This window comes from Squalius cephalus, assembly GCF_949319135.1.
Source record: "Squalius cephalus genome assembly, chromosome: 8".
Lineage (NCBI taxonomy): Eukaryota > Metazoa > Chordata > Actinopteri > Cypriniformes > Leuciscidae > Squalius > Squalius cephalus.
The window spans coordinates 20,853,452-21,430,167 of NC_137129.1; the positions used below are offsets into that span (position 1 = coordinate 20,853,452).

General features: G+C 39.1%; 5 protein-coding genes, 4 long non-coding RNA genes and 1 pseudogene across 11 annotated transcripts; 6 read left to right on the top strand and 4 right to left on the bottom strand.

The window, feature by feature from the left end:
* The first annotated feature begins 37,906 nt into the window (after window positions 1-37,906).
* On the top strand, window positions 37,907-40,709 carry LOC307162642. The gene is made up of 3 exons (XR_013821957.1): window positions 37,907-38,186; window positions 39,743-39,806; window positions 40,321-40,709. It is a non-coding gene; the product is annotated as an uncharacterized lncRNA (long non-coding RNA).
* Window positions 40,710-46,220: 5,511 nt separating this feature from the next.
* LOC307162639 lies at window positions 46,221-47,624 on the top strand. Its single transcript, XR_013821954.1, has 3 exons — window positions 46,221-46,511; window positions 46,638-46,740; window positions 47,545-47,624. It is a non-coding gene; the product is annotated as an uncharacterized lncRNA (long non-coding RNA).
* Window positions 47,625-47,758: 134 nt separating this feature from the next.
* Window positions 47,759-69,376, bottom strand: LOC307162633 (uncharacterized protein). Its single transcript, XM_079878096.1, has 5 exons — window positions 68,526-69,376; window positions 58,941-60,549; window positions 55,723-55,863; window positions 50,029-50,220; window positions 47,759-48,627 (listed from the first exon to the last, which is right to left on the bottom strand). Exons 3-5 carry the CDS (start codon window positions 55,808-55,810, stop codon window positions 48,470-48,472), a joined length of 438 nt encoding a protein of 145 aa, XP_079734222.1. The 5' UTR covers window positions 55,811-55,863; window positions 58,941-60,549; window positions 68,526-69,376; the 3' UTR covers window positions 47,759-48,469.
* On the top strand, window positions 59,803-72,020 carry LOC307162635. The gene is made up of 5 exons (XR_013821950.1): window positions 59,803-59,879; window positions 60,077-60,213; window positions 68,713-68,826; window positions 69,892-70,099; window positions 71,744-72,020. It is a non-coding gene; the product is annotated as an uncharacterized lncRNA (long non-coding RNA).
* A 62,356-nt stretch (window positions 72,021-134,376) lies between these two features.
* On the bottom strand, window positions 134,377-202,265 carry LOC307162634 (cAMP-dependent protein kinase inhibitor beta-like). The gene is made up of 3 exons (XM_079878097.1): window positions 202,169-202,265; window positions 134,842-134,998; window positions 134,377-134,766 (listed from the first exon to the last, which is right to left on the bottom strand). The coding sequence occupies exons 2-3, from the start codon at window positions 134,981-134,983 to the stop codon at window positions 134,684-134,686; spliced, it is 225 nt and encodes a 74-aa protein (XP_079734223.1). The 5' UTR covers window positions 134,984-134,998; window positions 202,169-202,265; the 3' UTR covers window positions 134,377-134,683.
* LOC307162640 lies at window positions 189,903-190,825 on the top strand. The gene is made up of 3 exons (XR_013821955.1): window positions 189,903-190,142; window positions 190,497-190,565; window positions 190,692-190,825. It is a non-coding gene; the product is annotated as an uncharacterized lncRNA (long non-coding RNA).
* Window positions 202,266-205,489: 3,224 nt separating the features above from the next.
* Window positions 205,490-468,380, top strand: maneal (mannosidase endo-alpha like). 2 transcript variants are annotated; one of them, XR_013821949.1, is made up of 5 exons: window positions 205,490-206,590; window positions 206,755-206,864; window positions 457,869-457,945; window positions 463,655-465,012; window positions 465,957-468,380. XR_013821949.1 is itself a non-coding variant. In XM_079878081.1 (4 exons), exons 1-4 carry the CDS (start codon window positions 206,086-206,088, stop codon window positions 464,289-464,291), a joined length of 1,329 nt encoding a protein of 442 aa, XP_079734207.1. In that variant the 5' UTR covers window positions 205,490-206,085; the 3' UTR covers window positions 464,292-465,388. The 2 variants fall into 2 exon arrangements, 1 of the variants encoding a protein (XP_079734207.1); XM_079878081.1 differs by lacking the exon at window positions 465,957-468,380 and having other exon boundaries at window positions 463,655-465,388.
* Window positions 468,381-480,921: 12,541 nt separating this feature from the next.
* LOC307163301 (putative inhibitor of apoptosis) lies at window positions 480,922-482,111 on the bottom strand (the record flags this gene model as incomplete). Its single annotated transcript, XM_079879341.1, has 1 exon — window positions 480,922-482,111. Exon 1 carries the CDS (start codon window positions 482,044-482,046, stop codon window positions 480,922-480,924), a length of 1,125 nt encoding a protein of 374 aa, XP_079735467.1. The 5' UTR covers window positions 482,047-482,111.
* A 19,825-nt stretch (window positions 482,112-501,936) lies between these two features.
* Window positions 501,937-523,600, bottom strand: sf3a3 (splicing factor 3a, subunit 3). The gene is made up of 17 exons (XM_079878080.1): window positions 522,660-523,600; window positions 522,190-522,237; window positions 522,007-522,059; window positions 521,807-521,912; window positions 521,642-521,714; window positions 511,408-511,499; window positions 511,236-511,318; window positions 508,879-509,017; window positions 508,340-508,408; window positions 508,119-508,186; window positions 507,839-507,946; window positions 507,634-507,703; window positions 504,128-504,292; window positions 503,856-503,966; window positions 503,475-503,565; window positions 502,567-502,622; window positions 501,937-502,335 (listed from the first exon to the last, which is right to left on the bottom strand). Exons 1-17 carry the CDS (start codon window positions 522,753-522,755, stop codon window positions 502,258-502,260), a joined length of 1,506 nt encoding a protein of 501 aa, XP_079734206.1. The 5' UTR covers window positions 522,756-523,600; the 3' UTR covers window positions 501,937-502,257.
* Window positions 523,601-554,855: 31,255 nt separating this feature from the next.
* LOC307162882 (putative nuclease HARBI1) lies at window positions 554,856-555,866 on the top strand (annotated as a pseudogene). The gene has a single exon. The product of its transcript is annotated as a putative nuclease HARBI1 (transcript).
* The last annotated feature ends 20,850 nt before the right edge of the window (window positions 555,867-576,716 follow it).

Genomic DNA, 576,716 nt, shown 5'->3' on the forward strand with positions numbered 1-576,716 from the left:
AGGTAACTTCATGGATCACCGGTTTGCACTACAGTTACAGATTCCCCTCCGAACACTTCCCCAGAGAATCACTGTCAATGCGCTCAACGGACAAACCCTACCTACCATCTCTCAAGCTACCGAAAAACTTACCCTCATCACATCAGGAAATCATGCCGAAACCATTTCATTTTACATTACGGACTCACAACTCACACCCATAGTTTTAGGACACCCCTGGCTTAGCTTGCACAACCCACGTATCGATTGGAAAGGCAGAACCATCTCAGCTTGGAGCACTGAGTGTCATAAGTCGTGTCTAGTGTCTGCTTGTTCTGTTGTTTCTGTCCCTGTGTTTCAGGAGGAAGCCGTGGACTTATCAAACGTGCCCGAGGAGTACCGGGACCTGAGTGAAGTGTTCAGTAAGTCAAGGGCTGCTTCTCTCCCTCCGCATCGTCCCTATGACTGTGCTATAGATATTCTGCCAGGTAAGTCTCCGCCTAAGGGCAAGATCTATTCGCTCTCAGTTCCGGAGAGGGAGGCTATGGAGAAATATATTTCTGATTCTCTGGCAACCGGGTTCATCCGCCCTTCCTCTTCTCCAGCGGGGGCGGGGTTCTTTTTTGTGGGGAAGAAAGACGGATCTCTGCGACCTTGCATTGATTACCGAGGGTTGAATAACATCACGGTAAAGAATACTTATCCTTTGCCGTTGATGTCTTCAGCCTTCGAGAGGTTGCAGGGAGCCTCACTCTTCACAAAACTGGATTTGCGTAATGCTTATCATTTGGTCCGCATCAGGAAGGGGGATGAATGGAAGACTGCTTTTAACACCCCTAGGGGGCATTTTGAATATTTGGTTATGCCTTTTGGGCTTTCCAATAGTCCCGCAGTCTTCCAGGCACTAGTCAATGATGTGTTGCGAGACATGATCGATCAATTCATATATGTTTACCTGGATGACATATTGATTTTTTCTTCGTCTCTCCAGGAACATGTGCAACATGTACGACTAGTGCTTCAAAGGTTGTTAGAGAATGGGCTTTTTGTCAAGGCGGAGAAATGCGTTTTTCATGCACAGTCGGTTCCTTTTCTGGGACACATTGTGTCGGCTGAAGGTATGCTGATGGATCCTGACAAGGTTAAGGCTGTGGTAGAGTGGCCAATCCCAGATTCCCGCAAGGCCCTGCAGCGGTTTTTGGGATTCGCCAACTTCTATCGGCGTTTTATTCGCAATTTCAGCCAACTAGCCGCACCTCTGACTGCCTTGACCTCTCCCAAAACTGCGTTCAGGTGGTCAGACGCAGCTGAGGCTGCGTTTGCCAAACTCAAGAGCCGCTTTGTTTCAGCTCCAATCTTAATTGCCCCTGATGCTTCACGTCAGTTTGTGGTAGAGGTCGATGCGTCAGAGGTGGGGGTAGGTGCAGTGCTTTCACAACGCTCTCCTTCAGACGACAGAATGCATCCCTGCGCGTTTTTGTCACATCGATTATCTCCTGCTGAACGAAATTATGACATTGGTAACCGTGAGTTGTTGGCAGTCAAGCTAGCATTGGAGGAATGGCGTCACTGGTTGGAGGGTTCAGGGGTACCCTTTATAGTCTGGACTGACCACAAGAATTTGGAGTACATTAGAACCGCCAAAAGATTGAACTCCAGGCAGGCTCGGTGGGCACTTTTTTTCGGCCGTTTCGATTTTACTCTTTCCTATCGTCCGGGTTCCAAGAACATCAAACCCGATTCTTTGTCGCGTATTTTTGATCGTCCCGAACACGAATCTACTCCCGAGCGCATTTTTCCAGAGACCCTAATTATCTCTGCGCTCACTTGGGAGGTCGAATCGAAGGTCAAGAAGGCCTTAGAAGGGGTAACGCCTCCGATCCGGTGTCCACCTAACCGCTTATTTGTGCCGGAGGGATTACGATCAGACGTTATCCAGTGGGGTCATTGTTCCAGTCTAGCTTGCCATCCAGGGGTGAGTCGTACCATATTTCTTGTTAAGCAGCGATTCTGGTGGCCTCTTATGGCTCGTGACGTTCACAATTTTGTTTTGGCTTGCTCTAGTTGTGCCACTGGTAAGTCGTCCAATCGACCCCCAGATGGGTTACTTCAACCGCTGTCGGTGCCTTCGAGACCCTGGTCCCACATCGCTCTAGATTTTATCACCGCCCTCCCACCCTCCCACCCTCCCAGGGTAACACGGTAGTTTTGACCGTGGTGGACCGATTCTCGAAGGCAGCCCACTTTATTCCCTTGCCCAAATTACCTTCAGCCAAGGAGACAGCGGTGGCAGTCGTTAACCACGTCTTTCGGTTACATGGCCTCCCGACAGACGTGGTTTCTGACAGGGGACCCCAGTTTGTGTCCAGATTTTGGCGAGAGTTTTGTAGATTGCTGGGGGCGACGGTCAGTCTGTCCTCTGGGTTCCATCCCCAGAGCAATGGTCAAACTGAGAGAGCCAACCAAGATTTGGAAAGAACGTTACGATGTTTGGTCTCCAGGAATCCCTCCTCCTGGAGTCAACAACTTGCTACGGTGGAGTACGCCCACAATACGTTGCCAGTGTCATCCACGGGCCTATCTCCTTTTGAGTGTAGTGTAGGGTACCAACCACCTGTTTTTCCTAGTGCTGAATCCGAAGTTGCGGTCTCCTCTGCCCACGCCTTCATCCAGAGGTGTCACCGTACTTGGACGAGGGCCCGAGAGACACTCCTCCAAGTGCGGGAGCGCACCAAGGCCAAGGCCGATCGCCACCGGTCAAGGCCTCCCGTATACGTCGTCGGTTCCAAAGTGTGGCTTTCTACCAAGAACATTCCTCTCCGTTCCGTGTCGAATAAACTAGCTCCTAAATTCATTGGCCCGTTTTCTGTCACCAAGATTGTTAGTCCGGTGGCAGTCCGCCTCAATCTTCCTCCGGCGTACAGGAGAATTCACCCCGTCTTCCACGTTTCTAAAGTTAAGCCTGTGTTTTTTTCACGTATTAATCCGCCTGTCCCGGTTCCCCCACCGCCGCGACTCGTAAACGGGGAACCATCCTATTCGGTCCGTCGCATCCTGGATTCTAGGCGGAGGGGACGCGGATTTCAGTACTTGGTGGATTGGGAAGGTTACGGTCCGGAGGAGAGAAGTTGGGTTCCTGCTCGTGACATCCTGGATCACTCCCTCATCGATGATTACAATCGACAGGTAAGGAGGTCTGGGAATGCTGTGAGGCATTCCTAGGAGAGGGGGTACTGTCACGGTTGATAATTCATTGTTTCCTCCGTGTCGCGTGTCACTGTTTGTTTACATGTCTGTGAGTTTGCGTGAGTGGGCGTTGTCCCGCTCGCGTGTTTGTTCAGTGCTCCAGCTGTCTGCAATCATCTTATTTCCCCTCCTCAGCTGTTTCCCATTACCATTCTCTACATATACTCACTCATCTCTCCATTCCAGTGTCCATCCGTTGCTTGCAGTCCCTCGTGTTTGTTCGTGTCGTCTTCCGGGTTGTTGTCGTCTTCTGCTGTGGATGTTTTCCTGTTGTTTCACCGCACCCGAGCACCGATCACTGAGCACTGAGCACCGAGCACCAGACCATCGAAGTCCCTGTGTGACCGAGCCTGAGCGTCATCCCCTGAGTATTCCGTCAGCCCTGTGGCCAGAGAAGCGTCTTCGCGAGTTCAACCAGAGAAGGATCTTCCTCATTGACTTTGAGTGATATTCATTGTATTGAGTGTTGAGTCCTAATAAACACTTGTTCACCTGCTATTGCTTCCAGTGATTTGTCATGACACCCAGTGCACAAAAAGTCAGTTCCTGCTAAGGATCAAGTCAAGTCAAGACACAGTCCCAAGTTTGCGGCACTTCCAAGCTTGAGAATGTGCATATTTTTCTTGCAGTCTTGCAAATAAAATGTTTGTTGTATTCTTCGTACAACACTAAATAAGTGTATTTAAATAAAATAAAGAATATTGTCTATAGAGGCAAATACACTTGTCCCTTCATTTTATATGGATAGCGATGTAAACATCTGGAAATTTGACCAATGTCTTCAATATTGGGAAATAACAAAGTTACATATTTAATTTAATTTAAAAATATTAAAATTATAAGCACAAAATATTATCATATCATGTCAGTCATTGTTAACCCTCTGATGGTCTTCCGTGTCTTTTTGACCCACAAATGACTTTTGCTGAATTTATGTATTTTTTGTCCCAATGGCATGAAACTTTGTACGGCTCTCAACCCTTTCTAGATCTACAATAAAAATAAAATAAAAAATTGTAATGATATCTGTTTTTGTCTGACCTCAGGCAATAACATGTAATTTTGTAACAGAATAGTGTATTTTTTTTAACAGATGTAATTTTACTCTATTTATTAATGTTTTTACTCCACGTGTGCAGTTTATGGAGGATTATGATATAGGCTATTTTATGATATGATTATTTTATATTTATGATACATTTTAAATTTATATAAATAGATTTAAGTTAGAAAAGTCAAATCATACTTTACCACCCCTTTAAATGCATTGATAAGCGAGCGAAAGTTGCCGCAGCCGCGAGGACAGTAAATGTGCAGCCACTCGAGTGATTGATTGGTCGCGGCACTGTGTGCAAAAAAATACTTAGGCAAATTCGGCCTAATGTCTGATGTCGGGTTACACAAAGCAAATCATCTACTCAATTATTTAGCTCAATTTCATTTCGCTTCTGTACGGCCTGAAAACAGCCGACCAATCAACGAACAGAGGGCGGGCTAAGAGCCGTGACGTAGACATTTTAAAAGACTTTTTAAAGCAAATAAGTGACTCTAAAAAATCTAACACCCAGCAATGTGTAATTTCTTTGCATCTCCTTTCGAATACAACATTCAAATTACTAGACAAAAAATTATATCCTGAGAAAAGTGGATTTTGAGGGGTATTTCGCCATAGACCTCCATTCATTCTGCACTCACCTGCGAGCGCCCCCGCATGGACAGAGACGTGTTACTGCAGCCAGTCCAGAAACCGGAAGTAAGCAGAAAGTGCCAATTCTCTGGTATTACCAGGCTAGTCGCAAGTGCCTCTCACACTAAACACGCCCCAACCCTCCTCTCCCTCTCTCACCCAGAGTAGAAGGAGAAAGAAAACACTAATAAAGATACTGATGAGAACTCTAATGAAATCCACCACCCGTGTTATTTTGTAATAATAATAATGATAATTCATGATGAAATAAATAATGAAATTAAAACATTTAGAGTAACTGTTAGGCTATTCATCAGGAAATGTTGTTTACTGTCACTGTCAGTGACTGGTATATCACAATACTGCATCTAATACTAACTTATTGCTTACTTAAAATAACTTAGCTTCTTATTTGTCAGGGTTGGAAAGTCTCATCAAATGCATTTCTCTATATTTGTCATGAAAATAATTACTCTCTTATTTTTTCAGCTTCATTTACCATCTGTTTGTAGGTAAGTGATCAATAGTCATCCTGCATTTGTAATTTGCCACAAACACCTTCTCAGTATCCATTGCCATAATTTGCAACATAAGGACTGTCAATAATTTTGAGTAACATATTATAATTTTTCATTTATTAGATTTTGCATTGTCCCACACTTACACCATTTCTTTTGCTCAAAGAGCAAGTTTATTTGCCATCTTTTAAAGGTAAGTAATATTCTATATTTCACTTAAAGGTGCTCTTAGTAATATTGGTTTTATTATTTATGTAGTTATATTCTTATTGAATTATTTTCCACTTATAAAAATTAGCTTGTTTGACTGGAATGTGAATGTTTCCAAGATTGTTTCCTAAAGTATAGTCACAATTTTTCCCTGTCAGCTTTGTTGTTTGGAGTACTTCAATCATCAGCTCATCTGTTGTTCTCTGATAGTAAGTAAATTTTACACTTAATAAAACACAATAACTCCAGTCATACTTAAAGTAATGTCACCCCTCAAACATAGAATACTCTATTTACACGCCAAATCAGTGTGACTTCTTCAAGAAAATTAGCAGTAGTAAAGCATCCAAAATGTGAAACAGATTTAGTCCATAACAATTTCATGTGCGAGTAAAATAACCCTTTAAGTTAATTTAATTGCTACCCTTTCCTTCTCTCTAATTTAAGCCATGGACAGGAAGAGTAGGAAGAGAGAGTATGACAGGGAGTGGGTCACTTTGAAAAGACTATGCAAACTACAAAGAAAAAGGGAACAAACAGAGAATTCAGAACTTTTAGTAACAGCCCAATGTGAAACTGCTGACACAAATATGGAGGAAATAATGGAAAACCAAGAGATGCATGACATAAGCATGGACAATGATGAAAATGAAACGCTGAACTTGGAAACAGAACACATTTCTGAAGAATCAGATGTTTTGTTAGATGATGAATTTTCAGAAGATGATTCCCTGATGATGGGTGATTCAAATTCAAATATAGCTAGTGACATCGCTTCTTGGAGCATAGAAAATGGAATTGCCCATAATGCTATGAATAGTCTTCTAAAATTATTGAAGAAACATGGAACAAACGAACTTCCATCTTGTTCCAGAACCTTGCTTGAGACTCCAAAAACTGTAAATATTCAGCACAAGTCAGGAATGGAGTATTTCTACTTTGGAGTAGAAACATTTTTAAACAATCACATACAGAAATACCCGGTCGAAACAACTGAGAAGATACATACCCTGGAGTTGAGACTTAATATTGATGGCCTCCCTCTCTTCAAAAGTTCAAAAACTTGCTTTTGGTCAGTTCTTTGCAGCACCAATCTAAAACCTACAAATGTGTTCCCAGTGGCCATCACATGTGGAAAAACAAAGCCCGGTGATTTGGAATTTCTGTGTGACACAGTTGAGGGAATTCGGAAATTGGAGAAAGAGGGTCTGTGGTACCATGGAAGACGCATCATAGTTAAAATTAGCGGCAGTATCTGTGATGCACCTGCCAAGGCCTTCATCAAATCAATAAAACACTTCTCAGGGTATTATGGATGTGATAGATGCCTTCAGAAAGGTCAGTGGCAGGGGCGTATGACATTTCAGCAGGTGGACAATCTACAGTTACGTACTGACAAGTCTTTTAGACAAAAGCAGCAGGAAGAACACCACAATGGAGAACAAGAAACTCCATTTTGCCAGCTAAATATGGATATGGTTTCTGGTTTCCCTATTGATTATATGCATCAAGCCTGTCTTGGAGTGATGAAAAACTTGCCCTGACATGGATTCGAGGGCCAAAAGAGACAAGGATGTCTGCTGGACACACAATGATTGTAAGCAACAAGCTTGAAAATCTCCGAAACAGCATTCCAAGTGTGTTTGCCAGACGCCCCAGGGGACTAAATGAAATTGACAGATGGAAAGCGACTGAGTACAGACAGCTAATGTTGTACACAGGAAAGGTTGTTCTGAAAGGAATTCTTAAAAAAGAGCTGTATGACAACTTCATATGCTTCTCCACAGCAATGTGCATTCTGGTCCAACCTAGTCTCACAAGGAAACACTGGCAATACGCGAGAGATCTCTTGAGATTTTTTTGTGCTACAGTGCAGAGAACTGTATGGAGAAGCTTTCCTTGTGTACAATGTCCATCAGATGCTCCATATTGCAGATGTTGCAAAACAGTTTGAGGGTCTGGATGAATGTAGTGCTGTTCCATTTGAAAACTTCAACCAGAAACTAAAGAGAATGGTTCATTCTGGAAGAAGTCCACTGGCTCAGGTAACAAGAAGAATTCTTGAAGGGGAAAAGATGCAGAAGGGAACAATGGAGGAACACATCAAGTGTACAAGACCCAACAATTTGTTTGGAATTGACCAGACCTTCTTTGAGGTTATTGAAGAAGATGGGCTGGAAAAACAAACACTCCAATGTAGGGTCTACGACAAGACGGCTCCCCTCTACACAGAGCCCTGTGACTCTCGCATTGTTGGTTCCTATGTTGGCAAAGCAAGGGAGACAACAATTAGGAGAGTATTAAAATCTGATCTCAAATCTCAAGCAATCATGTTTGACCATGTGGATAAGAACCATATTGTGTTTCTTTACATTTTGCACACCGATCATGGACATTGCTTGACCCTATGAACATTTAAAATGTGGATGACATTTCAGGAAATCATGCAACACTAATAATGCAAAATTTATAGTAATCATGATTTAGTAAAACCTGCATTTAAATTACAAGAATTCAGGATTATTCAGGATTTATTCCAGGAATCTTTATATCAAATATCTGTAAGTAAATCATTTAGAAAATATATATAAATATTATTTGTTTAATCCTTATTTGCTACAAAATTGCTTTATTTACCAATTAGCAAATTTAAAATGACCAATAACTAAATTCTATTTTTTTAGATGATTACCTACGTTGTGGTAGAATTTGAGAAAGAGAAGACGGTTGCAATTGTATGCAGGTCATGGATTGTGGCAAATGGAAATGTAAGTATTGCTATTGCATAGATTTTGTGATAAAGTACATACACTATATGGACTGTATAATATTGTAAAAGCCTTTTCACTTTTTGAATGCTTTATGATTGGAATTTTGCCTAAACAAACAAACAGATTTTGAGCTGCTACTGGCCTCCATCTGAGCCATCTAAGAAGGCAAAAAGTGGAGACCTGCCTGATAAGAGGACGTGGAACCTCTTTAAAATCAGAATTCTGGAAAAATCATTTACATGTAAGAGAAAATGTTTTGATTTCAAATTCTTGACTGCATACTCTGGGTCTGTTAGCTACCTAGCTAAATATATATTTTTAGAATACTTTAATGCTAATGCTTAAATATACTTAGCTTCATGTTTACAGAGATGTGGGGTGGTACCATGGTGGGCAACTGATGTAACCGGTGTTACATCGGTAACCTGTAACAAATATGTAGCCCTGCAACAAGCAAAGAATTTAGACCTAACTTTGTATCTGTTTTTATACATATTTATACATTTTTTATGTTTAATTCAGATTGTTAGTGTTTTAAAAATAAAGTGGCAACATCATTATAGCAAGTACACCAACAATATTGGCTTCCATATACTTGATAATTTAATCATAATTTTGTTTTTTAGCAAATTATCAGAAAGCTCTGGTTTACCTGAAGCGTGCTGAGGAGCTCTCCAATGTTGAAATGGATGGAGACTCCCAAATGAAGAAGAGAGCACACAGGCGACCAAGTCGTTTCGAGAGTGATACGGAGGATGGTAAATAATTTTAAATACACTGTTATTGTATCTAAATATCAATCAATCCTCTTTACGCCGTCCGGTGCTTGAGGCGACTGCAAGGGAACTCCATTTTGTTCTGTCGGCTGCTGTTGCGGGAGCGGTCTGCAGGGTGAGGCCTCTGGTCTTGAGTTCTTGCTCCACGGTTCGACGTCAGGTCTCTTTGGGTCTGCTCCGTTTCTCAGCAATGGTGTTTGCGCCTGTGCCGGAGTAAATAAAACATAGTACATACATACTAAATAAACATAGAACTACTTCATTAAGTTACAGAAAATGAATGTCCAACTGTCTGTAAACTAATTAGAATCAGGCATTTAGCAAAATTTGGAATGATATAACCGTTTCAATATATGTGGTTTTCACTCACAGAATAGGCCACACCAGCAAAGCAGCCTAGGTCCAAATGTATGGATGGAAACCTCAAGAGACCTCAAGCTCCTGTATTTGTAAATAATAGGCAGCATGATGAGCCATTGCCACAAGACAGTAAGTAACCTGCAAGAACAATTTGTTTAAAGTTGTTTACATCAATCTAACCAATAAAAGTAGATCAAAAATAAATAAGGAGCTAATACTAAGCTAATAATAAATGTTTATTACCATTTAAAATGAACAGACAGGAATGCTACAACACCTTGCCCATCAAGTAAGTGTTAAAAATATTCTGCACATACACATATATTTATATATTAAACATGTTATGCTCTGTCAATAAACTAAATTTTAACTTTCCTTTGTTAAAAATTGTGGTGTTGTTTTTTTACCTCATAGCATCAGCAGTGGCCTGTCAAAAAAGATATCAGAGGACAGATGAAGAGCAAAGTAATTACTTTTATGCTACACTGAGTTGTTGTGTTTACTAGGGCTGGGTAAAAAATATTGATTTCTTGATTTTAATCGATTCTCATTTTTACGAAACGATATCGATTCTTAAATCCCTAGAATCGATTAGTCATCCTGTTTTCAGTTGCTGAATGAATGGAACATTGTTGCGCGCATCCCATGTATACATCTATGGCATCCCATCCAATAAATCGCAATAATCTTTGTGCTTTATGATATGAAACAAAATCTCAGATTTCAAATTACGTCCATTTTCTGGAAAGTTTTTTATGACAGCCATTATATAAATTTTTATATAATTTCATATAACTTTTTTATTATAAAAATAAATAAAAGTGTATTTTAAGTGTTTGTATACAAATCAGTTAATTTTTACCTTCAATATTATAGTAGGCTAATGAAGCCTATAGGCTACAACTGACTCCCAGTTACAATAATAGTTAAGAAATTTGTTTCCTTGAGAAAATTTGCAATGTATTGTACCTGATATCCAAAATAAGCTAATCGAATCGAAGCGTAATCGAAATCGAATCGAATTGCAAGATTGTGTCTTGCATTTGTGTCCAATTACCCAGCCCTAGTGTTTACATGTTATATGGTTTACATGTTATATGGTATCTGGCATGCAGAATTTGAATGCATGTGTTGTATTTTTATGGTCAGATTACCTAACATTGAATCGAAAGGTTGATGAAATCATGGCAGAGCTGCGTCAGCTGCGAGAAATTATTATGAAACAGCAGCAGCAGCAAGAAGTCATGGAAGAAGCAACATCTGTGGAACAGATGCAGACAGAGGAAGAGCTGTCTGCATTTTGTTTTAACCCTTTAAGTGTCACCCCCCTTTTTTTAAATATACATGAAAATGTACATTTCGACTTTAAATGGTTGTAATTAAAGAATGCTTTGGAGTATAGACGTAAAATTGGTCTTGTTTTAAAGAAGACATTTGGCAGATTTTTGTTGAAGTGAAATAAATTAAGAAAGTGAAACAAAAAAAAAGTTATATAAGTTTGTGTTTATGAAAATGTACAATTTAAAAAAATTAATTATTCATATTTTATATAAAATATATATTTTTAAAACCTGGCCGACTCTAAAACTGCTAGAAAATCAAAGCCAAAAATCTGAATAAGTTGTGTTTCAAATTTTAGGTTGATATCTCAAAAAATAAGCTTTCAGTGAGATTTTGTTTGGGCGCAGTACCAAACATTTTCACTAGGTGACAACCAGACTCCATTACTGCCCATATAAGGGCGCCTTCATTTCCATATGTGTTATTAAAAACATATTAATATATTTTTTTCAAAAATAATTGAATGGATGATATCTTTTGAACTCTTGGCATGAAAACAAACTGAGGTTTCATCCATTCTTTCATGATTTTTCATGTTCATTGCTATTTCAAAATAAAGGTCTGAACACGCCTTATAAATATGAAAATATTCTTGTTGCAAATTGATAAATTACAGCTCCTCTCTAATTTATTTTGGAAATCATTCACCAAATATGAAAACTAGAGTTTGTAAGCTTTCAAATGATATATAGTTTGTCAAGATTAGTTTATGTTTATTATAGGATATTACCGGTTTAAATATGTTATGATTTTGGGCCCACCGGTGGGCCGGTGACACTTAAAAGTTACACCAAGAAAGGCCATTTAGAAAATCCATGGTGATTACCTTTCTGTATAAAAATCAAAGTATACATATTACATTAAATTATAGAAACTATATATATATATATATATCAGCCATCAATATTACAGTGACCGTAGATATATGGTCAGATCGTAGGATGAGAGGCTTTCTAGGAGTCACAGCACACTGGCTCAGTACTGAAAATCTCAGTCTGCAGTTGAAATCACAGTTGCTTGCATGCAACCGCTTTAAAGGTTCTCATACTGGAGAGAGGATTTGCGAAGAGTTTGAGCAAATATGTGAAGAGTATCAAATCAGAAGAAAGGTTGAACACATCATCTGTGATAACGCAGCAAACATGAAAAAAACATTCAGCACATGTTTTCCAGGACAGGGAGATGGAGAAGATGACCTTGATGATTCTGATATTTGGAACGACCTCATAGTTGAGGAGCAAGAGATGGTTGAAAAATCTTTTAGCACCAAATCCCAGACAAGGCTCCAGTGTTTTCCTCACACTCTTCAGTTGGTCATAGGAGATGGCTTTAAAGAGACAAAATTAATCAATCCGGCCCTTGCCAAAACCTCCAGAATGAGTTCCTTACTCCACACAAGTACCTCTTTCAAGGAGAACTTTGAGAAGGAGTTTGGACAGCGTGGAATCCCTGCCTCTGTTACCACGCGCTGGAATTCCACACTGAGGCAACTGAAAGCAGTGCTCAGCTGTGACCACCTAAGACTATGTACTTTTCTTGAAAATGTGGGACACAAAGAGACAATATTCACAGCAAGAGAGTGGAATCAGATACACGAACTTGTCCAAGTACTTCAACCCTTTGCAGAAGCCACTGATCTCACACAAGGAGAAAAAAATGTGACCATAAGTGCTGTGGTTCCCTGTGTCCTTTCTCTTAATCACCACCTGGAAAATCAAAAGGAGAAAGTGTGCTACTTGGGGGGTTTGATCTGTAGCCTGCAAACATCCCTCAAAAGAAGATTCAGTGGGATCTTTGTTAACGTGAAGATGGCAGATGGAGAGAGTGATGGGCCATTATTGCCCTTCTCTGATCCTTTATACCTAAAAGCTGCTCTGCTGGATCCTTCATTTGGCACCATGTGGTTGACCCATGATGTCTTGGTCCCTGAAAATACCAAGGAGGCTGTGTCTGCCATGATTAAAGGTAATTATGTTATATAATTTTACATCAACATGTCAGGACTAGGCTGTAAAATCATTACATGGGTGCTTATTTTAAAATAGCCATAACCTGTGTTATGTTGGTACTGTTTGTTCTCTCAGTATTCAATACATTTATATATTTTGTGATTTCTATTTTTGCTTTTGCTTAATCAGACTTGATTCTCAAGGAGGCATACAAGACTACACCAGTCCCTTCCACCACCCATGAGCAGGAGGATCAAATGGCAGTGGCAGGGCCAGAGCATCAGTCTGGACTGTTCACAGCTTACCGCAAAAAGCAGAAGAGAGATTCAATTTCCAGTCCCCTTATTCAGCTGAACCACTATTTGGATATTTGTGACGGACAGAACTCCTTGGAGTTTTGGGCCATGAACAGGCATACCCTCCCCTCTTTGTTCAAGGTAGCGGTAAGAGTTATGGCCATCCCTGCATCAAGTGCACCTGTTGAGCGTGTATTCAGCCATGGTGGGGTGATAATGCGACCACATCGCTCACAATTGAGTGACAAAGTCCTATCAAATCTAATTTTTTGCAAGTGCAATCCATTGTAAATGGTTATTTATTTATTTTTTATTTTGCAACAGCACTTAAAGGACAACTCCGACACAAAATGAACCTAGGGTGTCATAAGCTAAACAGTTTTTAGAGATAAATCTCTTTACATTCGATTATCATGAAAACAGATCCCAGAGAACGGTCGACTCTGTACCAATGCGTTATTACACCCTAGGTTCATTTTGTGTCGGAGTTGTCCTTTAATAGCATAATAGCATGTGTACAGTGTCTAATAATTGGATAGGTTTTGGGGATGCACATAAGATTTTTTAAAAGATTGTAAAAAGACACCCGCACACAAAGAAAAAAAAACATACAGACTTTCGAACCGAACCATGCATACACAAATAAACAAAACAAAAATTCAAGCTTGCAAGCACAACCATGCACACATGCAAACAAACAATACACTCTTCACACACGCATACACATTCACTCACAAATATTAATGAATCAATCACACTCAATCAAATCACCTCTCTAACACACACACACACACACACACACACACACACAAAGTCAAACACAACCATAGACATGCAAACAATACACTTTTCACTCATAAACATGCACACACATTCACTCACAAATATTAATAAATCACTCACTCACACAGATTAATGAATCAATCACACTCAATCAAATCCCCTCTCTAACACACACACACACACACACACACACACACAAAGTCAAACACAACCATAGACATGCAAACAATACACTTTTCACTCATACACATGCACACACATTCACTCACAAATATTAATAAATCACTCACTCACACAGATTAATAATGTACAATAGTCAATCCACCTGATTGACAGGTGTAAGTTTTGTGTCCACCTGATTGACAGGTGTAAGTTTTGTGTCCACCTGATTGACAGGTGTAAGTTTTGTCAATTCAATTATTACAGTTTTTTTTCTTGTTCTTTTGTTTAAAAGGAAATATCTAACTTGTTAAGGAAGTGTTCATGTTCCATAAAGGGGATGCCAGTTTGAAGAATGCCATTTGGTGGCATAGGAACCATTATACTTGTGAATTGTTTAATACCTTTTAATGGTCTTCTGCAATGTTTGATGCATATTTATTTTTCATGCTTTAATGTTGGCCTAATTTCAGTTACATTAACATTTTAGGCTATGTAGTTTGAAATTTTATTTGTTTTTTATTTTTTAGATTTTTATTGTAGTAACCACTCAGCTGTATGTGGAAATGCATATTTAAAGAAATGTTGCAAATAAAACCATAGTCCACAACTTCTGTAGTTTTAACTTTTATTTTAATATATAAATTCAGTGAAATCATCAAACGTTTGTATGACTTGCCAGTGACTTGTGACCCAAGCTACGACTTGACTTGACTTGCTTGACATAAGGCAGTGACTTGACTTGACTTGACTTGCTTTTCACAAAATTGACTTGAACTTGCTTGAGACTTGAAGGTTAAGACTTGAGACTTACTTGTGACTTGCACATGTGTGACTTACTCCCACCTCTGGTGTTTACACCCGAACCCGAAACACAGCGACCTGTTCCATCCAGCAAACGTGTGGTGGCTGTGGAAGAATCTGACCCTGAACAGCTGCCTTCAAATCAGGAGGCTTTCAGACAGGAATCACAACCCAAAATAGACATTCAACACATATTCGGACTGATACAGGAGACTGTCAAGACCACATTGAACACCATCGAGGTACGTTTAAACAAAACCCTTAACGAACGCTTAGATGCTTATGAGAAAAAGCATGATGTTTGTGATTGTTCTACGAAAGCAATGCTACAACAACATGGTATTTGGATTAAACAAGTCTTAGCTGCACAACGATTGCATAGGAGTGATAACCAAAAAGAAGCCCAAGATCAAAGTCTAGCGGTGGATTTGTTAAAACAGATCGTATTCATGCTTAAAAAGAATCACTGGTGAGTTGTGATTAGTTGTGTATTATTTTTATTTTAGTTTTGTGTGTTTTACTTTTTTTCTTTTACACAATGTGTTTTTTTTTCTTTGAAAAAAAGGTGTTTCATGTGTAATTTCAGACTGTTTGTATAGTTGTTGATTAGGTAGTTTTTCTTTCTTTTTTCACTGGTTTTATTTTCCGTAGTTTTAAGTGTACAACCTACCTATTGTTCAAAAAAAAAAAAAAAAAAATTTGTTTTAAAATGGCCAAACGTTGTCGGGAGTCAGATGATTTTGATCAGGATCGGGTAGCGAGGTTTAGACGTGATGATGGTAGTTTGGTACCCCTTGATCAGTGCAATAACACAGAAACATTGCGTTATTTAATACAGACAATGGAGGAAATGAATAGACCTAAGTCTACAACAGATACATTGCTAGAATTATTAACCATTATGAGCTCGATGTCAGATGAAGATCCAGAACTAAATTCTGATTTTGAACATTTAGTGAATACCCAACGTATAGGAGAGGTGTCTGAACCTACTCCAGAACCAAATTCTGATTTTGAACATTTTGAAACTCCCCAACAGTCAGGAGAGGTGTCTGAACCTACTCCAGAACCAAATTCTGATTTTGAACATTTTGATACTCACCAACAGTCAGGAGAAGGGGTGTGTACACAGTCACAACCCACACTCAATCCTGATGCACCCAACATGGGTCTCACACATGATGATATAGAATCACTTGTAAGAGAGGGTGGTGATGTGAGTGGGTACACTGTGCTGCCACGAACTCGGTTTAATGGTCTGGAAATCCACAGGCTTATAAATCTGCGGGAGATATCTTCTACAGATTTAGCAGCCTACACAGTGTTTTTACATGACACACTTTCTGAAATAGTAGCGTTTTCCAGACTGTTAGGCGGAGATGGTAGTTTAATCAGCATCACATTGAGGGGTCCTAGTTTGACATCAGATGTTAGTACACTTTTGTCAGGTAGCAATGGTTACAGTGTAGATCTATTTATAAACGAGCTTGAAAAAATAATGCAGAGCAACTCTGATGTGCAGTTTGATGAGAGAATGAATTTAAGAGTGTCGATAGCAAGAAGTAAATGTGGCGGTGCTTATCGAAAGTTACGTGACCTTGCCCACAATGAAGTGATTGGTAAAAACAGACTTAATCTGTTCTGCCCCACGAACGTTTCAAACAACCTTTGTTTTGCAATCTGCCTGGCACATTTCCTAAACCCACAGAAACCGCACGCTGAGCTAGAGTCTGTTGCATCTTCATTGCAGAAAATAGTTACAGACCCCATAAATGCCCTGCAGATCGTTGTGTGCACTGTGGTGAGAGTATGGTTACCGATGGTGTGCATCAATGTTTTATCCAGCCTGTTAAAGCGGAGATGCCAAACGATCGTTACATTTTCTACGATTTTGAGACCCGTTATGAAAACGGAAGGCACATCGCCAATTTCGTATGCGCTATTACGTTTGCTGGAGAAGAATTCGTGGCCGAAGGACCAGATTGTGTGGATCGCCTCGTTAAAAAATTCAGACAGCTTCGTTACCGTAATTACACGTGGATTGCGCATAACGCATCGGGGTTTGATAATTTCATCCTTTTGGAATACTTTACTAAGAAGGGGTTTGCCCCTAAAATTACGATGCAAGGTTGTCGTCTAATCTTAATGTATGACGCTGCATTCAAACAGCGGTTTATTGATTCATATTCCTTCATACCCATGCGGTTGGCCAAGACACCTGTTGCATTTAATCTGACTAACGCTGAGAAGGGATATTTCCCGCATCACTTTAACCGCGTTGAAAATGACAACTACATAGGCCCGTACCCTGACAAGAAATTTTACGGGTACACGACAATGTCGAGCCAAGACAGAGAGGCGTTTGATAACTGGTACAGTACCATTTCAGACAAAACGTTCGATTTTAAAAAAGAACTGACGATTTATGGTAAAAACGACGTTGTTCTGCTGAGGGACGTATGTATGAAGTATCGCGATGAATTCATTCTCTGTGCAGGCCTTGATCCGTTTAATTAAACTACATTGGCGGCCACATGTATGGCTACGTATAAAACACACTTCATCCCTAAAGACACAATAGCACTAACACGCAACAATGCGTACATCAACCAGAACAAGACATATTCAAACATTTCAATTGAATGGCTTGAATATATCCGAACAACGCGGTCCATAGATGTTCAACATGCTCTAAACCGAGGTGAGGTGTCATTTGGAAAATACTATGTGGATGGCTTTTATGGCGACGGTACCGTGAAAAAAGCATTAGAATTTCTTGGGTGTTTTTTTCATGGTTGCGAACGTTGTTATAACCCTAATGATCTCAATCCGTTATCAAAAGTACCTTATGGTATTCTGAAAAGACAATGTGATGACAAGCTCGAAATTTTGGAGCGTGCGTACGGTCTTCAGGTCGAGGTGGTTTGGGAGTGTGATTGGGTCCGTGCTAAACAGACCGACACAGCAGTGATGGACTTCATGGCTACTTACAATCACCCTGAAAGATTGAAACCACGTGAAGCTTTATTCGGGGGTCGAACTAATGCATTAAAACTGTACCACAAAGTCGCGGAGGGCGAGCGTATTAAGTATGTAGACTTTACTTCGCTATATCCCTTCTGCCAGGTGCGAAAATGCTATCCAATTGGCCATCCTGAAATAATATACAAGGATTTTCAAAACCTTGAAGATCATTATGGCCTCGTCAAGGCTACCGTCCTTCCGCCGCGGAAGCTGCTTCATCCGGTATTGCCTTATAGGACTGGGGGCAAGTTAATGTTTCCACTGTGTAGGTCCTGTGCTGAACAACAAAACCAGACACATCCGTGTGTACACACAGATGAGGAAAGGGCTATACACGGTTTTTGGGTTAGCATCGAGCTGTTAAAAGCAATTGAGAAGGGTTATGTAGTGACAAAAATCGACGAGGTCTGGCATTTTCCCCAACGATCTGAAACATTGTTTTGTGATTATGTTAAAACATTTTTACAGTTCAAACAGGAAAGTTCAGGTTTTCCAAAAGATGTTGTGACTGACGCCGACAAAGAATCTTATGTTAGAGATTACTTTGAGAAAGAAGGGATTAAGCTGAATCTGGACAAGATCGAGTTTAATGCCGCACGCAGATCCATTATGAAGCTTATTCTTAATTCATTGTGGGGCAGGTTCTCTATGCGCGAACAGCTCCCGACAACTGAAATACTTACAGACCCTGAACAGTTTGCCCGACACATTTTTGGCATTGAGTATGACGTGAAACATTTCTCATTTGTGTCAGACACCGTAGCGATCGTTCAGTGGTCTTACGCAGATGGGAAAGGAGCTCAGACTCGTGACATTAATGTTTTTCTAGGGGCTTTTACGACAGCCCACGCACGGTTGGAACTTTATGATCTTATGGAGAGGTTGGGGGACAGACTGATTTATTGCGATACCGATAGCGTTGTGTACATATCTAAAGACGGTGAATACGAACCCCCACTAGGGCCATACCTTGGTGACCTTACTGATGAAGTTGGGGGCGGCGACCATGTTGTGGAGTTTGCGTCAAGTGGTCCTAAGAGATACGGGTATCGTACTGCCAAGGGTAAGGTCTGTATGAAGGCCAAAGGTATCACACTGAATGCAGTAAACTCTGAGGCTATTAGGCTAGACTCGTTAATAGGGCTTGTTGATCAGTATGTGAGGGGGCGGGGTGACAGCAAATATATTCTTGCACACGCCGACAGTATAGTGAGGAACAAAAAGCAGTTCACATTAAACAAGTCAGTTGTGAAAAAATTCCAAGTTGTGTACAACAAGCGTGTTTTGCTACCTGACCTAACTACATTACCATATGGCTACTGACAACGTTTATGGTCATCGAGGGGTGGTAGACACAGTTGGATTCGATTTCAGATTGGAACACCCTTTTTCATGTGTATTAAGTGGTCCTTCTAACTCAGGAAAAACATTTTTTGTAAAAATGTTGTTGGAAAATGCTAAAAGTGTAATTTCAAAAAATTTTGAAAACATTGTATACATTTATAATTGTTGGCAATCTTTATATGACGAATTGTTGAAACTGTATGATATTAAATTTATTGAAGGTATCCCCCAGACTCTGAATGATGATCGTTTGTTTCCCCCCGACAAGAATAATTTTGTGGTTTTAGACGATGTTATGGATGATGCTAGTAACAATTCTGAAATCCAACGTTTATTCACGATGTATGTGCACCACAAAAACCTGAGTGCATTGTATATTGTACAAAACTTATTTTCTCAAGGTAAATCCAGCAGGACCATCAGTTTGAACACCAATTATCTGGTGCTGTTCAAAAACCCCAGAGACAATACACAAATTAATGTATTAGCATGCCAAATGTACCCCCGAAACACTAAATTTTTTATGGAGTGTTATGAAAATGCGACCAGCATTCCTTTCGGGTACCTTTTGATTGACTTTAAAGCAAAAACACCAGAGCAGTACCGTCTCAGAACAGACATTCTGTCACAATATCCAGTTGTGTACGTTCAGAAAAGAAAACATTGACATTGTTAGACGGAATTTGAAAATGTCTGCAAGACTTTTAAGAAACCTGCCTCTTTTAAAATTGTTATTAAAAGCCACACCTAAACAAAGACGCGTTATTTTAGAGGCTGCTGCAGACGAACTCATTGTGACGTTGTGTGAAGTAGCTCTTAACGTAGTCCATGGAAATATTCCACTATCACCACAACAATATCAGAAACTAAAGAGAAAAAGAAACGAGATCAAAATTGTTGCAGATAAAAAGGTTGGCGTTAGACGTAAAAGACGGTTAATCAATCAACAAGGTGGATTTCTATTACCTTTGTTAAGCGTTGCAATTCCCTTTATAACCAGTTTAATTACATCTAAATAAGCTGATGATGGAGTACGCTGAGAAGATGTTTTTAATCCCGCAACACCAGTTGGATAAACTGAAATCCTCAAACACCCGTGAGTCTATACAGCATGTTGTGGAGAATGATTTGGATGCGACTATAAGAAATATATTGCAAAGGTCTGACATAGATCACCACGAAAAAGCTAAGATGTACACCAGTGTTTTACAGAGGTTTTTAACACTCGCTAGACTGGGGGATAGGGAATCTTCCACATTAACATTAAGTCTTCCACAGCCTGACAGCCTTGTAAAAGAAGATCCACACCCGACAGACAGCGTTACAGCCCGCGATGGTTTAGATGATTTTGCAGATGAGGTTTTAAAAAATATTCCACAGAGGAGTGTGAAAAATGTCCGTTACATTTTAGATAAAATGTCTAAAACTAAAGATATTACGTTGTGGACTGAGTCGGGGGAGTTTGTGTTTAAAGGCAGAACAATCCCCGGTTCACACATGCTTGACCTAGTTAAAAGCATCACAGCTCCGCATAAGATTGCTGATGAGCGGAGACCTGGCGGATGGCACGAGTTTCTGGAGGCTTTTGCTAATTTAAATCTGCCATACTCTGTGGTACCAAACCAGTATGTCAGACAAGCAATTAACTCATCCAAAACCAAATCGACCCCGACTGTAGCCGATTTACCTAAGAAGAGTAAAAAACGGAAAGTGCATCTGAGCACACCGATACATTCAAAACATCCAGAAGACCTCTTGTTCAAATCACCCAGTCTAGACCAGAGTCGATGGTTAAGTTTTTAATCTCCCAGTTTGTGTGTAGCCTATTGTGTTCTCTGTTTTTTTTTTTTTTTTTTTTTTTTTTTTTTGAGAACTTATGTGTTATGAATTACATGTATTGTTGAATATGTTGTGTGTATGTGTAATAAAAAAAGAGTTTAAAGAAAGATCTGTTCTTGAGTATCTTTATTTAAAGATATTAAGCATGATACATGTACATTTCACCCAATTGCACACACTGAATACATTTGAAAACATTGTCATTACATGGAACATGTTTTAGTTTTTTCACAAATGTTGACACCATTTTATCATTTTTAATTAAATCATTGGTATACAATTTCAACACATAATCATAATCAAACCCCTTTGACATGTGGTAGAGAAAGAACACACAGTGTTGACCACATGTGTCTGATGAAAAATCTTGGACTTGCACAGTGGAATGTAGTACTTTACTAGAATTGTGATTTAAAAAGTCTTTGATAACAGGGCGAAAGCCTTGGTAATCTGGTTTATTACCAAAACTATCGAAAAAACAACCTACGCTATCATCATTTATGTAGATGGCCAACCAATGTTGGCCTGGGAGTCCTGATGGATCTGTATTGATTAAAACCATTGATGGTAATGTTCTTAAAGGGGTTTTCGGTAGATAGTCACATGGTAGTACTCCAAGAAAATAAGTATTGCACGAAATCTTATCCATGACACCCGTAAGTTGTACGGTGTTCATTTTAACGCCTTAATAGTAATCAACAAGTACCTGTCGTCGATTTGACACTTCAGTTATGCTGTCAAATAATGCGTAAACAATTAAGTTAACAGTCTGTGGTAGTGGTTGTCTAAAGCGCGCTTCTAGTCTGATATTGCCACTTTTGATAAGTGATACATGCTGGCTGCACTCCTCGTCTGGTGTAAAATTGAATGCGTAGAGTGTATAGCCATGCAGAAAATCCTCCCTATCGATACTCAGAGCCTGGTTTTTAAGATGCTTTCCTGAAGCCAGCGCCAACTGGTAAAACTCCCGCACTGCAGAACCATTTTCATATTCAGGCTGCAGAGGCTCCGAGGGGTATTGTTGACCATCCAGATAAATAGCTAAAAATTCTAAATCGTAGTTTTTAAAGGCAAAAGGGTTTTTATTATATGCCCCAACAAATGCATCATTATCAACCATCGCTAGAACCAGAGATTTTGGTAAATGCCCTAAGAATAAGTTCTCTTGATTACAGACCCGTGATCCGGCTGGTATTGAGAAGCTTTTCAAACACACCCTGTCGATGGGGTACTTGGCTGTGGTTGAGAGTAGGGCTTGCGCATGACCCAGTCTCACAGCTGGTGACACTGTCACTTTTTTCACAAATAGCGATGCTGTCTGGATGTTCAGTTTGTAGGCTCTGTCATTGCTCCTCATCAGACAGAACTCGTCTTTACCCCTCGTCATTCTAATTTTAAGGTCCAATCCATTGAGTAAAAGTTTATCTTGAAAGAAGATGTCACTGTGAACTGGTGCAAGTAGTTCGACCACGTTACTAGCATTGGTGAAGGCTGCTCTCTTTGTCAGACCGCTATTTTCTCCGGCGGGGTCCGACACATCCATATGCCCCGCCTTGTCTTTGTAAAAGAGCCCCGCTGAGAAAAGTGTTTCAAGGGTGTCTTTACCATAATTAGTAAGACACTCTATCATACAGCGGTATGGATATGTGCTAGAACTCTGTGAAATGAGTCGATCTCCAAGCGATACGTCCACTTGTGAAAAAATTGTGGCTCCCGGATAATTAATGAGCCCTACGGGATCGCCGTCTCTAATTTCCGTTCCATCTGCATAAGTGATTTTGATACGCATAAACAACAATGTGTTGTTTAGATCCACGTAATCCTCTCCATTCCCCGCAATAAAAAATTCCAGAGGGGATGTGTCAGATATCGCTGATAATGGTGGTATTTCTATATAAGTGTTTTTTTCAATAGCGGTTTGAGTCAGTGGTACAGTAAACAGATCCAGTTCGGTTTTTAAACACTCTTCTGACATGTTGTGTAGTAATGCCATGATCTAAAATATTGTTTTAACAGAACTCCTTGATCTTTTTGAAGTACTGCGCTTAGCTGTCTCCTTGCGCTTGCGTTTTACAACTGATGTTTTCTTGGGGGGCTGTTTTGTTTTCTTCTGCTTCTGGCCACTCCTCCGCACTCCCGGCGGTCTAGGTACACTTTTGCGTGCCATCACCATTAACCCGGATCCGTCTTGAGTATCGTGATAGTTATTAAAAGATTGTGATAACGTATTACTAACAACGTCACTTAGTATGTTTTTCGCTGCTGATTTAAGATGTGGCTTGGCTATGTTAAATCCTCATCTTAGTAGTGGTATAGCCATTCTAAAGAGACCCCTAAAAAGTCCGCCCAAACCAGCGCCATACATAACTCCGCCTCCTGCATACCCCGGAAGTCCATTTCCCGCTTGATTCTGGTAATAGGCCACATAACGCATGGGATCAGCATTGTGATTGTTGAAATACACCATTTTAATGAAAATTTTTTACTGGCCTAAAGTGTAGTTTAACCTGTTAAGCTTCACCAGTGCGTGGGCGCACTGAAGCGTTTTTTTATTTATATAGTTCAAAGTTACTATCAGATTTAATGTTATACCTTGACAAACTATACATCATTAAAAAGATATAATAATCAAGTTTCAGTATTTGACCACTATTGTATTCTGAGAAACTTATAGTGACAGTTATGTCTTAATTTGTGTCAGGAGTTATGAAATGAAAAAATGAGTCGATACCTTTAATATGAATTATGCACGTCAGCCGCTTTCATTCATAAAAAACTCCCGTGCTGTCGTCATGACAGCGATACACAAAACAACGTCCTTCAGGGCTTTTAGCTCAAAAATGTGCAAACTTGGAGAAATATTGATATATTCTCATAGATTCACGTCATATTTCTAAAGACAGGAATAATATTTATTGAATTTATACCCAAATGCGTCGATGTAATCATTATGATCGCTTCTTACTGAGATGTGTAGTGTTTTCAATTCATACCAATAGCCTGAGGGCGCTATATGCACAAAAAATAATCCATATATGGGACATGAAGAAGAGCCATAATCATGTGACATTCCAGGACGTCACTGCTACACACAAAGCTACAGAGATCCCGCTGTAATATGCATGTTTTGAAGACAATAAACATGTTTGCTATGATATTTGATTTGCCTGTGTTCTTCAAGCCATGCCAGGTATTTTCATAATAATAGATTATATTTATAATGTAATGCTAATCGATATAGACTTTATCATCGTGCATAAAACTATAAATAATGTTTTCTGTCTGATTTTTTTTTTATCTGAAGCCAAATTATATCACAGAAGATTATTTAAAACACTCGATTGCATTATGAAGTAAGTTTGGAGCACAAACATGGTTTTAATCTCATAAATGGTCGTGTATTGATGGTGTGCTAAGCTAACATGCTAGCTAGCCCAGGTGCACCTGCCACCAGGGGTTATTCTTTTATGAATTTTGTTCTAAATAAGAATGCTTACTGATATGTTTTAGTGCATTTGACCACTATTTAGTGCACTTCAAATGTGAAGTGAGAACTTTGATAAAAGAAATTAGGGATTGAAACCCTATGAATAGTCTGTGAATAGCCAGTCGTTAGTAACTATAATGCAGACAAAAGAAATGCATATTTCGAGCCATAACCAGTCTGGAGAGGAGTGAATGTGTGCAGGGGGAGACTGAGACTGAATGGGGCTCGTTTGCACCACAAAACAATAGAGACTGAATAGATGCTTAGAAGACGACTAAACATCAGTAGCATTTTTAGAGTAGCCTAATCAAAATAAAGTCATGACATGATCTTGAAAAACATTTAACTAAATACAGAGTTTTAGACTTATTATCTTCATATTTTAAATATAACATGGTCAGACATGTGGCTTTAGCTGTAGTGCATTTCTAGATTGCTCCAGTGCCAACTTCAATTTTATTTTCATTAATATGTTTCATAAAAAAAAAATTCTAATAACTTTACAAAACTTTGAAGCTATTTAAAAAAAAAAATCATTATGACAATAATTAATTCTACATTTACAATAAACTACCAGGTGTCAGCTTTCAAATGAGATCATACTTGTGCTTTTAGTGCAAAGGGTTCATGAACTGTATCTGTTTCAGTTTGGGTATGTCATTTCTGGGGATTTTTCAAAAGTGGGGTTGCAGCTTAACAGGTTAATGCACACTTTCCCGTAAGAAAATGGGATGTGGTGATTTTGATCGTCCTTCACTTCTATAGCAATATCAGCGATGACCGATTTGTTGACAGATGCGTAGTGGGGTTTGTCGTATCGAACACTGACTGTGTTATTGTTATCACCTGTTATTTGTACACACTCCAGGAGTGGTACAAAGGCATCACCTACTGACTGGTATCTGATAATATCCGTGTATATATAAAGAGTATAGAAGCCACCGTGTATGTCTGCCTGATGCATTGCATATGTTACAACATCCTTTTCAAAATTAGTTTTTCCAGGGTTTGTTTTTTGTCGCATAGAATCTCCTATCGGGACACCTGGTTTCAACCCTAAAATAATGGCTAGTTTTCCATGGAAGGTTATTGAAATGTTGGGTTTTGCTTTCAGAAATACTTTGTTTTTTACAACATCGTAACCGAATGATCCATGAGGGGCTAGTAAATCATTTATCACACTAACAAGGGATGGGACCTTGTCGTAATAACCTGTTTTTATCGGTATGCGTACTCTCGATAATTCGGTCTTCTTCACATCTACACCACGGCGTATGTTGTTAGTGTTTTTTTCGTCGTCGACAGTGGTGGGTTCAATGTTTATCTCAAAAATGGCATCTTTGCTGTTAAACGTGTACCAACTTCTAGGATATTCGATTTGAACAAGGCCCACCTCCCATTCACCTTTTATATTTATAGGAGTAGCCATCCTTGTTCTATAATTAGAGATTGTATTATCAGGGTAGAGAAGCATTGCATGGTAGTGTGACATAAAAACCACCCTCTGCCATGTCTGTTTTTTATACAACTGCAGATAGTCTGTGTTTGTCCTTTGTTTTTATGGCACCTGTACGTCGACTAATTTTTTCTGATCGATCCATGACGCAAATTTTGCAGGCCATCCGAGCCACTGTACCAGTACTAATGTTTTGCGACCCTTCGTCTTCTTATCCAAAATCTTTTCAACTTTAAATGTCTTGTTTTTACTGACAAATATTTTTTGCAATTCTTCAGCATAAAAAACACCGTTGATAACATCCCCGTCATAATCACTCAATCTGTAAACAGGGGGGTCTCGTGGAATACGCGCTGATACAGTAAAATACTCTTGTGTGTAGTTTTCCTCATACCCTTTTGCAAACGGGCCTCTGACTTTAGAAATTCGAACCACGTCACCGATCTTGTATTTAAATATGGGGTTAACATTGTAAGGTTTGGTATCTCCATACAAGTTATGTAGCACCACAGATTCGTTTTCTTTTCCCACATCAATCGGTCTCATCTTGATGCTTCTGTGATAGCTCACATTAGCCCCGTTTACATGCACACTTTTTTGCTATTCTGATTGAGATCGTTCTGATTGACGGATTCCGGTTGACTGTTTACATGGGATGTTATCTAAACCGATCTGATGTTTACATGTGCTGACGCTTTCAATCGAAGTCATTTTCTGACATGCGCACACAGCTTGTCTGACGGATCTGGAAGCTCATTATTTCCACGTTTTCAATCCTGTCAAGATGGTGCATCACTTAATTGTCGCGTTTAGTTGTAGGCATCAGACGCGTTTCCACTGTCGGGCCAGTGCGAGCCATAAACGGGCCGTTTTATTGTTATTGTGTAGGCTATTGTTCTTTGTTAATTATTGTCTTGTTTTGTAGCCTATTTGCATCAGTTTTTCATTCTCATACTCATATCACACTCATGATAGCATATAATTAAATATAGGCCATCATTATTGTAAAAAAAAAAAGAAGAAAAAAAGGAAGTTTTATCAGAAAACTGATCAGAAAGAAATCACTGGAAACAGCCTGATCGATCGCAAAACATGAGCGACTGTTTGCTGGCATTTTTGTTGTTTAATTGAATTTTAAAACCCAAGAATAGATGTTTTACCACAGGTTTACAATAAAACTCGATACATTTATCATAATGAATTAATTTGTGTCAAAATTGCACACTAGTCACAGAAATAAAGTGGTTTACCGTTTATGACGTTTGTGAACGTTTACAAAAGAAAGAGGACACAAAACTTATTCGCGTCTGTTTCTGTTTATTTGGTAGCCTAGTAACAGGACGTATTTACATCACATTTAGAAAGAATGTTCATTTCTACAAATATGCCACCAAAAATATGACCTGAGGAGCTTTAGCACTCCCTCCCAGAAGGATACAGTTATATTTTCAGTCAGAGAAAAAGAGGATAGTCCGAGACATAGGCTACTGAAAGATAAAATAAAAACAGGATTATGATTTGTCTGATTTCTTCAAGCGTATATTTTCCATGTTTACTATGGTAATGGTTAGCGTGCATAGTTTTTTTGCATCGGGTATAAATATTCCTACCTTATACGGTGATCAGAATCCACATCGGATCACAAACAGAAGGCATTATGTTAGCTGACAGAATTATCTGGCGCAAAACCAGGCATGCGCAGAAAGACGTACGCTCAAAGTAATCGGAACAGCTCGTTTACATGGTGTAATCTTTCGTTTGATCGGTTCATGAAAAGGTTTATTCCACCCCCTTCAATCCGACTGAAATTTCAATCGGTTTGAGCATTTTTATTCCGATTGAGGTGTTGACATGGAGCATTTTCATTCTGATTGGACTTGCACCTGGTTATAATCGGAATACAATGCTACATGTAAACGGGGCTATTATTGTATCCTTGTGTAATGTCTTGAAGTATGTCGATGTAACGTTTGGAGTTTATAGCTGTTAAATATCTCCACATTCTTCCTTTTAAGGTTCTATTAAACCGCTCGATAACACAAGCCTTTAATTCTGTGTCTGTTGCAAAATGGTTAATATTGTACTTTTTTGTCACGTTTTGAAAGTGTTTGTTAAAAAACTCCTTTCCTTTATCTGTCTGTAATTTCTGTGGCACACGACCCTCTTTCAGTATGGATTCAAAAGCTTTAGAGACCTCTGCACCACTCTTGTTTTTTAATGCACGCGTCCATGCGTACTTACTAAACAAATCGATGCATGTCAACAGAAAGTGATTGTTGTCATTTACCTTGGCATATGCAGACATATCTACTAGATCGGCTTGGAACTGCATATCAACACCATAGACAAAAACCCGATTCCTTTTATATTTTAGCGGTGCACTTCTGTGTAGTGTATACGCATCCTCACCAGCGAGCCAGTCTGAAACTTCTTTATCGGTTAAACGAACCCCCGTCTCTTTTAAAACACCTTCTTTTAAACGTTTTTTACCCCCTAAAGAACCAGGGTTAGAAGGTGTGTAATAAATATTTTTCATTTCTTCTGACATATTGACACTTCAGGCTCCACAAAAGAATAACACAGATGGTTTAAGTGGTTCGGATTTTATTTCTTAAACATTAAAAGGATACAAAAGGTATCATACAGCATCAATGTAGTGTAGAAATTTTATACACATCACAATATTTTTCTCAAGAATGTAATCAACCAGTGTTTCAACAATTTCACATACATCCGTCTGATTGTTTCTTGTCAACATGTCCACACATAGATCCGATACATATGTACACAAACATAATATATCAGCTATTCTAATAAAGCTACCACATTCAGTCATCAGGTCTAAAACTTTTCTGATGGTTACACAAACTGGATCACCAGCATTAACACATAATCGCATCATATCAGACCATTCATTTGACACATTTCTTACAAAAGACATTTGTTTCTTAAGGTTTTTAAAACGTTTGGCATCAACACCACATCTGTTTACAGTAACCGATACATTGGCACATTCATTAATGTTGTTATACAACAAGGTGGTCATCTCACATCTAATACGTTGTTTAAGTAGACACTTAGCCAGTGCAGTTGTAAAACAAGTGTTCCCCATGCTGTTGTCACAAACAGTCAACTTGGACAATACCTTTCCAGCTGTCCACAGCGTCATAGACAATTTGTTCACTGCTGCCGTCCACAACTTTCTCTCTGACTTCGCGAAGCTTCTCCAAAATGAAAACCTCGTCACGCAGTTCGTGTAAAATAGCATCCACTGACCCCTGAATCCTCTGGGGGTGAACCCTTAAACCACAACGACTCAATGCTTGAGCAACGATGTGCTTAAGGTCTGGTCTCACCAGATTACGTGTCAGCTCCTCAAAGTAGGCGTCAAAGAAATAGGGGTCCGGTTCAAACAAACAGGAATGTCTAATCTGACTGGGGTGATCCACTTCACAACCCAGACAGATTTCTTTCAGCTTTTTGTTGATGACGTGTTCCAGAAGGACCACAACAGTTGCTTTTATGATTTTGAACCCGTCAGAACGGATACAACTGTCTGTGTCATCAATTCCTGCTAAGGCCGCAGCTCCAGCTATTGCACCGGTGTTGCCGTATGGAGTTGTAAGGAAGGTCAGGTTGTGATATCCTAGATCCATACAAAATTTATCCAACATGTTGTCACAGGTTTGTGGGTGGGGTTCCAGCAGTGTGGCATTGTCATCAGGCATCGCTGGGGAAGTCTCAGGGGTGTTGCTGTAGCAGTAGACAGGTGTAGATCCGTGAGACATGGTGAATGAATGTTGCGATTGTACCGATCCGTACGCGTTTTTAATTACTGTAATATGTGGGTGGGCTTAAGAGTCGGTCTTCGGGGTTGGTAACGCCCTTCTCAGGGTTAAACAATTGCATCTTTACAGAACTGTAACGATCATACATGTCACACCATCTAAACATCTTGTTTATGCTTGTAAATATATTGTCAAGCATACGAACATCTCTCCACTGAAATAGAAATTTCATGTCGTAGCATGTGTGATACTCAGATTCTCGAATAGGCCACGCATGTACGTTGAGCTTTGTCTTGTCGTTACAGCAAAAAATATAAACACAGTCGTCTGGTAGCTTTTTACTGTGGTCCCCGACCACCCGAAATCTTGTGTTTGGAGTTGATCCATCCCACTCGGCGACGTATAACGGATCATCACCACAGTCGTTCAAATCTCTCCAAACGTCTTTGGACCAGAAACCAGTCTTTGTCTTGAAAAATCAGACATGGAGTAGGGGAGAGCGGGGCACAAAGTAACGCTTTTTGACTTTCTCAGTTTGTGTAAATCTACTTATGGTTCAGAGTATTTATTTTTTCCCACATTCATTTCCCACATGTCTAGTACAATTATGTGTTTTTGTTTTATTAATACAGTATATACTTTTTTCTTGATATACCCCGAAAGAATGGAAGTGAAATGTGACAACATGCCCCATAGGTGGGGTGCATTGTAACATGTGCAGGGGCACATTGTAACATGACCATATGACAGCTTAAAATGTTATCTGATCTAATAAAAAAAAATATACAAAACAAACTAAAATATTTTCTAAATAAAATACAATTAAAAAACTTTTTCATATAAAATAATGGCAATTTTTAATAATTAAATATAAACTCATTTTTGAGTTTTGACTACGAACACATGAAAACACAGCTATACAAAATAGTTCAAAACAAATAAATAATTAGTAATTTCTGAACATTGACTCTCAGTCTTTATTCACCTTTTTCTCACGTTTTCTCAATAAAATTAATAAAAGTATAGAATATAATAGCTTATTTCTAATAGGGGCACATTGTAACACAGTGTTACAACATGCCCCCGCCTGCACAACTGGGATTTAAACCCGGCTAGTGTCTTCTGCTAGTTAGCGAAGCATTAAAGAACTATCTCAACTGTTAAATAACATCTTGGAGATTAAAGTAATATCAGATTTGTCTTATTTTAAATAAACACAAAAAATAGAGATGAAAAATTAACTTAAGTAAGAAATTTACTTTTGCTATGGTTTAATAAATGTCTATGGATATCTTCCAAAAAATAAATCATTTTGGCGGATTTTTTTTCTCTATATAGTGTTGATATGGCAACTAGTAAATACACAAAGTTTCGTCATCCAAGCATGTGCGGAAGTATTTAAAACAAGCGTGTTACAACTAACCCCGCGTTAGGTTGTGCCCCGCGCTCCCCTATGCCATGTAAATTCGTCTCCAACATCAGCAGTGTAGAGTTTCACAATACGCAGCACCTTGTCAAACGCATATCTCAGCACACGTTTACCAGACAATGGGAAATCACATTTCACGTTAGCCATGTCTTCATGAAGAAACTTTGTCAAGCTAACATTTTGCTTTTTCCTTGGTGCAAAAGTTAGTTCCTCTCTCATTTCAACAGGTCCTCTTGTTGGCGAAATACACATAACCTTTCTAGGGGTTTTAGGAGTTCCCGGAGCAGCCATTGTAACAGGAAAAGATGCAGAATGTCTTCTGTGTCTAACACTGCAACCCCTAACCTTATTTAATCCATGGTGTAGGTAGTGACGTAGGTGTGAAAAGGCATACCAGGGAAGACCATATCATAAAAACTTCATTGGCATATGGTGAGGTGTGAGTATTCACATGTCAATCAGGACGCAAATCTCTGCAGTCAGCTTGGCACTGTAAATCAGAGACCCTGTTTTTTGACACATGGATTCCCTGTCAATCACTAGTCTCATAAATCAATAAAAGGGGGTCATAAATCAACACAAAAGTGACACATGGTATATGTTAATACTACTCGTGTGCAGGGGACAGACGTATTGTATTGTGAACTAGAGAGCATCTCATCTTAAATGAATGAATGCCAAGGGCTTTCTTGCGGCTCGCATCAGCAGAGCATTGCATCGTCCATAGACCGCACAAACAATCAGCAGATGGCGGGCGGGTGCAGCTTTGAAATTTGGTCAAAAAACGTTGGTGCGGATGATGAGTTTTGTGATGCGGATGAAATAAAACCCCATCCGCGTATCTCTATCGATAACAACATTGAACACTACACAAATATAATTTATAATTTTATAATTAATTAATATATATGTTTTTTTTAATTTAGGCGATCAAGTAGCTAATCAGTGTCTGCTCGTTTATTCAAACCAAGTTGTCCTATAACAGACGAACGTTTTTCTTTTCTTTTTTTTTTTTTGCACGTTAAATAATTGTAAATAATGATATACAATGAATTAAGCACATGAACCTCCTCTCTCGCTCGTCAAACACACAGACCCAAAGCGCTGCACCTTCACAAAGCTGTTCACTAATTTCAGTCATGTACATAACACTAGCCTACTGATAGTTGATATTGTAAATATCAGTGTCGATTTTTTTACTCGCAGTTGTAGGCCTAGTTGCCAATATTGGACCCTGTATTCTGCTATCAAAGCTAAATCAACCAACCTCCAATTCTAACCTGTTAGTACCCAGCTAACAATTTTAGGTTATAAGAACGTTTCCGTAACGTTCCCATTAAGTTATAAAAACGTTATTTCTGAATGTTCTAGAAACAGAACATTAACGTTATTTCTTAGTTATAAGAACGTTATTCAAAACGTTATTAGAACGTCCAATTCTCCTGTTATATAAACGTTGTATTAACGTTCTTGCTTGGTAATAAGAACGTTGTTCAAACGTTATTGGAACATTCAATTCTTAGGTTATAAGAACATTTCCATAACGTTCCCATTAAGTTATAAAAACGTTATTTCTGAATGTTCTAGGAACGTTCAAAGCGTCCAGTTTTTTGGACATTGTATTAACGTTATTTCTTAGTTATAAGAACGTTATTCAAAACGTTATTAGAACGTTCAATTCTCCTGTTATATAAACATTGTATTAACGTTCTTGCTTGGTTATAAGAACGTTATTCAAACGTTATTAGAACGTTCAATTCTTAGGTTATAAGAACGTTTCCATAACGTTCCCATTAAGTTATAAAACCGGTATTTCTGAATGTTCTAGGAACGTTCAAAACGTCCAGTTTTTTAGACGTTGTATTAACGTTATTTCTTAGTTATAAGAACGTTATTCAAAACGTTATTAGAACGTTCAATTCTCCTGTTATATAAACATTGTATTAACGTTCTTGCTTGGTTATAAGAACGTTATTCAAACGTTATTAGAACGTTCAATTCTTAGGTTATAAGAACGTTTCCATAACGTTCCCATTAAGTTATAAAACCGGTATTTCTGAATGTTCTAGGAACGTTCAAAACGTCCAGTTTTTTAGACGTTGTATTAATGTTATTTATTAGTTATAAGAACGTTATTAAAAATGTTATTAGAACGTTTAATTATCTTGTTATAAAACATTGTATTAATGTTATTGCTTGGTTATGAGAACATTATTCAAAACCTTATTAGAACGTTCAATTATCTTGTTATATAAACGTTGTATTAACGTTCTTCCTATGTTATAAGAACATTATTCAAACGTTATTAGAACGTTCAATTCTCCCGTTATATAAACGTTCTCTTAATGTTTTTCTAAGATTATGAAAAACGTTCTTAAAACATTCCATTCACTTGTTTAAACATTTAAACATTCTCAATGTTTTTGCATATAATGTATATATGACAATCATTTTATAAAAGCACCTTATTAAGAACTTTCAAATTTAAAAATTAAGACAAAAGATCTAGAAAGATAATTAAAATCAAAAAGACCCATGAATCATGTCTATAATATGTGTAATGTAGTCCATTGAAGACGAGCTGAAGTACCAAAGTGTAGTTTATTTCAAGATACAGATACAATTGAAACCGACTTACATACATGAACCACGTGACCACAAGATCAAAGTTGTGCCAACTCTCTTTCAACGGCTCTGCATCACTGCAATGCCAGAGGCGCCGGTTACCATAGAAATTCGCGCCTACAACTGCTGCACCAAGCCAAAAATACAAATTTTAACGCAATTTGACAAAAAAAAAAAAAAAGCTGCCTGGAGGAATTGAAAATATGGCCTTCCATACACTGTATATTATAAATTAGCACAATTTGCAATACTGATGGTTGTTAAAACGCGTAATTACAGTCTGTGAAAAGGGTCCATTACTGTTGTCAAGTGCTCCATCCAAATATCAAATTTAAGAGGAGCCTGGGGATATCCTTCCTTTTTTAAATGTCACATAGGAGCTTGTTATAACCTGTAAAACTGCAAACACTGTGGACAACTTACACGATAAAATTACAAATAAGTTACAGATTTCAGATGACGAACTTGACACATGAAACAGATTACTGGAGGGGGAAATACCCGGGCCATAAGTTAGCTAAGCTAACTTAATTGAGCTAACGTTAGCCGATTAACTTTTGAATCTCAAGAACACGTTCAAATTAAAATCAGTTTAGCTATATTGAAAAGGCGAACAAGGACACTGGAAAAGGTGAATCTAAATAAAGACATCAATGTAATTTCGCGTTTATTCTTCAGTTTTAACTACATATTTGTGTAGTGTTGTTAACTGCTCTGTGGACTGTGGGAGCAGTTTACGTTACTCAAGACTCAAGTTCATGCAAACTGTTTATCTAGTTAACTTTATTAAAACAGTAGCAACTGCTGCAAAACTAAGTTAATTAGCACTGATACATACAAGTATTTGATTCATACAACACGCAAAATTCAACTTACCTTAAAGGCTGTCGTCTCCGTGTCCGACATCTTGTCCCGCTGACGCTGTGTTTGATTGACGGGTCGTGCCGTGCGCTGCAAAACCACGCCCATCTTAGGTAATAGGTCGTTCGGACGTGGGGAATGATCAGATAAAACTACAGTCTATCATAACACATTCCCTATTTTCTCTTTGACTGTAATTGCAAAAGTTATTAAAAACGCTAGTTGTAATTTTTTTTTTTTTTTTAGAGGTAAAACCAAATTTATAATTGCCTGTACTTTTTGAATTATTTCCTGTTGAATAAATAATTATTTTATATCTGGGATTTTTTTCTAAACTAATAATAATATTTGAATAAATATTTTAACCCCCCAAAAAAATTTCAGTGCATTGTGTCACTGTATATACAAATCATGTTTCTGAAGTTGTTTATTTGTTTTAATTTAGTAACGTTTTTAAAACGTTCCACTAACAAGTAAGAATAACGTTTTGATGCTAACGTTTTTAGAACGTTTATCAATGACATGTTGGCACAACGTTACTTTGGTAACTTTGAGAGAACTTTTATCTAAGTTAATCAGCATTGTGATAAAAGTGTCTAATTCATACAACAAGCAAAATGCACTCAACTTAAATGAATACTGCTATTTTCCTGAACATAATTCTTTTATATTCTGGGATTTTTTATTCTGACCATAAAAAATATTTAAATGAAATAGTTAAATAATGTCAGTGCATTGTGTCATTAGTTGTGTCACTGGATTTACAAATTATATGTTTCTGAAGTTGATTTGCAGAATAAAAAGCTGTATAACTAATTTGTAATGACTAATATATATTTTTTAACATAACGTTTTTTAAAACGTTTATCAATGACATGTTGGCACAACGTTACTTTGGTAACTTTAAGAGAACTTTTATCTTAATATATATTTTAACAATAACGTTTTTAAAACGTTCCACTAACAACGTAAGAATAACGTTTTAATGCTAACGTTTTTAGAACGTTTATCAATGACATATAACGTTGGCACAACGTTATAATAACGTTACAACAAGAACGTTTTTGATCACTTTTAGAGAACTTTCAGAGAACGTTGGCCAATGTTCTGAGAACGTTCCCTGTTAGCTGGGTGTTTACAGTTTCACATGTTGTACTTTTCTGAACCTCTATTATCATGTCAGAAAAAAAAAACCTCCTATGTCATGATAGCAAAGTCTGAATCATGAAACCATTTGAGAATTTACATATTATAATATGATGATGTCTCATAACAAAAGAAAAGTACCCTGCAACTGTATACAGATTGGTGGAAAGCTGGATTCTTAGCTTTGGAGTGTGTGTGTGTGTGTGTGTGAGTGCGTGCGTGCGTGCGTGCGTGCGTGTGTGTTCATGTTTTTCTTCAACCTGAATGCACTGACTGGTCCCCATGGGGAAACAAACTTATAAATCATACAAAATGTGTTTTCTTTTTTCTTTTTTTTTTTAATGTAAAAATTATGTAAGTTTTCTGTGATGGGTAGTTTAGGGGTATAGTGTAAGGGGATAGAATATACAGTTTGTACAGTACAAATCATTATGCCTATGGAGAGTACTGTAACCACAAAGATAGTAAACCAGACTCAGAAGCTAAGTTATGTATAGATAAATGTACTGTTTTTGTTGTTGTTGTTTGTTTGTTTTTTCTCAAGTTTTGCAGTATGTTGATGTGCTGTAATGGTTACCACCAGTGCTGTTTCACAAGTATCAGTGATGTTCATTGGCTTTCCTTTTCTATCCTTTTCCTTTTCTTCCTGGTCAGCATACCAAGGGGATAAGTTGTAGTGTGTTTCTGAATGCCGAGCTTGACCTGTTTTTTTTTTTTTTTTTTTAGTTTTTTTTATGGGTTGGGGGAAATGAACCAGACAACTACAGAATTTCTGTCTGCACATTTAAAATGTTGCTAACATCACTCTATGAAGGGAGGATGCTATAAAGAGCATAAGTGATGTGTTGTCAGTTTGATTTGTGTTCTACCATTTCAGATATCCTGACAATATTAAAGGCTTTTCTTTTGCATACTTTTAATCATAAAAAAACAACAAAAAAAAAAAAAAAAAAAAAACTATTGGTTGCTGTTGTATATAGACTGACTTCAAATAGACTAGACTATTTCTTTTTAACCATAACATATGTAATGTGTGTTATTTAGCTTGTCAAGCTAAGTGATCCTTTGAGAAAGCAAAATTAGTGTTAATATTTACAACACTTCACAGATGGCAGGAACCAGGTCAGGCCTTTTATTTAATATTAGTTACAGACTTTTTTACAAGAAACTGATTAATAATGTACAATTTGTAACAGAGTCAGCAACAAGACTATGCCAAAGAGTGAAATGGTGAATCAGTCAACATTGCCATCAAACCCACAACCCTGAGAGTATGATGTCATCAAGTGAGATGGAGCCATGCATGAGAGGATAAGCAGTGCTGAGGAAAAACACAACATTGAATTATGTTATGAGCCAAGAGTTATGTTATATGCCTCTCAAACAAACACACATTTGTCAGCAAGAAAAAGTAATAAATAAACAAAAATATGATGATAAATAACATTATGATGAAGATAATAATGAAGCAGGCGTAGTGGATCTAAATGAAGCATAAACGTCTACAATGAAAATAAATGTAACAAAACAGTATGCAAAGCACAGACAGCACTGGATAAAGAACTGAGGGCAATACACAGCATAATAAACTGAATATGAAATAGGTGTGAGATAATCAACAAACCAATGAATCACCATGATAACCAATGAAAACATACGTAGTAACCATAACAACTAAGGAAACACAGGAAATATTGAAGACAAACTAAAGGTGTTTCTCAAAACCAAGTATGAAAAGCTTGGACTTGCGTCCTTCGGACTTGACAAATTCGACTCAGGAGAATAAACTCCCGAGAAAGGGTGGAAGCAAGTCCGGTAATTCTGCAAATGGTACAGCAGCGTTATTGATAGTGTCTCTGGCTACTTCGGTTATCTGTACTGTTATAGTGTTAGTTCAGTAAATACATTGTTTGTTACAGTTATTTTACTAGTATACATAATGTGTTCTTATTAGCCAATCAGATGTGGCTACGTCATTACGTAGGGATTAGTTCATTGCTTGTTTACGTTTAGCGTCAGATGCGAGACACCCCTCGCTGCAGACTGTAGCGCGGTTACGTCACGTATTCACGTCACGTATGTACGTCACGTATGTGTTACCACGCATGCGCAAAGTCTGTTTATAATACACACGTGCGCACGCGCAGTTTTTTTCAATCACTTCCGACGATGGATTCGATGGCAGTAAGTCAATAACATAGTCAATAAGCAGTTATGCTTTTAGACATTGATGTAAGTTGCACTTTTTGCTCTTTGCACTTGGAAACAGAACCCACATTTTCTGCCATTGTAGTCATGTGAAAAAATGGTATGATGTGTTTTTGTTTATTAAGGAAAATATATTCTTTAATTTTGTTTTGCATTTTAAAAATGTAAATTTTGGATATTTAAAGTATGATAACAGTGTGATTAAGGAGGCTTTGGTATATACATGCATTTTACATACATATATATTTTATATTTGTGTTTTCTTTGCTACCCTGGCTAATGTATGTAAAATGTTTTGTTGTTTAACATTAGAACTCCCAAGGCGGTCATTTTGACCGTTTTTAAATTTTACAATGTAATAACTTTGTTAAAATAAAATAAATGTGGCTGTAGGACTCTGACTTTTCCTAAATATGTGGATATTTTATTCTGACACTGTTATTTTATTAAAATCATAAAACACACAACAGTTCTGACTATTTCTACCTAGAACTACCATAACCAGTGGAGATGTATCAAATGCTACAACGGGAGCTGCACGCGAAAGGCGGTGTTTACCTGTGTGGAATGTGCGTAAGCGTCAATGATGCGGTATGTTTGCGCCGTTCAAATGGGCAGTTAACCTGATTTTGTTCGTTAATATTTTTTGTTCACTGAAACTAATCGTTCTGAAGCAGTTCGTTTTCTTGTTTAGCTAATGTTCATGTTTTTTTCTTAGCCTGTTTGTGTGTGTACATTTTCACATTCATTTGAATTAAAATTGTGTGTCCTGTTTATCATTACCTATCATTGTAGATCCATTTATTTTTAGATTTTGTATTGATTATTGAACTTATTTACAAACAGGGCTGTAGGCCTACTAACTGTATGAAGCTTTGACGTTTCCTAACTTTTGTGCGTGTCTATTCACGTGGTGAGTGCGGTGAAAAAAAATATTATTTTGATGCAAAATGTTCCTCAAATAGAGGCAGCACCTGTCGGGGCAATCTTTCTTTTGTGCTTGTTTTAAGGTCTATGACGACAGGAATTAAAAGCTTCATTGGAAAAGAGAAGGTTAACATGTACAATAGATATTACATGACGAAAATGACGTTCAGTACGGCCATATGAACGTCAAAGTATGAACGGTCAGAATGACCGCTATGGTCGTTCTAGTAGTTATGGAATTCCGGTAGTTCTAGTGTTATAGCTATTAAAAAAATAAAAAAATGCTGTTTTAACAATTGTGCTTTTGTGTTAACAGCTTTTAATTGTAAGAGATGCCATAGAGCGCGTTTATGTTTTATGTGCACATAAATGTTTAAATGTTTTATATTTAAAAAAAAGTTATGACGTTTTATGATAGGCCTATATGTTAGCATTCAAAATGACAGGGTTTCAGCAAATCTTAAAATATGTAAAAGTCTTAATTCGCCTTTAAACAAATTAAGGCTTGAAAGATGTCTTCAGATAGAGCAGAAAGACTTAAATGAATGAAGTCATGTAGTTGATTGTTGCATGCATTGCAAAAGAAATGTTGTTCCTCAATATCAGATCGTATTGTAAAAGTTATTCCTGAATGTATTGTATGTACTGTAAGTTATATTAAATAAATTTGTGGTAAAAGAATTAAAAACTAATGGAGTTAAACGTATTTTGTTTTCACTGACATGCAAGATTTTCAGGGGCGTTGTCAGCAAGCCCAAAATCAGAGAAGAGGCCCACATTGTATGGCTGGACAGTAAATTCTTTAAATCTAAGTTGTGAGTACTGTAAAAGGTACTTGAGAAAGTGTACGCACATCTATTTATATCTGTCTGCATGTATGTGCAATCTATCTATCTGTCTATCTGTCTGTCTGTCTGTCATGTCTATCTGTCTGTCTGTGCCTGATAGACTGTATTGCCTTCAAAACTTTCAGCTTGAAAACTACTTTGAACTTCAAACTGAAAACCTTCAAACTTCAAGCTTTTAACATTTCAAACGTTCAGACTAGGCTTTCTCAAGCCAATCTAAAGTTTGCCTTTCTTGATAAACTTTTTTTTTAAACTAGTTTATGTTGTTCATAAACAAAGTAAGCCTCTTAGGTACTTTACAGACAAAGCCAATAACAGTCAAACATATATTTGTCTAACATCTTCCTATAATATGTATAAAATAATTAAAAAATAAATTCCTTGTATGACTCTGTACTATGTTAATGCCTTTCTTCAAAATGATTCAGTATTGTTTGTTCTGTATTTTATACAAATTAGGTGTTGTGAACTGGAGTGCATTTCCCAGACAATATAAGCAAGAGTTCCTGGTGCCCTGCTCGTTGACTCTGTGCTTGCACTGCACTGCAATATACAAGGACTGCCCACCTGGGTCTGTAGGTGATGGCAGGAGTCCTGCGTGGATTTTATTCTGATAAGGAGGTTGAGGGCTGTTGCTCAGTTGATTGTTTTTTCAATGATGGAGGGGAATTTCAAGCTGAGTATTTGAAGTGTGTGTGTGTCTGTCTGTTGATGTTCAGATATGTATGTGAATATCTGTATGTGTACATATTTCTTTTATACAATTATCATCTTTGTTTTGAAATAAAATTTATCAGTGTTATTAGTTTGTTTTTTTGAGTTGGCATGCATAAAATGGGATACAGAGATGAACAATGTATGTAGTTGGTTTAACTTCATTCAAACTACTTTATTGGAGTAAATGTTTTATAATAGCCTATTTAATGCACAAAAATAAATAATTATTAACCATTACAGAGGAATGATTAAAAAAGGTGCCATTAATGTTTACAGTAATTTTGTAATGTACACAGTGAAGTGCAACAGAATGTGAAAAATACTACACAGATATTACACAATATATACTCTGAAATTCCTTATAAGTTTACCTTAGATCAGACATAGTTAAAACTATGTACTCCTTTTTGCTGCTTTCATTATTACTTTAGAGTTTTTTTTTTAAATACATTAACATTTTTAAAAAAATATTATGTCAAATGTTTTTTTTTTTTATATTGAAAACATTATATAAACAGTCACAATGTAAAACAAATAAACAAAAAGAAAGACAGGGGTATAACTAATCAGAAAAAAATTACAAATCAAAGGAAAAGATTAAAAGATTAAATATTTCAATTGTTTTTAAAGCTTTCTTGTTACACGAGTCAGAGATAATCCCAAAATAATGTTGTACTTCAGTAATCAAAACAGAAAAGTGGTTTCTGACCTTAAAATTTACATTTATGTATATAACATTTTGTTAACAAAAAAGAAGATTAATTAAGAATATTTTGTTTTTGTGTAATTGCTAATTTTTCCAATTAACAATTCCAAACAAAACATTTTTCCAAAGTAGAGAAAATCCTTATCAATGTTATCAATAACAAAACGGGAAAAGTCTTTCCACAACAATTTAGAATAATGGCAAAGCCAAAACAAATGCACTATAGTCTCTGGGTGCTGTCCACAAAAAGTACAGTTTGCATTAACATCTACCTTGAATTTCTTTAAGAAAGTATTATGTCAAATATGCGCATGCGTTTTAAAGACGCGTGACGTCACCGCGAAACGCGCATGCGCCATGGTAACACATGTGTGACGTACATACGTGACGTACATACGTGACGTCGATACGTGACGTCACCGCGCTACAGTCCGCAGCACCAGCGAGGAGTACTTGTCAGATGCTCGGCTCCGGTGCGGATGGTTGTAGATAAACCCATCAGCGCTGGGCAAGAGCATAAAACCCCCGTTGATGTAAAGTTGTGACTTAATAAGTAAAGTAAAGTTCCTGAACGTACTCTCTTTGTTGTGTGCTTCTCTTCACGCCTCCACGGACACTGAGAAACCAACACGAGAAAGCACAACAAGTGGTGTCAGAAGCTGAGCGTGATTGACTTTATCAGAGAATTGTGAGTGTTGTGAACTGCTGGGATATCCTTTGTTAATCGATGGACATTATAATCACTGCAAACGCTGTTGTGAAGTAGTATTAAAGACTGATTGACCACGTTTGGTCGTCGCATTGACCATCATAAACTCACGAAAATAAGAGCTGCACGGAGTTTCCTTCCCCCATCGGAGAGGCGTGGCGCTGGCAGTGTGCCAAAGCTGGGTCAATATCACTATAAAGTGCCTTTGGTGTCCTCATCAGAATCGCTCAGTCATCATGAACATAATACAAAATAATGAAATTCTGAGGTTTTATTATAAATGGCCAAACACTTACACACATAAAAGTACAATGATACGTCTCTTGAAATGTGTTTTTCTGATTTTATACCATTTTCTTTGATTGGATGTATGTGATTTTGGCATGTCCCACACGCTGCTCAGCTAACTTCAGTGAGTGTAAAAAGTGGTTATATGACATAAAATTAAAATACTTTTTTAATGTACTTATTGTCCTCAGCAAGTTATTTAATAAAACAAGTCATTTTGATTATTTATATTTTATTTTCATAATAATATTAAGCAGTTTGCATGTGTCCCTGAAATTGCTGTCCACCCTGTCATTATGGGGTAAACGCCCCTTTAAGAAACCAACTGATGTACTCAGTGACATCCCCTCCCCCATTTGGTCTTTCTTCAGTGGAGGTTAAAACATCTGCAACACACACAATAAGTATCTACACTTATATTTCCAAATTTTCATCATATTGTGTTTGTAGTTGCCTGTTGTCAAGCTTAACATGTCCACCCTGTCATTGTGAAATATTAATTAATATAAAAACTTTTCAGAAATTCTAAATATATATTTTAAACAGTGCACAGTCAGCTTCAACAGTGAATCACTTTGCTAACTGCTGTACACCATGTGCTCATTAAATGCTAACTTTAGCCAAAAAATGTCCACCCTGTCACATGACAGGGTGGACATGGTTCATGACAGGGTGGACATTTGCAACTCCTGAAAATCAGTCTGAGCCAGGCCCCTCCTTCTTCTATATTGGTTAAGGGTTTCTTGAAGGTCCTGTTGTTTTTAAAATGTTCCCCCATTCTAGTTCACCCATTAAAGCATTTGTCCACCCTGTCATGCCAAGTTCCACCCTGTCACTTTGTTGTCCACCCTGTCATGTTCAACTTTTAGGATGAAAATAAACAAATTATTTTAACAAGTTAACAAAACCTTGTGTGTGATTTCTTAATAAACAAATGAGGGCCAGTTAGTATTGTTTTAAATTTTGACTAAATATCTTTATTGTTAGATTTTATTTAGAATAGAATGTGCAACTATCGCATATTTTATTGGGCAATACATATTTAAGCAGTAACTTCATTATTATAAAAATACTTTTACCATGAACTAAAATGTTTTGTTGGGAAAGGGACACATTATCTTTCATCAGATCTACATTTTATAATCACTATGCAATGAAAATGTATTTATTCTACTATGAATTTGTCCATGACAGGGTGGACATATTTTATCGTTTGCTCTTATATTGTCAGCTTGCAGTTCATTTATAAAAAGTGCTGGAGCTTGACCAATATGCATTTCTAACTGCCTAATGTCTCCTTAATACAGCACATATAAAGTTAAATGGAAAATCTCAGATTTTTTTTAGGGAAATTGTGAAGTCTCAAAGGCACTTTATGGTGATTTTGACCCAGCTAGCGCTACTGTTGGCTGCCTGCCTGCCAACTTTCACAGACACTACTAAACAGCCCTGCAAATCTACATCGAAGCTCACAAACCAGAATATATTTCAGTATTATATATATATATATATATATATATATATATATATATATATATATAAAATAATAATAAAAAAAAGGAAAAAAAAAAAAGAGAAAAAAAAAAGTCAAAAAGCTAAATTTTTTCAAGCTAAATGGTAACACTTTACAATACGGGTGCGCTAATAAGCATTAATTCATGCTTAACTAATGCACAGATAATACTGAATTAATGTGTAACTCATGATTATCTAAGCTATTCATTAATGATTACCACATTAGGAACTAATTGAGTATGTCTGGTTAATATATTAGTTCATACATGAATTGTTATTAATTAAATGTCATTGTGGATTAATTCCCTAATAACTCATTTTTTTAACTAATAGTGTTAATTAATATGTTAATTACCACAATGAGCCAAAGCCTTGTATTTCATCTTCCAGACAATACAGGTAAACTAATATGCATTAATACATGATTAATTACTGCATTATTAGTGCAAATTCATGTGTAAATTACTACAATTACTAAATGACTAGTTAATAATAATGTGCCTCAACAAGTAAAGTCACAACATAATTATATATTTGCAAACCATTAGCTAATGATTAATTTATCATTAATAACCATCACTTGAGTTTATAAAAGCTGTTTATTAAACACTTTACAAAAACACATTTCCATAACACATTACATTAAAACAAAACATTAAAACAAAATATAAAATTAAATGATATACTGTATACTCCCCTTTCTATGACAACTGTACTGAACTGCCTAAACACACACAAAAAAAAAACTAGCTCATGGGCTGAGCTGTACTAAAGGGGTGGGATGATTAGTACCACTAGAACAAAAGCAGTCATAAGAAACAATGCTGCTTAAAATGTACTTAACTACTTTTCAGTAACTACTTTTTCAGAATGTCTAACAGGTCATTGGCCTGTTTCATGGCACATATGAGACCTGCATTTGGCTCTAAAATACACTGAACCAAACATTTGTCCGCAAATTTTTGCAGACTGTCTCCTTTTTGGAAACCAGCCCTCAGGAGCTTGAACATGTCAGGGCTAACTCACTGTAAAAAATCCAACTTGCAAATTGTTAACTCAGTTTAAAATTTTAAGTTGAGTGGGCAAATATTTGACTGCAATGTTGAGTTTACTTATAAAAACTATTTAACTTCAAGTGTACTACTATTTTGTCCAATGAACACAAACAATTAAGTTGAGAAAACTTAATATTTTGATTTCATAGTTCGAACGTTTAACTTCCCGTCATCGCGCATGCGCAGTCTGTCTCGCTGTACGTTACTCGGGGTTTCCTCCTTCAACCACGCTATGGAAGGGACTGGATTTCATCTGATTGCGGTAAGTTTTCTTTAAGCTTTATGAATGAAAATAGGCTATAAATTGCACACATATGTTGATAAAATATAGTATTATGTTAAAAGATATATTTCGACGATAAGTTTCTATTGTTAGAGATTATCCACGTAGCACATTGCTACTTAACGTGCTAACTTTACCCAGACTAACGTTAGAGTGAGGAAACATGCTTGAATGAGAAAAGAAGGACAAGGACGTGCATGGTGTTTAAAAGATGTTAAAAATGTTAAGCTCAGTAAGTCGTGAATAAAGACTTAAATGCGGTGCTTGCGCTGATTGAGAGACAGAAATCCGCTTCTCTCGGACTCGGATAGAATCTGAGTGCGAATTCAGCTATCTTTCGTGGCGTATTGCGATTTAATAGTGACATACACGTACAATTATGTCAATAACAAAAAACAAAACAAAAAAAGTTTTCAAGTAAACACAGTCGGCAATGTCTTAAGTGAACATAACCAATTTGGTGAAACCTAGATGTTTCAGTATTAGATCCATGAGCTCTTAAAGTGACCGCAGTCCGTTCAATTTAATTTCAAGTTTATTTGTCACGTATACAAATTTCAGTTACAATTTGTACATGCTTAGGTTGAGGCTCAGCCATTCTTCTATAGTAGTGCAATATAATTAAATACAATACAATTTAGAGGAAAAATGTAATAATATTGGCCTATATGCAAAACTAATGTGTTATGTTAAAAATATGTATGTTAGCTTTGCATATTAAATAATAGAATGGGTAGTATGTGTGCGGTATGTTTTAAAGTGAATAGGATAAAAATATTGTGTATCCTTAAACAAATATTTGGCTAAATACTTAATGTTAATAAATTAACAAAAGACAAAATCGCTCACTGCTCTTATAATAACTTAACTTTTGTATCTTTAATATCTGTAATAATTAAAAAACACAGTGAAAACTATGCATTGATTCTTTTTCACATTTGATTATTCAATTTCTGTATTATTTTTACTACATGTTAAATTAACCTACTGTAACTGATTTTTTTGTTGTTGTTTTGTTTAATAAAATTATGTATCTTTGTTCTGTTGTATTTGTCCTTTTTAGACTAAAGAACATCAGTACAGTGACAAGATCCTTGGATGTGCTAAAACAGTGGCCTTTATTTTTTAAAAGATCAGGTGAGTTGAACTGAATTTACTTGTGTTGGTCTACACTTAATTCTTACTGTTTCAACAAGGTTTTTTTTTTTTTTTTTTTTCAGGGTCTCTGCTCTCTGCTGAGTATTACAGGATCACACAAACTGATCCGAAGAGCACCTTTTTCTCTTAGTTAAATTAATACACATCTAGTTGTACAGAGCAAGTGGTGGAGCGTATGGAGATGAGATGAAGATCCTCCTAGACCAACTTGATCATCAAGTAATTATTTTGCATGTGATCATATCTCTCTGGTTAAAGTCTGAATGGTGCCATCTCTTTTTCAAGGTAATTCCCATGCTTCACTTTGTATATAACTTGTTCCGTATTTGTTTTTCTGTCTTTCAGACACAGAAACTCCAATGTGCTTCCTCAAAGAAAGTCTACAACTCTTAAAGGTCTGCCTTTGTTTATGAGGGAAAAGTCTGGAAACATCCTGAAGACTTGCCTGGTAAGAAGATCATCAGCATATACACTCACACCTGATATATTTCACCTATTTACCAGATGCTGTTAAGAGATAGGTTTTGTGTGATATACAAAACTTATCATCAACAGACAAAGTCATGGTAAAAATTACTTTATTAAATAATCGTAGTTGAAACTTTCTCAGTGATCAGTTTGACTTCACCTGATAGCACAAATTCAACATGTTGTTATTTTACCAAAGCAAAGACAGTGGAAAATTACTGCTTCACAACACTGTCACAGACATTCCCTCTGATATCTAACCTGTTAAAACAATACAGTGCACAATCATAAGGTTAAACAGTAATGTAGCAATAGCAGAGTAAATAAAATTAATATAATATGAAAGAATATGAATATAGGAGATATAAACAAGAAAAGGCAGCATGAAAGTAATCCATGTGACTCTAGTGATTTAAACCAATCTTCACTGATGCAATATGACCAGTTTTGGATGACGAACAGAATGTGTGCCTTAATACATGTACGATTTTGGGTGACCTAAAATAAAAAGCATTAAACCAGAATGGCCGTGGAATCTGCTGTGGACGAGTGCCACAGGCAATCACATCAATGCTGATATGGCATTGTTTGTAGTTGGGAAATGTTTTCCGTTTATCAGTTTTAGCTCTATGGCTGAATGTGAACATGCTTAAAAAACATGACCACCTTTACTTTTCAAGTGAAGTTACATGAGCAGACCTTTAGGAACACTCTGTGGTCTAACATAATTCAATAAAATAAAATAAATGACCCTAATTTTATGCTGATTTATTTTCTACTGCAGGACTCAGAGCCAGAAGACATTCACAAGGGGAGAAGATGAGGATCTTAACTATCATTGAAGATGATGTTGCCACTATCCACTCAAACCCAAATATAAGGTGCCTCTCTGTAGTACTATAAGAGCAGATTGGGCCAGATAATGTGCAAGACCTTTGCCACAGTTGTTACTCTCCTCTTTGGCTTGATTTATGGCCCCAATGTTAACTATTCTAAAGTATTAAAATACACCAGTAGTAACTGAAAAAATTTTTAAGAAAACATTTGTTTAGTTTGTTTAGAAAAAGAAACGTTTATTTATCTTGACCTAAAGTGCTCCGCAAGGCTGATTTATTTTGCATAGTCCTTCAAAAGATTGTCCAAGTAGCTGCAATCCATATGGATAATTGTAAGGTTGAGCATTTATTTATTCCAGTTTGTACTCTAATTTTGTGCATAGTCTTTTTTTTTTAAATAAATTTTGAAGAGTGGAATAGAACTTCATCACCTTAAAATATGTGTACCTAATGCAAATAGAAAATGTGTTGTTTTGCAGAATATTTGTCAATAAATAAGTTCTGTAATGATAGCAATGTCTTTTGTATTGTGTTGTATTTACAGTATGGTTTACTCCCTGCGTTTGGATTCTTAATGTGAAGGCTATACAAGTATCTGGGTGAGATATTTGAAAAAGTTGAATCAACTTAAAAAAGTAAAAAAGTTGAATCAACTTAAAACATTTAAAAATTGAATCAACTTAAAAAAGTAAAGCAACCAGCTGCAAAGCTTTTTTGAGTTTACTGAACTTCAGGGCCTCTGTAGTTGTGCTTACTCGTTTCTTTGAGTTGGACTGGTAGTTGGATGAACTTCGACCACTGAAGTTGAGTAAACTCAAAAATGCTTTGCAGCTGGTTGCTTTATTTTTTTAAGTTTACTCAACTTTTTATTTTTTACAGTGATGCTGCAGCCAGCTCTGAAATTGGTGCTTGGTTCACAATTGTGTTTCGGTCCACTCCCACGCTGTTATAGGCATCTGTCTTTGTTGAGCCACTTTTGACAAGTCGGAGGACTTTGTGGTATCGCAAAACGGACTCCTCAGGAGTTCGTACTGGAATAAATGCATGAAAGAACAGAAAAGCAAATGAGGAGAAAATCATTCCATAGACAAAGCATGCTGCCACTACTCACACAAATATATGCAAATAAGGTACTTTTAAGGCCATAGCACTGGCTTAATCAATCTAACCCAAACTATTCAATCATGTAGCTTTAATTAAAGCTGATCAATTATAACTAGTGCTGTCAAAATTAGTGCATTAACGCAGGCGATTCATTTTTTTTGTTTATGTTAATTATAATAGGTTTATGTGAAGATTGTTTTAAGTTCACTTGAAATTTATATAGCTTCTAATTATACTGTAATGCTGAATGTCTGTATCATTAATGTTAAAAAAAAAAAACAATTTCAGAGACATCAGTAGCAGTTTTAATATCAGTGATACTAGGCTTCATAAAAAGATGCCATTACAACAAATATTTCAAATATACCGTATTTAAGTTGTTTCTACATTAATTTGGAGAGTAACTGTGAAATTATTACAATATTTAAAATATTAAAAACGCAGATGTTTTTAATCACGCTTAATTACAGTTTTATAGTTTAATTATAGTTTTTTTTTTTTTTTTATCGATTGACAGCACTAATTATAACCAATTTTAAAAGAGTTACACAATGATGGAGAGACTTAAAAAGAAGTAAGGTGCATTTATTAAATATATAGACAGTAGTGCTGGCAGTAAACCATGTTTCAATTTCGAGACCAACATGTATTTTTCAAAAACCGCCATACCGCTGAAACTGCTGCAGTATCTATTCAATGGCCATGAAGAGCGCTAGGTAGAGTGTGTCGAGGGCGGACCTCTATTAACTACATACCCTTCTTACACAAATAGTAACAACTTTAACACAACAGTAACTAACTCACAAAACAAACTCTCTTTAATACTGCACATACCATGTAGAGCCATTTGATTTGAAATAACAAAAATAGAGGCTATTACTATTGTACAGTAGAGTGTACTCCGATTAATAGTGATAATAATAATAATACCGTTTATCAAAAAAAAACTCAAAAGGTCTTCATTGAAATTACAGAAATTGCACACAGTAAAACACTTTTTTATTAATTTAAGTAATTACATTTTCTTTTGATTACATTTTAAACTAAACTGGTAGCTTTATGAACTGATTTTATTATTATTATTATTATTATTATTATTTGTCCTTACAATACACATTCCCTGTACTCCTTAAAGCAAAATTAGCCATAATAAAGGTCCAGTGAAAAAAACGTGATATACAGCTAAACCGCCAGAAAAAAAAACGTGATAAAGATTTTTGGTCAAACTGCCCAGCCCTAATAGACAGTGTTTTCTGGTTAAAAATGATTATAACAACATAGGTCTCTGTGAATACATTAAGACACAATGGTAACCTGTACTGTAGTACCTCTTTTGAAATCACCGGCCTGTGCTCTCTTTGATTTCTTCTTCTTCTTTTTTTTATCCTTCTTTTTCTTTCGTGAAGGCTCTGATGAATCTGAGCTTGAGTCATCTGAAGATGTTGTATCTTCAGATGACTCCAGCTGGGATACTGTAGGGTTCTGGGACTGTTCTGGAATTTCAGCTTTCAGTTTAAGGGCTGTGAGAGACAAAATAGGATGTACAGATAGTTATATCTTCTTTGAGTCTTGAAATACAAAAAATACAAAAAATACAAAAAAAAAAATATATATAATAACAATAATAAATAAATATATATATATATATATATATATATATATATATATATATATATATATATATATATAGTAGTCTATTGATACTGAAATATCTGAAGCACTTCAAATACACATTTCCCGCAGAACAGAAACTATACCATCTACACTTTATCGTTCTCTTGTGATCTCTCCAATAGCAAGTTCACAAACAAACCATCCCTTTATCCACTCATTTCATTTGCTCCGACTGAATATTGTTGCTGTTACAGGGCTTGAATTTCAGTGTGTGACTGCGCGTATTGCGCTTAATTTTACTTATTCCTGCAGATTTTGTATAATTACTCAGTATAATGGGTCGTGCGTCAGGTCTTAAAAAGACAGCAGCCTAATACCGGCTGCCAAATTATGGAGATATTGGAATCATGAGATAATATTAAAAATATCAATATCAGTTTTCCCCCATGGTATCGATGTCAAAATTGTGGTCAGTGAAAATGCTGACTGGCTAGTAACTTTGGAAAACCACTAGCCACAGTGGCTGGTGAGCAAAAAAAGTTAATGGCAAGCCCTGTATATTTTATTATATATATATATATTAAGGTGGCCCTTATTTTTCAAGTTTTGATTTATAATTGTCTGACCCCCTCAAGTTGTTCCAATACATGAAAAAATAATTCAGGCAAAATATGAGCTCATTTGAACAATATTTAGAGGTGGCTCGATGACGTTGACATTTTGTATAATCAGTTATTATGCTCAATTTGTGATAATTACCACTTGCCTAATTTTATCTCAACTATTTAAATTACTAGGGCTGTAGTCAACCAAAGAAATGCTTAGTCGACCAAAGTCCTGTCCTGCACAACGATTAGTCGACAAAAAAAAAAAAAAAAAAACATTTTTGCATTTTGATTGAACATTTATTAAACAATTGTCATAAAGCATTTATAAAACAAGAACGAATAAACTTTTTTTTTTTTTTGACACCTGGGATCCCCCACGAAACAGTTCTCATTCGCGCTTGAATAAGGCCGGCGACACACTGGCTGCTGGCGTGGGAGTCTCAGCTGCTGTGGTGTGTCTGTTTTTATTTCGGCTCCCATGTTAACAGGTTGGAGTTTGCACACTGCCTGCGTGAGACACGCGTCTCAGGCACGGCTCGAGCCACGTGGAAAGCGCGTGCATGCTAGAAATAGAACCAACTGAGTGTTCCAGCAACGGGAGTGTTCAGCGCAGAACAGCGGAGTTTGTATGGACCGAAGTGCATGTCTAAGCTTGTATTGCTGCTGTTGCTTTGACATTGTGGAAAATAGAATAATAGAAACAAAATGTATTAGACTTTTTACCCGTTATTAGGCTATAAATCTAAATTAACTTAATTTCGTTTTTCTTTATTTAAATTTCGTTTTTTCTTTATTTAAATTTCGTTTATCTTTATTTAAATTTCGTTTTTTCTTTATTTAAATTTCGTTTTTTTCTTTATTTAAATTTTGTTTTTCTTTATTTAAATTTCGTTTTTCTCTATTTAAATCTACCCTTTACTGTGTCAGTAATTTGTTAGTCAGAAAAATATTAGACTACCTTAAAAGTATTGCTTAAGTTAACAGACTGTGTGCGTTTTATATCACTAGTGCAGTGTCCGTTCTCGGAGCATAATGGTGCGTTCAAGCCCTCCTGGGAAGTTCGTACGTACGAGGTGGGAAGTCGTGCTTATAACGGCATGTGCGTTCAAGTCACTTTTGTCGGAGCAAAATTGTGGAGTACTTTCTCTTAATTAATTACACAAAAATACAGTAAGGTTCTTAAACTCTTGTTCTAGAAAATGAAGAACAAAGAAATGTGCATCAGGTGTACTTTGTATTTTTATGTTTTTAATTCATTTTATGAAGCCACTGCCAACACATCGTTATATGTTGCATTGTTATATTATAATACTATCATATTCTGTGTTGGCGATTAGCTAACTGAGCTGTTAATAGAAAAGTCTGACAATATCACAGCTAAATACCTTTAAATATTGTGTATTCCGCCATGTTAATCACTGACACGCCCCCAACTCGTAAAGATCGGAGCTTAGAGAAAATCCCGAGCTCCCCACTGATATTTACGACATTGTGGTGGCGTTCAAGTGCGTTCAACTCGTAAATACGATCTATACGAGATGACTTGAACGCACCATAAGCCCTGCTCGCATGAGGTGCGCCGCTTCCCGCTCGCGCTGTTCTGTAGTTTACTATTAATTCTGAACGTGTCGCGTCTCGCGTGTCTGTCTATATTGCACCAAATGCGACACTACACTCCCTTGTGAAGTCGATTGGATGAACGGTTCTCGAAATAATCAAAATGCAAACGGACAGACAGACACATAGAGATTACTATATTCCTTACTGAGCGCGAAGCAGCAGTGTTCTACGAGTGTTCTACGTGGTGCGCTAAACTGTGGCGCTGTTACAAAAAAGCCTAAATTAAAGCATTTAAAGTTGGAGATAAAACATAGGCTAATTATATTTAGAATACAGTAATATATAACTGCTTATAAAGGAATAAATATCAAGGAGTAAATCAATGAAAATTTCTTTATTGGTGAAAAAAAAAAAATATATATATATATGCCACTGGTCGACCAATGAGAATGTCAGTCGACCAAGACGGCATCGACCGATTAGTCGACTAAACGACTAAAGTTGACAGCCCTATAAATTACATACTTGCTTATTTAATGGCAATTCTGAATTTACACCTATTTTGCACAAAATATATTCTATGCATTTCTTGCAGAAGCATAAATTGTGTTAACGACGGGCTAACAAAGCCACTTTCACAGAAATGCGTGGTGTTAAGAAACTCTGAACTATTGACTTTGAACTGTGCAAAGTAGCGTTTTATGACAGACTAACTGTAAAATAATTTTTGGCAGCTTAGATAATTTCTATGAGATGTCCAGAACAACATACTAAGTCCTAAGAAATCCTAGTTGAGGAAATATGTTAAATTCTCATCAATCCGAGATGTGTGCCAATAAGGCCAGGCAACAATACACCCCAATGGGGCTATTTTTTCCTTTACTCCTATCAAAATGAAACTTTACACAATGAAAGTACCCACGAAAAGTAAAAATTTTTGTATTACAAGTTTCTTTGAAAATTAATTTTAATATGCAAATGAGCTATACACTAATTGAATATGCCCAAAATACACCCAAATAGGCTTAATTTTTTCCTTTACTCCTACCACAATAAAACTTTACATAGTAAAAGTATACATGAAAAGTAACTTTTTTTGTATTACAAGTTTCTTTTGAAATGAATTTGAATATGCACATGTGTGACACACTTATTGAATATGTCCTAATTTGCATATAGGCAGAAACACCATTCACATGAATGACAAATACATCGGCCCGATCTTCATCCAATCATCTTACTGCCAATGGGTGAGGGCAATGCTGCTTTTAGACTGGCCTCTAACCTGAAAACTGCCTGGCTTGGTAGTACCTGCCAGGGGTATAACCCCCTCCTGTATAGTCTTCAGGGTCGGTAACAAAAAGGGTTCTTTTTGGTGTTTTTTCTTTTTTTTCTTTAACTAACCTAGATATTGCTGTTGCTAGCTTCTCATAACACTGCAAAGCTACTTTACAAACGGTGGAAGTCTGAAGTGTGGCCCGCCTGGTCTGAAATACTTGCTAACTACAAAAAGAGAACCAGTTTTGGTGTCTGGCAAAATTATTTTAAAGAGTTGGAATGTCTGGAAAGTGTGTCTATCTGGTTTTTCATCTGTCTTCTGTGTGAGAGTGAATCGTTTAGTTGGTAAGAATGACTTCTGCCTGTAATCTCGTAATCTTACCAACAATACCAATCATTTGTAAATCTACCAGCCCAAAATTTAATCTCACCACGTTACTAATGACTAAGATGGCTATTCTGACTTTCTTCTGATGTTATCTGTGGGGGAATGTCATTAGGTAAGTAAGGCTTGTTCGCAAAAAAAAAAGAAAAAAGAATTTAGAAAGCAACTGGAGGCAAGATTGTGCAATCAATTCTTAAGGTCAATATAAGTCTTTTTGTGGCAAGTGACCCAGGTATGTGTGGCAAGTGACTTCAAATTTATCGTGTTTATGCATAGGTTACCTTACTGAATGGACATGAATGTGTTAGTTATTTGGCCCCTGTTTTTTCTACTTGTGACTTTATGGTTTCTTGGCCATAAGTCAAGTAGGCCTAGTGTTGAGCTCATTTGCATATTTAAAATAGATTTTTCAAATAAACTTGTAAAACAAAAATGTTACTTTTCATGTATACTTTCACTGTGTAAAGTTTTATTGTGGTAGGAGTAAAGGAAAAAATTAAGCCTATGCGGGTGTATTTTGGGTTGCCTATATTCGATTAGTGTATAGCTCATTTGCATATTAAAATTAATTTTCAAAGAAACTTGTAATACAAAAAAAATTACTTTTTGTGGGTACTTTCATTGGGTAAAGTTTCATTTTGATAGGAGTAAAGGAAAAAATAGCCCCATTGGCGTGTATTGTTGCCTGGCCTTATTGGCACACATCTCGGATTGATGAGAATTTAACATATTTCCTCAACTAGGATTTCTTAGGACTTTTAGTATGTTGTTCTGGACACCTCATAGAAATGATCTAAGCTGCAAAAAAATTATTTTACAATTAGTTCTATTTTGGGCTCCAAAATGAGTTACTTTGCCTGGACTACCTGTTAAAAGATGCGTATCATCAGTTATCTTACAATAGTCAAATTTATGTTGTGTAAGATATATTTGGTTAAATAATTAATAAAGTACTCACATTGAACTGTGATCAAGTAATAGGCTATGTGATTTGATGCATTCTGCAAACTGTGTATAGTATTGAATTCAATGCTCAATGCTAAATGTTTTAGAATGAAGAATTTTGCTGACTTGTAGAATTGCCTACAAAAACAGCGAACTTTGATGTGCTTGAGCTACCTCTAAATATTAATATTTTTGGCCCATTTTTTTCCTGGGGTGTTTTTAGCATAAATGGAACAAATCTAGGGGGTCAGGCTGCAGAAAAACGGAAAAAATTTTTTTCGGACACTTAAGGGCCACCCTAATATATATATATATATATATATATATATATATATATATATATATATATATATATATATATATATATATATATATATTATATTAACTTAGAAGATAAGTGACTTAATCCTAAATGTGTATTCTTCAGGCATCCTCACACAGGAAGTACATGTACTCTCATGAAAATTACCAAATGCAACTGTTTTTAAATAAAGTGAACAGTATGAGTTAATTATGAGTTGAGGCATTGTTTTTTTGTTTTTTTTTTTACATGTTTGAGTAACCTTTTTTCTTTATGGCACAATAATCAGTAATTCCCAATTTGTTCCACAGGAAGGGAAGGGGGAACTTACCATCTTCCAGTCTCTCTCTGAGAAAGTTTCTCTCTTCAGTCAAAGACTCCACTTTTTCCTCCAGAGCTTGGATCTTCGTCTTCAGCATCTATACTGTCTGTTTTGTTTTGGAAAGAGTTATATGGGCAGTTGGAGCCTCTTCTAAAAAGACAAATCAAAGAAAAATATGTAGGCATGAACGAAGTGTGCAGGTGACAAGGAAATATTTGCATAGTATCAGAAATATAAAAGTTTTATGCAGCCCCTTGTCTCATTCATAGGAAAGTTGTAATATCCTTTCTTTAATTTGTAATTTCTAAAATAGTAGTATTTCCAACATTCAACATTTTATCACAACAGGCTATCCTGTTGAGACATTTACACAGACATTTATCATCACAATAAGAAAATAGTATAAGACAGTCTGATTGACTAACTAAACTATCTTTATAGGTAGATAGATACAACCCAATAATTCCAGAAAAGTTGGGATGTTTTGAAAAATGCAATAAAATCAAGAATCTGTGATTGGTTCATTATTTTTAACCTTTACTTAAATTACAAAAGTACTAAAGATTTCCAATGTTTTCACGGACCAACTTAAATGTATTTTGTATATATATATATATATATATATATATATATATATATATATATATATATATATATATATACACACACACACACACACACACACATACATTTTTAATTTTATGGCTGCAACACACTCCAAAAACGTTAGGACAGAGTCATAATAAAAGTGAAAAGATGAAAGAATATCCCAGTTAAAAGGTTTTAAAACTGTCCATAATAAGCAGGTGAATTGGTAATAGGTGATTGGATGTAAAATGTGCATCTTTGCCAGGAAAACTGGATCAAGGCATATTACTTTGTGCTAAATTTCATGACAGAATTGTCAGAAAAAAAATTAAAAAAAATAAATCACATTTCTCAATGCAAAATTGCAAAGAATTTAGGTGTTTCACCATCTACCATTCATAATATTGTGAGAAGATTCAGGGAATCCAGAGAATATGGGATGAATATAGTATCAAAATGATTAACACGTGCAAGCACACTTATCAATGAACTTGATACATGTTGCAGAAATGTTTTATCCATGCCTTTCAACTTCCGTGTGCAAAATTAAAAATTGAATGAATGTGAAGCAATTTGTACAAATAGAGACATTATTGTGAATACAAATGTTTTCCTTTGTATTAGTGTATCATAATTTGCGCATGCAACAAATAAAATGTGCATGTGTGGATCAGGTGGCACGCGTGCATTCATTGACGTCTTTTCTGAGTCAATCTCATGTGATTCATTTGGATTTTGAGACTTTCTTTTCACTGTTTTTAAGCATTTCACAACCCACACACAAACAACTACAAATGAATAGGCCTGGTGCTAATTATTAATGTGTGCACAACTACCCATCTATTTGACACATTCACAAATGTGAGTCACTACATTTAAACTAATACAATACAACTTGCGTGTGCAAAATCCAAAATCACAAGAATGTGCAGCATTTTGTACAAATAGAGACATAGTTGTTAATACAAAACCTCGATTTTGTATTAAGGTAGGCCAGAATTTGTGCATGCAACAAGTAAGATGTGTATTTGTGGATGAGGTGACACGCGTGCATTCATTGACTCGTTTCTGAGTCGATCCTATTTGATTCATTTCGATTTTGAGACTTTCATTTCGCGGGTTTCGCCGTGCACGATCCACACACAGATGTAACTTGAGAAACAGGCATTACGTGTCACCTCATCCACAAATACACATCTTACTTGTTGCATGCACAAATTCTGGCCTACCTTAATACAAAATCGAGGTTTTGTATTAACAACTATGTCTCTATTTGTACAAAATGCTGCACATTCATGTGATTTTGGATTTTGCACACACAAGTTGAAAGGCATGGATAAAACATTTCTGCAACATGTATCAAGTTCATTGATAAGTTTGCTTGCACGTGTTAATCATTTTGATACTATATTCATCCCATAAGAGAAAACTCAATCCGTGTAGGGCAAGGCAGGAAACCTCTGTTTAATGCATGTGACCTTTGACCCCTCAGACAGCACTGCATGAGAAACAGTCATCCTGCTGTGTTAAATATGTTTATAATGGCAGTGAATGGGGACACCCCTGAGTTTGAAGCTCAAAAAAGTGCATCCATCCATCATAAACATACTCCAAACAGCTCCGGGGGTCTAGACTGATGGGTTTGTGCAAGACAAATATCCATAATTAAACAGACAAAATGGCTATATGATTCAACTTGCTTCTAAAGTGTAACTTACACAATGTACGCTACATCCTACATTTCGACAGTTAAGTTATAGACACAAGTGGGATGGGGCCATTCCCTGCCATTATAAAGCTTGGGCTAAAGCCAGGATATTTTATTTTAATGTAACTCTAAATGTATTTGTCTGAAAGAAGAAAGTCATATACACTTAGGATGGCTTGATGGTGAGTAAATCAGAGGGTACTTTTCACTTTTGGGTGAACTATCCCTTTAAAGAGAATTAACAAATTACAAAACATCCAAACTTTTGGAATTGGGGTCATGGATGGATGAAATTAAATTGACATTTAAAATACAAAGATATAAAATTCTCTATTATAAATAACAATTAAAAGTAGAAAATCATCAAAAATGACAAGCTGAAACTTGGGGATGGTATAAATGTTTGATGGATAGATTATTTAAACAAGGGCAAAATGATCCAAATTGCTATGCGTTTAAAGATTAATGACAGAACAATTACATTTGTTTTTGCGCACTGTTTAAATCCCCAATTTATAATATAACTTTGCAACAAACATCTTCAGTCATCCACATGCTTTTTGATGGAAGAATGCTGATGGCTGTTAATACAAATATTTACAGTGAAAATTAGTTATGTTGTGGGCTGTTCTCACCTACAACCATTTGGATTGCTTCAGAAAAGATTGAAGTCACCTGAAGTTTTGGTGACCACTCACTTGCACTGAAATGACCTTAAATAACTGTTTTCCTAAATATCTTCATTTAAATCCAACAGAATAAAGAAAATCAGATGTCTTGGATGATATGGGAAAGTAAATTGTGAGAGAATTTTCATTTTTGGTTGCTATTTCCTAAGGTTAAAAAAGTACTGTAGGGTTTTTTCTCAGAAGAAGTCTGGCTCAACTGGTGCAATCAATGTTTTGTCAAATCATTACTCTTAGACACCTACCTTGCACATCATTCTCCACCTCCTCCAACTGAGCAGGTTTGCGGACTGGCATCTCTGAGGAGTAGGGAGAGTAGAGTAAGGGGGTGGCCGAGTAGACATATTCTGACATGAAAACAATTTCCATCCAGTTGGCTTCCTCCAGTTTGCGATACTTGTACTTGATATATATATATATATATATATATATATATATATATATATATATATATATATATATACACGTTTTTATGGAAGCTTACCGCAATTAATAAAATAAAATTATTCAACGTGGAGCTCAGGTGGATCTTGTACATCTTTGCAGTTGTCAAATGATGTAACTAATGTCAGAGTGGGTGCTGTTCCATATATTTGAACTTTGTTTAAAATTCGTAAAATATTTACACCCCCCTTCATGTTCTATTCTGTTCGGTTTGCTATGCAGTTCGTGTAGGTGACCAGATGGTGGCATGGCTTGCTTTTCTTGTAACAGTTACTTCGTACGCAAGATTTAAAAAACGTGGCTGAATGAATAATATAAACAGTACTTTACACAAAACATTTATTGTCTTCACTATTTTAGATTATCTACTATTTTGTTAAAAAATAAGTTAAAAATCATGTATTTTCTGGCATATGTTATCTATTTAAAGTTACTTTGTCACCAATAAAATATTTAAAAAACGTAACCCCTTATGTCTATTTAAAATTATAAATGTTCACAGTTTGTATGGTGTGAAAGTTAATTGGCAGATTTTCTGACTGAAAAAAGAATCAGGCAACCTCTAGTGCCACCCATAACAAAGATTATAATCTTTTCATTTTAAAATGTTTAATTATACCACTACCTTGATATAAAAACTAGTTAACGCTATTGCGATGTTTCCAAAAGTCGTAGAAACAGTGTCGTGCATTTATTATTAATACTTCCGATACTGAAAACCCCCCGGAAATGCGAAAATGGTAACTACCAAGAGTCCGCATTTTCGCGGCTAAATTCAAGGTCATGAGTTCAAGAAGTCATCAGTGTTGAGGTTGAGGCTTGGTTGTTTTTATGTACTGTATTTTTTTATTATTTTTATTACTGCTTGTAAAAAAAGAAAAAGCAAAAAAAGAACATGAATCTAACGACAGAGCTTTTACTTCTGCTCATCGATAAGCCAACTAAGAGGACTACTGCACGACTCATAAAATGGCTTCAGAAAAAGAGACTTCTAGCAAGGAAGATGTTGTGTCGGATATGTGGCCGTCGCATGAAGATGAAAAGACGACATGATACATCAGACGGCTTTCACTGGTAAGTTATGTGTTCTATTAGAATTGTAAATTTCCCTTGGTACGATTTTATTTGACATCTAAATTGCTATTTTATGTCAATATACATGGTAACTTTCCCCACCTAACACAACACCGTGTCTACACCGGGCGCGAGCGGCGTAACGCGATGCGTCAAAGACAATATAACCCATTATAATCAGTATTGTCTACACTTGATGCGGCGCAACGCGATGTGACACATCAAATTCCCGACAGTAAACTGATTCCCCTTTCTATTTCTGACATAGTCCAAGTGCTTTGCAATGGTCCATTTATTGTGTCTGGTGTAGACACGGTGTAACGCTACTGTGGCAATCTAATAATGGAACATACGCGTCCCCGACTGCTTGATATTCTATTATATCTATGTATACAAATAGAGTGTAAAATCCTCCACTTATATCAGCCTGGTGTGGTGCGTATGTGCGCGCGTCTTCGTGTTCATCCGTACTGCTTACATTTTCTATAGGAACGCCTGGTTTTAATCCTAGAATAATGGCCAGCTTTCCGTAAAACGTTAGCGATGCCCTCTGATTTGATTTCAGAGAGATCTTATTAGTGGTGCTTTTCAAAGCAACACTATTGTTATTGCTCATACTAATTCTGGACAAAAGTTTGGCGCGTAACTCGCCCCACACCGTTTGTCTCAGACCCCTGAGTGAGGTGTCAAATCGACCGGCTCATTTAGGAGAGGTGTGCTATATCTTTTCTAAGCGATCGGGTGTACGATGGTCGCACAGCGGACGAAAAAGCGTCCAAAAAAGTCCCATTGACTTAACATTGGGCATTCCAAAAAATTCAAATCCAAACCGACTTTTTCACACACACAGACTCCAAAGGGCCTGACACCCCTGCGTCTCTCCCTCTCTCTCTCCCTCAGAGGATTTATATTATCAAGCAACCAATAAGTAATGGCCTAAAATCTTCATAGCCACACCCTAGCAACCAGTTACAGAACCCTAGCAACCACTAAGAGCTCCCTAGCAACCACCCTAAACCAAAAAAAAAACTTTTTTTATTTATTTTTTATTTTTTAAAGCAATTTTACTCTCGTGGCCTTGCGATATCGCTCCATGCTTGTGCCTATTCGGCCATAGTACTGAAGGCACTCGTTAGATTTTAAGAACTCTATAAAAACTCCATAGTAACCATCTTTGAAAACTACCAACCACCTAGTAACACCATAGCAACTACCAAAAATACCTTAGCAACCACCCTGAACACCCTAGCAATGTCTAGAAATGCTCAAGTAATCACCAAAAATACCATAGCAACCACCCAGAACACCCTAGCAACTGCCTAGCAACACCATAGCAACCACCCAGAACACCTTAGCAACTGCCTAGCAACACCATAGCAACCACCCAGAACACCCTAGCAACTGCGTAGCAACCGCCTAGCAACCACCCAGAACACCCTAGCAAACCACCCAGAACACCTAGCAACTGCCTAGCAACCACCCAGAACACCCTAGCAACTGCCTAGCAACCACCCAGAACACCCTAGCAACTGCCTAGCAAAGCCCTAGCATTCACCCAGAATACCATAGCAACTGCCTAGCAAAACCATAGCAACCACCAAGAATACCCTAGCAACCGCCTAGCAACTACCCAGAATACCCTAGCAACCGCCTAGCAACACCATAGCAACCACCTATAATACCCTAGCAACCGCCTAGCAACGCCCTAGCAACCACCCAGAATACCCTAGCAACCGCCTGGCAACACCATAGCAACCACCCAGAATACCCTAGCAACTGCCTAGCAACGCCCTAGCAACCACCCAGAATACCCTAGCAACCGCCTAGCAACACCATAGCAACCACCCAGAACACCCTAGCAACTGCCTAGCAATGCCCTAGCAACCACCCAGAATACCCTAGCAACCAACTAGCAACACCATAGCAAGCACCCAGAATACCCTAGCAACCGCCTAGCAACACCATAGCAACCACCCAGAATACCCTAGCAACTGCCTAGCAACGCCCTAGCAACCACTCAGAATACCCTAGCAACTGCCTAGCAACACCATAGCAACCACCCAGAACACCCTAGCAACTGCCTAGCAATGCCCTGGCAACCACCCAGAATACCCTAGCAACCAACTAGCAACACCATAGCAACCACCCAGAATACCCTAGCAACACCATAGCAACCACCCAGAACACCCTAGCAACTGCCTAGCAACACCCTAGCAACCACCCAGAATACCATAGCAACCGCCTAGCAACCACCCAGAACACCTTAGCAACTGCCTAGCAACGCCCTAGCAACCACCAAGAATACCCTAGCAACCGCCTAGCAACACCATAGCAACCACCCAGAATACCATAGCAACCACCTAGCAACACCATAGCAACCACTCAGAATACCCTAGCAACCACCCAGAATACCCTAGCAACCGCCTAGCAACACCATAGCAACCACCCAGAACACCCTAGCAACTGCCTAGCAACGCCCTAGCAACCACCTAGCAACCACCTAGAACACCCTAGCAACCGCCTAGCAACACCATAGCAACTACCCAGAACACCATAGCAACCACCCAGCAAAGCCCTAGTAACCACACAGAACACCCTAGCAACACCCTAGCAACCACCTGAACAACATGAATAAGCCATATCTCAGCACCAGAACATCATACAGACATGTTTGTTGGCTTGTATGCAATCATGTACCACACTCTAGCAACCGAGTGGCGAGTTTTGCCACTGCAAGCACCACTTCACATTTTCTTCAGGAAATGTACATTCTAGTTCTTTATATTATCGTACCTGAGCTGCACCCGCGGTGGAAGAGTTGCGTTTATTTCCTTGAGTAATACTGAAATATCCTCAAAATACCCATGTTTTACAGTATTATGATTCGCAGATATTTTTAGGGCCTTCCTGAAAGTTTGAATGTTAAGATCCCCTCGCACTTTACTGCGTTCATCGTCATTCAAACATTGGTCGCATTCAATGATAAAAGCAGCGTCTTCCTCGTTGAAAGTATGCCAAGTTTTTGGATAGTGAAACTCTACCAGCGCCACTTCCCAATCCTTTTAAATGTATTGCTCTTGCCAGTCTAGTTCTGTAATTAGCTATCTGATTTTCAGGGTAAACATGCCCTGATGCATTGCACGGTAGGGTGACGTAAAACCCCTCCTCCTCAGACATGTTTTTGTATAAATGAGAACGCGAGCGACTCTCCTAGGGTTTTAAAGGAGAGTGAAGATCAATCACCTGTTTTTCATGAATCCAGCTATTGAATTTCGATGGCCATCCAAACCATTTCACCAAAACGTACATGGCTTTTCCACGTCGCTTTTTATCCAAAATTTTTTCGACCTTAAATGATTTATCATCGCCCACAATAATTTTTTGGAGTTCTTTTTCGTAGAAAAACCCCTGTATTATCTCGCCATCATAGTCCTGTAATTTATACACAGGTACCTCCCTGGGTATACAAGATGCTATTGTAAAATATTCTTCGGTATAGTTCTGCTCATAGCCTTTGGCAAATATATTCCGGACTTTAGATATTCTGACCACGTCGCCCACTGAGAATTTAAAGACGGGTGTCTCTTTACGCATTTTCCCGTATAAATTGCTGAATACCATGGATTCGTTTTCTTTATTTACATCCAACGGTCGCATTTTAATGGACTTGTGATAACTGTTATACCCCTCTGTCAAATCTTGTAGAATATCACAGTAGCGTCTGGAATTTATCGATGTAAGATAGCGCCACATTCGTCCTTTTAAAGTTTTATTAAACCTTTCGACTACACTCGCTTTTAATTCAGAAGCTGTTGAAAAATGTGTTATATTATATTTTTTCATCATCTGTTCAAAAGGCTTGTTGAAAAACTCTGTACCCTTATCTGTCTGTAACTTGATGGGAATTCGCCCCTCTTTCAAAACTGACAAAAATGCTTTAGTTACTTCACACGCGGATTTATTTCGCAACACCCGTGTCCACGCGTACTTGCTAAAAACGTCTATAATGGTAATTATAAACTTGATATTGTCGTTCTCTTTTGCGTATGCGGACATATCGACTAAATCGGCCTGAAATTGTTGGTCTTTCCCATACTTTGCAGTCACGTGACTACCACGGATACCTGGCGGGCAACAAACGGGTATTTTCAACGTAGAGTCCTGTAGTTCCAGGTCTTTCTATCAAGTCTGTTAGCGAGCTAGCTGCATATGGACTAGGATTAACTCCAAGGTAGCTAAATTGTGTAAAGCAGACAAGTTTTTTAAAGATAATCGAGCAGTAATAATTCCTCCGTAAATAATCTAACGTTAGCTCTACTGTTGGGTCATCTCTGGTTCTCAATGAAAATCATAGATATCGCAAACCTCAAAACAACCTATCACACACTTATGTTATTGTTAGCAAAAGACGACAGCTGTTACTGTACGTTCACACCGCCACCGGCGAGAGCGTCAAAGTGCCCGGAAATCATTCATTTTCAATGAATTTTGCCGCTCTTGCTGGCGGCGGTGTGAACGTAACGTTACAGTTAGTCTAGCTTAGATTCATAACACAAACAGCTGACTCGCCGAACCAGCTGGTGAATACTGGTGGTGTTGATTGACGAAACTACAGTAACTTAAAGACACGATTAATTACATGATCATACACCCATTGTATTCAAACAAATGTTGAAATTACCTTTGATGGTAATTTGCACAGACGTGTAACGTTATACTGTGAAGGTTGCTTATCTCATCTGCGGTTAGTGCATCCAATTGCACAACAACTATCTGGCATGTCGTTTACGCCTCAAAACACCAACTTTTGTATAGTAAAACTGGCGACCCTTGATTAGTTTACTGGGTTTCGTTGCTGGAGAACGACGTTCTTGCCCGCCAGCCAGTACTTGTGACGTCACGTGCAAAGTATCAATTGGCGCAGTTCTATGCAGAGTGTATGTGTCCTGACTAGCGAGCCATTTGGACACTTCATTATCAGACAGTCTTACACCGTGTTGTTCTAATACAGCTTGTTTTAATCTATCTTTACCTCCAAAAGCGCCAGAATTCGATGGGTCGTAATAGATATTTTTCATAAGTTCTGCCATGTCAACGCTATGAGATTTCAGTCATAATGAATTGAGTTGCAAATTTGTTCAGTATTTATTTTTTTTATTTTTTATTTTTTTTCACAATATAAAAGTCACAAACATTTTTTATTTCACAATATAAAAAGTCACAAACATTTTTTTATTTATTTTGCAATATAACGTTACACAAAACATTTCCAAACAACAAAAATATTTTTTTCTTTTATTAGAAAGTTACAAACATGTATAATGTGCATTATACCACACAAACAACAAAATAAAATTTCACAGACGTTTCAAAATTCTTCTCCAGAATGTACTCGATTAAGAAATCAATAATATTACATACATCGGGGTTTTCGTTACTTAACAAACTGCACACATCAGTTACATACGTACAAAGACAAAATATATCTCCTATTCTAAGAGAGTTCTGACACTCAGGCATTAGATCGAGAATTTTTTTAATAACCACACACGTGTTGTTGTCACAGGTAAGAGACATGTTTACCATATGATTCCATTCGTCCGATAATCCACGTACGCCTTTCATTAATTCCATTAGTCGTTTTTCATCCGGACCCACGTCGATATTTGTAGCCCAATTATTCCGGATAATCTTATGGAGCAGGTTAGATATTCCACATTTAACACGTGATTTAAAGAAATATTTTGTAATCCATGAGGTAGAGCAGAAGTTTCCCATTTTTAAACCTGTGTGATCTCCGGATCTTCAGATACGGCAAGTTTCCATTTATCCACAGCCGTGTAAATTATTTCCTCGCATGATTCGTCGATTAATTTCTCACGGATTAAAGATAATTGTTCCACTATGTACATTTCATCTTTGAGCCCGTATAAAATTGCCTCAACAGCTCCCTCGATCCTCTGGAGATGAGGCCTGCCTCCGTACTGACTCAAGGCCTGAGCCAATATGTTTTTTAACTCCGGGGTGAGAATCTGTCATTGGCAGCCTAGTTAGACTGTAGTAGTCTATATCAGGCACGGCGCCAGGATTCCAGTTTTGGATGGGCCAGACCAATTGTGGGTGGGCCTTAAATTAAAAACGTTATCCAATCACTGTTTAACCTAATACAAATTATTGACTAATATACTGTTATATTATCTGTGAGTATACATAATATAGATTTTAATAGCTTGATGCTCTTTGAATATTTTGTTGCATTGTAAAAAGTTTCGGTGCATAAGACGGAACTATTCGCGATCGCTCTCCATGGTTCTGACCAAAGAAGAGCGCTTTGGAATCTCCATTACGCATCATGCCTGGCTTTGTCTCTTAGTGCGCTACGAAGACTCTTAAGGTATAACTTAACTAAAGGTGTGCTACCACTAAAGGTATACCATTGATAGGCGTCTTCAGGGCTATCATCCACTCGCGAGGCAGAGGCGCTGGCGCCCTCCGAGCAACGGCGCTGGTCGCCGAGAAAGATATGACATGGAGTGGGTAAGACATGATTTTATGGAAGCTTGTTTCCGCCACAAAATAATAATAATAAAAAAGATAATTGCGACTTTTTATCTCACAATTGCGAGTTTACATCTCGCAATTCTGACTTTATTTCTCAGAATTGCTAGATATAAAGTCAGAATTGCGTGAAATAAAGTCGCAATTGCGTGTTATAAAGTCAGAATTGCGAGATATAAAGTAAGAATTGCGTGAAATAAAGTCGCAATTGCGTGTTATAAAGTCAGAATTGCGAGATATAAAGTCAGAATTGTGTGAAATAAAGTCGCAATTGCGTCTTATAAAGTCAGAATTCTGACTTTTTTTCTCGCAATTGCAACTTTATATCACGCAATTCTGACTTTATAATACGCAATTGGGAGATATAAAGTCAGAATTGCATGATATAAAGTCGCAATTGCGTGTTATAAAGTCAGAATTGTGAGATATAAACTATTCTGAGGTAAAAAAAAAAAAAAAAAAGTCCGTCTTTTTTCCCCCTTAGAATTGGACTTTATATCTCACAATTGTGAGTTTATATCTCACAATTCTGAGAAAAGATGTCAGAATTGCGAGATATAAACTCGCAATTATGTGTTATAAAGTCAGAATTGCGTGATATAAAGTCGCAATTGCGAGAAAAAAGTCAGAATTCTGACTTTATATCTCGCAATTCTGAGAAATAAAGTCAGAATTGCCTGATATAAACTCGCAATTGTGAGATAAAAAGTCCAATTATCTTTTAAAATGTTTTATTCAGTGGCGGAAACAAGCTTCCATATGATTTTGACCACTTCATTGAGTTTTTTTTTTTTTTTTGTAGAAAGACTCTTTTTAAAAGGTTTTCGTTTTTTATAAATTGTATCTTAATTTTGATCAATGTTTTATCAACCAATTACCTGTATTTAATAAATGAGAAGCAAATATATAGCAGACAATAATAAGGCACCGACACGATCACTTGCATTGCACGTTAACTGGAGGGCGCCGAAACTCAGCTTGTGCCTCACAGATTTTAGAAATATAGGCTATCTATTATAGAAAGCTTGAAATGTCTACTTTTAAACGAAAATATTCCAAACCAAAAGAAATAGGCTACTCTCTGATTATGTAATCCATATCTCCATCCATCTCCAATCCATCTCTGGCGTTCATGGCGAGTCCGCATCGTCAACTTCATCTTTGCAGCGACACAGAAAACACCAGTTTATTCATAAACAATTAAATGTCTCCTTGCTATTTTAGACACATTCATAATCATTACTTTTACCCGTTCTTTTGTGGCAAGCTTTATGTGTGCGGTCATGCGCTTGAGTGCGGCTATATTACGTAAACGCTCATATCCTGTTTAAGTAATTAAAATAATATACGATTTGTCCACGAATGGCTTTATATGAAAAACTACTAGTCGACTAGAAAAAAAAATTAGTCGGAGGCAGCACATATTCCGCATATTTTCGAGCCAGGCAGCAGGCAATTCTGGGTTGAGCGAAAATGAGCGAGCGGTGCGGAATATTCAGAAATGCGCTCTGATCGGAACAAACCCGAACCACTGTCTGCTGAACTTGCGCAGAAACATCAAAATAGATAACAGCTTTTTAAAATTGTTTTTAAAACTAAACATTTAGACTATTTTAGCACAAATGATGAGCTTATTGCCATTTTTTTATAATTCTTGACAAACTTAGAATATATTAAAAGTTTTTTTTCTTTTTGAAGAAAAGTTTTGGGTGGGCCTGTTAAAAAGTGGGTGGGCCTAGGCCCGTCAGGCCCACCCATAACGCCGTGCCTGGTCTATATGCTTTTGTTAGTGAACTATTTTACAACTAAATTTCTTTTTGGCTATTACATAATAGAAATGGTCACAGAGCAATACATACTTTTAATTACATTTAAAGTACAGATGATGTATCTAGATATTGTATTTAACATTGATTTAATGTTACCTTACGGTTTATCCAGGGAATGCAGACATAAAAGCCACAGAGACAGAAAATGCAGTAGGACTGTCAGAGCAAAATCACTATTTCAGAATTCAAAAAGATCCCTGTCTTCATGGATGACATTTATTTACCGGTAAGTCAGCATTGTTTCCCCAACCCATGTGGACTTCAGTAGGCTACATGTTTGACCTGGCTTAGGGAGTAACTTCGCAATCAGGATACAAATAATTGGAACTTTAATAATTTACAGTTACATAAAAATAAAAACTATTAAGATTATTGGCACACTTTGACAAAAAAAAAAAAAAGGAATACATTTATTATTGCATTTTTCCAATTACAACAAAACAAATTAATCTTTTGACATAATGCAATGTAGATGTGTGCATGAGGTAAGAGTTACTGTACCTTATAGTTCTGATTTTCTTTTACCTGTCATGACTCATGTGAGTCACTTCCTGGAATATCCATACTGGATTAAATGTACCACATTATGTTTAAGTTTGTTTAATTCAATGCATTTGTTTTAATTGCATTTGGTTAAGAACAAAATTACTAGGCCTAAACATGACATTTAACATGAGAGAGACATTTTGTTTTAAATCTAAAAAGTACAGAAACATTGTATATTAAAAAACGCTTTTTCACGTGACTGTATTTACATATCTGACCTTGAAGTAATCCAGAAAAAAAAAAAAAAAAAGATTGTTGATTTCATATTGTTCTATATAGGAATACATTTTTACAATAAACCTCCAAACCTGAATTTGACATAATCTTACCTAACCTGAAATGCCACATGGTTTGTTCCAAGAACCATCTGGGTTGTCGTCCTAAACTATTTACAAAAGGGTAGACATAGGTGATTGGATGAATGTCTGTTTATCATGGACTAACTTCAACCAATCCAAATAACAAACCATACCTGAGGAAACAGAATTAATCTCCTGCTAAAGCTAGTTGGTAGGAGAATTAAAACATCTTTGCCAATGAGAAGAGCCTTCAGTGCCATTCTTTGCTTTCAATAAAGAAATACTCTCCAGTCTTGATATAACAGATGCTGTATACTAATTTTGTTATTTTTAAATGAACAGTCTCTTCTGTCATCACACCTAAAACACCACATAACTTCCGGGCATGTTAAATGCAGTCTGTAATTTGAAAAATAACTAAGCTATGCACTTATCTTCACTACCAGGTTTTCTCAGGGCTTGCACCTCAGACAAATCGACATGATGCAAGATGGGATTGCAAGAAGTTCCCGAACTATGTCCAAGATGGCTGCAACTCTAAGAAAGGTCTGCAAGTGTGCTATGAGGCGTTATACAAGAAGAAGTGGGCAAATTATAGGACATCACAGAGAATTTGCTGTTATTGACGAAAGCAGCTTCCGTCATAAACGTAAGGTGAGTTAAAGGGTGACAGCTCAGTGTTCTCTCCATTACCATAGAATATTCACATGCTGAAGTCACAAAGGATTAACCTACAGTGGAGATCAAAACTAGTGAACAATTTATGAACACTTGATTTTTTTCAGAAATAATGTTCTTTATCATTCAAAATTTGAAGGAATTTTAGTTGTGGCCATACCGTGCTAGTAGAACAGTGTTTTACAAGCTAAATAAAGGAACTTCAACAAAAAAAAACTTATTTTGATCAAAATTAGAGAACCGCAATGATTGTAGCACAAATAAAGATTACAACTAAATTTTCTGACGATTACAGCAGTCAAATATTAGTAGGAAGTGTACAGGCCCTTTCTTTGAATGACTTCAGCACATCTGCGGCCATAGGACATCACCGGTCTCTCACACTGCTATGCCGTGATCTTGAGACCTCTCCTCTTCCATAGTTCGGTAACTGTAGTGGGTTTCTTAGCCATAACTTTGTCACAAAGGATTTTCCAGAAATTTTCAATCGGGTTTAGATCAGGTCTTTGGGCTGGCCCTTTAATTATTTCAATGCTTTCAGCTTGCTTTCATCTCTGAAGTGAACTTTGGACCGGTTCTCCTCGGTCCACTCAACATGATCCTCAGCAACAGTTATTCTAGTCTTTTGATGAGAGCTTTGGTCACTGCAGTCCAAATTCAAATTCTCTTGAATGTTGAGAAACTGTATTTCGAGGCAGATCCTTATCCTGTTCAGCGCTGAACTGACAAGCGATTCCAGCTGCAGTGTTGAACCGATCGTCATTATCCTGTCCTCTCATGCATTTGTCTTTTGTGGATGACCAGCCTTTTGGGGGACTTGAATGAGTTAGAGACATTGTAAAATGCAATATTCTAGAAATCACAGACTTGGAACTACGACTTCTCTTGCTATGGCAGAAAAGGGTCATCCCTTTGGCCTTCATCTGGACAACCTGCTGTCGGAGGGTTTCAGTCACTTTAGAACGGCTCACTATCTTGCTAAGTCAGTGTAAAATTAGGCTGCTAGTTAAATAGGGTGTGTCAGATAATTAAGAAACTGGATGCCAGATTAACACAATAAACTGGGAGGTATCTGACAGTGTTGTCTAATTTTGATCAGTGTTCTTTTCAAGTATCTCATTTAAGTTTTTATACTGCGCTTCAGAATATATGAAATATGCTTAAAAAACGACACATTCACTCCTGTTCAGATAACTTCAAATGACCTCGAAATTTAAGACATTGTAGGTTGTTCTCTAATATTGATCTCCACTGTATTTTATTTTAATAATCACTTTTGTGTATTAAGTTAACCTAATTACAACAATTTAAAAAAAAAAATTGTTTAAACTATGTGCTGCTGAAGACAGTCATCATTATTCATGGTAACTGCATTTGCTCTCCTCTTTAATACTAACTTCTGCCAACTTTGAGCAAATGACAACAGAGACAAATTATTTTTGTAATTAATAGTATCTAATACATATTTTGATCCATTATAGGCATGCTAAGCATGCATATGCATATTTAAGTGCTTAAATGCAAGCCGTTTCATTACTTTTGCCATGGAGTTATATTTTGTTTTTGTGTCAGGTCTTTGCAGACTAGACGTGTTCTAATTTAATTTTCCGTTTATTACAGTATGGCAGAGGGAGGGCAGCCACAACTTGGAGACGAAAAAAATGGGTCTTCGGCATACTAGGAGTAAAGGATGAGCGACGGCATCCAGTCTTACGACTTGTAAAGAGAAGAGGAAGGCAGAATCTTGTACCAATCGTGGTCAAGCATGTGCGACCTGGCACCACCATTATAAGTGATGAATGGAGAGCTTATAGAGGTGCATTAGCTGCCATGGGCTACACTCACTTTAGAGTAAATCACAGACAGTGGTTCGTGGATCCCCATAGTGGAGCCCACACCCAGCATCGAGAGAGAGCATGGCTAAAATACAAGTCTACTATTTGGAGACTTAGAGGAAACAGAACAGAAAAAATCCTGAAGCAACACCTCTCGGTCATTGAATGGACTCACTGGCTGGCTGGCAAACATAGCCAGGGTCCCCTTGGTAGACTGTTAAAAGACATTCGTCATCACTATCCAGTGTAGGAGTTTACCACAAAACACACGTTTTTTTTTTTTTTATGACTTGGTGTTTTTATAAATCTGCTGCTTGCTTTACAATTGCTGTTAAAAAATTAAAGGTGTTACATTACAATGTAATGTGTTATGGAAATGTGTTTTTGTAAAGTGTTTAATAAACAGCTTTTATAAACTCAAGTGATGGTTATTAATGATAAATTAATCATTAGCTAATGGTTTGCAAATATATAATTATGTTGTGACTTTACTTGTTGAGGCACATTATTATTAACTAGTCATTTAGTAATTGTAGTAATTTACACATGAATTTGCACTAATAATGCAGTAATTAATCATGTATTAATGCATATTAGTTTACCTGTATTGTCTGGAAGATGAAATACAAGGCTTTGGCTCATTGTGGTAATTAACATTAATTAACACTATTAGTTAAAAAAATGAGTTATTAGGGAATTAATCCACAATGACATATTTAATTAATAACAATTCATGTATGAACTAATATATTAACCAGACATACTCTTAATTAGTTCCTAATGTGGTAATCATTAATGAATAGCTTAGATAATCATGAGTTACACATTAAGTCAGTATTATCTGTGCATTAGTTAAGCATGAATTAATGCTTATTAGCGCACCCGTATTGTAAAGTGTTACCAGCTAAATTGTAATATAACATGGATGTGAGTGAGCCAGAAGTCCAACTTGGAGCATCAGCTGCTCCAGACCCCCCACAGTGGCTACAGGCTGTGCTATCACAACAAAATAATCAACTTCAACATGCCATTTCACCTCTGCTCCAAAGATTGGAAGCGACGGAGGCTAGTTTGTCTGCCCTCACGCAGCAGTGTCATGCCAGTAAAGTAACACGTGGTCCCCACCAACATGACGACTCTACCACACTTGCAGCTGCCCCTGATAGAACTCTTATGACAGATGGAGATGCTACAGGGCCCTCAGATGCTGAACAGCTTTTTGCTGCTGAGCTCGCGGTCATTGATAGACACGTACGGAGCCCAATTAGTCCAACTTCCTTCACACCTGGCCCCGATGTAAGACCTAGAAGCCGTGCACAGGGACCCAGCCGTTATAATGGCTCTTTCAACTTGGGCCCAAACATGCACACACCTTCAACTGCTGCAGCGCCCACCCATCACCTCACAACCCCTCGTGGTAGAGCTTCAGATGGACCTAAAGCTAAACTTGACACTTACGATGGTAAGGATGACTGGGACTCCTTCATCATTCCTTTTGAGCGCAGAGCTGTCATTTACAGATGGAGTACAGTAGAGAGAGTGGATAAACTCCATGAATGTCTACGAGGAGCTGCTGTCAGATATCTGTGCTCATTACCCGAACACATGCGTGAAGATTACTTTCTGCTGAAAGAACAGCTGGCTTTCCGATTTGGCCAGAAAGAACCTCCAACCACAGCACGGAGGAGACTTGGAGAACTGCGCCAGTCTAAAGAAACTGTTTCGGAGTTCGCAGAGGAGGTTCACAGGCTGGTCATTTTAGCTTATCCTGGAGTTGAAACTGAGCTCAGGGAGCAAATTGCTGCTGATGCTTTTCTCAAAGGGCTGTGCAACCAGAAAGTGGCATATGAGGTTATGAACCGTGACCCTGTATCACTGGATGAGGCACAACGGCTAGTATCATCTTATGAACACAATTTCAAAGCCACACTCGGACGAGACTTTGATCTGAAGGGGAGGACACGTCGAGTATCCTGGGCTGATCAAGACATGGACTCTGATGATGAGCCACCGGCCTTGCAGTCACGTAGAGTGCAGTCACAGCCGGGTTATGTTACACAGCACCAGTTGCAAACACTCATTGATAAAGTTGATAAGCTCCAACTAGCCATAGCCTGCCTGCCTACTTCCTCTTCTGTTGCTCTTCCTTCTTCCATAAGACCCAGCCAACAAATAAATTCCAGTATGGCAGTTCAGTCAGAAAGAGGACGTGCAGCTCAGACCTCCCAGGTGAAAAAAAAGTATACTAAAATACATTTTATTTAAGTGCACTTAGTACACTTCCATAATGTACTTAAAGTGCTCCATTTTCGCACACTAATTTTGTACTTAATATACTAAAAGTTTTCTTTAGTACTTCTTAAGATCAACTTAAGATCATCTTAGTGTACTCAACTGTGCTATTTTGAGACACACTGAAGATGAACTAAAGTGTATTTTTAATATACTATTTCAGATTTAAAAAAAAATGTATTTTGTTACCACTTTTAGTAAAACTGAAACCATCTTTAATGCGTTTTAAATACAATAAATTATTTAAAATATAATAATATATAATAAATATATACAAATTATACTTATGTATTCCTAGGTTTAAAAAAGTGCACTAAAATACATTTTATTAAAGTACACTTCCATAATGTACTTAAAGTGCTCCATTTTCACACACTAATTTTGTACTTAATATACTAAAAGTTTTTCTTTAGTACTTCTTAAGATAAACTTAATATCATCTTAGTGTACTGTTGAAAACTTTTTCTTCGTCGAAGCAGAAAACCAGGAGACGTTTGGGATCACGTTCAAACAAAGTTATTCTTTATTGAGGACTTCGCTGTACGCGGCTGCAGTTCTTCCCAAATCAGTCTAACTAACATACTTCACATGGTTTCTTTATAGGCCTTTCAGTGGGCTGTCTTTAAAGGTGCTAAACATACACACAGCCTTAGAGGTAACCACTAAATCTAATCATCTAAAGACAATAGAGGCAATTGCCCCCAACTGAGATAATGGTACCCCCCCCCCCCCCCCCCCCCCCAAATGGTATACACAACAAATGGTCACGAGACCTTAGACTAGGTAACATTCACACACAGTCCAACTCTTAGTTGGAAGATCAAAGACTAAAAAACCCCCCGACTATTACAATGTTTAGACAGCTGACTTAAAGCTGACTTCTAATCAGTAAATTGATGCCATCATGTTCACCTTGAATGCCCAATACAGTGTAATTCACCTTAGTTTTTCATGTGATGTTATGTAAGGAAGTAAGATCAGCAGATCTTAAACATATTCTTAAATTTGGATCCTTCAGTCCCCCGTTTGAGAGTTCTTAAAAACTCTCACAAAATACAAATTTAAACACATAATTATTCATCGCTCAGAATAGTATCCTCAAATATTTGAACAGCTTGACGGTCAAAATCAGGATGCGCGCGATCATAGCTAGTTATAACGGCGCCTTTTTATACTTGTATTACCCTAGCGTGTTACAATGTTTTAGAGTTTATTCTGCCATCGTTTTTACAGACTCGCCACATTTAACAGCTCCTGTCAGTTGTGTTGGATATATTTTAGAGATTACTCTGCCATCGTTTTTACAGTCTCGCCATATCCCCAACCACCTAACAGTGATAACCAAACAAAATTTTCTAATTTTCGTGAATTTTTGACTAGATAGCATATCAAATACTTTAGAGGTTTACTTTTCAGAGGAACTGAAAGTTAATTCTTGTAACTGGTGTAAGTTACAGGCACATCGCATATGTTCATTCTTGTAACTTGTGTAAGTTACAGGCACATATAACTTGCTCTGTGTTGTTCATCTGTAATTGCATGTTGACACAGAAACAAACATGCACTTAGGGTCCGTGAAATCTTACGGGTGTGCTGGACGTGAGTCATTTGTTGGTTGACACACTTGATACTAACAGGTTTCCGAACCATGAAAAGTTATCTTCAGTCATATTAACCAGGTGCAGCACTCAGATAATGGTGCAGGCTTGTAGTCTTGATCATATCGATGGATGACTGAAGGTTTTGTATTTCTGCGTTGTGTATTTTTTTTTTTCTTCTTTTTCTTTTGTGATTGGCTTGTTCAGCAGTGGGTGTAGTTGTCTTCTTGAGGTTGTGGCTTCATATGCAGGTGAGACGTCGTTGCATATGGATTTTTGGAAAAAACCATCAAGTTTTATCTGCACACTGTAAGACAGAAAACAGAAAAAAAGAGAGCAGTATTTCTTCAAAACACTACGGTTGTAGCAGTTTAAACACAATGGTTCTATCGTTTTCAGAGTCTACTGTTGTCGTTTCATTCTTTCCCTATTTCTTAATTTATTTGACACCTATGGACCAGTGAGGTAAGGATGGACTAAATGGGGAAAGGCCTATGAGGTTGTCTTCACCCTGGATTGGCCCCCGACGCCTGTTGCGTCAGTTCTTTCCAGGGCCCTCCCTGGTCTGTGTGTCCTATTCTGTCCCTGTTGTGTGCACACTGTACAGTGTGTGAGAAAAATTGGCACATTTCCATTCTCCAGTGAAACATCAGTCCTAATAAACATCATTAACAGAGGATGGTGTCTGATTGTAATATTCTGTGGCTTAACATTTAAGGCTGTGAGTATACTGAATGTTCCCCAAACAAAGACTGTGACAGTCACTTTCCTTTTGTTCTATTAAACAAAAATAAGTCTTTCATCTTTGTTGTAAGTTACTGGGGAGATTAAGCAATCACAGCCCAAATTGTTAACACCTCAAAAAGCTTACCCACGAGTCCAAAGACGAGGGGAGGGGTTGCTTCAAAGTAGCAAACAAATGTAGTAAGAGCTGCATAACATTGTTAACTTGTCTTAAGTTATTTTTATTTTTTCGACATTCTTTTCCAAAATGTCCGTGCTTGCCACAGTAAGAACAACTGGCTTCTCTAGGACTTTTGCGTTTCTTTGGCTTCTCTGAGTTGACCTTAACAGAAACTGCTGCAATTCTTACTCTCTCTTTGACATCAGAATCTCTTTCCCACATAGCTAAACTGTCCAAGTTGTCTTGCAGGGTTCTATTTGACCATGTAAGATCTAAGAAAGGCAATGCATTTTTATGTTCTGACAGAAGACCATCGGACCATGCGCGAACTAGAGGACCATTATGACCTAACACCTTCTCTGGAGTGTCGGCAATTCCGCTGTAAGCGGCAGCGGTCTGGCAAAATCTTTCTGTGTACTCACAAACAGTTTCATCCTTCTGTACACAACTAGTAATTTTCAACCAATCCACTTTCGGTCCAACAATGTCCTTTAACACTTTCAGAACTTCCTCTCTCAATTCATCTTTACTGGCTTGTTGCAGTTCAGAATTGTTTACAGCACTTTCAAATGCATCGAATTCTGAATCAGTCAAGATCTGTGATATTAGCTGGGTGACTTCAGCTAGAGTCATATCATAGAGTCGCATCTTTTTGGACAACTCTCTCCTAAACTCAGAAAAATTTCTTTGCACTGATGGCAAACTTTCAGCAATTCTCTCAATATCTTTAGGACCTAAAGATGTTTTGACTGCTTGTGGCTGCAATATGGGGGTTGCAAATGAAACTGTATCAACACCTTTTCCCTGAGGCTTTTGTCTAGCTACGCACACTTCAACTGCATTTACATCTGCATTGACATTGTCCTCTATACTATCAAAAGACTGTAAATCAGGATAGCTTTCATCTGACTGTTGGTCTTCTGTGTCACATTTGTTTGAGGCCTTGAGGCCCACCGTTTTCGTGAAACAGGACACTTGAGTAAGCAATTGTTTGTTCTGTTCTTTCAACTTATCTATACAACGAGCTTGTTCTTGTACAATGGATAAGCTAAATTCTCTGTGACAGAAGATAATGCCTTTAACATTTTTCTTCCTGATACATGCACCCAACACTTTCTTGCAATCTTCAATTGACCACTCTTCGTCTGCCTTAATGCCAAATTTCTTTGTTAAATTCAATCTGACTTGCTCAGTCACTATTGTGTCCATGTGTTCTGATAACAAAGACTTAAACTCATTGTCTGTCCATAAAGGGGTAATCTCTCTAGTACTTTTCCTAAACATTTTGTGAATTTCTGTTACCACAAACAAACACTAAAAAAAAAACTTCTCTCTACTGTCTTGCAAACAGAGGGTACAATCTTATTAGCACATGAGGCTAAATCTTCTCTAGCTTACAAAGGTACAAACAATATTAACATGTAACTGTTAATCTTCCCTGTCAACAACAGAGGATCAATTTCATCTCTAAAAGAAAACTTTTTAGAGGCTTATCTTTAGTTAACCAAACTCTACAGCTGTTTGTTAACTACTTCTCTGAACGGCGCAGAGGAAAACATTTGTTCTGGTCTGCATTGGTTCTTTTAATGGAGTGAAACTCACCGAATCGTTGGTTGTACAGAAAACATTCGTCTGGAACTCAGTCAGCTTTGTTGAGATCTTTGAGCTTGAAGTTTCAAGATTCAGTCTGGAACTCAGTCAGCTTTGTTGAGATCTTTGAGCTTGAAGTTTCAAGATTCAGTCTGGGACTCAGTCAGCTTTGTTGAGATCTTTGAGCTTGAAGTTTCAAGATTCAGTCTGGGACTCAGTCAGCTTTGTTGAGATCTTTGAGCTTGAAGTTTCAAGATTCAGTCTGGGACTCAGTCAGCTTTGTTGAGATCTTTGAGCTTGAAGTTTTCAATCTGGAGGAAGCTGGAAAGCTTGAAGTTTGAAGATTCAGTTCTTTGAGTTTCCTTTTTTTCCATCCGGGTCGCGGCAGCAAATTGTTGAAAACTTTTTCTTCGTCGAAGCAGAAAACCAGGAGACGTTTGGGATCACGTTCAAACAAAGTTATTCTTTATTGAGGACTTCGCTGTACGCGGCTGCAGTTCTTCCCAAATCATTCTAACTAACATACTTCACATGGTTTCTTTATAGGCCTTTCAGTGGGCTGTCTTTAAAGGTGCTAAACATACACACAGCCTTAGAGGTAACCACTAAATCTAATCATCTAAAGACAATAGAGGCAATTGCCCCCAACTGAGATAATGGTATACACAACAAATGGTCACGAGACCTTAGACTAGGTAACATTCACACACAGTCCAACTCTTAGTTGGAAGATCAAAGACTAAAAAACCCCCCGACTATTACAATGTTTAGACAGCTGACTTAAAGCTGACTTCTAATCAGTAAATTGATGCCATCATGTTCACCTTGAATGCCCAATACAGTGTAATTCACCTTAGTTTTTCATGTGATGTTATGTAAGGAAGTAAGATCAGCAGATCTTAAACATATTCTTAAATTTGGATCCTTCAGTACTCAACTGTGCTATTTTGAGACGCACTGAAGATGAACTAAAATATGCTTTTAACATACTATTTCAGCTTTAATTTATTTTATTTTGTTACCCCTTTTAGTACAATTGAACCCATCTTTAATGCATTTTTAAATACACTTATAAATTATTTAAAATTTAAGAATATATAATATATACAAATCATATTTATGTATTGCTCACATATTTTTTATGTAAAATAATTTCAAATATGTTTTAACTATGTTAACCGTACCTTTATAAAACATAATTAAATGTGTTAATGGTGTAGTAAAACACACAGTAACATTTTTTTGTATAAAACACACACTTTGAAAGCTAGTAAACTTTAATGTATTACCCAGTGTACATCAGTACAGCAGCATATGTAAACTGTAAAAAACAAAATACATTAACAAAATACAGTGATCTGCAGAGGTATTATAAACAACAACAAAAAAACTAACTTCAATAAACCTAACTACAGTCAATAAAGTGCAGTCATTAATAGCTGCAAACAGTTACAGTACTGTTACTGATTGGTCTTTGAGTTTGCCTCATTGTTGCATTTCCTTCGAATCAGTGCTCGCACCTCAGACGTGTTGGAAATTGTTTGATCACAGTGTCTATGAAAGGGGAAAAAGATGAGTTTATTTTTATATTAAAGCAAAATTAACCTCTGTTAAAAAACTTGCACTGCTTCGATGATGCTATTGGGGAACGATGTTCTCTAGGCGCCTCTTTAATACTTCTGAGTCGCACTAGTCGTGTCATAGGCTGTCGCCAGTCAAATTCTATTGCCGTGATTGTACAGCTTTTCAAACACCGGTTCACATGGAGGGTGTTCCCCATAGCGTCATCGATGCAGTGTCTCATTCCCTGTTCTCAGGGAACAGAGGTCGTAACCTAGACGTTTTTTATTACAACCAAGCGGCAACATTCTAATCTGAAAAATGAAGCCTACCCGGAAGTGCGAAAAACTGCAATACATCGAAAATCCGCTAGGGGAAGGTCCCAAAAGGGAGCAAATGTCCATAGCCCCCATGTTAAAATGTCCGTTTTCACAGCATAAATTCATGTTTTTACAGGTTGGTCCCATGGACTTTTATTGTATTTTCCAATAGGTTCCGAGTGCCTGACAACGGCGAGGGTAGTGAATTTTTTTCTAACTCGTTAGTTTAGATAGTATTTAGATATAAAATGTATGACAAATAAGGGCGTGGTTAACTTTGATTGACAGTTTGATTGACAGCTGATAACGAGCATAGGCTGCACCAAGGAGAATGACAACATAAGAAGCGCCATTTTTTACACAGCTGAAATATAATACTACTGTTTCTGTATCATGAAATGTAGTTTTAAGAGTTTTTCAGGCGAGAATGTAGTTGTTTAAAGCTCAAATCTGTGGTTTATTTAAAGATTTATGAAAATTTTATCCAGTTGTGAGATCCAGCGATGACCGGGCGCTCAGCGCTCATGTACCCCGCCTGGAACAGCCTTTCCTCGGCTAGTCGTTCTGAGGTTTGCCGGTGACTCTGGCGTCTCTGTAGTGGTTAAATATGAGATATAATTCGTCTTGTGTATCTAACGGGCGATTTTTGGTCTCGTGAATCTATAATTTGTTCCCTGGCCAATCGTTTTGGCTGAGGGGAAGTTTCATAACTTTATAAGTATTTAACTTTACCGTTATATGGTTAACGTTAGACTAGAGCGCTGATGTTTGACTGAATTGTTTGCTTTATTTGTATAGCTTCTTGTACCTTTTACTTATACTTTTATAATGGCTAATAATGATAAAACTGAAATTCAACAAAAATAGACTGGGTTGAGTTTTGTCATTTTAAATGTTAATACAACGAAGATGATCTGTAATGTTGTTTACTGCAAAATCTGTTGTTTAGTACAAATGCACATATTGCCTGGACCATATTAAAATGTTTAATGTTTTTATATTATATTTAAAACGAAAAGAGGCAGGTATGTTTTATATTTTGTTTTGTTATAAATAGGCAAACGTTATATGCAGTGAATATAATCAATACGCGTTGCCTGAACCACATTTGTGTGGCTATAATGGTTAAGATTTCTTTAAATGAAAACGAAAAGAGTTAGTATGGTGTTTTATAACATATTTCGTTGCCTAAAATATACACAGAGATAACCGAAGTAGCAGAGCGAGCTGAGTGACGCGCGCTGCGTCCTTTACCCATATATGGATTGGCCAGAAGGTGGGCGGGGTTAGGATTTCCCAAGATTTCCCAAAATGGCCCCGCCCATACCCCCCATAAACGGCTTCAAAACCGTTCTTGAGAAAGTCTATGGGTGACGTCACAGACGCTTTGTCCATATTTTTTACAGTTTGTGATTACAACATAGTATGATGTTTTGACATTTCCATATGTTGTACATACAAGGTGAAAAAGACGTACTGTTAAATGTATTATAAATGCATTAAAGTATATTTGTTTTGTACTTAAAACATACTTAAGTACATATTTATTACATTTAATAGTAAGTCTTTTCACCTGGTAAAAATGGAATTCTTTAACATGGCATGTAATGCTTAGTTCATATATTTTAACAGTAAACATTTAATATAAAATGTAATGTAATTCAGAAAAGGAGTTAATAAAATATCTCTTGAACAACTGTGAAGTCTACATGGTATGTCACTGTATCACAGCAAAAAAGGGCAATTTAGGCTAACTGTTTAACTGAAAAAGTATACAGCCATTTTGCAGGGTGCAGAGGATGGTATCATTACCCCTGTACCTAGGCCTGTTACTGACACTGCATGGCCATCTAAGCAAGGTATGCATTGTTTGAAATATAATCATAATCGAAATATAATTACAAACTTTTGGGACACTGTTTAGAAAGTCCATAGCCCTATAGCTACAGTACAACCTAATGTCCCAATCACAACTGCCAATCATGTTAAAAATAGCTTCAATGTGAATATAATATAATATTGTGTGAATATACATTTTATAGGTCTACATATGAGACACACAATGCTACAGCTGATGCCACAGTGGAAGTGAAAAAATAAATCAACGATGCGTATTTGCCCAGAACTCATGATCCACTAACTTACTGGAAAGAGAGAGCAGTAATCTTTCCTCATTTGTATGTCCTAGCTAAAAAAATAGCTTTGCATGCCAGCAATAAGTGTCCCTTCCCTTGTGAGAGGATTTTTTTCAAAGGGTGGAGAAATTATCTGTAAAAAAAGAAAAGTCCTTCCACAGCAGAGAAATTTATATTTTTGAATAAAAATCTCTAAAAAAAATGAGACATTGTGGCTTGATTTCTTTTATTAAAATTCTTTTTGCAGGACCAAAATAACATTATGCACAGTGAGGAGCCTATAGGTTACAAGCTTCACATATTAGAAAAATACAATAATTAAAAAAAAAAAACATTTTTTTAATGGCTCGTCAAGGTTGTTTCAGATCAACACCTGCAAGTGACCACTAGGTGTCACCGTTGAGACGGGTGTCGGATTGATTCGAAGCCTCGAAACAATATGACACTTTGGTTCAACTGTTTCATTGCTTCACGAAGCCTCGATCTGCCCACCACTACCTGTCACCTGTCACTCATCATCGTAGGGGAGGTGTTAGGAATCATTCCCGCGTTACAATCATCAGCCAATCAAGGCGGTCACTTCAGTCAAGCTTGTGCATGAGTAATGACGTCATCCATAGCAACGAAGAATCACTCTTAGTTTAGGAGTTGTCATTTTTCTTTACTAAGAGTAGGTCTGTAAGGCGTTGTGAATAACTTTTAAGAGAACTCCTAGCTAAAATCTTTTAGAGCGATTTAGGAGTACACCTAGTGGTAAGATAAAATGCTTTGTGAATACGGCCCCTGGTCTGATTGTCTATCAGCGTCAGCTGTGCTGACGAGCAATCAGATCAGCGGCAGGTGCGTCTCGTTTGGGTCCTCTATAGAGCTGGTAAGTCCCGCCCCCTCCTCTAACCCCGCTGGACCTCTAGGTTGAAAAATCGTCAATGCAAGTGAATGGGATAAAATAATTATTTTCTGGTCCCGTTTGAATTTTGCCATGAATGTGAACATATGTTGTCTGTGAATTTTTAATATAATCTTTCGTGTGAAGAATGCTACAATTTAGCGGGTAGAAGTTTGATACGGTTAGACATTGTGTGAGAGCACTTTGTGGACTACAACTCTTCGCTGCTTTCGACGCGTTTGAAACGTCACCACCATTCGCACACGGACACTAGCTCACGGATCCCGCTAAACATGACTGTGTCTGTGGTGCACTTCACCGCCTTCTTTCAGGGAGAGGACAAAATCGTTGAGGTTGGCGAAAACCACGGGTAAGTCAACTTTATGGGGTGACGTCACATAGGCGACATAGTCTTTCTCGTTGTCTTTTCCACAACTGCTAGCCGAAGAATCATACCATATACTGTCAAACTCGTAACATGAAAGATTATATAAAAAATTCACAGACAACATGTTCACATTCATGGCACAATTCAAACGGGACCAGAATATAATTATTTTCTCCCATTCACTTGCATTGACGATTTTTCAACCTAGAGGTCCAGCGGGGTTTTATGGAAGGGCTCTATTTTACTTACCAGCTCTATATTGTCCTGTGTTTGTCATGTTCATTGTCAGATCGTTTGTTACGGGTTCTCTGTGTCTCGCTCTGTGCAGTTTACCTCCAGTTACTATTCATTTCGTAGTATTCTGCCGTCAGTGGCAGTGCTTTGGACTGTTGCCCGAGTTTTGCTTCTCGCCGTTGTTTCCTTCATCGTTTCCTGTCTTCGAAGATTTCAGCCCTCTGCAGTTTCTGCGCTGCCAAGGACCTAACTGCCGACCAGATACTTTGTGTTTACCATCCTGCCTTGTCTTGTTCTCTTGAGATTTCTAAATAAATCTTATTCTCATTCACAATTGGATCCAGTGTTTTCGTACCTGACACAATCGCAGGGCTCTCAAGTGTCACAATTTCGGTCTTTTGTCACGCACTCCCGCCACACATTGTATTTCTCACGCGGAAAAACATTTATGCCGCAGCGCCCAAAATTTCTCTGGCCGTGCCGATCTCACTATGGAACCGACAGCCAGGAATCAAGCGCGTCTCCCCTAGCCGAGCCTGCCACTTATCAGCCAATCAAAAAAAAAAGAAAGGGGCTACACAATAGCCAATCAGAAAATAGCACTATTGTATCTGGGTAAAATTTAACGCAACAACCAATGAAAAAAAGCACATCCTGGAATTGTTAACGTGATTCTGCTACAGCGTCTTCGTTCAAAGTTTCGTTCACCCATAGAGGAAACCACTGGAGCTCAGCATCACTTTGAACACAGAGTAAGTCATGATGATCTCCTGTTTTAATGTTACAACAAATTCACAACTTGTTTGACACAAACAGTGACAACTTGACTGATGTTAGAGAATGTTTCCCAGATAATTAGCATCAGTTTTTCGTGAATGTCTAATTTAGCCAACAGTTTTACAGCCTGTTCACTGACAACACCTGCTCAGAACAAGTAGTCTAGGCCTTGTCATATTTTCGTTATCACACGATGACTGATATATTGTCACATTATAAACATCTCTCTCTCTCTCTCCAAATAGGCTTAATAATTTTATTAGCACTAAATTATGGAGCTATTCTTGTGCCAATAAAAATGAACGTAGCTTTTCAAGAAACTAATGAAAATATAAATTGAAACTAAATAAATTATCTCTAAAACTGAAAAAGAATAAATCGCAGGCAAATTTGTTGACTTCGTTTTTAATACACTGCATGTTTTGCTAACTATTTCTCATATTTCAATCGCTGATCTGAACTTACAAATGCGCTTCCAGAGTTTTCATTTACGCTTCTGAAGTTTTCGTTTACGCTCCCAGAGTTTTCGTTCGCCGTTCTGACACATTTCTCTCGTGGGGGCGGGGCTAGTAGCAGTGTGTTCTCATTGGTTACTGAGCTTTTGATTGATAGCTTCGTGACCTGGAAGCAGAGGTGGGAGTAAGTCACTAAATGCAAGTCTCAAGTCAAGTCCAAGTCTTAACATTGCAAGTCAAAGTCAAGTCAAGTCATTCTGTTGTAAGGGTCAAGTCAAGTCAAGTCAAGTCATACTCTTTGTCAAGTCAAGTCAAGTCAAGTCGCAACTTAGTCATCAAGTCATACCAAGTCACACACGGGCTCGTTTTACACATTTTTTAACTCTGGGACTTTTATTACTTATTTAGACACAGAGGGCTGATGGGTTACAAAAATAAATAAATTAACTTGTGTGTAATAAATAAAATATCGTTAAGAAGCACTTTAAATGCTCTAAAATAAATGAACACAAGTAAACAAGAATTAATAAAACTTTTCCCATCTTGTGCTAGCCCTACATATAGTTATTTTGCTGTGATGTCCCCTATGAAAGTGTAAACTAAACAAAAACGTTCAAAATTTCAATTAGGCCAACGTGAACACGCTTAAAAAGAACTAAGAACATATATCTGGGAATTTCATATTATTGTAAGTTTTTCAGACAGTATGTGCTGATGTTCCGTTCTCAGGAGGAGTCAGAACTACAGCTGTTAAACTGGATCGGATCATTTCCATCTATGAATACCCTGATGTATCTGTGTAAACATGGAGTGAACATTGTCACATGCCCCCATCTCAACAAACAGTAATAATACCTATAAGTGTCCAGGGATGCAAACACATGTATGGTAAAAAGAGAGAGAGGTTATCAAAGTCCTCGCCCCGCAGCAAATTTCCAGATACTTACATAATTGTGATGAATTTAATCCTTTTTAAGTTAATATTTTGCAGTGTAAGATTACAGTTAACACCTTTAAATATTACATAAATGTATTATGTATTTTTATTAAACTTAATGAGTGTATAAATCAGCTGCAAAAAAAGTAATTCTTGAAAAAATCTGCACAGTAATTTTATAAAATCTAAACATGTTAATAAAAACAAATTACTATTAGTACTCTTATAAAATTCAATCAGGCAATCATACATTTCACAATTTTATATTTATATATTAATGTCAAGAACACAGAAATAATATACAATTAAATTATGCTTATTTTAAATGTATTGAGCAGGCTAGGTATAAAAAAATATAGGCTTTTAATAATCTTTCAGTGCGCAAAACCATGATAATATGAAACGCTTCAAAACAGAGCGCACAAAGCGCGTATGCTCATCGCGGGTGCAGAATGATGTGCTCAAAGCAACATGGGGTCACAGTGTTCAGCGCTGCGCTGCACAAGTGCGCATTTAAAAGTTCACGGCACAAAGCGAAGAAATGTCGAGCGCACAAATCCTAGTGTATATCTGTCCAACAGTTTATTGATCATTTGCTTCTTCACAGTTTTAAATTCCAGTTATTGTGCGTTTGATGCCGATGTTGATAGTCCTTGTGATGTGCGTGATCTAACAAGCACACGGTAGTGAGTCGTTTAAAAACAGCAACAAACTCCAACAAAATAAAGTCATTTTATGCAAATCCACAGCCTTTTATCTACAGATCATGCATTATAGTGTGAATATATCATATTGGAGAGAGTTTTACCGTGCATCCTGCTGTAACCGGACGAGGCGCGCGCGCTGTTTGAATACTGAATGGAAAATGATTGACAGCCGCAGAGGAGGGAAAACGAGTTTCCGTAAAAAAAAAAAAAAAATTCACAATAATTGAAAAAAATTATTTTCCACAAGTCATTTCAAGTAAATAGGCACAAGTCCGAGTCAAGTCTAAAGTCACAAGGAGCAAGTCAAGTCGAGTCTTTTCAGAGATCTAGTCAAGTATAGTCTCAAGTCCAGAAAATTGCGACTCGAGTCTGACTCGAGTCAAGTCATATGACTCGAGTCTCCCACCTCTGCAGATAGCCTACTGTACAGTACTCTAGCTCAATGTTGTTTGGGGTGGCTGGGGGGAAATATGATCTAATCGAAGCAAATATGATCTAATCATAGACTGTAACCGAATGTAGATAAAGTCATGTAATGATTGGGTAACACTTTATATTACGACCCGCAAACAACTGCGTAAGTAAACCGAAATTACGGTGTACGTTTCTGTAATTATAGTGTACTTCCGTGTAGGTATAAGGGAACAATATGTTAAGTTTTGGGTAATAAAGGGGTAACAAGCAGATATACAACCTGCAAAGAACTTCGTAAGTAAACCGAAATTACGGTGTACGTTTCTGTAATTATAGTGTACCTCCGTGTAGGTATAAGGGAACAATATGTTAAGTTTTGGGTAATAAAGGGGTACAACCAGATATACAAGCAAATTATTTATAATGTAATTATTTTTAAAACTAACAGGTACCTATTCTGTTAATATATCCCAGGCAAAAATTGTACGTCTGTTGTATATAAAAGTTTTTATCACATTTCTGGAAAAATATGTCTTTGTGCAATGTAGTTACAGGGTAATTTTGACATCTGTGGGTTGTAAATTAAACTTTTTGGCAATGCTATTTATTGGCTTTTCTTACTAAACTACTTAACGTTAAGCCAAAAAAATTTGTTTTTGCTATGATTTTAATTTAAAACGTACCATGTAGTACTTAGTACTTACCTTATCACATTGTATTGCAATAACACTTAAATGTCAGGGCAAATATACTGTGTAATTAAAAGTTTTTTGTTTAGTTTTTTTAATAAGAGTACCTTTCTCTGTAATTACTGTGCAAATAGTGTTGTTTCGTATTGTTACATAGTAAGTAGTGTTTGTTACCCGTTTCAACTGTGTAGTTACAGGGTAAGTGTAACTCCTGCGGGCTGTAAATTAAAGTGGCGCTTGTTACCCCCTTGTTCTGTGTATTTACAGGGTAAGTGTAACTCCTGCGGGCTGTAAATTAAAGTGGCGCTTGTTACCCCCTTGTTCTGTGTAGTTACAGGGTAAGTGCAGTAAATATACAATAAAGGATCCAATTTAATTTCTGACTTTTATTTTACAAAAAAATGTCAAAACATTTTTTCATCTTAATAAAACATTGTCTTTTCTACAGTATACTCAAACAACAAAGTAACACATTATACCCCCCCCCCTTTATTTGCGTCCCTTGCTTTTCTTCTTCTTTCTTTTCTTGCTCTTCTTTTTCTTAACTTCCACAGGGGACTCTGAAGTTGAGGAGTTGATGGAGTCCCATTGGTCTTGCTGCACTGCAAAAATATGAATATACAGTATATACATGCTCTTAGCAAGCTACACCTTCAATTTTAAGTTGTCGAACAATCCTCCGCTCTAAACATTTTGTGCCACCTGATATTACTGTAGTAACTGTAATTTTGAAGAAAACACATTTTGGTGAAGTTTGAGTCAGATCATGGGGGGGTTGTGATATTTTATAGTGATAATGACTGTAGTGCAGCAGAAAATGTTTTTTTAAAAAGGCATAGTTGTTCTGACAGCAACAAAAAAACAAAAAAGCATGAAACACAAACCTGAGGGCTGTGGCAATAGTTCAATAGTTCAATAGTTCGGATTGAGCTGATCAACAAACGGACAGGGAACTACGTCATCACGTTGAAAGGTCACGCCTGCGCCGGCCGAAGTACCGCCCCACTGTTTACAATGCGACCGTACGTAGGAGGATAATTCAAATAGTATTGTTTGCGATTATATATATAGAAATAGTATTCAGTGAATATGAATAGTATATGAATAACATTCTGATGAATATGAATAGTAGTTCAAATAGTATTGCCGGCGCAGGCGTGACCTTTCAACGTGATGACGTAGTTCCCTGTCCGTTTGTTGATCAGCTCAATCCGAACTATTGAAGGTAAAAAGTCTATAAATTATATATTCCTTTTTTTTAAATGACCTATCGTTTCGCTAGATAACAACCTCTTCTTCAGCTGTGATCACGTACAGCCCGTTTAAACACTTAAAATACTTTTGAAACTGCATTGATTTGGACTTAACGATGGTGACCAATGTTTGTTACCGTTGTCTGTTGTAAATTTTCATTTTGGGGTGAACTAATCCTTTAACAAGTGCATTTATAATGTACAGTACCAGTGATGTTTAGTTCTTCAATTTGATGTTTTAAAAAATAGGAAAGTGGTCACAAGTATAAGCCCTGGAGTAGGGCAGGAGTAAAATTTAAACGTCTAACCTTTCTTTCTTTCTTTCTTTCTTTCTTTCAAAGATAAGATTATCACTCTTAAAGCAGAGATCACCTTGCTCAAAGATGAGTGTGATTTTTTGAAAAAGGAAATTGAAAAGATGAAGTCTGCTGTCCCATCTGCAATGACACAAAGATATGCTGTTCCTATAGTGCCACAGCCCTCATGTTTGTGTTTCATGCTTTTTTTTTTTTTGTTGTTGCTGTCAGAACTATGCCTTTTTAAAAAACATTTTCTGCTGCACTACAGTCATTATCACTATAAAATATCACAACCCCCCCATGATCTGCCTCAAACTTCACCAAAATGTGTTTTCTTCAAAATTACAGTTACTACAGTAATATCAGGTGGCACAAAATGTTTTAGAGTGGAGGATTGTTCGACAACTTAAAATTGAAGGTGTAGCTTGCTAAGAGCATGTATATATATTCATATTTTTTGCAGTGCAGCAAGACCAATGGGACTCCATCAACTCCTCAACTTCAGAGTCCCCTGTGGAAGTTAAGAAAAAGAAGAGCAAGAAAAGAAAGAAGAAGAAAAGCAAGAGAAGCAAATAAAGGGGTTGGGGGGTATAATGTGTTACTTTGTTGTTTGAGTATACTGTAGAAAAGACAATGTTTTATTAAGATGAAAAAGTGTTTTGAAATGTTTTTGTAAAATAAAAGTCAGAAATTAAATTGGATCCTTTATTGTATATTTACTGCACTTACCCTGTAACTACACAGAACAAGGGGGTAACAAGCGCCACTTTAATTTACAGCCCGCAGGAGTTACACTTACCCTGTAAATACACAGAACAAGGGGGTAACAAGCGCCACTTTAATTTACAGCCCGCAGGAGTTACACTTACCCTGTAAATACACAGTTGAAACGGGTAACAAACACTACTTACTATGTAACAATACGAAACAACACTATTTGCACAGTAATTACAGAGAAAGGTAAGCTACTCTTATAAAAAAAAAAAAAAAAAAATTTAATTACACAGTATATTTGCCCTGACATTTAAGTGGCATTGCAATACAATGTGATAAGGTAAGTACTAAGTACTACATGGTACATTCTAAATTAAAGTCATAGCAGAATTTATTTTATTTTTTTGGGCTAAATGTTAAGTAGTTTAGTAAGAAAAGCCAATAAATAGCATTGCCAATGTTTTTCGAAATCAGCTGTTTATAAAATTGTTTCAGATTAAATTTTTATCATACTGTGCTTACATACAGCCATATATATATATATAATTTACAACCCACAGATGTCAAAATTACCCTGTAACTACATTGCACAAGAACATATTTTTCCAGAAATGTGATAAAAGCTTTTATATACAACAGACGTACAATTTTTGCCTGGAATATATTAACAGAATAGGTACCTGTTAGTTTTAAAATAATTACATTATAAATAATTTGCTTGTATATCTGGTTGTACCCCTTTATTACCCAAAACTTAACATATTGTTCCCTTATACCTACACGGAGGTACACTATAATTACAGAAACGTACACCGTAATTTCGGTTTACTTACGAAGTTCTTTGCAGGTTGTATATCTGCTTGTTACCCCTTTATTACCCAAAACTTAACATATTGTTCCCTTATACCTACACGGAAGTACACTATAATTACAGAAACGTACACCGTAATTTCGGTTTACTTAAGCAGTTGTTTGCGGGTCGTAATATAAAGTGTTACCAATGATTGGGCTAACAGTTAAAGGGGTGATGAACTGAGAAATCAAAGTTTCCTTGAGCTTTTGACATATAAGAGATCATCATACTATAATAATATCCTGTAAGTTTCAGAACTGAAAACTACCTTGTTAGTCCAATAAAAGCTTTTATAGACATCAGGCTCAGCAAACGACTCGTTTTTCAAAGTGGGGAACTATGACGTCAAAGAGGATAAAACACCGCCTCCACAAAAGAAGATCAACGCCTACTTCAACACGGCCTGTTTAGCCCCGCCCACCGATTCGCCCAAACATGCTAAATAACATAGGACGACATGATAATTGCTAAACCGGATCGAGCTACTTACAAGCAATAAACATGCTGTTGACTAAATATTGTGCAGCGCCTGTTTGTGGAAGAAGACAGTCTGCATAAGCTTCCTTCGGATTCCAGCATGGTTAAACTTTATTAAATCAGTCAATCACAATTCCCCGACACGGATCTGCCAGCAACATGTAAGTAACCATGTGTATTCTAATGCCTGATCTGCGATCAGTGATTTCGGTGTAATTATTCAAGTTCAGATATTTCTCTTAAAATCGTTCAATACTGTTTATGCATCAGTGACTAAACGATCAACTTCACATAATTTCTCGTAGTATTATGAAAATAATCTTTTTTTAAACTGTTATTAAATTATATAGCCTACAGAAAGCGATCAAAGAACGATCCCTTCCCATTCGCCCAATCTGTCAATCAAACAGCACAGCGCGAGCTGCGAGAGCTTATCTGGACACTTACCAAACTCGTGATGAAATAATGACACTTAGACTACACAACGAAGCTCTTACTGTGTACCATAGACTGTAAAAAAAGATGGACGACGCCCCTTCGCTCTCTTCCATTGATGAGAACTGAAGCCGCCAGAGTCCCGATATGGCGCTGACATATTGGAACTTGAGTCTGCGCAGTAGCGATCTCGGGACCAGACCTGCGCAGTCGTGAGCAGGAAGTAAAGCCGCGAAATCAACGCTCCGCCTTCACTCTCGCGGGGAAAGTGCATTCTGCACACTTTTTTAAAAATTGATTGCAGTACGACAAGAGGCTTATTAAAATAAAGTAAATACAATCACCTCAGTCCTCCGAAGATCCCGAAAAAAATGTCCGTTGGTGCTTCAGTGACTACTTCACTCGGAGAACCTGTCAATCACAGCTGTCAATCATGACGTTACACCACCGCATCACGTAACTAACTAAAAACCAACTTATTTTCGAAACAGACACTTGAACTTACATCAGCGTGATAAAAACAACAGCAAATGAAAGAAACCACCTTTGGAAAAAAGATATTTGAAGTGTAATTTAATTGTTTATTTGGTCTCGCGTCCCGTTGAATAACACGGGGAGGCGGGGCTTATGACCTATACTAGGACCAGTCACCGGGGGGCGATCGAGACGTTTTGGCTTCACTTTTCAGGGCTTGTGCGGCACGCTTGCTGTGTACTCACATCGTGTTTGCATTGTGATTTGGTGTAAGCATTTGTGAGAGTGCAAAAATTGCGTTGCAATGATAAGATCTTTATTCACGCGATCAACAGACTGTCTGTCATCTGCTCAGTGCTCATCATGCTGCAACCTTTCATGTGATGGAATAGATTTAAATATAATGCTTTAAACGATACTTTTCACGATTTGTTAATCTCGATAGCTGTAATAGTAAAAACGTAGTAAAAGTTTTCGAGAGAGTTCCTGTAATACTAGCTATTTCATTGCAAGCATGTCAGCCAATCACAGCAGTGGGTGTTTGCACTGCAGTCTCACAGCAGACACGCCCCTTAAAACGGAGCGTTCAAATCTGAGGCAGAAATCAGGCTTGGAAAAATGGCTTTTATTTATAAATTATGACAATTTTTTATGTAAAAATCATACTAACATTATAAGGGCACCCCAGGCAACATTATAAAATAATAAAACAATCCAGTTCATGACCCCTTTAAATCAAGACAACACAGCTCAGCTGTATAATGTTATGGGCTCTCACTGAGCTCTAAAATGCCTCTCCACCTGAAAAAAGCCAGTACTGTATTATAAAATAGTATTAGTATAGTATTAAAAAAAAAAAAAAATCAGACTTACCACGAGTAGGCTAGGCTAACGTTATCCAGTATCCTCCTGATATAGCGACGATGACTAATGATAAATATCATTCGTCTGTACTATTCCTTCTATAAGAGATCATCTCAACAATATAGTGTAGCAGCAAATAAATACAGATATAAACTTAATATCACTAAAATGAAATAGAAAGCTGCGATTACAGACGCTCACATCCACACATAAACACACCACTGACGTCTTCACTTCCAGGTCACGAAGCTATCAATCAAAAGCTCAGTAACCAATGAGAACACACTGCTACTAGGCCCGCCCCCACGAGAGAAATGTGTCAGAACGGCGAACGAAAACTCTGGGAGCGTAAACGAAAACTTCAGAAGCGTAAATGAAAACTCTGGAAGCGCATTTGTAAGTTCAGATCAGCAATTGGAATATGAGAAATAGTTAGCAAAACATGCAGTGTATTAAAAACGAAGTCAAAAAATTTGCCTGCGATTTATTCTTTTTCAGTTTTAGAGATATTTTTTGTTTCAATTTATATTTTCATTAGTTTCTTGAAAAGCTACGTTAATTTTTATTGGCACAAGAATAGCTCCATACTAAATAAATTAAAGTGTATTGCATAGTCGATGTTATAGGTCACTTTTACAATCATGTCATATTTTATAATTATATCCTGGCCATGGATGCATTAAGCATTGCATCTGTCTTTCAATGTCAGGTAAAAAGCAATTAAGCATCCTCTCATTCGCCCTGAGAGGAAAGTCCCCTAAAAAGGCCAGGTTAGAGGATGCTGTCCCAGAGAAGGTGGCGAAAAGGGTAGATCCATTAGAGGAGGAGACAGTGCAGGTGGAAGGCAACAAGTCCAAAAAGGCAACAAACACTTTCAATAAACAACACCAGTCATAATAAACAACACCAGTCATAATATCTCTCTCTCTCTCTCTCTCTCTCTCTCTCTCTCTAGCAATTATTAATAACAACAACAAAAACACAAAATAATATTATTAATGAAACACCCCATTCCCGTGACCTGTCCACCCCCCCCCCCCCCCTCTCAAAACTTGAGAGCCCTACAATCGATTAAAAAATAACTAATTAATCGCACATTTTTTTCTGTACAACATAAAGACAGTAAGCTAGCCTATATTTTTTATAAAAGAAGGCCAGTATCATCAATGCCAATAGTGCTACGGATGTCTCTATGAAATAGATTTTTTTTCTCTCTCTCAATTTTAGCAGTTAGGCATTCAGCATTACAGTATTTAAACCTATCATGTTTTAACATTTATTAGGCTTTAAATGACGTAACTTTTAATTTAAGTGAATTTAAAACAATCTTCACATAAACACATAATAAATGCCACATTTACCTGTGCCCTTCAATATATCAGGTCTCAGTTTTTTTTTTTTATTGGCTCAATCAGACTGGTTCAGATTTTTACTTGCCGTCAAAATGCATAAACATATATAAATATTATATATATATATATATATATATATATATATACACTGCTCAAAAAAATAAAGGGAACACTTTTTAATCAGAGAATAGCATCAAGTCAGTTAAACTCCTGGGATATTGATCTGGTCAGTTAAGTAACAGAGGGGGTTGGTAATCAGTTTCAGCTGTTTTAGTGTTAATGAAATTAACAGCAGGTGCACTAGATGGGCAACAGTGAGACAACCCCCAAAACAGGAATGGTTTTACAGGTGGAGGCCACTGACATTTTTTCCCTACTCATCCTTTTGGACTGTTTTTCACCAGTTTTGCATTTGGCTAGGGTCAGTGTCACTACTGGTAACATGAGGCGATACCTGGACCCTACAGAGGTTGCGCAGGCAGTCCAGCTCCTTCAGGATGGCTCATCAATACGTGCCATTGCCAGAAGGTTTGCTGTGTCTCCCAGCACAGTCTCAAGAGCATGGAGGAGATTCCAGGAAGACAGACAGCTACTCTAGGAGAGCTGGACAGGGCCGTAGAAGGTCCTTAACCCATCAGCAGGACCGGTATCTGCTCCTTTGTGCGAGGAGGAACATGATGAGCACTGCCAGAGCCCTACAAAATGACCTCCAGCAGGCCACTGGTGTGAATGTCTCTGACCAAACAATCAGAAACAGACTTCATGAGGGTGGCCTGAGGGCCCGACGTCCTCTAGTGGGCCCTGTGCTCACTGCCCAGAACCAGGGGGTTCGATTGGCATTTCCCATTGAACACCAGAATTGGCAGGTCCGCCACTGGTGCCCTGTGGTTTTCACAAATGAGAGCAGGTTCACCCTGAGCACGTGACAGACAGGAAAGGGTCTGGAGAAGCCGTGGAGAATGTTATGCTGCCTGTAACATCGTTCAGCATGACCGGTTTGGTGGTGGGTCAGTGATGGTCTGGGGAGGCATATCCATGGAGGGACGCACAGACCTCTGCAGGCTAGACAATGGCACCCTGACTGCCATTAGGTATCGGGATGAAATCCTTGGATCCATTGTCAGACCCTATGCTGGTGCAGTGGGTCCTGGGTTCCTCCTGGTGCACAACAATTCCCGCCCTCATGTGGCGAGAGCATGCAGGCAGTTCCTGGAGGATGAAGGAATGATACCATTGAAGGGCCACCACGCTCACCTGACCTACATCCAATAGAACACCTCTGGGACATTGTGTTTCGGTCCATCTGACATCACCTGGTTGCACCTCAGACTGTCCAGGAGCTCAGTGATGCGCTGGTCCAGATCTGGGAGGAAATACCCCAGGACACCATCCGTCGTCTCATTAGGAGCATGCCCCGACGTTGTCAGGCATGCATACAAGCACGTGGGGGCCATACAAACTACTGAGTACCATTTTGAGTTTCTGCAATGAAATTTCAGCAAAATTGACAAGCCTGCTGCATAATTTTTTCACTTAGATTTCTGGGGTGTCTTTGAATTCAATCCTCTGTTGGTTGATCATTTTCATTTCCATCAAACGATGTGGCATCCTTTCGTTCATAACACATTACCCAGTCCATATTAGTATAGATATACAGCATGATATTTTTCCCCATTGAGATCTGATGTGTTTTCAAAGTGTTCCTTTATTTTTTTTGAGCAGTGTATATATATATATATATTATTTATTTATTTATTTATTTATTTATTTATTTTGACCCATGTAACCTTGTAAACAGTGAACGATTTGTGCTTTTGTGCTTAAGAAGGCGTGCTTTTGTTACAAGCCGAAGAACCCTGATTTGGTTTAGAACCATTTTTCTTAAGAGTGTAGGACAGCCTATACAGAAATTGAATGAAGTTATAGAACACTTCACACTCTCCATTGCATAAATTGACAGCACTTATGTATGTATGTATGTATGTATATTAAACAAACACATTTTTGGTTTAGTTTCACTGAAGGTAAGCTTTACTGATGGTGCTGTGGTGGTGGACAAAGAGATTGGGAAACTGATCTAGCAGACAAAGAAGTCTAGACAAGACTGGTCTAGAAATAGATCAACAGGGGGAGTGTCTCACAGATCTGGTTTAGTGTTCTTCAAACACACAGTCCTACCAAGGAACAGAGTACAAATAACACATGGGTGGGTCATTATCTAATTTAATCTATTCAAATATATTCACATATTACTGATAAAGCTTATGACAGTTTAATATCCTCCTAAGTGTTTTTTTTCTCTGTGGTTGAAAATGGTTTGTTCCACATCTATATAATAACCATGGGCAAACATGTGTCAGTGTGTGGGAAAGAGGAAAGTCTCCATCTAGAGTACAAACGTTGAGATACACTATGACATCATAACTATGATTTGGGGGTGGAAATAGCAGCATGATTTGTCATTAGATAATATAATGAAGCAAATTGTTCTGGGACAAATTACATTCATTTGGCTCTTTCTTAAAACAAAATGTAAGGCTATATATATAGTCATGACTGGGTTTAATAATTTTGAGACTGCAGCCATTAAAAGTTGCATTTTCAGTTGAACTTGGGGGAACCACTTGAAACATTTGTTGTGTTGAGCTATTTCAATCACTTTTGTTTGATTTGTTAATTGCAAACTAAATTTTGTCAATAAACCTGATTTCCAATGGGGGCTGAATAATTTTTAATATATCCAATATACACTCACCTAAAGGATTATTAGGAACACCTGTTCAATTTCTCATTAATGCAATTATCTAATCAACCAATCACATGGCAGTTGCTTCAATGCATTTAGGGGTGTGGTCCTGGTCAAGACAATCTCCTGAACTCCAAACTGAATGTCAGAATGGGAAAGAAAGGTGATTTAAGCAATTTTGAGCGTGGCATGGTTGTTGGTGCCAGACGGGCCGGTCTGAGTATTTCACAATCTGCTCAGTTACTGGGATTTTCATGCACAACCATTTCTAGGGTTTACAAAGAATGGTGTGAAAAGGGAAAAACATCCAGCATGCGGCAGTCCTGTGGGCGAAAATGCCTTGTTGATGCTAGACATCTAGAGGAGATGCTAGAGGAGAATGGGCCAACTGATTCAAGCTGATAGAAGAGCAACTTTGACTGAAATAACCACTCGTTACAACCGAGGTATGCAGCAAAGCATTTGTGAAGCCACAACACGCACAACCTTGAGGCGGATGGGCTACAACAGCAGAAGACCCCACCGGGTACCACTCATCTCCACTACAAATAGGAAAAAGAGGCTACAATTTGCACGAGCTCACCAAAATTGGACAGTTGAAGACTGGAAAAATGTTGCCTGGTCTGATGAGTCTCGATTTCTGTTGAGACATTCAGATGGTAGAGTCAGAATTTGGCGTAAACAGAATGAGAACATGGATCCATCATGCCTTGTTACCACTGTGCAGGCTGGTGGTGGTGGTGTAATGGTGTGGGGGATCTTTTCTTGGCACACTTTAGGCCCCTTAGTGCCAATTGGGCATTGTTTAAATGCCACGGCCTACCTGAGCATTGTTTCTGACCATGTCCATCCCTTTATGACCACCATGTACCCATCCTCTGATGGCTACTTCCAGCAGGATAATGCACCATGTCACAAAGCTCGAATCATTTCAAATTAGTTTCTTGAACATGACAATGAGTTCACTGTACTAAAATGGCCCCCACAATCACCAGATCTCAACCCAATAGAGCATCTTTGGGATGTGGTGGAACGGGAGCTTCGTGCCCTGGATGTGCATCCCACAAATCTCCATCAACTGCAAGATGCTATCCTATCAATATGGGCCAACATTTCTAAAGAATGCTTTCAGCACCTTGTTGAATAAATGCCACGTAGAATTAAGGCAGTTCTGAAGGTGAAAGGGGGTCAAACACAGTATTAGTATGGTGTTCCTAATAATCCTTTAGGTGAGTGTATATGTATGTTTTAATATATCCAATACATATGTTTGTATATATATATATATATATATATATATATATATATATATATATATATATATATATATATATATATATTGTGATGTCTGTCATATGATGCATGAAGTAAAACACATGACGAGATGACTATGCAGACTCACATCAGGCTTTACTGAACATAGCTCGGTAAATCAGAAATCCAGACATAACCAAAACAACCCAGAGCGAGCATTCTGAACAGACCTCAATAATAGAACAAAGATATCTGCCCTGCTAGGCAGATATACAACATTCCCTCCACTCTTATAACCAGAGGTATTGTAGCGTTTATACGCCCACGTATAAATATAATTAATTATTTTTCATAACGAATTATGAACAATAATTAATAATTTAATTATTTTCAGAATTTACTGTAGCAGAATCAATAGTATGATCATTTTATCAGTTCATCCAACGAACAGAAAGCATAACCAATTATTAACTCTAGGAAATATAATATCTTCCTGGCCAAGAAAGAATAATCCCCAGCTAACCATAAATTAAGAAATAAATTAAGGGTAAAAGCATAGGTAACTTAAATCGAAGTTCAAGACAATAAATTTGATAAGCACATACACAAGCAATCTCTTTTCAAATACAAACAATACTTTATTGATTATATACTAACACATACAGCTAATGTCTAACACAAACACACACGCACACACACACACACATTCATGCGAGTTGCAGAAAGGAAGAGAGTGAGGAAAGAGTGGGTTTAAGAGTGAAAGGATGAAATCTCACGATTCCATATGCACTTAGACATGACCTGAACGAACCATCAAACATTAATTTAACCCTTCTATCGTTTTAGGCAGGTTATTAAAGTTATATAAATACACCAGTTCAGCTTTTAGTCTGGAGGTTACTTGCTTGTCTTCTGCGTTCCCTTTTGGAATTCCCTTTGTTGCGTAACAGAGGGTTTCCCCGGGTTCGTTCGTCGGCTGTGGTCTCCTTGTGCCTGGGTCTGCGGCGTTCCAGTCACGTGTTGTGCTGGCGGATGAATTGAAAGTCTTTGTCTGAAGCTGGCTTTGCAGAAGAAACGTGGCTCGAAGTCTTGTCGCAAAACTTAACTTAGAACCGAGACTCACAACGGAAAATAAAGGAAATGATAACTCAGAAAAGAAAAGAAAATTTAGACGAGAGTAGTAAGATGGCTTGAATAAATCTAACCCATCTGATCTTAATTTGGGTTGGTCTGCTCCTCGGTTACATGGTTACTCTGGTTCAGATCTTCATCTTTTTCTGCCCACCTCTCTTGAGAGTGATAGCAGAGCGTTTCTTGAGGGTGAACCCAGAGAGCGAGAGCACAGAGAGAGCTTCGAGAGCAGCGAGAGAGTCCTTCGTTTTTGGGTCTAAGGTTTTAACTAAAAGTTTGTCCCCCCTCCTGAAGAGATCGGACCAATTAGACACTGGCTTTTGTTTGTCTCATCGTAAATCATGCATTATCTGGGGTGTTGGTGTGTTCTCTAGCTCTTAAGCAGAGAGGACAGAGGCCACAGGTTAGACATGATTTCTAATTAAAAGAAGATCAAAACATATTACACCGATATCATTCAAGCCATCTTGCTAGTTGTGTTCGTAAGATAGCATTGATATGAAACAGTACACACTGTCATTCACACACCTAATAATTATAACAATTACATGAATTATATGGGATTAAAGCATATTAAATGGACACATATATCGTAGAAACACATAGAATGATGTATGATGCTTTGATGTATGATGTAAAGAGTCCATTGAAAATTGTTCTTGAATGAGTTTTACGTATACTATAGGAAGAATCTCAGTTTTCTGGTTTAGAAGAGACAGAACTCTGTTTGTTTTGTTCAGAGGTCTTAAGGAGGAGGGGTCAGGAATGCTGTGGTGTCATTTCTGAACCAATTTGTCTTTTAAAAAACCCCTCATATTGACAAGTTCTTCCTTTAGCTGGGCTCATAAAAGTTCTTAGTTGGGGGTTTTCGTTGGTTAGCGTAGACCAGCTGGAGCCTGATTTTATGGCCCCGGATTGGTGATTTGACCCTGGAATGTGAGGACTCTTGTGTGAGACCTTGGTCTCTGTCTTTCTCTTAAACAGTCAGCGTTTTGGCAACAAAGCTTAGTATTGACCAGCTATTTAGTTAGTGTTGGGGGGAGGCTCTTTTAAATAGCCAGAGTGATGAGGATCATTTGACGTTCTGAACAAATCTTCTGTTTTGTTCGGCAGGAAGTAGAGAGTTTGAATTAATTTTCTGGAAGAAAATTAGTCTGTGGTTGGTTTCTTCTCATTGTCGTTACATATCCCCCCTTCGGTCGACGATGTGTTGAGTAGAAGACATCGGTGAATGCTGGAGAAATGGGTAGAGGAAGCAAACACAAACAGCAAACAACAAGACAACACCTCCATGACTGGTCACTTTACTGGTGCAGGGCATTAGATTACCTAGGCATAAACAGGTTCACTCTCTCAATATAGTTAATCACGTCGAATAAAGTTTGGTTCAATTTTAGGACCGTTATCCTAATTTGTTTTGGGACGGTGATTAATCAATTTTGTGACTAAATTTGATTTGTTTGTTTTCTTCTCTTCTAAATTGTTCTAGGCTTGGACCAATTTACCTTTCAATTTGTGATACGAATGATGCAGGGAGTTCTCTGGCTCACATTCGTTTTAAGGTGACTTACAAATATTAGGCGTGGTGTGTCAATCCTATTATTGTGACCTTGACCCTTATGGGGTGGACAGGCCTTTTACCTAATAAAAGAAGGAAAGGAAGGAAGGAAGAGGTAAAACAAAACAAAGCAGTTGAATGTTCCTCCGGATATGACTTGTAACTACTGTTGCACAGCTAAGGTGTCAGGGATCATGATGTAATGAGAGGTGTTCTCAGGTGTACTTGTTGGATGGGTAGTTACCATGTTTCCTATGGTAAGTGTAGCTAAGTTGTTAAGCTAGTTTCTGAAGTTAGTTTCTATCTGTGGGGGAAAACATGTTTGTTGCATGTTTCGCATGGCAGAGGTGGTTAACTTCTGTATGTTAGTGAGTATGTTAGGGGTGTTGTGTAGTGCATGTATGTATGTATGCATGTATGTATGTATGTATGTATGGTCAGATCTGTTTCAGTCTGTTTCGCTCCCCCCTTTGCTTGATGGCTGAGCTTTGATGAGCTTGCTGCCTCTTTGCCTTAGAAAAGGGATCTTCTGTGATCTGCTGGGGTCAAACCAGTAAGGCAGGAAGTTCTCTGGCAGACATTGGGAGGCAGTTTGGCATGGCTGCGTGAAGCTGTGGTGCAAAACTTTGTCTCCGTTGTTGCATTCCTCCGACGATGCCTTCTGGTTGTGACAGACTTTCTGACCTTCTGTGCTTACTGTTGTTGCTGTAGCACACACATGGTTCTTGGGTTTGGAGCTCGCTTGGTGGTTTCTTTATGAGTGATGGGTAGCCAGGATGGTGTTTTCTGGTACCTCAGTGGTTGACTGTGAGAGACCACTTTGTTCTGTGTTGCTGTAGAACAAGTGGTTGTCATCTTCGTTATGAAGGTGTATCAGATGAATCGGTGGTTTCCCGTTCCATCCTGTTTTCTAGGAACACTTCCAGTCGCCTCATTAGTTGCTCGATGTCTTCTGAGGTTAAACTGTCTTGTTCTTGGGCATACTCAGTGCTGTGCTTAACTGAGTGGTGCCGAGTTGGGTTACTTGAGAAGCGTGGCTGGTTCCATGACTTTTCCATGCGGTTGGTGTGGTATCTGTCATCAGCATGGGAATCACGTTCTCTGTGCTTCTTACGAAGAACTGTGGTGTTGTCATGCCACTGGTTGTCTTCCAGTGCAAGGCTTGTGTCTTGGCTGAAGAAGTTTGAAACTGTGGATGTTTTCAAACCTTTCTTTGAGGACATCTTTTGTTTGATGTGGGCCTTGTGTGTCAGGTCACGTAGCTGCTGAATTGTCATTGTGTCTGCGCAGGCCTCGAGACCAAGATGATGACTTAATCCGGGGTGCAGGTTTCTCAGGAAGAGGTTTTTGAAATTCACATCCTCTTCATGTTCAGGTGAGTTATGTGCACCAAAGAAGGCTTGTCGAAAACGGTGGTAGTAGGCTTGGGGAGTCTCGTGTCGACCTTGTTTGGTTTCCAAGGCGATTAACACACCATGTTCTGACTCTGGGCCTGTGAATTCTTTTATCAGTGTCTCACATAGTAGCTGGTAATTTGACTTGACATGAGCAGGTTGTCGGTCTAGGAAGCTTCGTACCTCTGAACTGGATGTTGATCTGAGGAGGTAGAACCTGTCTCTGTCAGTCACATGTGGTCTCACCTCTAGGTGGAAGTTGATATCTCGGATGTGGGACTGGATGTCCGGGCATTCCGTGGAGTTTGGGTTGAACTGAGTGATATTCTTAACCAGCTGGTTGAGATCTTTAAAGGTCATCCCCTGTGCAGCTTTGGAGTCTGCCTGGATGAGCTCTTGTTGCTTGTTGGCAGCGAACGGTTCTGTGGTGAAGGCCTGTGACGTTTTGGGTTGTGGCCATTCACTTCTTTCCCTGTATGCCAGTTCTTGGATGGAGGACTCTGTTCTGCTCAGCAGTGGTGATGCTGAGGGAGGTCTCTCCCTTCTTGGCTCTGGTTTCTGTTGGAAAATGTGCTGGAGTTCATCTCTGACCGCGTAGAGCTCGTCGTTGGCGTCATCTCGCTGTTGGGTCAGATGGTCAATGTCAGCACTGCACCTTTCCAGGTGGTCTTTCAGAGCATTAATTTCAGAGTTCTTATCTTTAATATCAGCTTTAGCTTTCTCTTGCTGATGTTCAGCAGACTGGAGTTGGTTTGCCAGGTGCTTCTGGACAGTCTTTACAAACACTGAACGTGTTTGTCACGTTCAGTGACTGCAAGGGCTTCTTGGAGCTTGTCAACTTGTTTCTTTGTTTCTTGCTCCACTTCGTCAGGCACTTAAACTTTCGCTTTGAGCTGGTCTGTGCAGCGTTGAGTGTGCATCAGCTCTCTCAGGAACTCAGCAGTCTGACGCTTGAAGTCGTCCTGGACTTTCACTTCCAGCTTGTCCATGCGGCTTTGAGCACGTGTCAGCTCCTCCTGAAGGTGGGTGATGTGCTTGTCGCTTAGTGTCAGCTGGGCTGTGAAGGCATTGCTTAGGGAACAGATGATCTTGGTTAGTTCCATGTGGTTGTGGTTCTGATTCTGGCTTGAATCATGTGTCAGGAGTCTTCTCAGAATTATTTTTTAATCACTCACTGAGTAAGGGAAAAAGAGAGAGAGGTTAAAACCAATTTCAATAAAACAAGAAAGAAAATTCTTAAGTGGGAGAAATATTATTTTTCTCGTAAATGCTTCCTATCGGTGAGAATCTGTTTCCAGAAAGGTAAACAATATTATTGTTTATGTTTACAAGGAAAAATAATACAATAATAATGCTGATACCTTTTTCCGAGTTTTACAGGATTGACACCACACACCGTCAGTTGGACCGCTTACAGCTGGGATGCTATGAAGGCGACGGTTGCTCAACACTTGTCTCTGTTAATTGATCTTGGATAAGATGTTAAATTGTAAATTGTGTTTACAAAGACAGAGAGAGTATGGAGAACAAGAGAGGGTTTGATTACAAATCAAATACCTAATAATTGTTTTCTTTGGAAAAAATTATCTTTCTCTTTCTTTAGCCTCGATTGATGGTTCTTCCAGGTTTGTTTCCTACAAATGTGAAGGATGGGAAAGCAGGACAGACCAGGAAGGATGTAAGAAGGAAAGGAGGGAAGGAGATTGGATCCACAAATGGCTCTGGAGCCTTTGTCGAACTACGAGTATAGAATTGATAGTTGCCAACAACTAAACATTCAAAAATAAAACTTTATAAGAGAGGGTTCTCTCTGATTTATTTGAAACTCGTATTGAGATAACAATCTCTCCTATAGAGGATCAGGTGTGTCCTCCCAGGCTAGAATAAAATGAAAGAAAGTAGTAACGATAATTGACAAAAATAAGAAAAGGGAAATTAAATGCATAAGTAAAATAGAATGGTTAAGGTTATAACCACAACTTGAAAAGGAGGGTATACCGCAATAATAAATGAGCAAGTAGTCTAACAATATTTGTAATAGGGAAATGTTGGTTGAATAAGTTTACTTAACTTTCAAAGTTTAAGACTTATTCACCTGAAGTGATTGAATCTAAAAGAGAAATTTAGAAATGAGGAAAATTAAGAAATTAGAATTATTATAAATAATATAGAAATCATTAGAAATGACCTGTTTAGAAAAATAGAATTTAAATTTTACTTTAATATTTCCCCTTTTAAATCAAATTAAAAATTGACAATTAATAATCATAAACCAGTATTTTCTTTTTCAAGTAAAATGCAGGTAAACAAAATTAATAATTGCGACACTAACTTTTCCTTTTTTACAGAAAATATGGGTAAAGTATGAGACAGGTAAAATAGGAAAGAAGAAAAGACCAACAGGTGTAACAGTTGAGGTGTTTAAATGGTTAAATCACTTTAATGTTGTTCAAACAGACACGGTATTTAACCATTGATGTTAATACTAATGACGACGAAAATAATGCTAAAGGCTTTAGCATAGGTTAGGCCTCAATGGTGAACAACTACTTAGTTTAGCTTTAGCTTAGCTTTAGCTTAGCTAGCCTAGCCACCAAAGGGTTTGTTGGGGTCAGAGTTCTCCCGGAAGCGTTGGTTAAGACTTCCGTGTCACGATTGTAACTATGGCGACAAAACAAACTATAGTGGGCAAACATGTGAATTGCAACAGTTTGTGAACAGTTACGCATGTGACATGAAATGTCGGCGCATTTCAACAATGTTCAAAGAAATATGCACGTACAGTTGATAATATTACGTGAAATGTCGGCGCATTTCAAAATACAAATACACCACTCGTAGCTGTTTTACGACGTGGGGCTTCACTCAGTTGTTTAAGAGTGATTAACTTTAAAGGACAGCTTTGTGCTGTAATAGATGGAACAATAGCGATCTCTGTGGATCGTCTCTGTGCAATTTTATCTGAGCACACAAAAACAACAGGGTTCTTAACTGTTGGTTGAGTTTCAACGTCAAGCTTTACTTGAACACAACTTTAAATAATTCCTATTCAACTACACTCGGACATACGCAGTGTTTACACGAGAATTAATTGAACAGACACAGATAAGCTTATAGTTTATCACGGGGATTGCCGTGGGACACGCACAGACAACCTGAGAAATAAAGACTAATCTGTGAGGAGAATATTCGTCCCAGTGGAACACACACTGAGTCAGACAAATATAAGGTTATACTTCTATGATGTTTATCACACATCGCCGTGGAACACGCATGGTGAATCAGATAAATAACGTTAGAAACACGCTCATCGCTCTATGAGGAGAATATTCGTTCTAATATGGTTATGTAATGAGACATGGTTGGGGCACTACAAGTCCCATCAGCACTAGCGCTATATAAGGAAGTAGCGAGGTTTGTTTGCTCTCTCGCTTCCTCTTTGTTGCATTGATTGTGAGTCGTGTGAATAATGTCGCAGCAGATTTATCAACTCAGAAGAAGAGTAGCGGACGAGCAGTTGTGTTAAACGCTGGTGCAGCGTTATTAAGAGCCGAATATATGATACACACCGTTAAGGAGGTAGTAGTCTTATAATTTTATGAAATTGTTTTTAGGATTATGTTTTAATGATTTTATTTTCTTTTGCTTTTAGTGTTTTGGCCGGATTATTGCCTGACTGATTGTTGCCTGAGTGTCCGTCAAAATAACGGATGTTAGAGGTATTGTTTAATTCGAAGGGAACTTTTGAATGTTTTCTATTATGTGCAGCAATTATCTTGAATGTTTTATTTTATTGATGTTTTTATGTTGTAAATAATTCTTTGTAATTAACTGTGTTTCCCCTTACAGAGATGCACGGTTACCGTTTACTTTAGATTTAATTTTCTTTGGTTTATTTATTGTTTTTGTTGAATGTTGGACCATAATTGTATAAGGAAAATCTCGGCCATAAAATGATGGTTTTATGGTACTGACTGGTTTGTTCTACTTGCATTACCCACTGTTAATTAATTTGGTTTTCTTTCTTTTTGTAGATTCCTTTTCAAACCAACAATGGCTTCTGGGTTACCCTCACTGTGTTGATGGCGGTGGTGAGGTGGCTGGGATCGTGTGGTGGTTTGGTCACTTTATTTGTGTTTCTTTCTCTTTTGTAGGTTTGCAGTGTGATTGCTGTGAGCGTTGTTGTGGTGAGAGCATTTTTGAATGCCACTTTGTCCCCACGATTAGGTAACCCGTGGCTATCTGTTGGTTGATTTCGTTTTTGTTTCGTTTCTTTTTATTTATTATTATTTCCTTTGTGGGTATTTGCATTGACGATCTGTCACACCTTTTTTAATATATTGAATCATCTGAATAAAAATGTGCCTGTTGATTAAAGCTGTACTACCGCCTTGCGCCTGATTATTTACCCCATGTGGGTCATTATGTTACAATTGGCGTAGTCGGCAGGGTATTATTTTTCGGCGAGGGTGGTTGTGATTTTTATTATTATTATTTATTTTATTTTTATTATTTTTTTTTTTTTATTTTTTTTTTTGTGGCATATTTATCTATTTATTTATTGATAGTAATTGTTCAAGTAAACGGTAATCGTGTGTGAAGAGGAGCATCACAGTCTTCGTGGGACCTTTTCACCTTTTGTTTTGAACTGTCTTCTAACATAATTTGTCGGCAGATATTAGACTGCGCTTCGTGGGACTTGGATTTCACCATTCTGACTGAACTGCGCTTCGTGGGACTTGGATTTCACCATTCTGACTGAACTGTCTTCTAAAATAATTTGTTAACAGATATGGAACAAGAAATAATAGACTTGCGGGAGCAAATACGGAACCTGCAGGCACAAAACGAACAGCTGACGAGAGAACGTCCCCCACCTAGTAGTAATGTTTCTAACCAACCGCACTCTTCTGTGTCTAATGCCAATGCTTCATCTCCAGTGTCTTTTAGCAGGGTACTTTATGTCCCTCGGGAGAGGAAATGCCCACGTTTTTACGGGAACATGGACACTACTTTGAGTATTGAAGACTGGACTGAGGAGGCTGAGGTGTGTATTGAGGGCAGGGGTTGGTCTGATAAAGAAAAGGTGGTGTTTCTGCTTGACCACCTGGGGGGGGGAAGCCAGAATGGAGATAAAACTCCGCTCACCAGCTACTAGAGAAACTCCAGAGTCTGTTTTTGATATTTTAAGAGACTTGTATGGGGGGAGACAGACATTTGTGCAGTTACAACAGAGGTTTTATGAACGAAAACAAAAAGAAGGTGAATCATTTACTGAATTTTCCCATGCTTTGATGTCCTTGATGGACTTGATTCTTAATAGTTGTCAGGGTTCTGTCACTTCGGTCTAGTTAATTTCTTGGTTTTGTGACAGAGCTCTGACACTCCCTGTTTTGTCTCGTCTCTGTGTGAGTGTGCGGTTCCGAGCGCGCTCGGGCCGTGCACTCACTTGTCTTTGTGCCTTGTTATATGTGCGGGGCATGGTGTTTGGATCCCGACATGTCTGTCTAGTTAGGTTTCGGTTCTGTGTCGGGATTCGGACATCAATGCTCCGCGTGTTTGTTTTCTTTTGTGAGCGCACGGAATGAGCTTTCGCTCGTTCTCGTGCGCTCTGTCTTGTCACGTGAGCGCGCGCGGTTTCGAGTTCGCTCGAGCCGCGCGCTCTTCTGTCTGCGTGTTTTTTCTTGTCTTGTGCTGTGTAGCACACAGCTAGTTTTTCTCTGGCTGTGTGCTTTCATGTTGTCATGTTTTGTGTGAACACGTGGCTTATGAGTTTTCACTAGCTGCGTGTTCATGTCTCGTTTTGTGTTCTAGTCCTGTTTGTTGTGAGCACATGGCTTGTCATGTGTTTCCTTGTGCCATGTGCTCTCTAGTCGATTGTCTAACCCCGCCCACCTTGTTACCTGATTATTGATTCATTTTCCCCACCTGTCCTCCCTCGTTACCTGCTTTGTTTGCTCTCTCTATTTATTCTCCTTGTGTTTGCAGTCCTGTGCTGGTTCGTTGTCGTATCTACACTGTGTGTTTCCCTGCCGTCAAGTCAAGTCAAGCCGAGTCAAAGTCAAGTCTGTCTTGTTTTCCCCTTCGGGGTAGTTTTTGTTTGTTCCTGTTTTATTTTATTTTTAAAATAAAGCCCATCAATTCTGCACCTGAGTCCTCGCTACTTCCACCTACCCAACCCTGACAGAACGAACCAGCCATCAGAGGACTCAGCAGAAAGATGGTCATCTTCCTGTTTCCATCTCCCAGTGCTCGCCCCTCCACTTGTCAGACGATGAAGCACTATGGCAAGCTCTTTTCTCTTCGCCAAGGGGTGTCTACAGTGAAAGAGTTTGCCCACCAGTTTGTCATCACTGCGGAGGGGCTTGATATTAACAACACTGCGCTCAAGGACATTTTCAACAACGGCCTCAATGAGCCTGTCCCTGCCTGGGAGATGGGAATGCTGGGGATACTTTCATTCTGGCAGTTTGTGGGGTTTGTATACAACCGTGGAGAGGAGGGTGGCCTTCCACCTCTTGGTCCACCTCCTATTCACCTCACAAACTGCCAGGTCCCCAGTCCTCCGATGACCCCTTCGGGGAGAGGGAGGAAGAACAGTTCTGCCTCCTACCCACTGGCGGCTGAAGAGGCTGCAGCGCCCCCACTGGCGGCTGAAGAGGCTGCAGCGCCCCCACTGGCGGTCCAAGAGGCTGCAGCGCCCCCACTGGCGGTCCAAGAGGCTGCAGCGCCTCCACTGGCGGTCCAAGAGGCTGCAGCGCCCTCACTGGTGGTCCAAGAGGCTGCAGCGCCCCCTGTGGAGGTCCAAGAGACTGCAGCACCACCTCGCTCTCGGAAACGGAGGAGGAGAAGGAGGAAGGCTTCCTCCATACCCCAGGACCAAGAGGTTGTCCCAGAGCCTGCTGCGGGTCCAGAGGCCATTCCCAGGCTCCTTGCCCTGCCGGCGCCACCCAGGGTCCTTGCTCTGCTGGCGCCACCCAAGCTCCTTGCCCTGCCGGCGCCCCCCAAGCTCCTTGCCCTGCCGGCGCCCCCCAAGCTCCTTGCCCTGTCGGCGCCACCCAAGCTCCTTGCCCTGCCGGCGCCACCCAAGCTCCTTGCCCTGCCGGCGCCACCCATGCTCCCTGTCATGCCGGTTTCGGACAAGCTCCCGGAGGCCGTCCCAGAGCCCGCAGCCAGCCCGGAGGCCGTCCCAGAGCCCGCAGCCAGCCCGGAGGCCGTCCCAGAGCCCGCAGCCAGCCCGGAGGCCGTCCCAGAGCCCGCAGCCAGCCCGGAGGCCGTCCCAGAGCCCGCAGCCGGCCCGGAGCCCGCAGCCGGCCCGGAGGCCGTCCCAGAGCCCGCAGCCGGCCCGGAGGCCGTCCCAGAGCCCGCAGCCAGCCCGGAGGCCGTCCCAGAGAACCGTCTGTCCTATGCCCACTGTGCATCCGTTGGAGCAGTGATATTTGTAGGATTTCCCTTCCTCACTATAATCCCTGTCTTTCCCAAGTCTGGCCAGTCTGCTCCGCCTGCCCTGATGGATCTGCCCTTGCAACCTGCCCTGTCGACGCCACCCAAGGCCCCTGTACTGTCCTGGCTCTCAGCTGGGACTCCTGTCCCGCCGGAGTCTCCCTGGTCAGTCCCTCCGGCACCACCCTGGCCCTCAGCCAGGATTCCAGACCCGCCGGAGTCTCCCTGGTCAGTTCCTCCAGCACCGCCCTGGCCCTCAGCCAGGATTCCAGACCCGCCGGAGTCTCCCTGGTCAGTTCCCCCAGCACCGCTCTGGCCCTCAGCCAGGATTCCAGACCCGCCGGAATCTCCCTGGTCTGTCCCTCCGGTTCCACCCTGGTCTTCTGCCATGACCCCAGATCTGCCTGAGCCTCCCTGGCTCAACCCGCCCGTCCCTCCCTGGTCCCTCTTTTTGACTTTGTGGATGTTCCTGCTGGCTCTGACTTGGCTCCCTCCCTCCCTCCCCACTTTGTCTCTGTGTCTTGATCTTCCTGTCTTGTGTTGTCTGTTGGTGAGTTGTCTTGTCATGTTCCTGTCTTGTTTTTGATGTCCCGCTTTGGGACGCCAGGTGGCGTCCCTTGGAGGAGGGGTAGTGTCAGGGTTCTGTCACTTCGGTCTAGTTAATTTCTTGGTTTTGTGACAGAGCTCTGACACTCCCTGTTTTGTCTCGTCTCTGTGTGAGTGTGCGGTTCCGAGCGCGCTCGGGCCGTGCACTCACTTGTCTTTGTGCCTTGTTATATGTGCGGGGCATGGTGTTTGGATCCCGACATGTCTGTCTAGTTAGGTTTCGGTTCTGTGTCGGGATTCGGACATCAATGCTCCGCGTGTTTGTTTTCTTTTGTGAGCGCACGGAATGAGCTTTCGCTCGTTCTCGTGCGCTCTGTCTTGTCACGTGAGCGCGCGCGGTTTCGAGTTCGCTCGAGCCGCGCGCTCTTCTGTCTGCGTGTTTTTTCTTGTCTTGTGCTGTGTAGCACACAGCTAGTTTTTCTCTGGCTGTGTGCTTTCATGTTGTCATGTTTTGTGTGAACACGTGGCTTATGAGTTTTCACTAGCTGCGTGTTCATGTCTCGTTTTGTGTTCTAGTCCTGTTTGTTGTGAGCACATGGCTTGTCATGTGTTTCCTTGTGCCATGTGCTCTCTAGTCGATTGTCTAACCCCGCCCACCTTGTTACCTGATTATTGATTCATTTTCCCCACCTGTCCTCCCTCGTTACCTGCTTTGTTTGCTCTCTCTATTTATTCTCCTTGTGTTTGCAGTCCTGTGCTGGTTCGTTGTCGTATCTACACTGTGTGTTTCCCTGCCGTCAAGTCAAGTCAAGCCGAGTCAAAGTCAAGTCTGTCTTGTTTTCCCCTTCGGGGTAGTTTTTGTTTGTTCCTGTTTTATTTTATTTTTAAAATAAAGCCCATCAATTCTGCACCTGAGTCCTCGCTACTTCCACCTACCCAACCCTGACAAATAGTAACCCAGGCAGTGTTCCAAATTCTGACAGAGTGCTTCGTGATCAGTTTGTCGAACATGTTCGAGATGTGATGTTGAAGCGTGAATTAAAGCGATTGGTAAGGGAGAAGCCAACTTCTACTCTACTAGAGGTTCGAAGTGAAGCCCTTAGGTGGGTGGAAGAGGGAAATAGGGAAGCAGTTGCTTCATATGTTCAGCCATGGTGTAACGTTACTCAAGGCAGGGTAGTTGAGTTTGAACCTAAGGTCAGATTTCAGGAGTCTACAGAGTTAAGAGAAGTTAAAGAGATGTTGAGACGGCAACAAACACAAATAACTGAACTTACCCAGCGTTTTGATAGCTTTTTGTCTCAAAAGAATGAACCCTTAAACACAACTAGGCAAAATAACTCAAGACGGTGCCTTCGCTGTAATAGAGTTGGGCATATAGCCAGATATTGTCGACAACCATGGCCCATTGAGTCAAACTCTAGATCCCCTCAGGTGAACGTAAATGAGACTTCTCCTGGGGAGCCTGACAGTGTAGCATCTGCAGTTTTGAGTCAGGTTGTAGAAGGAGCTAGTGAAGCCTCACCATCACCCGTTTGCCCTACTATCTTACAGCGTCTTGTGGGCAAATGTCCTGTTGTAATTCTGCAGATGGGGGGGGGTGGAGATTTCATGTTTACTAGATACAGGGTCAATGGTGACTACTATAACTGAGTCATTTTTTGAGAAGCATTTCCGACAAATGGGAGTAGATGCACTTAAAAAATGTAGTTGGCTTCAATTAAAAGCAGCTAATGGTCTTGAGATTCCATATGTGGGATATTTTGAAACCGATGTGACTGTGCTGGGGCAAACTCTTTTAGGGCAAGGTATTTTGGTTGTAAAAGATCCTGTTGATACTTTGTTCCATCAGAGGAAAGAACTGACCCCTGGCCTTCTAGGTATGAATGTGATTGGACGGTGTTATAATGATCTGTTTGAAAAACACGGCTCAGCACTATTTTCAGCTCCACAGGTCAGGCAGGCAGAGTTAGGTTGGAGAGATGTCCTGTCACAGTGCCACCGAGCAGATGGTGCCCCTTGTCCTGGATTCATTGGTTATGTGAAGGTGCAGTCTTGCCATCCTGTCCAGATTCCAGCTGGCACCATGAGGTTAGTACCTGCGCTGTGCCCTAAAAACATAAAAAGTTGTACAGTGGTTTTTTTAGAACCCCAGGATTTCAATGATGGAGGGCTGCCTGCTGGAGTGTTAATATCACCTGCCCTGTTGCAGTGTATACAAGGGGTAGTGCATGTACCGGTAGTTAATGTTGGCACAGAACCCTTATATTTGCCACCAAGAATTAGATTAGGTAGTTTGGTTGGTGCTGAGGTAGTCATGAAATCAGATCAAGACATTGTGTTTAAGGGAGATTTACCATGTGATCCTAATACTGTGACTGTTCAGTGTCAAACTATTACATCAGTGTTAAGCATCGATGTTCAAGGGTTAGAATTGCCGGGGCTTACAGAGACTGAGGAGGCGGACGTTAGGAGTTTGCTAACAAGATATTCTGATGTCTTCGCCAAGCATGATAGTGATTTGGGGTGTACAAACTTAATAGATCATCAGATTCCTTTAATAGATGATACACCGGTACGCCAGCGATATCGTAGAATTCCTCCTAGTCAGTTTGAGGCTGTAAAGGCACACATAAGACAATTGTTGGACAGTCAAGTCATTAGGGAGAGTTGCAGCCCATATGCCTCGCCAATTGTATTGGTGCAGAAGAAGGATGGCTCTCTGAGAATGTGTGTAGATTATCGCCAGCTCAATGTCAGAACTCGTAAGGATGCCTATCCCTTACCAAGGATAGAGGAGTCACTGGATGCCTTGACTGGAGCAAAGTGGTTTTCGACTTTAGACCTGGCTAGTGGATATAACCAGGTGCCAGTAGCTGAAGAAGATCGTCCTAAGACTGCTTTTTGCACTCCATTTGGGCTCTTTGAATTTAATAGGATGCCTTTTGGATTATGCAATGCCCCAAGTACTTTTCAAAGGTTAATGGAGCGAATTTTTGGGGATCAGAGTTTTCAGTCTTTATTGCTCTATTTGGATGATGTGATTGTCTTTTCAGCAACCATTGAGCAACATCTTCAGCGACTTGAGCTGGTGTTGGATCGGCTGAGACAACAGAACTTGAAGATAAAACTCAGTAAATGCTGCTTCTTTCGGTCAGATGTACGTTATTTGGGGCATGTGGTCTCTTCTACAGGGGTCCGTACAGACCCAGAGAAGATATCTGCTGTAGCTAAGTGGAATCGTCCACAAAATCTTCAAGAACTTCGATCCTTTCTGGGTTTCGCCAGTTACTATCGGCGGTTTGTTAAAAACTTTTCATGTATTGCTGGACCCTTGAATACATTGGTGGCAGAACTGATCAGGGGACAGAAAAGTAAACGACCAAAGATTAATCTGGGGACCAAATGGACTGACTCATGTGAAAATGCTTTTCAGACTCTTAAAACCGCTTTAACTAATGCTCCTGTCCTTGCTTATGCTGATTTTAGTAAGCCCTTTATCTTGGATGTTGATGCAAGCCATCAAGGTTTGGGTGCAGTCTTATCTCAAGAACATGGAGGCAAATGTCGACCAGTCGCATTTGCAAGTCGAGGTCTGCGACCATCTGAACGCAACATGCAGAATTATAGTTCAATGAAGTTGGAGTTTTTGGCTCTTAAATGGGCTGTTTCAGAAAAGTTTAGGGAGTATTTGCTGGGTCAGAAATGCCTGGTGTATACAGACAATAATCCACTCAGTCATTTGCGGACCGCAAAATTGGGAGCGTTGGAACAGCGATGGGCTAACCAGCTTGCGGATTTTGATTTGGAAATTAGGTATAAACCTGGACGTTCTAATGTTAATGCTGATGCTCTGTCTAGAAAAAATGCTACATCTGTAGCTGAATTGGCTATGACTACTGTTTTACCAAAGGAACTGTATCAGTATGCTCATGATAGTCAACATGTAGTCATAAGCGAAACAATTTCTGCTCTTCCTGTACAGCCTAGAGAAAATCTTAGTGTTCTGCAAGAAACTGACCCCGTTATTGGGCAATTCCTTGTTTATTGGGATCGTCAAAGGCCACCAGATACACAGGAGAAAGCATCAGAATCATCAGAGGTGCTTGAATTGGTAAGGCAGTGGGAGAAGCTGGTGAGGATCGAGGGCATACTGTATCGGAGGTTCTGTCCCCAGGAGGAACATCGTGAAATTCGTCAGGTTGTGTTACCAGCTGTTCTCAGAGAAAGAGTTCTTACGGGTCTGCATGATGACCATGGCCACCAAGGAATTGAGCGGACGGCAAGTTTAGTGAGAACTCGATGTTACTGGCCTGGTATGTTCAAGTTCATTGAGGAATGGTGTAAGAAATGCCAGCGCTGCACCCTGGCCAAAGTGGTACGACCAAAAGTACGAAGTTTTATGGGGCACCTGATGGCAGAGAGGCCGTTAGATATTCTGGCCATTGATTTCACATTGCTTGAACCTGCATCAAATGGACTTGAAAATGTACTGGTTATGACGGATGTATTTTCAAAATTTACACAAGCCATCCCAACTAAAGACCAAACGGCATCAACAGTGGCACGTGTTTTAGTGGAACATTGGTTCTACTTGTTTGGAGTTCCACGACAAATTCATTCAGATCAGGGCCGGTGTTTTGAAAGTAGGCTGATCCAAGAATTATGTAGGCTGTATGGAATTTCAAAAACTCGCACCACGCCCTACCGACCGCAAGGGAATGGTCAATGCGAACGTTTTAATAGAACAATGCATGACTTGCTGCGTACTTTGCCTCCAGAGGAAAAACGTCATTGGCCAGACCATCTTGCGCAGGTAGTATATGCTTACAATACCACAGATCACCAGTCTACTGGGTTTTCTCCTTATGTCCTTATGTTTGGACAAGAGCCCCATTTACCTGTTGATTTTCTTTTGGGATTGGATAACCATGTGCAGAGTGAAGTAGACTGGGTGGTGGACCATAAAGACAATTTGGAACGAATATTTAGTAAGGCCCGAGCCCGCCTTCAATGTGCTACAGAACATCGTGCCCGATCAAATGACCTAAAGGTACGCCATGAACAACTAAGCGAAGGCCAGGTTGTGTATCAGAGAGCCCATAACATAAAAGGCAGGAATAAGATCCAGGATGCCTGGGATCCAACTCCCTATAAAGTGGTCCGGTGCCCAGATGGACATGGAGCTGTGTATGCTATTGCCCCTGCAGATGGAGGTGGTAATATTAGACATATTCACCGTTGTGAGTTGCGACCAGCTTATACTTCCCCGAATGATCCTGGACTTCTAGATCTATTTGACCAGCAGGAAACTTCAAGAGACCAAGATGAAGACATGGTAGCGGTGTCCCTAACGCCTGAGTATGTATCTGCCCAAGACCAAGTTATTAGGCCTCAACTTCCACAGGAAGATAATACCAACTTCTGTACTTCAGTAGTGGATTATGCAGAGGACCATCAGCCTCAACAACAGGAAGCTGTAGTAAGGCGTACAAGGAGAGCAACAGCTGGATGTCATTCAAATCCATATCGTCTCCCTCGGTCAGCCCCTACTACTGAAGTCCAGCTAAATCATCAGCTCGCTCTCCCTATGACAAGGCTGTCTAGTAGTGGTTTGAATGTAATGTTCCGCCCCTGGTTGTAGTGTTGATGTAATCGACGGGACGTCGATTTAATCTAGGGGGGTAGATTGTAATGAGACATGGTTGGGGCACTACAAGTCCCATCAGCACTAGCGCTATATAAGGAAGTAGCGAGGTTTGTTTGCTCTCTCGCTTCCTCTTTGTTGCATTGATTGTGAGTCGTGTGAATAATGTCGCAGCAGATTTATCATATAGGGAACTTTTGAATGTTTTCTATTATGTGCAGCAATTATCTTGAATGTTTTATTTTATTGATGTTTTTATGTTGTAAATAATTCTTTGTAATTAACTGTGTTTCCCCTTACAGAGATGCACGGTTACCGTTTACTTTAGATTTAATTTTCTTTGGTTTATTTATTGTTTTTGTTGAATGTTGGACCATAATTGTATAAGGAAAATCTCGGCCATAAAATGATGGTTTTATGGTACTGACTGGTTTGTTCTACTTGCATTACCCACTGTTAATTAATTTGGTTTTCTTTCTTTTTGTAGATTCCTTTTCAAACCAACAATGGCTTCTGGGTTACCCTCACTGTGTGGATGGCGGTGGTGAGGTGGCTGGGATCGTGTGGTGGTTTGGTCACTTTATTTGTGTTTCTTTCTCTTTTGTAGGTTTGCAGTGTGATTGCTGTGAGCGTTGTTGTGGTGAGAGCATTTTTGAATGCCACTTTGTCCCCACGATTAGGTAACCCGTGGCTATCTGTTGGTTGATTTCGTTTTTGTTTCGTTTCTTTTTATTTATTATTATTTCCTTTGTGGGTATTTGCATTGACGATCTGTCACACCTTTTTTAATATATTGAATCATCTGAATAAAAATGTGCCTGTTGATTAAAGCTGTACTACCGCCTTGCGCCTGATTATTTACCCCATGTGGGTCATTATGTTACAGTTATTTTAATTACTGCAGTTTTAATTTCATTCAGCTCTCTGACTGATACAAACACACATAACGTTATAGCTATTTGAAAGACTCTGGAACACGCAGACGTCTTAAGCTATAATTATTTCAGAGATTGGGGAACACGCCCAATACCTTGTTGTGTGAGATTTTATATCTTGGGTTATTTTACTGCAGTTTAAAATAAAATAACTCGGGAAGGGAGGCAGACTAGACTAGAGTAGACGGCTCGAGTAGCGGGCAGCATTCATTCAAACAGTGCGCGCGCGGCGCATACGTCATACACACAGACTCTCAGAGGTTCGGATCTGTCCTCCGCATACTATGAAAAGATAATTACTTCGTATATGCTTACAATTTAGGTTAAACTTTCCGCATTCGTCTCCACCAATATGTAGCGTTTATACGCCCACGTATAAATATAATTAATTATTTTTCATAACGAATTATGAACAATAATTAATAATTTGATTATTTTCAGAATTTACTGTAGCAGAATCAATAGTATGATCATTTTATCAGTTCATCCAACGAACAGAAAGCATAACCAGTTATTAACTCTAGGAAATATAATATCTTCCTGGCCAAGAAAGAATAATCCCCAGCTAACCATAAATTAAGAAATAAATTAAGGGTAAAAGCATAGGTAACTTAAATCGAAGTTCAAGACAATAAATTTGATAAGCACATACACAAGCAATCTCTTTTCAAATACAAACAATACTTTATTGATTATATACTAACACATACAGCTAATGTCTAACACAAACACACACGCACACACACACACACATTCATACGAGTTGCAGAAAGGAAGAGAGTGAGGAAAGAGTGGGTTTAAGAGTGAAAGGATGAAATCTCACGATTCCATATGCACTTAGACATGACCTGAACGAACCATCAAACATTAATTTAACCCTTCTATCGTTTTAGGCAGGTTATTAAAGTTATATAAATACACCAGTTCAGCTTTTAGTCTGGAGGTTACTTGCTTGTCTTCTGCGTTCCCTTTTGGAATTCCCTTTGTTGCGTAACAGAGGGTTTCCCTGGGTTCGTTCGTCGGCTGTGGTCTCCTTGTGCCTGGGTCTGCGGCGTTCCAGTCACGTGTTGTGCTGGCGGATGAATTGAAAGTCTTTGTCTGAAGCTGGCTTTGCAGAAGAAACGTGGCTCGAAGTCTTGTCGCAAAACTTAACTTAGAACCGAGACTCACAACGGAAAATAAAGGAAATGATAACTCAGAAAAGAAAAGAAAATTTAGACGAGAGTAGTAAGATGGCTTGAATAAATCTAACCCATCTGATCTTAATTTGGGTTGGTCTGCTCCTCGGTTACATGGTTACTCTGGTTCAGATCTTCATCTTTTTCTGCCCACCTCTCTTGAGAGTGATAGCAGAGCGTTTCTTGAGGGTGAACCCAGAGAGCGAGAGCACAGAGAGAGCTTCGAGAGCAGCAAGAGAGTCCTTAGTTTTTGGGTCTAAGGTTTTAACTAAAAGTTTGTCCCCCCTCCTGAAGAGATCGGACCAATTAGACACTGGCTTTTGTTTGTCTCATCGTAAATCATGCATTATCTGGGGTGTTGGTGTGTTCTCTAGCTCTTAAGCAGAGAGGACAGAGGCCACAGGTTAGACATGATTTCTAATTAAAAGAAGATCAAAACATATTACACCGATATCATTCAAGCCATCTTGCTAGTTGTGTTCGTAAGATAGCATTGATATGAAACAGTACACACTGTCATTCACACACCTAATAATTATAACAATTACATGAATTATATGGGATTAAAGCATATTAAATGGACACATATATCGTAGAAACACATAGAATGATGTATGATGCTTTGATGTATGATGTAAAGAGTCCATTGAAAATTGTTCTTGAATGAGTTTTACGTATACTATAGGAAGAATCTCAGTTTTCTGGTTTAGAAGAGACAGAACTCTGTTTGTTTTGTTCAGAGGTCTTAAGGAGGAGGGGTCAGGAATGCTGTGGTGTCATTTCTGAACCAATTTGTCTTTTAAAAAAAACCTCATATTGACAAGTTCTTCCTTTAGCTGGGCTCATAAAAGTTCTTAGTTGGGGGTTTTCGTTGGTTAGCGTAGACCAGCTGGAGCCTGATTTTATGGCCCCGGATTGGTGATTTGACCCTGGAATGTGAGGACTCTTGTGTGAGACCTTGGTCTCTGTCTTTCTCTTAAACAGTCAGCGTTTTGGCAACAAAGCTTAGTATTGACCAGCTATTTAGTTAGTGTTGGGGGGAGGCTCTTTTAAATAGCCAGAGTGATGAGGATCATTTGACGTTCTGAACAAATCTTCTGTTTTGTTCGGCAGGAAGTAGAGAGTTTGAATTAATTTTCTGGAAGAAAATTAGTCTGTGGTTGGTTTCTTCTCATTGTCGTTACAGTATCAATAATGTAAGGGATGCAGATGGAGGTGATACTGGGAGGTGAGGACGATGACTCTGGACATTTATTCCCGGAGGAGATGATGGTAGCTCTATCGGAGTGACAGAAGAATCAGCAGACTGTGTTGGGAGATCTTCTGTCCCGATCAGTCCACTTTTCCTTAGCTGGTCAACATGGCGCCGCCATACGGTGCCACCCGGGAGCTCAACCTTGTACATCAATGTCAAGTCAAGTCAAGTTTATTTATATAGCGCTTTTCACAATACAGATTGTATCAAAGCAGCTTCACAGTATTAAATTAAAATAATACATCAATGTTTGTTTCTAGTGGAAAACGTCCACGTTTGGTAATGCTGATCAATAGTATTGTTGATTGATTAATTAAATTAAATATCCCCAACTGAGCAAGCCAAAGGCAACAGTGGCAAGGAACCGAAAAAACTCCATCAGGTGACCTGATGGAGAAAAAAAAAACCTTGGGAGAACCCAGGCTCAGTCGGGGGCCAGTTCTCCTCTGTCGTCTATGAACTAGAGGTCGGATTTAACTGTAAGATTAAAAGTATTATATGAATGCCTGGCTGAAGAGATGCGTCTTTAATCTAGTTTTAAACTGGGAGAGCGAGTCTGAGCAACGAACAGTATCTGGAAGACTATTCCAGAGTTTTGGAGCTAAATGTGAAAATGCTCTCCCTCCTTTGGTGGACCTAGATATCCTAGGTATGACCAAAAGCCTCGAATTTAGTGATCTTAAAGAGCGCGATGGATTATAGGGCGATAGAAGGTCCTTTAAATAGACTGGAGCTAAGCCGTTTAGGGCTTTATAAGTCAGTAGCAATACCTTGTAATTAATATGGAACTTTATAGGTAACCAATGTAGTGATGATAAAATTGGTGTTATATGATCATATTTTCTTGATCTAGTAAGAACTCTAGCGGCGGCATTTTGGTCTAACTGTAGCTTGTTTAATAAGGATGCAGGACAACCGGCTAATAAAGCATTACAGTAATCTAGTCTTGATGTCATGAATGCATGAACTAACTTTTCTGCATCAGAAACTGATAGCATGTTACGTAGCTTAGCAATGTTTCTAAGGTGGAAAAAGGCTGTTCTTGTAACATATGAAATATGATTTTCAAAAGACAGGTTGCAGTCTAGTACTGTATAACACCCAGGTCTTTTACTGTAGAGGATAAAGTAACAGGACATCCTACTATGTTAAAGTTGTAGTGTGAGAGGTTTTGTGGGCGGTTTTTTGAACCGATGATTAGTACCTCTGTCTTGTCTGGATTTAATAAAAGAAAATTGCGCGTCATCCAATCTTTTATATCTTTAACACACTCTGTCAATTTGGATAATTTAGCGTTTTCATCTGGCCGAGATGAAATATAGATTTGAGTGTCATCAGCATAACAATGGAAACTAATTCCATGTTTCCTTATAATATTTCCAAGTGGCAGCATATATATTGAGAATAACAGAGGGCCTAACACAGATCCCTGCGGCACTCCATAGTTTACTGGAGTTATGATCGATTTTTCTCCATTTAAATAGACAAAATGGTAGCGGTCAGATAAGTATGATCTGAACCAGCTTAATGCTTGTCCTTGAACACCAGTATAATTTTGTAGTCGATCTAAGAGTATTGTGTGATCTATAGTATCGAACGCAGCACTAAGATCAAGTAAAACTAGTATTGAGATACAGCCTTGGTCAAAAGCTAATAGTAAATCATTTGTGATTTTAACGAGCGCAGTTTCAGTGCTATGATGCGGTCTGAATCCAGACTGAAACTTTTCATAGATGTCATTTTCTTGCAAGAAAGAGCCCAGTTGGGTGGATACAACTTTTTCTAGTATTTTAGACATAAAAGGAAGATTCGAAATGGGTCTATAATTTGCTAGGTTATTATGATCTAATTGTGGTTTCTTAATGAGTGGTTTTATAACTGCCAATTTAAATGTTCTTGGAACATGACCTAAAGATAAAGATGAGTTAATAATATTGAGGAGAGGCTCTTCCACTACAGGTAACACTTCTTTCAGTAGTTTAGTGGGTATAGGATCTAATAAACATGTTGTTGTTTTAGATGAAGTGATAAGTTTATTTAACTCTTTTTGTTCTATAGTTGTAAAGCACTGTAATTGTTCTTGCGGGGTGATAGTTGAGGCTGAATTATAAGGCGCGATTGAGGACTGAACGTTTACAATTGTGGTTCTGATGTTTTCTATTTTCTCAGTGAAGAACTTCATGAAATCATTGCTACTAAACTGTAACGGAATATTTTGTTCAGGTGACATCTGTTTATTTGTTAGCCTAGCCATGGTGTTAAATAAAAACCTAGGATTGTTTTGGTTGTTTTCTATTAGTTTGCGGAGGTGCTCAGCCCTGGCTGATTTTAGGGCCTTTTTATAACGTGACATACTGTCGTTCCATGCGATTCTAAAGACCTCTCAATTAGTTTGTTTCCATTTACGCTCTAAATTACGGGTTTCTCTCAATGGTCCAGATTTCTCCTTAACGACAGCCACGACCCACTTGCAGTCTCCCCTGTAACTTCTCGCAAGTACAGTTTCATCAACCGTAAAGCTCCGTGTGGCTCTGGCAGGGTTCCTCTGCCCTTGTTTCATTTGCCTGTTCTGCACAGTCTGTTTAATGTTTGGCTGAATCAGATCCAATCTGGAACGAAGTGAACGTCCCATGAACAACATAGCTGGAGTTTGGTTTGTGGTAGCATGGGTGGCATTTCTGTATGCAAACAAAAAATTTGACAGCTTTTGTTGGAGTGTCAGTTTCTCATGTGCCATGGCTTGAAGCCCTCGTTTAAGGCTTTGTACAAACCTCTCAGCAAGTCCATTAGTAGCTGGGTGCCATGGAGCAGACGTGACATGCCTGATACCATTTCTGCGAATGAATGTCTGGAAATCAGTAGCGACAAATTGCGACCCATTGTCACTTACTAACTGGCGCGGAACTCCAGTTCTAGCAAACAAGTCTCTCAGGACCTCGATGGTGCGCAAAGAGGTGGTTGTGCTCATGGCGAAAACCTCAGGCCATTTTGAACAGGCATCAACTACCACCAGAAACATCGATCCCATGAATGGCCCTGCAAAATCTACATGTATCCGCTCCCATGGGGATGCTGGCCATTCCCAGGGGTGAAGTGGTGCCTTTTCTGGCTCATTCTGTATCATTTGGCAACCAGGACACTGCAGGGTCAGCCGCTCTATCTCTTGATCCATTCCTGGCCACCACACATAACTCCTGGCAAGTGCCTTCATTTTCACCACGCCTAGATGGCCCTTATGCAGCTCGTCCAGAACACGTGATCTTAATCTGGTGGGTATGATGGTTCACAGCCCCCACATTACACACCAAGCATTCAGAGAGATCATGACGTTTTGCATTGTACGCAGGCAGCAGAGATTTGTGTTTGACTGTCCATCCTTGCAGTGTTGCTAGATACACTTGTGACAGAACCTTGTCACGTTTGGTTTCAGTTTTCACCATGTCTGCTGTGACAGGCAGGCCTTCAGTCTGGCTGATGGAGAACATATCCAGAACCCCTTCCTCTCCATATTCATCTTTTGCCACTTCTGATGGCAATCGAGACAGTCCGTCTGCATTTGTATGACATGCAGTGTGTTTGTACTCAATCTTGTAATGATGCCCTCCCAAAAACAATGCCCAGCGCTGTATGCAAGCAGCTGCAGTGGCAGGGATGCCTTTCTGTGGGCTGAAAATAGAAGTCAGCGGTTGATGGTCCGTAACAAGGGTAAACTCTCTGCCGAAAAGATAGTGGTTGAATCTTTTGATACCCCAAACTAGACTCAATGCCTCTCTGTCAATTTGGGCATAGTTTTTCTCAGCTACAGACAAAGACCGTGATGCAAACGCAATTGGCCTCTCACTGCCATCATCCATTACGTGTGACATCACTGCCCCGATCCCATAGGGAGAGGCATCACATGCCAGCTTCACTGGGAGGGATGGATTGTAATGTGTCAGGACCATGTCGGATATTACCAGCTTCTTGGCTTCCTGAAAAGCACGCTCACACTCATTATTCCATTTCCACTGCCTGCCTGACTGCAGTAACTCATTTAGGGGATGCAGGACCGTTGCCAGGTTAGGCAAAAACCTATTGTAATAGTTCACAAACCCTATGAAGGACCTGAGCTGTGAGACACCTCGTGGCTTTGGAGCATTCATCACCGCCTGAGTTTTGTCCTGGCTCTTGTGTAATCCCTGGACATCTACAATGTGCCCACAATATGTGACACTGGACTTGAGAAATTCGCATTTGTTTCGTCTGGCTCTAAGTCCAAAGTCCTCCAGTCGTTTAAGGGCCTTTTTCAGGTTTTCAAGATGCTCCTCATCTGTAGCGCCCGTGACAATTATGTCATCTAGATAGCACTGTGTTCCGGGCACTCCTTGTAGGACTTGGTCCATTGCACGTTGCCAGATGGCTGGAGCCGAAGCTACTCAAAACACAAGCCTGTTGTAACGATAAAGACCCTTAATCGTGTTGATGGTTAGAAAGGCTTTTGAATCATCTTCCATCTCCATCTGGAGGTAGGCGTCAGCTAAGTCCACCTTTGAAAAACACTGTCCGCCTGCCAGATTTGCGAAAATGTCCTCAATTCGGGGTAGAGGATACTATTCAGCTTGTAGTACAGGATTAATTGAGACCTTGAAGTCCCCGTATAATCTAACTGTGCCGTTTTTTTTTTTACTACAGCAACAACAGGTGTCGCCCATGGACTCCAATCCACTTTCTACAGAACCCCATTTTCCTCCAGCTGATCCAACTCGCTTTCGACAATCTGTCGAATGGCGTATGGAACTGGACGTGCTTTGTGGAACCGTGGGGTCGCACCATCCTTAAGCACAATTTTTCCTTTGATTGATTTTAGGGTGCCAATGCCACTTTGAAATAAAGAGGCAGCATCCCTCAAGATCCGTTCCAGCTTTTCTGTTGTATTTTGTGGCACGGCAGGCAGCACGCTGAGGTTTTTGATCTCGTCCAAGCCCATCTGAAACACCCTTAACCACTCACGGCCCCACAGTGGTGCGCCTCCCTTTGGAATTATGTACAAGCTGAGAATCTCTTTCCGGTCGTTATATTCTACTGTCACAGGCAGCGAACCCAGTGGTCTTACTCTTTCTCCAGTATACGTTTTGAGAACAATAGAAGATGGGTCTAGCTTCTCTTTGTTGAAAAAGACCTTGTAATCACTCTCAGACATGACTGAAACAGCTGAGCCTGTGTCCAGCTCCATTTTTACTGCCTGGCCATTTAGTTTAGGCGTGAGCCAGATGGCCTGTTTGTCTTTTCCGCTCAGACTGAACAGTTCCAAACTGGCCAATGCATCCTCGCTGTCATTGTCTGATACATCATCAAGTTTATGCATGTTTTTCTTGTCACTGAGATATCTCTTATCTTTCTCAGTCCCCTTTGCCTTGCCACTGCGACAAAGTCGATGAATGTGCCCAGTTTTGTGACATTGTCTACACTCTTCATTTTTAAATCTGCATTGAGAGGGGAGATGAGAAAAGTTTCCGCAACGAAAACTGGGAGTCTGGTTTATTCTGCTTATTGTTGACAATTTATTCACACTTCCAGCCTTTATGTCACTTTGTAATTCCAGAGCGTCTTTTGCTGCAGTTTCCATTGAAATGGTGATCTCCACTGTTCGTTTAAATGTCAGATCTGGCTCAGTCAACAGTCTCTTTTGAATTCCTTGATGATGTATACCGCATACCAGCCGATCGCGCAGTGCGTCGTTTAACACGTCTCCAGCTTTTTCAATTCAGCCACATAAGTGGAAATGGTCTCTCCCTCGCACTGATTTCGTTTATAAAATCTGAAACGTTCAGTAATTAATAACGGTTTGGGTGACAAATGTTCTCGCATCACTTGAACAAGTTCTAAAAAAGTCTTTTCTGCAGGCATCTGGGGGGCAGTCAAACTCCGCAAAAGACTGTATGCTTTTCCACCCATTGCGCTGAGGAGTACAGCGACATGTTTATCTTCCGCTATCTCATTTGCAGCGAAGTACTGCTGCAGTCTTTCGATATACATGTTCCAATCCTCAGTGGAACTATCAAATGCGTCAACTTTGCCTATGTAAGCCATGTTCGCCGCTCACAGTGACGTACTCACACTGACTGTTATTTCGGATCACTTAACTAATCCTCTTCTGCTTCTCTGTCATTCAAATTTCGCGCACTACAGGATATCAACGCTCACAGTTGATCCCATTCTCGTCGCCACTGTGATGTCTGTCATATGATGCATGAAGTAAAACACAAGACGAGATGACTATGCAGACTCACATCTGGCTTTACTGAACATAGCTCGGTAAATCAGAAATCCAGACATAACCAAAACAACCCAGAGCGAGTATTCTGAACAGACCTCAATAATAGAACAAAGATATCTGCCCTGCTAGGCAGATATACAACATATACACTCATCTAAAGGATTATTAGGAACACCTGTTCAATTTCTCATTAATGCAATTATCTAATCAACCAATCACATGGCAGTTGCTTCAATGCATTTAGGGGTGTGGTCCTGGTCAAGACAATCTCCTGAACTCCAAACTGAATGTCAGAATGGGAAAGAAAGGTGATTTAAGCAATTTTGAGCGTGGCATGGTTGTTGGTGCCAGACGGGCCGGTCTGAGTATTTCACAATCTGCTCAGTTACTGGGATTTTCACGCACAACCATTTCTAGGGTTTACAAAGAATGGTGTGAAAAGGGAAAAACATCCAGTATGCGGCAGTCCTGTGGGCGAAAATGCCTTGTTGATGCTAGAGGTCAGAGGAGAATGGGCCGACTGATTCAAGCTGATAGATGAGCAACTTTGACTGAAATAACCACTCGTTACAACCGAGGTATGCAGCAAAGCATTTGTGAAGCCACAACACGCACAACCTTGAGGCGGATGGGCTACAACAGCAGAAGACCCCACCGGGTACCACTCATCTCCACTACAAATAAGAAAAAGAGGCTACAATTTGCACGAGCTCACCAAAATTGGACAGTTGAAGACTGGAAAAATGTTGCCTGGTCTGATGAGTCTCGATTTCTGTTGAGACATTCAGATGGTAGAGTCAGAATTTGGCGTAAACAGAATGAGAACATGGATCCATCATGCCTTGTTACCACTGTGCAGGCTGGTGGTGGTGGTGTAATGGTGTGGGGGATCTTTTCTTGGCACACTTTAGGCCCCTTAGAGCCAATTGGGCATCGTTTAAATGCCACGGCCTACCTGAGCATTGTTTCTGACCATGTCCATCCCTTTATGACCACCATGTACCCATCCTCTGATGGCTACTTCCAGCAGGATAATGCACCATGCCACAAAGCTCAAATCATTTCAAATTGGTTTCTTGAACATGACAATGAGTTCACTGTACTAAAATGGCCCCCACAGTCACCAGATCTCAACCCAATAGAGCATCTTTGGGATGTGGTGGAACGGGAGCTTCGTGCCCTGGATGTGCATCCCACAAATCTCCATCAACTGCAAGATGCTATCCTATCAATATGGGCCAACATTTCTAAAGAATGCTTTCAGCACCTTGTTGAATCAATGCCACGTAGAATTAAGGCAGTTCTGAAGGTGAAAGGGGGTCAAACACAGTATTAGTATGGTGTTCCTAACAATCCTTTAGGTGAGTGTATATACACACACACACACAAATGTTTGGAATAAAATTGTTACTTTGTTACAAAACAGGGCATTGATTTCATACATGTCCACTGTAGAGGACACCAGGACTTAAACCATTTTTTCAAACATTTTTGGGAGACACAAGTGAATAGGGAAAGAAATTATATATCAATATTTCAATGAAATATTAGATATTATGAAAATGTTGCCAATTATTACTCTATTACAAGAACACAATATGCAAGTTAGAAACAGTGTATACATTGTATTGAACAGGACAACCCATTTATGGCCATTTCACCTATATTGCATAAAGTAAAATGGTACATCAAATCATTGTTATTGTCATGGAACAAAAGAATACAGACACAGGTAAAATCTGAATAGAGTTTATTGAATGCCACAGGATGTTAGCAGGTGAGTCTCTGGATTGCAGATCATTATAGTGAAACTGGCATGAAAGCTACAGGTCTTATCTGTTGCTGGCTGAGATGAAAGGTTACTGGATTACAGCGATTCACAAAAGACTGACGCTGAGACAGGATCGCACAGGTGGGTAGTCAGGTAGAAGTTCAGTCTAGATTAGAACAACAAGACCAGACCAACATGTGTGTATGGTGCTGGCTTTTATGGAGGAACTGATGAGTCTGATGGCAGACAGGTGTGGTGAGTGTTGATTGTGCACAGGTGGTAGTCAGAGAGGATGAAGGGAAAATCATCTTAATACAAAGTTTGGTTAAATGGAATCCTTTAACATTGATTGTGAATAAAAAAAGAATTCCATTGTTTTTGCCTATCCTATATTTTATGTTAATAAACCAAGCAAAATTGCACCTGAGCTTGCAGTCTGAGCAGCTTTGCCATTTTGATAATAACTCCTAATTTGAATTGGCACCTTTTATCATGTGTTTTCAGTTCTTTACACTTTATTCAACTCAACTAAAGATGACATCCACAATAACATACAAATGTTTTTTTTATTTATTTTTTTTAAAGCCAAACTCATGTGTGTGCTCTGCACAGTATAAATAGAGTAGCCTAATTTTACAAAAAAGGTATGTGCAGTCAGTTTGAATGCTGACACTTCTGGTGGTAGTCATGAAACTGCCATATCACCAGGAAGACTGTTATGTATCATGTCAAATGGCTTGGACCTATCAGTTACAACCAGTGTTCTTAAAATTTGTCCATGTTTGGCAATGTTTTTTTTTTTAATTTTACATTTGAATGAATATGTATATTTTGCTGACTGATACAGATGTAGTATGGCTTATTGGCTCAAAATACAGCAAAGTGACTTATTTTATAGTTGACACATAACTGCCAATTGTTAGATTACTTTTCATGTATAGTTTTTAATAGTTTAGTGTGTGCTTAACTTACTTGACAACATTTTTTCTTCAAGCTTGCATAAGTCCAGACAAGTCACAACAGGTTATGAATAATTACGAGTCAATGATACATCATCCCATCATTCTCAGTAATTTATTTTGTGATGTAGTATTCATTTGAAAGGCCAAACTCACAGACGAGAGCCACATACTCTGACTTAAAAAAAATTAGACATTTACACCACACTTAAAATATATCTCAGTTTTTGCATTACATACAAAATATCAAAGCAAGTGTTATTTTAAAGAAAGAAAACAAGTACATTTTCAAGCAAGTTGATTAAAAATCTTGTGCAGCATTTGTTTGATAAGATGACAAATTCAATGATATTTAGACTTTTTTTAAGTGTGACTTAGGGTTTCTGTACATTCCTTTGAAATAGTTTCAATAAAAGATTGACTAGAAAAGAGCAGCTTACCTGAAATGATCAGAAAGAAAGAGTTAATTATGATTTCAACCTACTCCACTTGCAAGAATGTGTAAATTGGCAGAATCAAACAGAGCAATATACATATCAAAACAATTTTAGCACTTTCACTACTACAGTATTTAGAAGAATTCAAAACAGAGGACCTGGTATAGTTTGCATATGTAAAATATTGAACAAACATTTAGGACATTTAATCTTCCAAATGTAAAAATAAATACAAATACCCCTCATCCTAGCCCAATATTACACTATGTACAAAAACTCATCGTTCCCATAAAGATTGTTGATATCAATCATGGCTCATCCCAGCGAGCACAGTCTCATTTCTAAAGACAGTCGGCTGAGGTCATGTCTGGTCTTTTATGCTGTTGTCTCTAAACTGGCACGTCTGTTAATGTGTCAATAGCTGTGAACAGTCGTCGAGTCTCAAGCTGCTGACTGACAGAAGGTGACATTGAAAGCTGTGTTTTCAAACATGATGCATACTGTGTTGGCAACACCAGTGACAGTGCCAGCTTCCCCAACATATGCTGATCACAAACTATCACTGTTTGCTTGGAATAAATACATATTCCATAAGAATCTTTCAAAGACTTTCATAATCTATGTTAGAGGTAACCTGCCTCTTTCACAAGTCCAAAATGCCACTGATTATCACACACACTATAACTGCAAGACCTAACATTAAATTAAAGATTTTTGTAACACACAGGTACCATGACACTGGAATGTGAAGAGATAATTAATGCAGTAGGAGAGATCAGCATGACATCATTACTTTGTGTTCACTTATTTGATATACAGTGTGTTAATATAATTTATTTTTGAATGCGCTCTTGATATATTGACATACCAATATTATCATCTGATGTGAATATTTTTAATAGTCAAGTAAAATTTATTTATATAGCATTTAACAATACAGATTGTTTCAAAGCAGCTTTACAGAGAAAACAGGAAAATAATGCAACAGTTAGTTTGCAACAAAATAGCACTTTAACTGTTGGAACCTATTTGTTTCTTATACCAAAAGACATGGCAATGACAATCACAATGACTGAACTCCCCTACTGTCACATTCACCGTCTGTCATCGTCCTGTCTGCACTACAGTTCCCAGAATCCTCCTTGTTTCCACACCTGAACTCACTCCCTTCATTACCCGCCTGTTCGTCATCATCATCATCTGCATCACCTGTCTTGTGTTCTTCTGTCTGTGTATTTAAGTTCCTTCTGTTCACTCATCACTGGTCGGTCAATGTTTAATGTTAGGTTATCTATGTTCTGAGCACACGCTCCCTTTTTGTTTGTATTTGTTTATATTGAGAATTAAAATCTTGGAATTCATCATCTTCGTGTTCGTCTCCTACTTCATCTACCCGGAAGCCTGACAGATTGACCGACCAAACCAAACATGGAGCAAGGGAGTTTGTCTCTGGAAGAATATGTTGAAATATATCTTGACTACTTTCAAGATGTGAGTAAAGATCCACATATTCTGAAGATGACATTTTGGAGTGGATTGAGTAATCCACTGGATCAGATGCTCTTGTGGGGCGACTTTCATCTCCCCTTCATGGAATTCATTGATCGCACTCTGTGGGTGTGTGGCTCTTCTCTCACAGTGGGAGTTGTGGACGATCCACTCATCCAGCCTGACCCCCTTGTCCAGCCCGATCTCCCTTCTCCACCACTTCACATCAGGCCTGCCACCAGATCGCTTTATCACAGACTGCTATCCAGCTTGGCAGATCTTCCGCTGATATCAGTGCGATCTGCCAAGATGGCAGCTCCTCCAGAGTTTCGTCCCAACAGTCCAGCCGAGCCTGCACTTCACGCCAGTCCCGCCGAGCCTGCACTTCACGCCAGTCCAGCCGAGCCTGCACTTCACGCCAGTCCAGCCGAGCCTGCACTTCACGCCAGTCCAGCCGAGCCTGCACTTCACGCCAGTCCAGCCGAGCCTGCACTTCACGCCAGATCTGCCGAGACCAAGGCAGTATGCGTCGTGCCCGCCGCCCCTGAGACTGTGAGCGTCATGCCCGCCGCGCCTGAGACAGTGAGCTTCATGCCCGCCGAGCTAAAGACTGACAGCATCATGCCCGCCGAGCTAAAGACTGACAGCGTCATGCCCGCAGAGATTTTGTTTTCTTTTATTCCGCCGAGCTTGAAGCTCCCTTCGCCGCTGGTTCCGTCCAGCTCAAAGCTCTCTTCACCGCTGGTCCCACCCAGCTCAGAGCACTCTTCGCCGCTGGTCCTGCCCAGCTCAGAGCCCTCTTCGCCGCTGGTTCCGCCCAGCTCAGAGCCCTCTTCGCCGCTGGTCCTGCCCAGCTCAGAGCCCTCTTCGCCGCTGGTCCTGCCCAGCCTCTTCGCCGCTGGTCCCGCCCAGCTCAGAGCCCTCTTCGCAGCTGGTCCCGCCCAGCCCAGAGCCCTCTTCGCCGCTGGTCCCGCCCAGCCCAGAGCCCTCTTCGCCGCTGGTCCCGTCCAGCCCAGAGCCCTCTTCGCCGCTGGTCCCGTCCAGCCCAGAGCCCTCTTCGCCGCTGGTCCCGCCCAGCTCAGAGCCTTCTTCGCCGCTGGTCCTGCCCAGCTCAGAGCCTTCTTCGCCGCTGGTCCTGCCCAGCTCAGAGCCTTCTTCGCCGCTGGTCCTGTCCAGCTCAGAGCCTTCTTCGCCGCTGGTCCTGCCCAGCTCAGAGCCCTCTTCGTCGCTGGATCTGCCCAGCACAAAGCCCTCACCGCTGGATCTGCCCAGCACAAAGCCCTCACCGCTGGATCTGCCCAGCACAAAGCCCTCACCGCTGGATCTGCCCAGCACAAAGCCCTCACCGCTGGATCTGCCCAGCACAAAGCCCTCACCGCTGGATCTGCCCAGCACAAAGCCCTCACCGCTGGATCTGCCCAGCACAAAGCCCTCACCGCTGGATCTGCCCAGCACAAAGCCCTCACCGCTGGATCTGCCCAGCACAAAGCCCTCACCGCTGGATCTGCCCAGCACCAAGCCCTCATCGCTGCCCAGCACCGAGCCCTCTCTGGTACCCGGGACTTTTCCCAAGTATTTTTTTGGGGGGGGCAATATGGCTCCGTCCTGGCCACTCGAGGGGCCATGGCCACCTGAAGGGTCCTTACCACCATGGCCACCTGAAGGGTCTTCACCGCCGTGGCCACCTGAAGGGTCTTCTCCGCCGTGGCCACCTGAAGGGTCTTCACCGCCGTGGCCACCTGAAGGGTCTTCTCCGCCATGGCCACCCGAAGGGTCCGCACCGCCGTGGCCGCCCGAAGGGTCCTCACCGCCGTGGCCGCCCGAAGGGTCCTCACCGCCGTGGCCGCCCGAAGGGTCCTCACCGCCGTGGCCACCCGAAGGGTCCTCACCGCCGTGGCCGCCCGAGGGGTCGTCTCCGTCCTGGCCACGCCCACAGCCTGCTCCACCGTGACCACACCCACAGTCTGCTCCGCCCTGGAGGCTTCCTGCCTTGTCTCCCTTGCCTTGTCTTCCCCGTCAGCCTCCAGGGCGCCCACCCTCCCACCCCTTTGGTCTTTCTACGGCGCGAGGACGCGCCTACCGGGAGGGCGGAGTAATGTCACATTCACCGTCTGTCATCGTCCTGTCTGCACTACAGTTCCCAGAATCCTCCTTGTTTCCACACCTGAACTCACTCCCTTCATTACCCGCCTGTTCGTCATCATCATCATCTGCATCACCTGTCTTGTGTTCATCTGTCTGTGTATTTAAGTTCCTTCTGTTCACTCATCACTGGTCGGTCAATGTTTAATGTTAGGTTATCTATGTTCTGAGCACACGCTCCCTTTTTGTTTGTATTTGTTTATATTGAGAATTAAAATCTTGGAATTCATCATCTTCGTGTTCGTCTCCTACTTCATCTACCCGGAAGCCTGACACCTACACAGAGTTCAATTATATGGGTAAACTTTACGCAAACAAAATTTGCCTCTTCCAGTTATGAAACGTGTAGTGGAAACAGGCACAAAGACGAAGGAGAACAATTAGAATGGTATTTAATGGAATAAAGTTGGAATCAGGAACATCAGACTCACACTAACACAACCTTACATTAACGAGAACAGACGAAGACTGAGGGTATGTTTACACGACAACGATACGCTTAAAACGGAGAAGTTTTTCCTTTGAGTTTTATATGTACAGACGACACCATTGTCAAAACAATCCCCATTCACAAGGATCCACGAAAACGTCTAAAAACGGTGTCTTCTGCTGCCAGGCCATTTGATGGCGATGAAACACTATAGGCTGAACACATAATACGCATGTGCATGATGTCATCGTCTTCAGAGATTCGCATTTGTTTACACGGAGACTTGCACTTTGAAATCCATTTTCAAAAGTTTGCATTTTCAGGCACCCAAAACGCTGCTGTTGTGTAAACGAATGGCCAAAACGCATAAAAAGTTTTACGTTTTTAGTTCCAAACGGTGCTGTGTAAACAGCCCCTGAGGGAGAACACAGGGTCTAAATACAGAGCAAACAAAGGAACTAAATAATTAACAGGACACGGGTAAATGAGATGACTAATTAGAAAGTCCTGTGACCCAGTTTTCCCCTGTCTAAACCAAAAACACTAGGAAACATGGGAGACAGACAATACTTGTAACAGAATGCCCCCTCCCAAAAAAGGTGTGTCCTCGTGCTGTAAATAGTCCAACTGAGGAGAGAGGGGGCTCTGGAAGAGGGCATGGAGCAGAAAAAAGTTTAGGGTAAAAACACAAGGAGTCCATGGGGGAGTGGATGGTGGGAGGAGCCAGTGAGAAACAAGGAGCAGGAGGGGCCAGATGTTAGGCCAGAGACCAGTCGGGACATGGCCCCAGGGCGGAGTCGAAAGTGGGTGGAGCCTGGGGACGGATTTTCCATTTTGACACAATGCAGCTACTCCAACCACTTTTGTTTGCCTGTATTGAACTGAAATTATTTTGTTAACAAATATCAGATGTGATTCCTGTGTATTTTAGTAATTTATGACCATGGCTTCCCATGTAGTATTACTTATATCTTATTATAGTATTTATTAATAGTTTGAATTAGCCATTAGTGATTTTTTTTGTTATTTTTTTTTTGTGCTTTTGTCATTTTATTGTTTATTGTTTTTTTAATATTTCTATTTAGCTTTAATTTATTTTTATTTCAGTTTTATTAATTTTATTAATTAATTTTATTTTTAAGTTAAATTTTCTAATTCAATAAAAACAATTTTTAAAAAAAAATAGTTTTAGTTTTAGTTAAAAACAACAACACTGGTGGCTTCAAAGCCATATTCTTATATTTCTGGTTATTTGATGTCTCTGCGACCTGACAAATCTGCAGGTAGAATTATAGCTCGACTGGCCACTGGCCAGAGCATCACTTGACCAATGGCCCCTAGGTAATCTAGGACATTTACCCTATGGTCTCATGGAAATAACAGACACACAGGCATAAGTCTGCAAGTCCACTTGCAAGTAGCCATAGCGTGTGCAGTCAAATGTTATTCTGCACAGATATCTTGTCACTGATGTATTGCCACCTTTATATTTGATTTTCCTTTTTTCTCCATCAGTGATGTTGGACAGGTGTTTATTGAGGGACATTTTCAGGATCCATGTTTCTCCTCCGAGCTTTCTGGAGGGAGTGGAGCATCCTGTGATGTTGGAGACTGAGCTCCTCCAGGACCATCTGAAGAAAGAGAGCAACGGGACATGTTAATGCACAGAACACAAAAAATGTGTGGGTATGTGTCATTTGATTTACCTGTGAGGGACAGTTCAGCCAGTTTGAGTGGCAGGTTGGAAGGGTTGACACCGGCAGGAGAACCCAGGATATCTGGCAGTGCATTACGACGACCCGACCGACCCGACGACGCAAAATCCAAAGCCGGCTCCACCTCCGTCATCTCACCACTGCCATTCTAGATTTAAAATTATTTTTTTTAAAAATAGGCAATTTAAGCAAAAACTATAAAACTTGGTTTCCAAAAGTAGAGGAAAGCTTAATATTCTCTTTTAGAACTTTATGGCCCAGTTTCACAGACAAGGCTTAGATTAAGCCAGGATTAGGTCTTAGTTCAATTAGGACATCTAAGTAGCTTTTTTAAATATGCCTTAGAAAAAACATTACTGGTGGCAATTACTTGAGTATTACTTGAGACAAAACAATGTTACTGACATATTTTAAGATATGTCAGTGCATGTTGGTGTCAGTTAACACAGCTCACCATGCATGTTAGTCTTGAAACTAGGCTTTAGCCTTGTCTGTGAAACTGTCCATAAAAAAAAAACTATATAATCTTTTTGCAACAAAAAAAAAAAAAAAGAAAAAGAAAAAGGTGAAAATTGCTATGAGTGAAATTGTCAGAGTCTGCTCTGTCTTTGTTTTCATTGTGTTCCCCGCAGTTGTCCCATGTGTTTCATTGATTCATCTCTTTCACCTGGCCCTTGTTAATTAACTCATTAGTTCCTTCGTTTAGTTCTAGTATAAGGCTACTTCAGTCCAAATCCGATTTTTGTGCATATCCGATTGAAATCTGATCAGATTTAGCAGGTGTGAACGGCAAAAAAATAATGGTTCTGATTTAGTTATTGAGGAAATTAATGAGGACATTCCAAGCTGTCATCTAGTCCCATCCGAAAAACGTTTGGGCCCTCCAGCAAACCCCAAGCCTGCGTACAAGCCCTTCACAGACCTTACCATCAGGACCTACAATCCAGAGTCCATTCCCGAGACTGTCTGTTCCAAGTCCGTTCCAGTGAGAGAAATTCCTAAGTCTGTTCCCGTGAGTGAAATTCCAGAGTCTGTTCCAGTGAGAGAAATTCCCGAGTCCGTACCAGTGAGAGAAATTCTCGAGTCCGTTCCTGTGAGTGAAGTTTCAGAGCCTGCCCTTCCTGTCTGCCCTGGTGGGCTCAAAGAGGTGGTTCTTACCATTTATGTTGCTGTTGTTATGTGTGTTTGAGCAACACTCAAATCCACTCTAGTCCCTGACCAGTTTCCAGTGATGGCTCCAGCCCCTGACCAGAGTCCTGTGATGGCTCCAGCCCATGAGTCCGCTCCAGTGTCTGCTCCAGCCCCTGAGCCTGCTCCAGTGTTGGCTCCAGCCCATGAGCCCGCTCCAGAGTCATGCTAATAGCGCCACCCTGGAGGTTTCCCATCCTGTCAGCGCCACCCTGGTCATTCCCTGCTCCCCGGCTGTACTCTTTTTCCTTTTTGTTTTAGCGTGAGGCTGTGCCTTCTGGGAGGGGGAGTACAGTCAGAGTATGTTCTGTCTTTGTTTTCATTGTTCACCTTCTGTTTGCTCGTTTTCAGTTGACCGAGTTTTCCCATGTGTTTCTTTGATTCATCTTTCACCTGGCCCTTGTTAATTAACTCATTAGTTCCCTCATTTAGTTCTAGTATAAGTACTCCCCGTTTTGGTCAGTTCATTGTCCTGTCTCATCAGTGTTAGAGTGTGCTATTCTGTTTCTTCAAGCTATCTCCTGTGTGTTTTCTTGGTGGAATCTACAATTAAAGACTATTTAGAGTATCTCCTTTGTCGTGCTCTTTGTTATCAGCCACACACCTCGACCGAAATCAGTGAAACAGAAGAAAATAACAACATGAAGAAATAAAACAAAAACTAAGCAAAAGGAAACCAACAAAATTAAGCAAAACAAGATTCGAAACAAAAAAACAAACTTGCTAACATTTTAACACTAGAACTCCCAAGGCGGTCATTTTGACCGTTTTTAAATTTTACAATGTAATAACTTTGTTAAAATAAAATAAATGTGGCTGCAGGACTCTGACTTTTCCTAAATATGTGGATATTTTATTCTGACACTGTTATTTTATTAAAATCATAAAACACACAACAGTTCTGACTATTTCTACCTAGAACTACCATAACGGTCATTTTGACCGCACGCGTTATAGATATCATAAGTCCGCTACATTGCAAGTTTCACAGAGGGACTTCATCATACGACTGGCGAGCGAACTTCACTCCGACCACATGGAAGCAAAAGCTATACAACTGGAGGAACTGCAAACAAAATAAAACCAATGAGATGTATCAAATGTCACAACGTGTGTGGGAGCTGCACGCGAAAGGTGGTGTTTACCTGTGTGGAATGTGCGTAAGCGTCAATGATGCGGTATGTTTGCGCCGTTCAAATGGGCAGTTAACCTGATTTTGTTCGGTAATATTTTTTGTTCACTGAAACTAATCGTTCTGAAGCAGTTCGTTTTCTTGTTTAGCTAATGTTCATGTTTTTTTTCTTAGCCTGTTTGTGTGTGTACATTTTCACATTCATTTGAATTAAAATTGTGTGTCCTGTTTATCATTACCTATCATTGTAGATCCATTTATTTTTAGATTTTGTATTGATTATTGAACTTATTTACAAACAGGGCTGTAGGCCTACTAACTGTATGAAGCTTTGACGTTTCCTAACTTTTGTGCGTGTCTATTCACGTGGTGAGTGCGGTGAAAAAAAAATATTATTTTGATGCAAAATGTTCCTCAAATAGAGGCAGCACCTGTCGGGGCAATCTTTCTTTTGTGCTTGTTTTAAGGTCTATGACGACAGGAATTAAAAGCTTCATTGGAAAAGAGAAGGTTAACATGTACATAGATATTACATGACGAAAATGACGTTCAGTACGGCCATATGAACGTCAAAGTATGAACGGTCAGAATGACCGCTATGGTCGTTCTAGTAGTTATTGAATTCCGGTAGTTCGAGTGTTAAGGTAATTACACTGTAACAAGGACACCTTAAAATAAAGTATAACCCAAAGTTTTTATGCAACCAAACATTCTGACTTTTAACAATACTCACGTGTAGGTTAATTTGAAGAAAGCATATAATTCACATGCTAATTCTACTGTAGTAAACATGTTTTCTTATCCATTATATAATATTCAATTTTATGTATGTTCTTGCTTACACATACTGTGTGCTATTTAGTACACACTTGAATAAATGCAGAAACAATCACAGCATGTTTCTATGGTAATGCATAAAGAATAACCTCAGCTAGACAAACATTTAACCATTCTATCCTTTTCTTCTCTTCCTTTTTAGTGGCTCTTTGTGAACACTGTAACACCTCATAGGCACTCTATAAATCAATGCATATGTGTTTTCACAGGTTTTTTTTTTTGTTGTTGTTGTTGTTGTTGTTGTTGTTGGCTTCATAGTAATGAGATTTGGGGGAAAGTCACAATGTAAAAAGGTTTAAAAATAAATATTGATGTAATCTTAAGCAACTATTTTACTTCAGATGACTTGGAATATAGCGTACAAACGTACAAATGATGTAATATGTTTATGTACATTCATTGTAACTGCATGGAAAATAGTGCCAAGCATAGTCTTCAAAATATATTCTTTTGTTTTCCCACATGACAGCAAAAAAAGGTTTGGAACAGCATAAATTGTGAAAAACTTGCCCGATTGAAACTGTGGATACCTGCCCCAAACTGTCATATTAAATAGTTGACACTTGACTGAATGTATCCAGTGTGATTTTATGCAAAAATATAATTTATTATTTTTTTCCTTTAGAGGTAAAACAGATCATGTCTGTAAGATTCACCCACAAAAATGTACACACACATTGATAGCAAACCATCTGTTTCCACTTGGAGTTCATCTAGTTTATTGTAGGTCTAGAGGGCATAATCTCACCCTAGTCAACTGCAAATATGGCTTGACCCCAAAAAAATTCTAACAAAAGGTTTCTCAGTGGTTTACAGTAGTATCAGATGTACTTAAAAACATACTAAAAGTTTACCAAAGTTTGACTCCAAGAAAGGCCCCATTTTCAAAATGGCGGCCATCAGGTCCTCAAAATGACCATTACTCCTTTGTATTCCTCCTAGACCAGGAATAGTAGTGCCTGATACAAGTTTGGGCCAAGTAATATTCTAATTAGTATATTTGCATGATAGATAAGGGAAATTGTACTTATTTTTAGCATAAATATGCTTGTAACCAATTGCTTTAATATATAATTGTACTTGTATTCACTTAAGTAATATAAGCATATTTCTCCTTTCTCATATCGTTTTGCCTAGTGTTGGTGGTTTCTGTGGTTCATAACCATTATTTTGATTCCATTAAAAAATAAATTAATTAGAAATGTGTGGTACTGTAAAATTAGTCAAAACAGGGCTGCCAGGTGAAGGCATGTGCTGATTGCCTGAACCCGTATAGAATCACGCCAATTCATTGGCTGATGGTGTGGGCACCTCCTCAGAGGCACTACGTCACTCACTCTTATACAGTGAACGCGCCATCTGCTCCACAGATTTTCCACCGATAGAGAAGAAGCTCCTTCGGCAGCAAGAGGAGCTTGGCAGCGAACGCAGCGTCTTGTTCCCTATTCAGAGAACATGGGTTACGCGAGTAACCTGAAACGTTCTCTTTCATAGGTTCACTCTACGTTGCGTGGCGATGACGCAATGGGAACGATATACCATACACGCCAAGCTAAGCGCTGCAAGATCTGTCCCAACAAGGAACTTTCCTATAACTTTTTTTTTTTTGCCAGACCAGACTCAACTAGGACCTAGGCGACCAGTTCATACAGAAAGAACCCGGGAACCAGGGGCAGCATCTTAATCCAAGATATAAAACCTAATAAAAGTGTGCAGAGATGCCAAATCCTTCCCTGGAGCTGAGACAGCAGATCTCTCCCGATAGGAATCTGCCAAGGGGACCCCTCCACCAGGGAGCTCAGTTCCGAGAACCACGTCTGGGATGGCCAGAATTGGGCTATCAAAAAGTCTGCTGCGTCGTTCAGGTCCCCTGGAATGTGAACTGCTCTCAGCGAAAGAAACCTGTCTTGAGCCCAAAGGAGGAGGCGGTTTGCATGCCTGTCGAGAGTACGCGACCGCGAGCCTTCCTGGCGATTTACATGGGACACCACTGTCATGTTGTCTGTCCTGACAATGACATGACAGCCCATCAGGGCCGGAAGAAAATGATCCACGGCCAGAGAGACGGCTTGCAGCTCGCAGACCCCCATCCTTCTTTGGGACGAGGAAGTAGCAGCTGAAGAAACCGCGGTTTAAGTCTGAAGGTTTACATGAATTTGACTAAACCTGAGGTTTAGTATAATGCCACCTTTATACTCAAAAACATCTATAGAGGATGCATTACATATGTATTCCCTTATTCGAATTGAAATGAGTGACCATTTTAGAGGGTTCACACACATGCCTCTGTTCGGGCTATGATCAAAGTTATACAGCTCCAATTTAAGTTACTTTTGGGTGCAATAACTTTTACATTGAATGTCAAGTCTGTGTTTTAGCAAAAAAAGGGTATTTGTCCAAAAACACATACTGAGTAGGAGTTACATGACATAGGCTAAATCGTTAACATCTCTGGTTCACCCCAAACAAAGAATGTAGTATGTAATCAAAGTATGTAATCATGTCAGTGCAATTTAGACAAGACCAATGGATCCATAGACCCAGAAAGCATGGGATTAGACACCAAGATTACTTGGCTAGGTCAAATAATGAAGGAGTTAGGATATTTTAAGGGCTTCCTGCCCATCTTGGACGCCATCCTGAAAATTATACCTTTCTAGTTGTAAAACTTTGGTAAACTTTTAGTATGTTATTAAGGACACCTGATACTACAAAAACAGCTGAGAAACCTTTTGTTAGAATTTTTTTAGGGTTAGGTGTTTTTTTTTTTCCTATCTGCAGCCGCCTACCCTGGGAATGCCCTTCTTTCCTAAACTTGAAATTTAACAAATTGTCTGATATAGAGTTCTAATAACAATTGTCATCTCTTTCACTGTTCGTTCACTTCTACATCTCTATACTTGCCTGAACTTTTCTAGCCAACTGTAGCTTTGTATTTTTCATGAACTGCTCTGAGACACAAGGTTGAGGATCCAAATGCAGTATTTATCAAAAGGGTAATCCACCATCGTAATCAAAATCCAGGCAAAGGCCATACACAAAAAAAAAACCAATCCAAACAATAACAGTTAATGGCTGAGGCAAATAGAGAAATCCAAGGGAACAAGCAAAGAATCAAGAGAACCAGGACACGAGAAAAACAGGATACAAAAGCACTCAGAAATGCAGTTAGACATGTACAAGACTTTGCAGAGAATAACAGAATGAACCAGGCTTAAGGTGGGCTTACACGGTGCGAGTTCGGACACTCAGTTCGGGAGTTCGGGAGATTGTGAGATATTGCACACGTTACGAGTCAGTTAAACTGATAATCGCGTCAAAGCAGCTGGTACACGACTGTCCTGCACGAATTTTATCCCGAGCCGGCAGCAATCACGTGAGCTTTCGCGCTAAACACAGAGACCGTCAATGTTGCATGCAGGCAAAGCTTCAGTGTGTGTGTGTGTGTGTGTGTGTGTGTGTGTGTGTGTGTGACAGTGTATGCGCACACTGTATGGTTGCTGGGCTGAGGTATAGGCCCATCGACGTGGTTGTGTATGATTTGGCAATAGGGGACAGCTAGTGAAAATTGGGCCGACTCCCCGAATTTTTTAAACATGTTTAAAAATTATCGGGAGGTCGGGAGGTGCTCGTAACGTGCTCGGCTCGGCTCGTAATTCCTCTCACACGCTGCGAGCCGCAACCATGCGAGCATCACCGATTCCACTCGATTTCTCCAGAGTGAAAAAAATCATCTGCGAGCTCGTAAAAACAGCAAAAATCGCACCGTGTATGCCTGCCTTTAGGGTGAGCTTAACAGGAAAATGAGACACAGCTGAAAACAATGAATGCTGATGAGTCTGGGCAGAGAATAATGGGAAAATGTAGTCTGTGAGGGAATGACAATAGTCTGATGTGGAGTGTCCTCTGCTGGCTCTCAATGGCACTCCAGCTGGTGATCTTTACAGTATTGTTGAATTTTGATCTATCTATCTATCTATCTATCTATCTATCTATCTATCTATCTATCTATCTATCTATCTGTCTATCTGTCTGTCTGTTGCATTTTGTCACAGGTAAGTTGTCACAATGGAACAATGAAACTCCATCTTTCATCTATATATATATACACTGAACAAAATTATAAACGAAACACTTTTGTTTTTGCCCCCATTTTTGAACTCAAAGATCTAAGACTTTTTCTATGAACACAAAAGACCTGTTTCTCTCAAATATTGTTCACAAATCTGTCTAAATCTGTGTTAGTGAGCACTTCTCCTTTGCCAAGATAATCCATCCACCTCACAGGTGTGGCATATCAAGATGCTGATTAGACAGTATGATTATTGCACAGGTGTGCCTTAGGCTGGCCACAATAAAAGGCCACTATAAAATGTGCAGTTTTACTGTATTGGGGGTGGGGGGGGGTTGTTGATTGTGGCCTGTGGAATGTTGGTCAACTCCTCTTCAATGGCTGTGCGAAGTTGGTGGATATTGGCAGGACCTGAAACACGCTGTCGTATACGCCAATCCAGAGCATCCCAAACACATTCATTCATGCTGACTACAGGAATATCCACCAGCTGTTGCCCGTGAATTGAAATGTTCATTTTTCTACCATAAGCTGTCTCCAAAGGCGTTTCAGAGAATTTGGCAGTACATCCAACCAGCCTCACAACCGAAGACCACGTGTAACCACACCAGCCCAGGACCTCCACATCCAGCATCTTCACCTCCAAGATCGTCTGAGACCAGCCACCCGGACAGCTGCTGCAACAATCGGTTTGCATAACCAAAGAATTTCTGCACAAACTGTCTGAAACCGTCTCAGGGAAGCTCATCTGCATGCTCGTCGTCCTCATCGGGGTCTCGACCTGACTGCAGTTCGTCGTCGTAACTGAATTGAGTGGGCAAATGCTCACATTCGATGGCGTCTGGCACTTTGGAGAGGTGTTCTCTTCACGGATGAATCCCGGTTTTCACTGTACAGGACAAAGGTATCCAGCCCGCAGGGTGGAAGTTTCTAGCCCAGGGGTGGCAAGGTGGACTTGCCAAAGGAAAGACACATGCTCAAGAGACTTACCGTGGAAATACAAATGTGGGGGTTGCCCAACAGGGGAACCATGCACACGGAGGCATCTAGCCTGACACGAGGGCTGCCACCCATCTAAGGAACCTGACGACCAGGTTATGCTGTCCTACCGTTTTTGACTCCACAAGGTCGTGGTGTGCAGAAATCGCAGCCACATAAACCTTAAGGGTGGAAGGAGACAGCCTTTGTTCCAACCCTTCTTGGAGGAAGGAGAGCACAGACCTGATCGGGCATTTTCTGGGATCTTTTCGGCGAGAAGAACACCAGGTGATGAAGAGGTTCCACTTCAGAGTGTAGGCATGTCTCGTGGACAAGGCTCAAGCTGAAGTGATGGTAGCCACCACCTGAGGTGGTAGGGTACTCAAACCTTCCTCGTCCCATCCAGAACCCACACATGCAAGTTCCACAGATCAGGACGCGGGCAACAGAGGGTGCCCCGTCTCCGAGAAAGGAGGTCCTTCCTCAGAGGGATTGGCTAGGGAGGGGCTGTCGCAAGGAGCACCTGTTCAGAGAACCAAGTCCAGCTGGCCAATGAGGCGCAACCAAAAGGACCTGCTCCTTGTCCTCCCTGATCTTGCACAAGATCTGTGCGAGAAGGCTCACTGGAAGAAACGCATATTTGCGGAGGCCCGAATTTGCTTGTCGGCTGCACAATTGAGCTCGCCCGGAATGTAAATGGCACGAAGCGACCTCAGACGCTTGTGACTCCATGACAAGAGATGGCGGACGAGTTGCGACATAAGGCGGAAGCGTAGACCACCCTGATGGTTGATGTACGCTACTGTCGCCGTGTTGTCTGAACGGACTAGTACGTGCTTGCCCTTGATCAACATGCAAAAACGGTGCAGAGCTAAGCATACTGCCAGCAACTCGAGGCAATTGACATGCCAAAGGCGCTGGGGTCCTGTCCAGGCAGCATGTCCATTGCACATGGCACCCCAACCCGTAGAAAGGAGAGGTTCGACTATGGGGTGAAGGTCTGATGGCAAGCCCAAGTGACTGGTACCCGGAGCGTGCCCTGTTGCCATGCCCATCTCGAGACTCGATTGTGTGTCGTATATGCCAATCCAGAGCATCCTAAACACATTCATTCATGCTGACTGCAGGAATATCCACCAGCTGTTGCCCGTGAATTGAAATGTTCAAAAGATGCGCCGCGTGCAGCTCTTTTAGAGAGAAAGAGAAAAAAAAAAACTAAACAGCAGTGCTGAAGCGCCCATGCAAGGAGAAAACACACACTATTGGCAGATCACTGCACAGACCAGCAGCAGGAATGAGATCCCGCTGGAACACGCCGTAACACCAACACCTCTGAAGAGTAGCTCGTCTCGTCTTTCAATCTCGTAGACAGCTTTGCAGTGGAGAGAAGTGAAGTAACACTCGGCTCTGAAGCAGAAACATAATGCGAGATTGCACGCGCAGCTCCTTTTATACCCACGATGTGGGGCGGAGTTGCGCTATGCAAATTCCGCAGACCCATGGCATTGTTTTGCCATTGGCTCGTTTTGTAGAACTCGAAGGTGATATGCTTCTAAGCGAAACCCCTCTTTCGTCAAAACTGAGTTTGGGTTCTATGCCACTGTCGCCTTTGTCTAGCTTATTTGGAGTTTATAAGACACTTAATATTCAGTAATATTATTGATTTGACTGCACTGACAGTCTCGAATGAGAACAAAACTTTAACTCAATTGGGCTGAATAATGACACTATTGTCTTTGATTTGTTTATAGCTGAATCGCTTTCATAATTGATGAAATCTGCAACATCAACACTTATTGAACTGAATTGAATCATCACTGAACTGACTTGAGCTGCATAATTACACTACTGTCTTTTTTAGGGCTGTTATACAGCAGAAATATAATTTGTAATATTTGATGAAGTTTGCATCTGTCACAAACTGTGGCAGTAGTGACGTGCATGACGAAGGTTATAATCTAACAACAGTCTTTAATAATAACTCTTTTCAAGATACAGGAGAATACAGGAGATAATATAAACACAATTACGTAGAACAAAGATGATACCAGACAGAGAACTGAACAAAACACAGGGATTAAATACATGAGGAGTGTAATCAAGGATAAAACGGTACAGATGTGGAAACTGGTTAACAACCAGGGAAACTAATTAGAGAATTAGAGAAAATCAAGCTTTTAATGTTGTTTATATCTCTATGTGGTGTTTTTAATATGCTTTCAGACAAACCATGTGCAAATTCATAAGTCAACACCATTGCTGAGTATGTTCTCCTTAAAACTGAAAACTGCAGTGAACCAAAGACATTCTCAAAAATGCGGTTTGAAATGGACGGTGTTTCTTACGTCATAAACTACCTTGTTACCAATCACATACAGGCGGGCTTTTGCATATCATTAACTATGACTGCTCTGAAGCAGGGGAGTCTCAAGAGAAGCCAGGTTATCCCAGTATATTTTTCTATTGAAAATCGGGCACATTTAACAATATAGTGGGTGAATTATGCATGTATATTATGATGTTATGATCAACTAAATGCCTTTTTTTCCCACTGACGTTCTATGATGTTCAAAGCGTTTCTGCGGATGCTGATTTTTAGAAGGCAGCTGTCTGACTCTGAGGTTGAGAACAGAACATGGTGGGCCCTATTTTAACGATCTGAAATGCAAGTATCAAGCGCAAAACGCAAGTAACTTTGTGGGTGGGTCTTGGGCGCTGTTGCTATTATACCGGCAGGATAAATGACTCTTGTGCCCGACGCAAATCTAAAATGGGTTGGTCTGAAGTAGCTTCATTATTCATAGGTGTGGTTTGGGCGTAACGTGAAATAAACCAATCAGAGTGTCATCTCACATTCCCCTTAAGAGCAGGCGCGCTTGTTCCATGGCGGATTGCTATTATAACGGCGGATTTGCCAGGCGCACGCCAGGAGCGGTTCACAGCCGTGGAGACCAACGTTCTCGTCAGGGCCGTAAAAGACAGAGAAGTGACATTGTATGGGGATGGGAGAAACCCACCCAAATTAGCTTTGGTTAAACAGGCGTATAATAATTTGGGTAAATGTGTAAGCTAGATTTATGCCTATTTTTTCACATCTTCATGGACACAACAATGATTTCCCTCGTGTGTTATATAAAACGCAAAATAATATAGCATTTATAGACAATTGGAAAAGTTTTTGGGGCAAACCTGACCTGTTGAAAAGAGATGGTATTCATCCCTCCTGGGATGGTGCTGCTCTTCTCTCTAGTAATATGGCACATAGTCTTAGAGCTCAAACATGACAATCTGGGGCTCAGGTCAGGAAGCAGACAGACTGGCTAAACCGACCGTCTGCTAGCGGCCTCGCATCACCCAGGTCAGATAAATCCCATCACATAGAGCCTCTTTCACCTAGCCATCATCATATAGAGACTGTGTCTGTTCCCCGAATTTGGAAATCCAAAAAACGTTTAAACCCATCTAAGGTTAAAAATTTAATTGATGCTCAACAAATAAAAAACAGCTATAATACAGATGAGCAAATGCTAAAGCTTGGGTTGCTGAATATTCGATCGCTTACTTCAAAAGCACTCATTGTTAATGATATGATTTCAGATAATAACCTAGATGTGCTGTGTTTGACAGAAACCTGGCTAAAACCAAACGATTACATTACTTTAAATGAGTCCACCCCGCAAGATTACTGTTATAAACATGAGCCTCGTCTGAAACGCAAAGGGGGAGGAGTTGCTGTAATTTATAGTAATATTTTCAAAACCACTAAGAAATCAAGTTTTAAATATAATTCTTTTGAAGTGTTAGTACTTAATGTAAAAATATATAGTATAAATGATAAATCACGTTTGAGATTTGTGCTGGCTACTGTATACAGGCCACCAGACTTTCTATCAGAATTAATATTGACTGCAGATAAAGTACAAATTGTTGGTGATTTTAATATACACATAGATAATGAAAAAGATGCATTGGGTTTGGCATTTAAAGACATTGTAAACTATATTGGAGTTACACAACACGTGTCAGGACCTACTCATTGTCGTAATCATACTCTAGATCTAATATTATCACATGGAATAGATGTTGATGCCATTGAAATTCTGCAGCAGAGCGATGACATCTCACATCATTATCTAGTCTCGTGTAAACTTCATTTAGCCAAGGCTGCAAAGCCGACTCCGTGTTTCAAATATGTTAGACCTATTACTTCTGCCACTAAAGATTGCTTTATCAATAATCTTCCTGATCAGTTTCATCATCTCAGCATCCCGGATAGTTTAGTAGAACTTGATATTGCAACAGAAACTTTTAACTCTCTCTTTTCCAGCACTTTAGACACAGTTGCTCCGTTGCGCTTAAAGAAGATTAAAGAAAATAGTCCAACGCTGTGGTACAACGAGCACACTCGGGCCCTTAAGAGAGCAGCCAGAAAAATGGAGCGCAACTGGAAGAAAACAAAACTAGAGGTATTTCGCATTTACCTCGATTACTTACAGAGAGGCCTTAAAAGCTGCTAGATCTGCTTATTTTTCAAACCTATTAGAAGAAAATAAACATAATCCTAGGTATTTATTTGAAACGGTGGCTAAACTAACGAAAAAGAAAGCTTCAAGCACCGAAGTTTCCAAGCAACACAGCAGTAATGACTTTATGAACTTCTTCACTTATAAGATTGATAATATCAGGGAGAAAATTATAACTATGCAACCGTCTACTACAGTATCGCATCAGGCAGTGCATTGTAGTCTCCCTGAGGAAAAATTTTATTCATTCGTTGCTATAGGAGAGGAATAATTTACTAAACTCGTTAAATCATCTAAATCTACAACATGTATGTTAGACCCTATACCGACTAAGCTACTGAAAGAAATACTTCCAGAGGTCATAGATCCTCTTCTTAATATCATTAATTCATCTTTGTCTCTAGGATACGTACCAAAAACCTTTAAGCTGGCTATGATTAAACCGCTTGTTAAAAAAACGCAACTTGATCCTACAGAATTAGTCAATTACAGGCCGATCTACCTTATCTGTCAAAGATATTAGAAAAAGCAGTGTCTTCACAGCTGTGTTCCTTTCTTGAAAGAAATTATATCTGCGAGGATTTCCAGTCCGGATTTAGACCGTACCATAGTACTGAGACTGCCCTCATTAGAGTCACAAATTATTTGCTCTTATCATCCGATCGTGGTTGTGTCTCTCTATTAGTGTTACTCGATCTTAGTGCTGCATTTGACACTATCGACCACAATATTCTTTTAAATAGACTCGAAAATTATGTTGGCATTAGTGGAATTGCACTAGCATGGTTTAAATCATACTTATCTGACCGTTATCAGTTTGTAGCAGTAAATGAAGAGATGTCTCATCGATCACAAGTTCAGTACGGCGTACCACAAGGCTCAGTACTAGGACCGCTGCTGTTCACTCTGTACATGCTACCATTAGGAGATATTTTTTGATTTATTTATTTAAAAGGGACAACGCACATTAATCAACATGAGGACAAAGTCCAAAATGTAAATGTGCCAGATTTAGCCATACAGGCTAATTTTCATCTGCAGTCCCTAGCAGGTTGATGGTTAAGAGAAAACAAGAAATACACTACAACAATACAATAAATACATATCAATAAGAAAGCCTTAGATAAAAATAAGTAAGAATAACACTACTATTCGCAATCTGGACAACTGGCAGGTTAATCAAAAAATCAAAAAACAAAAAGTATCCTACACAGTATCATACACAGTAGACACAGATCAAAGCGTATAGACACACATTTGAATACATCAACAACATATATGCACACACAGAGACACCACTAAAATGATGAATGCAAATATATTATTCTGTATTATGGCAGCATATTTGATTTGACAATAACCAATGTTTTATGGATTTGGAGAATGATTTAATAGATCTGTTGTTCCTTAGTTCTGTGGGTATGGTATTCCATGTATGAGCTGCTCGAAAAGAGAAAGCTGACTGTCCAAAACTACTTTTTCTACATGGTATTTTACAATCCCCTCTTGTAGACGCTCTAGTGGATGTGTTTAAATTTTGTTGGATGAATTTATTGAGCGGAGGGGGGGCCATACCATGAAAAATTTTATATACAAGTAAGATATCAGCAAACTTAATCATGTTTTCCCAATTTAACAGATCATATTTAATTAAAATTTTACAATGGTGATATGAATTTAACTTTTTATCCAACGTTTTCAAGGCTCGTTTATAAAGTATTTCAACTGGTCGTAATGTGGTTCGACCTGTCTGTGTCCAACTGGTAAGACAGTAATTCATATGTGATAAAATCATAGCATTAATGTATAACTTTGAGGCCTCTGTAGTTAAATTATTCCTAATATGTCTGAAATTTGCCAAATTAAATTTGATTCTATTTATGACCTTTTTCACCTGTGTTTTAAATGTAAGACGTGAATCTATTGTTATTCCCAAATATTTGAGCTCTTGGACCACTGGAAGTCTTTTCCCTGCTACTATGACATCTGGGTCTAGATCTCTATTTGTAGATTTCGAAAAAAAACATACACACTGTCAGTATTAAGGTGAAGACACGAATTTACTAACCAATTGGAGATATTAATCATTGCAGCTGATAGCTCTTCTGCAGCTTGCCTCTTGTTTGTAGCATGTAGATATATGACAGTGTCATCAGCATACATCTGGCAGGTGACAGTAGGTGGACAGACCTCAGGTAGGTCACTAGCCGCGTTTCCACTGTCGGGCCAGGACCGGGCCAGGGCTTTAAACGGGCCGTGCCGGGCTAATAGCCTCGGGCCAATAGCACCGGGCCTGCGTTTCCACTGTCGGGCCAGAAGCTCCACAGCGCTTCACTAAAACACGCCCGTAACACGCCTCTCTGGAACAACGTCACACTAACCCATCCTTTCACCAACAAATGGAAGTTTTATCAGAAAACTAATCCGAAATCACTGGAAACAGCGTTGAAAACAAACATAAAAGCGGCCGTTTGCTAGCATTTTTTTGTTTGTTTGTTGACTTGAATATTTAAAACCCAGGCATCGATGTTTTACCACAGATTTACAATAAAAAGTGATAACTTACATTGATCATAATGAATTAATTTATGTCAAAATTGCACATTAGTCACTCAGAAATAAATTACCGTTAGGTCTATTTCACAAAAGAAAGAGGACACACTTACTTTTTCAGTCGCGTCTGTTTCTTTATCATATTTACATCACATTTAGAAAAAAATGATAATTTCTACAAATATATGCCACGACCTGATCTCTCGACTCCCATACAGATATTTCAGTCAGAGAAACAGAGGAAGCTCCCGAAAAAAAGTTACTTTATTTTATGATAGTCCGGTTTAAAGAGACGAGACGTAGGCTATGACAGATAAAATAAAAACATGACTGTCATAGCCTTTAAGATTGGTCTGATTTCTTCAAGCGTTCGCTATGTTTTTTTTTACTATGCGTATCTTCAAGCGTTTACTATGTTTACTATGGTAACGGTTAGCGCGCATAGTCTTTTGCATCACAAACAGAAGGCATTCAAACATGAACGCGAGTTAAATTATTTTATTTTTAAGTCTTTAATGCTGACAGAATCATCCGGCGCTGGTAAACTCCTCCTCTGTTGGTAACCACTCCTCTAGCCCGAGCTGGCCCGCTTTGGCCCAAGGTATTCGACGGGCCAGAAATCCTGGCCGTTGGCCTCGAGTAAGCCCCGATCCAGCCCCGGAAGTGACAGTGGAAACGCGACTGGCCCTGGCACGCACTAGCACGGCCCGGCCCTGGCCCGACAGTGGAAACGCGGCTATTGATATATAAACTGAATAACAGGGGACCCAAAATGGAACCTTGCGGTACACCCAAATTAATGTCAGTTATTTGGGAGATGTTATTATCCACACGAACACATTGTTTTCTATCTGTAACATATGATTTTAACCATTTAATAACATCCGATGAAAAATTAAATTTTGATAACTTATTAATTAGAACGTCATGATTAACCAAATCAAAAGCTTTTTTTAAATCAAGAAAAACAGCTCCGACCACCCCACCCTTCTCCAGTTTAGCCTTTATATTTTCCAACAGAAAGACATTAGCCGTTTCTGTAGAATGATATTTTCTAAATCCAAATTGCATCGGATGTAATGGGAAGGAACCTGCATTTAAATGCATTGTAATCTGTTCCGATATAAATTTTTCTGCAATTTTGGAGACTGCTGGAAGAATGCTTATCGGTCGATAGTTGCTGATGACACTATGATCACCGGATTTAAATACTGGTGTTATTATTGCAGTTTTCCAGGAACTGGGAAACACTCCTTCATTAATTGACCAATTTATAATTTTCGTAATAGATGGAATAAGTGCCTCCTTATGGGTTTTTATAAATGCTGTGTCCATCCCATATATATCTTTTGCCCTTGAACCATTAAGAGAAGAGATGATTGAATTCACTTTGAAGTTTGTCACTTCTCTAAAAGTCATAATGGGGGCACCTGTATCTAAAGGATTGAGAGAGTAATTTGAACTGGCAAAATTCTGAGATAGAGCATTTATAGAATTAATAAAATAACAATTAAATGCTGCTGCCACTTTAATTGGCTCATGGGTTACATTTCCATCTATATTCAATTTTATTGGTTTATTGATGGTGCATGATTTCCCTGATAATTTTTTTAAATTATGCCAGATTTCTTTTGTATTTCCCTTAGCTTCACGAATAGCATCAATAAAAAATGTTGCTTTTGCCTGCCTGAGTTTTTTTAAAACCTTATTCCTCAATGTGGTGTATAAACGTCTCTCATGAGCCAGTTTATTCTTGAGAACCATCTTAAGGGTGCTGTCCCTCTGTTTCATTAGTGACCTTATAGTCTCATTTATCCAAGGTAGATGGTTTCTTTTACCAGGTTTACTTTTAATTTTTCTCATAAAACTATCTATAATTGTTTCAAGTTTAACCATGAGAGATTTACAATTTTCATCAACACTTTTATGAGCAAGATGTTCATTCCAATTGATTTTTTTAATTGCATGTTCAAGACTAGGTAACTGACTTTTAGGCATTACATACTGATTTGACTTTGTATAAGTTGATAAATGTAATGCCGTTTTGGGTAGTTTTCTTACGATCAGGATCATATTGTGGTCGGATAACCCTGTGACCAAATTGTAAGATTTTCTTATTCTTTCTGGTCTATTTGTGAAAGCCAAATCAATAAGTGTCTCTGATGAACTAGTTATCCTCGTAGGCCCTTCAATTACCTGTTGTAATTCGAAATTACTTGTAACACGTTTTAACTCTTTCCTTTTTATTTTATCACTCCAATTTATGTTAAAATCTCCTAATAAAACAACCTCATTTTTAGTATCACATTCCTTTAAAAGAGCATTCAATTTATCATAAAAAACAATTTTCGTGGACGGTGGTCTGTATATTCCAATCAGAATTAAAGACATTTGAGTTGAGAGAGTTAATTTAAGCACAATGCATTCCAAGTCATCATTAGCACAATGCATGTGCAAAGCACAATGCATCACCAAGTCATATCATTAGGAAACATGGCATTAGCTTTCACTGTTATGCCGACGATACTCAGCTGTATATTTCTTCAAAACCTAACGAAACTTACCAATTCACAAAATTAACGGAATGCATAGCTGATATAAAAAATTGGATGACTCGTAATTTCCTACTTCTAAATTCTGAAAAAACAGAGATTCTAATTATTGGACAAAAAACTTCCTCACGTAATAACCTAGAATACTGTCTAACACTTGATGGCTGCTCTGTTAAGTCTTCGTCGTCGGTTAGGAACCTGGGTGTGCTCTTTGATACCAATCTTTCATTTGAAAGTCACGTGTCTAGTATCTGTAAAACTGCATTTTTCCATCTTAAAAATATATCTAAATTACGCCATATGCTCTCATTGACAAATGCAGAACAGTTAGTTCATGCGTTCATGACCTCAAGGCTAGATTATTGTAATGCTCTACTGGGTGGTTGTCCTGCACGCAATGTGGGATTCCAAATTTATTAAAATGTTTAATTTAGGTTTACATTGAATTTAGCATGTTAAGGTTAGGTATAAATTATTATTATCAGAGTTTTCTAGCAAAAGACTCTGGTCAGTCCTGTTTTACTGAAACTCTTGGAGTTTGTGTTTTAGCAAGAAAGTCCTGCCAGTCCTGTACTCCGGTCTCAGCATTTGAATAGATATGCTGAGTGAATTAGGGTGGGCAGCACTCTCAGTCCAGAACAGGTTCCGAGACCTGTCTCATTTTGGTTCCTGCCCCTAAATGTATATAAACTGTAAGTGAACATTCACTTAGTCAGACTTGGTGACTGCAGCTACCGACAGCTCGTGTTTTCAATAAACAATCCTGCTGAAGAAACAACCAAGTCTCCTGGTCTTCGATTCTGAGTTTCCAACAACTTGGTGCCGTGACCCGGATGGAGAAACTGAAACTCAACAAAGAATGAACTTTCCAGACGGAACCTTGAAACTTCAAGAAACAAAAAATGAACTTTTCCAGATCTGAAGATTGAACTTCAAGCCCAACAAAGATCTGACTAAATTCCAGACTGAATCACCTGAATCCAGATTGGAAACTTCAAGCTCAAAGATCTCAACAAGGAATGATCTTTTCTGACTGAGTTCCAGACTAAATTTTTCTGTACAACCAACGATTCGGTGAGTTTCACTCCATTCAAAGAACCGCTACAGACCAGTATATGTGTTTATCCTCTGCGCCGTTCAGAGAAGAGTTAACAGACAGCTGCAGGGTTTGGCTAACTAAGTTTATCCTCTAAAGTTGTCTTTTAGAGATGAAGTTTATCCTCTGTTTTTCAGGCAGGGAAGATTAACATTACAGGTTAATATTGTTTATCCTCTGCTTTGCCAGGGAAGTGTTTCATCCTCTTGCTAGAGAAGGTTTTATCCTTTATAAAGTTAGGGAAGATTAGCATCAAGTGCTAATATGTTGTATCCTTTGCTTTAGGCAGAGAAGAATTAGCTTTACGTGCTAGTTATTTCTGTTGATCCTCTGTTCTTGTCGGCAGGGAAGGTAAGTGTGAAGTGTTGGTCATTTGGAGAGTTAACAATAGTTAAGCTGTGTTAACAAGTGTATCCTCTGTTGATCAGGGAAGTTTTAGTGTTTGTTTGAGTGGTAAAGAAATTCACAAAATGTTAAGGGAAAGTGCTAGACTAATTGCCACTACTGAAAAAGGTGGACGTGCAACTCCTTCATGGTCAGAGAATGAATTTAAAAAATTTTTAGGAGAACAAATGGAACTAATAGTCACTGAAAAAGTTAGACAGGAACTAACTCAGAAATATGAAATACACCCAGACAAAACTTGGTCAGTAGATGAGTGTAAAAAGGTGCTTGGAGCAAGCATCCGCAAAAACAATGTGAAGGGCATTATTTGTTGTCACAGAGAATTTGTTTTAGCAGTAGCTACAGAACAGTCTAAGCGCAACTCAGAGCTAGAGAAACAGATCAATGAGTTCCATGCTAGAATATCTTCGTTGACTAAGAAATTGAACCGCAACAAAGCTATAGGAAAAACTGATGTAGAAGAAGTTAGTCAGCCGGATAACATTTACCCTGATTTACAAGCTTTCTTTGAAACAGATGTAGCCATTCAATCAGTAACTGATGAGCCTGTAGACTCAGTAAAGGTATGTGGGGCAAGGAGAAGATCTCAGGGAATTGAGGGAACTGAAAATGTTCCTCCCAACTCTTCTGTTGTCCAAATACAAACTGTTGCCAAAGCACTAGGCCCTAAAGATGTAGAGAGACTATCCCAGAGTTTGCCCTCAGCACGCACAAATTTTTCTGAATTCAGAAGAGCATTGATCAGTAAAATGCATCTTTACGACATGTCGTTGCCAGAAGTTACACAGCTGATGTCACAAATTCTAACTGAATCTGAATTCAACAGTTTTGAGTCTGCTGTTACTTCTGATCTGCAACATGCCAGTAAAGGCGATTTGAGAGAAGGTGTTTTGAAAATCCTAAAGAATCTCTTAGGACCCAAAATAGATTGGTCGAAAGTTACTAGATGTGTACAAAAGAAAGGAGAGACTATAAGTGAATACACTGAAAGATTCTGTCAGGCAGCTGCCATGTACAGTGGAATAGTGGAGGATTCTGAAAGTGTACTAGATGATAGAGGAGCTCTAATCCGTATTTGGGCAGATGGTCTTATAGCTGAGTACAGATCAGCCTTGCCATTCCTACAGGTTACGTGGGCTAACGGAACTCTCAGAAGTAACCTAGACAGGTTAGCTACATGGGAAAGAGATGCGGAAGTTAAAACCCAAGTGAGAATAGCAGCAGCTACCTTTAACCCAACGAAACAAGACAATAGATGGACAAAAAAAGAAAGTACATGCCACTACTGTGGAAAATCAGGGCATTGGGAGAAAGAGTGTAGGAAGAAGTTGCAAGATAATAAAAGAAATAGAATGCATAATTCTGCTCCTTCTCAGCCTGCCTACAACCCGGACGTAGTTCCGCCAATGTCCACTGAAACTTTAGGACAGCTCGCGCAGGCTCTTCTAAGAGCACAAAAAGAACAGGAAAAAAACTAATTGTTGGGGCTGTGAGTAGCTACCTTTCCCCTGTAATCCATCATAATGACAAAAGAATTTTTGTGAAAGGTAGCATAAAAGAAAAAGAGATTGACTTTTTGCTTGATACAGGTGCAGAGATTACGATAATTCCTACAAAATTGGCTAAAGGTTTAGACATCCCGTACAAGAAAACCAAACTTTCTTTAACTGGCGTAATAGGTGAAGATTCTGTTTTGTATGAAACCCCGCCCATAGAGGTACAATTTGGCCCGAAAACTCTGACGACAAAATTGCTATGTGCTCCACTGAATACAGGTGCAATTTTAGGCATGGATCTCCTGAGACAAGTACATCTAAATTTAGACATGTCCTCAGAATCTGCTAGCATTAAAAAATTCCTCAGCACACGTTTCTACCAATAATGCAATCCCTCCAGAATATGCTTTCTTACTGAATCATCCAATTTGGGCTAATGACAAGGATGATTGTGGTTTATTGACAGGTGTAGAACCAGTCAAACTGACAGGAACTCCACCCCCGGTTACCAAACAGTATCCGATCAGTAAGGAAGCCATACAGGGAATCAAACCTATTGTAGAAAAGTTGCTGACGCAAGGAGTGCTAGTTAAAACCAACAGTCCCTGTAACTCACCCAGATGGCCCATCAAGAAATCCAATGGGACATGGAGACTCACCATAGACTACAGAGTAGCCAATAAAAACATTGATACCATTAGATTGTAAGATTTTTTCAGTAATTGATATGTCTAATGGATTCTTTTCTGTACCATTGCACTCTGACAGCCAGCCATGGTTAGCTTTCACAGTTGACCATGAACAATATCAGTGGACCCGATTGGCTCAGGGATTTCAAAACTCCCAGACCATATACCATCAGGCTGTCAGACGTGATTTGTGTGACCCAGAATGTCCAGTAAAACAGTCCACTATGATCCAATATGTTGATGATATTTTGATTGCCTCAACAGATCACGAGGTACATCAAACTGAATTGGCAGCATTGTTGGACTATTTGCATAAAAAAGAACACAAATGCAGCTTTCACAAAGCTCAAATTGCTAAAAAGCAAATCACATTTCTGGGTCAAACAATTGGTGCAGGAAATAGATCCATTACACAGGATCGAGCGGCTTCAGTCAAAGCCATACCTCCGCCTACTACCATTAAAACACTACGCTCATTTTTAGGAACAGCAGGTTACTGTAGACCGTGGATTGAAGAATATGCCTCGATTGCTCAGCCTCTCTATGACTTGTTGAAAGGCCATGGTAAAGATTCAGATATTGTTTGTATGGAAGAACTTCACCTCAAAGTATTCAGTGATTTGAAGAGAGCACTATGTCAAGCACCAGCATTAGGAATTGCCCAATCTGACAGACCCTTTGTGCTTTATGTCCATGAACACTTGGGCTTTATGACTGCATGTCTAATGCAAGATCATGGGGGCAGTTTACGTCCAATTCATTACTATTCTGGTAAACTTGACATAGTAGCTCAAGGTATGGGACCATGCCTCAGAGCAGTACAGGCAGTTCATCTAGCACTTCAGGCTTCATCAGTAATGGTATTAGGTCAGACTGTAAATGTAAAATGCCCTCACGCAGTGTCCGCACTAATGAATCAAGCAAAAGTCACTTCTGTCACTTCCTCTCGTTGGGGAAATTGGTTAACTACTCTCACAGCCCCGAACATTGTTTTACAGCGTGCACCAGTCACAAACCCCTCATCATGTATGATGTCTGCAATGACTGAAGTTGTGTTAGAGGATGAAGGCGAAATGACTCATGATTGTGTTACGCTTACATACGCAGCGACAAGTGAAATAGCAGAAACTCTCATAGAAAATTCAGAATTTGAGTTGTTTGTTGATGGTTCAGCTCAAGTAATTGAAGGGAACAAACGAGCAGGTTATGCAGTAATGTCCACCACTGAGGTGGTAGCTTCAGGTCGTCTTCCAGATCATTTTTCAGCTCAGGCTGCAGAACTGGTTGCTTTAACTAGAGCATGCACACTAGCTTCAGGATCAGTTGCAAATATCTACACAGATTCCAGGTATGCTTTTGGGGTTATTCATGATTTTGGTGTCATTTGGCAAAGCAGACTGTTTCTAACTTCTGCTGGATCCCCCATTAAGCATGTTGAATTAGTGAAAGATCTTATGTTTGCCATGAAACTTCCAAAGAGATTAGCGGTGATCAAAGTGAAAGCACATCTCACAACTAACACTACAGAAGCTAAAGGTAATGCTCTTGCAGATGTAGCAGCTAAACAGGCTTGTTCCTATGTAACTGTACAAGTGTGTTCAGGTAGTACAGCACAGAAGACAATTCTGCCTCCTGAATCTATCATTGATTTGTACAAAGATGTTCCTCTATATGAAGCATGGACATGGTTATACAAAGGAGCCACCGTTGATTCATCTGGACCAAAGGGGGGAAGTATGTTGCTCCCGAATCACTGCTGCCATATTTGGCTCAACAAATACACAATTTGGGTCACAGTGGTCCGGCAACGATGAATCACAGGTTCTCAAATCAATGGTGGAATCCAAAATTCAGAAATGTAGCCACAGCCAAGAGGTGTGTTACATGTCAGAAAAATAATGATGTACCAGCAGCCATTACACCAGCAGCACATACCCCAGCTCCACCAGGACCATTTTGTCAATTGCAAGTTGATTACATCTCTTTGCTCCCTTGTAAGGGAAAAACTGACGTTTTGGTAGTAATAGATAAGTTGTGATGTGAGACCTATCACTTCTGCCACTAAAGATTGCTTTATTAATAATCTTCCTGATCAGTTTCATCATCTCAGCATCCCGGATAGCTTAGAAGAACTAGATATTGCAACAGAAACTTTTAACTCTCTCTTTTCCAGCACTTTAGACACAGTTGCTCTGTTGCGCTTAAAGAAGATTAAAGAAAATAGTCCAACGCCGTGGTACAACGAGCACACTCGGGCCCTTAAGAGAGCAGCCAGAAAAATGGAGCGCAACTGGAAGAAAACAAAACTAGAGGTATTTCGCATTTCATGAAAGGAGAGCTCAATTACTTACAGAGAGGCTTTAAAAGCTGCTAGATCTGCTTATTTTTCAACCCTATTAGAAGAAAATTAACATAATCCTAGGTATTTATTTGAAACGGTGGCTAAACTAACGAAAAATAAAGCTTCAAGCACCGAAGTTTCCAAGCAACACAGCAGTAATGATTTTATGAATTTCTTCACTTATAAGATTGATAATATCAGGGACAAAATTATAACTATGCAACCGTCTACTACAGTATCACATCAGGCAGTGCATTGTAGTCTCCCTGAGGAAAAATTTGATTCATTCGTTGCTATAGGAGAGGAAGAATTTACTAAACTCGTTAAATCAACTAAATCTACAAAATGTATGTTAGACCCTATACCAACTAAGCTACTGAAAGAGATGCTTCCAGAGGTCCTAGATCCTCTTCTTAATATCATTAATTCATCTTTGTCTCTAGGATACGTACCGAAAACCTTTAAGCTGGCTATGATTAAACCGCTTGTTAAAAAAACGCAACTTGATCCTACAGAATTAGTCAATTACAGGCCGATCTCGAATCTACCTTTTCTGTCAAAGATATTAGAAAAGGCAGTATCCTCACAACTGTGTTCCTTTCTTGAAAGAAATGATATCTGCGAGGATTTCCAGTCCGGATTTAGACCGTACCATAGTACTGAGACAGCTCTCGTTAGAGTCACAAATGATTTGCTCTTATCATCCGATCGTGGTTGTGTCTCGCTATTAGTGTTACTCGATCTTAGTGCTGCATTTGACACCATTGATCACAACGTTCTTTTAAATAGATTAGAACATTATGTTGGCATTACGGGAAATGCACTAGCATGGTTTAAATCATACTTATCTGACCGTTATCAGTTTGTAGCAGTAAATGATGAGATGTCTCATCGATCACAAGTTCAGTATGGCGTACCACAAGGCTCAGTACTAGGACCGCTGCTGTTCACTCTGTACATGCTACCATTAGGAGATATCATTAGGAAACATGGCATTAGCTTTCACTGTTATGCCGATGATACTCAGCTCTATATTTCTTCAAAACCTAACGAAACTTATCAATTCACAAAAATAACGGAATGCATAGCGGATATAAAAAATTGGATGACTCGTAATTTCCTACTTCTAAATTCTGAAAAAACAGAGTTTCTAATTATTGGACAAAAAACTTCCTCACGTAATAACCTAGAATACTGTCTAACACTTGATGGCTGCTCTGTTAAGTCTTCGTCGTCGGTTAGGAACCTGGGTGTGCTCTTTGATACCAATCTTTCATTTGAAAGTCACGTGTCTAGTATCTGTAAAACTGCATTTTTCCATCTTAAAAATATATCTAAATTACGCCATATGCTCTCATTGACAAATGCGGAACAATTAGTTCATGCGTTCATGACCTCAAGGCTAGATTATTGTAATGCCCTACTGGGTGGTTGCCCTGCACGCTTAATAAACAAACTACAGCTGGTCCAAAACGCAGCAGCTCGAGTTCTTACCAGAACCAGGAAGTATGACCATATTAGCCCAGTTCTGTCAAAACTGCATTGGCTCCCTATTAAACATCGCATACATTTTTAAATATTGCTGATCACTTACAAAGCACTAAATGGTTTAGCTCCGCAGTACTTGAGCGAGCTCTTAACGCATTATAGTCCGTCACGTCTATTGCGATCTCAAAATTCCGGCCAGTTACTAATACCGAGAATATCAAAATCGACTGCTGGCGGTAGATCCTTTTCCTATTTAGCACCAAAACTCTGGAACAGTCTTCCTACCATTGTCCGGGAAGCAGACACACTCTGTCAGTTCAAAGCCAGATTAAAGACACATCTCTTTGACCTAGCTTTCACATAATACATTATAGACTTCTATAATTTAATGTTAGGCTGCATATATTAGGTCAGCCGGAACCGGGAACACTTCCCAAAAATCCTGATGTACTCGTTACATCATGAGAAGAATGGCATCTACGCTAATTTTAGTGTCTGTGTTTATCCCGAGGTTTTCCTGCAGCCTGCCGGATCCAGGCCGTATCCAGATCTGACGAAGGACCTTCGCCTGGACCGATGACAACGCAGTGCTGAAGTGCCAACTAGTCTCTCCCTATGGAGGATCCCACTACCACTATACAGATAAGGCATTGTCGGGAAAATTCGTTTCGCGTTCCTACCCCAAAGCAACAAAATAAAATAAAATTCTTTATCAAAATTTATAAGGAAAGACAAGTACTTTGTTTAGGCTTGGCTTGTAGGGAATTCCAAACCTGCGTATATTCAAACGCACATAACTATAGAACCCATTCTAAATGCGCATGTGAACGCCATCAGCGTTTCTCACAGGTTCGCGTTTAAAGTCTGTGTAGAGGGAATGGTGTCGTCTTAGCGGCCCCTAATTTAATAACAAATGATCGTTGCGACGGAAGCAAATCAATCAAAACTAACTTTAGATGTGGCCCTACAGGCCACAAGCATCAGGACAGGTTGAAAGGGCAAACAGAACAATCAAAACCAGGCTAAGCAAAATGCATCAGGAAGGAGTGTCATGGGTTGAAGCGCTGCCAGCAGTACTGTGTAGTTTGAGAGCGTCACCTAACAGATCAGTAGGACTGAGCCCTCTTTACAATGAATACTGGTCTGTTGCAGTTGTTCTTTTTTTTTTTTTTTTTCTTTCTTAACTCGGTGCAGATACCACTTGACGGTTATCCTGAGAATCATATGCACTGACCTACACACCTGCATATGAAGACCCAACCTCCAGAAAACAACTAAACCAACTGCAGAGACTACAACCAACACAGAAGAAAAATACACAACGCAGAAACTCATCTACGGGAACTTCAGTCATCCAGCAACATGATCAAGATTGCCTTAATCCTAACCATCATGGACATAGCACAAAGTGTAGACCCCAGAAACAACATATTCTTAGAGCTGATGAATATATCAAGATATGCCTTGTTTGCTGGAAAGAACGTTTGCATGCCACACGCACATTCTGTAGGAGCAGGAATCCCATGGGTGGCACACCCTATCTCCAAATGTGACACGTGTACCTTATTCCATCATCATGCCAGTGGAGTATTCAACAAAGATACATGTCACAACGTAACCATTCCTCCAGCTTCTCAGTGTTGCATACCTGGACTACCATCCTGCAACCTAACTTCAGCTACTCCCATCATGACAGATCTACTCCTGCCAATGATGTTCCACTGGTGCATGGAAAACTATGCTCCAGCATCGACTCCACTGGGTGAAATTCCTTGTGAACGTTGCAGTTTTGTGATTGAAAGAGGAACAGATGAATCCCATGTGTACGTTACTACTACAGAGAAGAAACAGGAAAATGACTTAATCGAGTGTCTCTCCAGGAACCCATCCCTACTGAAACTTTTTGCAATAAATCAGTGGTGTATGATTCCTCCACCAAATGGCACTTTTTGGTTATGTGGAACTTCTGTCTGCAGCATCCTACCCAGCCAATTCAACGGCAGGTGCACCCTGGTTTATGTTCTGCCAGCTATCAGAGAAAACACACACTCCACTCCAAGCTCTCCACAGTTACATGATTCAGCTCCTTCTACCAACAAAGATGGCTGCATTCCAGGACTCACTTGTGTTCAAACGTGGTGGTCAAGAACTCTTGGAGCCTTAATCCCATCGTATGGTGTTATGCAGGCTCTCGATCAAGTCAGAAGCCTGTCGGATTCTGTACAGAAATTGGCCAATGATACGGCTTTGTCCCTGGGCAACATCACGGACACTCTCGCTTCGCACAAGATAATGATCTTACAGAACAGAGTAGCCTTGGATTACATTCTTGCAACGCAAGGGGGAGCCTGCACCATTATCGGCCCTGAGTGCTGCACCGGGTTAATGGATCCAACAGAGAACTTGAACAAAATCCAACAAGACATTCTTGATCTTTCAACAAAATTACACCAGATGACTGAAGACAATACTTCATGGTTCGGAAACTTGATTGGTAAACCCTGGCTGTGGATTAGAGAAATAGCAATGCTGCTGTTATTTCTCCTACTGGCGTTCTACGTATGCTTCCACAGTATCAAGTGTTTCATTCAACAAATGACTCACGCCTCGCACGAGAAAATGACTGGTCCAACCATAAAAGAATATTACCCGTAAGAACTTCACGGACCCTAATTGCATGTTTGTTTCTGTGTCAACATGCAATTACAGATGAACAACACAGATCATGCTATGTGCCTGTAACTATCACACGTTACAAGAATGAACTTGCTTTGTGCCTGTAACTTACTTAAGAACTCTCAAAGGGGCAAATGTGGGATTCCAAATTTATTAAAATGTTTAATTTAGGTTTACATTGAATTTAGCATGTTAAGGTTAGGTATAAATTATTATTATCAGAGTTTTCTAGCAAAAGACTCTGGTCAGTCCTGTTTTACTGAAACTCTTGGAGTTTGTATTTTAGCAAGCAAGTCCTGCCAGTCCTGTACTCGGGTCTCAGCATTTGAATAGATATGCTGAGTGAATTAGGGTGGGCAGCACTCTCAGTCCAGAACAGGTTCCGAGACCTGTCTCATTTTGGTTCCTGCCCCTAAATGTATATAAACTGTAAGTGAACATTCACTTAGTCAGACTTGGTGACTGCAGCTACCGACAGCTCGTGTTTTCAATAAACAATCCTGCTGAAGAAACAACCAAGTCTCCTGGTCTTCGATTCTGAGTTTACAACAACGCTTAATAAACAAACTACAGCTAGTTCAAAACACAGCAGCTAGATCCTTCTCCTATTTAGCACCAAAACTTTGGAACAGTCTTCCTAACATTGTCCGGGAAGCAGACACACTCTGTCAGTTCAAAGCTAGACTAAAGACACATCTCTTTGACCTAGCATTCACATAACACATTATAGACTTCTATAATTCAATGTTAGGCTGCATAGATTAGGTCAGCTGGAACCGGGATGTACTGATGTACTCGTTACATCATAAGAAGAATGGCATCTACGCTAATTTTAGTGTCTTTGTTTATCCCAAGGTTTTCCCGCAGCCTGCCGGATCCAGGCCGTATCCAGATCTGATGAAGGACCTGCGTCTGGACCCGATGACAACGCAGTGCTGAAGTGCCAACTAGTCTCTCCCTATGGAGGATCCCTTTACCACTCTACAGATAAAGCAAATGATTGTTGCGACGGAAGCGAATCAATCAAAACTAACTTTAGCTGGAAAATAACTTTATTAAAGAACCGCTATAAAGCCAAAACAATTTCTGTTACCTTAAATTATACGTAATTTAATTTAACTTAATTTATCTCTGTAAAGCTGCTTTGAAACAATCTACATTGTTAAAAGCGCTATATAAATGAAGATGACTTGACGTGTGTTAATATTTTTCCTTGTAATAATGTATGGTTTTCTAAAAATGAGAACTGCTGCGTCTGTGTGTAGATGATATAAGTGCATGCACGTTGTACACACGCTACATTGATTATGGCCAAGCATGCGCCCTTAAAATAGCATATGAATAACATGCGCAACGCGCCACTGACTTTAGACTAGGTTTTTCCTGATCAGTGGCGGAATTGTTTTCTAAACCTGCAAAATAGCACCAGGGAACGTTTGTGCCGTAACACGCCTCCTCTTTGCGCTGAACCGCCCCCGGGAGCGCAAGTTCATTTCCTAATTTACAGACGTGCGTCTGTCGAGGGAAAAGTCCGCTGTGCGCTGGTGCAAAATAGGAATGATACATGCGTCGGTGTACAAAGTCAATTGCGCTGGGTGCAAGATAGGGCCCGGTTTGAGTAACATAGCAACACATTATTAATAATGTGGTCAAGCAAAAGGCTAATCATATTAATTATCGTTATGTGTCCAACGATGTAAAGAGCGATGCCATTGTGCAGCGTTTACTATAGTAACTGGAGTACAGAGTACTACAAAGTTGAGTGAGTGTGAGTGAGTGGAGGTGGGGCTAATTAGCATATTCATGGTTCTAAATAAAGCAAGGGTGTAGAGTTAAGCAAGGGTGTAGGGTGTAGAGTTACATTCAAGCTATCTTAAGGCTTACAGCATGAAGAATGTTTTTCACAGGAAAAAAAACGTTGAAATATGTCATTTTGGCGATCAAAGACGAGTTTTAAGGGATAAACTGATTGACTATAGGGGGACTTTAATGGCAAAACAGGAACAGAACAGTGAAAACAAAACTAAAACGGACTACACATAACAGCTTCATTGATTCGGTTATGTTCGTGTTTATTACTGTGAAGCTGTTTTGAAACAATCTGTATTGTATAAGGCATAAACATCTTTATCTATATAAATAAAGGCGAAAGGTGATGTAACAACAATGACTTATGTTAGGGAATTAATTAGCTCAAATTAGCATTAATGTGAATATGCATATGTTGCTTACATGAATTAAATGATTCACAAATAGGGAATAGGTCAAAACCTCGGCTTATATCAGAGATTACACAATTACTTGTAGTACTCACTGATATAGACGGGTAGAATATGATCAATTAGGGGAAATTTTAGGTATAAGTTGAAGAAGGTTCATTTATTGTACAAACTGTACGTCCAGCACACAGAATGTACAATTTCTGAACAGAAATCTAACGTCTTTAACACCGATAGATAACAACTTTCCTGTGGCCACAAAGAAAATAATTATCCTAGTGCTTTAGACCATTTGAGATTTCTTTCAATAGTAACATTGATCGTAGAGCTTTAAGAGGTAAAAATCTGCACTACTCAGGGACTCAGTATTGAAACAAACAGGCAAACTTAATTCAAATGATTTAACAAAGTTTATTCCAACGAGCTACTGGTTACATATACTAATTTAAATCACACAGGAGTAAATATGCATAAACAAAACAATATACGATCGCAAATAAGGAATACAACAAAATAACGTAAAATCAAAGGTTAGAGTAGAGGAAGGAAAAGGGAGAATATAAAAGAGAGAGAGAGATGAGAAAGAAAGAATAAGGGAATTTTAAGAATGGCTTTGTGTGCGTGTACAACGATAGCGTGGTAAGAAGAGGTGTGTGTGTGTGTGTGTGTGTAGGAGCACGCCTTTAGCAGCACGTGGTTGTGTGTTTCTGTCTAGGAACACGTGATTATGTGTGCGTGTATGTGTGTGTGCGTATGTGTAGAAGAGAGTATAAGTGTGAGTTTAGAGAAGAGGCAGAAACAGTTCAGTCATTTAACAACGAAACCCCAACATTCTCAGCAATACTTAGACAACTTAAACAGCATTTCTTTCAGATTGCAAATTAAGGTCTACGTTACGTCTGAGTTGTAGATCGGCCCTCTTTGTGTGGTCTCGTCTGCGTTGGAGGGAAGCGGAGTCACGTGATTACAGCGTCTGGTTGCTATAGCGACTCGAAGCGAGTGAAACTCAGCAAAATGATCTTTAGCTTTAAGTTGGTTTCTTGGGTTGGTTGAAGAAGACTATCAAACTGAAGTAAAGTAGTTTTAAGAAAGTCAAACTTGGAACATAAATGAAATAAAAGTGAACGAGGCTTCCAAGGATGGAAGAAGGCGTGTCGTCTTTCTCTCTCTGGCGGAGTGCGATTTAGAGGAGGAAAACATGATATTTTAAAGGGGCCCAACTCACGCCCTCTCACGTATGTGAGCCAATGGTCCTTAACGGCGGGTCGGGTCCATCTCCTGACGTTTCGAGGGTCGATACGCCCCTTCCAACTAAGTATTGAAAGATAAATTCGTTCCTAACATTAATAACACTGGTATTAATAAGAGAATAATACATCCTCTGATATTTTGTGTTAAAGATTCCACACCGTTGGGATTTATGGAGCACAACGATACCATGAATGGTAACTTTATGACCTAGTCACCCGCAGATACATGATTTTTCGCGATTATAGTCACATCAAATGGATTACAAATCAATAAAGCTATATAGGCATAATATTTGGGATAAGGGATCATGCATACATCAAGAGAATACATTTTAAACATTTCACAAGATGATTTTGATTCACACGTGTAGGATCTGTGTGTGTTTTCTGTGTGTGTGTGTGCTGACACAGTTCGAGAGTTCAAGCTTGGCGCGATGAACTTTTGTCCTCGAGCGAGGGGTGAGAGGTTATGTGTGTACGCTTTACTGGTCTTGATGAGATTATCAGTTTAGCGCATCTGGTTGAACAGAGTCTGGTTGTTTTCTGACGTGTTAAATGAGTGTCTAAATGTAAATCAAGGTCCGAGAAAAGCCCTGGGGATTCTCTCGAGATTGCTCTTATTGGTCAGCGGATGTTCGCTGAGTCATAAACCAGAGGTCCTTGTTGGTTCAGCAGTACTCTGTTTTCAGATAGGCAGTCAATGATTTACGCCATTTGTTGGCGCCGTTGGGTCTGCGCGTCCTGAAAGGAAGACTCTTGAGACAATAGAGGTGTTTGTGGATTAGAATGCCAGTGATTTGATTAGGTCTCAGACCAAAGGGGGGGGGGGTTTGATCACAGGGTAATTGCCGTAATTTAACATATAGAGAGAGAGCTGGTGATCTGACCATCTCCTTTGCGTTACAGTGATTAAACTCTTACATTCATCCAAAATAAAACTAATCAAAAATAAAACAACAAAAAAAGTCATATCACACTATCACAGGCTGCATGCAGTGTAAATTATTAATACCCCCGTAATCCCATAATGTTAAAGAGGTTCGGTTAAAGGTTTTTAATTACTGTCCCTCTATTTATAGAATGTTACAGCATGTGCATGTGTCTCGTCCTCTTGTTCTGCTTCCATGGCAACCGCCTCATTATCATCCACGGATGGGGAAATGTAAAGCACCGACTTAATCGTCCATTTACACAAAAACGTCCTGTCACGAAAAAAAGTAACACTTTTTTCTTTACATTGCCTTTGTTACACGTTACATGTACTTACTATAGTAATAACAGTAATTTATGCATAATTACATGTAACTATCCCTAATCCAAACCCTTATCATAACCCTGGAATTGCCTTCCTGATAATGTTCAGGGCTCAGACACACTCTCCTAGTTTAAATCTAGATTAAATACACATCTCTTTAGTCAAGCATTCACATAATACATCTCACAACCTTGTACTCCAGTTATATCCGATGAAATTCACATAATTATATTTTGTTTGAAATGTTATGAACAGCAGCTACACTAATTATTTTCCAGCTGCTTATATTTCTACCTCAAGATGCCCTCTCTAAATTGTTATGTAGCATTTTCTGTAAAGCTGCTTTTAAATTATATGCATTGTGAAAGCGCTATACAAATAAATTTGAATTGAATATAACTCTATGGTAAGTGCATGTTGTTAATTGATATCACTCAGTACTTAAATGCATAGTTACACTGTAACTGTTATGAACTGTTACTGTGAATAATCAACAAGGACACAGGAGACCTTGAGCTGGGCGGAACCAGTGGGGGCACAGGAGACCTTAAGCTGGGTGGAACCAATGGGGCACAGGATATAGAACCAGTGGGGGCACAGGAGACTTTGAGCTGGGTGGAACCAGTGGGGCACAGGATACAGAACAAGTGGGGGCAGAGGAGACCTTGAGCTGGTTGGAACCAGTGGGGACACAGGAAACCTTGAGCTGGGTCGAACCAGTGGGGGCACAGGAGACCTTGAGCTGGGCGGAACCAGTGGGGGCACAGGAGACCTTGAGCTGGGCAGAACCAGTGGGGGCACAGAAGACCTTGAGCTGGGCGGAACCAGTGGGGGCACAGGAGACCTTGAGCTGGGTGAAACCAGTGGGGGCACAGGAGACTTTGAGCTGGGCGACACCAGAGGGGGCACAGGAAACTTTGAGATAGGCGGAACCAGTGGGGCCATAGGAGACTTTGAGCTGGGAAGGACCAGCAGGGACGGGAGAATCAGGGAAATATCCTCTTCCAAATCATAATAACTATTTGCAAAGGCCAGCAGCAGCTGCTCACCCTCAATGGCGGGAGTGTGGGTGAGGCTTTCCTCCATACCCACAAACTCCACAAGCACACCCACTGGGACACACTTTGTTGCCGGCTCACGCATCTGTTCAGACTCAAAATCCTCTCAGGGACCATTCACTGCAAGATGTTCATTAGACACGGCAGATCTAAAAAGCCCAGAGTGTGGTCCTCCAGTGAACGGTCCTTCTGCTCGTTTTTTTTTTCTTTTTTTTTTTTCAAGATACAGGAGAATACAGGAGATTATATAAACACAATTACGTAGAACAAAGATGATACCAGACAGAGAACTGAACAAAACACAGGGATTAAATACAGGAGGAGTGTAATCAAGGATAAAACGGTACAGGTGTGGAAACTTGTTAACAACCAGGGAAACTAACTAGAGAATTAAAGACCCCCTGTTGTGAAAATCAAGTTTTTAATGTTGTTTATATCTCTGTGTATGGCAAAATCCTCTCAGAGACCATTCACTAGAAGGTGTTCATTAGACACGGCAGATCTAAAAAGAGTGTGGTCCTCCAGTGAACGGTCCTTCTGCTAAAGGCAGAGCAGTTGGACGGTCAGCAGGTCCATTGGCGAGAGGGAGAGAAAGAAAAATTAACATTTTTTGTTTTTAGAAACGTCATACTTAAAATCTCTGAAAATCTCCCATTAAGAGTGATGATTCCATCAGAATATTTGCATACAGAATTGTTGATTGTTTTACAATTAAAAAAGGTGAACGAAAAGGTTAAAAAATACAGGTAATGTGTAAGCATGGGAGAGAGAGATACAGAGAGAAACTAGATGTACCGCATGGCGGTACAAAATATGACCGCCGCTCAGGCCTGCACTGGCTTTCCACAAAAATAAATGACGTGGAGCAATTTGGCTGTATTGCATGTTTATGTATATACCTAAAAAAAGTAGTAGTATGTGCATGTCTGTCTGTGTGTGTGTATGTGTGTGTGTTTGTGTATGTGTGTGTCTGTGCGTGTATGTATGCATGCGTACATGTGTGTGCGCGTGTGTGTTTGTGTGTGTGTGTGTCTGTGCATGTGGATTTGTATGTGTGTGTATGGGTGTGTGTCTGTGCGTGTGGATGTCAGTGTCTGTGCATGCTTGCGTTTGTTTGTATTCCTGCATGTGTGTGTGTGTGACAGTATCATCCTAAACCAGCAACCCTTCGCTCAACACCACCATCTACAGGCCGATGAGTGTACAGTCACTAAATGTGCACATAAATGAATTTATTTTAGACCCCCCCCCCCCCCCCCCCCATGGATGAAATTCTAAGAAACTTAGCATACCCCCAGAGGATGTCAAGTTAATCATACACATGAAATATGGTGCAGTTCTGAACATCTCAACTGAAGATAGGGGCGATTAAAGCAGAATAATATTGCATTTTCATTTTTTATGGGAGGGGCGCAAATCACAAATGAGTGATTATGGGCTAGGTTGATGTGGGCCCTTAAGACCAACATACCATAAAAATTTCTTCATCCTCGGTGCCACGGTTCAGGTAGTTATTTAGGAAAAACTGCATTTTTTTGGGTTTCGGGGGGCCCAGTGCGGGGGGGAAGTGGCCCCCGGGGACCAAACGAAATTTTTCCGCAAAAGTCTAGTGGGGCTACATGCCCACCAAATTTCATGTTCCCCGGTGTTTCGGTGTCCCTGGTATCGTTGACGAAAAATTCACGGGGGCCCAGTGCGGGGGGGGAGTGGCCCCCGGGGACCAAACTAAATTTTTCCGTAAAAGTCTAGTGGGGCTACATGCCCACCAAATTTCATGTTCCCCGGTGTTTCGGTGTCCCTGGTATCGTTGACGAAAAATTCACGGGGGGCCCAGCGCGGGGGGGGGGAGTGGCCTCCGGGGACCAAATTAAATTTTTCCGTAAAAGTCTAGTGGGGCTACATGCCCACCAAATTTCATGTTCCCCGGTGTTTCGGTGTCCCTGGTATCGTTGACGAAAAATTCACGGGGGGCCCAGCGCGGGGGGGGAGTGGCCCCCGGGGACCAAACGAAATTTTTCCGTAAAAGTCTAGTGGGGCTACATGCCCACCAAATGTCATGTTCCCCGGTGTTTCGGTGTCCCTGGTATCGTTGACGAAAAATTCACGGGGGGCCCAGCGCGCGGGGGGAGTGGCCCCCGGGGACCAAACGAAATTTTTCCGTAAAAGTCTAGTGGGGCTACATGCCCACCAAATGTCATGTTCCCCGGTGTTTCGGTGTCCCTGGTATCGTTGACGAAAAATTCACGGGGGGCCCAGCGCGGGGGGGGGAGTGGCCCCCGGGGACCAAATGAAATTTTTCCGTAAAAGTCTAGTGGGGCTACATGCCCACCAAATTTCATGTTCCCCGGTGTTTCGGTGTCCCTGGTATCGTTGACGAAAAATTCACGGGGGGCCCAGCGCGCGGGGGGAGTGGCCCCCGGGGACCAAATGAAATTTTTCCGTAAAAGTCTAGTGGGGCTACATGCCCACCAAATTTCATGTTCCCTGGTGTTTCGGTGTCCCTGGTATCGTTGACGAAAAATTCACGGGGGCCCCAGCGCGGGGGGGGGGGAAGTGGCCCCAGGCAACCAAACGAAATTTTTCCGTAAAAGTCTAGTAGACCAACATACCCAGTGCGGGGGGGAAGTGGCCCCCGGGGACCAAACGAAATTTTTCCGTAAAAGTCTAGTGGGGCTACATGCCCACCAAATTTCATGTTCCCCGGTGTTTCGGTGTCCCTGGTATCGTTGACGAAAAATTCACGGGGGGCCCAGCGCGCGGGGGGGGGGGAGTGGCCTCCGGGGACCAAATGAAATTTTTCCGTAAAAGTCTAGTGGGGCTACATGCCCACCAAATTTCATGTTCCCCGGTGTTTCGGTGTCCCTGGTATCGTTGACGAAAAATTCACGGGGCGCCCAGCGCGGGGGGGGAGTGGCCCTCGGGGACCAAACGAAATTTTTCCGTAAAAGTCTAGTAGAACAACATACCATAAAAATGTCTTCATCCTCGGTGCCACGGTTCAGGTAGTTATTTAGGAAAAACTGCATTTTTTGGGTTTGGGGGGGCCCAGCGCGGGGGGGGGAGTGGCCCCCGGGGACCAAACGAAATTTTTCCGTAAAAGTCTAGTGGGGCTACATGCCCACCAAATTTCATGTTCCCCGGTGTTTCGGTGTCCCTGGTATCGTTGACGAAAAATTCACGGGGGCCCAGCGCGGGGGGGGAGTGGCCCCCGGGGACCAAACGAAATTTTTCCGTAAAAGTCTAGTGGGGCTACATGCCCACCAAATTTCATGTTCCCCGGTGTTTCGGTGTCCCTGGTATCGTTGACGAAAAATTTACGGGGGCCCCAGCGCGGGGGGGGGGGAGTGGCCCCCGGGGACCAAACGAAATTTTTCCGTAAAAGTCTAGTAGACCAACATACCATAAAAATTTCTTCATCCTCGGTGCCACGGTTCAGGTAGTTATTTAGGAAAAACTGCATTTTTTGGGTTTGGGGGGGCCCAGCGCGGGGGGGGGGGGGGGGGGGGGAGTGGCCCCCGGGGACCAAATGAAATTTTTCCGTAGAAGTCTAGTGGGGCTACATGCCCACCAAATTTCATGTTCCCCGGTGTTTCGGTGTCCCTGGTATCGTTGACGAAAAATTCAGTTAGATGATAGAAAAAAAAAAAAAAAAAACTTTGACAATCCCTATATATATATATGTCTATCCATTATAAAAGTGCATCTATCCATTATAAAAGTGCATCTATCCATCATAAAAGTGCATCTATCCATTATAAAAGAGCATCTGTACATCATAAAAGTGCATCTATCCATTATAAAAGAGCATCTATCCATTATAAAAGTGCATCTATCCATCATAAAAGTGCATCTATCCATCATAAAAGTCCATCTCTCCATCATAAAAGTCCATCTCTCCATCATAAAAGTCCATCTCTCCATCATAAAAGAGCATCTATCCATTATAAAAGTGCATCTATCCATCATAAAAGTGCATATATCCATCATAAAAGTGCATCTGTCCATCATAAAAGTGCATCTGTCCATCATAAAAGTGCATCTATCCATTATAAAAGAGCATCTATCCATTATAAAAGTGCATCTATCCATCATAAAAGTGCATATATCCATCATAAAAGTGCATCTGTCCATCATAAAAGTGCATCTATCCATTATAAAAGAGCATCTGTCCATCATAAAAGTGCATCTATCCATTATAAAAGAGCATCTGTCCATCATAAAAGTGCATCTATCCATCATAAAAGTGCATCTATCCATTATAAAAGAGCATCTGTACATCATAAAAGTGCATCTATCCATTATAAAAGAGCATCTATCCATTATAAAAGAGCATCTGTCCATTATAAAAGTGCATCTATCCATCATAAAAGTGCATCTATCCATTATAAAAGAGCATCAGTACATCATAAAAGTGCATCTATCCATTATAAAAGAGCATCTATCCATTATAAAAGTGCATCTATCCATCATAAAAGTGCATCTATCCATCATAAAAGTCCATCTCTCCATCATAAAAGTCCATCTCTCCATCATAAAAGTCCATCTCTCCATCATAAAAGTCCATCTATCCATCATAAAAGTCCATCTATCCATTATAAAAGTGCATCTATCCATCATAAAAGTGCATATATCCATCATAAAAGTGCATCTATCCATTATAAAAGAGCATCTGTCCATCATAAAAGTGCATCTATCCATCATAAAAGTCCATCTCTCCATCATAAAAGTCCATCTATCCATCATAAAAGTCCATCTATCCATTATAAAAGTGCATCTATCCATTATAAAAGAGCATCTATCCATCAAAAAGTACATCTATCCATTATAAAAGTGCATCTGTCCATTATAAAAGTGCATCTCTTCATCATAAAAGTGCATCTCTCCATCATAAAAGTGCATCTATCCATTATAAAAGAGCATCTGTCCATCATAAAAGTGCATCTATCCATTATAAAAGTGCATCTATCCATCATAAAAGTGCATCTATCCATTATAAAAGAGCATCTGTACATCATAAAAGTGCATCTATCCATTATAAAAGAGCATCTATCCATTATAAAAGTGCATCTATCCATCATAAAAGTGCATCTATCCATCATAAAAGTCCATCTCTCCATCATAAAAGTCAATCTCTCCATCATAAAAGTCCATCTATCCATCATAAAAGTCCATCTATCCATTATAAAAGTGCATCTATCCATCATAAAAGTGCATATATCCATCATAAAAGTGCATCTGTCCATCATAAAAGTGCATCTATCCATTATAAAAGAGCATCTGTCCATCATAAAAGTGCATCTATCCATTATAAAAGAGCATCTGTCCATTATAAAAGTGCATCTATCCATCATAAAAGTGCATCTATCCATTATAAAAGAGCATCTGTCCATCATAAAAGTGCATCTATCCATCATAAAAGTGCATCTATCCATCATAAAAGTGCATCTATCCATTATAAAAGAGCATCTGTACATCATAAAAGTGCATCTATCCATTATAAAAGAGCATCTATCCATTATAAAAGTGCATCTCTTCATCATAAAAGTGTATCTCTCCATCATAAAAGTGCATCTATCCATTATAAAAGAGCATCTGTCCATCATAAAAGTGCATCTATCCATTATAAAAGTGCATCTATCCATCATAAAAGTGCATCTATCCATTATAAAAGAGCATCTGTACATCATAAAAGTGCATCTATCCATTATAAAAGAGCATCTATCCATTATAAAAGTGCATCTATCCATCATAAAAGTGCATCTATCCATCATAAAAGTCCATCTCTCCATCATAAAAGTCCATCTCTCCATCATAAAAGTCCATCTATCCATCATAAAAGTCCATCTATCCATTATAAAAGTGCATCTATCCATCATAAAAGTGCATATATCCATCATAAAAGTGCATCTGTCCATCATAAAAGTGCATCTATCCATTATAAAAGTCCATCTCTCCATCATAAAAGTCCATCTCTCCATCATAAAAGTCCATCTATCCATCATAAAAGTCCATCTATCCATTATAAAAGTGCATCTATCCATCATAAAAGTGCATATATCCATCATAAAAGTGCATCTGTCCATCATAAAAGTGCATCTATCCATTATAAAAGAGCATCTGTCCATCATAAAAGTGCATCTATCCATTATAAAAGTGCATCTATCCATTATAAAAGAGCATCTGTCCATCATAAAAGTGCATCTATCCATCATAAAAGTGCATCTATCCATCATAAAAGTGCATCTATCCATTATAAAAGAGCATCTGTACATCATAAAAGTGCATCTATCCATTATAAAAGAGCATCTATCCATTATAAAAGTGCATCTATCCATCATAAAAGTGCATCTATCCATCATAAAAGTCCATCTCTCCATCATAAAAGTCCATCTCTCCATCATAAAAGTCCATCTCTCCATCATAAAAGTCCATCTATCCATTATAAAAGTGCATCTATCCATTATAAAAGAGCATCTGTACATCATAAAAGTGCATCTATCCATCATAAAAGTGCATCTATCCATTATAAAAGAGCATCTGTCCATCATAAAAGTGCATCTATCCATTATAAAAGAGCATCTGTCCATCATAAAAGTGCATCTATCCATCATAAAAGTCCATCTCTCCATCATAAAAGTCCATCTATCCATCATAAAAGTCCATCTATCCATCATAAAAGTGCATCTATCCATTATAAAAGTGCATCTGTCCATTATAAAAGTGCATCTCTTCATCATAAAAGTGCATCTCTCCATCATAAAAGTGCATCTCTCCATCATAAAAGTGCATCTATCCATTATAAAAGAGCATCTGTCCATCATAAAAGTGCATCTATCCATTATAAAAGAGCATCTGTCCATCATAAAAGTGCATCTATCCATCATAAAAGAGCATCTGTCCATCATAAAAGTGCATCTCTTCATCATAAAAGTGCATCTATCCATCATAAAAGAGCATCTGTCCATCATAAAAGTGCATCTATCCATCATAAAAGAGCATCTGTCCATCATAAAAGTGCATCTCTTCATCATAAAAGTGCATCTATCCATCATAAAAGTCCATCTATCCATTATAAAAGTGCATCTCTTCATCATAAAAGTGCATCTCTCCATCATAAAAGAGCATCTGTCCATCATAAAAGTGCATCTGTCCATCATAAAAGTGCATCTCTCCATCATAAAAGAGCATCTGTCCATCATAAAAGTGCATCTCTTCATCATAAAAGTGCATGTCTTCATGTTCATTTTATGAAGTATACTTAAGTAATTTTCAAGTATATTTTTTAAGTATACTTTATGTAGTAAGTATACTAATATCAATGTGTACTTGTAGTAAACTTGTGTACTATTTTAATACTGCTTGGGACTAAATTGGCCCACTTATAGTATTTTTAGTATTTGTAAGAGTAGTAAACTAGGTTTCTCATTTGTAATGCATCTGTCCTACAAGTGAACTTATAAGTATACTAGTAGTTTACTATTTTAATACAAGTAGTACATTTTTTAGTTTATGAAAGTACAAACTGATGTGTACTCTCAGTAAACTACTAGTTTCGTAGTTTATACTGCAAGTATACTTGTAAGTTTTCTTTAAGTGAACATAACATTATACTTATAGTTTACTACTTATATATTATTTGCACTTGAAAAATACCTTTAACTGTACTTTAATTTTAAAAACATTTTATTAGCTTCATGCATCCTTTTTTAATCAACACTTGAATGTCAGTAAGTTTCATAAAGAAAGGCAACATTTTAAACAAAAAAGTAGAATTAGAGTAAATTGCTATACACTACCAGTGGACTAGCCTACACAAAAATTCAGATATGCAGAATTAGAAACATATCTGTTTTATATCAATATTCTAATCAATATTTTCAAACAATGTAAGTTTCATAAGACTGTATATGAAAAACTATGTAAAAAAAAAAGTATATTTAATTGACTACTCAATCAAAAGAGTTAACACAACTACAAGACAAGTATACTTTGAATTCTTAATTATTCTTTTAAGTATATCTGGATCAAAAAATTGAGTTCAAGTACAGGCCAAATATACCTGGGTATTCATAAAGAATCTTAATGCAATGAGTAGCTCCTAGTGACAAAATTCTAAGAAAATTCTTAGAAATGTGGGCGTTTACTCTTAAAATTAAAGAAAAAATCCCAGTAAAGAAAAAAATAATTCAGAAAGCATCTTAACCCTTAAAAGAGGTCTTAAGGTCAAAATTGTAAGGAGTACGGACGAGGACTTTTAAGAGGCTTAAGAGTTTCTTTAGCAGAGGAGAACATGGCAGAAAGACGAAGAGGGAGAAAAAATGTGTTGCAGACAATGGATGACAGTGAGTTAATAAGATGCTATAGATTAGATCGTGCAGGGATCATGTTTGTGACTGATCTTATTAGAGACGCGCTAACATCTCCGACACAGCACAGAAATGCCATAGCGCCAGAAATGAAAGTAATCACTACATTACGATATTTGGCAACTGGGAAAATGCAACATTGCAGCAGTGTGTAATGTAGTCGCATGTAATTTTAAAGTGAATGCTTAGAATAGACCCTATACTTAAAATCACTCTTTTTTCCTTCTTGGACAACCAGCCAATCACAGTCTTCAAAAGATTGTGTCATACATAGCAACGGGGTCAGCCCCACCTCCTCACTAAGATGAAAGTTTTTGTCTTTTCCTTGCTCAGAGTTGCTCTCAGATTGGCCCCGAATCGCTCTTAAGCTAAGACTGCTATGTAAAAGTTTTTAAGCTAAATTAAAGGACAAGTTCGGTATTTTACACTTAAAGCCCTGTTTTCAGATTGTTTCTGATGAAATAGAATGGTTAAGATTGAAATTTGGACACATGTTGCTGTCCCGAGTATTTTCGGTTTCTGTGGTTGCACATCCCCCCCCCCCACCCCAACTCCAACTCCACTGACTTGTATTAGGATGTGCTGTGAGGTATGGTGTTACTCGGCCGCCGTCTATTATTCAAGCTCTCAACGGAAGAATGTACGGGTGTGAGGCGTTTGGAAAAATAGCTCCACAGTTTTACAACGAATGGTAAAACACCTGTTGGAAAGCATCTTTTGCAGTGATTTTTGTGTGAGCATATCAGTGAACACCCCTGACCACTCGGTGAGTTTCACGTCTTTGTAAACGAAAGTGTAATGCGTTTTAGGAAGGATTGTTCCAGTGCACCTATGCAGCCATTGTGGAGGTGGAGGTGGAGGTGGAGGTGGGGGGGGTGCTACCACAGAAACCGAAAATTCTCGGGACAGCAACATGTGTCCAAATTTTAATCTTAACCGTTCTATATCATCAGAAACGATCTGAAAACAGGGCTTTAAGTGTAAAATACCGAACTTGTCCTTTAAGAGTTTTCTGAGAGGATTCTTAGAATCTTTATGAATACGGGCCCTGGACTTTTCTCTCAGTATAAATCAAGTAGGCCTACACTGAAGTGTAATTTTAAGTATATTTCTGAGAAGTACATAAAATGTAGACTGAAAGTATACTTTCTTATTTTAAGTTTAAAAGAAGTATACTAAGTGTGAAAAACACCAAGCTTACATTAGCTACTGCTACTATTCCCCACCAATTCACAAGCACAAGAGAAAAAGTATTTTGTACTTACATTTAATACCCCTGGAACTCAATGGAAGTTGATTGAAGATGGCATAGTTGGTAGTGTTGTTATAACCAGTCAACTGAACCAACAATCTTTTCACAAAACTGACAAAACCTTGTCAAACTTTCAAAATCCATCAACATTCAGTGCATGAGCTACTTTCTGACATTCTAACTGAAAGTGGGTGAATATCAAAATACACGATAGAAACATTTTGTTAAACCACTTACAAGTGTTATGTTGACAACACCATTGACTACACTATTGAAACAATTACTTTTTATTACAACTGTACATGAATAAATAGGCCATTTGGCCCTGGTATTCTGAAACCTAATAGGGTATTCTGTTTGTCCATTCTATTGGCTCTATTCTATTTTGAAGACTTGTGCTGGCTGCACAAGTCTAATTTAAGGCTCTCACAAATAAATAGTATGGGTATATTATACATTTTCTGAGTCATCAGAGTGCCTTGAGTATTGAAGTTGTTGAGTTTTGTGTCCGTGGTGTTCTTTCATGCCACAGGGATAAAAGAAAGCATACAGTTTAGGCGGAAATTGTGAAAAAAATGTGTGTTATTTCTGGTTTAAAGAAGTCATGTGACCTCTGTGTTTGTCAGGCAGATTCAGTACTGGGCTTAAATGAAAGTCTAAAAGGTCCCCTTTCCAACGATACCAAGCACCATATTATAGAATATTGACAATATCCCTAGCATGAGCCTAAACCAGATATACACCAGATTTCAAAAACGGAATTAATCTTAGGGGGTTAGTAACTTCATGAGCTCAAAAAAGTGATTTCGCTACCACCGCTGCACTGCTATCGTGATTTTTCTAATACTAGGGGTGTATACCTTGCCAAAAAACAATGATAGCATTTGCCCCCCCGTTGATACCGATGGACCAAATTTGGGGCCCTGGCTCATGGACTAATATGACCGCTTTCGCTAGGTCATAATAAAGAGGCTATTAAATTGACCCTCTGGGATGGATTAGACGTCTCTCTGTCTATTTAACTTTTTTTCTCACATTCTCTCTGTTTCTCTTTCTAAGCCTGAAGGATCAGAGTATGTTTTTTACAATTTTTCTCTTTCTAAGCCTGAAGGATCAGAGTATGTTTTTTACAATTTGTCTGTATAGATTTCCGACAGATTAGTGTGAAACTTCATACCCCTGGCTAAAACTTATCTGAATTAGACACACATGCGTGCACATGCACACACACACAAACACACACACACACACACACACACACACACACACACACACACACACACACACACACATTAACACAATAATCACACTTCCTACAGTCTGGATATACACAGAGCATGTATTTCTTAGTGAGGCACAAGAAAAGATATTCAAATCAAATATTACAATCTTTTATTTTGTAGTATTAATCCAGACAATAGACAACACCAGTCATAATAACTATAATTCTGAATGTTTTAGTTCTCTCTTGTGCGTGTACTGGGTGGTTGCAATGACATTATGGGTGTTTGCTTACTGGTCCAAGCCAAAAGAGCCCACCCTCAAATTTCTATGATGGTCTCTAGATAAACCGAAAACAGCAGAAAGGTCTTACAATGGTCAGTCCAAACACAACACACACTGCAGCCTTTCAGAGTCCTTTCTGACCTTGATATATAGTTCGGTCATTTAGCATATGTGCACCAGCCATGAGATGCCATCTGGCTCAAAGCATTGGCACTGCCTATGGCATAGACCCAGAAATATGCACAACAAGAGTTATCAGGCTTGTGTTTGCCCTGTGGCAAAAATCAGTTTGCCTCTCTGAGCATCTTTTTCAATTAGTAAGAAGGTTAAAATACCGAGACTGGATGGATGGATGGATTGATGGATGGATGCGTGGGAAAGCAATGCACACATTGCAAACACATACAGTAAGGAAATACAGTAATGCCAGTAATACAGGCTAATATTCTGTAGCATGTTGGGAAATGCATCACATGTTAGTGGTGACCACCCTACATTGATATTTCAGCTGCAGTATCTGAGTGAAACTCACAAAGCCTGTTAAGAACATGTCATATTTCACTGTCACAATTTGGTTTTGTTTCATGTTCTTGTTTCATGTCTGTCATGTGATCCCCTGCCCTAGTCATGTGATCCTGCCATGTGTTCGGTGTTGTCATGTTGTCATTGGTTCATTGTTGCATTGTTCACAGGTGTCCCTTGTCTAGTCATTAGTCTAGTGCATTTAAGCCCTCATGTTTGCCATTTGTGTTTGTCAAGTATTGTTTCCTGTTATCACTGTTGGTAAGCGTAATTTTTATGTTTTGAGTTCATGCCTTTATTTTATATTTGATCACGTTTTGTAAATGAACTGCACTTGGGTTCTCTACAAACTTGCCTTCAGTGGACTACTTTACATTCACCCTAAAATTAAAAAAAGAGTTAATTGTATTTTGATTGACAAATGAAGGACACCTTACATGTCAGTTTTTGTAAGTTAGTAAAGAAATATTCCCTTGTGAAAAAGAACCATGCTTAATTGTATGACATGTGCCCTTTGTAGGTTACTTTAAATCTTAAAAGTATATTTAAAAAAAAAAAACTACTTGTAAATAATATAATGCTAATTAAAGAAACTCACTTCAGTGTTACATTAAAGTCCATATATTTTAAATTGCAATTATAATTTGCAATTGCAGTTGGCACCTAAGTAAAATATTTGTAAGTGTCTTATTTCCATAATAGGTGTTCTTATTTGCTAAAATGTACTTATTTTCTATTAATAATGTTTTATTTATACAGTGCTATGCATAAGTTTAGACACCCATACTAAAGTTGACTAAAAAGAGGAATAAAAAATCATCTTTTGGAAACTGAACTTAATGCCTTAATTTAAAAAAAATTAGGAAAAATCCAACCTTTAAGGACACCAATTTTCTTTGTGAATGAATAATGTATCGTAAATAAATAAATGTTCTTCCTTAAAATACAGGGTGCATAAGTTTGGACACCCCTATGTTAAATTCCCATAGAGGCAGGCAGATTTTTATTTTTAAGTTTTTTTTATTTTTTTTATTTTTTTAGGATACTATGCATCCTGATAAAGTTCCCTTGGCCTTTGGAATTAAAATAGCCCCATATCATCACATAGCCTTCACCATACCTAGAGATTGGCATGGTTTTATTTCAGTTGGCCTAATAGCTAGTTTGATTTGCATTGAGAGATGTTCTTATGGAAAGTACCCCATGCCAATCTCTAGGTATGGTGAAGGCTATGTGATGATGTGGGGCTATTTTAATTCCAAAGGCCAAGGGAACTTTATCAGGATGCATAGTATCCTAATTTTTTTTTAAAAAATACTTAAAAATAAAAATCTGCCTGCCTCTATGGGAATTTAACATAGGGGTGTCCAAACTTATGCACCCTGTGTTTTTAAGGAAGAACATTTATTTATTTACGATACATTATTCATTCACAAAGAAAATTGGTGTCCTTAAAGGTTGGATTTTTCCTAATTTTTTAAATTAAGGCATTAAGTTCAATTTCCAAAAGATGATTTTTTTATTCCTCTTTTTAGTCAACTTTGGGTGTCTAAACTTATGCATAGCACTGTATAGTGCCTTTCAAGAACCCAAGGGCAGTTTACATAATATTGACAGCAATCAGGATATAACAAACAGGCAGAGACAGTGATCATATTACATATGAAAGAACACCAAAGTAAGGCATGCATGGATCTGAAATTTAAAGTATACAATCAGTTAACATAGCGTAGTGTAAATAAATTAGTTTTGAGATCAGTTTTAAAGGTCTGGAGGGAGGAGACAGCGCATAGGTGCTGTGGGAGTTTGTTCCAAAGCTTAGGAGCTGAAATGCTGAATGCCCTACTGCCAACAGTAGAAAGTTTAAACTTCGGTACTGCGAGCAAGTTTTCAGAACTTAATCTCAGCGTGCGGGCAGGGACATATAGGTGTATTAATTCTGAAAGGTAACAAGGTGCTAAATCATGACAAGCCTTGAAAACGAAGACAAGTATTTTAAATTGAATGTGATAGATAACAGGGAGCAAAGAGTTACAATAGTCCAGACGTGAGGTTATAGATAATAGTTTCAGCATCTTTGAGATTTAACGAAGGTCGTATACCGGCGATATTACGGAGATAGAAAAAACAGGACTTAACAAGCTGATTGATGTGGGGTTCAAGACATTATTTGGAATTAAATAATACCCCAAGATTGCGTATAGTAGGTGAAGGATAAACTGTGACTCTATCAATGGAGTTGAATGGAGAATTCATGTTGGGAGGAGACAAGGGATTTAGGGCCAACTAACAGGATTTCATTTTTTTCAGTATTCAGTTTTAAGAAGTTTGAGCCATCCATGTTTTGAGATCAAATAGGCAGGATGTAATGGAGGGGGGAGGAAAAACAGAATTGGGCTGAGCACAAAAATATATTTGTGCATCATCAGCATAACTGTGGAAATTACGCTGGATGCTGGATGATCTGACCCAGAGGATGCATGTAGATTAAAAACAACAGTGGACCAAGAACAGATCCTTGAGGTACTCCACGGGAAACAGCAACAGAATGAAATTGGAATTTATTAATGCTAATGAATTGTTGCCTGTCTGAGAGATATGAGCTTTAGCTACTGAAGGACAGTTCCATTAATACCGATAGCATTTAGATGAGATTGGAGTACAAGATTGGCAAACAATGTTAAGACCGTTAAGACCAGGTTTTTTGAGACCCAGAGTACCGGGGTGACCACAGATGTTTTAAGTTCAGGTGGAACATAACCAGTGATAAGGGATCTATTAGTCATGTGGGTATGTATAATGAGAGAAGGCAGAATGTTTTTGAAAAGGTGTGTTGGTATAGGATGAAGCTGACAGGATGAGGAGTTAGATTTAATAATCAACTGTTCAATAGCAGATGTATTAGTGAGTGTAAAGTTTGAGAGCGGGTGGACTAACTGGGAAGTAGAAGGTTCTGGAGGATATACATCCTCTGGAGGAGGAGATGTGGAGAAGGAATGGTAGATATTGTGTAGTACTTCTTCAGTTCTAGTAATATAGTATATCAACCAGAATGATTAATTTAGTCATTCTGAGATTATTTGCTATTGGCTGATAATTGTCCAATGGGCCAATTAACAGAAGTGATCGTTCCCTCATGTGTTCCAAAAATATATAGATTTTTAATGAATTTAGAGTAAATATTGTGTCAAATAAAAGTTTATTAAAAAGTTTATTTTCTATTCTATTATCTGCATTATATTGATAATCGGTCAGCCTGTTCTCTATAAATGTCACAAATTGTGCTCATGAAGATCTTTAAATTACAGTCTTTAATAAATCCACAGAGTAAGAGTAAGTGCAAATGAAGGTGATTAATGACAGACAGCTGACAGTGATGAAGACTCAAATCAGAAACCATGACAACAAACAAGGCACGGAAAAACAGTACAAATGAAAACAAAGTCCAAACTGAGGGTATGTTTACACGACAACGATATGCTTAAAACGGAGAAGTTTTTTCTTTGAGTTTTCCACGTACAGACAACAGCATTGTCAAAACAATCCCCATTCAGACAGATCCGCGAAAACGACTACAAATGTTGTATTCTGCTGCCAGGCCATTAAATGGCGACGAAACACTGTAGACTGAACACGTAATACACATGACATCAAGAAAGAAAAATATGCCAAAATTGTATCAGTTTGTGACTTTTCCAACTAGAGAAAATAAGATACTGGATCACTGCTACAGCAATATCAAAAATGCCTTTATAGCTGAACCAAAACCCCATTTCGGCAAGTCTGACCATCTGGCAATCCGGCTCAAGCCCACTTACATTAAGAGGCTTAAGGCACAGCCAGTCACAATAAAAACTGTTAACACCTGGACTGACAGTGCACAGGCTAGCCTGCAGGGTTGTTTAGAGGCCACAGACTGGAACACCTTTAAGGAGGCCACAGATGATATCCATGAATACACAGAGGCTGTGAGTGACTACATCAGTTGGTGCACATCTACATGTGCACCTCCCAGAACTGTGCGTGTGTTTCCAAACCAGAAACCTTGGTTTAATGGAAATATAAAACAGAAGATCAGGAAAAGGCAGGAAGCCTTTAAGTCAGGAGACCAAAGGGAGTACAAGAAAGCCAGGTATGAGCTACAGAAGTCCATCAGAGCTACAAAGAGGGCGTATTCCCAAAAACTTGAAAGATTTTACCTAAGCAACAACACGCGCAGTATGTGGCAGGGAATCCAAGCAGTCACAAACTACAAGAAAATGGTACCAGCCACAGACCCCCTGGATGTCACCCTCCCAGACAGCCTTAACACCTTCTACACCAGGTTTGACAGAATGAACACAGATATCCCTTTAAAAGCCTCCTGCAACCCCACGGACACTGTCTTTCAGGTGACTCCCACACAGGTCCTGAAAGCTCTGAGGCAGGTGAACCCCCACAAGGCTGTTGGACCAGACGGCGTCCCTCCCAGAGTTCTGAAGGCCTGCGCAGAGCAACTTACTGGTGTGTATGTAGACATTTTCAACCTATCTCTAAACCAAGCAGTTGTCCCCCGTATTTTTAAATCCTCCATCATTGTACCAGTTCCAAAAAAGTCAAATCCATCCACTCTGAATGACTTCAGGCCAGTAGCACTTACGCCAGTAGCCATGAAGTGTTTAGAAAAACTGGTTCTAACACACATCAATCACATTGTCCCAAGCATGATCGACCCCCTCCAGTTCGCCTATCGCCCCAACCGCTCAGTGGACGACGCAGTGGCCATTGCTTTACATCACATCCTGCAACACCTGGACAGCAGAGGAACATACGTCAGAACGCTGTTCCTGGATTATAGTTCGGCCTTTAACACCATCCGCCCGGGCAGGCTGACTGAGAAGCTGACAGACCTCGGCGTCCTGACTCCCACCTGTAACTGGATCCTGGATTTCCTGATTGAAAGGCCACAGGTGGTGAGGATGGGAAGGAGGGTGTCTGCAGAGCTCATCGTCAGCACAGGATCTCCACAAGGCTGCTGTCTCAGTCCTAAACTATTCACCCTGTACACACATGATTGTGTTTCCACGCAGGACAATACCATCATCATGAAGTATGCGGATGATACCACCATTCTGGGCCTCATCAAGGGTGGGGACGAGTCGGGCTACAGGAGTTTGGTGAACGAAATTCTTTCCTATGGTGAGGTGAACGACCTATGCCTTAACACAGATAAGACAAGAGAAGTAATTATGGACTTCAGGAAAAACCCATCTCCCCTGCAGCCCCTCATCATCAAGGGGACTGAGGTGGAGAGGGCTGACAGTTATAGATTCCTGGGACTACAAGTAACATCAGATCTGAACTGGACTCTGAACACTGCTGCCACAGTGAAAAAAGCCCAGCAGAGACTGTATTTCATCAGGCTGCTCAGAAAAGCTGGTCTGCACTGTCGCCCTCTCACCCAGGTCTACAAAGAACTGATAGAGAGCATCCTCACTACAGGAATCACTGTATGGTATGGAAACACCACACAGACAGAGAGGAAGGCTCTGCAAAGAGTCATAAAGACTGCAGAGAGGATTATTAGGACAGAACTCCCCTCTATGGACACAATTTACACACAGCGCTGTCAGAAAAGAGCAGAGAGAATTATGAGAGACACACTACATCCAGCTCACTCCCTGCTCACACACAAAAACTGTATATATAATCTCAGGCACAGACGAGCGGACAGCATTATCACAAATAGAACACGATTTTATAACAGCTTTTTCCCAGCCACAGTGAGACTCTTGGCCAAAACAAAATGAATTACTGTATCCGGGGTCTGTGCAATATACCTGTGCATTTTATTTTATTTATTTAATTATTTATAACGCAACTTTGTAGTATAATATATCATATTGTATTATATTATGTTGTCTCTGGGGCTTGTGCAATATGCAACATACTGGTGTAATTTCACAATGCAAATGTACACTTTTTAAATGGGTTTTGTGCAATTTTCAATGTATATGTTTTATAGATAGATTTATGTTTTCCTTGTGTGTCTTTTTAAACTGACTTGACTCTTGAGCAATAACCGCACAAGAGTTCCTATGTGTGCAAGCACAAATGGCAAATAAAGTTCTTGAATCTTGAATCTTGAATCATCATCGTTTTTTTTTTTTTTTTTTGTTTACACGGAGACTTTTATTTTTAGGCACCCAAAACGCTGTTGTCGTGTAAATGAATGGCCAAAATGCATAAGTTTTTAGTTGAAAACGGTGTCGTGTAAACAGCCCCTGAGTGATGGTGACAATAAATCAGTACTTTATTAATAAATAAAATAAAAATGCAGAAAAGATACTAACAAATCACAAAGCATTATCGAGACAGGACAAAGAACAGAAAGAACATAAGGCTTAAATACACAGGGACTAATCATTAATTATTTGAACAACAGGTGATAGGAATCAGACAGGCACATACGTGGAAACTAATAAGCAAAGGGAACATTGAACATAGAGGACAATAAAAACTAACCAAAACAGAACATAACCGTTACACTAGCATTGACTCTGTCAGTAACTCAGTAAATATAATCTAGTGTAATATGCTAAAAGAGACCCATTAATCTCTGGATGGTGATTTAGTGGAAAAAAGATACACTTTTTTGGTGATGCAAGTGGCACAGAAATTACTCACTTCAACTTTTAATGGGATAAGTCAGAATATAATACATTAATTTTGATCAAATGCATTTAACATAACACATTTAACATAACACAATTGATCAATTGATTGATAATTCTCTCTCTCTCTCTCTCTCTCTCTCTCTCTCGTTTCCGGTGTGAGTGTGAGCGTGAGCGTTTTGGAGCGTCGTGAGTGTGGAGCGTGTTTTTCTGAGTGAGTTTTCTTTTTTTCTCTCTTTTTTTTCGTTTTTTCACCCTTTATTGCTTTTTCTATTGTTTAGTTAGGTTTTTTGGGGGGGTCGCGTGGGGGTTTCCCCTTGCGTGGACATGGCGGACTCACGAGTTGGTGTTCTAAAGAATCTCACGCGTCGTCACGGTGACGGCCGAGGTGAGTGTTGAAGATAGTTGTTTGGCAATGGGGGAAGTTGTTGGTCACGACAGTATTTTGTCGGCGTCTAAAACGAATAGTGCTGTTGTGGTTTTTTTTAAGTCAGTCGAAAAAGCGAACGAACTAGTGGAAAAGGGAATAGTAAATAATCTCTTCACACCTGTTCTTCCGCTTTCAACGCCCTCAAAAAAAGTAACTTTGTCTAATATTCCACCTTTTGTTTCTGATGATACACTGGTTAAGATCCTTTCCCGCTATGGAAAGCTGGTTTCACCGATCAAGAAAATTCTTATTGGTACTGCTTCACCACTGTTAAAACATGTAGTTTCTTTTAGAAGATTTGCCTACATGATTTTGAAAGATAGCGAAGAACTTGACTTGACTTTTAACATTAAGGTTGACAATTTTGATTATGTTTTCTATGCCACAACGGACAAGATGAAGTGCTTTAAAGGGGCATTCCACCCATTTGAACATTGTTTTTTATTTAAAGTGGGTCATATATGTAGTCGAAATGTAAAATAAATTTTGAATTTGGTGCCTTCGTGACCGAGGAAAGACAAAAAATAACTTCAGGACGCATTTGTATGAAAGACAACAACTCCCACAATGCACCACATTGCACAGCTCTGCAAGCCACTCCCACTAATCCAGAAAGCGCATATCTGCCTATAAGAGAAATCACTCTTCCGTCTACAAGGCTAGCTACCACCAGAGCTTGAAATTCATTTCACATTCACACAAAATGTCTAGTTAGCTGGCGAACTCATTAGTGCATTACTCCTTGTTTGTATTTCTTTCGAAAAGGTGAATTATTGCATGGTACCTGGATGTTCAGTCAGAACATATGCGGTGCGAAACTAGGAAAGTTCTCAACACAAACGTCCGTGTCCTCGTCTGATTCAGAGATTTCGTCCAGGAGAAATTGTCATCGTTGAAATTCTTTGCCGCAGACGGACTCTATCTCTGTGTTCGTAGTTGCATCTTACAGTCTATGAGTTGCATAGTGAGATCACCGGCGCCACCAGTCCGCCCTAACTCGAGCCAGTCCGGGCTCCTCGTCCGCGGCAGGCAGGTCTTCTGCCTCGGCTGCTCTTCGCTATAATGCGGCTTGTAAAGGTAGCCACAAACACCTGATTCAAGCATCAGACTTCCGAAATCCTCTTCTATATCATATTGAGTACTCTCCTCCGCTATTGTCATTACTTTACATCTGTCTCCACAGCGCCTGTTAGCTTAGCTTCAAACAAGATGGAGGATATTGCTTTCAGTTTCAGAGAGTAAAGTCCCACCCACTGATCTGTAATAGGTCTGTAGCGTGAGCGGGTCCCGCCCCCTGGGAAAGATGAGGAACTAGTGCTTGTAGTCTCAACAGAAATCCCCCCCTCTTACACTTCCTCCTACAATGACGCAAAATGATGATTTTTGCGTCATTGTAGGAGGAAGTGTAAAAGGTAAATAACGGATTTCTCCCGTCTCAGGGGAAAATGAGTGTTGCACGACCATTCAATAGTATGACTGGGTTTCTAACAATGCAAAGCTTAATGCAAATGGGTGGAGTGTCCCTTTAACTGTGGTGGGGTAGGCCATCTGATTCGGACTTGCCCTAAAAGGAGTAAAGAGGATAATACATCGACTGATGGGCAAAACATGGAGGTTAGTCTAAACAGTGATGATGAAGGGGTTGTAGCAGGGACTTCTAATGCTCCCATTCTGAATGTGAAAAAGGTGACTGTTGTTGAGAATAATGGTGGTGTTTCTGAAGCTCAGGATGTAGTTTCTGATATCACTGAACCAGTAGTGTCTTTGCAGGAAGATAAATTGAATGCTACTGCTGTAGTGAGTGAAGGAGTCAGTGATACCATTACTGAGTCAGTTTTAACAAAGGATAAAAGTGATGATGTGAAGGGTCAATCGTTCGAACTGTGTGATGATGTTGATCTAGAATCAGATATAACTGAGTTTAAGATTCCAGGGGCCTGTACCATGAAGATAGCTGAACAAACTCGGGGTTACAGGATTAGTTTTGAGTTGACAAAACCAAACCGATGCAATCAGGCTTTATTGGTACCATGATGCAGTTCATCGACTTTCTCTGTCAACTCAGGCTTTGATCTTAAGCTATGATTACTCCACGCGCGCGTGCTCATAAAAGAGTGACGTCGACACTGAACAACCAATCGCGGGTAGAGCGAGAGCGATATATTTTTCCGCGGAGGAGCAAGAGATAATCATTCAGAATTACGATGAATTTAAATATGTATTTCAACCTCGAAACAATACGGTCTTTGCTGCCAAAGCAAGAGAAGACTGTTGGAGAAAGATTGCTGATTGTTAATGTGTAAGTTAAACAAATAGCCTACGTTCTATATTTATGTAAAATTATGTATATGTATGTGTAGCCTATATGTGTAATATAGCCTATTTTTATAATATATATAAAAAATGTGCATGTATGTACTAAGAGATTAATAATCTTTTTTTTTTTTTTTTTTTTTTTTTTTTTTTTTGATGCAACCCCAACTCCAAATGTTCTTCGCAGCAGATAAAGACAAAATATAAAAATATAATTCAAAGTGGTGAGTATTTACCACAACCTTTTATTATTTTTGTGAACATTTTATCACAAACACTTGTTTGCAGCAAACAGAAATAAAGAGTTAAATTCAGAAAACCAGAATACACTGGCAGAGGAGTTGGCTCTGAGTAGGCAATAAGGGATGGCCGATTATGGATGGGATTACAGGTGCTGTACAATCTGACCCTGGTGCTGGCTCCTCTAAGCAAGTAACACTGGGTATGTGTGCAATACATTACTACTTTTTTTGAGTTTTAAATATGGCTGACTGTATGTTCTGCAGGGAAATACAGTGTCCCTGTTGAAGCCAGCACACACACACACACACACACACACAGTCTCCCACACAGAGGTCAGTATGCAGCAGACAGAACACCAAACATAACCTGCTTTACAACAATTATGCTTTATATTGACCTACTTTTATTTATTAGGGTGGAGGAAATGAAGACACTCTGTCTGTGTGTTCTCAGACAGTTGCTGAGGTAAATGCACTGGGCTTTTTATTATGGCAAACATTTGAATGTGTGGCATAAAAAAGTGACTGGCCCTTACACATCTCTTTTATTGTAGGATTTTTCACAACCTGCCCCAGAAACTGAGGCCTCTACCTCAATGGGCTTCAGAAGAAATGTGAACAAGGTAAGGATTTAAAACCCTTGACAAATTACAGTCAGTCCTGTGTTTGTAGGAAGTCAAGGAACTTTTTTTTATTTGAGCCTCCAGAAAACTTGTAAAGATCATGTTTGTGGTGGAATTATGTTTCAGGTGGAAACAGACTCAGTCAGGGCCCTGTACAAAAGGAGTCTTGAACTAGACTGCACACTAAAGGAGACTTGAACTAGACTGCACACTAAAGGAGACTTGAACTAGACTGCACACTAAAGGGGACTCGAACTAGACTGCACACTAAAGGAGTCTTGAACTAGACTGCTCACTAAAGGAGTCGAACTAGACTGCACACTAAAGGAATCTTGAACTAGACTGCACACTAAAGGAGACTCGAACTAGACTGCACACTAAAGGAGTTTTGAACTAGACTGTTCACTAAAGGGGACTTGAACTAGACTGCACACTAAAGGAGACTTGAACTAGACTGCACACTAAAGGAGACTTGAACTAGACTGTTCACTAAAGGGGTCTCGAGCTGGACTGTGAGCTGAGGAGGCTCCAAAAAAATAAAAAAAATAAATTGGAGATCAAACAGCTGGATAAAACTCTTCTCAGTATGTGAACTTATTTAACCAAGTAACACTTTAGTAATGCAACTTTCTCTTGCTCTCTTCCTCCCTTCCTCCCTCCCTTCCTCCCATCCCACAAAACCAATAAAACAGTTTGAGATCGATCTGCAGTTTCAATGTGCTTTTATTAAGTGTAATATTGTATGGTGATTGCCTCTACATCTGCACCAGCTGGGTGGTCAAGTGTGATCAGGTCAGTTTCATCGGGGAGAAGCTGGTTTTGTGGTGTTTCTCGCTCCGTTCTACTGGTGGCTATATTGTGCAGAATGGCACATGCAGCCACTATCTGTGATGCCCGCTCTGGTGACTCTTAAGGGCCGAACACAGTTGAATTGTGCCTTTAGGATGCCAAAGGTCATCTCTATCTTCACTCTGGTTTTACTGAGGGCCACACTGAAACGGTGCTGTGGCCCTATCTGAGGGTCATGATGGGGTTATTGTGTAGGTTTTTCTATCTCAGTTCAAATTAACAGTGTTTTGTACTGTACCAAATTTAACTTGCTTTCCTCAAAGTGCTGACACAACAGACTCACGGAAAATTCGTGAGTCAAGCACTGGAGCCAGGCCATTTGGCATCCAAACTTGTGATCATATGTTCGTGATCATATGTTCATGACCACAAGTCATCTGCAGATGAAATGTTTAGTAGATCATTGTTATATCTGTTAATGTTACTATTAATTTAAAGATTCATCTCACAGAAAATAATCATCTCACATATTCACATCATCTCTACCTGAACATTAAGGCTGTGATAGGACTTCCTATTAACATAATCTGCCTCATGTTCCCCTAGAGCAGTGGAGATTGGAGCAATAGACTGCATACATGCAATGACTCTAGGGAATCCTATCATAAGATTGACAGAATAATAAAAAAGATTTAAAATAATTCTTAACATGTATTGTATTGTATTGTATTGTATTGTATAGTAGGCTACATTTGTGAAATTTGCTTTTTGAAAAAAAATAAATAAATAAAAATGTTCATGTGATGTCACCCTATCAATATATCTTACCGGCAATTTTATAAAAGCCCTCTTTTATGGATATTGTCGATAAATGTCCGGGGAACACTATTAATGAAACTATTCATGTACTCCTGCAGAGCGAGGACCCTTGGAATGGTTTGACAAACCGTGTTTTCCTCTAGCTTCTGTGCGTCACCCACCGTGCAAGTATATACCACTTGCAAAAAAAAAACTAAAAAAAAACTTAACGCAATACAGTAAGTGCATGAATTCGACGTGTTAAATTCTTTATGTGCGGCTCAAGAAGTTCGCAAAGATAAGACATTCCTTCCGCAGTGGAAAATCGGTATCTTTTTCATACAAGTAACTATCAGGAAAGGCAAGGGGATTTTGTCTGGCTAAAAACTCTTTCTCTACGAAGTGCTCGTCTAACAATTTGCGCTGAGATGTCACAGGATTTGGAAGAAAATGTGAAGTCATTGTAACAGACACTGGGAATAAGTTACGTCACCTATATATTTCTTTGCTCTCAGCTGATTGGTCAAACTTCAGTCTGAGATCTCGAATCCAGAACATAACCTGCCCCGGAGCAGGTTAGCCGTGCAGCGTAAGATACCATGGCAACGAACACCGATTAAAGCCGAGCTACTTTCATAGTACCTAAAACCCAGGGTTGGCGGAAACTAAACTGAAACATAGCTGGCTAGCCACCTAATCCGGCTTCATGGTACAGGCCCCAGGTAAAAGGAAAAGTTCAAGTGAAGTTCAGAGTGTTAAACAGGAAAAAAAACTAATTTTGTTGATGATGATGATAAGGAAGGGATGGAAAGTGGCAACGAATCTTCGGATTCAAATTTCAGTTTTTCTCAAAGAGCTTCATCCAGTCGTGATTATGAGGTAGAAGACATTAAAATATTCCTCAAAGCAACGAAAAATAAAAGAGGAGTACGTGTTTGTGAATATTTTCCAGACATCAAACAATTTGTTGACAAAACCAAGATGTTCATGGCCGAAAGCTTATTCACAAACAAAGAAATTTATCGGCTAAAGAAAATTGTGAGAATTTTAAACCCTGATCTTGTAAATGATAATAGCTAAAAAGCCAAACATGACACATGGGTTTCTAGTTTTGTTTTTATCAGCTTTTGTTTGTTTTTTATTTTCTTCTTTTCTTTTAAAAATGAATGAAATTAATATTGCTTCCTTGAATATTAATGGAGCAAGAGATTTTAAGAAAATAATGGAAATTTATGAATTTGTGAAACAAAGTAAGTTAGATGTGGTGATGCTGCAGGAAACTCATAGTGATCTAAAAAATGCTTCTGATTGGGCTAGAGAGTGGGGTGGTCTTTCGTTTTTAAGTCATAATACTTCACTTAGTGGTGGAGTAGCCATTCTTTTTGCGAAAAATTTTAACCCTCATTCTTTTCAAGTAGAAGAAATAGTAAAAGGTAGACTTTTAAAAATAAGAGCAAACTATGACAAGAATGTTATTGTTTTTATTTGTGTGTACTGTCCGGTCTCCGCAATAGAGAGAATGGTGTTTTTAAATATATTGTGTTCTGTGTTACAAAAATGTGATCAAGAAGAGTTTTTGTTTTTGGGAGGTGATTTTAACTGCACTGAATCTAATCTAGATAGGAATCATTTAGAACCTCATATACCTTCTAGAAATCGATTGATTCAATTTGTTAAGATGCATGAATTGTGTGATGTTTGGAGACGACAAAAGGGCATGCAAAAACAGTACACTTGGACTCACGTGCGTGATAGAATTATTTCTATGGCAAGATTAGACAGATTTTACGTTTTCAAACACCATTATAATGTTATAAGGAACTGTCACATTGTACCTGTTAGTTTTTCTGACCATTGTATGGTCAAATGTTCAGTTTTTATAAATCTTTTAAAACCCCAAAGTGCTTATTGGCAATTCAACACTTCATTATTAAGTGACAAACATTTTAAAGAATGTTTTAACTTTTTTTGGGAGGATTTTAAAACTAAGAAAGGTTTTTATAACTCTGTACAACAATGGTGGGATGTAGGAAAAGCCCAAATTAAACAGCTTTGTTTACAGTTTACTCGAAACATCACTACAGAGACGACTTTTAGAATGAGTATCTTGGAGGCTGATATTTTAAAACTCCAAGAATTGGCAGAGTCTACTAGTACAAGAGGTTTCTTAGACTTACTTTTAGATAAAAGAACAAAATTGGCTGATCTACTTGGTTCTAGGACACAGGGGGCCTTGGTCAGGTCGAGATTTCAAAACGTGAATCAAATGGATGCTTCAACTAAATTCTTTTTTAATTTAGAAAAGAAGAATGGTCAAAGTAGAACCATTCATGCTTTAAGATCTGAATCTGGAATTCTTTTGACAGATCCTTCGGATATTCGCCAGAGGGCAGTTGGTTTTTATGAGAATTTATATAAAAGTGAAGTTGCTGTAGAGCTAGAAAATGAGGGTGAGTTCTTCTTTGAAAACTTACCTCAGGTGCCTGAAAGCATCAACACTGGAATTTCTGGCCCTCTGAGTATGAGTGAGCTACAGAAGGCAGTTCAAGGAATGGTGTCTGGAAAAACACCAGGCATTGATGGTATACCAGTGGACTTTTACAAGTCTTTTTGGTCAACAGTAGGAGAAGATCTCCTAGAAGTGTTGAATACCAGTCTGGCAAGGGGTAAACTGCCTCAAAGTTGCCGAAGAGCTGTGTTGACCCTCCTACTGAAAAAAGGAGATCTTGGAGATATAAAGTGTTGGCGTCCAGTTTCTTTGCTCTGCAGCGACTATAAGCTTTTATCGAAGGTCTTAGCTAACAGACTGGCTAATGTAATGGATAGTGTTATTCATCCTGATCAAACCTACTGTGTCCCAGGTAGATCGATATTTGACAACATTTCTTTTATTCGTGATCTTATCGAAGTCTCCAAGATGCTAAAACTAAATTGTGGTTTTATTTCGTTAGATCAAGAGAAAGCTTTTTTTATGGAAGGTTTTAAACGCATTTGGCTTTAGTGATAGTTTCACTAACTACATCAAAGTTCTTTATAATGATGTTGAGAGTATTTTAAAGGTCAATGGTGGTTTATGTACTCCTTTTACAGTTTTTAGAGGCATAAGACAGGGTTGTGCATTATCTGGTATGTTATATTCTTTAGTGATTGAGCCTTTGTTAAATCAGATAAGGTGTAAGCTTCAAGGTATAATTTTACCAGAATGTAGGAATAAATTCACACTGTCAGCCTATTTGTGTAAAAACAAATATTGCATCACAATAAGTGTAATTGTGATTGTCAAAACATTTGGTAACTAAATATAATTTTATGAAGTTTAGTGACAACATGTTACAATGTTTACATTGTACAATGACTGGTAGAATACAGTTTTTATTATTGCTTGACAAAAATTTCAAGATTTCAATTCCATTCTTGTGATTTGATTCCGATTTTGATTCAATATTGACTAATTTGGATACATGTTTATTTTAAATTTTATTTAAAAAAAAATAATCTCACCTAATGCTGTAAACATAGAGGGCCCAATCTGCTGGTATTATTAAAGGTTAAAAATAATAAATTAAATTAAATATAATGCAGTTTTTGTTATAATAAAAATTATTTAATGACATAAGTAAAAATATAATAAATATGTAATATAGTGCTCAGCAAAATCTCCTCTCTAGCTATTTTTTTTCTATTCAATTAACATGCTATGGTCATTAAATGGCTTTCCTGAGGTAAATATAACGTTATGTGACATAATTGTTCTCCTGCTGTTACATTAACCTCTTTCCGTGGTTGAAAAACACTAATTGGTCGATATTATGTATACTTTCGGTAAGTTGTACTGCATCTTTAAATAAAAAAGTAACAGATGAGGCGCTCAGCGATCTGTCACGTCACATTTACAAGCGCCAAACGTATTTTTGTCTGAATTTCGTAATAAAATTGATGGAATCTAAGAGCTGAGAATTAGTTTAATATTTAAAGTACCTCTTTGCTACGCAATTTTTCTGTGCGTGAGAAAATGGATGTGTGGCGTGAGAGCGTGTGAAAAGTGTCGATTGCGTGAGTCTCACGCTCAATGCGTGAGAGTTGGCAGCCCTGCATTACAGTACTACTGTAACGTCTCAGTCCATTCATCATTCATTCCTTCACCAGAGGGAGCCATCACCAGAATTCTACCACTTCATTTGTCACTAATTCACTTCCTGTTTGTAAATATTTAAACCATGCCAGAGCCCGTCTACGGAGAGCCTGCCCACTCCCTATTAAGTCCTATTGTACCGAATTTTGGTTGTAGTATCACCAGAGTTCCACTGGGGACGATCGCCATGAGTGCAAAATGAATGGGAGTCAATGGGGCTAGACGGCTAAATTTGTCTCTTTCACCCGATTGCCGTTGAGAAATCTCAGATCTGATTGTAGGTTTTGCAAGTTCAACATGGGTTTTAGGTCGAAAGTTGAATGAACGAGTACTTATGTCCTTTTGATTTCTTACAGGTTGAGTTGTTGTTGCCCATAACACGCTAGCATTCTGCTAATGGACGCTGATTGGTCAGTGAAGGACTGATTACGACCAGAGATCCCGCTTGATGGCATCGTGGCATCCAAAGCGGGACCACAAACAAACAAAACAAAAACAAGTCTAGCACGTGTATTTACCTGTGTCAGCTGTGTTGTCGGTGCCTCGAGAGAAAAGAAAGTGCAGAGCGCGAAAGCACCAAAGCGACTGAAGGATTGCTGTAAAGCAGTATCTCTGGTCGTACATATGTATGACGTCATTGACACTTTAAAATACTTTTTAAAGCAAATAAGTGACTCAAAAAAATCTAACACCCAGCAATGTGTAATTTATTTGCATCTCCTTTCGAATACAACATTCAAATTACTAGACAAAAAATTATATCCTGAGAAAAGTGGATTTTTATTGGTATAGCCATAGATATCATATAAAGGCTAGATGTCTTAAGGCGGAGTCACTTCCGGCATCACCGGCGGCCATCTTAGGACAGGGCTCTGTGAATTAAGGTGAGTGAGCAGCACGCACACAAATCCTCTTATCTCGCTGAAATCTGGACAGATTTACAAACGGGTTGGTTTCTTACAAACGTTATTAACGTGGCTATAATTCTGAATGCTTAAACATTTTGAACATAATTATTCATATGTATGCAGTATAATAGCTACATCTCTGACGTTTATAACAAACCAAACCGTTTGAAAATCGGTAGAAAATTGAGCAAGTTATGGTTATTTAAAAGTACCTGCACCATGTTATGAGTGAGCGAGCACCCTGTCGTAAGATGGCCGCCGTGTGCGGATGTCGAGCTCCATTGGCCAGCAGCGCGGACGAGACATCTAGCCTTTATATGATATATATGGGTATAGCGCCATAGACCTCCATTCATTCTGCACTCGTCCTGTGAGCGCCCTCATATGGAATCAGAGAGGAACTGCAACCAGTTCAGAAGCCGGAAGTGTACTGAGAGTGAAACTTCTCGCCATATTAGACATTCTCTGACCATGCTCTCAGCAGCAATCTTTACGAAGTACTGCCAGTTCATCTGCATACCAAGTGTTTCTATTTCAAGTATCTTGTTTCATGTGCATGACCCTCTCTTTTCTCTGGATTACTGTTTTTGGATTTGTTTGCTATTGGACTGCCTATTTGAATTTCTTGAATTCTGCCTGGACTTTGATTACGATTTCCCGTTTAACATTTTGGTTTGATTGTCCTGGACTTGCTGATTTGTTTAATAAACTCCAGCAAATGGATTGTAAAATGCCTCCAATTGTGGATCCGTTACAACTACATTCTCTTGAATAAATGATTCAATGACAAACACACTTTTTAACAGTCATTTGTCAATATTAACAATATAAAATATTCAGTTGTTATTTGTAGCACCATTTTCAAAAGGTGATAACTATTTTGATCGCTACCGTAGACATCAGTGTTTATTTGAACTAGGCTATACACTTTTATCCAAGTACTTCTATGATAATTTGAACTATTGTATCAAAAATAATCATGAGGTTAAAATAATGACAACTGCTCTCTCTGGATCAGCAGTAGCGCCAACACAGATTTGAATGTTGCAATATGATTTTGTCAAAGGTTTAATAGACGAATTGTTGTCATTTAGGAATAAGATCGCATATGGATGTTTGAATCGAGATCACAATATTTTAAAGATTAATCATGCCGCTCTACTCTCTTACTCTGTCTCTCTCAGCATTGATTTCTGACACAAAACGGAAATGAGTAGCACGAGGGCTTTCAGTGCATTCATTACTATATTAATATTTATGAAGTGAGACATTGCTAAAGGATACAGTGAATCTCCCACACATCCCACCGGAACCGTTTCTGGAAAAGTTTAAATCTATTTGTGGTGGTCAATGTTGATATTGTGGCCGGCCGTCACAAATAAATCAATGTATGGGAAACACTGCAATTGATTGTAATTGACTTTGGGATGTGTTTTGCTTTCTTTGGGTAGTCTCACATCGCTTTCTTGCGTCCGCTTGAAAGCGATATTACGTCACGTGATGCGTAGATAACGACACAATTCGCCCTCTGTTATAACAAAAGTGGGAAACTTCTGTCCACCTTGTCTATAAGCAAGGACTAAAATAAAGAAATTTGATTTGAATGAATATCGATTCTGAAAAAAAAGAAATTATAATAATTTAAATCGTATACAAAAAATTGCGATAGTAAGGTGAATAGATTTTTTTCTCCCAGCACAAGTGTGCAGAATTTGTGCTCAAATTTACTTCATCATGATTAGAAAATGTTAGAAGACTAGTGATTGAACTTATCAGGCAAAACAAAACAAAAAACATTTATCATTATGTTTTATCCTAAATATTACTCAGGTCCGCAATGAATGAATGAATGAATGAACGAACGAACGAACGAACGGACGAGTTAAGCAAGCAAGCAAGCAAGCATTTATATAGCGCTTTCATATGTACTACTGTACACCCAAAGCGCTTTACAATCATATCAGGAAATCTCTCCTCAACCACCACCAGTGTTGCAGTATCTACTTGGATGATGCAGCCAAAGTACAACGGCACCATTGCGCTCACCACATACCAGCTACAGGTGGAGAGGAGAGAGAGTGATTCAGGGGATGGGGATTTTTAGGAGGCCATGATTGGCAAGGGCCAATGGTTTGAATGTGGCCAGGGCACCGGGGTTACACCCACTCTTTTACGAGAAGTGCCATGGGATTTTTAATGAGAGTCAGGACCTCGGTTTTACGTCTCATCCGAAGGACGAGCTATGAACAAGAATCATACCTCAAACTGTGCGACTTCTCTTACTTTTCTATGAAGCCCTGCACATGACGTGCAAAAAATAGACATCGCAGCCATGAATTAAGAATTAATTCCCACAATTTATAAATTTGTGGCCATGTTTCATTAATTAATTTCCTCGTTTTAGTTAACTTGTGTCCAAAGTTTTACTATTTTGTTCCCTTGTTATAATTTAATTAGATAGTGGCAACAAATTACATATAATTGAGGAATGAATTAATAAGTTGCAGGAACAAAATTCTTAATCCGTGGCCATCTTGTCTTTTTTCCCCGACTTGTCATGTGTGGAGCTCCATACATTTCTAAACAATCAGGCAATTTTTTTCTTGCTGATGATAAAATGAGTGGAAAAAGTAGACTTACACTGAAGGGACAAATCTAGATAACAGAATAGCATATGAGCCTTGAAGGACTCTTGGCCAGTATATAACCTCCAAGTAACCAACTCCTGCAACCATGCCCAGATAACCATTGTGGCAGCAACGTTTTCACAGGCAAATAACTCACAATTTAAAAATCTAGATTGTTTAATATGTTTGTTGCGCACTGTTAACAAAAAGCCATTTATAACCAGCTGTTCTCTCTTATAAAGTGTCTTCAGATTGAAGGAAGGCTGAAGGCCTGAAAGATGGTTAAGTGTCTTGTCAAGGTGAACACAAAGAGGCAGTAAACACGGAGTGTAAGGCATCTTACAAAGCAAGGAAAAGCGTGGGCTGACTGTGTTGAATTACCCAGAATACCACACTGAGACATCTTACACAACAACCACATGTTGCTGGGAATCAAAAGTACGAAGAGCACATTTATGCATCCCTTGCTCTTCTCTCCAGTGAACAGGATAACAGCTGCATGTCCTAGAACACCATGCAGGGCGTAAAGAGACAAGACTGAACACATGCATATGAGGAGATACTTATTTTGCTCTGCAGTGACTCATTTGGTTAAAGAGATCATTCTGGAATGAGATGTCTCCCATGGGAGAACAGCAGCTCAGAGAAGGCTTGTCTGAGTGGTTCTCTGAATCTGCTGGACACGGAGAGATATTCTAAATGGTTACTGCTGTAATTTAAAGTACTGAGAAATATTAAGCAACTACATGTAGGGTTAGGGTAGGATTAGGATTTGTTTGAGGGTTAGTTGCATGCAATTATGCATAATTTACTGTTATTACTCTGGTATACATGTAACATATGCAACTAGGACAGACACTGTAAAATAAAGTGTTACCAATTATTGTTTACATTCCGCAGTACAACTCACATTGAGAAGGAGGTTCCAGGGAGTGTTATAACACCATCAGTTTAGTCAATTAGAACTGAGCTACAGCGGGGAAATCACTAAGGCCTGGTTTCACAGACAAGGCTTAGATTAAGCCAGGATTAGGCCTTAGTTAAAATAGGACATTTCAGTAGCTTTTTTAAACATCCCTCAGAAAAAAAAAAACATTACTGGTGTGCATCTTGAGACAAAATAATGGCAGTGACATGTTTTAAGATATGCCAGTGCAAGTTGCTTTTATTTAAAACAGCCCAAACATGCATTTTAGTCTGGGACTAGCTTAAACTTTGTCTGTGAAACCGGCCATAAGTGTCCAACAACCTCTTGGTTACTGAAGTTGTGAGGTAGGTTGTAACATCAGCACTCTTTGTACTTGACACTAATTAACACAGTTATGGGATGCGTATAGATTTCTAAAAGACTTCCGTAAGAAGCAGATAAATATGTGAATACTGTATTAATGTTTGCAATAGACATGCAAAAAAAAAGTGCACCTTCTTTATTCTCTCTTGTGTCACTTTACAGTGGTATAGTTTTTTATCAGCACTTTTTTTCCTACTTGTGTTATGACTTATACTTTATATTTACTTATTATCATTCCATTGTTATTCCATCTCAGTTCAAAATTTCCACAGTTCCAACTCAGTTTGAAGGATAAAAAAAAAATACATTCTCAAGCAACCTGCCATTTGGGTCATGACATTTCAATAAAGCAGCCAAGCCAATGCATGGGGGAAGGAAACTAATGCCAGTTTAGGCCAAATACATAATTTTATTGCTACTTGTTAGAGTTCTGAATTGATGTATCAATTTCCAGATAATTAATTTTTAATATATAATATTACTGATAATGTCCTCTGAGCAGACTTACCTTTGGCAGAATTCTGATTGAAGACTGGCCTTTAGTCAAAACAATAATATGTAGATTTACCTATTACATTAGTCTTAAATGGCCTCTGCAGAATTATTGTACAACATCAAATAAAATAAAAAAATAAAATAAAAAGAATTACCATTTTTTTAAAGGTGATTTTCACAGTCATTCACTTCGGATCTGTACTAATAAGCAAATGTTACCTGGATTTAAAACTGCTGTAATATTCAACGTCTTCACACAGATGATTGTTTATGTTCAAATCAAAAAAAAAAAAAAAAAAAAATATATATATATATATATATACACAGTGTATATATATATATATATTTTTTTTTTTTTTTTTTGGATTTGAACAAAATAATAAGAATATATATATATATATATATATATATATATATATATATATATATATATATATATATATATATATATATATATAATGTTTAAAGAAAGAGAAAACTGATTAGTTAAATGCTCATCTAATATTAACAATTTAATGTTTTAGATTTAATATTTTAGAATATTTTAGAAAAGCTTTACTTACCAATAATGAGCAGCCCTACAGTAAGATGGTTTTCATTTCTGCGTTTATCATGTTTCTCTTGAACAGAACAGGTGTGTATCAGGGCATCTTCAGACAGTCTGTGTGTGGCATTCAGCCTCTTGAACAGTTCACAGAGCATTTAGAAACAGACTGTACCATCTTCACCACACTGAGGGGGAGGACAGAATCAAAACAGATTGGTTTATTTGCTCAGTGCTCCACCTCCATGAGTAAAATGAAACTTAACCCTTCCAATCCGAGTACACATCAAAATGTGTTATATTTTGAGTTTATTGCCAACAAGAGTTCAACCCTTGACATCACACTCTAAAAAAATTATTCAGTGGTTTTGTAAATATGGCAATAAATAACTAGGCTACTACCTTAATAAATACCTAAATAAATCCAACAGTCAATTTTGTCTAACATTTCCAGCTACTAATTAAGGTTTTATTTTTTTATAAAAAGAAATTAGTATTTGACTAGCAAAGTAGGCTATACTAACTCTTTGCTAATTATGTTAGCACACATATGCTAGCTATTGTCAGTTAGCTGCTATATTTAGTAGATTCACATAAGTTAAACTAAATGAAATATAGTTTTTTAAATTGGCTTATATAAACTTTTCAGTTACCTTAGCTTGTTGGGTCTTCTCAATTGTATTTGTCTTGGTACCAATAGGTATTCAGATCTAGTTTTTATTTTTTATAATTATTATTTTATTTAATCAATTTATAAGGAAAGAATGGAGTACATCGTATTTTAGAGTATTTTTTTATGTATTTTAATGCTTAGGAGTTTATGGCTATTGGATATTTCATATGCTTTGTCATTATATAAATCTAGTTTTATACATTGAAGAAAAAAAAAGTTGTATAGATTGTTATTATTCAGGAATGACAATGTTTCCAGTGATGGAAAAAAAAGAAGAAAAAAAAAATTCTAGGGGAAGCTGTTCCTGTAGTTTAGCATTTTTTTTTTTTTTTTCATTTTTGCTTGTACAAACAAACAAAATAAATGCATATATTAATGCATGTATTTTAAATTGATATCCATGTTTTCACCTAGGTAGCAGGGTAGGTTGTAACACCAACACTATTTGTACTGAATATTCATGTACACCGTTTTGGTATATCTCAAAGCAACAGCAATTTGTTACTTACTGTTGTTAAAAACAACAACAACAACAACAACAACAACAACAAAACTGTTAGGCTACAACTATCACTAATATTTTTAAAACACTCATTTAGGAGTGCTGAATCATGGCTACTAGTTTAATAGCCATAGTTATGAATTCTTGCATGATTATACAATATTGCATAAAGACTGTAGCAGGTAATAACAAAACATAATGTAATAACGGCATAATGTAATAGGTATTCGATTATTTATGTAATAATTTTTGCTAAATGTAATAAAATCTTGCGCTCATAATATAATAATGACTGTCCAATGCAATAATTTTTCACATAATGTAAAAGGTTATTGTATGATAAATGTATTACATTATGAACACACTGTAGCAAAGTATAATGTAATCAGAGTTCATAAGGTAATACCAGCATATAATGTATAAGTGAAACGACCTTTCCAATATAATAATTATCTTTCAATGTAATAAATTTGAGCACAAAATGTAATTATGTTAAATAAGTTGTGACATTAAAAGTAAAGTAGGCTAATTAAGCTACATTATGAACACAACAGTTTAATTAAAATTTTGTGATCATGTAATGCTCTAATATTTTTTGTCATTTTATTCCAGAAATACATTTTAAGATTTATGTACTAAATTAAAAGTGTCATAGTTATGTCTGAAGTTATTTTTTCAGTGGCATTGCATAGGTTGTAAACTGTTTGAATGGGGTTGTTTAGAGTATTTATAACCACTGTACACAATTGTAAGTTGAACTGTATTTTTCATCATACCCTCTGATGTACATGCACAGACTTTGTTTTGCTGTAACTTGGATTATAATATCAGCACTTATACAATAGTAATTCGCCAGCATTAACAATTTAAAGCTGTAATGTTTTGCAGCGCAATATTTGACCAGATATCTTACATTGCACTCAGTGCTGCTATTGGCTGAAGCAGATAACGGGATATATGACTCACACGTAATAAATGTCTCATAATATACAAATTGTTATTATATTATGAGCTCAAGATTGTATTACGTTTTGAGAAAACATGGTATCTACTGGTATCTAGCCTACATTCTGACTAAACTGGAGCGCCAGATAGGCCTTTACTCACAAAGAGCCGTTTATTGCATTATCATCCACTAGATGTCGGCGCAGTAGGCCTATATTACATGAAATCAAACAGTATATTTAAACGTTTCAACTGGGAAGAAGTGCTTGATGGACTGAAACTTGTTGGGATTGAGAATCTCATGAACTCAAAAACTACGAATTATTGGGATGATGGATGAGTCCGAATCAGTTGTTGCGAAAGGAATATTTTCGTTAGTGTGATGATAACAAATATGATTCTTTAATCTGCACTAAATTTATTGTCTGTGAGCTTTTCATGTGTGGGGCAGAACGTCATATAGGGGCGGGGATTTCACATATGGGGGCGGGGCTGTGGACGTGGGGGAGGACTTCTGACTTCAGAAATTAAGATTCACCTTCTCTGCCATTGACTGCAATAGACTTGTGGAACTTCAATGATGACACCTACCGAGGAGATATCTATGGCGGGACTGAGTGAGGGAGACTGGGGGTGGAGGTCAACTAGGATATTACATAGGACTATTTCGTGTAAAATCAAGTGTCTTTGTCCAAAATGCCTAACCGCAAAACAATGGTTTGTAGCATCACATGGCCCAAATTAAATATTTTGCTATTTATTATAATTTCTATCATTCTAAATAGGATAAAACTGCAAAGAGGCTATATAAAACGAATGGTTCCGACTAATCTGACTGAATGACAGCAGTGTACGTCATGTGATAGCAATGTTTGAAATGCATAATTATAGTATTCTGTTTCAAATACTGTTTGAAAATAGTATTTAGTGTATGACTTGCACAAGTTTTCTCTCAAAATTTGAATAAAAAGGTCAAATTATCATATTTATTAGAGATGATAGCCAGAATTAAACATAAAGTGGTAACAGTGTACTGTTTAAAAATGCATATCATTGCATAGGCTAATACGTACTGTTTTACATACTACTTTAATAGTATGCTGTTTTCAGTACATAGTTTACTGCTCAGTATGCAGTAAGCATCATGCCATTGTGAACACAGCCTGTGTTCTTGTTTGAGCATGCGTGCATGGTGACAAACCCACGAGACTCCACCTTCCAGTAACAAGAGATGGTTTATCATGAGCTGCACAGTGGCGACTGGCTCACAGAAATCAGCCGATGTTTTCACAAAGCCAGTGCATTTGGCGTGAAAGTGTTTTAAACCGCGCAGAAGGATTAGAATAAAAGATCCACTCTTGGGAGGACACGAGAGAGAGAGGACAGCGTTCAGTTTGCGTGTGGGAAGCAAAACGGTGCATGTGATGATAAATGGAAGCTTTTGCGTCGAATTCAAACGGGCGCGTTCGTTGTGCATTGTTGATTTAGTAATAGTGCTGTTAGGTTATAAAAATGCCGTAATAAATAATGTGGGTTGGTTAATTTGTCATCTTAATATCCTCGTTGCATTTTTAGAAATTAATCTTAGCTATTTTTTTCCCAAATCTTTATAATTTGCTAATGAGATAAAGATAATGGCTTCTTGACGAGCCGAGGACTAAGCGACCAACCCGGAGTGCCAAATGCAAGTCTGATAGACATGAGAGCAAACTGGAATTGGAGATGGAACACAAGAATTTGACAACCTACTTTTGGAGGCCTCGACCATATTAACCTCTTTTTTGAACTATCTTCTCTAGCACCACGGACAGCGACCATGAACAGGTTACGCAGAAAAGCGTGCGTGGCTCTTTTATTGTTCACTTTGTTCATTTTTGGTACTATGATGGGCCTGCGAACCCTCAAACCCACTGATGGTTTTTCGGATCTTGCTCCAGGAATGGAGTTGATGCCTTTGGTTGGAGAGCGATTAGACCAGAGACGCAATAATGTAGTTGAATCAGCAGGTCAAAATGGTGGTGGGGGGAGTGACACTAAGATAGTGTTCTCCAACTCTGGTCCTGACCACAGCATATTCTATGACATTCACATCTTCTATTATTTATGGTATGGCTCGCCACAGATGGATGCTAGTTATATACATTGGGACCATGTACTGGTACCACACTGGGACCCCAAAATAGCTGCCAGTCACCCGAAAGGACGACACAATCCTCCAGATGACATTGCGTCCAGTTATTACCCTGAACTGGGACCCTACAGCTCCAGAGATCCAGATGTCATTGAATCTCACATGGCGCAAATCGAAGCTGCGGCCACAGGTTTTACAGCCAAGATACAATTTGCTCATTTATATTATTTAACATTTATAATATTTGTTTTTCTTTGACTATTATAGTGCAATGTGGATGGTTGTTTATCTTTAAAAGACTAAAATAGACGTAATGTTGCTTGTAGAGCAATGCATTTCCACTTTTGATGCCAGGTGTGGTGGTCCTGTCCTGGTACCCGCCTGACATGGCAGATGAAAATGGCAAACCCTCAGAGGATCTAGTGCCAGCTGTAATGGACGCTGCCCATAGACACAGTATCAAGGTAACTGGTGAGAGATCCATAAAATATACCTGCTTACACAAACACTGTTTATGAATTTTCATTCTTATGCATTTTTTTAAACACTGTACAGCTTGTATCCTTAGAGGGACAACTTTGTACCTTATCTTCCCCTAAAAAATTGCAAATTAGTACCTTAGAGCATGTGTTCCTAAACATTTTTGTTAGCTGCCTTGAACTCCTTAGATGTACATTTTTTTTTTTTACAGATTTCATGTATTATTTATATAATTTAACAACACATCTGCATGTTCATGGTTCTCTAATGTCAGTTAATAATCGCATAACATGCAAGTAAACAGACAAAAGTAATCATTTTATTTTGAATGTTTTTATTTTAGACTTGGCAAAATATGGTGATATGACCTGTCATTTCATATGAAAATTGTTCATATTGATACTGCTGAGCCATCCAGACAAATAATAGGCCTACTGTTAATGAAAATAGTTACTTTAAAGGGCATTCAAACTTGGGTTCACTCTTTACTAGAACCTGTCTCACTCTTGTTCTTTCTCCAGAGTGAATAAATAAATAACTCCGACTGACGCCATATGCCCGTGACTCAACATTTACTGAACAGCATTCAACTCTCAAGGTGCCACATACAAAAGGGTCCGTGCTACAACATGAGTTAGATAACAGTCACATTGTTACATCCTTCCTTTTTTTCACAAGTATGACCTTGAATATTTATTTCTATATATGAACACTTGATGACCAGTGTGTCAGATGTACCTTCTGTTCCTCCTGTCCAGTTCAACCGTGTATGAATGTTTGTTGACAGGTTCCAGGACTGTTTTTTTGCTGCCAAACCTTTTGTGACTATGTTGGTTGTACTCTCACTTGATCACCTGGTTTCAGAATGTTCATGTCTTTTGCGTGTCTGTTGTAGTAAGTTTCTACAGTCCTTGTCTTGTGTCTACCACTTTTGGTGTCAACAGATTGATGTGTATTGGGAGGAGTGTGTGTGTCCTCCGGCTTAACAGTCTCTGAGCAGGGCTTGCATTCAGCCCCTGCAACAGAGTGTTTCTGTGATCTAAGATTGCCAGGTATGGATCCCGTCCTGACATCTTGGCTCTCTGCATCAGGCGCTTTGCTGTCTTGACAACAGACTTTGCCTTTCCATTACTTTTCGGGTGGGTAGGTGATGATGTTTTATGCTGAACCTCACAACGTTTACTGAACTGTTGGAATTCTGTCAGGTGTGCCTTGCCTGGCAAAATGGGCTTTCAGCTTGTTAATCACCTTGGAAGACTTTGTGTCTGACAAGTAATCAACCTCCCAGAAATTTGAGAAATAATCCACAGTGATCAATTAGTCACGATTGTTTGATACAAACAGATCTGTGCCCACCTAAGACCACGGTCGTTCAGGTAGTCCATGTGGGCGGAGCGGTTCTTTCTGTTGTTTAATTTCCAGCGATCAACACGGATCACACTTCTCAATGTATCTCTTTATCTGCACATTCATATCTGGTCAATAGAGGCTTTCCCTTGCTCTCCTCAAACATCTTTTTATACCAATGTGTGCAGAGTGAACTCGGTGTAACATGTCACTTCTGAGTGAATCTGGTATCACAGCACTTTCACCTTTGAACACAATCCTGCACAGTTCATCCTGGATTGAGTAGTAGTGAACTATTTCGCTTGGTATGTTTCTTTTGTTTGTTGGCCTTCCTTCTCTGTTTGTCTTTATCAGTGTCTGAAGTGTGCCATTTTTTTCTGTCTCACCTCTGATTACTTTTATTCTCTTATCAGAAATTGGGAGGTATTGAATCATGTTCACACTCTCTATCTCTGTTTTCACTGATACTGAACGCACGGCTACCAAAATCTACTGGTTCTCCACCCTGCAACAATGCTGCACTAAGGCCTGTCTCAGATGCACCACATTGTAGAAATAACTGTTTTGATCATAGTCCTTCTTTGCCATTTTTCATTGTTTCTCCTTCCCCTGCTATCAGCACATCGTCTGTGATTGTGTACGACCTGAGGTCCTTCTAACGCCTGGGTCAGCATTCTCTGGAAAACCTCAGGTGCTGGGCTTATTTCTATAGGCATTCTCAGCCACCTGTATCTCTCATAAGGTGTTGCAAACGTGGTGAGATATCTTGAAGGGAACATGCCAGAAACAATTTTTTACATCACAGACTGTGAATACTCTTGCTTTTGACAGCTCAGGCAAGATGTCCTTGATTGTGGGCAGAGGGAAGTGACTCCTTTTTAAAGCTTTGTTCAATGGTCAGGGGTCTATGCAGATACTCAACTTGCCGCTGGGTTTCTTTGCAACAACAAGACTGCTTATTCAGTCGGTGCTTTGTTCTACAGGTACGATTATACCTCATTCTTGGAGATTGTTCAGCTCAGTTCTCCTCCAGATGTCCCCACCACTGGTACTCTCTGCTTAGGGAGTTTCACTGGCTCCACCCCAAGTTCAATCTCTATCTTGTAGTGGCCTGGCAGACAACAATCACCTGTGAAAACATCTGTCAAGACAAGTCAAGTCACCTTAATTTATATAGTGCTTTGAACAATACAGATTGTTTCAAAGCAGCTTTACAGTGATAATAGGATATTAATGGAACAGAGATTGTTTTGGTTGTACAGCCGCTCTAGAAAAAAGTTATTGTCCAGCTAAAGTACGTTTTTTGATTGATTCACTTGTAAAAATCATTAGTTATTAATTTAGGAGCCGATTACACGACACCGTGAATCGCTTACATGACATCTGTGAACTCACTCATTATCTGTTTCTATTGTCCGACTGTATCATCTCTGTCTATCTTTGTTACAACATTATCCACCTCCAGGATATTCTCAGACTGTATTTTAACTAGTTTCATGCCCTGGACTGCTTTGCTTCCCTGTAACAGTACTGCAGAGTGTGCATCAATGACCATAAACTCCAGTCTGTACAGCTTTTTGTTAGGTGGATTTCTCAATTTCAACTGGCATTTGCCTACTGGTTTCAGTGTACTTTTGTTGTACATCACAAGTACCTGGTCTGTTTTCTCTACTTGAACGTCTGGATTTACCAGATTTATGGGTATGATGTTGCACGTTGCCCCACAGTCCAACTGGATTTGATCAAGTTGTTTCCGAGCAGCATAGCAGCAAACAGTTGATTCGGCTGTCCGTCCATGCTCTTTGTGACTTTGTTCACAGACTCAGTTGTGATGCTCCAAACGTCCTCATACAACTCACTCTCTGTTTCCGTAACATTATTCACACATTTTCCATGCGCTCATTTCAACTTGCGCTGAGCAGCGAAATTATTGGCTTTTCCACATTTCCTACATGTTTTCCCATAAGCTGAACATTTTCGTTTAATCTTTTTTGTCAGTCTTTCCACAGAATTTGCTAGTAACGACAACTTTTCGTACGTCATCCTTCACTGTTTTATGTGTCTGTCTGTGAATTCATCTGCAAAGCATGAATTTCCTCTACTGAATCTTCCCTCTATTGTGTTGTAAACTTTTTCTTTCATCAACGCAAGACCAGGAGACGTTGGGATAAGCAGAAGTGATCTTCGCTGTGTCTCGTCTGTAGTGTTCTTCCAAGTCTGACTAATGTAACTTTACAAGTAATCTTATAGGCATTTCAGTGGGCTGTCCTTAAAGGTGCTGACCTTACACACAGCCTTAGAGGTAACCACTAAATCTAATCATCTAAAGACAATAGAGGCAATTGCCCCCAACTGAGATAATGGTACCCCCCAAATTGTTTAAACAACACATGGTCACGAGAACTAAGAACATTCACACATAGTTCAACTCTCAGTAGGAAGATCAAAGACTAACAAAACCTATTACAATGTTTAGACAGCGGACTTCTGATCAGTAAATTGATGCCATCATGTTCACCTTGAATGCCCAATACAGTGTAATTCACCTTAGTTTTTCATGTGATGTAAGGAAGTATCTTAAAACATATTCTTAAATTTGAATCCTTCAATTGTTTTGCTGTTTTCTCTGCACAACTCGGTATCCCTGCAAATTTGGACACATTTCTGCAGCCTTAATTTTTTCCTCTCTCAGCAACCTCTCTCTCAGGCTTGGACTATTTGTGCCGCAATTTTCATTTTCAGTTTGGTAACATATGTCAAATCCTTTATCAGTCCCTTGATCTCTCATAAAGAAACAATATCTCTTAGCGATTTCGTTCAGTTTAGGGTTGCAGTGTTGATCAAAAGCTTTTATTAATAGCTGTACAGTCCTGCCCTCTGTTGATGAGCCTAGTAAAGTTTCACATAACTCTCTACTGGTTTCTCTTACCAGATAGAAGAAAGGTTTCTGCTTTGTTCCTTCTGATGCCTCCGTCAGAGTCAGATCTAGAGACAGCTAAAATTCATCTTTCATGTCTTTGCCAGATTGTTCGATTCCAGCATCAATGTCGGAGGTGTTTTTAATTCGATTGTGCCATCCATCTTATTCGGTTCAACAGGGCACGCTTCTTTGCTTGCACGATATCTTGCTGCGGCAAACTCCGCAACTGCACAGTTAGGCACTAAAATAAAACACGTTTGTCAGCAACAACAAAAAAATCTCGCCACTGCCACCATGTTTCACTCTTGTTCTTTCTGAATAAATAAATAACCTGTGACTCTACATTTACTGAACAGCATTCAACTCTCAGGGAGCCACATACAAAAGGGTCTATGCTACAACACGAGTCAGATAACAATCACATTGTTACAAAATCAAGTAACACTACAAGTTACAATACAAATATTTGACTTAAATTCTTCAATTTCAAATGTTCGAACCCTCAAGCTTTTACCATGTCAGATCCTCAAGCTTTTAATTTGGTGGAACATTAGTCAAATGCTGTAAATGTCATGACTCTCGTGGAAGCAAAGACGGTAGTCGGATCTAAATGCAGCAGTAAACTTTAATTAACTCAGAACAGGGTAAACTCAGAACGGGAAACAGGTACACGCACACAGAATGTACATACAATAACTGACCAGGAACAAGAGAGCACACAGGGTTTAAATACACAGAAGGGATCAGGGAACGAGACACAGCTGGGGCAAATGAGAACAACGAGAGGGGCCATACAAACTAACAAGACAACACACCTGAAACAAGGAAACTAATGATTAAGCAAGCTAGGGATAATTGAATACAATAAGCACCGGCAGAATCAAGGAGACTGAATGAAATAAAACAAAGTCCAAACACAAACAGAAACATGACAAAAACAGAACCTGGTCGTCACAGTAAACTTCAGTCCACAAAATTGTTGGAAATTATGCAAATGTGAATGTAAAGAAAGTGAACTATATAAACAGCAGCCTCTGATTAATTGTGATTTGAGTTCGACTTTGATTAATTGCACAGCTTTGTTTGTTTCTTTTAATGTTACATTCTATTTAATTATTAGCTTTTCATCAACTCAAAACCCCCTTACAGTTCCCTCATGAAACCCTGACTTAGGGTAGTACCCTTAAAGTATTACTAGTAACATTTTATGGACCTTTAGGTGCAAAGTTTGAAAGTTCTGCACCAGTAACGAGTACAAGTGTTTTTCTAAGGGAAGGTATATAATTATTTTGTTTTGTCAATTCAGCAGCCATAACCTAATACCTCAAGTCTGTGCATGTTATTCCAAAGAAAAAAATACTAAATGAAATGTTGCTCCACATCTGAAAGTACTTTCTTTTTTAAATAATGCTATCCTCTAGTTATGTTGGCATTCTCTAAAGGAATAGAGGGTAATTGTAATCCACTGGCTTTCTAAAATCTTGCCAATAGTTAACGCAGTAATGTTATAAGTTAAGGCAATAATAGCCAATAACAATAGATTTGAAAAATGATTCACTGAAAATAAGTGTTATCAGTGCAATATGTAACAATATGTGAAGGGTAAACATGACTTTCCCCTATATTAGAAGTCCATTTAAAAGCTCAACAAGAGCTATGAACTACTAAAAATAGTTGGTAGGCACTTAAAAGCTTTTCAATTTTGTTGCAACAACTGAGTTGTTCATGCTTTTGTGGATGATGTCATAATTTCTTGAGCTTGCTAGTGGTTGCATAAGTCTCTGTCTTTACTGCCTACAGCTGTGTTCACCATCTATTTCTGATGAGCTGTTGCTGAGCCTTTTTGTCAGTCATGTTTTGTAATCCCCTGGTGTGAAGAGAAGCAAGTCTGTAACACCATGCCTCTGATTGTAGTCATTTTGGTGTCCTTCTTGCTTGGTGATTTTGAAGGTAATTCTGTCCCAGTGTGGTCAGTGTATGAGTTGTGTTTTCACCTGTGGCATAGAATTGTTGAAGTTTAGCTGTAATATTGGGGATTTGAGTTTTAAAAACAGCTTTTTCAGTATGTCCTTTATCTGTACAGTAATGTGCAAGACGTCAAGCTGTTTCTCTAAGACCTTTAATCTGCACCTGCTCAACTGTTCTGTTTTGGGTAAACAAAGCGTAGCGTTCTGTGGTGCAGATGCCATTTTAATTCTTGAAATAAACAAGGGGCTGTATTGCAAGGCAATTGCAAAATCTATGAACAAAATCTTTGAATTTGTTTCCAAACAGAATGCAGTACAGTCATTTGTACTCATTCATAATTGCTCCCAGTGGCTATAGAGGCTGCTTGAGCAGTGGGGTGAAATGAAGCGCATCTCTTCACTGCATGTGCTGCGTTTCCCATCAGAATTGACAATGCTGGAGTCTGGGCTTTATGTCTGATCACAATCCTCAACACCACACTGATGTCTGAGCTTTTCTACGGTCCGTGGTGCCATCCTATTGGCGAGGTCCTTTCTTTAAAAAATGCAATAATTCGATTTTCCATTTGTTGATAATGTGAATTAACAGATAAAAGAGTTTTTATGACAGATTAACACTGTTTACATGCTCTTTCAAAATAAATTTGAGCTCCACTTGCGGCTGCACATCAGTGCTGGACCATTCTGGACATTTAAAATCTTTCACTGTCAAAAGCTATCTTATGAAGCAGTTTTTCACCCACAAAGACTGGATAAAATATGTGATGCGATCTGGGAAAACCCACCACATGGTGAAATTTTACCTATTACAGGTTTTGATATCATATGGAAGCTGGTATCAAGCCCTTTCCAAATCTTTATTTTGTTTTTATCATAGCTTGTTGGTAGCAAAAGTTATGTTTATCTGAAGTCGGCCGATCGCTATGATTTTCTGGAACGGAATTTTGAGAAAAACAGGTTTAATTAACTGTCACCGTCGGGACGCTTCTTGTCCATCTCGCGATTGTTATAGAACTGCGTGACGTTATAGTTTAAACAGGATTGGCGCAAAATGCGCACTATACACATTCACTGTACATGTTATGTGGTTTATTTTAAAGGTAAACTATCTTTGTAGTGTTAAGAGACGGACAGGTGTATGGGATATACGGCGATTGTTTTGTTTTTTTTCCACCTCTGCCGGGCGTGAGAGAAAATGGACGCATAGAATGCATTATTTTCAGCTTGACACTATAAATCGCTGTTTTTCTGCACTAAACAAGGGAATTTTGCCAAGATATTTTCAGAGATAAGAGAAAAGATGTTATAGAATAATAATTTAATGGAAAAAAAAATGACAAAAAAACCTGACATTCAAACTATTTTGGAATTTACTGAAAACGGCCCAGCGCGACATCCGACGGGTTTTCCCAGATCACATCACATATGTCCTTTGTAGTTATCTATATAGCCAACACTCATTTCAGTTCTGTAATATTTCTTGGCTTAGTTGAATAAGTTTGAGGCCAAATTCAAATTCTGAATTAAGGACTGAGATAACAAAACTGTCCCAAGAAGTTCCGATAGGAGCATCCGAAAAACCCCAAAGTACATCTAAAGTGGGCAGCTCTGTAGCTCTAGCCAGCATAGCTCTAGTCTTGGGCCTGGATTTACTAAACAGGGCAAATAAGCGTGAGACCGTAATCCCGTAAAATCGCAAAATGAGGATTTATTTAAATACTCTTAAATTTTGTGTCTGAAAGGTTAACTCATACAAATGCATATGCAATTAGTTCAGCCACAAAATAGGTTCAGTGTCCACACCTTTTCTTCACTAATTTTTCACAGCGTGTAAATCCTGACATTCATTTTTTAATGCCATAAGAGGGTTTACAATGGCCCAAGCAGTTAGTAAATCTGGCCTTTGGTTTTTGGGCAGAGTGAATGGCTTTTGTTTCACCATTGTGTTTATTCATATCAGTATAATTTAACACTTTTCCATGGCTGCTGACATTAACTGTGTGAAGCAGTTAAGTTAGTTGGGGTACAAACATTTTTATACTGCAATTAATCTTTCTGCAATTCATCAATTCATCAAAATTCATCTTCTGCAATTTTGTACATTGTACTTTTGACCTGGTAAAGATAAATTTGACAGGTTAAGTTCAGCCTTTAAAGTCATGTGTTCGCCCAATACATTACTTATTTTTTCCCATCCGGAAAGTTGACGCTCTGCTAATGTAGATTTCTTTCTACGTTTCTGTCAACCAGTTCATATAGCGGCCCCTACAGGGAAACTACGATAATGCATAGAACTTAAACAAAAGTGTAGAACAGTGTAAAACTATAAGGGGTTACAACAGCAAAAATATTTTTTGTTTAGGTTCGAAATAAGAACGGAATGGCGTTCGCTTTAAAATGAAATATTTAGCTAATAATCTTTTAAAATAAAAATCAATCATTGCTGATTTTCTTTTTCTGAGACAGAGACAGATGCAGTTGTAACCTTAACATATTATTTGTGTAGATATTTATCATTTTTAACGGTCTACTGCAACAGAGCCATCAACACAGGAGTGTGGGAGCCGTCCCTTCAGTTGCGGATGCCGCCTTTAGCTTCAGATTACGATTCTAAAATTATTTTAGAGCACCTTGGATTCAACCCACTTTATTTTCCTCATTCTTTTGAAATAGAATTAGGCCTTCATTACATATTAATAAAATGTAAGCTATATATACAATAATTGTATTATTTAATTATGTATTCATTAAATTATAAATTATTAGGTGAACTAAGCATCATGTTTGTGATTTTTTTTTTTTTAATTATTCATGTAAGACAATTAAACCAAAAATCTGACTCGTATTTATGACATCAATTACTGTTTTATTTGTTCAGAAATGGAAGTATATTAAAATGTTATTTGTGTATTGTACTTTTCATATTTTTAGTATAGTACAATAAATCTACAGGCTTCCAGTAGGCTATTTTATGAAGCTGTCAATACTAGAAACTCTGATGGCATGCCTTCAGCTGACGAACACCCCATGCACATATAAAACTATATTTTATTAAACGATATATAAAATTATTTGATTTACAAGTTTTTTGCTTGTTATTTTCACTATTTAGATCAATCAATATTCAGAAACAGAACCTGTCCTTGCACTTTAAATGTCGTATTTGAGTCTGTACTCTGGCCTGTGGGTTAGCTGTCAGCTTTTTGTCGTTGTTGTTTTTTTTGCCTTTGATAGAAAGATTGTGCAACATAGTGCTGTCTTAAACAACCATGTTACATTGATTTTCTTTTTTTTTTTTTTGTATTTCTGTTTGTCGTGCTGTCAAACAGTTATATATAAGGGCACAGCAATGCTTATAGGCTGAGAGAGTGGACTGATATGTCACTCTAGTGCTTATAAAACAACCGCTGTATCGTATAACCATGCTCAAGGCCATGCCTCGTTCTCTACACTTTCAGGCATTGAAATGAAACAGGATTTATCAGTACTTTTGCTTTTCTGAGTATGTTTAAACCATTCCAACCATCGTTTTTATGAAGTAAAAATGTTAATCTCATTAACATTTCATGTTTAAAACATTCCATAAAGAGACCTTTCCATAAGATATTACAGCATGACACCTGATTTGCAAAATGTGTTCCATTTTTAGCAAATTCACAATTCAGCTGAATTGTGAATGTTCTCCTGTCATATAGCATGATGTTATTTGTTGGTTTAACTGGAATATAATTATAGTGTGGCATTCATTTTGTAATGAGTAGTGAATGAGTGAACAAATGATGGGAAATACAGTAATGCCACAGTCCTTTTTTATGCATCTTATGCATCATGGTGAGTTGTCACGAAGAATATTGACAGAGTCTTTTTTCTTTCCATCCTCTATATTGACAACGCTACCATTACAAGTCATTACCATAACAATCGGTTACAGAAGAATGTTGCAACACTTCAGGTGTTGAGCACCTGTGATTTAAATAATCAGCAACCTCCTTTTCAATGCTGTTTTAGTGGAACAGTTGTACTGTAAGATGTTCTCATCCAAAGTGTGTTATGTCAAACTGTCCATGGCGGACTGAGCTGTGTCGCCAAATGCAGATTGTCATGGAAACAGCTTATGAAGACCTTCCCGATTGGCGGTGTGGAAAAATGGTGGGTGTTTGTGCTTGGCTTTTCTCTTTCAAGGCCCTGAGGGTTTTGCAGTTCAATCAGCCATGTGCATGTTGCTGTCACTGAAGTGGAGAGGGTATGTCTCCTTGGACTGTTCAACATGACGCCTCTGTGTCTTAAAGGAGAACTCCGGTCAGTTTTAACATTGAGCTCATTTTTTTGTAAATTTGGAGTGCTGTCAGTACAGAGAACAACAACAAAAATCGGTGTTGCCTACACCGTGTTATCCTCTTTTTAAAATTTGCACCCTGTTGACTTAAATGGGGCAAGTTTTAAACCTGCTTTTAGCCTCTTAACATCCTTGATGTGTCATTACAAGTGCCCAGCCATGTGAGTGATTCCTTTAGAGTGAACGCGGGTGAATCTGACTGCAGTAGATGTGAAAGATATGAATAAAAATTATGTTTATTCAGCCGGCGCACATACCTGTATTTACATCCTGTTTTTGGTTGAAGACCACAGTAGTCGATTGTCGAGTTCACGCGTATAGGTTTAGTACGTACGATCATGCGCCCGAACTCGACAGTCGACTACTGTGGACTTCAACAGAAAACAGGATGTAAATACAGGTATGTGCGCTGGCTGAAATAACTTCATTTTTATTCATATCTTGCACATCTACTGCAGTCAGATTCACCGCGTGTTGACTCTGAAGGAATCACTCACATGGCTGGGCACTTGTAATGACACATCAAGGATGTTAAGAGGCTAAAAGCAGGTTTAAAACTTGCCCCATTCAAGTCAACAGGGTGCAAATTTTAAAAAGAGGATAACACGGTGTAGGCAACACCGATTTTTGTCGTTGTTCTCTGTACTGACAGCACTCCAAATTTACAAAAAAAATTAGCTCAATGTTAAAATTGACCGGAGTTCTCCTTTAACACTAGAACGGCCATGGCGGTCATTTTGACCGTTTTGAATTTTATATCTGCAATAACTTTGTTGAAAAAATAAATACAATCCTGAGGGTACCTGACTTTTCCTAAAAGTGTCTGTATTTTCATTTAAAATGTTTTTCATATAAATTACACATAAGGCAAAAAAACAAATGAACATATTTACCTATTTCGGCCATAGCGGTCATATTGACCGCACTGAATTTCGCGGTATTATTATAGGCTATAGGCAATATACACAACAATAAAATGTCGTAAAAAATACACTAAACATATTCAACAACAAATAATTTAAATGTAATGATATTCAGAACAGAACAAGAATGAAAAAATAACTATAAACAAGCCAAAATGAAATACTTTATAAGCGAAAGTGAAAGTAAGGGGCGTTAGGCTCACGTAACTCTCTAGGCTAATTAGAATCAAAATGTTTCAAAATTTGCGATGTATTTGGATGGTAAACTATTCTTTATTATAGGCTTTATACTTCCCTCACGTTCCAATATCGACGGAAAAAAATCATCCTCTTCACATGCGCAAAAAGGCTATACGAATTGTAGGCTACTGACAAACAGAGCAGTGGAATTTTTATATGTTAGGTTGACTATTTTATTATTATATTTTATTATGGCTATAGTGAACAGGCTGCAATGTCACGATTGCAATGCTGAAATATGGTGTGTGTGTGTGTGTGTGTCGGCGGGCGCGGACGCAATCGAACAGTGGAAACATGAAAACATAGGCTACTCCGTCATTTTGTTCAGGACATCTACGGATATTATTTATTTATAAATGTATAATTAAACTCGTTTAAATGTACAGTTTTGGTGTTGTTTGGTTTTTAAAAGACATCCTAATACAATAAATGCATTAATCTCTCAATTTGTGTATTTATCATTAAAGATATAGAGTTTGGAATCTAGCGGTCAAAATGACCGCTTGCGGCAGTTCTAGTAGTTATGGAATTCTGGCACTTCTAGTGTTAAGTTACCATGTTTCTGGGACTTTAAGAAAGTCATCTGACAGCCATCTTAAAAAGGTGTTGCAGTAGTATAGAGCAATATGTTCAGTAACTGTTCAGTAACTATATGTTCAGTATCCAAAGCGACTTATATTGCATTAAAATTAATTGGAATTGAACCCATGATTTTAGCATTGCTAGCGCCATGCTCTTGAGCTACAGGAAGGTTGTATCGAGTCCAAAAACTTAATAGTGCATCTATGTTTTTAGGGGTTCAAGCACGAAGTGCTGAAGCCCTATTGTAATTGCCCTGATTTTTATTATTAGGGGTTCAAGCACGAAGTGCTGAAACCCTATTGTAATTGTAAAGATTTTTATTATTATTCTTCCGCCGTAAAACGCATCGTGCAGGCCAAACCGCAAGTGCTGGAGACTTGAAACTTTGCCAGATGGTAGGCCTCAATTTGGGGAGAACCTATCAGAGTATGACCCCGATTGGCCCATAGGTGGCGCTACAGCGACCAAAAGTACAAAATCGCCCATAACTCCTAGACCGTTTGTCCCAGACTCAATTGTCTTGCACCACTGTGATTTGACACCAATTTTGATTTAGGCAGGAAAAATTTTCTGCTATGTCGAGTTTTGTCCAAAACCTACTTTTGCGAACTAGTCCCTGGTTTTTCGCCCGATCGGAACTAAACCAGTCTAGGACAATTCTCTGGACTCTCTAGATCAATAATTATCGAAAAAAAGTTGAACTTTTGCATTTGGGTGGCTGTAACAGGGTCATTTAGACGCTATAACTGGCAAAAAGCCTTCATTCTTATTAGGGGTTCAAGCATGAAATGCTGAAACCCTATTGTAATTGTAAGGATTCGTAAAACGCATCGTGCAGGCCAAACCGTAAGGCCTAGAGACATGAAACCTGGCCAGATGGTAGGCGCTACAGCAACCAAAAGTTCAAAATTGCTCATAACTCATAGACTGTTTGTCCCAGGATCAAGTGTCTTATATCGTTGGAATCCTTGGCTCAAGGCGGACAAAATGGCTATCTCCGATTTTGATTTAGGCAGGGGAAATTTTCTGCTATGTCGAATTTTGTCCAAAACCTACTTTTGCGAACTAGTCCCTGGTTTTTCGCCCGATCGGAACCAAACCAGTCTAGGACAATTCTCTGGACTCTCTAGATCAATAATTATCGAAAAAAAAGTTGAACTTTTGCATTTGGGTGGCTGTAACAGGGTCATTTAGAAAAGGGGCGTGGCAAAATACACTAAAAAGCCTATAAATCCCAAATGAAAACTCAGAACTTCACCAAAATTGATGAGCATATGTGTCAGAACATGGTGAGGAAGCATGCAGAGTTTCATGGAGATCGGACCATAGGTGGCGCTATAACTGGCAAAAAGCCTTCATTAGGGGTTCAAGCATGAAATGCTGAAACCCTATTGTAATTGTAAGGATTCGTAAAACGCATCGTGCAGGCCAAACCGTAAGGCCTAGAGACATGAAACCTGGCCAGATGGTAGGCCTCAATTTGGGGACAACCTATCAGAGTATGACCCCGAATGGCCCATAGGTGGCGCTACAGCAACCAAAAGTTCAAAATTGCTCATAACTCTTAGACTGTTTGTCCCAGGATCAAGTGTCTTATATCGTTGGAATCCTTGACTCAAGGTAGACAAAATGGCTATCTCCGATTTGCTCGCCCTTTGGTGCCAATTTCGAGTAAATTGCATTTTTTGGTAAAACCTATTTTTGCTAACTTCTCCTAGGTTTTTGGCCCGATCGGAACCAAACCACTGCAAGACTATTCTCTGGAGTCTGACAATCAATAATCATCCAAAAAATTCAAAATTTCAATTAACGGTCGTTAAGGGGAACCAAAATCTTTGATGGCACCAGGGCCACTTTTACTAAAACGGTTATAAATTGTGAACGGAAAGAGATTTTTTTGCTAAACTTGGGATACATCTTCCTGAGATCAATCTGAGATCACTTGAAAAAAATCGCAACAATTGGCCACTAGGTGGCACTATAAAACGGTTATAACTTGTGAACGGAAAGAGATATTTTCGCAAAACTTGCGACACGTTCATGAGCTCATTCTGAGTTGACATGAAAAAAATCGTGACAATTGGCCACTTGGTGGCGCTATAACAGTGAAAAAAAATCATGAAAATAGCTATAAGCGCACCCAACCGTTAGTCTACTGAAAATTGGCATGCAGTGCCTTTGTCCAGGGTGCCATGATAGTCTATGAGAACATTGGTGTATCTCAAAAAACTCAGTATACGTCATTGGCACAATGCCTTGAAGGAGCCTTAGAAGTTTCAAGCCCGTGTTTTTTTCACAGGAGTGACCTCCTAAGAATCCTTGCCGAGTCCAACAATACCAAACATGCCAGGTTTCGCCTTATGGTTTTTGTAAGTGTCATTTAGAGCTTTAAAAAATTGTGGTTATCTTCAAAGCCGTTAGTCTGATCGAGACAACAACAAAAAAACAAAGCAAATTTGAAAACATAGGTAAATAGCTAAACAATAACGCCAAAATGTTAAAATTATGATAGGAACTGACAAAAAAATAAATTAAATCCAATCATTTTCACCCATGGATCATTTTGATGCTCTCACATGTTTGAAACGAACAATGATGGATTGTGATGAAATTTGTTTTGAATTGGGACTGGCGAATCCCCGTCCATACTGTCAATGACCGTTCGCAAAGACCCGCCCACTTTAGTTACTGTTGCTATGTCTGACAAGCGACGCCACTCTCACACCACACCAAGTTCTCACGCAGTGAAAAATACATTGCGGATCAGAGAAAAGACTGTGCGCTGACAGACAAGTACTTTTGATATGAAACAAAGTCTCACCTTTCAAATGTAGTCATTTTTTAGAGACATTTAAACAATAAATACCATTTTGTGACTCTTTAATGTGTCTGACAGATCGCTGTAGACTCGAGGCTCAGTTAAAGCTGCTTGTGAACCGATCATCTCTTCCTTCTAGTTAATTTATAGCATTAAAATAAACATGAATGAACATAAAAGGAATGTTGTTTTAAAGTGCTAAGACGTCAGTACACTTTGTTTTTCAAATTTAAATCCTCCTATGTTAATCTACTAACTCTCCTGACTGCTTTGTTGGACAAAATGGCGGATTATGATTAGTCAGATCGCCTGTCAATCAAACTCCCTGCGAAGGGTCAATTGAGAATGCCTGTGCGCACAATCCTGATCTAATCGACAACTTTGCAGTTGCACATAGGAAAGCCCGGAAAATCCCACTATAATGTAAGAGAGCATCTTTTTTATGTATTTGGACCTAGGCCTAACAATGTTTTATAGTGCGCTGTCCCCATTGTTTTTTTGTTGTTTTTTTGTTTTGTTTTTGGTGAGCGTAGGCTACTCCTGATTTTGTTAGTCATCTCATCTCTTATATGCTGTGTATGATCATATCCTGCCCTATTCATGGTAGCCTACTCGCGGACATTGCGTCATCAATGTCATCAATTGCGTCATCAAGGGGCCCGCCTTGATAATCCTACTTAAGGGCCCGGTGTTGGCTCGTTATGCCACTGAATATAATTGTCTAAACTCCTTATCAAAATTACATATTTACAACAAATCTGACACATATATATATGGGCACACTTTGAGTACTACTAATAAAAGTGGTGGAGATCAGGCAAGACTATAAGAAGACTCAGGCAAAAGGTGCTATAACTGTAAAAACGCTTTAAAACCATATATTTCCTAAGGTAAACTGCCTGTATAGGCTGTAAATTGACTTTTTCATCTATGATGGCAGTTGTTAAATGCTTGCTAAATAAAACTTAATGTCTTTTGATGCTTGTGTGCTTAAAGGCCTTAAAGGCCTTAACTGCTTGAACCCCGATAAATGCTGCTTGCAGCTTTAATTAGGGGTTCAAGCACGAAGTGCTGAAACCCTATTGTAATTGTGCTGATTTTTAGGGGTTCAAGCACGAAGTGCTGAAACCCTATTGTAATTGTGCTGATTTTTATTATTATTATTAGGGGTTCAAGCATGAAATGCTGAAACCCTATTGTAATTGTAAGGATTTGTAAAACGCATCGTGCAGGACAAACCGTAAGGCCTAGAGACTTGAAACCTGGCCAGATGGTAGGCCTCAATTTGGGGACAACCTATCAGAGTATGACCCCGATTGGCCCATAGGTGGCGCTACAGCAACCAAAAGTTCAAAATCGCTCATAACTCTTAGACCGTTTGTCCCAGGATCAAGTGTCTTATATCGTTGGAATCCTTGGCTCAAGGCGGACAAAATGGCTATCTCCGATTTGGATGTAGGCAGGGAAAATTTTCTGCTATGTCGAATTTTGTCCAAAACCTACTTTTGCGAACTAGTCCCTGGTTTTTCGCCCGATCGGAACCAAACCAGTCTAGGACAATTCTCTGGACTCTCTAGATCAATAATTATCGAAAAAAAGTTGAACTTTGGCATGTGGGTGGCTGTAACAGGGTCATTTAGAAAAGGGGCGTGGCAAAATACACTCAAAAGCCTATAAATCCCAAAGGAAAACTCAGAACTTCACAAAAATTGATGAGCATATGTGTCAGAACATGGTGAGGAAGCATGCAGAGTTTCATGGAGATCGGACCATAGGTGGCGCTATAACTGGCAAAAAGCCTTCATTCTTATTAGGGGTTCAAGCATGAAATGCTGAAACCCTATTGTAATTGTAAGGATTTGTAAAACGCATCGTGCAGGACAAACCGTAAGGCCTAGAGACTTGAAACCTGGCCAGATGGTAGGCCTCAATTTGGGGACAACCTATCAGAGTATGACCCCGATTGGCCCATAGGTGGCGCTACAGCAACCAAAAGTTCAAAATCGCTCATAACTCTTAGACCGTTTGTCCCAGGATCAAGTGTCTTATATCGTTGGAATCCTTGGCTTAAGGCGGACAAAATGGCTATCTCCGATTTGGATGTAGGCAGGGAAAATTTTCTGCTATGTCGAACTTTGTCCAAAACCTACTTTTGCGAACTAGTCCCTGGTTTTTCGCCCGATCGGAACCAAACCAGTCTAGGACAATTCTCTGGACTCTCTAGATCAATAATTATCAAAAAAAAGTTGAACTTTGGCATGTGGGTGGCTGTAACAGGGTCATTTAGAAAAGGGGCGTGGCAAAATACACTCAAAAGCCTATAAATCCCAAAGGAAAACTCAGAACTTCACAAAAATTGATGAGCATATGTGTCAGAACATGGTGAGGAAGCATGCAGAGTTTCATGGAGATCGGACCATAGGTGGCGCTATAACTGGCAAAAAGCCTTCATTCTTATTAGGGGTTCAAGCATGAAATGCTGAAACCCTATTGTAATTGTAAGGATTTGTAAAACGCATCGTGCAGGACAAACCGTAAGGCCTAGAGACTTGAAACCTGGCCAGATGGTAGGCCTCAATTTGGGGACAACCTATCAGAGTATGACCCCGATTGGCCCATAGGTGGCGCTACAGCAACCAAAAGTTCAAAATCGCTCATAACTCTTAGACCGTTTGTCCCAGGATCAAGTGTCTTATATCGTTGGAATCCTTGGCTCAAGGCGGACAAAATGGCTATCTCCGATTTGGATGTAGGCAGGGAAAATTTTCTGCTATGTCGAATTTTGTCCAAAACCTACTTTTGCGAACTAGTCCCTGGTTTTTCGCCCGATCGGAACCAAACCAGTCTAGGACAATTCTCTGGACTCTCTAGATCAATAATTATCGAAAAAAAGTTGAACTTTGGCATGTGGGTGGCTGTAACAGGGTCATTTAGAAAAGGGGCGTGGCAAAATACACTCAAAAGCCTATAAATCCCAAAGGAAAACTCAGAACTTCACAAAAATTGATGAGCATATGTGTCAGAACATGGTGAGGAAGCATGCAGAGTTTCATGGAGATCGGACCATAGGTGGCGCTATAACTGGCAAAAAGCCTTCATTCTTATTAGGGGTTCAAGCATGAAATGCTGAAACCCTATTGTAATTGTAAGGATTTGTAAAACGCATCGTGCAGGACAAACCGTAAGGCCTAGAGACTTGAAACCTGGCCAGATGGTAGGCCTCAATTTGGGGACAACCTATCAGAGTATGACCCCGATTGGCCCATAGGTGGCGCTACAGCAACCAAAAGTTCAAAATCGCTCATAACTCTTAGACCGTTTGTCCCAGGATCAAGTGTCTTATATCGTTGGAATCCTTGGCTTAAGGCGGACAAAATGGCTATCTCCGATTTGGATGTAGGCAGGGAAAATTTTCTGCTATGTCGAACTTTGTCCAAAACCTACTTTTGCGAACTAGTCCCTGGTTTTTCGCCCGATCGGAACCAAACCAGTCTAGGACAATTCTCTGGACTCTCTAGATCAATAATTATCGAAAAAAAGTTGAACTTTGGCATGTGGGTGGCTGTAACAGGGTCATTTAGAAAAGGGGCGTGGCAAAATACACTCAAAAGCCTATAAATCCCAAAGGAAAACTCAGAACTTCACAAAAATTGATGAGCATATGTGTCAGAACATGGTGAGGAAGCATGCAGAGTTTCATGGAGATCGGACCATAGGTGGCGCTATAACTGGCAAAAAGCCTTCATTCTTATTAGGGGTTCAAGCATGAAATGCTGAAACCCTATTGTAATTGTAAGGATTTGTAAAACGCATCGTGCAGGACAAACCGTAAGGCCTAGAGACTTGAAACCTGGCCAGATGGTAGGCCTCAATTTGGGGACAACCTATCAGAGTATGACCCCGATTGGCCCATAGGTGGCGCTACAGCAACCAAAAGTTCAAAATCGCTCATAACTCTTAGACCGTTTGTCCCAGGATCAAGTGTCTTATATCGTTGGAATCCTTGGCTCAAGGCGGACAAAATGGCTATCTCCGATTTGGATGTAGGCAGGGAAAATTTTCTGCTATGTCGAATTTTGTCCAAAACCTACTTTTGCGAACTAGTCCCTGGTTTTTCGCCCGATCGGAACCAAACCAGTCTAGGACAATTCTCTGGACTCTCTAGATCAATAATTATCGAAAAAAAGTTGAACTTTGGCATGTGGGTGGCTGTAACAGGGTCATTTAGAAAAGGGGCGTGGCAAAATACACTCAAAAGCCTATAAATCCCAAAGGAAAACTCAGAACTTCACAAAAATTGATGAGCATATGTGTCAGAACATGGTGAGGAAGCATGCAGAGTTTCATGGAGATCGGACCATAGGTGGCGCTATAACTGGCAAAAAGCCTTCATTCTTATTAGGGGTTCAAGCATGAAATGCTGAAACCCTATTGTAATTGTAAGGATTTGTAAAACGCATCGTGCAGGACAAACCGTAAGGTCTAGAGACTTGAAACCTGGCCAGATGGTAGGCCTCAATTTGGGGACAACCTATCAGAGTATGACCCCGATTGGCCCATAATCAAAATGGCTATCTCCGATTTGCTCGCCCTTCAGGCGCCAATTTCGAGTAAATTGCATTTTTTTGAAAAAACTATTTTTGCAAACTTCTCTTAGGTTTTTTGGCCCGATCGGAACCAAACCACTGCAAGAATATTCTCTGGAGTCTGACAATCAATAATCATCCAAAAAATTCACAATTTCAATTAGCGGTCGATAAGGGGAACCAAAATTTTTGATGGCACCAGGGCCACTTTTACTAAAACGGTTATAAATTGTGAACGGAAAGAGATTTTTTTGCTAAACTTGGGATACATCTTCCTCAGCTCAATCTGAGATCACTTGAAAAAAATCGCAACAATTGGCCACTTGGTGGCACTATAAAACGGTTATAACTTGTGAACGGAAAGAGATATTTTCGCAAAACTTGGGACACATGTTCATGAGCTCATTCTGAGGTCACGTGAAAAAAAAAATCATGACAATTGGCCACTTGGTGGCACTATAAAATGGTTATAACTTGTGAGCGGAAAGAGATATTTTCCCTAAACTTGGGACACATGTTCATAAGCTCAATCTGAGTTGACAATGTGTGCCAATAAAACATCAAATGATTACACTGATATGAATATGGTATTGATAAAGCAAATTATAGATGTAATTATTGAGCCTTTTACCTATATCTGTAATTTGTCATTTATTTCAGGGATATTTCCAGACTGCATGAAAATAGCCAAAGTAATTCCACTGTTTAAAAAAGGAAATAAATCTGAATTTTCTAATTATAGACCAATATCATTACTTCCACAGTTCTCTAAAATTCTGGAGAAGTTATTTGCGATTAGACTGAATAAATTTTTTAATGAATTTAAGATTTTAAGTAACAGCCAATATGGGTTTCGTCCTAATCACTCAACTGCTACAGCAATTATGGAGCTAACTGAAGAAATCACCAATGCTATAGACAAAAAGCACTATTTAGTAAGTATCTTTGTGGATCTTCAAAAAGCGTTTGATACGCTAGACCACAAGATATTGTTGCATAAATTATATAAATATGGTATCAGAGGTGTGGCGCACCAATGGGTTACCAGCTATTTAAAAAACAGAAGTCAGTTTGTTGAAATTGATAATATAAAGTCTAAAAATTGCAGCATAACTTGTGGGGTACCACAAGGATCTGTCCTAGGACCTATACTTTTTCTTTTATATGTAAATGACATTGTGTCTGTGTCTCAATTACTTAGGTGCATTCTGTTTGCGGATGACACCACTTTATTTTATTCAGGAAAAAATATAAAAGATGTCCTACAAATCGTAGAGAATGAATTTCAGAAAATCATGAAGTGGTTCAATGCTAATAGATTGTCCCTAAATATTAGTAAAACTAAATTTATGATATTTTGTAGTAAAAAGAAATATGTCGAAACATCATTGTTTATTAATGGATTAGAAATTGAAAGGGCACATGTGATTAAGTTTCTAGGTATTATGATTGACGAACATTTGACATGGAAATCACATATTGATAATATCAAAGTAAAGGTATCCCAAATAATAGGTGTGCTGCATAAAGTTAAAGATTATTTAAATAAGAATGCATTGCTTTTGTTGTATAACTCATTGATTGTGCCATATCTGACATATTGCATTGAAGTGTGGGGAAGTGCCTGTAAAACATATATTAATCCAATTTTATTTTTACAGAAAAGAGCGATTAGAGTTATTAGTGGAAGTGGATACAGAGATTCAACTAATCCTTTATTCATACAACTAAAAACTCTGAAATTTAATGAATTAGTAGAATATAACCTTCTAAAAACCATGTATAAAGCTCATTTAGAAAGTTTACCAAACAATTTGCAAAACAGATTCACTAAGAGGAAAAGTAGATATGAATTAAAAGGTACTGAGGTTTTTACAAAACCCAGGTTCCAATCGGCTGTAAAGGAAAAATGTGTCACAATCAAAGGAGTCAGTTTGTGGAACAGTCTTGATTGTAAAATTAAAACTTCTAAGTCCATTTATGTGTTTAAGAAGTATGTTAAATTATCAATGTTGCTGAAATATAATACTGCGGAGTAGCAGATCAATTTTACTGATGTATTTTTGTGTTTTTGATGTCTTAAAAAAAAGGAGACTGCTGCATGAGACAGCTCAAATGAACTGGAATTAATTTTGTGTTGATAGGGGGCAGACATTATAAGTATTTACTTCTTTCTGCTCCTTTTCATTCATGTTAAATGCTGTTGTTGCATTTGTTTTTAAATGAATGAAATAATAAAAAAAAAAAAAAAAAAAAAAAACATGAAAAAAATCGTGACAATTGGCCACTTGGTGGCGCTATAACAGTGAAAAAAATCATGAAAATAGCTATGAGCGCACCCAACTCTTAGTCTACTGAAAATTGGCATGCAGTGTCTTTGTCCAGGGTGCCATGATAGTCTATGAGAACATTGGTGTATCTCAAAAAACTCAGTATACGTCATTGGCACAATGCCTTGAAGGACCCTTAGAAGTTTCAAGCCAGTGTTTTTTCACAGGAGTGACCTCCTAAGACTCCTGTATTCTTGCCAAGTCCAACAATACCAAACATGCCAGGTTTCGCCTTATGGTTTTTGTAAGTGTCATTTAGAGCTTTAAAAAATTGTGTTTATCTTCAAAGCCGTTAGTCCGATCGAGGCAACAACAAAAAAACAAAGGAAATTTGAAAACATAGGTACATAGCTAAACAATAATGCCAAAATGTTAAAGGGGTGGTTGATTATGATTTCACTTTTCTAACTTTAGTTAGTGTGTAATGTTGCGGTTTGAGCATAAACAACATCTGCAAAGTTACAACGCTCAAAGTTCAAAGCAAAGGGAGATATTTGCTTTTAAAGAAATCGTTTTTTAAGGACTACAGCAAACGGTTGGTAGGGACTACACGAGCTTCCTCTCGGGTTAGTGACATCACTAACCCTATAATTTACATAAACCCCACCCCCGGGAACAAGATTTATAGATTATCATGACAGAATATGCTAATCAATGACTAGAAGATAACTACACATAAGCTACATAAATTCATCAACTAACCATTCAGAAACGTCCTGTTGCATTCTACATGTTGTCACTTCTTACTGGAGTCTCTCCATCATTGTCTGACTCCAGTTTGAACATAAACATTGACATTTCCAGTGCATGTCTGTGTGAGGTAAAAGGACAGGAGCTCTTGAAGCTCCACCCCCTGTGCTGAGAGCAGCAGCTAATTTGCATTTAAAGGGACACACACAAAAACGGTGCGTTTTTGCTCACCCTCAAAAAGTGACAATTTTAACATGCTATATAAAAATATCTGTGGGGTATTTTGAGCTGAAACTTAACATACACACTCTGGGGACATCAGAGACTTATTTTACATCTTGTGAAAAGGGCATTATACCACCCCTTTAAAATTATGATAGGAACTGACAAAAAAATGAATTAAATCCAATCAATTTCACCCATGGATCATTTTGATGCTCTCACATGTTTGAAACGAACAATGATGGATTGTGATGAAATTTGTTTTGAATTGGGACTGGCGAATCCCCGTCCATACTGTCAATGACCATTCGCAAAGACCCGCCCACTTTAGTTACTGTTGCTATGTCTGACAAGCGACGCCACTCTCACACCACACCAAGTTCTCACGCAGTGAAAAATACATTGCGGATCAGAGAGGAGACTGCGCGCTAACAGACAAGTACTTTTGATATGAAACAAATGGTGCTTTTCCACTACACAGTACCAGCTCGGCTCGGCTCGACTCGACTCGGCTTTGTTTGGTTTTCCACTGTGTAAAAGTTGTACCTGTACCTGCTTCCAGGTACTTTTTTTCGTACCACCTCCGGCAAAGTTCTAAGCGAGGCGATACTAAAATGTGACGTGAAAACACGGCAGACTGCTGATTGGTCAGAGAGAATCGTCACTATTCACTGCATCATCATTGCACGCGCCAGACGGAGTATCCTGAATAAAAAACAGCAAAAACAAAAAAATCCAAAAACAGCATACACTCAATTTCCTCCATTGTCCTGTGTGTGTGGCAGCGGATGTATCTCGTGTAGAAGATTATGTCACGGCAGTTTCCTGCGGCGTCGCTATTACGACCAGGTACTATTGTGGAGGTACTATCTGCAATGGAAAATGGAGCGAAAAGCGGGCCGAGCCGAGTCGAGTCGAGTTGAGTTGAGCTGGTAATGGAAAAGCGCCAAAAGTTTCACCTTTCAAATGTAGTAATTTTTTAGAGACATTTAAACAATAAATACCGTTTTGTGACTCTTTAATGTGTCTGACAGATCGCTGTAGACTCGAGGCTCAGTTAAAGCTGCTTGTGAACCAATCATCTCTTCCTTCTAGTTAATTTATAGCATTAAAATAAACATGAATGAACATAAAAGGAATGTTGTTTTAAAGTGCTAAGATGTCAGCACACTTTGTTTTTCAAATTTAAATCCTCCAATATTAATCTACTAACTCTCCTGACTGCTTTGTGGGACAAAATGGCGTATTATGATTAGTCAGATCGCCTGTCAATCAAACTCCCTGCGAAGGGTCAATTGAGAATGCCCGTGCGCACAATCCTGATCTAATCGACAACTTTGCAGTTGCACATAGGAAAGCCCGGAAAATCCCGCTATAATGTAAGAGAGCATCTTTTTTATGTATTTGGACCTAGGCCTAACAATGTGTTATGGTGCGCTGTCACCAGTGTTTTTTTTGTTTTGTTTTTGGTGACCGTAGGCTCCTCCTGATTTTGTTAGTCATCTCATCTCTTATATGCTGTGTATGATCATATCCTGCCCTATTCATAGTAGCCTACTCGCGGACATTGCGTCATCAATGTCATCAATTGCGTCATCAAGGGGCCCGCCTTGATAATCCTACTTAAGGGCCCGGTGTTGGCTCGTTACGCCACTGAATATAATTGTCTAAACTCCTTATCAAAATGACATATTTACAACAAATTTGACACATATATATGGGCACACTTTGAGTACTACTAATAAAAGTGGTGGAGATCAGGCAAGACTGTAAGAAGACTCAGGCAAAAAGGTGCTATAACTGTAAAAACGCTTTAAAACCATATATTTCCTATGGTAAACTGCCTGTATTGGCTGTAAATTGATTTTTTCATCTATGATGGCAGTTGTTAAATGCTTGCTAAATAAAACGTAATGTCTTTTGATGCTTGTGTGCTTAAAGGCCTTAAAGGCCTTAACTGCTTGAACCCCGATAAATGCTGCTTGCAGCTTTAATTAGGGGTTCAAGCACGAAGTGCTGAAACCCTATTGTAATTGTGCTGATTTTTATTATTATTATTATTCTTCTCCGCTAAAACGCATCGTGCAGCCCAAACCGTAAGTGCTAGAGTCCTAAATGTGTCCAAAACCTACTTTTGCAAACTAGTCCTAGGTTTTTTGCCCGATCGGAACCAAACCAGTGCAGAAATGTTCACAGGAGTCTGAAGATCAATAATTATCGAAAAAAAGTTGAAATTTCGATTCACGGACGCTAAGGGGCGCCAAAACGTACGTTGTGGGAGGGGCCTATTTTACTAAAATGGCTATAACTCCAGAAGTAAATTAGGTATCTTCACCAAACTTGGTACACATATGTAAGAGGTCAATCTGAGGTCACAGTAAAAAAATCGCGGCGATTGGCCTCATGGTGGCGCTATAACATGAAAAAAACATAAAACAGGCTATAACCACCTGACCGTTAGTCCGATTGACTTGAAAATTGGTATGCAGTGTCTTGGTCCAAGGTGCCATGTATGTCTATGAGGACATTGGCTTATCTCAAAAAACATGGCCGCCATCGGCCAATGAAGTTTGAGCACCGATTAGACAAGGTTAATGGAGGCCGATCGGAACGAAACTCGATGGGCATGTTTGTCTCATGGCCCTAGAGGTTTGTAAGAATTTTGAAAGAAATCGGCCACTAGTTGGCGCTAACGAGTTTTATGGCTCTGTAATCACGTGGTGTTACACTCATCCACACAATATGCATATCATTTGATAGATCTGCTCATGCTGAACAACTTTGCCTCAAGAACCATTGCTGTCAATCAAACCGTTGATTAAATATTCACGAATATGTCTGAAACCTACTTTTGCGAACTAGTCCTAGGTTTTTTGCCCGATCGGAACCAGACTAGTCTAGGACAATTCTCTGGACTCTCCAGATCAATAATTATCAAAAAAAAGTTGAACTTTTGCATTTGCATGGCTGTAATAGGGTCATTTATAAAATGGGCGTGACAAAATACACTCAAAAGCCTATAAATCATAAATGAAAACTCAGAACTTCACAAAAATTGGTCAGCATATGTGACATAATATCATTAACAAGCATGCAAAATTTTATGGAGATCGGACCAAAGGTGGCGCTATAACTGTTAAAAAGCTTTAAAACCATATATTTCCTATGGTAAACTGCCTGTATTGGCTGTAAATGGTCTTTTCCATCTCTGATCATATAATTTTCATATCATAATGTTCAAAACTAGTGCAATAGAATTCTCTGGACTCACTAGATCAATAATTGTCAGAAAAAGTTGAACTACTTCATTTGGATAGCTATAATAGGTTCACTTCAAAATGTAGCCTTTACCAAGTGTCCCCGAAAGCCTATATCTCTTTAATGAATGACTCAGACCTTCTTAAAAACAAGTCAGAACATGTGAAATATCACTCTGAACATGCATGAAAATTTTCAGACAGATCAGACAAAATTTGCCTCTATAACAGTTAAAAAGGTGAAAATGATATGATTATAATGGCATGTTAAGCCAATAAGTGGTATTTTACTGCCCCCTGCTGTTTAAAATAGTCATTTTGTCATATTGTTCTATAATTTATATTTAGACTTTATAAAATCCCTATTTTAACCCTTTAGGCGCCAGAGGTTTTTTCCTAAAATGTTCGATTTTGACATCTTAATTTCAAAAGGCTATATCTTAAAAGTGATAAAAGATAGAGACTTTCTGTAAATTAGAGAAATATTAAGGATGACCCAAAGTTTATGTAGGGATTACATTTTCCCATCTAATTTGCATATTATGATGTCATATGGTGGCGGCCATCTTGGATTATAGAATTTTTATGTTTTTTGTTGATGTTTATTTGGTTGTTGTTTTTTTTTTTAGCTGACAAAGACGCACACATCACAAGGACATGAACACACAAAAAAGAACACATATTGTACACTACTAAATGGTCAGGGAAATAGATAGTAAATCAACAGTGTAATAAATGGCAGACAAAAACAATTGTTGCAGGGCTTTTGCTAGAGATAATGACTCCCTATTCATCCAGGTGACATTTCTTGTAGTGTTTCATGGTGTGGTCTTGCGATAGACTATGCATAATAGCCCCTCTGCCCCGTGTCACATCGCCTCTTCTCCTGCTACGAGCAGCAGCGCGCGCGGGCGAGGCCAGATCTGCCTCGCGCGCGCGCCGAATGTGCACAGCTCGGACTACTGTCATTGTCATTGCGACTCCCCACCCTGCCTCCACGTTGCCCCCTAACTGCCCTATGAATACTTCGACCTCGTCTAACATACCCAGTGGCATTAGACAAAGTCTCCACCACAATACAGTACTGTCGCCGCGATTGCGGAGAGGCACGCGGTCACGGCTAATGGGCCTTTCACACAGGACGCGGTATGCGCGGCGCTGCGCTATAAAACCCATTCATTTCAATGGCCTGCGCCGCGCAAGGACGTTTTGTTGCTGCGTCGACCAAAGCGCAAGCGCAGCGGTGCGCATCATTGGCGTGCTCACGCGCACGCCGCGGTCAAAGTTCAAAATAGTTCAACTTTTGCCGCTGCGCTCTGTGACGATTACCAGCGCGGCCAATAGAATCGGGGGATCCAAACAAGCACGGAAATCAAAATGGATGAACGGCTAGTAGTGTGTATATATATAATTTGTTTTTTAGTTTCAGGTTTAATGTTTGAATAAATGTTTTATTCTAAAAAAGAGCTGACTTCATGATTCTTGTTTTGATTCAGATATGAAAGTATATAAAATCGCGTTGTATCTGAAGGGCAACGCTGAACCCAGCGTCCTGTGTGAAAGGCCCATAACGCGGTAAAAATCTCCCGCGGCCGCCTCGTTCCCCACAACACTAACACGCCTGCTAACTTCGCGATGAACACTCCAACCCCGGGAAACATTGTTCCCACCACTGACATTGGGCAAAGGACCATCTAACATTATAGTGGGCAAAGGATTCACCGTTTGTGCTTGGTGTAGGGCTATACTTTCACTTTCAGAATCACCGTCATTTTCTGAAGGCAGATAACATTATTCCCCTTCAGAATCAGGGTCCGCGAATAGAAGACACAACACTTCATTGCGGGTAAGCTTTATTGATGCCATTAGATAATAATAATAATAATAATCTAATTCAAATACTCGCTGATGTTGACAATATTGCTCTGATAAAATGGCTCACTCGCACACTAGCTCCGCTTTTGTTCGCACTGATTCAATGCGCTCTAGCTCGAAGATTTTGTATAGAAGCATGACTTTTTTTTGAGTCGGTGATGAAGTATGACATGTCTGCCAACTAGTGGAGGGGAGGTTGAACGAAATTTGACACCCTATTTGACAAAATCGGCCGTTTTAGTCAGTGCCGCATCTTGTCGAGTAAACTCGACCGTGGCGCCCAGAGGGTTAACATTTACAATTACATTTAGTCAAAATCCATCTGTTAAAGTATTAGTATTGACAGTTTGATCACATCATACATTTTAAATGTCTGCATCTACAACATAATGTGTGTGTGTAGTCTTAGGTTTCTGAATAAATTCTGAATCATCTGATTAATAGCTTACAAAGACTTTGTGAAATGTTTATAGACCATTCAAATATATTTTCATAATGACATATCCCAATAGCATTGAAAAAATAACAACATTTGTGTGTGTGTGTGTGTGTGTGTGTGTGTGTAAACATGCATTATGGAGTTAAAATGGAAAAACTGGTTTGCTTTAGTGCAGAAAAATGGTGAAAATCAAGAAGTTTAAAGTGAAAGTGAATATGTGGTCTTCTACTGCCCTCTTCTGGCCATTCTACTTATTAATGAAGTCTACTCACATATGCTTTTGCATTCATTAGACACTAAAAATCACTTATATAACAATAAGGCACTAAAAAATCACTTGTATAACAATTACTATTGTAGCACAATCATATTTTGTCAGAGTTTATCACATCATTTGTACCGATAGTTCACATAATTGCTAGCAATATGGTAAATCAAGGTAAATCACTCTAAAAACATGGTAAATCATAATAAATAATACTAGAATGTGGTGTATCAAGGTAAATCATACTAGAATCCTGATACATCATTCTAGAACATGGTATATCATGGTACATCATGCTAGAACAGGGTAAATCATGGTAAACTATGCTAGAACAGGGTAAATTATGGTAAGCCATGATAAATCAGGATAAACTATGGTAAATCATGTTAGAATGTGGTATATCATGGTAAATCATGCTAGAACATGGTAAATCATGGTAAACTATGCTAGAACAGGGTAAATCATGGTAAACTATGATAAATCATGATAAACTATGATAAATCATAATAAACTATGGTAAAACATGCTAGAATCACAGTAAACAATGGTAAATCATACTAGAATGTAGTATATCATGGTAAATCATGCTAGAATATGTCAAATCATGCTAGAATCATAGTAAATAATTCTAGAATATGGTAAATTGTTGTGGGAGGAGCCTATTTTACTAAAATGGCTATAACTCAAGAAGTAAATGAGATATCTTCACCAAACTCAGTACACATGTGTATGGGTTCAATTTGAGGTTACAGTAAACAATTTTATGGAGATCGGACCATAGGTGGCACTATAACTGTTAAAAAGCTTTAAAACCATATATATCCCATGGTAAATTGCCTGTTTTGGCTGTAAATGGTCTTTTCCATCTATTATGTCAGTGGTTACAAGCTTGCTAAATAAATCTTAATAACTTTTGATGCTTTTGTGCTTAAATGCCTTAAAGGCCTTAACTGCTTGAACCCCGATAAATGCTGCTTGCAGCTTTAATTAGGGGTTCAAGCACGTAGTGCTGAAACCCTATTGTAATTGTGCTGATTTTTATTATTATTATTATTATTATTATTATTATTATTCCGCCGTAAAACGCATCGTGCAGCCCAAACCGTAAGGGCTAGAGCTTTGAAACTTTGCCATATTGTAGTACAAAAATCGAGGAGAGGTTATCAAATTATGACCCCGATTGGCCCATAGGTGGCGCTATAGCAACCAAAAGCGCGAAACTGCTCATAACTCCTAGACCGTATGTCGTAGACTCAAGTTTACAATCACCTTTAGTGAAAATTCATCTATTGAAGTATTACTACTGACAATTGTGTCACATTGAGGAATCTGAATCTTGAAGGAGACTTGCAAAAAAGAGTTTGATCGCATTATCCATCTATGATGTCAGTGGTTACATGCTTGCTAAATAAAACTTGATAATGTTTGATGGTTTTGTGCTTAAAGACCTTAAAAACCTTAATTGTCTATGTCTGAGTTTCAGAATTTTTCGAATGTTCCTGAGATATGTGAAAAACCAAATTCCCATTCATTCATTCATTCATTCATTCATTCATTCATTCATTCATTCATTCATTCAATCAATCAATCAATCACTTCAATTGTAACATGGAAGTAAACCACTGTTGATCACTAGAGGGAGCAGCAGGATTACATATGATCTTTTCATTAGCTTTCAGTATTGGGAAACAAACAAATGCTTTAAAAAGCAATCTTTTTTATTATGATAGGGCTGTAGCTATCGATTATTTTAGTAATCGAGTATTCTATTCAAGTAATCGGATAAAAAAAAATGTGGCAAAAAATAGACTCAAGTTAACAACAGCCTTTAAAATGACTTAAAATACAAATATATAATAACAAGCAACAATAATTGGTTCAAGTAAAGTATCAAAGTAAGTAATTATATTGGTTTTAATGAACAACACTGTTAAAATATACCCATGTAAAATAAATTATATAAACTAATATAAACATAACTTATGTACATAAATAACAAATGCCTGCAGAGGGCGCCAGCGGCCTGGTTACACTAAGGCATTATCAAATCCTTGTTTAATATCCAAACAATTAATTCAAATGTCAACTTAACCTTTCATATTTGACCACTTCTGTACGATAGAAATGCTACAGCCACTGTAATTTCTTGAACAAGAACATGTGCACATCAAAGTATGCAAACTCAGAGCGAGAGTTTAAACTTTTATTTTGAAATCGCTGTTTAAACTTTTATTTTGAAATCGCGATGAACAGCAGTTTGAGAAACCCTGACGCGCTCAACAAATATAAATCATAACAGTGCAACTATGAAACACAAACTGCATCCGACTTGCGTTCCCAAATGCACGTTATTGGAAACGTAAACCAACAGCACTGCAGAGACTGAGTTTGCTTGGAGCAGCGTTTACTGTGGCCGGAGCTGAGGTAATTTTAACATGTAATCTGCACTCATGTAATTGAAGCGTCTTCTCTGTGAAAACAAACAAACAAACAAACAAAAAAACAGAGGATATATTTATTTAACTGAATCACAACCTTTATGATTTCACAACAGCACTATGCTATATTTATGACTGTAAATGGTTTTAAAGAGCATCTTGCAGGTTAGAAGACCCAACAAGTCAATGTATAGAAAAATAATGTAGGAACTAGATTTTCTTTAAAAAAAATGTTTATAAATACGCTACAGTGGCTTCTGGAGTCGTTTTTGTGAGAAAATTTTACTTCAGCATCTGAAAATGGGCGTGACGGGCGTGACGTAGCACGAGGGAGAGCGGTCAATTCAAACAACAGGGAAAAATGGATTGCAATGACATTTCGGACGCTGAGGAAATTGTTGACGGACCACAGCCATACAATTATGAGCCTGCTAGGCTGCCCAGAGAGCAGGGACAGGCCAGGATTAATGTTAGACAGAACATATTGGAACTTACAATAACAGAAACTAAGCTTTGATCAGGCGTTTGTCATGCTCATTAATATCCGCCCAGACTAACGTTACGTGATATAACTTAGCGGTTTCTCATCGAGAGACAGAGAGATATTTATCTGATTAATAGTTTACAAAGACTTTGTGAAATGTTTATAGACCATTCAAATATATTTTCATAATGACATATCCCAATAGCATTGAAAAAACAACATTTGTGTGTGTGTGTGTGTGTGTGTGTGTAAGCATGCATTATTGAGTTAACATGGAAAAACTGGTTCCCTATCAAGGCTACGGAACTCGACATTACGGATGTCGTATATGGGAACTCCTCTCATCCTTCACTTCTGCTGAAATCTTATAGGCTAACGCCAGCAGAGCTGGCCAATTGACGCAAATATGCAAATACTGAAACACCGTTGCAGTTATAATGCAAGTGCAGCGTCAATTCCCTTCAGAATCTCTCTCTTCACGCTTAAATCGTGTGCTAGAAAGCTGATACTTCAAAATACTGGAATATATTCGCCGTCGTCGAAGTTGCGTCGGAGATACTTACACTGTCTCCTGCATCCGATGGCAGCTACCTGTAACCTGTGCTCTGCCCCCATCGCCCCCACCGACACGCACCTGTTTTGCATCGCGTGCTTGGGGCTGGCCCATGCCGAGTCAGCCCTCGGGGACGGAGGGTCCTGCGACCTCTGCGCGGACATGCCCCTCCGAGTCCTCAGAGCCAGGAGGGAGGAAGCTCGCGCAATAGCGGGGATTGGGCCTACCGCCGCCTCCGAGCCGCTGGTAGCCCCCCCAACCGCGGAGTCGAGGTCCGCTCCCCGGTGAGCTTCCCCGACCCCACCTTTCAACCCCCACGCGACGTCGCCGACTTCATTTCCTTCGGGGTGAGTGAGGAGGACGACTCCATGTCGCTGTCGGCCTCCGAGATCGACTGGGGTGCGGAGCAGGCCGCGCCCGGGGCCGCGGGGCAGGACTCCCCGGCGGACCTACAGGACGAGCTCTTTCGTGTCCTCTCGAAGGCCGTCGAGGAACTGGATCTCGAGTGGAAAGCTCCTGATGAACCATCAAAGAGCAAGCTGGATTCGTGGTTCCTGCAATCGAGCCGCCGCCAGGCCGCTTCGAAGAGAGGAACACCGTTTTTCCCCGACGTGCATGAGCACGTGGTGAAGTCGTGGGCGGCCCCGCAATCGGCGCGCACCCTCACTTCCACCCAGGCCATGTTTGCCCCCGTGGACGATGCGGGGGACCACGGTTACCTCAGCATCCCCCCCGTCGAGGAGACCGTCGCCGCTCACCTCTGCCCGTCGGCTCCCGCCCTGGGCTCGGACCGCAGCCTGCCGTCCCGAGCCTGCAGATTTACGGCCCACCAGGCTAACAAGGCCTTCGGTGCCGCGGGGGAGGCGGTATCCGCGCTGCATGCCATGGCCCTTCTCCAAGTGCTACAGGCAAAGCAGCTGAAGTCTCTGGATGGCGCCGCCTCTATTGACGCTGACGCCATCCGGGATCTCCGTTCGGCCACGGACCTCGCGCTCCTGGCCACGAAGCGCTCGGCCCAGGCGATCGGCCGCTCTATGGGCTTCCTCGTGGTCCTCCACAGACATCTGTGGCTCACTTTGTCGGACGTACAGGAAGCCGACAGGAAGACGCTCCTGAATGCGCCCATTTCCCCTGCAGGCCTGTTAGGTGACGCGATGGAGAAAGTCACCGAGCGTTACTCGGAGACGCAAAAGAAGGCCAAGGCTATGAGCCACGTTATTCCCCGGAGAGCGCCGCCGCCGCCGCCGCCACAGCCGCGCTCACGTTCGTCCTCAGCCTCAGGCCGCCAACCACAGGCTGCGGCCAGGAGACAAACAGCGCCTCGCCCGGGTCAGGACGCCCGTAGGGGCCGTAGCGGTCAGTGGCAGGGGGCGGGTAACAGGAGGACGCAGAGGAGCCCGCGCAGGAAGCCCACCGCGTCGCCTGCGAGGCCCAAGCAGTCTTCCTGACCGCTCGGGCAAGAGGAGGAGAAAGCGCCAGTTCGGCCCCGCGTCCAAGCGGCGCGCTCTAATGCACTTGGTCCCTCGGAGTTCTGCGAGCGACGCGTGCAGTTGTGTTGTGAATGTAAATGTAAACAATGCTGTTGCAATAAAACAAATCACTACTTCACAAACAGAGCTTTTTTCTCCTCTTGCACCACACACTGTGTTACTCGCCCTGCCTTCGAGCAGCGCAGAGCCACGGTCAATAGCTACCCCCAGCACTCACACAGCGGCCATGACCGCAGCGGCGATGACCGCAGGTTTAGATCAGCCCACGCTCAGTCGTTTTCAGGCAGCATGGGAAGCTATTCCGGGCATTTCACCGTGGGTGTTGAATATAATTCGGCGCGGGTACACGCTTCAGTTCAAACGCAGACCACCCCGCTTCCGCGGCGTAATTCAGTCATTAACTTTGCCCCAAAACGCTCACGTGCTGAGGCAGGAAGTGTGCAGCTTGCTCGAAAAGAAGGCTATAGAACCAGTTCCCCCGAGCGAGCGGGAAAGCGGGTTCTACAGCCGCTACTTCGTCGTGCCGAAGAAGGGAGGGGGTCTCCGTCCCATTCTGGATCTGAGACCTGTCAACAGAGCGCTTCACAAGCGCGCCTTCAGGATGACAACACTGAAACAAATCCTGGCGCAAATTCGCCCCGGGGATTGGTTCGCTTCAGTGGATTTAAAGGACGCTTATTTTCATATTCAGATAGTGAAGCGTCACAGACGATTCCTGAGGTTTGCGTTCGAGGATTCGGCGTACCAATATACGGTGCTTCCGTTTGGACTGGCCCTAGCCCCCCGAATGTTTTCGAAATGTGTAGACGCGGCACTTTCACCCCTCAGATCGAGCGGAATGCGCGTCTTGAACTATCTGGACGACTGGCTAGTTCTCGCTCAGTCGAGAGAAACGCTGATCAGCCATGTGAATGCCCTCCTTCGACACTTAGAGATGCTTGGTTTGAGGGTGAACGTCCAAAAAAGTGTGCTCACACCGAGCCAGACGACAACATTCCTGGGAGTGTGCTTGGATTCGGTGAGAATGAGAGCGCGCCTCTCCCCCGAGCGAGCGGAGGCTCTGAGTTCTTCTCTCGGTCTCTTCAGACCGGGCAGGCTCGTCCCACTGAAAGAGTTTCAGAGGCTACTGGGACGGATGGCAGCGGCATCTTCGGTATGTCATCTGGGGCTGCTGCATATGAGACCGCTTCAACTCTGGCTGAAAGCGCGCGTTCCCCCGAGTGCGTGGTATTCTGGCCACAAGCGCGTCATGGTCACCGGCGGATGCGCCCGTGCCCTGGTTCCTTGGAGGAACCCGGATCTCTTCAGCGCAGGTGTCCCTATGGGCTTAGTGACACGGCGAGTGGAGGTCCTGACGGACGCTTCATCCACCGGATGGGGAGCGGTCTGCTTAGGCAAGCCCGCCTCGGGTCGGTGGTCAGAGAAGCAGACGGAGTGGCACATAAATCGCTTGGAGCTAGAAGCGGTCGCTCTAGCTCTCAGAGCCTTCCGGTCTCAGCTGGAGCAGCAGCATGTGTTGATTCGGACCGACAACACTTCTGTGGTCTCGTACATAAATCGCCAGGGCGGTGTACATTCCAAAGCCCTATTCAGGCAGGCGGAATCCCTTCTGCTATGGGCGGACCGGTTTTTCCTCTCGGTGAGAGCGGCGCACATCCCCGGTGTTCTAAATCGCGGGGCGGATATGCTCTCGAGAAAAGGGATTCCCCAAGGGGAGTGGAGGCTTCACCCCGGGACGGTTCAGCTGATATGGAATCGTTTTGGCAGGGCGGAGGTCGACCTCTTTGCGACGAGCGAGAACACGCACTGTCAGATGTTCTTCTCGCTGTCCCGTTCCCCTCGGGAGGTGGACGCGCTGACTGCACGATGGCCGAGAGTCTGTCTCTATGCTTTTCCTCCGGTGAAAGTTTTGCCCATGGTGTTGTGCAAAATCAGGGAGGAGAAGGCGGCGGTGACTCTGGTAGCCCCGAACTGGCCGAATCAGCCCTGGTTCGCGGATTTGATAGAGTTACTAGCAGGGCAGCCATGGGAGATTCCGCTCAGGAAGGACCTTCTGTCTCAGGCGGGCGGAACGATTTGGCATCCCAGCCCCGGGCTGTGGAGCCTCCACGTGTGGCCGCTGCAGGGTCGCTGAGCGAGCGGGACGCGCTGCATTCGCGAGTTTTGAATACTATCGCAGAGGCGCGAGCTCCGTCCACCAGGCGTTTGTATGCTCTGAAGTGGGGTGTATTCTCTAAATGGTGTCAGGATGTCGGTTTAGACCCAGCGGACTGTTCTGTGTCGGATATTCTACGCTTCCTTCAGTATAGGATGGATGAAGGGAGCCTACCATCCACTCTGAAGGTATACGTGGCCGCTATTGCCGCGTTTCACCCCCCTGTTGACGGACAGTCTATCGGTAGACATGCGTCGGTGACACGGTTCCTCAGGGGAGCTAGGAGATTGTGCCCTGCTCGGCCGCCTTCTGTGCCGCCGTGGGACTTAGCTTTGGTCTTGGAGGCTTTGTCACGACCGCCTTTCGAGCCCCTTGCCGCGATTGCCATTAAGGAGCTATCGCTAAAAACGTCTCTGCTTCTCGCTCTCGCCTCGGCGAAACGGGTCGGGGATTTACAGGCTTTCTCTGTAAGTGAAGATTGTATTCGCTTTGGACCGGGAAACTGTAATGTTATTCTCAGACCGAGGCCGGGTTACGTTCCTAAGTCGCTCAATACCCCGTTCAGAGCGCAGATCGTTTCTCTGCCTGCCCTGTCCGCTGAGCCATCAACCTCTCAGGGTTCGGATGCTCAGAGTGCTATTTGCCCAGTCAGAACGCTCCGAGAATACATTTCTCGCTCGGCCGCGTTTCGACAATCGGACCAGCTGTTTGTGTGCTTTGGTGGATGCAACAAGGGACGGGGGGTCTCTAAACAGAGGCTTGCTCACTGGATTGTGGACGCTATTGTTTTGGCTTATGATTGTCTGGGACAGGAATGTCCCCTGAACATCAAGGCTCATTCGACTAGGGCGATTGCCTCCTCGTGGGCTTGGACTAAGGGTATGTCTATTCAGGATTTATGTCTTGCGGCTGGCTGGTCTTCTCAGAACACGTTTGCCAGATTTTACAAGTTGGATTTGCCCTCTGTAGCGTCTCGAGTGCTTTCGGTGAGTTGATCATTTACACAGCATTAGAGAGCTGCTCTGCGCTTTGCTCATGAGTTGTTCTGTGTGCTATTGTGTGTTGTACTATTGTCACCGCTATGCGTTGGCTTTCTCTGTTGTTGTTGCCCTGTTGGTCTACAGTGCAACCTTCCCCCATTTATACTTCCCGGGATATGCAAATTCCGGTAGTGTTTGTGAGCTTGTGATTGGTCCCTTTGGACCTATCGGAGGTTAGAGGTTCACTATTGGTCAATCTCGGCCTATCAGGCGCTTACATTCTGGGGGCGAGGTTTGTATTGGGTCTGTTTTCAGTGGTTTGCTGCCACGGCGGGATTCTATACAGTTCCCATATACGACATCCGTAATGTCGAGTTCCGTAGCCTTGATAGGGAACGTCTCCGGTTACTTTCGTAACCTCGGTTCCCTGAAAGGCAAGGAACGAGACATTACGCTCGCCGCCGTGTTCGCTATTGATTTAGCGTTTGTTCGATTCTGAAGGGAATTGACGCTGCACTTGCATTATAACTGCAACGGTGTTTCAGTATTTGCATATTTGCGTCAATTGGCCAGCTCTGCTGGCGTTAGCCTATAAGATTTCAGCAGAAGTGAAGGATGAGAGGAGTTCCCATATACGACATCCGTAATGTCTCGTTCCTTGCCTTTCAGGGAACCGAGGTTACGAAAGTAACCGGAGACGTTTTCTTTAGTGCAGAAAACTGGTGAAAATCAAGAGGTTTAAAATGAAAGTGAGGCAATAAGTGGTCTTCTACTGCCCTCTGCTGGCCATTCTACTTATTAATGACGTCTACTCACATGTTTTTGCATTCATTAGACACTAAAAAAATCACTTATTTAAAAATAAGACACTAAAAAATCACTTATATAACAATTACGATTGTAGCACAATCATATTTTGTCAGAGTTTATCACTTCATTTGTATTGATACTTCACATAATTGCTAGCAATGTGGTAAATCATGGTAAATCATAGTAAATAATACTAGAATGTGGTGTATCAAGGTAAATCTTACTAGAATCCTGATACATCATTCTAGAACGTGGTATATCATGGTACATCATGCTAAAACATGGTAATCATGGTAAACTATGCCAGAACAGGGTAAATCATGGTAAACTATGATAAATCATGGTAAAATATGGTAAACCATGCTAGAATCACAGTAAACAATGGTAAATCATACTAGAATGTAGTATATCATGGTAAATCATGATAAAGTATGGTAAATCATGCTAGAATCATAGTAAATAATACTAGAATGTGGTCAATTGTTGTGGGAGGAGCCTATTTTACTAAAATGGCTATACAGATGTGGCCTTTAAAAATGCGCGTCTCAGAGAGAAGAATGCTGCGATCACTTCCGAAATTCTGCGGGATCGTGCAGAAGGGGGATTAGATGTTGGACGCAGGAAATAATAAAACCTGTAGATGGCAGTCGAGTTTCATGTGGCCATACTGAGTTGACGAAGTATGACGAATACAATGTTTTCTTTTGCCAGTTACATAAACAGTCACACATTCTTCATAAAAATCTGACTCAAACGCGCATCATTTGTCTTATTTTTTTTTCTGTGTACTTACAGTAGAAGAGACGTGATGTAGGCTATGATAACTGAGTCTTATAACACAATAATTTGCGAAGACCTTTGAAGAGACCGAGATCATTTGCGCATTATCATTATCTAATTTTACATTTAGTTCATTTTTGCATCTTAACGTTTTAAATAGTTTTAACATGGTTGTAATGCGCTTTTCTGCATTACTGTACAGTACTTTTTATATTATCATGTTTCCCTTATAGGCGTCGATTTCGTGCACCCACCAGATTTCGTCATGAGTCATTTTGTACCCACCACTTTTAACTTCAGTCCATAATAATTTGACTTTGGGTTCTATTGACCGTTTTCATTGGTTATGAGGAGCTTAATTAATTTAACCTGAGATGTGCGTTATATCGCCTTTTGATCATTCTTTGTGTTGTCGATTTTTGACACAGTTTCATTATATGTTCATAATAATTTGATTCATAATTATGTCATTTTTTTCTAAAAGTAAAAAAAAACTAAAAGATTTTCTAAAAGCAATATTCTAAAGAGATACAAAGACAGTGTACGCCACCAGATTTCGTCATGAGTAATTTTGTACCCACTACTTTTAACTTCCGTTGACCGTTTTCAGTGGTTATGAGGAGCAATATGAGAGAATTTTTTTTGTAATCATTGTCTGACACAACAAAAAAAATTATAATATTCATTTTATTTTAATTTTCGTGTTCGCATTTATGAGGGGAAAAAACAACGTGTCAGTTTACGGTTATGGACGTGAGCGCTCTAAAAGCTGCACTAAAAGACTGCTTTAAAACTTTCACAGAGACCTCAAACAGAACAGCTGCCTTTCTTTAAATTGAATTTCGTTTTGTATTAATTATATCTTAATTTTAATCAGTGTTTCGTGAACCATTTGCCTGGATTTAAGAAGTAAATATAGCAGACAATCACGACATTGGAGGCCCCGGCGATATCTCATAAATGAACCGAAACTCAGCGTGTAATGAACATTCACATTTACAGTGTATTTAGACACATTTAGACGCATTCATAATCATTACTTTTACCGGTTCTTTGTGGCAAGCTTTATGCGTGCGGTCGTGCGCAGTGCGGCTATATTACGTAAACACTCATGATCCATATAAGTAGGCTAATTAAATTAATATAAAGGGGCGATTTGTCCATTAATTACTTAAATGAACAACTAGCCTAGTATAGCCTACTAGTCGACTAGAAAAAAAAAACAAAAAAACTTTTAGTCGAAAGCAGCCCTTATTCCTCATATTTTCGAACCAGGCAACATGACATCTGTGTTGAGCGAGCGACCGGAATGAATAGCGGAGCGGAATATTAAGAAATGCGCTCTCCACTCACGAGCTCTGATCGGAACAAACCCGAACCTCACTGTCTGCTGAACTTGCAGAATCATCAAAATATAATATTTTCTAAAGAAGAATTTTAAAACTTTATTGGTGGTAGTTGAGAAGAATTCCTCTTTCCATATCTAAATCATTTCGAGTGCAATATAAATGTACATTACTGTTATTCTTATTATATAAGAATAATACGTATTTTTTACAAAATTTTTAACATAATAGAGAATATAAGTTTAGCGTGTTGTGTGTATTTCCTAATTATAAGCTTTTGGTGCAATTGCAACAAAACTAAAAGAGTAAAAGTGCATAAAAACATAAAAACATGGCGTCATCTCAAGAAATATCTGCGTACACACGAAACCACTGAAACCGATTTTAAAACGATGTAGCCTAGTAGGCTATACATACCAGACCAGGCACTGTAATTCTGCCACAGTATACTAAAAACGGAGAAGACTTAAAGCATGCGCATAAACCTTGCGCGCTATACAACAATAATATTAGGCACAGTAGCTTCTTTTTTTCTTTTCTTTTTTTATCAAGAACTTTGTTGAACAATATGAACAACCATAAATGGTCTGGTACAAAATATGAGTCACGATATTCGATAGTTAACGGATGCATAAAGCTTGCCACAAAGAACTGGCAAAAGTAATCATGTGTCAAGTATAGCAAGGAGACATTTTAATTGTTTACTAATAATCTAGTGTTTTATGTGTCAGTCAAAGATGTTGACAATGCTGACTCGTCATCTTCGCAGATATTGTGAACGTGCCTATAGAGAGAAATGCACACTTACATAAGAGAGTTGTCTGTTTCTTTTCGTTTTGAATTGTTTTGTTTAAAAGTGGACATTTCAAGCTTTCTAGATACATTTCTGAGTTTCGGTTCATTTATGAGACGAGCTCAGTTCACGAGCAATGCAAGTTATACCATTTCCTGATTAAATAGTCTTAAATGCGTCTTCGTGGACAGAAACCAATATAATCTTCCTGTTTTAATCACGTAAAACATAAGTCTAAACACAAGCACCACTCTTCTGAATGATGGTAACCACAAACCTCCAAGAGTTTGTAAACCAATTGTTTGTAAAACATATTTAATACTTACAAATTAAAAAAAAAAAAAAAAAAAAAAAAAAATTTGCAGTGTATAGGCTAAATAAAACGACATTAAGAAAGTTATTTCCAAAATGTAATTAATTGCACAGTCTTTGTTTTAGCTGCTTGTTTTAGCTGCTAACAATTGCACAGAGTCAAGAAAGTACAACCACCCACCCCCCAGGTCTGCCGATTCAACCCCCAATGCTAATCGATCTCCTCTCAGGGAATCAAAAGAAAACCGGTTTTTCCAGTTTTCACCAGCGTGTGGTTGGGGTTTTAATCCCTTGCAGTTCCTTTGTTTAAATGCTATTTAAGCAAATCTACTCAAATCTAAATACATACGCTTTAAGTTATTTCAAATTAATGTTTATAGCTTAATTTGTTGATATCGCGTAACTTAATTTGACATATGTTGATATAACCAACTGACATTGTAGATTCCATTGCATGCCAGGAAGAGGCTTTGTTTTAAGTAATGAGCATTTACTATAATATAGCCGCACTCAAGCGCACGACCGCACGCATAAAGCTTGCCACAAAGAACCGGTAAAAGTAATGATTATGAATGCGTCTAAATGTGTCTAAATACACTGTAAATGTGAATGTTCATTACACGCTGAGTTTCGGTTCATTTATGAGATATCGCCGGGGCCTCCTATTTCGTGATTGTCTGCTATATTTACTTCTTAAATCCAGGCAATTGGTTCACGAAACATTGATTAAAATTAAGACATAATTAATACAAAACGAAATTCAATTTAAAGAAAGGCAGCTGTTCTGTTTGAGGTCTCTGTGAAAGTTTTAAAGCAGTCTTTTAGTGCCGCTTTTAGAGCGCTCACGTCCATAACCGTAAACTGACACGTTGTTTTTTCCCTCATAAATGCGAACACGAAAACTAAAATAAAATGAATATTATATATATTTTTTTGTGTCAGACAATGATTACAAAATTTTTCTCTCATATTGCTCCTCATAACCAAAACGGTCAACGGAAGTTAAAAGTAGTGGGTACAAAATGACTCATGACGAAATCTGGTGGGTACACGTACACTGTCTTTGTATCTCTTTAGAATATTGCTTTTAGAAAAACTTAGTTTTTTTACTTTTAGAAAAAAATGACATAATTATGAATCAAATTATTATGAACAAGTAATGAAACTGTGTGAAAATTCGACAACACAAAGAATGATCCAAAAGCGATATAACGCACATCTCAGGTTAAATTAATTATAAAAAACAGGGAACATTTTGTAAAAGCAAAACTGAACAAAATGCATAATTAAAATAATTGTATTAGGCTATGTGTTACCGAATATTTAATACCACTTCCCCATAATGTTGTAATTATTTTTTTAAAACAACATCTGTCAAACTGTCAATCAGATACCTCTTATCTGGTCATTTTTATTTTATTTTAGAAGTCATAACTGTTGATCACCCTTTATATGGATTTTGTGAATATGAATATTTAGAATATTTACAAACTGTCGGCAAGACCTCAAGCCAACCCCGGACATTCTGAGACTAACGTGGAAAAATCTTTATGCTTAATGCATTAAGACAGTTTAATTAAAATATTTATTAATATTTTAATGGCAAATCAGATGCGCCCAACGTATGCTACGCGTTGTGCTGCGACATTACCTCACAAGAAATATCTGCCCAAGAACAATCACACAAGAAATATCTGCACGAATTAAGAATCTGGGTAAGTCGCATTATTTAAGCCTTGCATTATGTTAGGATGATTTTGTGTATATATATAAAAAAATACTGCTGGGTTTTTACAGGCAGAGCCACGTGCATTATGTTCACACTAAATTCTCTGTTGCGCTTAGTATAAATGCGCATTGCATGCACAATCATCTTAATAGTTGTACAAAAAAGTTATGCGCTGGCAAGAACGTCACTTTGCTGTTTTAATAAAAGCAATGTTAAATATTCTGCATGCACTCATCTCCTGGAAACCACAGCAATGACAAAGCATATAAAAATTCGTAAACGTTGTCCAATACCCCTTCTTGTCTTAATGAACCTTTTGCATTTACAAATATTTTCAAATGTCTGTATAATACAGTAGCCTACTGTAAATATTTGTGTCTATTACTATTTATAATTTATATTTTATTGTGGATGTTTTCTCACAATCATGACGTAATGTGAAGTAAAATAAAAAATCTAATGTAAAGTTTTTTATGCGCCACCTGGTGGATATTCTGTGAAGCGAAACACATTGAGGGATTTTTTTAAGTAGGCCCCCCTGAAGCACTTGCAGAATTCTGCGAGACTCTACGAGACGAATTGCCGAATGCCGCGGGAGAAAACGCGCGTTTTTAAAGGCCAGATCTGTAACTCAAGAAGTAAATGAGATATCTTCACCAAACTCAGTACACATGTGTATGGGTTCAATTTGAGGTCACAGTAAACAATTTTATTGAGATCGGACCATAGGTGGCACTATAACTGTTAAAAAGCTTTAAAACCATATATTTCCCATGGTAAACTGCCTGTATTGGCTGTTAATGGTCTTTTTCCAAATATTATGTCAGTGGTTACATGCTTGATAAATAAAACTTAATAACTTTTGACGCTTTTGTGCTTAAAGGCCTTAAAGGCCTTAATTGCTTGAACCCCGATAAATGCTGCTTGCAGCTTTAATTAGGGGTTCAAGCACGTAGTGCTGAAACCCTATTGTAATTGTACTGATTTTTAGGGGTTCAAGCACAAAGTGCTGAAACCCTATTGTAATTGTACTGATTTTTAGGGGTTCAAGCACGAAGTGCTGAAACCCTATTGTAATTGTGCTGATTTTTATTAGGGGTTCAAGCACGAAGTGCTGAAACCCTATTGTAATTGTACTGATTTTTAGGGGTTCAAGCACGAAGTGCTGAAACCCTATTGTAATTGTACTGATTTTTATTATTAGGGGTTCAAGCACGAAGTGCTGAAACCCTATTGTAATTGTGCTGATTTTTAGGGGTTCAAGCACGAAGTGCTGAAACCCTATTGTAATTGTACTGATTTTTATTATTATTAGGGGTTCAAGCATGAAATGCTGAAACCCTATTGTAATTGTAAGGATTCGTAAAACGCATCGTGCAGGCCAAACCGTAAGGCCTAGAGACGTGAAACCTGGCCAGATGGTAGGCCTCAATTTGGGGACAACCTATCAGAGTATGACCCCGAATGGCCCATAGGTGGCGCTACAGCAACCAAAAGTTCAAAATTGCCCATAACTCTTAGACCGTTTGTCCCGGGATCAAGTGTCTTATATCGTTGGAATCCTTGGCTCAGGGCGGACAAAATGGCTATCTCCGATTTTGAGTTAGGCAGGGAAAATTTTCTGCTATGTCGAATTTTGTCCAAAACCTACTTTTGCGAACTAGTCCCTGGTTTTTGGCCCGATCGGAACCAAACCAGTCTAGGACAATTCTCTGGACTCTCTAGATCAATAATTATCGAAAAAAAGTTGAACTTTTGCGTTTGGGTGGCTGTAACAGGGTCATTTAGAAAAGGGGCGTGGCAAAATACACTCAAAAGCCTATAAATCCCAAAGGAAAACTCAGAACTTCACCAAAATTGATGAGCATATGTGTCAGCACATGGTGAGGAAGCATGCAGAGTTTCATGGAGATCGGACCATAGGTGGCGCTATAACTGGCAAAAAGCCTTCATTCTTATTAGGGGTTCAAGCATGAAATGCTGAAACCCTATTGTAATTGTAAGGATTCGTAAAACGCATCGTGCAGGCCAAACCGTAAGGCCTAGAGACGTGAAACCTGGCCAGATGGTAGGCCTCAATTTGGGGACAACCTATCAGAGTATGACCCCGAATGGCCCATAGGTGGCGCTACAGCAACCAAAAGTTCAAAATTGCCCATAACTATTAGACCGTTTGTCCCGGGATCAAGTGTCTTATATCGTTGGAATCCTTGGCTCAGGGCGGACAAAATGGCTATCTCCGATTTTGAGTTAGGCAGGGAAAATTTTCTGCTATGTCGAATTTTGTCCAAAACCTACTTTTGCGAACTAGTCCCTGGTTTTTGGCCCGATCGGAACCAAACCAGTCTAGGACAATTCTCTGGACTCTCTAGATCAATAATTATCGAAAAAAAGTTGAACTTTTGCGTTTGGGTGGCTGTAACAGGGTCATTTAGAAAAGGGGCGTGGCAAAATACACTCAAAAGCCTATAAATCCCAAAGGAAAACTCAGAACTTCACCAAAATTGATGAGCATATGTGTCAGCACATGGTGAGGAAGCATGCAGAGTTTCATGGAGATCGGACCATAGGTGGCGCTATAACTGGCAAAAAGCCTTCATTCTTATTAGGGGTTCAAGCATGAAATGCTGAAACCCTATTGTAATTGTAAGGATTCGTAAAACGCATCGTGCAGGCCAAACCGTAAGGCCTAGAGACGTGAAACCTGGCCAGATGGTAGGCCTCAATTTGGGGACAACCTATCAGAGTATGACCCCGAATGGCCCATAGGTGGCGCTACAGCAACCAAAAGTTCAAAATTGCCCATAACTCTTAGACCGTTTGTCCCGGGATCAAGTGTCTTATATCGTTGGAATCCTTGGCTCAAGGTGGACAAAATGGCTATCTCCGATTTGCTCGGCCTTCAGGCGCCAATTTCGAGTAAATTGCATTTTTTTGAAAAACCTATTTTTGCGAATTTCTCATAGGCTTTTGGCCCGATCAGAACCAAACCACTGCAAGAGTATTCTCTGGAGTCTGACAATCAATAATCATCCAAACAATTCAAAATTTCAATTAACCGTCGATAAGGGGAACCAAAATATTTGATGGCACCAGGGCCACTTATACTAAAACGGTTATAAATTGTGAACGGAAAGAGATTTTTTTGCTAAACTTGGGATACATCTTCCTGAGCTCAATCTGAGATCACTTGAAAAAAATCGCAACAATTGGCCACTAGGTGGCACTATAAAACGGTTATAACTTGTGAACGGAAAGAGATATTTTCGCAAAACTTGGGACACATGTTCATGAGCTCATTCTGAGGTCACATGAAAAAAAATCATGACAATTGGCCACTTGGTGGCGCTATAAAATGGTTATAACTTGTTAGCGGAAAGAGATATTTTCACTAAACTTGGGACACATGTTCATAAGCTCAATCTGAGTTGACATGAAAAAAATCGTGACAATTGGCCACTTGGTGGCGTTATAAGTCAAGTCAAGTCAAGTCATGTCAACTTTATTTATATAGCGCTTTTCACAATACAGATTGTATCAAAGCAGCTTCACAGTATTAAATAAAATAGTACATCAGTGTTTGTTTCTAGTGTAAAACGTCCACGTTTGTTAATGCTGATCAATAGTATTGTTGATTGATTAATTAATTAAATATCCCCAACTGAGCAAGCCAAAGGCAACAGTGGCAAGGAACCGAAAAACTCCATCAGGTGACCTAATGGAGAAAAAAAAACCTTGGGAGAACCCAGGCTCAGTCGGGGGCCAGTTCTCCTCTGGCGTTTATGAACTAGAGACCGGATTTGACTGTAAGATTAAAAATATTATATAAATGCCTGGCTGAAGAGATGCGTTTTTAATCTAGTTTTAAACTGGGAGAGCGAGTCTGAGTAACGAACAGTATCAGGAAGGCTATTCCAGAGTTTTGGAGCTAAATGTGAAAATGCTCTCCCTCCTTTGGTTGATCTGTATATCCTAGGTATGACCAAAAGCCTTGAATTTATTGATCTTAAAGAGCGCGATGGATTATAGGGCTATAGAAGATCCGTTAAATAAACTGGAGCTAAGCCGTTTAGGGCTTTATAAGTCAGTAGCAATACCTTGTAATTAATACGGAACTTTATAGGTAACCAATGTAGTGATGACAAAATCGGTGTTATATGGTCAAATTTTCTTGATCTAGTAAGAACTCTAGCGGCGGCATTTTGGACTAACTGTAGCTTGTTTATTGAGGATGCAGGACAACCAGCTAATAAAGCATTACAGTAATCTAGTCTCGAGGTCATGAACGCATGAACTAACTTTTCTGCATCAGAGACAGATAGCATATTACGTAGCTTAGCAATGTTTCTAAGGTGGAAAAAGGCTGTTTTTGTAACATATGAAATATGATTTTCAAAAGACAGGTTACAGTCGAGTATAACACCCAGGTCTTTTACTGTAGAGGATAAAGTAACAGGACATCCTACTATGTTAAAGTTGTATTGTGAGAGGTTTTGTGGGCGGTTTTTTGAACCGATGATTAGTACCTCTGTCTTGTCTGGATTTAATAAAAGAAAATTGCGCGTCATCCAATCTTTTATATCTTTAACACACTCTGTCAATTTGGATAATTTAGCGTTTTCATCCGGCCGTGATGAAATATATATTTGAGTGTCATCAGCATAACAATGGAAACTAATTCCATGTTTCCTTATAATATTTCCAAGTGGCATCATATATATTGAGAATAATAGAGGGCCTAACACAGATCCCTGCGGCACTCCATAGTTTACTGGAGTTATGATCGATTTTTCTCCATTTAAATAGACAAAATGGTAGCGGTCAGATAAGTATGATCTGAACCAGCTTAATGCTTGTCCTTGAACACCAGTATAATTTTGTAGTCGATCTAAGCGTATTGTGTTATCTATAGTATCGAACGCAGCACTAAGATCAAGTAAAACTAGTATTGAGATACAGCCTTGTTCAGAAGCTAAGAGTAAATCAATTGTGATTTTAACGAGTGCAGTTTCAGTGCTATGGTGCGGCCTGAAACCAGACTGAATCTTTTCATAGATGTCATTTTCTTGTAAGAAAGAGCCTAGTTGGGCAGACACAACTTTTTCTAGTATTTTAGACATAAAAGGAAGATTTGAAATGGGTCTATAATTTGCTAGGTTATTTGGGTCTAATTGTGGTTTCTTAATGAGTGGTTTTATAACTGCCAGTTTAAATGTTCTTGGAACATGACCTAAAGATAAAGATGAGTTAATAATATTGAGGAGAGGCTCTTCCACTATAGGTAACACTTCTTTCAGTAGTTTAGTTGGTATGGGATCTAATAAACATGTTGTTGTTTTAGAGGAAGTGATAAGTTTATTTAACTCTTTTTGTTCTATAGTTGTAAAGCACTGTAATTGTTCTTGCAGGGTGATAATCGAGGCTGAGTTATAAGGCGCGATTGAGTATTGAACGTTTACAATTGTGGTTCTGATGTTTTCTATTTTCTCAGTGAAAAAATTCATGAAATCATTACTACTAAACTGTAACGGAATATTTTGTTCAGGTGACGCTTGTTTATTTTTTAGTCTAGCCACGGTGTTAAATAAAAACCTAGAATTGTTTTGGTTATTTTCTATTAGTTTGCGGAGGAGCTCAGCCCTGGCTACTTTTAGGGCCTTTTTATAACGTGACGTACTGTCTTTCCAAGCGATTCTAAAAACCTCTAAATTAGTTTGTTTCCATTTACGCTCTAAATTACGGGTTTCTCTCTTTAGAACATGCGTAGTATTGTTGTACCATGGTGCTTTAATTTTCTCTCTGACCTTTTTTAGTCTAATAGGTGCAACAATATCCAATTTTCCAGAGAGAATGGTGCTCATAGTGCTAGTTAATTCCTCTAGTTCATCTGTTTGTTTTGGTTCACTGAGCAGCTGAGACAGATCAGATAAGCAATTTGAAAAATGATCTATGGTGGATGGAAGGATTGTTCTGCCTAATCGATAACGCGGTGCCGCATGACATATTACAGGGGTACGTAATATGCAAGTTACCATGTAATGGTCAGTTACATCATCACTTTGTGGAATGATATCTATATCGGTTGGATCGGTTCCATGTGATATAATTAAATCGAGTGTATGATTAAAACGATGAGTTGGTCTGGTAACGTTTTGCTTAACCCCAAAGGAGTTTAATAAATCTATAAACGCAGCCCCTAACGCATCATTTTGATTATCTACGTGTATGTTAAAATCTCCAACAATTAATGCTTTATCGACATTGACCAATAGGTCTGAGAGAAAATCTGCAAATTATTTTAGGAAGTCAGCGTAAGGCCCTGGCGGTCTATATACGGTAGCTAAGGCTAAAGATAATAGGGATGTTTTTCTAGCATCTAAGAGCGTAACATTTAGTACAAGTACTTCAAACGAAATAAACTTATAACCCGTTTTCTGAGTAACACTTAGAAAATCTCTATAGATTGTTGCAATACCGCTACCACGACCAATCAGACGGGGCTCATGCTTATAGGAGTATCCAGATGGAGTAGACTCAATTAGACCGAAATAATCATTTGGTTTAAGCCAGGTTTCAGTAAGGCAAAGTACATCGATGCTATTATCTGTGACTATTTCATTTACAATAACTGCCTTAGGTGTGAGTGATCTAATGTTTAAAAGACCTAGCTTTAGAAATTTTTTTTGTTTACTAATAGCAACATTTTCTGTTTTAATAACAATTAGATTTTTCCTAGATCCTGCAGTAGATTTATTATTTGATCGCACTAAACGAGGAATAGACACAATTTCTATGCGATGTTCTACACTAGTATTTATATCAGTTAATTTGGTGCAGCAGAGACTATGATTTGGACTTTTGGTTACTAGTCAAAAGGTATTTAACATTTTGGAGATGTTATCCGACAGAAGATCCGCTCCGAATCTCCTTGGGTGTAAGCCATCAGCACGGAAAAGCCTAGGACGCTCCCAAAACAGATTCCAATTATTTACAAAGAGCAGTTTCTGCTCATTGCACCATGACGTTAACCATTCATTTAGCGCGAATAATCTACTAAACTTGTCATGTCCTAGACGGTACGTGGGAAGCGGTCCTGACACAATGATCGTTATATCAGGCGATGTGCTGCGTACCGTATCGATCAGATTCCTGAAGTCTTTCTTCAGAACTTCCGTCTGGCGCAGCCTGATGTCGTTCACTCCCGCGTGCAGGACCACAGTTCCGACGCACACGTCACCGTTCAGAATTTTGGGTACGTGAGCAGCGATTTCAGAAACACGAGCACCAGGAAAGCAGTGACTGTGCACCTTACTTTTACCTAATGTAGCGTGGACGTGCTGAACGATGGAATCGCCGATGATCACAGCATCGCGTTCTGTTTCGCGAAGAGGGGAGAAGCGGTTTTGTGTGGATAACTCGAAAACCGGGAGGGTCGGAGAGGGTCTTGGTCTAGACCTGACTCGCGTCTTCCGCTGCGGAAATATCCAGGCTTCGTGGTGGCGTGTTGGAGCCAGAGTGAACGAGACCATGGCTGATCGTGACCTCGGCGCTCGGGACCGATGCTGAGTAACGCACGGAGTAGACGAGGTCGGAATCAGCGGGTTAGTAACGTTAATCTCTGATTTGTGTGCATCGGCGCGTGATGTTTCAAGAGCTAACCGCCATTCTATCAGTTCGGCTTGTCTCACTAAAAGGTCGTGGATCTGTTTCTCAACAGCTTCCAGTTCAGACTGCACCGCGTGCAGCTCAAATGTGTCCTCACCTGCACCAAAAGGTAGACTACTTACATCTGATATATTCGCCATTTTAACAGATGGACAGAAAGTTAGCAACGACGCTACCAGTGATGCTATCAATATTAATACTAATTTATGACTGAAGTCTTAGATATAATCCGTCTTTTTAGTGGTACGGGTGTAGAGTAGACGCACGATAGGCGAAAAATGTTTGTAAGTGAGTGTTGAGAAGACGCGTTCAGCCGTGATCCACGGACGTAACCTATAGGAGTATCCAGCGTTGGATCACTAATAGGCTTGAGACTGCTCAACAGTCCGGATAACAGTGAAAAAAATCATGAAAATAGCTATAAGCGCACCCAACCGTTGGTCTACTGAAAATTGGCACGCAGTGTCTTTGTCCAGGGTGCCATGATAGTCTATGAGAACATTGGTGTATCTCAAAAAACTCAGTATACATCACTGGCACAATACCTTGAAGGAGCCTTAGAAGTTTCAAGCCCGTGTTTTTTTCACAGGAGTGACCTCCTAAGAATCCTTGCCAAGTTAAACAATACCAAACATGCCAGGTTTCACCTTATGGTTTTTGTAAGTGTCATTTAGAGCTTTAAAAAATTCTGGTTATCTTCAAAGCCGTTAGTCCGATCGAGACAACAACAAAAAAACAAAGGAAATTTGAAAACATAGGTAAATAGCTAAACAATAACGCCAAAATGTTAAAATTATGATAGGAACTGACAAAAAAATTAATTAAATCCAATCAATTTCACCCATGGATCATTTTGATGCTCTCACATGTTTGAAACGAACAATGATGGATTGTGATAAAATTTGTTTTGAATTGGGACTGGCGAATCCCCGTCCATACTGTCAATGACCATTCGCAAAGACCCGCCCACTTTAGTTACTGTCGAGACTGAGACAGTTGTTGGCCCAGAGAGGCCAGATCCAGTTCCGAGTGCAGTTCCGAGTCCAGTTCCGAGTCCAGTTCCGAGTCTTGTTCCGAGTCGGGGGGTCGGCTGCCCTGTCGAGCAGGAGCCAGAGCCAGTCTTCGAGCAAGAGCCAGAACCAGGCCACCCAAAGGGTCTTCACCGCCATGGACGCCCAAGGGTCTGACAGCTCCGCCGTGGCCACGCCCACAGCCTGCTCTACCCTGGTTCCCCGAGCAGCCAGCTCCGCCCTGGAGGCTTCTTGTCCTGGGCAACCACGCCTTCATCTGCCTCCGGGGCGCCCACCCTCCCACCCCTTTGGAGGTTGTTACGGCGCGAGGACGCGCCTTCAGGGAGGGGGGGGAGTACTGTCACGTTTCCGTTCATGTTTGGACTGTGTTGTTATTGTCTTCAATTCACCTGTCTCACCTGTGCCCTGTTAATCACCTCATTTAGTTATCTCGTTTGTTTTGCCCCAGCTGTGTCTTATTTCCCTAAACTGTTTCCTTGTGTATTTAAGTCCTGTGTGTTCCTTCAGTCTTGGTCAATGTCATCAATTGCGTCATCAAGGGGCCCGCCTTGATAATCCTACTTAAGGGCCCGGTGTTGGCTCGTTACGCCACTGAATATAACTGTCTAAACTCCTTATCAAAATTACATATTTACAACAAATCTGACACATATATATGGGCTCACTTTGAGTACTACTAATAAAAGTGGTGGAGATCAGGCAAGACTATAAGAAGACTCAGGCAAAAGGTGCTATAACTGTAAAAACGCTTTAAAACCATATATTTCCTATGGTAAACTGCCTGTATTGGCTGTAAATTGACTTTTTCATCTATGATGGCAGTTGTTAAATGCTTGCTAAATAAAACTTAATGTCTTTTGATGCTTGTGTGCTTAAAGGCCTTAACTGCTTGAACCCCGATAAATGCTGCTTGCAGCTTTAATTAGGGGTTCAAGCACGAAGTGCTGAAACCCTATTGTAATTGTACTGATTTTTATTATTAGGGGTTCAAGCACAAAGTGCTGAAACCCTATTGTAATTGTGCTGATTTTTATTATTATTAGGGGTTCAAGCACGAAGTGCTGAAACCCTATTGTAATTGTACTGATTAGGGGTTCAAGCACGAAGTGCTGAAACCCTATTGTAATTGTGCTGATTTTTATTATTATTATTATTATTATTATTAGGGGTTCAAGCACGAAGTGCTGAAACCCTATTGTAATTGTGCTGATTTTTATTATTAGGGGTTCAAGCACGAAGTGCTGAAACCCTATTGTAATTGTACTGATTTTTATTAGGGGTTCAAGCACGAAGTGCTGAAACCCTATTGTAATCGTCCTGATTTTTATTATTATTATTTTTCCGCCATAAAACGCATCGTGCAGCCCAAACCGTAAGACCTAGAGACTTGAAACTTTGCCAGATGGTAGTACTATTGCTCGCTACTCAGATACACGGACTCAGCCCAATCGGCCCATAGGTGGCGCTATAGCAATCAAAAGCGCAAAACTGCTCAGAACTCCCAGACCGTAAGGCGTAGCTTCAAGTGTCTAATATCATTGAAATCCAGAGCTCCTGAAGAAAAAAACGTATATCTCCGATTTCATTTCCGCCATGATAGATTTTTCGCCATTTTGAATTTTGTCAAAAACCTACTTTTGCGAACTAGTCCCTGGTTTTTCGCCCGATCGGAACCAAACCAGTGCGGAATTGTTCTCTGGAGTCTGAAGATCAATAATTATCGAAAAAAAGTTGAAATTTCGATTAATGGTCGCTAGGGGGTGCAAAATTAACGTTGTGGGAGGAGCCTATTTTACTAAAATGGCTATAACTCAAGAAGTAATTAAGTAAACTTCACCAAACTTGGTACACATGTGTAAGAGGTCAATCTGAGGTCACAGTAAAAAAATTGCGTCGATTGGCCACATGGTGGCGCTATAAAACAAATAAAAACATATAGACAACTGACCGTTTTTCCAAATGACTTGAAATTTGGTATGCAGTGTCTTGGCCCAAGGGGCCATGTATGTCTAAAAGGATATTGGCGTATCTCGAAAAACATGGCCGCCATTGGCCAATGAGGTTTGAGCACCGTTAACGAAGTCCGATCGGAGCGAAACTCGATGGGCATGTTCGGCTCAAGCCCCTAGAGGTCTGTAAGAATTTTGAAAGAAATCGGTCACTAGTTGGCGCTAACGAGTTTTAAGGCTCTGTAATCACGTGGTGTTACACTTATCATCACAAAATGCATATCATCTGATAGATCTGCTCATGCTGAACAACTTTGCCTCAAGAACCATCACTGTCAATCAAACTGTTCATTAAATATTCATGAATATGTTAAAAACCTACTTTTGCGAACTAGTCCCTGGTTTTTCGCCCGATCAGAACCAGACCAGTCTAGGACAATTCTCTGGACTCTCTAGATCAATAATTATCGAAAAAAAGTTGAACTTTTGCATTTTTCGCATGGGTATAATTGGGTCATAAAGAAAATGGGCGTGGCAAAATGCACTCAGAAGCCTATAAATCCTAAACGAAAACTCAGAACTTCACGAAAATGGGTGAGCATATGTGCCATAACATTCTAAACAAGCATGCAAAATTTCATGTAGATCGGACCATAGGTGGCGCTATAACTGGCAAAAAGGTTTGAAAACTACATATTTCCTATGGTAAATTGCCTATATTGGCTGTAAATGGATTTTTCCATCTATAATTTCAGTGGTTAAAAGCTTGTTAAATAAAACGTAATGTCTTAAATGCTTATGTGCTTAAAGGCCTTAAATGCTTGAACCCCGATAAATGCTGCTTGCAGCTTTAATTATTATTATTATTATTCTTCTGCCGTAAAACGCATCGTGCAGCCCAAACCGTAAGGGCTAGAGCATTGAAACTTTGCCAGATGGTAGTACAAAAATCGAGGAGAGGTTCAGAGATTATGACCCCGATTGGCCCATAGGTGGCGCTATAGCAACCAAAAGCGCGAAACTGCTCATAACTCCTAGACCGTATGTCGCAGACTCAAGTGTCTTATATCATTGGAAAGCTGGACGCCTGACGAACAAAACGTAAATCTCCGATTTCATTTCCGTCATGATAGATTTTCCGCCATTTTGAATTTTGTCGAAAATCTACTTTTGCGAACTAGTCCCTGGTTTTTTGCCCGATCGGAGCCAAACCAGTGCAGAAATGTTCTCTGGAGTCTGAAGATCAATAATTATCGAAAAAATGTTGAAATTTCGATTCATGGACGCTAGGGGGCGCAAAATAATCGTTGTGGGAGGAGCCTATTTTACTAAAATGGCTATAACTTAAAAAGTAAATAAGATAGCTTCACCAAACTCGGTACACATGTGTATGGGTTCATTCTGGGGTCACAGTAAAAAAATCGCGACGATTGAACACTAGGTGGCGCTATAACATGAAAAAAACATGAAAAGGGCTATAACCACCTGACCGTTAGTCCGATTGACTTGAAAATTGGTATGCAGTGTCTTGGTCCAAGGTGCCATGTATGTCTATGAGGACATTGGCGTATCTCAAAAAACATGGCCGCCATTGGCCAATGAAGTTGAGCACCTATTAGACAAGGTTAACGGAGGCCGATCGGAACGAAACTTGATGGGCATGTTCGACTCATGGCCCTAGAGGTCTGTAAGAATTTTGAAAGAAATCGGCCACTAGTTGGCGCTAACGAGTTTTTTGGCTCTGTAATCACGTGGTGTTACACTTATCATCACAAAAAGCATATCATTTGATATATCTGCTCATGCTGAACAACTTTGCCTCAAGAACCATTTCTGTCAATCAAACCGTTCATTAAATATTCATGAATATGTCTAAAACCTACTTTTGCGAACTAGTCCTAGGTTTTTTGCCCGATCGGAACCAGACCAGTCTAGGACAATTCTCTGGACTCTCTAGATCAATAATTATCAAAAAAAAGTTGAACTTTTGCATTTGGATGGCTGTAATAGGATCATTTATAAAATGGGCATGGAAAAATACATTAAAAAGCCTATAAATCCTAAATAAAAACCCAGAACTTCACAAAAATTGGTGAACTTATGTGACATAACATCATTAACAAGCATGCAAAATTTCATGGAGATCGGACGATAGGTGGCGCTATAACTGTTAAAAATCTTTAAAACCATATATTTCCTATGGTAAACTGCCTGTATTGACTGTAAATGGTCTTTTCCATCTCTGAATATATAATTTTCATATCATAATGTTAAAAACTAGTGCAATACAATTCTCTGGACTCACTAGAACAATAATTGTCAGAAAAAGTTGAACTACTTCATTTGGATAGCTATAATAGGTTCACTTCAAAATGTGGCCTTTACCAAGTGTCCCCGAAAGCCTATATCTCTTTAATGAATGTTCAAACCTTCTTAAAAACAAGTCAGAACATGTGAAATATCACTCTGAACATGCATGAAAATTTTCAGACAGATCTGACAAAATTTGCCTCTATAACAGTTAAAAAGGTGAAAATGATATGAATATAATGACATATTAAGCCAATAAGTGGTATTTTACTGCCCCCTGCTGTTTAAAATAGTCATGTTGTCATATTGTTCTATAATTTATATTTAGACTTTATAAAATCACTATTTTAACATTTACAATTACATTTAGTCAAAAATCCATCTGTTAAATTATTAGTATTGACAGTTTGATCACATCATATATTTCAAATGTCTGTATCTACAATATAATGTGTGTGTGTAGTCTTAGGTTTCTGAATAAATTCTGAATGATCTGATTAATAGCTTACAAAGACTTTGTGAAATGTTTATAGACCATTCAAATATATTTTCATAATGACATATCCCAATAGCATTGAAAAAACAACATTTGTCTTGTGTGTGTGTGTGTGTGTGTGTGTGTGTGTGTGTTAACATGCATTATGAATTTAAAATGGAAAAACTGGTTTGCTTTAGTGCAGAAAAATGGTGAAAATCAAGAAGTTTAAAGTGAAAGTGAGCCAATATGTGGTCTTCTACTGCCCTCTGCTGGCCATTCTACTTATTAATGTCTACCCACATATGCTTTTGCATTCATTAGACACTAAAAATCACTTATATAACAATAAAACACTAAAAAATCACTTATATAACAATTACTATTGTAGCACAATCATATTTTGTCAGAGTTTATCACTTCATTTTTACTGATACTTCACATAATTGCTAGCAATGTGGTAAATCATGGTTAAATCACACTAAAAACATGGTAAATCAATAAATGATACTAGAATGTGGTGTATCAAGGTAAATCATACTACAATCCTGGTACATCATTCTAGAACATAGTATATCATGGTACATCATGCTAGAACATGGTAAATCATGGTAAACTATGCTAGAACAGGGTAAATCATGGTAAGCCATGATAAATCATAATAAACTATGGTAAATCATGTTAGAATGTGGTATATCATGGTAAATCATGCTAGAACATGGTAAATCATGGTAAACTATGCTAGAACAGGGTAAATCATGGTAAACTATGATAAATCATGATAAACTATGGTAATCCATGCTAGAATCACAGTAAACAATGGTAAATCATACTAGAATGTAGTATATCATGGTAAATTATGCTAGAATATGGCAAATCATGCTAGAATCATAGTAAATAATACTAGAATGTGCTAAATTGTTGTGGGAGGAGCCTATTTTACTAAAATGGCTATAACTCAAGAAGTAAATGAGATATCTTCACCAAACTCAGTACACATGTGTATGGGTTCAATTTGAGGTCACAGTAAACAATTCAATGGAGATCGGACCATAGGTGGCGCTATAACTGTTAAAAAGCTTTAAAACCATATATATCCCATGGTAAACTGCCTGTATTGGCTGTAAATGGTCTTTTCCATCTATTATGTCCGTGGTTACATGCTTGCTAAATAAATCTTAACTTTTGATGCTTTTGTGCTTAAATGCTTAAAAGGCTTTAACTGCTTGAACCCCGATAAATGCTGCTTGCAGCTTTAATTATTATTATTATTATTATTATTCCGCCGTAAAACGCATCGTGCAGCCCAAACCGTAAGAGCTGGAACTTTGAAACTTTGACAGATGGTAGTACAAAAATCGAGGAAAGGTTCAGAGATTATGACCCCGATTGGCCCATAGGTGGCGCTATAACAACCAAAAGCGCGAAACTGCTCATAACTCCTAGACCGTATGTCGTAGACTCAAGTGTCTTATATCATTGGAAAGCTGGACGCCTGACGAACAAAACGTATATCTCCGATTTCATTTCCGCCATGATAGATTTTCCGCCATTTTGAATTTTGTCAAAAATCTACTTTTGCGAACTAGTCCCTGGTTTTTTGCCCGATTGGAACCAAACTAGTGCAGAAATGTTCTCTGGAGACTGAATATCAATAATTATCGAAAAAAAGTGGAAATTTCGATTCACGGTCGCTAAGGGGCGCCAAAACGTACGTTGTGGGAGGGGCCTATTTTACTAAAATGGCTATAACTCCCGATGTAAATGAGGTATCTTCACCAAACTTGGTACACATGTGTATGAGCTTACTCTGGGGTCACAGTAAAAAAATCGCGACGATTGGCCTCATGGTGGCGCTATAAAATGAAAAAAACATAAAACAGGCTATAACCACCTGACCGTTAGTCCGATTGACTTGAAAATTGGTATGCAGTGTCTTGGTCCAAGGTGCCATGTATGTCTATGAGGACATTGGCGTATCTCAAAAAACATGGCCGCCATTGGCCAACGAAGTTTGAGCACCTATTAGACAAGGTTAACGGAGGCCGATCGGAACGAAACTCAATGGGCATGTTCGGCTCATGGCCCTAAAGGTCTGTAAGAATTTTGAAAGAAATCGGCCACTAGTTGGCGCTAACGAGTTTTACGGCTCTGTAATCACGTGGTGTTACAAATATCCACACAATATGCATATCATTTGATAGATCTCCTCATCCTGAACAACTTTGCCTCAAGAACCATTGCTGTCAATCAAACTGTTCATTAATTATTCATTAATATGTTAAAAACCTACTTTTGCGAACTAGTCCTAGGTTTTTTGCCCGATCGGAACCAGACCAGTCTAGGACAATTCTCTGGACTCTCTAGATCAATAATTATCAAAAAAAAGTTGAACTTTTGCATTTGGATGGCTGTAATAGGGTAATTTATAAAATGGGCGTGTCAAAATACATTAAAAAGCCTATAAATCCTAAATAAAAACTCAGAACTTCACAAAAATTGGTCAGCATATGTGACATAACATCATTAACAAGCATGAAAAATTCTATGGAGATCGGACGATAGGTGGCGCTATAACTGTTAAAAAGCTTTAAAATCATATATTTCCTATGGTAAACTGCCTGTATTGGCTGTAAATGGTCTTTTCCATCTCTGATCATATAATTTTCATATCATAATGTTCAAAACTAGTGCAATACAATTCTCTGGACTCACTAGATCAATAATTGTCAGAAAAAGTTGAACTACTTCATTTGGATAGCTATAATAGGTTCACTTCAAAATCTGGCCTTTACCAAGTGTCCCCGAAAGCCTATATCTCTTTAATCATTGCTCGGACCTTCTTAAAAACAAGTCAGAACATGTGAAATATCACCCTGAACAAGCATGAAAATTTTCAGACAGATCGGACAAAATTTGCCTCTATAACAGTTAAAAAGGTGAAAATGATATGAATTAATGGCATGTTAAGCCAATAAGTGGTATTTTACTGCCCCCTGCTGTTTAAAATAGTCATTTTCTCATATTGGTATTGGTATCAGCCATGGTAAATCATGATAAATGATGGTGTGTGTGTGTGTGTGTGTGTGTGTGTGTGTGGTACAAATATAACAAAGGTTTTATTTTCCAACATGAAAACAAACATAACAGAGTGCTAGTGCACAAACAATAACCGACAATGATAATGGATGAGAGGGGAACTTAAATACACAGATCAAGACAAGGACAACAGGTGACGGTTATGATGATGAGGAGCAGGTGATGATGAGGAGGGTGATGAGGAGCAGGTGCAGGTGATGACGACAGATGGTGAATGTGATGAAGACAGAAGGTGAATGTGATGAAGGTGAATGTGACACCAATATCACTGAAACATGTGTGTGTGTGTGTGTGTGTGTGTGTGTGTGTGTGTGTAGCATTATTGTGTGTAGCATATGTAGCAAGTATGCATTATTGAGTTAACATGGAAACACTGGTTTGCTTTAGTGCAGAAAACTGGTCAAAATCATGAGGTTTAAAGTGAAAGTGAGCCAATAAGTGGTCTTCTACTACCCTCTGCTGGCCATTCTACTTATTAATTAATTTTTTCCACATGTGCTTGCATTTATACTTGAATACACACTAAAAATCACTTATATAGCAATAACTATTATAACACAATCATATTTTGTCAGTGTTAATCACTTTATTTGCACTGACACTTCAAATAATTGCTAGTAATGTGGTAAATCATGGTAAATCATGGTTAACTATGCTGTGTGTGTGTGTGTGTGTGTGTGTGTGTGTGTGTGTGTGTGTGTGTGTGTGTGTGTGTGTGTGTGTGTGTAAGCATGCATTGAGTTAACATGGATAAACTGGTTTGCTTTAGTGCAGAAAACTGGTTTAAAGTGAAAGTGAGCCAATAAGTGGTCTTCTACTGCCCTCTGCTGGCCATTCTACTTATTAATGAAATATTTCAACATGTGCTTGCATTCATACTTGAATACACACTAAAAAAATCACTTATATAGCAATAACTATTATAACACTATCATATTTTGTCAGTGTTAATCACTTTATTTGCACTGACACTTCAGATAATTGCTAGTAATGTGATAAATCAGGCTAGAAACATGGTAAATCAAAGTAAATAATACTAGATTGTCGTGTATCTCCTGGTAAATAATACTAGAATGTGGTACAGGGTTTCCGCGGAGTCATAAAAAGTCATAAAACGTCTTAAATTTAATAATTAGAATTTTAGGCCATAAAAAGTCATAAAAATGTCCGGATTTCCATACAAGGTCATAAATTTCATTTAGCCACGTCATAAATTGATATGCTCTTTCATTCGTTGGTTCTACCATTGCCTTTTCCCCCTGAAAATGCGCTGGCGGCATAATGTTTAATGCACAGGATAAATGCGCCAAAAGCGGAACGCTCATTTGAAACGCGCGCCACACGGACCATTTACCCGCTCGGCTCAAAGTCCAAACGGCAGCGCAGCGCGAGCTCAATAGAACTGATGCGTTTACTCTGATCGGTCTCAGTCACAAGATCCAGTGAGAAGTGCTTGAATTCAGCGAAGAACACACTGTCTCAGTGATTTAAACCAGTTTAAAGGCAGATGAAACAGCGCTGACCAACAGGAGAAACTCTGCACAACGATACAGCAGAAGGCTTTTCCGTCTACAATCTCCCATCATTTACCATGGATTTACTGTAACGTTAGCCTAGTAATATTAACTGCACCATGTGGGATATACTGAATTTTATTATATTATTAGTGCTGATAATCTATTAAAGGACTAATGGAATATTTACAGTATTTAATAATGTATTTAGGCTACTGTTTTTCATACATTTCCTGAAGATACGTGCCATCAAAGTTAGGCAACACAAACCTGTTTCAAGACTTGACCCCTATTAGCACATGCAGAAACTAAGTAATTATTTTCCCAATAAAGATATTTATTTTGTTAAGGACAAATGACAAATGTTTGAATGTCCTACCTCAGATTTGTGAAATGTTCACCTGTTTTAGCAAGTGTTTGTCATTATATTTTCTGACAATAAAGAGTAAAGTTAACGCTCTGGTTTCTACAACTTTCACTTGGAAGCAACAGTCTGCCTTTAAAGTCTGGTGTGTTTAGTAGTTGGCTCAAGCCCGTTGCAAATAATCAGTATCAAGAATATTGCTGTCTATTAATGTATTCAAAGCTGTCTTTAGGCATTTAAATAATACATCTTGTTACTTTCAATGAAAGTCAATTAAAAAAAAAACTTTTGAAAGGAATTTGAATGAATTTTTCGTAATTCGTGTAGGTCATAAATTTCAATCATAATGGTCATAAAAAGGTCTTAAAAAGTCTTAAATTTGACTGACCAAACCCTGCAGAAACCCTGGTGGTATATCATGGTAAATCATGGTTACCTATGCTGTGTGTGTGTGTGTGTGTGTGTGTGTGTGTGTGTGTGTGTGTGTGTGTGTGTGTGTGTGTGTGTGTGTGTGTAAGCATGCATTGAGTTAACATGGAAAAACTGGTTTGCTTTAGTGCAGAAAACTGGTTTAAAGTGAAAGTGAGCCAATAAGTGGTCTTCTAGTGCCCTCTGCTGGCCATTCTACTTAATAATTAAATATTTTACATGTGCTTTTGCATTCATACTTGGACACACACTAAAAATCACGTATATAACTAACTATTATAACACAATAATATTTTGTCAGTGTTCATCACCTCATTTGCACTGACACTTCACATAATTGCTAGTAATGTGGTTAATCATGCTAGAAACATTGTAAATCATAGTAAATAATACTGAAATGAGGTGTATCAAGGTAAATCATGCTAGAATCCTAATAAATCATTCTGGAACATGGTATATGATAGTAAATCATGCTAGAATCATATTAAATAATTCTAGAATGTGGCAAATCGTTGTGGGAGGAGCCTATTTTACTCAAATGGCTATAACTCAAGAAGTAAATGAGATATCTTCACCAAACTCAGTACACATGTGTATGGGTTCAATTTGAGGTCACAGTAAACAATTCTATGGAGATCGGACCATAGGTGGCGCTATAACTGTTAAAAAGCTTTAAAACCATATATATCCCATGGTAAATTGCCTGTATTGGCTGTAAATGGTCTTTTCCATCTATTATGTCAGTGGTTACATGCTTATTAAATAAATCTTAATAACTTTTGATGCTTTTGTGCTTAAATGCCTTAAAGGCCTTAACTGCTTGAACCCCGATAAATGCTGCTTGCAGCTTTAATTAGGGGTTCAAGCATGAAATGCTGAAACCCTATTGTAATTGTGCTGATTTTTATTATTATTATTATTATTATTATTATTATTCCGCCCTAAAACGCATCGTGCAGCCCAAACCGTAAGAGCTGGAACTTTGAAACTTTGACAGATGGTAGTACAAAAATCGAGGAAAGGTTCAGAGATTATGACCCCGATTGGCCCATAGGTGGCGCTATAACAACCAAAAGCGCGAAACTGCTCATAACTCCTAGACCGTATGTCGTAGACTCAAGTGTCTTATATCATTGGAAAGCTGGACGCCTGACGAACAAAACGTATATCTCCGATTTCATTTCCGCCATGATAGATTTTCCGCCATTTTGAATTTTGTCAAAAATCTACTTTTGCGAACTAGTCCCTGGTTTTTTGCCCGATTGGAACCAAACTAGTGCAGAAATGTTCTCTGGAGACTGAATATCAATAATTATCGAAAAAAAGTGGAAATTTTGATTCACGGTCGCTAAGGGGCGCCAAAACGTACGTTGTGGGAGGGGCCTATTTTACTAAAATGGCTATAACTCCCGATGTAAATGAGGTATCTTCACCAAACTTGGTACACATGTGTATGAGCTTACTCTGGGGTCACAGTAAAAAAATCGCGACGATTGGCCTCATGGTGGCGCTATAAAATGAAAAAAACATAAAACAGGCTATAACCACCTGACCGTTAGTCCGATTGACTTGAAAATTGGTATGCAGTGTCTTGGTCCAAGGTGCCATGTATGTGTATGAGGACATTGGCGTATCTCAAAAAACATGGCTGCCATCGGCCAATGAAGTTTGAGCACCTATTAGACAAGGTTAACGGAGGCCGATCGGAACGAAACTCAATGGGCATGTTCGGCTCATGGCCCTAAAGGTCTGTAAGAATTTTGAAAGAAATCGGCCACTAGTTGGCGCTAACGAGTTTTACGGCTCTGTAATCACGTGGTGTTACAAATATCCACACAATATGCATATCATTTGATAGATCTCCTCATCCTGAACAACTTTGCCTCAAGAACCATTGCTGTCAATCAAACTGTTCATTAATTATTCATTAATATGTTAAAAACCTACTTTTGCGAACTAGTCCTAGGTTTTTTGCCCGATCGGAACCAGACCAGTCTAGGACAATTCTCTGGAGTCTCTAGATCAATAATTATCAAAAAAAAGTTGAACTTTTGCATTTGGATGGCTGTAATAGGGTAATTTATAAAATGGGCGTGTCAAAATACATTAAAAAGCCTATAAATCCTAAATAAAAACTCAGAACTTCACAAAAATTGGTCAGCATATGTGACATAACATCATTAAGAAGCATGAAAAATTCTATGGAGATCGGACGATAGGTGGCGCTATAACTGTTAAAAAGCTTTAAAATCATATATTTCCTATGGTAAACTGCCTGTATTGGCTGTAAATGGTCTTTTCCATCTCTGATCATATAATTTTCATATCATAATGTTCAAAACTAGTGCAATACAATTCTCTGGACTCACTAGATCAATAATTGTCAGAAAAAGTTGAACTACTTCATTTGGATAGCTATAATAGGTTCACTTCAAAATCTGGCCTTTACCAAGTGTCCCCGAAAGCCTATATCTCTTTAATCAATGCTCAGACCTTCTTAAAAACAAGTCAGAACGTGTGAAATATCACCCTGAACAAGCATGAAAATTTTCAGACAGATCAGACAAAATTTGCCTCTATAACAGTTAAAAAGGTGAAAATGATATGAATTAATGGCATGTTAAGCCAATAAGTGGTATTTTACTGCCCCCTGCTGTTTAAAATAGTCATTTTCTCATATTGGTATTGGTATCAGCCATGGTAAATCATGATAAATGATGGTGTGTGTGTGTGTGTGTGTGTGTGTGTGTGTGTGTGTGTGTGTGTGTGTGTGGTACAAATATAACAAAGGTTTTATTTTCCAACATGAAAACAAACATAACAGAGTGCTAGTGCACAAACAATAACCGACAATGATAATGGATGAGAGGGGAACTTAAATACACAGATCAAGACAAGGACAACAGGTGACAGTTATGATGATGAGGAGCAGGTGATGATGAGGAGGGTGATGAGGAGCAGGTGCAGGTGATGACGACAGATGGTGAATGTGATGAAGACAGAAGGTGAATGTGATGAAGGTGAATGTGACACCAATATCACTGAAACATTTGTGTGTGTGTGTGTGTGTGTGTGTGTGTGTGTGTGTGTAGCATTATTGTGTGTAGCATATGTAGCAAGTATGCATTATTGAGTTAACATGGAAACACTGGTTTGCTTTAGTGCAGAAAACTGGTCAAAATCATGAGGTTTAAAGTGAAAGTGAGCCAATAAGTGGTCTTCTACTGCCCTCTGCTGGCCATTCTACTTATTAATTAAATTTTTCCACATGTGCTTGCATTTATACTTGAATACACACTAAAAATCACTTATATAGCAATAACTATTATAACACAATCATATTTTGTCAGTGTTAATCACTTTATTTGCACTGACACTTCAAATAATTGCTAGTAATGTGGTAAATCATGGTAAATCATGGTTAACTATGCTGTGTGTGTGTGTGTGTGTGTGTGTGTGTGTGTGTGTGTGTGTGTGTGTGTGTGTGTGTGTGTGTGTGTGTGTAAGCATGCATTGAGTTAACATGGATAAACTGGTTTGCTTTAGTGCAGAAAACTGGTTTAAAGTGAAAGTGAGCCAATAAGTGGTCTTCTACTGCCCTCTGCTGGCCATTCTACTTATTAATGAAATATTTCAACATGTGCTTGCATTCATACTTGAATACACACTAAAAAAATCACTTATATAGCAATAACTATTATAACACAATCATATTTTGTCAGTGTTAATCACTTTATTTGCACTGACACTTCAAATAATTGCTAGTAATGTGATAAATCAGGCTAGAAACATGGTAAATCAAAGTAAATAATACTAGATTGTTGTTTATCTCCTGGTAAATAATACTAGAACGTGGTATATCATGGTAAATCATGGTTAACTATGCTGTGTGTGTATGTGTGTGTGTGTGTGTGTGTGTGTGTGTGTGTGTGTGTGTGTGTGTAAGCATGCATTGAGTTAACATGGAAAAACTGGTTTGCTTTAGTGCAGAAAACTGGTTTAAAGTGAAAGTGAGCCAATAAGTGGTCTTCTAGTGCCCTCTGCTGGCCATTCTACTTAATAATGAAATATTTTACATGTGCTTTTGCATTCATACTTGGACACACACTAAAAATCACGTATATAACTAACTATTATAACACAATAATATTTTGTCAGTGTTCATCACCTCATTTGCACTGACACTTCACATAATTGCTAGTAATGTGGTTAATCATGCTAGAAACATTGTAAATCATAGTAAATAATACTGAAATGAGGTGTATCAAGGTAAATCATGCTAGAATCCTAATAAATCATTCTGGAACATGGTATATGATAGTAAATCATGCTAGAATCATATTAAATAATTCTAGAATGTGGCAAATCGTTGTGGGAGGAGCCTATTTTACTCAAATGGCTATAACTCAAGAAGTAAATGAGATATCTTCACCAAACTCAGTACACATGTGTATGGGTTCAATTTGAGGTCACAGTAAACAATTTTATGGAGATCGGACCATAGGTGGCGCTATAACTGTTAAAAAGCTTTAAAACCATATATATCCCATGGCAAATTGCCTGTATTGGCTGTAAATGGTCTTTTCCATCTATTATGTCAGTGGTTACATGCTTGCTAAATAAATCTTAATAACTTTTGATGCTTTTGTGCTTAAATGCCTTAAAGGCCTTAACTGCTTGAACCCCGATAAATGCTGCTTGCAGCTTTATTATTATTATTTTTCCGCCATAAAACGCATCGTGCAGCCCAAACCGTAAGACCTAGAGACTTGAAACTTTGCCAGATGGTAGTACTATTGCTCGCTACTCAGATACACGGACTCAGCCCAATCGGCCCATAGGTGGCGCTATAGCAATCAAAAGCGCAAAACTGCTCAGAACTCCCAGACCGTAAGGCGTAGCTTCAAGTGTCTTATATCATTGAAATCCAGAGCTCCTGAAGAAAAAAACGTATATCTCCGATTTCATTTCCGCCATGATAGATTTTTCGCCATTTTGAATTTTGTCAAAAACCTACTTTTGCGAACTAGTCCCTGGTTTTTCGCCCGATCGGAACCAAACCAGTGCGGAATTGTTCTCTGGAGTCTGAAGATCAATAATTATCGAAAAAAAGTTGAAATTTCGATTAATGGTCGCTAGGGGGTGCAAAATTAACGTTGTGGGAGGAGCCTATTTTACTAAAATGGCTATAACTCAAGAAGTAATTAAGTAAACTTCACCAAACTTGGTACACATGTGTAAGAGGTCAATCTGAGGTCACAGTAAAAAAATTGCGTCGATTGGCCACATGGTGGCGCTATAAAACAAATAAAAACATATAGACAACTGACCGTTTTTCCGAATGACTTGAAATTTGGTATGCAGTGTCTTGGCCCAAGGGGCCATGTATGTCTAAAAGGATATTGGCGTATCTCGAAAAACATGGCCGCCATTGGCCAATGAGGTTTGAGCACCGTTAACGAAGTCCGATCGGAGCGAAACTCGATGGGCATGTTCGGCTCAAGCCCCTAGAGGTCTGTAAGAATTTTGAAAGAAATCGGCCACTAGTTGGCGCTAACGAGTTTTAAGGCTCTGTAATCACGTGGTGTTACACTTATCATCACAAAATGCATATCATCTGATAGATCTGCTCATGCTGAACAACTTTGCCTCAAGAACCATCACTGTCAATCAAACTGTTCATTAAATATTCATGAATATGTTAAAAACCTACTTTTGCGAACTAGTCCCTGGTTTTTCGCCCGATCAGAACCAGACCAGTCTAGGACAATTCTCTGGACTCTCTAGATCAATAATTATCGAAAAAAAGTTGAACTTTTGCATTTTTCGCATGGGTATAATTGGGTCATAAAGAAAATGGGCGTGGCAAAATGCACTCAGAAGCCTATAAATCCTAAACGAAAACTCAGAACTTCACGAAAATGGGTGAGCATATGTGCCATAACATTCTAAACAAGCATGCAAAATTTCATGTAGATCGGACCATAGGTGGCGCTATAACTGGCAAAAAGGTTTGAAAACTACATATTTCCTATGGTAAATTGCCTATATTGGCTGTAAATGGATTTTTCCATCTATAATTTCAGTGGTTAAAAGCTTGTTAAATAAAACGTAATGTCTTAAATGCTTATGTGCTTAAAGGCCTTAAATGCTTGAACCCCGATAAATGCTGCTTGCAGCTTTAATTATTATTATTATTCCGCCGTAAAACGCATCGTGCAGCCTAAACCGTAAGTGCTAGAGACTTGAAACTTGGCCAGAAGGTAGTACAAAAATCGAGGAGAGGTTCAGAGAATATGAGCTAGATTGGCCAATAGGTGGCGCTACAGTGCAAAAAACAAAAAAATTGCATATTTTTGCTTAAATCTCATCAACCCTTTGTCACAGACTCAAGTGTCTTATATCTTTGGAATCATTGGCTCAAGCCGAACAAAAAAGGCCTCAAGGATTTCATTTCCGGTATGCAAATTTTTCCGCCATTTTGGATTTTGTCCAAAACCTACTTTTGCGAACTAGTCCCTGGTTTTTTGCCCGATCGGAACCAAACCAGTGCAGAAATATTCACAGGAGTCTGAATATCAATAATTATCGAAAAAAAGTAAAAATTTCGATCCACGGTTGCTAAGGGGCGCCAAAACGCTCGCAGGAGGCGGAGCTAATTATACAAAAATGGCTATAACTCGTGAACGAAATGAGATATTTTCACCAAACTCGGTACACATATGTATGAGCTCAAGTTGAGGTCACAGTAAAAAAATCGCGGTGATTGGCCTCATGGTGGCGCTATAATATGAAAAAAACATAAAACAGGCTATAACCACCTGACCTTTAGTCCGATTGACTTGAAAATTGGTATGCAGTGTCTTGGTCCAAGGTGCCATGTATGTCTATGAGGACATTGGTGTATCTCAAAAAACATGGCCGCTATCGGCCAATGAAGTTTGAGCACCTATTAGACAAGGTTAACGGAGGCCGATCGGAACGAAACTCAGTGGGCATGTTCGGCTCAAGCCCCTCGAGGTCTGTAAGAATTTTGAAAGAAATCGGCCACTAGTTGGCGCTAACGAGTTTTATGGCTCTGTAATCACGTGGTGTTACACTTATTGTCACAAAATGCATATCATATAATAGATCTGCTCATGCTGAACAACTTTGCCTCTAGAACCATTGCTGTCAATCAAACAGTTCATTAAATATTCATGAATATGTTAAAAACCTACTTTTGCGAACTAGTCCTAGGTTTTTCGCCCGATCGGAACCAGACCAGTCTAGGACAATTCTCTGGACACTCTAGATCAATAATTATCAAAAAAAAGTTGAACTTTTGCATTTGGATGGCTGTAATAGGGTCATTTATAAAATGGGCGTGGCAAAATGCAATCAAAAGCCTATAAATCCAAAACAAAAACTCAGAACTTCACAAAAATTGGTGAGCATATGTGACATACCATCATTAATAAGCATGCAAAATTTTATGGAGATCGGACAATAGTTGGCGCTATAACTGTTAAAAGGCTTTAAAACCATATATTTCCTATGGTAAACTGCCTGTATTGGCTATAAATGGTCTTTTCCATCTCTGATCATATAATTTTCATATCATAATGTTAAAAACTAGTGCAATACAATTCTCTGGACTCACTAGAACAATAATTGTCAGAAAAAGTTGAACTACTTCATTTGGATAGCTATAATAGGTTCACTTCAAAATGTGGCCTTTACCAAGTGTCCCCGAAAACCTATATCTCTTTAATGAATGTTCAAACCTTCTTAAAAACAAGTCAGAACATGTGAAATATCACTCTGAACATGCATGAAAATTTTCAGACAGATCGGACAAAATTTGCCTCTATAACAGTTAAAAAGGTGAAAATGATATGGATATAATGGCATATTAAGCCAATAAGTGTATTTTACTGCCCCCTGCTGTTTAAAATAGTCATTCCCTATTTTAACATTTACAATTACATTTACTCAAAATCCATCTGTTAAAGTATTAGTATTGACAGTTTGATCACATCATATATTTCAAATATCTGTATCTGCAACATAATGTGTGTGTGTAGTCTTAGGTTTCTGAATAAATTCTGAATAATCTGATTAATAGCTTACAAAGACTTTGTGAAATGTTTATAGACCATTGACATATATTTTCATAATGACATATCCCAATAGCATTGAAAAAACAACAACATTTGTCTTTGTGTGTGTGTGTGTGTGTGTGTGTGTGTGTGTGTGTGTGTGTGTGTGTAAGCATGCATTATTGAGTTAACATGGAAAAACTGGTTTGATTTAGTGCAGAAAACTGGTAAAAATAATGAAATTTAAAGTGAAACTGAGCCAATAAGTGGTCTTCTAGTGCCCTCTGCTGGCCATTCTACTTATGAAGTCTTTTCACATGTGCTTTGTGCAAATCACTAATATAACAATAACTATTATAACAAAATCATATTTTGACAGTGTTTATCACTTCATTTGCACTGACACTTCACATAATTGCTAGTAATGTGGTAAATCATGGTAAATCACGCTAGAAACATTGTAAATCATAGTAAATCATACTAGAATGTGGTGTATCAAGGTGAATCATGCTAGAATCCTGGTAAATCATTCTAGAACGTGATATATCATGGTAAATCATGCTAGAACATGGTAAATCAAGGTAAACAAATAAATTCATGGTAAACTATGTTAGAACAAGGTAAATCATGGTAAACCATGGTAAATCATGATAAACTATGGTAAATCATGCTAGAGTGTGGTATATCATGGTAAATGATGCTAGAACATGGTCTTTTCCATCTATGATGTCAATGGTTACATGCTTGCTAAATAAAACTTTATAACTTTTGATGCTTTTGTGCTTAAAGTCCTTAACGGCCTTAACTGCTTGAACCCCGATAAATGCTGCTTGCAGCTTTAATTATTATTATTATTCCGCCGTAAAACGCATCGTGCAGCCCAAACCGTAAGAGCTGGAACTTTGAAACTTTGACAGATGGTAGTACAAAAATCGAGGAAAGGTTCAGAGATTATGACCCCGATTGGCCCATAGGTGGCGCTATAACAACCAAAAGCGCGAAACTGCTCATAACTCCTAGACCGTATGTCGTAGACTCAAGTGTCTTATATCATTGGAAAGCTGGACGCCTGACGAACAAAACGTATATCTCCGATTTCATTTCCGCCATGATAGATTTTCCGCCATTTTGAATTTTGTCAAAAATCTACTTTTGCGAACTAGTCCCTGGTTTTTTGCCCGATTGGAACCAAACTAGTGCAGAAATGTTCTCTGGAGACTGAATATCAATAATTATCGGAAAAAAGTGGAAATTTCGATTCACGGTCGCTAAGGGGCGCCAAAACGTACGTTGTGGGAGGGGCCTATTTTACTAAAATGGCTATAACTCCCGATGTAAATGAGGTATCTTCACCAAACTTGGTACACATGTGTATGAGCTTACTCTGGGGTCACAGTAAAAATCGCGACGATTGGCCTCATGGTGGCGCTATAAAATGAAAAAAACATAAAACAGGCTATAACCACCTGACCGTTAGTCCGATTGACTTGAAAATTGGTATGCAGTGTCTTGGTCCAAGGTGCCATGTATGTGTATGAGGACATTGGCGTATCTCAAAAAACATGGCCGCCATCGGCCAACGAAGTTTGAGCACCTATTAGACAAGGTTAACGGAGGCCGATCGGAACGAAACTCAATGGGCATGTTCGGCTCATGGCCCTAAAGGTCTGTACGAATTTTGAAAGAAATCGGCCACTAGTTGGCGCTAACGAGTTTTACGGCTCTGTAATCACGTAGTGTTACAAATATCCACACAATATGCATATCATTTGATAGATCTCCTCATCCTGAACAACTTTGCCTCAAGAACCATTGCTGTCAATCAAACTGTTCATTAATTATTCATTAATATGTTAAAAACCTACTTTTGCGAACTAGTCCTAGGTTTTTTGCCCGATCGGAACCAGACCAGTCTAGGACAATTCTCTGGACTCTCTAGATCAATAATTATCAAAAAAAAGTTGAACTTTTGCATTTGGATGGCTGTAATAGGGTAATTTATAAAATGGGCGTGTCAAAATACATTAAAAAGCCTATAAATCCTAAATAAAAACTCAGAACTTCACAAAAATTGGTCAGCATATGTGACATAACATCATTAACAAGCATGAAAAATTCTATGGAGATCGGACGATAGGTGGCGCTATAACTGTTAAAAAGCTTTAAAATCATATATTTCCTATGGTAAACTGCCTGTATTGGCTGTAAATGGTCTTTTCCATCTCTGATCATATAATTTTCATATCATAATGTTCAAAACTAGTGCAATACAATTCTCTGGACTCACTAGATCAATAATTGTCAGAAAAAGTTGAACTACTTCATTTGGATAGCTATAATAGGTTCACTTCAAAATCTGGCCTTTACCAAGTGTCCCCGAAAGCCTATATCTCTTTAATCAATGCTCAGACCTTCTTAAAAACAAGTCAGAACATGTGAAATATCACCCTGAACAAGCATGAAAATTTTCAGACAGATCGGACAAAATTTGCCTCTATAACAGTTAAAAAGGTGAAAATGATATGAATTAATGGCATGTTAAGCCAATAAGTGGTATTTTACTGCCCCCTGCTGTTTAAAATAGTCATTTTCTCATATTGGTATTGGTATCAGCCATGGTAAATCATGATAAATGATGGTGTGTGTGTGTGTGTGTGTGTGTGTGTGTGTGTGGTACAAATATAACAAAGGTTTTATTTTCCAACATGAAAACAAACATAACAGAGTGCTAGTGCACAAACAATAACCGACAATGATAATGGATGAGAGGGGAACTTAAATACACAGATCAAGACAAGGACAACAGGTGACGGTTATGATGATGAGGAGCAGGTGATGATGAGGAGGGTGATGAGGAGCAGGTGCAGGTGATGACGACAGATGGTGAATGTGATGAAGACAGAAGGTGAATGTGATGAAGGTGAATGTGACACCAATATCACTGAAACATTTGTGTGTGTGTGTGTGTGTGTGTAGCATTATTGTGTGTAGCATATGTAGCAAGTATGCATTATTGAGTTAACATGGAAACACTGGTTTGCTTTAGTGCAGAAAACTGGTCAAAATCATGAGGTTTAAAGTGAAAGTGAGCCAATAAGTGGTCTTCTACTGCCCTCTGCTGGCCATTCTACTTATTAATTAAATTTTTCCACATGTGCTTGCATTTAAACTTGAATACACACTAAAAATCACTTATATAGCAATAACTATTATAACACAATCATATTTTGTCAGTGTTAATCACTTTATTTGCACTGACACTTCAAATAATTGCTAGTAATGTGGTAAATCATGGTAAATCATGGTTAACTATGCTGTGTGTGTGTGTGTGTGTGTGTGTGTGTGTGTGTGTGTGTGTGTGTGTGTGTGTGTGTGTGTGTGTGTGTGTGTGTAAGCATGCATTGAGTTAACATGGATAAACTGGTTTGCTTTAGTGCAGAAAACTGGTTTAAAGTGAAAGTGAGCCAATAAGTGGTCTTCTACTGCCCTCTGCTGGCCATTCTACTTATTAATGAAATATTTCAACATGTGCTTGCATTCATACTTGAATACACACTAAAAAAATCACTTATATAGCAATAACTATTATAACACAATCATATTTTGTCAGTGTTAATCACTTTATTTGCACTGACACTTCAAATAATTGCTAGTAATGTGATAAATCAGGCTAGAAACATGGTAAATCAAAGTAAATAATACTAGATTGTCGTTTATCTCCTGGTAAATAATACTAGAACGTGGTATATCATGGTAAACCATGGTTAACTATGCTGTGTGTGTATGTGTGTGTGTGTGTGTGTGTGTGTGTGTGTGTGTGTGTGTGTGTAAGCATGCATTGAGTTAACATGGAAAAACTGGTTTGCTTTAGTGCAGAAAACTGGTTTAAAGTGAAAGTGAGCCAATAAGTGGTCTTCTAGTGCCCTCTGCTGGCCATTCTACTTAATAATGAAATATTTTACATGTGCTTTTGCATTCATACTTGGACACACACTAAAAATCACGTATATAACTAACTATTATAATACAATAATATTTTGTCAGTGTTCATCACCTCATTTGCACTGACACTTGACATAATTGCTAGTAATGTGGTTAATCATGCTAGAAACATTGTAAATCATAGTAAATAATACTGAAATGAGGTGTATCAAGGTAAATCATGCTAGAATCCTAATAAATCATTCTGGAACATGGTATATGATAGTAAATCATGCTAGAATCATATTAAATAATTCTAGAATGTGGCAAATCGTTGTGGGAGGAGCCTATTTTACTCAAATGGCTATAACTCAAGAAGTAAATGAGATATCTTCACCAAACTCAGTACACATGTGTATGGGTTCAATTTGAGGTCACAGTAAACAATTTTATGGAGATCGGACCATAGGTGGCGCTATAACTGTTAAAAAGCTTTAAAACCATATATATCCCATGGTAAACTGCCTGTATTGGCTGTAAATGGTCTTTTCCATCTATTATGTCAGTGGTTACATGCTTGCTAAATAAATCTTAATAACTTTTGATGCTTTTGTGCTTAAATGCCTTAAAGGCCTTAACTGCTTGAACCCCGATAAATGCTGCTTGCAGCTTTAATTTTTAGGGGCCAAGCACCGAAGGTGCGGAGGCACCTATTGTTTTCGTTCCCGTTCTTATTAGGGGCCAAGCACCGAAGGTGCGGAGGCACCTATTGTATCTGTTCCCGTTCCTATTATTATTATTATTCTTCCGTTTCTTCCGACTTGGTGTCTATGGCAGCCCATAGAACCGCTTGCGGGAAAGTTATGAAATTTGGCACAAAGAAAGAGGACAGTCTGAACTGTCACCATAGCAAATTTCGTGTCTTAAAACCAATCCCTCTAGCGCCACCAACTGTCCAAAGTTGCACTCATGTTTATGCTAATAACTTTTGAACCACAGGGGCTAGAAACACAATTCTTTTTTCCTCTGATTCCTTGGCTCAAGCCGAATCGATTGCACCATATGACGTCATTTTCCGTCATGGAAATTTTTCCGCCATTTTGAATTTTCCGAAAAACCTACTTTTTCGAACTCCTCCTAGGCCGTTGCTCCGATTTTCACGAAAATTAAACCAGATCATCTCCAGACCATGCCGACAAAAAGTTATGGAATTCAAGTTGATTCGTCAAACCGTTTTTGATAAACCCACGAACAAATTTTATGTAGCGCTTGAGAAAACAGACGTAAGGCTGTATCTCCACAACGCTTTATTGGATTCAGACCAATCTTGGTACATGTCATCACAAGCATGACCTGAGGCTACATGCTGCGTTTCGGCGCAGTGCCACCTACTGGTCCGGAGATATGAAAAATTGATTTTTTTGCGTATAACTTCTGAACAGTTTGTCCAAAAATCATAAAATTGGTCTCGTTAGATTCAGGGCAACATGCCGAGTCGACTGATACCCAATTTTCCCAGATCAGCCATTTTGACTGTCGGCCATTTTGAATTATGTACAAAAATGCTGTATTTTATGAACGCATGAACGGATTGTTACGAAACTTGGTATGGGTCATCAGCACAATGCCTTGAAGGAACGTGAGAAGTTTCGAATCAGCACCACCTAGTGGTCAAAAGTTATAACAAAATTTACAAAAAAGTTAATACGTTTTGAATATTTCTGGCTATTGAAATGGCACTGGTCTTAATAGATTCCCTGAGTCAAGCCGAGAACATGGACACCAATTTTTCCTTATTTGGCCGAACTTCCTGTCCGCCATCTTGATTTTCATTCAAAACCTACTTTTTCGAACTCCTCCTAGACCGTTTGTCCGATTTTCACCAAAATCGAATCGTATCATCTCTAGACCGTGCCGACTAAAAGTTATGGATTTCGTGTCGATAGACGAAACCGTTTTCGTATAGCGCAGCAGCAAATTTGAGGTATAATGCTAAAATCACTATTCAGGCTTTATCTCTACAATGCCTTGACATATTGACACCAAACTTTGTATGTGTCATTGTCACTTCACTCTGACCACATCACATCAGTTCTGTAACTGTGCCACCTATTGGTCGAAAGTGATAATGCATTAAATCATATTTTTAAGGACTGTTTATATGATTTTTCAGCCATTTCACCTAAAATCCTCTTTAAATGTCTTTAATTGCTCATTGTTGCAGTTGGTCTGACACTTTCAGACATGTTGGCATGTCTTGTCGTCTTATTCTGCTTGGCCCCGATAATTGCTGCTTGCAGCTATATTTATTATTATTATTCTTCCTTCTTCCGACTGGGAGTCTATGGCAGCCCATAGAACCGATCGCGGGAAAGTTGTAATGGTTTGACATTCTGATAGAGGACAGTCCCAACATTAAATACACTGATTTTGGTGTGTCTAAGTCATTCCCTCTAGCGCCACCATCTGTCCAAAGTTTCACTATTATTTTGCTAATAACTTTTGAACCGTAAGGCCAATCAACAAAATTATTTTTTCCTCTAGTTCCTGAGATCATGCCGATTCGATTGCACCCTATGACGTCATTTTCCGTCATATAAATATGGCCGCCATTTTGAATTTTCTGAAAAAGCTACTTTTTCGAACTCGTCCTAGACGGTTTGTCCGATTTGCACGAAAATTGAACCAGATCATCTTCAGGCAGTGCTGACCAAAAGTTATGGAATTCAAATTGATTTGTCAAACCGTTTTCGATAAACGCACGAATACATTTTACGTAGCGCTAGCAAAAACAGTCGTAAGGCTGTATCTCCGCAACGGTTTATCGTATTCAGACCAAACTTTGTACATGTACTCACAAGCATGACCTGAGGCTACATGCTGCGTTTCGGCGCAGCGCCACCTACTGGTCCGGAGATATGAAAAATGGCTATTTTTGCTTATAACTTCTGAAGAGTTTGTCCAAAAAATCATAAAATTGGTCTTGATAGATTCAGGGCGACATGCTGAGTCGACTGATATCCAATTTTGCCATATCGGCCATTTTGACTGTCGGCCATTTTGAATTTTGTGCTAAAATGCTGTATTTTAAGAACGCATGAACGGATTGTTACGAAACTTGGTATGGGTCATCAACACGATGTCCTGAAGGAGTGTGAGAAGTTTCGAAACAGCGCCACCTAGTGGTGAATTTTTTTTTTCAAATGCTTATAACTTTGGGTGTGATAGACTTATTTTCACGAAACTCATCTCATTGGACTCCTGAATCGTTGCCGAGTCCAACGATACCAAACATGCTAGGTTTTGCCTTACAGTTTGTGTAGCGTTGTGATTTAGCGCTTAAAAAACAGTAGGCTATATCTTCGAAACCGTTTGTCCGATCGAGACGAAACCACCGTCAGAAGTTTGGAAACATAGGTCGATAGCTATATGCCAATGCCCAAATGCGAAAATATTGATGTTTAGGGGTAGTAATATTCAATCAAAGTCATGTGTCAGTCATTTTTTACCTGTTTTTTCATATAAATGTCTATAACTCTAAAGCAAATTGAGATATTTTCACCAAAACTGACACACATATGTATGGGCTCACTCTGAGGACACGTAAAAAAAATTGTGGGACTGAGCCTCTTGGTGGCGCTATAATAGAACAAAACATGAAATTCCCATTGACTTCAATACAGTTTTGTGAGATAAAATGCTATTTTCATTCAACATCTACTTTTTCGAACTCCTCCCACACCGTTTGTCCGATTTTCACCAAAATCGAATCGTATCATCTCCAGACTGTGCCGACTAAAAGTTATGGATTTCGTGTCAATTGACGAAACCGTTTTCGTATAGCGCAGCAGCAAATTTGAGGCATGATGCTAAAAGCTTTATTCAGGCTTTATCTCTGCAATGCCTTGACATATTGACACCAAACTTTGTATGTGTCATTGTCACTTCACTCTGACCACATTACATCAGTTTTGTTAACTGCGCCACCTATTGGTCGAAAGTGATAATCCATTAAATCACATTTTTAATTCTTGTGTCTATGATTTTTCAGGCATTTTGCCTAAAATCCTCTTTAAATGTCTTTAATTGCTCATTGTTGCAGTTGGTCTGACACTTTCAGACATGTCGAAATGTCTTGTCGTCTTATTCTGCTTGGCCCCGGTAATTGCTGCTTGCAGCTATATTTAGGGGCCAAGCACCGAAGGTGCGGAGGCACCTATTGTATCTGTTCCCGTTCCTATTATTAGGGGCCAAGCACCGAAGGTGCGTAGGCACCTATTGTATCTGTTCCCGTTCTTATTATTATTATTCTTCATTTTTCCGACTGGGAGTCTATGGCAGCCCATAGAACCGCTTGCGGGAAAGTTATGAAATTTGGCACACTGATAGAGGAGGGTCTGACCTATCAGCATAGCAAATTTGGAGTCTCCAAGTCATTACCTCTAGCGCCACCAACTGTCCAAAGTTGCACTCATGTTTATGCTAATAACTTTTGAACCACATGGGCTAGAAACAAAATTATTTTTTTCTCTGATTCCTTAGCTCAAGCCGATTCGATTGCACCCTATGACGTCATTTTCCGTCATGAAAATTTTTCCGCCATTTTGAATTTTCCGAAAAACCTACTTTTTCGAACTCCTCCTAGGCCGTTACTCCGATTTTCACGAAATTTGAACCAGATCATCTCCAGACCATGCCGACAAAAAGTTATGGAATTCAAGTTGATTCTCTTAACCGTTTTCGATAAACCCACGAAGAAATTTTACGTAGCGCTTGCGAAAACAGACATAAGGCTGTATCTCCGCAACGCTTTATCAGATTCAGACCAATCTTGGTACATGTCATCACAAGCATGACCTGAGGCTACATGCTGCATTTCGGCGCAGTGCCACCTACTGGTCCGGAGATATGACAAATGGATGTTTTTGCTTATAACTTCTGAATGGTTTGTCCAAAAATCATAAAATCAGTCTCGTTAGATTCAGGGCAACATGCCGAGTCGACTGATATCCAATTTTCCCAGATCAGCCATTTTGGCTGTCGGCCATTTTGAATTATGTGCTAAAATGCTGTATTTTATGAACGCGTGAACGTATCGTTACAAAACTCGGAATGGATCATCAGCACGATGCCCTGAAGGAGCCTGAGAAGTTTCGAAACAGTGCCACCTAGTGGTGAATTTTTTTCCCCAAATGCTTCCAAATGCTTATAACTTTGGGTGTGGTCGACTTATTTTCACGAGACTCATCTCATTAGACTCCTGAATCGTTGCCAAGTCCCACGATACCAAACATGCTAGGTTTCGCCTTACGGTTTGTGTAGCGTTGTGATTTAGCGCTTAAAAAACATTTGGCTATATCTTCGAAACCGCTAGTCCGATCGAGACGAAACCACCGTCAGAAGTTTGGAAACATAGGTCGATAGCTATACGCCAATGCCCAAATGCGAAAATATTGCTGTTTAGGGGTAGTAAATTCCAATCAAAGTCATGTGTCAGTCATTTTTTACGTGTTTTTTCATATAAATGTCTATAACTCTGAAGAGAATTGAGATATTTTCACCAAAATCGACACACATATGTATGGGCTCACTCTGAGGACACATAAAAAAAATGGTGTGACTGAGCCTCTTGGTGGCGCTATAACACAACAAAACATGAAATTCCCATTGACTTCAATACAGTTTTGTGAAATAAAATGCTATACTAAACAAATGCATTGGTTTAATATTACGAAACTCAGAATGTGCCATGAACACCATCCCCTGAAGGTACCCAAAATATTTCGAGACAGTGCCACCTAGTGGTCAAAAGTTATAACAAAATTTCCAAAAAGGCTAATAACTTTTGAATACATCTGGCTATTGAAATGCCACTGGTCTTAATAGATTCCCTGGCTCACGCCGAGAACATAGATACCAAGTTTTCCTTATTTGGCCAAACTTCCTGTCCGCCATCTTGATTTTCAGTCAAAACCTACTTTTTCGAACTCCTCCTAGACCGTTTGTCCGATTTTCACCAAAATCGAATCGTATCATCTCCAGACTGTGCCGACTAAAAGTTATGGATTTCGTGTCGATAGACGGAACCGTTTTCGTATAGCGCAGCAGCAAAGTTGAGGCATGATGCCAAAAGCACTATTCAGGCTTTATCTCTGAAATCCCTTGAAATATTGACACCAAACTTTGTATATGTCATTGTCACTTCACTCTGACCACATCACATCAGTTTTGTAACTGCTCCACCTATTGGTCGAAAGTGATAATCCATTAAATCATATTCTGAATTACTTTTTATATGATTTTTCAGCCATTTCGCCTAAAATCCTCTCTAAATGTCTTTAATTGCTCATTGTTGCAGTTGGTCTGACACCTTCAGCCATTTTGGCATATCCTTTCATCTGCTTGCGCTTGGCCCCGATAATTGCTGCTTGCAGCTATATTTATTATTATTCTTCCGTTTCTTCCGACTGGGAGTCTATGGCAGCCCATAGAACCGATTGCGGGAAAGTTGTTTTGGTTTGACATTCTGATAGAGGACAGTCCCAACATTAAATACACCAATTTTGATGTTTCTAAGCCATTCCCTCTAGCGCCACCACCTGTCCAAAGTTTCACTTTTATTTTGCTAATAACTTTTGAACCGTAAGGCCAATCAACAAAATTCTTTTTTCCTCTGATTCCTGAGCTCATGCTGATTCGATTGCACCCTATGAAGTCATTTTCCGGCATATAAATATGGCCGCCATTTGGAATGTACTGAAAAAGCTACTTTTTCGAACTCGTCCTAGACGGTTTGTTCGATTTGCACGAAAATTGAACCAGATCATCTTCAGGTAGTGCTGACAAAAAGTTATGGAATTCAAATTGATTCGTCAAACCGTTTTCGATAAACGCACAAATACATTTTACGTAGCGCTAGCAAAAACAGTCGTAAGGCTGTATCTCCGCAACGGTTTATCGTATTCAGACCAAACTTGGTACTTGTACTCACAAGCATGACCTGAGGCTACATGCTGTGTTTCGGCGCAGCGCCACCTACTGGTCCGGAGATATGAAAAATGGCTATTTTTGCTTATAACTTCTGAACAGTTTGTCCAAAAATCATAAAATTGGTCTCGTTAGATTCAGGGCAACATGCCGAGTCGACTGATATCCAATTTGACCATATCGGTCATTTTGGCTGTCGGCCATTTTGAATTTTGTGCTAAAATTCTGTATTTTATGAACGCATGAACGGATTGTTACGAAACGTGGTATGGGTCATCAGCACAATGCCCTGAATGAGCCTGAGAAGTTTCGAAACAGCGCCACCTAGTGATGAATTTTTTTTTCCAAATGCTTATAACTTTGGGTGTGGTCGACTTATTTTCACGAAACTCATCTTTTTAGACTCCTGAATCGTTGCCGAGTCCTACGATACCAAACATGCTAGGTTTCGCCTTACGGTTTGTGTAGCGTTGTGATTTAGCGCTTAAAAAACATTTGGCTATATCTTTGAAACCGCTAGTCCGATCGAGACGAAACCACCGTCAGAAGTTTGGAAACATAGGTCGATAGCTATACGCCAATGCCCAAATGCGAAAATATTGATGTTTAGGGGTACTAATTTCCAATCAAAGTCATGTGTCAGTCATTTTTTTCGTGTTTTTTCATATAAATGTCTATAACTCCGAAGCGAATTGAGATATTTTCACCAAAATTGACACACATATGTATGGGCTCACTCTGAGGACACGTAAAAAAAATTGTGGGACTGAGCCTCTTGGTGGCGCTATAATTGAACAAAATATGAAATTCCCATTGACTTCAATACAGTTTTGTGAAATAAAATGCTATACTAAACAAATGCATTGGTGTAATATTACGAAACTCAGATTGTGTCATCAGCACCATCCCCTGAAGGCAACCAAAATATTTCAAGACAGCGCCACCTAGTGGTCAAAAGTTATAACAAAATTTCCAAAAAGGCTAATAACTTTTGAATAAATCTGGCTATTGAAATGCCACGGGTCTTAATAGATTCCTTGGGTCAAGCCGAGAACATAGATACCAAGTTTTCCTTATTTGGCCAAACTTCCTGTCCGCCATCTTGATTTTCATTCAAAACCTACTTTTTCGAACTCCTCCTAGACCGTTTGTCCGATTTTCACCAAAATGGAATCGTATCATCTCCAGACTGTGCTGACAAAAAGTTATGGATTTCGTGTCGATTGATGAAACCGTTTTCGTATAGCACAGCAGCAAAGTTGAGGCATGATGCCAAAATGACTATTCAGGCTTTATATCTGCAATGCCTCGACATATTGACACAAAACTTTGTATGTGTCACTGTCTCCTTACTCTGACCACACCACATCAATTTCTTACAGCGCCACCTTTTGGTCAAAAGTGACAATCCATTAAATCATATTTTGAATCACTTTCTACATGATTTTTCAGCCATTTCGCCTAAAATCCTCTTTAAATGTCTTTAATTGCTCATTGTTGCAGTTGGTCTGACACATTCAGACATGTTGGCATGTCTTGTCGTCTTATTCTGCTTGGCCCCGGTAATTGCTGCTTGCAGCTATATTTAGGGGCCAAGCACCGAAGGTGCGGAGGCACCTATTGTATCTGTTCCCGTTCCTATTATTAGGGGCCAAGCACCGAAGGTGCGGAGGCACCTATTGTATCTGTTCCCGTTCTTATTATTATTATTCTTCCTTCTTCCAACTGGGAGTCTATGGCAGCCCATAGAACCGAATGCGGGAAAGTTGTTTTGGTTTGACATTCTGATAGAGGACAGTCCCAACATTAAATACACCAATTTTGGTGTGTCTAAGTCATTCCCTCTAGCGCCACCACCTGTCCAAAGTTTCACTTTTATTTTGCTAATAACTTTTGAACCGTAAGGCCAATCAACAAAATTCTTTTTCTCTCTGATTCCTGAGCTCATGCCAATTCGATTGCACCCTATGACGTCATTTCCGTCATAACAATATGGCCGCCATTTTGAATTTATCTAAAAAGCTACTTTTTCGAACTCGTCCTAGACGGTTTGTCCGATTTGCACGAAAATTAAACCAGATCATCTACAGACCATGCTGACAAAAAGTTATGGAATTCAAGTTGATTCGCTTAACAGTTTTCGATAAACCCACGAATAAATTTTACGTAGCGCTTGCGAAAACAGATGTAAAGCCGTATCTCCGCAACGCTTTATCAGATTCAGACCAAAGTTGGTACATGTCATCACAAGCATGACCTGAGGCTACATGCTGTGTTTCGGCGCAGCGCCACCTACTGGTCCGGAGATATGAAAAATGGCTATTTTTGCTTATAACTTCTGAACAGTTTGTCCAAAAATCATAAAATTGGTCTCGTTAGATTCAGGGTAACATGCCGAGTCCACTGATATCCAATATTACCATATCGGCCATTTTGGCTGTCGGCCATTTTGAATTTTGTGCTAAAATGCTGTATTTTAAGAACACATGAACGGATTGTTACGGAACTTGGTATGGGTCATCAGCCCGATGTCCTGAAGGAGCGTGAGAAGTTTCGAAACAGCGCCACCTAGTGGTGAATTTTTTTTTTCAAATGCTTATAACTTTGGGTGTGGTCAACTTATTTTCACGAAACTCATCTTTTTAGACTCCTGAATCATTGCCGAGTCCTATGATACCAAACATGCTAGGTTTCGCCTTACGGTTTGTGTAGCGTTGTGATTTAGCGCTTAAAAAACATTTGGCTATATCTTCGAAACCGCTAGTCCGATCGAGACGAAACCACCGTCAGAAGTTTGGAAACATAGGTCGATAGCGATACGCCAATGCCCAAATGCGAAAATATTGATGTTTAGGGGTAGTAAATTCCAAACAAAGTCATGTGTCAGTCATTTTTTACGTGTTTTTTCATATAAATGCCTATAACTCTGAAGCGAATTGAGATATTTTCACCAAAACTGACACACATATGTATGGGCTCACTCTGAGGACACGTAAAAAAAATTGTGGGACTGAGCCTCTTGGTGGCGCTATAATAGAACAAAACATGAAATTCCCATTGACTTCAATAGAGTTTTGTGAAATAAAATGCTATTTTCATTCAAAACCTACTTTTTCGAACTCCTCCTACACCGATTGTCCGATTTTCACCAAAATCGAATCATATCATCTCCAGACTGTGCCGACTGAAAGTTATGGATTTCGTGTCGATTGACGAAACCGTTTTCGTATAGCGCAGCAGCAAAGTTGAGGCATGATGCTAAAAGCATTATTCAGGCTTTATCTCTGCAATGCCTTGACATATTGACACCAAACTTTGTATGTGTCATTGTCACTTCACTCTGACCACATCACATCAGTTTTGTAACTGCGCCACCTATTGGTCGAAAGTGATAATCCATTAAATCATATTTTTAATTACTGTTTATATGATTTTTCAGGCATTTCGCCTAAAATCTTCTTTAAATGTCTTTAATTGCTAATTGTTGCAGTTGATCTGACACTTTCAGCAATGTTGGCATGTCTTGTCGTCTTATTCTGCTTGGCCCCGGTAATTGCTGCTTGCAGCTATATTTATTATTATTCTTCCGTTTCTTCCGACTGGGAGTCTATGGCAGCCCATAGAACCGATTGCGGGAAAGTTGTTTTGGTTTGACATTCTGATAGAGGACAGTCCCAACATTAAATACACCAATTTTGATGTTTCTAAGTCATTCCCTCTAGCGCCACCACCTGTCCAAAGTTTCACTTTTATTTTGCTAATAACTTTTGAACCGTAAGGCCAATCAACAAAATTCTTTTTTCCTCTGATTCCTGAGCTCATGCTGATTCGATTGCTCCCTATGAAGTCATTTTCCGGCATATAAATATGGCCGCCATTTGGAATGTACTGAAAAAGCTACTTTTTCAAACTCGTCCTAGACGGTTTGTTCGATTTGCACGAAAATTGAACCAGATCATCTTCAGGTAGTGCTGACAAAAAGTTATGGAATTCAAATTGATTCGTCAAACCGTTTTCGATAAACGCACGAATACATTTTACGTAGCGCTAGCAAAAACAGTCGTAAGGCTGTATCTCCGCAACGGTTTATCGTATTCAGACCAAACTTGGTACTTGTACTCACAAGCATGACCTGAGGCTACATGCTGTGTTTCGGCGCAGCGCCACCTACTGGTCCGGAGATATGAAAAATGGCTATTTTTGCTTATAACTTCTGAACAGTTTGTCCAAAAATCATAAAATTGGTCTCGTTAGATTCAGGGCAACATGCCGAGTAGACTGATATCCAATTTGACCATATCGGTCATTTTGGCTGTCGGCCATTTTGAATTTTGTGCTAAAATTCTGTATTTTATGAACGCATGAACGGATTGTTACGAAACGTGGTATGGGTCATCAGCACAATGCCCTGAATGAGTCTGAGAAGTTTCAAAACAGCGCCACCTAGTGATGAATTTTTTTTTTCAAATGCTTATAACTTTGGGTGTGGTCGACTTATTTTCACGAAACTCATCTTTTTAGACTCCTGAATCGTTGCCGAGTCCTACGATACCAAACATGCTAGGTTTCGCCTTACGGTTTGTGTAGCGTTGTGATTTAGCGCTTAAAAAACATTTGGCTATATCTTTGAAACCGCTAGTCCGATCGAGACGAAACCACCGTCAGAAGTTTGGAAACATAGGTCGATAGCTATACGCCAATGCCCAAATGCGAAAATATTGATGTTTAGGGGTACTAATTTCCAATCAAAGTCATGTGTCAGTCATTTTTTTCGTGTTTTTTCATATAAATGTCTATAACTCCGAAGCGAATTGAGATATTTTCACCAAAATTGACACACATATGTATGGGTTCACTCTGAGGACACGTAAAACAAATTGTGGGACTGAGCCTCTTGGTGGCGCTATAATTGAACAAAATATGAAATTCCCATTGACTTCAATACAGTTTTGTGAAATAAAATGCTATACTAAACAAATGCATTGGTGTAATATTACGAAACTCAGATTGTGTCATCAGCACCATCCCCTGAAGGCAACCAAAATATTTCAAGACAGCGCCACCTAGTGGTCAAAAGTTATAACAAAATTTCCAAAAAGGCTAATAACTTTTGAATAAATCTGGCTATTGAAATGCCACGGGTCTTAATAGATTCCTTGGGTCAAGCCGAGAACATAGATACCAAGTTTTCCTTATTTGGCCAAACTTCCTGTCCGCCATCTTGATTTTCATTCAAAACCTACTTTTTCGAACTCCTCCTAGACCGTTTGTCCGATTTTCACCAAAATCGAATCGTATCATCTCCAGACTGTGCCGACAAAAAGTTATGGATTTCGTGTCGATTGATGAAACCGTTTTCGTATAGCACAGCAGCAAAGTTGAGGCATGATGCCAAAATGACTATTCAGGCTTTATATCTGCAATGCCTCGACATATTGACACAAAACTTTGTATGTGTCACTGTCTCCTTACTCTGACCACACCACATCAATTTCTTACAACGCCACCTTTTGGTCAAAAGTGACAATCCATTAAATCATATTTTGAATCACTTTTTACATGATTTTTCAGCCATTTCGCCTAAAATCCTCTTTAAATGTCTTTAATTGCTCATTGTTGCAGTTGGTCTGACACATTCAGACATGTTGGCATGTCTTGTCGTCTTATTCTGCTTGGCCCCGGTAATTGCTGCTTGCAGCTATATTTATTATTATTTTTCTTCTCCGCTAAAACGCATCGTGCAGCCCAAACCGTAAGAGCTGGAACCTTGAAACTTTGCCAGATGGTAGTACAAAAATCGAGGAGAGGTTCAGAGAGTATGACCCCGATTGGCCCATAGGTGGCGCTATAGCAACCAAAAGCGCGAAACTGCTCAGAACTCCTAGACCATATGTCGTAGACTCAAGTGTATCATATCATTGGAAAGCTGGATACCTGAAGAACAAAATGTATATCTCCGATTTCATTTCCGGTATGCAAATTTTTCCGCCATTTTGAATTTTGTTAAAAACCTACTTTTGCGAACTAGTCCTAGGTTTTTTGCCCGATCGGAACCAAACCAGTGCAGAAATGTTCTCTGGAGACTGAAGATCAATAATTATCGAAAAAAAGTTGAAATTTCGAATCACGGTCGCTAAGGGGCGCCAAAATGTATGTTGTGGGAGGAGCCTATTTTACTAAAACGGCTATAACTCCAGAACTAAATGAGGTATAATCACCAAACTCGGTACACATGTGTAAGAGGTCACTCTGGGGTCACAGTAAAAAAATCGCGGCGATTGGCCACATGGTGGCGCTATAACATGAATAAAACATAAAACAGGCTATAACCACCTGACCATTAGTCCGATTGACTTGAAAATTGGTATGCAGTGTCTTGGCCCAAGGTGTCATATATGTCTATGAGGACATTGGTGTATCTCAAAAAACATGGCCGCCATCGGCCAATGAAGTTTGAGCACCTATTAGACAAGGTTAACGGAGGCCGATCGGACCGAAACTCGATGGGCATGTTCGAGTCATGGCCCTAGAGGTCTGTAAGAATTTTGAAAGAAATCGGCCACTAGTTGGCGCTAACGAGTTTTATGGCTCTGTAATCACGTGGTGTTACACTTATCGTCACAAAATGCATATCATTTGATAGATCTGCACATGATGAACAATTTTGCCTCAAGAACTATTGCTGTCAATCAAACCGTTCATTAATTATTCGCGAATATGTTAAAAACCTACTTTTGCGAACTAGTCCTAGGTTTTTCGCCCGATCGGAACCAGACCAGTCTAGGATAATTCTATGGACTCTCTAGATCAATAATTATCAAAAAAAAGTTGAACTTTTGCATTTTGCGCATGGCTATAATAGGGTCATAAAGAAAATGGGTGTGGCAAAATGCACTAAAAAGCCTATAAATCATAAATGAAAACTCAGAACTTCACAAAAATTGGTGGGAATATGTGACATAACATCATTAACAAGCATGCAAAATTTTATGGAGATCGGACCATAGGTGGCGCTATAACTGTTAAAAAGCTTTGAAAACCATATATTTCCTATGGTAAATTGCCTGTATTGGCTGTAAATGGACTTTTCCATCTATTATTTCAGTGCTTAAAAGCTTTCTAAATAAAACTTAATGTCTTAAATGCTTATGTGCTTAAAGGCCTTAAATGCTTGAACCCCGATAAATGCTGCTTGCAGCTTTAATTAGGGGTTCAAGCACGAAGTGCTGAAACCCTATTGTAATTGTGCTGATTTTTATTATTATTATTATTATTATTAGGGGTTCAAGCATGAAATGCTGAAACCCTATTGTAATTGCTCTGATTTTTATTATTATTATTTTCCCCTAAAACGCATCGTGCAGCCCAAACCGTAAATGCTGGAGACTTGAAACTCAGCCAAATGGTAGTCCTCAATTTGGGGAGAACCTATCAAAGTATGACCCCGATTGGCCAATAGGTGGCGCTATAGCAAGTAAAAGTATGAAATCAGCCATAACTCCTAGACGGTTTGTCATAGAATCAAGTGTCTTATATCACTGTAATCCTTGGCTCAAGACGGTCAAAACGTATATCTCCGATTTCATTTCCGCCTGGGAAAATTTTCCGCCATTTTGAATTTTCTCAAAAACCTACTTTTGCGAACTAGTCCTAGGTTTTTTGAACCTACCATAGGTGGCGCTATAATTGTCCAAAACGTCTCCTCTTATTAGGGGTTCAAGCATGAAATGCTGAAACCCTATTGTAATTGTGCTGATTTTTATTAGGGGTTCAAGCACGAAGTGCTGAAACCCTATTGTAATTGTGCTGATTTTTATTATTATTAGGGGTTCAAGCACGAAGTGCTGAAACCCTATTGTAATTGTACTGATTTTTATTATTATTATTTTTCTTCTGCCGTAAAACGCATCGTGCAGCCCAAACCGTAAGTGCTAGAGACTTGAAACTTTGCCAGATGGTAGTACAAAAATCGAGGAGAGGTTATCAAAATATGACCCCGATTGGCCCATAGGTGGCGCTACAGTGCAAAAAACAAAAAAAAATCATATTTTTGCTTAAATCTCATTAACCGTTTGTCACAGACTCAAGTGTCTTATATCATTGGAATCCTTGGGTCAAGCCGAACAAAAAAGGCCTCAAGGATTTCATTTCCGGTATGCAAATTTTCCGCCATTTTGAATTATGTCCAAAACCTACTTTTGCGAACTAGTCCCTGGTTTTGTGTCCGATCGGAACCAAACCAGTGCAGAAATGTTCTCTGGAGTCAGAATATCAATAATTATCGAAAAAAAGTTGAAATTTCGATTGACGGTCGCTAAGGGGCGCCAAAATGTTTGAAGAAGGCGGAGCCTATTTTACTAAAATGGCTATAACTCCAGAAGTAAATGAGGTATATTCACCAAACTCGGTACACCTGTGTAAGAGGTCAATCTGAGGTCATAGTAAAAAGATTGCGGCGATTGGCCACATGGTGGCGCTATAACATGAAAAAAACATAAATCAGGCTGTAACCACCTGACCGTTAGTCCGATTGACTTGAAAATTGGTATGCAGTGTCTTGGTCCAAGCTGTCATGTATATCTATGAGGACATTGGTGTATCTCAAAAAACATGGCCGCCATCGGCCAATGAAGTTTGAGCACCTATTAGACAAGGTTAACGGAGGCCGATCGGAACAAAACTCGGTGGGCATGTTCGACTCATGGCCCTAGAGGTCTGTAAGAATTTTGAAAGAAATCGGCCACTAGTTGGCGCTAACGAGTTTTATGGCTCTGTAATCACGTGGTGTTACACTTATCATCACAAAATGCATATCATTTGATAGACCTGCTCATGCTGAACAACTTTGCCTCTAGAACCATTGCTGTCAATCAAACAGTTTATTAATTATTCACGAATATGTTAAAAACCTACTTTTGCGAACTAGTCCCTGGTTTTTTGCCCGATCGGAACCAAACGAGTCTAGGACAATTCTCTGGACTCTTTAGATCAATAATTATCAAAAAAAGTTGAACTTTTGCATTTTTCGCATGGGTATAATTGGGTCATAAAGAAAATGGGCGTGGCAAAATGCAAACAAAAGCCTATAAATCCTAAACAAAAACTCAGAACATCACGAAAATTGGTGAGCATATGTGCCATAACATTCTAAATAAGCATGCAAAATTGTATGTAGATCGGATGATAGTTGGCGCTATAACTGTTAAAAAGCAATGGTAAATTGCCTGTATTGGCTGTAAATGGACTTTTCAATCTATTATTTCAGTGGTTAAAAGCTTTCTAAATAAATCTTAATGTCTTGAATGCTTAAATGCCTTAAAGGCCTTAAATGCTTGAACCCCGATAAATGCTGCTTGCAGCTTTAATTATTATTATTATTATTATTATTATTATTATTATTCCGCCGTAAAACGCATCGTGCAGCCCAAACCGTAAGGGCTAGAGCTTTGAAACTTTGCCATATGGTAGTACAAAAATCGAGGAGAGGTTATCAAATTATGACCCCGATTGGCCCATAGGTGGCGCTATAGCAACCAAAAGCGCGAAACTGCTCATAACTCCTAGACCGTATGTCGTAGACTCAAGTGTTATTAGGGGTTCAAGCACGAAGTGCTGAAACCCTATTGTAATTGTGCTGATTTTTATTATTATTATTATTATTATTATTATTATTCCGCCGTAAAACGCATCGTGCAGCCCAAACCGTAAGGGCTAGAGCTTTGAAACTTTGCCATATGGTAGTACAAAAATCGAGGAGAGGTTATCAAATTATGACCCCGATTGGCCCATAGGTGGCGCTATAGCAACCAAAAGCGCGAAACTGCTCATAACTCCTAGACCGTAAGTCCTAGACTCAAGTGTCTTATATCATTGGAAAGCTGGACGCCTGACGAACAAAACGTATATCTCCGATTTTATTTCCGCCATGATAGATTTTCCGCCATTTTGAATTTTGTCGAAAATCTACTTTTGCGAACTAGTCCCTGGTTTTTCGCCCGATCGGAACCAAACCAGTGCAGAATTGTTCTCTGGAATCTGAAGATCCGGTCGCTAGGGGGTGCAAAATTAACGTTGTGGGAGGAGCCTATTTTACTAAAATGGCTATAACTCCAGAAGTAAAAGAGGTATTTTAACCAAACTTGGTACACATGTGTAAGAGGTCCATCTGAGGTCACGGTAAAAAAATCGCGGCGATTGGCCACATGGTGGCGCTATAACATGAAAAAAACATAAAACAGGCTATAACCACCTGACCTTTAGTCCGATTGACTTGAAAATTGGTATGCAGTGTCTTGGTCCAAGGTGCCATGTATGTCTATGAGGACATTGGCGTATCTCAAAAAACATGGCCGCCATCGGCCAATGAAGTTTGAGCACCGATTAGACAAGGTTAACGGAGGCCGATCGGAACGAAACTCGATGGGCATGTTCGTCTCATGGCCCTAGAGGTCTGTAAGAATTTTGAAAGAAATCGGCCACTAGTTGGCGCTAACGAGTTTTATGGCTCTGTAATCACGTGGTGTTACACTCATCCACACAATATGCATATCATTTGATAGATCTGCTCATGCTGAACAACTTTGCCTCAAGAACCATTGCTGTCAATCAAACCGTTCATTAAATATTCACGAATATGTCTAAAACCTACTTTTGCGAACTAGTCCTAGGTTTTTCGCCCGATCGGAACCAGACCAGTCTAGGACAATTCTCTGGACTCTCTAGATCAATAATTATCAAAAAAAAGTTGAACTTTTGCATTTGCATGGCTGTAATAGGGTCATTTATAAAATGGGTGTGGCAAAATACACTCAAAAGCCTATAAATTCTAAATGAAAACTCAGAACTTCACAAAAATTGGTCAGCCTATGTGTCATAACATCATTAACAAGCATGCAAAATTTTATGGAGATCGGACGATAGGTGGCGCTATAACTGTTAAAAAGCTTTAAAACCATATATTTCCTATGGTATGTTGCCTGTATTGGCTGTAAATGGTCTTTTCCATCTCTGATCATATAATTTTCATATCATAATGTTCAAAACTAGTGCAATACAATTCTCTGGACTCACTAGATCAATAATTGTCAGAAAAAGTTGAACTACTTCATTTGGATAGCTATAATAGGGTCACTTCAAAATGTAGCCTTTACCAAGTGTCCCCGAAAGCCTATATCTCTTTAATGAATGACTCAGACCTTCTTAAAAACAAGTCAGAACATGTGAAATATCACTCTGAACATGCATGAAAATTTTCAGACAGATCAGACAAAATTTGCCTCTATAACAGTTAAAAAAGTGAAAATGATATGATTATAATGGCATGTTAAGCCAATAAGCATCACTGTGATCCCTGGATCCAGACGGACAAAATGGCTATCTCCAAATTGCTCTACGAGCAAAAAAAAAATTCTATGGGCAATTTAGTGAAAAACCTACTTTTGCGAACTAGTCCTAGGTTTTTGGCCCAATCGGAACCAGACCAGTCTAGCACAGTTCTCTGGACTCTCTAGATCAATAATTATTGAAAAGAAGTTGAACTTTTGCATTGGCCTGGCTGTAACAGGGTCATTTAGGAAAGGGGTGGGACCAAAAAACACTCAAAAGCCTATACAACCTAAGGGAAAACCCCAAACTTCACAAAAATCGATGAGCAGATGTGTCAGAACATGGTGAAGAAGCATGCCAAGTTTCGTGAAGATCGGACCATAGGTGGCGCTATAATTGTCCAAAACGTCTCCTCTTATTAGGGGTTCAAGCATGAAATGCTGAAACCCTATTGTAATTGTGCTGATTTTTATTATTATTAGGGGTTCAAGCACGAAGTGCTGAAACCCTATTGTAATTGTACTGATTTTTATTATTAGGGGTTCAAGCACGAAGTGCTGAAACCCTATTGTAATTGTACTGATTTTTATTATTATTAGGGGTTCAAGCACGAAGTGCTGAAACCCTATTGTAATTGTACTGATTTTTATTATTATTATTTTTCTTCTGCCGTAAAACGCATCGTGCAGCCCAAACCGTAAGTGCTAGAGACTTGAAACTTTGCCAGATGGTAGTACAAAAATCGAGGAGAGGTTATCAAAATATGACCCCGATTGGCCCATAGGTGGCGCTACAGTGCAAAAAACAAAAAAAAATCATATTTTTGCTTAAATCTCATTAACCGTTTGTCACAGACTCAAGTGTCTTATATCATTGGAATCCTTGGGTCAAGCCGAACAAAAAAGGCCTCAAGGATTTCATTTCCGGTATGCAAATTTTCCGCCATTTTGAATTATGTCCAAAACCTACTTTTGCGAACTAGTCCCTGGTTTTGTGTCCGATCGGAACCAAACCAGTCTAGCACAGTTCTCTGGACTCTCTAGATCAATAATTATTGAAAAGAAGTTGAACTTTTGCATTGGCCTGGCTGTAACAGGGTCATTTAGGAAAGGGGTGGGACCAAAAAACACTCAAAAGCCTATACAACCTAAGGGAAAACCCCAAACTTCACAAAAATCGATGAGCAGATGTGTCAGAACATGGTGAAGAAGCATGCCAAGTTTCGTGAAGATCGGACCATAGGTGGCGCTATAATTGTCCAAAACGTCTCCTCTTATTAGGGGTTCAAGCATGAAATGCTGAAACCCTATTGTAATTGTGCTGATTTTTATTATTATTAGGGGTTCAAGCACGAAGTGCTGAAACCCTATTGTAATTGTACTGATTTTTATTATTAGGGGTTCAAGCACGAAGTGCTGAAACCCTATTGTAATTGTACTGATTTTTATTATTATTAGGGGTTCAAGCACGAAGTGCTGAAACCCTATTGTAATTGTACTGATTTTTATTATTATTATTTTTCTTCTGCCGTAAAACGCATCGTGCAGCCCAAACCGTAAGTGCTAGAGACTTGAAACTTTGCCAGATGGTAGTACAAAAATCGAGGAGAGGTTATCAAAATATGACCCCGATTGGCCCATAGGTGGCGCTACAGTGCAAAAAACAAAAAAAAATCATATTTTTGCTTAAATCTCATTAACCGTTTGTCACAGACTCAAGTGTCTTATATCATTGGAATCCTTGGGTCAAGCCGAACAAAAAAGGCCTCAAGGATTTCATTTCCGGTATGCAAATTTTCCGCCATTTTGAATTATGTCCAAAACCTACTTTTGCGAACTAGTCCCTGGTTTTGTGTCCGATCGGAACCAAACCAGTGCAGAAATGTTCTCTGGAGGCAGAATATCAATAATTATTGAAAAAAAGTTGAAATTTCGATTGACGGTCGCTAAGGGGCGCCAAAATGTTTGAAGAAGGCGGAGCCTATTTTACTAAAATGGCTATAACTCCAGAAGTAAATGAGGTATATTCACCAAACTCGGTACACCTGTGTAAGAGGTCAATCTGAGGTCATAGTAAAAAGATTGCGGCGATTGGCCACAAGGTGGCGCTATAACATGAAAAAAACTTAAATCAGGCTGTAACCACCTGACCGTTAGTCCGATTGACTTGAAAATTGGTATGCAGTGTCTTGGTCCAAGCTGTCATGTATATCTATGAGGACATTGGTGTATCTCAAAAAACATGGCCGCCATCGGCCAATGAAGTTTGAGCACCTATTAGACAAGGTTAACGGAGGCCGATCGGAACAAAACTCGGTGGGCATGTTCGACTCATGGCCCTAGAGGTCTGTAACAATTTTGAAAGAAATCGGCCACTAGTTGGCGCTAACGAGTTTTATGGCTCTGTAATCACGTGGTGTTACACTTATCATCACAAAATGCATATCATTTGATAGACCTGCTCATGCTGAACAACTTTGCCTCTAGAACCATTGCTGTCAATCAAACAGTTTATTAATTATTCACGAATATGTTAAAAACCTACTTTTGCGAACTAGTCCCTGGTTTTTTGCCCGATCGGAACCAAGCGAGTCTAGGACAATTCTCTGGACTCTTTAGATCAATAATTATCAAAAAAAGTTGAACTTTTGCATTTTTCGCATGGGTATAATTGGGTCATAAAGAAAATGGGCGTGGCAAAATGCAAACAAAAGCCTATAAATCCTAAACAAAAACTCAGAACATCACGAAAATTGGTGAGCATATGTGCCATAACATTCTAAATAAGCATGCAAAATTGTATGTAGATCGGATGATAGTTGGCGCTATAACTGTTAAAAAGCAATGGTAAATTGCCTGTATTGGCTGTAAATGGACTTTTCAATCTATTATTTCAGTGGTTAAAAGCTTTCTAAATAAATCTTAATGTCTTGAATGCTTAAATGCCTTAAAGGCCTTAAATGCTTGAACCCCGATAAATGCTGCTTGCAGCTTTAATTATTATTATTATTATTATTATTTTCCCCTAAAACGCATCGTGCAGACCAAACCGTAAGAGCTGGAACCTTGAAACTTGGCCAAATGGTAGTCCTCAATTTGGGGAGAACCTATCAAAGTATGACCCCGATTGGCCCATAGGTGGCGCTATAGCAACCAAAAGCGCGAAACTGCTCATAACTACTAGACCGTACGACGTAGACTCAAGTGTGTTATATCATTGGAAAGCTGGACGCCTGACGAACAAAACGTATATCTCCGATTTCATTTCCGCCATGATAGATTTTCCGCCATTTTGAATTTTGTCAAAAACATACTTTTGCGAACTAGTCCTAGGTTTTTCGCCCGATCGGAACCAAACCAGTGCAGAAATGTTCTCTAGAGTCTGTTTATCAAAAACTATCGAAAAAAAGTTGAAATTTCGACTCACGGACGGTAAGGGGCGCCAAAACGTACGTTGTGGGAGGGGCCTATTTTACTAAAATGGCTATAACTCCAGAAATAAATGAGGTATCTTCACCAAACTTGGTACACATGTGTAAGAGGTCAATCTGAGGTCACAGTAAAAAAAACCGCGGCAATTGGCCACATGGTGGCGCTATAACATGAAAAAAACATAAAACAGGCTATAACCACCTGACCATTAGTCCGATTGACTTGAAAATTGGCATGCAGTGTCTTGGTCCAAGGTGCCATGTATGTGTATGAGGACATTGGCGTATCTCGAAAAACATGGCCGCCATCGGCCAATGAAATTTGAGCACCTATTAGACAAGGTTAACGGAGGCCGATCGGAACGAAACTCGATGGGCATGTTCGACTCAAGGCCATAGAGGTCTGTAACAATTTTGAAAGAAATCGGCCACTAGTTGGCGCTAACGAGTTTTACAGCTCTGTAATCACGTGGTGTTACAAATATCCACACAATATGCATATCATTTGATAGATCTCCTCATCCTGAACAACTTTGCCTCAAGGACCATTGCTGTCAATCAAACCGTTCATTAAATATTCGCAAACATGTTAAAAACCTACTTTTGCGAACTAGTCCTAGGTTTTTCGCACGATTGGAACCAGACCAGTCTAGGACAATTCTCTGGACTCTCTAGATCAAAAACTATCAAAAAAAAGTTGAACTTTTGCATTTGGATGGCTGTAATAGGGTCATTTATAAAATGGGCGTAGCAAAATACACTAAAAAGCCTATAAATCCTAAATGAAAACTCAGAACCTCACAAAAATTGGTGAGCATATGTGACATAACATCATTAACAAGCATGCCAAATTTTATGGAGATCGGACTATAGGTGGCGCTATAACTGTTAAAAAGCTTTAAAACCATATATTTCCTATGGTACATTGCCTGTATTGGCTGTAAATGGTCTTTTCCATCTATTATGTCAGTGGTTACATGCTTGCTAAATAAAACCTGATAACTTTTGATGCTTTTGTGCTTAAAAACCCTTAAAGGCCTTAATAGCTTGAACCCCGATAAATGCTGCTTGCAGCTTTAATTATTATTATTATTATTATTATTATTTTTCTTCTGCCGTAAAACGCATCGTGCAGCCCAAACCGTAAGAGCTGGAGCTTTGAAACTTTGCCAGATGGTAGTACAAAAATCGAGGAGAGGTTATCAAATTATGACCCCGATTGGCCCATAGGTGGCGCTATAGCAACCAAAAGCGCGAAACTGCTCATAACTCCTAGACCGTAAGTCCTAGACTCAAGTGTCTTATATCATTGGAAAGCTGGACGCCTGACGAACAAAACGTATATCTCCGATTTTATTTCCGCCATGAGAGATTTTCCGCCATTTTGAATTTTGTCGAAAACCTACTTTTGCGAACTAGTCCCTGGTTTTTCGCCCGATCGGAACCAAACCAGTGCAGAATTGTTCTCTGGTGTCTGAAGATCAATAATTATCGAAAAAAAGTTGAAATTTCGATTCACGGTCGCTAGGGGGTGCAAAATTATCGTTGTGGGAGGAGCCTATTTTACAAAAATGGCTATAACTCAAGAAGTAATTCAGTAAACTTCACCAAACTTGGTACACATGTGTAGGAGGTCAATCTGAGGTCACAGTAAAAAAATTGCGTCGATTGGCCACATGGTGGCGCTATAAAACAAAAAAAACATATAGACACCTGACCGTTAGTCCGATTGACTTGAAATTTGGTATGCAGTGTCTTGGCCCAAGGGGCCATGTATGTCTATGAGGACATTGGTGTTTCTCAAAAAACATGGCCGCCATTGGCCAATGAAGTTGAGCACCTATTAGACAAGGTTAACGGAGGCCGATCGGAACGAAACTCGGTGGGCATGTTCGACTCATGGCCCTAGAGGTCTGTAAGAATTTTGAAAGAAATCGGCCACTAGTTGGCGCTAACGAGTTTTATGGCTCTGTAATCACGTGGTGTTACACATATTGTCACTAAATGCATATCATTTGATAGATCTGCTCATGCTGAACAACTTTGCCTCTAGAACCGTTGCTGTCAATCAAACAGTTCATTAAATATTCATGAATATGTTAAAAACCTACTCACCAATTTTTGTGAAGTTCAGAGTTTTCATTTAGGATTTATAGGCTTTTTAGTGTATTTTGCCACGCCCATTTTATAAATGACCCTATTATAGCCATACAAATGTAAAAGTTAAACTTTTTTTTGATAATTATTGATCTAGAGATCACCATGGAGATCGGACCATAGGTGGCGCTATAACTGGCAAAAAGCCTTCATTCTTATTAGGGGTTCAAGCATGAAATGCTGAAACCCTATTGTAATTGTAAGGATTTGTAAAACGCATCGTGCAGGACAAACCGTAAGGCCTAGAGACTTGAAACCTGGCCAGATGGTAGGCCTCAATTTGGGGACAACCTATCAGAGTATGACCCCGATTGGCCCATAGGTGGCGCTACAGCAACCAAAAGTTCAAAATCGCTCATAACTCTTAGACCGTTTGTCCCAGGATCAAGTGTCTTATATCGTTGGAATCCTTGGCTCAAGGCGGACAAAATGGCTATCTCCGATTTGGATGTAGGCAGGGAAAATTTTCTGCTGTGTCGAATTTTGTCCAAAACCTACTTTTGCGAACTAGTCCCTGGTTTTTCGCCCGATCGGAACCAAACCAGTCTAGGACAATTCTCTGGACTCTCTAGATCAATAATTATCGAAAAAAAGTTGAACTTTGGCATGTGGGTGGCTGTAACAGGGTCATTTAGAAAAGGGGCGTGGCAAAATACACTCAAAAGCCTATAAATCCCAAAGGAAAACTCAGAACTTCACAAAAATTGATGAGCATATGTGTCAGAACATGGTGAGGAAGCATGCAGAGTTTCATGGAGATCGGACCATAGGTGGCGCTATAACTGGCAAAAAGCCTTCATTCTTATTAGGGGTTCAAGCATGAAATGCTGAAACCCTATTGTAATTGTAAGGATTTGTAAAACGCATCGTGCAGGACAAACCGTAAGGCCTAGAGACTTGAAACCTGGCCAGATGGTAGGCCTCAATTTGGGGACAACCTATCAGAGTATGACCCCGATTGGCCCATAGGTGGCGCTACAGCAACCAAAAGTTCAAAATTGCTCATAACTCTTAGACCGTTTGTCCCAGGATCAAGTGTCTTATATCGTTGGAATCCTTGGCTCAAGGCGGACAAAATGGCTATCTCCGATTTGGATGTAGGCAGGGAAAATTTTCTGCTATGTCGAATTTTGTCAAAAACCTACTTTTGCGAACTAGTCCGTGGTTTTTCGTCCGATCGGAACCAAACCAGTGCATAAATGTTCTCTGGAGTCTGAAGATTAATAATTATCGAAAAAAAGTTGAAATTTCGATTCACGGACGCTAAGGGGCGCCAAAACGGACGTTGTGGGAGGGGCCTATTTTACTAAAATGGTTATAACTCCAGAAGTAAATGAGGTATTTTCACCAAACTTGGTACACATATGTAAGAGGTCAATCTGAGGTCACGGTAAAAAAATCGCGGCGATTGGCCACATGGTGGCACTATAACATGAAAAAAAACATAAAACAGGCTATAACCACCTGACCGTTAGTCCGATTGACTTGAAAATTGGTATGCAGTGTCTTGGTCCAAGGTGCCATGTATGTCTATGAGGACATTGGTGTTTCTCAAAAAACATGGCCGCCATTGGCCAATGAAGTTGAGCACCTATTAGACAAGGTTAACGGAGGCCGATCGGAACGAAACTCGGTGGGCATGTTCGACTCATGGCCCTAGAGGTCTGTAAGAATTTTGAAAGAAATCGGCCACTAGTTGGCGCTAACGAGTTTTATGGCTCTGTAATCACGTGGTGTTACACATATTGTCACTAAATGCATATCATTTGATAGATCTGCTCATGCTGAACAACTTTGCCTCTAGAACCGTTGCTGTCAATCAAACAGTTCATTAAATATTCATGAATATGTTAAAAACCTACTTTTGCGAACTAGTCCCTGGTTTTTCGCCCGATCGGAACCAGACCAGTCTAGGACAATTCTCTGGACTCTCTAGATCAATAATTATCAAAAAAAAGTTTAACTTTTACATTTGTATGGCTATAATAGGGTCATTTATAAAATGGGCGTGGCAAAATACACTAAAAAGCCTATAAATCCTAAATGAAAACTCTGAACTTCACAAAAATTGGTGAGTATATGTGACATAACATCACAAACAAGCATGCAAAATTTTATGGAGATCGGACCAAAGGTGGCGCTATAACAGTTAAAAGGCTTTAAAACCATAGATTTCCTATGGTTAACTGCCTGTATTGGCTGTAAATGGTCTTTTCCATCTCTGATCATATAATTATCATATCATAATGTTCAAATCTAGTGCAATACAATTCTCTGTACTTACTAGATCAATAATTGTCAGAAAAAGTTGAACTACTTCATTTGGATAGCTATAATAGGTTCACTTCAAAATGTGGACTTTACCAAGTGTCCCCGAAAGCCTATTTCTCTTTAATCATTGCTCAGACCTTCTTAAAAACAAGTCAGAACATGTAAAATATCACTCTGAACATGCATGAAAATTTTCAGACAGATTGGACAAAATTTGCCTCTATAACAGTTAAAAAGGTGAAAATGATATGAATATAATGGCATATTAAGCCAATAAGTGGTATTTTACTGCCCCCTGCTGTTTAAAATAGTCATTTTGTCATATTGTTCTATAATTTATATTTAGACTTTATAAAATCACTATTTTAACATTTACAATTACATTTAGTCAAAATCCATCTCTTAAAGTATTAGTATTAACAGTTTGATCACATCATATAGTTCAAATGTCTGTATCTACAACATAATGTGTGTGTGTAGTCTTAGGTTTCGGAATAAATTCTGTATCATCTGATTAATAGCTTACAAAGACTTTGTGAAAATGTTTATAGACCATTCAAATATATTTTCATAATGGCATATCCCAATAGTATTGAAAAAACAACAACAACAACATTTGTCTTTGTGTGTGTGTGTGTGTGTGTGTGTGTGTGTGTGTGTGTGTGTGTGTGTGTAAGCATGCATTATTAAGTCAACATGGAAACACTGGTTTGCTTTAGTGCAGAAAACTGGTGAAAATAATGAAATTTAAAGTGAAAGTGAGCCAATAAGTGGTCTTTTACTGCCCCCTGCTGGCCATTCTACGGATTAATGAAGTCTTTTCACATGTGCTCACATTAATACTTGGACACTAAAAAATCACTTATATAACAATAACTATTATAACAAAATCATATTTGCACTGACACTTCACATAATAGCTAGTAATGTGGTAAATCATGGTAAAATACGCTAGAAACATGGTAAATTATAGTAAATAATACTAAAATGTGGTGTATCAAGGTAAATCATGCTAGAAACCTGGTAAATCATTCTAGACCGTGGTATATGTAAAAAATCATGCTAGAACAGGCTACATCATGGTAAACCATGGTAAATCATGATAAACTATGGTAAATCATGCTAGAATGTGGTATATCATTGTAAATCATGCTAGAATGTGGTAAATCAAGGTAAACTAAGATATATTCATGGTAATCTATGCTAGATCAGGGTAAATCATGGTTAAACATGGTAAATCATGCTAGAACATGGTAAATCAAGGTAAACTAAGATAAATTCATGGTAAACTATGCTAGAACAGGGCAAATCATGGTAAACCATGGTAAATCATGATAAACTATGGTAAATCATGCTAGAATGTGGTATATCATGGTAAATCATGCTAGAACATGGTAAATCAAGGTAAACTAAGATAAATTCATGGTAAACTATGGTAGAACAAGGTAAATCATGGTAAACCATGGTAAATCATGCTAGAATGTGTTATAACATGATAAATCATGCTAAAACATGGTATTTTCCATCTATGATGTCAGTGGTTACATGCTTGCTAAATAAAACTTAATAACTTTTGATGCTTTTTGTGCTTAAAAACCTTAAACGCCTTAATAGCTTGAACCCCGATAAATGCTGCTTGCAGCTTTAATTAGGGGTTCAAGCACGAAGTGCTGAAACCCTATTGTAATTGTACTGATTTTTATTATTATTATTTTTCTTCTGCCGTAAAACGCATCGTGCAGCCCAAACCGTAAGTGCTAGAGACTTGAAACTTTGCCAGATGGTAGTACAAAAATCGAGGAGAGGTTATCAAAATATGACCCCGATTGGCCCATAGGTGGCGCTACAGTGCAAAAAACAAAAAAAAATCATATTTTTGCTTAAATCTCATTAACCGTTTGTCACAGACTCAAGTGTCTTATATCATTGGAATCCTTGGGTCAAGCCGAACAAAAAAGGCCTCAAGGATTTCATTTCCGGTATGCAAATTTTCCGCCATTTTGAATTATGTCCAAAACCTACTTTTGCGAACTAGTCCCTGGTTTTGTGTCCGATCGGAACCAAACCAGTGCAGAAATGTTCTCTGGAGTCAGAATATCAATAATTATCGAAAAAAAGTTGAAATTTCGATTGACGTCGCTAAGGGGCGCCAAAATGTTTGAAGAAGGCGGAGCCTATTTTACTAAAATGGCTATAACTCCAGAAGTAAATGAGGTATATTCACCAAACTCGGTACACCTGTGTAAGAGGTCAATCTGAGGTCATAGTAAAAAGATTGCGGCGATTGGCCACATGGTGGCGCTATAACATGAAAAAAACATAAATCAGGCTGTAACCACCTGACCGTTAGTCCGATTGACTTGAAAATTGGTATGCAGTGTCTTGGTCCAAGCTGTCATGTATATCTATGAGGACATTGGTGTATCTCAAAAAACATGGCCGCCATCGGCCAATGAAGTTTGAGCACCTATTAGACAAGGTTAACGGAGGCCGATCGGAACAAAACTCGGTGGGCATGTTCGACTCATGGCCCTAGAGGTCTGTAACAATTTTGAAAGAAATCGGCCACTAGTTGGCGCTAACGAGTTTTATGGCTCTGTAATCACGTGGTGTTACACTTATCATCACAAAATGCATATCATTTGATAGACCTGCTCATGCTGAACAACTTTGCCTCTAGAACCATTGCTGTCAATCAAACAGTTTATTAATTATTCACGAATATGTTAAAAACCTACTTTTGCGAACTAGTCCCTGGTTTTTTGCCCGATCGGAACCAAACGAGTCTAGGACAATTCTCTGGACTCTTTAGATCAATAATTATCAAAAAAAGTTGAACTTTTGCATTTTTCGCATGGGTATAATTGGGTCATAAAGAAAATGGGCGTGGCAAAATGCAAACAAAAGCCTATAAATCCTAAACAAAAACTCAGAACATCACGAAAATTGGTGAGCATATGTGCCATAACATTCTAAATAAGCATGCAAAATTGTATGTAGATCGGATGATAGTTGGCGCTATAACTGTTAAAAAGCAATGGTAAATTGCCTGTATTGGCTGTAAATGGACTTTTCAATCTATTATTTCAGTGGTTAAAAGCTTTCTAAATAAATCTTAATGTCTTGAATGCTTAAATGCCTTAAAGGCCTTAAATGCTTGAACCCCGATAAATGCTGCTTGCAGCTTTAATTATTATTATTATTATTATTCCGCCCTAAAACGCATCGTGCAGCCCAAACCGTAAGAGCTGGAACCTTGAAACTTGGCCAAATGGTAGTCCTCAATTTGGGGAGAACCTATCAAAATATGACCCCGATTGGCCCATAGGTGGCGCTATAATGACCACATTTACTAAATTGCTCATAACTCCTAGACAGTTTGTCCTAGAGTCTCAATTTTAGCATCACTGTGATCCCTGGATCCAGACGGACAAAATGGCTATCTCCAAATTGCTCTACGAGCAAAAAAAAAAATTTCTATGGGCAATTTAGTGAAAAACCTACTTTTGCGAACTAGTCCTAGGTTTTTGGCCCAATCGGAACCAGACCAGTCTAGCACAGTTCTCTGGACTCTCTAGATCAATAATTATTGAAAAGAAGTTGAACTTTTGCATTGGCCTGGCTGTAACAGGGTCATTTAGGAAAGGGGTGGGACCAAAAAACACTCAAAAGCCTATACAACCTAAGGGAAAACCCCAAACTTCACAAAAATCGATGAGCAGATGTGTCAGAACATGGTGAAGAAGCATGCCAAGTTTCGTGAAGATCGGACCATAGGTGGCGCTATAACTGTCCAAAACGTCTCCTCTTATTAGGGGTTCAAGCATGAAATGCTGAAACCCTATTGTAATTGTGCTGATTTTTATTAGGGGTTCAAGCACGAAGTGCTGAAACCCTATTGTAATTGTACTGATTTTTATTATTAGGGGTTCAAGCACGAAGTGCTGAAACCCTATTGTAATTGTACTGATTTTTATTATTATTATTTTTCTTCTGCCGTAAAACGCATCGTGCAGCCCAAACCGTAAGTGCTAGAGACTTGAAACTTTGCCAGATGGTAGTACAAAAATCGAGGAGAGGTTATCAAAATATGACCCCGATTGGCCCATAGGTGGCGCTACAGTGCAAAAAACAATAAAAAATCATATTTTTGCTTAAATCTCATTAACCGTTTGTCACAGACTCAAGTGTCTTATATCATTGGAATCCTTGGGTCAAGCCGAACAAAAAAGGCCTCAAGGATTTCATTTCCGGTATGCAAATTTTCCGCCATTTTGAATTATGTCCAAAACCTACTTTTGCGAACTAGTCCCTGGTTTTGTGTCCGATCGGAACCAAACCAGTGCAGAAATGTTCTCTGGAGTCAGAATATCAATAATTATCGAAAAAAAGTTGAAATTTCGATTGACGGTCGCTAAGGGGCGCCAAAATGTTTGAAGAAGGCGGAGCCTATTTTACTAAAATGGCTATAACTCCAGAAGTAAATGAGGTATATTCACCAAACTCGGTACACCTGTGTAAGAGGTCAATCTGAGGTCATAGTAAAAAGATTGCGGCGATTGGCCACATGGTGGCGCTATAACATGAAAAAAACATAAATCAGACTGTAACCACCTGACCGTTAGTCCGATTGACTTGAAAATTGGTATGCAGTGTCTTGGTCCAAGCTGTCATGTATATCTATGAGGACATTAGTGTATCTCAAAAAACATGGCCGCCATCGGCCAATGAAGTTTGAGCACCTATTAGACAAGGTTAACGGAGTCCGATCGGAACAAAACTCGGTGGGCATGTTCGACTCATGGCCCTAGAGGTCTGTAAGAATTTTGAAAGAAATCGGCCACTAGTTGGCGCTAACGAGTTTTATGGCTCTGTAATCACGTGGTGTTACACTTATCATCACAAAATGCATATCATTTGATAGACCTGCTCATGCTGAACAACTTTGCCTCTAGAACCATTGCTGTCAATCAAACAGTTTATTAATTATTCACGAATATGTTAAAAACCTACTTTTGCGAACTAGTCCCTGGTTTTTTGCCCGATCGGAACCAAACGAGACTAGGACAATTCTCTGGACTCTTTAGATCAATAATTATCAAAAAAAGTTGAACTTTTGCATTTTTCGCATGGGTATAATTGGGTCACAAAGAAAATGGGCGTGGCAAAATGCAAACAAAAGCCTATAAATCCTAAACAAAAACTCAGAACATCACGAAAATTGGTGAGCATATGTGCCATAACATTCTAAATAAGCATGCAAAATTGTATGTAGATCGGATGATAGTTGGCGCTATAACTGTTAAAAAGCAATGGTAAATTGCCTGTATTGGCTGTAAATGGACTTTTCAATCTATTATTTCAGTGGTTAAAAGCTTTCTAAATAAATCTTAATGTCTTGAATGCTTAAATGCCTTAAAGGCCTTAAATGCTTGAACCCCGATAAATGCTGCTTGCAGCTTTAATTATTATTATTATTATTCTGCCGTAAAACGCATCGTGCAGCCCAAACCGTAAGGGCTAGAGCTTTGAAACTTTGCCAGATGGTAGTACAAAAATCGAGGAGAGGTTATCAAATTATGACCTCGATTGGCCCATAGGTGGCGCTATAACAACCAAAAGCGCGAAACTGCTCATAACTCCTAGACCGTATGTCGTAGACTCAAGTGTCTTATATCATTGGAAAGCTGGACGCCTGACGAACAAAACGTATATCTCCGATTTCATTTCCGCCATGATAGATTTTCCGCCATTTTGAATTTTGTCAAAAATCTACTTTTGCGAACTAGTCCCTGGTTTTTTGCCCGATTGGAACCAAACTAGTGCAGAAATGTTCTCTGGAGACTGAATATCAATAATTATCGAAAAAAAAGTGGAAATTTCGATTCACGGTCGCTAAGGGGCGCCAAAACGTACGTTGTGGGAGGGGCCTATTTTACTAAAATGGCTATAACTCCCGATGTAAATGAGTTATCTTCACCAAACTTGGTACACATGTGTATGAGCTTACTCTGGGGTCACAGTAAAAAAATCGCGACGATTGGCCTCATGGTGGCGCTATAAAATGAAAAAAACATAAAACAGGCTATAACCACCTGACCGTTAGTCCGATTGACTTGAAAATTGGTATGCAGTGTCTTGGTCCAAGGTGCCATGTATGTGTATGAGGACATTGGCGTATCTCAAAAAACATGGCCGCCATTGGCCAACGAAGTTTGAGCACCTATTAGACAAGGTTAACGGAGGCCGATCGGAACGAAACTCAATGGGCATGTTCGGCTCATGGCCCTAAAGGTCTGTAAGAATTTTGAAAGAAATCGGCCACTAGTTGGCGCTAACGAGTTTTACGGCTCTGTAATCACGTGGTGTTACAAATATCCACACAATATGCATATCATTTGATAGATCTCCTCATCCTGAACAACTTTGCCTCAAGAACCATTGCTGTCAATCAAACTGTTCATTAATTATTCATTAATATGTTAAAAACCTACTTTTGCGAACTAGTCCTAGGTTTTTTGCCCGATCGGAACCAGACCAGTCTAGGACAATTCTCTGGACTCTCTAGATCAATAATTATCAAAAAAAAGTTGAACTTTTGCATTTGGATGGCTGTAATAGGGTAATTTATAAAATGGGCGTGTCAAAATACATTAAAAAGCCTATAAATCCTAAATAAAAATTCAGAACTTCACAAAAATTGGTCAGCATATGTGACATAACATCATTAACAAGCATGAAAAATTCTATGGAGATCGGACGATAGATGGCGCTATAACTGTTAAAAAGCTTTAAAATCATATATTTCCTATGGTAAACTGCCTGTATTGGCTGTAAATGGTCTTTTCCATCTCTGATCATATAATTTTCATATCATAATGTTCAAAACTAGTGCAATACAATTCTCTGGACTCACTAGATCAATAATTGTCAGAAAAAGTTGAACTACTTCATTTGGATAGCTATAATAGGTTCACTTCAAAATCTGGCCTTTACCAAGTGTCCCCGAAAGCCTATATCTCTTTAATCAATGCTCAGACCTTCTTAAAAACAAGTCAGAACGTGTGAAATATCACCCTGAACAAGCATGAAAATTTTCAGACAGATCGGACAAAATTTGCCTCTATAACAGTTAAAAAGGTGAAAATGATATGAATTAATGGCATGTTAAGCCAATAAGTGGTATTTTACTGCCCCCTGCTGTTTAAAATAGTCATTTTCTCATATTGGTATTGGTATCAGCCATGGTAAATCATGATAAATTATGGTGTGTGTGTGTGTGTGTGTGTGTGTGTGTGTGTGTGTGTGTGTGTGTGTGTGTGTGTGTGTGTGGTACAAATATAACAAAGGTTTTATTTTCCAACATGAAAACAAACATAACAGAGTGCTAGTGCACAAACAATAACCGACAATGATAATGGATGAGAGGGGAACTTAAATACACAGATCAAGACAAGGACAACAGGTGACGGTTATGATGATGAGGAGCAGGTGATGATGAGGAGGGTGATGAGGAGCAGGTGCAGGTGATGACGACAGATGGTGAATGTGATGAAGACAGAAGGTGAATGTGATGAAGGTGAATGTGACACCAATATCACTGAAACATTTGTGTGTGTGTGTGTGTGTGTGTGTGTGTGTGTGTGTGTGTGTGTGTGTGTGTGTGTGTGTGTAGCATTATTGTGTGTAGCATATGTAGCAAGTATGCATTATTGAGTTAACATGGAAACACTGGTTTGCTTTAGTGCAGAAAACTGGTCAAAATCATGAGGTTTAAAGTGAAAGTGAGCCAATAAGTGGTCTTCTACTGCCCTCTGCTGGCCATTCTACTTATTAATTAAATTTTTCCACATGTGCTTGCATTTATACTTGAATACACACTAAAAATCACTTATATAGCAATAACTATTATAACACAATCATATTTTGTCAGTGTTAATCACTTTATTTGCACTGACACTTCAAATAATTGCTAGTAATGTGGTAAATCATGGTAAATCATGGTTAACTATGCTGTGTGTGTGTGTGTGTGTGTGTGTGTGTGTGTGTGTGTGTGTGTGTGTGTGTGTGTGTGTGTGTGTGTGTGTGTGTGTGTGTGTGTGTGTGTGTGTGTGTGTGTGTGTGTGTGTGTGTAAGCATGCATTGAGTTAACATGGATAAACTGGTTTGCTTTAGTGCAGAAAACTGGTTTAAAGTGAAAGTGAGCCAATAAGTGGTCTTCTACTGCCCTCTGCTGGCCATTCTACTTATTAATGAAATATTTCAACATGTGCTTGCATTCATACTTGAATACACACTAAAAAAATCACTTATATAGCAATAACTATTATAACACAATCATATTTTGTCAGTGTTAATCACTTTATTTGCACTGACACTTCAAATAATTGCTAGTAATGTGATAAATCAGGCTAGAAACATGGTAAATCAAAGTAAATAATACTAGATTGTCGTTTATCTCCTGGTAAATAATACTAGAACGTGGTATATCATGGTAAATCATGGTTAACTATGCTGTGTGTGTATGTGTGTGTGTGTGTGTGTGTGTGTGTGTGTGTGTGTGTGTGTGTGTGTGTGTGTGTGTGTGTGTGTGTGTGTGTGTGTGTGTGTGTGTGTGTAAGCATGCATTGAGTTAACATGGAAAAACTGGTTTGCTTTAGTGCAGAAAACTGGTTTAAAGTGAAAGTGAGCCAATAAGTGGTCTTCTAGTGCCCTCTGCTGGCCATTCTACTTAATAATGAAATATTTTACATGTGCTTTTGCATTCATACTTGGACACACACTAAAAATCACGTATATAACTAACTATTATAACACAATAATATTTTGTCAGTGTTCATCACCTCATTTGCACTGACACTTCACATAATTGCTAGTAATGTGGTTAATCATGCTAGAAACATTGTAAATCATAGTAAATAATACTGAAATGAGGTGTATCAAGGTAAATCATGCTAGAATCCTAATAAATCATTCTGGAACATGGTATATGATAGTAAATCATGCTAGAATCATATTAAATAATTCTAGAATGTGGCAAATCGTTGTGGGAGGAGCCTATTTTACTCAAATGGCTATAACTCAAGAAGTAAATGAGATATCTTCACCAAACTCAGTACACATGTGTATGGGTTCAATTTGAGGTCACAGTAAACAATTTTATGGAGATCGGACCATAGGTGGCGCTATAACTGTTAAAAAGCTTTAAAACCATATATATCCCATGGCAAATTGCCTGTATTGGCTGTAAATGGTCTTTTCCATCTATTATGTCAGTGGTTACATGCTTGCTAAATAAATCTTAATAACTTTTGATGCTTTTGTGCTTAAATGCCTTAAAGGCCTTAACTGCTTGAACCCCGATAAATGCTGCTTGCAGCTTTAATTATTATTATTATTCTTCCCTAAAACGCATCGTGCAGCCAAAACCGTAAGGCCTAGAGATGTGATACTTGGTCAAATGGTAGTAGTATTGCTCGCTACTCAGATACACGGACTTAGCCAAATCGGCCCATAGGTGGCGCTACAGCGACCAAAAGCGCGAAACTGCTCATAACTCCTAGACTGTATGTTGTAGACTCAAGTGTCTTATATCAATGTAATCAAGACCTCATGGCAAACAAAACGTATATCTCCGATTTTATTTCCGGTATGCAAATTTTTCCGCCATTTTGAATTTTGTCAAAAACCTACTTTTGCGAACTAGTCCTAGGTTTTTCGACCGATCGGAACCAAACCAGTGCAGAAATGTTCTCTGGAGTCTGAATATCAAGAATTATCGAAAAAAAGTTGAAATTTCGATTCACGGTCGCTAAGGGGCGCCAAATTGTATGTTGTGGGAGGAGCCTATTTCACTAAAACGGCCATAACTCCAGAAGTAAATGAGGTATCTCCACCAAACTCGGTACAATTATTTATGAGGTCAATCTGAGGTCAGAGTAAAAAAATTGCGGCGATTGGTGGCGCTATAACATGAAAAAAACATAAAACTGGCTATAACCACCTGACCATTAGTCCAATTGACTTGAAAATTGGTATGCAGTGTCTTGGTCCAAGGTGTCATGTATGTCTATGAGGACATTGGTGTATCTCAAAAAACATGGCCGCCATCGGCCAATGAAGTTTGAGCACCTATTAGACAAGGTTAACGGAAGCCGATCGGAACGAAACTCGGTGGGCATGTTCGACTCATGGCCCTAGAGGTCTGTAAGAATTTTGAAAGAAAACGGCCACTAGTTGGCGCTAACGAGTTTTATGACTCTGTAATCACGTGGTTTTACACTTATTGTCACAAAATGCATATCATTTGATAGATCTGCTCATGCTGAACAACTTTGCCTCAAGAACCATTGCTGTCAATCAAACCGTTCATTAAATATTCGTAATTATGTTAAAAACCTACTTTTGCGAACTAGTCCTAGGTTTTTCGCCCGATCGGAACCAAACGAGTCTAGGACAATTCTATGGAATCTCAAAATCAATAATTATCAAAAAAAAGTTGAACTTTTGCATTTTTCGCATGGGTATATTGGGTCATAAAGAAAATGGGCGTGGCAAAATGCACTCAAAAGCCTATAAATCCTAAACGAAAACTCAGAACTTCACGAAAATTGGTGAGCATATGTACCATAACATTCTAAAGAAGCATGCAAAATTTCATGTAGATCGGAAGATAGGTGGCGCTATAACTGTTAAAAAGCTTTGAAAACCCTGTTTTTCCTATGGTACATTGCCTGTATTGGCTGAAAATGGTCTTTTCCATCTATTATGTCAGTGGTTAGATGCTTGCTAAATAAAACTTAATAGCTTTTGATGCTTTTGTGCTTTAAGGCCTTAAAGGCCTTAATTGCTTGAACCCCGATAAATGCTGCTTGCAGCTTTAATTATTATTATTATTATTATTATTGTTATTATTATTCCGCCGTAAAACGCATCGTGCAGCCCAAACCGTAAGGGCTAGAGCTTTGAAACTTTGCCATATGGTAGTACAAAAATCGAGGAGAGGTTATCAAATTATGACCCCGATTGGCCCATAGGTGGCGCTATAGCAACCAAAAGCGCGAAACTGCTCATAACTCCTAGACCGTATGTCGTAGACTCAAGTGTCTTATATCATTGGAAAGCTGGACGCCTGACGAACAAAACGTATATCTCCGATTTTATTTCCGCCATGATAGATTTTCCGCCATTTTGAATTTTGTCGAAAATCTACTTTTGCGAACTAGTCCCTGGTTTTTCGCCCGATCGGAACCAAACCAGTGCAGAATTGTTCTCTGGACTCTCTAGATCAATAATTATTGAAAAGAAGTTGAACTTTTGCATTGGCCTGGCTGTAACAGGGTCATTTAGGAAAGGGGTGGGACCAAAAAACACTCAAAAGCCTATACAACCTAAGGGAAAACCCCAAACTTCACAAAAATCGATGAGCAGATGTGTCAGAACATGGTGAAGAAGCATGCCAAGTTTCGTGAAGATCGGACCATAGGTGGCGCTATAACTGTCCAAAACGTCTCCTCTTATTAGGGGTTCAAGCATGAAATGCTGAAACCCTATTGTAATTGTGCTGATTTTTATTAGGGGTTCAAGCACGAAGTGCTGAAACCCTATTGTAATTGTGCTGATTTTTATTATTATTAGGGGTTCAAGCACGAAGTGCTGAAACCCTATTGTAATTGCCCTGATTTTTATTATTATTATTATTCTTCCCTAAAACGCATCGTGCAGCCAAAACCGTAAGGCCTAGAGATGTGATACTTGGTCAAATGGTAGTAGTATTGCTCGCTACTCAGATACACGGACTTAGCCAAATCGGCCCATAGGTGGCGCTACAGCGACCAAAAGCGCGAAACTGCTCATAACTCCTAGACTGTATGTTGTAGACTCAAGTGTCTTATATCAATGTAATCAAGACCTCATGGCAAACAAAACGTATATCTCCGATTTTATTTACGGTATGCAAATTTTTCCGCCATTTTGAATTTTGTCAAAAACCTACTTTTGCGAACTAGTCCTAGGTTTTTCGACCGATCGGAACCAAACCAGTGCAGAAATGTTCTCTGGAGTCTGAATATCAAGAATTATCGAAAAAAAGTTGAAATTTCGATTCACGGTCGCTAAGGGGCGCCAAATTGTATGTTGTGGGAGGAGCCTATTTCACTAAAACGGCCATAACTCCAGAAGTAAATGAGGTATCTCCACCAAACTCGGTACAATTATTTATGAGGTCAATCTGAGGTCAGAGTAAAAAAATTGCGGCGATTGGCCACATGGTGGCGCTATAACATGAAAAAAACATAAAACTGGCTATAACCACCTGACCATTAGTCCAATTGACTTGAAAATTGGTATGCAGTGTCTTGGTCCAAGGTGTCATGTATGTCTATGAGGACATTGGTGTATCTCAAAAAACATGGCCGCCATCGGCCAATGAAGTTTGAGCACCTATTAGACAAGGTTAACGGAAGCCGATCGGAACGAAACTCGGTGGGCATGTTCGACTCATGGCCCTAGAGGTCTGTAAGAATTTTGAAAGAAAACGGCCACTAGTTGGCGCTAACGAGTTTTATGACTCTGTAATCACGTGGTTTTACACTTATTGTCACAAAATGCATATCATTTGATAGATCTGCTCATGCTGAACAACTTTGCCTCAAGAACCATTGCTGTCAATCAAACCGTTCATTAAATATTCGTAATTATGTTAAAAACCTACTTTTGCGAACTAGTCCTAGGTTTTTCGCCCGATCGGAACCAAACGAGTCTAGGACAATTCTATGGAATCTCAAAATCAATAATTATCAAAAAAAAGTTGAACTTTTGCATTTTTCGCATGGGTATATTGGGTCATAAAGAAAATGGGCGTGGCAAAATGCACTCAAAAGCCTATAAATCCTAAACGAAAACTCAGAACTTCACGAAAATTGGTGAGCATATGTACCATAACATTCTAAAGAAGCATGCAAAATTTCATGTAGATCGGAAGATAGGTGGCGCTATAACTGTTAAAAAGCTTTGAAAACCCTGTTTTTCCTATGGTACATTGCCTGTATTGGCTGAAAATGGTCTTTTCCATCTATTATGTCAGTGGTTAGATGCTTGCTAAATAAAACTTAATAGCTTTTGATGCTTTTGTGCTTTAAGGCCTTAAAGGCCTTAATTGCTTGAACCCCGATAAATGCTGCTTGCAGCTTTAATTATTATTATTAGGGGTTCAAGCACGAAGTGCTGAAACCCTATTGTAATTGTGCTGATTTTTATTATTATTAGGGGTTCAAGCACGAAGTGCTGAAACCCTATTGTAATTGTACTGATTTTTATTATTATTATTTTTCTTCTGCCGTAAAACGCATCGTGCAGCCCAAACCGTAAGTGCTAGAGACTTGAAACTTTGCCAGATGGTAGTACAAAAATCGAGGAGAGGTTATCAAAATATGACCCCGATTGGCCCATAGGTGGCGCTACAGTGCAAAAAACAAAAAAAAATCATATTTTTGCTTAAATCTCATTAACCGTTTGTCACAGACTCAAGTGTCTTATATCATTGGAATCCTTGGGTCAAGCCGAACAAAAAAGGCCTCAAGGATTTCATTTCCGGTATGCAAATTTTCCGCCACTTTGAATTATGTCCAAAACCTACTTTTGCGAACTAGTCCCTGGTTTTGTGTCCGATCGGAACCAAACCAGTGCAGAAATGTTCTCTGGAGTCAGAATATCAATAATTATCGAAAAAAAGTTGAAATTTCGATTGACGGTCGCTAAGGGGCGCCAAAATGTTTGAAGAAGGCGGAGCCTATTTTACTAAAATGGCTATAACTCCAGAAGTAAATGAGGTATATTCACCAAACTCGGTACACCTGTGTAAGAGGTCAATCTGAGGTCATAGTAAAAAGATTGCGGCGATTGGCCACATGGTGGCGCTATAACATGAAAAAAACATAAATCAGGCTGTAACCACCTGACCGTTAGTCCGATTGACTTGAAAATTGGTATGCAGTGTCTTGGTCCAAGCTGTCATGTATATCTATGAGGACATTGGTGTATCTCAAAAAACATGGCCGCCATCGGCCAATGAAGTTTGAGCACCTATTAGACAAGGTTAACGGAGGCCGATCGGAACAAAACTCGGTGGGCATGTTCGACTCATGGCCCTAGAGGTCTGTAACAATTTTGAAAGAAATCGGCCACTAGTTGGCGCTAACGAGTTTTATGGCTCTGTAATCACGTGGTGTTACACTTATCATCACAAAATGCATATCATTTGATAGACCTGCTCATGCTGAACAACTTTGCCTCTAGAACCATTGCTGTCAATCAAACAGTTTATTAATTATTCACGAATATGTTAAAAACCTACTTTTGCGAACTAGTCCCTGGTTTTTTGCCCGATCGGAACCAAACGAGTCTAGGACAATTCTCTGGACTCTTTAGATCAATAATTATCAAAAAAAGTTGAACTTTTGCATTTTTCGCATGGGTATAATTGGGTCATAAAGAAAATGGGCGTGGCAAAATGCAAACAAAAGCCTATAAATCCTAAACAAAAACTCAGAACATCACGAAAATTGGTGAGCATATGTGCCATAACATTCTAAATAAGCATGCAAAATTGTATGTAGATCGGATGATAGTTGGCGCTATAACTGTTAAAAAGCAATGGTAAATTGCCTGTATTGGCTGTAAATGGACTTTTCAATCTATTATTTCAGTGGTTAAAAGCTTTCTAAATAAATCTTAATGTCTTGAATGCTTAAATGCCTTAAAGGCCTTAAATGCTTGAACCCCGATAAATGCTGCTTGCAGCTTTAATTATTATTATTATTATTATTATTCCGCCGTAAAACGCATCGTGCAGCCCAAACCGTAAGAGCTGGAACTTTGAAACTTTGACAGATGGTAGTACAAAAATCGAGGAAAGGTTCAGAGATTATGACCCCGATTGGCCCATAGGTGGCGCTATAACAACCAAAAGCGCGAAACTGCTCATAACTCCTAGACCGTATGTCGTAGACTCAAGTGTCTTATATCATTGGAAAGCTGGACGCCTGACGAACAAAACGTATATCTCCGATTTCATTTCCGCCATGATAGATTTTCCGCCATTTTGAATTTTGTCAAAAATCTACTTTTGCGAACTAGTCCCTGGTTTTTTGCCCGATTGGAACCAATCTAGTGCAGAAATGTTCTCTGGAGACTGAATATCAATAATTATCGAAAAAAAGTGGAAATTTCGATTCACGGTCGCTAAGGGGCGCCAAAACGTACGTTGTGGGAGGGGCCTATTTTACTAAAATGGCTATAACTCCCGATGTAAATGAGGTATCTTCACCAAACTTGGTACACATGTGTATGAGCTTACTCTGGGGTCACAGTAAAAAAATCGCGACGATTGGCCTCATGGTGGCGCTATAAAATGAAAAAAACATAAAACAGGCTATAACCACCTGACCGTTAGTCCGTTTGACTTGAAAATTGGTATGCAGTGTCTTGGTCCAAGGTGCCATGTATGTGTATGAGGACATTGGCGTATCTCAAAAAACATGGCCGCCATCGGCCAACGAAGTTTGAGCACCTATTAGACAAGGTTAACGGAGGCCGATCGGAACGAAACTCAATGGGCATGTTCGGCTCATGGCCCTAAAGGTCTGTAAGAATTTTGAAAGAAATCGGCCACTAGTTGGCGCTAACGAGTTTTACGGCTCTGTAATCACGTGGTGTTACAAATATCCACACAATATGCATATCATTTGATAGATCTCCTCATCCTGAACAACTTTGCCTCAAGAACCATTGCTGTCAATCAAACTGTTCATTAATTATTCATTAATATGTTAAAAACCTACTTTTGCGAACTAGTCCTAGGTTTTTTGCCCGATCGGAACCAGACCAGTCTAGGACAATTCTCTGGACTCTCTAGATCAATAATTATCAAAAAAAAGTTGAACTTTTGCATTTGGATGGCTGTAATAGGGTAATTTATAAAATGGGCGTGTCAAAATACATTAAAAAGCCTATAAATCCTAAATAAAAACTCAGAACTTCACAAAAATTGGTCAGCCTATGTGTCATAACATCATTAACAAGCATGCAAAATTCTATGGAGATCGGACGATAGTTGGCGCTATAACTGTTAAAAAGCTTTAAAATCATATATTTCCTATGGTAAACTGCCTGTATTGGCTGTAAATGGTCTTTTCCATCTCTGATCATATAATTTTCATATCATAATGTTCAAAACTAGTGCAATACAATTCTCTGGACTCACTAGATCAATAATTGTCAGAAAAAGTTGAACTACTTCATTTGGATAGCTATAATAGGTTCACTTCAAAATCTGGCCTTTACCAAGTGTCCCCGAAAGCCTATATCTCTTTAATCAATGCTCAGACCTTCTTAAAAACAAGTCAGAACGTGTGAAATATCACCCTGAACAAGCATGAAAATTTTCAGACAGATCGGACAAAATTTGCCTCTATAACAGTTAAAAAGGTGAAAATGATATGAATTAATGGCATGTTAAGCCAATAAGTGGTATTTTACTGCCCCCTGCTGTTTAAAATAGTCATTTTCTCATATTGGTATTGGTATCAGCCATGGTAAATCATGATAAATGATGGTGTGTGTGTGTGTGTGTGTGTGTGTGTGTGTGTGTGTGTGTGTGGTACAAATATAACAAAGGTTTTATTTTCCAACATGAAAACAAACATAACAGAGTGCTAGTGCACAAACAATAACCGACAATGATAATGGATGAGAGGGGAACTTAAATACACAGATCAAGACAAGGACAACAGGTGACGGTTATGATGATGAGGAGCAGGTGATGATGAGGAGGGTGATGAGGAGCAGGTGCAGGTGATGACGACAGATGGTGAATGTGATGACGACAGAAGGTGAATGTGATGAAGGTGAATGTGACACCAATATCACTGAAACATTGTGTGTGTGTGTGTGTGTGTGTGTGTGTGTGTGTGTGTGTGTGTAGCATTATTGTGTGTAGCATATGTAGCAAGTATGCATTATTGAGTTAACATGGAAACACTGGTTTGCTTTAGTGCAGAAAACTGGTCAAAATCATGAGGTTTAAAGTGAAAGTGAGCCAATAAGTGGTCTTCTACTGCCCTCTGCTGGCCATTCTACTTATTAATTAAATTTTTCCACATGTGCTTGCATTTAAACTTGAATACACACTAAAAATCACTTATATAGCAATAACTATTATAACACAATCATATTTTGTCAGTGTTAATCACTTTATTTGCACTGACACTTCAAATAATTGCTAGTAATGTGGTAAATCATGGTAAATCATGGTTAACTATGCTGTGTGTGTGTGTGTGTGTGTGTGTGTGTGTGTGTGTGTGTGTGTGTGTGTGTGTGTGTGTGTGTGTAAGCATGCATTGAGTTAACATGGATAAACTGGTTTGCTTTAGTGCAGAAAACTGGTTTAAAGTGAAAGTGAGCCAATAAGTGGTCTTCTACTGCCCTCTGCTGGCCATTCTACTTATTAATGAAATATTTCAACATGTGCTTGCATTCATACTTGAATACACACTAAAAAAAATCACTTATATAGCAATAACTATTATAACACAATCATATTTTGTCAGTGTTAATCACTTTATTTGCACTGACACTTCAAATAATTGCTAGTAATGTGATAAATCAGGCTAGAAACATGGTAAATCAAAGTAAATAATACTAGATTGTCGTTTATCTCCTGGTAAATAATACTAGAACATGGTATATCATGGTAAATCATGGTTAACTATGCTGTGTGTGTATGTGTGTGTGTGTGTGTGTGTGTGTGTGTGTGTGTGTGTGTGTGTGTGTGTGTGTGTGTGTAAGCATGCATTGAGTTAACATGGATAAACTGGTTTGCTTTAGTGCAGAAAACTGGTTTAAAGTGAAAGTGAGCCAATAAGTGGTCTTCTACTGCCCTCTGCTGGCCATTCTACTTATTAATGAAATATTTCAACATGTGCTTGCATTCATACTTGAATACACACTAAACAAATCACTTATATTAGCAATAACTATTATAACACAATCATATTTTGTCAGTGTTAATCACTTTATTTGCACTGACACTTCAAATAATTGCTAGTAATGTGATAAATCAGGCTAGAAACATGGTAAATCAAAGTAAATAATACTAGATTGTCGTTTATCTCCTGGTAAATAATACTAGAACGTGGTATATCATGGTAAACCATGGTTAACTATGCTGTGTGTGTATGTGTGTGTGTGTGTGTGTGTGTGTGTGTGTGTGTGTGTGTGTGTGTGTAAGCATGCATTAAGTTAACATGGAAAAACTGGTTTGCTTTAGTGCAGAAAACTGGTTTAAAGTGAAAGTGAGCCAATAAGTGGTCTTCTAGTGCCCTCTGCTGGCCATTCTACTTAATAATGAAATATTTTACATGTGCTTTTGCATTCATACTTGGACACACACTAAAAATCACGTATATAACTTACTATTATAACACAATAATATTTTGTCAGTGTTCATCACCTCATTTGCACTGACACTTGACATAATTGCTAGTAATGTGGTTAATCATGCTAGAAACATTGTAAATCATAGTAAATAATACTGAAATGAGGTGTATCAAGGTAAATCATGCTAGAATCCTAATAAATCATTCTGGAACATGGTATATGATAGTAAATCATGCTAGAATCATATTAAATAATTCTAGAATGTGGCAAATCGTTGTGGGAGGAGCCTATTTTACTCAAATGGCTATAACTCAAGAAGTAAATGAGATATCTTCACCAAACTCAGTACACATGTGTATGGGTTCAATTTGAGGTCACAGTAAACAATTTTATGGAGATCGGACCATAGGTGGCGCTATAACTGTTAAAAAGCTTTAAAACCATATATATCCCATGGTAAACTGCCTGTATTGGCTGTAAATGGTCTTTTCCATCTATTATGTCAGTGGTTACATGCTTGCTAAATAAATCTTAATAACTTTTGATGCTTTTGTGCTTAAATGCCTTAAAGGCCTTAACTGCTTGAACCCCGATAAATGCTGCTTGCAGCTTTAATTATTAGGGGTTCAAGCACGAAGTGCTGAAACCCTATTGTAATTGTCCTGATTTTTATTATTATTATTCTGCCGTAAAACGCATCGTGCAGCCCAAACCGTAAGTGCTGGAGACTTGAGACTTTGCCAGAAGGTAGTACAAAAATCGAGGAGAGGTTATCAAATTATGACCCCGATTGGCCAATAGGTGGCGCTATAGTAAGCAAAAGTATAAAATCGCTAATAACTCCTAGACGGTTTGTCGTAGACTCAAGTGTCTTATATCACTATAATCCTTGGATCAAGACGGACAAAACGTATATCTCCGATTTCATTTCCGGTTGGCAAATTTTTCCGCCATTTTGAATTTTGTCAAAAACCTACTTTTGCGAACTAGTCTGTGGTTTTTTGTCCGATCGGAACCAAACCAGTGCAGAAATGTTCTCTGGAGTCTGAATATAAATAATTATCGAAAAAAAGTTGAAATTTCGATTCATGGTCGCTACGGGGTGCCAAAATGTTCGAAGGAGGCGGAGTCAGTTTTACTAAAATTGTTATAACTCGTGAACGAAATGAGATATCTTCACCAAACTTGGTAAACATATGTAGGAGGTCAATTTGAGGTCACAGTAAAAAAATTGCGTCGATTGGCCTCATGGTGGCGCTATAAAATAAAAAAAACGTATAGACACCTGACCGTTTTTCCGAATGACTTGAAATTTGGTGTGCAGTGTCTTGGCCCAAGGGGCCATGTATGTCTAAAAGGATATTGGCGTATCTCGAAAAACATGGCCGCCATTGGCAAATGAGGTTTGAGCACCTATTAACGAAGTCCGATCGGAACGAAACTCGGTGGGCATGTTCGGCTCAAGCCCCTAGAGGTCTGTAAGAATTTTGAAAGAAATCGGCCACTAGTTGGCACAAACGAGTTTTAAGGCTCTGTAATCACGTGGTGTTACACTTATTGTCACAAAATGCATATCATTAGATAGATCTGCTCATGCTCAACAACTTTTCCTCAAGAACCACTAATGTCAATCAAACCATTCATTAATTATTCGCGAATATGTTAAAAACCTACTTTTGCGAACTAGTCCTAGGTTTTTTGCCCGATCGGAACCAGACCAGTCTAGGGCAATTCTCTGGACTCTCTAGATCAATAATTATCGAAAAAAAGTTGAACTTTTGCATTTGGGTGGCTGTAATAGGGTCATTTATAAAATGGGTGTGGCAAAATACACTAAAGAGCCTATAAATCATATATAAAAAAACTCAGAACTTCACAAAAATTGGATGAGCGTATGTGACCTAACATCATTAATAACCATGCGAAATGTTATGGAGATCGGACCATAGGTGGCGCTATAACTGTTAAAAAACTTTAAAACCATATATTTCCTATGGTAAATTGCCTGTATTGGCTGTAAATGGTCTTTTCCATCTATAATCATATAATTTTCATATAATAATGTTCAAAACTAGTGCAGTACAATTCTCTGGACTCTCTAGATCAGTAATTATCAGAAAAAGTTGAACTACTTCATTTGTATGGCTATAATAGGGTCACTTCAAAATGTGGCCTTGACCAAGTCTCCCCGAAAGCCTATATCTCTTCAATGAATGCTCAGAGCTTCTTCAAAACAAGTCATAACATGTGAAATATCACTCTAAACAAAAATGAACCTTTTCAGACAGATCAGTCAAAATTTGCCTCTATAACAGTTAAAAAGGTGAAAATGATATGAATATAATGGCATATTAAGCCAATAAGTGGTATTCTACTGCCCCCTGCTGTTTAAAATAGTCATTTTGTCATATTGTTGTAGAATTCATATTTAGACGTTATAGAATAACTCTTTTAACATTTACAATCACATGTAGTCAAATTCATCTATTGAAGTATTACTACTAACAATTGTCACATTGAGGAAAGTGAATCCTGAAGGAGATTTGCAGTAAACAGTTTGATCACATCATATACTTCAAATGTCTGTATCTACAACAGAATGTGTGTGTGTAGTCTTAGGTTTCTGAATAAATTCTGAATGATCTGATTAATAGCTTACAAAGACTTTGTGAAATGTTTATAGACCATTCAAATATATTTTCATAATGACATATCCCAATAGCATTGAAAAAACAACAACAACATTTGTCTTGTGTGTGTGTGTGTGTGTGTGTGTGTGTGTGTGTGTGTGTGTGTGTGTGTGTGTGTGTGTGTGTGTGTGTGTAAACATGCATTATGGAGTTAAAATGGAAAAACTGGTTTGCTTTAGTGCAGAAAAATGGTGAAAATCAAGAAGTTTAAAGTGAAAGTGAGCCAATAAGTGGTCTTCTACTGCCCTCTGCTGGCCATTCTACTTATTAATGAAGTCTACTCACATATGCTTTTGCATTCATTAGACACTAAAAATCACTTATATAACAATAAAACACTAAAAAATCACTTATATAACAATTACTATTGTAGCACAATCATATTTTGTCAGAGTTTATCACTTCATTTTTACTGATACTTCACATAATTGCTAGCAATGTGGTAAATCATGGTAAATCACACTAAAAACATGGTAAATCATAATAAATAATACTAGAATGTGGTGTATCAAGGTAAATCATACTACAATCCTGGTACATCATTCTAGAACTGGTACATCATTCTAGAACATGGTATATCATGGTACATCATGCTAGAACATGGTAAATCATGGTAAACTATGCTAGAACAGGGTAAATCATGGTAAGCCATGATAAATCATAATAAACTATGGTAAATCATGTTAGAATGTGGTATATCATGGTAAATCATGCTAGAACATGGTAAATCATGGTAAACTATGCTAGAACAGGGTAAATCATGGTAAACTATGATAAATCATGGTAAACTATGATAAATCATGATAAACTATGGTAATCCATGCTTGAATCACAGTAAACAATGGTAAATCATACTAGAATGTAGTATATCATGGTAAATTATGCTAGAATATGGCAAATCATGCTAGAATCATAGTAAATAATACTAGAATATGCTAAATTGTTGTGGGAGGAGCCTATTTTACTAAAATGGCTATAACTCAAGAAGTAAATGAGATATCTTCACCAAACTCAGTACACATGTGTATGGGTTCAATTTGAGGTCACAGTAAACAATTCTATGGAGATCGGACCATAGGTGGCGCTATAACTGTTAAAAAGCTTTAAAACCATATATATCACATGGTAAATTGCCTGTATTGGCTGTAAATGGTCTTTTCCATCTATTATGTCAGTGGTTACATGCTTATTAAATAAATCTTAATAACTTTTGATGCTTTTGTGCTTAAATGCCTTAACTGCTTGAACCCCGATAAATGCTGCTTGCAGCTTTAATTATTATTATTATTATTATTATTCCGCCGTAAAACGCATCGTGCAGCCCAAACCGTAAGGGCTAGAGCTTTGAAACTTTGCCATATGGTAGTACAAAAATCGAGGAGAGGTTATCAAATTATGACCCCGATTGGCCCATAGGTGGCGCTATAGCAACCAAAAGCGCGAAACTGCTCATAACTCCTAGACCGTATGTCGTAGACTCAAGTGTCTTATATCATTGGAAAGCTGGACGCCTGACGAACAAAACGTATATCTCCGATTTTATTTCCGCCATGATAGATTTTCCGCCATTTTGAATTTTGTCGAAAATCTACTTTTGCGAACTAGTCCCTGGTTTTTCGCCCGATCGGAACCAAACCAGTGCAGAATTGTTCTCTGGAGTCTGAAGTTCAATAATTATCGAAAAAAAGTTGAAATTTCGATTCACGGTCGCTAGGGGGTGCAAAATTAACGTTGTGGGAGGAGCCTATTTTACTAAAATGGCTATAACTCCAGAAGTAAAAGAGGTATTTTAACCAAACTTGGTACACATGTGTAAGAGGTCAATCTGAGGTCACGGTAAAAAAATCGCGGCGATTGGCCACATGGTGGCGCTATAACATGAAAAAAACATAAAGGCCAAACCTACGCCCTTGGGAGATAGCCATTTTGTCCGCCTTGAGCCAAGGATTCCAACGATATAAGACACTTGATCCTGGGACAAACGGTCTAAGAGTTATGAGCGATTTTGAACTTTTGGTTGCTGTAGCGCCACCTATGGGCCAATCGGGGTCATACTCTGATAGGTTGTCCCCAAATTGAGGCCTACCATCTGGCCAGGTTTCAAGTCTCTAGGCCTTACGGTTTGTCCTGCACGATGCGTTTTACAAATCCTTACAATTACAATAGGGTTTCAGCATTTCATGCTTGAACCCCTAATAAGAATGAAGGCTTTTTGCCAGTTATAGCGCCACCTATGGTCCGATCTCCATGAAACTCTGCATGCTTCCTCACCATGTTCTGTCACATATGCTCATCAATTTTTGTGAAGTTCTGAGTTTTCCTTTGGGATTTATAGGCTTTTGAGTGTATTTTGCCACGCCCCTTTTCTAAATGACCCTGTTACAGCCACCCAAATGGCAAAGTTCAACTTTTTTTTGATAATTATTGATCTAGAGAGTCCAGAGAATTGTCCTAGACTGGTTTGGTTCCGATCGGGCGAAAAACCAGGGACTAGTTCGCAAAAGTAGGTTTTGGACAAAATCCGACATAGCAGAAAATTTTCCCTGCCTACATCCAAATCGGAGATAGCCATTTTGTCCGCCTCGAGCCAAGGATTCCAACGATATAAGACACTTGATCCTGGGACAAACGGTCTAAGAGTTATGAGCGATTTTGAACTTTTGGTTGCTGTAGCGCCACCTATGGGCCAATCGGGGTCATACTCTGATAGGTTGTCCCCAAATTGAGGCCTACCATCTGGCCAGGTTTCAAGTCTCTAGGCCTTACGGTTTGTCCTGCACGATGCGTTTTACAAATCCTTACAATTACAATAGGGTTTCAGCATTTCATGCTTGAACCCCTAATAAGAATGAAGGCTTTTTGCCAGTTATAGCGCCACCTATGGTCCGATCTCCATGAAACTCTGCATGCTTCCTCACCATGTTCTGTCACATATGCTCATCAATTTTTGTGAAGTTCTGAGTTTTCCTTTGGGATTTATAGGCTTTTGAGTGTATTTTGACACGCCCCTTTTCTAAATGACCCTGTTACAGCCACCCAAATGGCAAAGTTCAACTTTTTTTTGATAATTATTGATCTAGAGAGTCCAGAGAATTGTCCTAGACTGGTTTGGTTCCGATCGGGCGAAAAACCAGGGACTAGTTCGCAAAAGTAGGTTTTGGACAAAATCCGACATAGCAGAAAATTTTCCCTGCCTACATCCAAATCGGAGATAGCCATTTTGTCCGCCTCGAGCCAAGGATTCCAACGATATAAGACACTTGATCCTGGGACAAACGGTCTAAGAGTTATGAGCGATTTTGAACTTTTGGTTGCTGTAGCGCCACCTATGGGCCAATCGGGGTCATACTCTGATAGGTTGTCCCCAAATTGAGGCCTACCATCTGGCCAGGTTTCAAGTCTCTAGGCCTTACGGTTTGTCCTGCACGATGCGTTTTACAAATCCTTACAATTACAATAGGGTTTCAGCATTTCATGCTTGAACCCCTAAAAATCAGCACAATTACAATAGGGTTTCAGCACTTCGTGCTTGAACCCCTAATAATTAAAGCTGCAAGCAGCATTTATCGGGGTTCAAGCAGTTAAGGCCTTTAAGCACACAAGCATCAAAAGACATTAAGTTTTATTTAGCAAGCATTTAACAACTGCCATCATAGATGAAAAAGTCAATTTACAGCCAATACAGGCAGTTTACCATAGGAAATATATGGTTTTAAAGCGTTTTTACAGTTATAGCACCTTTTGCCTGAGTCTTCTTATAGTCTTGCCTGATCTCCACCACTTTTATTAGTAGTACTCAAAGTGAGCCCATATATATGTGTCAGATTTGTTGTAAATATGTAATTTTGATAAGGAGTTTAGACAGTTATATTCAGTGGCGTAACGAGCCAACACCGGGCCCTTAAGTAGGATTATCAAGGCGGGCCCCTTGATGACGCAATTGATGACATTGATGACGCAATGTCCGCGAGTAGGCTACCATGAATAGGACAGGATATGATCATACACAGCATATTGTCAGGGTTTTGCAGGTTGAAGACGAGGAGACAGGATTTCAATACATCTGGTTTATTCACAAACGCAGATTACACGAACACTCAACACTACCTTGACAATACAACGACTGACCAAGACTGAAGGAACACACAGGACTTAAATACACAAGGAAACAGTTTAGGGAAATAAGACACAGCTGGGGCAAAACAAACGAGATAACTAAATGAGGTGATTAACAGGGCACAGGTGAGACAGGTGAATTGAAGACAATAACAACACAGTCCAAACATGAACGGAAACGTGACAGTACTCCCCCCCCTCCCTGAAGGCGCGTCCTCGCGCCGTAACAACCTCCAAAGGGGTGGGAGGGTGGGCGCCCCGGAGGCAGATGAAGGCATGGTTGCCCAGGACAAGAAGCCTCCAGGGCGGAGCTGGCTGCTCGGGGAACCAGGGTAGAGCAGGCTGTGGGCGTGGCCACGGCGGAGCTGTCAGACCCTTGGGCGTCCATGGCGGTGAAGACCCTTTGGGTGGCCTGGCTCTGGCTCTTGCTCGAAGACTGGCTCTGGCTCCTGCTCGACAGGGCAGCCGACCCCCCGACTCGGAACAAGACTCGGAACTGGACTCGGAACTGGACTCGGAACTGGACTCGGAACTGGATCTGGCCTCTCTGGGCCAACAACTGTCTCAGTCTCGACAGTAACTAAAGTGGGCGGGTCTTTGCGAATGGTCATTGACAGTATGGACGGGGATTCGCCAGTCCCAATTCAAAACAAATTTTATCACAATCCATCATTGTTCGTTTCAAACATGTGAGAGCATCAAAATGATCCATGGGTGAAATTGATTGGATTTAATTAATTTTTTTGTCAGTTCCTATCATAATTTTAACATTTTGGCGTTATTGTTTAGCTATTTACCTATGTTTTCAAATTTCCTTTGTTTTTTTGTTGTTGTCTCGATCGGACTAACGGCTTTGAAGATAACCAGAATTTTTTAAAGCTCTAAATGACACTTACAAAAACCATAAGGCGAAACCTGGCATGTTTGGTATTGTTTAACTTGGCAAGGATTCTTAGGAGGTCACTCCTGTGAAAAAAACACGGGCTTGAAACTTCTAAGGCTCCTTCAAGGTATTGTGCCAGTGATGTATACTGAGTTTTTTGAGATACACCAATGTTCTCATAGACTATCATGGCACCCTGGACAAAGACACTGCGTGCCAATTTTCAGTAGACCAACGGTTGGGTGCGCTTATAGCTATTTTCATGATTTTTTTCACTGTTATCCGGACTGTTGAGCAGTCTCAAGCCTATTAGTGATCCAACGCTGGATACTCCTATAGGTTACGTCCGTGGATCACGGCTGAACGCGTCTTCTCAACACTCACTTACAAACATTTTTCGCCTATCGTGCGTCTACTCTACACCCGTACCACTAAAAAGACGGATTATATCTAAGACTTCAGTCATAAATTAGTATTAATATTGATAGCATCACTGGTAGCGTCGTTGCTAACTTTCTGTCCATCTGTTAAAATGGCGAATATATCAGATGTAAGTAGTCTACCTTTTGGTGCAGGTGAGGACACATTTGAGCTGCACGCGGTGCAGTCTGAACTGGAAGCTGTTGAGAAACAGATCCACGACCTTTTAGTGAGACAAGCCGAACTGATAGAATGGCGGTTAGCTCTTGAAACATCACGCGCCGATGCACACAAATCAGAGATTAACGTTACTAACCCGCTGATTCCGACCTCGTCTACTCCGTGCGTTACTCAGCATCGGTCCCGAGCGCCGAGGTCACGATCAGCCATGGTCTCGTTCACTCTGGCTCCAACACGCCACCACGAAGCCTGGATATTTCCGCAGCGGAAGACGCGAGTCAGGTCTAGACCAAGACCCTCTCCGACCCTCCCGGTTTTCGAGTTATCCACACAAAACCGCTTCTCCCCTCTTCGCGAAACAGAACGCGATGCTGTGATCATCGGCGATTCCATCGTTCAGCACGTCCACGCTACATTAGGTAAAAGTAAGGTGCACAGTCACTGCTTTCCTGGTGCTCGTGTTTCTGAAATCGCTGCTCACGTACCCAAAATTCTGAACGGTGACGTGTGCGTCGGAACTGTGGTCCTGCACGCGGGAGTGAACGACATCAGGCTGCGCCAGACGGAAGTTCTGAAGAAAGACTTCAGGAATCTGATCGATACGGTACGCAGCACATCGCCTGATATAACGATCATTGTGTCAGGACCGCTTCCCACGTACCGTCTAGGACAGGGGTTTTCAAACTGTGGGTCGCAGATTGGGAAGAGGTGGGTCGCGCAGTCACTATTGGCTGCAGCTAAATTTACGTTTCATGAATGACACATACACAAACATTTTGCACTATGTACCAACGTTAAATAGAAATCGCTATGAGATCGCATTACACAGGAGAATTCAAATGTCACGAAAGGCGCTGCGTTTCCCAAAAGCATCGTAGATCGTAAAACCGTTGCCACTTATGGTCTCTACGATCAGCTTAGCTCCCGATGCTTTAGGGAAACGCAGCGGAGACCTGAATCAGCCTTTCGTGACATTTGAATTATCCGGTGTAATGCGATCTAATGCAGAATGCATAGCAGTGATTGGAGTAAACGAGTTTCTTCTTGTTAATAATGCGCACAGAACCGCTTAATGAACCGCGCCGCTCTGAGACGCTGAAATTGTTAACACAACATGTCGCAAGCGCGCGCGCTTCATGAAACAAATCGCACTGATTTCTCTGTCGTCTGTTCAACACAGCACTGTTGTCTTTCAGAGATATGGTCGTCGTAAGAGTGCGTTGTTTGCGTTCTCTTGCATGCATTTTGCTACAACGCAAAAAATATAGCCTATATATAAAGTATTTCACATGTACACACACGAGCACGAAAGCGTTTTCTGCGCTGAACAACGCAATGAGTTTAACAACACTCGCAGCATAAATATTAGTATTGAAATTCTAGGTCCTGGGCCTACTGTCAAATAAAATTATTAGTCTATTATATTTTTTTATATTCTGATTTTTGTCATATCAAACCTTTGGTTATGATTAAGCTTACTTAATCTTTTTTCATTTCTTTAAATTAGTTCTGCCATGTCTGGTAAATAAGCTGAGGCAGCAGACAAAAACTACTCAGTATTCTTCACATTATTTCAACAGCCATTAGGCTGTTAGGCTCTCAATTTTTGATAATGTGCCAAAAGTTGGTATTGCAATTAAACTTGTCATTCATACTATAACAAGGAAAAAAACTGCTCCAAAGAGAACTAACGCCTCCCACCCCACATTCATGCTTTAAAATTATTTTATATTTTGGTGGGTCTTGAGATCGATTATTCTTGTCTAGGTGGGTCCTGGAATGGAAAAGTTTGGGAACCCCTGGTCTAGGACATGACAAGTTTAGTAGATTATTCGCGCTAAATGAATGGTTAACGTCATGGTGCAATGAGCAGAAACTGCTCTTTGTAAATAATTGGAATCTGTTTTGGGAGCGTCCTAGGCTTTTCCGTGCTGATGGCTTACACCCAAGCAGATTCGGAGCGGATCTTCTGTCGGATAACATCTCCAAAATGTTAAATACCTTTTGACTAGTAACCAAAAGTCCAAATCATAGTCTCTGCTGCACCAAATTAACTGATATAAATACTAGTGTAGAACATCGCATAGAAATTGTGTCTATTCCTCGTTTAGTGCGATCAAATAATAAATCTACTGCAGGATCTAGGAAAAATCTAATTGTTATTAAAACAGAAAATGTTGCTATTAGTAAACAAAAAAAAATTCTAAAGCTAGGTCTTTTAAACATTAGATCACTCACACCTAAGGCAGTTATTGTAAATGAAATAGTCACAGATAATAGCATCGATGTACTTTGCCTTACTGAAACCTGGCTTAAACCAAATGATTATTTCGGTCTAATTGAGTCTACTCCATCTGGATACTCCTATAAGCATGAGCCCCGTCTGATTGGTCGTGGTGGCGGTATTGCAACAATCTATAGAGATTTTCTAAGTGTTACTCAGAAAACGGGTTATAAGTTTATTTCGTTTGAAGTACTTGTACTAAATGTTACGCTCTTAGATGCTAGAAAAACATCCCTATTATCTTTAGCCTTAGCTACCGTATATAGACCGCCAGGGCCTTACGCTGACTTCCTAAAAGAATTTGCAGATTTTCTCTCAGACCTATTGGTCAATGTCGATAAAGCATTAATTGTTGGAGATTTTAACATACACGTAGATAATCAAAATGATGCGTTAGGGGCTGCGTTTATAGATTTATTAAACTCCTTTGGGGTTAAGCAAAACGTTACCAGACCAACTCATCGTTTTAATCATACACTCGATTTAATTATATCACATGGAACCGATCCAACCGATATAGATATCATTCCACAAAGTGATGATGTAACTGACCATTACATGGTAACTTGCATATTACGTACCCCTGTAATATGTCATGCGGCACCGCGTTATCGATTAGGCAGAACAATCCTTCCATCCACCATAGATCATTTTTCAAATTGCTTATCTGATCTGTCTCAGCTGCTCAGTGAACCAAAACAAACAGATGAACTAGAGGAATTAACTAGCACTATGAGCACCATTCTCTCTGGAAAATTGGATATTGTTGCACCTATTAGACTAAAAAAGGTCAGAGAGAAAATTAAAGCACCATGGTACAACAATACTACGCATGTTCTAAAGAGAGAAACCCGTAATTTAGAGCGTAAATGGAAACAAACTAATTTAGAGGTTTTTAGAATCGCTTGGAAAGACAGTACGTCACGTTATAAAAAGGCCCTAAAAGTAGCCAGGGCTGAGCTCCTCCGCAAACTAATAGAAAATAACCAAAACAATTCTAGGTTTTTATTTAACACCGTGGCTAGACTAAAAAATAAACAAGCGTCACCTGAACAAAATATTCCGTTACAGTTTAGTAGTAATGATTTCATGAATTTTTTCACTGAGAAAATAGAAAACATTAGAACCACAATTGTAAACGTTCAATACTCAATCGCGCCTTATAACTCAGCCTCGATTATCACCCTGCAAGAACAATTACAGTGCTTTACAACTATAGAACAAAAAGAGTTAAATAAACTTATCACTTCCTCTAAAACAACAACATGTTTATTATATCCCATACCAACTAAACTACTGAAAGAAGTGTTACCTATAGTGGAAGAGCCTCTCCTCAATATTATTAACTCATCTTTATCTTTAGGTCATGTTCCAAGAACATTTAAACTGGCAGTTATAAAACCACTCATTAAGAAACCACAATTAGACCCAAATAACCTAGCAAATTATAGACCCATTTCAAATCTTCCTTTTATGTCTAAAATACTAGAAAAAGTTGTGTCTGCCCAACTAGGCTCTTTCTTACAAGAAAATGACATCTATGAAAAGATTCAGTCTGGTTTCAGGCCGCACCATAGCACTGAAACTGCACTCGTTAAAATCACAATTGATTTACTCTTAGCTTCTGAACAAGGCTGTATCTCAATACTAGTTTTACTTGATCTTAGTGCTGCGTTCGATACTATAGATAACACAATACGCTTAGATCGACTACAAAATTATACTGGTGTTCAAGGACAAGCATTAAGCTGGTTCAGATCATACTTATCTGACCGCTACCATTTTGTCTATTTAAATGGAGAAAAATCGATCATAACTCCAGTAAACTATGGAGTGCCGCAGGGATCTGTGTTAGGCCCTCTATTATTCTCAATATATATGATGCCACTTGGAAATATTATAAGGAAACATGGAATTAGTTTCCATTGTTATGCTGATGACACTCAAATATATATTTCATCACGGCCGGATGAAAACGCTAAATTATCCAAATTGACAGAGTGTGTTAAAGATATAAAAGATTGGATGACGCGCAATTTTCTTTTATTAAATCCAGACAAGACAGAGGTACTAATCATCGGTTCAAAAAACCGCCCACAAAACCTCTCACAATACAACTTTAACATAGTAGGATGTCCTGTTACTTTATCCTCTACAGTAAAAGACCTGGGTGTTATACTCGACTGTAACCTGTCTTTTGAAAATCATATTTCATATGTTACAAAAACAGCCTTTTTCCACCTTAGAAACATTGCTAAGCTACGTAATATGCTATCTGTCTCTGATGCAGAAAAGTTAGTTCATGCGTTCATGACCTCGAGACTAGATTACTGTAATGCTTTATTAGCTGGTTGTCCTGCATCCTCAATAAACAAGCTACAGTTAGTCCAAAATGCCGCCGCTAGAGTTCTTACTAGATCAAGAAAATTTGACCATATAACACCGATTTTGTCATCACTACATTGGTTACCTATAAAGTTCCGTATTAATTACAAGGTATTGCTACTGACTTATAAAGCCCTAAACGGCTTAGCTCCAGTTTATTTAACGGATCTTCTATAGCCCTATAATCCATCGCGCTCTTTAAGATCAATAAATTCAAGGCTTTTGGTCATACCTAGGATATACAGATCAACCAAAGGAGGGAGAGCATTTTCACATTTAGCTCCAAAACTCTGGAATAGCCTCCCTGATACTGTTCGTTACTCAGACTCGCTCTCCCAGTTTAAAACTAGATTAAAAACGCATCTCTTCAGCCAGGCATTTATATAATATTTTTAATCTTACAGTCAAATCCGGTCTCTAGTTCATAAACGCCAGAGGAGAACTGGCCCCCGACTGAGCCTGGGTTCTCCCAAGGTTTTTTTTTCTCCATTAGGTCACCTGATGGAGTTTTTCGGTTCCTTGCCACTGTTGCCTTTGGCTTGCTCAGTTGGGGATATTTAATTAATTAATCAATCAACAATACTATTGATCAGCATTAACAAACGTGGACGTTTTACACTAGAAACAAACACTGATGTACTATTTTATTTAATACTGTGAAGCTGCTTTGATACAATCTGTATTGTGAAAAGCGCTATATAAATAAAGTTGACATGACTTGACTTGACTTGACTTATAACGCCACCAAGTGGCCAATTGTCACGATTTTTTTCATGTCAACTCAGATTGAGCTTATGAACATGTGTCCCAAGTTTAGTGAAAATATCTCTTTCCGCTAACAAGTTATAACCATTTTATAGCGCCACCAAGTGGCCAATTGTCATGATTTTTTTTCATGTGACCTCAGAATGAGCTCATGAACATGTGTCCCAAGTTTTGCGAAAATATCTCTTTCCGTTCACAAGTTATAACCGTTTTATAGTGCCACCTAGTGGCCAATTGTTGCGATTTTTTTCAAGTGATCTCAGATTGAGCTCAGGAAGATGTATCCCAAGTTTAGCAAAAAAATCTCTTTCCGTTCACAATTTATAAACGTTTTAGTATAAGTGGCCCTGGTGCCATCAAATATTTTGGTTCCCCTTATCGACGGTTAATTGAAATTTTGAATTGTTTGGATGATTATTGATTGTCAGACTCCAGAGAATATTCTTGCAGTGGTTTGGTTCTGATCGGGCCAAAAGCCTATGAGAAATTCGCAAAAATAGGTTTTTCAAAAAAATGCAATTTACTCGAAATTGGCGCCTGAAGGCCGAGCAAATCGGAGATAGCCATTTTGTCCGCCTTGAGCCAAGGATTCCAACGATATAAGACACTTGATCCCGGGACAAACGGTCTAAGAGTTATGGGCAATTTTGAACTTTTGGTTGCTGTAGCGCCACCTATGGGCCATTCGGGGTCATACTCTGATAGGTTGTCCCCAAACTGAGGCCTACCATCTGGCCAGGTTTCACGTCTCTAGGCCTTACGGTTTGGCCTGCACGATGCGTTTTACGAATCCTTACAATTACAATAGGGTTTCAGCATTTCATGCTTGAACCCCTAATAAGAATGAAGGCTTTTTGCCAGTTATAGCGCCACCTATGGTCCGATCTCCATGAAACTCTGCATGCTTCCTCACCATGTGCTGACACATATGCTCATCAATTTTGGTGAAGTTCTGAGTTTTCCTTTGGGATTTATAGGCTTTTGAGTGTATTTTGCCACGCCCCTTTTCTAAATGACCCTGTTACAGCCACCCAAACGCAAAAGTTCAACTTTTTTTCGATAATTATTGATCTAGAGAGTCCAGAGAATTGTCCTAGACTGGTTTGGTTCCGATCGGGCCAAAAACCAGGGACTAGTTCGCAAAAGTAGGTTTTGGACAAAATTCGACATAGCAGAACATTTTCCCTGCCTAACTCAAAATCGGAGATAGCCATTTTGTCCGCCCTGAGCCAAGGATTCCAACGATATAAGACACTTGATCCCGGGACAAACGGTCTAAGAGTTATGGGCAATTTTGAACTTTTGGTTGCTGTAGCGCCACCTATGGGCCATTCGGGGTCATACTCTGATAGGTTGTCCCCAAACTGAGGCCTACCATCTGGCCAGGTTTCACGTCTCTAGGCCTTACGGTTTGGCCTGCACGATGCGTTTTACGAATCCTTACAATTACAATAGGGTTTCAGCATTTCATGCTTGAACCCCTAATAAGAATGAAGGCTTTTTGCCAGTTATAGCGCCACCTATGGTCCGATCTCCATGAAACTCTGCATGCTTCCTCACCATGTGCTGACACATATGCTCATCAATTTTGGTGAAGTTCTGAGTTTTCCTTTGGGATTTATAGGCTTTTGAGTGTATTTTGCCACGCCCCTTTTCTAAATGACCCTGTTACAGCCACCCAAACGCAAAAGTTCAACTTTTTTTCGATAATTATTGATCTAGAGAGTCCAGAGAATTGTCCTAGACTGGTTTGGTTCCGATCGGGCCAAAAACCAGGGACTAGTTCGCAAAAGTAGGTTTTGGACAAAATTCGACATAGCAGAACATTTTCCCTGCCTAACTCAAAATCGGAGATAGCCATTTTGTCCGCCCTGAGCCAAGGATTCCAACGATATAAGACACTTGATCCCGGGACAAACGGTCTAAGAGTTATGGGCAATTTTGAACTTTTGGTTGCTGTAGCGCCACCTATGGGCCATTCGGGGTCATACTCTGATAGGTTGTCCCCAAACTGAGGCCTACCATCTGGCCAGGTTTCACGTCTCTAGGCCTTACGGTTTGGCCTGCACGATGCGTTTTACGAATCCTTACAATTACAATAGGGTTTCAGCATTTCATGCTTGAACCCCTAATAAGAATGAAGGCTTTTTGCCAGTTATAGCGCCACCTATGGTCCGATCTCCATGAAACTCTGCATGCTTCCTCACCATGTGCTGACACATATGCTCATCAATTTTGGTGAAGTTCTGAGTTTTCCTTTGGGATTTATAGGCTTTTGAGTGTATTTTGCCACGCCCCTTTTCTAAATGACCCTGTTACAGCCACCCAAACGCAAAAGTTCAACTTTTTTTCGATAATTATTGATCTAGAGAGTCCAGAGAATTGTCCTAGACTGGTTTGGTTCCGATCGGGCCAAAAACCAGGGACTAGTTCGCAAAAGTAGGTTTTGGACAAAATTCGACATAGCAGAACATTTTCCCTGCCTAACTCAAAATCGGAGATAGCCATTTTGTCCGCCCTGAGCCAAGGATTCCAACGATATAAGACACTTGATCCCGGGACAAACGGTCTAAGAGTTATGGGCAATTTTGAACTTTTGGTTGCTGTAGCGCCACCTATGGGCCATTCGGGGTCATACTCTGATAGGTTGTCCCCAAACTGAGGCCTACCATCTGGCCAGGTTTCACGTCTCTAGGCCTTACGGTTTGGCCTGCACGATGCGTTTTACGAATCCTTACAATTACAATAGGGTTTCAGCATTTCATGCTTGAACCCCTAATTAAAGCTGCAAGCAGCATTTATCGGGGTTCAAGCATTTAAGGCCTTTAACCCCTTGCTCATCACCCCCAATTTTGGCAAGTGCTGCATACATGAAATGCCCAAAATAAAAAGGTTACTGCTCATAAGTAATTCTGAATAGAAACATAACACACATACATTTAGAAAGCCAACCCTTGAGAGTTTATAGTTCAAGACTCAAAATTAACCAGACTGTTATTAATATTGAGATATATAAGCTCAAACATATTTTGAACTAAAATAATCTGGGATCACCAGTGATCCCTGTCAGGTAAGGGGTTAAGGCATTTAAGCATTCAAGACATTAAGATTTATTTAGAAAGCTTTTAACCACTGAAATAATAGATTGAAAAGTCCATTTACAGCCAATACAGGCAATTTACCATTGCTTTTTAACAGTTATAGCGCCAACTATCATCCGATCTACATACAATTTTGCATGCTTATTTAGAATGTTATGGCACATATGCTCACCAATTTTCGTGATGTTCTGAGTTTTTGTTTAGGATTTATAGGCTTTTGTTTGCATTTTGCCACGCCCATTTTCTTTATGACCCAATTATACCCATGCGAAAAATGCAAAAGTTCAACTTTTTTTGATAATTATTGATCTAAAGAGTCCAGAGAATTGTCCTAGACTCGTTTGGTTCCGATCGGGCAAAAAACCAGGGACTAGTTCGCAAAAGTAGGTTTTTAACATATTCGTGAATAATTAATAAACTGTTTGATTGACAGCAATGGTTCTAGAGGCAAAGTTGTTCAGCATGAGCAGGTCTATCAAATGATATGCATTTTGTGATGATAAGTGTAACACCACGTGATTACAGAGCCATAAAACTCGTTAGCGCCAACTAGTGGCCGATTTCTTTCAAAATTGTTACAGACCTCTAGGGCCATGAGTCGAACATGCCCACCGAGTTTTGTTCCGATCGGCCTCCGTTAACCTTGTCTAATAGGTGCTCAAACTTCATTGGCCGATGGCGGCCATGTTTTTTGAGATACACCAATGTCCTCATAGATATACATGACAGCTTGGACCAAGACACTGCATACCAATTTTCAAGTCAATCGGACTAACGGTCAGGTGGTTACAGCCTGATTTATGTTTTTTTCATGTTATAGCGCCACCATGTGGCCAATCGCCGCAATCTTTTTACTATGACCTCAGATTGACCTCTTACACAGGTGTACCGAGTTTGGTGAATATACCTCATTTACTTCTGGAGTTATAGCCATTTTAGTAAAATAGGCTCCGCCTTCTTCAAACATTTTGGCGCCCCTTAGCGACCGTCAATCGAAATTTCAACTTTTTTTCGATAATTATTGGTATTCTGACTCCAGAGAACATTTCTGCACTGGTTTGGTTCCGATCGGACACAAAACCAGGGACTAGTTCGCAAAAGTAGGTTTTGGACATAATTCAAAATGGCGGAAAATTTGCATACCGGAAATGAAATCCTTGAGGCCTTTTTTGTTCGGCTTGACCCAAGGATTCCAATGATATAAGACACTTGAGTCTGTGACAAACGGTTAATGAGATTTAAGCAAAAATATGATTTTTTTTTGTTTTTTGCACTGTAGCGCCACCTATGGGCCAATCGGGGTCATATTTTGATAACCTCTCCTCGATTTTTGTACTACCATCTGGCAAAGTTTCAAGTCTCTAGCACTTACGGTTTGGGCTGCACGATGCGTTTTACGGCAGAAGAAAAATAATAATAATTAAAGCTGCAAGCAGCATTTATCGGGGTTCAAGCAATTAAGGCCTTTAAGGCCTTTAAGCATAAAAGCATCAAAAGTTATTAAGATTTATTTAGCAAGCATGTAACTACTGACATAATAGATGAAAAAGACCATTTACCATAGGAAATATATGGTTTTAAAGCTTTTTAACAGTTATAGCGCCACCTTTGGTCCAATCTCCATAAAATTTTGCATGCTTGTTAATGATGGTATGTCACATATGCTCACCAATTTTTGTGAAGTTCTGAGTTTTTGTTTAGGATTTATAGGCTTTTGATTGCATTTTGCCACGCCCATTTTATAAATGACCCTATTACAGCAATCCAAATGCAAAAGTTCAACTTTTTTTTGATAATTATTGATCTAGAGAGTCCAGAGAATTGTCCTAGACTGGTCTGATTCCGATCGGGCGAAAAACCTAGGACTAGTTCGCAAAAGTAGGTTTTTAACATATTCATGAATATTTAATGAACTGTTTGATTGACAGCAATGGTTCTAGAGGCAAAGTTGTTCAGCATGAGCAGATCTATCATATGATATGCATTTTGTGACGATAAGTGTAACACCACGTGATTACAGAGCCATAAAACTCGTTAGCGCCAACTAGTGGCCGATTTCTTTCAAAATTCTTACAGACCTCTAGGGGCTTGAGCCGAACATGCCCACTGAGTTTTGTTCCGATCGGCCTCCGTTAACCTTGTCTAATAGGTGCTCAAACTTCATTGGCCGATAGCGGCCATGTTTTTTGAGATACACCAATGTCCTCATAGACATACATGGCACCTTGGACCAAGACACTGCATACCAATTTTCAAGTCAATCGGACTAACGGTCAGGTGGTTATAGCCTGTTTTATGTTTTTTTCATATTATAGCGCCACCATGAGGCCAATCATCGCGATTTTTTTACTGTGACCTCAACTTGAGCTCATACATATGTGTACCGAGTTTGGTGAAAATATCTCATTTCGTTCACGAGTTATAGCCATTTTTGTATAATTAGCTCCGCCTCCTGCGAACGTTTTGATGCCCCTTAGCAACCGTGGATCGAAATTTTAACTTTTTTTCGATAATTATTAATATTCAGACTCCTGTGAATATTTCTGCACTGGTTTGGTTCCGATCGGGCGAAAAACCAGGGACTAGTTCGCAAAAGTAGGTTTTGGACAAAATCCAAAATGGCGGAAAAATTTGCATACCGGAAATGAAATCCTTGAGGCCTTTTTTGTTCGGCTTGACCCAAGGATTCCAAAGATATAAGACACTTGAGTCTGTGACAAAGGGTTGATGAGATTTAAGCAAAAATATGCAATTTTTTTGTTTTTTGCACTGTAGCGCCACCTATTGGCCAATCTAGCTCATATTCTCTGAACCTCTCCTCGATTTTTGTACTACCTTCTGGCCAAGTTTCAAGTCTCTAGCACTTACGGTTTAGGCTGCACGATGCGTTTTACGGCGGAATAATAATAATAATTAAAGCTGCAAGCAGCATTTATCGGGGTTCAAGCAGTTAAGGCCTTTAAGGCATTTAAGCACAAAAGCATCAAAAGTTATTAAGATTTATTTAGCAAGCATGTAACCACTGACATAATAGATGGAAAAGACCATTTACAGCCAATACAGGCAATTTGCCATGGGATATATATGGTTTTAAAGCTTTTTAACAGTTATAGCGCCACCTATGGTCCGATCTCCATAAAATTGTTTACTGTGACCTCAAATTGAACCCATACACATGTGTACTGAGTTTGGTGAAGATATCTCATTTACTTCTTGAGTTATAGCCATTTGAGTAAAATAGGCTCCTCCCACAACGATTTGCCACATTCTAGAATTATTTAATATGATTCTAGCATGATTTACTATCATATACCATGTTCCAGAATGATTTATTAGGATTCTAGCATGATTTACCTTGATACACCTCATTTCAGTATTATTTACTATGATTTACAATGTTTCTAGCATGATTAACCACATTACTAGCAATTATGTGAAGTGTCAGTGCAAATGAGGTGATGAACACTGACAAAATATTATTGTGTTATAATAGTTAGTTATATACGTGATTTTTAGTGTGTGTCCAAGTATGAATGCAAAAGCACATGTAAAATATTTCATTATTAAGTAGAATGGCCAGCAGAGGGCACTAGAAGACCACTTATTGGCTCACTTTCACTTTAAACCAGTTTTCTGCACTAAAGCAAACCAGTTTTTCCATGTTAACTCAATGCATGCTTACACACACACACACACACACACACACACACACACACACACACACACACACACACACACACACACACACACACACACACACACACACACACACACACACACACACATACACACACAGCATAGTTAACCATGATTTACCATGATATACCACGTTCTAGTATTATTTACCAGGAGATAAACGACAATCTAGTATTATTTACTTTGATTTACCATGTTTCTAGCCTGATTTATCACATTACTAGCAATTATTTGAAGTGTCAGTGCAAATAAAGTGATTAACACTGTCAAAATATGATTGTGTTATAATAGTTATTGCTATATAAGTGATTTTTTTAGTGTGTATTCAAGTATGAATGCAAGCACATGTTGAAATATTTCATTAATAAGTAGAATGGCCAGCAGAGGGCAGTAGAAGACCACTTATTGGCTCACTTTCACTTTAAACCAGTTTTCTGCACTAAAGCAAACCAGTTTATCCATGTTAACTCAATGCATGCTTACACACACACACACACACACACACACACACACACACACACACACACACACACACACACACACACACACACACAGCATAGTTAACCATGATTTACCATGATTTACCACATTACTAGCAATTATTTGAAGTGTCAGTGCAAATAAAGTGATTAACACTGACAAAATATGATTATGTTATAATAGTTATTGCTATATAAGTGATTTTTAGTGTGTATTCAAGTATAAATGCAAGCACATGTGGAAAAATTTAATTAATAAGTAGAATGGCCAACAGAGGGCAGTAGAAGACCACTTATTGGCTCACTTTCACTTTAAACCTCATGATTTTGACCAGTTTTCTGCACTAAAGCAAACCAGTGTTTCCATGTTAACTCAATAATGCATACTTGCTACATATGCTACACACAATAATGCTACACACACACACACACACACACACACACACACACACACACACACAAATGTTTCAGTGATATTGGTGTCACATTCACCTTCATCACATTCACCTTCTGTCTTCATCACATTCACCATCTGTCGTCATCACCTGCACCTGCTCCTCATCACCCTCCTCATCATCACCTGCTCCTCATCATCATAACCGTCACCTGTTGTCCTTGTCTTGATCTGTGTATTTAAGTTCCCCTCTCATCCATTATCATTGTCGGTTATTGTTTGTGCACTAGCACTCTGTTATGTTTGTTTTCATGTTGGAAAATAAAACCTTTGTTATATTTGTACCACACACACACACACACACACACACACACACACACACACACACACACACACACACACACACACACACACACACACACACCATAATTTATCATGATTTACCATGGCTGATACCAATACCAATATGAGAAAATGACTATTTTAAACAGCAGGGGGCAGTAAAATACCACTTATTGGCTTAACATGCCATTAATTCATATCATTTTCACCTTTTTAACTGTTATAGAGGCAAATTTTGTCCGATCTGTCTGAAAATTTTCATGCTTGTTCAGGGTGATATTTCACACGTTCTGACTTGTTTTTAAGAAGGTCTGAGCATTGATTAAAGAGATATAGGCTTTCGGGGACACTTGGTAAAGGCCAGATTTTGAAGTGAACTTATTATAGCTATCCAAATGAAGTAGTTCAACTTTTTCTGACAATTATTGATCTAGTGAGTCCAGAGAATTGTATTGCACTAGTTTTGAACATTATGATATGAAAATTATATGATCAGAGATGGAAAAGACCATTTACAGCCAATACAGGCAGTTTACCATAGGAAATATATGATTTTAAAGCTTTTTAACAGTTATAGCGCCACCTATCGTCCAATCTCCATAGAATTTTTCATGCTTGTTAATGATGTTATGTCACATATGCTGACCAATTTTTGTGAAGTTCTGAGTTTTTATTTAGGATTTATAGGCTTTTTAATGTATTTTGACACGCCCATTTTATAAATTACCCTATTACAGCCATCCAAATGCAAAAGTTCAACTTTTTTTTGATAATTATTGATCTAGAGAGTCCAGAGAATTGTCCTAGACTGGTCTGGTTCCGATCGGGCAAAAAACCTAGGACTAGTTCGCAAAAGTAGGTTTTTAACATATTAATGAATAATTAATGAACAGTTTGATTGACAGCAATGGTTCTTGAGGCAAAGTTGTTCAGCATGAGCAGATCTATCAAATGATATGCATATTGTGTGGATGAGTGTAACACCACGTGATTACAGAGCCATAAAACTCGTTAGCGCCAACTAGTGGCCGATTTCTTTCAAAATTCTTACAGACCTCTAAGGCCATGAGACGAACATGCCCATCGAGTTTCGTTCCGATCGGCCTCCGTTAACCTTGTCTAATCGGTGCTCAAACTTCATTGGCCGATGGCGGCCATGTTTTTTGAGATACGCCAATGTCCTCATAGACATACATGGCACCTTGGACCAAGACACTGCATACCAATTTTCAAGTCAATCGGACTAACGGTCAGGTGGTTATAGCCTGTTTTATGTTTTTTTCATGTTATAGCGCCACCATGTGGCCAATCGCCGCGATTTTTTTACCGTGACCTCAGATTGACCTCTTACACATGTGTACCAAGTTTGGTTAAAATACCTCTTTTACTTCTGGAGTTATAGCCATTTTAGTAAAATAGGCTCCTCCCACAACGTTAATTTTGCACCCCCTAGCGACCGTGAATCGAAATTTCAACTTTTTTTCGATAATTATTGATCTTCAGACTCTAATGAACAATTCTGCACTGGTTTGGTTCCGATCGGGCGAAAAACCAGGGACTAGTTCGCAAAAGTAGATTTTCGACAAAATTCAAAATGGCGGAAAATCTATCATGGCGGAAATAAAATCGGAGATATACGTTTTGTTCGTCAGGCGTCCAGCTTTCCAATGATATAAGACACTTGAGTCTAGGACTTACGGTCTATGAGTTATAAGCAGTTTCGCGCTTTTGGTTGCTATAGCGCCACCTATGGGCCAATCGGGGTCATAATTTGATAACCTCTCCTCGATTTTTGTACTACCATATGGCAAAGTTTCAAAGCTCTAGCCCTTACGGTTTGGGCTGCACGATGCGTTTTACGGCGGAATAATAATAATAATAATAATAATAATTAAAGCTGCAAGCAGCATTTATCGGGGTTCAAGCATTTAAGGCCTTTAAGGCATTTAAGCATTCAAGACATTAAGATTTATTTAGAAAGCTTTTAACCACTGAAATAATAGATTGAAAAGTCCATTTACAGCCAATACAGGCAATTTACCATTGCTTTTTAACAGTTATAGCGCCAACTATCATCCGATCTACATACAATTTTGCATGCTTATTTAGAATGTTATGGCACATATGCTCACCAATTTTCGTGATGTTCTGAGTTTTTGTTTAGGATTTATAGGCTTTTGTTTGCATTTTGCCACGCCCATTTTCTTTATGACCCAATTATACCCATGCGAAAAATGCAAAAGTTCAACTTTTTTTGATAATTATTGATCTAAAGAGTCCAGAGAATTGTCCTAGACTCGTTTGGTTCCGATCGGGCAAAAAACCAGGGACTAGTTCGCAAAAGTAGGTTTTTAACATATTCGTGAATAATTAATAAACTGTTTGATTGACAGCAATGGTTCTAGAGGCAAAGTTGTTCAGCATGAGCAGGTCTATCAAATGATATGCATTTTGTGATGATAAGTGTAACACCACGTGATTACAGAGCCATAAAACTCGTTAGCGCCAACTAGTGGCCGATTTCTTTCAAAATTGTTACAGACCTCTAGGGCCATGAGTCGAACATGCCCACCGAGTTTTGTTCCGATCGGCCTCCGTTAACCTTGTCTAATAGGTGCTCAAACTTCATTGGCCGATGGCGGCCATGTTTTTTGAGATACACCAATGTCCTCATAGATATACATGACAGCTTGGACCAAGACACTGCATACCAATTTTCAAGTCAATCGGACTAACGGTCAGGTGGTTACAGCCTGATTTATGTTTTTTTCATGTTATAGCGCCACCATGTGGCCAATCGCCGCAATCTTTTTACTATGACCTCAGATTGACCTCTTACACAGGTGTACCGAGTTTGGTGAATATACCTCATTTACTTCTGGAGTTATAGCCATTTTAGTAAAATAGGCTCCGCCTTCTTCAAACATTTTGGCGCCCCTTAGCGACCGTCAATCGAAATTTCAACTTTTTTTCGATAATTATTGATATTCTGACTCCAGAGAACATTTCTGCACTGGTTTGGTTCCGATCGGACACAAAACCAGGGACTAGTTCGCAAAAGTAGGTTTTGGACATAATTCAAAGTGGCGGAAAATTTGCATACCGGAAATGAAATCCTTGAGGCCTTTTTTGTTCGGCTTGACCCAAGGATTCCAATGATATAAGACACTTGAGTCTGTGACAAACGGTTAATGAGATTTAAGCAAAAATATGATTTTTTTTTGTTTTTTGCACTGTAGCGCCACCTATGGGCCAATCGGGGTCATATTTTGATAACCTCTCCTCGATTTTTGTACTACCATCTGGCAAAGTTTCAAGTCTCTAGCACTTACGGTTTGGGCTGCACGATGCGTTTTACGGCAGAAGAAAAATAATAATAATAAAAATCAGTACAATTACAATAGGGTTTCAGCACTTCGTGCTTGAACCCCTAATAAAAATCAGCACAATTACAATAGGGTTTCAGCACTTCGTGCTTGAACCCCTAATAATAAAAATCAGCACAATTACAATAGGGTTTCAGCATTTCATGCTTGAACCCCTAATAAGAAGAGACGTTTTGGACAGTTATAGCGCCACCTATTGTCCGATCTTCACGAAACTTGGCATGCTTCTTCACCATGTTCTGACACATCTGCTCATCGATTTTTGTGAAGTTTGGGGTTTTCCCTTAGGTTGTATAGGCTTTTGAGTGTTTTTTTGTCCCACCCCTTTCCTGAATGACCCTGTTACAGCCAGGCCAATGCAAAAGTTCAACTTTTTTTCGATAATTCTTGATCTAGAGACTCCAGAGAACTGTGCTAGACTGGTCTGGTTCCGATTGGGCCAAAAACCTAGGACTAGTTTGCAAAAGTAGGTTTTTCACTAAATTGCCCATAGAAATTTTTTTTTTGCTCGGATCGGGCAAACAAAGCAATAAGCACAGTTAAAGCTGCAAGCAGCATTTATCGGGGTTCAAGCATTTAAGGCCTTTAAGCACATAAGCATTTAAGACATTACGTTTTATTTAACAAGCTTTTAACCACTGAAATTATAGATGGAAAAATCCATTTACAGCCAATATAGGCAATTTACCATAGGAAATATGTAGTTTTCAAACCTTTTTGCCAGTTATAGCGCCACCTATGGTCCGATCTACATGAAATTTTGCATGCTTGTTTAGAATGTTATGGCACATATGCTCACCCATTTTCGTGAAGTTCTGAGTTTTCGTTTAGGATTTATAGGCTTCTGAGTGCATTTTGCCACGCCCATTTTCTTTATGACCCAATTATACCCATGCGAAAAATGCAAAAGTTCAACTTTTTTTCGATAATTATTGATCTAGAGAGTCCAGAGAATTGTCCTAGACTGGTCTGGTTCTGATCGGGCGAAAAACCAGGGACTAGTTCGCAAAAGTAGGTTTTTAACATATTCATGAATATTTAATGAACAGTTTGATTGACAGTGATGGTTCTTGAGGCAAAGTTGTTCAGCATGAGCAGATCTATCAGATGATATGCATTTTGTGATGATAAGTGTAACACCACGTGATTACAGAGCCTTAAAACTCGTTAGCGCCAACTAGTGGCCGATTTCTTTCAAAATTCTTACAGACCTCTAGGGGCTTGAGCCGAACATGCCCATCGAGTTTCGCTCCGATCGGACTTCGTTAACGGTGCTCAAACCTCATTGGCCAATGGCGGCCATGTTTTTCGAGATACGCCAATATCCTTTTAGACATACATGGCCCCTTGGGCCAAGACACTGCATACCAAATTTCAAGTCATTCGGAAAAACGGTCAGTTGTCTATATGTTTTTATTTGTTTTATAGCGCCACCATGTGGCCAATCGACGCAATTTTTTTACTGTGACCTCAGATTGAACTCTTACACATGTGTACCAAGTTTGGTGAAGTTTACTTAATTACTTCTTGAGTTATAGCCATTTTAGTAAAATAGGCTCCTCCCACAACGTTAATTTTGCACCCCCTAGCGACCATTAATCGAAATTTCAACTTTTTTTCGATAATTATTGATCTTCAGACTCCAGAGAACAATTCCGCACTGGTTTGGTTCCGATCGGGCGAAAAACCAGGGACTAGTTCGCAAAAGTAGGTTTTTGACAAAATTCAAAATGGCGAAAAATCTATCATGGCGGAAATGAAATCGGAGATATACGTTTTTTTCTTCAGGAGCTCTGGATTTCAATGATATAAGACACTTGAAGCTACGCCTTACGGTCTGGGAGTTCTGAGCAGTTTTGCGCTTTTGATTGCTATAGCGCCACCTATGGGCCGATTGGGCTGAGTCCGTGTATCTGAGTAGCGAGCAATAGTACTACCATCTGGCAAAGTTTCAAGTCTCTAGGTCTTACGGTTTGGGCTGCACGATGCGTTTTATGGCGGAAAAATAATAATAATAAAAATCAGGACGATTACAATAGGGTTTCAGCACTTCGTGCTTGAACCCCTAATAAAAATCAGCACAATTACAATAGGGTTTCAGCATTTCATGCTTGAACCCCTAATAAGAAGAGACGTTTTGGACAGTTATAGCGCCACCTATTGTCCGATCTTCACGAAACTTGGCATGCTTCTTCACCATGTTCTGACACATCTGCTCATCGATTTTTGTGAAGTTTGGGGTTTTCCCTTAGGTTGTATAGGCTTTTGAGTGTTTTTTTGTCCCACCCCTTTCCTGAATGACCCTGTTACAGCCAGGCCAATGCAAAAGTTCAACTTTTTTTCGATAATTATTGATCTAGAGACTCCAGAGAACTGTGCTAGACTGGTCTGGTTCCGATTGGGCCAAAAACCTAGGACTAGTTTGCAAAAGTAGGTTTTTCACTAAATTGCCCATAGAAATGTTTTTTTTGCTCGGATCGGGCAAACAAAGCAATAAGCACAGTTAAAGCTGCAAGCAGCATTTATCGGGGTTCAAGCATTTAAGGCCTTTAAGCACATAAGCATTTAAGACATTACGTTTTATTTAACAAGCTTTTAACCACTGAAATTATAGATGGAAAAATCCATTTACAGCCAATATAGGCAATTTACCATAGGAAATATGTAGTTTTCAAACCTTTTTGCCAGTTATAGCGCCACCTATGGTCCGATCTACATGAAATTTTGCATGCTTGTTTAGAATGTTATGGCACATATGCTCACCCATTTTCGTGAAGTTCTGAGTTTTCGTTTAGGATTTATAGGCTTCTGAGTGCATTTTGCCACGCCCATTTTCTTTATGACCCAATTATACCCATGCGAAAAATGCAAAAGTTCAACTTTTTTTCGATAATTATTGATCTAGAGAGTCCAGAGAATTGTCCTAGACTGGTCTGGTTCTGATCGGGCGAAAAACCAGGGACTAGTTCGCAAAAGTAGGTTTTTAACATATTCATGAATATTTAATGAACAGTTTGATTGACAGTGATGGTTCTTGAGGCAAAGTTGTTCAGCATGAGCAGATCTATCAGATGATATGCATTTTGTGATGATAAGTGTAACACCACGTGATTACAGAGCCTTAAAACTCGTTAGCGCCAACTAGTGGCCGATTTCTTTCAAAATTCTTACAGACCTCTAGGGGCTTGAGCCGAACATGCCCATCGAGTTTCGCTCCGATCGGACTTCGTTAACGGTGCTCAAACCTCATTGGCCAATGGCGGCCATGTTTTTCGAGATACGCCAATATCCTTTTAGACATACATGGCCCCTTGGGCCAAGACACTGCATACCAAATTTCAAGTCATTCGGAAAAACGGTCAGTTGTCTATATGTTTTTATTTGTTTTATAGCGCCACCATGTGGCCAATCGACGCAATTTTTTTACTGTGACCTCAGATTGACCTCTTACACATGTGTACCAAGTTTGGTGAAGTTTACTTAATTACTTCTTGAGTTATAGCCATTTTAGTAAAATAGGCTCCTCCCACAACGTTAATTTTGCACCCCCTAGCGACCATTAATCGAAATTTCAACTTTTTTTCGATAATTATTGATCTTCAGACTCCAGAGAACAATTCCGCACTGGTTTGGTTCCGATCGGGCGAAAAACCAGGGACTAGTTCGCAAAAGTAGGTTTTTGACAAAATTCAAAATGGCGAAAAATCTATCATGGCGGAAATGAAATCGGAGATATACGTTTTTTTCTTCAGGAGCTCTGGATTTCAATGATATAAGACACTTGAAGCTACGCCTTACGGTCTGGGAGTTCTGAGCAGTTTTGCGCTTTTGATTGCTATAGCGCCACCTATGGGCCGATTGGGCTGAGTCCGTGTATCTGAGTAGCGAGCAATAGTACTACCATCTGGCAAAGTTTCAAGTCTCTAGGTCTTACGGTTTGGGCTGCACGATGCGTTTTATGGCGGAAAAATAATAATAATAAAAATCAGGACGATTACAATAGGGTTTCAGCACTTCGTGCTTGAACCCCTAATAAAAATCAGCACAATTACAATAGGGTTTCAGCATTTCATGCTTGAACCCCTAATAAGAGGAGACGTTTTGGACAGTTATAGCGCCACCTATGGTCCGATCTTCACGAAACTTGGCATGCTTCTTCACCATGTTCTGACACATCTGCTCATCGATTTTTGTGAAGTTTGGGGTTTTCCCTTAGGTTGTATAGGCTTTTGAGTGTTTTTTGGTCCCACCCCTTTCCTAAATGACCCTGTTACAGCCAGGCCAATGCAAAAGTTCAACTTCTTTTCAATAATTATTGATCTAGAGAGTCCAGAGAACTGTGCTAGACTGGTCTGGTTCCGATTGGGCCAAAAACCTAGGACTAGTTCGCAAAAGTAGGTTTTTCACTAAATTGCCCATAGAAATGTTTTTTTTGCTCGGATCGGGCAAACAAAGCAATAAGCACAGTTAAAGCTGCAAGCAGCATTTATCGGGGTTCAAGCATTTAAGGCCTTTAAGCACATAAGCATTTAAGACATTACGTTTTATTTAACAAGCTTTTAACCACTGAAATTATAGATGGAAAAATCCATTTACAGCCAATATAGGCAATTTACCATAGGAAATATGTAGTTTTCAAACCTTTTTGCCAGTTATAGCGCCACCTATGGTCCGATCTACATGAAATTTTGCATGCTTGTTTAGAATGTTATGGCACATATGCTCACCCATTTTCGTGAAGTTCTGAGTTTTCGTTTAGGATTTATAGGCTTCTGAGTGCATTTTGCCACGCCCATTTTCTTTATGACCCAATTATACCCATGCGAAAAATGCAAAAGTTCAACTTTTTTTCGATAATTATTGATCTAGAGAGTCCAGAGAATTGTCCTAGACTGGTCTGGTTCTGATCGGGCGAAAAACCAGGGACTAGTTCGCAAAAGTAGGTTTTTAACATATTCATGAATATTTAATGAACAGTTTGATTGACAGTGATGGTTCTTGAGGCAAAGTTGTTCAGCATGAGCAGATCTATCAGATGATATGCATTTTGTGATGATAAGTGTAACACCACGTGATTACAGAGCCTTAAAACTCGTTAGCGCCAACTAGTGGCCGATTTCTTTCAAAATTCTTACAGACCTCTAGGGGCTTGAGCCGAACATGCCCATCGAGTTTCGCTCCGATCGGACTTCGTTAACGGTGCTCAAACCTCATTGGCCAATGGCGGCCATGTTTTTCGAGATACGCCAATATCCTTTTAGACATACATGGCCCCTTGGGCCAAGACACTGCATACCAAATTTCAAGTCATTCGGAAAAACGGTCAGTTGTCTATATGTTTTTATTTGTTTTATAGCGCCACCATGTGGCCAATCGACGCAATTTTTTTACTGTGACCTCAGATTGACCTCTTACACATGTGTACCAAGTTTGGTGAAGTTTACTTAATTACTTCTTGAGTTATAGCCATTTTAGTAAAATAGGCTCCTCCCACAACGTTAATTTTGCACCCCCTAGCGACCATTAATCGAAATTTCAACTTTTTTTCGATAATTATTGATCTTCAGACTCCAGAGAACAATTCCGCACTGGTTTGGTTCCGATCGGGCGAAAAACCAGGGACTAGTTCGCAAAAGTAGGTTTTTGACAAAATTCAAAATGGCGAAAAATCTATCATGGCGGAAATGAAATCGGAGATATACGTTTTTTTCTTCAGGAGCTCTGGATTTCAATGATATAAGACACTTGAAGCTACGCCTTACGGTCTGGGAGTTCTGAGCAGTTTTGCGCTTTTGATTGCTATAGCGCCACCTATGGGCCGATTGGGCTGAGTCCGTGTATCTGAGTAGCGAGCAATAGTACTACCATCTGGCAAAGTTTCAAGTCTCTAGGTCTTACGGTTTGGGCTGCACGATGCGTTTTATGGCGGAAAAATAATAATAATAAAAATCAGGACGATTACAATAGGGTTTCAGCACTTCGTGCTTGAACCCCTAATAAAAATCAGTACAATTACAATAGGTGTTCAGCACTTCGTGCTTGAACCCCTAATAATAATAATAATAATAATAAAAATCAGCACAATTACAATAGGGTTTCAGCACTTCGTGCTTGAACCCCTAATAAAAATCAGTACAATTACAATAGGGTTTCAGCACTTCGTGCTTGAACCCCTAATAATAATAATAATAATAATTAAAGCTGCAAGCAGCATTTATCGGGGTTCAAGCAGTTAAGGCCTTTAAGGCATTTAAGCACAAAAGCATCAAAAGTTATTAAGATTTATTTAGCAAGCATGTAACCACTGACATAATAGATGGAAAAGACCATTTACAGCCAATACAGGCAATTTGCCATGGGATATATATGGTTTTAAAGCTTTTTAACAGTTATAGCGCCACCTATGGTCCGATCTCCATAAAATTGTTTACTGTGACCTCAAATTGAACCCATACACATGTGTACTGAGTTTGGTGAAGATATCTCATTTACTTCTTGAGTTATAGCCATTTGAGTAAAATAGGCTCCTCCCACAACAATTTAGCATATTCTAGTATTATTTACTATGATTCTAGCATGATTTGCCATATTCTAGCATAATTTACCATGATATACTACATTCTAGTATGATTTACCATTGTTTACTGTGATTCTAGCATGGATTACCATAGTTTATCATAGTTTACCATGATTCATCATAGTTTACCATGATTTACCCTGTTCTAGCATAGTTTACCATGATTTACCATGTTCTAGCATGATTTACCATGATATACCACATTCTAACATGATTTACCATAGTTTATTATGATTTATCATGGCTTACCATGATTTACCATGTTCTAGCATGATGTACCATGATATACCATGTTCTAGAATGATGTACCAGGATTGTAGTATGATTTATCTTGATACACCACATTCTAGTATTATTTATTATGATTTACCATGTTTTTAGTGTGATTTACCATGATTTACCACATTGCTAGCAATTATGTGAAGTATCAGTAAAAATGAAGTGATAAACTCTGACAAAATATGATTGTGCTACAATAGTAATTGTTATATAAGTGATTTTTTTGTGTTTTATTGTTATATAAGTGATTTTTAGTGTCTAATGAATGCAAAAGCATAATATGTGAGTAGACTTCATTAATAAGTAGAATGGCCAGCAGAGGGCAGGAGAAGACCACATATTGGCTCACTTTCACTTTAAACTTCTTGATTTTCACCATTTTTCTGCATTAAAGCAAACCAGTTTTTCCATTTTAACTCCATAATGCATGTTTACACACACACACACACACGCACACACACACACACACACACACACACACACACAAAGACAAATGTTGTTGTTGTTTTTTCAATGCTATTGGGATATGTCATTATGAAAATATATTTGAATGGTCTATAAACATTTCACAAAGTCTTTGCAAGCTATTAATCAGATGATTAACCTAAGACTACACACACACATTATGTTGTAGATGCAGACATTTGAAATGTATGATGTGATCAAACTGTCAATACTAATACTTTAACAGATGGATTTTGACTAAATGTAATTGTAAATGTTAAAATAGTGATTTTATAAAGTCTAAATATAAATTATAGAACAATATGACAAAATGACTATTTTGAACAGCAGGGGGCAGTAAAATACCACTTATTGGCTTAACATGCCATTATAATCATATCATTTTCACCTTTTTAACTGTTATAGAGGCAAATTTTGTCTGATCTGTCTGAAAATTTTCATGCATGTTCAGAGTGATATTTCACATGTTCTGACTTGTTTTTAAGAAGGTCTGAGTCATTCATTAAAGAGATATAGGCTTTCGGGGACACTTGGTAAAGGCCACATTTTGAAGTGAACCTATTATAGCTAACCAAATGAAGTAGTTCAACTTTTTCTGACAATTATTGATCTAGTGAGTCCAGAGAATTGTATTGCACTAGTTTTGAACATTATGATATGAAAATTATATGATCAGAGATGGAAAAGACCATTTACAGCCAATACAGGCAGTTTACCATAGGAAATATATGGTTTTAAAGCCTTTTAACAGTTATAGCGCCACCTATGGTCCGATCTCCATGAAACTCTGCATGCTTCCTCACCATGTTCTGTCACATATGCTCATCAATTTTTGTGAAGTTCTGAGTTTTCCTTTGGGATTTATAGGCTTTTGAGTGTATTTTGCCACGCCCCTTTTCTAAATGACCCTGTTACAGCCACCCAAATGGCAAAGTTCAACTTTTTTTTGATAATTATTGATCTAGAGTGTCCAGAGAATTGTCCTAGACTGGTTTGGTTCCGATCGGGCGAAAAACCAGGGACTAGTTCGCAAAAGTAGGTTTTGGACAAAATCCGACATAGCAGAAAATTTTCCCTGCCTACATCCAAATCGGAGATAGCCATTTTGTCCGCCTCGAGCCAAGGATTCCAACGATATAAGACACTTGATCCTGGGACAAACGGTCTAAGAGTTATGAGCGATTTTGAACTTTTGGTTGCTGTAGCGCCACCTATGGGCCAATCGGGGTCATACTCTGATAGGTTGTCCCCAAATTGAGGCCTACCATCTGGCCAGGTTTCAAGTCTCTAGGCCTTACGGTTTGTCCTGCACGATGCGTTTTACAAATCCTTACAATTACAATAGGGTTTCAGCATTTCATGCTTGAACCCCTAATAAGAATGAAGGCTTTTTGCCAGTTATAGCGCCACCTATGGTCCGATCTCCATGAAACTCTGCATGCTTCCTCACCATGTTCTGTCACATATGCTCATCAATTTTTGTGAAGTTCTGAGTTTTCCTTTGGGATTTATAGGCTTTTGAGTGTATTTTGCCACGCCCCTTTTCTAAATGACCCTGTTACAGCCACCCAAATGGCAAAGTTCAACTTTTTTTTTGATAATTATTGATCTAGAGAGTCCAGAGAATTGTCCTAGACTGGTTTGGTTCCGATCGGGCGAAAAACCAGGGACTAGTTCGCAAAAGTAGGTTTTGGACAAAATCCGACATAGCAGAAAATTTTCCCTGCCTACATCCAAATCGGAGATAGCCATTTTGTCCGCCTCGAGCCAAGGATTCCAACGATATAAGACACTTGATCCTGGGACAAACGGTCTAAGAGTTATGAGCGATTTTGAACTTTTGGTTGCTGTAGCGCCACCTATGGGCCAATCGGGGTCATACTCTGATAGGTTGTCCCCAAATTGAGGCCTACCATCTGGCAAGGTTTCAAGTCTCTAGGCCTTACGGTTTGTCCTGCACGATGCGTTTTACAAATCCTTACAATTACAATAGGGTTTCAGCATTTCATGCTTGAACCCCTAATAAGAATGAAGGCTTTTTGCCAGTTATAGCGCCACCTATGGTCCGATCTCCATGAAACTCTGCATGCTTCCTCACCATGTTCTGACACATATGCTCATCAATTTTTGTGAAGTTCTGAGTTTTCCTTTGGGATTTATAGGCTTTTGAGTGTATTTTGCCACGCCCCTTTTCTAAATGACCCTGTTACAGCCACCCAAATGGCAAAGTTAAACTTTTTTTGATAATTATTGATCTAGAGAGTCCAGAGAATTGTCCTAGACTGGTTTGGTTCCGATCGGGCGAAAAACCAGGGACTAGTTCGCAAAAGTAGGTTTTGGACAAAATCTGACATAGCAGAAAATTTTCCCTGCCTACATCCAAATCGGAGATAGCCATTTTGTCCGCCTCGAGCCAAGGATTCCAACGATATAAGACACTTGATCCTGGGACAAACGGTCTAAGAGTTATGAGCGATTTTGAACTTTTGGTTGCTGTAGCGCCACCTATGGGCCAATCGGGGTCATACTCTGATAGGTTGTCCCCAAATTGAGGCCTACCATCTGGCCAGGTTTCAAGTCTCTAGGCCTTACGGTTTGTCCTGCACGATGCGTTTTACAAATCCTTACAATTACAATAGGGTTTCAGCATTTCATGCTTGAATCCCTAATAAGAATGAAGGCTTTTTGCCAGTTATAGCGCCACCTATGGTCCGATCTCCATGAAACTCTGCATGCTTCCTCACCATGTTCTGACACATATGCTCATCAATTTTTGTGAAGTTCTGAGTTTTCCTTTGGGATTTATAGGCTTTTGAGTGTATTTTGCCACGCCCCTTTTCTAAATGACCCTGTTACAGCCACCCAAATGGCAAAGTTCAACTTTTTTTGATAATTATTGATCTAGAGAGTCCAGAGAATTGTCCTAGACTGGTTTGGTTCCGATCGGGCGAAAAACCAGGGACTAGTTCGCAAAAGTAGGTTTTGGACAAAATCCGACATAGCAGAAAATTTTCCCTGCCTACATCCAAATCGGAGATAGCCATTTTGTCCGCCTCGAGCCAAGGATTCCAACTATATAAGACACTTGATCCTGGGACAAACGGTCTAAGAGTTATGAGCGATTTTGAACTTTTGGTTGCTGTAGCGCCACCTATGGGCCAATCGGGGTCATACTCTGATAGGTTGTCCCCAAATTGAGGCCTACCATCTGGCCAGGTTTCAAGTCTCTAGGCCTTACGGTTTGTCCTGCACGATGCGTTTTACAAATCCTTACAATTACAATAGGGTTTCAGCATTTCATGCTTGAACCCCTAATAATAATAATAATAATTAAAGCTGCAAGCAGCATTTATCGGGGTTCAAGCATTTAAGGCCTTTAAGGCATTTAAGCATTCAAGACATTAAGATTTATTTAGAAAGCTTTTAACCACTGAAATAATAGATTGAAAAGTCCATTTACAGCCAATACAGGCAATTTACCATTGCTTTTTAACAGTTATAGCGCCAACTATCATCCGATCTACATACAATTTTGCATGCTTATTTAGAATGTTATGGCACATATGCTCACCAATTTTCGTGATGTTCTGAGTTTTTGTTTAGGATTTATAGGCTTTTGTTTGCATTTTGCCACGCCCATTTTCTTTATGACCCAATTATACCCATGCGAAAAATGCAAAAGTTCAACTTTTTTTGATAATTATTGATCTAAAGAGTCCAGAGAATTGTCCTAGACTCGTTTGGTTCCGATCGGGCAAAAAACCAGGGACTAGTTCGCAAAAGTAGGTTTTTAACATATTCGTGAATAATTAATAAACTGTTTGATTGACAGCAATGGTTCTAGAGGCAAAGTTGTTCAGCATGAGCAGGTCTATCAAATGATATGCATTTTGTGATGATAAGTGTAACACCACGTGATTACAGAGCCATAAAACTCGTTAGCGCCAACTAGTGGCCGATTTCTTTCAAAATTCTTACAGACCTCTAGGGCCATGAGTCGAACATGCCCACCGAGTTTTGTTCCGATCGGCCTCCGTTAACCTTGTCTAATAGGTGCTCAAACTTCATTGGCCGATGGCGGCCATGTTTTTTGAGATACACCAATGTCCTCATAGATATACATGACAGCTTGGACCAAGACACTGCATACCAATTTTCAAGTCAATCGGACTAACGGTCAGGTGGTTAAAGCCTGATTTATGTTTTTTTCATGTTATAGCGCCACCATGTGGCCAATCGCCGCAATCTTTTTACTATGACCTCAGATTGACCTCTTACACAGGTGTACCGAGTTTGGTGAATATACCTCATTTACTTCTGGAGTTATAGCCATTTTAGTAAAATAGGCTCCGCCTTCTTCAAACATTTTGGCGCCCCTTAGCGACCGTCAATCGAAATTTCAACTTTTTTTCGATAATTATTGATATTCTGACTCCAGAGAACATTTCTGCACTGGTTTGGTTCCGATCGGACACAAAACCAGGGACTAGTTCGCAAAAGTAGGTTTTGGACATAATTCAAAATGGCGGAAAATTTGCATACCGGAAATGAATTCCTTGAGGCCTTTTTTGTTCGGCTTGACCCAAGGATTCCAATGATATAAGACACTTGAGTCTGTGACAAACGGTTAATGAGATTTAAGCAAAAATATGATTTTTTTTTGTTTTTTGCACTGTAGCGCCACCTATGGGCCAATCGGGGTCATATTTTGATAACCTCTCCTCGATTTTTGTACTACCATCTGGCAAAGTTTCAAGTCTCTAGCACTTACGGTTTGGGCTGCACGATGCGTTTTACGGCAGAAGAAAAATAATAATAATAAAAATCAGTACAATTACAATAGGGTTTCAGCACTTCGTGCTTGAACCCCTAATAATAAAAATCAGTACAATTACAATAGGGTTTCAGCACTTCGTGCTTGAACCCCTAATAATAAAAATCAGCACAATTACAATAGGGTTTCAGCACTTCGTGCTTGAACCCCTAATAATAATAATAATAATTAAAGCTGCAAGCAGCATTTATCGGGGTTCAAGCAGTTAAGGCCTTTAAGCACATAAGCATTTAAGACATTAAGTTTTATTTAGCAAGCTTTTAACCACTGAAATAATAGATGGAAAACTCCATTTACAGCCAATACAGGCAATTTACCATAGGATATATATGGTTTTCAAAGCTTTTTAACAGTTATAGCGCCACCTATGGTCCGATCTACATGAAATTTTGCATGCTTGTTTAGATTGTTATGGAACATATGCCCACCAATTTTCGTGAAGTTCTGAGTTTTTGTTTAGGATTTATAGGCTTTTGAGTGCATTTTGCCACACCCATTTTCTTTATGACCCAATATACCCATGCGAAAAATGCAAAAGTTCAACTTTTTTTGATAATTATTGATCTAGAGAGTCCAGAGAATTGTCCTAGACTGGTTTGGTTCCGATCGGGTGAAAAACCTAGGACTAGTTTGCAAAAGTAGGTTTTTAACATAATTACAAATATTTAATGAACGGTTTGATTGACAGCAATGGTTCTTGAGGCAAAGTTGTTCAGCATAACCAGATCTATCAAATGATATGCATTTTGTGACGATAAGTTTAACACCACGTTATTACAGAGCCATAAAACTCGTTAGCGCCAACTAGTGGCCGATTTCTTTCAAAATTCTTACAGACCTCTAGGGACATGTGTCGAACATGCCCATCGAGTTTCGTTCCGATCGGCCTCCGTTAACCTTGTCTAATAGGTGCTCAAACTTCATTGGCCGACAGCGGCCATGTTTTTTGAGATACGCCAATGTCCTCATAGACATACATGGGGCCTTGGACCAAGACACTGCATACCAATTTTCAAGTCAATCGGACTAACGGTCACGTGGTCATAGCCCTTTTCATGTTTTTTTCACATTATAGCGCCACCTAGTGATCAATCGTCACGATTTTTTTACCGTGACCCCAGATTGAACTCATACACATGTGTACCAAGTTTGGTAAAGATATCTCATTTACTTCTCGAGTTATAGCCATTTTAGTAAAATAGACTCCTCCCACAACATTAATTTATCACCCCCTAGCGACCAGGAATCGAAATTTCGATATTTTTTCGATAATTATTGGTAATCAGACTCCAGAGAACATTTCTGCACTGGTTTGGATCCGATTGGACAAAAAACCAGGGACTAGTTCGCAAAAGTAGGTTTTTGACTACATTCAAAATGGCGGACAATTTGCATATAGGAAATGAAATCGGAGATATACGTTTTGACCTTCAGGTTCCCAGCTTTCCAATGATATAAGACACTTGAGTCTACGACATACGGTCTAGGAGTTATGAGCAGTTTCGCGCTTTTGGTTGCTATAGCGCCACCTATGGGCCAATTGGGGTCATACTTTGATAGGTTCTCCCCAAATTGAGGACTACCATTTGGCCAAGTTTCAAGGTTCCAGCTCTTACGGTTTGGGCTGCACGATGCGTTTTAGGGGAGAATAATAATAATAATTAAAGCTGCAAGCAGCATTTATCGGGGTTCAAGCATTTAAGGCCTTTAAGCACATAAGCATTTAAGACATTACGTTTTATTTAACAAGCTTTTAACCACTGAAATTATAGATGGAAAAATCCATTTACAGCCAATATAGGCAATTTACCATAGGAAATATGTAGTTTTCAAACCTTTTTGCCAGTTATAGCGCCACCTATGGTCCGATCTACATGAAATTTTGCATGCTTGTTTAGAATGTTATGGCACATATGCTCACCCATTTTCGTGAAGTTCTGAGTTTTCGTTTAGGATTTATAGGCTTCTGAGTGCATTTTGCCACGCCCATTTTCTTTATGACCCAATTATACCCATGCGAAAAATGCAAAAGTTCAACTTTTTTTCGATAATTATTGATCTAGAGAGTCCAGAGAATTGTCCTAGACTGGTCTGGTTCTGATCGGGCGAAAAACCAGGGACTAGTTCGCAAAAGTAGGTTTTTAACATATTCATGAATATTTAATGAACAGTTTGATTGACAGTGATGGTTCTTGAGGCAAAGTTGTTCAGCATGAGCAGATCTATCAGATGATATGCATTTTGTGATGATAAGTGTAACACCACGTGATTACAGAGCCTTAAAACTCGTTAGCGCCAACTAGTGGCCGATTTCTTTCAAAATTCTTACAGACCTCTAGGGGCTTGAGCCGAACATGCCCATCGAGTTTCGCTCCGATCGGACTTCGTTAACGGTGCTCAAACCTCATTGGCCAATGGCGGCCATGTTTTTCGAGATACGCCAATATCCTTTTAGACATACATGGCCCCTTGGGCCAAGACACTGCATACCAAATTTCAAGTCATTCGGAAAAACGGTCAGTTGTCTATATGTTTTTATTTGTTTTATAGCGCCACCATGTGGCCAATCGACGCAATTTTTTTACTGTGACCTCAGATTGACCTCTTACACATGTGTACCAAGTTTGGTGAAGTTTACTTAATTACTTCTTGAGTTATAGCCATTTTAGTAAAATAGGCTCCTCCCACAACGTTAATTTTGCACCCCCTAGCGACCGTTAATCGAAATTTCAACTTTTTTTCGATAATTATTGATCTTCAGACTCCAGAGAACAATTCCGCACTGGTTTGGTTGCGATCGGGCGAAAAACCAGGGACTAGTTCGCAAAAGTAGGTTTTTGACAAAATTCAAAATGGCGAAAAATCTATCATGGCGGAAATGAAATCGGAGATATACGTTTTTTTCTTCAGGAGCTCTGGATTTCAATGATATAAGACACTTGAAGCTACGCCTTACGGTCTGGGAGTTCTGAGCAGTTTTGCGCTTTTGATTGCTATAGCGCCACCTATGGGCCGATTGGGCTGAGTCCGTGTATCTGAGTAGCGAGCAATAGTACTACCATCTGGCAAAGTTTCAAGTCTCTAGGTCTTACGGTTTGGGCTGCACGATGCGTTTTATGGCGGAAAAATAATAATAATAAAAATCAGGACGATTACAATAGGGTTTCAGCACTTCGTGCTTGAACCCCTAATTAAAGCTGCAAGCAGCATTTATCGGGGTTCAAGCAGTTAAGGCCTTTAAGCACAAAAGCATCAAAAGTGATTAAGTTTTATTTACCAAGAATGTAACTACTGACATAATAGATGAAAAAGACCATTTACAGGAAATACCATAGGAAATATATGGTTTTAAAGCTTTTTAGCAGTTATAGCGCCACCTATCTTCCGATCTCCATAAAAATTGGCATGCTTGTTAATGATGTTATGTCACATAAGCTCACCAATTTTTGTGAAGTTTTGAGTTTTCATTTAGGATTTATAGGCTTTTTAATGTTTTTTTGCCACGCCCATTTTCTAAATGACCCTATTACAGCCATCTACATGCAAAAGTTCAACTTTTTTTTGATAATTATTGATCTACAGTGTCCAGAGAATTGTCCTAGACTGGTCTGGTTTCGATCGGACGAAAAACCTAGGACTAGTTTGCAAAAGTAGGTTTATAACATAATTACGAATATTTAATAAACGGTTTAATTGACAGCATTAGTTCTTGAGGCAAAGTTGTTCAGCATGAGCAGATCTATCAGATGATATGCATTTTGTGACGATAAGTGTAACACCACGTGATTACAGAGCCATAAAACTCGTTAGCGCCAACTAGTGGCCGATTTCTTTCAAAACTCTTACAGACCTCTAGGGCCATGAGTTGAACATGCCCATCGAGTTTCGTTCCGATCGGCCTCCGTTAACCTTGTCTAATAGGTGCTCAAATTTCATTGGTCGATGGCGGCCATGTTTTTCGAGATACGCCAATGTCCTCATAGACATACATGGCACCTTGGACCAAGACACTGCATACCAATTTTCAAGTCAATCGGACTAACGGTCACGTGGTCAAAGCCGTTTTCATGTTGTTTTCATGTTATAGCGCCACCTAGTGATCAATCGTCGCGATTTTTTTACTGTGACCCCAGATTGAACTCATACACATGTGCACCAAGTTTGGTGAAGATATCTCATTTCCTTCTCGAGTTATAGCCATTTTAGTAAAATAGGCTCCTCCCACAACATTAATTTATCATCCCCTGGCGATCAGGAATCGAAATTTCGACTTTTTTTCGATAATTATTGATCTTCAGACTCCAGAGAACATTTCTGCACTGGTTTGGATCCAATTGGACAAAAAACCTAGGACTAGTTCGCAAAAGTAGGTTTTTAACAAAATTCAAAATGGCGGACAATTTGCATAAAGGAAATGAAATCGGAGATATACGTTTTGACCTTCAGGTTGCCAGCTTTCCAGTGATATAAGACACTTGAGTCTACGTCATACGGTCTAGGAGTTATGAGCAGTTTCACGCTTTTGGTTGCTATAGCGCCACCTATGGGCCAATCGGGGTCATATTCTCTGAACCTCTCCTCGATTTTTGTACTACCATCTGGCAAAGTTTCAAGGTTCCAGCTCTTACGGTTTGGGCTGCACGATGCGTTTTACGGCAGAATAATAATAATAATTAAAGCTGCAAGCAGCATTTATCGGGGTTCAAGCAGTTAAGGCCTTTAAGGCCTTTAAGCACAAAAGCATCAAAAGTTATTAAGATTTATTTAGCAAGCATGTAACCACTGACATAATAGATGGAAAAGACCATTTACAGCCAATACAGGCAATTTACCATGTGATATATATGGTTTTAAAGCTTTTTAACAGTTATAGCGCCACCTATGGTCCGATCTCCATAGAATTGTTTACTGTGACCTCAAATTGAACCCATACACATGTGTACTGAGTTTGGTGAAGATATCTCATTTACTTCTTGAGTTATAGCCATTTTAGTAAAATAGGCTCCTCCCACAACAATTTAGCATATTCTAGTATTATTTACTATGATTCTAGCATGATTTGCCATATTCTAGCATAATTTACCATGATATACTACATTCTAGTATGATTTACCATTGTTTACTGTGATTCTAGCATGGATTACCATAGTTTATCATGATTTATCATAGTTTACCATGATTCATCATAGTTTACCATGATTTACCCTGTTCTAGCATAGTTTACCATGATTTACCATGTTCTAGCATGATTTACCATGATATACCACATTCTAACATGATTTACCATAGTTTATTATGATTTATCATGGCTTACCATGATTTACCCTGTTCTAGCATAGTTTACCATGATTTACCATGTTCTAGCATGATGTACCATGATATACCATGTTCTAGAATGATGTACCAGGATTGTAGTATGATTTACCTTGATACACCACATTCTAGAATTATTTATTATGATTTACCATGTTTTTAGTGTGATTTACCATGATTTACCACATTGCTAGCAATTATGTGAAGTATCAGTAAAAATGAAGTGATAAACTCTGACAAAATATGATTGTGCTACAATAGTAATTGTTATATAAGTGATTTTTTAGTGTTTTATTGTTATATAAGTGATTTTTAGTGTCTAATGAATGCAAAAGCATAAGTGAGTAGACTTCATTAATAAGTAGAATGGCCAGCAGAGGGCAGGAGAAGACCACATATTGGCTCACTTTCACTTTAAACTTCTTGATTTTCACCATTTTTCTGCACTAAAGCAAACCAGTTTTTCCATTTTAACTCCATAATGCATGTTTACACACACACACACACACGCACACACGCACACACACACACACACACACACACACACAAAGACAAATGTTGTTGTTGTTTTTTCAATGCTATTGGGATATGTCATTATGAAAATATATTTGAATGGTCTATAAACATTTCACAAAGTCTTTGCAAGCTATTAATCAGATGATTAACCTAAGACTACACACACACATTATGTTGTAGATGCAGACATTTGAAATGTATGATGTGATCAAACTGTCAATACTAATACTTTAACAGATGTATTTTGACTAAATGTAATTGTAAATGTTAAAATAGTGATTTTATAAAGTCTAAATATAAATTATAGAACAATATGACAAAATGACTATTTTGAACAGCAGGGGGCAGTAAAATACCACTTATTGGCTTAATATGCCATTATAATCATATCATTTTCACCTTTTTAACTGTTACAGAGGCAAATTTTGTCTGATCTGTCTGAAAATTTTCATGCATGTTCAGAGTGATATTTCACATGTTCTGACTTGTTTTTAAGAAGGTCTGAGTCATTCATTAAAGAGATATAGGCTTTCGGGGACACTTGGTAAAGGCTACATTTTGAAGTGAACCTATTATAGCTATCCAAATGAAGTAGTTCAACTTTTTCTGACAATTATTGATCTAGTGAGTCCAGAGAATTGTATTGCACTAGTTTTGAACATTATGATATGAAAATTATATGATCAGAGATGGAAAAGACCATTTACAGCCAATACAAGCAACATACCATAGGAAATATATGGTTTTAAAGCTTTTTAAAGGTTATAGCGCCACCTATCGTCCGATCTCCATAAAATTTTGCATGCTTGTTAATGATGTTATGACACATAGGCTGACCAATTTTTGTGAAGTTCTGAGTTTTCATTTAGGATTTATAGGCTTTTGAGTGTATTTTGCCACACCCATTTTATAAATGACCCTATTACAGCCATACAAATGCAAAAGTTCAACTTTTTTTTGATAATTATTGATCTAGAGAGTCCAGAGAATTGTCCTAGACTGGTCTGGTTCCGATCGGGCGAAAAACCTAGGACTAGTTCGCAAAAGTAGGTTTTAGACATATTCGTGAATATTTAATGAACGGTTTGATTGACAGCAATGGTTCTTGAGGCAAAGTTGTTCAGCATGAGCAGATCTATCAAATGATATGCATATTGTGTGGATGAGTGTAACACCACGTGATTACAGAGCCATAAAACTCGTTAGCGCCAACTAGTGGCCGATTTCTTTCAAAATTCTTACAGACCTCTAGGGCCATGAGACGAACATGCCCATCGAGTTTCGTTCCGATCGGCCTCCGTTAACCTTGTCTAATCGGTGCTCAAACTTCATTGGCCGATGGCGGCCATGTTTTTTGAGATACGCCAATGTCCTCATAGACATACATGGCACCTTGGACCAAGACACTGCATACCAATTTTCAAGTCAATCGGACTAACGGTCAGGTGGTTATAGCCTGTTTTATGTTTTTTTCATGTTATAGCGCCACCATGTGGCCAATCGCCGCGATTTTTTTACCGTGACCTCAGATTGACCTCTTACACATGTGTACCAAGTTTGGTTAAAATACCTCTTTTACTTCTGGAGTTATAGCCATTTTAGTAAAATAGGCTCCTCCCACAACGTTAATTTTGCACACCCTAGCGACCGTGAATCGAAATTTCAACTTTTTTTCGATAATTATTGATCATCAGACTCCAGTGAACAATTCTGCACTGGTTTGGTTCCGATCGGGCGAAAAACCAGGGACTAGTTCGCAAAAGTAGATTTTCGACAAAATTCAAAATGGCGGAAAATCTATCATGGCGGAAATAAAATCGGAGATATACGTTTTGTTCGTCAGGCGTCCAGCTTTCCAATGATATAAGACACTTGAGTCTAGGACTTACGGTCTAGGAGTTATGAGCAGTTTCGCGCTTTTGGTTGCTATAGCGCCACCTATGGGCCAATCGGGGTCATAATTTGATAACCTCTCCTCGATTTTTGTACTACCATATGGCAAAGTTTCAAAGCTCTAGCCCTTACGGTTTGGGCTGCACGATGCGTTTTACGGCGGAATAATAATAATAATAATAATAATTAAAGCTGCAAGCAGCATTTATCGGGGTTCAAGCAGTTAAGGCATTTAAGCACAAAAGCATCAAAAGTTATTAAGATTTATTTAATAAGCATGTAACCACTGACATAATAGATGGAAAAGACCATTTACAGCCAATACAGGCAATTTACCATGTGATATATATGGTTTTAAAGCTTTTTAACAGTTATAGCGCCACCTATGGTCCGATCTCCATAGAATTGTTTACTGTGACCTCAAATTGAACCCATACACATGTGTACTGAGTTTGGTGAAGATATCTCATTTACTTCTTGAGTTATAGCCATTTTAGTAAAATAGGCTCCTCCCACAACAATTTAGCATATTCTAGTATTATTTACTATGATTCTAGCATGATTTGCCATATTCTAGCATAATTTACCATGATATACTACATTCTAGTATGATTTACCATTGTTTACTGTGATTCAAGCATGGATTACCATAGTTTATCATGATTTATCATAGTTTACCATGATTTACCCTGTTCTAGCATAGTTTACCATGATTTACCATGTTCTAGCATGATTTACCATGATATACCACATTCTAACATGATTTACCATAGTTTATTATGATTTATCATGGCTTACCATGATTTACCCTGTTCTAGCATAGTTTACCATGATTTACCATGTTCTAGCATGATGTACCATGATATACCATGTTCTAGAATGATGTACCAGTTCTAGAATGATGTACCAGGATTGTAGTATGATTTACCTTGATACACCACATTCTAGTATTATTTATTATGATTTACCATGTTTTTAGTGTGATTTACCATGATTTACCACATTGCTAGCAATTATGTGAAGTATCAGTAAAAATGAAGTGATAAACTCTGACAAAATATGATTGTGCTACAATAGTAATTGTTATATAAGTGATTTTTTAGTGTTTTATTGTTATATAAGTGATTTTTAGTGTCTAATGAATGCAAAAGCATATGTGAGTAGACTTCATTAATAAGTAGAATGGCCAGCAGAGGGCAGTAGAAGACCACTTATTGGCTCACTTTCACTTTAAACTTCTTGATTTTCACCATTTTTCTGCACTAAAGCAAACCAGTTTTTCCATTTTAACTCCATAATGCATGTTTACACACACACACACACACACACACACACACACACACACACACACACACACACACACACACACACACACACACACACACACACACACACACACACACACACACACACACAGACAAATGTTGTTGTTGTTTTTTCAATGCTATTGGGATATGTCATTATGAAAATATATTTGAATGGTCTATAAACATTTCACAAAGTCTTTGTAAGCTATTAATCAGATCATTCAGAATTTATTCAGAAACCTAAGACTACACACACACATTATATTGTAGATACAGACATTTGAAATATATGATGTGATCAAACTGTCAATACTAATAATTTAACAGATGGATTTTTGACTAAATGTAATTGTAAATGTTAAAATAGTGATTTTATAAAGTCTAAATATAAATTATAGAACAATATGACAACATGACTATTTTAAACAGCAGGGGGCAGTAAAATACCACTTCTTGGCTTAATATGTCATTATATTCATATCATTTTCACCTTTTTAACTGTTATAGAGGCAAATTTTGACTGATCTGTCTGAAAAGGTTCATTTTTGTTTAGAGTGATATTTCACATGTTATGACTTGTTTTGAAGAAGCTCTGAGCATTCATTGAAGAGATATAGGCTTTCGGGGAGACTTGGTCAAGGCCACATTTTGAAGTGACCCTATTATAGCCATACAAATGAAGTAGTTCAACTTTTTCTGATAATTACTGATCTAGAGAGTCCAGAGAATTGTACTGCACTAGTTTTGAACATTATTATATGAAAATTATATGATTATAGATGGAAAAGACCATTTACAGCCAATACAGGCAATTTACCATAGGAAATATATGGTTTTAAAGTTTTTTAACAGTTATAGCGCCACCTATGGTCCGATCTCCATAACATTTCGCATGGTTATTAATGATGTTAGGTCACATACGCTCATCCAATTTTTGTGAAGTTCTGAGTTTTTTTATATATGATTTATAGGCTCTTTAGTGTATTTTGCCACACCCATTTTATAAATGACCCTATTACAGCCACCCAAATGCAAAAGTTCAACTTTTTTTCGATAATTATTGATCTAGAGAGTCCAGAGAATTGCCCTAGACTGGTCTGGTTCCGATCGGGCAAAAAACCTAGGACTAGTTCGCAAAAGTAGGTTTTTAACATATTCGCGAATAATTAATGAATGGTTTGATTGACATTAGTGGTTCTTGAGGCAAAGTTGTTGAGCATGAGCAGATCTATCTAATGATATGCATTTTGTGACAATAAGTGTAACACCACGTGATTAAAGAGCCTTAAAACTCGTTTGCGCCAACTAGTGGCCGATTTCTTTCAAAATTCTTACAGACCTCTAGGGGCTTGAGCCGAACATGCCCACCGAGTTTCGTTCCGATCGGACTTCGTTAATAGGTGCTCAAAACTCATTTGCCAATGGCGGCCATGTTTTTCGAGATACACCAATATCCTTTTAGACATACATGGCCCCTTGGGCCAAGACACTGCATACCAAATTTCAAGTCATTCGGAAAAACGGTCAGGTGTCTATACGTTTTTTTTTTTTTATAGCGCCACCATGAGGCCAATCGACGCAATTTTTTTACTGTGACCTCAAATTGACCTCTTACATATGTTTACCAAGTTTGGTGAAGATATCTCATTTCGTTCACGAGTTATAACAATTTTAGTAAAACTGACTCCGCCTCCTTCGAACATTTTGGCACCCCGTAGCGACCATGAATCGAAATTTCAACTTTTTTTCGATAATTATTTATATTCAGACTCCAGAGAACATTTCTGCACTGGTTTGGTTCCGATCGGACAAAAAACCACAGACTAGTTCGCAAAAGTAGGTTTTTGACAAAATTCAAAATGGCGGAAAAATTTGCCAACCGGAAATGAAATCGGAGATATACGTTTTGTCCGCCTTGATCCAAGGATTATAGTGATATAAGACACTTGAGTCTACGACAAACCGTCTAGGAGTTATTAGCGATTTTATACTTTTGCTTACTATAGCGCCACCTATTGGCCAATCGGGGTCATAATTTGATAACCTCTCCTCGATTTTTGTACTACCTTCTGGCAAAGTCTCAAGTCTCCAGCACTTACGGTTTGGGCTGCACGATGCGTTTTACGGCAGAATAATAATAATAAAAATCAGGACAATTACAATAGGGTTTCAGCACTTCGTGCTTGAACCCCTAATAATAAAAATCAGCACAATTACAATAGGGTTTCAGCACTTCGTGCTTGAACCCCTAATAAAAATCAGCACAATTACAATAGGGTTTCAGCATTTCATGCTTGAACCCCTAATAAGAGGAGACGTTTTGGACAGTTATAGCGCCACCTATGGTCCGATCTTCACGAAACTTGGCATGCTTCTTCACCATGTTCTGACACATCTGCTCATCGATTTTTGTGAAGTTTGGGGTTTTCCCTTAGGTTGTATAGGCTTTTGAGTGTTTTTTTGTCCCACCCCTTTCCTAAACGACCCTGTTACAGCCAGGCCAATGCAAAAGTTCAACTTTTTTTTGATAATTATGGATCTAGAGACTCCAGAGAACTGTGCTAGACTGGTCTGGTTCCGATTGGGCCAAAAACCTAGGACTAGTTCGCAAAAGTAGGTTTTTCACTAAATTGCCCATAGACATTTTTTTTTTGCTCGTAGAGCAATTTGGAGATAGCCATTTTGTCCGTCTGGATCCAGGGATCACAGTGATGCTAAAATTGAGACTCTAGGACAAACTGTCTAGGAGTTATGATCAATTTAGTAAATGTGGTCATTATAGCGCCACCTATGGGCCAATCGGGGTCATATTTTGATAGGTTCTCCCCAAATTGAGGACTACCATTTGGCCAAGTTTCAAGGTTCCAGCTCTTACGGTTTGGGCTGCACGATGCGTTTTAGGGCGGAATAATAATAATAATAATAATAATAAAAATCAGCACAATTACAATAGGGTTTCAGCATTTCATGCTTGAACCCCTAATAAGAGGAGACGTTTTGGACAGTTATAGCGCCACCTATGGTCCGATCTTCACGAAACTTGGCATGCTTCTTCACCATGTTCTGACACATCTGCTCATCGATTTTTGTGAAGTTTGGGGTTTTCCCTTAGGTTGTATAGGCTTTTGAGTGTTTTTTTGTCCCACCCCTTTCCTAAACGACCCTGTTACAGCCAGGCCAATGCAAAAGTTCAACTTTTTTTTGATAATTATGGATCTAGAGACTCCAGAGAACTGTGCTAGACTGGTCTGGTTCCGATTGGGCCAAAAACCTAGGACTAGTTCGCAAAAGTAGGTTTTTCACTAAATTGCCCATAGAAATTTTTTTTTTTGCTCGTAGAGCAATTTGGAGATAGCCATTTTGTCCGTCTGGATCCAGGGATCACAGTGATGCTAAAATTGAGACTCTAGGACAAACTGTCTAGGAGTTATGATCAATTTAGTAAATGTGGTCATTATAGCGCCACCTATGGGCCAATCGGGGTCATATTTTGATAGGTTCTCCCCAAATTGAGGACTACCATTTGGCCAAGTTTCAAGGTTCCAGCTCTTACGGTTTGGGCTGCACGATGCGTTTTAGGGCGGAATAATAATAATAATAATAATAATAAAAATCAGCACAATTACAATAGGGTTTCAGCATTTCATGCTTGAACCCCTAATAAGAGGAGACGTTTTGGACAGTTATAGCGCCACCTATGGTCCGATCTTCACGAAACTTGGCATGCTTCTTCACCATGTTCTGACACATCTGCTCATCGATTTTTGTGAAGTTTGGGGTTTTCCCTTAGGTTGTATAGGCTTTTGAGTGTTTTTTTGTCCCACCCCTTTCCTAAACGACCCTGTTACAGCCAGGCCAATGCAAAAGTTCAACTTTTTTTTGATAATTATGGATCTAGAGACTCCAGAGAACTGTGCTAGACTGGTCTGGTTCCGATTGGGCCAAAAACCTAGGACTAGTTCGCAAAAGTAGGTTTTTCACTAAATTGCCCATAGACATTTTTTTTTTGCTCGTAGAGCAATTTGGAGATAGCCATTTTGTCCGTCTGGATCCAGGGATCACAGTGATGCTAAAATTGAGACTCTAGGACAAACTGTCTAGGAGTTATGATCAATTTAGTAAATGTGGTCATTATAGCGCCACCTATGGGCCAATCGGGGTCATATTTTGATAGGTTCTCCCCAAATTGAGGACTACCATTTGGCCAAGTTTCAAGGTTCCAGCTCTTACGGTTTGGGCTGCACGATGCGTTTTAGGGCGGAATAATAATAATAATAATAATAATAAAAATCAGCACAATTACAATAGGGTTTCAGCATTTCATGCTTGAACCCCTAATAAGAGGAGACGTTTTGGACAGTTATAGCGCCACCTATGGTCCGATCTTCACGAAACTTGGCATGCTTCTTCACCATGTTCTGACACATCTGCTCATCGATTTTTGTGAAGTTTGGGGTTTTCCCTTAGGTTGTATAGGCTTTTGAGTGTTTTTTTGTCCCACCCCTTTCCTAAACGACCCTGTTACAGCCAGGCCAATGCAAAAGTTCAACTTTTTTTTGATAATTATGGATCTAGAGACTCCAGAGAACTGTGCTAGACTGGTCTGGTTCCGATTGGGCCAAAAACCTAGGACTAGTTCGCAAAAGTAGGTTTTTCACTAAATTGCCCATAGACATTTTTTTTTTTGCTCGTAGAGCAATTTGGAGATAGCCATTTTGTCCGTCTGGATCCAGGGATCACAGTGATGCTAAAATTGAGACTCTAGGACAAACTGTCTAGGAGTTATGATCAATTTAGTAAATGTGGTCATTATAGCGCCACCTATGGGCCAATCGGGGTCATATTTTGATAGGTTCTCCCCAAATTGAGGACTACCATTTGGCCAAGTTTCAAGGTTCCAGCTCTTACGGTTTGGGCTGCACGATGCGTTTTAGGGCGGAATAATAATAATTAAAGCTGCAAGCAGCATTTATCGGGGTTCAAGCAGTTAAGGCCTTTAAGGCATTTAAGCACAAAAGCATCAAAAGTTATTAAGATTTATTTAGCAAGCATGTAACCACTGACATAATAGATGGAAAAGACCATTTACAGCCAATACAGGCAATTTGCCATGGGATATATATGGTTTTAAAGCTTTTTAACAGTTATAGCGCCACCTATGGTCCGATCTCCATAAAATTGTTTACTGTGACCTCAAATTGAACCCATACACATGTGTACTGAGTTTGGTGAAGATATCTCATTTACTTCTTGAGTTATAGCCATTTGAGTAAAATAGGCTCCTCCCACAACGATTTGCCACATTCTAGAATTATTTAATATGATTCTAGCATGATTTACTATCATATACCATGTTCCAGAATGATTTATTAGGATTCTAGCATGATTTACCTTGATACACCTCATTTCAGTATTATTTACTATGATTTACAATGTTTCTAGCATGATTAACCACATTACTAGCAATTATGTGAAGTGTCAGTGCAAATGAGGTGATGAACACTGACAAAATATTATTGTGTTATAATAGTTAGTTATATACGTGATTTTTAGTGTGTGTCCAAGTATGAATGCAAAAGCACATGTAAAATATTTCATTATTAAGTAGAATGGCCAGCAGAGGGCACTAGAAGACCACTTATTGGCTCACTTTCACTTTAAACCAGTTTTCTGCACTAAAGCAAACCAGTTTTTCCATGTTAACTCAATGCATGCTTACACACACACACACACACACACACACACACACACACACACACACACACACACACACACACACATACACACACAGCATAGTTAACCATGATTTACCATGATATACCACGTTCTAGTATTATTTACCAGGAGATAAACGACAATCTAGTATTATTTACTTTGATTTACCATGTTTCTAGCCTGATTTATCACATTACTAGCAATTATTTGAAGTGTCAGTGCAAATAAAGTGATTAACACTGACAAAATATGATTGTGTTATAATAGTTATTGCTATATAAGTGATTTTTTTAGTGTGTATTCAAGTATGAATGCAAGCACATGTTGAAATATTTCATTAATAAGTAGAATGGCCAGCAGAGGGCAGTAGAAGACCACTTATTGGCTCACTTTCACTTTAAACCAGTTTTCTGCACTAAAGCAAACCAGTTTATCCATGTTAACTCAATGCATGCTTACACACACACACACACACACACACACACACACACACACACACACACACACACACAGCATAGTTAACCATGATTTACCATGATTTACCACATTACTAGCAATTATTTGAAGTGTCAGTGCAAATAAAGTGATTAACACTGACAAAATATGATTGTGTTATAATAGTTATTGCTATATAAGTGATTTTTAGTGTGTATTCAAGTTTAAATGCAAGCACATGTGGAAAAATTTAATTAATAAGTAGAATGGCCAGCAGAGGGCAGTAGAAGACCACTTATTGGCTCACTTTCACTTTAAACCTCATGATTTTGACCAGTTTTCTGCACTAAAGCAAACCAGTGTTTCCATGTTAACTCAATAATGCATACTTGCTACATATGCTACACACAATAATGCTACACACACACACACACACACACAAATGTTTCAGTGATATTGGTGTCACATTCACCTTCATCACATTCACCTTCTGTCTTCATCACATTCACCATCTGTCGTCATCACCTGCACCTGCTCCTCATCACCCTCCTCATCATCACCTGCTCCTCATCATCATAACCGTCACCTGTTGTCCTTGTCTTGATCTGTGTATTTAAGTTCCCCTCTCATCCATTATCATTGTCGGTTATTGTTTGTGCACTAGCACTCTGTTATGTTTGTTTTCATGTTGGAAAATAAAACCTTTGTTATATTTGTACCACACACACACACACACACACACACACACACACACACACACACACACACCATCATTTATCATGATTTACCATGGCTGATACCAATACCAATATGAGAAAATGACTATTTTAAACAGCAGGGGGCAGTAAAATACCACTTATTGGCTTAACATGCCATTAATTCATATCATTTTCACCTTTTTAACTGTTATAGAGGCAAATTTTGTCCGATCTGTCTGAAAATTTTCATGCTTGTTCAGGGTGATATTTCACATGTTCTGACTTGTTTTTAAGAAGGTCTGAGCATTGATTAAAGAGATATAGGCTTTCGGGGACACTTGGTAAAGGCCAGATTTTGAAGTGAACCTATTATAGCTATCCAAATGAAGTAGTTCAACTTTTTCTGACAATTATTGATCTAGTGAGTCCAGAGAATTGTATTGCACTAGTTTTGAACATTATGATATGAAAATTATATGATCAGAGATGGAAAAGACCATTTACAGCCAATACAGGCAGTTTACCATAGGAAATATATGATTTTAAAGCTTTTTAACAGTTATAGCGCCACCTATCGTCCGATCTCCATAGAATTTTTCATGCTTGTTAATGATGTTATGTCACATATGCTGACCAATTTTTGTGAAGTTCTGAGTTTTTATTTAGGATTTATAGGCTTTTTAATGTATTTTGACACGCCCATTTTATAAATTACCCTATTACAGCCATCCAAATGCAAAAGTTCAACTTTTTTTTGATAATTATTGATCTAGAGAGTCCAGAGAATTGTCCTAGACTGGTCTGGTTCCGATCGGGCAAAAAACCTAGGACTAGTTCGCAAAAGTAGGTTTTTAACATATTAATGAATAATTAATGAACAGTTTGATTGACAGCAATGGTTCTTGAGGCAAAGTTGTTCAGGATGAGGAGATCTATCAAATGATATGCATATTGTGTGGATATTTGTAACACTACGTGATTACAGAGCCGTAAAACTCGTTAGCGCCAACTAGTGGCCGATTTCTTTCAAAATTCTTACAGACCTTTAGGGCCATGAGCCGAACATGCCCATTGAGTTTCGTTCCGATCGGCCTCCGTTAACCTTGTCTAATAGGTGCTCAAACTTCGTTGGCCGATGGCGGCCATGTTTTTTGAGATACGCCAATGTCCTCATACACATACATGGCACCTTGGACCAAGACACTGCATACCAATTTTCAAGTCAATCGGACTAACGGTCAGGTGGTTATAGCCTGTTTTATGTTTTTTTCATTTTATAGCGCCACCATGAGGCCAATCGTCGCGATTTTTTTACTGTGACCCCAGAGTAAGCTCATACACATGTGTACCAAGTTTGGTGAAGATACCTCATTTACATCGGGAGTTATAGCCATTTTAGTAAAATAGGCCCCTCCCACAACGTACGTTTTGGCGCCCCTTAGCGACCGTGAATCGAAATTTCAACTTTTTTTCGATAATTATTGATATTCAGTCTCCAGAGAACATTTCTGCACTAGTTTGGTTCCAATCGGGCAAAAAACCAGGGACTAGTTCGCAAAAGTAGATTTTTGACAAAATTCAAAATGGCGGAAAATCTATCATGGCGGAAATGAAATCGGAGATATACGTTTTGTTCGTCAGGCGTCCAGCTTTCCAATGATATAAGACACTTGAGTCTACGACATACGGTCTAGGAGTTATGAGCAGTTTCGCGCTTTTGGTTGTTATAGCGCCACCTATGGGCCAATCGGGGTCATAATCTCTGAACCTTTCCTCGATTTTTGTACTACCATCTGTCAAAGTTTCAAAGTTCCAGCTCTTACGGTTTGGGCTGCACGATGCGTTTTAGCGGAGAAGAATAATAATAATAATTAAAGCTGCAAGCAGCATTTATCGGGGTTCAAGCAGTTAAGGCCTTTAAGGCATTTAAGCACAAAAGCATCAAAAGTTATTAAGATTTATTTAGCAAGCATGTAACCACTGACATAATAGATGGAAAAGACCATTTACAGCCAATACAGGCAATTTGCCATGGGATATATATGGTTTTAAAGCTTTTTAACAGTTATAGCGCCACCTATGGTCCGATCTCCATAAAATTGTTTACTGTGACCTCAAATTGAACCCATACACATGTGTACTGAGTTTGGTGAAGATATCTCATTTACTTCTTGAGTTATAGCCATTTGAGTAAAATAGGCTCCTCCCACGACGATTTGCCACATTCTAGAATTATTTAATATGATTCTAGCATGATTTACTATCATATACCATGTTCCAGAATGATTTATTAGGATTCTAGCATGATTTACCTTGATACACCTCATTTCAGTATTATTTACTATGATTTACAATGTTTCTAGCATGATTAACCACATTACTAGCAATTATGTGAAGTGTCAGTGCAAATGAGGTGATGAACACTGACAAAATATTATTGTGTTATAATAGTTAGTTATATACGTGATTTTTAGTGTGTGTCCAAGTATGAATGCAAAAGCACATGTAAAATATTTCATTATTAAGTAGAATGGCCAGCAGAGGGCACTAGAAGACCACTTATTGGCTCACTTTCACTTTAAACCAGTTTTCTGCACTAAAGCAAACCAGTTTTTCCATGTTAACTCAATGCATGCTTACACACACACACACACACACACACACACACACACACACACACACACACACATACACACACACACACAGCATAGTTAACCATGATTTACCATGATATACCACGTTCTAGTATTATTTACCAGGAGATAAACGACAATCTAGTATTATTTACTTTGATTTACCATGTTTCTAGCCTGATTTATCACATTACTAGCAATTATTTGAAGTGTCAGTGCAAATAAAGTGATTAACACTGACAAAATATGATTGTGTTATAATAGTTATTGCTATATAAGTGATTTTTAGTGTGTATTCAAGTATAAATGCAAGCACATGTGGAAAAATTTAATTAATAAGTAGAAGGGCCAGCAGAGGGCAGTAGAAGACCACTTATTGGCTCACTTTCACTTTAAACCTCATGATTTTGACCAGTTTTCTGCACTAAAGCAAACCAGTGTTTCCATGTTAACTCAATAATGCATACTTGCTACATATGCTACACACAATAATGCTACACACACACACACACACACACACACACACACACACACACACACACACACAAATGTTTCAGTGATATTGGTGTCACATTCACCTTCATCACATTCACCTTCTGTCTTCATCACATTCACCATCTGTCGTCATCACCTGCACCTGCTCCTCATCACCCTCCTCATCATCACCTGCTCCTCATCATCATAACCGTCACCTGTTGTCCTTGTCTTGATCTGTGTATTTAAGTTCCCCTCTCATCCATTATCATTGTCGGTTATTGTTTGTGCACTAGCACTCTGTTATGTTTGTTTTCATGTTGGAAAATAAAACCTTTGTTATATTTGTACCACACACACACACACACACACACACACACACACACACACACACACACACACACACACACACACACACACACACACACCATCATTTATCATGATTTACCATGGCTGATACCAATACCAATATGAGAAAATGACTATTTTAAACAGCAGGGGGCAGTAAAATACCACTTATTGGCTTAACATGCCATTAAATCATATCATTTTCACCTTTTTAACTGTTATAGAGGCAAATTTTGTCCGATCTGTCTGAAAATTTTCATGCTTGTTCAGGGTGATATTTCACACGTTCTGACTTGTTTTTAAGAAGGTCTGAGCATTGATTAAAGAGATATAGGCTTTCGGGGACACTTGGTAAAGGCCAGATTTTGAAGTGAACCTATTATAGCTATCCAAATGAAGTAGTTCAACTTTTTCTGACAATTATTGATCTAGTGAGTCCAGAGAATTGTATTGCACTAGTTTTGAACATTATGATATGAAAATTATATGATCAGAGATGGAAAAGACCATTTACAGCCAATACAGGCAGTTTACCATAGGAAATATATGATTTTAAAGCTTTTTAACAGTTATAGCGCCACCTATCGTCCGATCTCCATAGAATTTTTCATGCTTGTTAATGATGTTATGTGACATATGCTGACCAATTTTTGTGAAGTTCTGAGTTTTTATTTAGGATTTATAGGCTTTTTAATGTATTTTGACACGCCCATTTTATAAATTACCCTATTACAGCCATCCAAATGCAAAAGTTCAACTTTTTTTTGATAATTATTGATCTAGAGAGTCCAGAGAATTGTCCTAGACTGGTCTGGTTCCGATCGGGCAAAAAACCTAGGACTAGTTCGCAAAAGTAGGTTTTTAACATATTAATGAATAATTAATGAACAGTTTGATTGACAGCAATGGTTCTTGAGGCAAAGTTGTTCAGGATGAGGAGATCTATCAAATGATATGCATATTGTGTGGATATTTGTAACACTACGTGATTACAGAGCCGTAAAACTCGTTAGCGCCAACTAGTGGCCGATTTCTTTCAAAATTCTTACAGACCTTTAGGGCCATGAGCCGAACATGCCCATTGAGTTTCGTTCCGATCGGCCTCCGTTAACCTTGTCTAATAGGTGCTCAAACTTCGTTGGCCGATGGCGGCCATGTTTTTTGAGATACGCCAATGTCCTCATACACATACATGGCACCTTGGACCAAGACACTGCATACCAATTTTCAAGTCAATCGGACTAACGGTCAGGTGGTTATAGCCTGTTTTATGTTTTTTTCATTTTATAGCGCCACCATGAGGCCAATCGTCGCGATTTTTTTACTGTGACCCCAGAGTAAGCTCATACACATGTGTACCAAGTTTGGTGAAGATACCTCATTTACATCGGGAGTTATAGCCATTTTAGTAAAATAGGCCCCTCCCACAACATACGTTTTGGCGCCCCTTAGCGACCGTGAATCGAAATTTCCACTTTTTTTCGATAATTATTGATATTCAGTCTCCAGAGAACATTTCTGCACTAGTTTGGTTCCAATCGGGCAAAAAACCAGGGACTAGTTTGCAAAAGTAGATTTTTGACAAAATTCAAAATGGCGGAAAATCTATCATGGCGGAAATGAAATCGGAGATATACGTTTTGTTCGTCAGGCGTCCAGCTTTCCAATGATATAAGACACTTGAGTCTACGACATACGGTCTAGGAGTTATGAGCAGTTTCGCGCTTTTGGTTGTTATAGCGCCACCTATGGGCCAATCGGGGTCATAATCTCTGAACCTTTCCTCGATTTTTGTACTACCATCTGTCAAAGTTTCAAAGTTCCAGCTCTTACGGTTTGGGCTGCACGATGCGTTTTACGGCGGAATAATAATAATAATAATAATAATTAAAGCTGCAAGCAGCATTTATCGGGGTTCAAGCATTTAAGGCCTTTAAGGCATTTAAGCATTCAAGACATTAAGATTTATTTAGAAAGCTTTTAACCACTGAAATAATAGATTGAAAAGTCCATTTACAGCCAATACAGGCAATTTACCATTGCTTTTTAACAGTTATAGCGCCAACTGTCATCCGATCTACATACAATTTTGCATGCTTATTTAGAATGTTATGGCACATATGCTCACCAATTTTCGTGATGTTCTGAGTTTTTGTTTAGGATTTATAGGCTTTTGTTTGCATTTTGCCACGCCCATTTTCTTTATGACCCAATTATACCCATGCGAAAAATGCAAAAGTTCAACTTTTTTTGATAATTATTGATCTAAAGAGTCCAGAGAATTGTCCTAGACTCGTTTGGTTCCGATCGGGCAAAAAACCAGGGACTAGTTCGCAAAAGTAGGTTTTTAACATATTCGTGAATAATTAATAAACTGTTTGATTGACAGCAATGGTTCTAGAGGCAAAGTTGTTCAGCATGAGCAGGTCTATCAAATGATATGCATTTTGTGATGATAAGTGTAACACCACGTGATTACAGAGCCATAAAACTCGTTAGCGCCAACTAGTGGCCGATTTCTTTCAAAATTGTTACAGACCTCTAGGGCCATGAGTCGAACATGCCCACCGAGTTTTGTTCCGATCGGCCTCCGTTAACCTTGTCTAATAGGTGCTCAAACTTCATTGGCCGATGGCGGCCATGTTTTTTGAGATACACCAATGTCCTCATAGATATACATGACAGCTTGGACCAAGACACTGCATACCAATTTTCAAGTCAATCGGACTAACGGTCAGGTGGTTACAGCCTGATTTATGTTTTTTTCATGTTATAGCGCCACCATGTGGCCAATCGCCGCAATCTTTTTACTATGACCTCAGATTGACCTCTTACACAGGTGTACCGAGTTTGGTGAATATACCTCATTTACTTCTGGAGTTATAGCCATTTTAGTAAAATAGGCTCCGCCTTCTTCAAACATTTTGGCGCCCCTTAGCGACCGTCAATCGAAATTTCAACTTTTTTTCGATAATTATTGATATTCTGACTCCAGAGAACATTTCTGCACTGGTTTGGTTCCGATCGGACACAAAACCAGGGACTAGTTCGCAAAAGTAGGTTTTGGACATAATTCAAAGTGGCGGAAAATTTGCATACCGGAAATGAAATCCTTGAGGCCTTTTTTGTTCGGCTTGACCCAAGGATTCCAATGATATAAGACACTTGAGTCTGTGACAAACGGTTAATGAGATTTAAGCAAAAATATGATTTTTTTTTGTTTTTTGCACTGTAGCGCCACCTATGGGCCAATCGGGGTCATATTTTGATAACCTCTCCTCGATTTTTGTACTACCATCTGGCAAAGTTTCAAGTCTCTAGCACTTACGGTTTGGGCTGCACGATGCGTTTTACGGCAGAAGAAAAATAATAATAATAAAAATCAGTACAATTACAATAGGGTTTCAGCACTTCGTGCTTGAACCCCTAATAATAATAAAAATCAGCACAATTACAATAGGGTTTCAGCACTTCGTGCTTGAACCCCTAATAATAAAAATCAGCACAATTACAATAGGGTTTCAGCATTTCATGCTTGAACCCCTAATAAGAAGAGACGTTTTGGACAGTTATAGCGCCACCTATTGTCCGATCTTCACGAAACTTGGCATGCTTCTTCACCATGTTCTGACACATCTGCTCATCGATTTTTGTGAAGTTTGGGGTTTTCCCTTAGGTTGTATAGGCTTTTGAGTGTTTTTTTGTCCCACCCCTTTCCTGAATGACCCTGTTACAGCCAGGCCAATGCAAAAGTTCAACTTTTTTTCGATAATTATTGATCTAGAGACTCCAGAGAACTGTGCTAGACTGGTCTGGTTCCGATTGGGCCAAAAACCTAGGACTAGTTCGCAAAAGTAGGTTTTTCACTAAATTGCCCATAGAATTTTTTGTTGTTGCTCGGATCGGGATTTGGAGATAGCCATTTTGTCCGTCTGGATCCAGGGATCACAGTGATGCTAAAATTGAGACTCTAGGACAAACTGTCTAGGAGTTATGAGCAATTTAGTAAATGTGGTCATTATAGCGCCACCTATGGGCCAATCGGGGTCATATTTTGATAGGTTCTCCCCAAATTGAGGACTACCATTTGGCCAAGTTTCAAGGTTCCAGCTCTTACGGTTTGGGCTGCACGATGCGTTTTAGGGCGGAATAATAATAATAATAATAATAATTAAAGCTGCAAGCAGCATTTATCGGGGTTCAAGCATTTAAGGCCTTTAAGGCATTTAAGCATTCAAGACATTAAGATTTATTTAGAAAGCTTTTAACCACTGAAATAATAGATTGAAAAGTCCATTTACAGCCAATACAGGCAATTTACCATTGCTTTTTAACAGTTATAGCGCCAACTATCATCCGATCTACATACAATTTTGCATGCTTATTTAGAATGTTATGGCACATATGCTCACCAATTTTCGTGATGTTCTGAGTTTTTGTTTAGGATTTATAGGCTTTTGTTTGCATTTTGCCACGCCCATTTTCTTTATGACCCAATTATACCCATGCGAAAAATGCAAAAGTTCAACTTTTTTTGATAATTATTGATCTAAAGAGTCCAGAGAATTGTCCTAGACTCGTTTGGTTCCGATCGGGCAAAAAACCAGGGACTAGTTCGCAAAAGTAGGTTTTTAACATATTCGTGAATAATTAATAAACTGTTTGATTGACAGCAATGGTTCTAGAGGCAAAGTTGTTCAGCATGAGCAGGTCTATCAAATGATATGCATTTTGTGATGATAAGTGTAACACCACGTGATTACAGAGCCATAAAACTCGTTAGCGCCAACTAGTGGCCGATTTCTTTCAAAATTGTTACAGACCTCTAGGGCCATGAGTCGAACATGCCCACCGAGTTTTGTTCCGATCGGCCTCCGTTAACCTTGTCTAATAGGTGCTCAAACTTCATTGGCCGATGGCGGCCATGTTTTTTGAGATACACCAATGTCCTCATAGATATACATGACAGCTTGGACCAAGACACTGCATACCAATTTTCAAGTCAATCGGACTAACGGTCAGGTGGTTACAGCCTGATTTATGTTTTTTTCATGTTATAGCGCCACCATGTGGCCAATCGCCGCAATCTTTTTACTATGACCTCAGATTGACCTCTTACACAGGTGTACCGAGTTTGGTGAATATACCTCATTTACTTCTGGAGTTATAGCCATTTTAGTAAAATAGGCTCCGCCTTCTTCAAACATTTTGGCGCCCCTTAGCGACCGTCAATCGAAATTTCAACTTTTTTTCGATAATTATTGATATTCTGACTCCAGAGAACATTTCTGCACTGGTTTGGTTCCGATCGGACACAAAACCAGGGACTAGTTCGCAAAAGTAGGTTTTGGACATAATTCAAAATGGCGGAAAATTTGCATACCGGAAATGAAATCCTTGAGGCCTTTTTTGTTCGGCTTGACCCAAGGATTCCAATGATATAAGACACTTGAGTCTGTGACAAACGGTTAATGAGATTTAAGCAAAAATATGATTTTTTTTTGTTTTTTGCACTGTAGCGCCACCTATGGGCCAATCGGGGTCATATTTTGATAACCTCTCCTCGATTTTTGTACTACCATCTGGCAAAGTTTCAAGTCTCTAGCACTTACGGTTTGGGCTGCACGATGCGTTTTACGGCAGAAGAAAAATAATAATAATAAAAATCAGTACAATTACAATAGGGTTTCAGCACTTCGTGCTTGAACCCCTAATAATAAAAATCAGCACAATTACAATAGGGTTTCAGCATTTCATGCTTGAACCCCTAATAAGAAGAGACGTTTTGGACAGTTATAGCGCCACCTATTGTCCGATCTTCACGAAACTTGGCATGCTTCTTCACCATGTTCTGACACATCTGCTCATCGATTTTTGTGAAGTTTGGGGTTTTCCCTTAGGTTGTATAGGCTTTTGAGTGTTTTTTTGTCCCACCCCTTTCCTGAATGACCCTGTTACAGCCAGGCCAATGCAAAAGTTCAACTTTTTTTCGATAATTATTGATCTAGAGACTCCAGAGAACTGTGCTAGACTGGTCTGGTTCCGATTGGGCCAAAAACCTAGGACTAGTTCGCAAAAGTAGGTTTTTCACTAAATTGCCCATAGAATTTTTTGTTGTTGCTCGGATCGGGATTTGGAGATAGCCATTTTGTCCGTCTGGATCCAGGGATCACAGTGATGCTAAAATTGAGACTCTAGGACAAACTGTCTAGGAGTTATGAGCAATTTAGTAAATGTGGTCATTATAGCGCCACCTATGGGCCAATCGGGGTCATATTTTGATAGGTTCTCCCCAAATTGAGGACTACCATTTGGCCAAGTTTCAAGGTTCCAGCTCTTACGGTTTGGGCTGCACGATGCGTTTTAGGGCGGAATAATAATAATAATAATAATTAAAGCTGCAAGCAGCATTTATCGGGGTTCAAGCATTTAAGGCCTTTAAGGCATTTAAGCATTCAAGACATTAAGATTTATTTAGAAAGCTTTTAACCACTGAAATAATAGATTGAAAAGTCCATTTACAGCCAATACAGGCAATTTACCATTGCTTTTTAACAGTTATAGCGCCAACTATCATCCGATCTACATACAATTTTGCATGCTTATTTAGAATGTTATGGCACATATGCTCACCAATTTTCGTGATGTTCTGAGTTTTTGTTTAGGATTTATAGGCTTTTGTTTGCATTTTGCCACGCCCATTTTCTTTATGACCCAATTATACCCATGCGAAAAATGCAAAAGTTCAACTTTTTTTGATAATTATTGATCTAAAGAGTCCAGAGAATTGTCCTAGTCTCGTTTGGTTCCGATCGGGCAAAAAACCAGGGACTAGTTCGCAAAAGTAGGTTTTTAACATATTCGTGAATAATTAATAAACTGTTTGATTGACAGCAATGGTTCTAGAGGCAAAGTTGTTCAGCATGAGCAGGTCTATCAAATGATATGCATTTTGTGATGATAAGTGTAACACCACGTGATTACAGAGCCATAAAACTCGTTAGCGCCAACTAGTGGCCGATTTCTTTCAAAATTCTTACAGACCTCTAGAGCCATGAGTCGAACATGCCCACCGAGTTTTGTTCCGATCGGCCTCCGTTAACCTTGTCTAATAGGTGCTCAAACTTCATTGGCCGATGGCGGCCATGTTTTTTGAGATACACCAATGTCCTCATAGATATACATGACAGCTTGGACCAAGACACTGCATACCAATTTTCAAGTCAATCGGACTAACGGTCAGGTGGTTACAGCCTGATTTATGTTTTTTTCATGTTATAGCGCCACCATGTGGCCAATCGCCGCAATCTTTTTACTATGACCTCAGATTGACCTCTTACACAGGTGTACCGAGTTTGGTGAATATACCTCATTTACTTCTGGAGTTATAGCCATTTTAGTAAAATAGGCTCCGCCTTCTTCAAACATTTTGGCGCCCCTTAGCGACCGTCAATCGAAATTTCAACTTTTTTTCGATAATTATTGATATTCTGACTCCAGAGAACATTTCTGCACTGGTTTGGTTCCGATCGGACACAAAACCAGGGACTAGTTCGCAAAAGTAGGTTTTGGACATAATTCAAAATGGCGGAAAATTTGCATACCGGAAATGAAATCCTTGAGGCCTTTTTTGTTCGGCTTGACCCAAGGATTCCAATGATATAAGACACTTGAGTCTGTGACAAACGGTTAATGAGATTTAAGCAAAAATATGATTTTTTTTTGTTTTTTGCACTGTAGCGCCACCTATGGGCCAATCGGGGTCATATTTTGATAACCTCTCCTCGATTTTTGTACTACCATCTGGCAAAGTTTCAAGTCTCTAGCACTTACGGTTTGGGCTGCACGATGCGTTTTACGGCAGAAGAAAAATAATAATAATAAAAATCAGTTCAATTACAATAGGGTTTCAGCACTTCGTGCTTGAACCCCTAATTAAAGCTGCAAGCAGCATTTATCGGGGTTCAAGCAATTAAGGCCTTTAAGGCCTCAAAGCACAAAAGCATAAAATGTTATTAAGTTTTATTTAGCAAGCATTTAACCACTGACATCATAGATGGAAAAGATCATGTTCTAGCATGATTTACCATGATCTACCACATTCTAAAATTATTTACCATAGTTCATCATGATTTATCATGGTTTACCATGATTTACCCTGTTCTAGCATAGTTTACCATGATTTACCATGTTCTAGCATGATAAACCACGTTCTAGAAAGATTTAACAGGATTCTTACTGATTTACCTTAATACACCACATTCTACTATTATTTACTATGACTTACCATGTTTCTAGCGTGATTTACCATGATTTACCACATTACTAGCAATTATGTGAAGTGTCAGTGCAAATGAAGTGATAAACACTGACAAAATATGATTGTGTTATAATAGTTATTGTTATACAAGTGATTTTTTTAGTGTCTACCCTAAATATGAATTAATCCAAAAGCACATGTGAAAAGACTTCATTAATAAGTAGAATGGCCAGCAGAAGCCAGCAGAAGCCAGTAGAAGACCACTTATTGGCTCACTTTCACTTTCAACTTAATGATTTGCACCAGTTTTCTGCACTAAATCAAACCAGTTTTTCCATGTCAACTCAATAATGCATGCTCACACACACACACACACACACACACACACACACACACACACACGCACACGCACACACACACACACGCACACACACGTTTTTTGGATATGCTATTGAGAAAATATATTTATTTATTTGTCTATAGGCATTTCTTTGTGATCTAATAATATAAAACTATGTTACCAGTATAGGGCTGTAACGATTCCTCAATTATAGTCAAGTACTCGATTTAAAAAAATCCTTGATTGCAATTTACCCCTAGAGTAATTGGCAAAATACCAAAAGTGGTGCATTCCACAGACGAGAATCAAACAACCGCAGAATTACAGTTTTCTAGGACAACGCGATATTTAAAACCATTTACAGTCATAGTATAGCATAGTGCCATTGTGAAATCACAAAGTCTGTGATTCAGTTAAATAAATATATCTTCTGTTTTTTGCTTGTTTGTTTTTTTTTCACACAGAAGACACATGGGTGCAGATTAGCCTACATGTTAAAATTACCTCAGCTCCATCCACAGTAAACGCTGCTCCAAGCAAACTCAGTCTCTGCAGTGCTGTTTGTTTAGGTTTCCAATAACGTGCAAATATGGGAACGCAAGTCGGACGCAATTTGTGTTTCATAGTTGCACTGTTATCATTTGTGGAGCACATCTGGGTTTCTCAAACTGCTGTCCATCGCGATTTCAAAATAAAAGTTTAAACTCTTGCTCTGAATTTGCATGTTTTGATGTGCACATGTTCTCGTTCAAGAAATTACAGTGACTGTAGCATTTCTATCGTACAGAAGTGGTCAAATATTAAAGTTTAAGTTGACATTTGAATTAGTTGTTTGGACAATATTAAACAAGGATTTGATAATGCCAGGCTTAGTGTAACAACAACCAGGCAGCTGGCGCCCTCTGCAGGCATTTGTTATTTATGTACATAAGTTATGTTTATATTAGTTTATATAATTTATTTTACATGGGTATATTTTAACAGTGTTCTTCAATAAAACCAATATAATTACTTACATTGATACTTTACTTGAACCAATTATTGTTGCTTGTTATTATATATTTCTATTTTAAGTCATTTTAAAGGCTGTTGTTAACTTGAATCTATTTTTTACCACAATTTTTTATCCGATTACTTGAATAGAATACTAAAATACTAAATACTAAAATACTAAAATAATCGATAGCTACAGCCCTATCATAATAAAAAAGATTGCTTTTTAAAGCATTTGTTTGTTTCCCAATACTGAAAGCTAATGAAAAAGTAATGTGCAATCCTGCTGCTCCCTCGAGTGGACAAAAGTGGTATTAAAGCTTGCATTTTACAATTGAAGTGATTTAATGAATTAATGAATGGGAATTTATATCTCGGGAACCAGAAGGCTAAAAAGCATATATAGTGCTTGAGGAGCCCTGTTAAATGAGACCATCAATGTGTTTTTGGGCGATTGATGCTGGAAGTTATGACTGTTCAAATGCAAATATTTGGGGGCTTTTATCTCTGGAATGCGCAGGACAAATTACACCACATTTGAATCGAAGCTAGCCAAGGATGGGCCCTTTCCAACGAGCTCTCACACAAGGTTCGGGGTGGTCTGGATCGGGAGTTACGGCCTTTCAAAATCGGGGGTCCCGCGGACTAGATCCGCGCGGGGGTCGCGCTCCCGAGGCCCGCGACGGCACGTTTCGATCAAGAGCCTGGAGAAGACCTTACCATCAAAATTTGAGCGCGAAACGACTTCCCGTTTTCGAGTTATGAGTGAATTTGTATTTGGGGGCGTGGCTTAAATGCCCGTTTTACTTTCGTTTCATTTCATTAATTTACTGTAGTCCATTTCCATATCTCAGTGTGACACAATTTTCAAGTAATACTCCAATAGAGAATAGATACAAAATATGATTTAAAATGTTAAAATAATGATTTTATAAAGTCTAAATATGAATTATATGACAATATTAGGGAGCAGTATGATGAAATGGCAGCAGGGGGCAGTAAAATACCACTTATTGGCTTAATGACATGTTATATAATTTTTACTTTTTTAACTGTTATAGAGGCAAATTTTGTCTGATCTGTCTGAAATTTTTCATGCTTATTAAGAGTCATGAACATTATTATATGAGAATTATATGAACATAGATAGGAATAGGAATTTTTCCTAGGAAAAGACCATTCACAGCCAATACAGGCAATTTACCATAGGAAATATATGGTTTTAAAGCGTTTTAACAGTTATAGCGCCACCTTTGGTCCGATCTCCATACAAATTTCCAGGCTTTTTTAGCATGTTATGAAAAATATGCGCATCAATTTTTGTGAAGTTCTGTGTTTTCGTTTAGAATTTATAGGCTTTTGAGTGCATTTTGCCACGCCCATTTTCTTTATGACCCAATATACCCATGCGAAAAATGCAAAAGTTCGACTTTTTTTTGATAATTATTTATCTAGAGAGTCCATAGAATTGTCTTAGACTCGTTTGGTTCCGATCGGGCGAAAAACCAGGGACTAGTTCGCAAAAGTAGTTTTTTAACATAATTACGAATATTTAATGAACGGTTTGATTGACAGCAATGGTTCTTGAGGCAAAGTTGTTCTCCATGAGAAGGTCTATCAAATGATATGCATATTGTGTGGATATTTGTAACACCACGTGATTACGGAGCTGTAAAACTCGTTAGCGCCAACTAGTGGCCGATTTCTTTCAAAATTCTTACAGACCTCTAGGGCCATGAGTCGAACATGCCTACCGAGTTTTGTTCCGATCAGCCTCCGTTAACCTTGTCTAATAGGTGCTCAAATTTCATTGGCCGATGGCGGCCATGTTTTTTGAGATACGCCAATGTCCTCATAGACATACAAGGCACCTTGGACCAAGACACTGCATACCAATTTTCAAGTCAATCGGACTAACGGTCAGGTCGTCATAGCCCTTTTCATGTTTTTTTCATGTTATAGCGCCAACTAGAGTTTAATCGTCGCGATTTTTTTACTGTGACCCAAGATTGAACTCCTACACATGTGGACCGAGTTTGGTGAAGATACCTCATTTACATCTTGAGTTATAGCCCTTTTAGTAAAATAGGCTCCTCCCACAACATTAGTTTTGCGCCCCCTAGCGACTGTGAATCGAAATTTCAACTTTTTTTCGATAATTATTGATATTCAGACTCCAGAGAACATTTCTGCACTGGTTTGGTTCCGATCGGACGAAAAACGTAGGACTAGTTCGCAAAAGTAGGTTTTTGACAAAATTCAAAATGGCGGAAAAAATTGCATACCGGAAATGAAATCGGAGATATACGTTTTGTTCTTCAGGGTCCCAGCTTTCCAATGATATAAGACACTTGAGTCTACGACATATGGTCTAGGAGTTATGAGCAGTTTCGCGCTTTTGGTCGCTATAGCGCCACCTATGGGCCAATCGGAGTCATACTCTCTGAACCTCTCCTCGATTTTTGTACTACCATTTGGCAAAGTTTCAAGTCTCCAGCACTTACGGTTTAGGCTGCACGATGCGTTTTACGGCAGAAGAAAAATAATAAAAATCAGCACAATTACAATAGGGTTTCAGCACTTCGTGCTTGAACCCCTAATAATTAAAGCTGCAAGCAGCATTTATCGGGGTTCAAGCAGTTAAGGCCTTTAAGGCATTTAAGCACAAAAGCATCAAAAGTTATTAAGATTTATTTAGCAAGCATGTAACCACTGACATAATAGATGGAAAAGACCATTTACAGCCAATACAGGCAATTTGCCATGGGATATATATGGTTTTAAAGCTTTTTAACAGTTATAGCGCCACCTATGGTCCGATCTCCATAAAATTGTTTACTGTGACCTCAAATTGAACCCATACACATGTGTACTGAGTTTGGTGAAGATATCTCATTTACTTCTTGAGTTATAGCCATTTGAGTAAAATAGGCTCCTCCCACAACGATTTGCCACATTCTAGAATTCATTTATAAGGATTCTAGCATGATTTACCTTGATACACCTCATTTCAGTATTATTTACTATGATTTACAATGTTTCTAGCATGATTAACCACATTACTAGCAATTATGTGAAGTGTCAGTGCAAATGAGGTGATGAACACTGACAAAATATTATTGTGTTATAATAGTTAGTTATATACGTGATTTTTAGTGTGTGTCCAAGTATGAATGCAAAAGCACATGTAAAATATTTCATTATTAAGTAGAATGGCCAGCAGAGGGCACTAGAAGACCACTTATTGGCTCACTTTCACTTTAAACCAGTTTTCTGCACTAAAGCAAACCAGTTTTGCTTTAGTGCAGAAAACTGGTTTAAAGTGAAAGTGAGCCAATAAGTGGTCTTCTACTGCCCTCTGCTGGCCATTCTACTTATTAATGAAATATTTCAACATGTGCTTGCATTCATACTTGAATACACACTAAAAAAATCACTTATATAGCAATAACTATTATAACACAATCATATTTTGTCAGTGTTAATCACTTTATTTGCACTGACACTTCAAATAATTGCTAGTAATGTGATAAATCAGGCTAGAAACATGGTAAATCAAAGTAAATAATACTAGATTGTCGTTTATCTCCTGGTAAATAATACTAGAACGTGGTATATCATGGTAAATCATGGTTAACTATGCTGTGTGTGTGTGTGTGTGTGTGTGTGTGTGTGTGTGTGTGTGTAAGCATGCATTGAGTTAACATGGAAAACCAGTTTATCCATGTTAACTCAATTATTTGAAGTGTCAGTGCAAATAAAGTGATTAACACTGACAAAATATGATTGTGTTATAATAGTTATTGCTATATAAGTGATTTTTAGTGTGTATTCAAGTATAAATGCAAGCACATGTGGAAAAATTATTAATAAGTAGAATGGCCAGCAGAGGGCAGTAGAAGACCACTTATTGGCTCACTTTCACTTTAAACCTCATGATTTTGACCAGTTTTCTGCACTAAAGCAAACCAGTGTTTCCATGTTAACTCAATAATGCATACTTGCTACATATGCTACACACAATAATGCTACACACACACACACACACACACACACACACACACACACACAAACAAATGTTTCAGTGATATTGGTGTCACATTCACCTTCATCACATTCACCTTCTGTCTTCATCACATTCACCATCTGTCGTCATCACCTGCACCTGCTCCTCATCACCCTCCTCATCATCACCTGCTCCTCATCATCATAACCGTCACCTGTTTTGTCCTTGTCTTGATCTGTGTATTTAAGTTCCCCTCTCATCCATTATCATTGTCGGTTATTGTTTGTGCACTAGCACTCTGTTATGTTTGTTTTCATGTTGGAAAATAAAACCTTTGTTATATTTGTACCACACACACACACACACACACACACACACACACACACACACACACACACACACACACACCATCATTTATCATGATTTACCATGGCTGATACCAATACCAATAATATAGCTGCAAGCAGCAATACAGGGGCCAAGCCGCTGTAGCACAGTAGGGCTGTAGCGCAATGCGGAGCCAGAAGAGCAAAAACAGCAGAAATAGAATGTACATGAAGAACAGATGGGTTCAGAGGTACAGATAGGATGAAATCAAAATGAACAAAAGTTCTGATGAGAACAAACACAGAATGTAGAAAAAACACATTTCTAATCCCAGTGTTAGAAACATTAGTACAGCTTTTACCCAGATGATAAATGAGTTGAAATGACAATTTTATACACAAATTCCAAAGTCGCCCCACACTGGTCTCGAACCCACGACCGGAACGGTTCGGGATTCATGACGCATGGTTGAACAGATTGCGCCACTCAGAGGACATGTTTTACAAAGCTGCAGAGGAGAGGCTTCAGTGTAAGAATAAGCACACAAAATCATGTTAACGAGATTAGCATGCTAAGCTAGCTTAATGCTAATGTAGCTTATGGTTATCCTGATAGCTGAAGAGCCACATTAGAAAGAATGGCATCTGGTTAGCATGCTAACCAATTATTATGCTAAGTTAACTAGCATAAGGCAAAAAATGCAGGCTAGGGCCAACTTCGGAGATGAATATCTCGGGAACGGTAGCAAATATAAAAAATCTGTTCAGTCATTTCTGTGCGGCTCAGTCCAAAGAACATCTGATCAAATTTTGGACAAAATTGAACAAGATTTGAAGGAGGAGTAGCGAAAAAACTGTTTTTCATTTGTTCCAATATGGCGGACAGTCACATTGTTGGAAAATGACAAATGAGATATCGACGGAATTGGCATAAGCCAAGGAACATAATGACGTAAAGAAATCAAAATTTGAACAATGTTTTCAAAAGTTATAAGCGTTTTTGCTAAATACCTTATATCTCTGGAACACTAGGTGGCGCTGTGTTCAATCTTCTCATGTACCTTCAAAGCCTTGTGTTGATCATCCATACAAAATTTTGTGAAGATATGTCAAATAGTTTAAAAGTTATTGCAAATTATGACAAAATTCAAAATGGCGGACACGTGGTACATCCTATCCTGGCAAAATTGATATCCACGGATTCGGCATGACCCAAGGAATCCATAGATACCACATTTGTGATTTTCTGACAAACTGTTCAAAAGTTATTGACCAAAATAGCAATTTTTCATATCTCATGACCCGTAGGTGGCGCTGTTCCCAACTTTGGCATGGAACCTCAGATCATGCTTCTGGTGAAGTGTACCAATTTTCGTTTCGATTGATCCAATTTTGGCCGAGATACAGCCTCTTAGCCAATTTTGGGTGGACCTCGTTAAGTTTGCGACACCATAACTTTTGAACAAAGATGAATAAAAAAAATCTGTTCAGTCATTTCTGTGCGGCTTAGTCCAAAGATCATTTGAGCAAATGTTGGACAAAATTGGAGAAATTTTGAAGGAGGAGTAGCGAAAAAACTGAATACTGTACTTTTCAAAATGGCCACTACTGTAATGGGCGGAGTCTTAATGTAATGTATTGGTTGTGATCAGAATGATGAGAGGAATCAGGTGTACTAAGTTTCATTTCTCTAGATCAAAGGGTTCAAAAGTTATAACCATTTCAATGTTGAATTTTTGAACTGGTGGTGGCGCTATGGAGTTGGTCCTAGAGACTCAAAAATTGGTCCAATTACTATTCATTAGCATCACTAGAAGTGTACCAAATTTCATCATTTTCCTATTTACGGTTCATAGGGCTGCCATAGACTTCCATTGGCGGAAGAAGAAGAATAATAATAATAATAATAAGAAAACTAACAGATACAATAGGTGCCTTGCCCCTTCGGGGCTTGGCCCCTAAATATAGCTGCAAGCAGCAATACGGGGCCAAGCCCTGCAAGGCACAGCAAGCAAAAGCCGCTGTAGCGCAATGCGGAGCCAGAAGAGCAAAACATCAGAAATTTAATGTACATAAAGCACAGCAAGTTCTGTAAGCACATCAATTACAGCAGCACAGCAAGCATTTAAGCACCAACAGCAGTGCGGAGCCAGAAGAACAAAAATAGCAGAAATTAAATATACGTGTAAATGTACATCAAGCACAGCAGCGCAGCAAGCATTTAAGCACCAACAGCAGTGCAGAGCCGCAAGAACAAAAACTGCAGAAATTAAATATAAATGTAAATGAAGCACAGCGAGCATTTAAGCACCAACAGCAGTGCAGAGCCGGAAGGAATTTAAATGACAACTTTAAAGTCGTCCCACATGGGACTCGAACCCACGACCAGAATGGTTCAGGATTCTAGATACACGGTTTAGCAGATTGCACCACTCAGAGGACGTACAATCACAAACTGCAGAGGAGAGCTTCAGTGTAAGAATGAGCACACAAAAGCAAGTTAACCAGATTAGCATGCTAAGATATCTTAATGCTGATGTATCTTATGGCTTATGACGTGGTACATTCAATCCTGGCAAAATAGATATCCTCGGATTCGACATGACGCAAAGAATCGATAGACAACAATTTTATGATTTTGTGACAAACAGTTCACAAGTTACAGCCTCTGAACCAATTATGGGTCGACCTCATTAAGTTTGCGACATCATAACTTTTTTTTTTCCAGTATAGCAAAAAAATCGGGGACAGTACTTTTATGCGGCTCAGTCCGAAGATCATTTGAGTACATGTTTGGACAAAATTAGACCAATTTTGAAGGAGGAGTAGCGAAAAAACTATTTTACATTCGCTCCAATATGGCGGCCAGTCACATTGTTGAAAAATAACATATGAGATATTGTTGAAATCAGCATAAGCCAAGGAATATATTGACATAAAGAAATCAAATTTCAAGCAATGTTAGCAAAAGTTATAAGCGTTTTTTCAAAAAACAATGATATCTCTGGAACACTAGGTGGCGCTGTGCTCAAACTTCTCAGGTACCTTCGGGCCATGCTAATGACGATTCATACCAAATTTGGTGAAGAAATCTCAAATAGTTTAAAAGATATTGCAAATTATGTCAAAATTAACAATGGCGGACACGTGGTAAATCCCATCCTGGCAAAATCAGTATCCATGGATTTGGCATGACGCAAGGAATCCATAGATACCACATTTATGATTTTATGACAAACTGTTCAAAAGTTATTGGCCAAAATAGCCATTTTCAATATCTCATGACCCATAGGTGGCGCTGTTCCCAACTTTGGCATGGACCCTCAGGTCATGGCTCCGATGAAGTGTACCAATTTTTGTTTCGATTGATCAATTTTTGGCCGAGATACAGCCTCTGAACCAATTTTGGGTCGACCTCATTAAATTTGCGACATCATAACTTTTTTTTTTCCAGTATAGCAAAAAAATCTGTTCAGTCATTTCTGTGTGGCTCAGTCCAAAGATCATTTGAGCACATGTTTGGACAAAATTGGAGCAATTTTGAAGGAGGAGTAGCGAAAAAACTGAATACTGTACTTTTCAAAATGGCTACTACTGTAATGGGTGTAGTCTTAATGTATGATATTGTTTGTGATCAGCATGATGAGAGCAATCAGGTGTACTAAGTTTCATTTTTCTAGATCAAAGGGTTCAAAAGTTATAACCATTTCAATGTTGTATTTTTGAACTGCTGGTGGCGCTATAGAGTTGGTCCTAGAGACTCAAAAATTGCTACATTTACTATTCATGGCCATCACTACAAGTGTGCCAAATTTCATCATTTTCCTACTTACGGTTCATAGGGCTGCCATAGACTCCCATTTGCGGAAGAAGAAGAATTGTTATTTTGACAATAACAATTGCTAATATAGCTGCAAGCAGCAATACGGGGCCAAGCCCTGCAAGGCAGAGCAAGCAACAGCCGCTGTAGCGCAATGCGGAGCCAGAAGAGCAAAACATCAGAAATTTAATGTACATCAAGCACAGTAAGCACATCAATTACAGCAGCACAGCTAGCATTTAAGCACCAACAGCAGTGCAGAGCCGGAAGGAATTTAAATTATTATTTTATACACAATTTCAAAGTCGCCCCACACTGGTCTCGAACCCACGACCACAATGGTTCGGGATTCATGACGCATGGTTGAACCACTTGCGCCACCCAGAGGACATGTTTTACAAAGCTGCAGAGGAGAGGCTTCAGTGTGTGAATGAGCACACAAAATCATGTTAACGAGATTAGCATGCTAAGCTAACTTAATGCTAATATAGCTTATGATGTGGTACATCCAATGCTGGCAAAATAGATATCCTCAGATTCGACATGACGCAAGGAATCGATAGACACCAATTTTATGATTTTGTGACAAACTGTTCACAAGTTACAGCCTCTGAACCAATTATGGGTTGACCTCATTAAGTTTGCGACATCATAACTTTTTTTTTCCAGTATAGCAAAAAAATCGGGGACAGTACTTTTATGCGGCTCAGTCCGAAGATCATTTGAGTACATGTTTGGACAAAATTAGACCAATTTTGAAGGAGGAGTAGCGAAAAAACTGTTTTACATTCACTCCAATATGGCGGCCAGTCACATTGTTGATAAATAACATATGAGATATCGTTGAAATCGGCATAAGCCAAGGAATATATTGACATAAAGAAATCAAATTTCAAGCAATGTTAGCAAAAGTTATAAGCGTTTTTTCAAAAAACAATGATATCTCTGGAACACTAGGTGGCGCTGTGATCAAATTTCTCAGGTACCTTCGGGCCATGCTAATGATGATCCATACCAAATTTGGTGAAGAAATTTCAAATAGTTTAAAAGATATTGCAAATTATGACATCATTCAAAATGGCGGACACGTGGTACATCCCATCATGGCAAAATCAATATCCACGGATTTGTCATGACCCAAGGAATCGATAGACACCAAGTTTATAATTTTCTGACAAACTGTTCATAAGTTATTGGCCAAAATATGCATTTTCCATATCTCATGACCCGTAGGTGGCGCTGTTCCCAACTTTGGCATGGAACCTCAGATCATGCTTCCGATGAAGTGTACCAATTTTCGTTTCGATTGATCAAAGTTTGGCCGAGCTATAGCTTCTGAACCAATTTTGGGTCGACCTCGTTAAGTTTGCGACGTCATAACTTTTGATCAGAGAAGAATAAAAAAAATCGGGGACAGTACTTTTATGCGGCTCAGTCCGAAGATCATTTGAGTACATGTTTGGACAAAATTAGACCAATTTTGAAGGAGGAGTAGCAAAAAAACTGCATACTGTACTTTTCAAAATGGCCACTACTGTAATGGGCGGAGTCTTAATGTAAGATATTGGTTCTAATCAGCATGATGAGATGAATCAGGTGTACTAAGTTTCATTTTTCTAGATCAAAGGGTTCAAAAGTTATAACCATTTCAATGTTGAATTTTTGAACTGCTGGTGGCGCTATAGAGTTGGACCTAGAGACTCAAAAATTGCTACAATTACTTTTCATTACCATCACTACAAGTGTGCCAAATTTCATCATTTTCCTATGTATGGTTCATAGGGCTGCCATAGACTTCAAGAGGAGGAAGAAGAATAATAATAATAATAATAATAAGAAAACTAACAGATACAATAGGTGCCATAGCCCCTTCGGGGCTTGGCCCCTAAATATAGCTGCAAGCAGCAATACGGGGCCAAGCCCTCGAAGGCACCGCAAGCAGAGCAAGTACAGCAAGCTACAAGTACAGCAAGCACAGCAGTGCATCAAGCATTTAAGCACCAACAGCAGTGCGGAGCCGGAAGAACAAAACATCAGAAATTAAATGTACACATAAATGTACATCAAGCACAGCAAGTACTGTAAGCACTGCAGCACAGCAAGCATTTAAGCAACAACAGCAGTGAGGAGCCGGAAAAACAAAAACAGCAGAAATTGAATATACATGTAAATGTATATCAAGCACAGCAGTGCAGCGAGCATTTAAGCACCAAAATCAGTGCAGAGCCAGAAGGAATTGAAATGACAGCTTTATAAACAATTTCAAAGTTGCCCCAGATAGGACTCGAACCCACGACCAGAACGGTTCGGGATTCATGACATATGGTTGAACAGATTGCGCCACTCAGAGGACGTACAATCACAATCTTCAGAGGAGAGGCTTCAGTGTAAGAATGAGCACACAAAAGCAAGTTGAACAGATTAGCATGCTAAGCTACCTTTATGCTAATGTAGCTTATGATGTGGTACATCCAATCCTGGCAAAATAGATATCCTCGGATTCAACATGACGCAAGGAATCGATAGACACCAATTTTATGATTTTGTGACAAACTGTTCACAAGTTACAGCCTCTGAACCAATTATGGGTCGACCTCATTAAGTTTGCGACATCATAACTTTTTTTTTTTCCAGTATAGCAAAAAAATCCGGGACAGTACTTTTATGCGGCTCAGTCCGAAGATCATTTGAGCACAAGTTTGGACAAAATTAGACCAATTTTGAAGGAGGAGTAGCAAAAAAACTGTTTTACATTCGCTCCAATATGGCGGCCAGTCACATTGTTGAAAAATAACATATGAGATATCGTTGAAATCGGCATAAGCCAAGGAATATATTGACATAAAGAAATCAAATTTCAAGCAATGTTAGCAAAAGTTATAAGCGTTTTTTCAAAAAACAATGATATCTCTGGAACACTAGGTGGCGCTGTGATCAAACTTCTCAGGTACCTTCGGGCCATGCTAATGATGATCCATACCAAATTTGGTGAAGAAATTTCAAATAGTTTAAAAGATATTGCAAATTATGACAAAATTAAAAATGGCGGACACGTGGTACATCCCATCTTGGCAAAATCGATATCCACGGATTCGTCATGACCCAAGGAATTGATAGACACCAAGTTTATAATTTTCTGACAAGCCGTTCACAAGTTATTGGTCAAAATATGCATTTTCCATATCTCATGACCTGTAGGTGGCGCTGTTCTCAACTTTGGCATGTAACCTCAGATCATGCTTCCGATGAAGTGTACCAATTTTCGTTTTGATTGATCAAAGTTTGGCCGAGCTATAGCTCCTGAACCAATTTTGTGTCGACCTCGTTAAGTTTGCGACATCATAACTTTTTTTTTTTCAGTATAGCAAAAAAATCGAGGACAGTACTTCTATGCGGCTCAGTCCGAAGATCATTTGAGCACATGTTTGGACAAAATTAGACCATTTTTGAAGGAGGAGTAGCAAAAAAACTGCATACTGTACTTTTCAAAATGGCCACTACTGTAATGGGCGAAGTCTTAATGTAAGATATTGGTTCTGATCAGCATAATGAGATGAATCAGGTGTACTAAGTTTCATTTTTCTAGATCAAAGGGTTCAAAAGTTATAACCATTTAAATGTTGAATTTTTGAACTGCTGGTGGCGCTATAGAGTTGGTCCTAGAGACTCAAAAATTGCTACATTTACTATTCATGGCCATCACTACAAGTGTGCCAAATTTCATCATTTTCCTATGTACGGTTCATAGGGCTGCCATAGACTTCCACTGGGAAGAAGAAGAATTGTTATTCTGACAATAACAATTGCTAATATAGCTGCAAGCAGCAATACGGGGCCAAGCCCTGCAAGGCAGAGCAAGCAACAGCCGCTGTAGCGCAATGCGGAGCCAGAAGAGCAAAACATCAGAAATTTAATGTACATCAAGCACAGTAAGCACATCAATTACAGCAGCACAGCTAGCATTTAAGCACCAACAGCAGTGCAGAGCCGGAAGGAATTTAAATTATTATTTTATACACAATTTCAAAGTCGCCCCACACTGGTCTCGAACCCACGACCACAATGGTTCGGGATTCATGACGCATGGTTGAACCACTTGCGCCACCCAGAGGACATGTTTTACAAAGCTGCAGAGGAGAGGCTTCAGTGTGTGAATGAGCACACAAAATCATGTTAACGAGATTAGCATGCTAAGCTAACTTAATGCTAATATAGCTTATGATGTGGTACATCCAATGCTGGCAAAATAGATATCCTCAGATTCGACATGACGCAAGGAATCGATAGACACCAATTTTATGATTTTGTGACAAACTGTTCACAAGTTACAGCCTCTGAACCAATTATGGGTTGACCTCATTAAGTTTGCGACATCATAACTTTTTTTTTCCAGTATAGCAAAAAAATCGGGGACAGTACTTTTATGCGGCTCAGTCCGAAGATCATTTGAGTACATGTTTGGACAAAATTAGACCAATTTTGAAGGAGGAGTAGCGAAAAAACTGTTTTACATTCACTCCAATATGGCGGCCAGTCACATTGTTGATAAATAACATATGAGATATCGTTGAAATCGGCATAAGCCAAGGAATATATTGACATAAAGAAATCAAATTTCAAGCAATGTTAGCAAAAGTTATAAGCGTTTTTTCAAAAAACAATGATATCTCTGGAATACTAGGTGGCGCTGTGATCAAATTTCTCAGGTACCTTCGGGCCATGCTAATGATGATCCATACCAAATTTGGTGAAGAAATTTCAAATAGTTTAAAAGATATTGCAAATTATGACATCATTCAAAATGGCGGACACGTGGTACATCCCATCATGGCAAAATCGATATCCACGGATTTGTCATGACCCAAGGAATCGATAGACACCAAGTTTATAATTTTCTGACAAACTGTTCATAAGTTATTGGCCAAAATATGCATTTTCCATATCTCATGACCCGTAGGTGGCGCTGTTCCCAACTTTGGCATGGAACCTCAGATCATGCTTCCGATGAAGTGTACCAATTTTCGTTTCGATTGATCAAAGTTTGGCCGAGCTATAGCTTCTGAACCAATTTTGGGTCGACCTCGTTAAGTTTGCGACGTCATAACTTTTGATCAGAGAAGAATAAAAAAAATCGGGGACAGTACTTTTATGCGGCTCAGTCCGAAGATCATTTGAGTACATGTTTGGACAAAATTAGACCAATTTTGAAGGAGGAGTAGCAAAAAAACTGCATACTGTACTTTTCAAAATGGCCACTACTGTAATGGGCGGAGTCTTAATGTAAGATATTGGTTCTAATCAGCATGATGAGATGAATCAGGTGTACTAAGTTTCATTTTTCTAGATCAAAGGGTTCAAAAGTTATAACCATTTCAATGTTGAATTTTTGAACTGCTGGTGGCGCTATAGAGTTGGACCTAGAGACTCAAAAATTGCTACAATTACTTTTCATTACCATCACTACAAGTGTGCCAAATTTCATCATTTTCCTATGTATGGTTCATAGGGCTGCCATAGACTTCAAGAGGAGGAAGAAGAATAATAATAATAATAAATATAGCTGCAAGCAGCAATACGGGGCCAAGCCCTGCAAGGCAGAGCAAGCAACAGCCGCTGTAGCGCAATGCGGAGCCAGAAGAGCAAAACATCAGAAATTTAATGTACATCAAGCACAGTAAGCACATCAATTACAGCAGCACAGCTAGCATTTAAGCACCAACAGCAGTGCAGAGCCGGAAGGAATTTAAATTATTATTTTATACACAATTTCAAAGTCGCCCCACACTGGTCTCGAACCCACGACCACAATGGTTCGGGATTCATGACGCATGGTTGAACCACTTGCGCCACCCAGAGGACATGTTTTACAAAGCTGCAGAGGAGAGGCTTCAGTGTGTGAATGAGCACACAAAATCATGTTAACGAGATTAGCATGCTAAGCTAACTTAATGCTAATATAGCTTATGATGTGGTACATCCAATGCTGGCAAAATAGATATCCTCAGATTCGACATGACGCAAGGAATCGATAGACACCAATTTTATGATTTTGTGACAAACTGTTCACAAGTTACAGCCTCTGAACCAATTATGGGTTGACCTCATTAAGTTTGCGACATCATAACTTTTTTTTTCCAGTATAGCAAAAAAATCGGGGACAGTACTTTTATGCGGCTCAGTCCGAAGATCATTTGAGTACATGTTTGGACAAAATTAGACCAATTTTGAAGGAGGAGTAGCGAAAAAACTGTTTTACATTCACTCCAATATGGCGGCCAGTCACATTGTTGATAAATAACATATGAGATATCGTTGAAATCGGCATAAGCCAAGGAATATATTGACATAAAGAAATCAAATTTCAAGCAATGTTAGCAAAAGTTATAAGCGTTTTTTCAAAAAACAATGATATCTCTGGAACACTAGGTGGCGCTGTGATCAAATTTCTCAGGTACCTTCGGGCCATGCTAATGATGATCCATACCAAATTTGGTGAAGAAATTTCAAATAGTTTAAAAGATATTGCAAATTATGACATCATTCAAAATGGCGGACACGTGGTACATCCCATCATGGCAAAATCGATATCTACGGATTTGTCATGACCCAAGGAATCGATAGACACCAAGTTTATAATTTTCTGACAAACTGTTCATAAGTTATTGGCCAAAATATGCATTTTCCATATCTCATGACCCGTAGGTGGCGCTGTTCCCAACTTTGGCATGGAACCTCAGATCATGCTTCCGATGAAGTGTACCAATTTTCGTTTCGATTGATCAAAGTTTGGCCGAGCTATAGCTTCTGAACCAATTTTGGGTCGACCTCGTTAAGTTTGCGACGTCATAACTTTTGATCAGAGAAGAATAAAAAAAATCGGGGACAGTACTTTTATGCGGCTCAGTCCGAAGATCATTTGAGTACATGTTTGGACAAAATTAGACCAATTTTGAAGGAGGAGTAGCAAAAAAACTGCATACTGTACTTTTCAAAATGGCCACTACTGTAATGGGCGGAGTCTTAATGTAAGATATTGGTTCTAATCAGCATGATGAGATGAATCAGGTGTACTAAGTTTCATTTTTCTAGATCAAAGGGTTCAAAAGTTATAACCATTTCAATGTTGAATTTTTGAACTGCTGGTGGCGCTATAGAGTTGGACCTAGAGACTCAAAAATTGCTACAATTACTTTTCATTACCATCACTACAAGTGTGCCAAATTTCATCATTTTCCTATGTATGGTTCATAGGGCTGCCATAGACTTCAAGAGGAGGAAGAAGAATAATAATAATAATAAATATAGCTGCAAGCAGCAATACGGGGCCAAGCCCTGCAAGGCAGAGCAAGCAACAGCCGCTGTAGCGCAATGCGGAGCCAGAAGAGCAAAACATCAGAAATTTAATGTACATCAAGCACAGTAAGCACATCAATTACAGCAGCACAGCTAGCATTTAAGCACCAACAGCAGTGCAGAGCCGGAAGGAATTTAAATTATTATTTTATACACAATTTCAAAGTCGCCCCACACTGGTCTCGAACCCACGACCACAATGGTTCGGGATTCATGACGCATGGTTGAACCACTTGCGCCACCCAGAGGACATGTTTTACAAAGCTGCAGAGGAGAGGCTTCAGTGTGTGAATGAGCACACAAAATCATGTTAACGAGATTAGCATGCTAAGCTAACTTAATGCTAATATAGCTTATGATGTGGTACATCCAATGCTGGCAAAATAGATATCCTCAGATTCGACATGACGCAAGGAATCGATAGACACCAATTTTATGATTTTGTGACAAACTGTTCACAAGTTACAGCCTCTGAACCAATTATGGGTTGACCTCATTAAGTTTGCGACATCATAACTTTTTTTTTCCAGTATAGCAAAAAAATCGGGGACAGTACTTTTATGCGGCTCAGTCCGAAGATCATTTGAGTACATGTTTGGACAAAATTAGACCAATTTTGAAGGAGGAGTAGCGAAAAAACTGTTTTACATTCACTCCAATATGGCGGCCAGTCACATTGTTGATAAATAACATATGAGATATCGTTGAAATCGGCATAAGCCAAGGAATATATTGACATAAAGAAATCAAATTTCAAGCAATGTTAGCAAAAGTTATAAGCGTTTTTTCAAAAAACAATGATATCTCTGGAACACTAGGTGGCGCTGTGATCAAATTTCTCAGGTACCTTCGGGCCATGCTAATGATGATCCATACCAAATTTGGTGAAGAAATTTCAAATAGTTTAAAAGATATTGCAAATTATGACATCATTCAAAATGGCGGACACGTGGTACATCCCATCATGGCAAAATCGATATCCACGGATTTGTCATGACCCAAGGAATCGATAGACACCAAGTTTATAATTTTCTGACAAACTGTTCATAAGTTATTGGCCAAAATATGCATTTTCCATATCTCATGACCCGTAGGTGGCGCTGTTCCCAACTTTGGCATGGAACCTCAGATCATGCTTCCGATGAAGTGTACCAATTTTCGTTTCGATTGATCAAAGTTTGGCCGAGCTATAGCTTCTGAACCAATTTTGGGTCGACCTCGTTAAGTTTGCGACATCATAACTTTTTTTTTTCCAATATAGCAAAAAAATCGGGGACAGTACTTTTATGCGGCTCAGTCCGAAGATCATTTGAGTACATGTTTGGACAAAATTAGACCAATTTTGAAGGAGGAGTAGCAAAAAAACTGCATACTGTACTTTTCAAAATGGCCACTACTGTAATGGGCGGAGTCTTGATGTAAGATATTGGTTCTGATCAGCATGATGAGATAAATCAGGTGTACTAAGTTTCATTTTTCTAGATCAAAGGGTTCAAAAGTTATAACCATTTCAATGTTGGATTTTTGAACTGCTGGTGGCGCTATAGAGTTGGTCCTAGAGACTCAAAAATTGCTACAATTACTTTTCATTACCATCACTACAAGTGTGCCAAATTTCATCATTTTCCTATGTATGGTTCATAGGGCTGCCATAGACTTCAAGAGGAGGAAGAAGAATAATAATAATAATAATAATAAGAAAACTAACAGATACAATAGGTGCCATAGCCCCTTCGGGGCTTGGCCCCTAATAATAAGAAAACTAACAGATACAATAGGTGCCATAGCCCCTTCGGGGCTTGGCCCCTAAATATAGCTGCAAGCAGCAATACAGGGGCCAAGCCCTGAAGCAGCAGCAACTCTCCCCATCCCTCCCCTCCCCTGCCCTCCCTGCCCTCCCTGCCCTCCCTGCCCTCCCTGCCCCTCTCCTGATCCCTGCCCCTCTCCTGACCCCTGCCCCTCTCCTGCCCCCTCTGCCCCTCTCCTGCCCTTCCTTGAATTTTTGAACTGGTGGTGGCGCTATAGAGGTGGTCCTAGAGACTCTAAAATTGGTTCAATTACTATTCATTACAATCACTACAAGTGTGCTAAATTTGAAAAAAACAGCTGTTTTAGTAGTACAAGTGAAAATGAACTCAATATGAAGATGTTTTATATAAATTTGCTGCATGTTATATTTATGGAGATCCTTTCTCAGATACACATCATGTGTGGAACTAAAACAACTTTTCCACCACTTAAGGCCACAGTACCTCTTCAGTCTGGACATGTGCCACACAGGAATCGAACCCACGACCGTAATGGTTCGGGATTCATGACACATGGTTTAACAACTTGCGCCACTCAGAGGACGTAAATTTCAAAGCTGCAGAGGAGAGGCTTCAGTGTAAGAATAAGCACACAAAAACATGTTAACGAGATTAGCATGCTAAGCTAGCTTAATGCTAATGTAGCTTATGGTTATCCTGATAGCTCTAGAGCCACATTAGAAAGAATGGCATCTGGTTAGCATGCTAACCAATTATTATGCTAAGGTAACTGGCATAAGGCAACATACACAGGCTAGGTCAAATTCGGAGATGAATATCTCGGGAACGGTAGCGAATATCAAAAATCTGTTCAGTCATTTCTGTGCAGCTCAGTCCAAAGAACATCTGATCAAATTTTGGACAAAATTGAGCAAGATTTGAAGGAGGAGTAGCGAAAAAACTGTTTTTCATTTGTTCCAATATGGCGGATAGTCACATTGTTGGAAAATGACAAATGAGATATAGACGGAATCGGCATAAGCCAAAGAATGTAATGACATAAAGAAATCAAAATTTGAACAATATTTACAAAAGTTATAAGCGTTTTTACAAAAGACCTTATATCTCTGGAACACTAGGTGGCGCTGTGCTCAATCTTCTCATGTACCTTCAGGACATTGTGTCGATGATCCATACTAAATTTTGTGAAGATATGTCAAATAGTTTAAAAGTTATTGCAAATTATGACAAAATTCAAAATGGCGGACACGTGGTACATCCCATCCTGGCAAAATCGGTATCCACGGATTCAGCATGACCCAAGGAATCCATAGATACCACATTTATGATTTTCTGACAAACTGTTCAAAAGTTATTGACCAAAATAGCTATTTTCCATATCTCATGACCCGTAGGTGGCGCTGTTCCCAACTTTGGCATGGTACCTCATATCAAGCTTCTGATGAAGTGTACCAATTTATGTTTCGATTGATCAAACTTTGGCCGAGATACAGCCTCTTAGCCAATTTTGGGTGGACCTCGTCAAGTTTGTGACATCATAGGTTTTGAACAAAGATGAATAAAAAAAATCTGTTCAGTCATTTCTGTGCGGCTCAGTCCAAAGATCATTTGAGCAAATTTTGGACAAAATTGGAGAAATTTTGAAGGAGGAGTAGCAAAAAAACTGAATACTGTACTTTTCAAAATGGCCACTACTGTAATGGGCGGAGTCTTAATGTAATGTATTGGTTGTGATCAGAATGATGAGAGGAATCAGGTGTACTAAGTTTCATTTCTCTAGATCAAAGGGTTCAAAAGTTATAACCATTTCAATGTTGAATTTTTGAACTGGTGGTGGCGCTATGGAGTTGGTCCTAGAGACTCAAAAATTGGTCCAATTACTATTCATTAGCATCACTAGAAGTGTACCAAATTTCATCATTTTCCTATGTTCCGTTGATAGGGCTGCCATTGACTCCCATTCGGGAAGAAGAATAATAATAATAATAATAATAATAATAAGAAAACTAACAGATACAATAGGTGCCTTGCCCCTTCGGGGCTTGGCCCCTAATGAGAAAATTACTATTTTAAACAGCAGGGGGCAGTAAAATACCACTTATTGGCTTAACATGCCATTATAATCATATCATTTTCACCTTTTTAACTGTTATAGAGGCAAATTTTGTCTGATCTGTCTGAAAATTTTCATTCATGTTCAGAGTGATATTTCACATGTTCTGACTTGTTTTTAAGAAGGTCTGAGTCATTAATTAAAGAGATATAGGTTTTCGGGGACACTTGGTAAAGGCTACATTTTGAAGTGAACCTATTATAGCTATACAAATGAAGTAGTTCAACTTTTTCTGACAATTATTGATCTAGTGAGTCCAGAGAATTCTATTGCACTAGTTTTGAACATTATGATATGAAAATTATATGATCAGAGATGGAAAAGACCATTTACAGCCAATACAGGCAACATACCATAGGAAATATATGGTTTTAAAGCTTTTTAACAGTTATAGCGCCACCTATCGTCCGATCTCCATAAAATTTTGAATGCTTGTTAATGATGTTATGTCACATAGGCTGACCAATTTTTGTGAAGTTCTGAGTTTTCATTTATGATTTATAGGCTTTTGAGTGTATTTTGCCACGCCCATTTTATAAATGACCCTATTACAGCCATCCAAATGCAAAAGTTCAACTTTTTTTTGATAATTATTGATCTAGAGAGTCCAGAGAATTGTCCTAGACTAGTCTGGTTCCGATCGGGCGAAAAACCTAGGACTAGTTCGCAAAAGTAGGTTTTAGACATATTCGTGAATATTTAATGAACGGTTTGATTGACAGCAATGGTTCTTGAGGCAAAGTTGTTCAGCATGAGCAGATCTATCAAATTATATGCATATTGTGTGGATGAGTGTAACACCACGTGATTACAGAGCCATAAAACTCGTTAGCGCCAACTAGTGGCCGATTTCTTTCAAAATTCTTACAGACCCCTAGGGCCATGAGACAAACATGCCCATCGAGTTTCGTTCCGATCGGCCTCCATTAACCTTGTCTAATCGGTACTCAAACTTCATTGGCCGATGGCGGCCATGTTTTTTGAGATACACCAATGTCCTCATAGACGTACATGGCACCTTGGACCAAGACACTGCATACCAATTTTCAAGTCAATCGGACTAACGGTCAGGTGGTTATAGCCTGTTTTATGTTTTTTTAATGTTATAGCGCCACCATGTGGCCAATCGCCGCGATTTTTTTACTGTGACCACGGATTGACCTCTTACACATGTGTACCAAGTTTGGTGAAAATACCTTATTTACTTCTGGAGTTATAGCCTTTTTAGTAAAATAGGCCCCTCCCACAACGTACGTTTTGGCGCCCCTTAGCGTCCGTGAATCGAAATTTCAACTTTTTTTCGATAATTATTGATAATCAGACTCTAGAGAACATTTCTGCACTGGTTTGGTTCCGATCGGGCGAAAAACCACGGACTAGTTCGCAAAAGTAGGTTTTTGACAAAATTCAAAATGGCGGAAAAATTTGCATACCGGAAATGAAATCGGAGGTATACATGTTATTCTCCAGGTGTCCAGCTTTCCAATGATATAAGACACGTGAGTCTACGACATACGGTCTAGGAGTTATGACCAGTTTTGCGCTTTTGGATGCTATAGCGCCACCTATGGGCCAATCGAGGTCATAATTTGATAACCTCTCCTCGATTTTTGTACTATCATATGGCAAAGTTTCAAAGCTCTAGCCCTTACGGTTTGGGCTGCACGATGCGTTTTACGGCAGAATAATAATAATAATTAAAGCTGCAAGCAGCATTTATCGGGGTTCAAGCAGTTAAGGTCTTTAAGGCATTTAAGCACAAAAGCATCAAAAGTTATTAAGATTTATTTAATAAGCATGTAACCACTGACATAATAGATGGAAAAGACCATTTACAGCCAATACAGGCAATTTACCATGTGATATATATGGTTTTAAAGCTTTTTAACAGTTATAGCGCCACCTATGGTCCGATCTCCATAGAATTGTTTACTGTGACCTCAAATTGAACCCATACACATGTGTACTGAGTTTGGTGAAGATATCTCATTTACTTCTTGAGTTATAGCCATTTTAGTAAAATAGGCTCCTCCCACAACAATTTAGCATATTCTAGTATTATTTACTATGATTCTAGCATGATTTGCCATATTCTAGCATAATTTACCATGATATACTACATTCTAGTATGATTTACCATTGTTTACTGTGATTCTAGCATGGATTACCATAGTTTATCATGATTTATCATAGTTTACCATGATTTATCATAGTTTACCATGATTTACCCTGTTCTAGCATAGTTTACCATGATTTACCATGTTCTAGCATGATTTACCATGATATACCACATTCTAACATGATTTACCATAGTTTATTATGATTTATCATGGCTTACCATGATTTACCCTGTTCTAGCATAGTTTACCATGATTTACCATGTTCTAGCATGATGTACCATGATATACCATGTTCTAGAATGATGTACCAGGATTGTAGTATGATTTACCTTGATACACCACATTCTAGTATTATTTATTATGATTTACCATGTTTTTAGTGTGATTTACCATGATTTACCACATTGCTAGCAATTATGTGAAGTATCAGTAAAAATGAAGTGATAAACTCTGACAAAATATGATTGTGCTACAATAGTAATTGTTATATAAGTGATTTTTTAGTGTTTTATTGTTATATAAGTGATTTTTAGTGTCTAATGAATGCAAAAGCATATGTGAGTAGACTTCATTAATAAGTAGAATGGCCAGCAGAGGGCAGTAGAAGACCACATATTGGCTCACTTTCACTTTAAACTTCTTGATTTTCACCATTTTTCTGCACTAAAGCAAACCAGTTTTTCCATTTTAACTCCATAATGCATGTTTACACACACACACACACACACACACACACACACACACACACACACACACACACACACACACACACACACACACAAAAACAAATGTTGTTGTTGTTTTTTCAATGCTATTGGGATATGTCATTATGAAAATATATTTGAATGGTCTATAAACATTTCACAAAGTCTTTGCAAGCTATTAATCAGATGATTCAGAATTTATTCAGAAACCTAAGACTACACACACACATTATGTTGTAGATGCAGACATTTGAAATGTATGATGTGATCAAACTGTCAATACTAATACTTTAACAGATGGATTTTGACTAAATGTAATTGTAAATGTTAAAATAGTGATTTTATAAAGTCTAAATATAAATTATAGAACAATATGACAAAATTACTATTTTGAACAGCAGGGGGCAGTAAAATACCACTTATTGGCTTAACATGCCATTATAATCATATCATTTTCACCTTTTTAACTGTTATAGAGGCAAATTTTGTCTGATCTGTCTGAAAATTTTCATGCATGTTCAGAGTGATATTTCACATGTTCTGACTTGTTTTTAAGAAGGTCTGAGTCATTCATTAAAGAGATATAGGCTTTCGGGGACACTTGGTAAAGGCTACATTTTGAAGTGACCCTATTATAGCTATCCAAATGAAGTAGTTCAACTTTTTCTGACAATTATTGATCTAGTGAGTCCAGAGAATTGTATTGCACTAGTTTTGAACATTATGATATGAAAATTATATGATCAGAGATGGAAAAGACCATTTACAGCCAATACAGGCAACATACCATAGGAAATATATGGTTTTAAAGCTTTTTAACAGTTATAGCGCCACCTATCGTCCGATCTCCATAAAATTTTGCATGCTTGTTAATGATGTTATGACACATAGGCTGACCAATTTTTGTGAAGTTCTGAGTTTTCATTTAGGATTTATAGGCTTTTGAGTGTATTTTGCCACACCCATTTTATAAATGACCCTATTACAGCCATTCAAATGCAAAAGTTCAACTTTTTTTTGATAATTATTGATCTAGAGAGTCCAGAGAATTGTCCTAGACTGGTCTGGTTCCGATCGGGCGAAAAACCTAGGACTAGTTCGCAAAAGTAGGTTTTAGACATATTCGTGAATATTTAATGAACGGTTTGATTGACAGCAATGGTTCTTGAGGCAAAGTTGTTCAGCATGAGCAGATCTATCAAATGATATGCATATTGTGTGAATGAGTGTTACACCACGTGATTACAGAGCCATAAAACTCGTTAGCGCCAACTAGTGGCCGATTTCTTTCAAAATTCTTACAGACCTCTAGGGCCATGAGACGAACATGCCCATCGAGTTTCGCTCCGATCGGCCTCCGTTAACCTTGTCTAATCGGTGCTCAAACTTCATTGGCCGATGGCGGCCATGTTTTTTGAGATACGCCAATGTCCTCATAGACATACATGGCACCTTGGACCAAGACACTGCATACCAATTTTCAAGTCAATCGGACTAACGGTCAGGTGGTTATAGCCTGTTTTATGTTTTTTTCATGTTATAGCGCCACCATGTGGCCAATCGCCGCGATTTTTTTACCGTGACCTCAGAGTGACCTCTTACACATGTGTACCAAGTTTGGTTAAAATACCTCTTTTACTTCTGGAGTTATAGCCATTTTAGTAAAATAGGCTCCTCCAACAACGTTAATTTTGCACCCCCTAGCGACCGTGAATCGAAATTTCAACTTTTTTTCGATAATTATTGATCTTCAGACTCCAGAGAACAATTCTGCACTGGTTTGGTTCCGATCGGGCGAAAAACCAGGGACTAGTTCGCAAAAGTAGATTTTCGACAAAATTCAAAATGGCGGAAAATCTATCATGGCGGAAATAAAATCGGAGATATACGTTTTGTTCGTCAGGCGTCCAGCTTTCCAATGATATAAGACACTTGAGTCTATGACTTACGGTCTAGGAGTTATGAGCAGTTTCGCGCTTTTGGTTGCTATAGCGCCACCTATGGGCCAATCGGGGTCATAATTTGATAACCTCTCCTCGATTTTTGTACTACCATATGGCAAAGTTTCAAAGCTCTAGCCCTTACGGTTTGGGCTGCACGATGCGTTTTACGGCGGAATAATAATAATAATAATAATAATAATAATAAAAATCAGCACAATTACAATAGGGTTTCAGCACTTCGTGCTTGAACCCCTAATAATAAAAATCAGCACAATTACAATAGGGTTTCAGCATTTCATGCTTGAACCCCTAATAATTAAAGCTGCAAGCAGCATTTATCGGGGTTCAAGCATTTAAGGCCTTTAAGCACATAAGCATTTAAGACATTACGTTTTATTTAACAAGCTTTTAACCACTGAAATTATAGATGGAAAAATCCATTTACAGCCAATATAGGCAATTTACCATAGGAAATATGTAGTTTTCAAACCTTTTTGCCAGTTATAGCGCCACCTATGGTCCGATCTACATGAAATTTTGCATGCTTGTTTAGAATGTTATGGCACATATGCTCACCCATTTTCGTGAAGTTCTGAGTTTTCGTTTAGGATTTATAGGCTTCTGAGTGCATTTTGCCACGCCCATTTTCTTTATGACCCAATTATACCCATGCGAAAAATGCAAAAGTTCAACTTTTTTTCGATAATTATTGATCTAGAGAGTCCAGAGAATTGTCCTAGACTGGTCTGGTTCTGATCGGGCGAAAAACCAGGGACTAGTTCGCAAAAGTAGGTTTTTAACATATTCATGAATATTTAATGAACAGTTTGATTGACAGTGATGGTTCTTGAGGCAAAGTTGTTCAGCATGAGCAGATCTATCAGATGATATGCATTTTGTGATGATAAGTGTAACACCACGTGATTACAGAGCCTTAAAACTCGTTAGCGCCAACTAGTGGCCGATTTCTTTCAAAATTCTTACAGACCTCTAGGGGCTTGAGCCGAACATGCCCATCGAGTTTCGCTCCGATCGGACTTCGTTAACGGTGCTCAAACCTCATTGGCCAATGGCGGCCATGTTTTTCGAGATACGCCAATATCCTTTTAGACATACATGGCCCCTTGGGCCAAGACACTGCATACCAAATTTCAAGTCATTCGGAAAAACGGTCAGTTGTCTATATGTTTTTATTTGTTTTATAGCGCCACCATGTGGCCAATCGACGCAATTTTTTTACTGTGACCTCAGATTGACCTCTTACACATGTGTACCAAGTTTGGTGAAGTTTACTTAATTACTTCTTGAGTTATAGCCATTTTAGTAAAATAGGCTCCTCCCACAACGTTAATTTTGCACCCCCTAGCGACCATTAATCGAAATTTCAACTTTTTTTCGATAATTATTGATCTTCAGACTCCAGAGAACAATTCCGCACTGGTTTGGTTCCGATCGGGCGAAAAACCAGGGACTAGTTCGCAAAAGTAGGTTTTTGACAAAATTCAAAATGGCGAAAAATCTATCATGGCGGAAATGAAATCGGAGATATACGTTTTTTTCTTCAGGAGCTCTGGATTTCAATGATATAAGACACTTGAAGCTACGCCTTACGGTCTGGGAGTTCTGAGCAGTTTTGCGCTTTTGATTGCTATAGCGCCACCTATGGGCCGATTGGGCTGAGTCCGTGTATCTGAGTAGCGAGCAATAGTACTACCATCTGGCAAAGTTTCAAGTCTCTAGGTCTTACGGTTTGGGCTGCACGATGCGTTTTATGGCGGAAAAATAATAATAATAAAAATCAGGACGATTACAATAGGGTTTCAGCACTTCGTGCTTGAACCCCTAATAAAAATCAGTACAATTACAATAGGTGTTCAGCACTTCGTGCTTGAACCCCTAATAATAATAATAATAATAATAAAAATCAGCACAATTACAATAGGGTTTCAGCACTTCGTGCTTGAACCCCTAATAAAAATCAGTACAATTACAATAGGGTTTCAGCACTTCGTGCTTGAACCCCTAATAATAATAATAATAATAATTAAAGCTGCAAGCAGCATTTATCGGGGTTCAAGCAGTTAAGGCCTTTAAGGCATTTAAGCACAAAAGCATCAAAAGTTATTAAGATTTATTTAGCAAGCATGTAACCACTGACATAATAGATGGAAAAGACCATTTACAGCCAATACAGGCAATTTGCCATGGGATATATATGGTTTTAAAGCTTTTTAACAGTTATAGCGCCACCTATGGTCCGATCTCCATAAAATTGTTTACTGTGACCTCAAATTGAACCCATACACATGTGTACTGAGTTTGGTGAAGATATCTCATTTACTTCTTGAGTTATAGCCATTTGAGTAAAATAGGCTCCTCCCACAACAATTTAGCATATTCTAGTATTATTTACTATGATTCTAGCATGATTTGCCATATTCTAGCATAATTTACCATGATATACTACATTCTAGTATGATTTACCATTGTTTACTGTGATTCTAGCATGGATTACCATAGTTTATCATAGTTTACCATGATTCATCATAGTTTACCATGATTTACCCTGTTCTAGCATAGTTTACCATGATTTACCATGTTCTAGCATGATTTACCATGATATACCACATTCTAACATGATTTACCATAGTTTATTATGATTTATCATGGCTTACCATGATTTACCATGTTCTAGCATGATGTACCATGATATACCATGTTCTAGAATGATGTACCAGGATTGTAGTATGATTTATCTTGATACACCACATTCTAGTATTATTTATTATGATTTACCATGTTTTTAGTGTGATTTACCATGATTTACCACATTGCTAGCAATTATGTGAAGTATCAGTAAAAATGAAGTGATAAACTCTGACAAAATATGATTGTGCTACAATAGTAATTGTTATATAAGTGATTTTTTTGTGTTTTATTGTTATATAAGTGATTTTTAGTGTCTAATGAATGCAAAAGCATAATATGTGAGTAGACTTCATTAATAAGTAGAATGGCCAGCAGAGGGCAGGAGAAGACCACATATTGGCTCACTTTCACTTTAAACTTCTTGATTTTCACCATTTTTCTGCATTAAAGCAAACCAGTTTTTCCATTTTAACTCCATAATGCATGTTTACACACACACACACACACGCACACACACACACACACACACACACACACACACAAAGACAAATGTTGTTGTTGTTTTTTCAATGCTATTGGGATATGTCATTATGAAAATATATTTGAATGGTCTATAAACATTTCACAAAGTCTTTGCAAGCTATTAATCAGATGATTAACCTAAGACTACACACACACATTATGTTGTAGATGCAGACATTTGAAATGTATGATGTGATCAAACTGTCAATACTAATACTTTAACAGATGGATTTTGACTAAATGTAATTGTAAATGTTAAAATAGTGATTTTATAAAGTCTAAATATAAATTATAGAACAATATGACAAAATGACTATTTTGAACAGCAGGGGGCAGTAAAATACCACTTATTGGCTTAACATGCCATTATAATCATATCATTTTCACCTTTTTAACTGTTATAGAGGCAAATTTTGTCTGATCTGTCTGAAAATTTTCATGCATGTTCAGAGTGATATTTCACATGTTCTGACTTGTTTTTAAGAAGGTCTGAGTCATTCATTAAAGAGATATAGGCTTTCGGGGACACTTGGTAAAGGCCACATTTTGAAGTGAACCTATTATAGCTAACCAAATGAAGTAGTTCAACTTTTTCTGACAATTATTGATCTAGTGAGTCCAGAGAATTGTATTGCACTAGTTTTGAACATTATGATATGAAAATTATATGATCAGAGATGGAAAAGACCATTTACAGCCAATACAGGCAGTTTACCATAGGAAATATATGGTTTTAAAGCCTTTTAACAGTTATAGCGCCACCTATGGTCCGATCTCCATGAAACTCTGCATGCTTCCTCACCATGTTCTGTCACATATGCTCATCAATTTTTGTGAAGTTCTGAGTTTTCCTTTGGGATTTATAGGCTTTTGAGTGTATTTTGCCACGCCCCTTTTCTAAATGACCCTGTTACAGCCACCCAAATGGCAAAGTTCAACTTTTTTTTGATAATTATTGATCTAGAGTGTCCAGAGAATTGTCCTAGACTGGTTTGGTTCCGATCGGGCGAAAAACCAGGGACTAGTTCGCAAAAGTAGGTTTTGGACAAAATCCGACATAGCAGAAAATTTTCCCTGCCTACATCCAAATCGGAGATAGCCATTTTGTCCGCCTCGAGCCAAGGATTCCAACGATATAAGACACTTGATCCTGGGACAAACGGTCTAAGAGTTATGAGCGATTTTGAACTTTTGGTTGCTGTAGCGCCACCTATGGGCCAATCGGGGTCATACTCTGATAGGTTGTCCCCAAATTGAGGCCTACCATCTGGCCAGGTTTCAAGTCTCTAGGCCTTACGGTTTGTCCTGCACGATGCGTTTTACAAATCCTTACAATTACAATAGGGTTTCAGCATTTCATGCTTGAACCCCTAATAAGAATGAAGGCTTTTTGCCAGTTATAGCGCCACCTATGGTCCGATCTCCATGAAACTCTGCATGCTTCCTCACCATGTTCTGTCACATATGCTCATCAATTTTTGTGAAGTTCTGAGTTTTCCTTTGGGATTTATAGGCTTTTGAGTGTATTTTGCCACGCCCCTTTTCTAAATGACCCTGTTACAGCCACCCAAATGGCAAAGTTCAACTTTTTTTTTGATAATTATTGATCTAGAGAGTCCAGAGAATTGTCCTAGACTGGTTTGGTTCCGATCGGGCGAAAAACCAGGGACTAGTTCGCAAAAGTAGGTTTTGGACAAAATCCGACATAGCAGAAAATTTTCCCTGCCTACATCCAAATCGGAGATAGCCATTTTGTCCGCCTCGAGCCAAGGATTCCAACGATATAAGACACTTGATCCTGGGACAAACGGTCTAAGAGTTATGAGCGATTTTGAACTTTTGGTTGCTGTAGCGCCACCTATGGGCCAATCGGGGTCATACTCTGATAGGTTGTCCCCAAATTGAGGCCTACCATCTGGCAAGGTTTCAAGTCTCTAGGCCTTACGGTTTGTCCTGCACGATGCGTTTTACAAATCCTTACAATTACAATAGGGTTTCAGCATTTCATGCTTGAACCCCTAATAAGAATGAAGGCTTTTTGCCAGTTATAGCGCCACCTATGGTCCGATCTCCATGAAACTCTGCATGCTTCCTCACCATGTTCTGACACATATGCTCATCAATTTTTGTGAAGTTCTGAGTTTTCCTTTGGGATTTATAGGCTTTTGAGTGTATTTTGCCACGCCCCTTTTCTAAATGACCCTGTTACAGCCACCCAAATGGCAAAGTTCAACTTTTTTTGATAATTATTGATCTAGAGAGTCCAGAGAATTGTCCTAGACTGGTTTGGTTCCGATCGGGCGAAAAACCAGGGACTAGTTCGCAAAAGTAGGTTTTGGACAAAATCTGACATAGCAGAAAATTTTCCCTGCCTACATCCAAATCGGAGATAGCCATTTTGTCCGCCTCGAGCCAAGGATTCCAACGATATAAGACACTTGATCCTGGGACAAACGGTCTAAGAGTTATGAGCGATTTTGAACTTTTGGTTGCTGTAGCGCCACCTATGGGCCAATCGGGGTCATACTCTGATAGGTTGTCCCCAAATTGAGGCCTACCATCTGGCCAGGTTTCAAGTCTCTAGGCCTTACGGTTTGTCCTGCACGATGCGTTTTACAAATCCTTACAATTACAATAGGGTTTCAGCATTTCATGCTTGAATCCCTAATAAGAATGAAGGCTTTTTGCCAGTTATAGCGCCACCTATGGTCCGATCTCCATGAAACTCTGCATGCTTCCTCACCATGTTCTGACACATATGCTCATCAATTTTTGTGAAGTTCTGAGTTTTCCTTTGGGATTTATAGGCTTTTGAGTGTATTTTGCCACGCCCCTTTTCTAAATGACCCTGTTACAGCCACCCAAATGGCAAAGTTCAACTTTTTTTGATAATTATTGATCTAGAGAGTCCAGAGAATTGTCCTAGACTGGTTTGGTTCCGATCGGGCGAAAAACCAGGGACTAGTTCGCAAAAGTAGGTTTTGGACAAAATCCGACATAGCAGAAAATTTTCCCTGCCTACATCCAAATCGGAGATAGCCATTTTGTCCGCCTCGAGCCAAGGATTCCAACTATATAAGACACTTGATCCTGGGACAAACGGTCTAAGAGTTATGAGCGATTTTGAACTTTTGGTTGCTGTAGCGCCACCTATGGGCCAATCGGGGTCATACTCTGATAGGTTGTCCCCAAATTGAGGCCTACCATCTGGCCAGGTTTCAAGTCTCTAGGCCTTACGGTTTGTCCTGCACGATGCGTTTTACAAATCCTTACAATTACAATAGGGTTTCAGCATTTCATGCTTGAACCCCTAATAATAATAATAATAATAATAAAAATCAGTACAATTACAATAGGGTTTCAGCACTTCGTGCTTGAACCCCTAATAATAAAAATCAGCACAATTACAATAGGGTTTCAGCACTTCGTGCTTGAACCCCTAATAATAATAATAATAATTAAAGCTGCAAGCAGCATTTATCGGGGTTCAAGCAGTTAAGGCCTTTAAGCACATAAGCATTTAAGACATTAAGTTTTATTTAGCAAGCTTTTAACCACTGAAATAATAGATGGAAAACTCCATTTACAGCCAATACAGGCAATTTACCATAGGATATATATGGTTTTCAAAGCTTTTTAACAGTTATAGCGCCACCTATGGTCCGATCTACATGAAATTTTGCATGCTTGTTTAGATTGTTATGGAACATATGCCCACCAATTTTCGTGAAGTTCTGAGTTTTTGTTTAGGATTTATAGGCTTTTGAGTGCATTTTGCCACACCCATTTTCTTTATGACCCAATATACCCATGCGAAAAATGCAAAAGTTCAACTTTTTTTGATAATTATTGATCTAGAGAGTCCAGAGAATTGTCCTAGACTGGTTTGGTTCCGATCGGGTGAAAAACCTAGGACTAGTTTGCAAAAGTAGGTTTTTAACATAATTACAAATATTTAATGAACGGTTTGATTGACAGCAATGGTTCTTGAGGCAAAGTTGTTCAGCATAACCAGATCTATCAAATGATATGCATTTTGTGACGATAAGTTTAACACCACGTTATTACAGAGCCATAAAACTCGTTAGCGCCAACTAGTGGCCGATTTCTTTCAAAATTCTTACAGACCTCTAGGGACATGTGTCGAACATGCCCATCGAGTTTCGTTCCGATCGGCCTCCGTTAACCTTGTCTAATAGGTGCTCAAACTTCATTGGCCGACAGCGGCCATGTTTTTTGAGATACGCCAATGTCCTCATAGACATACATGGGGCCTTGGACCAAGACACTGCATACCAATTTTCAAGTCAATCGGACTAACGGTCACGTGGTCATAGCCCTTTTCATGTTTTTTTCACATTATAGCGCCACCTAGTGATCAATCGTCACGATTTTTTTACCGTGACCCCAGATTGAACTCATACACATGTGTACCAAGTTTGGTAAAGATATCTCATTTACTTCTCGAGTTATAGCCATTTTAGTAAAATAGGCTCCTCCCACAACATTAATTTATCACCCCCTAGCGACCAGGAATCGAAATTTCGATATTTTTTCGATAATTATTGGTAATCAGACTCCAGAGAACATTTCTGCACTGGTTTGGATCCGATTGGACAAAAAACCAGGGACTAGTTCGCAAAAGTAGGTTTTTGACTACATTCAAAATGGCGGACAATTTGCATATAGGAAATGAAATCGGAGATATACGTTTTGACCTTCAGGTTCCCAGCTTTCCAATGATATAAGACACTTGAGTCTACGACATACGGTCTAGGAGTTATGAGCAGTTTCGCGCTTTTGGTTGCTATAGCGCCACCTATGGGCCAATTGGGGTCATACTTTGATAGGTTCTCCCCAAATTGAGGACTACCATTTGGCCAAGTTTCAAGGTTCCAGCTCTTACGGTTTGGGCTGCACGATGCGTTTTAGGGGAGAATAATAATAATAATTAAAGCTGCAAGCAGCATTTATCGGGGTTCAAGCATTTAAGGCCTTTAAGGCATTTAAGCATTCAAGACATTAAGATTTATTTAGAAAGCTTTTAACCACTGAAATAATAGATTGAAAAGTCCATTTACAGCCAATACAGGCAATTTACCATTGCTTTTTAACAGTTATAGCGCCAACTATCATCCGATCTACATACAATTTTGCATGCTTAATTAGAATGTTATGGCACATATGCTCACCAATTTTCGTGATGTTCTGAGTTTTTGTTTAGGATTTATAGGCTTTTGTTTGCATTTTGCCACGCCCATTTTCTTTATGACCCAATTATACCCATGCGAAAAATGCAAAAGTTCAACTTTTTTTGATAATTATTGATCTAAAGAGTCCAGAGAATTGTCCTAGACTCGTTTGGTTCCGATCGGGCAAAAAACCAGGGACTAGTTCGCAAAAGTAGGTTTTTAACATATTCGTGAATAATTAATAAACTGTTTGATTGACAGCAATGGTTCTAGAGGCAAAGTTGTTCAGCATGAGCAGGTCTATCAAATGATATGCATTTTGTGATGATAAGTGTAACACCACGTGATTACAGAGCCATAAAACTCGTTAGCGCCAACTAGTGGCCGATTTCTTTCAAAATTGTTACAGACCTCTAGGGCCATGAGTCGAACATGCCCACCGAGTTTTGTTCCGATCGGCCTCCGTTAACCTTGTCTAATAGGTGCTCAAACTTCATTGGCCGATGGCGGCCATGTTTTTTGAGATACACCAATGTCCTCATAGATATACATGACAGCTTGGACCAAGACACTGCATACCAATTTTCAAGTCAATCGGACTAACGGTCAGGTGGTTACAGCCTGATTTATGTTTTTTTCATGTTATAGCGCCACCATGTGGCCAATCGCCGCAATCTTTTTACTATGACCTCAGATTGACCTCTTACACAGGTGTACCGAGTTTGGTGAATATACCTCATTTACTTCTGGAGTTATAGCCATTTTAGTAAAATAGGCTCCGCCTTCTTCAAACATTTTGGCGTCCCTTAGCGACCGTCAATCGAAATTTCAACTTTTTTTCGATAATTATTGATATTCTGACTCCAGAGAACATTTCTGCACTGGTTTGGTTCCGATCGGACACAAAACCAGGGACTAGTTCGCAAAAGTAGGTTTTGGACATAATTCAAAATGGCGGAAAATTTGCATACCGGAAATGAAATCCTTGAGGCCTTTTTTGTTCGGCTTGACCCAAGGATTCCAATGATATAAGACACTTGAGTCTGTGACAAACGGTTAATGAGATTTAAGCAAAAATATGATTTTTTTTTGTTTTTTGCACTGTAGCGCCACCTATGGGCCAATCGGGGTCATATTTTGATAACCTCTCCTCGATTTTTGTACTACCATCTGGCAAAGTTTCAAGTCTCTAGCACTTACGGTTTGGGCTGCACGATGCGTTTTACGGCAGAAGAAAAATAATAATAATAATTAAAGCTGCAAGCAGTATTTATCGGGGTTCAAGCAGTTAAGGCATTTAAGCACAAAAGCATCAAAAGTTATTAAGATTTATTTAATAAGCATGTAACCACTGACATAATAGATGGAAAAGACCATTTACAGCCAATACAGGCAATTTACCATGTGATATATATGGTTTTAAAGCTTTTTAACAGTTACAGGGCCACCTATGGTCCGATCTCCATAGAATTGTTTACTGTGACCTCAAATTGAACCCATACACATGTGTACTGAGTTTGGTGAAGATATCTCATTTACTTCTTGAGTTATAGCCATTTTAGTAAAATAGGCTCCTCCCACAACAATTTAGCATATTCTAGTATTATTTACTATGATTCTAGCATGATTTGCCATATTCTAGCATAATTTACCATGATATACTACATTCTAGTATGATTTACCATTGTTTACTGTGATTCAAGCATGGATTACCATAGTTTATCATGATTTATCATAGTTTACCATGATTTATCATAGTTTACCATGATTTACCCTGTTCTAGCATAGTTTACCATGATTTACCATGTTCTAGCATGATTTACCATGATATACCACATTCTAACATGATTTACCATAGTTTATTATGATTTATCATGGCTTACCATGATTTACCCTGTTCTAGCATAGTTTACCATGATTTACCATGTTCTAGCATGATGTACCAGTTCTAGAATGATGTACCAGGATTGTAGTATGATTTACCTTGATACACCACATTCTAGTATTATTTATTATGATTTACCATGTTTTTAGTGTGATTTACCATGATTTACCACATTGCTAGCAATTATGTGAAGTATCAGTAAAAATGAAGTGATAAACTCTGACAAAATATGATTGTGCTACAATAGTAATTGTTATATAAGTGATTTTTTAGTGTTTTATTGTTATATAAGTGATTTTTAGTGTCTAATGAATGCAAAAGCATATGTGAGTAGACTTCATTAATAAGTAGAATGGCCAGCAGAGGGCAGTAGAAGACCACTTATTGGCTCACTTTCACTTTAAACTTCTTGATTTTCACCATTTTTCTGCACTAAAGCAAACCAGTTTTTCCATTTTAACTCCATAATGCATGTTTACACACACACACACACACACACACACACACACACACACACACACACACACACACACACACACACACACACACACACACACACACACACACACACACACACACACACACACACACACACACACACACACACACACACAAGACAAATGTTGTTGTTGTTTTTTCAATGCTATTGGGATATGTCATTATGAAAATATATTTGAATGGTCTATAAACATTTCACAAAGTCTTTGTAAGCTATTAATCAGATCATTCAGAATTTATTCAGAAACCTAAGACTACACACACACATTCTGTTGTAGATACAGACATTTGAAGTATATGATGTGATCAAACTGTTTACTGCAAATCTCCTTCAGGATTCACATTCCTCAATGTGACAATTGTTAGTAGTAATACTTCAATAGATGAATTTGACTACATGTGATTGTAAATGTTAAAAGAGTTATTCTATAACGTCTAAATATGAATTCTACAACAATATGACAAAATGACTATTTTAAACAGCAGGGGGCAGTAGAATACCACTTATTGGCTTAATATGCCATTATATTCATATCATTTTCACCTTTTTAACTGTTATAGAGGCAAATTTTGACTGATCTGTCTGAAAAGGTTCATTTTTGTTTAGAGTGATATTTCACATGTTATGACTTGTTTTGAAGAAGCTCTGAGCATTCATTGAAGAGATATAGGCTTTCGGGGAGACTTGGTCAAGGCCACATTTTGAAGTGACCCTATTATAGCCATACAAATGAAGTAGTTCAACTTTTTCTGATAATTACTGATCTAGAGAGTCCAGAGAATTGTACTGCACTAGTTTTGAACATTATTATATGAAAATTATATGATTATAGATGGAAAAGACCATTTACAGCCAATACAGGCAATTTACCATAGGAAATATATGGTTTTAAAGTTTTTTAACAGTTATAGCGCCACCTATGGTCCGATCTCCATAACATTTTGCATGGTTATTAATGATGTTAGGTCACATACGCTCATCCAATTTTTGTGAAGTTCTGAGTTTTTTTATATATGATTTATAGGCTCTTTAGTGTATTTTGCCACACCCATTTTATAAATGACCCTATTACAGCCACCCAAATGCAAAAGTTCAACTTTTTTTCGATAATTATTGATCTAGAGAGTCCAGAGAATTGCCCTAGACTGGTCTGGTTCCGATCGGGCAAAAAACCTAGGACTAGTTCGCAAAAGTAGGTTTTGAACATATTCGCGAATAATTAATGAATGGTTTGATTGACATTAGTGGTTCTTGAGGCAAAGTTGTTGAGCATGAGCAGATCTATCTAATGATATGCATTTTGTGACAATAAGTGTAACACCACGTGATTACAGAGCCTTAAAACTCGTTTGCGCCAACTAGTGGCCGATTTCTTTCAAAATTCTTACAGACCTCTAGGGGCTTGAGCCGAACATGCCCACCGAGTTTCGTTCCGATCGGACTTCGTTAATAGGTGCTCAAACCTCATTTGCCAATGGCGGCCATGTTTTTCGAGATACGCCAATATCCTTTTAGACATACATGGCCCCTTGGGCCAAGACACTGCATACCAAATTTCAAGTCATTCGGAAAAACGGTCAGGTGTCTATACGTTTTTTTTATTTTATAGCGCCACCATGAGGCCAATCGACGCAATTTTTTTACTGTGACCTCAAATTGACCTCCTACATATGTTTACCAAGTTTGGTGAAGATATCTCATTTCGTTCACGAGTTATAACAATTTTAGTAAAACTGACTCCGCCTCCTTCGAACATTTTGCACCCCGTAGCGACCATGAATTGAAATTTCAACTTTTTTTCGATAATTATTTATATTCAGACTCCAGAGAACATTTCTGCACTGGTTTGGTTCCGATCGGACAAAAAACCACAGACTAGTTCGCAAAAGTAGGTTTTTGACAAAATTCAAAATGGCGGAAAAATTTGCCAACCGGAAATGAAATCGGAGATATACGTTTTGTCCGCCTTGATCCAAGGATTATAGTGATATAAGACACTTGAGTCTACGACAAACCGTCTAGGAGTTATTAGCGATTTTATACTTTTGCTTACTATAGCGCCACCTATTGGCCAATCGGGGTCATAATTTGATAACCTCTCCTCGATTTTTGTACTACCTTCTGGCAAAGTCTCAAGTCTCCAGCACTTACGGTTTGGGCTGCACGATGCGTTTTACGGCAGAATAATAATAATAAAAATCAGGACAATTACAATAGGGTTTCAGCACTTCGTGCTTGAACCCCTAAAAATCAGTACAATTACAATAGGGTTTCAGCACTTCGTGCTTGAACCCCTAATTAAAGCTGCAAGCAGCATTTATCGGGGTTCAAGCATTTAAGGCCTTTAAGCACATAAGCATTTAAGACATTACGTTTTATTTAACAAGCTTTTAACCACTGAAATTATAGATGGAAAAATCCATTTACAGCCAATATAGGCAATTTACCATAGGAAATATGTAGTTTTCAAACCTTTTTGCCAGTTATAGCGCCACCTATGGTCCGATCTACATGAAATTTTGCATGCTTGTTTAGAATGTTATGGCACATATGCTCACCCATTTTCGTGAAGTTCTGAGTTTTCGTTTAGGATTTATAGGCTTCTGAGTGCATTTTGCCACGCCCATTTTCTTTATGACCCAATTATACCCATGCGAAAAATGCAAAAGTTCAACTTTTTTTCGATAATTATTGATCTAGAGAGTCCAGAGAATTGTCCTAGACTGGTCTGGTTCTGATCGGGCGAAAAACCAGGGACTAGTTCGCAAAAGTAGGTTTTTAACATATTCATGAATATTTAATGAACAGTTTGATTGACAGTGATGGTTCTTGAGGCAAAGTTGTTCAGCATGAGCAGATCTATCAGATGATATGCATTTTGTGATGATAAGTGTAACACCACGTGATTACAGAGCCTTAAAACTCGTTAGCGCCAACTAGTGGCCGATTTCTTTCAAAATTCTTACAGACCTCTAGGGGCTTGAGCCGAACATGCCCATCGAGTTTCGCTCCGATCGGACTTTGTTAACGGTGCTCAAACCTCATTGGCCAATGGCGGCCATGTTTTTCGAGATACGCCAATATCCTTTTAGACATACATGGCCCCTTGGGCCAAGACACTGCATACCAAATTTCAAGTCATTCGGAAAAACGGTCAGTTGTCTATATGTTTTTATTTGTTTTATAGCGCCACCATGTGGCCAATCGACGCAATTTTTTTACTGTGACCTCAGATTGACCTCTTACACATGTGTACCAAGTTTGGTGAAGTTTACTTAATTACTTCTTGAGTTATAGCCATTTTAGTAAAATAGGCTCCTCCCACAACGTTAATTTTGCACCCCCTAGCGACCGTTAATCGAAATTTCAACTTTTTTTCGATAATTATTGATCTTCAGACTCCAGAGAACAATTCCGCACTGGTTTGGTTGCGATCGGGCGAAAAACCAGGGACTAGTTCGCAAAAGTAGGTTTTTGACAAAATTCAAAATGGCGAAAAATCTATCATGGCGGAAATGAAATCGGAGATATACGTTTTTTTCTTCAGGAGCTCTGGATTTCAATGATATAAGACACTTGAAGCTACGCCTTACGGTCTGGGAGTTCTGAGCAGTTTTGCGCTTTTGATTGCTATAGCGCCACCTATGGGCCGATTGGGCTGAGTCCGTGTATCTGAGTAGCGAGCAATAGTACTACCATCTGGCAAAGTTTCAAGTCTCTAGGTCTTACGGTTTGGGCTGCACGATGCGTTTTATGGCGGAAAAATAATAATAATAAAAATCAGGACGATTACAATAGGGTTTCAGCACTTCGTGCTTGAACCCCTAATTAAAGCTGCAAGCAGCATTTATCGGGGTTCAAGCAGTTAAGGCCTTTAAGCACAAAAGCATCAAAAGTGATTAAGTTTTATTTACCAAGAATGTAACTACTGACATAATAGATGAAAAAGACCATTTACAGGAAATACCATAGGAAATATATGGTTTTAAAGCTTTTTAGCAGTTATAGCGCCACCTATCTTCCGATCTCCATAAAAATTGGCATGCTTGTTAATGATGTTATGTCACATAAGCTCACCAATTTTTGTGAAGTTTTGAGTTTTCATTTAGGATTTATAGGCTTTTTAATGTTTTTTTGCCACGCCCATTTTCTAAATGACCCTATTACAGCCATCTACATGCAAAAGTTCAACTTTTTTTTGATAATTATTGATCTACAGTGTCCAGAGAATTGTCCTAGACTGGTCTGGTTTCGATCGGACGAAAAACCTAGGACTAGTTTGCAAAAGTAGGTTTATAACATAATTACGAATATTTAATAAACGGTTTAATTGACAGCATTAGTTCTTGAGGCAAAGTTGTTCAGCATGAGCAGATCTATCAGATGATATGCATTTTGTGACGATAAGTGTAACACCACGTGATTACAGAGCCATAAAACTCGTTAGCGCCAACTAGTGGCCGATTTCTTTCAAAACTCTTACAGACCTCTAGGGCCATGAGTTGAACATGCCCATCGAGTTTCGTTCCGATCGGCCTCCGTTAACCTTGTCTAATAGGTGCTCAAATTTCATTGGTCGATGGCGGCCATGTTTTTCGAGATACGCCAATGTCCTCATAGACATACATGGCACCTTGGACCAAGACACTGCATACCAATTTTCAAGTCAATCGGACTAACGGTCACGTGGTCAAAGCCGTTTTCATGTTGTTTTCATGTTATAGCGCCACCTAGTGATCAATCGTCGCGATTTTTTTACTGTGACCCCAGATTGAACTCATACACATGTGCACCAAGTTTGGTGAAGATATCTCATTTCCTTCTCGAGTTATAGCCATTTTAGTAAAATAGGCTCCTCCCACAACATTAATTTATCATCCCCTGGCGATCAGGAATCGAAATTTCGACTTTTTTTCGATAATTATTGATCTTCAGACTCCAGAGAACATTTCTGCACTGGTTTGGATCCAATTGGACAAAAAACCTAGGACTAGTTCGCAAAAGTAGGTTTTTAACAAAATTCAAAATGGCGGACAATTTGCATAAAGGAAATGAAATCGGAGATATACGTTTTGACCTTCAGGTTGCCAGCTTTCCAGTGATATAAGACACTTGAGTCTACGTCATACGGTCTAGGAGTTATGAGCAGTTTCACGCTTTTGGTTGCTATAGCGCCACCTATGGGCCAATCGGGGTCATATTCTCTGAACCTCTCCTCGATTTTTGTACTACCATCTGGCAAAGTTTCAAGGTTCCAGCTCTTACGGTTTGGGCTGCACGATGCGTTTTACGGCAGAATAATAATAATAATTAAAGCTGCAAGCAGCATTTATCGGGGTTCAAGCAGTTAAGGCCTTTAAGGCCTTTAAGCACAAAAGCATCAAAAGTTATTAAGATTTATTTAGCAAGCATGTAACCACTGACATAATAGATGGAAAAGACCATTTACAGCCAATACAGGCAATTTACCATGTGATATATATGGTTTTAAAGCTTTTTAACAGTTATAGCGCCACCTATGGTCCGATCTCCATAGAATTGTTTACTGTGACCTCAAATTGAACCCATACACATGTGTACTGAGTTTGGTGAAGATATCTCATTTACTTCTTGAGTTATAGCCATTTTAGTAAAATAGGCTCCTCCCACAACAATTTAGCATATTCTAGTATTATTTACTATGATTCTAGCATGATTTGCCATATTCTAGCATAATTTACCATGATATACTACATTCTAGTATGATTTACCATTGTTTACTGTGATTCTAGCATGGATTACCATAGTTTATCATGATTTATCATAGTTTACCATGATTCATCATAGTTTACCATGATTTACCCTGTTCTAGCATAGTTTACCATGATTTACCATGTTCTAGCATGATTTACCATGATATACCACATTCTAACATGATTTACCATAGTTTATTATGATTTATCATGGCTTACCATGATTTACCCTGTTCTAGCATAGTTTACCATGATTTACCATGTTCTAGCATGATGTACCATGATATACCATGTTCTAGAATGATGTACCAGGATTGTAGTATGATTTACCTTGATACACCACATTCTAGAATTATTTATTATGATTTACCATGTTTTTAGTGTGATTTACCATGATTTACCACATTGCTAGCAATTATGTGAAGTATCAGTAAAAATGAAGTGATAAACTCTGACAAAATATGATTGTGCTACAATAGTAATTGTTATATAAGTGATTTTTTAGTGTTTTATTGTTATATAAGTGATTTTTAGTGTCTAATGAATGCAAAAGCATAAGTGAGTAGACTTCATTAATAAGTAGAATGGCCAGCAGAGGGCAGGAGAAGACCACATATTGGCTCACTTTCACTTTAAACTTCTTGATTTTCACCATTTTTCTGCACTAAAGCAAACCAGTTTTTCCATTTTAACTCCATAATGCATGTTTACACACACACACACACACGCACACACGCACACACACACACACACACACACACACACAAAGACAAATGTTGTTGTTGTTTTTTCAATGCTATTGGGATATGTCATTATGAAAATATATTTGAATGGTCTATAAACATTTCACAAAGTCTTTGCAAGCTATTAATCAGATGATTAACCTAAGACTACACACACACATTATGTTGTAGATGCAGACATTTGAAATGTATGATGTGATCAAACTGTCAATACTAATACTTTAACAGATGTATTTTGACTAAATGTAATTGTAAATGTTAAAATAGTGATTTTATAAAGTCTAAATATAAATTATAGAACAATATGACAAAATGACTATTTTGAACAGCAGGGGGCAGTAAAATACCACTTATTGGCTTAATATGCCATTATAATCATATCATTTTCACCTTTTTAACTGTTACAGAGGCAAATTTTGTCTGATCTGTCTGAAAATTTTCATGCATGTTCAGAGTGATATTTCACATGTTCTGACTTGTTTTTAAGAAGGTCTGAGTCATTCATTAAAGAGATATAGGCTTTCGGGGACACTTGGTAAAGGCTACATTTTGAAGTGAACCTATTATAGCTATCCAAATGAAGTAGTTCAACTTTTTCTGACAATTATTGATCTAGTGAGTCCAGAGAATTGTATTGCACTAGTTTTGAACATTATGATATGAAAATTATATGATCAGAGATGGAAAAGACCATTTACAGCCAATACAAGCAACATACCATAGGAAATATATGGTTTTAAAGCTTTTTAAAGGTTATAGCGCCACCTATCGTCCGATCTCCATAAAATTTTGCATGCTTGTTAATGATGTTATGACACATAGGCTGACCAATTTTTGTGAAGTTCTGAGTTTTCATTTAGGATTTATAGGCTTTTGAGTGTATTTTGCCACACCCATTTTATAAATGACCCTATTACAGCCATACAAATGCAAAAGTTCAACTTTTTTTTGATAATTATTGATCTAGAGAGTCCAGAGAATTGTCCTAGACTGGTCTGGTTCCGATCGGGCGAAAAACCTAGGACTAGTTCGCAAAAGTAGGTTTTAGACATATTCGTGAATATTTAATGAACGGTTTGATTGACAGCAATGGTTCTTGAGGCAAAGTTGTTCAGCATGAGCAGATCTATCAAATGATATGCATATTGTGTGGATGAGTGTAACACCACGTGATTACAGAGCCATAAAACTCGTTAGCGCCAACTAGTGGCCGATTTCTTTCAAAATTCTTACAGACCTCTAGGGCCATGAGACGAACATGCCCATCGAGTTTCGTTCCGATCGGCCTCCGTTAACCTTGTCTAATCGGTGCTCAAACTTCATTGGCCGATGGCGGCCATGTTTTTTGAGATACGCCAATGTCCTCATAGACATACATGGCACCTTGGACCAAGACACTGCATACCAATTTTCAAGTCAATCGGACTAACGGTCAGGTGGTTATAGCCTGTTTTATGTTTTTTTCATGTTATAGCGCCACCATGTGGCCAATCGCCGCGATTTTTTTACCGTGACCTCAGATTGACCTCTTACACATGTGTACCAAGTTTGGTTAAAATACCTCTTTTACTTCTGGAGTTATAGCCATTTTAGTAAAATAGGCTCCTCCCACAACGTTAATTTTGCACACCCTAGCGACCGTGAATCGAAATTTCAACTTTTTTTCGATAATTATTGATCATCAGACTCCAGTGAACAATTCTGCACTGGTTTGGTTCCGATCGGGCGAAAAACCAGGGACTAGTTCGCAAAAGTAGATTTTCGACAAAATTCAAAATGGCGGAAAATCTATCATGGCGGAAATAAAATCGGAGATATACGTTTTGTTCGTCAGGCGTCCAGCTTTCCAATGATATAAGACACTTGAGTCTAGGACTTACGGTCTAGGAGTTATGAGCAGTTTCGCGCTTTTGGTTGCTATAGCGCCACCTATGGGCCAATCGGGGTCATAATTTGATAACCTCTCCTCGATTTTTGTACTACCATATGGCAAAGTTTCAAAGCTCTAGCCCTTACGGTTTGGGCTGCACGATGCGTTTTACGGCGGAATAATAATAATAATAATAATAATTAAAGCTGCAAGCAGCATTTATCGGGGTTCAAGCAGTTAAGGCATTTAAGCACAAAAGCATCAAAAGTTATTAAGATTTATTTAATAAGCATGTAACCACTGACATAATAGATGGAAAAGACCATTTACAGCCAATACAGGCAATTTACCATGTGATATATATGGTTTTAAAGCTTTTTAACAGTTATAGCGCCACCTATGGTCCGATCTCCATAGAATTGTTTACTGTGACCTCAAATTGAACCCATACACATGTGTACTGAGTTTGGTGAAGATATCTCATTTACTTCTTGAGTTATAGCCATTTTAGTAAAATAGGCTCCTCCCACAACAATTTAGCATATTCTAGTATTATTTACTATGATTCTAGCATGATTTGCCATATTCTAGCATAATTTACCATGATATACTACATTCTAGTATGATTTACCATTGTTTACTGTGATTCAAGCATGGATTACCATAGTTTATCATGATTTATCATAGTTTACCATGATTTACCCTGTTCTAGCATAGTTTACCATGATTTACCATGTTCTAGCATGATTTACCATGATATACCACATTCTAACATGATTTACCATAGTTTATTATGATTTATCATGGCTTACCATGATTTACCCTGTTCTAGCATAGTTTACCATGATTTACCATGTTCTAGCATGATGTACCATGATATACCATGTTCTAGAATGATGTACCAGTTCTAGAATGATGTACCAGGATTGTAGTATGATTTACCTTGATACACCACATTCTAGTATTATTTATTATGATTTACCATGTTTTTAGTGTGATTTACCATGATTTACCACATTGCTAGCAATTATGTGAAGTATCAGTAAAAATGAAGTGATAAACTCTGACAAAATATGATTGTGCTACAATAGTAATTGTTATATAAGTGATTTTTTAGTGTTTTATTGTTATATAAGTGATTTTTAGTGTCTAATGAATGCAAAAGCATATGTGAGTAGACTTCATTAATAAGTAGAATGGCCAGCAGAGGGCAGTAGAAGACCACTTATTGGCTCACTTTCACTTTAAACTTCTTGATTTTCACCATTTTTCTGCACTAAAGCAAACCAGTTTTTCCATTTTAACTCCATAATGCATGTTTACACACACACACACACACACACACACACACACACACACACACACACACACACACACACACACACAAACACACACACACACACACACACACACACACACACACACACACACACACAAACACAAATGTTGTTGTTGTTTTTTCAATGCTATTGGGATATGTCATTATGAAAATATATTTGAATGGTCTATAAACATTTCACAAAGTCTTTGTAAGCTATTAATCAGATCATTCAGAATTTATTCAGAAACCTAAGACTACACACACACATTATATTGTAGATACAGACATTTGAAATATATGATGTGATCAAACTGTCAATACTAATAATTTAACAGATGGATTTTTGACTAAATGTAATTGTAAATGTTAAAATAGTGATTTTATAAAGTCTAAATATAAATTATAGAACAATATGACAACATGACTATTTTAAACAGCAGGGGGCAGTAAAATACCACTTCTTGGCTTAATATGTCATTATATTCATATCATTTTCACCTTTTTAACTGTTATAGAGGCAAATTTTGACTGATCTGTCTGAAAAGGTTCATTTTTGTTTAGAGTGATATTTCACATGTTATGACTTGTTTTGAAGAAGCTCTGAGCATTCATTGAAGAGATATAGGCTTTCGGGGAGACTTGGTCAAGGCCACATTTTGAAGTGACCCTATTATAGCCATACAAATGAAGTAGTTCAACTTTTTCTGATAATTACTGATCTAGAGAGTCCAGAGAATTGTACTGCACTAGTTTTGAACATTATTATATGAAAATTATATGATTATAGATGGAAAAGACCATTTACAGCCAATACAGGCAATTTACCATAGGAAATATATGGTTTTAAAGTTTTTTAACAGTTATAGCGCCACCTATGGTCCGATCTCCATAACATTTCGCATGGTTATTAATGATGTTAGGTCACATACGCTCATCCAATTTTTGTGAAGTTCTGAGTTTTTTTATATATGATTTATAGGCTCTTTAGTGTATTTTGCCACACCCATTTTATAAATGACCCTATTACAGCCACCCAAATGCAAAAGTTCAACTTTTTTTCGATAATTATTGATCTAGAGAGTCCAGAGAATTGCCCTAGACTGGTCTGGTTCCGATCGGGCAAAAAACCTAGGACTAGTTCGCAAAAGTAGGTTTTTAACATATTCGCGAATAATTAATGAATGGTTTGATTGACATTAGTGGTTCTTGAGGCAAAGTTGTTGAGCATGAGCAGATCTATCTAATGATATGCATTTTGTGACAATAAGTGTAACACCACGTGATTAAAGAGCCTTAAAACTCGTTTGCGCCAACTAGTGGCCGATTTCTTTCAAAATTCTTACAGACCTCTAGGGGCTTGAGCCGAACATGCCCACCGAGTTTCGTTCCGATCGGACTTCGTTAATAGGTGCTCAAAACTCATTTGCCAATGGCGGCCATGTTTTTCGAGATACACCAATATCCTTTTAGACATACATGGCCCCTTGGGCCAAGACACTGCATACCAAATTTCAAGTCATTCGGAAAAACGGTCAGGTGTCTATACGTTTTTTTTTTTTTATAGCGCCACCATGAGGCCAATCGACGCAATTTTTTTACTGTGACCTCAAATTGACCTCTTACATATGTTTACCAAGTTTGGTGAAGATATCTCATTTCGTTCACGAGTTATAACAATTTTAGTAAAACTGACTCCGCCTCCTTCGAACATTTTGGCACCCCGTAGCGACCATGAATCGAAATTTCAACTTTTTTTCGATAATTATTTATATTCAGACTCCAGAGAACATTTCTGCACTGGTTTGGTTCCGATCGGACAAAAAACCACAGACTAGTTCGCAAAAGTAGGTTTTTGACAAAATTCAAAATGGCGGAAAAATTTGCCAACCGGAAATGAAATCGGAGATATACGTTTTGTCCGCCTTGATCCAAGGATTATAGTGATATAAGACACTTGAGTCTACGACAAACCGTCTAGGAGTTATTAGCGATTTTATACTTTTGCTTACTATAGCGCCACCTATTGGCCAATCGGGGTCATAATTTGATAACCTCTCCTCGATTTTTGTACTACCTTCTGGCAAAGTCTCAAGTCTCCAGCACTTACGGTTTGGGCTGCACGATGCGTTTTACGGCAGAATAATAATAATAAAAATCAGGACAATTACAATAGGGTTTCAGCACTTCGTGCTTGAACCCCTAATAATAAAAATCAGCACAATTACAATAGGGTTTCAGCACTTCGTGCTTGAACCCCTAATAAAAATCAGCACAATTACAATAGGGTTTCAGCATTTCATGCTTGAACCCCTAATAAGAGGAGACGTTTTGGACAGTTATAGCGCCACCTATGGTCCGATCTTCACGAAACTTGGCATGCTTCTTCACCATGTTCTGACACATCTGCTCATCGATTTTTGTGAAGTTTGGGGTTTTCCCTTAGGTTGTATAGGCTTTTGAGTGTTTTTTTGTCCCACCCCTTTCCTAAACGACCCTGTTACAGCCAGGCCAATGCAAAAGTTCAACTTTTTTTTGATAATTATGGATCTAGAGACTCCAGAGAACTGTGCTAGACTGGTCTGGTTCCGATTGGGCCAAAAACCTAGGACTAGTTCGCAAAAGTAGGTTTTTCACTAAATTGCCCATAGACATTTTTTTTTTGCTCGTAGAGCAATTTGGAGATAGCCATTTTGTCCGTCTGGATCCAGGGATCACAGTGATGCTAAAATTGAGACTCTAGGACAAACTGTCTAGGAGTTATGATCAATTTAGTAAATGTGGTCATTATAGCGCCACCTATGGGCCAATCGGGGTCATATTTTGATAGGTTCTCCCCAAATTGAGGACTACCATTTGGCCAAGTTTCAAGGTTCCAGCTCTTACGGTTTGGGCTGCACGATGCGTTTTAGGGCGGAATAATAATAATAATAATAATAATAAAAATCAGCACAATTACAATAGGGTTTCAGCATTTCATGCTTGAACCCCTAATAAGAGGAGACGTTTTGGACAGTTATAGCGCCACCTATGGTCCGATCTTCACGAAACTTGGCATGCTTCTTCACCATGTTCTGACACATCTGCTCATCGATTTTTGTGAAGTTTGGGGTTTTCCCTTAGGTTGTATAGGCTTTTGAGTGTTTTTTTGTCCCACCCCTTTCCTAAACGACCCTGTTACAGCCAGGCCAATGCAAAAGTTCAACTTTTTTTTGATAATTATGGATCTAGAGACTCCAGAGAACTGTGCTAGACTGGTCTGGTTCCGATTGGGCCAAAAACCTAGGACTAGTTCGCAAAAGTAGGTTTTTCACTAAATTGCCCATAGACATTTTTTTTTTGCTCGTAGAGCAATTTGGAGATAGCCATTTTGTCCGTCTGGATCCAGGGATCACAGTGATGCTAAAATTGAGACTCTAGGACAAACTGTCTAGGAGTTATGATCAATTTAGTAAATGTGGTCATTATAGCGCCACCTATGGGCCAATCGGGGTCATATTTTGATAGGTTCTCCCCAAATTGAGGACTACCATTTGGCCAAGTTTCAAGGTTCCAGCTCTTACGGTTTGGGCTGCACGATGCGTTTTAGGGCGGAATAATAATAATAATAATAATAATAAAAATCAGCACAATTACAATAGGGTTTCAGCATTTCATGCTTGAACCCCTAATAAGAGGAGACGTTTTGGACAGTTATAGCGCCACCTATGGTCCGATCTTCACGAAACTTGGCATGCTTCTTCACCATGTTCTGACACATCTGCTCATCGATTTTTGTGAAGTTTGGGGTTTTCCCTTAGGTTGTATAGGCTTTTGAGTGTTTTTTTGTCCCACCCCTTTCCTAAACGACCCTGTTACAGCCAGGCCAATGCAAAAGTTCAACTTTTTTTTGATAATTATGGATCTAGAGACTCCAGAGAACTGTGCTAGACTGGTCTGGTTCCGATTGGGCCAAAAACCTAGGACTAGTTCGCAAAAGTAGGTTTTTCACTAAATTGCCCATAGAAATTTTTTTTTTGCTCGTAGAGCAATTTGGAGATAGCCATTTTGTCCGTCTGGATCCAGGGATCACAGTGATGCTAAAATTGAGACTCTAGGACAAACTGTCTAGGAGTTATGATCAATTTAGTAAATGTGGTCATTATAGCGCCACCTATGGGCCAATCGGGGTCATATTTTGATAGGTTCTCCCCAAATTGAGGACTACCATTTGGCCAAGTTTCAAGGTTCCAGCTCTTACGGTTTGGGCTGCACGATGCGTTTTAGGGCGGAATAATAATAATAATAATAATAATAAAAATCAGCACAATTACAATAGGGTTTCAGCATTTCATGCTTGAACCCCTAATAAGAGGAGACGTTTTGGACAGTTATAGCGCCACCTATGGTCCGATCTTCACGAAACTTGGCATGCTTCTTCACCATGTTCTGACACATCTGCTCATCGATTTTTGTGAAGTTTGGGGTTTTCCCTTAGGTTGTATAGGCTTTTGAGTGTTTTTTTGTCCCACCCCTTTCCTAAACGACCCTGTTACAGCCAGGCCAATGCAAAAGTTCAACTTTTTTTTGATAATTATGGATCTAGAGACTCCAGAGAACTGTGCTAGACTGGTCTGGTTCCGATTGGGCCAAAAACCTAGGACTAGTTCGCAAAAGTAGGTTTTTCACTAAATTGCCCATAGAAATTTTTTTTTTGCTCGTAGAGCAATTTGGAGATAGCCATTTTGTCCGTCTGGATCCAGGGATCACAGTGATGCTAAAATTGAGACTCTAGGACAAACTGTCTAGGAGTTATGATCAATTTAGTAAATGTGGTCATTATAGCGCCACCTATGGGCCAATCGGGGTCATATTTTGATAGGTTCTCCCCAAATTGAGGACTACCATTTGGCCAAGTTTCAAGGTTCCAGCTCTTACGGTTTGGGCTGCACGATGCGTTTTAGGGCGGAATAATAATAATAATAATAATAATAAAAATCAGCACAATTACAATAGGGTTTCAGCATTTCATGCTTGAACCCCTAATAAGAGGAGACGTTTTGGACAGTTATAGCGCCACCTATGGTCCGATCTTCACGAAACTTGGCATGCTTCTTCACCATGTTCTGACACATCTGCTCATCGATTTTTGTGAAGTTTGGGGTTTTCCCTTAGGTTGTATAGGCTTTTGAGTGTTTTTTTGTCCCACCCCTTTCCTAAACGACCCTGTTACAGCCAGGCCAATGCAAAAGTTCAACTTTTTTTTGATAATTATGGATCTAGAGACTCCAGAGAACTGTGCTAGACTGGTCTGGTTCCGATTGGGCCAAAAACCTAGGACTAGTTCGCAAAAGTAGGTTTTTCACTAAATTGCCCATAGACATTTTTTTTTTGCTCGTAGAGCAATTTGGAGATAGCCATTTTGTCCGTCTGGATCCAGGGATCACAGTGATGCTAAAATTGAGACTCTAGGACAAACTGTCTAGGAGTTATGATCAATTTAGTAAATGTGGTCATTATAGCGCCACCTATGGGCCAATCGGGGTCATATTTTGATAGGTTCTCCCCAAATTGAGGACTACCATTTGGCCAAGTTTCAAGGTTCCAGCTCTTACGGTTTGGGCTGCACGATGCGTTTTAGGGCGGAATAATAATAATAATAATAATAATAAAAATCAGCACAATTACAATAGGGTTTCAGCATTTCATGCTTGAACCCCTAATAAGAGGAGACGTTTTGGACAGTTATAGCGCCACCTATGGTCCGATCTTCACGAAACTTGGCATGCTTCTTCACCATGTTCTGACACATCTGCTCATCGATTTTTGTGAAGTTTGGGGTTTTCCCTTAGGTTGTATAGGCTTTTGAGTGTTTTTTTGTCCCACCCCTTTCCTAAACGACCCTGTTACAGCCAGGCCAATGCAAAAGTTCAACTTTTTTTTGATAATTATGGATCTAGAGACTCCAGAGAACTGTGCTAGACTGGTCTGGTTCCGATTGGGCCAAAAACCTAGGACTAGTTCGCAAAAGTAGGTTTTTCACTAAATTGCCCATAGACATTTTTTTTTTTGCTCGTAGAGCAATTTGGAGATAGCCATTTTGTCCGTCTGGATCCAGGGATCACAGTGATGCTAAAATTGAGACTCTAGGACAAACTGTCTAGGAGTTATGATCAATTTAGTAAATGTGGTCATTATAGCGCCACCTATGGGCCAATCGGGGTCATATTTTGATAGGTTCTCCCCAAATTGAGGACTACCATTTGGCCAAGTTTCAAGGTTCCAGCTCTTACGGTTTGGGCTGCACGATGCGTTTTAGGGCGGAATAATAATAATTAAAGCTGCAAGCAGCATTTATCGGGGTTCAAGCAGTTAAGGCCTTTAAGGCATTTAAGCACAAAAGCATCAAAAGTTATTAAGATTTATTTAGCAAGCATGTAACCACTGACATAATAGATGGAAAAGACCATTTACAGCCAATACAGGCAATTTGCCATGGGATATATATGGTTTTAAAGCTTTTTAACAGTTATAGCGCCACCTATGGTCCGATCTCCATAAAATTGTTTACTGTGACCTCAAATTGAACCCATACACATGTGTACTGAGTTTGGTGAAGATATCTCATTTACTTCTTGAGTTATAGCCATTTGAGTAAAATAGGCTCCTCCCACAACGATTTGCCACATTCTAGAATTATTTAATATGATTCTAGCATGATTTACTATCATATACCATGTTCCAGAATGATTTATTAGGATTCTAGCATGATTTACCTTGATACACCTCATTTCAGTATTATTTACTATGATTTACAATGTTTCTAGCATGATTAACCACATTACTAGCAATTATGTGAAGTGTCAGTGCAAATGAGGTGATGAACACTGACAAAATATTATTGTGTTATAATAGTTAGTTATATACGTGATTTTTAGTGTGTGTCCAAGTATGAATGCAAAAGCACATGTAAAATATTTCATTATTAAGTAGAATGGCCAGCAGAGGGCACTAGAAGACCACTTATTGGCTCACTTTCACTTTAAACCAGTTTTCTGCACTAAAGCAAACCAGTTTTTCCATGTTAACTCAATGCATGCTTACACACACACACACACACACACACACACACACACACACACACACACACACACACACACACACATACACACACAGCATAGTTAACCATGATTTACCATGATATACCACGTTCTAGTATTATTTACCAGGAGATAAACGACAATCTAGTATTATTTACTTTGATTTACCATGTTTCTAGCCTGATTTATCACATTACTAGCAATTATTTGAAGTGTCAGTGCAAATAAAGTGATTAACACTGACAAAATATGATTGTGTTATAATAGTTATTGCTATATAAGTGATTTTTTTAGTGTGTATTCAAGTATGAATGCAAGCACATGTTGAAATATTTCATTAATAAGTAGAATGGCCAGCAGAGGGCAGTAGAAGACCACTTATTGGCTCACTTTCACTTTAAACCAGTTTTCTGCACTAAAGCAAACCAGTTTATCCATGTTAACTCAATGCATGCTTACACACACACACACACACACACACACACACACACACACACACACACACACAGCATAGTTAACCATGATTTACCATGATTTACCACATTACTAGCAATTATTTGAAGTGTCAGTGCAAATAAAGTGATTAACACTGACAAAATATGATTGTGTTATAATAGTTATTGCTATATAAGTGATTTTTAGTGTGTATTCAAGTTTAAATGCAAGCACATGTGGAAAAATTTAATTAATAAGTAGAATGGCCAGCAGAGGGCAGTAGAAGACCACTTATTGGCTCACTTTCACTTTAAACCTCATGATTTTGACCAGTTTTCTGCACTAAAGCAAACCAGTGTTTCCATGTTAACTCAATAATGCATACTTGCTACATATGCTACACACAATAATGCTACACACACACACACACACACACAAATGTTTCAGTGATATTGGTGTCACATTCACCTTCATCACATTCACCTTCTGTCTTCATCACATTCACCATCTGTCGTCATCACCTGCACCTGCTCCTCATCACCCTCCTCATCATCACCTGCTCCTCATCATCATAACCGTCACCTGTTGTCCTTGTCTTGATCTGTGTATTTAAGTTCCCCTCTCATCCATTATCATTGTCGGTTATTGTTTGTGCACTAGCACTCTGTTATGTTTGTTTTCATGTTGGAAAATAAAACCTTTGTTATATTTGTACCACACACACACACACACACACACACACACACACACACACACACACACACACCATCATTTATCATGATTTACCATGGCTGATACCAATACCAATATGAGAAAATGACTATTTTAAACAGCAGGGGGCAGTAAAATACCACTTATTGGCTTAACATGCCATTAATTCATATCATTTTCACCTTTTTAACTGTTATAGAGGCAAATTTTGTCCGATCTGTCTGAAAATTTTCATGCTTGTTCAGGGTGATATTTCACATGTTCTGACTTGTTTTTAAGAAGGTCTGAGCATTGATTAAAGAGATATAGGCTTTCGGGGACACTTGGTAAAGGCCAGATTTTGAAGTGAACCTATTATAGCTATCCAAATGAAGTAGTTCAACTTTTTCTGACAATTATTGATCTAGTGAGTCCAGAGAATTGTATTGCACTAGTTTTGAACATTATGATATGAAAATTATATGATCAGAGATGGAAAAGACCATTTACAGCCAATACAGGCAGTTTACCATAGGAAATATATGATTTTAAAGCTTTTTAACAGTTATAGCGCCACCTATCGTCCGATCTCCATAGAATTTTTCATGCTTGTTAATGATGTTATGTCACATATGCTGACCAATTTTTGTGAAGTTCTGAGTTTTTATTTAGGATTTATAGGCTTTTTAATGTATTTTGACACGCCCATTTTATAAATTACCCTATTACAGCCATCCAAATGCAAAAGTTCAACTTTTTTTTGATAATTATTGATCTAGAGAGTCCAGAGAATTGTCCTAGACTGGTCTGGTTCCGATCGGGCAAAAAACCTAGGACTAGTTCGCAAAAGTAGGTTTTTAACATATTAATGAATAATTAATGAACAGTTTGATTGACAGCAATGGTTCTTGAGGCAAAGTTGTTCAGGATGAGGAGATCTATCAAATGATATGCATATTGTGTGGATATTTGTAACACTACGTGATTACAGAGCCGTAAAACTCGTTAGCGCCAACTAGTGGCCGATTTCTTTCAAAATTCTTACAGACCTTTAGGGCCATGAGCCGAACATGCCCATTGAGTTTCGTTCCGATCGGCCTCCGTTAACCTTGTCTAATAGGTGCTCAAACTTCGTTGGCCGATGGCGGCCATGTTTTTTGAGATACGCCAATGTCCTCATACACATACATGGCACCTTGGACCAAGACACTGCATACCAATTTTCAAGTCAATCGGACTAACGGTCAGGTGGTTATAGCCTGTTTTATATATTTTTCATTTTATAGCGCCACCATGAGGCCAATCGTCGCGATTTTTTTACTGTGACCCCAGAGTAAGCTCATACACATGTGTACCAAGTTTGGTGAAGATACCTCATTTACATCGGGAGTTATAGCCATTTTAGTAAAATAGGCCCCTCCCACAACGTACGTTTTGGCGCCCCTTAGCGACCGTGAATCGAAATTTCCACTTTTTTTCGATAATTATTGATATTCAGTCTCCAGAGAACATTTCTGCACTAGTTTGGTTCCAATCGGGCAAAAAACCAGGGACTAGTTCGCAAAAGTAGATTTTTGACAAAATTCAAAATGGCGGAAAATCTATCATGGCGGAAATGAAATCGGAGATATACGTTTTGTTCGTCAGGCGTCCAGCTTTCCAATGATATAAGACACTTGAGTCTACGACATACGGTCTAGGAGTTATGAGCAGTTTCGCGCTTTTGGTTGTTATAGCGCCACCTATGGGCCAATCGGGGTCATAATCTCTGAACCTTTCCTCGATTTTTGTACTACCATCTGTCAAAGTTTCAAAGTTCCAGCTCTTACGGTTTGGGCTGCACGATGCGTTTTACGGCGGAATAATAATAATAATAATAATAATAATAATAAAAATCAGCACAATTACAATAGGGTTTCAGCACTTCGTGCTTGAACCCCTAATTAAAGCTGCAAGCAGCATTTATCGGGGTTCAAGCATTTAAGGCCTTTAAGCACATAAGCATTTAAGACATTACGTTTTATTTAACAAGCTTTTAACCACTGAAATTATAGATGGAAAAATCCATTTACAGCCAATATAGGCAATTTACCATAGGAAATATGTAGTTTTCAAACCTTTTTGCCAGTTATAGCGCCACCTATGGTCCGATCTACATGAAATTTTGCATGCTTGTTTAGAATGTTATGGCACATATGCTCACCCATTTTCGTGAAGTTCTGAGTTTTCGTTTAGGATTTATAGGCTTCTGAGTGCATTTTGCCACGCCCATTTTCTTTATGACCCAATTATACCCATGCGAAAAATGCAAAAGTTCAACTTTTTTTCGATAATTATTGATCTAGAGCGTCCAGAGAATTGTCCTAGACTGGTCTGGTTGTGATCGGGCGAAAAACCAGGGACTAGTTCGCAAAAGTAGGTTTTTAACATATTCATGAATATTTAATGAACAGTTTGATTGACAGTGATGGTTCTTGAGGCAAAGTTGTTCAGCATGAGCAGATCTATCAGATGATATGCATTTTGTGATGATAAGTGTAACACCACGTGATTACAGAGCCTTAAAACTCGTTAGCGCCAACTAGTGGCCGATTTCTTTCAAAATTCTTACAGACCTCTAGGGGCTTGAGCCGAACATGCCCATCGAGTTTCGCTCTGATCGGACTTCGTTAACGGTGCTCAAACCTCATTGGCCAATGGCGGCCATGTTTTTCGAGATACGCCAATATCCTTTTAGACATACATGGCCCCTTGGGCCAAGACACTGCATACCAAATTTCAAGTCATTCGGAAAAACGGTCAGTTGTCTATATGTTTTTATTTGTTTTATAGCGCCACCATGTGGCCAATCGACGCAATTTTTTTACTGTGACCTCAGATTGACCTCTTACACATGTGTACCAAGTTTGGTGAAGTTTACTTAATTACTTCTTGAGTTATAGCCATTTTAGTAAAATAGGCTCCTCCCACAACGTTAATTTTGCACCCCCTAGCGACCATTAATCGAAATTTCAACTTTTTTTCGATAATTATTGATCTTCAGACTCCAGAGAACAATTCCGCACTGGTTTGGTTCCGATCGGGCGAAAAACCAGGGACTAGTTCGCAAAAGTAGGTTTTTGACAAAATTCAAAATGGCGAAAAATCTATCATGGCGGAAATGAAATCGGAGATATACGTTTTTTTCTTCAGGAGCTCTGGATTTCAATGATATAAGACACTTGAAGCTACGCCTTACGGTCTGGGAGTTCTGAGCAGTTTTGCGCTTTTGATTGCTATAGCGCCACCTATGGGCCGATTGGGCTGAGTCCGTGTATCTGAGTAGCGAGCAATAGTACTACCATCTGGCAAAGTTTCAAGTCTCTAGGTCTTACGGTTTGGGCTGCACGATGCGTTTTATGGCGGAAAAATAATAATAATAAAAATCAGGACGATTACAATAGGGTTTCAGCACTTCGTGCTTGAACCCCTAATTAAAGCTGCAAGCAGCATTTATCGGGGTTCAAGCAATTAAGGCCTTTAAGGCCTTTAAGCATAAAAGCATCAAAAGTTATTAAGATTTATTTAGCAAGCATGTAACTACTGACATAATAGATGAAAAAGACCATTTACCATAGGAAATATATGGTTTAAAAGCTTTTTAACAGTTATAGCGCCACCTATAGTCCGATCTCCATAAAATTTTGCATGCTTGTTAATGATGTTATGTCACATATTCCCACCAATTTTTGTGAAGTTCTGAGTTTTCATTTATGATTTATAGGCTTTTTTGTGCATTTTGCCACACCCATTTTCTTTATGACCCTATTATAGCCATGCGCAAAATGCAAAAGTTCAACTTTTTTTTGATAATTATTGATCTAGAGAGTCCATAGAATTATCCTAGACTGGTCTGGTTCCGATCGGGCGAAAAACCTAGGACTAGTTCGCAAAAGTAGGTTTTTAACATATTCGCGAATAATTAATGAACGGTTTGATTGACAGCAATAGTTCTTGAGGCAAAATTGTTCATCATGTGCAGATCTATCAAATGATATGCATTTTGTGACGATAAGTGTAACACCACGTGATTACAGAGCCATAAAACTCGTTAGCGCCAACTAGTGGCCGATTTCTTTCAAAATTCTTACAGACCTCTAGGGCCATGACTCGAACATGCCCATCGAGTTTCGTTCCGATCGGCCTCCGTTAACCTTGTCTAATAGGTGCTCAAACTTCATTGGCCGATGGCGGCCATGTTTTTTGAGATACACCAATGTCCTCATAGACATATATGACACCTTGGGCCAAGACACTGCATACCCATTTTCAAGTCAATCGGACTAATGGTCAGGTGGTTATAGCCTGTTTTATGTTTTATTCATGTTATAGCGCCACCATGTGGCCAATCGCCGCGATTTTTTTACTGTGACCCCAGAGTGACCTCTTACACATGTGTACCGAGTTTGGTGATTATACCTCATTTAGTTCTGGAGTTATAGCCGTTTTAGTAAAATAGGCTCCTCCAACAACATACATTTTGGCGCCCCTTAGCGACCGTGATTCGAAATTTCAACTTTTTTTCGATAATTATTGATCTTCAGTCTCCAGAGAACATTTCTGCACTGGTTTGGTTCCGATCGGGCAAAAAACCTAGGACTAGTTCGCAAAAGTAGGTTTTTAACAAAATTCAAAATGGCGGAAAAATTTGCATACCGGAAATGAAATCGGAGATATACATTTTGTTCTTCAGGTATCCAGCTTTCCAATGATATGATACACTTGAGTCTACGACATACGGTCTAGGAGTTCTGAGCAGTTTCGCGCTTTTGGTTGCTATAGCGCCACCTATGGGCCAATCGGGGTCATACTCTCTGAACCTCTCCTCGATTTTTGTACTACCATCTGGCAAAGTTTCAAGGTTCCAGCTCTTACGGTTTGGGCTGCACGATGCGTTTTAGCGGAGAAGAAAAATAATAATAAAAATCAGTACAATTACAATAGGGTTTCAGCACTTCGTGCTTGAACCCCTAATAATAAAAATCAGCACAATTACAATAGGGTTTCAGCACTTCGTGCTTGAACCCCTAATAAAAATCAGCACAATTACAATAGGGTTTCAGCACTTCGTGCTTGAACCCCTAATAATAATAATAAAAATCAGCACAATTACAATAGGGTTTCAGCACTTCGTGCTTGAACCCCTAATAATAATAATAAAAATCAGCACAATTACAATAGGGTTTCAGCATTTCATGCTTGAACCCCTAATTAAAGCTGCAAGCAGCATTTATCGGGGTTCAAACAGTTAAGGCCTTTAAGGCCTTTAAGCACAAAATCATCAAAAGACATCAAGTTTATTTAGCAAGCATGTAACCACTGACATCATAGATGGAAAATACCATGTTCTAGCATGATTTACCATGATATAACACATTCTAGCATGATTTACCATAGTTTATCATGATTTATCATGGTTTACCATGATTTACCCTGTTCTAGCATAGTTTACCATGATTTTATCTTAGTTTACCTTTATTTACCATGTTCTGGCATGATTTGCCATGATATACCACATTCTAACATGATTAACCATAGTTTATCATGATTTATATGATGATATCCCGAGGCCCGCGACCATACATTTCAATCAAGAGCCCGGAGAGGTCCTTACCATCAAAATTTGAGCGCGCAGCGACTTCCCGTTTTCGAGTTATGAGTGAATTTGTACTGGGGGGGGCGTGGCCTAAATGGCGGCCTCCATTTTTACTTTCGTTTCAGGATTCCATTCCTTAATTTGACACAATTGTCAATAGTAATACTTCAATAGATGAGTTTTGACTAAATGTGATTGTAAATGTTAAAATAATGATTTTATAAAGTCTAAATATGAATTATATAACAATATTAGGGAGTAGTATGATGAAATGACAGCAGGGGGCAGTACAATACCACTTATTGACTTAATATGCCATGTTATATCATTTTTACCTTTTTAACTGTTATAGAGGCAAATTTTGTCCGATCTGTCTGAAATTTTTCATGGTTCTTAAGAGTCACATGTTCTGACTTGTTTTTATTAAAGAGATATAGGCTTTTGGAGACACTTGGTCAAGGCTACATATTGAAGTGACACTATTATAGCCATCCAAATGAAGAAGTTATACTTTTTCTGATAATTATTGATCTAGAGAGTCCAGAAAATTGCACTGCACTGGTTTTGAACATTATTATATGAACATTATATGATTATACATGGAAAAGACCATTTACAGCCAATACAGGCAATTTACCATATAATATATGGTTTTAAAGTGTTTTAACAGTTATAGCGCCACCTATAGTCCGATCTCCATGAAATGTTGCATGCTTGTTAAGGATGTTATGTCACATATGCTCACCAATTTTTGTGAAGTTCTGAGTTTTCATTTAGAATTTATAGGCTTTTTAGTGTATTTTGCCACGCCCATTTTATAAATAACCCTATTACAGCCATCCAAATGCAAAAGTTAAACTTTTTTTGATAATTATTCATCTAGAGAGTCCAGAGAATTGTCCTAGACTGGTCTGGTTCCGATCGGGCAAAAAACCTAGGACTAGTTCGCAAAAGTAGGTTTTTAACATATTTGCAAATATTTAATGAATGGTTTGATTGACAGCAGTAGTTCTTGAGGCAAAGTTGTTCAGCATGAGGAGATCTATCAAATGATATGAATTTTGTGACAAAATTTGTTACACCACGTGATTACAGAGCCTTAAAACTCGTTAGCGCCAACTAGTGGCCGATTTCTTTCAAAATTCTTACAGACCTCTAGGGGCTTGAGCCATACATGCCCACCGAGTTTCGTTCCGATCGGACTTCGTTAACCTTGTTTAATAGGTGCTCAAACCTCATTGGCCAATGGCGGCCATGTTTTTTGAGATACGCCAATATCCTTTTAGACATACATGACACCTTGGGCCAAGACACTGCATACCAAATTTCAAGTCATTCGGAAAAACAGTCAGGTGTCTATACGTTTTTTTCGTTTCATAGCGCCACCATGTGGCCAATCGCCGCGATTTTTTTACTGTGACCTCAGATGGACCACTTACATATGTGTACCGAGTTCGGTGAAGATAACTCATTAACTTCTGGAGTTATAGCCATTTTAATAAAATAGGCTCCTCCCACAACGTACGTTTTGGTGCCCCTTAGCAACCATGAATCGAAATTTCAACTTTTTTTCGATAATTATTGATCTTCAGATTCCAGTGAACATTTCTGCGCTGGTTTGGTTCCGATCGGGCGAAAAACCTAGGACTAGTTTGCAAAAGTAGGTTTTAGACAAAATTCAAAATGGCGGAAAGATTTGCATACCGGAAATGAAATCGGAGATATACGTTTTGTCCGCCTTGAGCCAAGGATTACAGTGATATAAGACACTTGAGGCTACGACAAACCGTCTAGGAGTTATTAGCAATTTCATACTTTTGCTTACTATAAGCGTCACCTATTGGCCAATCGGGGTCATAATTTGATAACCTCTCCTCGATTTTTGTACTACCATCTGGCAAAGTTTCAAGGCTCCAGCACTTACGGTTTGGGCTGCACGATGCGTTTTATGGCGGAAGAATAATAATAAAAATCAGGACAATTACAATAGGGTTTCAGCACTTCGTGCTTGAACCCCTAATAATAAAAATCAGTACAATTACAATAGGGTTTCAGCACTTCGTGCTTGAACCCCTAATTAAAGCTGCAAGCAGCATTTATCGGGGTTCAAGCAGTTAAGGCCTTTAAGGCATTTAAGCACAAAAGCATCAAAAGTTATCAAGTTTTATTTAGCAAGCATGTAACCACTGACATAATAGATGGAAAACACCATTTACAGCCAATACAGGCAGTTTACCATGGGATATATATGGTTTTAAAGCTTTTTAACAGTTATAGCGCCACCTATGGTCCGATCTCCATAAAATTGTTTACTGTGACCTCAAATTGAACCCATACACATGTGTACTGAGTTTGGTGAAGATATCTCATTTACTTCTTGAGTTATAGCCATTTTAGTAAAATAGGCTCCTCCCACAACAATTTAGCACATTATAGTATTATTTCCTATGATTCTAGCATGATTTGCCATATTCTAGCATAATTTACCATGATATACTACATTCTAGTATGATTTACCATTGTTTACTGTGATTCTAGCATGGATTACCATAGTTTATCATGATTTATCATAGTTTACCATGATTTATCATGGCTTACCATGATTTACCCTGTTCTAGCATAGTTTACCATGATTTACCATGTTCTAGCATGATGTACCATGATATACCATGTTCTAGAATGATGTACCAGGATTGTAGTATGATTTACCTTGATACACCACATTCTAGTATTATTTATTATGATTTACCATGTTTTTAGTGTGATTTAACAATGATTTACCACATTGCTAGCAATTATGTGAAGTATCAGTAAAAATGAAGTGATAAACTCTGACAAAATATGATTGTGCTACAATAGTAATTGTTATATAAGTGATTTTTTAGTGTTTTATTGTTATATAAGTGATTTTTAGTGTCTAATGAATGCAAAAGCATATGTGAGTAGTCTTCATTAATAAGTAGAATGGCCAGCAGAGGGCAGTAGAAGACCACATATTGGCTCACTTTCACTTTAAACTTCTTGATTTTCACCATTTTTCTGTACTAAAGCAAACCTGTTTTTCCATTTGAACTCCATAATGCATGTTTACACACTGTCAATACTAATACTTTAACAGATGGATTTTGACTAAATGTAATTGTAAATGTTAAAATAGTGATTTTATAAAGTCTAAATATAAATTATAGAACAATATGACAACATGACTATGTTAAACAGCAGGGGGCAGTAAAATACCACTTCTTGGCTTAATATGCCATTATATTCATATCATTTTCACCTTTTTAACTGTTATAGAGGCAAATTTTGTCAGATCTGTCTGAAAATTTTCATGCATGTTCAGAGTGATATTTCACATGTCCTGACTTGTTTTTAAGAATGTTTGAACATTCATTAAAGAGATATAGGCTTTTGGGGGACACTTGGTAAAGGCCACATTTTGAAGTGAACCTATTATAGCTATCCAAATGAAGTAGTTCAACTTTTTCTGACAATTATTGTTCTAGTGAGTCCAGAGAATTGTATTGCACTAGTTTTTAACATTATGATATGAAAATTATATGATCAGAGATGGAAAAGACCATTTACAGCCAATACAGGCAGTTTACCATAGGAAATATATGGTTTTAAAGCCTTTTAACAGTTATAGCGCCACCTATCGTCCGATCTCCATAGCATTTTGCATGCTTGTTACTGATGTTATGTCACATATGCTGACCAATTTTTGTGAAGTTCTGAGTTTTCATTTATGATTTATAGGCTTTTGAGTGTATTTTGCCACGCCAATAGCAAGATATCACTTCGTGCTTGAACCCCTAATAAAAATCAGTACAATTACAATAGGGTTTCAGCACTTCGTGCTTGAACCCCTAATAATAAAAATCAGGGCAATTACAATAGGGTTTCAGCACTTCGTGCTTGAACCCCTAATAATAATAATAAAAATCAGTACAATTACAATAGGTGTTCAGCACTTCGTGCTTGAACCCCTAATAATAAAAATCAGAGCAATTACAATAGGGTTTCAGCACTTCGTGCTTGAACCCCTAATAAAAATCAGCACAATTACAATAGGGTTTCAGCACTTTGTGCTTGAACCCCTAAATATCAGGACAATTACAATAGGGTTTCAGCATTTCATGCTTGAACCCCTAATAAAACGTAATGTCTTTTGATGCTTGTGTGCTTAAAGGTCTTAAAGGCCTTAACTGCTTGAACCCCGATAAATGCTGCTTGCAGCTTTAATTATTATTATTCTTCCCTAAAACGCATCGTGCAGCCAAAACCGTAAGGCCTAGAGACGTGATACTTGGTCAAATGGTAGTAGTATTGCTCGCTACTCAGATACACGGACTTAGCCAAATCGGCCCATAGGTGGCGCTACAGCGATCAAAAGCGCGAAACTGATCATAACTCCTAGACTGTATGTCGTAGACTCAAGTGTCTTATATCACTGTAATCATGACCTCATGGCAAACAAAACATATATCTCCGATTTCATTTCCGGTATGCAAATTTTTTCCGCCATTTTGAATTTTGTAAAAAACCTACTTTTGCGAACTAGTCCTAGGTTTTTTGCCCGATTGGAACCAAACCAGTGCAGAGATGTTCTCTGAAGTCTGAATATCAATAATTATTGAAAAAATGTTGGAATTTCGATTCACGGTCGCTAAGGGGCGCCAAAACGCACGTTGTGGGAGGAGCCTATTTTACTAAAATGGCTATAACTCCAGAAGTAAATGAGGTATCTTCACCAAACTCGGTAATCATGTGTACGAGGTCAATCTGAGGTCATAGTAAAAAAAATGCGTCGATTGGCCACATGGTGGCGCTATAACATGAAAAAAACATAAATCAGGCTATAACCACCTGACCGTTAGTCCGATTGACTTGAAAATTGGTATGCAGTGTCTTGGTCCAAGCTGTCATGTATGTCTATGAGGACATTGGTGTATCTCAAAAAACATGGCCGCCATCGGCCAATGAAGTTTGAGCACCTATTGGACAAGGTTAACAGAGGTCTGTAAGAATTTTGAAAGAAATCGGCCACTAGTTGGCGCTAACGAGTTTTATGGCTCTGTAATCACGTGGTGTTACACTTATCATCACAAAATGCATATCATTTGATAGATCTGCTCATGCTGAACAACTTTGCCTCTAGAACCATTGCTGTCAATCAAACAGTTTATTAATTATTCACGAATATGTTAAAAACCTACTTTTGCGAACTAGTCCCTGGTTTTTCGCCCGATCGGAACCAAACGAATCTAGGACAATTCTCTGGACTCTGTAGATCAATAATTATCAAAAAAAGTTGAACTTTTGCATTTTTCGCAGGGGTATAATTGGGTCATAAAGAAAATGGCCGTGGCAAAATGCAATCAAAAGCCTATAAATCCTAAACAAAAACTCAGAACATCACGAAAATTGGTGAGCATATGTGCCATAACATTCTAAACAAGCATGCAAAATTTTATGTAGATCGGATGATAGGTGGTGCTATAACTGTTAAAAAGCTTTGAAAACCATATATTTCCTATTGTAAATTGCCTGTATTGGCTGTAAATGGACTTTTCAATCTATTATTTCAGTGGTTAAAAGCTTTCTAAATAAATCTTAAAGCTACACTGTGTAATGTTTTTAGTTGATTCTTAGCAAAACACTTAGTTCTATCAAAAATATATGTGCTCATTAATGTATATTTACTTCTTTCAAGTAATAAAGTATTCTCGTAAGTTTATAATCTGCCATTGAAAGTACATACGGGTGAGGGGTTAGAATGCCGGTCGCCATGTTGCCCCTCCATCTTGAAACTACATTAGCCAAAGAGGGACATATCTGTAAATTCAAGCTTCGCCTTTTGCGTTTTTCACTCAGTGACGAATGCGAGGGTGAGATTACTCGCGAGCTCGCGACTGCTGGACTGCCGGCAGATTTGAAAGATAGTGTGGTGTGTGTGTGTGTGCGTGTCTGCGTGTTCACTCACATTTGAAAGAGAGAATTAAAACGGCAACGCGACAGGCAAATCAGCAAGACCAAAGTCAATATTGGAGTAACTTTTCACAGATGGAAAGAGCTCATGTGGAGCAAAGATTTTAAAACGGACGCCGAAGTTGCCTGCTTTCTTCTCGACAGGTAATTCTGCCTATTTGTGTAAATAATAACTTCATCCTCGCGTCAATGGTGAAAAAGTATTGTTTACCTTGTAACATAAATCTGTGCTGCGACGGATCACAGGTGATGAATAGTTTTAAAGGCGCAATTTAAGCTATATAAAAAAAGGACACTGTAAATTTTAGTTATTTTTAATTGCTTTTACTTTGTACACATTGTAACGTTAGCCTAATCTGATTATGCTGGGATAGCCGATTCCAAGGGTGAAGTTTACCTCCTGAAATCTGTCCTGTAGTTTTATTCATTTTAGACATATTATTGTTTATTATTGTCATGGACGAAGTCGATAACTGGAAGCCATGTTAATCTTGGAATAATACGGCCACCGTATGAGTTAAAACGCCCTCGGAATTGAAAGGAACAGAAACTAATATTCACTGGGTAGTCATATACAATTTCACCGCTAGATGGGGGAAAAAATCACACAGTGTAGCTTTAATGTCTTAAATGCTTAAATGCCTTAAAGGCCTTAACTGCTTGAACCCCGATAAATGCTGCTTGCAGCTTTAATTTTAAATGTTTTTTTTAAACATTTTTTGTTAAATAGTCAAATCAACAGAAAAAAATATATATTGTGAATACATTAATAATATGTTGTTTGAAAACTTAAGCCATACTTTAGAAAGTATGATTGCATAAAAGATGTACTTTGTATTAAATTAAACAGTTTTTCATGTATTAAAAAAAGTTAAAATATGAGACTACATCAGTTTTCCTATTTCTACAGTAATAATTTGATAGGAAAACAATGTAAAACAAACCTTAATTTCATTCAGGAAGTTTCCCCTCAGGAAGTTTTCTTTTAGTAGAGGACACAAGATGTCTGTTGTCAAATTTATCCAGTTTTAATAATGATAATAATTTGTTACATTTATATAGCGCTTATCTGGGTACTCAAAGCACTTTACATATGGAATGGGGGAATCTTCTCAACCACCACCAATGTGCAGCATCCACCTGGATGATGCGACGGCAGCCATATTGTGCCAGAACGCCCACCACACACCAGCTTACTGGTGGAGAGGAGACAGAGTGGGTTAAACCCCTACTTGTTTTCAAAGGACATCCTGGGATTTTTAATGACCACAGAGAGTCAGGACCTCGGTTTAACGTCTCATCCGAAGGACGGTGCTCTTTGACAGTATAGTGTCCCCATCACTTTACTGGGTCTATAGGACCCACACAGACCACAGGATGAGCACCCCCTGCTGGCCTCACTAACACCTCTTCCAGCAGCAACCTAGTTTTCCCAGGAGATCTCCCATCCAGGTACTAACCAGGCTCAACCCTGCTTAGCTTCAGTGGGTTTTACCTGGTTTGGCACAGACTACCCAACAAAGGGCCACAGTTACCTATTGACCCCAGAACACAATTTCAACCGAGGGTGCACCCTGGATACCCTATTTAAGGCCCTGATTGGGGAAGACAGTGGTGATGATTTACCTTGGGTACGGTTGAGAGTGAGGGTTTAGTTAAATCCTGCAGAGTGAGTCCAATAAAAGTGGCTAATGAATGGCTCACAGTCAGCTATATTTTTAAAAGAGTCCGTTTGCAAGCAGCAGAAAGCCGTCTTCATGGACACAATTGTTGTTTTCTCTGCTGCACATAATAACACCAAATTTATAATAGAAAATGTATATATTGAACCACGTTCTGTTTTCTATCATGCGCTGTGTACGTTTGTGATGCCGTAAGAATGAACGCAAATGCACCAGTGTTCGATAGAATAAAGTGAGAGTATAACCAGACTAACACTGCAGGGGGGTGCCGGGAACATTCCAGCAAATGTCCCCAGTGTGAAAACCCCAAAAAATCATTGACACATCAGCATAAAATTTGTCCTGCCGTATTTGTTTGATCAGATGACACTTGTTTTGATATTTTGCATCTAATGCATGTCATTCATTCACACATTTTTAAGTGGGACTTAATGTCCACTTACTTTTTTGTTGCATTTCACTGTATCATTATCAAGATATGTATCAGTTTATTACAGGCAGATGTTGGCTGTATGTTTGAATGACACATTTGAAAGAACTGATTTTGATACTGCTAGGGATTTATTTTCTTCCTTATTTAATTAAATCCAATTCTTTACAGGTTGCGTTTCACCTGCAGCCCTACAAAGGTCGGACAGACCTCAGTGTGCATGACAACATCAAATACATCATTGACAAGTAGGTTGCACCTCCTCACTATCATACCTCCATACCTCCTGACCCTTTCCGACAGTAAAGTTCAGAGAGTTCCTGTCTGCTAACCTGAAGGTCTAGCTGGTTTGCTTTGAACTCAGGAGATGGGGATGGAATTCAATCCAGCCTGGCCAAAGGAAAAAGAGAGTGGTGTTTTAAAAATAGAGGACTTTTCTTCCATTAATCATTCATGAAACAGAACGTATAACATTACCTGATGCAATTGTGGCTAACCCTAAAGCCTGTAACAATGGCTGCAGTCTGTAAATCTATAGCACTATAACAATCTACTGACTGTAACATACTGAGTATTTATTTTTTTTATTTTTTTTAGCGAACACGTTATAAAGTTATTTAACCATAAATTGTTCTCCTCTAGCAACAGGAATACTTTGGAAAGAAAGACACTATGTAAAACTGATCTAGGTAAAGTGTAGGTTTACATGGTCTAACTATCATGTAATACAGACAGCTATAATGCTGTGGAACCATGTGTTCTGAGATGCTCACCTTTAGAACAAGGACACATAACATTCCAGCAAGCTCAAACCCTTTTTAGAACACTGTACAATGTTGAAGTTAGGTTGTTTTGTAATTGTTTTGTTTTTCTGTTTTTTTTAAATGTTCCATGTAAAAATAAAAAATAAACGTAAATAAAATTTACAAACATAACCAACACACGATGTGCAGTTTAAGTATTTTGGATTACCAAAAATGGTCATTATCATTCATGAACCCATGAATGCAAAAACATCTTTGAGAAAACTTACATTGTACTAATACATTTTTCTAAAAGAAAATGTTTTGGAAAGGATGTATGTAAATTTAGTAGTTTTCACAACAAATGTTTGAAGCGTTTAGAAAAAACAGCATGTACATTATACATCTTTATTATATTAGACATTAATTGTCATTAACTAACGTGCATTAACTAACAATAACAATATGCACGACATTTGTTACAGTATTTATTCATCTTTGTTAAAATTATTTAATAAAAATACAACTGCACATTTTTAGTTCATTTTAGCTCAGGTCCATTAAATAATATTAATAGATACAACTTTTGATTTTAATAATGTATTAGTAAATGTTGAAAATTAGGATGAACTAAGATTAAGAAAGGCTTTAGAAGTATTTTTCATTGTTAGTTCAGGTTAACCTATGTAGTTAATGTTAACAAGATGGAACCTTATTGTAAACCCATTATTTATTAATCTTTGTTAACATTGGCTAATAAAAATACAACTACTTATTGTCAATTCATGTTAGCTCCATTAAATGAATATTCAAATTAACTTAACAAATTAACACATTTATAAGTAAATCAGGGTTCTCAAGTTTTATCAAAAGCTTGGAGTGAGATCACATGCAGTTAGGGGAGGAGCCCTAATGGAACCCCACCCCCGCCCGTCCCCACCCCCCAATTTTACCCATTGTTCATAATTAACCAGCACAAATTGAAATGATAATAATTGGTAAATCTGATAAATGACAGAGCAATTCATCACATCAAATATACTCTTTAATGTTATATTTCAAAATTACAAATATACAAAAATTAGAAAAATATAACAAATTGCTCCAAACAGTTTGGAAAAATGATAAAATATCTTTTAACTTTTTCCCTGACATCTTTGAAAAATACAAATGATTAATGTATGTTTTGACAGGATATAAAATATTACCCAGAGCACTCTGCTTTAATACATGTAGCCTTAATGTAACTAGAAAGACTATTAATACAGTATAATATAATTTAAAATAAATATTTAAATATTCAATTTAAAATAAAATGAAGAAATACATCTTCATTCCTTCCCATACCCACTTACATTTCCATAGTTTCAGATAACGTAAGCTAGCCAAACTGAGCCAAAGCTTCTGGCCTGGTTGCAAAGTAGTTGTAGAGTTTTTGTAGAGTTTTGTAGAGTTTTTGACTGCATCAATAATAATGTATACGATGGGCTATATATTAAATGATCTAGCCTAAAAATGTTAGACGAGCTTTCTTCCAACTTAAGCCTCTGTTATATTCATCATCAGGGGTGCGCGCGGAGGCTCGTTGTGGACAGCCGCGTGCCTCCCATTTTTTGTGACCGCACGGACAAAAGGGCGGGCGTTCATTAGGAAAGAGATGGAAATAACATGGACGCCGAATTTGAAAAAACGGAAAATGCGTGCATGCTAGAAATAAAACCAATGCCTATTTTTCACGCAAGCCTGTTGGAAGCGTTTCCAGGCAAAATAGAATAGGAAAAGATGTTTATATGTCATTTTGACACGAATACATATTAATAAATGTCATTTTGATGTTTTAAAGTGTCTAGGTTTTGACATAAATGCAAATATAAACTATAAATATAAAAAATATTATCGATTATACTGTCCAGACCGATCTACTGCGCATGCGTTGAACGCGTTCACCGAGCGGACCTCAGCAGAAAGTAATAGACGAATCCGACGAGCGTTCTGTGTAGGCTGCCATCTTGTGGCGACGCCATTACTGAGCTGTTACTAGTATAAACAAACCTCCGTGATAACGCACCATCGATGACAGCTACAGCCAGTCAGTATGACTTGATGATGTTAGACAGTGGGCTCCAGTCACAGATGAAGGTACAAACGATCTTACAGATTATTTATGAAAATAGCTTGGCAATAACTATGCTAGCTAGGCTAGCTAACGAGGAAACTATACAAAGATCTGTCCATTTGGCAACAATAAATAAATGAATATTAAATAAACGAATTCATGTTTTTCATTTGTGACCATTATTTATCTCATTTTCACATTTCAAAAGGAAAGGGTGGTAAAGCTAACTGCTAGCGTTGTTGGTTCTCAGAGTGAGAGTCACAGTCAAGCAAATCAAACATTAACAACAGACATAAGTAATGTTACTACTGCCCCCAACGCGCCCCTTCGGTTGTTTTAAAGGTATTCAAGAGTATTTTCTCCTTCGCCTGGCATCCGATGATCAACAAAATGCCAACTACAGGTCACTGATTGAGGGTAAAAATGATCTGAGCTCCGGATGGTTTGGTTAGCTAAATAATGCACACTCTACCAGATGATAAACACATAACGTTAGTTCTAAAAGGACCTGTCCGATTTTCACAGACCATTAACAACACTCATACTGTACAAATAACTCGGCAGAGGAAGAATAGGAAAGTTGTAGATGTAACGTTAGTGACAGTCGTAAATCGCGGGCTGTTTATTCCAGTGGACGCAACCAAACCAATAGGAGGCAATGGCGCAACGCTACCCAGCAACAGCTCAGTAATGGCGCCCGCTTACTTCCGGTAGTTTCGCCGGATTCGTCTATAAATACAAGTAGTCCGCGTCCGAGCTGTGCGCAGCTGTCGTGTACGCGTCCAAACCATAGACTGTAAAAAAATATGGACGTAGTGTCCGTGACGTCACCCGTAGGTTTCTGAAGAGCATTTTTGAAGTCTAAAGTGGGCGGAGCCGGCCGTCGCCATCTTGGCCTTGCGTCACTCCCGGATAACAGAAAATAGACAAACAGGCGGGGCGTGAGTGGAGCTGAGGAGCCTGGTCATAGATATGAGCCTGGCTATCTGAAATCACCTAGCTCGACGTGATCGAGTTAGCTGATGATGTAAAGCCAATTAAACGTTCCTATTTTTGCCCTTCGAAATATTATACTAGTTAAAAGACATGGCTACAAGTGAGACTGTGTATTACTTCGAGAGTGTTTGTGTGTGACAGTGATTTATGTGCATAAGTTACATGTCCGTCACTCTTTCATGGTCCGTCAGCGCGGCATCGCTCAAGTTCGTAGAGAGCTTATTCAGTCCATTTTAAATTCTGATGTTGGCCGTCTCTCAAATGGGTTATGGTTTAACTGTTAAACCATAGATATATTGCCTTTGAAGTGCAAGTAAATGCGCTAGAAAATCCGCGCTCATTCACGGACGGAGAAAGCGCCGACGCCTGCATGATTTCATCTGACGGTAACTTAACATAAGCATATTATAATCCATCTGTTCCATGGGAGCAGAACGAACGAGCATTTATTGACGTTTTAAATTTGAAAACCCCCAAAAGCAACGAAATTGTCAGACATCCATTAGTGCATGTTCACAGAGGAAAACAACTGAAATACAGCGCTGGTTGTTCTCTCGAACAATAACGACGGAATCCACAGACGTGGGCTTTGTAACGTTACCCAAGTATTAAATCGTATGAAATAATAATCCCGAAAAAAAGCACAAACACTGCAGAGGTGGCAAGTTCAGCAGCTAACATTGCTGAGGTGAAGTGACGGCTAGTAACAGCAGACAAACGGCTAGCACTGACAGCGGCAATCCATCTGTCACTCAAGTGGCTTGGCCACACCCTTAAATTTAAATATTAATCAACTAAACGGACGAGTTATAAAATAATTCACCCCCCTCACAGTTGTTATGAAGGGCAAAATTAGCTGTATAGACCAAATCCACATACAGACACCAGGCTTTATACACGTTTTTTTCTGCTGTAAAATTTGCCATTTTAACATGGGGGAGATACAGATTTGACTCACTTCTGACAACAGCCTCAAGCGGCCAGTCAACGAATTGCAGTTTAACTCACTTCCGTGTTGGTTTCAAGAGAGAGACGGGGAGGTTGCCGCTTGGTCCAAACTGGAGTATAACAGAGGCTTTACCTTCTCCATCACGACGTGTGTTCGCGCGATGTTGTTGGTTACCTAGTAACGAACGTACGGTGGCCAAGAATGTTCCGTCAACTTCCGTGTGTTCGCGCATCTATGTAGCCTAGTAACGAACGCAATCTGGCCGAGATACGTGCTGGCGGCAGGAAACTTCACTTTGTGTGCCTGCACCTCGTATACAACGTTATATGTAAAGCTTGCAGGACAACTTGGTTGGCATTGCCTTTTCAGCGTGAGAAATACACGGTGTGGCTTGTGAGCGTGTGAACTGGTTGAATTGCGTGTGTCTCACGGCCAATGCGTGAGACTTGAGAACCCTGAGTAAATGTTTAAATTAACATTTAACTAGGGATAAAGGGATAGTTCACCCAGAAATTAAAATTGTCATCATTTACCCCCCCCCCCCCACACACACACACACAACCCCACACCCCCACACCCCCCCACACACACCTTTCCAAATCTGTATGACTTTACTTCTGTGGAAAATAAAAGAAAATATTTTGAGAGGCGCCTTAGTGTTTTGTGTGTGTGTGTGTGTGTTTTTTTTTTTTTTTTTCATACAGTGGCAGTCAATGGTAACCAAAAACTGTTTGGGTACAAGAATATCTTCTTTTGTGTTCCACAGAAGAAAGAATTGGGTAACACTTAATAAGGCTCAATTCATTAACATTGGTTAATACATTAGGTAATATTAATTCATAAATATAATATTCACAGTTAATTCGTGCATTCACAGTATATTAACTAATTTCAGTATATGCAACCGAATATGCTAAAAAAACTGTAGATTAAAAGTTTTGTTTGTTATTAGTTGATGATACCTAATGCAAAATGGTAATTAATTGAGCTTTTTTAGTGTTATCAATAAATGTAATATTTTTATGTAAAAAAACATTATTTAAATAACAAATAGAGTGTGTATATGTACTATAATATTACAACTGTGATACATGCTTAGCTCCAAAATGAGTTCATTATAAATAAACACATTGCTCCTGAAATCTTTTTATAGATATGGGAAACATGGGGCTTTCTACAGGTTTAAGTCCAGCACTGGGAAGGTCCTTCCACTCTTTTATGTGTATGACTCCTACCTTATGCCACCTGAGACCTGGGCTGAGCTGCTAACTGTCAGAGGATCTCACAGTCTCCGAGGAACTCCTTATGATGGCATCTTCATTGCCCTCATTGTGGAAGAGCGCCACAAGCAAGAAATCCAAGCTGGTGGTTTCGACGGCATGTACACCTACTTTGCTTCTAATGGCTTTTCCTTTGGATCTTCTCACCAGAACTGGAAAGCAATCAAAGCTTTCTGCGACAAGAGCAACTTACTGTTTGTACCTAGTGCTGGACCTGGTTATATGGACACCGCAGTTCGGCCGTGGAACAACCACAACACACGCAACAGAGTGAATGGGCGATATTACGAGACCTCTTTGCAGGCGGCAATATCAGTAAGGCCTGATATCATCACAGTAACGTCATTTAATGAGTGGCATGAAGGAACTCAGATTGAGAGGGCCGTGCCTAAGAAGACTGTGGCCCGTCTGTATTTGGACTACAAACCCCATCAGCCAGACCACTACCTGGAGCTCACCAGGAAGTGGGCGGAACATTTCAGTAAGGAGAAAGAGCAGTGGCTTATGTGATTGGACCTCGTAACTTCTTACCATTGTTGAGTTTTGTGTTTAGATTGTTTTAACACTAACTTTGTCAATTATGATCCTTCAATTTATGCATACATTTTAATGGCAGCTAATTAGAAAGGACAAGCCACCTTCTCGCTCACATTTGGTTCATTGATAAACGATTGATGTACTGTAATTTTCTTGCAGGCATATGTTTCGATATAAGTATTTACAAAAACAGTTTGCCGAAAAATGATCAGTTGGTGTAAGTTACCCATTGGCCATCACCAGCCATATCTTCATCATGAGGTTTGCCCCCAAGTCACGAAAGGCTTGTTTACACCTGGTCACTTCGTGTGTTTTTACTGATCGGATGGCAATACCTTTTGTTAATGTGAGCTAATTTCAAAATCAAAGATCGCTGCATCAGAAAAGCAGCATCAGCACTGGTACAATAATTTAGTCTCACTACTTTTAATGAAGATGATTGTGTGTTGAGCTTCAAGATTCGACACTTTAGACTTTAGGCCAGGTTTCAGTTGGTCAATGGCGCAGTCTATTTCAGTTGCCTCAAAATGGCAACGCGCCAACAATGCGCCTGAACGCACCTTGTTTTCAGACCAGCACGCCCATGGGCGCACATGCATTTGCTATTTAAACAACATGGCACAGGATGTGAAAATGATAACTGTGTTGGGCTGAAACTAGCAAAAAGCACTTGCTTCGCGCCTGGCACCGCATTGCACCACATATACAGGTGCTGGTCATAAAATTAGAATATCATCAAAAAGTGGATTTATTTCAAGAATTCAACATAAAAGGTGAAACTAATATATTATGTAGACTCATTACATGCAAAGTGAGATATTTCAAGCCTTTATTTGTTATCATTTTGATGATTATGGCTTACGAAACCCACAAAATCAAAATCCCAGAAAATTAGAATATTACATGAAATCACACAGTAATTACACAGTGATACCATGGTCATTGAACCAGGTTTTGGTTCTTTTGGCAGTGTGGGCAGGTGCAAATCCTGCTGGAGAATGAAGTCAGCATCTCCATAAAGCTTGTCTGCTGAAGGAAGCATGAAGTGCTCTGGAAATGTCCTGGTAGACGGCTGCGTTGAGTGGACAGCACAGTGGACCAATACCAGCCGATGACATGGCTCCCCAAACCAACACAGACTGTGGAAACTTCACACTGGACTTCAAGCATCTTGGATTGTGTGCCTCTCCATTCTTCCTCCAGACTCTGGGACCTTGGTTTCCAAATGAGATGCAAAATTTGCTCTCATCAGAAAAGAGGACTTTGGTCCACTGTGCTTTATTAAATCCAGAGTCAACGCAGCCGTCTACCAGGACATTTCCAGAGCACTTCATGCTTCCTTCATTTTCCAGCAGGATTTGCACCTGCCCACACTGCCAAAAGAACCAAAACCTGGTTCAATGACCATGGTATCACTGTGTAATTACTGTGTGATTTCATGTAATATTCTAATTTTCTGGGATTTTGATTTCGTGTGTTTCATAAGCTGTAAGCCATAATCATCAAAATTATTGCAAATAAAGGCTTGAAATATCTCACTTTGCATGTAATGAGTCTATATAATATATTAGTTTCACCTGTTAAGTTGAATTCTTGAAATAAATCCACTTTTTGATGATATTCTAATTTTATGACCAGCACCTGTATATAATAGGGCCCATTGATAGTCATATCTGGCTATCATAGCCTATAATGCGCTCTCACACTTTTATTTTTTTTTAATTTACATATGTGGCTTTAACAACCATTTAGACTTAAACAAAATAATGTGTTCTGTACACAAAGCTAGTGCACAATTTGTATGGTATGCTTTTATAGTTTTGTCATTTTTGGAGCTCAGCAGCATCCATCTTCATTCCCTATCATTGGATGGAGAAGGGAGACAATGTGCTATATTCCTCCTGTATTCCACAGAAGAAAAAAGAAAATCATACTGTTTGGAATTACACGATGCTGAGTGAATTTGCAGTTTTAGCTATATAACATTAGGCCTTGAACTGAATTTGACTTCTGCTAGCAGCAAAAGTGTGGCCTGAATATTTAAAGGCTGTACCTTTTATTGTGTGTTTGGATAACATTTAAAAAGGTCATTTAAAAAATTGGTTATCCTATTAATTATGCATATTGTAATCCATGTTTAATATTAAACTGAAAGAAAAACAATTATTTTGCATAATGCTGTATAATATAGAGTATAAAGATTGTTTATTATTATTATTATTAATTCTTATGCAAATTTCACATTCAAGCCAGTGTCTCAATTTAAATAAGAATGTTTTTATAAACAATTGCTAATTTTTTCATGAGGCGCAAGCAACATTACCCAATATTATTGTTTATGGAAAACTCACTAGAATTACCTTTAAATTAGCATTGATGTGCTGTGTAGATTATAGATAAACTGAGTTTCATTAAGCTGACTTTATCGCTGACATAGCACAATATTGACATTACTTGATACAACTAGGACGGTGTTGTCATGTATGATGAATAACGTTTAGTTTCTGGGCAGATTTTGTCTCCATGTTGCTTCTTGTAGAGCTAATGTTAGCCAGTGCTGTAACAGCAGTTTATGAATGTCAGCCCTGCACAAAGCAACACTTAAAACAGACACAGACTTCAACGGTGTTGCATATCCAGAGGACAAATTGCACCACACTTAACACAATCACCACCATGCTAAAATAGCCACAGAAGAAAAAATACAAACTTTTATGCGACAAGCTGACTTAAGCACAAAGAAATAGTTACACAATGTGGGTGTATTCTGCTGTCTAGGCAGTCGCCAGATAGTTGATATTAAAATCCTTTCTTGTGTTCTTGTTTAAAATTTAAAGTTGACTTGTTACGGGCAGGGGGAATGTGGCTGTATTTAAGCAGAGATGAGGATACCTTTTACTTATAAATAAGTAAATTCTAAAAATAGATCAATCCAAAACGAATTTTTAAGGGCAAACATGTCGAAGATTAGCTGATGGGCTGTCGATTCATTAAATAAGCCATTTTCTAACTAAAGCAGTTTATTCAGCGTAGTGAAGCCTCTCCTCCATTGACATCCATAAAAAATGACCTCTGATATCCTTCCCTGTGTACCAAAGTGTTAGCTGGCTTTTTTCAACCTTTACAGGATTGCCTTAAGTGGCTTTGTATGTTGCAACACTCAGTAACTAAGGAGACAGGAACAAGAGACACATGAATACTAACATAACAGGGTGAAATTAATGTCCAAACAAAAGTCCTTGAAACCAAACTCGTGACAACTATGACTTTTGGAAAAGTCTAAATGCTGTGATGCTTTATAAAGCTATATCTGTTTAAGCAACCCAAGATAACATTTTATTTCAATATTAGGCTACATTTAAATTATGCAAACCTAACATTAACCCCTATAGTTAGTACATGTAGATAATTGTTATTAATATTACTTTTGTAATTACACTGTAATAATGTCACCTCAAAATAAAGGGTTACACTTTAAGGTGTCATTGTTACAATGTAATTATACATTTAAGTACTGAGTAATATTAATAAACAACATGTACTTACTATAGGGTTAGGGTAGGATTAGGATTTGGTTGAGGGTTAGTTGCATGTAATTATGCTTAATTTGCTCTTATTACTGGTAAGTATACATGTAACATATGTAACAAGGACACTGTAAAATAAAGTGTTACCAAATAAAGTGTAACCATCAATGATAAAACTCATGATATAAAACAACCAAAGTGTTCTATGAGAGCAACATTTATTCTGATGTTAATGCCCAGAGGCACTTGTTCCCAGTCCTATAGTTTCTGGCCCATTTGGGTGGAATGACACGATTAGTTGACTGTATCCCACATCATCTCTTTCCTGCTCATATAACCAACTTACACCATGCACAAAATAATGTCAAACCTAATCATAATTGTGGGCAATCTTTTTCCACGGGTGACAAGCCTGTGCTCGCAGCCTTCCATCAACAATTCTCAGTAAGGCTAGAGCTGAAAAACAGCACAGGAAATAGAAAATGACATGTGACACAAACAGAGATACTTAGCTTGAGATGTTTTGTAATACAGCTAGTGCTTATTAAATAGAGGAGAACAAAAAGACTATAAAGTCACCATGAAATAACAATTCTTGTTTTTTTTTATAGAATATTGAAGTGCTTATTATAAATAATTTATCTGTACACATAATTTAAAAACAAAAATGATCACCCCTCCCATCATCTCTTCACTGGTGTTTACTGGTGTGAGGGTGGGACAACCTGTCTCTCACATGAGATCACAGGAGTTGCAAACCACAACGATCCAATGATCCAATCAATTCCCAATGGACAAAATCAAATACCATTTCTTCTCGTTCAAGAAGCTGTTTCATTCAGATATAAGCCACAATAGCGAAGAAAAGGTAATTATGCATAACAGATTAAAATCTGAAGTTTTCAGTTTCAAAAGTATTCGTAATGTGAAATGTACCAGAATAATACATACATAAATATTGTAATGAAGTGCCGTTTCTTTACACCCCTGTAGATGCAGTCCACATTGTACTGAACAAATGACATGTTCTCATTCAAAACAAGGGCCTGTCACCCCCCTTTTTGAGAATAGAAGTGAAAATGTACTATCCAAACTTAAATGGTTGTAATTCAATATATTCATCCTTTAAAAAACCTGTTTGGTCTTGTTTTAAAGACAATCAGCTGATTATTGCTTATGTGAAAGCACTTCAAAAAATTAAAGCATGAAAAAGTTATGGAAGTTTAAATTTACTGTAAATCAAATGTACTGTACTAAACATTTTTATTTTATATAGAATATATATTTTACAAAATATATTTTACTAAAAAATTACTATAAAATCAAAGTCACATATCTAACCAAGTTGTGTTCCAAATTTAAAGTTGATATCACAAAAATTTAAGTTCCTATGAGAATTTTGTTTAGGCGTTGTACTCAAAAATAGCCACCGGGTGTCACCCACATTACATAGATTTTTTTGATTTTTTGATGCATTCTCATGTAACAAATTAATACATTTTCGTCCAAATATCACTTCTATCACAAAATAACGCAACATCCAATTTCAAAATGTTTTTCACAGGATGAATTTTGAGTTTGTAAGCTTTCGAATGATACCTAATCTATGATGATTACTAAAATATGTGATACGAAAAAAAAAAAAGATAATAAAATAAGAGTGCCAAGCGTCCCGCTAGGACTAGGTAATAGATTCATCTTGTACTATAATGGACTAGGAGGAAACCAATCAGATCATTTTTTTGGCTGATGGTTAAAGTGCTTTGAAGATAGATGATAGATGACTCTCCAGTAGGCCTGAACCACAAGATTACACGTATGAAAGTACATCATCACATTATAAAAAAATAGATGGCATCATAATCATTATCGAGACAGCAGAATAACCTATAACACTTTACAATTATAGCATTAGTTAAAGTTAGTTAATGCATAGTTAATGCAACTAACAAATAACAATAAGCAATATGCATTTGTTATTTATTAATCTTGGTTAACATTAGTCAATAAAAATATTAGTTTAATGTTAATTCATGTTAACTCAGGTCCATTAAATAATATTAACATAGAGAACCATAGATTTTATTAATGTATTAGTAAACATTAATATTTACTAAGATTAATAAATGTTAGTTCATGTTAACTATAATTAACTAATGTTAACAAATGGAACCTATAGTTCAATAGTACAATATTAAAGGGATCCCGAATATACTTGTATAGATACCTATACTTATAATTACTATTGGACAGAGAAATTCGGATGAAAGCATGCATGCATCTAGACACATTTAGGCTCTTCCCAAAGTAAAAGCATACGTAGTGGAGATTAAGAAGTGTAACATGGGAAGAGTATAACACTATATTAGTTAGATATGAGCTTTGGGGTGAAATCGTACACTTTACAATGAGCAACATTGTACTTTTTAATTTTTTTTAAATAGTATGTGCTCCAATGAGAAAACATCTCTGCATTTTCATCCAGCATTTTTTTGCTGATATCCCGAAAATCACATAAAATTGGTGGATGCCCACATAGTGAGTGAACTGATATATGACAGGAATAGAGAGCACTCACACAAAGACATGCAGCAGTTGTTTTTCTGCTAAATTTAAAGTCCTCAAAGAAATTCTGGTAACACTTTACAATAAGGTTCATTAGTTAACTACCTTTGTTAACATGATCTAAGAATGAACAATCTTCAGCATTTATTAATCTTAGTTAATATTAATTTCAACATTTACTAATAACATTTACTAATACGTTATTAAAATCAAAGATTTTATTTGTTAACATTATGTAATATGCTGTGAACTAACATGAACAAACAATGAACAGCTGTATTTTTATTAACTAACATTAACAAAGATGAATAAATGCTGTAACAAATGTATTGCTCATTGTTAGATCATGTTATTTAATACATTAACTAATGTTAACTAATGAACCTTATTGTAAAGTGTTACCGAAATTCTTTTTAAATTGTTCACTTTTTTCAAAACTGATTATTCTTTGTTCTTCAATAACATTCTTGCGTAAATTTAGACTGTGTGGATCTTTCAGCAAATGACCTGTCATTGTTATTACTCATCCGATTTAATTTGTGTTTGACATTAACTATAATCTGTGATTGTTTTGTACATGTCCAAGTGAGTTATATTTATAGCAGACCACTGAGTTACCAATGTTCAAACAAAAGGTATTACTTTTATCCCCAGTCTCCTCCTAATGTAAATTCATCCTATTTTTGTATAGCTTCATTTTTCAATTTCAGACTGCTTCACTGAACTCAACAACTCTTTATTTATCATATCAAGTGAGGGTCACATCCGCCTCATTCATGTGAATCACTCAAAACAGGTTCAGAGTATTTCAGGCTCTCTAATGTGAGGCTCCTTCAGAGATGGGCAAGACAGATGCACTGTTAGCAAAAAAAAAGATGGTGTGTGTGATCTCAGCAATTTGCCTGGTGTAGATAAAAAGTCTCATCAGGACACGCTAACGCTGCAAACTGGAAATAAATTTGGCAAAACAAAAGCAGAGACAATGAACCAGGTTGAAAGGTTCCTGCTATTGACTGTGCTCCACATCTGAAAATTAGCTGATCAATAAAAAAGTGTATGATACATAAAAGTATGCATTCTTAGTGAGTAGTTATCATGCATTATTAACATCTCCATCACTTCAGAGATCAGAACTCTGTATGAAAATAGTGAGCTCTGCTGGGCCAGTGAGCAAACTTTACCATCTTAGCACTGACGTCAAGTTTTTCAAGGAGAAACATCACGCACATTTTGTTTAAAAAAACCCAAAAACATGTATTGACAAAGCTGCTCATTTTCATATATATATATATTTTTTTTTTTTTTTTTAATTAGGAAGTAGGAATAGCAATATATTAAAATAATGAAATTAATTATAAATAAATCTAATAAGTACATTTCAGAATTCCATAAGAAGCAATCATGGGTTCATCATTCTTCAGGGTTCGCGCTTTTCATTACTGTAAGGCTGGAAGCTTACGCTGCTATTTTGAACCAATAATCGGAACAAAAGGCAGTTGAAGGATAACATGTATAATTTAAATATTTATCTGACTCCAATATAATTAATCTCCATTAAAGTTGTTGTTATTCTTTAACCTCTTATTCTTTATAGGTAAAGGTCTTTCTTAGAACTGATAACCGTAGGATTTAACCTGAACGTTTAGATAACGAAAGTTATAATCACTTTAGCTTTCAATAATCAGTGATAAAATGAACGATTCTCTAAGCCTTTAAAGCAGGCAAAGTTATTTATTAAGTTACATGTTTAAATATACAGACAGTAGAATGGAACAAAATACTGTATAGAAACTTAGTTGTAAGAAATAATGCACTGTCGTGCAGAAGAGGCCGTAAAAGCCTTTCTTGTAGTATGAGGTTACGCACCAGTGTGCGGGAGTGGCAGGGTTAAAGCCTTTCTCCTAGATCAACAGTTACCTTTCCTTCTTATACCCTGAGCAAAGCATTGTTAAAAATGAGTGGAATACCAACACCAAACCCAACTGACAGGAAACCAAAAGATGAAGCAAATGGGTGGAGATCCAGAGGGGGAGAAGAACATTAACATATTCTCCTCAATGTATGTTTAAGCAATAGTACCAGATTGTACATTAGAATACTTTAATATCTCTATTAAGTTCACCACCATTCATTTCAGTTTATAAGCTGTCAGATGAGACCAAACATGGCATAGTTACATATTAGAACACATTAATAAATAAACAGTATGTAGTTGAAAGCATATGTCCTGTGAAGCAAATGGTACAGACGTGTCATTGAGGTGCAAACAACTCTGTCTCTCCCGACAGAACCATCCTGTGCCTGGAGTGTCCCAACAGTCCTCAATCAGCATATTGATGAAATCCCTGCTCTAGATCGGCATTAGCATACTGGGATGATGAAGGCCATTGTGCCATGTTTAATTCACATGTATACCTTTAAAAGTACTAGGGCAGTAAATAGTTCTACCCATATTTGCTCAGCCCTACATTACCAATGATTTTGCATGACATTTACATGACTAGTTATTTTGATTTTCAGTGATTTTAAAATTGTTTTTACTCACAAGCAATTTCTACTCTGAGATTTTACAGTTAAAGCCCCAAGAACCAGATATGATGAATGAAGAGCCAGAGTCAGAAGTTAAATCAATTGAACATTTTACTGAAGAATAGTTTGCAGTTTCATCAGCAGAAGTCAGCTTCAACACTCACAAGGAGTTCATAGGCCGCTCTGCATACATTAACAAAACCACAGCAATTATACTTTACACAGGTCACTAAGCTACGTCATTACTTAAAGTTGAATGATTCTGATTGGTTAAGAAATAGATAAACTTAGATAATCTCCACATATGGACTGATAGACAGAAGCATGTCTCCATTGATTATCCGGATGACATCAAGACCCAGTTTTAGGCACAAAGTGACCCTTCTAGGTCACAGAACTATGTTTCTAGGCTCCAGCTTGTCAGGAAAACAAGTCATTCCATCTTCCCAGGGTGCCAGTTGTTCACCTCACCAATAGTGATCTGTAACAAAGAATACTTGTGCACACACAGATACAAAACTACAAGGTTGAAGTAGGTTGAGCTCTGGCCCTAAACAGGTAACTTTCCCAAAACATAGCCTATATGAATAATGTACATATACATATACATTATACATATACTTAATATTCAACAATATTATTGATCTGCCTGCAGTGACACCATTATAAGAGAGTAGTCCTTATGCTGGGGCTTATGTCAAAATGATTAATGACTTTGACCTTTGACCTTTTGACAGGTTGAACTTCCGGTGACCTTTATGATTGATGGGTTGAACTTCCCGACTGAGGTCATGGGATTAACCTACTGACCCCTCCCACGCATCGGTCATGGGTTTTGACAGTTAGTTTTGCCCTATGACCTAGCTAGCCCTAAATCATAGTTTTGACGGGTAGTTTGTCCTATTTTAACAGAACAGATGTTTTTTGACGGAGAGTTTTGACGGATTCAAACAGCCGGTGTCTGGTTATATGGGTTTCTGTCAGGTTATATGGTGTCATGTTCTAGTTATGCGTGTGTGTCACAGACAACAAGCTTTGTGTCGTGTGTGTGTGTGTGTGTGTGTGTGTGTGTGTGTGTGTGTGTGTGTGTGTGTGAGTGTGGTTATATGGGACATGTGTCACAGACGCCTTCGCTCCCTCCCACCCTTTACATTCCAGAGCATCGGGCACTGACATCTGAACATGTGCTGTTCGGTCACTGTGCTGAAACAACATCACATCCTTTTTAAAGTAAAATCTACTGAAACCAATTATTTTAGTTGTAGATGAATAAAAGTATATAAAATAAAAAGCTTACTAAAACCAATTATTTTAGTTTTAGATACAAAATAAAATCGTCTTACATAAAACATACTGCTCTTTATATTCTATCCTTTATATAATGTATATAATATAAATTATATAATCTAAAACAATTAAACTAAGGTTGAAAAAACATTCTATCCTTTAAAAGTATATAATGGAATGCTTACACAATATATCTTACTAAAAAGAATAAAAATAAAAATCTTCTTACATGTTTGTAAGTCTGGACGGTCTCTGACTTCAGTGATCAAGATATCAGGGGCTGAAATTATAATCCTAAAAGTTTAAAAATGTTTTAAATTTAATACATTATTAAAAGTTGTAATAGAGTTGTTAAATTATTAAAAGTGGTAAAAGAAAAACACTGTTTTTCCTGAATGACCTCACACTGTCTCAAAAAGTAAAGGAGCCGTGTGCGCATCTGTGTCCGTCTATGCGCGCCCCCTCTCCGTCTGAGCTCTGACCCCCTCCTTTGCATACCGGAGTACGGTGAAATCTCACACTAACAAAAGTTGAAAAACATACCTTTAAAAGTATATAAAATATATCTTATTGATCCAATTGTTTTAGCTGAATAAATAAATTCATCTTACATAAAACATTCTGCTCTTTAAAAGTGTATAAATTGTATAATATAAAATAAAATAATTAAACCAAAGTTGAAAACATGCCTTTAAAAGTATAATATAAATATCTTATTGATCCAATTGTTTTAGCTTTAGATGAATAAAAGAATATCAAATAAAAAGCTACTGAAACCAATTATTTTAGATAAACAAAATAATAAAAAATCATCTTACATTATTTTAGAGAGAGTTGAAGAAGTAGCTCCTAACACATCATTGTCCATACGAAAAAATATTCTGTTCTTTTTAAAAGTATATAATGAAATACTTATAAAATTTACCGAACCAAGTATTTCAGTTTTAGATAAACAAAACTGTCTCAAAACATTGGGAGGCTCGCGGTATGTGTGTCAAAAAGTAAAACACACGTGTGTGTGTGTGTGTGTGTGTGTGTGTGTGTGTGTGTGTGTGTGTGTGTGCGCGCGCCCCCTTCACATGTGAGCTCTGTCATCTGAAACAGGATCCCCCATCCACAATTCCTGAGCACAGTGAAAGTGAGATTAAACAACGTTACACAAATAATATAAAATAAATATCTTACTAAAAAATCTACTGAAACCAATTGTTTAGATTTAGATGAACAAATGAAATCATCTTACATGTTTAGAAACTTACAACTCTTGAACTTACATGTTCAAGAAGCTCTTAAGAGACATAAATCACACAGTGGTTCTCTCTCACACCAGCGTCTCTGACTCAGAGGAGTGTATTCAGTGATGGGATGAGACATTGTGTTAGGGCTAAAATTACTTCAAAGTATAATCTTAAAAGGTTAAAAGAAAAATAAAAGATGTTTTAAATAAATTATTAAAAGTCTTTATAAAAACAAATATTCTACAACAATGGTCTGTGGAAAAATTTGACTTGAACTTAAAGTATTTTTACTTATTTATCATGGGTATGTAAAATAATTTGAAATTTGAAGCGTCACAAGTCATCTCACGCCTGTGAAATGTTCAATAATTCCTTAAGTTGTATCTGTGAGAAAAATGACAACAACATAGGCCTATCTTCAGAGAGAGCAACCATGAGAACATTTAGAAACTGGGAATCTTCCAGAAATAAGGTCCTTCCGATCAGCGCTGAGAAAGAAGTTACTGAACAATAATGATAGCTTCAGGATATCGGGTGACAGAGCGTATGTCATGTTAGTCTGCTAACGCCTTTCCATACTAAATTAATTTCAAAGCATAACCTTAAAAGTTTACATTAGATATTAAATTAAATCTTTAAAGTTTGAATACATACTCATCTTCTATTTATCTTTTAGAAGACTTATGTATGATATAAATTATTTTGCTTAACGGTGACCTAAAGTATAATTGTTATTAAACAATGTCTGTTCAAAACTTTAGAGTGTTGAAAAACTGTACTTGGTCGTCTTAAATCTCATTTATATGAAAAAGATTCAATTTTTGTGGTTTTCCATAGCCATAATGATTTTTGTACCGTCATACTATCCCGTACATCTAAATAAATAATTAATAAAATGTAAACAAAGTTTTAGCTAAATAAAAACACCTTACATTTCCAGAGAGCCGAAGTAGTTCTTTATGCAATGATAAAAACGATCCAAAAAAGCAAATAGTTTAAGTTGTCATAAACATAACAGCCCCAGACCCTTCAGTGATAAACTACAGTGTGAACTGAAGCTTCAGGATATAGGGCAACAGACCAGATGAGTCTCGGGGGACAATGTCACAGTAAATCTAGTCTGCGTTTCAGAGCATACTACATCCAGAGTTTTATACGAACTGTTCAAATTCATTTAAAAGCATAACCTTAAAAGTTTAAATAAAATCATATCTTCTATTTATCTTCTTAGAAGATTTATGTATTATTGTTACTAAACAGCGTCTGTCCAAAAACTTTAGATGGTTGAAAAACTGTACTTAGGCGTCTTAGATCTTTTGTCCATACCACATGTTGTCAAAGTTTGTCACAATGTTTTGTTGCTGCGTTGTTTTTAAGAAATCCGAGGACTCCACATTGCTCTTATTTAGACTAAGTTGTATTATGGAAAATCACCACGCGATTTCAGAGACGCAATGTGTGATAAGTAAAGTTGGTCTTGAGCGAATATTTAATCTTACTGGTAGCTATGAACTATTACACGTATAAGATCGTATAAGATCATTTTTACTTGTATCTCCCAAACTATCCTTAATCAGTGTGGAAATATATCAGTGTGAGAATATACTATCGGTCATCTACTCAAAATACATGTAGAAGTTTCAAATGTTAGCATTTGTTGATGGTGGCCGCATGAACAGACTTTGGGGAGAGCTATAGCAGGAAGCATGCCCTTTGACCTCCTCGATTTTGGAGGCGTTTTTGTTAAAGATTTAAAAAGATTCCCATCTAGCGGTTGTCCCATCTACTCGCTTTTTCAAATGCGTGTTGCAACTGCGGTAGCTGTTATGCGTCAAGAATCTATGACAACATGTCTTCCGATAGCGCTTCATCGAGTTTAATTGTACATGTTCTACCGTTATGCCGCCTATATAATGATTTACACAACCAAGCTTGTCATTTAGACCGTAATTTTGACTTACCCGTCGAGAAGAAAGCAGGCACCTACAGAGTCCCTCTCCTTCATTAGCTCTTTCCACCTGGGAAAAGCTATCCCGATATTTACTTACATACCGATAAATAACATTTTAGCTTTTTGGCGACGAGGATTCCTTCTCCTGTGGCTCGGCATAACTATGATCCTGCATTATATTGTACCATGCAGTGCAGCCTTTCAAATGTGCCGCGGGCAGTATCAATCCCTCCCATATGGTCTAGCGGTTAGGATTCCTGGTTTTCATCCAGGCTGCCCGGGTTCGACTCCCGGTATGGGAAGACAATTTTTTTATATTGCCAACAAAATTCAAGTTATTCAAGTTCATCAATAATAATTTTTAGTTATTCATAGTCTTAGAGGCCTACACGAACTGCAGAAACAAGCAGAAGATACGTAAAAACTCATAAATGCTGTTTCGGTACTGAATCATTTTCACAAATACAATTATATTGAATTCAGAAAATTTCACTATGGAATACTTACTTTATCATAATTTCAATTTAGTAATTTAGTAATTTCAATTTATCTCATAATTATGACGCATAGTCATAATTTCAACTTTTTTAAGTCATAATTTCGACTTGTCATAATTATTACTTAATTCAGAATTACAATTTTTGTCAATTACGCCTTTTTAATGTAATACTTAAAACGGGTTTAAGTCATAATTTGGTTGTTGACTATAGTAGTGTTGATGATGAAACGTGCTAGTGCTTTTTGTCCCTCTCTGCTCTTTTTCAAGATGGCGGAACGACACGGAAGCCTCCTTGGACTTACCCGCCCCATGTAAATAAAGATAAGAAATGATCTTTCTTAAAATCAGATCATTGGCAGAGATCATTTTACACCCATGAGGACATATTTATGAATAAAGACAATGATTTTAGCTAATAAAATACCATTTTTCAGCCGAGCGAATCTAGGCCTTCAGAAGTCATAACTTCAGGGGTCAGTGGTTTAGGCCCGTTGGTTTAGGTATTTGTAAAAATCAAATACTGTATGACTCTTTTTAAAGTTAGAATAAAAAGTTAAGTGTCACAAAGTCTGACACAAGGCCTTTAACTGGTTCTTTTTTGTTTTATAAATGTACTTTGCTTATTTCTACAAATATCAACCTGATAAATATGAATACGATTAAACAAGGTAATTTTTAAGAAAAAAAGAAAAGAAAATACAACTAAACCATGATAACGGATGATTTTTTGACAGTCCTACATAAATGTTTCAGGCATAGTGCAGCCAGATTTCTCTAACATCTCACTCACAACGCAAAACGTTGTAAATAAACATTTTCAAACTGTAATTATACCATATTTTATTGATTAATATTATGTTGATTTAAAGTGTTTGTTATTAACTAATCTAACACTTCAACATCCGGCACAAATAAAAGAGATGTATTATTTGAAAAATGGAATGTTCACAATCTACACTATACAGTTAGATATTCTCCTACTTGTATCTTTCGCTGTATCTTTACACAGCAGCATATTTTGTCACACCGTAGTGATGCAAAGTTCCACACCCTATAACTTTAAAACATCATCTTTGGAATCACACGTGTCCATGTAAGATTCAAAAGACCAAATCACGAAGAATTTGTGATGCACAAATAAATACACAAAAGTTTATTACTCCGCTAGATTTAGTCATCTTGTTCAGATAACAGATGACACTGTTTCACATGTTGGACTGTGTATGTGTTTTAGGTGAAGACGTTTCTTTGAGAGCCGTTTATAGAAATAAATGACGCTTAAGAATTTAAGTGATAGTTTGACTAAATTGATATCAATCACACAAATACGAATCACACAAACTGTTTTACACTATTACAACAGAATCACATCCGACTACTGCACCGAGAGATGCATACTCATTAAAGCTTGAGGCTGTTAAACAAAGTTCCGCACTCCAGTAAAACCTGAAGATAAAATTGCACAAAAGTAAATTCTAATTCTTCATCATCATGAGCCATTTAAAACAAAATACAGAAAAAGCCACTTGTGATCAGTTTTGACTGTTTGTAATTGACATTTTACATATTACGCCGTTTACATCTTGCTTCTTTTTGTACAGTTTGCAAAAAGTACATATAGCGTGGTCAAACATGTTAGGAATGTATCCTATACATTATAGGTCCTTCTACACGATAGTGTTTGACTAAATCTTTCTGCTATGCCTACGAAACATCGACGTGAAAGATGAGTATGGCTGTTTTTCTGTTACCTATTACACTTTAAACTCGTCTAACTATTACACAGTTAAGCTAATGAATTACGGTTGACAAGTGGTATTTTTATGTGAATTGATTCATTTTTTTATTCCGTCCACACCAGAGTTTTAGGCATCCGTCTTTTAGGCCCGATCCAGAAAACAGACGCTGTGTTTTATAATTTAATAATTGCTCTTCTTTTTATGATCTTCTTTTTATTCAGCAGAATGCTGAAATATTGAACATATAAAAATAAAAATCTATCGTCAATTTCAATCGTTAGATAAATCATCTAACTATCTAACAATCATCGGTTATATGTGAAACATATTCAGGATTCACACATTGGATTCTTGTTTATATTGAACCGCATATTTAACAGCGCTAGTGTTCCCGGCGTCATCAAAGTTCACACACGTCACACAGTTTTCACCGTACCGACTCTGAAACAAGACTTTGTTTAAAAGATTTTGTTTGCATTTCTTCTGAAACACCCTGTTTTGAAATTGTTTAACAACACCATTCTCAATCTATTGTAGCTTGTCTATTTTCCTTACACTTTTAACACTTACCGTATTGCCGGGTGTGATTGTAATGTTTTTTTTTATGCCGTTTTCGTTACACTTTCCCCCGGATATCATATTTGTTATATATCTCTTTGTTCATACACGACGGTATTCGCATGAATTGGCTTGATTTGTATCTTGATTTGATACGCGAGACATTTACATTATACCGTCCTAGTTTTTAAATAGTGCTGAAATGTATATTTTAACCCTTTATATGCCGCACAAGGTTCTCTGTTCTCTGGTTCTATGTTTTTAAAAATACCGCGAAACAAAGACAAGGACGCCCCTTTCTATAAGCGACCCTCAAAATCTTTGCATACAACAAAACACATGTAGGTGTACGATGATTTATCAGAAAATTACTTTTGTTTGAAGAAAAGCTCAGCTGGTGCTTGATCACTATTGAATCTATTAAACACCCCTGAATTCAGTAATGATGCGATATGGATATCACATTTTAATTTTAACTAATTTTAAAGGTCTATGAACTTTAACCTCTTAATAGTTAAATGAACTTAAAGCCTCCGCAAAATTAATCTTAAAGCACATTAACTTAAAGCATGCACATCCTAACTACTTTCTAAATGTTTGTAAATCCAAAAACTGTTGTCACTGGATTGAAAGTGAAAATAATGAACTTCTCCTTTGTTTTTATTCATCAAGTTAAATGTAAATTTGCAAATCCAAATGATAGGAAAACTTTATGATAGGAAAGTACGGACGGCGCCTTTGACCAATCCTCTACATATGGGACACTTGCTCAGAGAAGGCGCACATTCTTTGCACACAACTAGGTGACCACAGGGGATGAAGACAATGTTCACTTCCTTATCCATGCAAACTTTGCATGTGCGCTCCTCTTGAAGTCTTCTTAACTGTTCCTCCATAGGCAAGTCTGAAAGATCTTGACTCGGTGATGCAGCTTCATCTGTCTGGGCCGTCAGGCCACACTCAAATTCCATCTCTAAAGCAGACTTCACCACAGGATTGTTCATCATCACTGCATCTTCTCCAGGACCCAGGTGTACAATGGGTGGATCAACACATTCTCTCGAGTCGCTGTCTCCATGAGTCAATAGCTGCTCAAATAGTCTTGGAAATCTTGCTTGAATCTGATGAACAAACTCTTGGCCCTTTTCTTGCAACAGGTATTCACATCTTGGAAACCACTTGGCATGTTCTACCCATGGATCATCACCAGACTCCCAACATCTGAGTCCACCATCGCAACAAAAGCACTTCACGTCATCATTACGACCAACATAGTAAAAACCAGCCTTAGCCAATTGGTCTGGTCGAACAGTTATTCTTGAGGGCCAGTAGACAAATGTGAGCGACCTTTCTTCACACTGTTGCATTGCCGATACATTGAAAAGGCTAGATAAAGGTACATTATCTGCACGGTCACCTCGAACGAAGCGGCAGTTGGGGTAATGCCTCTGGTGCTCTGATACTGCCCGATCTCCCGGTTCCCAGTTGCTAAGCTGGCCTCCACAACTGAAGCAAGCCACTCTGTCTCCCTGGCCAAGGTAGTAGAAACCAGCTTTGGCAAGCTCGGCCGGAGCTACTGCAGCAGGAGTCCAATTCTGAAAGGTGTCAAGGCGTTCCTGTTCGCGACGCATGCCAGGATTGTGACAAGCCGGAGGGCGCTGGTGAGACATATCCTGGTGAGACATATCCATGTAACCCACCCGCTCCTCCGTTTGGCCTGAAACGGATGCCGTGGTGGTCGATGTTACGGCTGTCGCAGGGGCGGAAAGCTGTAGGATGGCTACGTTGCGAAGCGGGGAAAAGGCACTTTTGATGAAGGCTCTGGATGAAGACATAAAAATGGGGCCACAGGGCGTATCCACTCAAGCCCTTCTCTCTGCCGGACATCCCATGACTAGTGTCTAGTCGTTGAACAGATAGAAGGTCTACGTAGGGGGTATGTGCTTCCTCCCTCTATGATGAATTTTGATGAATTCGAATTTCAACACCACAAAACGTCTCGGTTACGTATGTAACCCTCGTTCCCTGAGTAGGGAACGGAGACGTTACGTCGGATGACGACGAATGGGGTTTCGCTTAGAAATCCTATCATCTTCGAGTATATAAAACGAGCCAATGGCAAAGAAATGCCATGGGTCTGCGGAATTTGCATAGCGTAACTCCGCCCCACCCTGGGGGTATATAAGGAAGTGCGCTGGCAACATGCAGATATGTCTTCGCTGAGGAGCCGAGACTGAACTCAGGCGTTTCCAGCGGTACAGCGGAAATGGCAGGAAGACGTAACGTCTCCGTTCCCTACTCAGGGAACGAGGGTTACATACGTAACCGAGACGTTCCCTTTCGTTGTCACTCTGAGTTACGTCACGAATCACGCCACCTCTCGCCTGTCTTCCAGTGCCCTGCGTAAGTCTGAGCTCCCTGTCGTGAGACTAGCACGGACGAAGGAGTCCTACTTAACACAGGAATACCAAGGTACACTGGGAAGCATATCCAGTGGAAATATGCAATCATGCCCAACCCGAAGGGGGGGACTTAGAATACACATATGACCCCGAAGGGCTGCATACGGAGTAACACTGGGGTGTCCAGCCGCAGGTGGAATATTTCAACCCCAGGGGTGGCAAGGTGGCTTGCCAAGGGAAAGACACATGCTCAAAAGAGGCTTACAGTGGAATACACATGTGGGGGTCACCCAGAGGGGGAACCATGCACATGGAGGCACCTAGCCAAGCGCGAAAGCTGCCGGTGGCATAACTCTGGCGTTGACGTCGTCAGTGCTGGAGGAGACTCAGGGCTTATTAGGCTCACCTGAGGAGAATATCGCACGTATCCCGTCCGTGGAGAGGAATGGCGAGCAAGTGAAGACACCTGAGCTGAATCTCTTACCGGCTAGTTGAAGCGAGTACATGAGAAGAAACTGGCTCCACTCGGAGATTGTAGAATCTCGCGAATGTATTAGGTGTCGCCCAGCCTGCAGCTCTGCAGATGTCTGTTAGCGAGGCGCCATGCGCTAGAGCCCAAGAGGATGCCACACTCCGGGTGGAGTGGGCCGTCACACCAAGGGGGCATGGTCGACCTTGCTGCTGGTATGCCAAAGCAATGGCGTCCACTATCCAGTGAGACAACCTTTGCTTGGAGAGAGCCTTTCCCTTCAGCTTCCCACCATGACAGACAAAGAGCTGGTCTGAGGTCCTGAAACACTGCGTCCTGTCAACGTAAGCACGGAGTGCGCGTACTGGACAGAGCAGTGCCAAGGCTGGGTCTGCCTCCTCCAAGGCAGCGCTTGCAGGTTCACCACCTGATCTCGAAAGGGTGTGGTGGGAACCTTGGGCACATATCCAGGCCGGGGTCTCAGGATTACGTGAGAGTTAGCCGGCCCGAATTCCAGGCACGCTTCGTCAACCGAAAATGCCTGCAGGTCCCCTACCCTCTTGATGGAGGCCAATGCAACCAGGAGCGCTGTCTTCATTGACAGGAACTTAAGCTCCCACTGATTGCAGAGGCTCAAAGGGAGCACTCTGCAGGGCAGTTAAAACCACTGAGAGGTCCCAAGAGGGTACGAGGGGAGGACGAGGAGGATTCAGTCTCCTGGCTCCCCTCAGGAACCTGACGATCAGGTCGTGCTTTCCAAAGGACTTACCATCAACTGCGTCGTGATGTGCGGCAATAGCGGCAACATACACTTTCAGGGTGGAGGGAGACAGCCTTCGCTCCAACCCTTCTTGCAGGAAGGAAAGCACGACACTGATGGGGCATTTCGTGGGTTCTAGATTTTTAGAAGAACACCAGTTGACGAAGAGGTTCCACTTCAACGCATAGGCATGTCTCGTGGACAATGCTCTAGCGGAAGTGATGGTAGCCACCACCGCTGGTGGTAGGGTACTCAAACCTGCCTCATCCCGTCCAGGAGCCACACGTGGAGGTTCCAAAGATCGGGACGAGGGTGCCATAAGGTGCCCCGTCCCTGAGAAAGCAGGTCCTTCCTCAGAGGAATTGGCCAGGGAGGTGCTGTCGCGAGGAGTACTAGTTCTGAGAACCAGGTGCGGTTGGGCCAATACGGGGCTACCAAAACTACCTGCTCCTCGTCCTCCCTGATCTTGCGCAAGGTCTGCGCAAGAAGGCTCACTGGGGGAAACGCATACTTGCGGAGGCCCCGCGGCCAGCTGTGCGCCAGTGCATCCGTGCCGAGCGTGCCCTCGGTCAGGGAATAATACAGGTCGCAGTGGGACGAGTCGTGGGAGGCAAACAGGTCTACCTGTGCGTCCCCGAAATGATCCCAGATCAGCTGAACCGTCTGGGGATGGAGTCGCCAATCTCCAGCGAGGGGCCGAAGCCGAGACAGCTCGTCGGCCGCCTGGTTCAGGTCTCCCGGGATATAAATGGCACGAAGCGACCTCAGATGCTTCTGACTCCATATGAGGAGGTGGCGGGCGAGTTGTGACATACGGCGGGAGCGCAGACCACCTTGACGGTTGATGTACGCTACAGTCGCGGTATTATCCGATCGGACTAGTACGTGTTGACCCCTGAGCAACGCATGGAAGCGGTGCAGGGCAAGACGTACCGCCAACAACTCGAGGCAATTGACATGCCAAAGGCGCTGGGGTCCTGTCCAGGAGCCCGCGGCAGCATGTCCATTGCACATGGCGCCCCAACCCGTGGTGGAGGCATCTGTTGATACAACAACATGCCTGGACACTCGTTCCAAGGGCACTCCGGCCCGAAGAAAACTGAGGTTCGACCACGGGGTGAAGGACTGACGGCAGGTCGGAGTCACTGGGACTCGGAGCGTGCCGTGATGCCATGCCCACCTCGGGACTCGATCGCGAAGCCAAAGCTGAAGTGGTCTCATATGAAGCAACCCGAGCGGCGTGACTGCGGCTGCGGATGCCATATGCCCCAGGAGCCTCTGAAATAGTTTCAGTGGAACCACACTCAAGTCAGCAGTGACTGCGCGCGCTCGCTCGTAAGCTGCGCGCACATGGCGACCTAGTCGATTTCCATACCGAGAAAAGAGATCCTCTGTACTGGGCAGAGTTTGCTCTTCTCCCAGTTGACCCGAAGGCCCAGACGAGCTAGGTGCCGGAGCACTAGGTCCCTGTGTTCGCAAACCTGGTCTCGAGAGTGAGCTAGGATCAGCCAGTCGTCGAGATAGTTCAGGATGCGAACCCCGTGTTCCAGAAGGGGAACAAGGGCTGCCTCGACGACCTTCATGAAGACGCGAGGAGACAGGGCTAGCCCGAAAGGGAGAACCGCGTACTGGTATGCCTGCCCCTCGAAAGCAAACCGTAGAAACGGTCTGTGTCGAGGAAGAATGGAGACATGGAAGTAGGCGTCCTTCAGGTCGATCGCTGCAAACCAATCCTGCGGCCGTATGCACTCGAAAATGCGTTTGGCCGTGAGCATCTTGAACGGCATCCTGTGAGCGGAGCTGTTCAAAACGCGCAAGTCGAGGATTGGTCGTAACCCACCGGATTTCTTCGGTACAATGAAGTAGGGGCTGTAAAAGCCGGACCTCATTTCGGCTGGAGGGACAGTCTCGATCGCACCCTTCGCCAGTAAGGTAGCGACCTCCGCTCTCATAACCGGGGCATTGCCACCGACCATAGTGAAGCGGACTCCCCTGAAACGGGGAGGAGACCGCGCGAACTGAATCGCGTAGCCGAGCCTGATGGTCCTCGCGACCCAGCGGGACAGCCTGGGAAGCTCTAACCAGGCTTCCAGGAACTGTACCAGCGGGGTCATACGGACCACAGACGTACCCTCGGTGGTGCAGCGAGGCGGAATGACCGGCCCAGGCGTGGGTGGCGTAGCGGCCCGGTGCGGGGGCACGGTCATTAGCCGCGTCCTGCCAGAGGAGGCCAGGGGAGGACCAGCGTCCCACGGGGGCGTGCTCTGGCAGGGAACTGGCGACAGAGGGGGACGAGAGTGGCGAGGCTCGTGAGCGGCGCGCACTGTCATCCGGACACTCTGTGTGCTCAGAGATGGGGGAGTGAGTTCTTTCTTTAACCACATTAGGGTGCTGCCCGTCGTGGGACGAGCAGCGGGGTGGGGAAAACCAAGGATTCTCCCCCGGCCCTCCACCGGGGGAAGGAGCGGCCCTGCTACCGTCTCCTGGGAAGAATTCAACGCCATCTCTGAGCAGCCCGTCTCAGGAGCGCCGCTTGGCCTGGCGTTTAGCGGGGCACGGGGCGGGATAGGGCTGTGGCGCCTTCCTACGGCGTCCTCCACGACGCGACCCGGATGGAGGCTGCTGCTGGGGCCGTGCGGGAGGGGCGGGAGCCGTAGAAGGGCGCCCTCGGCGGCGAGCAGACTGAGGTACCTGTGCCGACGGCTGAGTGGAGGCAGCAGCGGGCCGTCGGGGCAGGACATGTTTGAGAGCCTCAGTCTGCTTCTGGGCAGTCGAGAACTGCTGGGCAAAGTCCTCAACCGCCCCGCCGAAGAGGCCAGCCTGGGATATGGGAGTGTCGAGGAACCGGGTTCGCTCGGCCTCACGCATATCGGCCAGGTTGAGCCACAGATGTCTCTCCTGGACCACACAAGTGGACATCACCTGACCCAGGGAGCGTGCGGTCACCTTCGTCGCTCGGAGAGCAAGGTCGGTGGCGGCACGCAGCTCATCAAAGAGTCCTGGGTCAGTCCTCCCCTCGTGCATGTCACGCAACATCTGGGCCTGGTAGACCTGGAGTGTCGCCATGGCATGCAGTGAGGAGGCCGCCAGCCCCGCAGCTCTATAGGCCTTCGCCACAAGGGTGGAGGAGAACCTACAGGCTTTGGAGGGGTGCTTTGGGTCACCGCGGGAAGAAGCACTCTGAGGACACAGTTGCATCGCAACAGAGCGTTCAACCTGGGGAACCCCAGTGTACCCTTTGGCGGCCGCCTGATCGAGAGGAGGCAGGGCGGAGGAGGTCGCCGAGCGATCACGAGAAGACAATGGTGCCTTCCAGGACCTCGTGACCTCCTCATGCACATCCGGGAAGAAAGGCATTGGGGACGCGCGCTGACGAGGATCAGCGGCGGCACCCAAAAACCAATCGTCCAGCCGCGAGCGCACCGGACCAGGTGGCGGGGACCACTCAAGCCCAATGGCCGCGGCTGCCCGGGAAAGCATGGCAGTCATCTCGGGATCAGACTCGGGCAATGCTGGCACACCCGAAGGTGGCAGCACAGCCGAATCCTCACTTCCCAAGGACTCTTGCCCACCCTGTGATGCAGCGATCGACATCGAATCTTCCTCTGGAGCGCCAAATGAGACCCGCGGCAAGTCAGAGGACTGTACTGCGGGCTCATTTGAAACACTCGCGGGTTGCACGGCGCTAGAGGACGGTGTGGAGCGTGGAATAGTCGGCGCTTTGTCCCACACCGTAATCCTCAGGTCACCCTGGCCGCCAGCCGAAGTACTAGCTCTCGCGGAGCCCGTAGATCGGGGTGCAATGGGAACATGACTCATCCACAAACGCTGCCTTAGCGTGCTCTAAGCCCAGACACACAAGACAGCGATTGTGCCCATCAGAGTCAGAAATGAATAGACCGCAACCAGAAGTGCACGGGCGAGGCATCTTTAAAAAGACGTGCCGCGTGCAAGCTCTTTTAGAAAGGAGATTTCTCCACAAATGCTGAAGCGACCAGGGAGAGAACACACAAACACTGGCAAATCACTGCGCAGATAAGCAGGGAATGTGCACTCGCTGGAACTCGCTGTCACACCAACACTTGGAGAGAGGCTCGTCTCGAAGAGAAATGAAGAGATGAATCTCAGGATTGGCTGTGGAGTGAAGTACATCAACTTGGCTCCGAAGCGAAAACATATCTGCATGTTGCCAGCGCACTTCCTTATATACCCCCAGGGTGGGGCGGAGTTACGCTATGCAAATTCCGCAGACCCATGGCATTTCTTTGCCATTGGCTCGTTTTATATAACCGAAGATGATAAGATTTCTAAGCGAAACCCCATTCGTCGTCATCCGACGTAACTCGGAGTGACAACGAAAGGGAATGTCCTTTCTTCTGTACACGGCGGGCAAATTAGTTGTATCATTTGATATGATACAACTGTATTGCCGCCTTGGGAATACGGTAATTAAAATGCAGAAAACAAATATTGAAATATTCTAAATCATGTATACTATTTTTATGAGCTCAGACATTTTTTAACCAGAATTTTTTATTTCAACATTATACTTTCATACATTAAAGAAGAAATTTGAGTGAAAGACATTTACAGATGGTCTAAACAGAATAGAAAATATCCGCAGGCTATCATGTCTTGCTCTACGATGTAGCTGACCAGACTTTCAACTAATTCACCAACGTCAGTTTTTGCATTTTTTGACACCAGTGACACACAGAGATCCGTTACGAATGTACAAATAGCGAGTATCTCGATGATTTGGAATTCGTCACTACATTCACGCAACACATCCAGAACTTTTCTGAGGATTACGCCGATCGGCTCTTTGCCGTTAAAAAACATGGGCGTTACATGACTTTATCAAGCCTCTTACGTCATCCATTTCATTTTTGAGATTTGTCACACGTTTGGTATCCTGCGCACAATCGTTTTTCATATCACACGCAGCGTCGATGATCCTGTGCATCAAGCCGACCATTTGGCCTCTAAAATGATCTTTAAACATACAGTCCAACGCCTCTCTTAAACGACACTCTTTGCCCGTGGCACACTCACACGCCGGATGATACTTGTGCCCCGCATCGCCAGAACTCAACTGGGAGTTGTTCTCCATCAGGTTTTGCGTCACCATTTTTTCAGCTTTTCGAAGAGTCTCCTGAATCTCCTGGAATGTTCCTGGAATCTCCTGAGTCCTTGCGGCACAGTCGACCAGGGTTAATGCTCGGAAGTTTGTGTTTTTGGGTCGGAAGTTTGCATCAGGTTCAGACAAACAGGACTTTCAACTTTTGTTGCAGTAGCGCAGCAGTCCGAGGCTAGTAGAGCTAGAGTAGAGCTAGAGCGTGCGATGTCCTGAAATATTTATCAGGACAACAGCTCACCCCGCCCCGCTGGAGGGGGTGAATAGGGGCTTGTCATCAGGAAAGCCATAAATAACTATGTAAATTAAACCCGCATTATGGAAGTTTGAATCGTTCAGTCATACACACAAGTGCAGCGATGGAGCTCGTGAACACGAGCAGTGTGAGAGGATTCCTGAGATCTTGCGACGATCTGACTGAGAAGATTCGCTGTTTAATACAGAAGAAACTCATCAAAAAGTACTTGAGCAGGTATAAAAACCTATTTTATTTGTGGATTAAAGAATAGAATAAAAAATAGGCAATTCTATAATAAAAGTATTTCGCTCTCTCACTAGCCTATGGACACACAATCCCATGCATGCCAAACTATCATTTGGCATAACTAATCATTATCAACATATTTTTTGATAAAAGAGTTCCAAATGACACTTATTTTTGAGCCCCACACTTTTAAGCGCTCCAAAGTTCACTTTGTCCACAAAAAGGAACTTAACCTTAATTTACTGAAGGCTATGGATGTTAGGTAAATACATGTATTAAATTGTACACATTCATTATTAATATGATGAAATGGCTGTTATGTGTTTCTTCTCCTCTCACATTAAATCACATGTATTATATAGGCCTATTTTAAGTTCAAAATGGTGAAATTAGAAAAAAAGTTGATTAGTTTGCCTGATTATTTTTGTCGTTGTATTCTGTCAAATATGAAATGTTTAGTTTAGCTACTTGCATCTTATCTCGCACTTTATGACCGTTATCAGCTATTATCAGATACTATTGTCCTAACATAGACTATTGTTTTAACTCTGGTTTAACTTGCTGTGCGTCTGTTCACCGGCCATCATGTGCTCTAACACTGCAGCATCAGCCGGTTCATTGACTTTGAACTGGTGTATGAATGTGTTTATTTTATGTTAACTTTATTTTTGCTGTACATACATTATATTCTTCTAACTGTTTGTCTTTGGTTAGCACAGCTGGAGAAGAACAACAGGGAGGTTGGAAGACACAGTAGAGGAACTACAGAATAAATATGGAGAGAAAACAGCATTAATATCAAACGTAGGAAAAGATTTATAATTTACTTTGTTAGTAGTCAATATGTTTCTCAATCTTCAATCTTCTTAAAAAATGTAAATTTTTTAACAGATGGTGACGTTCAGACACTGAGCATTCAAACACATTCTGGAAACATGACAAACCAACAGCCTAACAACCTTCCACAACGACTGCATAATAATTCTACATCATTCGGACAGCTATTAATTCAGATCCCTAATCAGCTTAACTTCACAATTGACCAGAAGAATGGTGGGACAATATTTGCTCCAATCATGGTAGAAACCACAATATATGGTGATGTTAACATCAATGTGGTGAGTGTCTGATCATTTAAGAAACAATTGCTTAGTTAAGAAATGATTTGTATACGTTATATATATATATATATATATATATATATATATATATATATATATATATATATATATATATATATATATATATATATATTTATTTATATATATAGAGTTTTTTTTTTTTTTTTTTTAAAGTTAGTCCATAGGGTGTGGAACTTTGCATCACTACGGTGTGACAAAATATGCTGCCGTGTAAAGATACAGCGAAAGATACAAGTAGGAGAATATCTAACTGTATAGTGTACATTGTGAACATTCCATTTTTCAAATAATACATCTCTTTCATTTGTGCCGGATGTTGAAGTGTTAGATTAGGTAATAACAAACACTTTAAATCAACATAATATTAATCAATAAAATATGGTATAATTACAGTTTGAAAATGTTTATTTACAACGTTTTGCGTTGTGAGTGAGATGTTAGAGAAATCTGGCTGCACTATGCCTGAAACATTTATGTAGGACTGTCAAAAAATCATCCGTTATCATGGTTTAGTTGTATTTTCTTTTCTTTTTTTCTTAAAAATTATCTTGTTTAATCGTATTCATATTTATCAGGTTGATATTTGTAGAAATAAGCAAAGCACATTTATAAAACAAAAAAGAACCGGTTATAGGCCTTGTGTCAGACTTTGTGACACTTAACTTTTTATTCTAACTTTAAAAAGAGTCATACAGTATTTGATTTTTACAAATACCTAAACCAACGGGCCTAAACCGCTGACCCCTGAAGTTATGACTTCTGAAGGCCTAGATTCGCTCGGCTGAAAAATGGTATTTTATTAGCTAAAATCATTGTCTTTATTCATAAATATGTCCTCATGGGTGTAAAATGATCTCTGCCAATGATCTGATTTTAAGAAAGATCATTTCTTATCTTTATTTACATGGGGCGGGTAAGTCCAAGGAGGCTTCCGTGTCGTTCCGCCATCTTGAAAAAGAGCAGAGAGGGACAAAAAGCACTAGCACGTTTCATCATCAACAATACTATAGTCAACAACCAAATTATGACTTAAACCCGTTTTAAGTATTACATTAAAAAGGCGTAATTGACAAAAATTGTAATTCTGAATTAAGTAATAATTATGACAAGTCGAAATTATGACTTAAAAAAGTTGAAATTATGACTATGCGTCATAATTATGAGATAAATTGAAATTACTAAATTACTAAATTGAAATTATGATAGATAAAGTAAATATTCCATAGTGAAATTTTCTGAATTCAATATAATTGTATTTTTGAAAATGATTCAGTACCGAAACAGCATTTATAGTTTTTACGTATCTTTTGCTTGTTTCTGCAGTTTGTGTAGGCCTCTAAGACTATGAATAACTAAAAATGATTATTGATGAACTTGAATAACTTGAATTTTGTTGGCAATATAAAAAAATTGTCTTCCCATACTGGGAGTCGAACCCGGGCAGCCTGGATGAAAACCAGGAATCCTAACCGCTAGACCATATGGGAGGGATTGATACTGCCCGCGGCACATTTGAAAGGCTGCACTGCATGGTACAATATAATGCAGGATCATAGTTATGCCGAGCCACAGGAGAAGGAATCCTCGTCGCCAAAAAGCAAAAATTTTATTTATCGGTATGTAAATAAATATCGGGATAGCTTTTCCCAGGTGGAAAGAGCTAATGAAGGAGAGGGACGCTGTAGGTGCCTGCTTTCTTCTCGACGGGTAAGTCAAAATTACGGTCTAAATGACAAGCTTGGTTGTGTAAATCATTATATAGGCGGCATAACGGTAGAACATGTACAATTAAACTCAATGAAGCGCTATCGGAAGACATGTTGTCATAGATTCTTGACGCATAACAGCTACCGCAGTTGCAACACGCATTTGAAAAAGCGAGTAGATGGGACAACCGCTAGATGGGAATCTTTTTAAATCTTTAACAAAAAAGCCTCCAAAATCGAGGAGGTCAAAGGGCATGCTTCCTGCTATAGCTCTCCCCAAAGTCTGTTCATGCGGCCACCATCAACAAATGCTAACATTTGAAACTTCTACATGTATTTTGAGTAGATGACCGATAGTATATTCTCACACTGATATATTTCCACACTGATTAAGGATAGTTTGGGAGATACAAGTAAAAATGATCTTATACGATCTTATACGTGTAATAGTTCATAGCTACCAGTAAGATTAAATATTCGCTCAAGACCAACTTTACTTATCACACATTGCGTCTCTGAAATCGTGTGGTGATTTTCCATATGATACAACTTAGTCTAAATAAGAGCAATGTGGAGTCCTCGGATTTCTTAAAAACAACGCAGCAACAAAACATTGTGACAAACTTTGACAACATGTGGTATGGACAAAAGATCTAAGACGCCTAAGTACAGTTTTTCAACCATCTAAAGTTTTTGGACAGACGCTGTTTAGTAACAATAATACATAAATCTTCTAAGAAGATAAATAGAAGATATGATTTTATTTAAACTTTTAAGGTTATGCTTTTAAATGAATTTGAACAGTTAGTATAAAACTCTGGATGTAGTATGCTCTGAAACGCAGACTAGATTTACTGTGACATTGTCCCCCGAGACTCATCTGGTCTGTTGCCCTATATCCTGAAGCTTCAGTTCACACTGTAGTTTATCACTGAAGGGTCTGGGGCTGTTATGTTTATGACAACTTAAACTATTTGCTTTTTTGGATCGTTTTTATCATTGCATAAAGAACTACTTCGGCTCTCTGGAAATGTAAGGTGTTTTTATTAGCTAAAACTTTGTTTACATTTTATTAATTATTTATTTAGATGTACGGGATAGTATGACGGTACAAAAATCATTATGGCTATGGAAAACCACAAAAATTGAATCTTTTTCATATAAATGAGATTTAAGACGACCAAGTACAGTTTTTCAACACTCTAAAGTTTTGAACAGACATTGTTTAATAACAATTATACTTTAGGTCACCGTTAAGCAAAATAATTTATATCATACATAAGTCTTCTAAAAGATAAATAGAAGATGAGTATGTATTCAAACTTTAAAGATTTAATTTAATCAATCTTTTAAAATATCTAATGTAAACTTTTAAGGTTATGCTTTGAAATTAATTTAGTATGGAAAGGCGTTAGCAGACTAACATGACATACGCTCTGTCACCCGATATCCTGAAGCTATCATTATTGTTCAGTAACTTCTTTCTCAGCGCTGATCGGAAGGACCTTATTTCTGGAAGATTCCCAGTTTCTAAATGTTCTCATGGTTGCTCTCTCTGAAGATAGGCCTATGTTGTTGTCATTTTTCTCACAGATACAACTTAAGGAATTATTGAACATTTCACAGGCGTGAGATGACTTGTGACGCTTCAAATTTCAAATTATTTTACATACCCATGATAAATAAGTAAAAATACTTTAAGTTCAAGTCAAATTTTTCCACAGACCATTGTTGTAGAATATTTGTTTTTATAAAGACTTTTAATAATTTATTTAAAACATCTTTTATTTTTAAAAGATATCATTTAACCTTTTAAGATTATACTTTGAAGTAATTTTAGCCCTAACACAATGTCTCATCCCATCACTGAATACACTCCTCTGAGTCAGAGACGCTGGTGTGAGAGAGAACCACTGTGTGATTTATGTCTCTTAAGAGCTTCTTGAACATGTAAGTTCAAGAGTTGTAAGTTTCTAAACATGTAAGATGATTTCATTTGTTCATCTAAATCTAAACAATTGGTTTCAGTAGATTTTTTAGTAAGATATTTATTTTATATTATTTGTGTAACGTTGTTTAATCTCACTTTCACTGTGCTCAGGAATTGTGGATGGGGGATCCTGTTTCAGATGACAGAGCTCACATGTGAAGGGGGCGCGCACACACACACACACACACACACACACACACACACACACACACACACACACACACACACGTGTGTTTTACTTTTTGACACACATACCGCGAGCCTCCCAATGTTTTGAGACAGTTTTGTTTATCTAAAACTGAAATACTTGGTTCGGTAGATTTTATAAGTATTTCATTATATACTTTTAAAAAGAACAGAATATTTTTTCGTATGGACAATGATGTGTTAGGAGCTACTTCTTCAACTCTCTCTAAAATAATGTAAGATGATTTTTTATTATTTTGTTTATCTAAAATAATTGGTTTCAGTAGCTTTTTATTTGATATTCTTTTATTCATCTAAAGCTAAAACAATTGGATCAATAAGATATTTATATTATACTTTTAAAGGCATGTTTTCAACTTTGGTTTAATTATTTTATTTTATATTATACAATTTATACACTTTTAAAGAGCAGAATGTTTTATGTAAGATGAATTTATTTATTCAGCTAAAACAATTGGATCAATAAGATATATTTTATATACTTTTAAAGGTATGTTTTTCAACTTTTGTTAGTGTGAGATTTCACCGTACTCCGGTATGCAAAGGAGGGGGTCAGAGCTCAGACGGAGAGGGGGCGCGCATAGACGGACACAGACGCGCACACGGCTCCTTTACTTTTTGAGACAGTGTGAGGTCATTCAGGAAAAACAGTGTTTTTCTTTTACCACTTTTAATAATTTAACAACTCTATTACAACTTTTAATAATGTATTAAATTTAAAACATTTTTAAACTTTTAGGATTATAATTTCAGCCCCTGATATCTTGATCACTGAAGTCAGAGACCGTCCAGACTTACAAACATGTAAGAAGATTTTTATTTTTATTCTTTTTAGTAAGATATATTGTGTAAGCATTCCATTATATACTTTTAAAGGATAGAATGTTTTTTCAACCTTAGTTTAATTGTTTTAGATTATATAATTTATATTATATACATTATATAAAGGATAGAATATAAAGAGCAGTCTGTTTTATGTAAGACGATTTTATTTTGTATCTAAAACTAAAATAATTGGTTTTAGTAAGCTTTTTATTTTATATACTTTTATTCATCTAAAACTAAAATAATTGGTTTCAATGTATATTTTATTTTATATACTTTTATTAATCTAAAACTTAAATAATTGGTTTCAATGTATATTTTATTTTAAAGGATGAGATTATTTTGTGTGACATACGCTTCTCACTTTCACTGCGGAGGGGTGTGAAACGTGCACGCCTGTGACACATGTCCTATATAACCCTTCTTGACACACACACACACACACACACACACACACACACACACACACATAACTAGAACATGACACCATATAACCACACTCACACACACACACACGACACAAAGCTTGTTGTCTGTGACACACACGCATAACTATATACCGGCTGTTTGAATCCGTCAAAACTATCCGTCAAAACTATCCGACAAAACTATCCGTCAAAACATCTGTTCAGTTAAAATAGGGCAAAACTATCCGTCAAAACTATGATTTAGTCCTAGCTAGGTCATAGGGCAAAACTAACTGTCAAAAACCATGATCGATGCGTGGGAGGGGTCAATAGGTTAATCCCATGACCTCATTCGGGAAGGTCAACCCATCAATCAAAAGGTCACCGGAAGTTCAACCTGTCAAAAGGTCAAAGGTCAAAGTCATTAATCATTTTGACATAAGTACTACTTAAGAGAATTGAGCTGAACGATGACATCACTGTTTTCTCCAGAGCGGCTGTATGTGTGTATATAGTCTATATATATAAATTAAATAAATTAATAACTTTTTTACAACAAAAATTAACCATCACTGAACATAAAGGTGACTTGACTTGATAACATGCTCCTTCTCTCAGTGAGAGGTTCAGACAATATTCATCATTATTCTCTAGTAGTGTTTGAAGATGAAAAGTAAAGTAAATGCTTAGGCTGAAGTAACCCCAGTGACCTAGGCTGTCTTGGTCAGCTAGAAGAGTAAATATATGTTTTAACATGTGTTGTGTGCCTCTCTCAAAAATATTGAAAGAGAACATTCCATTAAACAGACATAATTCTATTACTAAGTAAATCTCATAAGCTTGAAGAAGTCATTCAAAACATTTAATATGTAGAAGGATAAATATTGATTAATACCTTGATTATAAATCATTCATATATATATATATATATATATACACAACTTTTTGAAGATTTCATTAATTTCCATGACATTTCCGGATCTAGAAATCACTTTTTTTTTTTAAATTATTTAATACATCCATGTTTTCTAAGATCATGCAAACCCAAATTAAGAAATATGTCAGCTTAAATCTAGATTTATTTTTAGATGTTTTAGCTTTTTTAAAGTAGTGTATGCATAGATGAATTGTCCATATTAACCTGTTTACTGTCGACCCCCTTTTTGAACATAGACATGAAAATCCTAACTTAAATAATTGTAATTGATGAATGGATCGGATCTCTTTTTAAAGAAGACACTAGGTTGATTTTTTTCCTGAAGTGAAAGCAAAAACATTTTTTATACAAAATACATATTTTACAAAATAATTTAGAGTGTGACTCTGACTTGGTTCCTATTAAATTTTGTTAACCAAAAATAGCTACCGGGTGACACTCCACTGAGTTTTGCTACGTGTCAAGATTAGAAAAAGATTTGATCAGAAAATAGTGCAGTCATTTTTTTGATCGGTGTCAAAACATGACACCGATCACTAGGGAAGGAGCCCATTTCAAAACGATTTTCTCAGGATGAAATAATATACAGTGTTTAAGCTTTCATAAAATAGGCCTAATTTATGGTGATTGCTATGTGATAGGGGAAAAAGGCAATTAACAAAAAGTGCATCCAAGTGTCCTGCTAGTGGGACACTGACAGTTAACAGTTAACAATAAAATAATAACATTTATTGGTTAAAATCAATAACATGCATTTAGAAAATAGATAAGGTGACTTTTTAATGCTGACTTTAATATACATTCAGTTCCTTATCTGGCTCACAGCAACTTCGTATTCTCTCTCGCTATAGTTTCTGGATGATACTGACACCTGGTGGACATAGTATGAGTTTGCAGACACACTCAAACAGAACCAGGAAAAAGAAACAGAAACCAATCTGTTGTGGAGATGTTGTATGTGTGTTTTTATTGGTGTACATGCAGTGAAATGGCTGAAGCCAGTGGAGCAGTTCAGTTCCAGTGTGTCTAGATTTAGTGAAAGATCCACTGATCATTCCTTGTGGACACATATTACATAATGTATGAGCTGTATTACAGACTGCTGGGATCAAGAGGATCAGAAGAGAGTCTACAGCTGCCCTCAATGCAAACAGACCTTCAGTACAAGACCTAGTTTAGCTAAAACACCATGCTGGCTGAAGTGGTGGAGAAACTGAAGAAAATCTAACTCAAAGCTGCTGTTCCGATGTGGAGTGTGACATATGTACTGGAAGAAAACACAAAGCCATCAAGTTCTATCTGAAATCTTTCTGCCAAACTCATTTTGAGCATCAAGAGGAGTTTAGCTCAGGAGAACGATACAAAGTGACTTGCATTAACATTTTTAAATGAAACAAGCAACTTTTTAAATGACGATTTTGTGAAAGTTTTACGTAATATGTTTGCTGTTCTTTATTTCCTTTACAGAAACACTTGAAGGAGACACAGGAAAATCCAACAGAGAATCCAGCAGAGACAGAAAGATCTTCAGCAGCTGAGAGAGGCTGTGGATTCTCATGAGGTGAGTTTGGAGAAAAAGATAAGTTTGAGAATTCAATTTGGAGTCTCTTCCAGTGCTGGAGCTCTTTCAGTATCACTGAATCCCACCGTGGCTCACAGACTGTGTGATTGGGATGTGTGTCCTATAACAGCGCTCTGCACAGTGAGAGGATCTTTACTGAACTGATCTGCTCCATTGAGAGAAGCCGCTCTGAGGTGACACAGAGGATCAGAGATCAGGAAAAGACTGCAGCTGGAGATTGATGATCTGAAGAGAAACACTGAGCTGGAGCAGCTTTCACATCTCGATCACATCTATTTCCTCCAGGTAAAAGCTGGAATACATTACACGACTGTTCTGCCCTACAAAGCAAAAAGGCAGTAACTACGCAGAGTGCAGAACTGAGAAAAATGACTTTAAAGTTATCCTGTCATCCAGCCTGAGTAGTTGTAGGTAGATTATTGGACATGTGGCCGTTTTGTTACTTTATATTAGCTTATTCTTTGTACATATCAATCCTCATATTTAATTTGATATTTTACCCCTATTTTGCAGTTACTGTATTCTTGCTTTGTATTACTTACCAAAAATGTGGCACCATACCAAGGAAAAAGGCAGTAACTACAGATTCTCCAAAAACTATTTTGCCACAACTTGGGCTCTGGGTGTGTTAGATACACTGTATTTGAAATAATTGGAACCATTTGTTTTCCTGAACATGGATATACCAAACCCAAACTAATTTGACCATTTTAGGTCAATATTTTCCACCCGGAAGCTGTTCTGGTGCTGAAACGGCTGCTTAAAGTCTCACATTGCTAAGCTGTATCAAGGCCCAAATGGGGACAATTTATTTTGAATAGGACCACATTATTATGTGTGAGTATTAGATTAATGTGTGTCTGGGGGTGTTTCTGTATCTGTAATGTAGTATCTGCTATACCTACAAATCACATTAATGTTAAAGAACTGCAAAACAACTTTTCTTTGGAGCAATATAGGCAAGTTAAACTCCAATTCAACAGAGCAAAACAAAATCATTTTGCCTAAGTGTTTCTAAGGCTTTTCAAACTCTTATGATGATAACTAAGATAAACAAGTTGATGATTTTATATGGTGCAGTATCTGTTTCAGTAGGTTTATAAACACAAAGTACTGAATGAAATGCATGGGACAGATATTTCAAATTAGTAAACATACATTTAATAATAGATTGTATATAGATTATAGATTTTATATTTCATATGGTTATTACTCAACAGTAACTTCACTGCGCAGCATCACGGTTATTTTTTGTTAGGTAAAACATAAGAATACAGTAATGGATGTTACTGTACTCAAGCTTTGTTTCACTAGGGCTTTTTGCAGTTACTGTACAAACGACTACCATTTCTCCAAAACGACATACATTTGAGATAAGATGTTTTGTCACATAACAAAGGATGCCTTGAATGTCATGAAAATGATAACTAATTTTTGACCAAAAATGCAGTTACTGCCTTTTTTGTTTTGTAGGGCAGTGTTATAATCTGAATTTATTTTGAAACAAGGTATCATACACTTGCAGACTTCCTAAAAGCTTAAAGAAAAAAAGTACTAAATGACTGAGGATCACACACTAACAGACTTGTTGTTCCGAACCAAGTTGTTAAGAAAAAACATGACAAATGAAAACAAGTCATTCTGCCGATATAAATGTTGCCAGGAATGTTGTCTGCCCTTACAAAAAATAAGTACACTTCAATTTCATTTTATTAAGTACACTTAAGTAAAGTTCAAATATGTTTTTAAGTAGGCCTATACTTATGTAGTAAGTATACTAGTACATTGATATTAGTATACTTACTACATAAGAATAGGCCTACTTAAAAATGAATATCAATGTACTAGTAGTATACTTGTAAGTGTAATTGATAATACTTTATTTGTCCCTCTTGAGGGAAATTAGTTTGATCAATACAGATAAGCTGCATAACAAGACTGCATCAGTAACAATTACATACTTGTGTCCTTTACACTAGTTTAACAATCATGTGGCCAAATAGAAAATGTGGTGGCCAATAATTAATTCATACTTTAATACAGCATGATAAAAAGCCATAAAAAAAATCCAGTAGATTTCTGAAAATGCAACTTAATGTCTGTCTAGTCTGTCTATATATCTACATGTTTCTGTGCTTGTGTGTGGATTACAGGCCTATATGTGAATCTGCTTGTATTTGTGTTTATGTAAAATAAATAAATGCATATCCAAATAGAATGAAAAAAAAAGCACTTTTTTCTTCAAACTATAGGCAAAGAGCTTTCGCAGTTCAGCAACAAAAAACATTTGCATATTTTGGATTCTGCCTGTATTTTTAAAGAATGTTTAGGTAGAAACAAAACTATGCAGAAAGGGGTAATCTAGAAATGCAACATTCCAGACTCCAACTTTCAAAGACTCCATATTAGAATAATGTTGACATATCAAGTGAATATTATGCCAGAGCGCTGGTAGATCAAACCAATCTTTAAAAATAAATACCATTTTATAACTGCTGATTCCAATGTTTTTTTCTCCATCAGAATCCCATCAACTCACTCTGAATCCAAACACAGTGCACACAAACCTCTGTCTATCTGAAGGGAACAGAGTGGTGACTTTCACTTGCACACTCCAGCAGTATCCCGATCATCCAGACAGATTTGACAGATGTTTTCAGGTGTTGTGTAAAGAGTGTGTACAGACACTGTTACTGGGAGGTTGAGTGGAGTGATAGTGTCATGAGAGGATCGTCAAGAAAGGGAAAAGAAAGAGGAGTGTGGAGATTTGGATTTAATGATAATTCCTGTTGTTTGTATTGCTCTTCCTCCAGTTTCTTATTCTGACACAATAACAAAAAGACTGTATAGGATAGGAGTGCATGTTGATCACAGTGCAGAAACTCTGTCCTCCTACAGCATCTCTGACACAATGAGTCCAGACCACATTCACTCAATCTCTGTATCCTGGGTTTGTCATTAATCATTAGCAAAACTGAGTAGCTTATACTTTGTATGTAGATTATAGAAAGTTTACATATTGTACTGTTATATGCGAACTCTGAGCTGTATGATAAATCAGAACATATGTACATTTATTATAGGTTTATTAACAGTAAGATGTTATGGGGTCTTCTATTTTCTAATTATTGAAACAAAACTTCAGTCACTGACAATAACATGTATTATGCTCTGTATTAACGGTAAAAAAAATTATTGGATTAATTTAATAATGATTGTAAAATTTCTAAGCTACTCTTTGGCTGTGGATCTCATTCTATAATCAAGAGTCCCAATTGAGTCCCAAACACAAAGTGTGACAGATACATCAAACAATACTGGCAAAAAGAAAATGCTCTTAGATGCAGAAGGGGTTTGTACATTTATAGAATCTTTTGGGCAGGGATTTGACAAGATACCGTTGTTCGAAGGAGATCACTTGATAGCACATCTGTATCATTACACACAAAAAGAACCTTTGATGGGGTGAAATGATCTTTGGAACATTATGTAAATCTGCATTTTAGGAAGTATTTTGTTAATCTAAAAGATGATCCAGAAAAATGAGATGCGCCTGAGCTAACTTCAAGTGTCTAAATACTTGCCAATGTGATATCTGATTTTTGCTTTGTTATTATGTGGTATGGGGGATTGATGCAACAATGTAGAATGAAATATAGAAGAAAAAAAAAATGAAGTGGGGGGTATGAATTCTTTAATATATTGACAGATGCCTATTGAATAAAAATGGAGTAAAGCCACCTTACTATTTGAGTCTTAATAAAGTCATGAATTTTTACAGAACATACTGAAATTTATTGATTAATGAAAAGTATGTCATGTTTAAGACACCAAATGAGAAAATAGTGAATAATAAAAAAGTTTTACAAATGTACAAACTTACTTTAAAAAAAGACAAATCACATTTCTAACAAACTGTAAAAGACAATAAGAATAAACTCGCCATTACTTAGAGAAACATTTGTGTTTCAATATTTACATGGTGTTGCAATAGTGCCCTACAGCAGCCCCTGTCGTTTCAGATCCTCATAAGTCTTCTTGTTGACCACATTTCCACTGGAGTCTTCATATTCCTCCTGCAAGGCAATAAACAAATCATTAATTTATACAAAACTGCAGTCATTTGAAAACTTCACTAATCTTTCAACCTCCAAAAAACGTTACACATTTTTTCAAATAATAAAATAAAAATCACACAGCAAAAGCAGAATGTAGCTTAAAACCTGATGCTTGAGCCAGAGCAGAACTGTACAGGTAAAAGTGGCTCCATTGATCATAACGTCTGATTGTACTTCAGAACAACTCACCTCTGTGTCGGGCTGCCATCGCTCCAGTGCTTTCTGTGACTTCAGCTTTGACCAGACTATTTCAGAAAAAAAAGTACAAGGTTCCTTGTGTCAACCCTATCACCATCATATTTTTCCTTCATTAAAATGTGTACTTCATAAAAGAGATCATCCTTCAAACTTTTTTTTGTTACAATAGCTAGGACCAGTTTGAGTAACTTGTGAGCACAACAGCAGGCTTTGTGAGCTAAACTATTCTAACTTAGACACAACCACCACCAAAACTCTGTACCTACATGCCAATTTGAATGTTTAAATACACTTCAAAACGGTTCAACTAAAGTTCAAAACCTAACATAATACAAAAGAATTCAGCAATTTGCTAAATTTCTACAGTAATACAAAAGGGGAAACTTTTTACAAATAATTTTGTACTGTAATGTAAACTTTGACCAAGCAACATATGGCAGTGAATTATAAAGGGTAGACAGCTTTCATTCTTGTTTGTAAAGAAATTTGACAAAAGAAAACATTGTATAATGTTTCCCGCTGTAAGTGTTTTTTCGGTCTGTGTTTTATGAGTGACAAAGTGTGTTTACTGCGTGAAACCTTTGCCAGTGTTATGGAAAAATTTGTTGATTTCAGACATGTATGGAGTGTTTTGGTAGTTTTAGTGAGTTTTGAATGTGAAATTAACTGCGGTGCCAAGTTTAAAGTTGGTAGGAGAACTGTGTGAAGAGTTTTGAAAAAGTGACTTGAGAAATGTATCCTAGTGTTTGTAAAAAAAAAACTGTACAGTTGTCAACTATGTTAGCAGTTACACCTTAACACAGCTGGAGATAGAAAGATGCTTTTTTTTATCATTATTAACACTACAACATATTGTACACTCCATTAAGAACAGATCTTTTAAGAATTAGTGTACTCACGGGATACTGCATCCTCAATCTGGGTGACATTGGCAAAGTGGGCTGTATTAGGAATACCCAAACAGCGCATGCCATGTGCATGACGCCATTCCTGAAATGGAGAAAACAGATTTCACTTTGCTATCATTCACAAACTTAGTCTCACACTATTATTATTACTACTACAATTATTACACAAGACCGTCTGCATTCTCTATCTTATATCAAATTATAATAGCACATTCTCTCCCTCATATTGTAAAAGTACAGTTACATTATTTGTTAATTTGCGACTTTACATTTATATAGTTTACTATGTAGTCATAGAAATCACTAACTAAAATTAGATCCTGCTCTATAAATACATCCGTTGGTATAGAGCAATTTTTCTTGGAAACTTACTGCAAAGTGTCTTTGGAAGGCTTTGGGTCCTCTGTACGTGTAATTCCCACAGATCTCACAGTTGTAATTGATGTTCAGACCGTGCAGCTTGTACAGCCAGTATGGAATTGGCTGAAGAGAGCAGACAAAAGGCAAGGTTAAGGCCCAGCCTTAATGATCACTACAGTCTCATTACCTTTTGGACAGACTGGAATCAATTAATCATCTAAATATCTAATTTGAATGAACTTTCCTTTAGCCAAACCTTACCACTACAACAAAACCAAGCATACCTTTCCATCCCAGCCGAGTGGCAGGTTTTTGGGGTTGTATATGATCTCATTATCTTCATCTTCACTCTCACTTTCACTGGGCTGCTCTTCATCCTCCTCGTCTCGCTCCTCTCCTGTGCGCGCCTGCTTCCTCTGAACATTCTCATGGGTCAGTTGCCTTTGTTCCTACAACAAATACACGAGTTTCGAGTTATCACTCCAGAGAATTCCCAGCAACGTCCATAATAGATGTCACCTTGCCAAAACCACGCGGTAACCAGAGCAGAACACTAGCATATGCGTACTGAAGTTAATAAAATAATAATAATAATAATAATAATAAAAAAGATCTGCATTAAGTACTGTATCCCACAATTCACTGTACTTGCATCTTCCATTTCCAATGTGACAAATAAACAGAAATCATTAACATTTATCACTAAAAATGTCTGACAACAATTTTCTTTTTTAGAGATGATGCCTAATGCCAAATTAAAGACACACATATACATACGTATAGTTTTACATACATACATGCGTGTGTGTATAATATCTACATCTATATCAGAGCATGAGCATGAGCGAACTGCTAATATTTCGGAGAGCGCTTTTCTGAAGATGCCGCTCACTAAACCCAGAATGCCCTTTGTGATTTGCTGGTTCGGGAATCTGTGAAATAACCCATAGATCTAAGGTTATGGAGTTCAAATATTGTTTTAATAAAGTTGTTTAATTATACCACCTTATACAATATAGCTATTGCATAAAGCCACAAATATCTTTACTATCTATAGACATACTGTAATTTATTAGACATTAAATAGACATTTATTCTAGAAATTCATTAAAAACAGAAAGACGTATTGTTCAGGCCTTACTCAAAGGCCGTGGAAACATGGCAGTGGGTTTGTTTGTTACACACTTCAATCCATTCCACACCCGACCGTTCTTCTTGGTTTACTTATTTATTAAATCGAGGATATTGATTGAAATTAAGATACGATTTATACAAAATGAAATTCACTTGAAAGAAAAGCTTTCTAAAAAAAACAACACTTAATGAAGCAGTCAAAATCATGTCTGACCCACTCCATGTCTCCCGACATATTGCGCATCTTTTGATGTAGCCTTTTACTCAGGCTGTTTTTAAATTTTGATTTAAATGTTGATTATGAAAAGTGAGTATTATAATATTTAAACATAAATATGAAACTAATTAAGTTTTCTTTAATGGCTACAACACGTATAGTACAGTACAGAGAAATTACGCGTCGGAGTGGGATTTGAGTAAACGTCATTTTACCAATGAGTGTTCGCCTGGGCCATGAGCGATTGAGTGGAGCTTCGCTGCCATAAATGACAGTAAAAATCGGTGTTGCAGAGTATATGAAACGGTGTCACCAGTTGGCGATAAAAATAAGTATGAATTCTTACAATGCAAAAATTGTGAGAACATGAAAAAACATGAACGATGCTCAGGGCCGTTTGACAGGGCAGTGTTGCATGCAAAAATTGTGAGAACATGAAAAAACATGAACGATGCTCAGGGCCGTTTGACAGGGCAGTGTTGCATCCCAATTTAAATATTCAAGCTGAAGAAGACATGAAAGGGAAATCAATTCGTTACTTGCTGTGTGGGAAGTTTTCGGTGTGCTAACATTCTAAGCAGGCGCCTAGAAATCTGCGTCTCAGACAGTGTACAAATAGTGAAATGATCTCTCTTTCGCCCACTCTACCCACTCTATGGAACAATCTTCCTATCCAACTTAAAATGGCTTCCACTCTATCTGAGTTTAAAACAGCGCTAAAAACTCTTAAACTCTAGCTTTTAATGTGTAATCTACCTGAACTTATCTTTTAATGCACCATATTCTGATTGACGATAGTGATGTTGTTGGTTCAATGTGTATTGTGTTGTGATTATTGTACAGCACTTTGGTCGGCCAAAAGCCGGTAGTAAATGTGCTCTAGAAATAAACAAACTTGAACTCTTTCACATCTTCTTACGCTTGAACAGACATATTCAAATAAAATTGTCAAAATTGGCAAGTATCCTTTTAAACAGTCAGCTATATCTTAACTGAACGTAACCAGTTCAGAAATAAAACGCTTGTGTAGCAGTATGTTGAATCCGGGTATTAGCTCTTAAAGTGATAGCAGCCTAAGTTCTTACTGCTGTCTGTTTTTACTGTTAATCAAACAACAAAAGAATGAGTGTTCGCCTGGGCCATGAGCGATTGAGTGGAGCTTCGCTGCCATAAATGACAGTAAAAATCGGTGTTGCAGAGTATATGAAACGGTGTCACCAGTTGGCGATAAAAATAAGTATGAATTCTTACAATGCAAAAATTGTGAGAACATGAAAAAACATGAACGATGCTCAGGGCCGTTTGACAGGGCAGTGTTGCATGCAAAAATTGTGAGAACATGAAAAAACATGAACGATGCTCAGGGCCGTTTGACAGGGCAGTGTTGCATCCCAATTTAAATATTCAAGCTGAAGAAGACATGAAAGGGAAATCAATTCGTTACTTGCTGTGTGGGAAGTTTTCGGTGTGCTAACATTCTAAGCAGGCGCCTAGAAATCTGCGTCTCAGACAGTGTACAAATAGTGAAATGATCTCTCTTTCGCCCACTCTACCCACTCTATGGAACAATCTTCCTATCCAACTTAAAATGGCTTCCACTCTATCTGAGTTTAAAACAGCGCTAAAAACTCTTAAACTCTAGCTTTTAATGTGTAATCTACCTGAACTTATCTTTTAATGCACCATATTCTGATTGACGATAGTGATGTTGTTGGTTCAATGTGTATTGTGTTGTGATTATTGTACAGCACTTTGGTCGGCCAAAAGCCGGTAGTAAATGTGCTCTAGAAATAAACAAACTTGAACTCTTTCACATCTTCTTACGCTTGAACAGACATATTCAAATAAAATTGTCAAAATTGGCAAGTATCCTTTTAAACAGTCAGCTATATCTTAACTGAACGTAACCAGTTCAGAAATAAAACGCTTGTGTAGCAGTATGTTGAATCCGGGTATTAGCTCTTAAAGTGATAGCAGCCTAAGTTCTTACTGCTGTCTGTTTTTACTGTTAATCAAACAACAAAAGACAAAGAACAATCACTAATTACTCTTGACTGACTTTAATAAGGATTAATCTATGTTTTGTGGCTGGTAAAAAAATATAGATTTATGAATAACTGAATTACTTTTGCAACTTTAATAAGGATTAATCTATGTTTTGTGGCTGGTAAAAAAATATGGCCTGTACGTTTTCTTAAGTCACTGGCCACTGGCAGGTGTGGCAAAAAGATTTTAGGCCCTGTAAATATATATGCAAGTATATTTATATATAGATAATATACTGTGTATTTTAATATGCATTATAAGCACACTAGCGTTCCATTTTCAAGCAATCCATTTGTTCTCTTGCAAATTAAATATTGCTAAAATGTAGTACATGTGAAATTAGATGAGACTAAACACAAAACTACTAAAATGAAAGCAGGCAGATTTATTTACCCCCAGGATCTCCACATATTCATAAATCTGAGCTTCAAGAAAACCAATTTCCTTGTTGCGCTCTGAGTCTCTGCAGAAACAAAACAAAAAAATCAAAGTTACATTTAACGGGCAAATAATATATACAAAGTAGGGCTGGATCCAAGTAAGAACACAAATATTTTGGTAAATAAGTCCCTTGTTTAATGAACAGGGATGGGCTTACTTCTTTGGTCCCTTGGCTTTTGGGTTTTTGGCAAATAGTGAGGTGTCTAATGACTCCAGAGATTTGCCCTTAGTGCTGAACAGACGCTGTGCCCTCTCTTCTAGTGTACTACAAAGAAAACATAAAAAATAAATAAATCACACACTCTCTACCAGACATTACATTCAGATTCGAGAATCAGGGACTGTCAGTCCTATGAATCTTTTACTTAAATCCAGTTAAAAGTGAAACTAGAATTAAATAGAGTGCTACATGAGCAGGACTTTGTGTCTCTACTCACCCTCCACATTTGAGGCCTAAAGCCATGAGAGCAGACTTCAATCTGTCCAGACCCAGAGACGCCAGCTCCTACAAGAATAAAACAACAGTTCTGATATTTCAATAGAATTATTATGTGTGTGAGACAACATAAATGAAAACATTATTAACTAGAAAACAGGAGGGAAACGAAGTAAAAAAAATAATGTGATGTTTATAACAGACAAGACTAGAGAAACTGACCTCCCAGGAAGAGAAAGCAGAAAGATCCAGATGGGCTCCTGCGTGGGTCAGAGCACTACTCGTCTCTTTCTGCAACATACACATTAACAGAAAAACATCCTAATTACTTCCCCATGCACTCATTTAATAAAGGACAGCAGAACAACTTTCCTTAAATTCATAATGAGGCACCTGCCGCTGCATAAACTGGTAATTTACCCCAGGATTAGGGCGGTATATGGTATGAAGATATGGAATATGCCACATGACAGTAGTAATACAGTTGTGGTATAACCATAGCTTTATACACCTCCACAACAACAAAGCAGAAAAATAAAGACTACTCAGAAAAGTACTGTTGTAGATGATAGGCATCTCACTATCAATACAATACTTCTTTGATAACTTCCAATGGAACATCAAATGTTATCATTTCAGCAGTGATGAATATTAACTTCAATAAATGGCCACTTATGTTTGGAAAACATGCAGACACTGCTGAAACACATGTAATAAGATCTGTAAATCTCATTACTGTTGTCGCTTAAACACAAACCCACCGGCCAGCCTGGGAACATTCCATTCTCCCACTTCTTCTCAAACTCGACCAAGATCTTTCCATAGAGGTCATTCTGATCCAGGAGAGGCTTGACACGATCCGTGTATTCCTGCAGGTACTCCAACAACATCTCCAGATACCTGCAAGAGCAGAGGCATCTCACTGCTTTTGAAACACCACCAACGTCTATGGTAACATCCTAAACTGTAAAATTATATAAACAAATACATGTTTTTGACAAAAACAAGTTTTATAAAATGATAAACCTCACATTTCAGCCTTATAAACAATCATATCATATTATATATATATATATATATATATATATATATATATATATATATATATATATATATATATATATATATATATATATATATATATATTTATTTATTTATTTATTTATTTATTTATTTATTTATTTATTTATTTATTTATTTATACTACAGGGCTGTTGAATGCTTGAATCTGATTGGTTGACGAACGTTCTAAGGTGTGCATTATTTTCAGGGAAACGCACAGCTAAAGTAGTTCCAGGCAGGTCTTGACCGCATTACAGTTCCATATCACTTCGCGTAGTTAACTGTAATAACGGAAAATAGGATACAATTCATAACAAGAAAAAACATTTAGCCCCATATGCTTGATCTGCAATTTTCAATGTCTAGCTTCACAATCAATGGAAACATATGGAAACATAATCAATGGAAACAGTATATTCCTATCTATAATCAATAGAAAATTAAACTGAATATAGGCTAAATAAATGGATAGTCCTGCAGCACGGATTTTTATTGCAGATAATATAACAAATAAATAATTATTGATAGGCCTTACTTGTTAAAAGGCTTTTTTTTTTCATTTATTTGGCTAGCCTACTGTCATCTGTCAATAATAGAAAAAAAAGAATGAACAAATTAATTAAAACGAATTGAATTAATAAATAAATAATAATATTGACGCACATGCTTTTCTGTCTCATTATTGCAACATCTCTCTCTAATAACTGCATAAAGCCGAGCCGAGGACACACTTTAAGGCCGGTTATTTGATGACTGATCATGCCCAAACGCGTGTTCAGCGCGTTCAGTCTGTGTTCAAAGTCGGTGTTTAAAATATGCTGCGATGAAAACAGTCAGCGAATGTGTCAGCTAGTCGTGTGTCCCCAGCATTAGTGTGCTATCAGTGGCTCAAACCTCCGTTACTAACTCTAAAATGACGTTTTGGAATTAGCAACGGAGGCATTGGATTAGATGCGTAAGAAATTAGTCCTACATACAAGAGCGTTTTAATGACAAAAACTTTACAAACGTCTTGAAATACATAATCTGAACAATGTTTCGAGGTGTGGTAACTGTAGTATAAGCGGAATAATCTCTCCGCTTCGCGTCGTGACCGCATTACCACCTCGGGTGTGCATTATTTTTCTAATAATTCAACGGCCTGTCGTCAATTATTCCTTATATATATATATATATATATATATATATGTGTGTAAAAAATAGAACATGTTTTTAATACTTTAACTATGAGAGAGAAACAAAAAACTAAACTTGGTTAAGATATTTATCTGGACATCACTTTTGGCGACTACTGTAAATAATAATATATATTTGGTCAGAACAAAAATTGCAAATCGACTGATTAAAATACAAATTCACTCTCTGAGAGTAGGTGGCACTTATGGAAAACCAAAAATACATTCATATAACCCCAAAAACCTATGAATATGACTAAAACATTTTTTTTTTATTAATATTAAAAAAAATAAAAATAAAAAATCACCCCCATAAGTATACACACAAAAAAAGAAAAATTCACTAAATAAACACATTTAAATTCACTAAACTGATGATAAAATAAATAACTAGAGAACTGGCTGCTTAAAATCAGCTTGAAAATGCTACCTCATGAAATACACTGATATTTCATCTGTGGTTGGTCAATCGTGGAAATCTATTCTGATTGGTTGATAACTTATGGCAAGGTTAGAGAGAGGAGAATTCTAGAGCAAGAGTCTATATGCATGCCACCCCTCAGTGTGCTGCGGCCCTAAGCGGCTGCCGATATTGCCTATGACAGGATCCGACACTGTCGGCTGGCACACGCAAATCATTATCACATTCTATAATTCTACAATGACTAATTAATCACCTAAATATAGAAGTGCGAGAACCAGGGATAAGCATTTACTGAGTCTGTCTGAGACACCACCGTTATCATGAGCTCAGCTCCACGTGTAAATGAACACAGTGCTGTTTCATTCTGAAATATTTTGATCATCTCTTAACTTGATTTTTATTTCGATCAGTTGTTCAGTCCTGTTTATGGTATTTAAAATGACGAGCTTTCACCTACTTCTTATATTCAGCATTCTTCCTATCTTTAGAGATGTCAAAGAGCTGATCGAATGTTGACAGATAAGTGACATACTCCAGTTTCTAGAAAAGATCAATAGACAAAGGCATTAGAATCTTATTCAATTATTTGAAGGCAGGCAATTCAAATAAGTCAGTAAACCAAACAGCACCTCTACTCCTTTAAGATTAGTGTACTTTAAGTAGCAGTCATGGAGATCCAGGTAACGCCCATAACCTTCTTCATCAGTGAACTCCACCAGATCTGTGATCAGCAAGAAGACTGTTAATACCCGTTTACACCAAGAACAGTAACTATAACTACATTAGTGTCCACACCAAAGGATATAATTTTCTGTTTATTTTAAGTGAGCACTGCAGTTATGTCGTCTTCCACTTTAAATGCTCAAGCTCTTTAATGTTGGGTGGATTTTTATTGGCTGTCAATGTTTTATAATTTATCAACCAAAAAAAAAAAAAAAAAAGTTCTGAAAGTGATTCATCTTTTTCATTCCTTTGTGTTGTTATTGTTGTAACTGTGGTGTGGGACTTCTCTTTTAATGATTAGACCATACAAACTAAATCAAACTACAAAAAATAAAAATAATAATACTTATATAATATTTAGGGTTAAAGGGCACCTATTATGACTCTTTTCACAAGATGTTAAATAAGTCTCTGATGTCCCCAGAGTATGTATGTGAAGTTTTAGCTCAAAATACCCAACAGATAATTTTTTACAGCATGTTTAAATTGTCATTTTTTGGGCCTCAGAAAAACGTGCTGTTTTAGTGTGTATCCCTTTAAATGCAAATTAACTGCTGCTGCACGGCCCAGGGGGCGGAGCCTCACGAGGTTCGCGCTCAGAAGAACCAGGACAATCTCAACAGAAACTCTCAGTTGCGGTGTTCATTTCGACTCGGAGTCGGACAATAATGCCCCTCAGAGCCAGAGAATATATGCTGTATAGAGATAGAACAGGTATAGTTTAGTTTAATTATGGTTATAATTTATTTGTCATCTGCTTTTATCCACTATTTAATACAAGCCTGCTGTAGCAAACCCCGTCCGAATGATGACCAAAATATACTGGTGAGTTCAGTGAAGTTTATTGTACATCACACAAAAGATGAGCATTAGTTTTACTCCAGAGAATCACAGTAAGAGCTGAATAAACAGTATAAGATGTGAGCATTAAAGTCTTATCCATAAACCAGGGCTCTACAGTGCGCCCATTTCACTCGCACATGCGAGTAAATATTTCGGCGTGCGAATGTGAAAAAATATTTGGGCGCACTCGTGTGAGTGACACTGAAACAGCTGCAAATACATCATCATGAGGAGGGGCAGCAGGGCTCTACAGTGCGAGTAATTCACTCGCATTTGCGCCTAAAAATAGTTATGTGCGAACTTGAAAAAATTATTTACGTGTGACGGGCTGTTCTCAATACACTGAACAACAGCGCGATGAAGCGAAACATACCACTGATTTCATATGGAAAGCAAGCAAGCGGACGAGGACGGGGCACGACTGCGCGATGTGAACATGACGCGCTTAACTTTATTCAAATAGCGACGATTCGCAACCAATGAGCCAATCACTGAAATAGTGTGGGAATGTGCGGGAACTGCTGGATTTTAAGTGAAAGAGTCAAGTGACTCCTCCTAACAGTGCTAAAAATAAACGTGTGAGAGCGTGTTATTGGCTATATGTCATGTTATAGCCAGATATGTTGACGCTACTGCAACACGCATCACGACAGATGAGCGATCTATTGATCAAGCCAACGCGCAAACTGCCGCAAATGAAAGTGAAAGTAAGTTGTAGACCCTCAACACACAATCATATTCATTAATAGTAAAGAAACGAAATATTAGGCTAACGTACCAGTGCTGCTGTCGCGCTCTCTTATCGCTGATTTTGAAATGAGCTTATGATCAATAAAATGCAGCTCATATCTGTTGCTTTTGGTGACGTGAACTCTGCATAGGCCTACATTAAATCTGCATATTGCACGGGAATATAAGATCCGATTTATTTATTTATCAGTTTTGCGAAAACACACAATGGAATCGTTTTGCTTTTGATCAGTTAAAACTAGTGGTGGGCCGTTATCGGCGTTAACGCGCTGCGTTAACGCGAGACTCTTATCGCGCGATAAAAAAAATATCGCCGTTAATCTATTCTCCAAGTTGGGTTGGGAGCGTTGGGAGCTGGCTCAAGCTACACAAGCTATGATGACGCAATCTACCCGCGGCCGCGAGGAACACCCGGCTGCAACGCATCATATTCGTCGTCATCTTAAGTAAACACGGCTGAAAGTGAAAGCTGGTGTAAAAGATCCGTGCAACATCCATTATTTGGACTTGGTTTGTATTTAAGCCGTCCGACGTAGACTGTGTGGTGTAACAGTTCGGTAAGTTAACACACGACTAATCAGTTGTTGCACCAAAAACTGTGACCCATCAGATTCTGTGACCCAAGAGGGCGCTGCTGCACATCAAAATGTGTGACCTCACTATAACTGCCTAATAAATGAGTCAAACTTCAAAATACTGTTTTAGGGTTGATATAGCATTCCTTCAGACTAATATAGACACATGTTTAATTATTTAGAGACATCACAGACCCAGTACCACATAGGTCACAATATATGATAGGTCACAAAATATGATAGACAGCTGTCAAAATGTGTGACCTCACTGTAACTGCCTAATAAATGAGTCAAACTTCAAAATACTGTTTTAGGGTTGATATAGCATCCATTCAGACTAATATAGACACATGTTTTATTAATTAGAGTCATCACAGACTCAGTACCACATAGGTCACAATATATGATCACAATATATGATAGGCAGCTATCAAAATGTGTGACCTCATAAGATGTGCAGCAGCGCCCTCAAAACGAAACATATAACTGAATACCAGCGCGCGCGTATTATTCCCAATATATCTTAGTGAGTGGTGTAGCACATAATCTCTTTTTATTAAAAGCGCCCGATTTTAAGAATCGTTGTTGTGTTTCTTTTTAACTGAAAAGACATCAGTTAGACAATATTCTAATTTTAAATGTGGGGTTTCATAAGCTCCAAGCCATAATAAACATTAGACCTACTTAAGTCTCTGCAGCTAGTGTACTTAAATTTTATTTATCTGCAAAATTATGTTGTATACTTACAGTTTTGCACAATATATGTTCTCAAAACTACATACACCCTTTCAAAAAAAACAACAACAAAAAAAACATTTAGCAGTTGTTTAGCAGGGTCTGTGTAACCTGTTCTGAAATGGTTTTATTATAATATCGTTATCGCAAGAGGCTGCAATGTATATCACAATATGTATTTTAGGCCATATCGCCCATCCCTAATTGATAGCCTATAGTAGTTGATAATAACATAGGCCTACCTAATGTTGCCTACGGACGGTAACAGTACAGTAGTTAACCTTTTACAGTCTATGAGTAGAACAGCTTTCTCAAGCAGTTTGTGATGCATTTTGGAAACAGGAGATGAGCACCTGGTCTAATGCGCCACCTGGCTTGAGAAACCCGTTCTCAAAGACTTACTTTTATAGTCATTATTTGGATAGCACACATACTCTGAATGCCTTCGGCAGAATTCAAATGAGCCATTTTAATCTAGATTAATCTAGATTAATTTCAAAATTAATCTAGATTAATCTAGATTAAAAAAATTAATCTATGCCCACCTCTAGTTAAAACGCATGAAGTGACCAGGTGTAAACAGGCCCCTACACCATAAAAGCAGTAAACACTAAGTAAGCTAGATACGCAACACAGTATGATGCCTATAGTCATCATCTCAAAAGACCAAGGGCAAAAAAAAAAAAAAAAAAAAAAAAACAAAGGAACTCCCGCACACTATCAATACTTGCAAATGAGTATCAAAATTGTATTAGCAACGTTTAGGTCTCAAAAAAAGACTAAGTTACGACCAAAACAGTCGACACTGAGGCAAAAACTCATTTTTGAGGACAACTTAATGTAGCCTACTGCAAGTACTGCAAAGGAAAAAAGGCATTTGTTTTGTTTTTAGCACTTTATACTTTATTGAGGTGTTCATTATTTTATATATTTTGAAGTAGGCTAAAACTAATAATTGCATAATTATTAAACAGATAGTTCACCCAAAAGAGAAAATTCTGTCATTTATTACTCTCCATCATGTCGTTCCAAACCCGTAAGACTTTCACTCATCTTCGGAACACAAATGAAGAACTTTTTGATGAAACTGAGAGATTTCTTTCCCTCCATTGACAGCCTACACAACTACCACTTTAATGCTTCGAAAAAAAGTTCATAAAAAGATCATAAAACTAATCCATATGAACTGAGCAGTTTAATCAACTTTTTTCACTGTGCTCCTATATTTCTTTGTGTGCTCCTAAATTCTTTAAATTCTAAACACATGTGCTCCTTGGGAAAAAAGTTAGCGTAGAGCCCTGTAAACTCTCTCTCTCTCCCTTTCATTATCATCTACGTACACAGCAAAGTACACAAAACACTCGTTACAACTAACAGTAAACAAATATATACACACCTTTTCAGTGGGTGCTAAATAAACTGGTAAACCTTACATCCGTAAAACGACTCGATGAGCTGTGATAAAGAGCGCGCTCTCACTTTCATTTCTGCCGTGATCAGTAACGTTAGTCCTGTCGCTCTGGAGACTGTAAGCTGGATCACAAACAGTACTGATCCATCCTCGAGTAACAACGAGATTAAATGAAGACTGCTATGTTCATTCTTACATCCAACAACTAACACACCTGCAGTGTTTCCCACAGAATTTGATTCTATTTGCGGTGGTGTGGTGTTTGGGGGGGGGGGGGGGGGGGGGGGGGGGTGATTAAGTTAAATTATATATATATATATATATATATATATATATATATATATATATATATATATATATATACACACACACACAGGTGCTGGTCATATAATTAGAATATCATCAAAAAGTTTATTTATTTCAGTAATTCCGTTAAAAAGGTGAAACTTGTATATTATATAGACTCATTACATGCAAAGTGAGATATCTCAAGCCTTTATTTGTTATAATTTTGATGATTATAGCTTACAGCTTGTGAAAACCACAAAATCAAAATCTCAGAAAATTAGAATATTACATGAAATCACACAGTAATTACACAGTAATCCCATGGTCAAAAAATGAAGGAAGCATCTCCATAAAGCTTGTCTGCTGAAGGAAGCATGAAGTGCTCTGGAAATGTCCTGTTAGACGACTGCGTTGAGTGGACAGCACAGTGGACCAACACCAGCCGATGACATGGCTCCCCAAACCAACACAGACTGTGGAAACTTCACACTGGACTTCAAGCATCTTGGATTGTGTGCCTCTCCATTCTTCCTCCAGACTCTGGGACCTTGGTTTCCAAATGAGATGCAAAATTTGCTCTCATCAGAAAAGAGGACTTTGGTCCACTGTGCTTTATTAAATCCAGAGTCAACGCAGCCGTCTACCAGGACATTTTCAGAGCACTTCATGCTTCCTTCATTTTCCAGCAGGATTTGCACCTGCCCACACTGTCAAAAGAACCAAAACCTGGTTCAATGACCATGGGATTACTGTGTAATTACTGTGTGATTTCATGTAATATTCTAATTCTAATAGAGATTTTGATTTTGTGGTTTTCACAAGCTGTAAGCCATAATCATCAAAATTATAACAAATAAAGGCTTGAGATATCTCACTTTGCATGTAATGAGTCTATATAATATACAAGTTTCACCTTTTTAACGGAATTACTGAAATAAATAAACTTTTTGATGATATTCTATTTATATGCCCAGCACCTACATGTATGTATGTATATATATATATATCTATATATATTAGAGCCCGACCGATATATCGGCGGGCCGATATTATCGGCCGATATTAGGCATTTTCCAAACTATCGGTATCGGCATTTATAATGGCCGATAAATGAATATTTAAAAAATAAAATAAAAGCAGCTAGGGCTGGACCCAAATATTCGAATATTCGTTCGGTGGGTTGGTATTCGATTTGAAAATTTGACATTTGAATATTCGTTTTCTTTTTTTCTTTTTTTTGCACACCTGGGATCCCCCGCGAAACTGTTCTCATTCGCGCTTGAATAAGGCCGGCGACACACTGGCTGCGTGGCGTGAGCGTCTCAGCTGCGTGGCATGTCCGTTTTTATTTCGGCTCCCATGTTAACAGGTTGGAGTTTGCACACTGCCTGTGTGAGACACGCGTCTAAAATGCGGCTCAAGCCACGCGGAAAGGCTAGAGCGCAGAACAGCGGAGTTTGTATGGACCGAAGTGCATGCCTGAGCTTGTGTTTTGGGTTAAGCTGCGTTGCTTTGACATTGTGGAAAATAGAATAATAGTAGAAACAGAATGTATTAGCCTTTTTACCCCTTATTATCAATTTAAATTAATCTCGTTTTTAATTTAACTTAATTTCGTTTTTCTTTATTTAAATTTCGTTTTTCTTTATTTAAATTTCGTTTTTTCTTTATTTAAATTTCTTTTTTCTTTATTTAAATTTCATTTTTCTTTATTTAAATTTCGTTTTTTCTTTATTTAAATTTCGTTTTCCTTTATTTAAATTTCGTTTTTCTTTATTTAAATTTCGTTTCTCTTTATTTAAATCTACCCTTTACTGTGTCAGTAATTTGTTAGTCAGAAAAATATTAGACTACCTTAAAAGTATTGCTTAATTTAACAGACGTGTGCGTTTTATATCACTAGTGCAGTGTCCGTTCTCGGAGCATAATGGATGGCATTGCTTTATTTCGTTTTCAAATACATTTAAGAGAAAAGACTTGTCAAGAAGCTTATTTTATTAATTTCATTTATATAACTTTTGGTTCTTCTTTGTTTTTATTATTCGGGCAACAAGTTTGTTTTTGGACATTTGTTTTCTTTTTAAATTGCTGTTGGTCATTTGATTGACTGTTTAAAACACAATAGATATCATCAATGCACTTTTTGGATAAAACTGCGGTGTATTTTGGCCATGATCAATGCATTGTCACTTAAATTCAGTGTAAGCGGCGCAGCAAAAATAGACTCGGCACCGAAACCCCCGCTGCACTGCTGTTCACGCGACGCTCCTGCTGAGCAGCTCCCGGTGTGAATGCACTCATTGATTAACATGGACGCCGAAAAAAATACTCGCTGCTCACGCGCCAGCCCTGCCCGCATGAGGTGCACTGCTTCCCGCTCGCGCTGTTCTGTAGTTTACTAAAAGTTTATTAATTCTGAACGTGTGGCGTCTCGCGTGTCCATCTATAGGCTATTGCACCAAATGCGACACTACACTCCCTTGTGAAGTCGATTGGATGAACGGTTCTCGAAATAATCAAAATGCAAACGGACATTTGACAGACTCTTTTATCAAAAGCGACTTACATTGCATTTCAAGGTAGGCTACACATTTACAATCTTATCAGTTCTTGCTTTGAACCCATGACCACACACACACACACGGAATGACCTTTGTCTTGTTTAATAATAATACAAATGATGATGATAATAATCATCATCATTGATTTTTTTTTATTATTACTGTCAATATTAATAATAATCGTTTTTTTTTTTTTTTTTTTTTTCATAGGTTGTTTTTATATCTTAAGTTTGTATTTTTATATATTATATTTATCAGAACTGTTACGCGTTTCTGGATTTTTTAAAAATATATATATCGGCCGATATATCGGAATATCGGATTTTTAAATCACCAAATATTTGTATCGGTATCGGCCTTAAAAATCCTTTATCGGTCGGGCTCTAATATATATATATATATATATATATATATATATACACATATATATACAGGGTTTTTCTTGGCTCAAAATGAGGCAGAGGTGGTAAAATCCTAATAATGTATTTCAATAATAAGGTAATTAAATTAGTTTTTTTCATAGATCATCATATAGCCTAATGTGTTTCCCACATCATTTTTGTGGGTGGAGCTTGGTAGCTCTAGGGGGGTCCGGGGGGGCAAGAAAATTTTGTACATTTTAAAGATAAATTCATTAATCTGGTGCACTTTGAGTCACCCGAATCCACTATTAAAAATACATAATCCACCCGCAAACCGCCCATATTCTTTGATTTAGATATCTGAATCTGATCATCACATTACAATTATTCAAATTCTCAGTGTTAAGCATGATAACATGGTAACATATCACATTGAAGTTGGCTAATTAAAAAAGAACATTTATTTAAAATAAAAGTTCTTCTTTTGCCAAAATTACATTTCCTTAATAGCCTAAACAGAGACTTTACTCCCTTCAAACTTAAATTGTCAATGTTTCATTACATCACTGTTTGAAAACACTCGGAATAATTTTTTGTACCTTTATAAAAGGCATTTTTTCCCTAAATGTTTGCTCCATCTTTCATTTCAAAGTCTTAAATTTGATCAATATATTAAATTAAAATAATAAGCCACTAGGCTGTTACCAATCAAATTAAATAATTTACATTGAAAAATTATAACTGTATTAAATGAGATTATTTTAAATACTTTTGAATATACAAATAAGGAATGTTGAAAAGAATGATACTTTATGAAACTAAACCGCCAGTAGGAGGCGGCAGGCGACCTTCTTAATGAGCGAGTCATTGAGTCATTCATTCAAACGATTCGTTCAATCGGCTGATTTATTCAGAATGAAGCAGTTTATGAATAGTTAATTGAATCTTTGACTCAACCGATTCGTTCAAAACGCTGAATCATTCAGTAATGCTGAATCATTCACTTAGCCTGTGAGATGCGCTATGGTTCTGCTGTGATCTTTGTTTGGAACTATTTTCGCTGCTGAAACAGAACAAAAGCAGTAATTGCGTCTAAAATGTAAGTGACTTAATTTTAACTATTTGTTTATTGAACTGTTATGAAATCAGTCTCTGTTTCAATCTTGATGGCATTCAGGAAAACAGCTCTCTGGTCATGTGTAGCCTAGGCCCTAGGCTATATATTGTTTCTTAACTATAATATGTTATAAATAACTGCGTGAGCCTCAACAGCGCAACTTTGTTACCGTCAGTACATTAGGTAGGACTATATTATTATCAACTATATAGGCTATCAATCGCCTCTTACATTAAATGAAATAAAACAGAATCATCCTCACGGTTTCGGTGATTCCCTAGTTATTTTTTATTTTATATTAAAAATTGTTTTAATCAGGGCATTTGTCCGGATTGGCTACAATTCTCTCTCACTTTTCCCTTCAAAAAAAAGAAAAAAAACACACGTGTCCCGGACACAGTCTATGGTCCCGGACAAGCGTTATTGTCGAGCCCTGATATGTTTTCCTTGATTTGTTTTCCCTGAAGAGAATTACGTTGTTGAAAACGAAAGTAAAAGAGTCACGCACGTTCATTGCGTTTTACCGTGATGAGAGTTCCGTGTCTTTATTAAACTCAACACATTATAATGATTTATCTGTCATCCACCCTCGATTAATTGGAATGGAATATTTTTATTACTTGGCCCGCCCGACCCGCGGATTATCCGCGTAGCACTATACGTTTTGAAAATGGACACAAGCGGTAACCGCAATAGAACCGTCACGCTGGGAAAAGTGTATCTGACCATGACTGTCTGTCCGAGTTTTGTCGAGAGCAACAGTGTTCATTACTAACCATTCAACTCCGGATTGATTCTGGAATCTTCGCTGGGGGAATAAGCATTAAGCACCGGCAACAATCCGTCCGCTAACTAACGCATGCTCATGTTTTGATTCAGATCGTGCTCGAAGAGGAGGGGCTAGTCGTGCCTCCGTTGTCATTTTGTGAGAGAGAGAGGGAACAAGCAGCGCGCAGCTCTACAATAAAATAAAATTTTACCTATATTAAAAAAAAAATCTGAATCAATTCGTGGCGGTCAGCGTTGATATTGTGGCGGGCCGCCACAAATTAATGAATGTATGGGAAACCCTGCACCTCAATCACTTAGGAGACATTCTTGTCTACAGCTGCTCAAGCGTCGAACAATGGCGGACTCTGTGTCCAGCTCACTCAGGGCGGGTCTATGCTCAAACTGAAGTGTCAATCAACCGTCGTGGGAGGGGCCTGTGCAATTCTACGTCACATTGCACCGAATCTGAGAACAGCTCATTCTGAGACAGTGCTTATGATTTATTGAGATTGTAAAAAAACCACTGGGTGGATTTTTATCATTCTAGGGTGGTTTTGCTCACACACTGCCAACACACATTTATGTTCAAACACCATGTAAAAGTGAATTTTGCATAATAGGTGCCCTTTAATTCCTAATCACTGTAGATATTATAATGTTCTATAACATGCAATCACATAAGTGATGATTGCCTTAGCAAACACCACTTACAGTACTCAAGACTTACTTTGTGCCTCCTCACTAGGGTTGTCTTTGGCTTTCATGAGCTCTTCAAACTCCACTGACATGGGCACACAGATCTGGCAATGACAAAAACAAGTAGAGTGTATATTTTGCAAAATCATGCAATTCAGAACAGAGTGAGAGTGAAAGACAGCAAATTCAGGTCTACCTCATTAGGGTGTTTTCTGTGGAATTCCTTGATCTGTTTGAGTCGGTTGTAGAATTCAGCAAACTCATTTGGACCTGATATTGCATTTAGCTCATCCTTTCTCATTCTGAAGAACAGACACACAACACAGCCATGTGATCAAAGAAAATAAGGCAAGATATATTTCTGAACAGATTAACATGTCCTCGAGAATGTTTTACCCATCTTTGTCTTCATACAAGTCTCTGAGGTTTGCGCTCACTTCCATGTACCTCTGCGTGTATTAAATAACAAACATATCAGGTAAGTTATATGACTTTAAAAGACTTCCATGACTGTGACATTGAGAATTATTTGTAGGAAACCAAAGAATGTAATGGCACAAAAGAACAGATGAATCTTACATCCAGCATAGCTCTCACTCGATGATCAGAGTTGATCTGGTCTCTCAGCTGTTGAACAGAAAAGGGAACATTTATCCAGTGACTACAACCAATCAGATATTAGAACTTATAATATTTATATAATGCTTGTGAAGATGGCAGAAATTACAAAAACATACAACGGTGTGACAGTTTCCAAATGAAACAAATAGTTTCAAGGAATCATATCAGGAAAACATGATGAAAACATTTTTCTTGCTTACATGGGGTGACAGCACCATGGTACATTGATGTTATGTATCCAATGGTAATTCTATATTTAATTGTGAAGTTCAAGTTCTGTTTGTAAATGTTGAAACATTTGAAGGTACTTCAAAATACCATGGTAGTATTGTTAAAAAAAAATTAAACGGTACAGTAGTAAAAGCAGACTACGTTTCATGCATTAACGTTAGCATAATTTAAACTCATTCACAGATCTGTAAGATTACCGTGTTTTTTTTCGTCAGCATCTCCTTCGTTTTTGCGTCCATAAGTCTCTCTTTCTCCTCATGGTATCGACGCTGTTGCTCTAAAATCGTTTCCATTGTGATTTATTAATTTCAAAGTACCTGGTTTATTCAATTGTTGTTTAGTTTAGCCTGCGTACGCGCGTGCAACGTACAAAAGGAAATCGATCCCGAGCTTATTTCAGTCGGCCGGAAACATGAATGAGAGAATAAAGGTTCCGACATCACACCAACACTGAATGACACAATCCATTTTAGTATTGGAAGGCGATATATATATATAAATTACTTGATATCATAATAATACCACTTAATGCATCTTTTCTGAGAATGTCATTTGAGAGACACATTACCATTCTAGATAATTAAAAACAAATAACATTTAGAATATTTCATCACATCACAACGGCCACTATTCCGCTGTAATTCAAACGATTCACTCTAGGGCTGTTTGATCTTTCAATCATTGTTTATTCTTAAGAAAAAAGGGTGGCAACGTAAATTATTTTAATAAATCGTGTAATATAAAACACCCTATGATTTATAGAGTCAACGACAAAATATCTTTACACTTACCAATCAAAATAGGTCTATATTATAATTAAATTAATTGAGTCTACTCCGTAGGCTATAGCCTACATTTCCGAAAAGACGACTTTCTTAACCAACAGAGAACATGTCTTCCTGGAAACGTTCTGGGAACCAAATGCTAACGTTGCCAAAACGTTCAGGTAACTAAAAGGCATTTTGCAGACTGTCATTTAAAATGTATATCGGGAAAGAAACGAAAGAAACCTACAATTCTCGGGACAGCAGCATGTGTCCAAATTTAAATCTTAACCGTTCTATTTCATCAGAAACGATCTGTAAACAGGGCTTTAAGTGTAAAATACTGAACTTGTCCTTTAGCTCAGAGTTAATATGGCCGCTTGTGTTTTCGGTACACTCATTTGGCCAGCAGAGGTCCTCCGCGTTTGTGTTTCCCCCCATTTCCTTACCTGAATGTGGGATTTAGGTGTATTATGTTTAAATAAATCTACACTACACTAACATCCTAAGTTCACACACTTGAATTGCTGTTGATGTCTATTTAAGGGTCATTCTATATTTAGGGGTAGCCTACATCTCATGTCCATGGACTCATCATTTTTTTTAAAAATCATGAACTTTTCACTTCAATCAATGATCACTTTTACATCAGGGGACATTTCTAATTCATTTAATACAAAAATCCAACAGATACCCATCTTTTATCTTGCAAAAATGGCATATTCTATAGCCTACTGGAAGTTGCTGTTTTTGTGCTGTCCGATTTGGTAAATGTGAGATTTTACTCTTCAGATTAGCTCTAGAATGCATGTTTCTGTATATATTTCTTATAAATATTTGTCCAAAATAATCATTAACTTGTGAGAAAGGTGTTTAAAAAAATATTTTGCTCATGCATCTACATTTAATCATCCATTTTGTGCATGTCCGAGAAATCAGTGTCAACTGTGTTACTCCCTATAAAACCCCCTATAAATCAGCAATGGTTTGTTACAAAGTCACATGTCCAACATCACTGTGATGCAATTCCTTTTTTGGAGGGAAATGTTAAGACAGTGTGGTAAATCATAACTTCTCCTCTTCAATATATTATCTATATTATTGTCTGCGCATAGAGTAGATTAATTGACCGTCAACTGTGTTATCAACATGTTCTGGTAAACTTACGTCACATGTTATATTTATAAATGTGTAGAGAAAGAATATAAAAACATAAGTTAATCAAGGTCAACTACTAACTAGTCCAAGGCCAAGTTACCAATGTAGTGATGTTAAATAGAGATAATAGGGATTTTTTTCTTACATATGAGAGCGTAACATTTTATCCAAGTACTTCAAACGAATTAAACTTGATACCTATTTTCTGGGTAACATTAAGAATATCTCTATAGATTGTTGCAACACCACCGCCACGACCAATCAGACGGGGCTCATGCTTATAACAGTACCCTGATGGAGTAGACTCATTAAGACCGAAATAATCATTTGGTTTAAGCCAGGTTTCAGTAAGGCAAAGTACATCGATGCTATTATCTGTGACTATTTAATTTACAATAACTGCCTTAGGTGTGAGTGATCTAATGTTTAGAAGACCTAGCTTTAGTAATTGTTTTTGTTCACTAATAGCGAGATTTTCTGTTTTAATAACAATTAGATTTTTCCTAGATCCTGCAGTAAATTTATTATTTGATCGCACTAAACGAGGAATAGACACAGTTTCTATGCAATGTTCTACACTAGTATTTAGGCTATATCAATTAAGTTGGTGCAGCAGAGACTGTAATTTGGACTTTTGGTTACTAGTCAAGCGGTATTTAACATCTTGGAGATGTTATCAGACAGAAGATCTGCTCCGATTCTACTTGGGTGTAAGCCATCAGCACGGAAGAGCCTAGGACGTTCCCAAAACAGATTCCAATTATTTACAACACAGTTGACAAGGATTAACACATTTGACAATGTTGGCAATTCAGTTTCAATTTATGCTCACGCTACATTATATGGAAATTACATTTACATTACACAAAATTAAAAAAAAATCTAAAACCATGCCTAAAACCATGATTTGCATTACAATGGATAAACTTAACTGATCTCATCACGGCCACACTTTCTATGAACTTAGTATCCATAACATAATATACACATTATATATATTTGTCAAGGGTTATAAAGCATTCATAATTCCTCATGATTGACTTAAACCTATATATTATTTTAGATTTGACACATGTCTATTTCTGCTTAGTCATGACTGATCAGTCCTTACAACCTGAAGTGTCATAATGCATTATAAAACTTAATTTACCTTGATAATAATATAAAATATTCATTAATCTTTTTTTAACTGAACTCTTTGCTTAATTGCTTGTTACTTACATTTGTTGAATAAAAATAAATTTATCATCTTAAAGAAAGTTTTCTCTTTTCCTTCTAATGTGTCCTGTCAACGGTGTTACTCCTGTCAACTGTGTTACTTTCTCTGTCAACTGTGTTATGTGTGGTTTTTATGTCATAAATCTTTTAAATGTGAACTAAACCGTCAGAAAAATAGATTGGGATATCTCTGGAGATGGAAATCTTGGGTAAGGATGATGAATAATACTAAATTCAGCATACTGTGAATTAGGGGTGTCGCAATATACCGGTATTGACGATAATCGTGATATTCAAAGCATGAAATATCGACATCGTGTTAATTTAGAGCAATACAATATACCGGTATTGGCGATATTATCGTTTTCTAGACGCAGCGCTCGTCCGCGCCCGCGCAGCTAGAGTGAAACACTCTGTCCACACCATAGACTGTAAAGGTCCACACCCGAAAAAAGTAAGCTGAGCTCGCCAGTATTAAAAACAGAGTTCTTCGGCTTCAAAGAAAACAGCACCTTAGAGGTGGTCGCACACCGGACGAGAAGCGCAGCGCCACGTCTTTAAAAATTCGAACACATTCTGTATGAGTGTACACACACCGGACGAGAAGCACAGCGCGGTTCTATTCGCGGTTCTAGTCCGCGGCGCCCAGCAACGGCTCAGGACCTTGTTCAAAATCCTGCCGCGACACAGAGCGCAGAAAAAAGTGTTCAGATCAGACTTAACAACTATTGTATTTAATTGTACAGTATAATCATAACATAGTACAGACATTATCTCAATTCCATAATGTCCTTAAACATAATGATATTGCTGGCCATAAACTGAGAAAGTGCGTGTCTAGTGTGCAATACCTCGAGTTGTCATAGACGCGACGCGGCTATTAGTCATCATGGAATGGGAAACGTGGCATTAACTGTTAACAGGGGGATTCTGTGTTCATATATTTAATAAAGGGTGATTATTAAAATTAAGAACCCCGTTTTCTTTACTCATCTTATTTTTGTATTTGTATTTGCACTTGATTTTTTTATTCAAATCTGCTATCTGCATGACTTTATTGGCGCTGGTGCAACAATAGGTTTAAGAGCTTTTCAGTTCTTCAGGAAACCTTCAGACAGTGTTTGGCTTCAGTTTGAAACCAGATAAACTTCACATGCTTGTCTTCCTTCACAAAAATTTGCCATAGATTGAGTACGCAAGAAGTAAAAATGCATGTGCCTTGTGTTTATCAGTATCCTTATGTTTGTTGGGTAAAAAAGAAAAACTATATAACCCCCCCCCCAGATTCTATAGATATCGCGATATATCGATATCGTGAATTCTTTTGGCCACAATAACCGTGGTGTGAAAAATCTAACATCGTGACAGCCCTACTGTGAATTTATGTTGAAGAAAAGTTTCATCCTTCAATGACATCATCCCACAACGGCCATTATGAAGCCCCAAATTCATATTTACAAATCAGTTAGACAGATAACCTCAAAAACTCTAGTTAATAGACTCAAAAACCTTCAAACAAATGTGTTATCAAGCATGTGGTACTTCATTCATGTTTTATATGACACAGCATTTGTCCGTAACACAGTGGACAAAATAATGAATCAAATGTACATTTTAATTAACATATTTTAAAAATCATTAGAGCTTAAGCTTGCCAAATAACTAATTTAGCACATTAAGGGCATATATTATTTAACCAACTAGTTTATTGATCAAAAAAGAATACTGATTTCCTGACTTTTTGGCTGACATGAAATGTACCCCTAAATATAGAATGACCCTTAAATGCAGTAAAGGTAGACAGGCTAACTTGTTTTGAAAAGGAAGTATGACATATTTTTTAAGTTACTCCTCAAATTTGGCACATTTAAATTCTTGAGAAAGATATACGAGATAAGCTCCAAGCCTGCAATAATCAATTGGATAGTCATAAAATCTACTGACCGACTCAAACTCAGCATATATTATGTAGCCTATGCATCATTATTCTGAAGATAGATGTTCTGTACCAACCCAATATTGTTACCAATTCTGACACAGTTATCTCCTTTTTGAAACTTTTAGACAAAAATTAGGGAGATATATTTCTTTATATGTCTCACTTCTCCTTTATCAAACGGCAAAATAGGACCATCACATTGCTCTTTTCGCACATAGCTTTTGGAAGGGTCGATCTTAGATCTACCACTATTTCAGATATCCTGCATACAATCTGTGCAACAGGACAGGTCGTCTGACCAATCTTTTTAACTGCCCTAAATAATTCTCGAATGGAAATCCAGAAGTGTTGTCAAGTGGACCATGGAATTTCCCATCATCAGCTAAGTGAACAAGGCTATTCACATTATAGAGCACATATTCCTTGCCATAGAGCTTCCCAAAGTGCTCCACAAAAGCCACTAGTAATGCCTTTGCATATTCACACATTACAGAACACAGGGTTGGATCAATAAGAATTGAAATTCCAACTGAGAGAAGCATACAGTTATTGTAAGCACATACAAGGAGTGCATACAACATCACAAAGAACAAACTGATCCCGTGTAGAGTAAAAACTGTCTTAGTTCAGTTGCCTTCCACCTGTTTTTTTCTTCAATTGACCTTGGTTTACGAGCAAATTCTGATGGGACATAATTCTTAATGGAGAGTAATTTCTGAGATAATTTGATTACTTTCTGTGATGGCAGTCTTTACAGGACCACTTGTCCATATATCTAAATGCATATAATCATGAGGGAAACAAGATACATATCAAGTTCAGTAAGTGCAGATCTAGTTTTGTGGTGGTCTTCATCACACATGCTTCTGAACGTTTCATTCGTTCTTAGGGCAGCATTGGTCTCAGGGAAAGTCATGCGCTTTTGCATATAGTCACCACATTTACCACATGACGAATAAGCTGTATGAGACTTAACTCCCTTAACATATACACGAGCAGGTGCATCACAAACTATCTCCCATTAGCCTGCATGTCATGTCTCTGATTTCCTTGATGTTTTATGATACTGATAGGAAATTTTACTTTTCCCGCCTCAATCTAGGAAGGCCTTGATTATTGTGCAGTCTATGTATAGCAGACTCTCCTGAGAGTCATCTGAGCTTGTTGTCACTGTCACAGATACTCATTCTAGGGTACGTTTACAGGACAACGATATGCTTAAAACTGAGAAGTTTTTCTTTTAAGTTTTCCGCGTACAGACGACACCATTGTCAAAACGATCCCCATTCACACGGATCCGAGAAAACAAATAAAAACCCTGTATTCTGCAGCCAGGCCATTAGAAGGCGATGAAAAACTATAGACTGAACACGTAATATCCATGTGCATGACACCATCGTCTTCAGAGAGTCAGTTTACCTTGTAAACGAATGGCCAAAACGCATAAACAGTTTTACATTTTTAGTTGAAACCGGTGTTGTGTAAACTACCCCTTTATTTTGTTTGAATTTCCCGCCACTCATCCGTTTTCTTGGACACTAATCATCATCACTGCTGTTTGTCATTTAGTTAATCACCATGTATATTTAGTTCCTCTTGTTCCTCAGTGTTTGTCCGATCACAGTTACATTGCTTAGTGTGTGTTGCCCTGCCTGTTTATTGTATTAGTATTTGGAACACTATTCTTCATCTTCTTCTGTCTGCCAGCAATCACCCACGACAGATGATTGGACCAGAAAATGGATTACGCTGCGAAATTTGCTGCGGTGGCTCATTGACATTCACTGAGCAGTTCTGTCGTTGCGCCATCACCCTTTGACGACGAGACCCTCAAATCTCTGTTCTGGATAGGGGCCAGCTACAGTATCACCATCCCATTGACCTCCTAGACACCTCTGGATTAAACTGGAGGGAGGCCATCATCAGGTGTCTGGAGAGCGTCTGTCCCCGATTCAGGACACAGCCAGAGCCCAGTCCACCACCACCCTCGACCGCTTGAGCGTCCCGCAGACGAAGATAAATGAACCATTGCCCTGAAGCACCAGAGTGAGTTTGACCAGGGGTGTGAGCCAGCGACATCTGTGGCTAAGGGAGTTCTGGTGGATTTGGAAACTGGGCACTGGCTGATTGATTGGGACACAGAGGTACTGCTTCCCACCCTATCCCACCCTGAATCATTTGTCTGTTCTTCATCATCGCTGTTAGTAGACAGCATGTAGACTGTTTCGTCAACCTGTTGGGAATTGGAATTACCGTTATTAATCTCATCAAACTTACCTCTGTCACATTCACCGCAATGCTTAGCCTCCTCTGCTGGATGCTTGCAGCACTTCGTCTTCCCTGGGAACGCCCGGCTGTGACGTAGAGCATCAGGTCGTGCAACCGCCATCAGTGCCTGAGTGAATGGATCTTGTCGCTTCACCTCTGTCCTCTAATCCCTTCGCTCCATCTAGGCCCTTCCACCTATCAACTCCGCCTTGGCTCCTCCCACCTTCGGCTCCACCAGATACCATCTGCCTTGCAGCTTCACCGGGTTCCCTCGTCCCACCGACTCACCCTTGGTCAGTCATCACTCTGATTCTACCACAGACTTACAGGCTGTCCGCTGCGTTCTGTTCCTCCACCCCTGCGGCTGCAGCGGGTTCCTCCTTCCCTTCGGCATCGTCTTTGTCCTCCGTCACACTGGCTCCGCCTCAGCTCTCTGGTAATCTGGCTCCACCTCCGACGTTCATCACCACGACTTCGCCTACGTCTCCAGTGCCAACGATGTCTCTGTCTCTCGTTAACATCGGCCCTGCGCCTGGAGCTCGCCTGACAACGGCTCCCTCTCCGTCGGTAGTCCCCCGAATGTAGCCTGCCAAGTTTCCATCCTGGCTCCTCCCTCCTTCGAATCCTCTGTGGGCTTTCATCCAGGCTGAGCTATGCGTCAACACCTGGCCACTTCACCTCATCTCAACCTTGGCTGCTTCCTCCATCTTCTCCTCCCTGGTGTCTGCTGCCTGCCTTTACCAGCCCTTCGCCTACCCTTCTCACCAGCCCTTCGTCAACTCCTTATCCTCCTCCAAAGCACTCCGGTCTGTTTATTCTTGGGTTGGTGACAGAGCCCTGATTCTGCAATTGTCTTGTCTTTCGTGAGCGTGCGGTTCTGAGCTCGGCCTTCTGTCCGAAGTTGTTTTGTTTGCAGAGTGTGGTGCTCGGATCCCAACACTTTGGTTTCGGTTCTGGATTCGGACATTCATGCTCTTTGTGTTTATCTTCTGTTGTGAGCGCACTCTGTCTTGTTGTGTGAGCATGCAAATTCGAGTTAACATTGATGTTGAAAACATTGAGTTAAGCCAAATGACGTTTTATTAACAAGGTTCGGGAGGAGCACGTTCAGATAATTAACACAAGTGGAGAGCACTCAGCAATCAATGGTAAGAGGTGTATATATACTCAGCAGTCTCACCTCATTTCATTGACAGTTTTTGCAGCATACTAGCAGCCATGTCACAATCAAGCTCCTCTTCCAACGAAGACGCAATTTCCAGGGATGCACCTTCGCACTCCGCCGATCCCACGGTCATCCCTCCTACGCCGGTCGTCGCACTTGAGCCCCCGGCTTCTCCTCGCGGCCGCACACTGGCCCGATCAGCCCGGCGCTCAACAAGATGTCGAGACCAGTCTTCGCCGCCCCCGGCAAGACTCCCATCTTCTTCCCCAGCTTCCTCCTACCGCTCGGCCGTCCCGACGATCCCACCCATCGGGAAATGGACCGTAGCTGGACTGAGGCAAGCGCTGGGTAACTCAGACTTACAAGCTTCGAGGAAAATGAGTAAAGCGGAGCTGTATGCTCTGTACGTCTCCCTCCAGTCAACTCCCAAGACGACTCACAGGCAGAGCAAAGCCCGCCGGGCTCAAAATTCGCCTGCCCAGTCTCCACCGTCGTCTTCCCGCACAGGACGCGGCTCGCTTCGGCCATCGAGTCGCCGCAGCAACAGGCCCTCAGCGAGCCTGGGCCAAGCTCCAGATTTCGCCATGGCAGGTCCACTACCACCTTTCGATGAGGCCCAGCCCTCCACCTCTGCTTCCGCTGCCGCAGCGCCACATGCAGCCGGGCCCAGCGGCCTCCCCACAGCCGCTCAGTTTTATTCTCCCGCTGTTCATAACCCTTTTCCGTTTCAGTGGCCTCCAGCTCCAGTGGCAGACACTAGCGCGAAGCTATCGCCGCTAGCATCACAGGTCCAACAATGTCAACAGTTCTACCCAACAGGTTACAACCCCGCCCATTTCCAGTGGCCTGCAGCTGCAGTAACTCAAACGAGCTCGGGCCCGCCTCCGCTGGCAGCCCAAGCTCACGTGCTTTCTATCATCCCTCACATCCTCCTACTAACTTTCCTTTTCAATCTTCAACAGGTCTTCCGATTGCAAGGGCACCGCTGACATTCGCAGCCCCGGATTATACCCTTCCCAGCTCTACCATCCAAACTAAATCACCATATTTTCTCTTCACAGCCACTCCGATGCCCGTGCCGTCCAACGCAGTTGCTATAGAACCCCCACCAGTTTCCCAATCCATCCGCGCTCAGATCCTCTCAGGTGCGGATGTAGACTTATCTTCTCTGTTGTCTCTCCTCCCCGCAGCTGAATCAGACCGTCAAGTGGATTGCGGTGATTTTTCAGTAACCCTGAAAAACACAAACACACACTCATCTCGCGTCCTTTCATTTCCCGAATTTACGATCGCTTTTTCACGTTTCACTGAAATCATCTGTTCAGCCTTCCCCCATAGGCGGCGCGAACTGAACGATTACTAAGCAATCATTGCCGAACTCGCACTGTCCTATGGGGGCGGGCATTTCTACACGTACCATAAACTTTTTTCTGCCAAAAGTGCCGTGCGAGTCGCACAATGGAACCAGTGCACATACTGGGGTGCACTTGACTCGGATCTCCACAGCAGGGTATTTTTAGGCTGCAAAAACATCACCTGCGCAGTTTGCAGGTCAGTGGCGCACCCAACCGCATCATGCCCACAGGTTAACCCTTCCTCTCTTCCCTACGTGGGAATAAGCAATGCTAAATCCACCAGCTATGTGCCGCGTGCTGCAACCACCAGCGCAATACATGACTCTGCTTTCGACGAAAGCAGGCAGCCTTGTAACCATTTCAACGCGGGCAAATGTCAAAGATCGCGCTGCCGGTTTCTGCACATCTGCAGTTTTTGTGGCGGCGCCCATGCTCGCATTGTATGTCCAGTCTTCAAGTCTGTGAATAAAAAATCTAAAAATTATTTGGAGACTCCTGTGAATATTTCGCGCATGCACTTCGAACTAGCTCATCACCCGGATGCCGAATTTACTGATTATCTGCTGTCAGGTTTAAAAAACGGCTTTAAACCCGGCTTAGAATGCCCGCTTTCCCAAAACATCATATGTAATAATCTTCAATCCGCCCTTATAGAACCTGAAGTCGTAGACAAACTGATCAAAAAAGAAGTTGAGTCAGGCTTCATGATCGGTCCGTTCGACAATCCTCCATTTAATCTGTTTCGTATCAGCCCCATTGGAGTGGCTACAAGGAAATTCTCGGGTAAAAAACGACTAATAATCGACCTGTCAGCCCCGCACAATTCCCCGTTCCCAAGCATAAACAGCTTGATCCCTCTCTATGAATTTTCGCTCAAATACCACGACATAGATCAGGCTATCGATATGATCAAAATCGCAGGTCGGGGCGCTTGGCTTGCAAAAATCGACGTTACATCCGCTTTCAAAGTAATGCCTATCCATCCAGGTTCATGGCACCTATTTGGAGTTTGCTGGCTCGGGAAATATTATTTCGCAGTGCGTTTAACTTTCGGATGCAAAAGCAGTCCTAAAATTTTCGACATGCTATCAGAAGCCGTCTGCTGGATTTTGTCGAACAACTACGTCATTCCCCACCTCATTCACTTGCTAGACGATTTTTTAATAATCTCGTCTCCCAATGCCATCCCAGCAGCGCACATCCTCACAGTCCAAAAAGTTTTTTCTGAACTAGGAATTCCTATCGCACAGGAAAAAACCATGGGCCCTGCAACATCCATCGAGTTCCTAGGAATTCATTTGGATTCACAAAAATTCCAAGCATCCCTCCCCAAAGAGAAAATTGATCGAATAATCCTTGTCTCTTCTACTTTCCTTGAAAAATCTAATTTTTCAAAACGCGAACTCCTGTCCCTGCTTGGATATCTAAACTTCGCAATGCGCATCATCCCGCAGGGCCGCCCCTTCATCTCGCATCTCCTCTCACTCGCGTCCTCTGTCCACTCACTAGAAGACCGCATTTCTATAACTCAAGCATGTCGCGACGAACTCAGGCTATGGTTAACATTTCTAAAACAGTGGAACGGCCTATCCTTTTTCTACAACAACCTGGTTTCATCCCCCACCGACATCCAATTGTTCACAGACGCCGCCCCCTCAATTGGGTTCGGGGGATTTTATCAAGGTCGTTGGTTTGCGGCTCCGTGGCCACCAGAGCTCCACGACATATCTCAATCCTCAGCTCTATTCGAGCTTTACCCTCTCGTAGTAGCAGCTTTCCTGTGGGGAAAAGAATGGGCCGCTAGTAGCGTTTTAGTGCATTGCGACAATGACGCAACAGTGCATTGCATTAACAAAGGCCGTTCTCATTCACCCACTCTGATGCCACTCTTAAGGCGTCTCATCTGGATTTCAGCTTGCGACCAATTCATTATCATTGGTAAACACATCCCTGGGTCAAAAAACCAAATCGCTGACTCTCTGTCTCGTTTTCTGTTTCAGAAATTCAGGATGCTGGCTCCAGAGGCGGATCAATCCCCAACTCCAGTTCCTCGCTATTCAGAACTAATATTCCCGTAACCCACCCGCTAAAACCCCTGCTTGACGCATCACTCGACACTATCCTCCAAGCAGTATCTCCCAGGACCCTTCAATCCTACGTTACTGCTTGGAGATCTTTTAAAACATTCCATGTCTCTCATAACTTGCCTTTCCCTGATTTTTCTCTTCTTTCAATCACCTCTTTTATCTCCTACCTTAATATCTTTAAGGGCCTACAAGTCAGGTCCATCAAAGGGTATTTGAGCGGCATCCAGTTTTTCCATAAATTGATGTACGGCGCTCCTTCCTCCGAGATAAACAATTCACAAACCTCCCTCCTGATCAAAGGGATTCAAAAATCCCAGCCTACCCGTCCCGACGCCAGGCAACCTATAACGCTAGACATTCTCACCAAATGTATTCACGCCCTCCGCACAGGCTACCAGCCCCTCGATACCGCTCGCACACTCGACGCCATGTTTATCTTAGCTTTTTTTGGTTTTCTTAGATGCTCAGAACTCGCCATCACTTCCAAATTTGACCCAAAAATCCATCCCACCATCTCAGACTTGTCAGTACTAGATGGCGAAACCATTTCATATTTGATCAAACAAAGTAAGACTGACCAAACCAAAAAAGGTCATTTCATCTACATTTTTAACCTCGCTTCGCAAATCCAACCATACCAGTCAATTCTGGCATATCTGCAATGGAGAAGTTCTCAGGCTAAATCTCCTCTAGAACCCCTGTTTTTAGATGAATCCAAAAAACCCGTGACACGTTTTTGGTTCCAGAAACACCTCAAATCTGTTCTCCAACAGTCAGGCATTCCAGCAAAGAATTTTTCAAGTCACTCATTCCGCATCGGGGCAGCAACTTCAGCAGCCCAAAAAGGCCTCTCCCAACAGCAGATTCAAGCCCTTGGGAGATGGTCCTCCAATGCTTTCCAAAGCTATATCAGGACCAACCGGTTCCACATTAAAAAAGCTCACCAAATCCTCATCGAGTAAAAAAAAAAAAAAAACTCACTCTCCTCTTTCCTGTCTCCTCTTTCTGTCCAGCGAGCATTGGTCTCACAGCGGATGGAGTGAGAACTTTCCCAGTAGAGCACTTACGTTTTCTCTTTCATCCAGCGATGCAGTGTGAGAAATCTCCTGGGCAAGCACTCATTTTCCTGTTTCCTCTTTCTGTCCAGCGAGCATTGGTCTCACAGCGGACGGAGTGAGAACTTTCCCGGTAGAGCACTTAAGTTTTCTCTTTCATCCAGCGATGCAGTGTGAGAAAATCTCCTGGGCAAGCACTCATTTTCCTGTTTCCTCTTTCTGTCCAGCGAGCATTGGTCTCACAGCGGACGGAGTGAGAACTTTCCCGGTAGAGCACTTAAGTTTTCTCTTTCATCCAGCGATGCAGTGTGAGAAAATCTCCTGGGCAAGCACTCATTTTCCTGTTTCCTCTTTCTGTCCAGCGAGCATTGGTCTCACAGCGGATGGAGTGAGAACTTTCCCGGTAGAGCACTTACGTTTTCTCTTTCATCCAGCGATGCAGTGTGAGAAAATCTCCCGGGCAAGCGCTCATTTTTCCGCTTTTTCTTTCCGTCCAGCGAGCATTGGTCTCCCAGTGGACGGAGTGAGAACTTTCCCGGTAGAGCACTTACGTTTTCTCTTTCATCCAGCGAGCATTTGGTCTCACTGCGGATGCAGTGTGAGAAAATCTCTCGGGCAAGCACTCATTTTTCCTCCTTTCTGTTTCTTCTCTGTCCAGCGAGCATTTGGGCTTAGCGGAAAGCGCAAATCATCCCGATCGGTCACTGTAAACTACAAACCGCTCCCCGTTCGCAGACCAACAGGGGCCGTCAGTCCAGGCAGTGAGCCACCATTACGGGTCTCCCCGGTCAAGCATCCAGGCCCCTTCTTGAGATGCCAGCCCGCCAAACTCGGCACTCATTTGGGGGTTCTTTAGTCCGGCGGCTGTCCTCTGCTCTTTAGCCTTTGGGGGGAGTACTCTGGGTTCGGGCCGAACTCCGAGCTCGGAGCCCTCCCTCCGGACAGCACGCCAAATACGCATTAAACTTTACCCCTTCAAAATAATATGTAAGTGTGAACTCGTGAAATGACGTTTTATTAACAAGGTTCGGGAGGAGCACGTTCAGATAATTAACACAAGTGGAGAGCACTCAGCAATCAATGGTAAGAGGTGTATATATACTCAGCAGTCTCACCTCATTTCATTGACAGTTTTTGCAGCATCCCTCCACCACCCCTTCTCCACGCTTCTAGTCCTAAACACTTACATACCGAGCTCGGAGCCCTCCCTCCGGACAGCACGCCAAATACGCATTAAACTTTACCCCTTCAAAATTATATGTAAGTGTGAACTCGTGAAATAGTAACCGTTTTCACACTTAGTAACCTAGTAACCGTAGGCCTATCATGAACATGAAGCAATCATGTTTGAATGAGAAACCTGAAACAATGGTGTTAAATCAAAATGAATTGTTTAAATGAAGTGAACATCCTTTTAAAAAATCTGCATTATCATCTGCAATGTGAAAATTACTTCTCAATGGTCAAACAATGGTCAACTCATTGGTCTTCTAAGAAATCTAATCCTGTTCGAATGTGAATGTCTGTGATTGCTTATGCAAACGAAAGGCTGCATCCTAGTGAGACTGCATCCTTAGTCCAGTCCTTCTGAGGTTTGTATAGTCTTCCTCAGCATTAAACTCTAGAATGAGGCGGTCTAGTAAGTGTGCATGGCTACGTCATATATGTTTCCGCCCCCGTGGTCACGGCGCGAAAATACTTAAATTATACTTTTGAAAAATCCTTCATATTAAAAAATCTTTATATTAACTGACTTTCTATTGATGCAGTACAGGTAATTACAATCGTTTGTGGTCTCCCAGTGGTTTAAATTTATTTTACAGTTTAGCATTGTGATTAATTTACAAAAAAAAAAACATAATGACTTCATCTTGTCTTGCATTACGTCGAAATTGGATGAGATTAGTGTTGATTCATTTTCTGCTTTTTTTGTAATTTGGAATGTGTGCAATGGATTGTGGGTGATTGAAGGACACGAAGAATACACTTGATGCATCCTTCAAAATAAGCCGAATGAAGGATGAGGAACAAATGCTGCCTTCAAAGGATACATCAAATTGAGACGTCCTTCGACAGAGCTTGATGACGTGGCTGCTGAGATATGCAGCCTTACTACCCAGCTAACAGGGAACGTTCCCATAACTTTCACTAACGTTATGTAAAAGTTATATAAATGTTAGTAAAAAACGTTCCTGAAATAATGTGTCTGGAACATTCTTATAATGTTTATAGAGCTAAAATACATTATCGTAATGTTGAGAGAAAAACGTTCTTAGAACAAAGTTTTTAGAACGTCCTTGTGATGTTATTTGTTCTTGACTGATGTTCTGATAATGTTGAGTGAAAACGTTCTTAGAACAAAGTTTTTAGAACGTCCTTGTGATGTTATTTGTTCTTGACTGATGTACTCATAATGTTGAGTGAAAACGTTCTTAGAACAACGTGCATTGAACGTCCTTGTGATGTTTTTGTACTTGACTGATGTTCTCATAATGTTGAATGAAAATGTTCTTAGACCACCGTTCATTGAACGTCCTTGTGATGTTCTCATAATGTTGAGTGAAAACGTTCTTAGAACAACGTTCATGGAACGTGCTTGTGATGTTTTTTGTACTTGACTGATGTTCTCATAATGTTGAGTGAAAACGTTCTTAGAACAACGTGCATTGAACGTCCTTGTGATGTTCTCATAATGTAATTTTTCCTCTTTATGATTCCATTGTTTGGACTGTGTACTACCCAGAGACTCGTACAAAATTGTGTGTATGCTGTTAATGTTTTGTGGATTCTGGTCTTTCCTGTCACAACATAATTGCATCCAAGACTTTCACTCTGATACTTGTGTATGCTTTAGTGACAATAAAGAATGTACATTTATTTGAATTTATATTTTCAATTACATTCATTTAACTGGTTGTATAAGTCACAACTGAAACGGTTGATGACTGTTAAAATATATTTACAATTTTAAATGGTAGAATATAGTATTAATTAAATTAAATAACTAAATACAATTATCAATTAAAAAAAATGGCAACAAGAACATTCTTTGTGCTACATATGTAATGAAATGCCCTTTGAGGTCTGTATCTGACAGCAGGCCACGATTGTAATTTTCATATTGTTTAAATTCCTCTTATTTAAGTGATCATTAATTTTGACGGTGAAAATGTATATCATGCTAACAATGAGTAGTGTGATGGATCATGGCCATGGTTGCCAACCTTGATTACCTGGTTGAAGTGAGACTTTCTTGATGGCTGAATATATCACACACGTTTGCTAGTATTCTCTTTAAATTGTAACAGCTCAACCTAATCAGAGCCTAACATGCAGAATAATCATCAGGAATAAACAAATATTCTCCGAAAACATTGGACACTATACAATATTTTAAGTATTATATACAGTACTTTAATGTACAATTACACCTGAATAGACTGAATAGATCTCTTGTGCTCCTAAAAGCTTCTGTTGACAATGTAGTAGCAGCAGGTAAATACAGATCAAATTAAAAAACAAACATAACTTAATATCACTGAAATGAAATAGAAAGCTGCGCTTACAGATCCTCAAATCCACACATGTAAACACAACACTGACGTCTTCATTTTATGCTATTCATTTTACGCAGGCTTTAAGTTAATTTGACCAACTATTAAGATGTTGTTTGAAAAGTAAGCTAGTTAAGATTAAAACGTGATATCCATATCGCATTAAACGGATCATTACCGAATTCAGGGGTGTTTAATAACTTCGATAGTTATCAAGCACCAGCTGATTTAAGTTTTTCTTCAAACAAAAGTAATTTTCTGATAAATCATCGTACACATACATGTGTTTTGTTGTATGCACAGATTTTGAGGGTCGCTTATAGAAAGAGGCGTCCTTGTTTCGAAGCATTTTTTAAAAACATAGATAGATCTACATAGATGTTTTACACGATAAGATATGTCAGAGAACCTTGTGCGGCATTCTATATCCGCATAAAGGGTTAAAATATAAAATATACATTTTAGCGCCATTTAAAAACTAGGACGGTATAATAATAATATAATGTAAATGTCTCACGTGAAGATGATGGTTTAAACCATAATTTTATCAAATCAAGCTAATTTATGCGAACAAAGAGAAGACCTAGAGTTCACTAACATTAGAGCTAACTGTAGGAAACAGATATCCGGGGGAGATTGTAAAGAAAACACCATACAAAACATTACAAGCACACCCGGCAATACGATAAGTGTTGCGCTAGTGATGTTAAAAATGGTTAAACAATTTCAAAACAGGTTGTTTCAGAAGAAATGCAAAGATGTGCTTTTTACGAGCGCCCGCTCGACACGTGACGTCACATCTCCGCACTGCTGTTTTGGCGCGCTTTATGGAACTTTGAATCGTTAGAGTCACACACAGCCGCACAAAAGTGCAGCGATGGAGCGCGTGAACACGAGCAGTGTGAGAGGATTCCTGAGATCTTGCGACGATCTGACTGAGAAGATTCGCTGTTTAATACAGAAGAAACTCATCAAGAAGTACTTGAGCAGGTGATATTATGCGCTTACGATGCGATGTGTCAGTGTGTGGGAGTGAGGCAGTGAACTATTTTATGTGTGGATTAAAGAATAGAATAAAAAATAGGCATTTAATGAAGACATATTTTATATTTTTTATATCATTGTAGAATGTATTTCTGAGCACCAGACGCTCTCTCTCACTAGCATATGGACACACAATCCCATGCATGCCAAACTATCTAAAATGGTGCCTTCGAAGGGCACTGAAGTTTTTAATCATGATCAACATATTTTTGATAAAAGAGTTCCAAATGACACTTATTTTTGAGCCCCACACTTTTAAGCGCTCCAAAGTTCTAACTAGAGCACGGGGCTGAGTTAAAAGGAACTTTGTCTAGCCTTAATTTACTGAAGGATATGGATGTTAGGTAAATATGTTTATTAAATTAATTCACAATATGTACACATTCATTATTAATCTTATGCCTAATATGATGAAAATGGCTGTTATGCGTTTCTTCTCCTCTCACATTAAATCACATGTATTATATAGGCCTATTTTAAGTTCAAAATGGTAAATTAGAAAAAAGTTGATTAGTTTGACTGATTATTTTTGTCGTTGTTTAACATTTCTCAAAACAGCTGCCAAATATGAAATGTTTAGTTTAGCTACTTGCACCTTATCTCGCACTTCAGCGGCTCCTGTGAACAGGGCCGTAGCTAGAGAATTCGGGGGCCCCCTAAAAAATATTCATGTGGGTCCCCTTCACCAATATCATATACTGTAAATAGATGAGCATGGAGGCCCAAATATAACAGAAGATGGTGATGTTGTTGTAAAACCTTTATTTTAAAAGTTAAATGTTTATATAAAATTACAACTAATAAAAACTAACAAAAAGAAAGAAATAGTTGAATAATAAAACAAATTTAAAAAAAGTAACAGCAAAATAATGTTTTTTCCCATCAGTCTGTTATAATTCATAAATCAAAAAGTAAACATTTAGAAATGGACAAGAATGCAGTCAAATTTAAAAAATAAAATAATTTATTGTCTTATTTTTTAATTAAGATAATATGGAACTGGTAATATTATTAAATAAATCTAATAAATGTATTCATCCAAGTGCAGTGTGTTGTATTCATGTTTTCTTGATGTAATAAATACTTCATCAGCCGGCAGGTCAGGTGCATAATGCAATGCTTCGTGACTCATGTACATTTTTTAACTCTTATGTTAAAAAGAGAAATTTTGACCGCGTAATCATTCGGCCTTTGAAAAAGTGAATGTTTGAACTCTGGTGTATACTAAATGAAAACAGGTGAACGGGTGTATGAATGTGTCTACAGGTGTATCTAACCCTAACAACTAATGACCAACTTTATTTTTGCCATTGTACATACATTTTATTCTTCTAACTGTTTGTCTTTGGTTAACACAGCTGGAGAAGAACAACAGGGAGGTTGGAAGACACAGTAGAGGAACTAGGGCTGAACGATTAATTGCATTTGCGATAATATCGCGATATGATGAAATGCGATTTTTTAAACCGCAAAGCTGCGATTATAGTCTGGTCACGTGACACGCGAGAGTAAACCAGTCTGTATTGCAGATGAAGCATCAACTTGGCACGCGACACATATAGACCTGGCTACAGGAAATAACAGTTTATGTTTCATTTATGTTATATTGTGTTATAGATTCTCTCCAACGATTCTGTATTGTATATGTCTGACTGAGCTTAGTTTTAAACACAGACGTGTACGACGCGCGTGCTTTATAAACAACCGTATTCTGCTTGCTTCTAATTCCTCTGTCTCTCTCACACACACACACACACACACACACACACACACACACACACACGACACCACTCGAACCTTACGAGAAATAATCTTTAATAAAGTTCGGAAAAGTTGAAGCGAGTTACAGGGACATTCGCGGGCTTCATTGCGCAAGATATGAGATACGCGCGGTCTACGTGATGTTACTTCAGTAGTGCGCGGTCTCGCCCGCCGGTATTTTACTTACAAATGTTCTACGAAGGCATCATATATGTCATGGAATGCAGTTGGCTTATATATTAAAAATATGAAAATCACCGACAGAAGCTGCTTTCAATTTCAAATACTCACGTGCGTTTTGCGAAGAGCATTTGAGCATGCGGCTGTGAGCGAGTCTACGTGGTTAAATGTACGTTTGCATCTCAAAATGCTTTTATGACGCGAATTTACCGGTAATGTGACACAGTCAGTTATTAAACAAACAGGACAAACCACATCTTATAATTTCAAAAGAGATGAACACGTTCAGACAGCCTACTCCTAAATACTGAAAGCACTCTTTGTTTATTGCTTGTAATATTTTTTTCCCTCTTTGTTATTTGTTTTGAAGCTATATTTGTTAAAATTATTAACATGTAATTGCATTAATTTAGTTTTTTAATGTGTAATTATTATAAGTAGGCCTACTTATAATTATGTAATTCAATATTTTAAGTTTTATTAATAAGATCAATTAAAGAAAAAAAATGTATCGGCTCATGAGGTGCCTAAAGATTCCCTTCCCTATTTTACAATGATTTATTGCTTGTTTTTGTTGAAAAATAGAAAAGATAAAGAGCTTAAAAAATAATCGCATATTAAATCGCAATCGCAATATTGGTAAAAAAAAAATCGCAATTAGATTATTTTCCAAAATCGTCCAGCCCTAAGAGGAACTACAGAATAAATATGAAGAGAAAACAGCATTAAAAAGGATCAAGTCCATAGTGAAAAAAATCAGAAAAAAGAATATCAAACGTAGGAAAAGATGAATAATTTACTTTGTTAGTAGTCCATATGTTTCTCAATCTTCAATAAGCTTTACTATAATGTTTACATGGTTCTGGTTGTGTATTTAATTGTTAATTTTTTAACAGATGGTGACGTTCAAACGCTGAGCGTTCAAACACATTCTGGAAACATGACAAATCAACAGCCTAACAACCTTCCACAACGTATGGTGATGTTAACATCAGTGCGGTGAGTGTCTGATAATTTAAGAAACAGTTGCTTAGTTAAGAAATGATTTGTGTATGTTTTATATATTTATTTATGTGTATTTTTGTTTTGTTTTTTTAAAGTTAGTCCATAGGGTGTGGAACTTTGCACAACTATTTACACACTTACTGTTTTTGACACATAGTGATTGTGAACATTCCATTTTTTTTTTCAAATAATACATCTCTTTCATTTTGTGCCGGATGTTAAAAGATAAAGGTATTAGTTAATAACAATTAAAAACTTTAAATCAACATGAAGTCATAATATTAATCAATAAAATATGGTTAAATTACAGTACAATGACTTCCATAATATTTTAGTAAAGGTATGCCTGGATCACCCAACACAAAGTTGTGCGTCGTGAGTGAGACCTCGCAAAGATTACACCAATATTAGATTTCTTGTTGCGTGGTTGCACTATGCCTGAAACTTAGTCATCAACATCTAAACTAAACATTATCATGGTTTAGTTGTATTTTAAAATACTGTTTTTTCTTTTTTTTTCTTTTTTCTGATTTTCATTTTTCAGGTTGATATTTGTAGAAATAAGCAAAATACATTTATAAAACAAGTTAATGGCCTTGTGTCAGAACACAACAGGTCTTTTTATTGTAACTTTGAAAAGTGTAATACAGTATTTGATTTTTACAAATACCTAAACCAACGGGCCTAAGCCGCTGACTCCTGAAGTTATGACTTCTGAAGGCCTCTCATGTGTAGATTCGCTCGGTTGAATTTTTTTTATTTTATTAGCTAAAATCATTGTCTGTATTCATAAAATATGTCCTCATGGGTGTAAAATGACCTCTGCCAATGATCTGACTTATCCTCGTAAGCGAAACATTTCTTATCTTTATTTACATGGGGCGGGTATAAGTCCAAGGAGGCTTCCGTGTCGTTCCGCCATCTTGAAACACTATAATACCAGAGAGGGACAAAAAGCCCTAGCCTAACTCAACACGTTTAATCATCAACACTACTACAGTCAACAGCACATTCAAAAGGACCATCAAAATAGTGTTACATTAAAAAGGCGTAATTGACAAAAATTGTAATTCTGAATTAAGTAATAATTATGACAAAAAGTTGGAATTAAAATTATGACTATGCGTCATAATTATGAGATGAAAAGTTTAAATGATGATGTACTAAATTGAAATTATGATAGATAAAGTAAATATTCCATAGTGAAATTTTCTGAATTCAATATAATTGTATTTGTGAAAATGATTCAGTACTGAAACAGCATTTATGAGTTTTTACATATCTTCTGCTTGTTTCTGCAGTTCGTGTAGGCCTCTAAGACTATGAATAACTAAAAATGATTATTGATGAACTTGAATAACTTGAATTTTGTTGGCAATGTAAAAAAATTGACTTCCCATACCGGGAGTCGAACCCGGGCAGCCTGGATGAAAACCAGGAATCCTAACCGCTAGACCATATGGGAGGCACTGCGCGGGACAATATAATGCAGGATCATACTTATGCCGAGCCATAGGAGAAGGAATCCTCGTCGCCAAAAAGCTAAAATTTAATTTATCGGGATGTAAATAAATATCGGGATATCTTTTCCCAGGTGGAAAGAGCTAATGAAGGAGAAAGAGGGACGCTGTAGGTGCCTGTAGAATTTCACCGCTAGATGGGAGAAATTCTTTTGGGAGGACTAACTTGTAGGGTCTTTAACAAAAAAACAAAAAGCCTCCAAAATCGAGGAGGTCAAAGGGCATGCTTCCTGCTATAGATAGTATCATCAGCTCTCCCCAAAGTTTATTCATGCGGCCACCAGACAGATTTTAAACACCGGATTTACACTTCTACATATATTTTGAGTAGATAACCGATATTCTCAGAAAAGGGTTTCACCCTGTGTGTTTTCCACACTGATTAAGGATAGTTCGGGAGACACAAGTAAAAATGATCTTATACGATCTTATACTTATACTTTGAATTAAGACGAGTAAAATTAAATATTCGCTCAAGACAAACTTTACTTATCTGAAATTGTGTGGTGATTTTCCAAATGATGCAACTTAGTCTAAATAAGAGCAATGTGGAGTCCTCGGATTTCTTAAAACAACACAACAACAAAACTTTGACAACATGTTGTATGGACAAAAGATCTAAGATGCCCAAGCATACTTTTTGCTTTATTTTTATTTTATATGATTTTAATAAAACTTTAAAGATTTGATTTAAACTTTTAAGGTGAATTTAGTATAAACTCTGGATGTACTCTGAAAAGGTGTTAGCAGACTAGATTTACTGTGACATTGTCCCCAGAGACTCATCTGGTCTGATACCCTGTTTCCTGAAGCTTCAGATCACACTGTGGTTTATCTCTGAAGGATCTGGGGCTGTAAGGTGTTTTTATTTATATATTTATTTAGCTAAAACTTTGTTTACATTTTAGTAACATATGTTATTAATAATCATTTAATTTAAAATAGAGATTAGTTCATTTTTTAGAACCGTGTGTGTGCACAAAATTATATTAAATGATTTATTTATTTATTTCATTTTGAAAATGTACAAATGTAGTTTTCTGTGTTTAGGTGTACGGTACAAAATTCATTATAGCTATGGAAAGCCCCCACCATAAAAATTGAAACACGCATGGACAAAAAATGCCGATTGAATCTTTTCATATAAATGAGATTTAAGACGACTTAAGTACAGTTTTTCTACAATCTAAAGTTTTTGAACAGACATTGTTTAGTAAAAATAATACAATGGGTTAAATTTAAGCAAAATCATTTATATCTGTGATAAGGTTCAGTTCAGTAATAATAAGGAAGGAAGAAGACAGGGGTCGGCTTGAGCTGGGACTCACGTTTTATTCACTCTTTTTCGTATAAACAAAAAGGTGCGCACAAAGCGCGTTCACCGTGCATGTACACAGCAATAAACAAACAATAACTCAGAATTCTCTTTAGACGTTTCTCTCGATCTCCGACAGCACACGCGAGGTCCCAGCTCGTCTCTCTCTCTCTCTCTGCCGCGCTCCGGCTTATATGCGGTCTCTCCACGCCAATTACTGAAATCAGACACAGGTGTTCATCATCTGCACTTGACCTACTTACGCTCCGCTCTGCTCCGTCCTCTCTCTCCCGCTACAGACTCCGCAAAACCACGCCCCCCTCGCCACATACCCCCACCGCCCGACTCAGGCCGGGGAGCCATCCGGTCTGCAGCCTCCCCCCCCCTCCTCCTGGAGAGAAAGTCAGCCACAGCCATCTGTACACCCGGCCTGTGGATCACCTGGAACTTAAAAGGCTGTAAAGCTAGATACCAACGAGTGATCCGCGCGTTGGTATCCTTCATGCGGTGGAGCCACTGCAGGGGAGCGTGGTCCGAACAGAGGGTGAACTCCCGTCCCAGGAGGTAATAGCGAAGGGTGAGAACGGCCCATCTGATGGCCAAACACTCCTTCTCTATGGTGCTGTACATCGTCTCTCTCTTAGAGAGCTTTCGACTGATGTACAGCACCGGCCGCTCTTCACCCTCCACCTGCTGGGACAGGACAGCGCCCAACCCCCTGTCCGACGCGTCTGTCTGTAGGATAAAGGGGAGAGAAAAGTCAGGAGCATTTAAGAGCGGACCGCCACACAGAGCAGCCTTTATATGGGTGAAAGCCTGCTGACACTGCTCCGTCCACTGGACCCTATCTGGTGCCTCCTTTTTAGTTAAATCAGTCAGCGGGCTGGCAGTGTCCGAAAAATTAGGTACAAACCTTCTATAATAACCTGCCAGCCCCAGGAACTGTCTAACCTCCTTTTTGGTCTTGGGTCTCGGACAGGTCGCAACCGCTGCCGTCTTGTCAATTTGTGGACGCACCTGCCCATGACCCAAGTGGAAACCCAGATATCTTACTTCCACCCGCCCAATTGCACACTTCTTCGGATTGGCCGTGAGCCCAGCCCTTCTCAGCGTCTTCAGGACAGCTCGCAAATGCTGCATATGTCGCTGCCAATCACCACTATAAATGATAATATCATCTAGGTATGCAGCGGCATATGCAGCATGCGGCCGGAGAATTCTGTCCATCAGACGCTGAAAGGTGGCCGGAGCCCCGAACAACCCGAACGGAAATGTAACAAATTGGTGTAATCCGAACGGCGTTGTGAAAGCTGTTTTTTCTTTGGTCATGGGAGACAAGGGGATCTGCCAATAACCCTTAGTTAAGTCCAGTGTCGAATAAAAACGAGCAGTGCCTAGTCGATCAAGCAATTCGTCAACCCTAGGCATTGGATATGCGTCGAATTTTGACACAGCATTCACCTTCCTGTAATCCACACAGAACCGTATTGAGCCGTCCGTTTTAGGAACTAAAACTATCGGGCTCGCCCAGTCACTGTTGGATTCTTCTATTACTCCCATTTCTAGCATCGCTTCTAATTCACTTTGAACCACTTTTTTCTTGTGTTCTGGTAATCTATACGGCCGGCTGCGAACAACCACGCCCGGCTCAGTCTCAACATGGTGCTGAATGAGATTCGTTCGACCAGGCAGGGGTGAAAACACATCAGCAAAATCTGCTTGTATTGATTTGATATCAGTGAGCTGCGAGGGTGAGAGGTGGTCTCCTCCAGGGGCCAGAGCGAGGGATTGGGACTTTGAATTCACTTCTGGACCGAGATCCTCCTCCCCACTCACTACCGTCGCCAGCATCACTGATTCCGCCTCAGACCATTTTTTAAGCAGGTTGAGGTGATATATTTGATGTGCTCCGCCTCTATCTGTTCGAACTACCTCATAGTTGAGATCACCAACTCGCCGTGTAACCTCAAAGGGCCCTTGCCACTTCGCGAGTAACTTTGAACTAGAAGTAGGGAGTAATACAAGCACTTTATCTCCCGGTGCGAATTGACGTAGTCTAGCCCCCCTGTTGTACAACCGACTCTGCTTGTCTTGTGCCTGTAACAAATTCTCCATTGATAGCCGCCCCAAAGTGTGGAGTTTTGTTCTCAGGTCCATGACATATTGAATTTCATTTTTGCTATTAGAAGGTCCGTCCTCCCAAGTCTCTCTAAGGACATCCAGCACCCCACGTGGCTGACGTCCATAGAGAAGCTCAAAGGGGGAAAACCCCGTGGAGGCTTGCGGGACCTCCCGTACAGCGAACAAGAGGGGTTCTAACCACTTATCCCAATTTTTGGCGTCCTCATGTACGAACTTACGAATCATGGATTTTAACGTGCGGTTAAACCGTTCGACCAGCCCGTCTGTCTGTGGGTGATAGACACTTGTTCGAATCGATTTAATGCCCAGTAATTCATAAAGCTCGCGAATAGTACGTGACATAAACGCCGTGCCCTGATCGGTGAGGATTTCTTTTGGAATCCCCACCCGGGAGATTAATTGAAACAGTGCGCTCGCCACACTCTTGGCAGAAATAGTGCGGAGAGGTACTGCTTCAGGATACCGCGTTGCATAATCCACCAGAACTAATGCAAAGCGGTGTCCTCGCGCTGACCGTTCTAATGGCCCGATGAGGTCCATACCAATTCGTTCGAAGGGGACCTGCATTAATGGAAGGGGGCACAATGGTGCTTTTGGGGTGGCCGGTGGATTCACCAACTGGCATTCACGACAAGACGCGCACCACCTGCGCACGTTCTCGTGAATGCCCGGCCAAAAGAACCGGGCCATGAGACGGTTTAGTGTAGCCGTTTGTCCTAAATGCCCAGCCATTGGATTACAATGAGCCGCCTGGAAAAGCATTTCCCGACGGCTTTTAGGTATCAGTAACTGGGTTGTATCTTGCTTTGTCTGGGCGTCTTGGGTCACCCGATACAACTTATCTTTTAAAATTGAAAAATAAGGATAGGAGAGCGGTTGTTCAGGATGAAGAAGCTGACCGTCGATAGAACGAACCTGATCAAAGGCGTTTTTCAGCGTTTCATCCCGTGACTGTTCCAGGGGAAAATCATCACGCTCAGGGAGGATGTTTCGCTCCAGAGCACTCTGTTCCCCTGAAACAGGCTCCGGAGGTTCCGGTTCAGCCTCTCCCAACTGTGCAACCGCTATTCTACTCTTCTCTCTTTTTCCCCAAGAGGCATCCGAACACAAATATCCCAATAATTTGTTGAATGAGGGCCAATTAGTACCCAAAATTATCGGATGCCGGAGGTGCGGATTAACTGCCACCTCTATTCTATGCTTTTCTCCCCTGAATTGAACATCCACAGGCAAAATAGGATAACTCACCACTTCCCCGTGCACACACCGAACCTTAACCACGCGGCTATTATCCAATGCCCTAGGTTGAATCAGACTTTGATGTATAGAGGATTGGTTACATCCTGAATCCACCAGAGCCTGATATGTACCCCCCTTGATACTCACTGGTATTTGGTATAGGCCAGCTTGATCGAGGGCAGCCTGTGGCGCGTCGGGGACCCGGATCAATGTCCCCACCTCCATCACTGGACACCTGTCAATAAAATGTCCTGGGTCCCCACAGCGCCAACAGGCCGGCCCAGACTTTACCGCCGCCCTGGCGGCAGGAAGCGGGTCAAGCGATTGGCGTGGAGAGAGCGGTGATGGAGTGGGCGGGGTGAAGAATCCCGTGGGCGAACTTCCCCCCCTTGGAGGAACCCTGGGTGCAGCGGTTGGCTCCGCCGAATACCCCGTTCTCCACCGTGGCGCTGGTTTCGGTGGGAGCCCTCCCCGGGACCTGGGAAGGGGAACAGGTTTGGAGAGAGAGAGGGGAGGGGAAGAGAGAGAGAGAGAGAGAGATGCAGATGGTAAAGGATCGCCGACCCCTGGGCACGCCACCATCTGGTCCTCCGCCAGCTGGATGGCCTGGTTCAGCGACGTCGGGCGGTGGCACTGGACCCACTGCGCAGTCTTCCTAGGCAGCCGGGCCACGAACTGCTCCAGTACCACACGATCGATTATATCCTCGACGTCGCTACTGTCGGCCATCAACCATTTGCGGCAGGAGTCCCGGAGCTGTTGTGCCATCACGAAGGGTCGGCCGGACTCTTCCAGGGTAAGGGTCCTGAACCGCTGGCGATGTTGCTCTGGCGTCCGGCCGACCCGCTGGAGGATGGCACGCTTGAGGTCCTGGTAGACCAGGAGGTTTTGGACTGGCAGTTGGTGTGCGGCTATCTGCGCTTCTCCCGACAGCAGGGGGATCAGCCGCATTGGCCAGTCTCCTGTGGGCCATCCCCGATCCTCTGCCGACTTCTCAAATAAATCCAAGAAGGCCTCTGGATCGTCATGAGGCCCCATTTTGTTGAGCGGCAGAGGAGATGTGCTGTCCTTAGATGAGGGGATGGCCCGAGCCTCCCGGTCTACCCAGCTCCGGAACAGCTCGCGGTCTTCATGCTGGGATCGGAGGAGCGCCTCAAAGCGTTTATCCTGCTCCTCCTTGATCGCCAGCAGATGTTGGTGTTGCTCTTGGTGAAGACCGGCGAGCGACTGGATGATGTCCGCAAATGGTGTACCTGGCGGGGACTGCATGGCGGCGGCGATCTTCTTCCTTCCCGGGTTTCGGCACCAGTGTGATAAGGTTCAGTTCAGTAATAATAAGGAAGGAAGAAGACAGGGGTCGGCTTGAGCTGGGACTCACGTTTTATTCACTCTTTTTCGTATAAACAAAAAGGTGCGCACAAAGCGCGTTCACCGTGCATGTACACAGCAATAAACAAACAATAACTCAGAATTCTCTTTAGACGTTTCTCTCGATCTCCGACAGCACACGCGAGGTCCCAGCTCGTCTCTCTCTCTCTCTCTGCCGCGCTCCGGCTTATATGCGGTCTCTCCACGCCAATTACTGAAATCAGACACAGGTGTTCATCATCTGCACTTGACCTACTTACGCTCCGCTCTGCTCCGTCCTCTCTCTCCCGCTACAGACTCCGCAAAACCACGCCCCCCTCGCCACAATATCATACATAAGTCTTCTAAAAGATAAATAGAAGATACGAATGTATTCAAACTTTAAAGATTTAATTTAAACAGTCTTTTAATTTTAAAAGATCTAATTTAAACTTTTAAGGTTATGCTATTAAATGAGAGAGAGAGAGAGAGAGAGAGAGAGAGAGAGAGAGAGAGAGAGAGAGAGAACCACTCTGTGATTTTATATTATATTATATAATTTATATACTTTTAAAGAATAGAATGTTTTATGTAAGATGGATTTTAGTATTTTTGTTTATCTAAAACAATTGGTTTCAGTAGATATTTTTTATAACCATTTAATTTATATACTTATAAAGAACAGAATGTTTTTTAACTTTAGTTAGTGTGAGATACACTTCACAGTTTCACTGTTACCTTTGGAATGCGGAGGAGCAGAAGGAGGGGGATGTCACGGGGGCCTCTGTTTGAGAGACTTTTTTATTAAGACTTTTAATAATGTATTGAATTTAAAAACATTATTACGACTTTTAATAATGTATTAAATTTTATTAAAAAAAACAAAAAAAAAAAAAAAAACATTTAAACTTTGAAATAAATTTAGCCCTAACACAATGTCTCATTCTGATCGCTGAATAAACCCTAGGAGTCAGAGACTGTCAGGTGGTGCTGTAAGAGAGAACCACTCTGTGATTTTATATTATATTATAAGCAGTTAATTTATATACTTTTAAAGAATAGAATGTTTTTCAACTTTAGTTAAATTAGCAAGATATTATTTTATAACCATATCATTTATACTTTTAAAGAACAGTATGTTTTCAACTTTAGTTAGCAAGATATTTTAAAGGATGTGAAGTTGTTTAATCACAGTGCACAATGTGGAGGGTGGGAGGGAGCGCGTGTGACACACACACACACACACACACAGACGCGCACCCGTCGACCTGCTGACACACTGACCCCATTTATATACAATGCTCTGGAATGCGGTGGAGATGCTGACACACACGTATCCTATATACCCCTTCTTGACTTTATAACTGGGCCAAAGTTCAAACACCCGTCAAAATCACATGATCGAGGGGGTAACAACTTCAAAAGGCAAAACTTCTGGCAAATCCATAAATTATTATAACATCTTATTCAAAACACATGATCAAAGACTAACAAGGTCAATAGGGCAAACCATAACAACATATGCCGGATGGACGCCGGAAGGTTAACCTGTCAAAACCACATGATCGAGGGATAGGAAGGGTCAATAGGTCAAAACTAACTGTCAAAACCACATGATCGAGGGATAGGAAGGGTCAATAGGTCAATCCATAACAATATAGACCGGATGGACACCGGAAGGTCAATGACAACCGGAAGCCATCAATCATTTTGACACAAGGTCCAGGATATTCACTACTTGCAAGGTCCTTTAAATAGCCTTTAAAATAATAAAGTGAGACCAACTCCTTCAACTGTAGTTCATTTTGAAGCTGATTCCATGCAGATGGTGCTGCAAAATTAAAAGCCTTTTTTGCCAAAGTCAGTACGGGCTTTAGGGACTGTCAATAAAAACAGATCCTGTGAACGCAGGTGATATGTCCCTGCAGACCTCGGGAGGATGTAAGTGTATATAAACTGCAAAGGTAAAGTATAAATTAAAATTATTGTGACCAATGAGAAGGGGATTGATACGTGTGTCAAGAATTAGTTTTTTATTCACGTTTAGTCAATAAAACTCTTCCGCAAAGGATACACCAGTGTATCCTCGCTCATAACTCATCATGAAGCCTCCTCACTCCTCGATCCTCGCCTCCTCGTGGTGCAATTAGAGAATTGAGATGTCCTACAAGATGGCTGAGCTCGATCGGTTTCATAGGTTGTAGCTTTCATAGGTCATAGGATGGAGGACGGAGGAGCGAGGAAACGAGGAGGGATACTGAGAAGCACCCATGGACTTAACGAACGCACACGGCAGCCATTGTAATTCGCAAGACTGAAAGTGCTTATGAAGTGTGCCATTTGGGACAGGGTCTATCACTTGTTTCAACTTTATCTTCGGCTGTGTTTTGATCTGCTGAATCTGTTCTATTTCAGAAGATGTGTAATAGCGCCCCCTACTGTATAACAGTAAAAACGTGGCTAGCCGGAAAATTCAGTCAATGGAGGGGAAAGAGTAAATTGAAGTAAATTATACTACCAGCCGACTAGCCTACACAAACATTAATATACTCAGAATTAGGAACATTGTGATTTATAAATTAAAACAGATTATTTACAAATAAAGCAGATGTTTTCTTTATAAATCAAACAATGTACGTTTATAAGACAGTAGCTATGTGAAAATGTGTGAAAAAATAGGTGAAAAAAGTATTTAATAGGCTACTCAATCAAAAGAGTAAACACAACAACAAGCCAAGTATACTTAAAATACTGTATACTTTTAAGTATATCCTGGTCAAAAGATTTACATGTATAGTCCAAATGTACTTACTTTTCTGTCAGTCAGTATAAGTCAAGTATACTTAAGTGCAAGTTTAAGTATATTTCTGAGAAGTACATAACAAGTAGACTGAAAGTATAATTTCTTATTTTTTAGTTTAAAAGAAGTATAGCACCCTTGAATAAACTTCTTTTTCATTAGGGTGGGTGTGTCATGCTTTTAATTGAATATATATATATATATATATATATATATATATATATATATTATGCAGTGCACTACATTATGACAACAGACACATTTAAGTCATTACACTCTAAAAACTGCTGGGTTAAAAAATAACCCAACCTTAACCACACCGCTGGGTCACTATTGGACAGAACACGCGCTAGGTTGGTTTGACCCAAGTGCTGGGTTTTACCATTTAACCCATATTTCTGGGTCATTCATTTGACCCACTCAGTGGATGGAATTAACCCTCTTGCTGGGTGCAGTCCTACTTATATGCTGGGTTATTTCGTGCTTCATTGCCTTAATAAAATTAGTAACAAATATTTGTTATATTACGAATGTAAAATAATTATTGTCTCTGTAATACAATAAACCAGAGAGGCCACTGTAAATTTGATTTAAATCTCGTTTAATTGTTTTTTTTTAAACATTTTTAATACATGTCTTTAATAATTTTTTGTATACAATTATTACAATTATACAATGTATACTTCTAAGGTTATAAAAACATAACGTTCATTAAGTATAAGGTCGTTATACACCACTGAAAACATATTTATGTATATGATATTGCATTTCTGTCAAAAGATCCTCATAAATATTACACAAAGCACCTTTAAAAGTCATTAAGCAACTCATTTGAACTTATACAATTACGATTTCATTTATTAAGATGTGTTGATTTATAAGAATAGCAACAAACATTTAAAATGCGACTAAATATCACGTGGACCTGAAACAACTGTTGTCCTCAAATTTGACAGAGGAGGACTCTTTTCCATTAATTTGATACAAGGCATGCTGGAGAAACTCCCAGGCAGGGAAACACTGCTTTGTGTATTTAACATTAAAAAAAAAAAAGCTTTGAAACAAAGATGAACAGCCTCCAGCAAAGACTCGGTCTCGACGTCCCCCTCGTCTCATCCTTGAGGCACAGAATATGCAGCAATGCTCCAGTCATCTCATTTTGTGAATATTCAACCATGTTGGTCCCCACCTGTTGATTAGACACAATCACTTAGGGGCGGTTTCCCAGACACTGATTAAGACTAATCATAGACTAAATTGGAGATTTAAGATGGACTAACTGAAATTGAATTTCTCAGACATGGTTTAAAATAGTCTCAGACTTTCCCTAGTCCTGAATTACAAAGTCTGATTTCCAGAAGTCTAATTAGAACTAGTCTAGATTTAAATAAAGGCTTAAACTAAACCTGGCCAGAGGCAGGTTTAACTTCAGATTAACTGATGTTGACCTCAAGATTGACCTTAGCAATAGAGGAAAATGGATTACCTGGACTATTTTAATGATGATGAAAGAGCTCCATTTAGACCAGACAGAAGGGTGGTTATGGACAGGAACAACCCACTGAATGATTTTGATGACATCAACTTTCGTGAACGTTTTCGCATGTACAAAGCAACTGCAGCAGACATAATTAGTCTGCTTGAGACAAGGCTTTCATCTGATTCTTTTAAGGGAATGCCTATCCCTCCTTCGCTACAAGTACTGATACAAGGTTTTTGGCATGTGGAACCTTCCATCATGAAACAGGCCATTTGTGTGGTGTAAGTGAAGCAACTTTGTGCAAAATAGTCCACAAAGTGTGCAAAGCTATATGTGAACTGAAGGACGACTACAATAAGTTTCCTGATGCTGCTGGCCAAGCCTACTACAAGGTGGAGTTCTTTGAATATGGAAACTTCCCTGGAGTCATTGGCTGTATTGATGGATGTCATATTCCAATAAAGTGTCCCTCTACTGCAGATTCTGAGGAGTACAGAAATCGTAAAAACTGGTTTTCAATAAATATACAAAGTGTGTGCACTCCCACTATGCAGTTCTCCAACATTGTTGCACGTTGGAAAGGTGCAACTCATGACTCAAGAATTTTCCAGAACTCCTGTCTGTACGCTCAGTTTGAAGGTGGTCAACATAGTGGAATCATACTTGGTGACAGTGGGTATGAACAGACCAACTTCTTGTTCACCCCTTACCTTCATGCAGTCACACCTGAGCAGCAGCGGTACAACCAATCTCATTTCCGTACCAGAGGTACAGTGGAGCACATGTTTGGTGTATTTCCAGTGTCTCAGAAACACATTGCGCTTTGAACCAAGAAGATGCTGTATTGTCATAATTGCAACAGCAGTGCTTCACAATTACCTCAAACAGCATGGCTGCCCAGATCCTCAAATGGAACATGAACCAGATCTTCCCATGGTTGAGCCAGACAATGACAGGTATGGACTGGCGTGCAGAGATGCTTTTGCTTTGCGGCACTTCTCACAATAAAGTTACCTCAGATGATTGAAGACAACAATTGCCACAGATTGATGATGAACAAAAGTTTTATTTCACAAATTGAGATATCGGGACCCTGAACTGGTGCTGGTTTCAGTAGAACATTGGTACTGCTGCTGCTTCATGTTTCTCTCTTCCTCCTTCATGGCTAACTCAACATGAAGTATTTTCATCTTCATTTCATGTTCATCTTTTAAATACTTTAATTTGTGCTCCTGGAATTCCATGGCCAGTTTCTCGTGCATGGTCAGCCTCTTGGTCCTTCTCATCTGGCCAGAATTAGTGACACCATCTTCCCTCCAGGCTGCTGCAGCTGTAGTGGACTGACTTTCATCCTGTCTCAGGACCTCCAAGCTCTGGTGATCATCTGAAAAGTATTATATTGCAGCATTAGTGAACAATATGTATTCAAAAGTTCAGTTCATGAAATATTTCTGGTTATAGGACTGCAAGAAATGACTGACAACAATACATATTCCCTGCAGTTTAATGATCGCACATATTGAATTAATGTGGCCTACCAAATGAGGATTGGAACAGGGCCCCATCTGAACTGTCCAAATGATCATCATCAGGGATACCTTCCAGGGGCTGCTGGCTATCAATGATCGAAGTCAACAAGTCTCCTAGGTCATCGGTCTCCGGTCTTTCTGGGGGTCCACCACCAGTCTTGAAACGCTCCCTACGTGCAACAGCATTTGTCTTCTTTAAGTTTATTTTTATGTTTTTCCACAGGATCTTAGAAAGATGAGACAATATAAAAAAAATGTAATTCTGTAGGATGCTGTTTGTAATATATTTGGATCAAAATGAAGCACCATTTCAAAGTGACTGACATGTAAAAGCAGACCAACAATAATACAGTAGCTTACCTGAAGTTGAAGTGTCCTGTTGCTTACTTTTTCATTCGAGTTAAATTAATTGCAAATTGAAGTCCAAGCATTCTTTTTCTTGTTTTCTGTTGCTGAATCATGCTGTTTGTTCTCAATAATTGGGTGGTTTGACACAATTTGCTTAAAAAGGGTCCTTTCAAAGTCACTGAAATTCTTTTAACATTGTCTTTTACCTTTGTCCATTGTTTGGTTGGGTGATTTACTCCAGTTCCACACAATGTTAATGTTTCTTAAGGGTCCAGCCCTGGTTTTTGAAGCAACCTCAGGTCTGCACCAAGTGCACAACATTACTCTAATCAGGCTTCACAGAGAGTAGCTAGTTAGTCTTTATTAACCTTAGTCTGCAACTCCCTAGTCGGGTACTACTTAATCTCAAATAAAGCAATGTCTCGGAAAGCCATTTTTTAAGTCCGTATTGATTTAAGTAGAATTAGCCTAGTCCTCATTTATTTTAAACTCTGTCTGGGAAACCGCCCCTTAGAGTGTTGCAATATAACTAACATGCAAGTTAAGTTTTTTTTGTGGAAGTATCAAAAAAAATGATTGCAAACATTACCAAATATGACTAAATGTGGCAAACAAACAAAATGTCTATTTAAATTCAGTATTTGCAAACTGAATTATAGTAATAAAAGAGTACTTTGGACTAATATTGTCAACATTTAGGCAAAAGTCAAAATATTACTGTAATGTTGATAGTGTCTTTAACATTAAAAGTCACAAACCAACAAAGCTGCTCGTTAATCTCCTGACTGGCAGCACCGGCAGCGCTGATGATCGCCACGCTTAGATAATGTTACACAATAAAATGAAAGATGACATGCATGGTAGGGTATCATGTAAGTCTACATTTTTAAAGTTTTATTTAAGGTTTCACAGAATAAATACGTTACCCCTCACACTTCCATATCAAAGACTGTATGTTGAACAGTGAAATTAGCTTGCTGTTACCACAACTTTAAAAAAAAATATAGGTAAACATTATTAACTTACCATAAAACACTGCCTGCTGCTCCCGTGTGGCGTGCTCCTCGAGTCTGAAGTGAAGATCCAGAAAGTTCCGCAAAGAATAAACCAGTTGCTGGGTCAAAATAACCCAACCAGCTGTTTATTTGTGAATAACCCCCTTACAACTCATTTGACCCAGCATGAGCAATCCAATAATGTGTTTACAGTACCCCAAACAACCCAGCATTTTGACCCAGCACAATCAAACCAACAGTTTGTTTACAGAAACAACCCAGCATTTTTTTTGAGTGTATTCTTTGAAAATCATTTTGTCTGCTAAAGCTCTCTAATCTCATTTGTGCCCACTGCCCATGTACATGAAAATATGGCATGCAAGTCATGCTTTGAAGTCTTATGCCTTTGTTTATCATAAACAATTTCACAGTGCTATGTTCGATTATAATTATACATTTTTGGATGAGTTAACCATTTAAAAGCAGCACAAATACTGTGAGCAAAGAGCTGGTGCCTGTGTGTCTGGAGGTGTTGTAGATGACATACGTGGAATAAATGGGGCTTCTGTTGAATTTATACAGAAAGAGGGCATGAAGTCAAGGCTCAGAGCTGTGGCTACATCATGGTTTTTCTGTCTCTCTTACTTTCCTGTTATAAATCTGCACATAAACACACACACATTTATTTTCAGTGGCGCCTTTTCTATGATAGTGGGTCATGAAAGTGTGTTTCAGTTTAACCACAACTTTCCATTTATTTCTCTCTCACTCTCATACACACACACAGCTCTATTTCTCAGCCAAGCCGTGGTATGCACTTTATCACAGCAGCTCAAAAATCAAAGCCGACACATAAACACACACATGACCAATGGCAGGTATATACAAGCATATTTAATTAATAAAAAAATAGCTTTATTTATTTGACAGGAATGAAAACGAGGCTGTGGGGGATAGTACAGTGTGTTCAGTGGACTGTACTGTTGTTTAACAACATGCCAATTGTTCATTTGATGAAATATTTTTTCAAAAGACATTTTTTAATAGATAAAACCTCCATAAAACAGTTGACATGAAAATTACATGTGATATAAAGCTTTTATACAGTGCATGCCATCATAGCGTTATCTACATAATTCAGTATTACATCTGTCCTGAATAAGGTCTATTATTTGACTTTTAGGGCAGTGGTTCTCAACCAGGGGGTTGGGGCCCACTATGGGGACTCCGCACACTTCCAGAGGGGCCTTAAGATTATTTAAAACGGTTTAAAAATAAGATAAAACTACATTTGAAATAAGTAAAAACAACTTAAGATTAAAAAATTGCTAACTGTAACTCACCCCCTGTCACGATTCACCTGTCACCTCTGCACTTACAGTTCCCATCATTCTCCTTGGCTCCCACCTGCATACACTCCATAATCACCAGCACCTGCTAGCAATCACCCTCATCTGCTTCACACTGCAAAAGCCTGCACCACACACCCATTCGTTGTCTGGTCATTTTTTTTAATGCCCTTCCCTCGCTTACTTCCCTCAGTCTCTTTCACTCGGATGTACGTCATTGCTTATGTTGCACAAGTGCCCACTACTGGCGGAACCGTTGCAATGGGCTGAATTGGAACATCCTAAGCCCTTGATCACTTGGAATCCGTTATGGAGCTGATTTATTATTTTTCCCTTAATAATTTGTTTAATGCAGCATTCTACACTCACCTAAAGGATTATTAGGAACAACTGTTCAATTTCTCATTAATGCAATTATCTAATCAACCAATCACATGGCAGTTGCTTCAATGCATTTAGGGGTGTGGTCCTGGTCAAGACAATCTCCTGAACTCCAAACTGAATGTCAGAATGGGAAAGAAAGGTGATTTAAGCAATTTTGAGCATGGCATGGTTGTTGGTGCCAGACGGGCCGGTCTGAGTATTTCACAATCTGCTCAGTTACTGGGATTTTCATGCACAACCATTTCTAGGGTTTACAAAGAATGGTGTGAAAAGGGAAAAACATCCAGTATGCGGCAGTCCTGTGGGCGAAAATGCCTTGTTGATGCTAGAGGTCAGAGGAGAATGGGCCGACTGATTTAAGCTGATAGAAGAGCAACTTTGACTGAAATAACCACTCGTTACAACCGAGGTATGCAGCAAAGCATTTGTGAAGCCACAACACGCACAACCTTGAGGCGGATGGGCTACAACAGCAGAAGACCCCACCGGGTACCACTCATCTCCACTACAAATAGGAAAAAGAGGCTACAATTTGCACAAGCTCACCAAAATTGGACAGTTGAAGACTGGAAAAATGTTGCCTAGTCTGATGAGTCTCGATTTCTGTTGAGACATTCAGATGGTAGAGTCAGAATTTGGCGTAAACAGAATGAGAACATGGATCCATCATGCCTTGTTACCACTGTGCAGGCTGGTGGTGGTGGTGTAATGGTGTGGGGGATGTTTTCTTGGCACACTTTAGGCCCCTTAGTGCCAATTGGGCATCGTTTAAATGCCACGGCCTACCTGAGCATTGTTTCTGACCATGTCCATCCCTTTATGTCCACCATGTACCCATCCTCTGATGGCTACTTCCAGCAGGATAATGCACCATGTCACAAAGCTCGAATCATTTCAAATTGGTTTCTTGAACATGACAATGAGTTCACTGTACTAAAATGGCCCCCACAGTCACCAGATCTCAACCCAATAGAGCATCTTTGGGATGTGGTGGAACGGGAGCTTCGTGCCCTGGATGTGCATTCCACAAATCTCCATCAACTGCAAGATGCTATCCTATCAATATGGGCCAACATTTCTAAAGAATGCTTTCAGCACCTTGTTGAATCAATGCCACATAGAATTAAGGCAGTTCTGAAGGCGAAAGGGGGTCAAACACAGTATTAGTATGGTGTTCCTAATAATCCTTTAGGTGAGTGTATATGTATATAGGTGTGTTTAGGTTGTTTAAAGGGGTCATATAATGCCATTTTTGTACAAGCTAATATGATTCTTTAGGGTCTAAATTAAAAGTTTGTAATATACTTTAATTCAAAATTCTCATTAGTATTGTAAGAAAACACTCATTTTACCTGGTCAAAAACAGCTCTGTTTTCAGCACGCCGTTTAAGTGCATGTGTCTTTAAATGATAATGAGCTTTGCTCACCCCGCCCCTCTGTTCTGTGCGTACACCGTTTCTAACACAATAACACAATAACCATAACGTGTGGTTCATTATAAACGTGGGATTATGAATTATATTGAGAACGTCGTACATAGAAAACATGCCGTAATGTACCCTGAGTGTAAACAGCCACATTCATCGAGAAGCGTGCAAGCTATTTGCAAAGATTAATATAAATATTAATATAAAGGTTAGTAAAACGTTACACTCACTTCAGTTCTTCTGGAGGTGCAGCAGGAACACGAATAGTTGGTACCGATCTTTTTTTCAGGAGCAGCTTCTTAGCAAAAAACAGCTTTTTACTGACCCTCGTTTGTAAAGCAGTCTGGTGTGTGAAATGATTTGCGCAAACATGAAAGCATTGACGTTGATCGTGGGGAATATTCCCTTCGAAAACAAACTCAGCCACTGCGTCTTCAGCGGTTCGGATTTAGGAACATCAAAATAACTGCTGTGTTCGTTATTGCACCGAAGAACATAACACCACAATCGCTTAGACGCCATTCTGCTCAGTGCTCCAGCTATCAGACCGCGCGGACTATGATTGACAGCTCGCTCACGAGCGAGGGCGGGTCTGTGTTGAAACGCTCCTGTCAATCAACAATCGTGGGAGGGGTGAACAGCTTGATTTGAGATGAGGGGAAACATAAGAAGATTAAAAAAAAAAACACTGGATGGATTTTTATCATTTTATGATGGTTGTGTACAGGCACTGCCACACATTTCAGTACAATCAACTTGTAAAAGTGCATGTACCATTATATGACCCCTTTAAAAATATATATACAGGTGCTGGTCATAAAATTAGAATATCATCAAAAAGTTGATTTATTTCAAGAATTCAACTTCACAGGTGAAACTAATATATTATATAGACTCATTACATGCAAAGTGAGATATTTCAAGCCTTTATTTGTTATAATTTTGATGATTATGGCTTACAGTTTATGAAACCCACAAAATCAAAATCCCAGAAAATTAGAATATTACATGAAATCACACAGTAATTACACAGTGATACCGTGGTCATTGAACCAGGTTTTGATTATTTTGGCAGTGTGGGCAGGTGCAAATCCTGCTGGAAAATGAAGTCAGCATCTCCATAAAGCTTGTCTGCTGAAGGAAGCATGAAGTGCTCTGAACATGTCCTGGTAGACGGCTGCGTTGAGTGGACAGCACAGTGGACCAACACCAGCCGATGACATGGCTCCCCAAACCAACACAGACTGTGGAAACTTCACACTGGACTTCAAGCATCTTGGATTGTGTGCCTCTACATTCTTCCTCCAGACTCTGGGACCTTGGTTTGCAAATGAGATGCAAAATTTTCTCTCATCAGAAAAGAGGACTTTGGTCCACTGTGCTTTATTAAATCCAGTCAACGCAGCCGTCTACCAGGACATTTTCAGAGCACTTCATGCTTCCTTCATTTTCCAGCAGGATTTGCACCGGCCCACACTGCCAAAAGAACCAAAACCTGGTTCAATGACCATGGTGTTACTGTGTAATTACTGTGTGATTTCATGTAATATTCTAATTTTCTGGGATTTTGATTTCGTGGGTTTCATAAGCTGTAAGCCATAATCATCAAAATTATAACAGATAAAGGCTTGAAATATCTCACTTTTCATGTAATGAGTCTATATAATATATTAGTTTCACCTGTTAAGTTGAATTCTTGAAATAAATAAACTTTTTGATGATATTCTAATTTTATGACCAGCACCTGTATATCATAGAGTTGTTGTTGGTGGTAGTAAATTAACCATGATATGCGGTGAGGTGACGTCATAATCGTGTTGCATTGTGGTATATGGAGCTGCCTGAAGTGTACATATGAAGTAGACTCGCTCCCTCTGTCAAACTTCACTCATCCAAGTCAAGTCAAGTCATCTTCATTTATATAGCGCTTTTAACAATGTAGATTGTTTCAAAGCAGCTTTACAGAGACAAACGTATAATTTAGGGTAACAGAGATTGTTTTGGCTTCATAGCGGTTCTTTAATTAGTTATTTTTCAGCTAAAGTTAGTTTTGATTGATTCGCTTCCGTCGCAACGATCATTTGTTATTAAATTAGGGGCCGCTAAGACGACACCATTCTCTCTACACAGACTTTAAACACGAACCTGTGATAAACCAACGCATTCTCATCCTTGTGCGTCATAATACTGACGCTTTTGACATTTCGTCTACATCGAACGCACATGGCACCCTTTAGCGTCAATATGAGACGCACAGAGCTTTGTTCGGTTATGGGTAGGTTTAGGTCTAGTGTAGGGTTAGGGTTAGACCGCTAGGAGGTGCCTTCTGGCCCATTTCTATCTGCGTCTCATATTGACGCTAAAGGGTGCCATGTGCGTTCAATGTCGACGAAATGTCAAGAGCGTCAATATATGACGCCCTAGGATGAGAACGGGCTGGATAAACGCTGATGGCGTTCACACAGGTTTGGAATTCCCTACAAACCAAGCCTAAACAAAGTACTGGTCTTTCCTTATAAATTTGGTACAGACTTTTATTTTATTTTGTCACGGGGTAGGTACGCGAAACGAATTTTCCGGCAACACTTTATCTGTAGAGTGGTAAAGGGATCCTCCATAGGGAAAGACTAGTTGGCACTTCAGCACTGCGTTGACATCGGGTCCAGGCGAAGGTCCTTTGTCAGATCTGGATATGGCCTGGATCCGGCAGGCTGCGGGAAAACCTCGGGATAAACAAAGTACACTAAAATTAGCGTAGATGCCATTCTTCTTATGATGTAACGAGTACATTAGGATTTATGGGAAGTGTTCCCGGTTCCAGCTGACCTAATCTATGCAGCCTAACATTGAATTATAGAAGTCTATAATGTGTTATGTGAATGCTAGGTCAAAGAGATGTGTCTTTAATCTAGCTTTGAACTGACAGAGTGTGTCTGCTTCCCGGACAATGTTAGGAAGACTGTTCCAAAGTTTTGGTGTTAAATAGGAAAAGGATCTACCGCCAGCAGTCGATTTTGATATTCTAGGTATTATTAACTGGCAGGAATTTTGAGATCGCAATAGACGTGAAGGACTATAATGTGTTAAGAGCTCGCTCAAGTACTGTGGAGCTAAAGTATTTAGTGCTTTGTAAGTAATCAGCAATATTTTAAAATTTATGCGATGTTTAATAGGGAGCCAATGCAGTGTTGACAGAACAGGGCAAATATGGTCATACTTCCTGGTTCTGGTAAGAACTCGAGCTGCTGCGTTTTGGACCAGCTGTAATTTGTTTATTAAGCGTGCAGGGCAACCACCCAGTAGAGCATTACAATAATCTAGCCTTGAGGTCATGAACGCATGAACTAATTGTTCCGTATTTGTCACTGAGCGCATATGGCGTAATTTAGATATATTTTTAAGATGGAAGAATGCGGTTTTACAGATACTAGACACGTGACTTTCAAATGAAAGATTGGTATCAAATAGCACACCCAGGTTCCTAACCGACAACGAAGACTTAACAGAGCAGCCATCAAGTGTTAGACAGTATTGTAGGTTATTACGTGAGGAAGTTTTTTGTCCAATAATTAGAATCTCTGTTTTTTCAGAATTTAGTAGTAGGAAATTGCTAGTCATCCAATTTTTTATATCAGCTATGCATTCCGTTAATTTTGTGAATTGGTAAGTTTCTTTAGGTTTTGAAGAAATATAGAGCTGAGTATCGTCAGCATAACAGTGAAAACTAATGCCATGCTTCCTAATGATATCTCCTAATGGTAGCATGTACAGAGTGAACAGCAGCGGTCCTAGTACTGAGCCTTGTGGTACACCATACTGAACTTGTGATCAATAAGACATTTCTTCATTTACTGCTACAAACTGTTAACGGTCAGATAAGTATGATTTAAACCATGCTAGTGCAATTCCACTAATGCCAACATAATTTTTGAGTCTATTTAAAAGAATGTTATGGTCGATAGTGTCAAATGCAGCACTTAGATTGAGTAACACTAATAGCGAGATACAACCACGATCGGATGATAGGAGCAAATCATTTGTGACTCTAACGAGAGCTGTCTCGGTACTGTGTGTATCCACTTCATGAAGTGGAGCGCACTTCAAAATGGCGGTGGGGATTCCCCCAAGGGGAAGTGCTTAGGGAAGTTTGTGAGTGCGTGTCTAAAAGCGGCATGGAACGCAGCCTGGGACAAGTTGTGGATATTCCTTACCAGAGACCTGATCCCATGTTCATTTCCTTGCCTCCAATGCTTCCAGTCTCCAGTTCTCCAACTCCCTGTAAAGGCAGGCTCATACTACATGACTTTTGGCTGGATTTTGCTGTTGCAGACAGATTTCCAAGGTCTGCGACAAAACCCTCGGATCGTGGCCAAATCGGTACTCATTGCGGTCACTGATACAGCGATTTCAAACCTTTTTGATATTATCGCCACATGATAGTGTGAGCAATGAAACAACATAGTGAACTGCTCATGTACCTTAATGTATATGAATGCAAGGTGAAAATTTAATCATAATTGTTTTATACTAATAAAATAAAGTATAATAAAAATATAATAAAATATACTTTTTAAATGTAAATAGGTGGTCTTTGCTCTATACTTAACATTATGATATATTTTATTTGCCATACATTTTTTGCTGAACAGACATGGACTGCCAGCCCACGTGTATTTCTGCCCAATTTTCTTTTTTTGTCTCATCTTTTTATGCACATATGACTTGGACAGCGAGCATGAGCCAGCGACTCTCTAAAGTTTTGCGTGAATTCATGTGAGATGTTTTTTCCTAAACTTCTGGAATTCTAAAATGTAACTATTTTCATGTTATAGGCCTATTTATTTTAGTTACTTATTTTAATGTGGACAAAAAAAGGTGGGAGGGGAGTATGTATACACGCACATTTACAATGAGTACATATAATGAGCAGCCTAATAAACTACCTGTAGTGCCCACACACACACGTTATCTGACTCACTAGGTCAACCTGTTTTGTGTGCGTGTGTGTAGATAAGCAGAGGTGTCACTAAGCTAGTAAATAACAGGTGCATCAGCACTGACGTGCTTCACAGATTGCTGTGGGTGGCTGAGAAGAAACTCTGGGTAAGTGTGTGTGTGTGTGTGTGTGTGTGTGTGTGTGTGTGTGTGTGTGTGTGTGTGTGTGTGTGTGTGTGTGTGTGTGTGTGTTCTCCATTGATGACATTGCAGGGCTTTTGAATGGACATATTTTGTCAAGTGAAGTGAACCTGGCACAAATATTCCTTCCTTAGTGTGTAGGTAGCAGACAGTGAACATTGCATAAGGACCCTGCAAATTGGAAGCTGAGTCTTGTGTCTCCTGCAGCATGTGTCTCCATGGCGTATAATACAATCAGCAAATTCAGGCGTTTCAAAACAGCAATAGAGAACAAAGCCACTTTTCTATAACAGACTGAAAATCTCTCTGTAATTGTCTCAGCGGGCATCCAGGTTTCACAGGCCTCTCATGTGAGATGTGCCTCCAGTGCTCTTGAATTGTTAATGTGCCCTTTTGTGTGTATCTAAATCATTGCCTTTAAACCTGGTTGTTAATGGCATATTCTCTCCTTTCATCTCTCACTCGCTTTATGAACAGCAAAAATATGAATGTGGTTTTAAAAGAAGTTAATGACTGTGTGTAAATGAGCATGAGGGTGGCTGTTGTTGGATTCCCATGAGGCATTCTGGAGGGCATCTGGTTGAAGGTCTGCATGTGTCAGGACACAAAGCGAGTACTGGCTATTCAGTGATTCCGTTGCCGATCTGGCATGGGTTGAGCTGAACCATCTAACTCTGGCCATTTTTTATTGAGTGATAGAACATGCCTTGCAGTCTCTTTGTGTTTGTGTATCAGTGTGTTCTCGTATACTCCATATCAGCACTGTGTAAATAAATGCTACAGTACTCAACATAGTCCCCGCTGTTTCGCTATTAGTGTTTCCTGACATGTTACAAACACTCTTGACCTTTATTTTAAAGCTAATCTGTGTGTGATGGCCATCAGATATGTGAACACACAGTGTGTTTGAATAGGAATGTTTAGCTTCACTCTTAAAGGGATAGTTCACTTTGAAATAAAATGTTGGTATGTTTTAGCTTACCTCAAGGGCATCCAAGATGTAGGTGTCTTTTTTTCCGCAGTAGTTTCAATTTTTATATTTTTAGGTCAAACCGTTCTTGTCTGTCAGTCATTTCATGCAGGTCTATGGTCACTGTCTCAAAGAGCATGCACAAAGTCCAAATTAAAACAATTCCCCATCGTCCAAATTAAACAATTCCCCATCGTAAGTACACATTGACGGCCTAAGACACGAAACGAGCGGTTTGTGTGAGAAAACGAACAGTATTTATATCGTTGTTATCTCTTGAACACAGCCGCGTCCAAATGATCTGAGGGCGCGGGCGGGTATAGAACGAAATCATTGGAACGTTGGAATCATTGGAACGAAACCGTAGCCAAGGCGACATCTAGTGTATATATCTATACCCGCCCGCGCCCTCAGATCATTTGGACGCGGCTGTGTTCAAGAGATAACAACGATATAAATACTGTTCGTTTTCTCACACAAACCGCTCGTTTCGTGTCTTAGGCCATCAATGTGTACTTACGATGGGGAATTGTTTAATTTGGACGATGGGGAATTGTTTTAATTTGGACTTTGTGCATGCTCTTTGAGACCGTGACCATAGACCTGCATGAAATGACTGACAGACAAGAACGGTTTGACCTAAAAATATCAAAATTGAAACTACTGCGGAAAAAAAGACACCTACATCTTGGATGCCCTTCAGGTAAGCTAAAACATACCAAAATTTAATTTCAAAGTGAACTATCCCTTTAAGGACAGTTTTTAAAAAAAAACTGGTTATTTGTTTGAGCTAGAACTAATTCAATCAGTTAATCACCAGAGGCAGTAAAATATTAGACATTCATTGCAATGGCATGCATGAGAGGGGGTTTGCGAGGTGCCTTGAGCACCTGCTCCTTTAATCGCTAAGAGTGAAGTGCCCTTTCAGTCGTATTGTGGTGCCCCCGGGAACCAATTAGGATTACAAACACATGCTTGTGTCTGAAAGTGAGTTCTTATATAAAAAACTGTATTAAATGTTGAGCTGGTAGCCTTATATGGGAAATGAGCAGCGGTGTTGACCCTCTCCTGACTCATAGCCCCATCAAGCCCCAGTTGGCCCACTTTGGACCGAGTTATCTGGCAAACCAAAAACCCTGACTGAAGACTGATAGGGAGATAAAAGGGGGAGGAAAGGAGGTCCTGGGTGGAAGAGTCCATGGGAGACCAGTGGAGGCAGGACTGAGGCCAGGACTGAGGCGAAGACAGAGGCTCGGTAGACTGGGGCAACGTCGGAGGGAGTGAGAACGACAGGGAAGCCGTAAGGAAGGATAAGCCAGGTGGAGCCGAAGTGAAGTCTGTGGTGGGGCAGAGTGACGACTGACTGAGGCTGATCTGGAGGGAGACGAGGAAGCCTGAAGGAGGGCTAACGGACTAGGGCAGACGGACCACAGTGGAGATGAGGGAACGCAGAGCCGGGGCAGAGCCGACAAGCTGACAAGCTGACAGGCCAAGGTGGAGACATGGGCATGGAGGCCCGAGTTGCAGCCGGGGACACAGTGTCACACCGAGCTGGTGGAGGGGGAGTCCGAGGCGGAGCTGACGAGACGCATGGAGCTAACGTGGAGGCAGAGCCGAGGAGTTTGACAACACCAGCGGTGCCGGCGGTTCCAGGGGACTGGACATAACCAGAAGAGGGGATGAGGCCAGGCAGCTGGGTGGGAGCATTAAAGGAGGAATATTTCCAGATGGGACCGGAGCATCCAGATCGCAGGGCGGGACTGGCGTAGAAGGCGAAGACTCAAGGGTGGGGACTCGGGAGGGAACTGGATCCACAGACCACAGAGCTATAAGGCAGAGGTCCGCTCCTGGCTCTGGGATGGACTGAGCATCACGCGTAGACTCCGGGGCTCTGATAGTAGCCAGCTCTGGTTCCGGGACGAACACTGTGTCTGCCTTGGACTCACAGGTCATGATGGAGAGGCAGCCGTTCTGAATCATCCAGCTCAAATACCCCCAAAAATTCAGATTTTCAGAGAGGGGGAGGAGACGCAATGCTGGTACGTCCATTATTTTGTCTTTCTTGTTTTAAAGGTCGGGTGTTCTGTCATGAGTGGCTATGATAAAAGTGCAGGACAAAGGAGTATCCAAACATTCAACACTGGAGAAACACAGGAGATACCTAACAATGAACTGAATAGAACTCAAGGTTTAAATAACAGGGAGATAACTGGAATAAAATCAGGTGTGGGATTAATTAATGGAACTTTATTAAACAAAACAAAAGAGTATAATAATAATATACAACACCAGACAAAAAACTGAGGAGACTGAGGCAAACACAAGATAATGAACTCAAATACAACCAGGTGTGCTCTAATTAATGAAACAATTAATCACCATAGCAACAAATGATGAGCGGGAACACAAGACAAAGGGAAGCAGGAAAACACAGAGAAGCAATCTAAGGCCACATTTACACATAGCCTGGTATTTAGAGAAATGAATATTTGCCCCCCTCCATTTTCAATAATAACATCGTGCACACAACATCGTTTTCAAAAACGTTGTCATTTACATCAACCCGCATAAATACGCCGTCGAGTGCCATCATAACTATGCCAAACCTATGGGCGGCAGTGTAGGGAGAAGGATGAAGCCATGCAAGCCAATCAGAATCCTCAGAATCGACAACAACGAATAACACGAGCGACTTCCTAGGGCGCTCACATGACGTTAAGCATTTTCTGGCACATAACGTGATGCTTGAGAACCTAAAACCCGTTTCTCCCAGTTGACACGGCAACACATAACCGGCGTTATTAGAAATCTCCACTTTGGCCGGAGTTTTTAGAAATAATCATTTCTGTGATAAAAACTGGGTTTTCGTGTAAATGAGAGGCCAAACAACAGGGAAATATTGAGCAGGGTCCTTGAAAACCAAAACAAAATACAATGAAAATACATTTTAAAACAGCTTATAAATCATCAAAACAAGTGATGTTTTTTTGAAAATCTAAAAATGCAGAAAGTTTTAAATTAAATTAAATTATTGATTTAAATTTTTTTTTTTTTCTTCTGGGGCTTATACCTTGAAGACAGTTTAGGTGGATAGCCAGGTATGTTTCAATTTAATTTGTGCCAACCCTGGGTTTTAGGGACCATGAAAGTGGCTCAACTTTTAGTGGTGTTCATCACCATAGTAACTTAAACTCCATGGCTAACCTTTTCCAGGGCAGGTTATGTTCTAGGTAAGAGATCTCAAACCGAAATTGGACCAATCAGTTGTGAGCAAAGTGACACATCTCGGATGCAATAAACTCTCTCCCCCAGTTTCCCTTACGAGAACGTTCTCTCGTACTGCGTTGCAAACGCTTATGGGAAAACTCCTTTTCTCGAGAATATTGAAGCCTTTATTTTAAAACGCATTTGCTACAGCACAGGCGAGAGCATCAGACCCACGTGAGTGAGCTGATAGGCTGTGCTGTGGGCAACTGCACGAACCAATGGCGGATAGACAGAAGCGCGCGAGCCAATCAGGGCGCTTGGCGCTCTGTCACTGTCAAGCGCGCGAAACTACACGTGACCATAACATATAAATACAGATAGAATCCGCCATTTGACAGATTTAATCTCCTTCAGCTCGACTCACCTCGTCGCTGATTTTCTCCGGTCGTAAGAAGCCCTCGTCGTGGAAAAGCCGTCCAGCGGAACAGCTTCGCATCCCGGCATCTCGCCAGCTGAGCGTTTCCCTGTGGCATCCGACGAAAAATTATATCCTTTTCATTGCATATTTATCTAAAAGAGCAAACCGCTGTTTTCACAGCGCGGCATAATGCCTCTCTCCATCTGTGAGAGCTGCGGGGTCTCCCTGCATGCATCCGACGGACACACCCAGTGTGCGGCCTGCCTCGGCCCTGAGCACGCCGAGGCAGCGCTCATGAAAGGCGGCTGCCAATTCTGCGACGGGATGCCTGTCTCCGTTCTCCGTTCAAGGCTGTCTTCGACGGTGACCGATTCCGCCCACCTTCCGTCTTCGGCGCCCCACGAGCCCCGTAGGAAGAAGCGGCGCGATCAGAGGCGTCCTGAGCGCGGTGAGTTTAGCGAGTGCACGCCGGGCCTTTCTCCTCGTGCCTCGCCCACGCCTTCTTCGCCTGTCCTGTTCTCTCGGAGCGAGCAGCGCCCCTCGTCTGAAGCGGCTGGACTCGTCTCTTTCGGCGCATCTCCGGATGACGTCGATGACGCACTTTCTATGGCGGCATCTGAGAGCGAGGATTGGTCGGGCTCCGCGGACCCCGCCCCCCCCTCTCAGCTAGAGTTTTCTGATACTCGAGCGAGCATTGACGCCGAACTTCTCCGTGTCATGTCTCGCGCTGTTGACGAGTTGGGACTCGATTGGCTTTCTCCAGCTGAGCCCGCCAGAAGCCGCCTCGATGAATGGTACCTGCCGGGGCGCCAGCAGGCCCCTCGTCAGCGCGCCGCTCCATTTATGCCTGAGGTTCACGAAGAGCTCACAAAATGCTGGCGCGCGCCCTTTTCAGCGCGAACGCGCTCATCTGCCTCTTCTACGCTCTCCACTGTTGACGGCGCTGAAGAGAAAGGATATGTGTCTCTCCCCCCACTGGAGGAAGCGGTCGCTGCACACTTATGCCCCCCCACTGCAGGTAGTTGGAGGTCTAAGACGGTGCACCCTTCTAAGCCGTGCAGAACTACTTCGGCCATTGCCAGCCGCGCATACGCTGCCGCCGGTCAAGCCGTCTCTGCACTTCACGCCATGGCAACGCTTCAAGCCTTCCAGGCCAAACTTCTCCGTTCCATGGATGAGTCAGGCCCGGACCCAGACACATTTAAAGACCTCAGGAGTGCCACGGATCTGGCACTGAGGGCCACGAAGACCACCGCTCAAGCCCTGGGCCGCAATATGGCCAGCCTAGTGGTAATGGAGCGCCACCTCTGGCTAAACTTAACCGAGATCAGGGACGCGGATAAAACTGCCTTCCTCGACTCGCCCGTCACAGCCTCAGGTCTCTTCGGCCCATCTGTCAGCGGCTTCGCCGATCGCTTCACTGAAGCTCAGAAGGCTTCCAGCGCCATGAGACACTTTCTACCAAAGCGCTCCAGCTCAGTCCAACGGCGCCCCAAGAGCACGCCGCGACCTGAGAAAGTGGTGTCCCAGGTCCTCCAGCCCCGCCCAGCGGCTGAGACCAGTAAGCACATGAAGCCAGCGAAACGGTTCCCGTTCCCTAAGCGCCAGGGCCCGCGGCCGAAGCTGACGCTCGATCACGAGCCCAAGAAGCCGTCCTAACCGGCACAAAGAGGGGTCACTGTCCCGCTGCGGCCGGACCAGCCCCAAAAATCGCTCGACTACTGCTCACGGCTCCCTCTTCAGTTCAGGCGGCTGCAGCAGTTCTAAATGCAGTTCATGGGCCCGTCACATGTCACGCACCCCTGCAAACAAACGCTGTTTTAACAGCGACCCACACAAAGCACAAATCGAGCATAATTTCTCACATGCATACATGTCAGTCCGAGCCCCCCACTCTGGGTGTTCCAGATATGATAATGCCTCTAGCTCTGCGGGCTCTAGCTTGGCAAGCTATCCCCGGAGTTTCAGTATGGGTGATGAACATCATAAAGCATGGTTACTCGCTTCAGTTCGCCCGCAGACCACCGCGTTTTCGCGCGGTTATACAAACCACGGTAAGGGGCACATTGAGTCATGTCCTCCGCACCGAAGTGTTAAGTCTGCTGGCGAAAGGGGCCATCGAGAAGATCCCCCCTTCTCTGAGCGAGTCAGGTTTTTACAGCCGATACTTTCTTGTTCCAAAGAAAGACGGCGGCCTGAGACCCATTTTAGATCTCAGACATCTGAACAAGGCTCTCATGTCACGGCCGTTCAGAATGCTCACGACCAGACATATCCTGGCGCAGATTCGCCCAGGCGACTGGTTTTTCTCAGTAGATCTGAAAGACGCTTACTTTCACATTCAAGTGAACCCCCACCACAGGCCATTCTTGAGATTCGCCTTCGAGGGGCAGACATACCAGTACACAGTTCTTCCATTTGGACTGGCACTAGCGCCTCGTACATTCACGAAGTGCATGGATGCAGCTCTCTCCCCCCTGAGACAGCGGGGAATGCGCATCCTAAACTACCTCGACGACTGGCTCATACTGACCCAGTCAGAGGCGGAGTCACATACTCACAAAGCCTGGCTCCTCAGCCATCTAGAATGTCTAGGGCTCAGGGTCAATGTTGCAAAGAGTGTTCTGTTGCCCAGCCAACGTATCACGTTCCTGGGAACAGTTCTCGACTCCGTACTTATGAGAGCATGGCCCACACCGGCCCGTGCTCTAACGATTCAGCAGCTCACGGCATCGTTCATAGAGGGCTCTCTTGTACCCCTCAGAACGTTTCAGAGGATCCTTGGCCTGATGGCCTCTGCATCATCAGTACTCCAACTAGGCCTACTGCGTATGCGTCCTCTTCAGCTGTGGCTGGCTCCTCTGGTGCCACCCCACGCCTGGCATTCAGGCCACTTGATTATCAAGGTGGACCAGCGCTGTGTTCAAGCCCTGGCCCCTTGGAAAAACGCCAGCTGGTACCAGCAGGGCGTAAGCATGGGGGTAGTTTCAGAGAGGAGGATGATTTCAACAGACGCCTCCAACTCCGGTTGGGGAGCTCTGTACGAGGGCAGGCCTGCCTCCGGCCTCTGGTCGAGCTCGGAGAAACGCCTACACATAAACTGCCTCGAAATGAGAGCAGTTTTTCTAGCCCTAAAAACATTCCTCCCATACCTGGCGGGACACCACGTGTTGGTACGGACGGACAACATGTCGGTGGTCTCTTACATAAATCGCCAGGGCGGCCTCAGGTCCCGCAACCTGTTTGCCATAGCCTCACAGCTCTTGCTATGGGCTCACACCAATCTGCGCTCGCTCAGGGCAGCTCACGTGCCAGGCACGTTGAATACAGGAGCAGACATGCTCTCTCGGGGCAGAGTTCCCCCAGAGGAATGGTCTCTCCACCCTCAGACAGTTCTCCTACTCTGGGAGGTCTTCGGGAAGGCAGAAGTAGATCTTTTCGCCTCAGAAGACAACTGTCAATGCCCAATCTTTTTCTCAAAGAGCAGGGATGCGTTGGCCCACGACTGGCCCAATCTTCCTCTCTATGCGTTCCCCCCGGTCTCGATGCTCCCTCAGGTCATCGAACGGATCAGGAACACGAAAAGCGCAGTGCTATTAGTAGCTCCTCTCTGGCGGACCCAGGTTTGGTTCCCAGAGTTGATGCAGCTGTCTGTAGCAGACCCGTGGCCAATCCCAGTGAGGCGCGACCTCCTGACTCAGGCCAACAGGACAATCTGGCATCCCCGTCCCGACTTATGGGCCCTACATGTATGGCCACTCAACGGGTACCCCAGAACCTCCCAGAGGGCGTCCTGAATACTATAAAGGAAGCTAGAGCTCCGTCTACCAGACGCCTCTATCTCAGTAAATGGTCAGTGTTTTCCAGCTGGTGTTTAGCTCGAGACCTCGACCCATACACTTGTGAAGTACCAAGAGTACTGTCTTTTCTACAGGAGATGTTGGACGCGGGTCGCTCCCCCTCCACTCTCAAAGTGTACGTGGCAGCCATTGCTGCTTTTCACGTATTGGAAGCCGGGGCCTCCTTAGGAAAAAGCGACCTTATAGTTCGCTTCCTCAGGGGCGCCAGGAGGCTTAACCCGCCTCGGCCACCGTCTGTTCCGGCCTGGGACCTCTCCTTGGTCCTGCAGGCTCTTAAGGGACCTCCCTTTGAACCACTTCAGTCAGCTGATCCTAAGTCTCTCTCTCTGAAAACCGCCCTGCTTCTAGCACTGGCGTCAGTAAAGAGAATAGGGGATTTACAGGCGCTGTCTACCAGCGCTTCCTGTCTGGAGTTTGGTCCTAATGACTCCAAGGTCATTCTTAGGCCAAGACATGGATATGTTCCTAAGGTGCTCTCAACTCCGTTCAGAGCCCAGGTTATTTCTCTGTCAGCTCTCCCCTCCTCCGAGGAGGATAGCGATTCTCTCATGCTTTGCCCAGTCAGAGCTTTGAGAATTTATCTGGAGCGTTCGGCCTCTTTCAGACAGTCTGAACAGCTCTTTGTGTGTTTCGGGGGCCGATCCAAGGGCCTCCCGGTCACTAAAACCACACTGTCCAGATGGATAGTTGACGCCATTGCCCTGGCTTACACCTCACTGGGCCTCTCTTGTCCCATAGGTGTTAGAGCTCATTCCACGAGAGGTGTTGCCTCTTCGTGGGCTTGGTCAAGTGGTATTCCCATTGAAGACATTTGTGCGGCGGCCGGCTGGTCCGCTCCGTCCACATTTGTGAGATTCTATAATCTGGATGTCCCTGCTCTGCAGACATGCGTTCTTTCTGTCTAGACTCTGGCTCTGTGGATCCAGACTAGTTTTGAACCATGGTCACTTGGGTATTCCCATCTATAGCATATGTGCGGCGGCCGGATATCCGCTCCGTCCACATTGTTGAATTATAGCTTTAATGCCCTTGCTTTGTAGCTACAGTTCTTCTGTCTAGACACTGGCTCTGTGACCCAGTCTAGTTGATATTGAACACACGGTTTTCACCTTGTGGACTAAGTGACTGGCTTTGGCCAGATCCGATGAATTATAACTTTAATGTCCCTGCTTTGCAGTTACAGTCTTTTCAGTCTAGACTCTGGCTCTGCGGACCCAGACTAGTTTGATATTAAACACACGGCTATCACCTTGTGGGTTAAATGACTGGCTCTGGCCAGTCTTTATTACGGATAATTGATGGGCCCGATGTTCGGTCTCTTTTTATCCTGGCTATTCTGTACTTCCCGGAACTCTGGTGAGTCAGAGCGGCCAAAAGATTAATAGCACGGCGTTTTAAATGGAAATGTTCCCATAAGCGTTTGCAACGCAGTACGAGAGAACGTTCTCGTAAGGGAACGTACTGGTTACTTTCGTAACCTTGGTTCCCTTAGAGATAAGGGAACGAGTACTGCGTTGCCTTGCCGTGCTATTTTTCTTATGGCAGGTTTGTCGCTTCAGTCGATTATACCTGTCAAATGGCGGATTCTATCTGTATTTATATGTTATGGTCACGTGTAGTTTCGCGCGCTTGACAGTGACAGAGCGCCAAGCGCCCTGATTGGCTCGCGCGCTTCTGTCTATCCGCCATTGGTTCGTGCAGTTGCCCACAGCACAGCCTATCAGCTCACTCACGTGGGTCTGATGCTCTCGCCTGTGCTGTAGCAAATGCGTTTTAAAATAAAGGCTTCAATATTCTCGAGAAAAGGAGTTTTCCCATAAGCGTTTGCAACGCAGTACTCGTTCCCTTATCTCTAAGGGAACCGAGGTTACGAAAGTAACCAGTACGTTTTAAAAGATAGTAAAACAATTTTAAATACAAAATTGATCAGTTTTTAGCTATTATTTATTATAAACATTTTATATGATTTATATATTATTTATATAATTATTATACCCCTAATATTAACCCCTATACCTCCATTACACATGAGCAATTTTAGTTAAAACATTATTATTAAACATTTTGTTTATTATTATTATAAACAAACAGTAAAATTACAATAATTAATTTTAATAATTTTGTTGCTTTCACACACAGCACTTGCAGAGATTGCACAGCTACTTAAATAAGTTATTTAAATAAATACATGAAACATTAATTTGAGTTTAATTAATTTTAATATGTGCAAAGACG

What these genes read in the sequence shown, in the direction of transcription:
- LOC307162633 (XM_079878096.1), bottom strand. Translation starts at nt 55,810, where the DNA reads ATGCTGAAGACGAAGATCCAAGCTCTGGAGGAAAAAGTGGAGTCTTTG. An exon ending in CAGAGAGAGACTGGAAGATG is followed by an intron (nt 50,221 to 55,722) that starts GTAAGTTCCCCC and finishes TGTCTCTCACAG; the next exon opens with CCCTTAAACTGAAAGCTGAA. An exon ending in GGCCGGTGATTTCAAAAGAG is followed by an intron (nt 48,628 to 50,028) that starts GTACTACAGTAC and finishes CATTTATTCCAG; the next exon opens with TACGAACTCCTGAGGAGTCC.
- LOC307162634 (XM_079878097.1), bottom strand. Translation starts at nt 134,983, where the DNA reads ATGACGGAGGTGGAGCCGGCTTTGGATTTTGCGTCGTCGGGTCGGTCG. An exon ending in GGCTGAACTGTCCCTCACAG is followed by an intron (nt 134,767 to 134,841) that starts GTAAATCAAATG and finishes CTCTTTCTTCAG; the next exon opens with ATGGTCCTGGAGGAGCTCAG.
- maneal (XM_079878081.1), top strand. Translation starts at nt 206,086, where the DNA reads ATGAACAGGTTACGCAGAAAAGCGTGCGTGGCTCTTTTATTGTTCACT. An exon ending in CCCATAGACACAGTATCAAG is followed by an intron (nt 206,865 to 457,868) that starts GTAACTGGTGAG and finishes AATTCTTTACAG; the next exon opens with GTTGCGTTTCACCTGCAGCC. An exon ending in ATCAAATACATCATTGACAA is followed by an intron (nt 457,946 to 463,654) that starts GTAGGTTGCACC and finishes ATCTTTTTATAG; the next exon opens with ATATGGGAAACATGGGGCTT.
- sf3a3 (XM_079878080.1), bottom strand. Translation starts at nt 522,755, where the DNA reads ATGGAAACGATTTTAGAGCAACAGCGTCGATACCATGAGGAGAAAGAG. An exon ending in AAGAATGCTGAATATAAGAA is followed by an intron (nt 509,018 to 511,235) that starts GTAGGTGAAAGC and finishes CTGCTCTTGCAG; the next exon opens with GTATCTGGAGATGTTGTTGG. An exon ending in GAATGTTCCCAGGCTGGCCG is followed by an intron (nt 508,409 to 508,878) that starts GTGGGTTTGTGT and finishes TGTATGTTGCAG; the next exon opens with AAAGAGACGAGTAGTGCTCT.